Genomic DNA, 516,827 nt, shown 5'->3' on the forward strand with positions numbered 1-516,827 from the left:
GCTGAATTTTAAAAGGCACTGCTCACATAAAATGATTTTAAAAATAAAAATAAGCTTTCCAGTAATCATAATTACTGCAAAGGCATACAATACGCTATACTCTGTCTCAGAAAAAGATGTTAGTATGGTCAGTTGAGCTGCAACAGTGGAGAAAATTGTATGCTACCACATTAGAATACAACAAATATGAGAATTATCATTCATTTTTACTCACTACCTTTGTCAAAACCATTATTTTGTGCATGATACTTTGATACAAGAGCATTTATAGTTCAAATGTATTTATAGTTCAAAAATGTATTTTTACTTTCAAATAGATGGGATGTAGCAGGTCTAGGTAGGCACTAGGACCCAGGTAGACCATTCTACAACAAAGAAGATCCAGTATGTTGAGTTCTGTGGTGGAGGAATCTACAACCTTACTAACATCTTTTTTGAGACAGATTGCCCACTCTGCACGGGGCAAAAACAGTGTCCCTGGAACAGTAAAAACACCACTCCAGGGGCACTGTTCACACGGCTGCTGTCTCTGCTTCAAGGCAGCACTGTGCTTTCCCCCCGAAATTGGCGGGGAAATGCGGTTTTCCTGTCTCACTCAATGAGCGAGGGTTTTGAGAAACAGCGTTTCCCAGCTGGTGCAGTGCAAATGGCACCGGGTTGGAGGCGCTGCTTTTAGGCGCCTCCTGCTTTCCCCACACTTACCTGGGGCTTTTCGCATGCACGTCAGTGTGTGTACAGCCCCGAGGCCACACTGGCATCATATATGTCAGTGTGCAGCTGCTGCGGAGGCCCGTGTGGAATGGGCCTAAAATATATGATTGGTTGAACTTACACTCCTTTGCTACCCCTTGACCTGTAGCATCATTAGCAAAGGTCTTTAGTAAACTATGGTTCATCCATCAGGAGATAACATTTAAAAGTAATAGTATCAACCATCAAGTCCCTTAGGTCCACTAGGGCTTTGAAAGTATTGCCAAATGTGTTTGTCAAAAACCCTCAGCCGCTAGGAATACTACCAGACATATCAGATATAGTGGAAGACTATTTTAATTTGTTCCAAGCCTGCAGAGGATAGAATTGCCTGGAACTAATAGCTTAACCAGACAACAATATGTCTATAACAATGCATTTCATTCTATCAGAACAATATCTCTGATTCCAACATCAGTATTATCCTATCCAACAAAAATGACCAGGCCATTATGATATGCCCTATATTTTGGCCCAGATAATCCAACAGCTATCATGGAAGCCATAAACTCTTGAGACAAACTCTAAGCAAGTACCGTAAACCTCAGCATGGATGCTAAAATCCCTCAGTGCCAGAGGCGTACCAGGGTTAAATGGCGCCCGGAGACAGATTGTCTCCAGGATGCCCCCAGGCTCTGCCCCCCTCCCCACCCCCCTCTGTCCCCCACCCCAGCTCTGCCCCCACTGCCCTCGACCCCGCCCATGTCACCATGGACATGGGCAAGGTCTAGGGTGCCCACCTCCTGCCCCCCCACTCCCCCTGCCGGCTGGGCTCCCAGCCGGCAGCCGGCAGTCTTTTCTGACCTCCCCTCCTCCTCCTCATCACTTTCTTGTCCTATTTATTATTATTATTATTATTATTATTATTATTATTATTATTATTATTATTATTATTATTATTAACTATCAGTGTGTTCAAGCCATCAATACAAATTAATAAGATTCTGCTGTAATTAAGTCAGAGCTCATTAGTGTTTACTGGCTTTTAAAATCTGTTTAGTCTATGAAAAAAGAATTTATCCACAGTAAATCAAGTTTGCCACTCTCTTGCCAGTTTTCTTTTACCTCCGCCATGAGTACTTACAATTCTCAAAGGTTTTGTCTAATTTAAACATGTTCAGTTGTCAGCAGTTTTGCCATCTCGTTATACACTGCTTCTGGTTGGCCATTAATTAATACACATGGCAAGGATGGGAAATTGGTCCAAACAATAATTGTTTTTTGCACCTGCCGATTTTCTTACACTTTTGGTTGTGCCTATTCTTGTTCTTTTCTTTTGGGACATAGCCAGCCTCGGTTACAGTTACAAAATTTTCATGGTGCATCATGTGAAAGATGAAATGAAAACCCTTTACTCTTTCTGTAAACACACTCAGCTGAATTTATGTCTATATAAGATTTTCTTAGCCCAGCTATACTATTTGAAGAGGTTGAAGAGACACAATTTATCTTCACTGATAACGGTATCAGTTTATCTGTGCTGACTTGCAATTTATTCAAGTCGATTTCCCCTGACTATTATGCTTCTCTGTTGCAGGGGTTATATGGCTCTCTGCACTTTATGCAGTCTATCCTTCAATGATTAGCCCCCTTTCCCCCAAAAAACCTGCATGAAAAACAGGAAAAACCTGAAGGAAAAAGCCGGCAAGGGACAAGGAGTGAGCTGAGAAAATGGCGCTGATGAGAAAGTCAGGGGAAGGAAGAGAGACTTCGAAAACATCTTAAAGAGACTGCACAGGCAAATGAAGATGTTTTGAAGGTGTTTCAGCTAAAGAATTGTTTTAAAATGACATAAATTTAAAATGTTTTGAGGCTGCAAATAAAACATTTTGGGGTAAAAATGATGCAGAACTCTGTGGAGAAAACATTTTGTTTCTTGCCTCAAAACATTTTAAAGTGTCTATATGGAAAGGGTCAATGTGTTAAATCATGTATTGGTGTGATTTGGCTCAGACACAATAACCACTGCCACCATGGTGATGTCGCACAGAAGTTCTGTGACAGAATGTATTTAGTATCTAGTATCTAGTATTTCTCACAACACTAGAACCAGGGGGCATTCACTGAAAATGCTGGGGGGAAGAATTAGGACTAATAAAAGAAACACTCCTTCACACAATGTGTGATTGGTGTTTGGAATATGCTGCCACAGGAGGCGGTGATGGCCACTAACCTGGATAGCTTTAAAAAGGGCTTCGACAGATTTATGGAGGAGAAGTCGATCTATGGCTACCAATCTTGATCCTCTTTGATCTCAGATTGCAAATGCCTTAGCAGACCAGGTGCTCAGGAGCAGCAGCAGCAGAAGGCCATTGCTTTCACATCCTGCATGTGAGCTCCCAAAGGCACCTGGTGGGCCACTGCGAGTAGCAGAGTGCTGAACTAGATGGACTCTGGTCTGATCCAGCAGGCTAGTTCTTAATGCTTACATGACTGAAAAATTATGAAGATGAGACTTATCTGTGTGCCATCTTGTGAAAATCTAGGCCATTATGAATACTCATGCTATATTACAATGTGGCAAAGGCTGGAAACAGACAACAGTTGTATCTGGAGTCCCAAGTGTAGTGTGATAATGTCAATTGTCATGTTTTATGTGGGCTTACTCCAGAGCCATAGGGTGGGAAATTGCACCCAGGGCAAAATGGCGCCTGGGCGCCTCCCGCTGCACCCCCTCCAGGCAAAGTAGCCAGCTAAAAAAAATCTTTTTTCCGCCCCCCAGGTGCGCACCTTGTGCACGGCACACTCCCCTGTCCCCTTATAGTATAGCCTCTGGCTTAGTCATTACCATCTCTGGTCAACTGTCAATTCATTTTGTAGAATGAAAATGAGACCAAAGAAATTACACTGCACAGCATGGAAAATGATGGTTCTTTTATTCTGTTTTAAACTTTCTTAAAAAAACAACACAACTGACTGTCTCCATTTGTAATGATTTGGCCAAAACCATGCAAGGGAAGGGGAGTGAGGGAGGGGATAGGAATGAGTGAGGGGTGGCATGCAAGGGAGGGGAAGGAGGGGGAGGGGCCCCAGCATCTACATATGGCACACCCACCCTAGCGGAGGGGGAGGGAAGGGTGCCATGCAAAGGAAGGGGAGGGAGGGAGGGGGGGAGGGAGGGAGGAAGTGGTGGCATGAAAGGGGGGGGGGAGGACATAGAAATATATATCTGCCATGATGGAAATGTCAGGGTTCTTGCTTGATCTTTGATGGGTCTACTATTTGATTCCATGAGAATTACTAAAAAAATCACCTTCTTTGATGTATATTGCACAATCTTAATTGTGTTTGACTCGGAAAAAAAAGTCCTGCTGTATTCAATGGGACCTGATCAAGAAAAGGTGCTCAGTAGGAGTCATACAGCACCACTGCATATCTGGAGGAAAACAAATCCTTTCAAAAACTGGATGGTTCAATATTAGCTCTAGTCAAGGAACCACTGGGAAATAAGAAATAAAAGATAAAGTAGGGAAGTTAGCAGATGAGAGATTAAACGAAGGGGACAACAGGGGAGGGGAAGCAGCCTTTGAGAAGAGAAGCTGATCTGGAGTCAAGAAAAAATTAGTTAACATGGGAGTTCAAAGAGTGTGAACACATCATTAAAAACTGAGTAGGCATTTCACAGCAGGGCTCATTTCCAATAGATAAAGTTTAGGATCAGACTGTACATGTTGCAGAATTTATTGTGACAAATGTTAAATGCTGGTGGGATTTGGTCCTTGGTAGGTATGATGTTACAAACATGTGAAAATAGGCTTGTAGTCTCACTTTATTCTCATTTGGAATGCTTACACTGCAAAAGGATGTCATAGTTCTTCAAGGGGGATTCTTTCTGCCAAGGGGGATTCTCCATTTGGAAACAGGAGGCTGTACTACCCATAGTCTTTAAGTTTACATGTTTCAGTACAGGACATTATTCCTCTAATGAAGGCCCATGTTATCATAAACACTAATAGAAGCTGTAGATAGAAACTGAGAAGCTGTTTTTTCTGAGAAATAAACCATGCTTCCTGTTCTATAGCATTATGAACTGACATACAGTATGTTTATGTATAACAGCATTTGTAAAACACAAATGTATTACTGGTATGGTTTTAATCAGTAGTGTAGGTGGGTTTTAAAAATGCTTTTATAGGTAAGAATACTATTTACTCATTGGGAATAGGATGGACTATAGAAACAATGGGTAATGCTCTATGAGATAGCACAAAACTGTAAAAAACAGATGAAGAACATCAATGGTGCTTTTGTAAGTAGGTCAATGACTTGTATTAAAATTACTTGGGAGTATCCAAGTTCAGGGTAAAAAATGTGTGTCTAGAGCTGCAACAAATAAAATATTTATGGTTTCTTTAAAAATAAATAGACTGAGTTGAGCCACTGAAAGGATGCTGTCTTGACTTAATGCAGCAGAAGTCATCATCTGTTTGTTTTTAAATTGAATTTCCTGTTTTCATATTAAGGAATCTGATGTCCTTGAAGTGTGTTATCTGCCATTTTTTAAAATCAAGGTTTATCCCGACATTTACACCAGCTAGAAAGCCTCTTCACCTCTGTAACATTTAATTTTTCTCAGTCTTAAAACATATTACATAAAAATAACTTTAAGTAAAATTACTTTCTTGTAATGGGTGAACACAAGAAAGTTAACCATACTCAGTCTCTTTCAACTCAGTCTCCTTCACTGATGTCTTGTTTACTTGGGACTGTATTAAGGACATCCTTTAAAGCTGCCATATTTGTATGAAATTTTTCAATGCTGAGTTTTTCACATAAATTTAAATAAAGCATAAGGTTTGCAGGCACATGTCTTTGCAGGCTATCTAGCTCTACACAACACACTGTGATTGAACATAATTCGTTCGTTAATAAATTAAAACATTTCTATCCTGCCTTTCTTTTTTGACTCAATGACCGAGTTGTAAGCCACCTTCAGTCTCCTTACAGGAGAAAGGACAGGGTATAAATCGAAACTCTTCTTCTAATTAAAACATCCCCAGCTAAAACCAATGATAAAATAACAAACCCCAAATCTCTCCCCCCTCTCCTTAAAAGATGCCTGCCATCCAAAAGCTCACCCTTTCAGATCTTCCTGAAGATCTCCAAGCAGATCTCCCTCTCTCTTCTTCTGGGAGCCCATCCCACAGAGCAGCAACCAGGATGGGAAAGGCTTAGGCCCTGGCCAGTAGCCGATGGGCCACCCAAACTGGTAGAATAGCCAACAGATGGACTGCCTGATGTGCAGCTGGCTCACAACAGAGGTAGTTCTTCAAATATGTGGGTTCCAAGGTCATGAAGAGTTTTAAAGGTCATAATCAACACACTGAACTGAATTCAGAAACAGACTGGCAGCTAATGAAGCCGTTTCAAAATGGGCAAAGTATGTTCTCTGCAGCTAGCCCTTGACATTTTAAAACAGCCAGTGTGATGCAGTAGCTAGAGTTTCAGATTAGGCTCTGGGAGAACCAGGTTTGAATCCCTATTCTGTCATGATGCTCACTGGATGACCTTGGGCAAGTCACATTTTTAGCCTAACCTACACAGAGGCATACAGAGGGGAAATGGTGCCTGGAAATAAATTGTCTCTGGGCGCCCCCCTGCAGGGCTCCGCCCACCAACCGCTGCCCCCCCTTTGCTCTTGGAGCCTGCAGGCTCTTCTGCCCTCCCCTCCAGGAAGGCAGAAGAGACAGATGATGACTATCGAGGGTGGGGCTTAGGGGGCATAGTCATACCCCACATCACCCTGAGGGTGTGGCCACACCACCCCAAGCCCTTCCGCCAGCCTCTCTGGGTGGCCCCCCTTTGCTCCCAGCTCCCAGGGAGCCGGGAGCCAGCAGCCCCTTCTGCCCTCCCCTTCAGGGAGGCAGAAAAGACTGCCATCTGTCAGCCTCCAGCACTTGTTTTTACAGCACTGAGGCCAGGGGTGGGGCTTGGGTAGGATGTGGACACCCCCCATGTATCCCTGGGGGTGTGGCCCCATCCCCAAGTCCCACCCTCGGCCTCAGTGCTACAAAAGCAAGTGCCAGAGGCCGATAGATGGCAGTCTTTTCTGCTTCCCCAGAGGGGAGGGCAGCAGGGGCTGCTGGCAGCTGAGGGCTCCGGAAGATGAGGCAGCAGGACTTCCTGCTGCCTTGCCATCTTATTCCTGGTCACGTGACCAGGTTAGTGGCACCCAGGGGCAGAAGGTACCCCTCGTCCCCAGGTAGATACATCACTGAACCTACATCACTAGGTTGTTGTGAAGATACAATGTAAAGAATACTGTGAGGCACTTGGGATTCCCACTATGGAGAAAATAATATAGTAATGATATCAAACACAATAACTTAGTAAATAAATGGTTTCTCTCAATTGTGCAAATGCACTGAATAAATCCTATTTTTTTAAAAAAATTGACAATATTACAAAATGAGAGCTCCTAATATCTAGAATTATAAAGAATCACTGGATTATACACTACACTGGATTATACACTACATAGAATATATACTGATTATGATATCCCTACTGCAAATTAAAAATATTCATGCTCTGGAAGACTACTGTCAGACTGATCCATTGGTAGCAGTAGTAAAAGAACAGTGTCATGATTCCTATCAGACATTACACTGAATAAGTAAAACCCAGACAAAAATATAACATTGGTTGAATCCCCTCTAACGATTAAACAGATGACACTCACACGAAATATCCAGGTTTGGTGCAAAACTCCTCACTGCTTTCCTCCCAATCATGGTTTTGGTGCTCCTTGTCTGCCCTATCATGGGTTTCTCCTGGACCTGGATGGAAGTAGACCTTTTTAAAAATGCTGTGATGAATCCGGATTGGATGGGAGCGGTGGGGAGGATCGGGGGGTTGAATCTCTCGCCGTTGAGAGTGACTTGGAGCCTCCCATCCAATCAGGGCGCAGTGGGCTGTGTGCAATGTGCGTGCAGCCTTTTTTTTGTTTTCTGTCCATGGAAGCAGCGTGGACATGGAACAACGTGGGGCCGTTTTTGACTGGTCTACTGTGTATAAGGAAGAAATGAACCCATGTGGGTACAAAAGGACAAAGCTGCACGGAAATGGGGCTTTGTGTAAACAAGCTGTTCCATTTCCGCGTTGAGTCGAGTCACGCATGTGCGTGTTGACATGGCTCCATCCCAACACAATGCAACAACCAATCAGGATAGCCCCTGAGCAGATCGCTCGTTCGATCACGCGATAGTGGGGATTCCTGCATTGCTGCTGCGTTGCTCAAAACAGGATAGTTTGATGGGCACAAGCTGCGGTGGGGAGCACAAAACCGTGATGAAAAGGTGCCAATTCTTTTCAAACCTAGCTTTATCTAGATTCATTTTCTCAGTGGGGAAGGGGCCATAATGTTGACAAACAATGCAATTATTTAGTATAAAGTGTCCAATATGTTAGTTTTAACAGTTTGAGTCTGTGACTTTCAGGAAGTTTATGGATTGCCTAGATTGGACAAACCTGCTCTAATTGCCATGGCCCTCTTAGGTTAAACTAATAGCCAGAAGGAGCAGGGCCTTCTCAGTAGTAGTATCTACTCTTTAGAATTCCTTCCCCAGGTCTCTTGATGTTTTTAAACAAGTAAAACAAGCAAAACAGGTGCTTGTTTTGAAAAAGTAGTTTTTATGCTGCTGGTTTCTGGTTTGATTTGGTTACTTAGTATTGTTTCATCCCATTAATGGCTTTAGAGGCTGCACTGTGTATTATTTTAAGATTGTAAACTGCCTCAAGGGCTTCCTTTCATACCAAAAGGCAGAGTGAATGAATTATGCAACTCCAAGTATAGAATTTGGGTTTCAGTTTCCCCTTCATTCAATGTGCTGCATAAACAATATAGAAGAGGAAAAATAATTTATACCTCTCATAACCCACTTGACAGTTGACTCCTAACAAGTCAGGTGGTAGCAATACTGTCAGATGCTGAATATGAGTATGAATTTCACTACAGTGATTACTACACTGCTTTAAAAGTTAAGACTGCATCAAACAAGTACTTTTCCTGTTATATATAGATTAGATGCATGTTTAATTTTAATCCAAGATCAACTTGAGATTTCACCAGAGCCAACAGAAAATTATATGTTACAATGACAGTTATTTTTAGTTAAATATTATTACACTGATTCACAACAGGTTAAGCGAATTAATCGGTAGAGCAAGCAGAACAATCCAACAGCAAATTAAAGGAGAGTTTACTGAAAACGAACACTTCCATGCAGCTGGATAAAATAACAAGTCTCTGAAAAGAAATAATTTCCAGGAACATGTTATTTAACGACTTCATTCAGCAAAGCACTCTTCATCCATGCAGTGCAGAAATTAATCACTGAGGAAAGCATTAAAGAGCAAAATGCCCGGGCTCAAATCTGCTTCACCTGCACCAGTGACCAGAAGACAGATCCTCTAACCTCATGATGAACTTTTTATGCTCTTAATAATTTTATTAAAGGTGCAGAAAAACAAGTCAGTTTAAAAAATACAGATTGGTCAGCGTCACAATTGATTATGCAAATAACCTTGCATAAAATGAGACATTCTCCATCCTTGTTAATAGAACAATTGGCTGCTTCCCAGTAAAGACTTCCTACACACATTCACAATACTTTTCTTTCCCTGTTATATTCTATTTGCTGCTGAGCCTTTCCATTCAAGAACCAAATTCACCTGACTTCATTAACCTGGGTTTGATAATAAACATCTTATTTAAAAGATAATATTTAATTACAATTTTGCCATTTCTCCAGTGTTTGGTCAAGGATATTGGTGCTGGACCCATTATCTTTATCCCAAGGACCTATTTAGATGTGCCATACCTGGATTGTAAAAGAACATGTGAGCATCTGCAGAGTACTTTTCTCAAAAAAGCAATGCCCACACCAATCCAGGAGTCAGTTGCAGTCTGGAGCCTTAAGAGGCTTTGGAAGATGAGCCCTTGAAGGTCCCCTGAAGGAAATGCCATTTCTTTTGTTCAGTCTGTGTTATTCAGTCTGCATTTCACTATCAGAGGCATTGCCAAGGAGGCATCCTTGTTCAGGACAGGTTTGAAGCTTTACTATTGTCTCTTGCAGGACTACCAGTAGAAGAGCTATTCCTTCATCTTATTCAGTTTAGTCCAGCAGGAGGAGGAGGAGGAGGAAGAAGAGCTTGGATTTATATCCCCCTTTTCTCTCCTGTAAGGAGACTCAAGGGGGTTTACAATCTCCTTTCCCTTCCCGCCCCACAACAAACACCCTGTGAGGTGGGTGCGGCTGAGAGAGCTCCAAAGAACGATGACTAGTCTAAAGTCACCCAGCAGGCATGTGTTGAAGTGCACAAGCTAATCTGGTTCACCAGATAAATCCCCACAGCTCAAGTGGCAGAGCAGGGAATCAAACCCAGTTCTCCAGATTAGAGTGCACCTGCTCCTAACCACTACATCACGCTGGCTGGTGCAGAGGAGTAGCAAGGGGGAATAGGCGCCCAGTTCCCCAGTGCATACTCCGCCTCTGTGCTGTTCCCATCCCAGAACGCACCCGCCACACCCCCACAGGGGTGCGCACCCAGTGTGTCATGCACCCCCCACCCCCTCTGGGCTGGTGCAAGGGAGGTTGGGAGGGAGAGGAGGAGGAAGATGCATTTGGAACATGACCAGTACTATACCTTGTTTAGGATAAAGATGACACCAGATTTGAGAATTAATCCACCATTTCCTGGACCATCTTTGTTCTAGAATGCTCCGCTTGGGTCCTAGTGCCTTGGAGCCAGAACTAGGTAGGCACTAGGATCCAAATGGAACATTCTAGAACAAAGACGGTCCAGGAAATGGCAGATTAATTCACAAATCTGGTGTCATCTTTATCCTGAACAGGGTATAGGATGCATCCAAGGCTTGCCTTGCCATAGTCTGTGGAATACTTGGTGCCTGGTTTCACCAGACAAGAGACTGAAATGACAGAATGGACCATAGGTGTTGCAGGTGCAGCATCACATTTTTAAAGGCTCCATTATGTTAAAAAGTTCCACCACGACATGTAAGGAGAAGGGGTATATGCTTTCAGTTAGTTTTGCTAATCTCTTGTTTGCACTTTTTTTTAAACAAAGTGGAGCATTTAAAAGCACCTACAGTCTGCACTTTTTCAGTCCATTTTACCTCTCGGTTTATAAACCAGACCGGTCGGAATTATTCCATCCTTTAAGCTCTTTCCCGCCCCAGCATTTCAACCCCAGTGTTCCTTTTCTTGTCACCCCAGATTTGCCATCAATTAGTTGCTTGCTTCACGCGGTTTTTCCTTCCGTCGACTGCTCGATGGCGCTTCTCTCCATCCTGGCAGCCTACGCGGTCGGAGGAGGAAGCAACTGCTGTTCTAAGGGCGGGGGCCAGGACAGCACCTCGGGTGCCTACAGCACGTGGATCTAGAGCGCCTGAAAGACCACCCATTAAAAGAGCTACCCCCTTCGAATTTTGATAACTGGTGGACAAACGTGTGGCTGAATCAACTGGGGTTTCCAACTATGGAAATTCCGTCATTCCCAGGGGTACCCGACCAACATACAAGCGTAAATCCCACTGGGCGTGTAGCCCTTACGCTTGGACTCCGAGGCACTGGATGATTTAGCAGGCTAATCCTTGTCGAAACCTTTCTCAGAATAGTTCTGCGAGACTACGGGGCGTCTCTCTGATTTTCTGAGCCGGGATGCACCAAAACTCAAGTCCGTATCACTAAAGCGCTGGGGGCTTCCGGCGCATCTCCCCCCTCCCCACGGTGACTGCGGCCACTGGTCCCCGCGCCCTTGGGCGGAGGCGGGCGAGGTGCCTTGGAATGAGCGCGCGGTGCGCCTGGTTCCTGCGCAGGGCTTCCCTCCTCGCCGAAACGAGATCCAGCGCCGTTCGCCGGTCTCTCGTTGCGATCTCGGCCGGAGGAGACAAGCACGCCTGGGAGGGCGGGAGTGAGGGCGGCCACCTGCTTGCCTGCCTGCCTGCCTGTCGAAGGAGCCGCCTTCCCGCCCACCGGCCTGGCATCATTGGCCCCAGCCCGCCCCCTCCTCCAAGCCGTCTACTTCTCTTCTGGGGCTGCTGGTGAGGAGGAGCCAACCAGCCTCCAGCTCCAGCGGTGCCGGGGGCAGCTACAGCTGCTGATACCGCTCTGGGTAACGGCGGCCAGGGTTGCAGACGGAGCCCTGAGCGGGAAGCTAGCCAGGCTGCTTGGCAGCTCGGTCTTTTCCTCGCTGGAGTAATTGCGGCTCTTGCCCTCCATTGTCTCCGTCTGTTTCCAACAGGTTCGTACCGAGGAGCTGCCGGCTTCCCCGCGCGTTGCCTTTCGCTTGGCGCCATTCCGGGCGGATTCCCGACACAGCTTGCTGGCTTCGGGCTGCTGTTTGCTGCGCCCTCGAGGAGGAGGAGAAGAGGAGGAGGAGGATGGCTCCGGCGAGTCCCCCCGGTCCCCTGACCAGCTGGAGCCCGGCTTTCTGCTGAGCCCAAGAGCAGCCGGCTGGTGGCTTTCGAGGTCGATTTTCCGCCCATCCCGTTGTTGAGGATTATGGATTGATCGCCCGTCTCTTCTTGCGCTATGGAGCCCCGGGTCTGCTTAAGCGCCTTGTGCTTGCTTTTCAGCCTGGCTTCAGGTAAGTGTGCGATCGACAATAAAGGAGCCTTCCCCTCCGAGCCTCTTGCAAACCGAAGACCTGGAAAGAAAAGCCCTTTCTATGCACGATCCTTATTTCCCGGGGCATCTTTGGGCACGGAGGGAGCCACCGCCTCTTTCCAGAAGCTCATTTTCCAGGTGCAAAATTTAAAAAGGGGGGGGGGAGGGAGGAAAGAAGCACATCCGAACTTTACGAATGGATTGTGTTAAAGTAGGTCATTGAAATAGGACTAGCTGACGCGGCTGATCGCAAGAAGTACCTGAACCGTTTACTGGAAGAATAGGGAGGGGGAAAGCTGCTGGTGGGTAGAAAAGGGGAGGGGGAATACACTTAGGTGTCTAGGGGTGTGATTCCTGTGTTCTGGATCAAGTTCTAGGGTTTGGCGTGGACCCGTCGGTGCAGATCGACGTGCTGACCGAGTTACAACTGGGAGATTCTGTGGCTGGCGTGTTGCAAGTGCAGGGACTGCACAACGGGAGCAAAGCTTTCTTCTTCCAAGGTAACATCTGTTTTGCCTGCTCACTGGGCAGGGTTAATCGAGTCCACCTGAATAATTCCTGAATTTGCTGGCAAATGCATTTGACTGAACTTTTTGCATTAACGTGTGGGCAGACAGGATTCCTCTTGGCTCATGATGGAAGACAGTCCATTTGCTCAGCAAACCTCTTCCCAGATCTCTTAAGCACCAGAGTTTCTCTTTCTTCCTCCCCCTTGCTCTTAGCTCTTCTTTTGATTGATAGGCCTTTAATTAATGGTCAGCAGGAGAGCTGATGGCAGATGGCTTGTTTTGTCAGGCTGGGGAATCCTGAATAATCAACAGAGTAATTGAAATGGCTTTTTATTTTGGGGTGATGGTGCCAGGTTAAACTCTGAAATGTAGAGCCCATAACAATAGAAGATGGTTAAAACAAAGTGTTACAAAAATTGTCTTCTGGAATTCTATAGAAGCTGGGGTTTTTTTTAAAAGCATGAAGCATTGATGTACGCACAGACTTGACAATCTGTTAATTAAGAAACCAGTTTCATATCAAGATTTTGTAAAGGCACTTGTAGTTTTGTTTAGTAAAAGGAAAAATAATAATATAAGCTCCAGAAAAAGTCTTTAATTTTTATAAAAGAAATATTTCTCATAGAGCAATTTCATAAATACAAATTTTTAATTTTGAATGAGATTTGAACACACATGTTTATTTGAAATATCTTCTTGCAGGTAACTGTTTTGCATTTACAAAACAAAGGATTGCTTTATGGTGCCATTTGTTTGGCTAGGAATGTAAGTTATACTTGAATGAATATATTTTCTGCTTCAAATAGTGAAAGTGGCCTTTTCAACCAGTTGTAATATAAGGAAAAATCTAAAAAAAAATGTTGGTTTTAACTTCTGAATTGGAATGTATTAAATGCTGACTGTAGTTACTGGCGGGTTGAGTTTAAGGTGGTGTTCTCTAGTATGACCAGAGTGTGTCGCTATGGCCATTATCATAGAAAGACCCTGAGGACACCCTTTGAAAGGGAGAACATGCTATTTTTAAACAGAAAGGTCCTCATCATTATCACTGAATGCAGACATATAAATGTATGGGTTCTCTATACAATGAAAATCTAAAACAGGTATGATTATAAATATGAGATTATTGCAGTTTAGATGTTAGTACCATGAACAGTTCAAAACTTTGTAAATTGAACTTAAGCAATAGGTTTTTTAAAAAAGGATGACAGTCCCGCAAATTGAATTTTCTGAAGATTTTATCTTGTCTTCCATTTTTCAAAGAGGACAGGGCAACATATATAGTTATTCCTTAATTTTTATTCCAAAACTTCTATAAGGGAGGTGAGAGTGAGAATTTGTGACTGCCTCAAGATTCCTTAATGAGATTTTATTGCACTCTATCTTCTACACTATGCTAATTTGTATCCAGCAACGATGGATCTTGATTTCTGCCCACTGGAGATAGCTAAGCTTGATACAGAGGCAGGGCAATGGCTAGAGGAGTATTTTGTCAAAAATTATATAAACAAACACTTTATAAAATTGTCTAATATTGGGGCATCTTGCCCCTTTTGTCCCCCCAAAAAGAGACGTTGTGTGTAAAAAAAAAAAGAACAGGGGCAATGTAAAGGGTCTTTTTGCATTCAGAAACATTATGAGACTAACATTAATGAGAGAAGTGACACCTTGGAGAAATTAAATGCAAATAGAATATTATGCTCTGCCTAAAAAATCACAACCCAGTAATAGTGATGCCATCTATTATACAACTGTCTTAGCCCTTCAGTTCTCATACCCTTGGAGGCACAGTTAAATACTGAACAACCCGTTTTACAAACTCAGGCCTCCTCTGTACACAAATAAAGAAGACAGTTCCTAGAATGTGATTCTGGGGAGTATCTTGATTATTAGAAGCATATGTGCATATCCATATTTGTATGTCTTAGCCTCCTGAATAATTCCCAGTTGGAAAGGTGTAGATGAATTGGGGGGAAATGTAGTATGGTTGCGACTGGCAGAAGGTGTCCAGGCTGAAGTCTCCTACTACCTGATGATTTTCACTGGAGTTGCTTGAGATTGAATATGAGGCCTTCTGCATGCAGAATAGATGTACCACAGAGTTACTTCTCTCCTCAAATTTCTCAGATATTTAGATTTTATGTTATGAATGAAGTTTGCTGAAGCACTGAAGGTTAGCATGAAAGTGCCATTTTGTTACAAAATCATACAAAACAATACTTGAATCTGATATGCAAGTTCTTAACTTTTCTTGGCATCAAACTACAGAAAAGCTAAATATCAGTAAATCAGTGACATAATAAGCATAGGAAAAAACTGTTTAGAACCCATAGTCTTTGTTTATAAAAAGGTACTTAATGGAAATGAATTATCAAAAGTGAGAGGTCTTTCTGACTTGGGTGAATTTTGCAGTAAGAAGTTCCACTGACCATTTTTATTAAATAAAATAACGAAACAACAGAACTCTAAGCAGTAAGCAACATGTAGAAGCATATTTCAGTGTCTGTTGTGTGATCACTACATTGATCTGGATGGAAAGGTGGTTAAAAAGTCAGAAGAATCAAGGAAAGATCAGTAATTGCAAAAATCTGTATTTAATTTCTACTGTGGTGAATTAAGCTGAATATCTGATAGAGAGGAAACAAACGTTGAGCAATAGAAAGAGACTGTGCATTAGATGGTAGAGTCTGGAAATTCTGAAAACAGTGATTTCTTTTTATCAGTTAAAATGTTTCAATATTTATACTTGATTATTTCAGGAAAAACAATAAAATAAAAAGCTCAGTTGGACTGAAAGTATATGGTAGGCTATGTTAAAGTACAAAGTTGGTACAGAACACCAAGGAATGTATTTAAACTGTCACTATGATATACGACGGAACTTAACAGCTATTGGCTTCCCAAATGGTTCTTCCTGGCACATATTGCTGACAAAAAATAAAACATGAATAGACCAATTTGTTCAGCACTAATAGCCCCATCCAGAGGCTGAGGCAGCAGGAAGTGATGCCCCCACTGTGTCACCCTGCTGCCTCCAGAGGGCTTTTGGCCAGTGCAGGGAAGCAGGAACAACAACAAACCTTCTCACATAGCCAAAAGCCCTCCATGGGGTTGAATGGACTTGTATCACCTTTTTTGGGTGGCATAAGTCCAGGGCACTGGCTGCAGTGCCTGTGGCCCAAAAGCCCAGTTGGGAGCTGACTATTATTGGCTACTACCCTGGGAACACCCCAGTCTGCCCCTCCCCATGCAGGGGTCCAATCAACACAGGGTGGAATGCCCTTCTGGGTTGGCTGCTGCTGAGGTCAGCGATGCTGTCTTCCTCCCAGATAGCCCACCCTGCCAGCACATTTGCCAAATGTGCCAGTGAGAAGGGCATACACAAGCTTGCATTGACTCACACCCTTTGGATTGGGCTGTATATCTATAATATGTAGTTACTATTACTATGTTACTATTACTGTGTTACAGTTGGCATATTGTTTTTATCTTTGTCCTTTCATTTTTTTTGAAACAGCCTCTTATGTTGTGTTCATAAATTTGTCTTCCCACTGTACCAGACAAATAACCATAAAACTTGTAGGAGAAAGTTGCAGAATGGACAAAGTTGAAATATTCTTCACTCTCTGTGTTAAATTTTGTCCTAGTTATGCTGCTCATAGGGAGTAACCAAGTATACCAGAAAAAGAAAAATGAAACCCTTTTCCATTTAAAATTAACCATTGCAAAACACTGAATAATAATCTTCCTAAGCTCCCTCTTATCTGTGTAGGAGGCGGTCTTGAAAGCTATCAAGTTTCTTAATGCATTGTAGTTATAAGTGATTTAGCTACTCTTTATCATTCCACACAACCAATAGAATTTCCAGTTCTTCCTACATTCCAATATAAATAGAAATTACTGAGAATATGTAAAATGTAAATGAATTACTTTTAAGTATTTATTGGTCATATGCGATAGCAATCAAAATATTAATGGGCTTGTAAGACTATCAAGAAAGAAGAGTAGGCACTTGAAGACAGTTTTATGGTTTCTTCACAGTTTTGCAACTCTGGAACTCCTAGCTCAAAGTATTTTTTTAATCTTAGTTACTTCTGTGGAAAAAAAGTGCTCATTGAAACAGAATAATGAATAATGAATTATAACAACTGGCACAGAATTGTGAGTGACCTTGGGCCAGTCTAATGGTATGTTTTATGATGGAATTAAAGTAATGAATGAGGAACTGGGTGTTTATATCAGCTTTAGCTGAGGGGGTGAAGAAATCGTCTCTTATTAATCTTTGTGATGAGCTGTGAGCTTTAGCTCAACAGTCAGTTAATTGGGGATGAAGTTACAGCTACCTTGTTCTGTCCTGGAGAAAAGAAAAGAAAGAATTTTCACTGCAGTAATAATAACTGCTTTATTTTACTATTCTATCAAGATAAATCAAAACCTCCCCTGGGAACATCCCAGTCTAAGAATGGGTGATAAAAAGCATCAGGGTGACCGAGAAGAGGTAAACCTTCCTCCTTCTGCTAAACAACTTAAGATTGGCGACCTTTTGGGGCCTATGAACCCTGCAACACAACAGAAAAGTTATTAGAAAGAATTTGCATTACCTGTAGAAAACTGCTTTTCTTTTTTGGATGAGGAGGAAGGCTCCAACTATGATCCCATTCAGTTAATTAAGGACAGTAGGGGGACTAACCAGAGGCATACCAAGAGTAAATGGCACCTGAAGACAAATTGTCTCGGAGGGGTGGTGCAGGGGGTGGAACCGGGCTCCCTGGACCCTGCCCATGTTGATGATGACATGGGCGAGGTTGAGGGTGCTAGGAAGTCCTGCTGCCTTGTTGTCATCAAGTGCCCTTGACCCCGCCCATGTGTCATCAACATGGGCAGGGTTGAGGGCGCCTGGTTCCGTCCCCCACTGTTGTATTCCTGATCACATGGGGGGCCAATTTTGCACCCCCCATGTGACCAGAAGAGTGGACTCAGGGGCAAGGGGTACCCCTTGTCCCTAGGCAAATACACCACTGCGACTAACAAAAGGGTGAGACTAAACAAACCTCTTCAAGCTGCCATTGGTAGTACTGATGTGGAGCGTCGAATGATTCCCTTGCTCCCTTGTTTTCTACTTCAAAGAGTAATGTGAATACAAGCTCCAAATTTGTGGACCCCTTGTCAACTGAAATGGAGGTCTTGCGCAGCCTTAGCAACCTTATTGGAAATACTGTGGAGATTATATTTAAGGAACTCACCCAAAGTTTGATGCTTGATGGCAACAAAGTTTCACTTTAGGGTATTTAACTATCAAAATCTTTGTGCCTCCTGGATCTCTCTAGACTTGGCCATATGCCATTGTAGTGTTCTGTTGAAAAAGAACCCAAGCTAAATAGATCTAGTATCTGTACAAAGACTTGATGATACCAATTACTCTTATGCACCATAAAGACTTATTCTTACATTTTAATCAGAAACCATCCCACAACAACTTTTAAGACAAATTCCAGCTCTTGCATGAAAAGGGGTTTATATCCAGTGCACATTTTAAAAAATCTAAATATTGTTCCATTAATTGGGAGAAACATAATTGGTAAACATAATATGCTAACGAATATCAGAACTGAGCCACCCTGGTTTCTTAATGAACATCACGTAGGAGTAGAAGAACTGGAGGATATTCAGTGGATGGAGAATGATGTTCTAGAGGACAATGTTAGAGAATCCTTTGAACAACTGCAGATATTGGACCAGATAATTATTGGAAGACTGGAATCACTTAAAGGAAGCCTCCTATCCAATATGAAGTGCACCATAAAGACATCTTCCCCTTGTGGCCAACCTCGGGTGGAAATGGAAGATCAAAAGGAAATCAGTGATATGACAAATCGTTCAAATTTTTCTACAGCTCTCTTGTTGTCTACTGATTTATACAATGAGGCTCATGGTTCCCAATTTGGAGTTTCCTCTGTACAGCCAGCACCTCCTCCAATGGCAAATATATTGGAGGGCCAGACAGTCTCCACATGAAGGCAACTGATTCACAAAAAAATAATATTTCTTTTAAATAGTAAGAATAATGTGGTCCTGAAGGTTGTGGCCAAATTTTTATGTGGGGTTATTTTCATATGTTCTTAGCTATGTTTTTAATTGTATTTATGACTTTCTTATGCCAATAAAGGTTGTGAAATGAAATGAAATATTCTTTTCAAACTAAAATAAAGTAATACATCTCTGTGGTGTTTAGCCATGGTGTGGAAAGTAAATGCCTGATATAACTGCTGGTGAGCCCTGGAACAAATTAAATCCTGAGTTTCCTTGTATGTTGAGTTGAAATAAATAAACAAATAATGTTAAATGTTTATGTGTACATTATTGGCCTCATTTAAGAGTCATAGAATGCCATCAAGCTGAATTGTGGGAGGTTCATGATGGGAAATTCATGGAGGTTATGGCTTTAATGTAAAACTCACCTCTTATACAGAATTATATGCTAATTTTTTGCAACTATTTACAACTCAATTTCCATGTTATTTTATGGCTTTTTGTTCGTGAGAATTGGAAATGTAAAAATAGCAAAAGATGAGGCATATTTTGAAAGAAGCCTTGAATTATAACCCAGACTATTCTTCATGAATTTCTTTTCCTCTGATGGTGGTGCTAGTAGCTTAAGTTGAATAATTATACCTTCGGAAAATATGACAAGGTGGGCCTTGTGTGTCACCTTTTTATTTTGGCAGGATAGAGTAGAGTGTTTGATGGACAACTGATGGTCAGATTTTACTGTACTCCATGCAAACATAATAATATGTTTGGAAGATACTCTTGGCTAAATCAGTTTCCTGTGCTTAAGGGGAAAAAAGGTAATAGTTGCTGATGCACATTGTTTGCCTTTTATGAAGACACTACTGCCAATTTAATGTAATATTGTGCTGAAAAAATGCTAACTAGGTGGATGAACTTCAATAGGGAGAAAGTCATATATAAATACAAAGGCAAGGAAAAGTGGAAGATAGCTTATGTGTTCAGAATAAGCTTACTGTTGAAGGAGAATGAGATGTTGCTAGAATTTATGAGGAAGGGGTTTGGGAGAGCCAGATAAATGGGGGTTTGCAAAGGGCACAAACATCTCTGGATGTAAGTAATCAGCCACAGACAAGGACAGATAGCCTGTGTTCAAAACAAAATACACCAATGGAGGCAAGTGATGCAAAATATGCTTTATATACAATGCAGACAGCCCAGATACTATACTAATAGGTAAAGCTTAAAATGGTAGCTTCCACATCTGCGTTTATACTGATACAAAGATCCTTTATCCTGTTCTTTCTCAGAAGCAAAATACAATTACTAGTAATTGTGTAAGTAGAGAACTGGATCTGCCTTATACTGAATCAGACCCTTGATCCATCAGTCAGTATTGCTTACTCAGACTGGCAGCAGCTTTCAGGCAGAGGTCCTTTTATACCACCATCCATTCAATGCTTTTTCCTGGGCTCAGGGGAAGAGGCTTTTTCTGGAGGGACATGTATGAAGGAATTTTTTTTGATAGTATAAATATGTATAGGCAAGTATAGCTGTAAAAGAGGGAGCTAATGAAGTTGAATCCAGCAAAGACGGAAGTCCTGTGGTTGGATTGTGGGGAGAGGCTGGGGGACTTTTGCTTGCCTATGCTGGATGGCGAGGCCTTACATCTAGCCTCGACCGTCTGTAGTCTGGGAGTGATCCTGGACCCGGTGTTATCGCTGGAGGGCCAGGTTGCCCAGATGGCCCGAGTGGCTTTTTACCATTTACATCAGGATCACTGTAACTTGCTCTACGCGGGCCTGCCTCTGAATGTGATCCAGAAACTTAAACTCATTCAGCACGTGACAGCTAGGCAAGTGACAGCTAGTCAGGACTGGATCCCCCCAGTCCTATACCACCTTCATTGGCTGCCGATCGAGTTCTGGATCATGTTCAAAGTTTTGGTTTTAACCTTCATGGCCGTGAGCGGTCTTGGACCTGCATATCTGAGGGACCGCGTCTCCCCATATTGCCCCTCCAGGACCCTCCACTCTTCGGAGGTGTACCTGCTAGAGGTCCCTAGCCCCAGAAACATCCGGCTGGCCTCTACAAGGGCCAGGTCTTTTCCAAGGTGGAATAAGCTGCCTAAGGAGGTTAGAGCCCTGCAGGACCTACAGGACTTTTGCAGGGCCTGTAAAACAACCTTGTTCGATCAAGCCTTTCCACCTAGCCAGCTGGGGAGATTGTAAATACACTAGCTCTGCCTTGGCCTCCTTTGAGTACAGAGGGAAGGGGGGTGGGTTTTGTTGCCATCTATTTTTATCTGTTGACTAGATCTGTTTCATTGTATTGTATTTTATATGGGTTTTGATCTTGTTGTAAATGCTTCCCTGAGCCTCTGGGGAAGGGCGGGTTATAAATATAAATAAATTATAAATAAATAATGGATTTGTGTACGAGAAGAATTCGTGTTCATCTTTGTAAAACATTCTGTCAGTCAAATGAATTCTGATTATCTAAATGTTGGTGTTTGTATGATATGTGTTAGAATTCAGATCTTGATAGTTCCAAGCTGGTCAACAGTGTCTTAAAATTATGAATCTTGAACCATTGGTTTAAAACAAGTAAATAGGAATAATCAAAATATAATTTGGTGCTAAAAATTCATGTAGTTGGCTGAGTTTAGTAACATTATGCACATGATAAATTTGATACAGCTGAGTAGCCATGGCGGAATCTGATGGAAGGATTATATAATTCAAAGGCAGTCAATTGCTGCTGTTCCTTGAGAATATGTTGAATGTTAACTCCAGAACATCAACATCAGAACTAAGATTGGATAGGCATGTGTATGTGTAATTAGGTAAAGCAGTGTGGTAAAAAAAAGCTGAAGAATCACCCATAAATGTTCAGTACATGTAAGTACTCATTAAAGTTGGTTTAAATAGATATTAGCATTTTAAAGTCATGTGAATATGTCCGTGGCTACACAGCCATTTTGTGATGGTGAGGACCATAATAGTAGACTGTACTAACAAACCATTTCAAACTGGCCATACGGTTACAATAGATGTTTTTCATTATAATAGAGATAACTTTTAATGTGTTTAGCTATGTAGAGTAAATGCTAAAAGGTGTACAGCAGTCCCTCTCGCTGGGGTTAGGGGCGTGGCACCCCCTGCAATGTGGAAAACCATGTAAAATGGGAGAGACAGGGCTGCAGGTTGTTTGGGTGATTTGTGTGTGGTGGCAGCTATTCACCTTCTCTGGGCAACTCGGGAGGTGGTGGCATTGGCAGAGGTGGCCCCTTGATAGCGGTGGACATGAGAAGCTTTTCATCGGCAGCCCACCTTGTGGTACTGGGGCCCATTCTGGGAGATTTTTGGGAGTTTCTTTGAGGGGTGGGGTCTGACGCTGACTCGCAATCAGTCAAAACTGCTATGTGGAAAGTTGTGGTTGGGACAACTGTGTATGCTTAAATATATCTTCTATGCATTTATTAAAGGTATAGGAGTCCTGTAATTTCTTGTATCTGGACTTGCTTTATTTCTGGTGTCTTTTATACAATATGAATGAAAATTATGATTAAAGAAGTAAAGGGTTTTTTTTTTGCAGAAACCAAGAAGAAGAACAGTAAGGCATTTTCCTGCAGTAAATACTTACTCAGTGCTATCTTCTATTTTCTTCATGGTCATTGCCATGTACAGCAATGTATACTGCTGCCTAGGAGAACATACTTAGAGAGAATCTGAATTTTGATTGTCTATATCTCATGTCCTTTTGTGAAGGTACTGGTACAATAGGAAAAATTGAACACAATAGCTCTGGATACTGTGAAAAACATTTTCAGTCAGTGATTCTAATAGTACAGTAAAACATCCATTAATTTGTTGCTTTATTAGGATTTTGAGATTTTTAGCATGCTTGTAAAGATTGAAGTTTCCTTTACAAAGTTCCCAAGACTGTGAAGTGTAACAGCTGTTCACAAGTAACTAAAATTAAATTGACTGTTCAACAAATCTACACTTAGAACTGATTTATAGTTGAAGCTTTTAAAAGCTGATTATGTGCATTCAGAAACCAATTTGGTTGAGGTGTGCACAAAAAAAGAACTTCTCTGGCTGTGATTCTAGACATTCTTATTTTCACTGGGATTCCACTGGAAGGAAGTAAATGTTAGGAATATGATGAGTCCGCATACTTTTAGAATCCTGCACTTTTGTTTTTAAGAAGTTTGACCATTTAAAGTAGCCTCATTCTCAGGAACAACTTGCCAAAATACTGGTGTAGGAAGTTATGTGGCTACAGCCCAGCCTTCTTAGGACATATTAGCTCACAAAATGATACTGGCAATTGTCTTGGCATATTTATGAACACTTTGAGATTAGTGCATCAGTGAAGTCAGGATGCATGTGGCTGCAGGAGATACTGAAGAGGAGTACTCTGTGGGTGCTGGAAGGGAAGCAACCTCAGAGGTTGAAATGGCGGGGGTGAATCTACTGATGGATTTCTTCTCAGTGGAGGGATCTGCTAAAACCACATTCTCTGGTGGCTGTTGTGGGTTTTCTGGGCTGTCTAGTCAGGGTCTGGTAGTTTTTGCTCCTAATGTTTTGCCTGTATGTTCTCTAGAGTTCGCTGTCTATCCTTTCTCTAAATTATAATTTCCTTTCTCTAAATTATAATTTCCAAGGATGTCTACAATTGTTGGGGGCTCTTAGCAGATATCTGTTCATTAACAGGATCTGATTTAGGCTTTGTACAATATACATTGCATGTAATAATTTGAATATAATAAAATGCTCATAATAATTTGTTCAGGTTTGACTTCTTCAAAATGTTTTGAAAATCTACCCATTTGTAGAAAGGTACAAAGGCTGCAGAGGTTTTCATTAATTCATAAAATACTACTTTAGAAGGCAAGTGTCACAATTTAACTTTCACCAACAGTTTGTTGAATACAGTGGATAGAACATTTCAAAAATTATGTTGACAGCTCAAGGACAGCCAGAATAAAAGAATTATATGTATCTCAATTGTAGATACAGAAACATTTTCATTTATAGCTGTTGTACTGCTACTTCACTAGCAACCATCTATAGTTTACCTGTAAAAATAATTCTGCCTCCTTGAGCTCTGATTATAGATACATTGTTGTTTGCTTTCCTGAGATGAATGGCTTGGCTCTGTTTTTAAAATATGAGCTAAAAAGGGCCTTCTGTTTCCCACACCATAGGGAGAAGCCTCTAGATGACTTTTCATCTAAATGGAGCTTTGTTTCTGTTCAAGAGTGTTTCTGTTCTGTTCAATATGCAGATGACACCCAGCTATATCTGTTGATAGGCGGTCATCCAGATTCTGCCCTAGAGATTTTGGCTAGTTGCTTGGAAGCTTTGTTGAAGTAAATCCATCTAAGATGGAGGTCCTGTGACTGAACTGGGGTGTCTGCGTGTGTGCGGATGGGAACTGTCAATTCAGACTCTTAATGGTGTGCAGTTAACCCTGGCATCAACCCTCAGGAGTCTCAGTGTGATCTTTGATGCATCCCTATCTATGGAGGCTCGGGTCGTACACTGATCTACTGCAACTCTCTCTATGCAGGGTCACCTTTTGGCCTGCCCCGAAAATCCAACTGGTGCAAAATGCAACAAAGCGACTCTTTCGTAGGACCCCCTGGCAGATGCACATCCAACCAGTGCTTGGCCAGCTGTATTGGCTCCAGGTGGAGAACTGAATCAGGTTCAGGGTTCTAGTGCTCACCTTTAAAGCCCTAAACAGTCTGGGGCCATCATATCTATGGGGCTGTGTCTCCCATTATGTTCCCAGAAGGACACTGCACTCAGCAAATAATTTGCTGATGATTCCTGGCCTGAAAAATGTCTGCCCTGGCCCAAACCTGGTGGAATGCTCTGTCTGATGCAGTTCTTCAAGGCCTATAATACAGAGGTGTTCCACCAGGTGTATGGTTGAGGCAGCTATGATTTCCACCATGTAATTGCACCCCCTCCCATCTCCCCCCCCCTTATTCTGTTTCTGTTTTTGTACTTTGGAATGCTAAGTTTAGAATGTTTAGTATATTTAAGGCTGACTGGTTTTAGTCACCATCTGGAATTTTAAACTGTGGTTTAACATCATTTTATTGTTTTATTAAATGTTGGAAGCCCTGAGCCTGTGAGGGGAAGGGTGGAATATAAGCGGAATGAATAAATAAAATAATAAACAAGTAAAATGAACTGAAATGTATTTGCTGAGTGCAGGATGATTCCAGCATCACTTGTCTCTCAAGCTAATTTGGGCTCTTTTGCATCCCACCAGTAGTCCCAGTATTGCCCCAGTGGTACTAAGTGCCCTCTTTGTTCTTTTCAATGCAGTGAAGTGCAGTGCTGCACACTCTAAATGCACATGGCAGAGACCTCTGAGACAAAATCCCATGCCAGGACACCTGCCTACGGGACTACGGGACATCCTGCTTGGATGTGATTGGTTGCAGCTGTTGTCTATGCCTGTTCTTTGAGGGGATTATAGACTGGACCGTGCCTGGAGGGTATATGCTTGGCCGGTTCTGTTGTATAAGCACCTGTGGGCTATTCTGTAGTTTTGAATTCCATAACTTTTGGCTGGTTTAGAGGTGTGTTCCTGGGCTAGGGAAAATTAGGGAGCTGATTTTTTCCTGCCATGTGACATTGTCACAGCAGCAGTCAGACAAAGCTGGGGTGCTGTGCTGATGGATCTCGGCTCCTTGTGCATTTTCAGCCCTTACCCATTGTGCTGCAGATATACTGTCTCATGTGATTCCATGTTAAAGTTTGAAACATCATTGAGAGTCCTGCAGGATTACATTATCAAGAAATCACAATTGTAAAATCAATTATTATATGGACATGCACACTTGATGTACCTTTGATATTTAGGATATTTTTTTGTAAAATTGTAGCACTTCCTCTCTCTCTTTCTTTAGGTACTTCAAGAAGTGTGAAAGCATCTCCTGAGAAAGCTGAACTGTTTTTTCAGAAGCTAAGAAATAAACATGAATTCACAGTTTTGGTGACACTCAAACAATCTCGTTTAAATTCAGGAGTTATCTTTTCTGTTCACCACTTTGATCACAGGTGGGTGCTGATATCTATATTTCTTCTTTTTGTGGTATATTGAAATATGCTTAAAATAAACCACATATAGACTTACAGTTAACTTAGGTTGTTATCCTAGGCACATTTGCCTGGAGGCAAATTATGTTGAAACTGATTGGATTTAGTTCTTAGTTATTATGTTTGGAAATGGGAGTTACACTGTGACATGATGTGTATGGCATTATCTGGAAATTACTGTGGTGCACATGACTGTAGATAATGTAAATGGGTAGAAATCCACAAGCTAAGATCCATCAACAGAAAGTGGCATAGCTGTCACTGTTTAAATGTCTCCTACTGCTAAGGGCATAGAAAGATATTCCACTATTGGCTTTTCATATAATTGTGAGACTCATTTTTTTATCTAGCATGAAATCAGCCTGTCATTGCTGCCAGTGGACCTATATCAATTCAGAGCATATGTAAACTTCTCAGTGTGTTTCCTCAGGTTTTTGTTTGTTTGTTTGTTTGTTTGTTATATCTTTGCAGGACAATGAACGTTCATCAAGGTTAGTTTAGTGTAGTGTAGTGTATATTAATAGTGTAGTGGCTTAGGAAAAAAACGCTTTGATAGGTATAAAACATTAAGACATGAGGGCATTTGAGAATGATGTTTTCATGATATGACAAGACAGTTGCTCTCACAGGTAAAAAGGGTGTTATCAGAATGCTAAAGCTGCTTGGCCGGTTCTGTTGCCAACTGTTTTCAGCTGCTAAAGCTGTCAACATAAGGCTCTAAAAAGATACTGTAATAAAAATCTTGAAAAATATATATATTTATGAGTCAAACCCCAAAGCCCTGTATCATATGCTTCATTGAAATCAATAGGTTTGGTAACCACAAAGCAATGTAATTCTTACAGCTGAGGTATTATAATGTTAATAAAAAATTGTACTTCTTTTTTCAGTGATTTAGACCATTGGGAAGTTTATTTTCCCCTGTCCTTTACTATAGTAGAGTTTTATTTGTATGGAGTATTGCTTTTAAATGAAACAGTTACATATATTGCATTTTTCATGAATAGCCTTGGGGGGGCAGTTTGTGCTATGGGTTGTTGAAGACTTAACATATTTATTACAACAAGGTTTGGGTAGGCTAGATCTAATTGTGGGCATTGTATTCCACAAAAACTTATACTGTAATAAACTTGGTAAGATTTGAAGTGCCATAAGTCTTCCTTCTGTTTATATTGCATTTTGCAAGAGTTATACTCCAGCATAGTTACTCCCATGACATGTGTGTAAAGCAAGTAATTATCTAGGTTCATCCACTATAAATCAGTTAAATGTATCAGAACACTTCCTTGTATTCTAGGGCTGAAGGGCAGATTCCCTTGTTGAGAGACTGTTCTCTAAGGGTAGTTATTTAGAGATATCTGAGTTTAGTAGCTGATTTTGAATTTTGGCTCTGCTGATTTTCTTTTTCTAAAGTTCTTCCTTTCTTGACCCTGTAAAGCACACAGTCCTGTATTTTAGATGGAGCTGTTTTATTCTATCTCTATCTAATTCAGACACTGACTGTGCAATTCTAAACAGAGTTAGAAAGGTCTAACTTTGTTTAGGATTGCACTGCTATTGGGCTGCAGCCCATATGATGATAGAAAGGGTGTTTGTCCCAATTTTTTCCACAAATGTTGTGTACCACATGTTGAAGGCATTTCACAAAGGCCTATTTGATTTGTACAATTCTCTCCCTAGCTTGTTGAAATGGAAATTGTACAAATCAATGGAGCGCATAAACATGTGTGGAAACATCTTTGTCCTCTTGGAGGGTACACATACACTCCCCATGACAGGAGTTGTGTCATAATTAAGTGTGTATTGTCCTGTGTATTAACATGAGAGATCGTAGGTTCTGTATGCGCTTTAGAGCATGGTAATAATTGAAAAATATTAGAAATTATAGTCTTAAAATATTTCAGTTATCAACCAGTGGTGATTTTGTAGCAATGATTACTAAAGTAACTTGGATTCCTATGGTGTGGATTGACTGTATCTATGCTAGCATGAGTATGAATACAGCTTGTAATTTACTGAAAACACCTTGTCTATACAAGTTGTGCTGAACGTTAAAAAAAAATCTATTTAAGTACATAGTATGATAATGTGACATAATTGATTCCTTAAATGAACACAAATTAATGACAGTCACGTATCATTCTTCCAAAGTCCTGAGCTATGAGTGTGAACTTCTGTCTTTCACATGATTTCTTAATTAATATTATGCTCTTGATGAAGGGAAAAGTTCGTGGAATTTTAATAAGTGTAAAGTCCAGTGTTCTGAAACTGTGTATACTTTTCTTTAAAAAGGAATATAATAATGTGGATAACCTTTCTACCAGGGTTAATGAGTAAATAGGACGATCATTTTTATGCAAGATGTTTCAATATTTTTAAGTCTAGGGTTGTTTCTGCATGGTCCAAATATCCTGGGTTTAGCAAGGGAAAAATCCCAGTTTGGCCAAGAAGTTTGCACGGTTCCCGATCCAAAAAGGGGTTTGTCCCGTGATATTTCCCTCATCCCGGACTTTTCAAAAAGTTCCTATTTTATGATTTCCCCCCCAAAAATTCCGCATTGAACCCACTACCGTGCAAACACACGGGAATAGAACCAGTTTATTTTTCCCGCCCAGCTGCCTGATCTCCCAGCCCCGCCCCCCTGATCTCCACCTGATGTCATGTCAGTTTTCAACTCTGTTCAACAGTGGAATGCACTACCTCAGAATGTGGTGGAATCTCCTTCTTTGGAGGTTTTTTAAGAGAGGCTGGATGGCCATCTGACAGGAGTGCTTTGATTGTGTGTTCCTGCATTGCAGGGGGCTGGACTTGATGATCCTTGGGGTTTCTTCCAACTCTATGATTCTATGATTCAAATGAGTAAACAATTTATTACTAGCTATTACTAGCACTTAAAGTCTACAATGTTTCATAGATTAATAAGGATTTTTCAGTGCAGTAAAAAGCCTGAGGCCTTTAACTAGAAATGTGAGTTTCAAAACTTCATTTTGGAAACAAATTTCTAGATTTCATATTTGGAATAAAATCTAACAGTTCTTAACAGTTAACTTTATCCCCTGAAACTCACTGTCTTGATTTTTTTTAGCAAATATTATTTTCATATTTGGCTTAATCAAAGTTTACAATAAACAAGTCTGAAGCAGACCTAGCTAGTTGATATTGTCCTTGCATCTTTGACTGGATGAGTGGGGAGGTCAACTTCTGTGTTAGGATCTATAAGTATTCTGAAAAGAGCAGTATTTACTATTTTCTTTAACAGTTTTACTTCTTTTAGTGCTCTCATGATCTGAGTCTAGGGAGAGATAGCCCCATACATGTTCCTCCCCTGCATATGAGAGATTAACATGCTTTTTGGGCTCTATATAGCAGAACTGTGATTGATTGCAGGCTTTGTAACCTATATTGCATTGTGCCTATGGAGCACAGATTGATTGGATTGGCAGTTTTATCACTCCTGTGGAGTTCTAAGTGTGGGTTCCTACCTATGGCAATGTTTTCAGCAATGTAACATGGCACCAGAAAGGGCATGGGTGAGGAGGCTTAGAATACTGACAAAGCACTGCTTCTCTTGTGGCATGTTGCTGGTGCCACCCATTTCTAGCTTCTACAACAGTAGAACTGAGTCTATACCAACACAGTGCTATGGGGGTGCTATGCAAGGTGGCAAGGCGTTAAGCTTTTTTCAGACTAGCTTTAGTCTGTAAGTCACACCTGATTTTTGATAGCTTCCCATTGGAGGCTGATTGGAAAGACGCAAGGCCAGAGTAGTGACTCACTCAAAAATTTAACCAGGACTTTCCATTAGCGGAATTTTGTGTCCGTATCTGAAGTTATTTGTATCTGGAGCATGTGTGGTATAGTGGTTAAGAGCCGTGTACTTTAATCTGGTGAACTGAGTTCATTTTCCCACTCCTCTGCATGAAATTTGCTGGGTGACCTTGGGCCAGTTGCAGACCAGGCCAGTTCACTCTTTGAGCTCTCTCAGCACCACCCACCTCACATGATGTGGTTAGAAAAAAGCAGATTATAAAAACTAACTACTCCTCCTCCTCCACACCAGATGCAACAATGGCAGCAGAGATGCAATTATGGCAACAATGGCAGCTTGCCACAAGCTGAGGTGAACCAGAAGGTGGCAGTGCTGGAAAAATGAATAATCTGAATAAACCCGTGACATAGGTTCACCACCACTGCTCTATGTAATGGCTTTAGCTAAATATATTAGTGTATGCTTCAAGGTTATTGTAAGTTGACATTAAACCCTAATCTAGACAATATAAATGTGTGAGATCACTCAAGTGGAGATAATGTAAGAATGATGACTGGTGAACACTAAGAATTGAAGACAACTGAAGTATATTCAAAATTAGACTAAGTGGTGAGGTAATTTGGGAGGAACATATGCTGAATATTTCAGTGTTGTTAAAATATTAGAAAAATATGTTTGCTATCCTGGATTATTTTGATTCTCATGCCGCAATGCCATGATGACTTGCTGTTATGGGGAGCCATATTTACTCAGTTATGCAGTTTTTAATTCTAGAATCCCACCAACCAGCTTTTTTTTTTGCTTCAAAGGAGAATTGTCAGTTTGTGATGAAATATTTAAATGCACATTATATGCTTGGTCTTTTAAAATGTCAAACAAATATTTGACCCATTATTTTCTGAGTATTATTACACTCCAGGGATGTAGTTATATACTTTAACAAGGTAAATATGATCATTTCCTTTTCATCATTCATTTTCTGATATAATCTGAAGTCTGTGTCATCTTTGGTCTGAGTTTGTCTAATTTGTTTTGATCAATTAAAACTTTGTCATTAATGTGAAGGGAGTGCTACATCTTAGGTTTGCATAGTGAGACCCACTCCTGGTTCTGCTAAATGATTATTGCAACTAGTAGGAGAGCTGTGATCACAGATGAGCAGTCTTACCAGTTAACTCACCATTCCTCAACTATATTTTCCCCTTCTATCAAAGGAGCATAATAGTTTAAGTCAGTAGTGTAGCTACAACAAAGACATCCAGGGACAAGCCCCGGGCAGCCCCTGTTGAGTCATGTGGGGGGCCCCCCAGAAAATCGCTCCCCACTTCTAGCCTGGATGCAATTTGTGCTCGCTGTCTGGGCAGGCCTTGCTCCATTGGTCAGCCTGGTGGGCTGTGGGTGTACGCTCTGGCTGCTGCCCGAGGGGCGGGCTGAGCTAGAGGTGGCTGTGCAGTGTGCACTGCAGCGGCATGGGATAAGACCTGCACACTGCACTGCCCCCTCTGGCTCAGCCCGCCCCTCAGGCAGCAGCTGGAGAGCATACCCATGGCCCACCAGGCTGGCTGACAGGCTGAGACCTGCTCCGCCTCCTTGATAGCCAGCCACCCCACAGCCCAGGCTCCAGTGGCGCAGTGTGCACAGGCAAAGCATGGGAACTGGAGGCACTGCATGCCCACACACCACTCCTACTTCCCCCCTTGCCCCACCCTGCCAGGCCTGGCAAAGGCCATTGCCGGGCACCCCTGCCTGGCCCCATCCCGCCAGGCACCACCACTGGCTAAGGTAAGTGGAGCACAAGGGCCCATAGGGGAAGGGGGTGCAGGGGCCCATGGGGAGGTGGAAAACCTGGAATCTGCCCCGAGCTCCATTTCTCCTGGTTTAAATGCTGTTTAATATGCTGAAAAGAGCTTTCAAGCAGATAATTTGTTGTGCATTCCTCCTTATAGATGTTTCACTATGAGACTGTATGGAAGGAACCTAATTGGTGGTACATGATATTATGCTGTCACAAATTTTCTGCTAGGACTCAGCCTTGTGAATACTTTTTAAAATTATATTTTACCTTGTTGATTGGAAAAGTGGAAAAACTGTGGTGAAGTCTGTAGTTTATATTATATCTAACCTTGCTTGTTTTAAGAATGATCTTATATCTTTTTAAGCTTGTGTGTTGTAGGAAGTGTGTTGTAGAAAGTGAATTATGTTCTGCTATTATTTTCTATTTCGTTAGCAGCCAGATCTTCAATGAATTTCTACTACTTGCCAATACAGAAATGATTTTTGGGGCAACAAACAAGTGAATTATTATAGAGATAATTTTTTATTGCTGACTTCAGCTGCTTTGTTAATATAGAGACTAGAAAGTTTTGAGACACCTTAAAGCTGGAGAATGCAATGTGCTATGATTGCAGATAAAGCAAACCACCACAAAAAAGTGATACTGGTGTTTGTTCTGTAGACAGGAATATTTCATTGCGGAAAAGGAATTGCAGAGAAAAGGGATATACAATTAATACCTCTTTTGCAGTGAACAATTGCATTTTTTTTTGAGAACCACACTTTGGTAATGATTCGGACTTTTTTCATTCTGAATTGGAAATAAGAGATGATATAACTTTTGCCAGTGCCTCTATTATCCTAAGCAATGCTTAACTCTTAGGGGGAAAGCAGGACTTCTGCCAGTTCAGAATTTGAGTTTGCATAACTGTGAACAGAAGAGAAGGTGGCATGGTGTAGCCCAGTCTCGGAAACTAAGCAAGTCAGTTCCGGGAAGGGAGACCTCCAAGGAGGAGGATGCAGCGGAAGGCAATGGCAAACCACCTCTGCTTCCCACTTGCCTTGAAAACTCCTTGCTGGGGTCCCCATGAGTCAGCTGTGACTTGATGGCTTTTTATGCACACCCATTGCTGAATGTATGTTATCTTGGCCTTTTCTACTCATAAACAAGGATGTATTATACTTTCTCACTGTAAAACTATTTCAAGATTTGCTGTTCCATTTCTGGTGCAGGTACTTGGAACTAGAAAGCAGCGGTCATAGAAATGAAATCAGATTGCACTATCGGTCAGGAAGCCATCGGTCACACACGGAAGTGTTCCCTTACATTTTGGCAGATGACAGATGGCACAAGCTGTCCTTAGCAATCAGTGCATCACACTTGATTTTGCATGTGGACTGCAATAAGTAAGTGTAGAGCTGAAGTTCAGATTTTGGAAGGTGCATTATTTTGAATCCCAGATGAGTGAAAAAAGCAGTATTTTTTGTTTCTGCATTATCTCTTTTTCTTTTTAAAACAGAATTTATGAGAGGGTAGTGGAAAAACCATATTTGGAATTGCCAGTTGGCACAGCATTTTGGCTGGGACAAAGGAACAGTGCACATGGTTACTTTAAGGTATGTTTTCCTCAAGAAGAAAGTTAAGGAAGATTTTAAAATGTAGACAGAAATATATTCTATTGAAAGCATTGTATATATTACAGAAATGATCTCAAGTTAGTGTAAATGATGAATTCTCAGCTCTGGTGTTACTTTCACTTTAAATTCACTTTGTGGATAGATAGTTGAATTGTATTTTGAGAAACTGATTTATATTTTGAGACTATTATATTGAGCCAAAAAGTATCCCTTCTGTCCCTTGCATGTTTTTGTAGTTTTATAGTTTACAATTATAGCTTGAACTCTGTGGTACGTTGAATTGCAGGTCTTCTAACTTGTAATGTATTGACTATCTGAAGAAATAATATGATTCTGAGGCCCCTTTCAAATCTGTTTTAGCAACCAGTTGCTAATGGTTTTTTCCTGTCATTTCAGACAGCTGCTGCTAACTGGGGTTTTTTTTTAACAAAAATATTTTCAGACAAAGCTACTTGTGTTTCATTGGCATCCTGGGGCATAGCCAGTGAGGCACAGTGGTTAAGAACAGGTGTACTTTAATCTGGAGAATTGGGTTTGATTCCTGACTCTTCTACATGAGCAGTGGACTCTTATCTTGGTGAACTGGTTTGGTTTTCCCACTCTTACATTCCTGCTGAGTGACCTTGGGCTAGTCACAGTTCTCTCAGAATTCTCTCAGCCCCACTTACCTTACAAGGTGTCTGTTGTTTAGGTGTCAGGCTAAAGAGATGTTTAACCAAAGAATTATAGATGCTGAAAGATATCATAATATGAATAGAATAAAAAGTTTTCTTTTTGATTCTACTACACTAAATAAAGTTACCCTGGCTCTGTATGTTAAGCTTCTGGAAAACCTGATCTTAGAAGAAGTTGGATCTTAATTAGATACAATGCTTTACCTACCGTGGTATTGTACGGAAAATATAAAGGAATAACATGGGAAGAATGTTTATATGACCAAGGAAATGGATGAGTAGAGACACTTGAGTATCTCCTTTTTGACTGCAAGAAGTTAGACATTATTATTATTATTATTATTATTATTATTATTATTATTATTATTATTATTATTATTATTATTATTATTATTATTATTATTATTATTATTATTATTTATTCGATTTGATAAACCGCCCTACTCCCGAAGGGCTCAGGGAAGATTTAATTAATCTTGTGATGAAGAGGTTCCCAGGTAGGGATAGGAAGCTACTTGTCTCAATAATACTTTCGAGTAAAAATTAAGCGATCATGTCCAAAGTCGCTAGGTTCACCTGGACAGTATGCAAAAATAGGAAAACGCAGATTATTTAACTCTGAGATGTATTATTCTTAATGTGGTATGGTATGATGAATGAGTTTAATGTTTAATCATTCAAGTAATTTAAATTTATACTTGTAAAGGGATGATTTTATTGTCATTTATTAAGATTAGTAGAGGCTGGTTGACAGCTGATACAATATAAACTGTTTTTAGAATTCAACTTTTTCTCATCTGTTTTTAGTAGAAGACTTTTGGTTTTACTGATGGATAATACTAGAGTTGATAAGATCTTTGAATCTTTCCACTATACTAGTCTAAGACTGTAATAAAGACAACATAATTCTGTAACTTTTCATAGTACAAAGTGCTAGAGCTTGCTCTTTGAAAAATATAGAGAAGTAGGTGGTAATTCCATGGCAGTTCTTATTATTGGCTGGCTTCTAGGGGCGTTTCCCCACTTACTCATAGCCCCCTATGCCGCGCGCTACTCTCAGCGTGCGTCATTTCTGGTGCGCGCCCGGGCTTCCCCTCTTCAAAAGGCGCCGTTTTGAAGAGCGCCAGGAATTACGCGCACTGAGGGGGCGTGACAGCGGCAGCGTCGGGGCGGCTGCGTTGTCACTGCCCCTGTAGTCGGGAGTGCCGGGGGACCCTGCGCTACTTGACTATATTAGCGCGGGGCAGACGGTAAGTGGGAAAACGCCCCAGGTTCACTTCAGGGTTTTAGTCCTGACCATTTCACAACCTGAAGTCTACATATTCCACAAATCTTCTATTAAAGTCACCAGAAATCTCCAGTACTAATTATCAGTGGCGTAGCTGCCACGGGGACATCCGGGGACAAACACCCCAGGCACCACAGTCATGTGGGGGGCAGGAAAATCACCCCATTCTTCCAGGGAAAAGGGTGTGTGGTTGGGTCTTGATGTGACATGTGCTTGCGCCACTTGGGTCAAGGCCTTCCTTGCCTCGGCATGATATGCGTTCCCCCACTTACCTGAGAAAAAGCAGACTGGTGGGAACTACACTTCTTAGGAGATCTTGTGAGCCCTGCCAGGGAGGCCTCTGCAGGAGTTGGGACTCGCAAGGTCTCCTGGGAAGTATAGTTTCCACCAGTCTGCTTTTTCAGCTGCTCTTTGGGAGGGGGTCGGGGTGCCACGGGAAGGTGGGACCCGGGCACCATTTTGCCCCGGGCACCATTTCCCCCCCCACGCCACTACTAATTATAAACACAAACTCACATACTACTTCCATATTAACCTGTTGCAGATAAAAACAAACATATTCAATTGGCATATTTGAAGACTTCCTAAACCTTCTGTTATATGAATCTCTTTAAATGTCATGCTCTTAATTATTAGTCATTCTTTTAGAACTGGATGTAGTATATTCACTAGTAAATTACCTGCCAATATATGTACCCATACCTTCTCAGATGGACAACACAAAACTGATTACCCATGATAGTCACAGGAAAAATGTCTTGAGTGCCAAAAAAGCAGTAAACTCTCCTTCTTTCCCGTTATATTTCTGAGGGTAAATAGTTAGGGCACAAGAGTGACGTTGTCTTTCTGTGTCACTTTGTTTTGTTTTGCAGTTTTCTAGCACACTCTATTGGCCAGAGTTGAAAGGTTAAAAAGTTAAAAATTAAGAAAAATTTACTACAGAAGCTGAAAGACAGCAACAGAAAAGATGGAACTACCCTTTTCCCTGTGTAGATAGCGGGCTTGACATAAGGCACTGGAAAATTACATTTTTCTCCACACACATTTAGAAAGACAGTCTTCTCCTGTATTTCTGCAATCTAGGTCATGGATTGATTCTTTCCTTGATATTTATAGGAAAGATTGTGCTTGTATAATAGAATCCCAAATGAAGAACATTTGCAAGTTTATATTGTTCATTTGATTAAGATATGTATTAGGGAGGCTTATTTGCCTACAACAGCACTACATCAATACTAATTCAGGGTCTGATGGGATCATGACCCAAAGCTACTACATCCAAAAACTACAGGAAAGTTTGTTTATTTGTGTTTATTTGGCTGAATCCATTATTGATTTGGCTGAATCCCTTATTGATTTTTAAGATGAGATGGGGTAGACCATTGAGGTGAATGCTATATTGCAGGAAGTGGAGTTCATTTTTCAACAAATTAAATGGATTCATCCAATTTGGCCTGTGCCATCAGTCTCTCTCTCCTGTATCTTTTTGCTGTATTTTTGCTGTAGTTATTTTATCCTGTTATTTTAAATAACAAAGAGACTGATTTATCCAAGATAGCAGTCATGAACAAGACAGGATCAAACAGCAAATAGGACAACTGTTTCTTGATGAGGAACGTATTTCATTCATGCCTGATAGCAGCAAGCAGATAGCTACCTGGGTATCTGGAGTTCAGCGATCCAGATCAAAGGCATACATAAACGTTTATAGTGGTTATAAAAGGGGGGCAGTTTGCTCAGTTAACCTATCAATCACCACACCACCTGTGCTACCATATTTGGCAAGCAGTTCCATATTACAGAAGCTAATCAGCAAAGTTAATACTTTTTTTGCCTAGCATAGCAACTCATGGGGGCCAGGGGTTGGGCTACCCAGAATGTTACAGAACAAAGAATTTCTTAGTATTGCAAAGAACAGCAGAGACAAACATTTTTGGAAACTGTCATAGGATGTGGGTATCAGAAATTAGCTTGCGGTTAGGATCAGGCACCTGTCAGCTACTGCAGGATATGAGTATCAGAAGCTAGCTTGCGGTTATGCTCAGGCACCTGTCAGCTATTACAGTAAACATAATACTTGACTCAAAGTTAAATCAAGTGAAGAATCTTTCTGCTTTGACCTCCTTTTTGATCTCTGTAACTAGGCCATTCTAACAATTTCATTAAATCATCTGAGGATCCAATGTGGCAATTTTTGAAGAGGAGGTTTTACAGAGTGAAGGAGGATTATAGAACAGATAACACTGTTCAGTTTAATGATGATAATGATAGTGAAGAGTTTAAATCTTTTCAGACATTTCCCTACACTAGTACATAAATGCATATATGCAGGCTTACACATGAAACAAATATAGTAATTTTATAACCTTTATTTGAGCCTGAATGTGCAGGGGTTCCCTGTGGTCTGAAAAATATTTCAAGAGTCAAAAGGTTGGGAAGGACTGATATAGAGAATTTCCAGGGAGGATCTATCCTAGGGCTGGCTCTTAGTGATCTGGTTCTAAAGCATTTGTGAAAAATATCTCAGTGAAATGAATGGAAGTTGTGCAGTAAGAACAGCTGTGGTTTGTTCTCTGATGTTTTTATTTTAAGTGTGCACCTTAAAATTCAATGAAACTGCAAATTATTTTGAAGTTGCTTTTAAAGGTTATTGGAAACCTTTTTAGTCACCAAAGAAAAGTAACAGTGAATTCACATCAATTAACTAGTCTCTTGCTAGTTAATTATGCCTTGACATTTAATCCTAAATCCTCTTAAAATTGGTTGAATGCATGTGTGTGTCAGTATGTACATGTATAGTTATTTTCCTTCTTTTTTCTGCTGTTGCTATGGTGAACGAAACCAAGAAATAATGATTTCATGGAAACTGTTGGGATTGTGAAGCTGGTTGGTGAAGAGGGTTTTACGTGGAAAGCTTAGTTTTAGAATGTTATAAGTGATAGGCTAAAAATTATATAACCTTTCTTTTGCTGCTTGTGCACAGGGCATAATGCAAGATGTGCAATTACTTGTCATGCCTCAAGGATTTATTTCCCAGTGTCCAGATCTTAATCGCAGTAAGTCTGCTAGTTCTTATATGATAAAATATGTTCTTATTTAATTTTTTTCCTCAGCAAGATTTCTCTTAAAAGTGTATTGATTATCAGCTAATTCTTGAATATGCAGAACCTCCTACCAGTGCAATCTGACAAATGCTGTGTTTGTGATTTCAGCATGCCCAACCTGTAATGATTTCCACGGGCTTGTGCAGAAAATAATGGAGCTGCAAGATATTTTAGCCAAGACCTCTGCCAAGGTAATGTCTTTCTGAAAACTTTTAAGGTTAGATTGTAGGACTGTACAAGTTCAGATAAGCTATATTTATGTGTAGTTTTCTGTATGTGTATTTATTCTTGTGTAACATTTTCCTTAACATTTATGTTTTCTCCTTGAGTGGAAAATTTAATAAAAATAATTGAGCAACAAGTAGTCTATAAATGTTCATAATCTTCCTTCTAGAAAATGATTAATTGGTTTAAATAAAATAATGTAGAAATTTAGGGACTCTGTTGAAGGCTTGACCAAAATCACATAGACCAGAAAAATGATCCCTACTCTGACAATCCATAACTTCCTTGAAGAGCAACGACTCAGTAGTATATTGCATGTCAAAATTTGGATGCTCAGTTATTGACATCTCCAGTTGAAAGGCTCAAATAGTATCTGATGTAAAAGACTGGAAAACTGTTGCTAGTCAGAGTTGGCAATACTGATCTTGAAAGCTCTGACTAGCTTAATTTGTATTATTTATTTATTTTGGATTTCTAGGCCGTCAATTCCTGAAAGGGCTCAGGGCTGCATACAACAAAACTCAATTGTTACATTAAAACATATAGTATAAATACTATTTAAAATCAGTAAACTTAAAACCAAGATGGCAGCCACCCTATCTGGACCCACAGGAGGCCTTAACAGAACTGATGGTTGAACTCGGCTGGCAGGATGGAAACGCTTGGCAGAACAGCTCCGTCTTACAGGCCCTATTGAATTCACTTAGGTCCCGCAGGGCCCTAATCTCAGATGGGAGCTTGTTCCACCAGATCAGGGCCAGGACTGAGAAAGCCCTGGCCCTAGTTGAGGCCAGCTGAGAATCTTCATGTATTATCTAGTAAGGCAAGCTTCATGTATTACCTTATGCTGGGGAAGTGCATTGAATCCTATGTGTACTTTTCTAAAAAAACCCAACACTTTAGCTCGCTGGCTTAATTTGTTTTTTGTGCTGTCAAGTCACATCTGACTTATGGAGGCCCCATAGGGTTTCAAGGCAAGAGATATTTTGAGGTGGCTTGCCGTTTTCAGTCTCCATATCATAATGTTAGTATTTCTTGGAGGTTTCCCATCCAAATACTTACTGGGGCTGGCCCTCCTAAGTTTCTGAGATCAGATGAGATCAGGCTAGTCTGGAGCTATCCAGGTCAGATCCACTGGCTTAAAAGTACATTGCTTTTACTTGCCATGAATGGTCACTAGAAAGAAGGCTGTCATAACTCTTCCTATGTAATATATTTTAGCACTGCCAAGAAGAAAAAATGTATCAATTTTAACTAATAATAAAAAGCGACGGTCTTTGCTCTATAAATTTAATGAAAGGACAACTACTCAGAATATGTTAGTATAATATACATTAATTTTATGCAATTCCTGAAATATTTTAGCTATTTTGTTTTTAGTGTAAGAGCATTATATGTATTATTATTGCAATAGCTATAAGTAAGCATGTCATGAACCTAACACAAACATGATTCCCAGGAAAAACTGACCTTGCTCAACTCCCTAGGAGAAATCCTCATTAGATTAACTCAATGGCAATTGTCAAGGATGAAAGCTCTTCCATTAGGAGAATTGAGAAACAAGCTGTCTAGATCCAACCCTCATTTTTCCACAGTGGTTTTCAATGCTTGGTAATGGATTCTTTGATTATGAAAGGGAGAGAAAAACAAATGATGGCTGAGCTGCTGTTTCCTGTATGAGAGTAGACAGCAGTGGCATATCTTGGCGGTGCAGGGAGACTCTTGTGACGCAGGTGCCACTCACCTTTGGTCATGTAGGGAGGCACATTCTGCTGCCCCTTCTCTCCCTGTGCCCCCACCCAACAGCCTCTGTTCACCCATCACTTTACCCAGCCTGCTGCCTTGCCCGACTCCAACTTGCCTGGCCCTCCTGCTCCTTCTTCTCCCCCTGGGTCTAGCCCCTGACTGTACCACTACAGATGGCACCCATCATCCAGATTTAAATTCTGTATGAAAGGTCAAATATGCGTTGCCTCAGTTACCTGGCTGATGTCTGATCCTGTGATGGCTCACTGTTTTTGTGTTAGTTTAATACAAGGAGTTGGTGTTGCAGTGCTTCATTTCTGTCTTTCTCACCAAATATCTGGCTCAAGCTACCATTACTGAATGTGTTCAAGTGATGTTGGGAGCTTGGAGTAGACTTGAGATTCTATGGGTATGTTGTGTACCCTGCTGTCTAAGAGCCGCCCAGGCAGAATAAAAATTCATAAATAAATTAATCAAATAAAAAATAAATAAGAATTGCTTGCTGAGCTCAGAGATGGTATTCTGAAGCTTTGTGTTGGACTCTTCCCCTCACTTTAGTCCTGAAGGATTTCAACAAGCATGCCAGGGCCCCTGTCACATATCGCTTAGAATTTCTTGACCTCTATAACATCCATGGGGCTTTCCCTATATGCCTGTACCCTAAGCACATCTTTGTTAATATCAGAACTCTCATGTTTTATTTTTGGCCTATCTTACAAGGACCTATGTGTCTCATTTTTGCTGTTGTTCATTTATTTACAGTAATTATACCTCTCCCTTTTTTAAATCATAAAAATTTTCTGGTTCTGATATTTTCAAAGGGAGAATGGTTCCCCCCCCCCCTCTCTTCCAATAGCCTTAGTCCATCTTGAATCTTGTATTGTAGCTTGGCAGTGCATGTGTTGTTGAAGTCACCATTTATTGCAGCACTGACTTCTTTGGCTGCTGCTTTGATTCTTTTGCTCCACTTCAGTTATCCTGAGCCTGAAAATATTGATATACAGATTAGAATGGCTAAAATTCATTCAGCAATGAACAAGTTAAGCTCTGGAAGCTAATATAATGTAATTCAAACCATAACATAATTCAAGCCATCTGTAAGTCTTCACTATTACCACAAAGTGCTTCATGTCTTTTCATCATCAGCAGTTCATTTCTTATCAAATAGCTTCTGGAGGCATGTCAATGGAAAATCCACGTAGAGCACAATTCTGTTTTTCTTGTTCATTCTAGAAGAATTTTCTTTCAATAGATGTTCATAGAACATACCTTGGTTGCATTTGTAGTCTCAGGGCCAGATCTAGGGAGCAAGGAAGCAGGTGCCCCATGAGGCAGACATAGAGGGGGCCCCAGCAGGAGGTGAGGGAGGTTCAACTGATCAGAAGAAATGGCTTGTCCTCAGTGTGTGACCACCTTCCTGAAATCAGGTTGCTTCCAGGAGATGGAGGAGGCTCAGCTGTCATTCAGAGTTGACTTGTTCTGCAGTGTGTGACCACCTTCCTGAAATTAGGTTGCTTCTAGGAGGTGGAGGAGGCTCAGTTGTCATTCAGAGTTGACTTGTTCTGCAGTGTGTGACCACCTTCCTGAAATTAGGTTGCTTCTAGGAGGTGGAGGAGGCTCAGTTGTCATTCAGAGTTGACTTGTTCTGCGGTGTGTGACCACCTTCCTGAAATTAGGTTGCTTCTAAGAGGTGGAGGAAGCTCAGTTGTCATTCAAGAGATGACTTGTTCTGTAGTGTATGTGTCCCCTTTCCCTAGTTAGGCTGCTGCTAGGAGATGGAGAGCTGAATTGCCCAGCGAAGATGGCTCATTCTGCAGTACACGTGCTCCCTTCCTTCGATTAGGCTGCTGCTAGGAGATGGAGGAGGCTCAATTACATTCCCCTGATGAGGCTGCTTTTAGGAAGTGGAGGGAAGGGAGAAAGAGACCCAATTCCTCAGAGGGGAGTTGCAGCCCTTGGTAAGGCAGACGCTGCAGCTGTTGGTCAGAAGAGATTGTGGCAAGCAAAGAGAAGGGAAAACTAAAGGTTCCTAAGGAGATGTTTTAAGATGTCAAGCTCTATGTAGTGGGAGACATAGACACCCAGGAAACATTCATTGGCCTCACTAATCTCTCTTTCTACTAGTTGAGGCACCTTCTGCTCTTCCATCTGCAGGATTTTCCAATTCCTTGTCTCCCCACCCCTTCATTAAGGATCACACATTGACAGTGGTCATGGTAAACTTGGGCATGTAACTTTGGGCAGGGATGGGGAGGGCTTAGGGCACATTCTAAACACTCAACAAGAGAAGAGTTTTCAGGCTGGTGATCATTAACAGTTTAGAATGCCTTTGGTCATGTAGGAAATAGGTATATAATATATCGGAGGCATCATTTAGTACTTTTGCCCTCTTTCTAAAAAATATAGACCTGGCCCTGTGCAGCTAAAATTCAAAAATCTGTTATGTATATACAGAATTTCTAATGCTCGTGTGGAGTTTCCTATTAAAGAGCTTCCACATTCAGTCTGGAGAACCAAGCAGGATCTATATGGTGCTACTCTGCCACATAGCAAGGGTACATTTCCTTCATGGCAGAGATTTCTGTACAGGCACACTTACAACGATACTGATCCCTGAAGCCCCATGGTTAATGAGAGCAGAGAAACATTGATGTTTCCTGTCACTTTGGGGTTTTGCTATTTCTAGGTCACTCCCCCGTCCAAGCCAAAAATGAAGATTGTCTGGGGTTCTTTTTTTTTTAGCCCTTTAAATGTAATACTGATATTCCTTATAGAAGAAGAAGAGTTTGGATTTATATCCCCCCTTTCTCTCCTGCAGGAGACTCAAAGGGGCTGACAATCTCCTTGCCCTTCCCCCCTCACAACAAACACCCTGTGAGGTGGGTGGGGCTGAGAGAGCTCAGAAGAGCTGTGACTAGCCCAAGGTCACCCAGCTGGCGTGTGTGGGAGTGTACAGACTAATCTGAATTCCCCAGATAAACCTCCACAGCTCAAGCGGCAGAGCTGGGAATCAAACCCGGTTCCTCCAGATTAGATACATGAGCTCTTAACCTCCTACGCCACTGCTGTGATATTGTGCAGGCTGCTGTCATTGTTTTTGTTTTTTTAGGGAAATGCCAGCCATTAATCCCTGTGAGGAGTGCCCCCCCCCCATCCTCACAGGGATCAACGATTGGCATTTCCCTAAAAGAACAAAAAGGACTAACCCCCCAAACCAATTAAAAAAACAGCAGTCTTCATTCTTGACTTGGATGGAGGAACAACCCAGGAGTAGGGGCAGGCAAGCCAAGCAGTGGGCCACCTCCTTATATGTAAACAAGGGAACACAAGGAGACCCCACTGTAAAGGCTTTGCAGGGCAGGGAGTAGCACCAGACATACTCCATGCATAATGGACCAATGATTATTCTGGAACTCCTGTATAATAAATAGGGCAGCCCATGAGCACAACATTGATTACAGGATAATATAATCTTGAAAGCCTAGAAAATTGAGCTGTATTATTCTCCAACTTTGAATTTTTCTTTCACATGTACGTGAATATTCAAATCCATACTGTTTTTCTCATTTAGTAGTATTTGATGATATCAGGGAACTTAGCTTTTACTGTAGGTTTAGGCCATCCATTCTGCAACTAATGAGTCCCTCTCTGTGCAATATGTACCTAGCTGTCACGAGCTGAGCAGAGGATGAATAGATTGGATCAGTGCTATTGTGAAAGAACCTGCACTATGAAGGGCGTCACTTACAGAGAATTTGAAACTTGGACAGATGGCTGTAAGAACTGCACATGCATGGTATGGCTATAATTTTGAATGGAAATTGTCGAACCTAGTTGCACAATTTGATTAAAAATGCTTATATGTTTTAGATATGATTTTTTTGATATTTAAAAATGTGTATATGAAAAAGTTCACTCAACTACATTATTCTTTGTTTCTTATGTTTTTTCTAAGGTCAGTTTGGATCCCGTTCTCATGCAGTGGCTTTGTTATATCCACTGTTGAAAGGAATGGGAAGAGACTTGTAGTGCAAGGTTGGCATGGACAGATAGGTCACCCTTTTCCTCATGTCTTGTCTCTGGTAAATACTGCAGTGTGTGAATGGGCCCCCAGAACTACACAAGACTGGAGTGTAGCTTTGAAGAGATTCTATCTTCTCACTCTGTCTCAGGGCTATACAAGGAGGGGAGAGGGGGGATATAAGCAATATAAGGTTTTGTAAGATTAAATGAGTCTGTTTCTATCCATCTATTGTTAGAGAATACCTGGTGAGTCCAAAACTAGATGCAGAGTACATGTTAGTTTCAGAAGAATAGTGTGCTAGTGGAGGTTTCTGAGAATTTATTTTACATTTTTCTGGAAAAGAAAATTCTCCTCTAATATTGAAAAATGTCTCAGAAACCAACATACTTGAGGAAAGGAAATGTGGTCAAGCTGCAGTAAACTTAGGCCATTTCCGCACGGCCATGCTGGGGGTTGGATTGGCGTACATGACACCGACCCAACCCCCCCGGGACCATTTGCACGAATGGTCCCGGTAACGAACAGGAAGACGGCGCTGTGGAGCACCGTCGTCCGATCGACCTACCTTCTCTGCGACCGTCTGGTGCATCGCCGAGGCCAGGGGGCATGCCCCCCTGCCCTGCGCGACCGTTCCAGAGTCGCAGCGCAGAGGGGCGTGTCCCCAGGCCTCGGCGACGCTCCGGACGGTTGCAGAGAAGGTAGGTCGATCGGGCAAAGGGGGGAGGGATGAAGCCTGCCCACCAAGCTGTTCGTGATCGCAGCGGCCGGAAGCCGCCGTTTTCCACTCTCAACCCCACCTGGCTGGCAGCCCGGCGGCTTCGCGGCCCTCTTGAGGCGGGCAGGGCGCAGCTGCGAAGCAGCTGCGCCCCCCATGCGAATAGCTCCTTGGGGATGGCATTTTTGCCGTCCCCAGGGCACTGTATTTGGCCCGTGCGGAAAGGGCCCTAGGCATGTTAACATGGCTGATTGAATGGAAGTATACAATTGGTCAACTACAGTCAAAAGCTCTATACAAGCCAGGAAAAATCCAATTTTCTTCAGTGATTGGGAACGCACTTACTATGTTGATGCATTTCTAGCAGAGAAATGAATCGGACAGCTTCTGTTTTGACCCAGTGCTACATTAGAGTTTTTGGGTCAGAGGGATGATGTACTAGATTTTCACAAGGATAAGATACCGTGTTTTCCTTGAAAATATTATATTAATTTTTGCTTCAAAAGATACATTAGGGCTTATTTTCAGGGGATGTCTTATTTTTTCCATGATTTTGCGACCCCCATATGACCGGATCAGCTGCGCCAGGGAATCTGTAACTAGGTCTTATTTTCAGGGTAGGTCTTATTTTCAGGGAAACAGAGTAGCTCAGATCATGTGAAATACAAAGTGTTTCTCTGTGGTTTTCGCCAACTGTTCCTATGCTCAGTAGCCCTCTGGCCTTTAAAATGAAGAAGTTGGGAGCTGTAACATCTGAATGGCTGAAAAGCCAGGCAGCCTATGATGGCTGTAATGAAATGCCAGCTTTTATCTGACAGGAGTGCAAATCTTTCCCTTAGCACAAGAGTGGTATCCATCAAGATCCCTTTCTTGTTGCTGTGTCCAAAGGAAGACCATGTAACTTATTGTACATGCAGGTTCAGCCACCTCTAACATCAGGGTTTTTTTTGAGGTCTCAGGGTTCATTGGGAGGAGGGAGTGTCAGGTTCCCTTGGGCTGGGACTGAGTGATGGATTAGGCATCATAGTGGTTGATTTTGGAAGGTGCGTTTGGCCAGAGCAGGAGTGCCGGGTTGTTGGCCCGAGCACAACCTGATTGTTGGATGAGGTTGGTGCAGTAGCCAGGAGCGACAGATAGGGTCTGCTGGCTGATATAAAAGCAGGAAAAAGCCTGTTAGAAGGGGAGATAGGGAGAATTCAGCTATTTGAAAGTAGCTTGAGAGCTTGTGTGACACACACAAATCGTGTCAGTCCTCAGATTCAGTCAGGGGAGATTGTGTCTAGAGAGATCCAGAGACAAAGGGAGAAACAGCTAAGGGAGCCTGAATTCTCAAAGTGATCTCAGGCTGAAAGGAAAGAGCCTTTTTCCCACAAAAGGCTAGGAGGCCTGGTGGTGGTGGAAAACAAGAGGAAAACTGATCTCACGGAAATGCTCCTAAAATCACACAGAGGGCTTGGCTATCATCTCATGAGGAGGCACACCAGAGAGTTTCTGTGTTGGCAGAGTTAAGAGTGGGTTTGGTGAAACCCCAGAGCTTAATCTGTCCCTTTGAAGTGTAAAGATGGGAGTTTTTAGGAAAGTGTTCAGAACCATGTTGAAAAGGTTCACCCTAAGGCACTTGTGTGTGTGTGTGTGTGTGTGTGTGTGTGTGTGTGTGTGTGTGAAACTATGTGTGAAACTGTAAGTGAAATATGTTTGAAACTATGAAACTGAAACAGCCATCTTTAAGTGAAGCAAAATCTTGTAACAGCTATTTAAGTGAACCTGCATTTGCTCTGTAACCTCTAAGAAATATCTGCTTAAAGAAACCAGAAAGCTTAAGTACCTTTTTGTATTAACAACCTGAAAATAATCCCTTTTATCTTTCAAAAGCCTTGCTAAGTTCCATATTATTTTTACCTCAGTTATGGTGGCAGCAGACATTTTGTTTTCCCTGACACAATTTTTGTTTTAAGGCCTGTGTGTGCATGTGAGTTGGGGAGTGCCTAGGCCAAAACAGCTATCAAACCATACAACCTCCAGCAACACGCATCCCTACCTGCTGGGCCTTTGATTCTCTTCAGGGAGTGGGGGCCTTTGATTCTCTCAGGGAGTGGGGGTTGTACCATTATAGGCTGTCTGGAGCTGTCTGGCCCTCCAGGATCCCTTTTGGTTTGGTGTCTGGCCCCAAGAAGGAGCCCCAGAATAGAAGGAAGGGTTCATTTCCTGCAGTTACCGTGCTATTCCTGGCCTGTTATCTTTTCTCAATTGCCTGGGAACGGATTTGGCCCCTCCTCTCTGGAAAAGGTTTCCCAGAGCAGGGACACCCTCAGGCTCTGAAAATCTACCCTTTCCATTAATCTGTTCCTGGGGAGCCACAAGTTCCCAGGTCAATGAATCCCCTGCTTATCAGTTCTCTTTAATGGGCTGACAGTCCAACTCAGGCAGGCCCAAGAAGGCCATGGTTACATGCTTCAGCTCCCACCCTTCATTTCATACCTCCTTGACCATAGGAGACCTGAATCAGCTCCATAGGAATCCTGGGCAACCCTTCCTCAATGCTACCCCATTGTTTCCCTCAGAGGTGGCTGATGGAGACCAGCCTGGGGGTTCTTGAGGGCAGGCACTATTCCTCATCAAGCTGCTAATGAGGACCTTGCCCAACACTGTGTCAGCACCAGAATTGCAGGCCCTACTAGTTGGCAGTCAGTTGGCACCTTGTTGGGCTTCTCTCCTGCCATCATTTGGAGAAGGCCTGTATACTATTGCAGCAATTACTGGGATGGCTACTCCTGCAGCATCAAGACTCACTAGGAAAGCTGTTTTTATTAATTAATTAATTAATTAATTAATTAAATTTATTATATTTATAAGCCGCCCTCCCCCGGAGGGCTCAGGGCGGCGAACAACAGACAATAGAGCACAATAAAATTAGTAGTATCGAACTATAAAATCATTAGGAACAGCTCTATATATTAAAACCCAACCCCATTAAAAGCAGCGTTCTAACATCAAATATATCGATGGCGTCTCTCTAATCAATCCCCTGAAAGGAAAAAAGGGGGGGGGGAGAAAAGGGGCGGTAGGTCCACAGATGTTATAGAGAAGAGGAGGGGAGGAGGGGAACTGATCAAAGCTGCAATGGACTCTCAAAGGTCTCAAGGAATGAAGTTTCTTCTGTTTTGGTATGGCCCCCCATGGAAATCATTTAGATCCCGCGAGAGGGCCCGCATAGTTGGAGACAGAGCAAGCCCACTGTCAGGAGCCAGAGCTATAAAAGCTCTGGCCCGGGTGGAGGCCAGCCGCGTCATTGAGGGACCAGGGATCACCAGTAGGTTGGCCTCTGCTGAACGTTTGCTTTATGTCTCCCAGTTTCCGGCAGCAAATACAGGGGTAGGGACCTTGACACTGCTCAAGAGGAATAAAACAACTGTGCCTGCAAGTGCTACTGCCCTATTGCATCCAGAACACTGTACTTGTGAAAAAAATATTGACTTTCTTTTGGAAATATTATTTACCATTTTATAATTCAATGAAGTTGTATAACTCACAGTAATTTTTCAATTCATAAAACTGGCATAATGTCTGAGTAGCAAATTATAACTTTTTAAACAACACTTTATTACATCTATTATGTAAATATGATGAATCTATGCAGAATCGTTTTCATGTTGAGAATATGGCTGTAAGTGTGGCTGTAAGTTTAGGAAATTTAATCCATCTGCCTAATCAAGAGAAGAAAATTGGATTTTGGCCTTTTGAAATAAGATGTTGTCATTAAAGAACCACATGAGCTAAGAGAGATATTTATTTGATTATATTATTTTAAAATATTTATAAAATACTTTTAAAACAATCTGTTTATTATTTCTAGAATGGTTCTATCCAGTGTGAAGCACTGATTTGCCCACTTACTGATTGCCCACTTAATTCTGCTCCTGCATATGTTGATGGCAAGTGCTGTAAGGAATGCCAAGGTAAGTGTTGTCATTTTATAATATTTATAGAGCTTGTGTTCACATTCACCTGTCTCCAGTTTCCAATAATCAATACCTAGAAATGACTGCCAAGCATGTCTACTATAAAATGTGATTGTTTCAGGATAGAGATAAAAGCATGAGCTTAGTTTTTCTGTTGCAGTTTAATGGAACTTAGATCTTGATCCAGCCAGATAAATCTAAATATCTAGAATTTGTTGTGTATTTCTTATTTTAAGACTGCCATTAGTGTGGTAAAAAATTTAAACATTGTTTTCAGAATGAAGTTGAGCATCTAGTTAACTAATGTCTCTACTTCAACTAGTGTGGCTGTAAGTTTAGAAAATTTGTATCAGAGTATTGTTGTGATTGGTCATGAAAGGTATGTTGGGTTATTTATGGATCTATCTGCACATACATATCTATCCTGCTTCTAGTAAACATGTCAGAATAATTTATCATCTGGCATTTTCATTATGTTTCTTCCTAAGTTTGCTATGTAGGAATTGTTGCATTATTAGTCCTTAGATACTGAAACATGCTAAGGAACACACAATCAAAGCACTGCTGACAGATGGGCATCCAACCTCTGTTTAAAAACCTCCAAAGAAGGTTTATTTAGGTTTATTTATTTATTTAGCCAATTTGGAAGAGACCACTAGGGCCATCAAGTACAACTCCCTGCCATACAGGAATACACAATGAAAGCACTCCTGACAGATGCCCATCCAGCCTCTGCTGAGAGGGAGACTCCTTCAGAGAGGGAGGGAGACTCCTTCAGAGAGGGAGACTCCACCAGACTTGGAGGCAATGTATTCCACTATTGAACTGCCCTGACCATCAGGAAGTTCTTCCTAATATTTAGGTGGAATCTCTTTTCCTGTACTTTGAATCCATTACTCCTTGTGGTGATACCCCTCCTCAGTCCTGGGGGTGGGGGCCCCCACCCCACTGTCTCCAAAGACCTTCTCTGCAGTGGGGCACCCACAAATGCCTTTTCTTCACTTCAATCAATGTCTGTTCCTGACTTTCATTCACATAATCGGCCAGCACATGTTTCTCCTCCTCCGCTGTTTGCTTTACTTGTGGTAACCTTCTGCCACCAGATCTCCGGGGAAGGTATAGTCTATCAGTATCACTACATGGGTGTAAGGCATAGTGCATTGTCATAAGGTTCTAAGTTTTTCTGTCCAATTCACTCAAATCAGCCTGTGTCCAGTTGATGATTCTGGCGGTGTACCTGATGATGGGTATGGGTCAGGTGTTGATGGCCTTGATGATATTCCCACCATTTAATTTGGATTTCAATATTTTCCTGATCCTCTGGGTGTATTCTCTGCAGACCACAATCTTCACTTGCCCATGCTTGATGTTATCCAGCTGAAAAATGCCCAGGTATTTATAGGCTTCCCTTCCGTTGCACTTAATTAGTTTGCTGTCAGGCATTTCTATGTCGTCCCTTTCAGTGATCTTGCCCCTCTTTATTGCCACACTGGTACACTTTTCCAGGTTTCCATTGAAATGTCTGTGCTGAATATTCGGACTGGATTTCTCTGTCTGATTTCCAGTATAGTGTCAAATCATCCATGTACAGCAAATGTGAAATTTTTTCCCAAGTCTTTGGCCATTTGATATCTCAACTTTGTTTTCTTTTAAATTACTGTTAGTGGGATCATGGCAATGACAAACAGTAAGGGCAATAGCAAATTACCTTTGAAAATGATAGAAATCGTGGACTTGTTTTAAACTCACACCAAATTGTTTCTGAAAGGGTTTTTATGCAATTGTGGAAATAAAGCTAATAAAGAGATCCCAGGGCTCTATACAACTTTGTAAAAACACTTTCCCAAGAAGCAGACAGGTGAAATTAGATTAGGATTTTGGAGACTTAAGCTCAAATCCCTATTCTGGCCTAGAAACTTTCTGGATGCCTGTGGGCAAGCTACACATTCTCAGCCTAATCCACCTAACAGGTTTCTTATAAGGATGTAATGGAGGAGAGGCAAACAATGCAAGCTGTTTTCATCCCTCTTAGAGAGAATTACACACAAACACACAAACATACATCTCTCTCCCAAGGAGGCTGGTAGCGTGAATGTCAGGAATTAATTTACTCCAGAAATCTCTACAGTGTTACCCAAAATGGTGGGACATAGGATTTTATTAAGAAAATAAGAAATGGAATAAAACAGAATCTCACTCACAATCACTCAATTACTTGGGTAAAAACACACACATACAAGGTTTCCTAGGATGTAATTTAGAGGTGAAAGACAGGTTTTGGATATATATATATAGAGAAGGGATTATATTTACCAGTCTTGTAGTGGATGTCCAGGAAACAGAGATTAATGGCCAGCACTAGACTCTGGATGATCAGCACTGATGGAACAATAGTATAGAGCACCATGGTGGTGTATGATAATATTGAACACCTGACTGGGGTCTGGGGTGGGCTTTTATAGGGAAAAAACATGTCTTGGGGCAGGGGAAATCCTTTAACAAGATAATGGTCTTGAGCGTCAGACCATTGACCTGATAGCTGACCCATTATCTCAATGGGTTTTGCAGCTGTTGGACAATACAGGTAACAACCCGTAATGGGTATTGCAACATATATGGTCACAAGAAGGGTGAGTCACAGGAACGTTTAACAAATATAGACAAAAGAGAACTGGTTTAATCAAATGCTGCAACAGACTCCTACGTTTCAGGGCACTGTTCTGCCAGGTCTGACAGGGCAGTATTCCAGGAGAAAGACCATCCTCTCCCACTCTACATTGCGACAGGTCAGGTTGGCTACAACAGGTGTGGATTTAAGACCCCAACTGCATCTGAGTTATTTTTTTACAAGGGGCACGTACAGGGAAGGCCAGTTCCCTAAACACTTATGTTTCCTTGGCCAGTTTTGTGTCTACAGTTCAAGGGCTTCTCCAGACTCATTTCAGAGAAACTTAAAAACATGTAATTTTACTACTTCCTGTATTCCGTTATTCACAAATATTCCAGTTTGTGAAATGTGTTGTACATCAAGGCATACCTGTCTGGTTTTGATTAGAAAACTGCCTCCTCACATGGTGGTCCTATCTCACCTGAGTTGTTCTTGAGTAGTTGTGTGGGAATGGATCTGGATTTTACTTTGACTGCTTTCATGAGTATTTTGTATCATTAGAGAAAGTCTGCTTCTCACATGACACAGTGAGAAAACAGATTTTCTCTCTGTGATACACCTCTGAAGATGCCAGCCACAGATGCAGGCTTAAACGTTAGAACAAGATCCACCAGACCATCACACATTGTCTATAAACCCACCAGAACCAGTTGAATCTGGCCGTGAAAGCCTTTGACAATACAAATCTGGTGAGTTTAAAAAAATGCTGGGAGCTTCTTACATGTAGACCCTAATTGTGGATCATATAGTTAGGTCTCTGCTTAATGATACTTCATGAAAAAATAACTAATCACCTAATTTTAAGGGTTATAAATCTTTCTGCATGTGTTTTTGCCCCCCTTCTGCATCTGACTATTTTTGTTCATTTTGATTATTTTACTTCTGTTATTTTATCTTTTATTAGTTAACTACCTTGTGAATTGCTTTGATACAGTATGTAATATCTATACATAAAATATAGCAAATCTATAAATACTGGAAATCAAAAAAAGGAGGAAATCAATAACTATATCATAGAAATGACTCATCCTCCTCTGAACAAAGAAAGATATATTGTTTGTATGGAAATTTTTGGGAAAAAATAGGAAATATATTGGTACTTAATGAGGGAAGTGAAGATTGACCTATTTTTTTTTTTTGTATCAGCGGAAGCCTGGATTTATAGTCATTAATACCAATGCCCTTTTTGTGACACTGAAACTTAACAGTATTTTAAATTTCCATGCAAAAGTATTTGCCAGACATGGCACAAACTGTTTTGTGTGAACAGAAATGGGTTAGAGAAGTTCTTTACAGCCATGTTGATCCAAAAGAAAAAGCCAAAATGCCTAGAACACAACCTGTGTAATACCTTTTATTAGGATGAACTCAATGACCTGTAACAGTGTGTAAGCTTTGAGGTCACCATCATGTCAGATGTGATAAAATATCCTGAAAAACTAAGGTGAAGAAGAAAGTAGACTTTTCTGGTTATGTTCTTTTGAGCTGGTCGTGTCAGAACTTGGTATAAATACTATGCAGGGCTGTCATTTTGAATTGTTGTTAGTGTTAGGTTACAGCAGGAGATTAAACACACATTCACAAAACAGATATGCAAACGTTGCATCCATTTCATTTTTAATCAAGCTATAGTCACAGTTCTTCAAGCCATAGTCACAGTTACAGAACTCTCATAAGCATTCATTTCCCTGGGCTCTTCCTCTTGCCTTTCTCTGCTCCCAAAGAAAAGAAATTTTTTATTTTTATCATTCAGTCAGTCTTATTTTATCCATCCATTTTTCATTCCAATGGGAGCACCTTCCTTTTGTTCTCTTCAACCTCTATCATAAACTGGTATGAAGCCAAATTTTAACATTGACAGCTATGATCCAATAAGCAGTCACTTACCAATACTGACATGTTCAAACCTGCCTCTTTCATTGTGCTAAACAACGACATCATCATTTTAGACACTCTGGCTCCAGTTCTATGTTGCTGGCTCCAGTTCTAAGACAGTCTCAAGATTTAAACGAACAAACACACCTCATTTGTCTGGCTGGTGTATTCTGCACCCTGAATAAATAATTCTTATATAGAAGATGATGTTTTGAATAATACCAAGCACCCTGAACTTTGCTTGGGCCAAGCTCGCGACACGCTCTTGCGCCTAGCCAAACGCCGCCAAGAGCGCGAGGCGCAAGCCCGTTCTCATGCAAGCATCGCTTAACGGAGAAGCCTGAGGTCGGGTAGACGAAGCAGGGCGGATCCGCATCGAGTCAGCCTCTCATCCCGCTTTTTTCGATTGTCACGGTGTCTTCAACCATATGGCCTTCGCGACTACGGCATCGCCAGCACCCTCCGACTTCTGGAGGTGGGAGGGACAGTCAATGGCGAGACTGCGGCACGTCCGCCAGGCGCATGAGGAGGACACCGTGAGTCAAAGGGGCGAAGACAGGACAGCGTCTTCCCCGGGCGGGCGTGGTTCGCACCGCGCCGCAGGGAAGACACTCCACTCTAACAAACAACCCGCTAAAGGGTTGTTGTTTAGAAGTAACAGCTTGGACGCCAGCCCTGGGGAGGGAAGAAGAGTCAGGTCGCCACTGCTGCGTTGCAGCAGCGGCGCCTGTGCGAACGGCGGCCTGGGGGCGCCTTTTTTGGCGCTCCCAGGCCGTCATAAATGGGCCGTGCGGAAACGGCCTTAGAGAAAGTTCTCAAAGCAGATGCTTAATATGTTTGTATTAGCCCATCACCACACAAACTAGCTGTTTTTTGAATCAAAGCTTCTAAACTTCAAAGGTTTCTAAACTTTTCATAGACTTTCCCACACAGATTACATAGCAATAACCTAGGTTCAAAGAAACAATGAGTTTGGGTTACTATGTTTAAATTATGTAGAAAAAGCATGACATTGGTGAAAAGCATTGTTGACACCTGTTGCTACTCAAAGATTCAGGCATAGGAGAGGATCCAGGCTGCAATTTGTCAACCTAGGGAAGAATTCATTGACCTAGATTTCTAGACCAGCCACCAAAAATTTAGTTGTCATTATTCAGCCTCAATAAATTTTGTCACCTTCAGTTTCTATCTAAATCCAGACAGCATTCAAGGAAGTGAACAGGGCAGAATGAGCATAGAAAGAGTAATTTAAATAGTCTCCTAATGCAGATATTCCATCAAAGCAATGGAAGAAACAAGATATATTAAATATAAATAAATTAAATATGGATTACTTGTATAACCAGGCTATGACTTTAACAAAGCATTTTAACAAAGCACCTGGAAACAGACTTTCCACAGCCTTAAGGAGAATTTGAACGTGCTTTCTAGTGAGATGCTTCAGCCATCTGACTTAACAGCCCCTTTTGTGCTGGCTTCTTGGGAAGACAAACCCACACATCTAGCTTTTGCATCTGCTGCTGGAGCAACTGAATTTGAAATAAAACTTCAATTATTTGCAGTAAGATATTACTGCTGCAGATCTTTATTCACTACTTACCTTCATTTCATCAGAGCCTTGATATACAACACAGGTAACCCCCCCCCCCCCCCCACACACACACTTTAATGCATTTTAAGTGTTGCAACTCCTTTTTAGACTGCTTCCATTTAAGTAATTTGGTATGTGTGTAAATGACAATTTTTTAAATTTTTTAATTTTAACATGCACAAATGACAATATATGTTAAGAAAAAAATATATGTAAAGAAAAGTTCAATAGTTGATGTTGAATAACCTAGATTTATTCTTAGCCACCTAAGGATTGAGAAATTGTGTTTGTAAAAGTATTGTGGGTTACTTCTACAAAATTTGACATTTTAAATATGTTAAATGATCATAGTATTTATAAAAATTTCAAGTGGAGAATTAAAAATATAATCACTGAAAATGCACTTTAGGGATTTTCTTGCTTCTTTTTAAATATCTCTAATAGTTTAGCTCTTTTCCTTTTCTTTTCGTTATATCCTCACTAGGGAATTTGCAGAATATAAAAAACCTCTTCAGTAAATTATTGCTATTATATTTCCAGTGCATATAAAGTTTAACATCTTTTAAGAGATAATGTTTTGGCAGTGACGGGAAAAGTTTTATAACAATGCTTTGGAGTTAATTCCTGGAGATCAGTACTACCTTATGCAGAGCTGTATCTTTCTAAGTTCACTGGGTTTAGAAGGATATAACTTTGTGCAGGATGGCAGTGCTAGTGATTATTATGTAGTATTATGAAAAATATACACAGTAAAATCAATGTTGTATGTTTAGAAAAGCACAATATTCTGCATGGTATATGTAAGTAGATTAAAAGCTATTATAGTATTGAACAAATATTCTTCACATTTCTTATTTTTTTAAAAAAATATATCAGGGGAAAGATACATTTTCAGCAACCTTTAGCAGACTGTTCTTGATCAAGCTGCAATAAAAACCGATGCTGTGAATTCTGTGCCTCGTTTTAAAGATCATAGTTCAACAATTCACAGCAGAAACATTTGCCAAAGGTTGAAAAACAACAAGAAATGCAAAGGAAAGAGCTAATAACCTCTATTAGAATTTCACATGTTTATCGTGCATTTGAAAGCTATCAAATGACAGTCACCAAAACGTTCATCTGTAAGATCCCTAATTTAGCTTCTATGGTTGATTTACAGCAGAATCCTGAAGGCTGCTGCAGTGGTGGCAGCCAGCTGCCGATGGAAAAGCCATGCCAGTGGTCCATTCCCTATGGACATTTTGGAGTAGAAATAACAACACGTGTCCCTCTAAAAGCCATCGATGGCATAACAACCACACTGGAGTCCATAGCAACCCTGGCCACTCTCACCAATCAGACAACAGCTGCTTATGCCTGTGATAGACACATGGAGCACAACCAGTCACTGTCTGCCAATCTAGCTACTGCCCCTTGATGCTGTTCCTCCCCATTGAAAGGCTGCAGATGGGCAGGGGAAGACCTAGTAACAGAGGCTTGTGGTCTGAACAGCTTCTCCAGCCCATAGGGGAAAGGCATTCATGCGGAGTATAGGACATTCTCTAGGAAGGGCATGAATGGCATCAAAAATAGTTGCTCACATACAGCTGTTCAAACTCATAGCCACATACTCTCTTTATCTGAAAAAGTAAAAAAAGAAAGACAAGAAAAGACAGAGGCTAAATGTGAACCCGCAGCTCCCACACCCAAGTATCCTAACCATTGAGCCAAGAGGGTAGGTTCAAAGGAGGCTTGCCATTGTGCATTAGGTATGCTACTGAAACTCTGAGATCGCCATTAGTCACATGGGACCAGGCAGAGACCACTGCACAGACATGCATGACTTAGTGGAAAGGCATTGGGTTCCTGGTTTGATTTCCAGCAAAAGGAGATTCAGTGTTTTGCCTCCACAAGCTGCAGCGAGTGAATGGACAGTCCAGCTGATTGGCTATCCTAGATATTCAATCTTTTGGCTGAATTGCCCCAGTATTCTGACAGTTCCCTTGTATCCACCTTGTATCCCCGGCACCAGCACTGACATTTGGTCACTAAGTTTTAATGATGAATGTATAAGAAAAAGGTTTTTTTTAGGCATCAAAATTTGCCCAGGCTTTTGATTACTACTTTCTGGATGCCACCCACTCATATGTACACAGTGAAGAACTCTGGAATTTCTTACATTGTCACCAATCCAGCATGAAGAAGAGTGGAGGAAATCTTAGACCATATGTCCCAACATTTTCAGGCACCCACTGGGGCCCCCAATTTGACTCATTCCTCATAGGGTTGGGGGCAGGGAGGATTTAACCCTTTTACCCACACCACTTCTTTGAAAGAAGTTGGGGCTCCTGTTTCTCCCATAGAAATAATGCTCATAGGGGAATGGTTAACATCCTTTTCTAATCATTATTCTGGTTCTAATTGGGAAATGCTGTGGCTGCCTTCTGGGAAAAATGAAGGTATTAGGAGATCCAGTCACAATTCTTCCCTAGTTAAGCCCTGAATGAAATGATGAACTTCTCAAATATATTTTTCTGAGTTTATTATTACGGACCTTTTATAATGATCCAAGCAAAAGGACTTTCTAGTTTCTCAAGCGAAGCAGTTATTTTCTTATTAACACAATAAAGTGGATGTCATTGGATTCCCTATAGATAGGAGTGATAAATGGCAGTACTTCATCTCTGTCTTGAAACATATAAATTCTCGTTCTTTGATTCTTATTTAGGTTTAAAAGATTTGTTTCAAGCATGATATCTTTTCTCAAAATATTCTACTGTAAGAAATTCTAGTTTAAAGCTTCAGTCTATTTTTCCCCTTCTAGATCAAACCATTTTAAGGTTCCCACCAAACGTAGTGTCTTTATTTTCTTTTTTGGTAAGAACATAAGAACATAAGAACAAGCCAGCTGGATCAGACCAGAGTCCATCTAGTCCAGCTCTCTGCTACTTGCAGTGGCCCACCAGGTGCCTTTGGGAGTTCACATGTAGGATGTGAAAGCAATGGCCTTCTGCGGCTGTTGCTCCCGAGCACCTGGACTGTTAAGGCATTTGCAATCTCAGATCAAAGAGGATCAAGATTGGTAGCCATAGATTGACTTCTCCTCCATAAATCTGTCCAAGCCCCTTTTAAAGCTATCCAGGTTAGTGGCCATCACCACCTCCTGTGGCAGCATATTCCAAACACCAATCACACGTTGCGTGAAGAAGTGTTTCCTTTTATTAGTTCTAATTCTTCCCCCCAGCATTTTCAATGAATGCCCCCTGGTTCTAGTATTGTGAGAAAGAGAGAAAAATTTCTCTCTGTCAACATTTTCTACCCCATGCATAATTTTATAGACTTCAATCATATCCCCCCTCAGACGTCTCCTCTCCAAACTAAAGAGTCCCAAACGCTGCAGCCTTTCCTCATAAGGAAGGTGCTCCAGTCCCTCAATCATCCTCGTTGCCCTTCTCTGCACTTTTTCTATCTCTTCGATATCCTTTTTGAGATGTGGTGACCAGAACTGAACACAGTACTCCAAGTGTGGTCGCACCACGGCTTTATATAAGGGCATGACAATCTTTGCAGTTTTATTATCAATTCCTTTCCTGATTATCCCCAGCATAGAGTTTGCCTTTTTCACAGCTGCCATACATTGAGTTGACATTCCCATGGAACTATCAATTAAAACGCCCAAATCCCTTTCCTGGTCTGTGACTGATAGCACTGACCCCTGTAGCGTGTATGTGAAGTTTGGATTTTTTGCCCCTATGTGCATCACTTTGCATTTTGCTACATTGAACTGCATTTGCCATTTCTTATAATGGTATAAGCCATTCTGAAATATAAGTATATAATGGTCAGCTTTATTCATTATTAGTCTTTTCCATACATTTATTTCATTTAGGGGTTGAAATATAATTTGTCAATATAAATATTCCTTTTATGGGGATTCTTGTAAACAATATTTAGTTGTTAGGAGAATTCAGTCCTCTTCCTGCCATCATGTAACTGTTGTGCTGGATGAAATATAAGATAGCATGAGTAACAGTGTTTTGTTTTGTTTTGTTAACTAATGCTTACATCCTGATCAGTGATGGGTAAAACTCTTCCCCCTTCCCTTTTTGAAGTGTTGCTGGCTTGCAGATTTTCTGCCATTTGACTGGCATGGGCACGGCAACCAACAAAATAAGAAGGAAAAGTGAGCCTTTTCAAGGACATATGAAGCTGCCTTTTCAACCCAGCAAGTGGTCTGTAATGGTCAGCACTAGGGTTGGTGATTCAGCTGTGCCAAATTGCAAAAAGAGCCGAATGATTTTTGCACTAAGACACCCCAAAATTGCCATCACATCACATCACAGCTCATGCCCCTGGCCACATGTCTGAACACAACAATCATGCATCCCATGCTCTGTGGCACCGCAGTGGCACAAAAACATGCTTAAAACATGGATCCTCATGGATTCTCATGATTTTTGCCCTAAGTCACCCCCAAAACACCATCACGTTACATCCAGAGCCCTTAGCCACATGTCGGAACACAACAATCACGCACCCCACGTTCCGTGGCACCGCAGTGGCACAAAACCTGCTTAAAAACATGGATCCTCATGGATCCTCATGATTTTTGCCCTAAGTCACCCCCAAAACACCATCACGTTACATCCTGAGCCCTTGGCCACATGTCTGAATGCAACAATCACACATACAATTCTCTGTGGCACCACAGTGGCACAAAAAGCAGTGGGAGGTGTGGGATGGGGTGAGGCTTGCTGTTATGCCCAGCTGTCTCTGTGGTAAAGATTTCAATGGGAAGAGGGCTCTACTGGGGTATTGCTCTGGGTAGGGACGCCAAATTTCTCGCAGGGCTGCTGGTGAGTCTCCTGAAAGGAACCAGCAGCCAACTTTGCTGAAGATTGAATGGGAGGGACAAATACTGTGGGCATCCAATTGAAGGAGAACCTGATGCCCACAGAATTAAGGCCAGTCATCCAAACTTCAGCAAAGTTGGCTGGTTCCTTTCAGGAGGTACATCAGCAGCCCTGAGGGAAATAGGTGTTCCTACCCAGAGCAAGACCCCTCCCCCCAGAGGGAGCACAGAGCCAGCTGGACATAACAGCAAGCACCACTGAAGTCAGTGGTGGGAAAAAAACAATTAATTAACTTACTGAAGAGCTGGGAGATTCTGTGCTCTGAAGTCGCTCCACAGCAGCCAATGGGGAATTTATGGTGTGGTCTGTGGGGTGCACATTTTTTAAAGTTAGTGGCACTAAAATTTCAGGGTATCTTTTGGAGACTGTCCTGATGATACCACCCAAGTTTGGTGAAGTTTGGTTCAGGGGGTCCAAAGTTATGGACCTTCAAAAGGGTAGCTCCCATCTTCTGTTAGCTCCCATTGGAAACAATGGGGGATGGAGGCACCCTTTTTTGGGGTCCATAACTTTGGACTCCCTGACCCAAAGTCACTAAACCTGGGTGGAATCATCAGGAGAGTCTCCAGAAGATACCCTGAAACTTTGGTGCTGCTAGGTTTAAAAATGCGCGCCCTGCAGGCTAACCCCCCCAAAATTTAAAAAATCAGATGGATCCGAATTATTCAGATGGACCTGAATTACACCGGAATATGTTCAGGTATATCGAATATGATATTCATCTTATTTAAGCATACAGATAATTTTATGCCTGAATAAGCCCAAATCCGAATTTTACCAAATATTTTTGGTATTGCTCAATCCTAGTCAGCACTGTCTACTGTAACTAGTAGCGGCTCTCTGGGCATTATGTCAAAGTCTTTCACATGAAATGTTCTCTTTCTAACTGGAGATTCCAAGGATTGAACCAGGGACCTTCTCCATGCAAAAAGGTTGCTCTACTACTGATCAACCTTCATTATTGTACAGTATGGTTTTCTTCATCATATAATTAGTTACAACTATTATAGAGTTTAATCCTAATTAATACATCACCTTATCAATTTACAGATATGACTGACTTAACATTGAAATATTCACATGTGTTTAGGTACATAAAAATATGGAATTTATAAACTAAGGTGTTTTGGTGTCAAATTATTTTTGATTAAATTCCATTACAGTATCCAGTAAATTCCCCAGGGAAGAGCCTTCTAAAATTGGCCTTCAGCAATTACCTTGGGAGTGATTTTGGGATATAAAATATCTGGAAGCAACCCTGCAGCGAGTATATGTCACTCAGAGTTTGAGTACTAAAGTACTAGTGCAAATCCCGTTGCCTGAGACAGAATAAGGGTTGATCCAGTACAATAGTTTGGAGGATGGAGTTGTTAAGGTCATTCTTAATAAAATTTAGGAAAATGAGCTGTGCTTGACTTTTTCAAGGTTCCAATGGCTAATTCTATGTAACTGAAATAACCCATTGAAAAAGGCAAGAACATGTCATTTTAATTGCATTTCCTTCATTATACTGCTTCTTCCTCCTGTCTCCCTCTTTCCATATGACTGTAATATGGGGAGTCCTGAAGAGCTTTACATACATGATGTATGCTTTGCATAGATTAAAAAAGTATAATGAATGGGTGGATCCTTCATAACTGTTCCACAGATACTGGTATTTTCCTTAAGAGCAAAATGTTCTCAACTGGCATTCTCCCCTATTACTGCTATAGGTGGTTTAATGAAGGGAGTTACCCTGAGTTTGTAAAATTTTAACAAAGAGAATGTAGCTGTGAAATGGCAGTATGATTCTCAATATCAAAAATAGATGAAATAGGTTGTTATTATGCCTATGGATGACAATATAACATAGGCGCTACTATACATTTGTTAAGACTAGCTCTATTCTATGTAGCCTGGAAAACATTTGACACTGAAGAAAGCATTAGATTGACAGGAGATATTGAACAAAGTTGTTGTTTACAGTTACAGAAGTGTCCCATCTCAAAACTACCATTCTTGACCAATGTGATTGAATGAGTGTCTGCTCAACAACTCCAAAGATTCAAAAAGAATGTGGATTGTTTGGATCTACTCTAATCTGTTTTCAGGCCTGGCTATGGGACTGAAACAACCTTGATTGCCGAGGTGGTGGTGGTGGTGGGGTAGGTAGGTAGGTAGGTAGGTAGGGAGGGAGGGAGGGAGGGAGGGAGGGAGGGAGGGAGGGCTGAATGAACATTTTTTGAAGGGGTGTAAAAGTACAAACTGACTGCTTCCCATATATTATATGAATATTTTCCTTTATATATATAATCAACAACTTTTTTAAACAATAGCAAAAAATTGTGTTGACTTCTATGAATGATTAATGAATACTTACACTTTTAATTATCTTATCCATCTATTATTTATGCATTCCTTCTAGAATTCCTTTTGTGACTGGGAGCCAAGGGAGCTCATATCCACACCTATTTGTTAGATACTAGGAAAACAGACTTTAATGAACTCAGAGGCAAGATGAGAGTCATTCCATGCCAAGAATTCTGGAAGGGAGAGGAGCAAACAAAGGGTGGGCTGTCCTAAAACAAGAGCTCTTGTGAGCTCAAGCTCTGAGTATTCCAGTAACTTGGAAATGTGTAGAAATTCAGTATTCACTAATATGAATTGTTGGGATTTCCCCAAAAACGTTAATCAGAAAAGGCTATGCAGTGAATTGGGAATGCAAGCACAATGACATTATCATGGGTGGTTAACCCCCTCCTTGCTCTGCATCTCAGACCTGTGCTGACTCACAGAGAGTTCTTTGCTTCTACTTGTGTCCCTGTTCCTCTGAACTAACATAGTTAATGAAGCTGGTAGGCCGTTGACTCAAGATGGAGAGTGCAATGTTGTAAACATTTCCAAAGAGTGCAATGTTGGTGAAAAAATTTGCTACCATTGCAAGAATGGTGGGGAAATTTGTCTCAGCTCGATTTTCTGGTCTATAATTGCTTGACTTAAATATCAGAATCACAATTCTCTGTTCCAGCCACAAATGCAGGTGAAACGTTAAGAACAAGATCTATCAGACCACGGCTACACAGCCCGGAAAACCCACCACAACTAGTTGAATCCGGCCGTGAAAGCCTTTGACAATACATCACATTTAATGTTTCCTTCGTTTCTGGTTTCTTCAGCTCTTAGGCACTGATAATCTTGCCAGAAAAACCTTGAGAGATATAATTATTTTAAACTAACAGATTGCAAAAAACCAGTATTTTAAAAACTAAGTATATCTTGCCTGCTACTATTCATATTTGTTCTCATGTTGTATTTACAAATATACAGAAATACTCAGATTTGGGAGATTGATGGATGTGGGAAAACTACTCTAATATAATACAAATTGTTGTCTATAAACTTCCAAATCATATAACTGTTTTTGTCTATAAATTTTTATTGAATGTGCACATTACTTTTATAGACTTCTGTAAAAGCAGCCACAGTATCTTGCCCTCGATGTCTAAGGTCAAATCAAACACAGAAGTCCCACCATCATGGGAAACTGAACTTACTGGCTTGTGAAATTTTCTGTCAATCAAGAATAATATGTAGTGTGTTTTAGTGTTTATGGCTATTTTCTGTGGAAAATAGTGAACAGCAATTCTGGCCACACTGAGGTCTTCTATGGAGTTCTGTCATCACAAGCACACAGTTTGAGTCATCTTAATATGCACACTGACAAGATGGCAAGAGTCTCTTCTGACATGTTTGATTAAGCCTTACTTCCAACCTGTTGTCTGCAGAACAAAGAAAACATAGATAACTGCAAAGTCAGGGATTGTTTCACTCCAGCATTGGGCTTTAGTATCTGTTCAAGTTGCAACATTTAAGTTCCACTGTGCACAATTTTGTACAAACAGTTGTAGATGGTGAAGAGGTGGTAAGGAAAAATAGACTCCTGGAGATGTAAAGAGCTCTTCATAGCCCTTCCTATCCACACCTTAATCTTTTTCCTGATCTAAACAAGGGTCAAACATAATCTTATTTGAAAAAAAAAAGTTACTCTGTATTTTCAGGTCTCCATTCCTCAGGTAATTAGAACACCTCTTAACAATCTTTCTCTGTAAAGAAATCATAATATTAGTTGAAGGAGCCTTTCTGCTAATGTCACTTAAGCATGGCATGTGCAGATGGGTGTTAAAGATCCCACTGGCACATACTTTCTGTGTAGCATGGTCTTCAGCCCCTGTGTTTATTAATGATCATTTAGTTTTAGCTTACGTAACTTGGAATTTTCTGTTGAAATGAATAATCAGTTAATGATATAAACTGATTTGAATCCTCATTAGGGAGAAGGTGACAAATAGATGAAGAAAAGAAATAAATCTGCTGGCGCATGTGTGTCTGTCTCATATAGAGTTTAGCACTTAATATTGACAAACTTTTTTTATTTCATAGCAACATGTGTATTTGAAAGCAAAACCTACTTTGAAGGTGAAAAAGAAACTGTACATTCAAACTCAGGGGATTGTATTCTATTTGAATGCAAGGTAAGAATATTGCTGATAGCTTATTATGTCCTTGTAATGTCTCTCTGTCATTAAGGTTGTTAAAAGTATTATAACAATGGCATCCTACCTTTTCAAATGTGTGGTAGTTTTTATATCAACTGTAAAATTGTAGTGTTACACTTCATAAAATTGTTTTATGGCTATTAGTGAAATACTGAATAATTTGAAAAGTTTTTATATTTTGAAGTCTGAATTAAACACCTATGGTTTCTTCCAGAAAGAGGGTTTCAGGAGTAGTTTAAACAACTATCATGTTTGTTTACCTGGTACAACTCTATTTTATTTGTTGAAAACTATTGACACTATTGAGAACAAAAAGAGTGTTTAAGTTACAGTTGTGAATTGCTGCAGGAATGGTATTTTTACAAAATAATTGCATTTGAAAGGCTGCTACTGTGGCTATTTGAGAGCCATCATAGCATAGTGGTTAACAGCAGCAGATTCTTTTCTGGAAACCCAGTTTGATTCCCCACTCCTCCACATGGGCAGTGGACTCTAATGTGGTGAGTGAACTGAGTTTGTTTCCCTACTTCATCACCTGAAATTGGCTGGGTGACCTTGGACCAGTCACAAGTCTCTTCAAACTTTCTCAGTCCCATCTACAGTGGATGTTTTTGCCAGTAATCCGTCCAGTGACGCTCAGCGAAAACCAAAACCAGCAAAAACCGAAGCTACGCTGTTTGTGCATGCGCTACGCAAATGGCACAGCAAATTTATGCAAAAAGCGTAAATTTACGCAAACAGCGTAGCCGAAAATGGAGGTGCTCGGCGAAAACTGGGGCAAAAAACGGCCGAGGGTGACCAGTTAAAACTGAAACCGGTTACCGAGGTTCCACTATACTTTACAATGGAGAAAAAGGGAAGGTGATTGTAAGTCACTTTAAGACACCTTAAAGGTAGAGAAAAGCAAGGTATAAAAACCAATTCTTCTTCTTCTGATTTGATGCATACCAATTAAAGCAGTCATTTATTTATTCTCCAAGACCACCAACTCAGCATCACTCAGATAGAGGTTAAACTGTTACTGTTTTTATGAAACATTTTGACGTATTACCGGTAGTTTATAAAACTGCTACAAGTTTTGTTAGAAGCTTATTGGTCACCTCTAGTGTTCCTCTTAAACCATGAGAAGCTGAATTATTTCAGCTTTCCTGAATATATTTATTTTATATAGTCTGCCTAAATAAAAATGTACTTCAAGTAATTAAATAATTATCTCTGTTCAACAGGACCACAAAATGCAACGTGTAATGAAGTCGGATTGCCCTATCTTGAACTGTCTTGAATCTCAGCAGATCTCTTTATCTAATAGTTGCTGCAAAATTTGTAAAGGTAGGTTATAAAAGAAAGAATGGGTTCATGCCGAGAGATTTTTAAAAACTTGCATGTATATTATCTGGTAGACTCTAGTCTGCAAATGTTTGCACCACATTGAATATATTAATCTTTAATATGGTACTATGCTCCTTGTTGTTGTTGGGGTTTTTTTGCTACATGAGACTAATGTGTCTATTCCTTGAAGAAGCTCTTCAGTGCTCTACTGGAAACAATGTAAGTTAATACTTGTGAACTGTTCATATATATATATATAGCAACAGACACACACACACACATCAGAATGTTTAAAAGATTCAAAATGTTTAAAATCACTCCATGTGATTACCTGTAGATTAATTTAGACTACTGACAGGCACATGGTTTGGCAGGAATCTTATGAGGGGGATGATTGCTTGAAGAGGCACATCCTTGGTGTGAGTATTGTTTGACCTTACTCATTTGCATGAACAAAAAAAAGCAGCAGTTGTAATCACAGGAATGGCACAGCATCAGTTTCCTTACAATTCCTGATAGGCTACAAGCATGGATCATCCTATGAGTACCTTTAAGCCTGGAATGGGTGTAATTTTTGTATGCCTCAGTCACTTTGACTTCTTTGTCTTTTGTTTGCTAACAATCCGTTACATTCCCACTGTAGATGTTTTGTGTAGAAATTTTTATTTTTAATGAACTTAAACTCTTTAAATAGATCTAAATAATGTTTATTATGCTTTTTTTCTTGATTGGTCATGAGACCATACAGTTTTGTCAAGTATACCGGTAATGGGCCATTTTCATAATTGTTTTCAGAACGCTCATGCCTCTGCATGTGTCAGCTAACACTGGCCTTCACAAGCTACCTGTAGATCTTGTTTTTTTAAAGCTTAAATCAGTACACGATTATTAATCCATACTTGTTCTTTTATACTGCCTTGTAGCCAGAGGGAATATACTGATCAGTAGAAACACGTAACCCTCTGTGTCCTGTGTTGCTAAAATTCTGACATTAACTGATTTAAAAAATCCTCTGAGCCTAAGGCCAGTACTTTGTCTTCAACTTGGGCTTCGTTGTGATGAAGGATAAGAATATCCTTTGTAATCTAGCATACATAAGAACAAATACTTCTGTTTATAATCAGATAAATGATTTTGCATATGCAAAGTAACATCAGCATCTGGGAGCACTTCCGGCCCAAAGGGCTTAGAAAACTAACTAAAGTTGATTCTGCTTCCTGAAATGCTCCCATTCATGCTTCCTGTGGCAGGGGACTGGCAGTGCAGGGGCAAACTTCTGCATTCGGCCATTGCAAAGCCACATGGAGCCCTGATATTATCATCCCTGCTGATATTATCATCCCTGCATCGCCATCTGTATCTGTTTGGGTTGCGCAAGTGGCAATGATGTCAGTGCAGGGGTCATACTGTTTCCAGTGGGCTTCGGCCCCTCTTTGGATTGCTCAGTTAAAAGGGATAATCTTTCTTCAAATTTGAGATTTTGTTAAATAATTTCTGTTATGACATTGCCACTGCTGCAAAAATGTAAAATGAGACAAACATTTTCTGAAAAGTCACTACCCAAATTACTATTTTTGTCTTGCCCATAGGTTCTCACAAAATAATTGCCCACTGAGGCTATAAAAGGAACAGAAAGCAAGTGTTATGTATAAGTGCCAGATTGGGGCTAAAGATATCCAAGTTAAAATCCCCACTATGTCAAAAAGCAGGTTGTGTGATTTCTTAACTTAGTTGTTTTTTCTCAGCATAAGCTAACACTTAGAATTGTTGCGAGGATAAAATAGAGAAAGGAAGAACCATAGTTGCCACCCTAAGCTCTATGGTGAAGCAATGAGGGGATGGGGCGAGAAATGTAATAGGTTGATAAGGTATCATCTGTTCTTACTTATCATTTGTACTTTTCACAGGAATATCATTTGGCAAATAAATTAGGAATTATTTTCCCAACTTCCCTATAATGTAGATTAGGTTTGGAACTCAGCTAAATGCAGACATTCACTTATCAAATGGAGTCTTGTGGTTGTAGTGGGTTTTCCGGGCTGTGTGGCCGGCATCTTGTTCCTAACATTTCACCTGCACCTGTGGCTGGCATCTTCAGAGGTGTATCACAGAGGGAAGTCTGTTACATACTGTGTCCAGTGAGAAGGGAATGTTTAGTGGGGTATATATTGTCCATGTCGCAGGGTGGGTTCTGGTGGGTTTTCTGGGCTGTGTGGTGGGTTTTCCGGGCTGTGGGCCATTGTCTGGTGGATCTTGTTCCTAACATTTCGCCTGCATTTGTGGCTGGCATGCAGGCAAAATGTTAAGAACAAGATCCACCAGACCACAGCCACACAGCCCGGAAAACCCACCAGAACCAGTTGAATCTGGCCGTGAAAGCCTTTGACAATACATCAATCAGTAAGGCTGTTTCCGCCACGACGTCCTTATGCCTCCACGCCTTAAGAGTGCTGGCGGGCGCATGGTAGTTCGACAAGACCTTCGCGCACGCAAGCTGTCGCGAGAGCAGGCGGCTGCTGAGACGTCGCCTTGGAGAGGCTGGCTCCCAAGACGGTGCCGCTCTTCGCTTCCTCCTCCACGTTCTCACCTCACACGATAAGTCCCCGTTGCTGCTGGCCGTCGGAGCCCCGCCCACGCTGCCCTCCGACCCTGGAGGTCGGGAGATGCCACGGTGTGGCGTGGAGACTTAGAAGGCCAGCAGGCGGCTACGCAGGACATCGTGAGTAGAACGGAGGAGGGCGACGGCGATCTTCCACGGCGGCGCGGTTTGCCGGCGACCGCTCCGGGCCTGCTGAAGAGCGCTTTTCCTCCCCAACAACAACCGCTTTAAAGGGTTAAAGTTGTCTAGGGCTGCCTGACGCCGCCCTCGGGAGTGAAGCGCATTCAGGTCGCCCGCTAAGCGCGCTGCAGCAGCGGGCGCTTGTGGTGAACGGGCGGCACTGGGGGCGGCGTTTTTACCGCCCCCAGGCCGTCGTTTATGGGCCGTGCGGAAACGGCCTAAGTGTTTGGGTGGAACTTGCTGTGCAAATATGTGGTTGATAGTATTGTATTGTGGGTGAGGGTTTTCAGTCCAGGAAGTGATTCACATTTTCATGCCCTGCAGCAGCAGCAGCAGCAGCAGTATTGGTGAATGCAAATCCTGTGTTTGGGTGGAGTTCATTGTTCATGAACTTAGAATGCCCTTGGGGTTTGCTTTTGGTGTTTTTAGTACTGATAGCCAAGATTTGTTAATTCTCAGAGTCTCTTCTTTCCTGTTGGTTGTCTTGGTGTTTGTGAATTTCAATGGCCTTCCTGTGCAGTCTGACATAGTAACTTTCTGGATTAACCAGAATGTCAGAATTTCAGTGTTTTCAAATAAAATGTTATTGCATCTGGCAAGTAGTGAAGACAATTCTAACATGTCTGAACATGATAAAAATTCAGAAATGCAAGGAGTAGTAGAATTCTCATTGAAGGAATGTTAGTTGTAAGGTTACAAGAATAACATAGGAGTTTATATTGGTAATTTTTAAAACATTCATCCATAATGCAGAGGTTTGTTGCAGGTCAAAACTAGGGCCTTGGATGTCTAATACAAATGTTCTATCTGTGTATACCATCTTGATACTAAGTTGTGAGCACACATAAGGTTTTCTGTAAACGGATCTGAGGAACAGCAACCTATTAAATAGAAGCAACAGTCCCAGACTCATCTGAGTCTGTGTTGGTGACCCATGTCCAGGAGTACTGAAGAGAGGAGGCTGGTCCCACTAGCTAGGAGCTGGTGGTGTGCACCCTGTAGGGACGTAGACCCCTCAGCCCAGTCAGCAGCAGGTCAGCCCTTCTACTGGGCCACACTGCCCATCTCTTATTTAGCTGGGCTGCAACCCGGCCCTTTTCTTCCCTTGTCTTCACCTTCCTGTATCCATGCCAACTGTTTCCTCATTGTGGATGGCCACCTGCCTGGTCAGCCTCGGGTGCCAGATTCTTTCAGCAGTTTCTAACTTCCTGAGGGATTTCAATAGGCAGTGGGGAGAGAACAGCTGAGAACAGCTGGTCCCTGCTGTGCCTTTCCTTGGCTGCTGACAGTTAGGTGACAGTGGCAGATGGCACCAGGGAACCAGCAACAGAGAGCAAGGGTGGATCTTTATGCTGTGGCCAGCCGTTCCTCCATCTGCCATTCAGTTGGGAAGGCCCTGCAGCTTCTGGGCCCACGAGTGAACTATTTTGGTATTAATCTAGGAACACGCATAAGAATTTATGTAAATAGATTGGAGGAACAACAATCTGTTAAAAACTGCCTAAATCAGTAGTGAATTTCAGAGGAATTTCTATGTTAGACTGCATGACATTTCTTTTGCTGAGATGTAGCCTGTTTCCCTGGCTCTTAGAATTTTTACAAACTGTGCCTCCATCAGGCTCACATCAATGCACATTCAGTTAAATGTGTTTTTGATAACTAAGGGCAACTAACATGAGTATTACCCCTGAAACCATTATTCTGGGTTTCAGCAGAATTGTTGAGGACATAAAATAACTGTTCAATTAATAAGAACAAGCACAAACTTTATGTTAAGAAGCATTCTGATACTCTGCTTCACATAACATATACTGTTGCTGCTCCTGCCAGTCTTTCAGGAACAATGTTCACAGTTACCTCTTAAGAACTATATACACAATTACAAAACTTTATGACATTTGGGTGCTGTGTGGTTTCCGGGCTGTATGGCCGTGTTCTAGCAGCATTCTCTCCTGACGTTTCGCCTGCATCTGTGGCTGGCATCTTCAGAGGATCTGATGTTGGGAAAGCAAGTGGAGTATATATCTGTTGGAGTGTCAGGGTGGGTGTAGAAACCTTGTCTGTGAGTAACAAAGAAGGCAACCAGGTCAATAGTTGAGGGCATCTGAATAGAAGTATGAGTAACAAAGAAGACTATAGCATGGGCGTAACACTGGAGATAGCAAGGTCACTGGTGGGAGCATCTGAATAGAGGTATCCTGGCCTTTGTTTCTTTGTTCATACATGAACAGAACTTGGCTGCCAGTGTTGAAAAATACTAGAGTCAAGACAGTGTCTAACCAGCTCCACACAAACACAGGATGACCATAGACAAAAGAAACAAAGGCCAGGATACCTCTATTCAGATGCTCCCACCAGTGACCTTGCTATCTCCAGTGTTACGCCCATGCTATAGTCTTCATTATTACTCATACTTCTATTCAGATGCCCTCAACTATTGACCTGGTTGCCTTCTTTGTTACTCACAGACAAGGTTTCTCCACCCACCCTGACACTCCAACAGATATATACTCCACTTGCTTTCCCAACATCAGATCCTCTGAAGATGCCAGCCACAGATGCAGGCGAAACGTCAGGAGAGAATGCTGCTAGAACACGGCCATACAGCCCGGAAACCACACAGCACCCAAGTGATTCCGGCCGTGAAAGCCTTCGACAATACTTTATGACATTATTTATAGATGTTACATGAATTATGTCATAGTCTCTATCAACTGAACGTTAAATGGAACTGTTAAGTTACTTGTATTGTCGAAGGCTTTCACGGCCGGGATCACTTCCTCTGAAGATGCCAGCCACAGATGCAGGCGAAACGTCAGGAGAGAATGCTGCTAGAACACGGCCATACAGCCCGGAAACCACACAGCACCCAAATGTTAAGTTACTATTTAGTACTGAGCATTACAAAAACACTTAATAAAAGTTGGAACTATTAATTAAAAGCAGAAATGAAATTTATATATTTCTCCTAGCAACTACATGATGATAACAGTGGCCATCAAACCATTTTTCCCTCTACTATCAGGCCTTTACAAATAATGAATTGGTTCTGATCAGGACAAAAGTGCAAGTGTTTTGATGATCCCAACCCCTAATCAGTTGTAAATTGAAGGGACGGTAAACTACTTTTGTGGAAGAAATCAACTGTGCATTCACCAAGCATATTATTGATGCTGAATTCTTAACATCATAATGAAAAGGTATAAATTTGAAAGGGTTACATGACCAAAAAAATATGAATGGGTATATTGGACAGAGCAACTCCCACTCAGTAAACTGAGCTGAGGTTTACTCAGCTCAGTGAGCACCTTCCTATTGACCTAATAGGCTTCTGAATGTTAAGATTTTGGTCGTTTTTAAAAGCATCAATCTCTTATTCCTAGGCCACAACTTTTGCTCTGAAGGACACAAGTGCCTTGAGAATTCATTCTGCAGGAACCTCAATGATAGGGCTGTCTGTAGCTGCCGAGATGGTTTCCGAGCCCTTCGAGAGGACAATGCATACTGTGAAGGTACAGAAATCTTTCATTTAAAAAAAGTATCACCCATTTAAAAACTAGTGTGGATTACTGCATGAAATATTAATTCACAGCTTGTCAAATGATGTACTCATTAAAAGCAGGGAATTTAATTTAAAGCATATTAATCAACTGAAATAATTATCTTTCATATTAAGAGTTTTTATTTTTAAAAAATCTAATCTGTGTCAAACTAGTAAGTTAATACAACTGAGTTCTTGATTTAGAAGTCATATTAATTACTGAGTGTGTTTTTTATTAATCAGATCTCAGATAAGTTAAAATTCATACATTAGGCTATTTTAATATAGTTTCTGAGCTATTATTCCTTTTAATTAAGGCCTTAAGGATTTCTATCAAAAATTATAAATTTAAAAGTAAGCAATAGGATTTAAATTTCAGAACTTCGACTTTATGGATCAGTTTTAATAGCAACTGTATTAACTGAAAGAAAATGTACAAATAGCGCTAAAATTAGCAATTGCTTTTAGAAAAGAATTTTTTAGGTTTGCAATAAATACCCTACTAGTGCAATCATATTGTTAAACTGTGAACCTTGAAAGAATGAGAGAAAAATTGTGTAAAGGTTTTCTTTTACATTTTAATTTAAATAAAATTGAAATAGAGAATATTTTTAGCAGTCTGCTTAGATAGCAAGCAAATATTTCTATTCAGAAATATTTGTAATTTAAAGAAAAAGGATAGATCAAATGATAAATTTGTCCACTATTTAAAATACTGTTATCAAACTTCTTGGCATTTTTTACTTTAAAATAATATGGAAAGAATACTAGTTTGTATATTAGGCAACCTGATCCATTTACCCCAGAACCACAAATAAAGATTTGAGACAATGTTATGAGTTTAACTAGTTTAATTAAATCGGTTGATCTATGTCATTAATTTAATTATTTATTTGGAATACTGTGCAAAACCCTGGTCATTGTATCTCAGACATGATGTTGTAGCCCTGGAAATCATACAGAAAAAATAATCAAAATTGTTAAGTAATTGGAGAAATTTTACTTTGAAGACAAGCAAAGGAATGTGGGTTTCTTAGCTGACAGAAAAAGACTTCTAAGGGGCCACATGAGAAGGTTTATAAAATTATGACTTCATGGGTGCCCAATGAAAGTAATAGACAGTAGATTCAGGAGAGACAAAAGAAAAGTACCTCTTCATTCACTTACTGATTAACTTGTAGAATTAATTATCACTCAATGTTAAGTTGGCTGCTAATTTGGCTGTCACTGAAGTGGAATTGGAAAAATTCATGTAGGAAAGGTCAATAATCTATGGTGACTCTGTGGTGACAATCTGAATACTGGAGCTGGGGGTAGTAACTGGTAGATTTTTACCTTTGTACCTTGGTTGAAAGTCTCTGGGAAGTGTTTCTGTGGGCACTCTATGAAACAGAATGCTAGACATCTCTTATTAGTACCACTGATACTTTTTTGTGTATCAAAATGACTTGAAAAATACGGTTAGATAAAAACAGCCAAGAATGCACAAACATGCCTTTGGCATAATAGTGACGATAGTGCTCTGTGACATATTTATTTCCTGAAAAGTGCTCCATGACTCAAAAAATTAGGGAATATCTGAGCTAGATTATGTAGTTTGAACGCTGATGAACTGTGGTGCTAATGCCAGGCTGAGATCAGGAATCATGTGGCTATATGGAGTTATATTATTTACATCGACATACATATGTCTGGCAGAATAAACAGCATTAGTAGGTAAAAACACCATTTCACACATAGTTGGATGCTATGCAGCATTATCTTAATGAGAACATTTTTATCTGTACTGTACTTCTATCATATCTTCAAAAATTAGGTCAAGTTGTATTTACTAGTGAAATAAATACATGCGGGTAAAGATGTGTTTCTTAAAGCTGATGGATGTATATAGTTGTCCTTCCCACATTGCAACTTTCTTTTCTAGCCTCAAGCCCAGTGCAATACCCAACACAACCTAACACAATCTTTATATCCCCCCTTTCTCTCCTGTAGGAGACTCAAAGGGGCTTACGATCTCCTTGCCCTTCCCCCCTCACAACAAACACCCTGTGAGGTAGGTGGGGCTGAGAGAGCTCCGAAAAGCTGTGACTAGCCCAAGATCATCCAGCTGGCGTGTGTGGGAGTGCACAGCCTAAACAGAATTCCCCAGATAAACCTCCACAGCTCAAGTGGCAGAGTAGGGGATTCAAACCTGGTTCCTCCAGATTAGAATGCCCCTGCTCTTAACCACTAGGCCACTGCTGCTCCTTGAAGATATTTTTTTCTTTTGTACCACTAAAGCAGCACACATATTTGTTAAAATGCAAATGAAAAAAAAACTTCCAGGGAAAAGAACAGTATGGGGGGTGGTGCAATATGAGGTTATTAAAGGGATGGAAAAATGACTAAAATGTAGCAAAACTGAAAAGGATTTGTTCATTTATTTTTCATATTTTTATCCTGCCCTATCCCAGAGGGCTCAGGATGGGTTACAATAGTTAAAAAAATATGAATCAGTTAAAAATACAATAAAACATCCAAATATAACATTAAAACGTTACCTATAAAATGCCTACAAAATGCCAAACAAATTAATGAACAGTTTATAAAAAGAACAGATGGCGACTTGAATCTGACTGTCTTGTCCCCACTCCTCCTCCCTCCCCCCCATTCTGGAGGCTGAGAGGAGCTGTTGGGCTGGCTGGCTGGCTGGAGAAGGCCTGGTGGAACAACCAAGTTTTACAAGCCCTGTGGAACGAAGATAGATCCTGCAGGGTTCTAACCTCAGCTGGTAATATATTTCACTAGGCCGGAGCCAGGGCCGAAAAAGCCCTTGCTGATTTCAAAGCCAGCCAGATGTCTCTCGGATCAAAGACAAAGGTAGGCCTGTGTAGAGCTAGTTACAGTAGTTTATTCTCAAAGTGACCGTTGCATGGATTACAGTGACTAGATCAGGTTTGGACAGATACAGAGCCAGCTGCTGTGCCTGTCTCAGATGAAAAAAGGCAGCCTGGGGTGTTCTAGTGACCTGAGCCTCCAGTGAAAGGTTGGAATCCAAGGTCATGCCCAGACTCTTTAGCGATGCAGGCAGATATAACTCCACACCATTTAGCATTGGCAGCTGAAAATCTGTAGGTCTCTCCTCCTGACCCAGCCAAGAACCTCTGACTTCACTGGATTCAGCTTTAGCCTGCTCATTCTCAACCCACCTGCTATGGCTTCTAGACAGTGCTGAAGAGCTTCAGGGGCAGAGGCTGGCCGACCTTCCATTGTGAGAATGAGGTCGGTGTCATCTGCATATTGATGACACCCAAGTCCAAAGCTCCATACCAGCTGGCCAAGGGGTCACATATAGACGTTGAATAGCATCGGAGAGAGAATGCCCCACTGCTGCACTCCACATTCAATTTTATGCCGCATGGAGACCCCACTCCTCAATGCTACCCACGACCCCAGTCACCAAGAAAAGAGGCCTGCCAAAGACATTTTCCAAAGTCATAAAGGATAATACAGACAACAAAAGAAGTAGGAAAATTAAGCAGAGATTCCTAGAGTACAGGGAAAAGTCATGAAAAAGGCACACAATGCCTTGTATAAATATCAAGAAAAATGAATGTTTGTATTTGAAGAACAATGCTAGTATGTATAGAAGCAGCCATTCATTCAGTTCAATTTCAACACAATAATATAAAAGGCCCCCTCAAAATTTATTGTCAATCCATATTCCAAGTAATTAACATTTGGCCTCATACATTAATCAAATGAAGCTTTGATTGATTAGTCCACTAATCAATCAAAAGTAATTGCTATATACTAAAAGTAATTGCTATATACTAAATTTTATCATGGTGCCACTCATTAATGTATTACAATGCAAATATAAGCAGAGTTACACCATCTAAACCCACTGATTTGAGATTGCTTTGTTACTGATTGTAGGTAGATAGATATGATTTCTCTTTCTTATCTCCATGGATGAAATACATCCAAGGAATAGATGAGGAAAGCGGCTTCTTTTTACTTACATGGTACATGGTGATTTGGCCTGCAGAAACTTGGTCAAACAAGGCAGAATATATGCTCTTGAATGCAGAGCACTTTCTAATCTGTACCAATAACAGGAGACTAAGGAAACCCAGCAGTGTTTGTTCAATTGGCTTCACTGCTCTGTCCACAGATATTGATGAGTGCGCTGAAGGAAGGCATTATTGTCGAGAGAATACCATGTGTGTAAACACGCCAGGATCATTCATGTGCATCTGCAAAACAGGTTACATCAGGATTGATGACTACTCATGTACAGGTAAGATTACAACAGCAGTTTGCCAGTGAAAAGAACTGTCTGTAATTTCACTGTTTTCAAAATACTTCTTTATTAGTTCATACAATATGCAATGAAGGAAGCAAGAAAGATGAACAGTTAAAAGTACTGTATGTAGCTTCTTGGGGGATACACTGCAATTGATATATGTATCATATCATTTATGAAGAATAAGAGTCAAAACTAAACTTGCTGTAGTAGTACATGTGTTTTTATCTTAAAGTTTTTATTATTAAAACTTAAAAACCTACAAACAAGAAGAAGAAGAAAAAGACAGTTATCAAAAGAGCTCCGTACTGAGTTTTAACACAATATGGTAATAAATGCTTTTGATTTTGTACCTGAAGTGGATAATTAGAATACAAAACATGACTTGTGGGGATACCCTGTTGTATAACTGGTTTATAGCATATACATTCAGACTATATTCAGCTTTTTCCTTGAAGCGTAGTATGGAAGTGTTTCAGACACATTCTTGTTCAGTATTATCATAAACATACTAATGCTCTGTTCTTCATAAATCTGTGTTGTGTTTATAAAGAGTAATACTGGTGGAAGTTAGCATGATAAAATATTTTTTCATAGAAACACAATACAGAATTATTGTAGGATTCTCTATGGAGGTTGAGCAAGTCCACAGTCCTTGAAACTCCAGAGAACATAATTATTCAGTGCAGATACTATCCTTTCTTAAAGAGAGAGAGAAATTTGGACATTTGTACTGAGATGGAGAAATTTGGACATTTGTTCTGGCTAGCAAAGCAAATAATGTAGTGATGGTAGCAGTAAAGTACCTTTTTTAAAGGACTTCATAGTGGCTGTAAATATGGGGACTGACAGGATAAGGCTTTTTGGATGAACTTGGGTAAGTCCTTCAAAGCTTTTTCCAGAGATAAGCTCTTTTTAAAAAAACATTCTTTCCTCAGTCTTTGCTTTCTGTAGACGTGTTAGCATTCATACTCAAGTAGCAGTTTCCATCTCCAGTTTTTGACATTAACCACCATATACGATTTTTTCTACTTCATGGGGAAGACTGATTCTGAAATTCATGGCAAGTTGATGAGAAGACATGAGGCATATGTACTTTTCCATAATGTTTGTTCCAAGGCAACCTCACGTGATGGTTGGGATTCACAGTAACAATAGGGAAATCACTGGAAAATTCTATGCTTTCTGAGTCTTAGCTTGTGATCAGAAAGCATACATACATCTGCTACCAAATGCAGGAGGGTACAAAGAGGATTGTAAAGCAGCAAGGTATTCATTTGCACAGTAGCTGTGTAATTTGGCATTGGTATTGTACTGCTGTGCCTCCAGCAGTCAGAAGTCAATAAGAATGTAGAATTGTATTGCCAGATCTGGTCAAGTTCCACCAGGTGTGCCAAAATAGTTAATGAAGATTCATATCCGGGCACAAAGGTGGAGGTTATTTATTTATAATCAGTATCAAGTAGTCAGAGGCACACTGCTTCTGAGCATTTCATTATTGTAACTAATGCATTGATAAATCTCCATGACTTTGTCTTATTCTTTTGAATAAGTATGCAAAACTGGGTCGCTTACCATATTTTGTGAATTCTATGTTATATTGTCTTTTAAAAGTTTTATTTTAAATACACTAAATTTATTGCAAATCAATTCCACATTGGTATCTCACTGTGCTTTTATGATAGGAGAGAAATATTAATGATATAGCAAATTAAATCACAATAAATATAGGAAGCAGTGCGTGTGTGCATACTATAGTGTGGTGTTAGATGTGTATTAGGATTGTGCATCTGGATAAAGCTGAACCGAAAATAAAACAGAAAAAACAGTTTCACTTTTTTGGGGGGTTGTTTCCACTGAAAAAATGGCAGTAATTCAAGGTAAGCAAAAAGCAGATTCCCCCAAAATGTAGACTTTCTCCAGCATTTTTCAGGCTGCTTCAGCCACACTGCCTTTAAAAAAAATTGAAGGAACCAAAAAAAGCTAGGAAAACTGCCCATACTGATAATGGGGTGTTGCTTTTTTCAGCTTTTTTGAAATCCAAACTCAAAAAAATAATGGAAAAAATTGTTCACGCCTCTTATATACATAGTTTCTTCATACATGAATGATATAGTAGTGAGTTCATAGTGTAACATTCTGTCTGATTTAGAAAAAACATTAGTAATTTCATACCACAGAATGTGCTATGGATATTATTACAATGATAGGAAATGTGGATTACTGTGTGCAACTTAAGTATAAAAACTCAATCTCTGCTGGGCTTACAAATAGAAATACTGAGAGACTCTGTTAACAGAGTTCTTCTATTCTTTTATAATGTTTTTCAGTCTTTCCAGGACTGTAAAAATGTTGAGTGAAAATGTCAGGCATGATAGCTTTAGTAGGTCACTTAAATAAAGTCTATTATCTTTGGACTGCCGTATCTACTTGAAATTGTTAGGCCAAATGAAAGAAGAGCACCTTAAACTCATTATGGTACTGTGTGGTCTGGAATATTGTTTTATATAAATGTGTTATAGGAGGGTACTCTGAAGATAATGATGTATACTTCAGAAGGCCAGAGTCATCAAATGAGCAGCTCTGTTAACAGAACCACTCTCCCTAGCTGGAGCTCTTTGGCTTGGAGCCTGAGTTTGCATTTTGTACATTTAGGTCTACAAGTGCATTCTTCTCTTGACTCAAACGTCATGCCTCTGAAAATATTTGGAAGTGAAGGTTCCTGTGGTTTTCTGGTCACTGCTTCCAAGTATTTTATCTATCAGTTCACATCCTATACCTTCCTCCAAGGAACTTACGGCTGCATATGTGATTTTCTTCCTCTTCCTTTTCTGTCTCAATTTTATTATTGCAACAATCTTGTAAAAGAGTGATTGAGCCCAACATCACCCAGTGGTAGAGTGGAAATGTTAACCTAGGTTTCTTCCAGTCTTAGTCCAGAGCTCTAATCCCTGCACCACATTGGTTCTGTTATAAAGGGTTCACACTCCAAAAGGTTGCATGTACTTGCTTTTCAGGCTTGACAGCAGACACATATATTTTCTGTTTGGAAATCTGTTCTCAAAATACAAAAGGTAAACTGAGATTTGACCTTAAATTAGGTATAGATATGGAGAGAACTCTATGCTAAGGAGCAGAGGCATAGCTCCAAGGGGGCGGGGGCCCCCCGTGATGCACCGAGTGCACCCCCTCTGAGGCGTGGTGGGGCATAGCATGGCGTGGCAGGACAGGGCGGAGGACACACCAGTGCACCGAATGCTTGTCCCCCTTGCTACGCCTCTGCTGAGGAGTCTTGTATAGAGAAGGTCTGAGCAACCTGTCCTCCTCAGAATTCCTTACTTGGTGCCTGTCTAGCTCAACACAGCTACATGTATATTCACATGGGAGTGTATTGGACCCCTGAGGAGGTATGGTGATTATATCCTGTCTATACAGTCTGTATCTTTATATTGTAAGCCACCTTGAGTTCCACAAATAAACAAACAAATAAATACTTTGTTAACTGGGTTTATAACATAGCTGAATCTTAGACGTTTCCTGTAAATTGCCTAGAAGCAATTACAAGGCAATTTGAATACATGATTTAAAGTGAAAATAACACAAGTCTTGAAATGTTTATTTGCTAGAAGTCATTAAAAGTTCCTAAACTTAAATGTGAACACAGCTCTGAACCTTAAATTATTTTTTTCCATATAAGTTATAGTTAACAACAATCTGTTGTGGCTGTGGCAAGATTACATTATAAAAGAAGTTTAAAAGTACTTATGTTGCTATTTGCTTAATGAGAATTGAGAGCGTTTACAAATACTAAAGAACCTTTGTTTACAATGTTTACTGGAGAGGAACGATAATTCCATTCCAGAGTATTCAAGTGTTTTTGACCTTATGTCTTGCAGAGTGCATTGAAGTGACATTTGCAAAAATGTTACTTACAAAGGTTTTTACCTCCAGCATCAGATTATTAAAGCAAGTGATAGCATGAAAGAAACATAGTTGTTCAAACTGAGAACATGACACAGGCACAACCAGATCCTGTGTTTGCTGTTGCGATGCAAGGCTACAAAAAAGCAGAGGAGACCTCCCATACAAACAAGTGCATTAAATCTTCTGTAATTGGATGTGGAAAACAGGAAGTATGGTTTTGTTTGATACTTCCATTTTTAAATGAAATTCAAAGCTTCATTTTTTAAAAAAATCAATGCTTTATAAGTTCCTTGTACTTCTCCACTTCAAATCCAGCTGTGAGCAGCTGGTTATTCAGCTATCCAATTATAGTAGGACTTGTTTCTTTCTTAGTCTTGCTAACGCATCTGCTCTCTTTTGCCCCTTTACCCCATTAATCAGCCTGTTCTGAAGCCCAAATGTTCTGTTGTTCATTCCCATAGCCAGTTGTAATGTAAGCTTATGTCTATGAATCCAGCACTTTCCAAATAAACCAACTTATCAATCTAACCACAATAGCGAAAGTCTGAGAGCCATAGAAACCAGTGCTCTCTCCCTAAGTTAAAGAGAGATAGACCAACAGTTCTATATGAACAAGAACCATGATAGTTTTAATAAATGCTAAGATACAATTATAAGACATGAATGAAACTTGTTTTCATAAATAAATGTTGAATTAATTCAAAACTGATGTTCTTGATACTGTCACTGTTGTTCAGGAGGAGGCAAGATTTCTCATTTTTAAGATTTCCTGAGGCTTTCCTTTTTATATTGATGGTGCCTTTTAGAACCACAAATGGTTCACTGCTGAACATATTATTGATGCCAGTGATGTGCTTGGATGAGAAACTTCAATACACAGTTAGCACTGTTACAGCCAATTTGTTTTGCAAGAGAGGTTCTTGGTGAAGCTGTTGGTGCATGATGAAGTCCTTAGTTCTGCATTTGAGGAACTGGTTGTAAAATCTGTTTTAATTTGTTGAATGTGATTTTTTTTTGCTTGCGGTTATTACAGTATGCCTTTGAATTGTAGCAAATATAAGATGAAATGTAATACCTTGATACTAAAAATCCAGATAATTTAAAACAATGCAACATTTAATTGATCCATTCTTAAGTTAGACATCTGCTAATGACTATTGTAAATGTCAGCAAAGGTCAATAGTTGCCTGGTAATGTAGCTGAATTTCTGGCAATACTTCATATGCTAAAATGCCAGCTACTTCACATCCCAATTCAAAATCGTTTCATTGGTTACATCTTCATTTCATGTTAATAATAGAGAACTGGAAGACATATTCAAGTTACTATGATCACTTTCCTTACTTGATGAAGCACATATTTTCTATTTGATGCTATAAATGAACTACTGTATATGTGTATACACTTAAGGAACATAAAATCTCATTGAGTAACATACATTTAAGGGACAGAGTGCCCACAAATACCCTAGAGCATTTAGCTTAAAAAAATTAAGTCCCATCCAGGGACTTCAGTGATTGTAGGAAATAGGCAAACAGATAATAAATTTAAAAAATTATTACGTAATTCTGTACACCTTGTTTGGAATCTTACAATAAAGCTAAATTACCATTAAAACAATATATTGTAATGAGTAAAATTACTTAATTATCAATTAAACAATAAAACCAGTACCTGCAAAAAAGTAGGTTTATACATAGTGAAATATAATACAAAATCTAAGACTGTAGATAAAAAAACAGCACGGACTGTAGATTAGTAGTTAATAGCACATAAATTATAGATACTGCAGTGATATAAAACATTTTCTACTCTGAGAGATTTCTCTCAGTGCTGTTATGGGCAAATAACAAAGTTTTCACCTGATGCTGAAGCAATCACAAATTAATCACATGGTGCATTTCTGTGGAGAGAGCAAGTCACAATCACTAGAAAAAAAGGGTTCCTGGTATATATTCCACTGACTTCAGAATTTGAAGGGCATACAGAGCAGGAGTTGACATGCAAGTTGATGCAAAGAAGTAGTGGTAGTAGTCGTCGTCGTCATCCTTCGTCGTTCCCATGCCATTCAAAGTTTCATTTGTAATAACCGTTCTTTAAGCAGCCAGTGTAGTCCTTTGGCCCAGCTGGTCTGAAGTTTTGGGTTGGGCTGTCACCAGTACGCTGATGAAACCCAGCTGTAGCTGTTGATGAGCAGCTGAGCAAGTACCACCCCAGATGATTAACCACTTGTCTGGAGGCCATGATGGAATGAACAAAGCAGAACTACCTGAAGTTAATTTCAACAAAGATGGATGTTCTGTGACTGTCCTGGGGGAGGGCATATAGGAATGGGGTGCCAGTTCCCAGATCTTGACAGTGTGCAATTGACAATTAAGACATCTGTCAAGAGCCTGGATGTGATCCTAGATGCCTCCCTTTCTGTGGAGGCCCAGGTCATAAATGTTCCAAGGCTGGCATTTTTCAACTTTGCCAGTTTAGTCAACTTGTGCCTTGTCTCACTCTTACCTCGCTACAGTAATACGTGCAATGATAATCTCCAGACTAGTTTATTATAACTTGCTGTATGAATAGAGCCTTTGAACTTGATCCAGAAGCTCCAATCGGTTCAAATGCAGCTGAAGAGGTCCTTGCAGGTACACTGTGGAAGATACATATTCAACCTGTTCTCTATCAGCTGCATTGGCTCCATGTGGAGAACCAGATCAGGTTTAAGGTTTTAGTTTTCATATTTAAAGCCCTTCATAGTCTGGGATCAGTGTACCTGTGAGACCACCTCTTCCAATATGTCTCCTAGAGAGCATTACACTCTGCTAGTAACAATTTGCTGATGATCCTTGGCACAAAAAGTGTCAGGCTGTCCTCAGCTAGAGCCAGTGCTTTTTTGATCTGACCCTAGCCTGGTGGAATAGTCTTTCAAAAGACACCAATTCTGCAGAGCCTATAAGATGTAGCTGCTTCAGCAGGCCTACAGCTGATGACAGCAATGGTCATGTTCCATGTTGGCGGGTCTCCCTTTCCCCCTCTCCCTTGCTTGGTTGAGTTGCAAATGTATGTTTAGGCTACAGTCTTAGGGAATATCCTGAGACTGTTCCACTCTTGTTTGGCTAAAGCACCACTGATTTGATATATATTTTAAAGTATACATTGCTGATGTTATTGTATATTGCAAATTTTATTGTTTTTATATTGTTGTAAGCCACTCTAAAGCCCACTGTGGCAGGGGAGAGTGGGGTAGAAAAAAATCAAATCAAATGAATTAATCAGATACAGGCAATGGCAAGCTACCTCTGAAAGTCTCTTGCCTTGAAACCCCCACCAGGGATCGCTGTAAGTCAGATGTGACTTGACAGCAAAAAAAGTGCTCCTGTTTGTGGCAGTGGTTGGAAAGTACAGTTGTAGTCCACCAACATTCAGCTACAAAAGAGTAGAGGTGGGCAGTCTCACCCAGTACAGTTTCCTTATCACATGTAGCTCTGATAATTGTGACTTTCTTTTTATAAGGGTCCCAGGATTTCTACCAGCAGCTTTTTGAGGTTGCAGAGTACTTCATTTGATCTTGCTGTGATACATTGGCTTTATCATCGAATGAGCTTAATAGCAAGAGTACTTCTGGTAGAAGGAGAAAGTAGAGATGGAGCTTGTTCTGTTAGTGCAGGGGTCTGCAACCCACGGCTCCAGAGCCGCATTCGGCTCTTTCAGCCTTATACTGTGGCTCCGCATGGCCTGGAGGTCAGAGGGTAGCATGGGCGTGTCCCTTCAGGAAAGGTGAGTGGAGGGGCCAAACTGGAGGTGGCTCCATGCGGAGCCGCCTCTCCAGCTCGGTAGATCTTTGGGGCCGTGGAAAACGGGTCCAAATGGCTCTTTGAGTGGTAAAGGTTGCTAATCCCTGTGCTAGTGGAAAGCTGGCAGAAACCAACTCTGTCCCTTGTTAGGTAGGCAAAACCACAATAGGATCTTGTTCTTAAAATACTGTACACTTCATAGAAATACTAGAAGAAATTTATAATGTTTAGAGTGTGCTTCGGTTGCATCTGAATATTCAGGACATGAGGGGATATACATTTCACACTTCTGTGATGTAATATTCCTTTAAATCTTATTCTTACTTGATTTTTGTTTCATATTTTTGACTGCCAATTCGGTAAAAAGAAAAGCTCATTCTTAGTGCTTGTGTTCTTGGACCAATTACTCCCACATTAATGGGGACACATATATAACAACTGTCAAAACACTTCTTTAAAAAAAGTTTGGTACTTCTCACTTTTGAATATAGACGAATGAGTTCAAAACAAACAACGTGGAGGGAAAAAAGTCCTGTACCTTTAATGAAAACATATTGAGTTGAAATGGGCAGCTGAAGCTAATTGTAGCAGGGAAGTAAACAACATCACCTGGTAAATAATATTTCATTGAGTCTCTATTAAAGGAAAAGAAATTTGGCAACCCCAGCATACTGTTACGTGATGAATACAAAAGTAATCACCATACATATAAAATAGTAACTTTTAACATAAGTGCACATTTAACATAAGTACCTTAGAGTATAACTATGGTTGCTACCAAAGTCTACTCCAACATGGCTGTTGTGCCCTCTAGGACAGTGGTGGCGAACCTATGGCACGGGTGCCAGAGGTGGCACTCAGAGCCCTCTCTGTGGGCACGCGCAGAGTTGCCCCCCCACATCTAGGCTGGCCTGGGCCGCTGGGCTCGATTATTAGCATTAAATCTAAGACCTAGTTTTGGGGAAGCAGTGTAGGTAACCCTGTGAAGCACAGTTAAACCCCACTGATTTTCATGCGAAGAACTAAAGCGTGATCCTTTACCTCGGAGTAATCTTGGTTGTTGGCAATGGGGCTTGCTTCTCAGTAAACCCTGCTAGGGTCCTGATTCACCCATTGGAAGAGTTGCACGGTTGCTTCAAAGCAAAGCCACCGACTACCACCAAGCTTGCTCCTGAGTAACGCATGCCTCGGAGCCAACCATTTTTCTAAACTAAAACCTCAGTATTCAGGTTAAATTGCTGTGTTGACACTTGGCGATAAATAAGCGGGTTTTGAGTTGCAATTTGGGCACTCAGTCTTGAAAAGGTTCACCATCACTGCTCTAGGATGACCCTGGATGACACTTAGGTGTGTGAAGTGGTATCAAGACTTTTGTGATGTGAGAGGACATTGAGAACCTCTGCTGCACTGGACACTTGAAACATGGAAGGTGATGACCTAATGTACCCTGAGTACACTGAGATTTTGGCTTAGTCATAGAGTCTCTGCTTTGCATACAGGTCTAAGTTTCAGTCATTCATTTAAAGGATAAACTAGTAACTGATGTGAAACACCTAAGTCCTTGGAAAGCTACTATCAGTCAAAGTAGACAATACTGATCTTGATAAATCAAGGGTCTAATTCTCCAGCTGAGAGAAAGCAGCTAGTCCAAGGTCACATATTCTGATATGTAGCCGAGGACAGCATTTGAACTTATGACACCCTATTCCTGTTCTACTACTCTAACCACTATTCCACATGGGCTTTTATAACATTCAATTCTGAAATTCTTTATAGTAGTTAGCTGTGGCCATGCCATCCTGACTAGGATAGGCCAGGCTAGTTTGATCTCATCAGATGTTGGAAGTCCCAGGATCAGGCCTGGTCATTATTTGGAGACCACCAAAGAATACAAAGGTTGTTATGTGGGTTCAGGCAATGGCAAACCACATTTGAATATCGCTTGCCTTGAAAACCCTGCGAGGTCACCATAAGTTGATTGTGACTTCATGCGAAAAAATGGCTTATCTCAAAGGAGGATGGATGTGGCTGTGTTTTAACCCCAGTATTCTCCTATTTATCCATTTAAAAAATTTGCACTGATTTTGTTTATACCGCATTTCAATATGTGAGCTGTGATTTCATATTTAGTCAGATCATAATGGACTTTTTTCTTATAAATGAACACTTCAACCGGATGCTTTGATCCTTTCCCTTCCCTTGTGAATCTGTTTCTGTTGTATTCATAACCCCAATGACATTTCAATTGAAAATAAAGTATAACTAATTAGATTATAAACTAAATGATAGGAAGTGATTTGCTAAAAGGACAGTTAAAAGCTGAATTTACACTGCTTTCATCAATATTTGTGATTAATCAGTACCTGTGTAAGAATATAACATGCACATTGTGGTGAGGATTGTACTGACAAGATAAGAAGCTTAGACTCTTGTTAAGAGATCACTGGAGAAAATATATTGTCAGTAACGGTAATTATTGCAGGTAATTGAGTCACTCTGTTACAGACCACTGAACAAGGGACCTGCCAGCTACAGCATGTGCTTATCTCTGATTTTGAGGATTGAAAAAAGTCACCTGTGTCTTACATTATAAGCATTTAAAAATGGTATAGATAGGAAGGTTTTCAGTTAAATTGGTTCGATTTCTTGGAATTGGGAATTGGAAATTGGAAAATGATTTTTCTCCTGCTCTTTATGTATTTCCTTGTGTTTGATAAATTGGCATGCAAGGGAGGGGAGGGAGGGAGGGGTGACATGTAAGGGAGGGGAGGGAGGGGGCCCGGCATCTGGACATGGCCCACCCACCCTAGCAGAGGGAGGGTAAGGGAAGGGACAGGTGGCCTGCAAGGGAAGGGGAGGGAGGGGTGGCATGGAAGGGAGGAGAGAGAGGGGAAACAAATAATTATTTGTTAAAAAATAATTAGTTTGGCCTTGAATTTTATGGTCTGCAATTTGTTTCCCCATTTAACAGTCTGCATAGCATCTACTACAACCCATGGTTATTCTGTTGTAGCTTCCACTCTAAGGAATGGTTCCCTGAAGGGGTGAAGGGAGGCACTTCCTTCAGGAGTCTTCGGAGACGCTGCAAGTTCATTGCATTTGCTAGGGTTTTCCATTGTATTTGCTAGGGTTTTTAATGGAGTGTCAGCTGTAGGCATTTTCTTGAGAAGAGGAATTTATTGTACTTTGTGAGCCACAAGGAAAAAACCGTGTATACGATATATATTTTAATAAATAATTTTGTTGAATTTTCATCATAAATAATAATGATTAAAATCCTGCCATTGAGAATACTTCTGCTGATAAAAAATTGACTTCAGTCAACATCCAGCCATTGTGCACAGGGTTTGGAAGTGTAGCTACAAACTGGCTACTCTACTAGCCCAGCCCATGTGAGAGGAGGCCTTCCCAAGATAAATGAAATATCTGTGTCCTAAACAAGAGGTCTTAGACATGTAATATCATATGCGGTAGGTGAAACTTGGAACAGGAAAGGCATCAATAGACTGGTTTATATGAATCACTCAAGGACCAGTTCAGCAGTATAAAGATGCCTCTTCTGAAAGGACTTCTGCTTGTTCCTCTGGCCAGATCCTCTGTGCAGAGGAAGAAGGAGCAGTGTGCATACTGAAAACCCAGTTTTTGTATACTTACGCAGGTTGAAAGAGTTCCTAGTTCTTTTTGTGTCTTTTCAGGCACAATCTGCGTGACATAGATTTGGAACCATGGTATACACAGCAGGTAAGGGCTATATCAAGGCAATCATGTATGGTTGTTGCTGTGTATGCTTATGCAGTTTGACCGTGCAAGGAACATCCATTCTGTGTTCTCCACATTCATTTTGCCAGAATGGGACTGTGACTTTCCTTTGTAATCCCTGGGGTATTTACATAAAAAGTGCAGCATTCAAATACAGCATGAAATTAATGGACAATTATCAACATTTTAAAAAATTTCTAACTTGGCTTTTTTACTATCTTGAGCAAGGATTTGAAAACCAATTTCATATCTTTACAGTGCAACTGAAAGGGGAGTCTGAAAATGCTGTGGAGGGAGCATGACCCTGACATAAATACCACTTCTACCAGTGTGAGGGGCATTTACAGGGGTGCATATACCAGCACTGGGGAGTGGTGTGGAAACACAACACATTAAAGCAGTGCACTTCTGGTGTATCAGCTTGCACTAGCACCAGAGGAGGTATTCTTAGGTGTGGGGCTGATGTTAGCTGGTTCCCTGAGCCCTACTGGGCTGGTAACAGTGGTGAGATTGAAATAATTTTACAGCCAGTTCTGGTAGTGGGATTCAAATAATTTAACAACTGGTTGTTTACAAGCACCATTTTAACAGCCAGTTCTACCGAAGTGGTGCAAACCTGCTGAATCCCACCACTGGCTGGTAATGCCCACTTTTTCCAATGCCAAGTTATGTCAACAAAAACCATGGCCCAGCCCATAGAGTTACAATATTGGATTGTTAAAAAGGTCCAACATTATTTCAGCCCCACCTCTATGGCCATAGTCAGCTATGGAAGCCAACCAAATGGCTGGTCAATGGGGCGGACGCTAGCCCAGTCCCCTTGCCACAGCCAAATAGTGTGGCTTCTCCCCTTCCTAAACACCTTTCTGGACATTTTCAGCTCCCAGCAGGTAAGGCACACAGCCTGGGATGCTGTCTGACAACCACCAGATGTGTGGATTTAGGATGAATGCCAGGCACCCTTGAGCACGCACTCTTTGCACCATCAGTCTGACACTTTGCACACTGGGTTCATTTCTAGCACAAAAGGCTGGAACTTTGCACTCTTGAGGCTGATCCAGTATACAACATCCCCCCCCCCCCCCGGAAGGGCAAAGTCTATACTTCCTGTGTGACTGAACCTCTCTCAGAATATATATTTTGTAGGTTGTATGGCCAAGCAGCCAGAAACAGTTACCAGAAAGCCCACAAACAGGTGAGATGCCATCATGGGTGAGCTCCCTTTTCTGCTGTCACCTGGCTTTTCCTGGTAGTTGGCCACAAGGGGGCACAGCAAGATGGGTGAATGGTTGCCCCCATTGTATCATTGAGGCCAAAGGGGGTCCAGGAGGGGGGGTGGGGGTAAACCGAGGAGGCCACGTTGCATGGGGGAAAGGCAAAAGCAAAGAACACATGACTGCCACAATCAAGCCACCCTGAGTTGGGGGAGACCCTGGCCACTTTGGCACAACTCTTTTCCTTGTATGTGCCATCTCATTACAGGGGAGGGTGTCCCCTGATGGAGCCGCAGGAAAGGAGAACAAAATCATGACTGGGCACATGGAATGAGACAACTGCAGGATGGTTAGGAGCTGGAGCATGCCGGAGCTCATGGGATCAGTTCCACTGACTCAGCACCCAAGGCAGTCCACAGGAAGCATGGTCATGCAATGCATGGATTTAGCAGGCAACCCATGGGCTGCAGCTGACACCCTGTGTTTCATGGTCCCCCTCTGGGCTACCAGTAGCGTGAACAAGATGATTGTCCCAACCTCCTGGCAGATGGACAAAATGGGGAGGTGGCAAGTGACATGGCTCTATATTGGGTAGAAGAGAAGAGAATGAGAGCACAGCCATAGCAAGATAGTAAGAGCTTCATTCTACAATTTAATCCTGCAATTAATCTGACTGTATAATCTGGCTACATGCTGAGGAAGGTTTTTCCCAAAAATGCCACTTATTGCAGGTAGTGTTCTGTGATACGTATCCATCTTATTCTTGTTGATTTCACTGGGAGGACACTGCAGGCCCCAGGAAAGTGGGAGACCGTATTGGAAGGACCCTCACAAGTTTACTTGGGAAGAAATTACAGAGCATGCATGTTTTTGGAATACCACTTTGACTTTTGGCTTATTTATATCTCTGTGCTGCAGTGAAAATTATACTGAAACATTGAGGACAGCTTGTTTGGAGTCCTCTAGCTGATTGTGTGTTAATATCTCTTCCTGTTAAAGAGTCATGATATGAATTTAGGATGAAATTGATTGTTTGAAACATTGTTCATACAGGACATACAAGATGTATAGTTTTTGAATTATTTGTACTTTAGCACTTTCATGCTTTATTAAAAATAGTTGTTTTATTATAATAATTGGAAACTAGGGTACAGTGGTCTTGTTCTTTTTCCATGTCGGGCAGGGCCTGTGGGCATGCCTACAACAGTTCTATGGCTGAGAGGTGCCACTGCCCCACACAAAGACTGTACCTTAGTACTGGGGGCCACAAGACAGGGCTACCACTAAGGGCTGGCCCTTGCCAACTGGGATTTCCCCCCTTCTAGTGGCCCCTCTTGACATTAGCATATTCTGATGGAACGCCAAAAAGGGCTAAGATTGCCAGAAAGACAGATTGCCAGAAAGATGGCAGGTATTGCCATGATGGCATGTGATGGCCCATGCTCACATCCATATCCATATGGCTGCCCTACCTGGGGGAGTCACCAATGAGTTTTGTCTGGGCAGCCTGTGTGGGAAGGGCACTGGGCCTAGGACTCAAGAGCATGCCGGGGCCACCCATGTCCATGTCAGGGCTCAGTATCATTCGAGCTTGGATGACTCACTATGAGAAGACGGGACCCAGAACCTGTACACTTTAGGGAATTGCCATCTGATTAGATGTGCAGTTTCTAGGACAATTCCTGGTGAGTGGTGTCTTTGCAGCATTTGTGATTGGTGTCAGGCTGGCACCCATTGACCAATCCAGATAAAATTATGATCCATAATATTCTCACAGGAAGCTGGAGTTCAAAACTCAGAAAGTGCTGCTGCCTCTTCCCCTTGTTGGGGAACCCCTTTGCATGTGAATGCCAGAATTATCTGAATTGCCCTGACATGGGCACACCTAAAGTTAATTACCTAGAAGGTCAAGAAAATATTTAGGGCCACTAAATGTTCAGCTACTGAACATCAAATCCTCATACGTATTTATTACACATCAAAATCATTTGCACATATAAAAAACCCACAATAGCGTAGCTCATTCATACAAAATAACACTTTACAATATTCAGAAGGGTTCAATACTTTTTTGACCCTAACAAACAGATGTATTTGGGCCAAATGTCTTTCTTCAATGGTCAAAATTAATACATTAATATAATGTCAAACTTCCAAACTACAAAGACTAGAATTTGTGAACACAAAAGTTGCATTAGGCTGGGCAGAAAAACAGCTCCATTGTGAACCATTTCTCAGCCTTCAGCCATGCAGATACTAACCTGCATTTCTGGATTGTGGAGAAGATCCCAACTGCCAGTACAAATCTGCTTCAAAGATTGAAGACAGAGAAGTTTTTTGGATCCACACTCTTGGCACATTGGTCCCATTTGGCATGAACAAGGAGATACACTTTTTCTGTCCTGTTTAATATGAAAATTTTCCATATTCCTTTTCTTTCCTTCTTTCATGAACTGTCTTTAGCCAGGGCAAACCAGGTGTTAGCTTCTTTCCCCCCCTCTCCCCTGTAAAAATGTTCTATTTGGGTTCCTGCCAGAATGCATCAGCTTAATGAGCTCTTCCCTCTTTTTTTCATATATAGTGCGTATAAGACATGTTGCACTGTGAGCTTTACCTAATCCATTTGCTCCAGACTAGGATTTCCTATGACAGAGGCATTATAAGGTTTTGCCCTAGCAGGCAATTAATTTGGGAATAAATTTGAATTTTTGGTAGATATACATGCTGTATGTAAGATAAATTTTGGCCCAGATGGAAATAATTAGTAATTTGTTTTCTCTTCAAGAACTGGGCATGATTGGCATGTTGTATTACACTTTTTAAGATGAAATAACTTTGTGTAGAAGACCTGGGTTCCAATCTAAACAACTCTTCAGTCACTTTCTTTGTTAGATGTATGTATGGATCATTCTTTACGAATATTTAATATGTTGTATCTAATTGACTAATTATTAATTTTTAAACTTTTTAATTTTTTTATAGACAATTGGTATCAGAATTTTTTTTACAAAAGCTTTAGAACTGCTATTTGTAGTCTGGAAGCTTGACACTACATTAATGTATTAATTTTGATCACTGAGGAAAGCCATTTGGCTGACATGTGTCTTTTTGTTAAGGTCAAAAAATGTGGATCCTTCTGTGTATTGTGTTATTTTGTATGCACGAAGTAGGCTATTGTGCAGATGATTTTAATATGGAATTCAGAAACCAAGTGACTATCCTCAAGATAACAGCTGTTATCCATTACTGTTGTCTATGGCCCACATACTTGACTCCTAGACAGGTGAATGGGAAGTTGCAAATAGTGACCAGAATATATGAACAAGTAGAAAGCCAAATTACTTGTATAGTGTTATATGAATTTTCCTTTTAGGAATGCTAAAGCTGAGGTAAGAACTGATTTAGGATGACCGCTTTAGCTGACATAATTAAAATGATTTGAACATGTAACTCATTGATCAGTAATATCAAAGGACTAAATGTTGAAGGAGCAGTAGACTAAAGTGTTGGCTGGACTGTGTATTCTATTATGTTAGATCAGACATGAATTATGAAGGCGTCATTGTCATTAGTATTGAAAGATGAAGACATGAAATGTCAGTTGACTTTAAGTATTTCTGACAATATGTATCCAAACAAGATAGGCTTTATGAAAACGTCAAAGCTTATTGTTTTGACAGATTAGCTGAGACTTTTTAATTGAAATTTAAATACTTTGTGGATAAATACAGCTCATGCCAGAGACTAAATATGTACTGTATTTGTCCACAGAGTATTTAATTTTCAATTTAAGAAACTCAGATAATCTGAGAGAGAAATAAGAAGAGGTGGCGTTCTTTTCTAACCTCAGCCCCAGTCATGTGAACCTCTCTTTGTTATTAGATATGTTTATTTAGTGGTCATGTATGCCTGTTGCAAGAAATTTGATGGGTCTTATTTTAGAAAAGAACAAGACCTTTTGTTATTTCTCTCTCAGAACACTGCTTGAGCATTAAGAAACTTAACCATGAAACTTAACCTCTGATAATAATATTGTCTTTCATCAAAAGGGCAGTAAAGTACACAGGAAAAGTAACTGTGACAGACCTCCCCACCCCCACCTTCCAATATCACTCAGACTGGAAAACCACTCGTTGACCTGTCCTGTCAGATTTTCCCCACCTTTTTCATCTCAGGGACTGAGCTGCTTCTAATATGGTAGAGTAAGGTAATGAAATCACTTTCCCTCAGCTGTGTTACTGTCCCAGAAGGTGAAGGATAGCCTGTTGACTTGAAACTTTACTTGCAAAGCCTTAAATAAGGCACACAAAATAATAATATAGAGGCAGATTTTAACTTAAACAGAGTAAAGATTTATTTGACAGGAGAGGAGATAAGGAAAGGGAGAATAATGACAGAGAGATGGCATAGTTGAGGCAAATCAGGCAGGGGAAATATATATTGGTTGTTGGCACAGCACAGACTTGAAAATACTTGTTTACAGTTCTCAATTACAGTTCAGCCTAGATGTTTTTCAGTTTCTTAGATAGTACAGTTCCCTTTACTTCATATGGTACTCTGGCTAATTGATTACATACAAACACTGGGTTCTATCAGGCTTAGTATATTCACTTCAGTACACTCTCTAAGCTCTCACAGCTAGAACCCCCAAAATAAACATTTAGGAAAATAAAAGCAAAACCCCAGCCGACTAACTGGTCTTTAGGATTCTTCCTCCCTCTTTCTGGGATATATTTCTCCACCTGGTTTTATATATGTGTGCCCCTCAGCTTGTGACCTTCAATAACCCAGCCACAAGTACACTCCAGTCTGTGTATATTTGCTTTCAACCAAAGCACACAGGGCTGTCACACAGTAGGACAAGCCAGAATCATGCACTGGCTGCCACTACTTTCCTCAGAGTTGTTATGTTAAGAGCTCAGATAGAACAGATTGCCCTTTACTTCAGGAATATCAAATTCTAAATGCCTTTCGGATTGTTCTCCACAGGAAGATAATCTCCTCCCTCTCAGTTTTATCAAATCTTTTACCCAGTTAGAGGGTTGCCTCAGCCAGTTAGGTGGTTTCTCTGTTCCTAGGTCTCTATGCCTCACTGTGAGTGTAAATCATAATGGTTCCTGGCAGACCTGCACTTTAACACCACTCATTTCTCTGCCGTCTGTCACAGTAACCATAAAGATCATGAGTCTTATGACATTGCTGAATCAGGATAGAATCAAGATAGAACCATACAAAGGTTGCTCCCATTCTGCTTTGTTTCTGTATAGTACTACCATCAGCAGTTATAATGTTCATGCTGCAGCTCAGGTGCAAGTACAATCCAACCAATACTAGTGACTCCCAAGAGAACATGGTCCTGGCATGAGTGGTCTCCACTTGCCCAGACCAGTGAATTGTTCCATTCAGATGACATGTTCAGGGAAAAATATGTGCATGTAATTTTTCATTGACTCTACCACCAACACAATCACTGGAACATGAGTACAGCACAAACTGTAAAACACAGGTTCCATACAATGGTTGACAATGTTTGAAAAGCATCATTATTGATTGTGGGATTAGAGCCTACCCATTCATGATTTGGTGCATAAACATATTCTGGTGAACAAGATAAAGTGGGGACATGGCCAGCAGACTTGTTCTCACTCCGCTTCTTCATTTTTGATATGGTGTCTGTATCATCATATTACAGTACAGCCACTCACAAGCAGCCTTTATGCAGGAATTTTTTAATTTTTATTTATTTATTTATATCCCACCCTACCCCCGAAGGGCTCAGGGTGGGTTACAACACAATTTAAAAACATTCAATACACTTTAAAATTTAAATCCCAATGGAAATAACATAACTATAAATCAATCAAAACCAGAGGTGTAGTTAGGGAAAATGGAGCCTGGGGCAAAATCTGAGCTCTGACGGATGGGCAGCCACCCTCCCCCACCACAACCGAACAATCTACTAGCAGCAAAGCCCATTGCTGGGGAGATGCAATGGGTCCTAGAAAAGGGTAGCAGAGGAAGGACCTTTCCAGCAATGGGCTTTAGTGGGGCTGTAGCAGCACCACTACACCCTTGCTCAAGATATGTAATTTACATGGGTGTGGACAGAGTGTGGCTTGAGGTAGGAAGGAAGGTGAGGATAGGGGCATAGTGGAGAGAAGTGGAGTGGGGGAGGGTGGCAAAGTGGAGGCTGGAGTGGAGGAGGATGGAACAGAGTGGCTTGGGGTAGTGGGAGGGTTGAAAGGACAGCCTTATAGAGAAAATGACGTTAATCTGTTGTAGTTATTCTATGACTGAACTTAAATGTTGGTGTTAAGTTTATTTGCCTTTGATTAAAATTAACCACCATGTTCACGTAGCCTGTACATGGATTCTTGAAGTAGAACTGGGTCTGTTCATTAAACCCCAACTATAAATTATTTGAAGGGAGAAATTTGTGTGGATTTAATTCCTGCTTTGCTGATTCAAGGAGAGGATAAATGGGGAGACATTCGGGGGGGGGGGCAAAATTACAGAGGAACATCTTGGTAAAATGTGCTGACTACAACTCGTTTATTAACATTGAGGCAAAAACAGCAGAGCTACAGCATGGGGATGGATACTGGCCTTCACTGACCTGTCTGATCCATCCCACATCGCACCTGCTGGGGGAAATCCCATGAAATGGCAAGAAATTGGGAGCCAAATGGGTCCCAGACTCTCCATGGTCCCCGTGACATAGAGGTGTCGGCCAGCCATTTGCATTCACATCGGCATGTGAATGAGTGGCTACAAGGTCTTATTGGGGCAATGGGGAGGTAGGCATAGGCACAGTCTCCCCCAAAAGTATCTGTCCCAATGCCTAACCTGCCAAACTGTGACAGCAAGCAAAATACAAAACATTGAGAAAGATGTGCTAAGTAAACAAAGGAAAAATACATTTAAATGGACAACCATTATGATCTCTTAGAAATATGCATCTTCAAAACATATCCTGTTATATGAGCCAATTTGTTATAGTGCAGTTCTCTCCCTCAGTGCTTTACTTCTATTTAGACCTCCTTGACTTCTATAACAGTTGCTTGTATAAAGGCAAAAGGTTGCTTGGAATGGAAATAGAAAAGCAAACCAATAAGTAAGCCTTGTGTTCAACTAAGGTCATAAGACTCAAAGCTTAGCAAAATCTCCTGAGTCTTGGGGGGGGGGGCACATACCCACTCGAGCAATAGAACATGTTGGATGAGTTCTGGTCACTAGGGTTGCAAGGTTCTCTTTGTGTGTGTGTGGTGGTGGTGGGGGGGGGAGGGTTGGAGATTGTACCAGGCTTAAAGTGAGGTCTACGTCTTGATGTCTCCTGTGTGAGGATATTACTTCCAGAAGTGACATCATCACATCAGTGACATTCTGGTATTTGGGCAAGTATGGTAGAAGCTGTTTTTACCGTAGCATTGTGCTCAAATACCACTGCGTCTTCCCTGTTGTTGCATGTGTGATGATGTCACTTCCAGAAGTGATATCATCATGCCAACAACGTCTATGCCTCATTTTAAACCTGGTAAGACCCCTACTTGCCAGCTGGATGGAGCCAAGAAGATCGGGCTCAAAGTAGGAAATCCAGCAGCAGGGGTCTGGCAACCTTACTGGTCACTTGAGGCAGGGCCTGGGAAAGAGCTTTTTTATGCTAGTGGTGAATTTTTTGGCTGGCATAATTAGTTTTTGGCGGATATTTTGGTGGATAAACCTGTGATAAGGAGTATGGAAAAGTGTCTGGAAGAGTCATCATTTGACATCAGAACACTCTCTTTTTAAAAAATTTAGTATATTAATATACTAAATATACTAGAACACTCTCAATACTGAAGTTGCTAATGAATAGGATCAATGTCTGCCATAACAGGTAAAGATAGTCCTCTGTGCAAGTGCTGGGTCATTACTAACCCAGGGGATACCATCACATCATGACATTTCCTAGGTAGACTGTTTATAAGGTGGCTTGCCAATGACTTGCCAGTCATCTACCTTGTATCTCCAGCACTCTGGGTACTCATTTTATCAACCTCAAAAGTCAACCTTTAAGCTGGCTATCTGAAACCAATTTATGTTGGGATCAGGTTAAGAACCGAACTTTGACTGCAGCAGTGATATAGCTAGAGGACTTGGGGGTGGAGCCCTGGGAGCTACTTCCTAGGAGTGAACTGAAAGGTTGTGCCTCCCCTAGCTACTGAGCCCCCCATCTCAAATTTCACATGGATCTTCATGTGAAGATCAGGGCAGGGACGCAACTGAATGCTGGCAAATGGCTTAATGCACCCAATCTTCTCATGGAGATTCGGTACAGTCAGCTGGGCTTGCCCCCACACAGAGTTGGGAAGCGGGACCAACTGGGTTGTCCCTCCCTGATCTCCACATGGAGGTCAAAGGGCCTGTTTTAGCCTGGCTTAGATCAGGCTTGGGTCCAGCTTTCAGCTGCACTCTTCTGTGGATCATGGGGGCAGAGCCAACAGCATAATTCTAGAGCTGACAGCTTCAGTGTCCTCTTTAAAAGGTCATTTCTATGAACAACACTCATCCTTTTTTATTCCTTTTGCACAATTATGAAATCAAAGAAAAGATCTAGACATGACTCTTATTTTTTAATGCTGTTTGCCACACTTAAAGCATTCTAAATTTTTGCATTTATCAAGTTCCAAAGATCAGACGCTCAGGAATTTCTGCTGCCATATCTGACCTATAAAAACAATACTGTCAATATGGTTATAAAAGGAAACTACTTGAAATGTCCCAATGGGGCAAAGTGGGGGGATGACAATGGCTCCAAACACTTCTCTCTCACACAAGATAAGTAAAATTCTGGGGGACTAAGTTGCCCTGTTGGCTTTAATGCTGCAACTAAAATTAATTATGTATTTCTGTTTTCATAAGTATTATGTATTTCTGTTTTCATAACTATTAGTTAACCATGATCGGGAGATAGGAACTTTCCCTTTATTGTACTATCTCTGCCTTTTTATCTTCTATCATTCTGCATTATGGTACGCCATGCCTTAGATATTTTGTTTATATTGTTTTCTAATTTGTAATCCCAGTACTGTTACAGTATTTGTTAGATGACTTACACTATCTGGATGAATTGTTTTCTATATTTTGTGATCTGCCTCTACTTTTAGTGAGAAAGGTCAGCTATCAACAAAGTAATAAATAAATAAAACTTGCAGGTCCCATAAACTTCAGGCGCATGGCAAGCACATATAAAATGAAACAATTTATGATTCTGATTTCAAAATGTTTTCTCAGGGTGAGCTCCTAGACACCTGCATTCAAGTGTCACAACATATTAGAATTTGATTGAAGGTTTCCCAAACCAAGAAGCTTTCAATCACATGAAGGAAAAGGAAGGGAAGCATGCAAGGCTGGTAAACAAGTTGTGTAATCCTGTAAGGGACAAACAGATTTGTTGTGGTGTTGGAATACCTCCATTGTTATTACATGGAGTTTTGTTAATAGAGAATTCCATCTGATAAACTCAATAGTTAAACTCCTTGTTCCTCATTTTAAATATCATTTTTTTTTGCAGGAGAGCTTTAAATGTTGAACTTGCTCTTTGGTCTTTCTTTTTTTTTATTCTGAGCTAGCAATCACTTAAACGTGACTCTTTCATAAAATGATAAATTGTACTTATTTTGGTAATTCGACTTTCAATCTAGAAAATTCTACTGGCCATGATAGAAATAAAACAATTGCATCTGACTGTCTAATAATGCTAATTTTTAAAACTGTTCTGCAGATTTTTTCATAGCAGTTTAGTAAAACTGCTGGATTGCAAAAACACACAAACACACAATAAACCTTTTTATTTTTTCCCCTTTGTGATATGAATGTTATTAATGTGATTTCTTTAGTAGTAGTATGTACTCAAGTTAAGCTTGGTGATTCAGTAAACCCAAATCACAGGACTCCCCCCCCCCCCGCCCCCAAAAAAGGTACAGACGGGGAAGGGACATCCAGATCCTTCATGTGGCACTGAGCAAACCCAGTGGCTCATGGAGGATCTGTACCCCCTGGGCCTTGGAAAGCATGAGTGGGGGAAGGAACTGACAGATCCTTCATGTGAAACTGAACAAACTCAGCTCTGCATAGAGGATTTGTCCCCCTCTAGTGCATTCCAAACTCTCTGGGGCTTGGAAAGCACAGGCATGAGAAGGGACAGCCAGATCCTTCATGAGCAAACTCAACACCACGTGGAGCAAGTGTTCCTCACCTGTGCTTTACAAGCCCAAGCACAGGAAGAAGGGGTCGTCAGATCCTTCACATGGTTTTGAGCAAACTCAGTGCCACATGGAGGATCTGTCCCCTCTCCGTGCTTTCCAACTTCTCTCTCCCTGGCATTTCTAAGCCCCTAGGGCTTGGAAACCGGATATGGGGGGAGAAGTGAAAAAATTTGGATTTGGGTTTTTAAAACCAGAATATTTTCTGTAATATTCAACTTTGTTCAGCTTTACTGAAAATTTCCAGATTAAAAAACCTCAAACCCGAAATTGGCTGATAATTTTTATCAGTGCTCATGCCTAATTTAAGTTAAAAACATTTTTTTAAACAGCAAATACTTGATGTAGAAAATCTCAAGGCTGTGAATTGCTAATTATTATATTTTTGTTTATTTTGCGGAATGTAAACTAAACATCGTGAAGGCTACAGATCTCAATATTTACGCTTGTCTTGAATTTTATGCATGAAATTAATACTCTGACATGATAGTAATAGTAATATCATTTGGACTATACAATCTGGTGTAGTCTGTTTATTTAAGAATTCTTGGGATTTTAGAAGAATTTCTGTAGCTTACATTTCTTACTGTGGGTTGACTCCTAGAATAGCAAAGCGAGAGGGCTATACAAGTCACCAAATTAAAGTAGACAAAGACAGACTTTCACCCAATTGCACCAATTGATGTCTAAATTAATGGCTGGTGCCCCAATTGGTATCTAAATTAAGACCATATTAATCTCACTAATTTGATCATCTTGCTTCTAGCACTGTTGACCAAAATACTCCAAGTCCAGTCTAATTTCAGCTATAGTTCTATAAAAAGCCAGGATTATTGGCAAAAATGGTGACAAAAAACCATCTTCTATCACTTGAGATTATTTTCGTTGGCCAGCAAGAGACAAGGGTTGGCACTGCAGGCTGCTTCCTCCACAAACAGACAAATAAATTAACGTAACATCTATAACAATAGATAGCTAAGTTGGTTCCATTATTCTGTGTAAGTTAGTTCCATTATTCTGTATAAGTGTACATTTGCACAGTGAGAGGCATAAACAGAATTCTCCCTCAGAGGTGTAGTAACCCAGCAGTATGCAAGATTCCACAAGTACTAGATCATTAAAAAGAATAATTGATACTGAATCTGCTGACTAATTTGACCACAATTCTAATTCAATTTGATAATGGTTGGTTCTAACTTTGTTCTTTAATAACTGCATTTTTAAAAAACTTAAGTTCTTGAACTAAGATACAAGCTTTAAAATTCTCAAGATAGTAAACTCTTTTTCTAACAGCCCAATCCCATGTGGGGGAGCGAACAGGTCAATGGGACCAGCATAGGGCTACATCAGTGTGTTAGCCCCCTTTGCCAGTGTAAGGGACACCCTGCTGGTAGAGAGGACATCTAGGCAACCCACAGCTCTGCAGCAGCAAAACTCAGAAGTGGGTGCTGCTGTGGAGCTATGCGGCCATCTGAGTGGACTGACTGTAGTCAGCTTCCACCTGGGCTTTCAAGCTGGAATGCATGGCCAGGGCCTCAGACTTATTCAACCCTATGAAGGGCTTTCCAGTCAGTCAGGATTTTATTTCTGCTTTGCAGGCTTCTTATACTGCCTGAAAGTTATCTGGAGGTGGTGTGGCGGTAAGGCAGTGGAGCTGTCCCTGGCCACCATAGCCTCTAGATTGGGCTGCCTCTTTAATACTGTCCTCAAAAGAGTAAAGAAATGGCCTCTATAAGACATTTGGGAAATTTTCTTATCAGTATAGCATTCCATAATTGTATAGCATTGCATAATTATTTTCATGTTGCATTACACAAGGTGAGAAAAAAAGAATTCAAACTATATTTCAATATCATTAAGATAATGATACAAAGCAGTGAAGCCTGTCTATTTAATTCTACAGCACAGCTGACACATGGCCCTAATTTGCAAAGTTATGACTTCTTTTTCTTTCCTAATAGCTTGATCCCAGTGTAAATTATTCTTTTTGCAACATGAAGCCAACTTCATAGAATTCACTGCTGTTAGTGGTCACAAAGTCATATGCTGTAACAAGCTGATTATAACGGCTAAATAATTTCATGAGTAATAATATAGGTATCCATGCTGGGGTGGGAGTAATTAAATCTCATGCTTCAGGAATCAAAATCAGCAGTTCTTCAACACATTTTGTGGAAGACTTAAATGATGACCACAGTGCTACAATTTGTTAGCAGAACTAGAGAAGACAGAGATCACATCCAGAGGTCACATAATGGCTCACATACAGTGGTCACGTATTATATCAGTTTACATGCCATAATTCAGTCCTGTGGTCTCCAGATTTGGTAACCCACAAAGAATCCTTCCTTCATTTATTTGTTCTCACTGTGTGCAGTGACATTCAGATTGTGAAACTACAGTTAGCCTTTAGTTTGGCTTGCTGTAAATTAATGTTTGAAAACTCTGTTAGAACCATGGTCTCAGTTCATTATCTGAGGAATCATCAGAATTGAGCCCCTCCATTTTGCAGAGTGGTGCACAAATAGAAATAGGTAACTTTTCTATATTGAAAATGTCGGTATGTTGTAACATTTTAAACTTTAAACTAAACCAGTTATTTCAAATTTCTGACCTCCCGCAAATATTCCAGCAAATATACCTTGGCACTTCACATATTTTAGAGAAATTTGGGGCATGTGTTTTAGAACAACTTTCTCTTAAATATGTGAAGCTGCCAAGGTAGATATGCAAGGAATATTTTCTGGAGGACAGAGATTTGAAAATATTCACTTTAATTTCTTATGAAATATTTGTATTTTGCCTGCAAGAACTTCAGAGTATATGACAGAAAACACCCAGCAATCTCCTGTGGTTGCACATTGCAAGGGTAACTGATAATAGTAAGAAAGTTATCTTTGATAAAGCCTTCATAGGCTTCTGAGAAACCCAGGTTTCCTTGGAACACAGTTGGAAATTATTGATTGAAAGAGAGCAAAGACTTTTTATTTCTGAAAATAATGTCTTGCTAAACTCCAAGGCAATAATCTGGTGATCAATCAGATTTTCAGCTGTAGCTTAACTAACATTGCTTGAAATAACAGCTGGATGAAAATTACTGTTTTACTTTAACAAATGCAGAAAAGGAAAAAATAAACTTCAAATAAACTGCGAAATGTCCCAGAAAGAATTAGCATCAGAGTCATCACTAAAATTCAGAAACTTGGTTTCAGCTTCCAGAAATACATCAATATGGACAGCAATTGGGAGTCATAGTAAATACATATAACAACAAGCAGTCAAAGTCTGAGTTAAATTTGGAGGGGAGATCTTGGTGAAAGAAATTATGATGAATGCTTACGTGTGTAATCTGTGCTCATCTATCTTTCAGCAAAAAACACTGTGTAAAACTTAAATCACAGTGCTTTAAAGAAAAAAATGGAGCATTGAAATGAAGAATATGCACATGTATATATCCATTCTGAACAAATACTCCCCCAATACCTTATTAGTATTTTTCAATATATTTGGGTTCCCTGTAGATATTCAAGAACCTCAGGAATACCAATATCTTGAAAATATTTGGAAATATTCAAGCATATCCTAGGCTCATTCCGCACATGCAGAATAATGCACTTTCAAACTGCTTTCAGTGCTCTTTGAAGCTGTGCGGAATGGCAAAATCCACTTGCAAACAGTTGTGAAAGTGGTTTGAAAACGCATTATTTTGCGAGTGCGGAAGGGGCCCTAGACTTCTATTTTAAAACTCCAAACTTGGTTGTTGCTTTGTTTGTTTGTTGTTTTTGCTTTTGCTGGTTTTCTGGTCAGCAGGGGATGTGAGGCAGCACATGCAGGCAAATGGGATCACACGTTAGTGGGAGTGTCATGCCCCCACAGAAGCCTTTATTATTTTTATTAAGTATCAGTTTCCCATGGATCGCATGAGCTTAGACCACTGTATAGTCTCCAAAGGGAGGGAATGTTAGTTAGCCTCTGTCCCTTTAATTGCCCAGCAATCCCCCCCACCCCGTTCAGCCAGTTCAGTTCAGTACAGGTGCCTAAGAAGTTAGGGGGCAGCAGTATTTTACCACACCAAAGGTGTACAGAGAGCACAAAATTGAGGTTTACAGAGAATAGTAGCCAGATAAAGACTCAAGGAACTTAAAGAAGTGGACTTTCCTGGAAGCAGTCAAAGAAAGAACAAAAGTCTACAGCTTCTATTGTCCAGTCAAGCAAGTACTTTATTTTAGGCAGACCCTGGGAGTAATTAGGGTTTCCATTCTTCTAAATATTAAACCTTTTGTTTGAACTATTGAACCTTGCTTGTGACTCTCCCACTCTGTTCTGGCCGGGCACAGGGCACCAGAAACAGTTTTGCTTGGGAAACAGAACAGGGAGCTTGCTTGGCTTGTGTGGTTTGATATGGGTTTTGCTGAGTTGAGAATAGTGTCCCTTGCTTTGCTTCAGTTTTTTTTTGGTATGGATTCTGAGATGTAATATTAGATGTTTTGAGTTTGCTACATTGGCCTGTGGTTCTTCTATGATTCTCTGCTTTGACATTTGACATGGGGGTGGGGGTGGTTCTATTTGCATTGGAAGGCTGTGAGAAAAGTTATACTACATTTCACAGAGCTTTCCAGTGCATCAATGCCCAGGGAATGAGAAAATATCAATTTTACTTCTTGTTTAGCTTTGGAGTAAACACTTGAATCACTTGTACAACTTTCAGTTGTACTGACAACTTTCAGTTTGTTAGCACATAAATGTATTTTTCATTTCTTTGCTGCCTTTTACTGTTATGTGTTCCAAATAATGTACATTTACTGTTTTGCCTTCCAGAGCATGACGAATGCCTCACAAATCAACACAACTGTGATGAAAATGCAGTGTGTTTCAACACAGTGGGGGGACATAACTGTGTTTGCAAACCAGGTTTTACTGGAAATGGCACTGTGTGCAAAGGTAAGCAATGATCAAATTCCATTCTAAACTCTTGTCTTTTAACTGGTACCAAAAAAGATGTGTACCTTTTAATAATTACAGTTCAGCAAACCTAAGGAAAGTAGAGACACAATGAAATCATTTTAACATTAGATCTTACATATAACTTTTTACACTATAAGACAGCAAAAGCATGCTCATCAGTTCACACAGGTATCCTGGAAGATTATAGCTATAGGTTCCTGGTACATATATCCATACAGTGGTAAATGTGTGTCTTGTAAAGTGTCCTCAAGTCACAACAGAATTATACCAACCACATAGGTTGGTATAAGGCAAGTCAAGTTATTAAGCATTCAAGGCAAGACATTAAGCAGAAGTAGTCTTCCTCTGCAGAGTTGTCATTCCATGTAAATGTAGCTCTGTTCAGTTGTTGTGTTTGATGATGTGCATGGGACAAATGCTGTATACATTACAACGCATATGAAGAAAAGCATGATATCTTTCAGCTTCAGAACATGTGTACCAGATCCACAATTAATGTACATCTGCACATGCAGTGGTGTACCAGTAATGGGGACTGGGAGTATCCCATGTCCCCGAGTGCATGCTGTTTCGTCATGTGGGTCATGAGTTCAAGCCATGTCACTATGTGAGTGGACCAGTGCTGTGTCTTTTTCACAGAATTTATAATCTCCATCTTAGTTTGGGAAGTATCCATGGAATCAACCATGGTAAATGACAGTTTTCATTGGGGCTGCTTCACCCCCACCTCCGCTAATGAGTAGCTTGGTAACATCCCAAGGTGGGCCTGGACAGATGACCAGGGATGAAAACAGGATTGCAACTTACCTGTAACAATTCTTCATTGAGCTGTCTTCATTGAGGAGGCATACATTCCCTCCCACTTGCCCCACTATGAGCTTTCCCCCCTCTATTACCTACTTACAACAGAACTGAGGGAGAGCCCCCCCCCCTCCAGACCCCATGACCATTTAAGAGAGAAAACACATTCAACAGTTCTGTGGGAAATGGGTGCCTCCTAGGTAAGTTTTTAGCTTTGAAATGAATCTTTCTGAAGCAGGCATACTCAAAAGCAGTCCTAATGTGTCCATGCACAGAAGACAACCTGATCAACAACAGTTACAGAAGGGAAATCCTGTTTTGAACATTGAAATATTCCCAAGTACCACTGACAAAAGCACCTCCTGAAAAATTAAAAAAGGAACCTCAACCTGCTGTAGTGATTTAACTACAGTTATCATTAGCAAAAAATATCATGTAGGGAGTCAAATTCAGATGCCTCGCAATCAAAGGTACCAGGACAGCTGTGGACTGTTGTGTTTATTTAAGAAAGTCATTTGTTTTATGTGTCCATTGCGGTGATAAGGGAGCCTGACCTGATTTTCTTTAACGGTTTCAGCATTCTGCAAAGATGGTTGTAGAAATGGGGGAGCCTGTATTGCTTCAAATGTCTGTGCCTGTCCACAGGGGTTTACTGGCCCAAGCTGTGAATCTGGTGAGCAACTAATTTTCTTTTCAAATGAATCTTATATTGGTTCATAAAGTCATACAAGGATGAATTTCAAATGTATATATCAAGTTTAAGAACAGTTATGGCAGAAGAAACAGTACATATGCTTTCTGCCCTCCCCTGCAGTGAGTTGTTCTTGTACCTCATGTGGTGGTGCAAAATCATTTTGTTAGGTAAACAGATAAACTGTATAAGCATTAGTCCTCATGCAGGGAAGAATAGCTGCCATATTTTGTCATGTGTTTTTATTTGTGATATCTTTTTCAACTGTTACCAGTCCAGATTCTGATTATATAATGGCACAGAATATGGAATAAAAAAAACTAATTTAATTTAAATTAGATAAGAATCTATCAGCACTAATCATGTATGTTCTGCAGGAAGCAAAATATTTTATTTACTGAAGTCACATATTATGGCAATATTTATTATTAGCATGAGGTATCTTATACTGCAAATTTATGATGGTATCAGCTCCCACTGGTTTCACTGGGCATTATTTCCATTTCATACCTGTGATCTAATTTTCCTAATTATGAATTGCTTCCTATATGTTTGGGAAACAGGAGAAGGCAAGGACTCATGCTGAAACTTATGCCCCAAATTTTTCCCTGTTGGTTTATTCATAGGATTTCACCTATATTTCTGTTATTCATTTCCAGGTTTCTCAGTGTGGCTCCCCCCACTCCCCGCCCACTAGTTTCTTATATTCACAGTTAAGCTGATTCACATACAGAAACACATCTGGATTGTGTTGTTGTTTGCCATCAAGTCATAGTTAACTTATGGTGACTCTATAGGGTTTTCAAGGCCAGAGGCTTCAGAAGTGGTTTGCCATTGCCTGCCTCTGCGTCACAACCCTGGTATTCCTTGGAGGTGTCCCATTCAAATACTTACCATGGCCATGATCATTTCAGTGTTATGCATTCTGCAGAAGGGTAAAGCTTTTCTGACCTCAGGCAGGGTATTCTACGATGGAGAAACCTGGGTACTGGCTGTTGTTGTTTTTACTCATTTATAAGGTGGCACATGCAGAAGGCTATGGTCAGATTGGAGAAGCTGTTATGGTGGAGCATATTGGGAGTGGTTCTGCAGTAAGGGTATGCAAAAAAATCTGTAAAATTTGGGTGCGGGTCTAACGGAATTGATTTTTTTGATAAACTGGAATATTCCCAAACCTCATGTTAGGCATTTCCAGATTCCTGACAACATTCAGGACTATTAGACCCCAACTGAATTTTACCACTCCCCCATTTCCCCTTCCTCATCTACCCCACTTATATTGACTGACAGCTCCAATGGGCACTGAGCAATCTTTAAACCCCATGTGGAGCCTGATGCAGCAGACAGCCTGAGCAGAGATGCATGCCAGTCTCAGCCAATCCTGACTTGCAGCCAGGGGTGTAGATACCATGGGGACATGTGGGGACAAATGTCCTGGGCGCCCACGTGGAGCGGGTGGGCGGAAAAATCGGGTTCGTTTGTATTTTTTTATTTTTTTGTGTTTTTACTTTGTTGGCCAGCAGAGGGCACATTTTTAGGCTAGCAGCACCAAAATTTCAGGATATTCTTAGGTAACACTTCTGATGATACCAGCCAGGTTTGGTGAAGTTTGGTTCAGGGGGTCCAAAGTTATGAACACCCAAAGGGAGTGCCCCTATCTCCTATTGTTTCCAATGGGAGTTAATAGTACGTGGAGCAACGCTTTTGAGGGTCCATAACTGTGGACCTCCTGAACCAAACTTCACTAAACCTTAGTGGTATCATCAGAATAGTCTCCTTCTGATACCACCCAGGTTTGGTGAAGTTTGGTTCTGGGGGTCCAAAGTCATGGACCCTCAAAAGGGACCTCCATCTACATTGGACCCCCTGACCCAAACTCCATCAAACCTGGATGGTATCTTCAGGAGAGTCTCCTGAAGATTGCCGGAAATTTTGGTACTGCTAACTTAAACATTACTCCCCTGATAGGCACTCAAATTTTCCCCAGATTCTCCCTTTAAATCCACCCCCATCTGAGTGGATTTAAAGGGAGAATCTGGGCTCCCTAGATTAAAAAACATTGAAAGTACTGTCAGAGGTTTTCACGGCTGGATTCAACTGCTTGTTGTGGGTTTTTCAGGCTATGTGGCCATGGTCTGATAGATCTTGTTCCTGCATTTGGTCGATCTTGTTCGCCTGCATCTGTGGCTGGCATCTTCAGAGGTGTATCACAGAGAGAAGTCTGTTATAAGTCTGGACGCAGTGTATAACAGACTTCTCTCTGGGATACACCTCTGAAGATGCCAGCCACAGATGGAAGTGAAATGTTAGGAACAAGATCTACCAGACCATGGCCATGCAGCCTGGAAAACCCACAACAACCAATATTGAAAGTGATGCTGTTTTGGGGGTTTGTGGGGAATCTATCCTGAAACAGCATCATTTTCAATGCTGTTAAACGAGGGAGCCCATTCTCCCTTTAAGGTGGATTTAAAGGAGAATCTGGGCTCCCTTGTCTAAACAATATTGAAAGTGATGCCGTTTGGGGGGTGGGTTGGAGGAAATTCACCCTGAAACAGCATCACTTTCAATGTTGTTTAAACTAGAGAGCCCAGATTCTCCCTTTAAGGTGGATTTAAAAGGAGAATCTGTGCTCTCTAGTCTAAACAACATTAAAAGTGATGCTGTTTCAGGGTGGATTCCCCCCCCCCCCCAGCCAGCATCACTTTCAATGTTGTTTAAATTAGGGAGCCCTGGGTGTGTTCACATTTGTGTGTTGGAGCGTGTTCTATAATGTGATGGTGACTTTGAGATGACCTGGTGCAAAAAAATAATTCTTTCGTTGTGGGGGGGGGCTGCCCATATGCCCCCCCAGAAAACTGAGAACAGCGTCTTTTTGAGGGATTTGACAACTTGTGAAGGAATTGGGTAAAGGGGGTAGTTCAGGGTTTTGCAGACACCCCCCCCCGCCCAAGACACTCAGAACTTTCCAGACCCACCTTAGGAGCAAAATCCCTCCTCCCTCACAGATGGATACTTTCTCAGACTGGTACATTTAAGATATTCCAATGCTGATGAGACAGCAAAAGCTCAGAGCTCTTCTCCCCCAAAGTGGAATTTTACTGACTTTTTGCTCTTGACAACATCTTCCAAAGAAAAGCCAGCTATCTATATGTATAGAATGTATAGAATGTAAAACCTACTCCAATGTTGTGTGTTATTTGATATCAAAAACACTGATCTTCTCATATAAATTGCTGAGATTAATGTCCATCATACTTTAAACAAGTGAGTCTGTAAAACTGAACCAGAATCTACTGGAGCTGTCAGTCAACTAATAGGTTTCAATAACCTTGTGATGTCTGTTTAACATAGGCTATGCAATGACTAGCATGAGGAAAAGAAAGAATAGCTACAACTTTTGATTACTGATTATGGAGGAGGGGGATTCAGGATCCTTATCAGACAGTATCAGGAGTAACCACTGAAGACATTAGGACTGCTACTCCAGTACACCTGCTGAGTGACTAGTAGCGTATAGGCTGCACTTGGCCATTCATTCCGTTGGGAATAAAAAGTATAAAGGGCAAAATGAATCTTTTTGCCATACTTTAACTAAAATTTAATAAAGCAACAGATTTGCCTCTGGGGCTTAATCCACGCCAGGAGCTGCCAATTAACAATCCTTGATTTAGACGAGTATTATTAGCCAGGTGTATGTTGTGATTGCTTTCATTTGAACCAAGCAGTAAATGAAAACAATTATCTTGAGGTATTAATGATTCAAAAATACTCTTGCAGGTTTGTCAGTATCAGCACACTTAACAGGTATTGTAGTAGCTTTGACAGTAAATAGTATTGCGAGTAACAGTAAAACCATTTTTCCAAGGAAGTTTGAGTAGTGGAATTAAAGAGCTTTTATAAAACTCCCCTGGAACAGTCATAATCTGAATCTTTCTATTATTGTGGTCAATGTACCTGAACAAATTAATTTGAAACTGTAATGAAGAGCAACAGCCACACATGCTAAATATTTAGCTGCCACTGAATGTGACACACAACTCCAGAGAGATCCAATCTATAGCAATTACCTAGGCAAGTCACTGACCTGAACTGAATTTTAATCTACAATCCTCAGATCATGTAGAGGAAGTTACAAAAAAGTGTAATGATCTATTCTTGGATTTCTAGCCACAATGATACCGTTTTTAAAAAAGGCTCTTCATGTCTCCATGGGATATCTAGACACATTTCAGGACAGGAACAATCCACTGGCAAACTATGGAGGAAAAGTACTGTGAGAAGGGGATACCAATAAAATATATACCTCTATGTTATTCCATTTAGCAGTTCCTCTATTTTATCAGAATGGTTATGAATTTTGCTACCCCATGTCAACATCCAGTGCTATGAGGGTCTGTAACCATATCATTTTCAAAGTATTTATCCAAGTTAGTTATGAATTTATTTCAGTTTTATATGCAATATAATATTTTACTTGGTTGTCTCTTTTAATGAACTGTCATGAGCAGAAAAATATATTAGCTGATGAGGGAAAATTTTGAATCAGGTTATAGTGGACAGACTGGTAAATTACACCTTGTGGGCTAGTGGCTAAAAGTGTTGGACTAATATCTGAAAGACCCAGGTTCTTGTGCCACTGAAACTTAATGGGTGATCTTGGAGTAGTCATATTCCCGCAGCCTCACCTACCTCACAGGATTGCTGTGAAGATAAAATGCAGGAGAGAAGAAGGATGTAAGCTACTTTGTGTGTCTATTGCAGAGAAATGCAGGCAATAAATGAACTAAATATCTAAATACATTTGCCCATTTTGTAGCACAGGGTTTCGTATACTGCTGACAAAAGGAAGGATAGCAGTAATGAATGATAGTGTGACAAAAGTTTATACTCGATGAAATCTAAGATTAGTAGGGGAATTTCTACTATTCCCCACAGAAGTGCAAAAACTTTGCAAACTAAAAAGCCTTTGTTTCAATGGGAATGGAAATTGCTTGGTTCACCCTAGACATTATACTGTTGCACTGTTTCTCTAATTTGTAATCCATCTTTGCTTCATTGTTTGGTTAACAGTATTATTAACTATTTTATTTGACAATACATTGAACTATTTTATTGTATGTGGTATATTGTTCTCAGCCTGCTACTCTCTATTCTATAATCTTCTGATTGTCTATACCAGGGGTAGGGAACCTGCGGCTCTCCAGATGTTCAGGAACTACAATTCCCATCAGCCTCTGTCAGCATGGCCAATTGGCCATGCTGGTAGGGGCTGATGGGAATTGTAGTTCCTGAACATCTGGAGAGCCGCAGGTTCCCTACCCCTGCTCTATACTGCCCTATTCTGAATGCACTGTTTAATTGTGTAGTCCACCTTGACTCTCTGTGAGAAAGGTGGACTCTAAACAAACAAACAAACAAATAGTGCTTATGAAATCCTGATTCAGAATTTCACAGGGAACCTGTTGGTCAGCCAAATGTACCGTATTTAACACTCACAATCAGATGGTACGCTGAACTTACAAATGTGTAGTTCAGCCTGAGCAAACAGCTGCCAAATAGGCTTGTTCAGAAGCTGGCTCTCAGCTAAACAACAGATTAGCCAAGAGTCAGCTCCAGAGAAATTCCCAGCCTTATTAGGAGGCAACAATATTTCTTGGGAAGTGGGAGAATCTGAAGCCAACTCCTAGATCATCAAGTGATCTGCTGCAATTTAGCTTCTGATCTCTACACTCTGGAAACTTTGATGTGTTAGAGTAAGTCTGACAATAGCCTGCACCCCCTGCCGGCCGACAAAGTAAAAACACTAAAAATATCTTCATCAGTACTAAGCATAAATAAATTAAAATTTGCTGTATTAGGACTTTTACCATTTCATTTATATAATTAAAAAATTACCAGCTACTGGGAATGTTGTGCCAGACAGATTTGCCACACTTTGTCTTAAAAGCCCATAACTGGCTTTTCTTATTGAAAAATACAGTGCAAGCCCACACATTACAAATTCTATAGTAATGAAATAAGAACATAATAGTAGCCTTGCTGAATCAAACCAATGGGCCATCTTGTCCAGCATGCTTTTTTACCCTATGGCCAGCCAGATCTGCAAGCTGGACATAAAAGCCAAATCTTCTCCCTGTTCTTCTCCCTTTACCATGTTGGTATTAACAAGTTTATTATATCTGAGCATGGAGGTTTAATTTAGCCATCATTGCTAACAGTACAATCCTATACAGAATTACTCCAGTCTAAACCCATTCATTTCTATGGCCTGGAGTATCTGTGCATAGCACTTTCCAACAATGTTACAGACACATCTTTTAAAACCATAGAACTCTTAGCTTGCTTTTTTATTTTAAAATAACCATTCAAGGTCCTGACAACCATGAAATTAAAGGGAAACAAATGGCAGCTCCCTCCCTTCTTTCGTGGCAAACTGATTTTGAAACTTTCAAAAGTTTATGATAAGTCTGGAAAGTCACTTACGGAAGGAAGAAATAACAAAATTTAGCTAGGATATAAGTATATGTGTGCCTGAGCAGCGGGTTGAAAACCAGCCTTCATTTTTGAAGAACAGCTTCCACTAATTAAATGTGAGGCTACTATCCTGCATGTAAGGAATTTGATAAATCCTTGGAGAACAAGGAAACAAAAAAGGAAAAAAATGTAGGCTGAAGCAGATTTCTTGACATAGTGTACTGTTATATTAAATATGTATTCTCATGGTCAATCCAGCCCAATCTGTGGATATTTACATCTGCAGATTGAAACAAGATAGAGAAAAAGAAGACTCCCCACATTTGTAGAACATTTTGAAACCTTTAAAAGATGGGGGTGGGGGGTTAAAACCCTCAAGAGAGGAGAGGTGTTGTCTGAACTTACACAGACTTACACAGAACTTACACTTTTCCCATTGCTGGCTTGGAGCTTCTTTCATCACCAACATGGCCTCCTCATCACCCTCATGGCTGGGCCCATTGCAAGTGCAGCTAGGTTTCCCCTCATTCTAACCGCAGCAAGGCCCAGTGCAGCTTTTTACATCATGGCCAGAAGAAGGATGGGTGAGAGGACAGGGGGAGGAGTAGGAGCCACCACAGCAGAGACATTCCTTCCATTGGGCAAAGTGGGAAGTTGCCCAGGGTGCCCCCTTGTGGTGTGTGCCAAAACTGCAGGTTCGTTTGTGAGATTTTTTTTGGTATTTTCAGTGTTTTTTCTGTTTTTGGCCTGCAGGGGGCACAGTTTTTAGGCTAACCGCACCAAAATGTCAGGGATTTTTCAGGAGACTCTCCTGATGATATCACCCAGGTTTGGTGAGATTTTTTTTTTAGGGAGTCCAAAGTTATGGACTCCCAAAGGGAGTGCCCCATCCCCTATTGATTCCAATGGGAGCTAATAGGAGATGGGGGCTACACTTTTGAGGATCCATAACTTTGGACCTCCTGAACCAAACTTAACCAAACTTGAATGGTATCATCCATAGGGGCTCACGAAGATACTCTGAGGTTCTGCTATCTTAACAATTGCACCCCTGACAGCAGGCACCCCCTACATTTCCCCAGCCACTGAGGGGGTTTCTTCATACCCACCTGAACCACCATTGTCTCAGCCACCCTCCCCAATTTTTGCATGATTTTCTGATCACCCACAATGAGGTGGAATCAGGTGGGTAGGCTTGGAAGCTCCTTTTCACAATTCACCCATTTCTAGTGCTGTCTCCTCACTATTGGCAGTCAGCAGCTGATGAGAAATTTTGGAAAGGGCAGGAACATTTTGTTGAGGGCCCCCACTTGCAGTTAATCTAATAACAATACTTGGGCTTTTTTCCTGCTCCTTTTTTATTCTTTTATATTTTTCCAAGTCTGCAGTTTCCATCTCTGTTAATACTTTTGCCCTGTTCTCCTAATAAACCATTGCCCTTTCTAGTCCCCAGCTCTTGTTGACCTCCTCTACTAGTTCACTGCGCTCATGGCACTGGCCATAGTAGAACGTTCCTTTTCCCTCCAGTACAGCAGTGGTGGAAGAAACTGATAGTTTTATCTTGTGGGGTCAGGTTCCAGCTGTTCGTTCTTTCTGCAGGGTATGGCTAGAGCAGAGGCAAACCTGTAGGGACTAGGCATGTAGGGATGAATTGGATAACTGAGTACAAAAAATACTAGTGGGTAGAAGATGCGGGTGTGTGTATAAAGTGTATCAAGTCACAGATGACTTGTGGTGATCCAGCAAGGGACTTTCAAGGCAAGTAAAAAGAAGAGGTGTTTTGCCATTGCCTTCCTCTGCAGAGTCTCCCTTAGTTGTTTATCATTCAAGTACTGACTTAGCTTCTGAGATCTGACAAGATTGGGCTATACTATACCATTCAGCATCCCAATAGGAAACATGGACCAATCCAAAGCAGGAGGAATTAGGTGAAAATGAAAAAGTGAGAGGAGGTTGAAAGGCAATAGAAAGAAAAGTGAGGTTTGTTGAGCAATGGCAGAAAGCAGGAACAAGGGAAGAAGATGGAAAATGAGATGAATATAGTGATTTATTTTATTTCTGGTCATGGAAAGGGGGTATCTAGAAGGTACAAAGGGGTACTCAGAAATGAGATGTTCACAAGTCTTCCATTCCCTCTCTTGGCCCACTGCACCAAGCAGGAGAAAGAGGGCTTCATTTAGCATATAGTGCTCTCTGTGTACACAGGCACAATGGCTGGGATTGACTCTTTAGTTTTTAGTTATATAGTGTGGCATGAAAAAACATGAATAGAACTCAGCAATATATTTTGTAATACATTTCTTTTCATGTAAAGAATGACTTTCATAACTTATTCCAAGCTCTTTTACTTATGAATTATTGTCTTCTTTGACATCATAGGAAGTAAAGGGAACAGTATCGATAGCAATCTTTTAACTTTTCTCGTGATTCTTTTTTTCTCTACTTCATGTGGCATCTGTGTGTCTGGGTGTATAATTTTTTGTAGTTATCCAGTATATAGTAGTGTTTTTGCTTAAAGCTTATTTTTACAAGCATTTTCGAAATTGAAAATATCAATTGTTTCATTTCACCATTTCATGATCTTGTGAAAGTGCTCCACATGTTTTAACACATCCTGGAAAACCAATAACTAATCATAGGATTTTATTTCCTGTTGTTTACTATTTTATATCATAACTACATGGATGTCAAGTTAAGTACAATTTACAGAGATAACATTTGAATTAGGAAAACACTAGAAGTCTGCGATAAAATCCTGAGGCCTGCGATTTGTGGCTATCCATGGTGTAATGATGTGCCTGGGCCCATTAGTGGCTGCAACATCTGATTGCTGGGGATGGGGTTTGCCTCAGCCTTCCCTGGTCTCCACAACCCCAACTCCACCACAATCTGACGACATGGAGTCTACCTGCTGTATGGGTTCACCTACAGTCACTGGCCCTGGCAATTCCAAGATGCCCATTGACTGCAGGTAAACACACTTTAACAGAAGAATATGATGCATTTGGAGGGGGGAGGGTCATTGAAATATTGTAAGAGAACCTGATGTCCACATAACAAGTAGCAAATATTGACCACAATAGAAAGCCTGCAAAATTTAAGGAAAACAATGTTGTTCACATGATTAAGAGATACAAGAAATGGAAAAGAAAATTATTGCTGATATTCAGTGAGCTTTTTAGAAGACAGTACAGGCAAAAAATATCTTTTTTCTTGTGTATGAAACCATGGAAAAACCCAGAGAAACATATTATCAAAAACTCTCTTTCTGTTTCCATTATATCCTTAAATAACAAGTGGTCTATTTTTCTCACGTAGAAAATAGTTTTATTTAAAAAGATGTATTAAAAGAGAAACTTAGGTATATTTTTAAAAACACAAACGTAGGTAGCACAGAAAGTAGATGCACTTATGTCACAGTCAGCCTCTAAATATAGTAACAGTGTTCTCAATAGTCTGCCTATTTAACGGGCAATGATATAGCCAATGGCACAAATCTTGGTCAAAAAAAATTACCCTTTTTAAAGCTGTTGAAGCATGCACCCAGTTCATCATGCCTAATTAGATGCTCTGAATTATCATCTTCAGTTGTTATATCTTTTGTCATATCATTTGTCATATCTTTTGATGGTATTGGCTACGTAATAAGAAACTGTCATAGCCGTAGTTGTCTGTAGGTTTGTGATTGATCAATTTTTGACAACAAAGGAATGTTAACAGGGCCACATGGTGAAGCATTCACTGGAAAAATCCCTTTCATAATGTTTCTATCTAATTTTGGAGCACAGTCACTGCCACACATGAAATAACAACACAATTGAATTTCCTTTGCTGGCATTTAGCAAAACCTATAGGGGTGTGCAAAAATCAATGGGGATCAGGAGTCTGGAAAATTACATACTTGAAGAATTAATGAACTATAATGCCGTACTAGATTCTCACATTTTGTTTCCTTTTCATTAATGGAACTAAATTAGTTTTCCATGGACATGGTACTTTTAAGAAAGCCCATAGTCATGCTTTTGCAAAGGTATTGGGGGTGAAGGGAAGAGTGATTTTAAGAGTAGATTTGCTCACACAGAACATGACTGGCAAAAAAATCAATACAGGTCATACAAACTGCATTAACTGAACTTGTTGAAGAAATTTTGACATAATTACGGTAACTACTGTAACCAATTTACTATCCTTTCATGAATTGATGCAGAATTATTGCTAGCTCTGGTCCTCTGCAATACAGTAGCTGATCATCTTACATTCTTTAGAAAAGACAACTCTTTCCATGCTAGACCTGTACTCTAGCATTTATTCTTTATATGCTTTTTGTATTTATAATAAAATTTAGAACCAACTATACGAATCACTAATTGAAACATAGCTGCATCTAACAGCCCATCAGTAAAATCATCTGGTGGAAACAATACAAGAATTGCAAGACATATGCCATGACTAATTAAAAGCCTGTTGGAAGAGCTCTGTCTTGCAAGCTCCGTGGAAGCTAACAAGGTTATGCTGGGCATGTGTGTTCTCTGGTAAAATATTCTGCAAGGGCACCACAGAGAACGCCCTCAGCCCTTGAGGATTGGGCACCATCCAAAGACTGTGTGATGGGATGTGGGCAACATGGGGGATCGTTACAGGAGAGATGGTCCTTCAGGTATGATGGTCCAGTTTAGGGCTTTAAAGGTTATTATTTTGAGATTCTGCAGTATTGGTTTGGAGATTTTATTTTTGACTAAACATCTTATTTCATTGTCAAAATGAGACTAGATCTTTAAACAACTGCTCAGTAACAACACAAGAGAAAAGATGTACAATCTTTTGCACACTCAAAATGGACAATTTCTAAATAATTAAGTAGTATGTGCATTTGTTAACATATTTCTTTGTGTGTTTCTTGACCTATTTCTTCTCTAGATCTGATCCAGCACTAGAAATGCTATATCCAAGGGAAGGGTAGAGGAACGATATGACACTGAAAGTGAAAGGGAATAGCCAGCTTTAGTTCATTGATCCCTGACACTGAAATATGTGAGAAATGTTCTATTGTTTTTCCACAAAAAGAAAGCAAATATAACAATAAACACCATCTAACTCCACCACCCACCTTTCCCCTACCCTCTATCCCAAGAGAAGAAAATAAGAGCTGCACAAATACAGACAGCTGAGAGTAGAGATTTTTAAAAGGAGGGGAGAATGGGGGCAGGAGAAATTAGAGGCAGTAATATGGATGCAGCTAAGCAAGGAGTAAAGAAGGTGAGACATTAATGCTCAAAGATATACAAGAGATCTGCCAGAGGGAAGTGAGGGTTTCAGGAGATTCTTGTATGTGTAAATGATTCTTTCCCTTATGAAGAGACCTAACATGTTACAGACCCAATCATCCATAAAGGAAGGAATACGTGCTAAAGATAATTTGCTTGGCAACCAAAATTGCCCTTTGAATCTATAATACTTGATGTTTGGAAAATGCCCATAAAGATGTTCTATAGGGTATATATAGAAAATAAGTGAATATTCACATAAATGTTAATAATATTGTGGTATGTGCATAGTTTGAGCTAGAGTATCTGCACCATTACTTCTTTAGTAGAATATATGATGTATATAATATTCATTGTCATGGTGCTCATATGTGTGTTTGCTTTAATTTACAAAACAACATAATCTCTTGATTGATCCTTAAAACAAAACTCCAGTGTTTTAAATGCTCGGGGGTGGGGGTGGGGGAGCAATACAATTTTTTCTGTTTGTAGCATGTAAGCAATTCAATCCTAGGCTGGTTTGCTCAGAATTCTACTCAGGTCTGTTCAATGAGACTTACAGGATTGCACTATTGTGTAGTCTTAGACAGAGTCAACCCAACTGAAATCTATGGGTTTAGACTTGACTAATTCTGCATAGGATTGCATTTTTAGAATTTCACTTCATCTCATACAAAATTTTAAGAGTTTTGGCACAAAATAGTACATGTCCTCACTATGATAGGTAATAGCACTGAACCTTATGTGTTTTTTTAAAAAATAACCCCCACATACCAGTTTTGTTGTTCTGCAAGATGTTTATGCAGTAATATGGCTGTGTAAGAAACTGAAAGACTGATAGCTTGTTTAAACACAGAAATAGCTGCTATATATCAAAACACTTCCCGCCTGTGATGTCTCCCAACCTGAGATCCATATACAATCTCAAATAAAATATGTGATTGAAAATTATAATATGTTCAAGTATGCTAAAAGCCCACTGTACACTGAAAACCTATAACACTGCTTTTTTGTTTCTTTATTTAAATGTAAAACACAGGTAAAAGTTGCAACTTTAAAATAAAAATATTTTAAAACCTCCCCCAAAGCTTTGTTAATATAGGTGAGAAGATAATGATTAGATTGGGTGGGGGGTGCTCTTTGGTCTTACTGGCTGGAACAGAAATGCATCTACATTGAGGAAGATGTTTTCAGATATTAAATGTGAAATGGGGAGATCTGTAATCATTCTGACTACCCTACAGACTGAAATGGTTGTCAAGCAATCAAATTCATTGATTTTATTCAAAATAATTGCAAAACTATATAAGAACAATTGTTCAAAAATAGGTAAACTAAAATGATACTTCTATAATTCATCTAATACCATCTCCTACACATATCTTGTAAATATTCCTTTTCTAATTGTCTTAGCAGCAATAAAGAAAAGATCCACGTGCTACATCATATTTATCCATACAAAGCAAAAACAAACAAACCCCACAACCAATGGATAATGGATTCTTAAATGAAAGATCATAACAAGGTGCAAAAACTTTTGCATGAGGATCATTATCCAAAGGTCACTGGAAAATGTAATGAACAAGTTTTCCATTCAAGGCAATTCTCTAACAAAATCTGAGGTGCTTGATGCCTTCTATATGCCAGTAGGCAATACCTAATGTAAACATACATTTTTGAAAAACAAACTTTGAATTGACTTGAGAGCAATCTGCAGTCTAAAGTAGACAATGCATCCCAACAGAACTGCATTTTTGTCCATCCTTCTAATTTGTGAATGACAAGTACAGTTTAGAAACTATCTCCATAAACCTGATTTGTCTATAATGGGGTATAATTTGCTGAGTCCTTCTTATCTCCCAGTCATTTCTAACCTTTTAGTACAATTAATATAACAAAACAATTTTACAAAAAATGGGAAGTAAGTATTCTAGTTTAATTCTATACAGCTCCATAGGAATCATCAATTTTCCTAGGTCTTTCATCATCACCTGGAATAAAACTCTTGATCAGAATGACTGTAATACGTGGCCGATCAGGTGATCTAACATATGAATTTGAAGTTTGAGGGGAGAGTCAAGCCTGCCTATCTAAAGGCCATACTTTTCTTGAAAATATATTTCACTAAACCCTCTAGAGAAAACTGTTCCTTTCTATTATCCAGTCAGAAATTAATTTTTGGCATCTTTATTCAATACATGACTATCTGTAAATATTACAGCCAGTCTAGAGTAGTTTATGAGTTCTGATTCACTTGCTGAACATCCATGTTACCAGAGTTCCCTTAAACTTCAATAGAAAGGCATGGATGCACCCCTTTAGGGCGAATATATATAGTCCTACTGTTGTCCCAAGGCTGTGATTGGTCACTGAGGCTATGGTTTTATTTTTGAAAAGGTGTATCCTTTGTTTCCCAAGGTTTTCAGATCAAAACCTCAAGCTGAATTATATTTTGATTGTACATTGGTGAATCTCTATATTTAGAATACATTCATTTATCTTCTTGATAGAGCCACAGGATTTTTTTTGTCATAGCAACAATGCATCTGATTCTTCTGCTGCAGATAAACTTTCAGATTGGCCCTTTCCCCACTTACCCTTGTCAGAGGGTTGCTGCGTGTAATTCCTGGTGCGTGCCCCGGCTTCCCCACGACCTCTGCACGGGGTCATTAAAAGGCGCCATTTGAAAAGGCGCCAGGAATTACGTGCGCTGAGGGGGCGCGAGAGAAGCAGCGTCGGGGTGGCTACGTTCTTGCCGCCCCTGAAGTGGGGAGTGCAGCTGGACCCCGCGCTACTTTAGGAGAGTAGCGCGGGGCTTAAGGTAAGTGGGGAAAGGGCCATTGTTCTTTAGGTTTGCTCTTGTCAGATGCAGAGTAGGTGCAGAGTTTTGTGTGCTGCAACCATTCTTAAAAGTATAAGTGCAACAGGAAGACTGGCTAGATTGCCGCACATGTGTTCCTTCTGTCTCTTTGCTTTTAGAAAAGTATGTTCTCAAAATGGATGCCGCAAACTGCACAATCCACCATTAGGCACATCTGCATGCTCCCCCCAAGCAACTAGAGATTGAGTGCATTTGTCTACTTAAGTTTGCACTCAAACACATCAAGCTATTGTGCACTTGACAAAGCACTACAATTTTTTTTTTGCTCAGAGAAAAAAAAGAATGTATGGTGGAGGGATAGGTAGAATGCCCTCAGGGGGCACAGCATGCTATAGCCCTGTAATGGACAGTGCAAGGAAGTTTTTGGGAATTTTCAACATATTTGATTGGGTTTCTATCAAATTCCTATGATGTCTGTAAAGATATCTGTAGGTTTTTATCTGTTAGTAGCATGTTGGCCGATACCATATCAAATCAGCCAAGAAACCTATTAGGCACAGAAAAAAATAAGTTTTAAATGAGCCTCATAGAAAAGGGGCAGTGGACTAGAACATGGTCTCAGGTTTCTATTTCCCCAAGCCCACAGGCTGCCACACTTTATGCAGCAGCATATAAAATATGTCATACTTTGGTAAGCTAATGTGATATCATCGTAGATGGAAAATAGTTATAACTACTAGTTGCACTGTATGTTATTCAGCACTCAAAAGTTTAACTTATGTATGTTATTATTATTGGGTTGTCATGGGAATTTTCTTTGATTTGATTTCCTATAATGTCAGGTATTGTTGTTTACATGTGAGGTTGAAATCAATATGCACTGATATGCACTCTATTACACATGAGAAACACCAGCAAGGGTCTGCAAATTCCTGAGGTTTTCTTGCAACAGTGGAGAGATATTCTAGCATTCATGTGTCTTTTAGTACCAGTGTTCTAAGATTAATCTTGCATTAAAATGAAAAATGGGGGGGGGGGGTTGTAGAAAAATAGACCATTTCAAGATAATTGCATGTTCGAAAAAAGCAGGCTCAGAAATGGATCCCAAAATATTTTGGTAAAAGAGTTTGGGAAAACAGTGGAGGAAAAATGAAGGAACTATGTTTCCAGAATCAAATGGAGGAAAAAATGTGTGAAATTAAAAGAAAAAAATGTAGTGTTTGGTGGCAAAATATGTTATGAATGACTCATATGGAAAAGGTCAGCAACTTACAGGGAACCCAGTAGAGAATCTCAGTAGTTGCCTAGCAACTGCTATGTTCTTTCTTCAGTTTTGCTATGGAACTGATCCAAGATCAGCTTAGGCTCTCTGTTACTAGCCACTTACAGAGACTTTGTGAAAAGGGAGATATGGTGAAAATAAAGCTTTTTTTTTTGTACAATGGTACTAGCCAGCATTGAATTCTGGCAACTTTTGGAGGCTGTCAACTCATGAGGCAAGCTTGATTGAAATTAGCTGAACCTGCTATATGAATATTGGCACTGTATTGTTGAAGTCTTTCATGGCCGGAATCACTGGGATGCTGTGGGATCCTCTGAAGATGCCAGCCACAGATGCAGGCAAAACATCAGGAGAAAATGCTGCTGGAACACGGCCATACAGCCCAGAAACCCCACAACACCCCAATATCGGTGCTGTTTCTTAAAAAGGCACTGCTACTAAAAACTGTTGAACATTGATGTGGGATGACAATAAAGACTGTTCAGGTTTACTGGGCCATGAAAAGATGTATTACATCAAAAACCACGCCTTTCCCTAATGATTTGAAAATTGTGTACATTTGCAAACAAGTACCTGACTTGAATTGACATGGTAAAATAGGTGTGTGTGTAAACGAAAATCACCTCTAAAACTAAGGCTCATTCCGCAAACGCAAAATAATGCACTTTCAAGCTGCTTTCACAACTGTTTTTGCCATTCCGCACAGCTTCAAAGAGCCCTGAAAGCAGCTTGAAAGTGCATTATTCTGTGTGTGCGGAATGAGCCTAACCAAAAAGATGCTTTTCAGAACAGATAAGTGATGATCTTGTTACCCACATACAGCAAGCGACAGAATGCTCATGCCTGTTGCTCTAAATTGGCTTCCAGCAGCAGATAGATGTGTCAGTGTTGCCTGCCTGCTTTCAAATGTCACAGAATTTCTGTAAAAAAAAGCATGTCATTGCAAACCACTGTACTATAATACTTTTATTGGGACTTTCTTTTGCTCAAAATGCCTAATTTTTAAAGTAGTATTTCCTTTGCTGGATTCAAAACCAGAGTAATGTTATCCTAGTCTTCATCAGAAATGTTCCTGCCTCACTTCATTCATAGTTGCTGGCATGGAACACTTTTCAGTGGATTTCTAATCACTCATCAAATAATGTCTGATTGAGCTGCCACAAGATGATTCAGTGGATAGGAGAAGAAAGAAGTCTGCGCACAAACAACAAGCTTGATCAGACTAGAAATAGCAATGCTTTGTATTCAATGTACCACAATAGCATATTTTAATGTATCCTGCTTTTTACTGGCATAGTTTGCTGATCAGTGCTATCAAAATAGATTCCTTGACATACACACTAGTATGGATTCTGGAGAATAGACTCCCATAGGCAAAACTCTCCCTTATGTGTGTATTTAAAGTGTTATCAAGTTGTAGCTGACTTATGGTGAACCCAGCAAAGGGATTCCAAGGCAATTAAGATGCAAATGTGGTTTTCCATTGCCTTCCTCTACAGTCTTCTTTGGAGATCTCCCTCCCAAGTACTAAACCTGCTTAGCTTCCAAGATCTGACAAGATCTGGCTATCCCATGCTACCTTCCCTTCCCTACCCAGATATACTGCACAAACAAGGACAGAGAACTACTTTTCATTTGAATTGTTCATCAAACCCATTGTTATAGCTGCATGTGAATGGAAGGGAAAATAAACCACACCCCTAATTTCCATACAATCTGTCCTAGCAGTTCATGTTGCTATCAAGCATCATTGTAGACAAAAATGGAAACTGTAGTACACCATAGCAGAATAGCATGGAGCAGAGGCTATAATATCTTCTGGTACTCACTTGAATGAAGCTATGCATTGCATACTAACTCAGTTGAGTAGTCCAGAGGAATACCTTTCTGAGGTCCACGTAAATTAACAATCACACCCTTTACTTACCTTCTTTGGCAACAGCACTAGCTCTGCCTTCTAAGAGGTATGTGTGCTGCCAGTCCTGATGGATTAATGCACAAAGGAAAATCATGACTAAACCCATTCCTTTCCCACTTTCTTCTGTGCTGTAGCCTAGAGAATTAGAATGGACCATAATGGTAGTCTTAGACATCTTGGTGAATACAATAATAGATCACTACCAGCTATGACTGCAGGCAGCATTTTCAGTGGAATGTGTTTCAGGCAAGTAATCAGTCAAGGGAATATGTCATTTTCTAAAGACCAGCAGAATTCTTCCATCCATATTCATAGCAGAGATTCTCATAGGTAATTCCATTCAGCAACTTTGCATTATGACACAAGGAAATGAGGGGAATATATTTCTTTCTTTATTGACATATGTAAAAACATTTCATCCCAAGTAAAATTTCTTGTGATATTGGTTTGTCAGTTAGTCGGCAAATAAATACAAAATAATTATTTTGGCTGTCAGTTTACCAATACTGACATGTCATTCAAAACTTCTGTTTTTCCTGAATAATCAGTAACAGAACTTATCAAAATGCATAATGCCTCTGCCTGCAATGTTATATTCATAATTAGGATGCTTGCAGCTTCACAAATAAGTTGTTCTGGAGAAGGAGAACAGAGAAATTTCTTTAAGTCACTACTTTGACCCAACTCATTCATTCTTCCCTTTTGCTTCCAATAATGGTTTCCTATCCTTCATTTAAGGATTTTGAATGCATGCATTAAGTAGGAGCTCTGAAGAGTAATTCTAAATACAAACCCTCTCCCTTGCAACTGAAACTACTACATTGTTTCTGTGGTTTGGGTTGGAGTTCCCGTCTCACTCCCAACAAACTAGTAAGCACCGAATATACTTTCTTAAAATGGTAGATCGTTTTCAAGGTGTTGGTATTAACCTTTAAGGCCCTGAGCGGCCTGGGGCCCTCATACCTTCAGGACCGTCTCACCCCATATGTCCCTGGTAGGCCTCTGCGTTCTGCTGAGGCCAACTCTGGCTGATCGATCTTTTATCCTGGCTCCCCTCCATGGTGTGGCTGGCCTCTACCCGGGCTAGGGCTTTTATGGCCCTGGCCCCTGCATGGTGGAACGCGCTTCCATCAGCTGTGTGGGCCATGCGGGATCTTAGTGATTTCCGCAGGGCCTGTAAGACCGCATTGTTACACTGGGCTTTTGGGGAGGCCAGCCGTGGATTGGATACCCCTGTGCTGTGTGCCGTATCATCATCGGCATTACCTATGTGACATCTTTTTGGTATTGTCTGTCCCCTCCCGGCCTAGAGATCAGGCGCCATCATCATTAGTCTCATCAGTTTTGTCTTATTAGATTAGATTGCTGCTATTTTTAATTTTTAAATTATTTATTAATTATTTATTGTGCACTATTGTTTTAGTTGTTGTTTTGTTGTACACTGCCCAGAGCCCTTTGGGGGTGAGCGGCTTATCAAGTTTAATAATGATAATAATAATAATAATAATAATAATAATAATAATAATAATAATAATAGTAGTAGTAGTAGTAGTAGTAGTAGTAGTAGTAGTAGTAGTAGTAGTAGTAGTAGTAGTAGAAGGTATTACAGTGTACCTGCTGTACTTTCCCAAGTGACACAAGAAAATTATCACTACTTTTTACGAAAGAAGCGGCCTTTATTTTTTCTCATTTGCGTCAGAACACATCCACATGTACACATTATATATTAATTGTAAAAGGACCCTTCTCCCCAAGAAATGCAGTTTCTTTGATTTCTACCTCTAATCTTTCCTATTGTATTGCTATGTCACAGCTTCTTTCTAAGAATATACAGAAGTCAGGGATGAGGGTAGCTTCGTTTGTACCTTGGGACTGGTTATAGAACTGGAGGTCTGCTGTAGATTTTCACCTGCTATTCTTAAAAGTGTAATGTAAGTGCCTTCCTCTCCACAGCATCTTCAGAAACAAAACCATTTGGGAGTAAGAGTGTGAAAAGTTGAAAAATAATTGTAGTAGGATTTGTCTTTGTTCGAAACTCTATGACAGAGTAATCGGGCAATACAAAATGGTGTAGGCAGTATATTAACAAAATAAATGAACTATGGGTACATACAGTTATCCAGTGGTGGGATTCAAATAATTTAACAACCAGTTCCAGGGGTGGGATTCAAATAATTTAACAACTGGTTGTTTACAAGCACCATTTTAACAACCGGTTCTGCCGAAGAGGTGCGAACCTGCTGAATCCCACCATGCAATTATGCCTTCCACATCACAATTTTCCTCATTGCAGTTTTGATATAGTGCGGGTTGGCATAAGAAATTAAAAGGGATTTTTTTAGCAGTTTTGTGAAAGCCACAGATGACAAAGGCCAGCAGATGACAGAAAAAGTTTAGAAACTCAGAAATGCATAAAATATATTTATAGTATTGTATAATGTCCACATATTTTATCTTTAATACCATAAATATACACTATTTCTTTTAAAAAGTGAAAATAAAAGAAAAAGTTAAAAAGCAGACATTCTCTGGTATGAAGGGAGGTCCAAAATTTTCACATGGGTTTCCAGATCAAGGGGGGGCACAGTGCTCCTAACACCAGCAATGTGGAAGGGATAACTGTATTTTAAATTATATCACAGCAAGATGTAAAGTGCAGTCTTAAACAAAGGTACATATTTCCAAGCCCATAATTTCAATAAGATTAAATGGATATAACTCTTGCTTAGGATCAAACTGTGAAACATTTAACTATACTGCTAATGAGTTGTAACTAACTCTTTATGCCCAACAAGGAAGCTTCATCAGAAGTCTTTGTAAGATGGAAAACCCATCAGTAATCTTTGTTTGACATAATTGGAAATAACAATATTTCTAAATAATATTTCTGAATAACAAAGTTATTTATAGGCTGGTATCCCCTGTTCTATATGCAATGTTGGCTCTAACCATTTGCCAATTCTACCTAATTTCTGGTTTAATTTAGGCAATTTCTAAAAGTAATTTTGCAGTTAGCATTTGCAATTTGTCATGTTCACTTTCTTTCATTTCCTTGTAAGTTACCATAGTACATGATTAAGTTACAGAGCTAAATTAAACCACAGTACGAACAAGAATCTGATGTAATCACAAATCACATCAAGAAGATTCCATTTTAAGCAATATTATAATCTACTAGCAGGGCACCCGTGCTTCGCTATGCATACTTCATCACAGGTTCTCTATGAATTTCAGGGTGACATTCAACATACTTCTTTACAGCCTGTTTGTAAACTTTGGGGTGACATGCAGCATATTTCCTCACAGCTTGTCTGTGGACTGATGGGTTTCGCATATTTTGCAGCAGCTTCCTGTAGTTGTCTTTTTCTAATGCAATGTGTTATTGCTCTCTTTCACCTGGTGGGCTCCAAACGACATCATGTGGAAGAAGCCATTGTATTTTCGGGATGCAGAAAGGAAGTGTTCTGCCATTCGATGCTGTACCGCCACTGCAGCACATTCCTGCAGCACATTCCTGGGGACTCATCCCGCCACTTCAGAGCATGACACCAAGCACAGGGTGATTGGAGGCCGAGAGCAGTAAACTTGTCTCCACAGTAATAAATCTGATGTCCATACGCAAAACCCGACAAATGTTTAGTAGTCCAAGGTGATAGTGCGGTTTGTAATGTATGTTGTTAGTATTTGGCTGTAGCGGTGTTGTTAACGTGAGGGTGGGTGGAGGAGCACTTTTTCACAGCCTGTCTGTTAACGTCGGGGTGACATTCAGCATACTTCTTTGCAGCCTGTCTGTGGACTGATGGGTTTGTTTTCGCATATTTTGCAGCAACTTCCTGTAATTGTCTTTTTATAATGCAGTGTGTAAAGCGCTTTCTGTGTTTAATTCCTCTTCTCCCTGTAGCGGTTTCAGCAGAAGGGATAGGTTCGCCTACGTTGTGCAGGGCGTTGGTGAACTTTGGGGTGGCATGCAGCATATTTCCTCACAGCCTGTCTGTGGACTGATGGGTTTGGTTTTGCATATTTTGCAGCAGCTTCCTGTAATTGTCTTTTTATAACGCAGTGTGTAAAGTGCTTTCTGTGTCTAATTCCTCTTCTCCCTGTAGCGGTTTCAGCAGAAGGGATAGGTTCGCATGCATTGTGGAGGGCAGTGTTAGAGTGCATTTGGCGCACCTTGGTGAAAGACATGAAGCTGGCAGTGTTTAACTGTCACCCTTAGAATGTTCATGCAGCATGTCTGTGGACTGAGCAGTTGGTTTGCCCTTAGAATGTTCGCGCAGATGGCCAGAGATGAGCAGTGAAAACAGTAAATGTGTAATAACTTGAGTAAAACTAAATATTTTTAAAAATTCTTTCTTAGTGAGCACTTAAACCACATAATGAACCGGTGTGCCAAATTTCAACTTTGTAGGTTCGGTGGTTTTTGAGTTCTGTTAATGAGTCAGTCAGTGAGTCAGTCAGTCAGTGGTATTTCACATTTATAGATATAGATTGTCGAAGGCTTTCACGACCAGATTCAACTGGTTGTGGTGGATTTTCCAGGCTGTGTGGCCGTGGTCTGATAGGCCACACAACCCAGAAAACCCACCACAACCAATATTATAATCAGTTGCATGTTCATTCATGTTTTCACCTCTTCAGATGTTATATTTGAGATTATGCAATAGTATGCATTCTAAGCTCATGATCCTCTTGAAATATATGGTCAGCATTTAGTCTGAATAGGTCATAGGGCATATCTTCCAGATTTATCATACAGTACATGAAACCTTGATTTTTTAGGGCTTTGTGTCCCATGTACCAAAACTGAAAAATATGCACTGTATTTTTTTCAGCTGAAATGGTGACCATTGATATCAAAAGGCCCATGGTATCAACATTGGCAACATGGGTATATGAGTGTAGATATCCTTAAACATAACGTCTGTAAAGGTCTGTGATCAGTAATCTATAAGGTACTGACCTGTAAACAAGTTCAGCTAGAAAGTCAGTCAGGGAACATTTTGAATAATCAATAACCAAAAATGAATATTCCAAATTAAACAGGTTTCCTCAAGTTACTATGAAATTTAAGGGAGTTGTACCATTTTTCCATCAACCTTTAGACTTTGTTAACCCCAGCTGCTTTCCTTTCCATTTCTAGAACTATATTGTAAAAACTGTTCACTGCTTTTTGTTTGTTATTTCAACAAACTCTTCACACAGATTTTCTTTTTTAAAAACTTCCATTTGTTGGAGAACTTACAGACATTCAAGGCTGTGAGCGGTCTTGGACCTACATACCTACGGGACCGCCTCTCCCCATATTGCCCCTCAAGCCCCCTCCATTCATCAGGGGGGAATGTGCTGGTGGTCCCCGGCCCAAGACAGGTCTGGCTGGCCACTACTAGGGACAGGGCTTTTTCGGCCCTGGCCCCCACCTGGTGGAATGAGCTCCCACCTGAGATCAGGGCCGTGCAGGACACTGGTGAATTCCGCAGGGCCTGTAAGACCGAGCTCTTCTGCCAGGCTTTTATATCTTGCCAGCTGGCCTGACTAGAACTTCACACCTCCCATGGGTGTCTTTTATAGGGTTTTATTGCCATCTGCTTATTTATTGTTTATAATTTTTAACTGATATGGCTAATTGTATACTGTTTTTGGTACTGTTTTATTTGATTTGCTGATGTTCGCCGCCCTGAGCCCCGTTGGGAAGGGCGAGTTATAAATTTAATAAATACATAAATACATAGATAGATAGATAGATAGATTGATTGATTGATTGATTGATTGATTGATTGATTGATTGATTGATTGATTGATTGATTGATTGATTGATTTGATATAAATGGTTATGTTTTTTGGAAGTGTTAGTTTTGTGCTTTCTTGAGAAATAAAAAGTATAGGTTCAGACAAACGATTTTTTTACAGCTTGAAAAATATACTAATTATTATGAGAGCAAATGCAGTGCAGTTATGAAAATGTTTTGAAATATGCACCAGCAGATTTTGCCATAATTCCTAGAAGCATTAAATCTTTGACAATGGAAGATAGGATTTAATGTCTTGACATTCTACAAAAATAGATAAACCTGGTTTATATCAGGCAGACTGATATAATGGGGGAGAGTTAATGGGTAGAAAAATAGCTATTGCTGGAGCATTTTTTCAGCTTCTTTTGGACAATTAACAAGTAGCTGATTGCTTATTCATTAAGACTGAAATGAATTAAAATGTTTAAGCAAGTCATAAATTCATTTCAAGTTTTTGGTTTCAGTGTTGTTTACATAATCATCTCATTCTGCATCTTATTTGGAAGCCTGAAAAGTTGTATTTTCTTTTAGACATGTTACATGACAAGCTGTGGGCTTTGAATATTTAGGCAGGCTACGAGATTCAAATACTCCTGCCTAGGAATATTATATATCCTGAAAATGTATCTTTGTCTTTACAGTATTCTTAAATAACAATGTTGGCTGATGTTCTCGTTTCTCCTTTTCTGTTTGTTGAACAGATATTGATGAGTGTTTGGATGGCTTTGTTCAGTGCGACAGCCGTGCCACCTGTATTAACTTGCCTGGCTGGTACCATTGTGAGTGCAGAGATGGCTACCATGATAATGGCATGTTTTCACCTAGTGGAGAATCCTGTGAAGGTCAGTAAAAAGGCATCATAAATCATTTATGTGTTTGAGTAATGTTCACTGCTTCTGACTTACACTGAGACAGCAGTTTATTGGGGCATTGTTTATACATAAAGAACAAAATGCATTGTAGACCAGACAGTTTATATTCTGGAATCATGAAAACTAATAAAAGGAGAACTAAAAGCTGAACTTAAACCTTAACATGTGGTTCAGGAACAAAAGCATAGATGCATATTTTGATTGCTAAGAGTTACACTCAACATTTACGGCTGGGCAAATGAGAAGGGCTGTTTTAGTACTATGCTAGATTTAGTAGTATATCTCATTGCCTCCTCCAACACATTGAAGGCCCAGGAAAAGCTAGTCCTAAAAGAGATCCACATCTAGGATGGAATTTTCATGCATGAATTAAACTTCTTGATTTTTCTCTCTCCATGGCAAAGGGTACAATAGTGAAAACCAGCAAGTAGGATTCTGCATCACATGTTTAGTGCAAAATGCCCATGACAGCAATACCCCACTATATAAAAACACTTGGTGGAAGCCAAGAAAGATGTTGATGGGTACTGTGGCACCCATAGGGACCATGTGAGGGGCCTCTGACTTAGCTGGTACACTTGTGTTTAACTGATTTTTTTTTAGCTTACCTGTCCACCCCTAGGTTTTTATTTTATTGTTTGTTGTATTATTATACTGTTTTAATAGCATTGTTTTAATTTTTCAATCCTCGTTGAGTCTCAGCAAATGAAGTAGGTAAATAAATAATGCTGTAGAAACTATTCAACTCTTCTCAGGCACGTCAAGCAGGTTGTAGAGGAAATCCTTTGCTGTACAAATCCTTTGCTGTACAAACTATATGTACATTTTAAGAACAGTTAGCCTATCGCATCATAATCCTGCCCCTAAAGCAAGTCTGCCCCGTATTATTTTTTTGAGAATTAAGTGGTGCAGATGGTCATATCGTGGTATCATGAGACGTCAGCATGGCTGTGGGGGTTTACTTGTGCATGCCTGCACATCTACGCATCAGTGGGAAGTAAATAAAAAATAGATGCACCTCCATGTGAAGGCACAACAGCAACCTGCATTGTTTCTGTGGGCTCCAATTGCTACCTGCATGGATGCATGCAAATGCGAAAACAGGAAAACGGGTTACTTTATCCCAACTGCAACCCGCTATACATTTGCTGTGCAGAGTGGGCCATAGTTGCAGGATACTTATTTATTGGAGGCCCTCTTTTCCATATCAATGCAAGGCATCTTGCAGCCATAATGTTCTTGGACAGGCAGCGCAATTCAAAGGCCTGGGCACTTAGTCAGAGCCCCATCGGCCTGTCATTCACAAGGAGGCTTCCTGGCAGTGTGAGCAGGCTTAAAATGCAAGCCTCCCGCCACCAGGAAGCCCCCATTGGGTATAGTGGACTTATGCCACCTTTTCAGTGGTGTAAGGCCAAAGGCCTGGCTGCTGACTCAGTGAGGGCATGGCCCTGGGGAGAGCTGCTGCTGCTCCCTGCCAGCAGATTCACCCCTCCACCAGGGCAAGTGCCCAGGAGAAGGCAAATCTGCTGGCGCAGCCCCGTACCACTCCCATTGATGGATTCTGCCCATTTGGATGGGGCTGTAAAAATGCAATTAAAATCTCAGTATAAAAATGTAACAACAGAAACTTTTATAGAGTAGAGCATAAATTACAAGACCATGTACCAAAATAACATTCAGAAGTGTCTCCTTTGAACAGATAGTACAAGACAATAAGAAAAAAGCCCATTGTAAGAGCATGAATGAAAGTCACATAGCCCTCACAGTATCTCTGGATTCCTGTTCCATACAGTAAAAGCAACTGAGGGAAAGATAAAAATCCATGAACTGAAATAAGTATTATACTACATGCAAAGAGAAGGGGCAGCTAGGAGTTGTTACACAGCTTTTATAGTAAGTAGAACTACTTCGTTTAAAATACGTTAATTTGAGTAGCAGAAATGGAAACAATGGATTCTTTTAGGTGCTGAATGTGACAAATGGCATCACATGGAACAGCAGGTTAGTGGGCATGCAGCTATTTTAAAATGCTGCGTTTACAAAATGAAACATCCAGCTTTGTGTGTTTATTTATAAACTGAGTTAAAAGTGTATTTTAAAGGAAACAACACAACATGGTCTATTTAAATTAAATCTTTCATTTTCTGCAAATTTAAATTTCATATATCCTCTCAGGTTTCTGTTATCTTTGATCCTTTCATTTCTGAGATGTTCCTCCTTTCTTCAGATCACAAAGTAGAATCTACCTGTACCTTCATCTGGGTAGAATGCCTGCGTTCTGAAGGGATAGGTGTAGTTATCACAGAAATGCACATTCCAAGTCTTTGAACTACAAGATTGTATTGTTGGGAGGGAGAGGAATCAAGCCAAGTTGCATAAAATTAGCCAGTTTACTTCCAAATAATGCCTGGAGTAATAGGACAAAAATGCAAGAGTATTTAAAGTTACATTAGGGAAACAGAAAATACAAGTGGGGCACCTGCAAAAACTTGTGGGGGGGCATCTGATTATACCTTCCCCTACTATTTTATCTTTCTCTTCCCTGAAAGCCTCTAAAACTTCTCTCCTATTCCTGCTTCCTTCTCTTCTTCTGCCAGCTAACCTACCTTTTTCTCCCCCCCCCCCACCCCAGTCTTCAGCTTTTTCTTCTTTGCCCCTCTGGCAGCCTCTTCCTGGTAAAACTCTGCGTAGTTCTAGCCCAGGGGTAGGGAACCTGCGGCTCTCCAGATGTTCAGGAACTACAATTCCCATCAGCCTCTGTCAGCATGGCCAATTGGCCATACTGGTAGGGGCTGATGGGAATTGTAGTTCCTGAACATCTGGAGAGCCGCAGGTTCCCTACCCCTGTTCTAGCCACTAAGCTGGACCCAGTGGTTCAGTTCTGGTCTCAGTTTTCTCCTTTTCTTCCTTCTCATGCTGTTTCCTCTTTTCATGTTCCTGGCAACCCCATCTTTCCATGCTTCCTTTTGTCCATGCCATCCATGCACCAACCAACCTTTTATCTTCCACCTATCGTGAGCAATATTTATTATTCATTTCATTTATGCTCCACCTTTCTCCACAGTAGGAACCCAAAGCAGCTCATAGCATCCTCATCTCCTCGCTTTTATCCTCACAACAATACTGTGAGCTAAGATAGACTTAGAGTGTGAAATTGGCCTGCAATAGGTGAAACCTGCCCCATCAAAACAGACACAGGGAAACTAAAGAGTCTCTTTGCCTGTTCCCATGCAGCACATTAACCACTAAATTACAGGACTACTCTCTAGGATACCCCAATCTCTGTAGGCTCCAGCCATCTTACTGAAGATGAGTCAAGAGTCAGAAGATTACTTCCAGGTGTCAAGTGAAAACCCTGTGTCTCAGCCAAAGTTCACCCATGTTTATCTTTTAATATTTTTATTTAAAACTAGTCTAAAAGAGTAAATGAAAAGAGTAAATATGAAAGCATCACTATGATACACCCCCACGTAGCATGGTGTAGTGGCTAGCAGCAGTGTAGTTTAACCTGGAAAACCTGGTTTGCTTCCCCACTCCCCTACATAAGCAGTGGATTCTGATCTAATGAACTGGGTTTGTTACCTTGCTCCTACAAATGAAGCCTTGGGGTAGTCACAGTCCTCTCATAACACTCACAGTTCCACCTACCTCACAAGGTCTCTGTTGGGGTGACAAGAAGGGAGTTGGGGTGAGAAGAAGAGAGGGAGTTTGTAAGCTGCTTTGAGACTGCTTACAGGAGAGAGAAACTCTTCTTCATCTAAATGAAATCAGAGATAGAAATACACACATAATTATTTATTTTATTTATTTATTTATTTATTTTTTATTAAACTTATAGGCCGCCTATCCCCGAAGGGCTCAAGGCGGCTTCCAACATGGCTGTTACATAGACAGCAATCAACAACATAAAATACTAAAATCATTAAAACCTAAGAACTAAGCAGCAGTTTACTACAGAACTATAGGTTAAGCAACCCAGTTCATAAATTAATTAAGACAGGCGCCCCGCCGAAGGCCATTAAAAGAAGAAAAAGGGGAGGGAGTAAGTAGGGCCTGGGATGGAATTTATAAGTAAGACAGGCCCAGCTTTAATAGAATGGAACGGCAGTCTCAGTTTTGATTTCAATTCCAGTGTCGATAGGGGGCAGTAGATCCACGGCCGGCCTCCCCGAAAGCCCGGTGGAAAAGCTCCGTCTTGCAGGCCCTGCGGAACTCATTAAGGTCCCGCAGGGCCCGCACAGCCGGAGGTAAGGCATTCCACCAGGCAGGGGCCAGAGCCGTAAAGGCTCTGGCCCGGGTTGAGGCCAGCCGTATCATTGCAGGACCAGGGGTCACCAGTAAATCTGCCGTTGCCGAGCGCAGCGACCTATGTGGGACATAAGGGGTGATGCGGTCCCGCAGGTATGTGGGCCCCATGCCGCGTAAGGCCTTAAAGGTTAAAACCAACACCTTGAAAACGATCCGGAACTCCACCGGAAGCCAGTGCAGACGGCACAGCACAGGGGTGATATGATCTGAATAACCACCACCTGTTAGAAGCCGTGCCGCTGCATTCTGGACCAGCTTCAGCTTCCGGATCAGTCGCCTAAAGCTTAAAGGATAAAATACAGTTTCTAAGATTCTCATCAAAGTGCTTTTAGAAAAATTAGTCTCTAAGCCTATATGTGAGATATTCAAGGGTATTTGGGTATATGGCTATCTTATATATGCTCTATTTATTAAACCAACATGACCATAACAAAATCTGTCAATCTGTCACTTCTGATGGGATGTGGGGAGCATTTCTCTGAGCTTAGAAGAAATTTCCCATAGAAATTCATAGAAATTCAGTTACCAAAACTGTGAACTATTAGATCAGCTTGTTTAGAGAGTTTCTGGGCATCAGACCAAAATATATCTTCCAAGAATGGGTTATCAAATACATAGCTCAGAAAGTAAAATCTGTACATGTTTTGTAAATTGGCAAACTAAAGAAAATTGTCAGGTGTGCTATACCAGTGCCTCTATTCAAAAAGCTATAGCAACATCAAAGTCATCCATAGCAGAATGGAGATTCAAAATTGGGTCTCCTAGATCATAGTCTGAAACTCTAACCAACCCACCACAATGGTTTTTATGGCTGCTAGTAGGAAACAGCTAGACCTAATTGAATTGTATTTGTGATAAATTGTATTTATGATCACTAATTTTGTGATGATTTTATGTATGATTTTATGTTGTTCACCGCCCTGAGCCCTTCGGGGATAGGGCGGTATATTAAATTAAACTAATAATAATAATAATAATAATAATAATAATAATAATAATAATAATAATAATAATAATAATAATAATAAAGGCAAATCAGATGGAAGAAGTCACTTAATGGTTGCCACCATGCCTAGCCCTAATGAGTCCTTCCTCCTAGGCCAGAACAACCTTATCAAGGGTCCTCCCCCTTCCTATTACGGTCAGAAACCAAGACTGGAAGGCTGGCAATATTTGTAAAAAAACTAGCAAAGTCTAGGCCAAAAGCAACCGTTAAGAGTTCTTTATTGAGCTGGCATTCTTAGTCAGGAACAAGCAATGCGAGAACTGAAACTCAGATCTCAATCAACAGCTTTTACAGAGTAACAGAAAGGCTCCCGCCAAAAAAGTATAAACAAGGCAGGACTTCACACGGAGTTTCACACAGACTAGCAAGCAAGTGAAAGATAACCAAAACAGCAAAATTCCCCTTCCCTGGCATTCAGCCAAAACTTCTAGCAGGAACCTTTTGTCAAGGTCGGATGAACACACACACACACCACCTTACATTATTGTTGTGGTGTTTCACAATAGCTACTGGCTTCTTTTGTTATTTGGAGAATTAACCCACCCAATGATTTTTTAAATTTCAAACTTTTCTGCAAACATGAGGTATTTTCAGGCTGTTAGAAAGGTCTGTCTCAAGTGGATTCCACATGGACCATAAAGACCAGTGTGCTGCCAGTAAAAACGCCATTGTGGGGGAGAACTTTGCACCACTGCCGCTGCTGGAGCACAACTACAGTGACCTATTCCCCCCAATGGGGTCTTTCTGACTCACTAGTTTAGTGAGTCTTTTCAAAAATGGCAGTGTCCACCCAGGTGGAAGGTGCCATTTTCTCCCACACTGCTTTCCCCCCTTACCTCCTGTTTTCTGCATCGTTCTGCAGAGCCGAGGGGAGACTCCTCCTGGCCTCCAACCCCCAAGGCATCGCCATGGCCACGGGGACATGTCCCCATGTCTCTGCAGAGCGATGCAGGCAACAGGAGGTAAGAGGGGGGGGAAGTGGCAGGTCCCATCCAAAGGTGGCTCCTCAGGCCACAGGGGCTCCGGGGCTACGTGCACAGAAGTGTGCAAATGGCCCCAGGGATGCACCAGTGTCATGTAAACTGGTGTATCACCACTCTTGAGGCTTGTGCAGAATCTGCCTCATACAGTCATGCCTCATCTCTGAATGTAAGTATCTGCAGAAGGAACCATGTTGGCACCATGATGTAGTGATTAAGAGCAGTGTACTCTAATCTGGACAGTCTAGTTTGCTTCCCCCTCCTCCACATGAGTGGCAGACTCTAATCTGGTGAATTTGTTTCCCCACTGCTACACATGAAGGTTGCTGGGTAACCTTGGGCTAGTCACAGTCCTCTCATAACTCTATCAGCCCCACCTACCTCATAAGGTGTCTATTGTAGGGTTAGGCAGGGAAGGAATTTGTAAGCAGCTTTGGGACTCCTTACGGTTGAGAAAATGGGATATAAATCCAAACTCTTCTTCTTCTGCATAGTTATATTGATAGAATAAGTCCAAAAGGGAAGAAAAGTTGGAGGCGTAGATTGTGTGTAGTTTCTTTCCTAATCAAATATGTATGTTAAGAGCAGATGGACAGTTATTCCCAGGTTGGCAACATATATAACACCCAGGTTTTTAGTAATCATCTTCCTATACAACTTGCTAATTGGCATTAAGCCCCTGCAAGAGCATGAAACTGGCTTATAATCTATAAAGTATAACAGGAGGTAGCCTTCAAACCTATTGTAAACTGATAGGTCCAACAGGAATAAAACCAATTCTTAATTATGACTACATTCTGCGAGGTTTTTTCTGTCCAACACTTTTTATAAGGCTTGCATACAGTGGCGTATCTGCCTAGGGACAGGGGGTATCCTCTGTCCCCTGGTGCCACTAATCTGGTCTCTGGGGAGAGCAGAAGGAACTGAAAAGCTCTGTCCTTGGCTCCTTTGCTTTTATAAAAGCAAAGTTGCCGTGGATGGAGCCTTTCAGTTCTTTCTGCTTCCTCCAGAGGGGAGGGCAGAAGGGACTGGCGGCTGGGAGCTGTGGGGGGGGGGGCGAGACCTGGGGGGCATAGTGGGTTGCCACCCAGAGAACAGCTGTCTCCGGTCGCCATTTTCCCACTGTACGGCTCTACTTGCATATCTCCATTTATCATATTCAAAGCTTTGGGAGCACAGCACTGTGTGAGGTAGCAGAAACAGCAATGTGTTTGTATTCTATTTCTTTTAAAAACAACATGGGAGTGATAATAATGACATATCACCTGATTCTTGGATTGATGGTAATTTGGAGCCCTGACTCCCCATTCCCCTCTCTTCTTTTTTGCTGTATTCAGCAATAATTGACACTCCGTTTGGTTCCTGCCTTCTCTGTATTTTATGGTATTAGGAGCTCCAGTTACAGCTGTAAACAAAATGTCAGCAGCATAATTCACTCTTTATGGTGGTTTTGTTGCAAGTCCAAAATCAAAGTGCTGGAATAAGATTTTGTAAAGACAGATGACTTGCTGCATAGCACTTTGGAGATAATGACTAAATTTGGTCCTGATAAATAATGCAGATGCATATTTCATTTGTGTTGGTTTTGTGTTTATTTCCTTGCATTTTCAGTCATTCATGACTTGTACATTGAAATAAAAAATATAAATTCCCAGGCTGACATGTTTAGTTTCCATCTCAGATACTTAATTTCTTATTCAAGTTACTAAGGGTTTACATGTGTATAGTGGAATTTGCTGAATACTTAACTTACACAAAAGGAAAGGATTGTGTTCTGTACCATTTTTTGTAATAAAAATATTTTTATCATATATTTGTTTATCTCAAATATCTCTTTATCATACACCCCAGGAACTGATCAGTCTTCACCGGCTTGGTGGTGATGGTGGAAAGTGCCATCAACTCACAGTTGATTTATGACAACCCCATAGGATCTTCAAGTTAAGAAATATTCAAAGGTGGTTTGCCACCGCCTACCTCTATGTGGGTTGAGAGAGATCTGAAAGAACTGTCATTAGTCCAAGGTTACCCAGCAGGCTTCATGTGGAGGAGAGAGGAATTAAACTCGGTACTCCAGATTAGAGTCTGCCTCTGTCAACCACTATGCCATGCTGGCTCTCTTCTCCAGTTTAGTTGCAAAGCCTTAGATGCTCCCAAACCCTTCTCTGGACCTGAATCCATGATTTCTTAATTCCTTATTCAGTTGTCATCCCAAAATCTCTGGTAGCAACTTACACAGTAGGAAACATAATTATATAAAATAATATATCATTTCTAAATTCTGGCTAAACCAGCAACCAGATGAAAAACAAACAATAAACATAACTTTATAACCCAAATATCTTCGTAATAAGAAGGGTCTTAAATAATATAAAGATATTTGCTAGACTATCAGGGGGGTGGAATTCAAAAGTCCATTTGTAATTGATCCTGGTCCCAGGGATGTACAGTTTGTATGCATGTGTGTATGAGGGAGCGGGACAAGCACCCATGGCCATGAATGCTTCTCCTTTGTGCGTATTGATTATATCTAAATTTTCCATATACAGAACTCACTTTTGAAGATCACATGCAAGAGAATATAATGGCACTATAGATCATAGTTAGACCACTGGTTCACTCTTCTAGGATCACTATATTTAGTTGCTGTGGGTTTTCCAAACTGTATGGTCATGGTCTGGTAGTTTTTGGTCCTAACATTTCACCTGCATCTACAGCTGACATCTTCAGAGGCATGTCACAATGAGATCTGTTTTTCTCCACACAAAAACATCTTGCTGAGACATGCCTCTGAAAATGCCAGCCACAAATGTGGGTGAAATGTTAGAAGTACAACCTACCAGACCACAGTCACACAGCCTAGAAAACCCGCAACAGCCAGTTGATTCTGGGCATGAAAGCTTTTGACAATATATCAACATATTTGTTAGAAACTATATTTCATACTAGTGATGTTTTCCAGTGCCATCCTAGAAGTCAGTGGGTTGAAAAAGTCAGCTCTGTTTAGGATGACCATATTAATCTTTCGCCTTTTAAAATCCTTGGGAGGGAGGTTCAGAGAGAGGAAAGGGGATGGGGGAAGGAGCCCATAATCTTGTTGTGGCCCACCCACCCTGAGGGGAGGACTAGGAAGGGGGAAAGGGCCCATTATCTGGTCATGGCCCACCCTCCCAAGGGGGAGGGTTTCAGATGTGGAAGGGGCCCATCATCTTGTTGTGGCCCACCTACCCTGAGGTGAGGGCTAGGGAGGTGGAAGGAGCCCATCATCTGGTCGTGGCTCATGCACTGGGAGGGTTAGGGTTGCACAAAGGCGGGGGGAAGGGGCCCAGCCTCTGATTGTGGCCCGCTCACCCTGGGGGTGGGGAAAGTTAGAAAGAGGGGAGAAGGGTTCCATAAAAAGTTAAAGTGATTTGAGTTAAAATTGACATTTGTGAATTGAATAGGAAATATATTTCTCCCTTCATTGTCCCCCCTCCCAATTTTTTAAATTTTCTTTTAACAATGAACTATATTGGAAAATTATAGAACTAGAGTACTGTGAAGAGCTAGGGTGGCCAGCGGGCATCAGAAAACTATGTCCTGCCCTTTTAATAGAGGCTTAATGTGGACAAATGGACACAAATGGTGAAGTTTTTCATGGTATGGATGTAAATACCATCACCTGGTAAATCACCTACCATAAAGCTTTTATTAAGGGGACAGAATATTTTTCACTCCTGGTTGTTGGAAGCCCTAGTTGGCATATTAGTCAAACTTACAGTCAAATATTGTCAGCATGGCTTGGTTGCAGTAAAATAGTACAGTAAACCAAGAAAGCCTGTGCAGGAGGCTCTGTGTAGAAAGTCCGTAGCGGGCCCGGCCATGCGTTGCTGTGGCTGAGTCTGGTGAAGGGGAAAAGAAAGAAAAGGGGAAGCGAACGGTTCGAACATGTGTCATTGCACAATGCTTGGAAGGGAGGGGCAAGGGGCCCCTCGCTTCCCTCCCTCTCTCCCGTTCCCTTGCATGGCAACCTCCCTAACGTTCCCCTTCCTCTGCTAGGGTGGATGGGCCATGTGCAGGTGGCTGGTCCTGTCCCTTTCACTCCCTTCCCTTGCAAGCGAATTATCTAGCGTAAAACACGCTGGGAGGCATGAGCTACATTGTGTTCAAATTTCAGCAAACCCCCGGACCCTCCCTCACCTTCCCCTTCCTCCGCTAGGGTGGGTGGGTCATGTCCAGATGGCAGGCCCCATTCCTTTCACTCCATAAGGCAGTGGTTTTCAAGGAAGGCATGGTTGGTTCCCTTGTACCAGAGGGTGTTGCTTTGACGGCCAGCAGATGGTGCTGTTGCGGAACAGAACTGTGGTTCCAAGTGTCACAGGTGTGGCATGTACACAATAACTGGCACAGTTGTGACATGTACACAACAGGAGGTGTGGAAACAGTATGGAAACCTGGCCACACGCGAATGCGATGTTGTGTGAAAATTTCAAAGCAATCGGTCCAGTAGTTTGGGAGATTACCTGTCAGCAGAAAACGCACTGATAGATTTTTACATATATAGATTTGTTGGCCTGAAGAGTCATTTGTCCTAGTTACCCTGTTTTTCTGAAAATAAGACATCCCCTGAAAATAAAACATACCAGAGGTTTTGCTGAAGTGTTAAATATAAGGCATCCCCCGAAAGTTAGAAGTACCGGTAGCAAAGTTTTTGTTTGGAAGCACGTGCGCCCCAAAACCCCTCCCCCTTCCTGCCTCGCCTGGCCCCACCCCAACAGACTGGTTTGTGATGACAACTACTGTACAGTATATAATAAATGTTCATTTTTTTGTTCAACAATAAATGTGAATTCTTCTTCATGGAAAAATAAGACATCCCCTGAAAATAAAACATAGCGCATCTTTGGGAGCAAAAATTAATCTAAGACACTGTCTGATTTTTGGAGAAACAGGGTATCTTATAGCCTTTCAACAACCAGACAGCCCTAGTAGCATAGCAAAGTTTCTCCCACTGGCTACCCAGTATACTTATAGACTTTTAAAATTTCTAGCAAATATACACAAGAATTCAGAAAGATTTTGGAAGAAAATTCTATTGTTTTCCTTGTCATAATCATTTATTGTAACAAGATAATTGTTTCTGTATAAACCCAACACTATTTTCTGGTTTTGCCTGTCTTATTAAATATTTTTCTTGACACTAAGGTATTAGTTGTACAAAAATAGTATCTGGCTCTTTTACCACTGCAGAGACAGTCTTGATTTAAAAATAATACCTGGAAGTTCACATCATAATAAGAATTTTCTTTGTCTAAAATACCATTTGGTGGGTTGTAGACTGTTATTTCAATTGAACCTGCTTTAAGCCCTGTATAGTTTATATAGGTTGGGTGAAAATTAGCATGAACCAAAAATGTCATAAGAGCTGCAGATTATTTATGCTGCTTGTAGCTAGGACCAATTATTGTTACTAGATGTAGTCTAAAAGCATCCCATGACCTCTTCTTACAGACATTGATGAATGTTCAACTGGAAGACACAGCTGTGCCAATGACACAATTTGCTTTAACTTGGATGGTGGTTATGATTGCCGGTGTCCCCATGGGAAGAATTGCACAGGAGACTGCATTCATGAAGGCAAGATCAAACACAATGGGCAGATCTGGGTTTTAGAGAATGACCGGTGTTCTGTCTGCTCTTGCCAGGTGAGTCTGAGCAAGGGGATAGATAGCATGGGAGGGGAAGAACTTTTCAGGAAAAGAGTGAAAAAAATTGAAAGGGCTGAAGAGGAAAAGTTGAATGTAGTGTGATAGAGCCATTGTTGCACATAGTGAGTATGCTTAGTTTTCCTAGTCCATAGCTGACCTTGTTTTTAAGACTATTGGGGGCTTGCACATAATGTTATTGGTATTTCATCTTGTAATCGCACAGAGACTTTTTCTGTAGCACATTTGCAGCAGAAAAACACTGTCTACTTTATTTTATTTCATTTGTACCCTGCCCTTTTTTGGCAAACTGGGCTCAAGATGGCTTAACAATACTTACATGCATGCATTCATGCATGCATACATACATGTATACACATACATGTATACACACAGACAGACAGACAGATACACTCTCTCTCTCTCTCTCTCTCTCTCTCTCTCTCTCTCTCTCTCTCTCTCTCTTTTACAGCCAGTCTCCCATTCCCTTGTGCAATAACCTCTTGCAGTTGTGTTCCTGAAAAGACTCTGCATCTACTCTAGCTCACCTCATAGCTGCTAACCTGCTGCTGCATCTCCTTTGCTGTAAGCTAGCATGTAGTCTCCTCCTGCTTTGCTCCTGCAGCTTTGGAGACAGAGGGAGGGGTGAGAGAGCTGTCAGGATCCACTCTGTATCAAGGGACTGATGAGTCTCAGAGCCAAGCTCTTGCTGGGGAATCTTAGAGCTTGGACCTCACTGTGGATCCCAGCCTGAATGTTCTGCCTGAGTCTGGGGACCTGGTCCTGCAGGAACTTCTGGCTGCTCAGTCTCTGCATCTACAGGCAGTGCCTGAGAATCTGGAACCAACACTGTCCCCTCTTCTCTATCTGAGTCTTCCTCCCAGGGACCCTAACACTTCTGAAGAACCTTCCTCCAAATTAAGTGGCTCTCCCTTTGGAGGATAAGCCATTAAGCTGGAGGAAGGCTCTTTAGGCAGAAGGAATGCTACTTGGAGAATAATTGCATCCACCTCATTATTTGGCATTTGCTTCAATGTTTTTAGGAGACCCATGGCACAGAGTGGTAGCTGCAGTACTGCAGTCAAAGCTCTTCCCACAACCTGAGTTCAGCCCCTTTGGAAGTCAGTTTCATGTAGCCAGCTCAAAGTTGATTCAGCCTTCCATCCTTCCAATGTTGGTAAAATGAGTAACCATCTTACTAAAGTTAAAGGCCGATTATGCACAGTGTTCTCATTGCACGATGTGGGTGAATGTCCATTGCAGCAAAACTTCTTGCATGGACCTATTCCTGAAGCCCCACTTTCACTTTTCATTCTCTCCACAGCAAGCAAGACCACTTTTAGCACAACTTTTAATTTGCTTCAGAGTGGACAGATTTGCCAGTGAGCACAGCTTTGCCCCATGCATCTTTCCTCCACCTACAGCCAGACTTCCCACTCCCTTGCACCACTTTACATGCTTTCTGCCTCATCCCCTCTTGTGCTGCTTGCTCCTTCCTGCTTCTCTAAGTGCCCATATCGAGAGATTGATAATCTTGATATAATAACAACACAGAAGGTTTTTGCAAGGAACAGTACAAGCAGGGTATTTTTTTGGTTCCACCCACCCACTGTCTCTTCTCTGCTTCTAACCTCCCCAATGATCAGGAGGACTTTTAAAATTTTATTTCAGACAAGACTTTGTTTCAAAACAAGCCTCTGTCTTCTCTTCTTGGGCATCAGCAGCAGCGAATGGGAAAGAGAGAGAGAGAGACTGTGTGGGGGGGAAGGGAGGGAGTAGGGAGAGAATATCAGCTCTTGAGACTGTGATGTGATCTCAGGGCAGAATTTAGAGAACCCGTAGAACTAGAGGCCTGGCAGAGTTCAGTAGAAAGGCTGTGCAGCAGGCAGTGGGCTGGCTCCTTGCATGTAAGCAAAGAAATGTGAGGAGACCCCTCTACAGCCCTACTGCACAGCTAAGAGGCCTGAGGTATGTGTTCCATGTATAATGGGACAAAGTGTGGATGACAGGGGAAAGCAATGGCAAACCACCCCATAAAAATAGTCTTCTTAGTTAACATCATGATATGACGTCACCCTATGAATCAGTAATGATCTATTGCTTGCACCTTTACCTTTTAAAATGGTGTTAGAAACATTAAAGGAAGGAATAAGTTGGTGATTTTGTGTGGTAAAATAGATCCAAGTCTTGACCCACTGATCAATAGTTCTGCACATGTTCTGACAAGTATATAGAGAAATTTTGCTTATAATACCTTTTCCATTCACATTAGTGGAGGAAACAGTGTCAGAAGCATGCAGCACTATATTGTGCACATACACCTGTCTCCATAAAAGAAGTTGCTGGGAAACGAGATTGAAGCATCCCCATTTACTCAGAGAAGTGAAAAAATTTAATCCACAGGGAACCTCTATTAGGTGGATCCCATACAGCATATTTATAGAGTTTAAATCATTATAAACCAGAGGCGGGGCTACCAAGGGCCAGGGGGTGCGCAATGCACCAGGTGCACGGTTTTGGGTCATGTGGGGGGTGCAAAATTCCCCCCTCCCCCAGGCCCCACCCCCACCCTCTGTGTTGGCAACCCCCGCGGCGTCCCCCTTCCCACATTTACCTTAGTTCCTTTCCTTTTCCTAGAACTTTTTCAGGCTGAAAAAAAGGCCTGTTCATAGTACAGGCTAAAAACAGCCTTGGGGATTACAGTTCCCAGGAGACCGTGGGGCTCACAAGATCTCCTGGGAAGTATAGTTCCCACCAGGTCATTTTTAAGCCTGAACTGTGAAAAGGCTTTTTTTTCAGCCTGAAAAAGTTCTAGGAAAAGGAAAGGAACTAAGGTAAGTGTGGGAAGGGGGACACCGCGGGGGGTGCCATGAGGGGGCATGGGGGCGGAAAATATAGACTGCGCACTGGGCACAGTTTGGCCCAGCTGCGCCTCTGTTACAAATGAATTCATGTTCCATTTATAAAAAGGGGAAATGAGTTCATTTATAACAACTGCAACTCATTATAAATATGCTGTGTGGAATGAGCCTTGTACTAGTTGCACTAAAATAAGAAGAAGAAGAAGAAGAAGAAGAAGAAGAAGAAGAAGAAGAAGAAGAAGAAGAAGAAGAAGAAGAAGAAGAAGAAGAAGAAGAAGAAGAAGAAGAAGAAGAAGAAGAGGAGGAGGAGGAGGGAGGGAGGAGGAGGAGGGAGGAGTTTGGATTTATAACCCCCCTTTCTCTCCTGCCGGGGACTCAAAGGGGCTTACAAATTTCTTGCCCTTCCCCCCTCACAACAAACACCCTGTGAGGTGGGTGGGGCTGAGAGAGCTCCGAGAAGCTGTGACTAGCCCAAGGTCACCCAGCTGGTGTGTGTGGGAGTGTACAGGCTAATCTGAATTCCCCAGATAAGCCTCCACAGCTCAGGTGGCAGAGCTGGGAATCAAACCCGGTTCCTCCAGATTAGATACATGAGCTCTTAACCTCTTACGCCACTGCTGCTCCTTTACTTATTTCAATAAGTATCCTTTACTTATTTCAATAAGTATCTATAGGAATGGATTATGTCTGAATTTTCTACAGTTTGCAATGACTCACATCTAGATTTGCATATTATTAAAGGATTGTGTTTTCCTAAAAGGGATCCATAATACTCAAATGCAAACTTTTACTAGGTAACAAAAGAACTCAAACTTTTTATAGTGCAATTGCAATTGTATGACTTATACTAGAATTCTAAACTTAAGAGATTATTTAGTTAAAAATATTAATTATGTGATTAAAGTTTAGGGAGCAAATTATGTATGTATAGCCCAATAACCATCTCAGAACATCTTGGTTAGCATTCTTATTTAAATTATGTTTTTATCTTCGAAAACTGTCTTTAGTTGAAATCAGTTATGTTGTCTGCCACACACCCTTTGTTTTCTTTTCAACTAGTTTTGTTAATTTGCAAAATATTAAGTAAAACATTTCCTGTTCACTTTTTAAAATATCATTATACCACTTAATTTTTGTTTTTATCATCATTTGCTGTTGTGCTGCTAGAGTGGCTACGTCATGTGCCGGCGGATGGTCTGCGATTGTGAGAATCCCACTGTTGATCTGTTCTGCTGTCCTGAATGTGATCCAAGACTCAGCAGTCAATGTCTGCATCAAAATGGGGAGATTTTATACAACAGTGGAGACACTTGGGTTCAAAATTGTCAACAGTGTCGATGTTTGGTAAGCCTTGTTATCATAATATGCAAATTTGCAACTGTTTTGATAATTTACAATTATTGCAATTGTATTTTTGTACTTTCAGCTGTTTTGCATCCTTTATATGTAACTTTAAAAAATTCCTCAAATGATCCTAGACCACAAATTTTATACCTTTATGCTTAACCACAAAGTGTACTGTTCATAAAAGATACTTGATGGAAGCAACAGATGAAGTTTGTGAAAGCAGGCAAATCCTGTGTTTTTTACCCACTATGGCTGAAAGAATAAATTTGAAATAATAGAAAAATTGTGCACACTGCAAGAGTCTATTCAAAATAATTCTCAGTCATATTATAGAGACAATTTATAAATTTAATATGTAGTTCAGAAAAAGTAGACAAATTTAAGGCCCATTGAAATCCATGGGACTGTTCACTATTCAATGTGGAAGTCCATAGAATTTCACTCTGTTCAGGTCTACTTGGAGGTCAATTGTTCGATGGAGCTTGATCCCAGGGAAGTGTCTTTAGGATTACAGCCTTTTGCATTTTGCACAAATCTACATTATGAAATTTGTTTATAATTTTTGTGTTGAAACTACCATATTGGTGTAACTATTATTTTCCGGGTCTGTGGGAGTGTTGAGATCAGTCTTATTTTGGGCATGAAATGAGATTGTCTTTAGCACGCAGGGCAGGCGTCTAAAAGTGTAGGCCCAGTGTAGCAACTTATTCATTTTTTTAAAAAAGCTATGATTATACTCATATTATCAAAGTAGTTAAAGAAATAATAATAATTCACAATTTATAACATAATATTGATGCTCTTCGGGGGTTTTTTAATAGCAGGGTGAAGTAGACTGTTGGCCCTTTCCTTGTCCAGAGACAGAGTGTGAATTCAGCGTATTCCCTGAGAATGAATGCTGCCCCCATTGCGTCACTGACCCCTGTCAAGCAGACACCATTAGGAATGATATTACCAAGACTTGTCTGGATGAAACTAATGTGGTTCGCTTCACTGGATCATCTTGGATTAAGCACGGCACAGAATGCACCCTCTGCCAATGCAAGGTATAGATCAAGCCACAGCAGCCCTTTAACAGATGGTTTTATGGTATATAAATATTAATGCATTTAGTCTAGTCATTGGGATATTTTTTCCACGCTTGCAATATAAAACTTTCAGCTTTAATATTAATATCAGTTGTCTGTCCTTGGTAAGAGGAGCATCCAAGAACCAGGATAATGGTTTCGATGTATTAGCAGGACAGAAAATTATAGGCCATTCTCTATGTGACCTTGGAAAAATTAGCAGACTTATTCTTTGTATAGAAATACATTGACTCAGTCCATTTTTACAATGCTTAATATTTAAACATCTGAAAAATGGACTGAGCCATTTTAAGATGCTTAAAAATATTAAATGATCTTCCAAGACGTGCATAAACTATAAGTTTCCTCCTTCCCCCCGCCCCTGCAAAAAAAGATATTTTTGTCAAAGGAAGAACACTACTCAAAACAATATTAAAGCTTTGTGATGATCAAATGCTTTTATGTTCAGGAGTGGCAGAATTGGAAATTCAGGCATTTCTTTTCTACTTTAAAGAGAAGGAAATAGAATCCACATGATGATTTGGGTCTTTAGTATTCCTCAGAGTCAAGAAGAAACATTTACCTCAAGAAGAATGATAGATGGCTAAAAGCTTAGAATGACTCCTGCAACCTGAAAAAGACAGAAGGAAAAGGGTACTGGAAGAAACTGTTCCCATTTATTAATATACAGATGTGGTAGATTGCCTTTTGTATTATTCCCACTGAAGTCAAAAGTAGTGATCCTGCCCTCTAAACACACGCACGACGCACACATGCACACACGCACGCATGCACGCACCCACGCACCCACGCACACACACAGTATCTATTAATAAAGGCAGCAGAATCAGACCTGCAACCATCTCCTTCTAGTAGTCTTGAGGATTTATATGGTCTTTGCACATTTATTTGGAAATCTGTGGCATTCAGTGGAGTTTACTCCCTAGTAAATGTGCATAAAATTACAGTCTAAGCATTTTACAACAAGATGCTATAATTTAGAGTCCCATGTAAGTTGGAGACACATACTTGCAATCTAGTGGTGGGATCCAGCAGGTTCTCACAGGTTCCTGAGAGTAGGTTACTAATTATTTGTGTGTGCCGAGAGGGGGTTACTAATTGGTGATTTTGCCACGTGATTTTTGCCTTAGTTACGCCCCTCCTCTCAGCAGGAGCGCGCAGAAGTTGAAGCAGTCTAGCAGAGGGTGCACCGGCGTGCATTTGTTTCCCGCCCAAGGGCCGGCGCAGTGGCTGCGTCCTTGCCACAGCCACGCCCAGGAATGCCCCGCCCCCGGAATGCCCCACCACACCCCATTGGCTCTACGCCACAATTTGAATCCCACCACCATGGGAACCTGTTACTAAATTTTTTGGATCCCACCACTGCTTATACGGTACTTATCTGAAACAAAACTGTATGGAATAATGGATTTTTTTCTTTCGTTTTTCCAGAATGGGCATGTTTGTTGTTCAGTGGATCCACAGTGCCTCCAGGAACTGTGAAGCTAATGACCACACATCACAGAAAATTTCTGGTTTAAGAATTTTAAATTTAATTTTAAAAAAGACTCATAAACCAAAAAATGTAAACAACCAAAACTGAAGCAAGCTTGGTTTTGTCCAGTTAAAGTGCAAAAAGGCTATAAAGTGGATGAACTGTTTGTTTCCTCAGTCTGAATAAAACATGTAAGGCATGTGGGAACAAATTCAAATGTGTAAAATCTGTATTAGGATGTAAGGTTCAGCCTCTGGTTTATTTTTTGTTTGACACCATTATGTAAGATATTGGAGTTGAGAAAATTGACATGTTGTGCATAAAGATATCAAAATCCTCAAGCAGTCAGACAGTTCCTGGAGATTTGAAAATGTACCTCATCCATGACCACAGAAGGCTTTTTTTACAGACCTAGCCTACACAAATTTGTTTAATTGCTCACTGCAAATTTGTCTGCAATCTGAAAAGAGAGGAAGATAATGCAGGAAATACAGAACCTTGCAACAACATATGTACAGCTCTGAGAAACTGATTGAAGTTATGTAAAAAAAATAATGCACAGGCATGATTACTTAATGTTTTCTGGTGGGAAAAGTCATCTATATTTCCTCGTTTGATTGCACTTATTTCTTGAATTGAATTTGTTCAGTATAAGCTTGTTCTTGTGCAAAATTTAAATAAATATTTCTCTTACCTTACATTTGTGAACACCCATAAGTCTTGTGAATAATGGGAAACATTTGTGCTTGGGTTTCTTTTCCTCTGTGAATGCTGCTGTATGTTAAATGTGCCTACAGCACATTTATAAGACATTACAAAAACATCATGGTATTGCTTATTCCGATTACCTTTGCTAGTATCAGTGGGCCTTGTGCAATGGAGATATGTGTTGTAGCAGCACTTGGTGGCCAAGATATAATCTGCATATTCCTATGTTATAATGAGTTTCTGGAATGTTCCCTCTCCCGTCCTCCTAATTTGCATTCTTTAAAAAAAAATCATGTACTAAAATGATTATTGATGTTTTCCCCAGCATATTTATTGTGCCTTTTTGAGAATGGTCATGTAAGAAAGTAGTAAGAAACATTGTCAAAATCAAGGGCTTGCTATGGGTCAGCTTTTATAGATCATTACTTAGATGAAAGATTGCCATGAAGTTGTAGTACTTGAACAATGGCTTGATGATGACAGGCTGCTGCTGGCAAGCTTAGATGATTGGAGCTTAGATGAAGTCAGGCTTACACTTAATCATTTGTTTTATATGGTGTGTGGTGTTTTGCAAAGTACAAGTAGGCAACAGGAAAGCAGAGGTGGATGTAAATGGGACAAAAATGTGTTGGATTCCACTAGGTTTTCTGCTAGTGAGAAAGGAAGGAAGGGTCCCCTTTGACCACTCAAACAGGCTAAGCTGAGAATCTTAGGACCTGCATATACAAAGGACATGTGGAATGGGGCTATCATAATGGAGAGGAACTGGATGACTGGATACAACTCTGTGTGCTTATTTCAATGTACATGTATTTAGTCCCCCATCACATACTGAAATTATGCCTGAAGATAAAGTTTTGAAATTATGGCTAAAGTTAAACATCTAAAATGTTCAAGAAGAAATAATGTAACATTTTACTCTGAACCATGAAAACTGTGAAGCTTTTCCATATATATATTTATATATATATATAATTTATTTCCTAGAGACCTTGTCAATAAATAATAGATACTTAAGATTTTCTCTTTCATCCACAGATTCTGTCAAGTAGCTACCAAAGTTGTTCAAGAAATAATGCAGGCTCCTTGGTTGGATTTGTTTAAATACCGCTGTTAATTACTGTCAAGGGGTCAATTTTTGCCTTTATATATTCAAATGCAATGCCTATTTCCTTCAGTGATAGTTGCATGCTGATGTGTGAAGGCTCACTTACCAATGACCACAGACTCAGCTTTCCTTTGGAACAAGCTTTGATCACAGCCTGTTTTATTAAAACCAACATAGGATAATGGGCAAGCATAAGAGGCGCATCCTAACCACCAGGCAGCAAACCTGCTGAACCCAGCACTGCCGCAATCCCTACTGGAGAATTGGGACAGAAAGTTACTAGGTGCCACCTGAGTGCATGCCCATTATGTGACACCCCTTCCTGCCGGAGCTAGCGGGCTCCCTAGCAGAGCCTCTGTGGCTTGTGTTACTGAGCGTGCCCCACTCCAGACCCCTTATTGAAGCCCCCAGCCATTGGGAAGTCCAGCATGCAAGCTCAGCCTCCCCAGAAAAGATGTTCTCCTATGCCCATACTTGCTAAGGCTGCGACTAAAAAGGAACTTAACAATCAACCATAAATTCAACAAATTAAACCCAGAAAAAGAGGAGGAGGGGTCCGATTGCTCTGTATGGGCCTGCCGGGCGCTGCCTTATATAGGCTCACCCAGGCCCACCTTGCCACATGACGAGGCCCCGTTACGTGATTCCGGCCTGGGTGCGATCATGGCCACCGCAGCCGGGCCTTTTCTGCTCGCCCCTCCCCAGCTGCAACCGCAGTCCTGGGTAACTCTGGGGCTGTGTTTTTTGAATGATATGCAAGTGCCTAATTTGACAGAAGCTGATATGGTTTAAAGATTATGTTGCAGTTTTACATTGGATGTTTAGTAAACAGTGTAAGGTAAAACATGGGCTGATATTCTAGCTACCCTCCCCCAAATATAGATGCCAAGTTGACTGAGGAGTCATAATGACATCTAATTCTTGGATCTTTCCTGGATAGGGTTTGAATTGTACTTGTTAAAAAACAAGGGGTAAGAACGGAATTTGAAACAATAAGTCTACAGCTTACATTCAGTTCTTGATTTAAAGCCCAGACTGAATAATAAGTTACATACAGGAAGAGACCAGTAAAATATTTTTTCAGACTATCAGTGTTTAAGGTTTTAATTATATGGAAGCTCTTTTTAAAAATCCAATACATTTTAGAGGCAGTCCCTTGACTACCTGGCTGATTTGATCCGATGATTACTCAGAATTCTCTGAAATGATCACAGCTGTCCTTGATCTCAGAGAATAAAAGACTAAAGGCCTCATACAGAATGATTTTTTAATTTGAATAAAAATATCCCTTCAGGTATTTGAATCACGTCATTATCAGAGAAATGTTTTGAATGAAGCAGAACAATTTTCCATTGTTGAGTCGTCGTCTCCCAGCACAAGATTTCAATGAAACCCAAAGAGAATTGCTACATTCGGAGGCTAACTGCCCTAGGTCTGCAGAAAGATCCAGTGCAATGTGCTGTGTGTGAAACAAACAGGAAAAGAATAACATTTGAGACAGGTTTAAATTATATTATTTATTTTAAAATGAAATAATAGTTGATATATTACGATTTCCACATACAGTACAATTGTTGAAGTTCTAACACAATAGAAAATTTATTACAAAGTCAAAAAAGATTTCTTTTATGTTAAGAGAAATAATTTGAAATAGAATTCATACTCTTGAGGGTACATCCCTCATATATGATGGTGTTCATGTGTATAGATGTTAAAAATGTGCCCACACTTCCAGTGTACAGGTACTCTCACTGGCCTGGACTGAGACAAAGAGTTCTATTTGGAAGGAGATGTTCCACTTAATGTGCCACCCACTTTGACTCTCCACAAGACAGTCTCAGACCTGACCTTATGTTTTTGGCTATTCCATTTACTGGCATGCAGTTCTCCCAGTTTGCTAGAGCCTATTGTATTTCTTCACGCAATGGGCTTTATTGCTAGTCTGCCTGCCTGCCTGTCTCTGCAATGTTTCATACTGTGATGACCACCCTCTTCTTGTTTGCAAACAAACAACACATGTGCAAAATATCTCTAAAGCCATATTAGGATTTGACTCCATTTCTAGTCTCCCAATGTCTTCTACCTATTTCTTTGGGCAGTTTTCTACTTTTATAACACTAGACTGTTAACATCATACTGTTCTCAGTTTACTTCACCCCGTTTTTTACTCTCAATTTAGTATAGACAGATTCTATTTCTCTCCCTCTGTACAAAACCCTACACAGTCTCTTTCCAGTGTCAACCAATCACCTCACTCTCTCATTCCCCTTTCATCCCCCCTTCCTTCTACAACTTAGCTCTCATTTTAAAGAAACACACACACATTTTAAATCATTACACGTACTATTAACTATCCAGTGAAATTTTATTCTTTTGTTATCATTATTCTCTAATCCCAGATATTAGGAAGGAGAGATGACAGGAATTATTCAATGGCAAGTAAAAGGAATTTCTCACAGGCTCAGAGGGCCGCATTATTTTAGAAATTCAAGTAACAGCTAGGTGGTTTGCAATAAATGATAAAAAGCAGATACCAGACTGATGAAACTAGGTCTAACTTTTTTTGCTCTTGCATTGCCTCTCCTGGACCTATTCCTGAGGCAAATTGCCCATGGCAAACAGACATTACCCAAATGTCCTGTTTTCTGCTTGTTGTCATTGTTGTGCAGTTTAACAAAAACTAGCAAGAAAAAAGCAAAGGACCCAAGATAGAAATATGGCAAGACAGAGCAAATGATAATAAATTTGGGCAGTAAAGACTTGCTCACTCAGCACCATCCATTTTGCAACTGCCTTTTCCCTATATGTCATGTACATTTCCCCTGATCACAATAAAAATAAACACTTACAAGGTACTTTCTTCAAAAAGAAAACAAACCAGGAATTCAGAAATGGGGGACAGTATATTTGAGGGTGGGTGTTTCCCCCTAATGTAGCTATGGGCCTAGGTTGCACACACCTAATTTTGTACAGGACTGGACTGTTTCAGCCCATGAGAACATGAATGAAAAAATGACTTAAAAAAAACTAATTTAGAAAGGTGCTTTGATTTTCTTTCAGAGCATATAAATGCCTGCAATTCAGACTCTCAATGTACAAATCACTATGTATTCGTATATTAGTAGTAGTAGTATATTTTTATTAGTAGTAGTAGATTTTCTGCTGCATTCTTATTGTAAAAAAACAAAGATAAAACTTCCATACTGCTGCTAGTACCACACATCCCATGTTCCATGAGCATTTAAATGATTAATTTCAGCATAAAACTTTTATATATCCGAATAATGTCATATTCTCTGTCCATTAAGAGAAGCCCATATACAGTTACTATGTTCTGAAGCATTTCCCCCCTTAATATCACTGTATCATTTGTATTCTACTCTTTGACGCCTTTTCATGCATTAAATGGATTGCACAGCATCATGAATATCATACAAAGTCCTTTCACTTATAAAGACTTTCTGAGTCATACTGGAAACTGGAGACCAAGGCCAAAATAAATGGCTCAGCATCTCTGAAGCAAAAGTATAGTCCAAGATAACACAATAGTTCTTTTACACACACAAAAAGGAAAAGCAATTCACCATAGCAGCAGAACAGCATTTTTTTAAAAAAGGAAACAGAAGATCAGATAGGTACACATGTGCTTGATTGTCAGTGAAGGGGCATAATAAACATTCACTTTCCTTCTTGCTTTTACATTTTTAAAATTCCTTCAGCTGTTCATAGCAGATAGTAGGTACAAATAAACTGGGAAATCGCAATATATCCCATTTACCACCAGGACGGACTAGGAGGGAGAAACAGACGTGGAAAAGAGCCTGCCTCATTCTCGAAATGGTTTCTGGCCACCAGTTTGTGATTTTTTCTTTTTATTTTAGTACACTATCCAATTGATGCTTCTGTGCTTCACAGCTTCATGATGTGATTCTCTGTGCCTTCTATATTCCATCCTTTGAAGATTAGCCCCTGAAAACTAAAGAAACTCACAGAAATGGTGCAGGAAAACAGGTGAGGGATAAGAGGAAACCTCAGAAAATGGCACTGAGAAGGAAGTTCAGGAAAGGTAGAGAGGTGTGGGAAATCTCTTAAAGAGCTTGGCCAGACAAAATAAGCCATTTTGAAAGCATTTCAATTAAAGAATCATTTTAAAAGGTCATTTTAAATGTTTTGAGACTGCAAATAAAATGTTTTGGGAACCAAAGAAGATAAAAACAATGCAGAGCTCCATATAGGAAATGTTTTATTTCCTGCTCAAAATGTTTTAAAAGAGACAATTTCTATTTCAAACATTTTCTGAACTCATAAATCTACTGTAGATTTTCATGAGAAAAAGGTATGTATCATATCTTTACAATCTTCTTTTGCTTGCATGATCTTCTTTCATCTTTTTTGTTTGTTTAAACAAATAACTATAATGTAACAAGCAATACAGAACATTGTTACATCTGATAATACAAAGATGTACCTGAAAATAGATTTTTAATTACATTCCATCACCCTGAGTTTGTCACCAGCAGCAATTACAGTAGTGTCCTACTGATATTACTGTTACATTTTTCAAGCTCACACTGTTGTCTTCACACTGACTTTTATCTTATTAGAAAGATTTAAAACGTCTTAGAGCATTTATTATAGAATGCTTATGGTAAGTCCCAGTAAGGCAGTCATCATAACCTCGTTGGGTTAAATTGTGCATGATGGGAGCTGGTAATACTTTTTGATAGTACAATTAAATCTTCATCTTGTCCAGAATAAATAACAACCAAGCACCATTTAATACTTGAATCTGAGGCAGAAATATGCACCATTAATAGAATTATCCATGTCTTATCCAATGACATTCATGCTATTACATGCTTTGCTCTCTTTTCTAAGACAAAATTCCTGATCAGTTATATCTGACACAAGCCAAAGAATTAATAGAAGTGCTGTGCTTAAACATGGTAGCTCCAGTACCCAGATAGACACCTGTGTAAGTTGTCAACATGTAGACATATCTGGTCATTATCTGCCTGAATCGCAGTTTTTCTGCAATAGCTCCTGTATTAAAGGACTTTTAACAACACCACCATCTTTATTGGCATATTAACAGGGTATAAACACAGAGTTTGATAATAACTGAGATTAAGGAATGAAGCTTAATGAGAGCAGAGTTCCAGGACAGGAAGTAGCTCAGTGGAGATTTGATTCCATAGAGTTATGAGCCATTTCTACCAGGGAAATTGATCTCTGTAGTCTGGAGAACAGTTGGAATTCTGGGTTAATTCCAGGTACCACCTGAAGGTTGGCAACCCTTCCTCCAATATTTTTTTTCACCCAGTCTTTGATTGAACTGGAGGTTGATTTCGATTAGGCTACGATGATGGCAGAGGGGATTAATAATTTCTTGCCTGCACAGTTTCCATAATTGGAATAATTTTCCAGAACTACTATTAGCTACAGCAGAGCATGGAAAGATACTTATGGGTACCTGAATTGGCACTCCCCATTTCACAGCTAATAGCTTCTGGGGAGGGTGATTTCTACTGGGAAAATGGCACAGAAGAAGTTTTAAAATCCCTTACCCCGTAGCACCACTCAAATTCAGCTCTTTCTCTGAGGCGCTTTTATTGTCTGAAAGAAAATATCTGGTTCTCCAATCATGATCAGTTCTTCTGTGCAATATGAAATTTGTTCCTCAGGCAAACTTTTATCTTTCTTAGCCCTCATGGTTTAAAGCAATACCTGGGATTGGACCTTCCATAGCAAAACATTTGCCCTCCCACTGAGTCCCAGAAAGACATCTCAATGGTATTTTTCTTATGTGAGTATAGATTTACTTAGCAATTACTCAGCATTTAAAGTAGATGGGAGCTTATGGCTGTAACAATCAAACTGGTCTGATACTGGTTTGAGCTCAAACAGACAAATTACCAGTTAAGTCTTTCATGCTGAGAGGTGCTGTATGGCTGCAGGCACCATTGATCTGAAATAAATCAGATTGCAGACAGAGATAGATTTGATTATTCCTTTGCCCATTTCATTTCTAGAGGGATGCAGTTCTATTAAAATTCATCATGTTATCAAAGAAACACTTATGATAATGGAAGTTTTTAATATAATCAAACCCTTGCAGGATATGAATTTGGGGGCTTTGCAACCTTCCACTTGTTTTCTTCAATCTTTTGTTGAGGGTTATGGAAATTTGACAGTGTTAAATGAGCCACTGGAAAACAGATACATTTTCAAATACTACGATACCAGCACGTCAAATAAATAGCAAAACTTCAATCATTTGAAAGTAGAAATATGCATGGTCTACTCTTTTCAGTTCCTGCAGTTTTGGATACAATACCCTTTCAACATCAGCTCATTTGCCCAGGGTTCAGGGGAAGTTGATCTGGAAGGCATGAACGCCACCATATATTAAAGAATGTTAAATGTGGGGTGTGTATATAGGCAAATATTGCTATTGGTAAGAAGCCTTGAAGATCAGTGTTGTCTCTTATGCCTATATTAGATATGAGTATACCACCAGCAGCCTGGGTAGCTCTGTAAGAGAATGAAGTATGAGTCAGGAAACTCCCTAGTTAAAGTCTCGTCTCTACAATAAATGGAACAGATGCTTGCAAGCAGTGCATTATCTCTTTTCTTCAGACTCCCCCCACTATGAACAGGATAGTAATCATATCATTGGCTTACCTTACAGGGCTTTTGGAGGGACTACAACAAGATAATGTGCATTCAGTAAATTGAACTTGAAAATTGCTATCCAAATGGTGAGGATGATAATTATCTACCCACATACAAGCTATAGTAAAGTCCGGATGTAGTATATCAACAGATCATCACAAAGCTGTAGTACAGCCTCATTTGGAATAATGTCTGCCTTCTCAAAAAGGAAACTGCAGGAGGAAATGGCTATAAGGGAAGTCTGGGTCTTTTCAGTCTAGAAAAAATAGAGCTAAGGGGAGCCATAATAGAGTTTGATAAAATTATACATGGTGTGCAGAAACTGGATAGAAGGAACTTTTTAGCTCTCATAATACTAGAATTGGGGGAATCCAATGAAATAGTTAGAAAATAAGAGTCAGACAACACTTTACTCAACAAGCATATTCAGTTGTATAATTCACAGTCAAAGGAAGTACTTATGGTCAGGAACATAGGTAGCTTTAAAAGGGGGTTAGATTTATGTAGGACAGGTCTATCAATGGTTAATTTCATGATGACTAAAAAGAGCCTCCACATCCAGAGGTAGTAAACTTATGAATAGCTGTGTTAAGAGGCAGTTGCAAGAGAAGGTATTGGATTCTGTGCCCTGTTTGCCTTTCAGGGCAACTGACTGGTTGCTGTGTGAGACAGGATGCTAGACTAGATGGTCTGATTCAGCTGGCTTTTCTTGTTCAATCATTCATTCATTCAGTTAGTTAGTTAGTTAGTTAGTTTTATATCCCGCCCCATCCCCAAAGGGCTCTGGGTGGGTTACAACATATATTAAAAACATTCTACAACTTTATTTATTCATTTTATTTGTTAATTTCCTCACCTATGTCTGGCTCTGGGCGATGTACAAACAGAATTACATTACATAAAAACTGTTTCGACATGTAATATCCATAATTTAAAAGACAAAAACAGTACTCAAATAATAAGACAAAACCACTTAATCCATAAAACAGCATTTGCTAAAACCAACTACACTAGAATCTATAAAAACCAAGTGGGAGAGTAAAACCCATCTATGGGCTAAGATGTCATATAGCCCCAGGGGAGACTGGTGGTCAAAGATCAGCCTCAACAAAATGCCTGGCAGAACAGCTCTGTCTTGCAGGCCCTGTGGAACTCCATGAAGTCCCACAGGGCCCTGATCTTCTCTGGGAGGCTGTTCCACCAGGAGGGGCCAAGGCCGAAAAGACCCTGGCCCGTGTTGAGTCCATATAAACCTCCCGTGGGCCAGGGGGAATTAGAAGTCCCTTGACTGCTGATCTTAATGTCTGCTGGGGATTATAATGGAAGAGGCAGTCATGCAAATATCCTGGGCCCGGACTGTGGAGGGCTTTAAACATCAGCATTAAAATCTTGAATCTGATCCGGATCTCAACTGGCAACCAGTGCAGCTCATACAACACCATTGATATATGTGCGTGCCATGGCAACCCTGAGAGGAGCCAGGCAACTGCATTCTGGACCACCTGGAGTTTCCAAGTCGGCCTCAAGGGCAGCCCAGTGTAGAGCGCATTGCAGTAGTCCAATATGAAAATGACCATTTAAAACATAAATCCTGACTTAAAACTTAAAACCAATTAACAAAATTATTACAATAATGCTGGATGATATAATTTAATCCATCCTTGCCCCCCTCCCCACAGAGACTGAAAGATGCTCTAGTATGTTTAATCAATCCATCTGGCTAGTTGGAAAAGGCCTGGTGGAACAGCCACATCTTGCAGGCCCTATGGAATTGACATAGTTCCCACAGGGCTCTGACACCAAGCTGGAGCCAGGGCCGTAAAAGCCCTGGTTCTCATAGAAGCCAGCCGGATGTCTCTCAGGCCGGGGGTCAACAGGAGGTTCCCCTCTGACAAATGGAGGGGCCTTGTAGGGCAATACAGGGAGATGCAGGTCCACTACTGCTCAAGGCCTTAAAGGTCAATATAAATACTTTGAAAATGACCCGGAACTCGACTGGCAGCCAGTGTAGTTCTCTATTCTCTAAGAACTGGTGTTTTATGAGCACAACTGGCTGCCCCAGTAAGCAGCCTTGTGGCTGCATTCTAGACAAACTTTAATTTCTTCATCAAATTCAAAGGTAGACCAGCATAGAGCAAATTACAGTAGTCTATTCAATGGTCCATTGCATGGATTGCTGTGGCCAGGTCAGGTCTAGAGAGGTATGGGGCCAGCTGCCACATCTGCCTGAGATGGAAAAAAGCAGTCTGGGCTGTTTTGGTGACTTGGTCCTCCAGTGATAGGCTCACACCCAGACTCTTGACCGATGCAGCTAAATGGATAGCTGTACTGTCTAGGGTTGGCAGTTGGAAATCCATAGGTCTCTCCCCCCAACCAAGTCAGAGAACCTCTGTCTTCACTGCATTTAACTTCAGTCTGCTCTTTTTCAACCAACCTGCCACAGCTTCAAAACAGTGCTGGAGACCCTGAGGGGCAGAGGGGAGCTGGTTCCTCCAACGTAAGGATGAGTAGGGTTTCATCAGCATATTGGTTCTTAACATTTGCCTTTTCTGGATAATGACAGAAAAAAATACCTTGCTTCCTTATTACCTATTGCCAGTCTTGTTGTAGCTGATAGATTACCCATCAGGTATGATGATGCGACAGGAGCTACCTTCTGAAGCAGAAATGAATCCCCAGAATGATTAGTAGCAGAGCAGAAGGTGTTAATTAAGTGTCTGAGATCAGTGAAATAATGGACACTGTCTCTGTGTCACAGTGAAGTTATTCCAGTAACAGATGTGCACAAAAGATCAATTGTAATATGCCCACTGTATTCCATACCATTGTAGCACAAACCTCAAAATTAGGAAACATTATAAAAACTTTATTTCAAACACCTTTGCTCTAGCTGTGGAAAAGAGCTGGTGCAGTGAGCAACATGGCAAGCACATTGTGCTATACAAAGTAAAAAGTTTTTACCAATACTGGGCAGAGCGCTATGACCCATCCACATTTAAAGATGTGCAGGAAACCACAGCACAAGAGACTCACCCCGCCGCCGGCCCCCATATACCAAATAACATTTGACTGGTCCTTGGGGCTGTCACGGAATGACAGCATCCTGAAAGGCAGGCGCTTCCCTATCCCTCCCCTCCCCAGATCCCATTGGGAATGGGAACCAGGAGTTGCAGGACTGGGTTGGCTGCGGCTTCGTTAGCAAGCAGTGCTTAGTGAGAGCAAGATGGAATAGGATGAGTATGGCAGAGAGATCAAGTGGGGGAGTGGGAAAATTACATTGGTTTTGCTCCTGTGGCCTTTGCACGGAAGTGATTCAATGCAGAATTTTAGAAAAATATCAACATTTTAGTTGTTTTTGAAAAACCCAAGATGTGGGAAATGTGGTGGGGCAAACCCACTTTAGGATTTGGAACCATGCGAGCTTTTTGGCCAAACCAGGATATTTCTCTTGCTCCACCTGGGATATTTGGACTGTGCAGAAACGGCCTTATACTAGCAAGCTTTGGGGACCTATTAGCATTTCCAGACTGTGGTCCCTCCCTGCTCCTTATGGATGAAGAGAGTGGACACCTAGAAAACCCTAATTCTGTGGCTTTAATTGCTGAAATCTATGAGAACCATTTGAGGAAAACATGCATCTAATTTCTCTGTGTTGACTCTGCGTTGTACTATATAAGAAAGATACACCTGAATATTCATTTACTCACACTAATTGTGGGATGCCATATTATTTAAGCAAGAGGTTCTAGGAAATGATAAAATCCTTACTCACAGAGGTTGCTTCTGTTTCTCCCATGAGTACATGAATATTTTTTGTACAATATTCCTGGAATAGTGTGTAGCTTATGAGTACACAAATACTTTTTTGTACAAAATTACTGGAACAGTGTGTAGGCAGTGATGTATACAGTTACAAATTAATAGCTAGGAAATGACCTCTCAAAGCACATGTGCTGCTTATATTAGATTACCATGGGCTCATTCAACAGATCTTAATTATAGCAGTAAAGTTGTTAGATTCAGTGATGTAGCTGCCATGGGGCAGGGGGGTGCCGGAAAATCACCAGCCACACCCCTCCCCCTCCCTCCCTCCATTCCACCAAGCCTGGCAGAAGCCTGGAGCAGCCTGGTGTTCAGCTGGCTGCAAAGAGCAGCCAGCTGAACTAAGATAAGTGGGGGGTGGGAAGGCAGGGCCCTGCTATTCCCCCCCCCACCCCACTGTTTAGATTCCACACCATAGCAAGTCCAAAGGATCTTCTACAAGCCAGAAGGGTACTGTTGAAGGGCATAATGGACACCCATTGCGAAAACAGATGCTGCACATGGTAAATAGTTATAACAGGATAGGATGACACTACAGAGATTTGTCAGTGAGCCTTCTGTGAATACATCTTACAAATTAAGATGTATTTCCTAGAACACACATTATTAGTGACATACTCAAGATGTCAAGGCTGGTGGAGCTGCCTGTATGGTTTTTCTGTCTGAACAGAGGTTTCCCTGCACTCTTGATTGCATGGACTTACAGAAATCAATATCTCATTTCTCCCATCAGCCAGATGGGTAAACCAGGCAATGCTTTCAAATGAAGCCTTGTGCCTTCTAGCAAAGAGGAGAAAAACACGTTTTTCTTGTTTAAAACTCTGCAGTTTACAAGCAGCTGTTGATAGCTTTGCAGTCCTTTCTCCATGTACAGTACATCACAGTAGAACTTTAAGGCTTTTTTGGCATGTTTGTTTTCCTCCACCCAACCTCCTAAATACAATTATAGCTAAGTGGTTCCTTCCTCTGGTTATGTTTTGCAACTACTTGCCAAGAATTTATAGAGATGCCCTAAATCAACGACAAGGCCAGAAAGGACTGGCAAATGATTGCAATTCCAAACACCATCTTATGCTTCCAGGGCTTCCAAGTGAAGGGAGAAAAATGCTTCTTCAAGAATTTAAAATCAGTTACAGCCAACCAGATTCTGCTGACCCTCACGGAAATGTGACATAAATATTAGGCCATGGCAATTCTGCATGCATTGAGAGAATTAGTCTTCATATATATCAATGCACTATACCCTGAACATTGCTGGGAAATGACTTGGGAAGAGAAATGTGGCTGACTTTCTATGGTACAAACAAGCTTTTTGATAATAAGCTTCTAAACATACAAGTCTACCCAGATAACAGCTCTCATACGGTTAAAATAATATATTGTTACAATGCCCTTAAATCACATGGTTTAGAAGCTTTCTACTTTTCTCCTGGTTAAAAAAAGGTAAAGTTTCCCTTTCAGTCGTGTCCGACCCTGCGATACCACTGTGAGCAGTGATTTCATAAGCAAGCCTCTTTTGTGTGCTAGTTTGTCATTGCTTTCCCCGGCTATTCTTTACCCCCTAGCCATGAGCTAGGTACTCATTTGCCGACTAAGGAATGGATGGATGGCTGAGTTGACCACGAGGCAGCTGACAGGATATCTGACCCACAGGGGGCTCGAACTCCTTACCATGTGAGTGGCAGTGCAAGCACTTAACCACTACGCCACGTGGCTCCTATCTCCTGGTTAACAGTTGTACAAATGTACCCCATATGGCAAAATCGTCCATTTCAGTCTTTTGGGGGCATTTTAAAAAATCTTTGGACATTTTTGGATTTATAATGATACCTCTGGAGATGTGGAATGGTTTGGTATAACCTGATCTCATCAGATGTTAGAAGCCACACCGGGTTGGTATGTGATGGGGGAGTGGGGGAGACAACCAAGGAATACTGCAAAGGAAGGTAAAAGCAAGGCACCTCAGCTTCTCACTTGACTTGAAAGCCCCTTGCAAGAGTCATCCTACATTGGTTGCAATTTCAGGACATGGACATATATAATGATATCTATGTATCTATGAAATTAAACAAGAAACAATCCCTTATCTGGGGTGCTGTGTGGTTTCCGGGCTGTATGGCCGTGCTCTAGCAGCATTCTCTCCTGACGTTTCGTCTTCATCTGTGGCTGGCATCTTCAGAGGATCTGAAGCCTTTGACAATACAATCCCTTATCTTTCTAACTTAGTGGTCAGGAACCCATAATACAAGTGATCATGTAAATATTCAAAGCTATTTCTCCCCCTGTCAAAATGTTTTATGTTCCACATGACCATGTGGAGAAAGATTAATGTACATATGAGAATAATAGTGCCACTCTGAGCAGAATAGCACTTCACTATTTCACTGTAATTTTAATAATTTTGGCTACATTTTTCCAGCAGCTGCAATCAGAAAAAATTAATTCCATGACCAGTTCAGATCACATCACAGTTTAGACTTTCTCCATGGAAATGGGTACCTGAGCACATAATCTAATACATGACCATGAGCCAGTCACCTTCTCTCAGTTATAAGGCTATGCAAAGAGGCAATTCATGTGAAATAATAGGTTTAATTGTACTCTTCTTTTGATGCTAAAATTATTTATTCATATTTATTTCTTTACAAAACTATTTATATTCTGCCTTTCCTCCCAAACATGGTGGCACAGCAGCTGACAGAAAAACATTAAACAGAAAACGAATATGCCTTTCCCTCAAAAACTGTCCTTCTGGTCACTGAAAGCCCACTTGAAAAGAACAGCCATTTATATATTTGTTTGTTTGTGGAACTTTACTCAACTCCTAAGGAGGGAATTTCATAATACTGGAACTGCCACTGAGAAAGAACCTATCTACAGTATGGCAGATCCACTGGAAGTCTCATCTTGAGAGAGTAAGCATTTCCCAGATAATGTAGGGGTTTGAAGGTCATCGTTGCACTTTGCATTGGCCCCAAAAACATATTGTACCTCATCTCTTCTAAGATTAGTATAGTAATACTCTTATCCAGTGCTCTATCCATCAGGCAACTACTTGTCAGGATGCTGTATCCATAGGCAACTACTATATTTTGCACTGAATTGACATTTCCAGACAGGGTTTAAGGATAGCCCTGTATAGAACATGTTGCAATAATGTAGCATCAAATTTACAGAAATGTGGATCAGTATCACCAGATGCCAAGGAACAATTTGCCCCCCCCCCCAAAAGGTACACGTTCCCCCTCTCTTTGGCTGTTTTTGCACAGTCATAAATAATGCCCCAGGGATCTTACGTGCCATGGTGCTTTCTCCCCAGTTTTTCACTCCGCACAGCTCCCTGGTTCTTCCTGGGAGTCGAGGCAGGGCCAGTATGTAACGCCCCTGCTGTTTTTCACGACCCCAGGATGTTAGGGAGAAATGGTGGATTTTAGATGGGGGTGTGTGTGTTGAAAGTGCCCTGAATGGGAGGGGGGTGATTCTCTCAAACACACATGGATTTTAGATGGGGGAGGGGGGTTGAAAGTGCTCACAGGGGATTTCAAAAGAACTTCCAATTTGGCGGTTTTTGAAAGCCCCAGGGAGAAGGGAACATGGCGGTGCAACGCAGGGGCAGACCCAGTGCAGCTTTGAGGAGTGTGAAGAATTGCAGAATGCACTGGGTTATTCCCCATGCTAACATCAGAACAACTTCACCATGAAAAAACAGGTTAACAGCAAATCAATGAACATCAAGGGTAACTTTTTGGAATCCCTGCTTGTCACAGATAGATTAGGAAAAGGATCCAGGCATTGTGTTGAACAAGAAGACAGAAAAGTATGGATTGTTGGTGACTAATACTTGTGCCAATATTTATTTGTTTGTTTGTTTGATTGATTGATTGATTTATAGGCTGCCTCACCCCCAAAGGGCTTGAGGCGGCTCACAGTACAACTGTTTCCCATAACAGCACATAAAATACATAAATAAAACTTAACCCCATTAAAACAAATTCCCAACAGCAGCAGTTACTTAAAATTTAAATAACAAAGTTAAGAGCAAGCAAAATTAAAGACAGGTGCCCGATCAAAAGCCAGGAGGGGAAAGGCAGGGCCCAAGATGGAATCAAGGTCCTGCTAAGATGGAAACTGGCAGCCTCAGTGGGGGGCGGTAGATCAGCGGCCAGCCCTGCCAAAGGCCCGGTGGAACAGCTCTGTCTTACAGGCCCTGCGGAACTCACCAAGGTCCCACAGGGCCCAGACAGCTGGAGGGTGAGCGTTCCACCAGGCAGGGGCCAGAGCTGTAAAGGCCCTGGCCCGGGTCGAGGCCAGCCGCATTGTTGCAGAGCCAGGGGTTTCCAGCAGTTCCGCTGCTGCCGAACGTAGCAGTCTATGTGGAATATAAGGGGTGATGTGGTTCTGCAGGTATGAGGGCCTCATGCCACGTAGGACCTTAAAGGTCAATACTAGCACCTTGAAAATGATCCGGAACTCCACTGGAAGCCAGTGCAGGCGGCACAGCATGGGGGTGATATGATCTAAATAACCACCACCCGTCAAAAACCGAGCCGCCGCATTCTGTACCAGCTTCAACTTCCGGATCAGTCACAAGGGAAGGCCCGTGTAGAGCGAGTTACAGTAATCCAACCTCGAGGTGACCGTCGCATGGATCACAGTGGCCAGGTCGGACTGGGAGAGATAGGGAGCCAGCTGCCAGGCCTGGCGAAGATGAAAAACGCAACCTGGGTAACATGGGGCACCTGGCCCTCCATCGATAGTGAAGAGTCCAGGTGGACCCCCAGGCTGCGAGCCAGGGACGTCGGGGCCAACACGACCCCTTCCAAAACAGGCGACTGAAAATCCCTCGGTCTCTCCCCCGGCCCAGCCAAAGGGCCTCCGTCTTCATTGGATTAAGCTTTAACCTGCTCTGCCTCAACCAACCAGCAACAGACTCCAAACAATGCTTCAGAGCTGCAGGGGCAGAGGCCGCCCCCCCTCCATCAATGGTGCCGAATGGTGCCCTAAAAGTGCAAGCTAGGGGGGAAAATCACTTTGCATTCTTTGTACCTTGCCCTCCCAACAACTGGAATCTTGGGATTCTGCATGCTGCAAACAGTTCTGGCCAGGCAAAGGAATTTTTTTGTGGTGGGTTTTAAAAAAAATATATCATATTTATTCATTTTTTTCTGGAGTGACAAAATGCTCCAGTCTTGTTGCTGGGGTCAACTGGGAATAACATGAGGAATCTGGGGTGTCGTTTCACCAATAAACACCCAAAGAGTTGTGAATTTTACTCTTTTAAAAAATTCATGATCATGCATAAAGATCATCTGAATCAGTGGGCCCAAGACACAGAAGGCAGCATTTGCACTCAGGCAGCTTCATTTTATGCTAGTAGATTTACATGGGCTCTGCCCTCGGGTTTCTCCCAGGCGGTGCAACATTCTGGTTATTCTATAACATATCTATACATGCAATGTATGTTTTTAAAAAAGAGACATCTCTTAAAAACATCATTTGATTTTAAGAACTCTTGAACCCTAATTATTGTCCATTTTGTAATGTACTATTTGCATGGATCAGCAGTCAGTCATGTGATTCCCCATCAGCAGATTGAAGAAGTAACAGCCAGTGTTTGGAGCATAAATTACACCTAGCTTTGAATTTTACAGTATTATATAGGAAAGGACCCTTGACTTTCCTAAAAATAACTAGAAATTGGAATTAAATTATTTACAGAATATATATGCCACCCTCAGCATTAACTCCAGGGACAAGAAACATGAAGATAAATAGTTACAAATACAAAATATCATAAAACAGCAAATTCACAGTACAAAACCACAAAAGAGTATACAAAAACCCCCAGTGCCTATCAAATATAGCTAATAAACTGAAGAAAACTGTACCACCAAACTGTACCAATAGGAAAGATGAAAAAAACCCATAGATAAATAACAGCATTTAACCTGACACCTAAAGGTGAGGAGATCATATGCCAGGCAGATAGGTGGGTGAGGGTGGAACAACAGTTTACAAATGAAGTGATACTGCACTACAGGAAAAGCCTTTTCTTTGGTAACCAAAAACCTCACTTCTGAAAGTGCAGTTCAGAAAGGTGCGAGAAGACCAGGCTCTGAAAATAAGTACAGTAATCAGCCATGAGAGCTGATCTATTAAATGTCACACATGAGTCTGCCTTCTGTTGAATCAGTCCATTGATTCAGCAAGCTCAGTATTGTCTATTTGGACTGGCCATGAGTCTCCAGGTGCTCAGGTAGAAGTCTTTCACACTGCCTGCCATCTAATTCTTTTTACTGGATATTCTGGGGATTGACCCAGAGTAGGATCTTCTGCAAGCAGATCAAATACTCTATCATTTTGATGCCATAAGCTCTCGAAGTGGCCTGGCTACCTATGGTCAAAGTCCATAGTAAGAATGTCCTGAGCAGATGACACAAATTCTCTGGCAGGGCGGCTACTCTTGTTCCAAAACATTCAGGGCTTCAGAAAAATAACTATGTTGAATTATATCTTGAAACAGCCTTTCTTTTTAAATACTGGGAATGGAGGCTCTTGGTCATTTATAACTGCCAGCATCTAGTGATTACATTTTGAAACAACTGTAATCTACAGAACAGCCTTCAAAATGGCACACATTGCAATAGTCTAATTTAGGTGCAATCAAAGTATGGATAACTGTGGCCGAACCCTGTCAACCGTGGAAGAGTCACAAACAAATCAAGACCAATCTTCACTGAGGTTGGCAACTAGAAAAAGAAAGTGTATGCTTACAAATCCTGTCACCTGAGCTTTGATATGGTAAAAAAAATTATCTGATTCCTTGAATGATTCAACCCAAGCAGTTTTATTTTGACACATCCACTTTTCAAAAACAATTGTTTTATGTCTTTGCAACTTTTATTTTTTAATATCAAAAGTCTATTTTATTTTTGCAATTCCTTTGGGTGGGGGGGAAGAAGCAAGTCAATCTAAAAATAAAATGTATTGTGCATCCTCTGTTACAGCATCCATTGACATGGGAAAGCTTCATTGAACTATTTCCACAAAAGCAGAAGAGATAAAGCTGTCTGCTCTTCAAAGGTGTGCTTTGATTATTTCATATATATATAGAGAGAGAGCATTAAGGCAATGCACAGCATGGTATACTGGACTTTTTGAAACACTGACTAGGTTTTTAAACTAGGTTTTTGCCTTAATGCTCTGGACCCCTTTAAACAGTAGCCTAGTTCTGTGGAAGCCATTTTTCCATGTGATGTTTTGGCCTGACATTTGAACAACCTAATAAACAGGTGGGACTTATTGCACTGGTCCTGATCATGGAATTAATACCTCACTGGATGAAAGGGTACTAGTTCTGTAAGAAAGATCCATATGATTAGTCCAGCCTACTTACTTTTGGATCAGAGAAACTTCTTAAGGGAAAAGAAGGCCCTGATGAAACTAGGAAAAGAGATCCTCAGAGTTACAGAAAGATCACACATCCATAACCAGTAAACATGGTTCAACCCAACATTATCCCGCCTAACAACTGAAGCACTACATGGCGTTGGACAATGTAGTCATATTATCAATAGATTAATTTTATTATTTATTTTATTATGAGATTTCCAAACCCCCCCTCCCCTTCCAGGTTCAGGGTCGTTTCCAGCCTCAGTAAAACACAGAGCAAAAATATAAATACAATAAAAGTACAGTAGATACAATACTTTAAAATTTAGGTTTAAGAATAAGGATCCTTTCCGCACAGCACACAAAAGTCTGTGGGATATCTTAAAAAGAGGCTACTGCCTCTTTTCACTCAGCACACCCAAAATAAGTAGTATGGGGAACATTTTAAAGAGAGATGGCTTCTGCCAGGTATGCTTTGCAGACAGCAAAGGCATCAGAGGGGGAAAGAGGCAGTTTCCTGTCTGACTGTTTTGCTTTCTGGTCAGTGTCACCCTCAGCTTGCACCCAACATTTTGTGCACAGCTGAAGGAATTCTCCCTGCTGCCATTTGCTGAAGGTTGCTTTGGACATTTGCAGGCTCTAATCCTGGGTGTCTATTCAGGCCCAAAATGCAGAGTTCAGGACGCATCTTATTTTTCCTTCCTGTTGCTTTCTGGTCAGTTTCACCCAGTGGTGGGATCTAACCAGTTCTCACCACTTCTCTAGAAGTGGTTACTAATTTTTTCTGAGTGCCGAGAAGGGGTTACTAAAGCAACCTCCCTGCCCAATAGGGGCTGGAGGTGCGTGTGTGCGGCGGTGCCACTGTTTGAATCCCACCACCATCGGAACCTGTTATTAAAATTTTTGGATCCCACCACTGGTTTTACCCGCAGTTTGCACCCAAATTGTTGTGTGCTGCTGAGGTAATTCTCCCTGCTGCCATTTGCTGAAGGTTTCCCTAGGACGCTTGCTCTGCAGACTCCAATTCTGGGCATATTCTCAACCCCAAAAGGACATAGTTGTACTCATCTGGTCTTACTGATTCCAGCAATATATACCTTTCCTTAAAAAATTTTTTGGTAAGCTCTGTCCGTAGCTTTGCAGACACAAATACAAAAACCTTAGCTGCTCAGAGTACTCCCATTGGAAATCATGGAACTGCAGAAGACAGATCTACCACTTGCTGAGAAGTTTAAAGAAAAACTTTTCAGTGGGCAGCAGACCCATCCTCCATGGTCCCAATGCACTTCAGTGGGAGACCTCCAAACAGCTAAGATTTTGCGGGCAGAGGGTGGCCCTGACTCAGTTACCATAACCCCCCAGCATTACAATCAAACACCAGACAACTTTTTATGTGGGTAAGAAAACAGGCCATAGCCGTAGAATTTTTATTGACAGAAGGCATAAGAAAGCATGATGGCACAGTATGGGGTGGGGTGATCAAAACCTCTGGGCAGCCCGAGTGCTGTCCCCCAGAGTAACTGATTCCTCAGCCTGCCTGCTGTAGGAATCTGAACCTTAGCGAAGAGATTGAAGCGAGGCCTAACCAGACCGGCGAAGTGCCCATAACTGGGGCCTACTCCAACCCATGCTAGGGGCGCAAGCACCTTAGCCCTCCACAGGGCATTCCAACCATCTGCTTGCTCCACCCCTACCTCTTAAGGAGGTATACTCACAGGGGAGCTCCCTCAGCTCCCCTTTTCAGTGGATCACCCCCCATGCGCAACCCACAACAGCTATGACAAAAGATAATACACTTAACAACAATCGAATTAAAGGGAATGGGTCGGTGGGTGACGTCCTGCTGTCTGGAGCAGAGTGGGCCCCGACCACGAGGCAGGGCCTTTTATAGGCCCTGCCCGGCCCATTCTTATGATGTGCTCTCTCATGCCTCGCGAGAGCACGTCATCCGGGCAGCATCCAGCCTCTGCACATGTGTGGAGCTGGACCCGGCGGCAACAGGCCTCTGTGCATGCGCAGATCTGGGCCATGCCAAGGCTCGGCCAGAGTGGGCCTTGAGGCTGCCACGGCCCTCGAGCATGTACGAACCCATGTTCTAAAGGTGTGCTAAAAGGTGCGGCCGCTCTCTCTTGTGCGTGTCTGCATATTGTTAGCATGGCCTTCACCCCTGCCTTATGAAATATTGGATTTTCATATTATTTCTCACACTGTGTGCTATAATATGCCAGTTTCCATGTTTGTATGTGTAGGTAGCAGAGTGTCCATATAAAAACAGGCCAAAGGCAATCAAACACCAGACAACTTTTTATGTGGGTAAGAAAACAGGCCATAGCCTGTTTGCAAAATTAAATCAGTGCATGAGTTACTCCAGGCAATAGAATCTGGAAGCCTCATTGACCATGGGCACATCTTGATTACCACGCCCCGCTAAAGATGTTGTGACTCAATGGATCCCAGAGAGCTCCCTGATACTGGATGTTATATTTAATCTGCTTTTGAGAAACCATTTCCTCAACAATTGCTCCTTCCATGCATTTCCTCAACCTCTAGATACGATCTCCCTAACAATCAATCCCTTTCTGTTTCACTCAAGCCTCAGCCAAATTTGAATACTCAAGGATACTTTAGGAAGCATCTCTGCATAAACCATTCAAGGTTTCACTGATATAATCTAGGACCAATTAACCCCATTGTCCTGAGAAGTAGAAACAATAAATAGAGCTGCTAATTAGCTCAACCCTGCAAATCCAGCAAGGAAACCCCAAGCAGTTGCAGAGAAATGAAACCTAAGTTTGAATTTCCCACCTTACCTGCGCAAGGGGGTATAAAAGTACTGCACACCCGAGCCTCAGTGCTCAATACTAGCCTGAACCTCTCTTGGTCACATTGGTTTGAGACGCAATATATCGTCCTTTGCTTGGGCCCCTATGCTGGCATAGAGATCCTTGCCTTCTTCTGGAACTTCTCTGCAGATTTTAGGTAACGTATAAGTCCCCTGCTTCCCCTCCTATTCTATCATCCAAACCTATCTTTTCCTCCCTGTTTATATACTTAGGAACTGTGTGTATGAGCCTTAACGTCTCACTGTATGATTGCTTGCAACCAAAATTTATATAAACATATTTAAACTACAATTTGGTCTCTTTTGCATTCTCTGTAGAACGTTTCAAAAGCCAATTCTGGTATAGTTGTCTAAAAGATCCCACCTAGACTGCCTCTCGCACTGCCAAGCTGAGTTATTTCCCTTTTGCTACTTGGAGAAAAATATTTATAGCAAGAATAAAGAACTCTGAAATAAATTGGCATTCAAGTCTGATGCCAAACTGCAGCTATTGTTTTTCTTTTAATATGTCATAGGTTATATACTATGATTTGCTGTGCTCAATTGGCAGGCAGTTACTTGCAGGGTTCAAACAATCCCCACATGTCACAGTGAGCATTTCATCAAACTATACCTCTTGATTGGCAACACTTGGCATCCCACTTGTGAGCAATTAGGAGTACTGTGAGGTTTTGCTATAATTCTGCCGCTCATCTATATCCCTGGTCTCTTTGTTCTGTCACTAAAAATAGACTTCTCTGTACTGACATTACAGTGGACTTAGCACACCTCTAAGAAGACATCAGGAAATGCCCCAGAAAATCCTCCTACAAATGTATGGTTATCTTAGACATATCTTTCTATGTCTGCATTCAGACATATACATATACACAAAAAAGAAAACAAACAAACATCACTGCAGTCACATACACATGACAAAGGAGTATTGAGGCAAACACCTTGGGTGTGGTGGGGAATTACCATGCATCTTGATAACATTCTACATATTCAGTGACAAAACATCCAAATGCTAATACTGCAACAGCCACACTGTAGATTTGAGGCCTCCAACCAGGTTCAACCTGCAGGCACCTTTGTAATTTTGAGAAACAATAGAGGACACCAACACCAAATGGCTGCTACCTGGGAGTACAAGTGAAGTACAAAACAGTTGCCATTGTGTATTGTCGAAGGCTTTCATGGCTGGAATCACGAGGGTATTGTGTGGTTTGGAGCTAGTCAAAAAACACAGAGAGTTTCAAATGTTAGGAAGTTATCCTACTATTAAAACAACATCCTACTACTGCTTCTGAATAGGTACTTCCTGCAGATCCAAAAACATTACTTTTTGAGCTTTTTGAAGCATTTACCACTCCAAGCAGGCAGAGGAAAGCCAAGATCAACTGTTAAGATTTTGGTTTCAGTTTCCAAAGGAAGGTTTGCTGACTATGCAAGATTGCCAAGCCCATGAACATAAATAATAAATCCTGGGTTTGTGATGTTGTATGGTTCTAACACACCTGCTCAGCATATGCTCAGTGCTTTATAAGTCAGATCACAAGAAGAAAGCTGAATCTTCCTTTTTTTGGTCGACTCCCCACTGGCAATTAATCATGTGGTACTTACATGAAAAAACCAGGTTTCAGGAATGCCTCCCCAGTCCTTGAGCGACAAAAAGGGTTTCTTACTGTTTCTGGCACTCACCCCCCCCCCCTTATTCCACGTCCTGGCTGCACCTGCTTGAAAGTACAACTTTTTCTTTTACCGCGTTTTTTCCCAGTCTCGAGGGGAGGAACGGGGGACTAACCTTTAATTAAGATTCCCGCCGTGGAGCGTGACATAAATGCTGACAACCAATCTGCGATCAGCAGGCGCTGAGCAATGCACGAGCAACATTTCCTGGTTTAGTTTTCGCCTATGGGGTCAGAAAGCGCAAGCGCAAGGAGACGAGGACACGTGAACTGGTAAACCGTTGCCATAGGAGATCAAGCAGCCGCTTAAACGATTAGCCATTCACCCTTCCAAATGAGCGAAAACCCGTTTATTCAGCCGCAAAGGAAAACTTTTTAAAAGTAGCTGCTGACGAAAATGTGAGAACACAAGAAAACGTTAGGTCTCGCGAGAACATGAAAACACGTAAAAATGAGAAAACGATAACCAATCAGAAAGCAGGGGTGGACATGTTACCATTATAACGTCACAACGTGATCGTGTCATGAGGTGGTCACGTTTTTTGCGGGGGGGGGGGGAAGGACCTGCCCCAACACAGCATGCCAGCCTATCAGGAGAGACAAAAAATGGAGATCAATTTGTTGTGGGGATTGCTGCATTTCTGGAGCCCAATATAGTCCTACATGTCTGCTGAATAAATGCTGCAATGGGGAGGTTGAAACCCTGATGAAAAGGTGCAGTTTATTTTTAAACTTGGTTTTAACTATATTTAATTTCCAGTGGGGAATCGCCCTTCCTTGTTCTACTCAAAATATAATCCTCAAAAAGGAAGCAAACAATGAGTGCCATCATGTTCATCAAAGGGCACATGGGTGTCTCTGGGCTCCTTGCTGGGATCACTGAGTAGGTAAATGTCTAAGAATAAATGAGACTAGAATTCACAGGATCATATGATTGATTTCAAAGAGAATGAGAATCACAGTGAAAAACATTGCTAAAATTTCTTTCTGTCTCTTCTGTGGACTGAAGTACATTTTGCAAGTATAAGGAGAATAGATTCTAAGCTACAGTGTTTGAAATGATTAATATTTTATAGGGGAAAAATCAGTGTGAGGAACAGAAAATGGTGTAGAAATAAAGGTTCTTACATCTGTTTCTCATTTAAAAAATCAAAATGGGAATATTCAAATTGAATCAGTTTGTGAAATTCAGACTCATCACCAGCTGGAATAATTTTTGTTCAGATATTTCTGGACCTGTGATTTGAGTGTAGTCTCCTTGATGTTTTAAATATATATATGAATATATTTTGAATATATATGAATGGCTACCCTGAACATAACAAGAACCAAACTAATTTCTTTGGAATATCTCAGGTTTTTTTAAGTTTAGTAAAGTTCCCTTTTTTAAAAAAAAGTCCATTAAAGATTCTAGGGGGGGAAAACCCCTGAAGGCAAACTATAGTAGTCCGCAGATCTTCAGGGAATTTGTTTATAATTAATTGGAAAGATAATAAGCTGGATCCAGCAGACAATTTCTACTGAAAATTTCTACCCAAAGCAGATTTTCTCAATCTTCCCTTCCACTACAGAACTCCATTTCCCTCTTGCTAGTGCTCTTGGAGTCCATTGTCCCCAAGAACCACATTTGGGGCTGCAGTAGGAGAGCAGAAATAAGAAAGTCATGCTTTGCTGATGGAAATCCCTCTCATCAGCTGATATTTTCACAGGATCCATGCAGCCTCCTGCTTATAAAACCTAGAGGGACCTTGTTTCCAAACATGGCTATGATTCTTTATGACTTGTAAAGAACGGGGCATATATCCCACTAACTACTAAATACAGTCCAGCGAAGACATGCAAAATAGATCAGCAATTTCAATGTAGCTCTTCCTCTTTCAGATCACAAAAGTTATTAGCCTTAACATAATTAGAACAATGGTTCTTGCAAGGTTGAAGTAGCTCCACATATACCAACAAGACAGGCAGAGGATCTTTCAATGATAAATTCCAGAACTGCCATGGGTGAAATAATCCAAAAATATTGCTTCTGAGCATATAAATATATAGCAGAGTTCAGGGAAATGATATGAGGCCAGATGAATTAGAGTAGTTTGCAATGGTTGGCTGCTTTGATTTATGTGAATGCTGGATTGTTGTTTTTCTGCTACGGGTTATTTTTTATCTAAACACAAAGAGATAATGAACAACTGAAATCTTTATTTGTTTTTGATTTTTATTTTCTTATTTCACGGTGCCAGAATATAAGGTTTTCTTGATACTATGATAAACATTGTTCAAAAGTGTGTGTGTGTGTGTATTTACGTGCGTGTGTGTGTGTAGTTGCTGGAATGTCATCATCTTTCCTCAAGAAGAATCTGGATTTCAGGATTTTCTATGACACAGTGTGAAGTGGCCTATGTCTGTAGAGAATTATAGAGAAATTTTAACAACCAACTTACTACATTATACCAGCTTTACAGACTTCAATCACTGGCTTTACAACAGTTGCAGTTAGCAGTATACATAATGCCTTTTGGCAGTGCCTGGTTGCTGATTTCCAGCTAAAACAGTGGCCTTCAACTGTTTCAGACAATGGACCAACAGAATTGCAAGCATATTGCATCATAATCACGTGGCAACAAATGAGAAGGCAGAATTTCTGAACTAGAACACTGGAGATAGAGTTTGGAATCTCCTCCCTACAGAAATCAGTATGTCAAGGTGTCTAGCGTTCTTCCTGATATCAGTTTTTATATAAGAAAATTTGACTAGACCCATCATATGAACCTCTCACCTGCAGTCTGAACTGCTACAGCCCAAAAGTAAGTTTGCTACAGCCCAAAAGCATGTAAGTGGTCATGTCGCAGCCAACTCATGGTGACCCCATAAGGATTTTAATGCAAGTGATGGTTGTTTGCTGTTGCCTGCCTATACACAACAACCCTAGGTTTTCCTGGCAGTCTCCCATCCAAGTACTAACCTGAGTTCATCCTGATAAGCTTCCAAGATCTGATGAGATCAAGCTAGCCTGAGCCATCAAAATCAAGGGCCCCTTCCACACAGAAAATGTTTTCCCGTTCACATGCATTTCATGCAGGCAGCAATTGGAGGCCACGGAAACAATCTGGGTTGTTGTCACGCCTTCGCACAGAGACACTTTCTTCTTTTTTTATTGTCCTGCAACACATGCGTAGTTATGCAGGCATGCAGTAATGAACCCCCACCGCCATACCAATGCCCCACCATACTACAGGCTGCACCTGCATAGCTTCGCAACTGCAAGCCGCAAAAAAAAAATTTTTTAAGGAAAAGAGGCCTCCCTGCAATGGCTAGGCTGCTTCTCCCTCACCGTGGAGGACAGGGTGGAAGGAAGGGAAATAAATGCCTCCTGCCTGGTCATTCGCTCGGGAGCTATTCCAATCCAGGATTTTTCAAAAGGATTACTTGTTTAGTGATTTTCAAAAAACCCAGGTTGGGGGAAGTAAAGTGGGGCAGACTTGTTTTAGGAGTAGGACCAGTGCAAAGCCCCCCCCCCCCATGGGTTATATAGCGTCCCACACCCATGTTTCTTGGCCTGTGCAGAATGGGCCAAGGTACCATATTAGGTATGATGGTATTATTTCCTACAAATTGATAGGCAAAGGTACCATATGAATATCAGGAATAAAATTATTACGGTAAGAGTAGTTCAGCAGTAGAATCAGCAGCCTAGCGAGGTGGTGAACTCCCCCTCACTGGCAGTCTTCAAGCAGTGGCTTGGCAAGCACTTGTCTGGAATGTTCTTAACCGATCCTGCATTGAACAGGAGGATGGACTCTATGACCTTATGGCCCCTTTCAACTCTAGGATTCTATCATTCAAGCGCTACTGAAGGTGACAGAAGAGGCTTGCCTGGTGCCACTTAGAGAGTTTGTGGCAGGTGTTAGATTGGAACCAGGAACTTCCCTAATAGTAGCTTGCAACCCCTTGTTAGTGTGCTACTTACGCTGTACCACAGGCGTTATTTGCACATGTTAGTTTTCAGCACCTATGCAAGTACTGGAATTAGGCATGATTCCACAGCAAGGGTGAATGTCCCTCAGGCAATACCATACCCTTGAACTGCACATTATTCTTTACAGGAAAGAAACTAAAATGTTAACATTTTGTAACATGGGATGTGAGCCTTCTATGAAATGATTAGATGGCTCTGCTTAAAAAGTGCATCACCCAAATATTTACAACTGATATTCATAAATATGACTGTAATGGGCATGAAATATACATGACACCAAGCTTATCAGTAATAATATATTCAACCTCTTTTCTTATTTAATATAGCTTAGTTGTATGTGGCAAGTATATCTCCCAGCTACTATTCTACATGCTTGATTTTAATTTATTTAAGGAAACAAAAATCTTTGCAGATCAGAGCTCCCTGGTTTAAGTACATTTCCATTAAGAAACCATTACAGTTTTGTCTATCATTGTCATTACATGGTATGCCTTTGCAAATGAAACAGAATAACATAAGAATTTTTTTTATGATTAACCAAAATTAATTATGGACTGAATATGGATTAGTAATTTCCAAAATTGTGCCAGGGACCCTTTCTGTTAGGGATATTTCTCTCCCAAGAGCTTCAAACTCATCAAGTTAATGAATGTTACTTACAAGGCTGAGTTCAACAACAAAGTATGACTCTTTCATGAATAATTCTGAACACTGACTCATGGTGATTGAACTGAAGGGATAAATTACTGCTTCAGTATGCAAATACAATACAAGAAAATAAACACACATTGGTGCATATCAGTGCAAAACAATAATTGCAATTAACTTCAGTGTCACAAACAATCAACCTGATATACTTTGAAGCTGAAATGCAACATTTTGCTGTCAATTATGTTGTGGGAGAAATATCTGCAGAATAAAAACCCAGGCCCGGATACAGTTTGGGTTCAGCACATTAATGTTTTTAATGTATGGTTAATAAGCGAAGTAAGGCACTTATGGCACAGTACATAATAATAATAATACATTACCATCCTCATTGCAAAATTTGGATCCCTACCCACAACATGAAATGTGAATGAGGGTATTGTCAGATACCTCATGGCTAGGCTCTGATTTGCAACTAACCTATATGCATGGCACCCAAACCAGCAAGGAGTGTATGCAGAGAATAGAGCATTTCTGTTTGTTAGTAGACCCTTGCCAAGGCAAAAAGTTTGATAGTACCTAGGAGTTTATGGCTTAAATCCAGCCCAGATGTTTCCCCAGGCACAAGGATTGCCCCTCGCAGAACTTGACATTTGTACTTTCTGCCTTCAAGGATAGTAAAAAAATCCCCCCCAAATCTTGTTCTTTGGGGAGAAGGCATCCCCTAGGAACACTCTTGGGGCATGTCAAACTGCTGCACAAGGGGAGAAGTAAGAAAATTGTGCTCAGTGAGCCGAAATCTTTGAATCCAACATCATATGACCAAAAAGGCTACACACCTCCAACAATATTGGAAGTATAGAATGGGCTAGCCAGGCAAGTTTGAGGTGGGAAGATTCTACTGCTTCTGAAAATGAGCCAGTAACTCAGCCTGGAGCTAGCTGGTGGCTTTAAGGATGCCAGCTCTAAGATTCCACAGAACTTAAGCAGATACAATGTCTGCTCTCGTAAAGTGAAATTAAAAATTTCAAAGCAATACGATAAATCTGTGCGAATGATGCAATAAACGGACAATTTATGCGATTATGCCCTTTCCACTGCAGACCAGCTGCCACCATGTAATTTTTCAGGGTCCTACAGAAGAAGAACTTGGAGTTCAGTGTGTGTGTGTGTGGGGGGGGGGAGCAGAATGTTGAGCCTAACCCTCATTAACCACATCTAGATAAGAATGCAAATAAGGGGAACCTACTATGCTTCCTATTACTTTTTCAGTGTTGCAGTCAAGTACTTTTGATTGGAATCTGCAACAGAATGGAATAATTCAGGGATTCCAAAGCCAGGCTAAGCAGTTGGCCCCCTATCAATCATGCACTGACTTTGCTACAGTGATCCATGCAATGGTCACCTCCAGGCTAGATCACTGTAACTGGCTCTTGAGAGTGAACTAGAAACTGCAACTGGTGCAGAATGTGGCAGCAGAGTACTCCCTGGAATTCTGGCGAGAGAACACATAAAGCCTGCCTCTGCTGCCTCTGCTGGTTACCAGTTGAATTCTGGATCATTTTCGATGTTTTGGTGTTATCCTATGAGTGGCCTGGAACCATCATACCTTCAGGACCACATAATGTTCAGAGAGTCCTCTGATAGCAATGTCTTGGTGATCCCCAGTCCCAGGAACATATGGGACCTTGGCTCTTACGTGGTGGAATTCATTACCAGAAGAAATTAGAGCTTGGCAAGACCTCCAATAATTTTGCAGAGCATGCAAAACAAGTATTCCAGCGTGCCTACAATTAAGACTGTTGTGGAATTTTGAAAAATTAGGTTTGGCCCTGAACTTACACCTCTTTGGTTCCCCCAAATAAGATCTACAAGAGCAGGTGGAATTGGAAATCAGGTGGGCAAATGGGGCAGTTATGAAATCGCCATTAGGGTTTTAATGGAATATTTTTAAGTATTATTCTTCAGTTATTGATTTATGGATGTTGCTTAATAATGTATGTTAGCTGCCCTGAGCCCTGGCTTTGGCAGGGGAGGTGGGATATTAAATCAAATAAATAAATAAATAAATAAAATCCTAAGGGGCATGGATGGGAAAACAGAAGAGTTTGTCTAGCCAGCTGTGCAGCTCTGCCAGCGTATAAATTCCAGTAATATGATGGCTGATCTTGTTGCCACTTGACACTTTCAAAGTGAATTTGATTTTTGCCAGTTTCCACATCCATGGCAGACCTGCCTCCCAAGTGGCTGTTAGGAACCTATTATTGTCCTTATTCTCTGAATGTGGGAATATTTGAAATTCTTGGTGGAAAAAAACCTCTTCCACAAATAGTCCTCCAGTATGGAGCTAATTATATTTAAAAATGATAAATGTGAATAGTGTAGACAGTTGTTGCCAGGGTGATCCCAGGAAATATTTTTTAAAATTCATAAACTAGTTAAGTAGTATTTCATCAATATGGATCCCTTGAGGTCATCATCAGTTCAAAAGGAAATTAGAAGAAATAGAGCAGGATAATGACATTATCAGGAGGGAACAGTTTTGTGAGAGTGTTAGGGTGGATCCAAATGCCACTGGATACTGTCACTCAACTACTGGATCTTCCTTTATGGATACGAAAAATGTGAAGGTAAACAACAGTACTATTGCCCTTTTCAGATGGCAGTACATGTACAAGGAACTTGGCAACCACAGGTACCAGAAGTGCATTCTACCTGTGGTGGTTCTGATAGGCACTGTCACCATATTCTCTGAAAATGAACAACTCATGTATTTTGTATGTGGGTACAGGTGAACCCAACTGTGGAAAACATAGGAGTTGATTTGCACTTACTAAAGCTGTACATACACACATAATTTGTATTTTTGACAGCATAGCAACCACACATATTGGGAGGATCTCTGTGTGATTGCACAACTTCCAGTATGAATGGATAGATCATCTGAAAAGGGCTAAGATCCAAAGAGGTGTGGATCCATTCCTAGTTTTAGCAGAGCATGTGAAAATACTAGACATATTATTAGCATAAAGAAACAGAACTAGGCAAATCTTGCCATGTATACAACAGAACCAGACTGTAGATTAAAATAAACTCCCAATACTTCACAAAAGCACAGATACATGGGTACATAAATTTTGCTTGTTAAATGTCTTTGCTGCAGTGAATATTTTTGTGTACTAAAGGGTTATTTTTTTACCGTTAATTTGCAAGCTCCTGGAAAATCTCAGGATTACAAGATGTTCTGATTACTACTAGTCATTTAGGTACTCATCTTGTAGTAGCCTTAAAAGTATTTGTGTGATTGGTCTATTGCTTAACAACCACCTCCTTTAACCTTGTAATCACCTGAGCACCAAAACTCTAGTCAACCTTTCATTTTTCTTTTCACACTTCAATCAAATTAACCATCCTCACACATTAACAAAGGGGTGTGGATCATAAAAGGGTTTTGGCATTTTTAGAGTTTAGCACAGAAGGATGAGTACTATCAGAACCAATCAGCAGTTTGTAAGCCTGTCTCCCAGATGTATCCTTTGTCTATATCCTGCAGAATTTATATGGAAAAACAAAGATAATAGACTGTTACATGGCAAAAACAATAGCTCTTGTGTTCTAACAAACAGCAGGCATTTAGTATAAAATTGATTTCTATTTTGTGCAGCTTTGACATGTTTCCTTTTACCAAACACTAATGAGAAATATAATTTCCAGAGGCTAGACATTTGGTGTGATTAAAAGTTTCTCTTGATAAAATATTAAATCTTCTGTAGGCAAAGTGAATGATGTTATTACTGTGATCTCAAAATCTGTGCAGGATTTTGCCCCCATCAGTGTCAAAAATATTTATGATTCCAACAGGCTGATGCCCAGGTCTGGTCTGTGCCAACAAAGAAGTGCTTACTATGGGGACATATCTATCATGGCACCAATGCATCATTTACAAACCCTGACATTACATCTGTGGTGCAAGGACATTACAGAAGAATTTCTGACTCACGCACTGCAGCAAATGTACGGGATGGGGAATCCAAGCATGAATGAAATATAAAAATGTACAAGGACTGGCTCCAGCCTTATCAGTTGCTAAACATTATTAAAAATTAGCTGTCTAGAGAGAGGTAATAAATGCATTGTTCAATTATGCAAGCTAATTTTAGCATGCAGTCAATTTTAAAAAGTGGGGAAATCAAAACAAGACACAAGAATCATGAGAGAACTGAGAAATAACAATAGTTAGAACAGTGTGAAAGGCAGTGTGGTGTGGCAGCTCGAATGTACATTGTGTGGGGCACCTGGGTTCAAGCACCTTTCAAGGCTCAGTGGATCAGCGCACATGAAGTCCACGTATTTTTTTAAAAAAAATTATTGTATCATTTGAATATTTCATTTTATATTAATACTCTTCTTCATTCGTTTTCAAACAATACATTTCCCCCTTTTTCCCCTCCCCCCCTGTATTCATAATTTTATCAAACAGCAGTAAGTTCATTCTTTGAAATCTCTGCTCCCATATCTCTTCATTGACTCCAGCTTCTTTCATCCAGTCCACATATATTGTCCATATCTTCAAAATTTCGCTCTGTTTATCATGCCACAGTTTTTTTTGTTATTATATCGAAAATGTCCAGTGTCACTTGTTCCCGAATGTATTCCAACCATTTCTGAATTGTCCATTTTTTCTTTTCTTTCCAGCCTAAAGCTATTGTTGCATGTGCTGCTTTGATCATTATTTTATACAAATAGCTATATTTTTTTATTTACCCTTCTATCCTCCATTACATCCATGAACATTAAATCATTATTTATCCCAATGTTAATCTTTACCAGTTTCTCGATATATAACATTACGGTTGTCCAAAATTTTTTCACTTCTGTACATTCCGTCCATATTTGACATGAGGATGACACGAGGACTGTGCCTTAGACATTTAATGGGAGTTTTGTGGCTCCCAGACTCATATACAGCCTTTTCTTGAGTGGAAACAGCTTCAGCCTCTCTCCTCCCAGCCATTTTCACATCTTCAGCAAAATGAGGCTCCGTGGAGCTATTTGAGGAAGCAAAAAATGGCACAGGACACAGAGAGTGAAGCTACTTCTGGAAGGCACACAACTCACACTGAACACCTGATGCTAATCTTTGTATTATTCACCAACAATCATTGAAACCTTGGCTGTTTTTGCATGGCACAATTACACCAGGGCTGTGCTGGGATCTTATATACCTGGGCTATTTTATCCCGTTTTCTGCATATGCACGGTTCCCCGCTTCTGCCCAGGAGCAGAGTTAGTAATGGTTTAAAATAAGATTTGCTGACAGAGGGAGAAAACTAGTGAATAAGTCTGCTAATCAATTTAAAATAAAGCTTGTACAGAGGAAAATAGACCAAATAATGTTGCTTTTGAGTGGCAGCTGCAAGCACCTGTGAGCTTGCCTGGTATACCACATTCTGATTTGCTGCTGTTTTTGAGTGGCAGCTTGAATGAATGTCAGGTGGGGTAATCAGCCAGCTGGGCGGGAAAAATAAACCGGTTCTGCTCCTGATTGGTTTTTGCACTGCACAGGCACAAGCAGGGTCACACCGGGATTTTAAAAAAGAACCTCCAGACTGGCGATTTTTTAAACTCCCAGGCTAAGGTGAATATTGCGGAGGGATACTGGGGCAGACCCTGTGCAGCTTCAGGAGCTGTGCGGAATACCTGGCTGCACAGGGATATTTTGACTGTGTAAAATGACCCTTGAAGTGGAAATCTGTATAACTTTTCTTAAGAGGTTGTTAGGATAAATGAAGGAAATCTATGTACATAAGCTTCTTGGAGCACGAGTGGGTTAAAATGTATGGAATGAACTGGTTTGTATCTGAACCAGGTTAAGATTGAGGGAGGTGAAGAATGCATTTGAAAAATACATATGACCAACTAAAAAAGCAGAGCCAAAAATAAACACAATTGGGTTTTTTTTTCCTGGATTTTCTTTTTTATTAGTGAACACAGTGTTCAATTTTTCAAAGTAACAAAACAACACAGAACTCATTAATCTAGTTCATGCATTCACTCTCACCCATGAACCTGTTGCCAGAGTCTGTTTCCCCAGTGGCATTGCACAGGTCTCTGTTTGGATATAGTTTATCCATATTTACAAAAAAAACCTTAAACTCTGCAGATGATGGACTCTATTATCCTCAAATGCATCCCCAATATTGTTCTTTGGCATTGCATAGGTTTCAGTTGATAGTCCAGCTCTTTCTTAAAATTCTACAGTTTTAACCTTTTGATCCTAAGAAGGTGAAGGGTGAGATTTTTCATTAAGTAGCAATTTATCTCTAATTATGAAAAACATAATTAGGCATTATCACCTAATTGCAATTATCTGGTGTAGAAAGTCACATGTTGCTAAGTAGTGAACCATGCCACATTATTGCTCTCAGCTTACTGTTATGAATCTGTGATGCATGTGTCTGGCAGACAGCCAGCAAAATTAAAAAGGTAATCACCGAGCTCCTTTGAAGTCACTGACTACAAGTCAACATATCAAAATCAGACTTTCACTGCCAATCCTTATTGGAAACTTTTCCACACAAACATACCCTTACACACAAAAAATTGATGTCAATGACTATCCATTCAGGAAGATTCTAACAGTGCCACCTTAAACAGAGTTGTCCCCTTCTAAGTCTCCAATAGATTTAAAAAACAGTAACTCTGCTTAGGCAGCAACTGTAAATCTAAAGTTGACAGGCTGTCACAGGCCATAGCACATCTTCCAAGTGAGTCTACCTGGCTGGCAAAAATTGTCTGTAACCCAGTCTCTAGGATGGGTGCAGGAAGGAGATCTTCTGTGAATCTTACAGGAACTCAATGCAGCCTGAAGGCCATACTTTAACTCCCAATTTCAAAATCACTCTAAAACGCTGCTTTTACAAATTAGTTGAAAAGGACAACTTCAACATTTTTCTAAGCCTTGAATCTAATCTCCTTTCCACATGGCAGAAGGAACTTCTGCCTGCAGAAGAACAGAGGACAGATTTCAACAATTCCTCCCTCCTGCTTTGCACCCACATTTATATTGAAGTCCACTGAATCTGGGGTGGGTGGGGGACTATGGGAGAGAACACAGCAGAAAGGGGAGACAGGAAAATTTCCCATTTATCTAGCACACTCTGCTCACACTAGATAGGACTTATACCATTATGTTAGAAAGACTGTTAATATTTCAAGGCACCACCAAAGAAGAATTTTATACTTGCAAGTAGTCATGTAACACACTCTTGCAAAAAAATTTTCAGAAGCAATCCATAAAGGAATGTTTGATATAATACAGTAGGCACAAGTCATTATAATACAAATAGAAAACAAAGCCATAAGGGAAAAATGCATGTTGAGCACCTTTGTGATATAGGTATATCTCTCATTCTAAAAACTATGAAAACAGTCACTTACAAAACAAGTTACAAAGTAATAACACAATAATTGCTTGTTTTAATTTTTAGGAGAGCCGTATTAGGTTAAAGGATGATCCTTAGATATAGACGGCTCTCTTCTTGGTTGAAGAGGACTTGGTTGCTCACTTAAGTGCAAATTCAGGTTTTCAGATGTCAGTAGGGAAGAGTTAAAGACAATCTCACTCAAGTCTGACTTGATGGATATCAAATGTGGATCATCAAAATTTGAAGGCTCCTCTGCTAAGACCTGTGTGTTCTCGCGGGTCATTCCCACATCCGATGGTGATTTCCTTTTCATACGCGTGTATGATTTGTCAAGATTCTCCATGCCTTGATCCGTTTTCTGAAATCGTCCAAAGAACCAGATAAAGAAACCAAACAATGCAAAAGCTAGTAAACTTGGAATGAAGGCCAGGCATTTGACATTTAAGCTTGTCCCAATGTATCGGCTATGCAGAAACATGTCTCCTTCAGCATAAGTTCTGTTGGTCAGTGGATTAGTGTTGTTTGAACGCCATTCCCAAGATAGTTTGGTTCGATTGAGGTCCTTTAAGCTTTCTGGGTCTTCCACGGTGTAGATCTTTTCTCCAGGGCCAATATACTGACCATATTCATGTGGCTTATAAAAAATTTGATTCTTCCACATATTAAGATCCAAGATTAAAACAAGGAATATGATTCCATAGTTGAACCATTTACCTGTTGCAGAATTAAAAAAAAATCAAAATCAAGTACAGCAACATGCAGCAATATAAACTGTAGAAAAAACCCATGTTTTAAAAAATTAGAAGAAAATACACTTTTTGATTCAGTGGCACAATAAAGTTAGCATTAAAATTCTCAGTAGGATCAAATTATGACTGAATTAAGTTTTGCAGCAATGTTAAGTAATGCAAAACTAGTCATGCAAGGAGTGGCCAGTGGGTTAGGAGATGCAGTGTGGATCAACAAGCCTAAACAGCAGCCTCTTTGGGATTTTGAAAATAGATGCACAAATACATCCTTCCTGGAGAGTAAAAGCCATATTTGGTAGAACTCCTGACAAGATCATAGCTATTGATTGTTCATTCAATCGAGATAGCCACTGGTTTAGATACATTTTTAGAAACAAGGTTAGACAGTTACGTGGAATAAAAAACCAAGAAATTTGTGGAGAAATGTCCTCTACTCAAGAATTCACCCCAGTTTTTCAATTGTTGTGACTGCTCTCTGCCCATGTCCAGAGTATACAGCTGCAGACTAGTAACTTGTAAAATGGAAATGGGCGAAGGAAGGTGCCATCAATTTTCAAGCATTCAAGTACTTGGTTATGCTAGTGACTGGGGCCCAAATAAGACAACAGCTTACTACCACACACCCAAAAGGTGTGAGACTGTTACAAGCCAAACAGCTAGAAAGTTAACTCAGCTTTCTGGGTCAACATACAAATGACCCCTGATGGTATGGACTCCCCAAGGTAGATTATACATTCTCAGAATGTGAGGAAGTTCTCTCACATTTGTATCCTGGGTTTCAGAGCATATGTCATGATAGATTAAAATTTTACCTATGGTCCATCTTATCCGTGTGGCAGGAATGATGGAGAAAAGATCCAGTAACTGAAATTATGAACTTTAAATTTTTGCAACCTTAAATAAAGTGAGTTTGTCCTAAATCAAACATAATTTAGGAAAGAGGACTGGGTGTTTTCACCTTTCCTTCATGTGCTTTATCATTCTGAATGCTTGAACAAAACATTTGTATTTTAAAAACTCTTTTACTAAACTTTTTTCTATTTTGCATGCTGAATTTTATTTATTTATGTATTTATAACATTCCTAGGCTGCCTTTCCCCTTGTGGGCTCAGGGCAGCTGGATGGAATCATACCACACCTATTTGGTCTTGCTATCTGAAGTGTGGTAATGGGGATGTGTAGGAGGTCAACTTGCTGAGTTCAGAGGCAGAATCTGATTGCTAGATGTTGGGGAACAACCAGCAGGGAAGGCCTCTGCCAGTGGACTTCTCTGGCGAATCTTACTAGCCACTGTTGGAAATAAGATGCTAGAATAGATGGACCATGACTTCAGCATGACTTCTCTTATGTTCATTACTGAATTAGAATTGTTGCTATGGTGGCAATGACAGAATTTTATAGAAAGATTAAAAAGTCCAAGTCTTCCACTTTCAAGAGACAGAAGTTGTGGGAATTGTTGGTGGCTTGCGTATTACAGAGATATGCTACAGTTCTCATACTTGATGCTTCCAAGACACCTTTTATCTTCCTTATCAAATACTCATCTTTCCTTTTCATCATCACCTATCCACATAACATCTGCTTCACCTTCCCATGTCTCTTTATCCACTTTCATTGTTCTAAATGTGGTTTCATGAGCTTTCTATGATGCCTGCTAAGGTGAAGTTATTCCATTATTTTTTAGTCCAATCGGATACACAAGACTGCTATCTCTAGGCATTTACAAAAGGCTTGCAATTCTCTGTTCCATTCTCTACTGTATCCCATTCTCTATTCAGTTTATACAAGTATAATTTTTCAAAACTGGGTATTTTAATGGGATCTTGTGTGGTTCTTATGCTATGGGTCAGTTATGTGTGTGATTTGTATTCATTGCTATTTTAAATGGTAAAACTTTTTGTTCATATTTTATTATTGATTTGCTTTTTAAGCCACTTTAAGGACACTGGTGCTGAAAAGTGGCATGTAAATAGTCTAATAAATTAATCAAGTAAATAATGAATCCCCTCTCCAATCCGAATTCTCTTCTGTGCAAAGACATTCTAAATCACCATAGCTTCATCTCTCTTGTTCTCTAGATATATCATCAGCTAGAGAGAACCACAGAATATAATCATGAGTTGGAAGGGGCCACAAAGGCCATCTAGTCCAATCCCTTGCTCAATTTAGACCAAAACATCCCTGACAAGAGTTTGTCCAGCCACTGCTTGAAGACTGCCAGTGGGGGGGTGGGGATCACCACCTCCTTAGGCAGCCAATTCCACTGCTAAACTACTCTTACTGTAATTTTTTCCTGATAGCCAACTGGTACCTTTCCACCCAGAACTCTGCAAGTCCTATCCTCTGCTGCCAATAGTAACAGCTCCTTGCCCTCTTCTAAGTGGCAGTCATCCCCCACCCTCACCCCTGTCACTCAACCTCCTCTTTTCCAGACTGAACACTTTCCAATCCCTTAGCCTTATACAAACATGGCTCTGACTTACCCCTACAAGTCAACAAGGAGAAAATGGGGAGGGAGGGCAGCTGACCATGCTGGCTGCAAGGCCCCCAATGGCGGGCTGGATGGGGTGGGGTTTAGGGTGAGGCAGGGCTTAAACGGTGAGCCCTCCCCAACCTCCATCATATTTGCCTCCATGCCTCTTCAGATTTGCCCACCCTCTGTCCCTATGTTACATGATTGTTATTTGCATATATTTCTACTGTTGCACTGCTTATTTTATTCGTCACAGCTGGGCAGATTGGGTATTGGAACAGATCCTTCTGTGGAAGACGGTGTCTGCAAACCTGCCTCCCAAAATGCTGGGGGTTCCCATAAGGGGCCTTGGAGGTATGGTGGGCTGCATTGCTGCATGCCCAGGTGGGGGCTGCTGGTTGGCCTACACTCCTAGGTAGTAAGGGGATACCCACACAGAGGCCAGTACCCAGTGAGACCCCAGGACTTGCTACCCCTTAGTTCTTTCCCCAGCTGATGGGCTGGGGAAATATAGCATTAATTAGGTTGACAGGCAGTTTGCCCGATGCTAGGATCCGTTCCTATGCTGTGCCTTAGTTCTGTGATCCTGAACTCAATAAAAAGCTGTGACCAGCTATTTTTTTAAACCAAAGAATGTGTCTGCATGCTATTTCACAGCACTGAGTTCCCTATCTATACTCTCCTCAGCTCAACAAAGTCCCTCAGACTTCTATGGGCTGCTTCTCTAACTCACTGCTGGCATTATACAGATGTTTAATAGCCCTCTAAAAAGTTAAGACTCCTCAAAGTAGAAAGGGGTTTTAAGATACAGTGTTTGAATGGCATTGAGAGTATTTGCATTCTCTGAATTAATAAATGATTATTCTCTGTGGCTTATGATGTATCTAAGCCATCTGGTCAAATCCAGTCTTTGAATGTCATCTATGAAATGGTATTCTTCACTAGGGCAGCCTTAAGTTTTTATATGGGAAGCTGTATGGTTTCCTTCTACATTTTTATGTCACCATAAGGAGGCTTGTTCAAAAATAAATTGATCCCCCAACATGCTAATGGATAAGTGTGCACTAGTTATCCTTAGACACCCTCAAAGAGTAATTCTCACATGCTATAGTTTTCTTTTCTTATGAACTGCAGTATAGAGGCAAATGGAATTAACATAATTAACATAAAAATAGATAACCCTTCCTTCTCTTTCTTTCTGTTTAAGGAGTAGATGGATACTAATGTATTCTACACTTGGAAACATCCACAAACATGGAACATACCATACCCTGCCAGGTTTTCCTCTCAATTAATACACACCATAGTCTTCTTCACTGCACATTGGTGTGGACTAGGATTGTAGTTGCAAGCTCTGCTCCTAGCATACATGTCTTCACTGGTGTTCAGGTCTAGAGTCTGAATGTGTACCGAGGTACCTGCATACCACACTCTTTGCAAGAGCAAGATTCTTGCTTTTTAGAGTTCCTGACAGAGCAATGAGAACCCAACTGTTGTACATCCATAGCCTGAATACATGCGCTGCACTCAAGAATGATGACCATGACCTTGGTCCCTCAGTGTTTCCTCATAGAAGGGCTCTGCTGTGCTGGGCATCAGTGGGAAAAGGAGAAAATATGTCAGGTAGGAAAGTTTTTGAGGATGAGATGTACAAGCCCACTGTCTATCCTTGGAACAAAACAAAAGGCAAAAATTAAAGGCAAGTCTGTCTATTTCTGGCAGATCAGCTGTTTCATCTCAGTTATCCCAATTACAAAGGGTATACAATGCTTCTGTACCTCCAGAAAACACTTTGCAGCAGCTGACTGTTTTTCTAGTATGTTTTCCGACATACATACAGTACACAGACGAACAAAAAACAAGAAGCCCTCTGAGGCTTCTCTAACAACTGCTCTGCTTGGATTGCTTTGTTTTTACCTCTGACCTTTCTATTTTTGCCTGCAGGGTCCCAAAGGCATCTCTGTGTTTAGAGTGCTTGCATTGGCTCCAGATATGTATCTCAGCTTTAGCTGTTGCCATCAACCTTCCTGTTCTGATGATAACCACCAGTGAATATTTTCAGCATCTGGCACAAAGTACTGGCTTAATTAAATCCTTTTTTTTTTTTTTGCTAACTGTATTTCTAATTCTGTGAACATGCTGTGCGAAGAGCATATTGATCACCACAGCTATTTTAATTTGGATGGCCATAGCTATCCTGCCAACATTTGCATGACCTTATGCAACCAACTGTGTTGCAAAGAACTGTATTTTACTGTTATATGTAACATTTATAATTTTGGATATGGAAGAAGAGCTTCAAGAAGGGGAATAAACATACACAAATATAAATGATTTATGTAGTAGACCTCATACAATCTTTATCTTTACCCTGTGCTTGATGGCTGAAGTTATCCTGAGATTTTCTGCTGCCTCCTGTGTCTTCTCCCAGTTGGGACTCGCTGGTCTACCTACAGCACTGCTGTTGCCTAGCAATGCTAGTATATTACATGGCTACAACCCATGAGGACAACAGAGGCCCAGCTCCTCTTGAATGACGTAACAGGGGAGACATGACCTTGCAGGTGTGCTTTATAGTCCTAAGGGCCAGAACTTTTGCTCTGAGGAAAATAGAAGCCCATGATTCTCATGCAATCAGACTCAGCACCAGATATCAAGCAAGGCTTTAGAGAAGCAGAAAATCAACAACGCTGACCTTGAAAGCTAACCATTAATTATCAAAAATAGTGCTGCCCATTCAAAGACTGAGACAAAATAAGCCCTTAGACTATATACTCCTTTTAAAAGGCTACAAAAAGGGACACTCTAAGTGATGTAGAAGGAGCACCCAGAAACAGGACTCAAGTATTCACTTGGTTCATCGCACTGGTACTGGCAGTTATGCAGTCTTTCCTGACATCAATTCCAAAGTGCTCTCCCACTGAATTGGCTCCATGTGCTGTTAAGCAACCACATTTGTTTGCTCTATGGTGCTATTGTTAAGCAAAAAGCTAAATCGTGGACCATCAAAAGTTCCAGAAATAAAGCTTTATTGTTTGCCGGTGAGAGAAATGGGGCTCGTGCCCATTATGTGCTTCTCTGTGGAACTCTGCCAAAAGCTTTTATATGCTGAAACAAACAAGAATCAGGCTATTCCGAATCAGATTACATTTTGCCGTTTGTGATATACCCTAAATTCATTAGTTCATACACATTCCAGTTGTCCAGTTCTTCTTGCAAGTTCTGCAGTCTTTTACCACACATGTCTGCAGATGTGACTGTCCCATTTAGCATTTATGGATTCCTTAGCAAGCAAAAATTACAGAAGCTAAAGCTTTAATATGTTTATTAAATATTATCCACACTATCTTGAAGCAAATTAACAGTGAGAGTTAAAACCCTTACTGACTTTGGATGAGAGAGTGAATGGAGGTGCCATATGATCCCTGATTGGCAGACAACATAATCCCAAAAAAATCAGAGAAAAAGAGACTGTTGTTCCAGCTAACAAAAGGACTTTATTTTCAGGGAATATTTTGATTTTTTCAAAGTCCCCTTTTCAGCGTGAAACTGAATTAAGAACATTTGACCCAGACCTAACTGTACAGAGGAATCCACCTGTGTCTTTGTGTAAATTTATTTGACTCAATGAGGCTTACTTCTGAGTAAACATGCACGGGACCTAGCTTGATGTAACTGATATATCACAAACGATATTTCTGTGATTCCATAACAGACGAATTGCAATCAAGTAGTGACTGTTAACAGGCTTCAAAGAATTTCTCAGTGAGTAATTTTGCACTTATATATTTGAATCCTAGCCATTCAGGCATCTGTAGGTCTAGACTGTTATCTCCGGTGTACTAGATAACAGATATATATGAATAGTCTCCAGAATAGCCCCTAAATGTATTTTAACAAGGAAACAGTTTGGAGAGTAGATAACCAAGCTTACTTCTGAGCCCTACAAATCTCCCTGGATACCATAGAAACTAGGCTACACTGTATATTTACATAAAACTGTTGCCTAGCATATCCTCTGCAGTAAGCCATCTGTCACAGAAAACCAGACAAGTTAAGCAGATGCAAAAACTCACCCCAGCTCTATGTATAAAGATAAAAGAGAATGAAAACTAGACAGAAAAAAATTAATGTGTAATAAAACACATATTGGAAACGCCAACATACAAAGGAATCTGAATAAGAGTTAGCATTGTGTTTCACACATGAGAGATGTTGCTGAAGCACAAAATAACCTTGTCCATTAGGGACGACATAAAACACCCCAACGCTGATAGTGCTGGTTTTTCTTCCATTCACCTCTTGAAGGAGACTTGCTATACCCTTTTTAACCAAAAGGACTAAATAGAATTGTAACTTCATCCACTACATGCTGGGCTGTCTTTGTTTTAGAATGCTCCACTTGGGTTCTAATGCCTACCTAGTTCTGTTAAGTAGGTACTAGGACCCAAGGGAAGAATTCTAAAACAAAAACAGTTTAGCATATGGTGGATGAAGTTACAATTCTACTTAGTTCTTTTTGTTGAAAGGGGTATAGACAATGAATTAGATTGGCCCATTCTGCACAGGCCAAGAAACACTGGTATGGGATGCTATATAACTTTTTTGGAGGGGGACTTAGTACAGTTCCTGTCCCCCAAATGAGTCTGCCCCGTTTTAGTTCCCCCAACCCAGGTTTTTAAAAAAATAAACAAGCAATCCTTTTGAAAAATCCTGGGTTGGACCCACTCCTGAGCGAACGACCAGGAAGGAGGTGCTTTATTTCCCTTCCTTTCACCCCATCCTCCATGATGAGGGAGAAGCCTTTGCCATTGCCTGGCCATTGCAGGGAGGCCCCTTTTCCTTTTAAAATGTTTTTGTGGCTTGCAGCTGCATAGCTATGCAGGTGCAGTTGGTCATATTGTTGGACATCAGTATGGCTGTTGAGGTTCATTTCAGCCTGCCTGCATAGCTATGCATGTGTTGCAGGACAATTAAAAAAAGAGAGAAGCATTTCTGTGCGAAGGCACGACAGCAACCCGGATTGTTTCCGTGGCCTCTACTTGCTGCCTGCATGGAATGCATGTGAATGGGAAAAAAGGAAAAAGGATTCCATTATCAAGACTGCAGCCCATCATACATTTGCTACGCAGAAGAGGCCATTAATTTGCACAGGCCTTCTCCAGTCATGTGGCTCTAAGTATGAATTTTAGGATGCAGGAGACAACAGAACTGAAGACTGAGTTTAAATAGGCATCATTGTTATTCTCATGTGAGTCTCTCAGGGTTATCCAGAGATTAATTCTTGTTTATAGTCCACATAGTTGAGATGATAAATTTCTTTCCAAATGCATAGATTTGATGTGCATTAGTGAAGTGGATTTAATAAGGACTGCAATCACAATCATATAAAATGGGCGGCGGGGGGGGGGGGTGTTCTTCCCCAAGCACATTACGGGTAGTACTATCTCCTTGTACATTCAATCACATTTTTTTACATAATGCCTGGCAGCTGGAAATGCCTTCCTTTCACAAAGTGATCATCTCGAATTGAGCTCTTAAGTCCAAAAGTTCATACTCATTTGAGAAGAAATTGTGGATCTTGTGGTCTAGAGAAAATAAATGAATTAAAAACCATTCTCAGAGATTCTAAAGCATTACAAGAAATATATCTAAAATAAGAGTTCATCCATGGGTAAAGCAGTCTAAAGTGGTTTTTTAAAAGGTCCATAGTTAAGAGATATGTTTCCTAGATGTCTTCTGTAAAAGTGATTATAGACTGGGCCTGGATGTTACTCCCTAATCCCTGATGTAAAGTCCAGCTGTCACAGTCCTACACTAAACCTTAAAAATGTAACTGGCCAAACAAGTCTAATTAATGAAAGCAGTCTGTGTGAGGCTGTCTTTGAGGATACCTTATGGATTTAAGATATAAAATACAGCACCAAGATGTGTTGATGACATAAATTATAGGATTATAGGAACTGGCATAAATTATTAGATTTGGGCACAAATTATAGGATTTTGGTTGGACCTAATAAAAAGTATTATGTTGATTGTGCTTTGTTTTTGGATTTTTGACTAGCCTAGGTGCAATTTTTTTTAACTTTATAAATACTTGAATTTAGATGAGAGGAATGTATCAACTGAAAGTGAATAGAACTAGCAAGAGACTGAGCAACATGGGAATTTACCTACCATGCAAGGTGAAAGTACATTGAACCTTGGGGGGGGGGGGGCTGCATTTCATGGCTGCCTTGCCCCTGCTGTTATCCTTTTGTCTGCTGAATTTCGCTCATTTCTCTTAGTCAGATTTTGTCATGTGTTAATGGGCTAAATACTCCTCAAAACTATATAATTAATGCTGCATCAATAAGGAAAACATTTATGGAAAAAATCATTTTCTGCCTGAATCAGAAAGTTAGTACATCATCTTTAACATTGTTTCCATTTTCCTCTGAGACAGACCATGACAGTGCTGCTTCAACTATGTAGAAAGCTGGGAAAACTCTACAGTTCATCAACTGAGCTTTAACAGTGGCCACAATTTCAGAACAGATGGGACAGGCAAAGCCCCCATCCAAAGGAGTCTCTCATACTGAGTTGCTGCTCTTTATGAGTCTCCTAAAGAATGTCATAGAGCTGAGATAAAGCAGGCTCTCATTGCTCCCATGATGTGACATGCATTCAGATAGACTGATTTGTCTAGCTCATCTAATAAATAGATCTTATTAATACTGAACTGGAAGGGAGAAAATTATTCCATGAACTCTATTTATAGGCTCATTCAGTTAAAGTATGCCCTTCACAACCATCACCATCAGTTCATATAAGCTGGGAGCCAGAGAAAGCAGCAAAGAGTCACTGGTCAACCGTATTCCATCTGCTTTTAAAGAACATTAAAATGAAATGAGGAGCAACGAGTTGTTATAGCCATTTGTCTCACTGCCAATGGCCTTTCCTTAATGCCCCAATCATCAACATTCTCCCAGCTCCTCCTATTTCCTATTCATGATTGCTTCTGCCAGGAAGCAATCTATCACCCTTGCTCTTTTGTTGAACAATAAATCTTTAAACTCCCCAGCTTGCACTATCAACCTTCACCCACGGTTCACACACTCATCTAAAACTTCAGTCCTGAGAAATCAAGTATGACCAAAGGCTGTTCAAACATATTTTAAAAGCTTTGTATTGCTACCAGTTTCTTCACTAGTGACAATCTGGCTGCTAAAGAGTTGTCTGACTGATCACTTACCATAAGTAAGAACAACAACAATATTTAGTATTTACTCAAAGTCAATCCTTACAGGCAATCCTGGTCTATAATCCTAAAATCCAATATAATAGGTTCGCTCATATTGCAGACATTGGGGAGGGAGAACAGTTTGCCTAAGGTCACTGCAGAGGTGAGATGCGATCCAGCGCCTTCTTGATTTGTAACTCAGCCTCTTAGCCATTAGCACTATATCAGCTCACCGCCAAACAGGAACAGAACTGGTCTTCATTATTTTTTTTATTTGTTTGATTTGGAAACCGCCCACCCCCGAAGGGCTCTGGGCGGTGTACAGTAAATAAAAATACAATAATGAAAAATTCAGCAATACATAATACATTAAAATTCATAATTCAGATCTATAAGACATATAAAAACATAGCAGCATTCAGTATAAAAATGGTGGCGCCTGACCCAAAGGCCGGGAGGGGACAGGCTGTGCTGACAAGATGTTATACTGGATGTGCCAAAAGCGATATGGCACTCAGCACGGGGTTATCCGGGGAATTTCAGGCTGTTAATATGACTGAAAAAGGATAAGCTACTAAAGATTTCTTGCGAATAGCCAGGCTGGTGAAAAATGCAGTTTATTTTATGCAGACGCATAGCTGGGCCAGAGTGCAGCCGGTGCACACTCTGGCTTTTCGCGTGCCCCCCCGTGGCGCCCCCCCCACCACTTACTTTAGGAAACAGACCAGGCTGGAGGCCTGTTCTGGTAGGAACTACATTTTCCAGGGTATCCTGTGGGGGGGAATCTCCCACCCGCGGCGCCCTCCCCTACACTTACTTTAGGAAACCAAGCAGGCTGCAGAACAGGCCTGCCTGTGTGGGAACTACATTTCCCAGGAGACCCTGGGAAATATAGTTCCCACCAGAACAGGAAGGCCTGTTCTCCAGCCTGCTCGGTTTTTTAAAGTAAGTGTGGAAGGAAGAAAGCGCCATGAAGCGTGATTTCCTCACCTACGGCAATTTCCCCTGTAAAGGCCACTTGTTACTTTAGGAAACCAAGCAGGCTGCAGAACAGGCCTGCCTGTGTGGGAACTACATTTCCCAGGGTCTCCTGGGAAATGTAGTTCCCACACAGGCAGGCCTGTTCTGCAGCCTGCTTGGTTTCCTAAAGTAAGTGTGGGGGGGGCGCCACAGGGGGGTGCCGTAAGGGAGGAAATCACGCCCCCCCATGGCGCCTCCTCCACACTTACTTTAAAAAACCGAGCAGGCTGGAGAACAGGCCTTCCTGTTCTAGTGGGAACTACATTTCCCAGGGTCTCCTGGGAAATGTAGTTCCCACCAGAAGAGGCAGCCCTGTTCTCCACCTGCTCGGTTTCCTAAAGTAAGTATGTGGAGGCGCCGTGGTGGGGGGGACACGGGGGGCTCGGGGGGAAGCTGGGGGATTTTGTGTCCCCCACATGACCCAAATCTGTGCGCCCAGTGCGTCATGCACCCCCTTCTCCCTGAGAGCTTCGCCACTGATTTTATGAAAAAATAATCCTGCCTTATATTGTATTTTACCATTGGTCCAAGATCAGTAGGGTCTACTCTGACTGGCAGTAGCTCTCCAGGTTCTAAGCTAGAAGTATTTCATAACTGCCTGATCCTTTTCACTTTATATGCAGGGGGTTGAACCTGGGACCATTTGCATGCCAAGAGGATGCTCTATCACTGAACCATGGCCCCATTCAGTCCCATAATTATAATCTCTCTTGGATATCTGTTATGTATCCCAAGATATTTGAATTCTTACTTTTTGCCATCATTAGTGAGTAACATATTATTTCAGAAGGACTACCTCTATTGTTAATTTTTCATAAGTGGGCAAAGCATTCCTTTTTCAGAGACGATTTTTGTTTTTCCTCTTTATCTTTAAGTAAAGGTTTTTAAAAGGCCATTTTCCAGAACATTTTAAAAATTCAGCTCACCTTTAACATCCAGGGCTACTTTATAAATCCTATTGTGAGCAGAATTAACAGGAAATCCCATTCCATTTCTTTTTGTGTGCAAAGATCACCTACATCCTTCATTCAGCTTCTGGTAGTTAAAAACCTGTTCTAAATTCCAAGCAGTCTTTCCCACATGAGAACAAATGATAGGAGGTGGAAAGAATTCTAGGAAAGTTCAACACATTTGCAAATGATGTAATGCCTAAGTCCTAAAGCATAACATGTGAGAACTGTTATGCAAGGCCTCTGCAAAGCCATGAACACCGGGTGTGGTGGTAGAACCACTCCTGGACTGTACCATTCTAGATCATTCCTTTACAGAACCACTTTAACTATAAAAATAACAAGATGGCCAAGAGAAAGATTCCTGCCTAGTCTTCTGTCTAGCATAGTAATTTTATGCATGTGCTGATTTTCTAGCATATATGGGAGATGTTCAGACCTGTATTCTCAACATTATTTCCTCCAATTTGAAGTGATTCAGCCCAGGAACATTTTTACCATCTCATCTGCACTTTGTGGAAAGATTCTGGACTGTAGCTCACTGGAATAAAAATGAAAGTTTTCATATAGAACGTCTTGCAATTTCATAAAATCTTCCTTTGTAGCATCTCACACATCTGGAGGAAGAAAGTTTAACAGTTTTTTCCCTGATGTTATGAATTTAATTTTTGTTGATGATTGTAACCATATTTTTGTAAGCAACTTTGAGTTCCAGGGGGGGCAAAAAGTGGAATATAAAAGCCAAATAAATCATACAAAGGAAGACATGCATAAGCTTGATTACTACATACCAGAAGATTTTCACAGTAAGAGAATATCCCCAAAATACAACTCCAAACTATCCAGAATTCAGCCACCTCATTCTGTATAACTTACACAATGCTTTTAGGTAATAATTAAAGCAGGTATCATTCATTCTATTCAACGACCCAAGAATTCTGCAAATTTGTTTCCTGTTTAGTGCACAACGGACCAATCTAATAATCAAACATCCGTTTGGGAAAAGGAATGTATGAAAAAGTCATATGTTCACATTAAAAATGAAAGAAACACACATAAATGTCAAAAAATGTACAGGTTCAACGTAAGGAGTGGAACATTACTTACCTGTTATATGTATGTGATACTCATCCTTAAAAATCTTTTTGAAATAAGGGAGTCTAAACTGAAAATGTGCAGCTGGCAAGCCAGGAAGATTTACATCAACATCGCCCATGAAATGTGGAAACTGCCAATCCTGGAAAGAAGATACAAGAAAACCTTACCAAGATGTCTGTCCTCAAAACATATTTACTTAAAATATGCAGTTTCCACTTCTCCTTCATAGGATATCACTGGAGTCACATCAAGTTCATAACCTCTCTCTCCCCATTTCCCAGAGCTATCAGAGCTTTCAGCAACAGGGGAAAAGGCTATTTCTTTTTTGGACCTATTTTCTGTAGCCTTGCTTTCACTTTCTATTCTCTCCATGGCAAGCAAGACCACTTATTGCATGATTTTTAATTTGCTTGGGCAGATTTGGCAGTGAGCCCAGCTTTGCCTCAGACATCTTCCCTCTGCCTATGGCCAGCCTTTCCATACCCTCACATTGCCTGTTCATGCCTTCCTCCATCACCCCTGTTTCATGTTGCCAGCTCCTCCCTGCTTCCCTAAATACTCACATTGATATATCACTATATCAATATAATAACAACAGAGAGGTGTATTTTGCAAAGAACAGCACAAGCAGGGGCTCTTTTTGACTCCATCCCACCTCCACCACTTTACTTCATGATGATCCCTGATGATTGGGAGGGTTTTTTAAAACGTTATTTCCAACAAGCCTCTATTTTAAAACAAGCCTCTCTCTTCTCTTGTGGCAGTGGCAACAAGAGAGAGGGGGGGATGGGAAGGAAGGCGCTGAGGATACCACCTCCAGTCATTGTCTGAATTGGGTCCAAGATTTCTTTGGTATTTCTTCCAGTTTGCTCACTCTGTAATATAGTTTGTAACTCTAACCAAAGATTGGTAGAGAAGCACATTGTACATTTATTGGGAATGATCTTGGGGGTGTAATATTTTTGTAAGACTTATGCTTTCAAAAAATTCATTCAACACATGCTATGAACGCAACTAGTCAAAATAAGAGAAAATCTCATTTTTTAGCCACTGACCAAACAATACTTCTGAGTTTATTACAGCTTACCAATATACCAACCTTTAGCAGCACTTGATGGTAAACATGTATATTTCTTTAACCGAGAGAGAGAGGGAAAGATAGATAGATAGATAGATAGATAGATAGATAGATAGATAGATAGATAGATAGATAGATAGATAGATAGATAGATAGATAGATAGATAGATAGATAGATAGATAGATAGAAAGAAAGAAAGAAAGAAAGAAAGAAAGAAAGAAAGAAAGAAAGAAAGAAAGAAAGAAAGAAAGAAACTGGGTCCCTGCTGAGCTTCATTACAAAGTATAATCAGAAATTGATTGTTTGCATTTCCAGTAATCGTCCTCGCTGCCCTAATTAAACTGTCAGATCATGGACAGATAATTTAGTAAGTAAGCACCTGAGCTGATACACAAGCAGAGATGCTCATGCCATTCTTGCTACTTCTGTATTTCATATTGTCTTCCCTCAATCTGAAATCTGCTTTTTCTAGTGGGCAAAGGCTCATGTGGGTGGTGAGTGACATAATGTGTTTCTCCGAAAATAAGACAGTGTCTTATATTAATTTTTGCTCCCAAAGATGCTCTATGTCTTATTTTCAGGGGATGTCTTATTTTTCCACTCCATAGCTGCATGCTCTAGTGTTCTGTTCGATGGGCATGCCTCCAAACAAAAACTTTGTGCTACGTCTTACTTTCGGGGGATGTTTTATATTTAGCACTTCAGCAAAACCTCTACTACGTCTTATTCTCGTGGGATGTCTTATTTTCTGAGAAACAGGGTATACTACATGAGGATAATTTTAGGTAGGGCCAGAGCGAGGGGGAACTGTGCCTGGGACATGTGTGTGTTCTGTGCCCCTGCCACACCCCTGTCCTTCCCCGTCCCGGCCATGCCCCAGCCCCGGTGCATGCCCGGTGCATCACGCCCACGTCCCCTTGGCGCTACACCACTGATTTCAAGTAAATAGCTCAATAAAAGAGCAAAATTCCAGAACAGCAGCACCCTTAAAGACCAACAACATTTCCAGGATATAAGCTTGTAAGAGCCATAGCTCCCTTCATTAGATACATTGTGGCATCAACTTAGTATGTACTAATGATCTTAATGGAATCCAGATGATTTACAGAAGACTTGTTTATTGAACATTAAAATTGTGTTCAAAGGAGGAAGAGAAACCCAAGTCAGCTACAGCCAACATTCAAATGTCAGAATGTGAAACAAAAATATACAGAATATTCCAAGTATATAAGATATCTATTCATCTAAAATTAATCCTCTTCCATGCAGCAGCATATCATACGGTTACAAGTATTTGCATTCATACTTAATCAATAAGGAATGTATCTTTTCTAATAATCAGAATTCAGCTCACTCAATATTCATATTAGAAAGATTAGAATATTCTGTAACAAAGCACCAGTATCAGAATTCTTCCCTATTACTGTAAAATATAAGAACAGATTAAAAATTATAACACTCACCTTAAAGTCCAATGAAGCACAGGTTTCAGATCTGCTTTACAGTTGACATATTGCTGCTTATATATTTCAGATTTCACTCTACAAGTGCAAACCCACAAGGACTTGCAGGAGTCATCTCATTTTCCCCTCGAGCACTATTTCCTCTTTCCTTTTCCCAAAAGCCCCGTCAGTCTTTCCCATTTTTTCCTACTTCCTTCTAGCATTGCCAACTTACAGGGGGACCCTGGAGATCTCCTGGAACTACAACAGATGTTCAAGCTGTGCCTTGGGGGGAGCAGGGTTTGGGAAGACACAACCTCAACAGGGCATAATGCCATACACTTCACCCTCCAGAGCAGCCATTTTCTCCAGGGGAACTATCATATTGGTGTCAATATGTCTAAAAATGCGCCCCCTGCAGGCACCCCCAGAAATTTGCCCAAGATTCTTTTTTCTGCAGTGACTTCTGTATTGCTGTCAATGGGGAATTTCTGGTGGAGGGCTGTGGGGTGCACATTTCTCAAGGTACAGTCACAAAACTTTCAGGGTATCTTCAGGAGAGTCTCTGGATGACACCATCCAGGTTTGAGGAACTTTGCTTATGGGGGCAGTGGGAGATGGACCCTACCCTTCTGGGGGCACATAACATTGAACCCCCTCAAGCAACGGTCACCAAACCTGGATGGTGTCATGAAGAGACTCTCCTGAAGACACCCTGAAAGTTTTGTGGGTTTACCATGAAAAATGTGCACTCCACAGCCCTCCCACAGAAATTTTCCACTGGCTGCAATGGAGCCAGCCACTGCAGAGCACAGAATCTGGGGAAATTTCTTTGGGTGACTGTGAGGGGCAAGTTTTAGAGATACTGTCACCAAAATTTCAGGGTATCATACTAGAACTGTCCTTATGATACTCCCCAAGTTTGGTGAAGTTTGGTTCAGTGGGTCCAAAGTTATGGACCCTCAAAAGTGTAGCCCCCATCTCCTGTGAGCTCCCATTGGAAACAATGAGAAATGGGGCACACCTTTTGGGGGTCAATAACTTTGCTCCCCCTGAACCAAACTGCACCAGGAAAGTCTCTGGATGATATCCTGAAAGTTTGGTACGACTAGCTTTAAAATTGCGCTCCCTGAAGGCCAAAATGTGTAAAAACACAAAAAAGTTCAAAAAAATTAAATGGACCCGAATTTTTCAGATTTTCCCGAATTTTCGGGCATATCCAAATCGGCTCTGATTTGGATTCGGGCATACAAATCATTTTATGCCCCAAAACATCTGAATTTTACCGAATTTTACCGATTTTTTTTGAGTATCGACCAACCCTAGACATTGCATCCACGGCTTCAGTTTTCATGGCAACTCATTAAATCCCTCTACCTGTTTGCATGGAAGGGCTGCTGCAAAGACTCCGCATGCTCTGCTGCACAGTGCTAGCCCTGCGAATGTACTGAGCATCTTCTCTCCTTCAGAGTCAACTTCGGCTTCTGCCTACAGTGCTGTATTGTGTCTGGAAAATCAGAACTGTTGGCATCTTGTCAGGTACTTCTGATAAGCTCTGTGACAGTAAATCTTCCTGCTCTGTTGACACAGCCTCATCTCCGTGAGGCTCCAGTAGGTTCTCATCTGATAAACTCTCAACTACAGTGGATTGAGGCGGGACAGGGTGGAGCAGGGCAGAGAGGATGACACTGGGCCATAATCACCCAGTGAGCTTTTACAACAAAATGGAAATTTGAACCTGGGTCTCCCAGCCCCTGCTCTGAAGCTCTAACCACTACACCACACTCACTTCCACAGAGTGGCTGCTGTTTAACTGTAGCAAGCAGCCAGGTCTAGTTGAGTCATGCAAGTCAGATGGTATGATGTGTTCTCCTTCCCCTGTCTTTTATTCACTGAAACTGAAGGCTGGAATGCTGTGGTTGCCTAACAAAAGCCACTGAGGAAATCCCTTGCTTAAAGCTATAGACAGTCCTTCTATCATTTTTGGGTTTTTAATTCCCCCTAATGTATTTTTTTTAAGATTTCACATTTTTCTGCAAATTTGGGGTGTTTTTCAGGTTCTTAGAAAGATCTGCATTGCCCATTCACAGTTCCAGTCACTGGATTTAAGTATTGAAAAGTTTGGTTGACTTGCTACTAGAATATAATACCTACCTAAATAGTCTTGTTTTCCTGCGTATTTCAGCAAGTCATCATGCAGATTTTTGTGAAGCTGCATGACAGTTCTCCATGTCATAGGACATGCTGTGCAATGACTGGTTAGTAACTGGACACCAGACACACAAACTTAATTGCATATAAGCCACACTGATGGCAAAAATAAATACACACAACTGCACTGCTGGTTCACATTTGTATCTTTTGAAAAATTCATGAGCAGTGCTTGTTGAAATTCGCCCACAATAAAATCTCCTGTCAATTCATTCTGATTTCACCGAGCAGGTTTTTTTAAAAAAAAAACATGATGGAAGGCAAACAGATTTCCTTTAAGATTTAAAAGGCTTGCATGGATTTATGAATTTCATGCAAATATGATCCGACATGGAGGAAATTTTCACAATTATCACTGAAATTACCTTACAACCCTAAGTAAAGTCAATTATTATCCAACTTAACAAGGAATAGAACCACATACACGCAACCACCAAGTTACCCACAATTTACCCTAGATGGGTTTTTAATTAGTTTTTTCCATCAAGTGGGCTTAAACCACTATTATACTCAACTACATTTGAAAGGAAGACTCAGCATGGGTTTGAAGGTCTCTTCAAAATGGAGATTTTGCCACCTAGTGGTGATTCCATAAGTCATTATGGGATGAAAAAAATGTGGGCATTTGAAAAAAAACACCTGGGCATCCTAAATGATAAACTATTCATAATGGGCAAATGTATGTAATAAAACTTCAATAAGCATTTTTTCAATGAAAGGTAGCATCAAGAGGCTTAATCTTATGTAGTGAAATGGGAGAGGCTTCCCTCTGCCCACCAGCTATTTTCTATTTAATAATTATTCCCCAAGCTAAGCTTCCCTTAGTGGGGGTTCCAGATGCTTAACTTCAACGGTAAAAATTGAGGGGTGGAAAATAGAATAGATTTAGTATTTAAAAATACCTGGTAGGGAAAGGGTTAGCAATATATAAGCATCCATTTAATAGTACAGCCTCCTAGGGTTGCTTTTCATTAAAAAGGAATGGCAAGGCTTCACTTCATTTATTTGCCTACAACAAGGAGATAGTGCTTTGGGGAACTGTGAAGGAGAATCCTTCAACAGAGTTAAAATAATATTAGACTTGCCTGTAATAAGCTAAAAGGAATATTTTTTAATTAAAGGGAGCGAATAAGAGACAATAGTCTTAAGGAGCAATCCAAAGCAAATCTACTCAGAAGTACCACCGATTTTGTTTAATGGGGCTAACTCTCAGGCAGAGGCAGAGTGAGGGGAAACTCCGGCTGGGGCACATGCTGCGCCCCGGCTGCAGTGGCACCTACCACACCCCTGTCATGGCTCCTCCCGAGGTGTCGCACCCAACCCCACGTTGTTGGCGCTATGCCTCTGCTTCCAGGCCAAGATGCTTAGGACTACAACCTTAAAATTACCTGTCAGCGTACATTTCTATATTGAGCATTTGGGTATTTTCCTGTTACATGCTTAACCCTTCTGTATGGTGTGGCATGGGGTTCCATGCTTCCAAATAACGTCACAACTTGCTTGACTATCAAAATACTTCAAAGAAATACTCTAGCATATTATTGTTCTTGTATATTTATCCCATTTTGGTCTTTAAAATTCACTATGCAAAACTCAATAGAAGATAATTTGTTTCCAGGGACTCATTTTGGCTTTTTCTCTTTTCAGTTGATTAACTCAACTCAGCTGAACATTTGCCAGGTAATACTCTCAGCTTACAGGCAGCATAGTTGCAGTTAATTCTGGAATCAGATCAATCCATGAGATGTATTGCTATGTTACTGCACACCTGGGAAATAACTCTGCCTTGTCATGTCCATTAGGTTTTCCCATACGTCACAAGTAACTGCAATGTGCATTTTGGGTTGCTTTGGTATTTTGTAGACAAAAAATATTTCTTTGCAAGTCTAGAAAGCGGGAAATTTTCATGAGTACTATGATGTGCAGTTGCCAATTCTCTTAAAAGGAAACGAGGAAAATCGATTTGTGAAAGTCTTTTAAGGATTACTGCACATTCCATGTATTCTACCATGAAGTAAAATGAAAACAAAAACCACTGCCCCATCTCAACAAGGGTCAATAGAAGATAGCTTAAGCATTTTGAAAGTCTGTGTAGAACAGTGTGTAGATATATGGGCCTATATATCATACTCTGGTCCAGATTTGTCTTCCTGCTACCATACATTGAACAGCCATCATTCAAGTTCTACCCTATTCCATCAAGTGGACCACAGTGCAAGAGCATAACATCGTGTTGATCTCCCCAGGGGACACAGAAATTGTTGCAGAAACTTTAGAATTAAAACCATTACAGGAAAAAATGAAACCTAAGACTAAAATCACAAAACCAAATCACAAAACCAAATTTGCCACACAGCTGCTGATGACTGTCCTCACAGAAACCACCCAAGTTTGTTGAAGTTTGGATGGGGGTCCAATTCTAGGGGTACCAAGTTTTCCTTCACTTGAGTGTCCATAAAACTGGGCTCCATTGAACCTGTGGAAAATTTTGGGGGGTGTCCTTAGAGGGGCACTTTTCAAGATAGAAGCACAATACTTGCACGATGGCTTCAGGTGACTCTCTTGATAGCAGCCAGAGGCGTAGCTACCATGGGGACATCCGGGGACAAGTGCCCCGGGCGCCACCTTGTGGTGGGCGCAAAAATTGCAGGTTCGTTAGTGGCTTTTTCTATTTTTCAGGGTTTTTCCCATTTTTGGCCTGCAGGGGGTGCAGTTTTTAGGCTAGCAGCACCAAACTATCAGACTATTATCAGGTGACTCTCCTGATGATACCAGCCAAGTTTGGTGCAGTTTGGTTCAGGGGGTCCAAAGCTATGGACCCCCAAAATGGGTGACCCCATACTCCATTATTTCCAATGGGAGCTAATAGTAAACGGGGCTACCATTTTGAGGGTCCATAACTTTGGATCCCCTGAATCAAACTTCACTAAACCTAGGTGGTATCATAAGGATAGTCTCCTGCTGATACCACCCAGGTTTAGTGAAGTTTGGTTCAGGGGGTCCAAAGTTATGGACCCCCAAAAGGGGTGCTCCATCCTCCATTGTTTCCAATGGGAGCTAATGGTAGATGGGGCTACCCTTTTGAGGGTCCATAACTTTGGGCTTCCTGAACCAAACTTCACTAAACCTGGGTGGCTTAATCAGGAGAGTCTTCTGAAGATAACCTAAAAGTTTGGTACTGTTAGCTTAAACATTGCTCCCCTGACAGGCACCCTCAAATTTTCCCCAGGTTCTCTCTTTAAATCCACCTCCTTTGGAGTGGATTTAAAGGGAGAATCTGGGCTCCCTAGATTAAAAAAAACATTAAAAGTATTGTTGAAGGCTTTCAAAAACCAGATTCAACTGGTAGTTGTGAGTTTTACAGGCTGTGTAGCCGTGGTCTGATAGATCTTGTTCCTAACATTTTTGCCTGCATCTGTGGCTGGCATCTTCAGAGGTGTATCACAGAGAGAAGTCTGTTATAAGAGAAGGCTGGACACAGTGTATAATAGACTTCTCTCTGTGATACACCTCTGAAAATACCAGCCACAGATGCAGGTGAAACATTAGGAACAAGATACACCAGACCACGGCCACACAGCCCAGAAAAAACTCATAATAACCAACATTGAAAATGATGCTGTTTGGGGTGGGGAATCTACCCTGAAACAGCATCACTTTCAATGTTGTTTAAACTAGGGAGCCCAGAGTATCCCCTTAAGGTGGATTTAAAAGGAGAATCTGGGCTCTGTAGTTTAAACAACATTAAAAGTGATGCTGTTTCAGGGTGGATTCCCTGCCTTCAAAAAATAGCATCACTTTCAATGTTGTTTAAACTAGGGAGCCCTGGGTGTGTTCAGTTTTGTGTGTTGGGCCATGTTCTATAATGCAATGGTGACTTTGAGATGACCTGGTGCAAAAAATGTTGTTTGGTCGTGGTGGGGGAGGGATGCTGCCCAAATGGGGGGGGGGGGGCGCAAAACTCAGATTTTGCCCCGGGCTCCATTTACCCTAGCTACACCCCTGATAGCAGCACCCAGGTTTAGTGAAGTTTGGTTCAGGAAATCCAATTCTATAGGTCTCCAAAGGGGTTGCCACCATCTCTGAATATTTTCATGTTTCCTGATAGAGACATTCAGCTTTACCAGTAATTTTAAAGCTGAAATAACCTTAATTTGAATTTTACTGATTTTTTTTCTGTTTTACTCAAGCCTATTTCCCCCTTAACTTCAAAAGGAAATTTGCAGGCAAAGCCAGTATGTACTCTGAACACATAAATCTTCCCCCTTAACCAATGAATAAAGTAATAACAACCACACACAGAGCTTCAAATAGGAGTTTAGAACAAAAAGGAGGGGAAGAATAAATCTGTTCTACATTATTCTGACCCCAATGCAGAAGCTTCCGTACTGAGTGGAAGAGCAAAGAAATGCAGTTTCAGCCTTTTTATACTAGAGCAATATATTTGCCTCTGCCAAGTCCACATTGAAAATATGAATTTCATCCTAAAAGGCTTTTACTGTTTAGAAATCACTTGGGAAGGCTTGTCAAAAACACAGTCAAACTAAAACTAATTGCACTAACACAACCTGGTTTTGACAAACAAAACTATTTGGTTTGAATATCAAAAGGCTCTCATCAAAATCTTCCTGTCAAAGATGGAAAAAACCACCAGGAATTAACAGTTTCTTTTGGAGATCTGAAAGGCATAACTGAAGTTGGGTTGGGAGCCTTGAATGAATTAGGCCTCCACCCGTCAGATGAAAACCTATTTTATAGCACCCCTGGCTCTCAAAAGCAACGCTGCAGTATAATTTTAGAAAATGATGTGAGAGTAACAATGGGCAAACCTTCAAAGGGTTCAGTAATATGCTTTAGATAAGGATCCAAAGTTAGCCTTTTTGAAGCATACCCAAATGTCTGAAGGATGGCCTGGTTTGACCCTTCCCTTCTCATCTGCTAGCTCATCTTTGGGAGACCTATTTTACTTGTCTACTCATTAAGAGAATTTTTGCAGAACTCTTATTGACAGCCTCATATTTTAATAGATTGTTCTCTCTCTCACAGCAGTTGGCTTTCTCTAAGAAAAGGATGAATATTTCTACTTAGGAAAGGTCAATTCTACCTCCTTCCACTAGGAAATAGGTTGCAAGATCAGAAGACTCTGGAAATTAGGAATGTGGATTTGGCAAAATCTGCAAAATAATGTTGTCCATAGTAGTAACAAAGAACATTGTTGTAGAGTATCATAATGGAAATAGCTTGAATTGTGGTGTTGACTCTGAAGCTTTGGAAAAGGTGTACTTGGCACCACTCACACTGCAGAACTAGTCGTTATAAAATATGGCCCATCTGAACCCACAAAACCAAATGGCTAAAGCTGCTGATTGGAAGCTTGTGATGGCAAAGGCCCAAACTCCTTGGAAGAAGATGGACATCTCTTAGGATCCCAGGTTCTCTTGCCTCCCCATGCCCTCGCTGCAACTGCTGCACCTCAGAAGTCAAGGATGTCAGTCACATTTCAAAGTTGTGAAAGCAGTGCACCTTTGTAGGTTGGTAAGACATTTCCTATTCCTCACACAAGCAAACCAAGTTTAAGACTTATATGTATGGCATGGAGTTGGGGAACAAAGGAGAAGCTTGATGGGCTGAAGTCTCATAAGACCTAAGATTAAGCCTGTGAACTGAATTTGGAAAGGGGCAGGATCCATGCCTATAGCATTCCTTCTTCCTAACTAGAGCAATTATCAGTCAACGGGAATATGTAGTGCAAAGGGAACTATGCTGAAGGATCAGAAAAATTGCTAGCATTGTAGCAATCTGTGTTTCTAGACAGACATTTTAAGTCTTTCATAGGTCCCTTTCTATTAATGAGTTATTCAAATACAGGTATATCTAGCATGTTGCCTGGCTGACATTCGATGACATGGAATGGCATGATGTCCTCCAACACTCAGAGGAGAAGGACCTTTCACAGGTAGAATCAATAGTTGTTCTCCCTCTGAGCTTGGAAGACATCTTTCTAGGACCTCTCAGAGCCATCTTAAAGACATCAGTAACATCCTCTAGTACAGTGGTGGCGAACCTATGGCACGGGTGCCAGAGGTGGCACTCAGAGCCCTCTCTGTGGACATGCGCGCACAGAGTTTGTCATGTGGGAAGGAAATTGCCCCCCCCCTCATCTAGGCTGGCCTGGGCCGCTGGACTTGATGTGTGTATACCTCAGGAGCAGGGAGGACTCGGCTGGCAGGCCTGGTGCCTGTTCTCCAGGTGGCTGCTGCCAGGGGGAAGGGGGGGGGGCAGAGGCAGCAGAGATGCTAGAGAGGCGCTGAGCAGCACATGTGGGACTTGCTGGAGGCTACAGCAGGCTGACCCCTGCTTGAGGGGGTTATTCAGGTTAAATTGCCACATTGGCACTTTGCGATAAATAAGTGGGTTTTGGGTTGCAATTTGGGCACTCGGTCTCAAAAAGGTTCGCCATCACTGCTCTAGTACATGTAGAACATGATGGCCAAATGCACCATCACTCCATTCTGTCCTGAAACTGAAGCCTAGACTGAGTGACATGTGCTTTTCCCCTTGCGTCTTCACTAACTGACAAATACCTTCCAGGTGTATTTGTGGATCCTGGTAGTAAACTTTTTTTCTGGAAGCCAAGATTACTTTGGTGACCTGGGTACTAAGACCTATTCCTGTGAGTTGCTGCCGTTCAGCTTCCAGACAGCTAATTGTAATTTGTCTGGCTTGGGATGAAGGAAAGATCCCTGCTGAAGAAGGTCCCATCTGCCTGGAAGCCTGAAAGGAGGGCCCATTGACATCTGCTGGATCACAGAAAAACCAAGGTCTGTGGGAAAAAAAGTAGCCACCACTGGTACCACTGCTTGCTGCTCCCTGATTTTCTGGAGTAGTTTCGGAAGCATGGGTATCGGATGCAGTGGCGTACCTAGGCAAACTGGAGCCCTGGGCAAAACCTGAGTTTGATGCCCGCCCCCATGGGCGGCCACCCTCTCCCACCGTGACCAAACAATGATTTTTTCCACCAGGTCGTTTCAAAGTCACCATCACATTATAGAACATGCCCCAACTCACAAATCTGAACACAGCAATAGGCCATGCCACACAGCAGAAATATTTTTTTAAAACATTTTCAAAATGCTTTCAAAATGTTTTATTACTGCTATGAAAACATTTTATGGTGTTGTATCCAGTCCCCGCAACTGGGGGAAATAGCATCACTTCCAATGTTATTTAAACTGGGGACCCCAGATTCTCCGTTTAAGGTGGATTTAAAAGGAGAATCTGGGCTCCCTAGTTTAAACAAGTGATGCTGGAATCCACGCCCAAACAGCATTATTTTCAATGGTCTGGGGTCCCCAGTTTAAACAACATTGAAAGTGATTCTGTTTTGGGGTGGATTATCCCCCACCCTAAAACAGCATCACTTTCAAGGTTAAAATTGGGGACCTCAGATTCTCCCTTTAAATCCATGCCGAAGGGGGTGGATTTAACAACAACAACAACAACAACAACAACAACAACAACAACAACAACAACAACAACAACAACAACCTTTATAAGGCATTGAGAGAATAAAAGAAAGAAAGAAAACAAGCATTGGCAGGAAGGGGGTGGATTTAAAAGGAAAATCTGGATAAATTTAGAGGGTGCCTGCTGTCAGGGGTGCAATTATTAAGAAGCAGCACCAAAATTTGAGAGTACCTTTGTGATACCCTATTGATGATACTACCCAGGTTTGGTGAAGTTTAGTTCAGGGGGTCCAAAGTTATGGACCCTCAAAGGTGTAGCCCCCATCTCCTATTAGCTCCCATTGGAAACAATGGGGATGGGGGCACTCCCTTTGGGAGTCCATCTTTGGACTCTCTAAACCAAACCTTACCAAAACTGGGTGATATCATCAGGAAAGTCTCCCAAAAAATCCCTGAAATTTTGGTGCTGCTAGCCTAAAAACTGCGCCTCTGCAGGCCAAAAACAGAAAAACACTGAAAATACAAAAAATCCCACAAACCATCCTGCAGTTTTTGCGCCCCTCACAAGGTGATGCCCTGGGCAACTGCCCACTTTGCCCAATGGGAGGAATGCCTCTGATCGGATGAAATGTGTACAGAAGGCCAAATGGCCAGCTCGATGTTACAGCATCCACTGGCTCGGCTTGAGGACATTGGAATCTGCTACCAGGGACACTGATGTTTTTGCAGTGAGGCAAAAAAATCCACTTTGTAAAGCTGAAATGATGAAACACTTCCAGGAAGACTTCTCTTTGAAGTGTCCACTCTCCCTCAGACAACTGTGCCCAGCTTCGTCAGTCCACCTACTGATTAAATTCCCTTTTGATGTGCTTGGCCTTTAGGGAAAGCACAAGTTTCTCCACTCAGTTCATGATCTTGTTTGCCTCCTGATAAAGATTGTTTGTTAAAATAAGTCTTGGTGGTGATGTTGTCCATATGGATAAAGACATGATGCCCTTCTATTTGGTCTTGGAAGACTTGAATCGCCAGGAACACAGTTCTCATCTCCAGTCGAATAATGTGGTGCTTTACTTCCTATGGACTCCACTGACCTTGCTGGGCGATCCCATCCAGGACTGGCCCCCAACTCCTCAGACTGGTGTCTGTAGTGATCTGCTTGTAGATCGAGAAGTAAAAGTTTCCCTTGTTTGATGTTCTTCAAACAGAGCCACCAGAACAGGCTGAGTTTGACCGATGATGGAACCATCAGAGACATTTCTGTCTTGTGTGATATCAGTATTGAAATGGTCAGAGTACTCGTTGAAGGGGCTTGGAGTGGAACCTGTCCCACTGGAGGGAGTCCAAATTGGATATGAAAAATTTCAGATGCATAGGATGGCAAACAGCTTCTTGGTAAGCTCTGAGAATTGCCCACTAGGAGCCTTCAGTTGGGTCTCAAAATTAAGGGGGGGGGACACACCTTTTCAGTAGGACTAACCACTGGAAGAAATTCACCTTTCTTCACATGACAGATTTCAGATCAGACTTAGAACTCTCATTCCCCTCCACCCTGTTGGGGCCTCTTTAGACATAGTGCTGCCAGTTTCTTTGCTGCTAAATACTGGTAATCTTCCCCCTTGAGGACTGGGGGCTTGTATATCCCCACCATCCTCCTCATCTTCTAAATTCTGCCTTTTCCCTGGAGTCCTTGCTATCTGAGGCTGTATCAGAGTCCCTGATGGGACTGAACTGATCCTAGTCACCTTAGTGAGCCAGAAGAAAACCACAACTCCCATCTGGGCATTTATCTGGAGGTAAATGGATGAGGGGACCCAGATCTGGAAGCCTTCTTAAGTATGGGAACAGCTTGCTACATCAGAACACCAAACTCCTCCCTCGTGGCCCACTCCTCTGAGGAGGAGTTGATAAACCCAGAGTTGGAGTTACCCAAGTGTTGACTGTCCTCTGTTGACTCCTATAGGGCCATTGACGGAGTCCCAAAGGAAGCTCCCCTTGTCTGATGCTTCAGCATCACCGATTGAGAGGATGCCTGCTGAACCACTGCAACTCCACCGGTAGCTATTCTGTTTGGCACTCACCAGTTTGGCATACTTTGGTGTATGAGAAGCTGGCACTGAAGCTGTTTTACCCAAGGCTGCAGCAGCCCAAGATTGGGCTGTGCCTGCCTGGGATTTGTCGCATGCAGCTTTGGTCATTGTCAAGAGATCCGTGTCAACCTCAGACATAAAACTGATATTGCTACTCTCCCTTTCCATCCCTAACCAGCATTTTGAGAATGGCTCCGAGAGGATGAAGAGAAGCCAAATCCTGGCTGAGTTCTCATCCACCAGTGGGCAAAGGGACAAAGATATAATTAAAGGAATGGATTGAAAGAGTGGTGGAAGGTAGACACCAGGGAAAGGAAAGGAAGAGTCAAGGATCTTAGAATAAGGTAGAAGAAAAGACAAATTGAAACAAAAAATGACTAGCTAATGATAGCTTTTCTAACGCAGCACAAGCAATAAGTGACTGCTCTCCCTTAACGCAGGAACAGAACTTGGGATTGCTGGGTAACTTCCACAGGATATAGGAAGCAAAAGACCTAGTTTCTGTCTCCCAGGTCAATGGTAGAAATTATCCAGAAAGCTCAGAAGGAGAATTGGACCCCCTGGACCAAAATTAACCAAACTGTGTGCTCTTAGGACAGTTTGGCACCTCTAGCTTGAAAAATACCCCTCACAGTAACTCCCTCCCTCACAAATTCCCCAGAGGCTGAATATTTCCAGGTTTCTTGGGATTTTTTGACATCCCTTTATATTGACAGAAAAATATTTGGATTACCAATACTTGTATTCCGGTTATATCAGCTTTACCAATAATTTTAAAGCTGATAATAATCTGAACCTGAATTTTACCATTTTTCCCCCTGGTCATGCCTAAAAATAAGTAATCAAAATGGATACTCTAGTTACAAACACATTTAATTTCTGGGCAGGGGTGGATAATAGTCAATTGTCTGAATAAATGATAAATCAATTGCCTCGTCAAAGGAGTAATTCACCAAGTCAGAATAATGAATGAGCCCTTGCATCGTTGTGTTCCTTAGTGGAAATGCTGTGCCAAATGACATGATTACTCAATATGAAGAATTTATTTTTAAAAATCCTGATCACTGTGTAATTTATATATTTTACACAATAAATAATTTTACTTTGACATCCCTTTACATTGACAGAAAGGCAAAAGGTGTAACCTTTCTCTCTGAGCATCAAATAGAGATACTAAAGCTGATGCGTTAACATATTTAAAAATAAATCATCAAAAGATCTGAGAACAAAGTTCAGACGCGCATCTATGACTGTTTTTATAAAGACAAATATACATGCCTTGTTTATAAAGATGGGCATGCTCCCTCCCCAGTAAACTCTGAAACTGAATTTATATAAATCAAGCCTCTGATCGATAACATGGATGAAAGGCTGGGAAATCCATATTCATATATTCTCACTTTTGAAAGGAATAGCAGCTGTGCAAGATCTCAGTTTGGATCAAGGGAGCATAGGGGGAAGGGAGAAGAGATTTATTTCCTCCACCCCTGCACTATCAGCCTTGGAAGCAAATAAAATGGATATCAGATGAATGAATGCCTGCCTTTTATCATTCAAATGGGTATTCCCCATGACCAAATCAGGGTCCCATATGACTATTTCTATTTAAAAACACCAGGACACTTAGAGCTGTACATAGTCCTCCAATCTGGGATCTTGATCATGGATGGTGGTGCTTTTTGGAAGGAGGATCTTTTCCATCTTAATCATCTTGCCTCAGAATTAGGCATGTTTAGTGTGAAAAGGCTTAATTATGTCAGAGCCCAAACACACAACATCTCCTTGCCCAGGGGCATTCCGTCGAAAAGAAAAGGCTGACTGGTGGTTCTGCTAAGATGAACCTGCTTTTCCTGTTGCTCTCTTCATTGCATTTGGCAGCCTTCTTATTCTGCCCTAAAATTTGTTGCTGTTTGAAAAATACAACAATGCTTAAGTTTCAGCGAAAGGCAAGCAGAGTCGAAGCAAAAGACTCAGCTTCCTGAACAGGAAAAGTAGGAAGCCACCATTAAAGCAAACTTATTTTAAAGTAAAGCAATCAATGTGTCTTTAAAAAAAGAAAGAAAGAAACAAGTATGTGGTGCTATCCTCACTAAGAATCCTGTCAGAACTCCTCCTGCTTACAGCCACTTCAACCAGGAATCAGAATTAAGCCTAGTTTCGTGTTATTGATATATTAGTCTTTGCCTGTCCCTTTTTATCTCATTAGTCTCCCACAGAGGATAGCAGAATAATGTTTATTCTCTAATGTAATTATATGTAGCTTGCAAGGAATGTTTCCTGATACATTATTATTTCAATTTTTTCCAATTAATTTATATTTTTTGTTTGATATCAGGTTAGGGCAAAGAGTCTAAACACAACAGACAGGACTCTGTTCAGACTTACTAGATTTCATTCACATAATGAGAGAAGTATTTTTACTGTTCCCAGGCAGCAATAGTACTAACAAAGAACAAGTTGAGCATTCAGTAGTAATTTGTTGCAGTACTTGAAATACAATTGGGAAATACAATTGGGAATTATAGATCATAGTGTTACCGCGCTGCTCAGGATAACACTTTCCTTACTCAGAGGTATCCCGCTCTCGGCAGCGCCCAGGAACCCAAGCAAGACCCGACAAGGCTCGGATATATATAAAAGAGATTTATTGAGATGCTGACCTAAGTGTCAGCACCTCCCTTCCGCACAAACACTGCGCTGCCTAGCAGCCTTACAATCCCTTAAGTACACTTTCTCCCGTCGGGAGCCCGGGAGAACCAAAGACAGCCCACCACCATTCAAAACAACCAATCATTCATTTGCAACATGCAGGAACCAATCAGTGTCCGATATGCATCCTCTTCTCAAGTTTCGCGCCAGAGCAGGGCGAGGCGATGACGTGTTCACTGACGGGAAACACAAAGGTTTTCTCCAGGTGTCCAGGGTCAGGAGGCAGAGAGCGATGACGGGGTCGCCTTATCTGCCTGCTGATCGGATTAGGCAGGGCAAGGCGCCTCGACGGAGGTTTCCCTTTGTCCGCGTGCATCAAGAAACTTTACACGTGAATGGGATGGGTCTGGGTGAGGCAGAGATGGCTCTCTGCCTTGGGCCAAGGAGGTTCCATACAAACACAAGTACAGGGAAACTTACAAATCCTATTTCTATCTAATACAAACTAGTTTCTACCTAATAAATACAAAACAGAATAATCTTTCAATCGTTTTAGTTCAGACACAGTCCAGGAGCGGGATTCTCTCCTGGCTCCGCTATCAATAGCATTTTGATTTGGCCCAGCATAAACTTAATCACAGTTTCAGAACCCAGGAAGCTTGTACAATTAGTCATAAGTATAAAGACTGGGGTGGGGGGAACACTACCTTGACAGACATATACACTATAAGGCTTAGGACATTATACAGCACTGCAAGATCTGATCTGCACTTGCAGCAGAAAGAGGCAGAATGCTAATATCTGGATCACTGCAGACTGGAGATGAATCAACCTATATGTTTAAAAAAAGGCCTGGTGCTTGGAAAAAAAAAATACATTAAGTCAGTGCGGTCTGGTGATTAGACTGCTGAACTGGGATCTAGGAAACCCAGCTTCGAATCCCCACTTTGGCATGGAAGCTTGTTGGGTGATATCGGGCCAGTTGCAAATACTAACCTATCCCACAGAATTGTTGTGAGGATACAGTGGAAGAGAGACGAACAATGTTAGTTGATTGGGTTCCCCATTGGGAGAAAGGTGGCGTGTAAAAGAAGTTTTGAAAAGGTATGTAGAAAATAAGTACATTAGGGCGTTTTCCCCAAGCCAAAACATCCCAGGAGAAAACCGGGATCATACATACTGGGATGTTTCCATCTCGGTTCCTCCCTCCACATGGCAGCCCGGGAAGAAGAACTTCAGGTGATTACACATGGCCCCCAGTTTACTTTCAATTTCCTCGCTGACAATGCCGTGCATGCACGAACTGTCCTGTTTTTCCGCCATTCTGATTGGCTGCAGCCGGCAAGGTGGGAAAAATAAACCGCCCCGTCTCCCGCAGTGTTTGCATGGGAGTGGGAGCAACACAGGTTTTTTTAAAGAACCGCCAATTTTATTGTTTTTTAAATGGCACAGGATAAGGGAAATCTCGTGGGGTGGGGCCGAGTTGGACCCAGAAGCCATGCGGAAAACGCCCCGGACTACTTACTTACAAGTTCAAATCCCCAGAACTGGTGCACACAGCTGAAGAACTGCTTCAAACAACATTAACACCAGTACCAAATGAGGTCTAGGGAACTGGACTTGCTATTTGTTCTTTCTTCTCAATTTGTTCAGTCTGTGGGTGATCGTCAGAGGGCTTTTCCAGGGGTGGCTGCTTTCATTTCAAATGCTTCCCCAGAGGAAGAAGGTTGCTAACAGCCCATAGAAAAATGTCCTGTACCTTGAACAGAGTCTTAATGGGAATTTAAGGCATGAAAAGTTTCAGTTGACTATTTCCACACAATATGCCCCTATTCAAGGGACACAACATTTTTCTCCAGGTCTGCTGGCTGCACAGAAGGTGAGCTAGACCTTTCCACATTTAGGTACATCTACAAGATGTCTGTTTAGAGAGTCTTCTGGTAAATATCCACTGATATGGAGGTACAGATGCTAGGTTTTGTTTAACCCTTTAAGCTCTAGTTGTGTGTAAAAATAGTGGTTATTTGTTTTAAGGGCTGTATGATCCTCTGAAGATGCCAGCCACAGATGCAGGCAAAACATCAGGAGAGGATGCCGCTAGAACACGGCCATACAGCCCGGAAACCACACAGCACCCAAGTGATTCCGGTCGTGAAAGCCTTCGACAATACAGCTGTATGACTGTTGATTGTTTTTATCGGGATGCTTGATGGTAATTTTCTGTGATGGTTTTTACACAAACTGCCTTGAAGAATCAGAAATGGTGATATATAAATTAATCTCAGAAAAGTACTCTTCCTATTTTGTTCTTATACCCATGGAGTACCTTTAGAGCACTTGAAAAAATAAATGTGACCATCTATTGATGTCTGAAGCAGTTTGATTTCTTCTAGCACCTCAGGATTTTACTACCTCAGCTACATGTGTAGAACGGCCCCTTGTACCACTGTCCATAAGATAAAGGCCATTAAGCCCGCTTACCTAAGTAAGACTCATCCAGAGCTGCACAAACCACATTCTGCAATGTAATTATTATCCAAGCCAGAAAGAATATTTCTACAATAATAAATGGTGGAACATTAAACCATGTAATTTGTGGGATGCCGGAAATCTTCCTGCATGATGGCATTATTATTATTATTTAACTTCTGTAGTTTTTTTATGTTAAATATATATTTTAACCGCTAAAATTAAAGGTTGGTGTTTTTTTTAAAAAAGAAGCTCAATTCTAGCACCTCCAGGGCATAACCCCAATGAAACAGCAAGAGAAATTAAGCATTCCCATAAAGGAAGGCAATGATAATATTCAACTACAATGTAAATAAAGTGAAGAGAAAACATTCTCTACCCATATATGGAACAGAGGAGCAAAATTACCCATTAAAAACCACAATAAAGTATTACTATAGCAGATGCTAATATACCTAATGTACTCATTATCCCAAGACACCTAGTGATTAAGTAAGCAGATCCCTTTTGTTATGCAAAAATGGTGGCAGCTTTACAGCAGGCTGCAGGAGCTCAAAGGCAATAAAAATAAGAATGCCTTTCAACTCACAGGACTATCCACTAGCCATCAAACTTTCCTGCCATTTAAACAGCAATGCAGAAAGGAAGCAATTAGACTCCAAACTTACTCATATTTTATCCTGTCTTTTCTGTGTACAATAAAGCGGACAGCAAATTGTAACCTGACGCAAAAGTTAATATGTACCTGAATGTCCAAAGAGAGAACTCTTGCCAGCAGTGTCTGGAAAATCCCCATGATCCTTTGTGAAAACCTTATAGGTATGTTTAAGTACAAGTTTGAATATAATTCTTTTATGACAATGCTTGTTCTATTTCATTTCATTGTTTATTTCATTCCTAATAGGAACACAAAGCAATTTAAATCATTCTTTTCTCCTGCATTTTATACTGAGAACAACCTTGTGAGATAGATTAGGCTGAGTGAGTTTGACAGGTCCAAGGTTATCCAGCAAGCTTTTGTAGCTGAGTGGGGATTTGAAGCTACGTCTGACACTCTAACCACTACACCGTACTGGCTCTCAGAAAAGGAGAATACATAGTAAGCACCTGATGAAGCTGTTCTGAAGAGGAATGCAACTGTGTTATTTACCCAGTTAATCTACAGACCACAGCACAAGCAGCTAGTGAGGGTGGGGTTGGGTCAGCCTATGTGTATATCTGGTCAAAGGGCAAGTGGGCTTGGCCCATTTTGTATGTGCCAGCTCTAACATTATTTTTTCCTCCCATTTTTCTTTTCCTCCCTGGGGACAAAGGTTTTGCTGCCTTGGGGATTCATGGCTGGGGTGGTCATTGGCCTATGTGTCTGAGCCTTTTGGGGTTATCAGGCAGCTGTTGGTAGTAACTTTTCTGCTGTACCATGCTCTTATCAGCCAGGACATCTTTTGAGTGGCTATACTGTTTTTGGCAATTCATATTGCCTAAACCAGAGCGGGGCCCACCGCCCACCTGGAATGCCCCCCTTCAATCTTTGCCACTGAGGTAAATTCCTCCAGCAAGTGGGCTCGAGAAATTCAGTTGGTTCTGGGGGGCAGCATTCAGGCTGCCCAGATGCGTGGATCACCTCTCCCATGCTGCACCTTTCACTTCCTTTACTCTGTGTCAATAAAATATCTGGCTGTGGCCAATATTTTACCCACAAAAAGTTGTCATGTATATGTTTTCACAGTTTAGCCCTGAGCTGGCAGGTCCACTCATCGGCCTGCAAACCAGTCTTGGGTCAGTTACTTGTATTAATTTCAATGCAAACTCAAAAAGTTAAAAAAAAGGGTCAAAATGAATTCAGAGGAGTACATTGATCCACGCTTTCATTTACTAATGTACACCTTTAAAAGCTTAAAATTCAGAGTACATTGATCCACACTTTCATTTACTCATGTATACCTTAAAAATCCTTAACTTACAGTTGCAAGCTTTTGATTTTTAGCATTTTAGCTCTTGCAAAGCCTCTTGCTTTCTTTTAGAAGAAACAAACTCATGGCAGCATTTCTGGGGAAGTAGAAAGAAGGAACAAAAAGTGTCAAGAGACACATAAAACCGGAATATGGTAAAGAGGTAAATGAACCTTAAAGTCCATAATCTCCCTCCTAAAAGGTAAAATTAATAAGAGTACAGAGACCTAGATATAGTAAGTTTCATTATGCTCCAAAGTAAATGAGGACATTTCTGAGCATTGGTGCTCAAAATAAAAATTCTGACAGCCAATCAGCTGCTGTCACTATAAAGCATGCAACAATAGGAAAACATGGAACAAAAAAGCATTTGTCACATATTCATCTTAGAACAATGAAGTCAATCAGAGAAAGATTGCAGCAGATGGATATTCTCTGCTGAGACTATTCGTGGTACCAGAATAGCCCCTAACTGCTGTCAGAAAGAGAAGCAAAGCAAGCAATTTTTGCCTTTTCAAGTTCTGCACATTTAGCATTTTGTTACTTTGACAATGGTCCTTTATATTAAAGAATCTAATCATGTTTGTATGTATGTAAAGTCCTGTCAGGTCACAGCTGACATGATGATCCCAGCGAGGGGCTTTCAAGGCAAGTGAGAAGCAGCAGTGGTTTGTTATTACCTTCCTCTGAAGAGGCTTCCTTGAAGGACTCCCTTCCAAGTAACAACTCCGCTGAGCTTCCAATATCTGATGAAATCACCATGATGCCTTCCCTTCCAGATTTGACTTGGGATGGAAAAACAGTGTGCCCAAGAACACTGGCCAGTATCAGAAAATATGGGTAACACTATAAATGGCAGAAATATGCTGGAAAGAGCAGCTATATAGTAAAGTATAGCGCCACGCAGGCTGGGGATTAGACAGCACTTCAGGGTATGGACTAATAACATTATAGGCCTTTGTTATATGTTAGCAAACTACTTATCCTGGCCTTCTACTCCAAAAAGAGTATCCAAAGTTATTTAAAGTAAAACAACAACAAAAAATAAAATTTGTATACTAAGAACTATATGACATGTATATTAATCCATAACCTATGCTCCCATGGAACATATCTATCTGTTCACCAATCTCTTTATCAGCAAATGATGCTTTTTTATTATTTCCAGTTATCTGTTGTGCTTTTCAGTTTTGAATACATTTCATGTTTAATCTCTTCAACAAAACAGATCAAGGCAAAAAATGTTTAAAAAATCATCTTTGGTTTATGGATAATTTAATAACCAGACTGGCGGTTTCAGTTAACTTGGCATAACTGTGATACACATTCAGCACCATAAGGTTCCAATCCGCAAACTACTGAGCCCCTAAATAGACCAAAATGTCTTCAATAATTTGCAAATTTCAGGACGTCTGGCCCAAATCTGTAAATACATACACTTTAGAATGTATTCTTGGGTCATCTATGTGATAAGATCAGACAACAAATTTACAGTCAATTTACACAGCTAATAAACTGTGGGGAAATAGTCAAAGTAGCTTTTCAAAAAAGGTACTAAAAGATTATTAGTAGTACATAGCACTTTCAAGTATTCAAAGTGCTTCACTCATACCATCTTTCAGTTCTTATAGCAATTCACAAGGAAGGTATTTCCGTGAGGCTGAGGATGAGAGAATCAGAGGTTGAGGCTGAGGGAGTGGTATTGAAGTCCTACAGTTCACTTCAGAAGATGGGGAAAAATGGCTCTCCCATAAAACTTGCTGCTAACTAGAATTACAGAGGAAATTGTCTTTTACTGTATACAATTACATTCAGAAGCTTTCTTCACAGCCTTCTGTTTAATTTATTATTTATTTATTTTTATTTTTTGAACTTATATACCGCCCAACCCCCGAAGGGCTCTGGGCGGTGAACAACATAAAATTCAAATACAAATAAACATAAAATCAATATAAATTAATCACTAAATAACATATTTAAAATGCAGCAAATTAATACATAATACAGCAATGCCCGCAAAATCCCTCTTAGACCCTCCCGAGGGGGAGAGAAAAAGAGTGGGTCCTGCAGATGGAATGGACCCTACCTATAAAATGAAAAGAAGGGGGCCTATACAGGTACTATACTCCTGGCATACAGTGAATGCCAATTTAACTTTTGATACCAACTGAAGGGCAGTTCATGTGATCTTGGGGTGCTTGGCTGGATGCTTATCTTATTTTTAAGGCTGTTTAGTCAATACCCACTATCTTTTTAAAGTGCTTAAGGCTCATTAAGCAGAAACTTACTTGTGTATGTGCTGGACACCTAGGAGATTCACTAGACTAATTTATGTCATAGGCGAAGTAACAGCAGATGCAATGCCCCAGAATTGCACTTTGTCCACTTGCTTTGAAGCTGTCTGGCTGTGCGCTTGTTGTGACAGGTGGGTCAGCCAGAGGGTCAGAAATATTCTGAACACATGATGACAATTATCGTTTATTATAACAGTGGTGGACTACACTCAAGCTATAGGGGTTCCTAGAACGACAAGTAGATACTACAGTACTTTGATCAAGCCTTTTATAGGCCAAACCCTTTCTAAAGAAAAACAAAATTCCTCTAAACTTTGCCAGTTTGCTTAGCAACGTAGTAGAGCTATCAATAAGATAAACAGTCATGTAGAAACTGAGAGATGCTTTCAGATATATCCCAGATGATATGGGTCTAATTCCTCACAGTTTTTGATGACACTGAAACTGATCTGCAGGAGGATGCTTAAGGCTACAGCCGGTTTAACCTGGCAACAAAACTCCTTCAGATGCAAAGGTAATTTTGGGAGCAAATTCTAGAGGGCATACTATTTTTCCTTCCTTTAATGTCACTTTTTAAAAATAGCTCCAATCCAGAAAGGAAGGGAATTATTTTTTGTTTGAGGACCAAGGGCAAAAACAGAGATGATGGTGATCACAGGTCTCCTTCACTCTGTAAAGGTAAATCATACATGATTGAAATTATGAACTCGATCAAGGCTACGCAGGAAAGACAGTGGAGGTGTAACCACTGAAACCATCCCTATTTTTGCTCATCAAAAATGGTATACCTGCAGAGTAATTATTGTTATGAAGGTGAGAGATACATTTTAAAGGATACACCTGGTTTTTCTTCTTCAAAATGCTATCAACTGTGCAGGTTTCCAGAGAAATCATCAAGGGATTAAAAAATGGACCATGCAATCCCAAGGAGGGGGGAGCTCCAAATTCCCGGTGCAGTGTGGGCTTCTACTGGTATAAATGCCCTCTGCAGGGTACATACGCTAGCAGAGGGGGAAATCTGCTGGCGCTTGGCTGCTGCTGCACCCTGCAACACCTGGCCATGGTGTTGGGCCTCACGCCGGTGTTTGAATGCCACTCCCAGCTAAACTGCTGTTACAGGGCATTCCAGGGGGTGGGGTCAACATTAGTCAGCCTCCAGACCCCTTTCAGCTCCCGTCCGCTGGCGAAGTAGCTAGCAGAGATACACTACAATTTTCATGACGTATCTCTATTCTCCCCTATGGGGGACTAAGAGGTTTTTTTAAAAAAATGGGGGAGGGGCTTCCTGCATTGTGGGAAAGCCCTGTGGAGCAGGCAGAGCGGCACTCAAGCAGTGCCGTCCTCATCTGCCTCAACTTTGGATTGTGCTGTAAATCTCCTCTTTCTTTTCCTACATGCTCTGTATTTGAATTTACCTTTTACAAATCATCCAGATGCACTTGTGAGGCTAATGGAAGTCCTTTGATAGTGAATAGTTTCTTCTCAAGAACAGAGCCAGGGGTGAACGTTCATGAGATGTTTCCTCATTTTTGCCCTACTACAAAATTCTTTATAGGTTTTTAAGACAACATCAAAACATCTTATCTGATTTTCATGTTTTTTTTCTTTTCCTGGTTCTCAGCTTTTCCTGGTTTTCTTAACTCGGCCCATCAATTCACTCTTAAAGGCACAGATCTTGTCATACCCAGTAGTCTCAAGATTGTAAAATGTTGTAAAAGTCTTTGAATTATTGTTACATCAATATTGCCATTATAGCAGTTATATTGATATTGTAGCCCTTTCCAAAAAATAACCCCCCCCCCGCCCACCCTGGACCACATGCTGCAGAAGAAGGAGACTATGTCCTATGTCACTTGCCATGGAAAGAATGGAAAGTGAAAGTAGGGCTCATCCATACAAGAAATCTTGCCAAGACAGACACTCATCCCTGCAAGTTGGCAGACACCTTGTGCATAATCAGCCTCTGTCTCCCAGGTCCTGGTCCAGCATTTTAATTACTACATAGCACTGGCCCTTCTTAGTAAAATCCCAAACTAAAATATATATCTTGTTTTCCAGAAATTAATATTCAAAAATATTCAAATTGTAGACAGATGCAGTGTTACATGGGTTCATATTGACCGCAGGCTGGAGTCCGATTTTAACAGCATAATTTGAAAGAGCACAGATTGGGTTGGCTATAAGAAACCACCTCCTTAGAAACTTCAACTAGTGGAAAGAAACTTTGTGCAAGCTGGTAGTAGTGAAAAGATATGTGCATAAAGGAAAGAGATTGATACCTAAGAATTATTAATACCTTTAATTGTATGATGTAACCATATATTGTACATTTTCAAGATCTGTAACTCATGTTCCATTATGTTATTTCATCTCATAATGGAGGCTTTTCATTACAATATGACTGCCTTTACTTTTCCTTCTTTTCTGAGTGCCATTTGGCAGAAAATATTCCATTTGGAAAGTCACCAAACTCTTACCTTGCAAAATAAAGCTGAGGAAGTCAGCAGTGTTTTTGCCATTACTATCTTTTTTAAAGGCCATTTGGCTTTTTAAAACACTTCTCACAGAACACTGATGTCATCTAAGACTAATAATAGCAATGGCAAACATTTATTTGATTTTAGAACACCCTGGCTGAATAGCACATGAAAAAGAGTGATTAGCTGAGAAGGCAGCTTCAGCACATGGAATGAAATATCAGGAAAAGTGTACCTGCATGACAATAAGAAGGTCAAAGACTAAGATGAAGGAAGCCAAAAAGGCCCTGGAAACTTCATCGCTTGGCAGGAATCCACGATTGAGCTTGTCCCAGCTGATCCAGTCAGTTGTGATGACAAGCACAACCACCGAGGTCAAAGTAAACAGAACAGTCCTGAAAGGAATAGAAAGCAAGAGGGGTTCACCAAACATATAGTAAAGGAAGGAGGAGAGGTAAAAGTTGTTGTGGCTTACCCTGTAAATAGTTTTAAAATGACAAATTTTGAGGTGCTTCTAAACAATGGGTTGGATCCTGCCATGTTTTACTCAGTTAATTCTCATACAGCTCCCATTCCACATGCTTTTGTTCCCACAAGCCCTAACATCATTAGAGTAGCTTTTCTGATAGTGAAAATGTTACCCTAAGCAGGCAGCCTTTGCTTTTTAGTTGGGGGAATTAGCTGCCAAGATATAGATCAAGAGGGGGTAATTAGGATCAATAACCACTGTATACCAGGATTATCTGGGAGAGAACTCTTAAATAAACAGGCAGTAGTACAATTAAACAACTGAGTTTTATTAACAATAATTACTGAAAACAAGGAATATATTTTAGACAATGTTCATACACCCACACAAAGCATACAAGGTCTGAGTAAGAGAAAAGGGTGAAAATTGTAAAGGGTTTCAGGGATGGGTGATAGCAGTCTTGAAGGGACATACAGGAAAAGCAGAGTCGAAGAGGAAAACAACCAGCATTTCCAGGAACAAAAAGAAGAAGCCCACACACAAGTGGTGTGTGTGTGTGTGTATGCACAAATCCAAAACACACACACTATGACTATTTATGCAGTTGTGGTATGCTTCGGATTGAACATACATTTCTTTTGGGTTGGATTCTTGGTATCACATATTCCCCTCTCCTGAACACTGCACCTCAAATCAAAGATTCTCCACAGTTTCCAAAACATCTGAAAGCACAGCTTTTCTTCTCCCTTCGCAGGGAAAGCAAAGGAAGACGGCATGCATTTGGCTTGAATCAGATTTTCTTGCTCTTCCTTTGCCCACCTACTGCTCTTCAAGGCAGCAGTTCAGAATGATCAGAAGAGCTTTTCCCCCCTCTAATTTTAACACGGCTGGTTATCACTAGAACAATAGACCAGTGAAATCTACATGAAATTTAGATGGTCTAGCAAAATAATGCTATACCCAAGGTGGTGAGCATGCATGCACACACGCACACAGGCAGCACAGAGAGAACAGGTGGGTACAATGTCAGATTTTTGACTGGGCACACTTTGAAGCAGAAGAACTTTGGACCCCCTGAACCAAACCTCACCAAACCTGGGTAGTATCATCAGGAGAGTCCCCCAAACAATCCCTGAAAGTTTGGTGCTGCTAGCCTAAACAATGCGCCCCCTGCAGGCCAATAACCAAAAAACACTAAAAATGTTTTAAAAACCCACAAACGGATGGGCGGAGCTTTGGACATGAATGGGGGGTTTGAACCCGAGAACCCCCCCTTACCTACCTCCTTGGTTGTCAGGATGCAAGATAATGCTTGAGATATTCTCCTGAATATTAATTTAATGGCTGGAATGGTTGCAGATGGGAGTAAGTAATGGTCTGTTTGTAATGATGATTAAATCACCTTAGGGTGACACAAAGGATTAACTAGCCCCATTGTCCAGCCATACACACCTTCAGATCAAGGAAAAAGTTCAGTTGCCAACCACTTTTTTCCCCAGTCTTGACACACAAGATGGATCACATAATTGTTTAAGAGGCACCCATGTTGCAGCTCTTTTTCTTCACTTTTGTCATATGTTTAAGTATCATTTTTGTTTTTAATTTATTTATCTTGAGACCAGCTAACTTTCCAAAACTATTTATTTTCTCTGTCAGGGTATTAATTTTATCTATAAGTTTATCTAAGAACAGTACCAGGTCATCTGCCTACGCTCTTAGTTTATAATTTTCGCCTTTAATTTTTATCCCTTCACAAAGTAATGCAAAAAATAATAAAGGTAAAATTTGAAATGACTCCTGAATCATACTTATTAGGTCTAAATAATGTCAAAAGTGTAAAACAACATAATGTTCTGTTTCTCTGCTTGGTGACTACAGCCAGGATTGTTCTGGCAAAAAAACCTGGAACATACAAACAATTCCCACCACAGAAGAATGGATAGAAAAAGACTGAACTATAGTTGAACAAGACAAATTGACTTGCTTACTGAAAGAAGACTCCCTGGAAAAATTTAACGCAACTTGGTCCCCTTTCATGAATTACATATCGAAACAATTTAAGATAAGTTTAACAGGGGTAGGGTTAGAAGACTAGGAACAGATGTGTTAAATGATATTAGGATAATGTACATGAATAATCTAAATATGTAAATTGTGTGTTAAAGTCTTGATTTAACAAAACTGTCATAACAAATATAACAGAATGGTTTACAATGAGGGGAAACATACCAAGTTCAGACTCACACATCTGAAAATAGAGATATAAGTTAATGATTATGTCCTATGTGCCTTTTTTATCTGCAAGAAATGTTTTTAATTTGTTTCGAATCTGTATTTTTTGTGATGGAATGATGTTGGTGCAGAGTCAATAATTTTTTTGTTATTGTTTGTTGAACTTTGTAATAGATTTTCTGAAACTCAAAAAATAAAATAAAATAAAACAAAACAATACATTTAATAGATGTAAATCAATAAGACAAACAACAGTAAAAATAAACCACAGAAAAATTATTAACAATCTTAGATGCCATTAGTAAAAAGTTCACAAAGGGCAGACATTTACAAAGTGTCACAAATTAGTGTGAATAAAAGAAATAACAGCACAGACTCTTGGCCTTGAAAAGACGTTTCATACTTTGGACACCACTGCCAAGCAGGCCCTATTTCAGGTACCCATTGACCTCATATGGAGGGCTGCGGTCATATGGAATAGGGTTCCATGAATAAAATTAGTATAATTAGTATAATAAAATTAGTGTTTTCCATGAACAAAATTAGTAAAATTTTACTATGGCAATCCAATCCAGATGGAGAGGCCAATGGGCATTGGGAGCAGTGAAGGGTCGGGTTGATGCATTTGTCCCCTCTACTGGCATAATGGGCAACCAAAAGTGGGCACCACTATAGAGGAAACTTAGAAGTGGGTGCAAAAGGGCGGTGTTTCCCCAAGGGTAGAGGGGACACTAGCATTCTATTCTTTCACTAGCATTCTATTCTGGGAACACAACACTCTGAGTCTGCAGTCTTACGCCTCACAAAACATTTTTCTATAAAACATGACAGCACCATTTTGAAAGGAAACCCCCACCTCAGCTTGTGGGTATTGCAGTCTTCTTAGCAAAAATACTAATAACCATACTTATTTAAATAGCATCTAATAGACAGCCATAAAGGAAAAACAGTAATGATCCCATACTTCAAGTAATAGCAAGTTTGTTATGCTGAGGTTATGCTGAGGTTGGCAGAGCTGCTTTTTTATGCAATTCTTCCCCTGCTTAAAACCTCTCACAGCCTTGTGGAATGTTCACACCATGCCTTATTTTAGAAGTGTGGTGGAGAAAAATGTCTGAACTACTCTTCCACTTCATGAGGATTTTAAACATCTGAACAGGACTATGAAATATCCACCACAGAAAAGACAAAGGACAGGGCTTTCATATCACTTCATTTCTCTTCCAAAACAATTATTTTCATTTGAGACTGTTCATAGATTAACCAGTAAATTTAAGAAAACCCCTGTTGCAGCTATCCAGTGGTCCTTCTAATGAGCATCCTGTGTCAACACAATGGTTAACCAGTTGCCAAACAGCAGAAAGAGTAGTTTTTATACCCCGCTTTTTCTCTAACTTTAAGGAGTTTGACAGCAGTATACAAATACCTTCCCGTTCCCACAACAGACACCTTGTGCAGTAGTTGGGGCTGAGAGAATTCTGAAAAATTATGACTAGCCCAAGGTCAGCCAGCAGGTTTCAAGTGGGAAAACACAACTGGTTCACCGGATCAGAGTCTGCTGCTCATGTGGAGGAGCAGTGAATCAAACCTAGTTCTCCAGAGCAGAATTCACTGTTCATAAGCACTATACCAGGTTGGCCTTCAAAAGTCTTTCCTTGCTATTCACAGATTAACTACTTCTAAATATGGAGGTTCTCATAAGTCCCTGTAGCTAGTAACCATGGACAGATTACAGTTAATGTCACAAATCAAATACATGTTAAGAAGTTTTTCCTCTGCTCTGTCCTAAACAGCATTGGGTACTTTTGAGTTCTCACGTTATGAGAGGGCTGCAACTGACAATAATAAAAAATGTTGAGATATCTTCAAATGATAAATCTTCAGATGATATCAACTGACAAGCTGACCCCTTGAAGAGCATTCTTATTAGGTAAAATGTATTTTGGAACATTCAGGTTCTTGGGAGATGGGGGAAAATGCTTTCTTTTGATTTCTGGGCTGTAGAGAAATGCCATTAAACTATGGTTGCTGAATGAAACAAAACATTGTGAATGTAGATTGCCCCAACTTTGCCTTCATAAATCTTTGGGGATATTTTATGAATTTCTTGATCCCTGTCTCAGTAAGAATGTACACAGGAAGCCTAAACTACTTGGTATGACTATAGTGGCTACAGTCTTTCAGATAGGACTTTTCTCTCAAATGCTAATGAATTAAGCATATTCATTAAAAAAGAGTCTACTTGAGTTAAACCATATTTTAACAAATGGAACCCATGATTTTTTTGAGAAGTATAATTTAGGTAATTCATAACATTTTGCCACACAACTATTACATTGCTAGCTCTGAGCTGTCTCTACTTATTAGTTGGGAGTCTGTTTTCCAAATGCTTTTTGAAAATGTTCAGACAGTGGAAGAAAAAACAATCATTTTGCATGTCAATTCACATGTGTTATTATTAAATGTGTGGGTGTATGCACAAACAGCAAGTAAGCAAGTCATTATTTGCTTTGTTTGCCAATTGCCATTCTCACATTTCTTAGAAGGCACCCCTCCCTTCTTTTTAATTCTTTCAATGAAGGAGAAAGGGGAAGATTTCCGGAATACGTTCTTTGGCCTTGAGTCGCAGAGGCCCATTCCGCACCAAAAACATTCTGGGCCAAAAACAGCGTAAAAACGCTGTCCCTGGGGCACTGTTCGCACAGCTGCCACCTCCACAACGAGGCAGCACCATGCTTTCTCCCACCAACCAGCGAGAAAATGCTGCTTTCAAAACTCACTCAATGGCTCATTCCGCACATGCAGAATAATGCACTTTCAAACTGCTTTCAGTGCTCTTTGAAGCTGTGCGGAATGGCAAAATCCACTTGCAAACAGTTGTGAAAGTGGTTTGAAAAAGCATTATTTTGCATGTGCGGAAGGGGCCAATGAGTGAGTTTTTTTAACAGGAGCATTTTCCTGCTGCAAACGGCACCGGCTTGGAGGTGCTGCTTTTAGGCGCCCTCCATTTGTCTTTTGAACTTCCCTTTCCTGTGTAGCTCCACAGGGAGAAAGGGACTCTCCTCCTGCCCTCCAACCCCTGGCTGCTGCCATGGCTATGGATGTGTGTCCCTTCTTCCCTGCAGAGCTACGCGTGCAAACGGCCCTGGGGCTCCACCGGCATAAAGTATGTCGATGTGCAGCTGCTTCAGTGGCCCATGCAGAAAGGGCCAGAGATATGGCGGGGTATGTATAAATGTATAAATAAGTAAATTAAGTAAGTAAGTAAATAAACATGAATGATGTCTAGCCCACAGTGTAACTAAAAATTAATTTGCCCAGAGAGCTACACACAACAGCAGATACTGCGAAGTCTAATTAAAGCAAACAGAATTAGACTTATACACATTTAAAGAATACTTTTTAACAATCCGTAAGAACTATAATATGTTGTCATTTTGTTCATTAGATACATACTTGGATCATGATCTAGTATGCATATTCTGGTCACATATAAATGGTGAAGTCACCTCAGATCACAACTTTGTAGGACAATGTTGCCATCCAGGGCAAACATATCACAATGATAAATGATACACTCTCGCTGACTTGTGAAATATGTTACTAAGGCAACATAAAGCAGGAACACAAAGGAGATTTTTTGTTGGTTATTTTATGTCAGAGAGAATTGTGTCAAATTTGGCATATGGTGCAGGGAAACAATCTGTGCCAAACACTTTACTCATTTCTGTGCAGTTTGCTTAAAAGCTTAGAAAATTCTCAAATTTGTATACATCCCCTGACATGTAAATGGTCAAATAGTAAAAATGAAGTACAAATAGCAGAGAGAGAGAAAAATACACACTTCAGCTTACATACTATATTACTACATACTATATTAAAACATATTTGAAAAGCAGCTTTTAAAATGTTTATTGTTAAACAAATGGTTGTTTCATTTGATGTATCCTGAGTAAAATAATAGGTCCATTAGAAAAGAAAACAAATAAACCATGCAAAAATTACTAAATCAAATAGTACCTAACTAGGATTTAGCCTGTTCTAACCTCTGAAAGGAAGCTAAGCTAATCTTGCACTGTTAAGCATTTCAGAATCACATCCAAAACTAAGAACAGGTTCCAGCTCTTTAAACTGTGAAGCCACAGACCACTTGCAGACTATGTGGACTTCAATTCATCCTGCTGAGAAAAGGCAAAACAAAATGGCAGAACTCCTGAAACTGGACTGAAATGTAGGAACTAAAAAACAGCACAGATGTTATGGAAGACACATTCATATTTTAGTAGGAGGCAAATATAACCAGTGTCTCCAGCAAAGAGCATTTTAAGGCAGCACTTAGCCAGAATTTAGACAACTCTCTCTTATCTGCCAAATCTCAGTGCTACAGTTTTGATGATCCATTCAAGAGACAAGATGAAAGCAACAGTTTGATTAATTTCTTCTCCTAGTATAATGGCTTCATTTTGTTTTTACCCATAGAAACCAAATCTACACTGTACTCTCTTTTTCACAACCCTAAGAGGAAAAAAAATATTGAAAATGGAAATTTCCCTTGTTAGTATGATGGGTGAATTTTTATCTTTGGAAATCAATGAATGAATTACCATTAAACTAGTAACTGATCTGTTGAGAGAATCAGAAATGTTTGCAGTACAATTGATTAAAAATGCTTTTGTACATTTATAACTGTATGGAGAATTAGGGTAATTACATGGCGATTCACATGTACGTTACAATTTTTAATAAAGAAGCATTCTTTCTAGTTTGTTGGCAGATGTTATTCTATATGAACTCCACAAATTTTAAAGTGAAAATGTTGGTAATAAAACAAATGCACACTATTTGCAATACAATTGGCGAAAATGTGAATTAAATAAGACTCAACACTAATTTTTTTCAGCTGATTTTCTGGCTCCTCATACAACATGTGCTTCTTCCACTCATATGTCTTCTTGTTGAATTAGAACCTTACACATGTTGTTCCAAGTATGGGCCTTTTGCTTACAGCCCTTGCAACAGCACATCTAGTGTACAGAACAATGCAGGATCTGACTGCTTTAGAGACATCAGTGATTTACAACAGACCTGTCTGTGCTACAGTAACCCTATTCCCTCCCACTGCATTAGTAACTTTGGCCCTTTCCGCATGGACAAACTACGATGTCATGGAAATGGCAAAAAGAGCATCACAGCGAAAGCATTCGCACGCGCAGTGGCGGAGGTGCGCAGCCGCGCCAGCGCAGAAAAGATCAACCGGTGCGAAGCCGCGGTATTCAAAAGTTGCTCAGGAACTGAGGTTTTTCAAATACGGAGCTCCGAGGCCACAGTTGTGCGAACCACCGCCACGGAGTCGGTGCCAATAATGGCGACTGCCGAACACCAGCCCACACTGGCGGCAGCCATGTTGGGGAGGGAGAACCATTTTGGCGGGCATGGTGGTGAGGTCAGCAGCGGCAGTTTCAAAGCGCTCTGCTTCAAGGCCGCCTGTGTGGCATTTAAGAGTCACGCACACCCACAGATGTGCAACCGCATGCCTTCGATCACTGCCTGCTCGAGCACCTCTCCCAGATCCATATCGCCTATGCAGATGGCAGCTGCCCGCACGGTCTCTGGTGGCACTGGCCAAACGAACAGGGACAGACAATAGATGGGAGGAAAGCTGATGACAGATGGGGGGCGGACAAGGCAACAGGGCAGGCGCCTCAGCCAATCGCGCTGCTGAACGCCCATGACGTTTAGCCGATGCAGCTTCGCCAGTGCGCAGCCGCGACAGGGCGCAGCAAGACACCGCTTCCACAGCATATCCGTGCAAGCCACTGTGGTTCTACGGGGCCGTTTGCTCACGCAGCTTCACCTGGCCATGTGAACGCTCCGCTGGGGATGCACTGCTATTACTGGCGACTTCACAATGATCTTTTTGTATGTGTGGAAACGGCCTTTGCTTATGAAGGTGTCAATTTAATTATGTGCTTCATGCATATGGTTGGCAACTCAGACTTGGGAAATTCCTGGAGATGTGGGGTAGGGGTAGGAGGAAATGGGGGTACTGTAGCACAGATAGATCTGTTGTAAATTATTCACATGTAAGGCTTAAAGAATAGGACAATTAGTGTATGTACTCCACAGTGTACAAAAATATATATTTTTAAAAAAACTGCATTCATTCAATAAGCCAGCTTTTTACTCTGCCAATCTAAGGTTCATTTCTAAGGTACACATTCAGTTTTGTTTTACCCTAACCTGTTTTACCTTGAACATCTTTTGTTTTGAAATTTCTTCAGGGTTGCCATACGTCAGCTATGATTAGAAAGCTAAAAAAAGGTATATTTGTCTTTCACTCTAACAAACTCAGAAGACAAAACTGGCAATCCTAGACAGAAGAGAACACTGCAGTCCAACTGTGGTCTGTGTACTAGTCTGCATTTTTGCTGGTTCATACCATTAATAAAAGTGTGGTCGATTAACTGCACATATCACATTGAGTCCACATCATATTTAAATGAAGTAAATAAATATATAAATAAATAAATACTGACATATGCATATTGTCCTGTTTCCATAAAACGGTGATCACATGTATCAAGAAGATCACAAGATCGTTTTCACTTAATTTAATAACCAAAGCTGTTTTAATGCTTGTTAGACTTAACAATACTCAAGGCAATCTCAAGCAGTGTTATGTCAGGGGGATGCTATCTAGGTGATTTACATTCACAAGTCAATGTAACTGCTTACAATAACAAATTAACGCTGCTAGAAAGATATATGTAGCCAGCCTGTATATATGTATCCACTGCCACTTGTGCATTCTTTCCTTGATCTCTACTTTATGGCTTCACACACATGGTAGACAACTAGGCTTCTGCTGGTAGCTCTTTGCCATGGGAATTGTATCACATCTGTTATCTCGTGGGGCAAGAAGCCAGATGGCTTTCTCTTGCAACCTTGGGGTGCCTCAGCTCCAAAGACTGTTTTTCACAACTTATTGGGAAAACGGGAGAGGGACTTTCAACTGGGGATAAAGGGCACTGTGAATGTCAGCTTTGTCAGAACTGGCTTTACCAAATATGGTACACCGATGCCTTTTCAATAAACGCTACTGATCAATACTTCAGAGTCCGTTTCTGGGCTGTGTGGCCATGGTCTGGTAGATCTTGTTCCTAATCTTTCGCCTGCATCTGTGGCTGGCATCTTCAGAGGTGTATCACAGAGAGAAGTCTGTTACACACTGTGTCTAGTGAGAAGGGAATGTTTAGTGGGGTATATATTGTTCATGTCCCAGGGTGGGGAACCAATCAGTAAGTGTTGCGTGGAACTTGCTATGCAAAGGTGTGGTTGAGTGCATTGTATTGTGGTTATCAGTCCATTTACATTTGCAGTTGCATTCCCTGAAGCAACAGCAGTATTGGTGAATGCAAATCTTGTGTCTGGGTGGAGTCTATTGTCCATGAACTTAGCATGCCCTTGGCCTTTGATTTTGGTGTTTTTAAGTTTTGGTAGCCAAGCTTTGTTAATTCTCAGAGTCTCTTCTTTCTTGTTGAAGTTGTCTTGGTGTTTGTGAATTTCAATGGCCTCCCTGTGCAGTCTGACATAGTAACCTTCCGAATTGTCCAGAATTTCAGTGTTTTCAAATAAAATGTTATGTCCAGTTTTGTTTAGAACATGTTCTACTACTGCAGATTTTTCAGGATGGGTTAAGCCGACAGTGTCTTTCGTGCTCCTTAATACAATCTGAATGCTGCGTTTTGTGGTTTCCAAGAACAAGAATGCTGTGTTTTGTGGTTTCCCCTCACTTCTGCAGAAGTCTATCACATACCCTGCAGGTCTACATAGGAACTACAAAGGGGATCTCCCAGGCAGCCACCCAGAGGAGTGAGGAGGGGGGCCACCAGCCACCCTGTTCCTGGTGCAGATGGAGGTGGAGGATGGGGAGGAGCACAAAAAGAAGGCCTTACAAAAGTGGGAAGTGGCTCCTTGCCCTGCTGGGACTGGCCTTGCAATCCTGCAAGTTTTCAGGCAGGACTGCATAGAATTCCTGGGAAGTGCTGGAACTTTTTCTGACTTGGTGGAAGCCAAGCTCTGGGCGTGGATGAGGCTCCTGCCAGGTCTCTCTCCCACCTCCATGGGAGGCGAGCGCGTGCCTGAAAACTTGCAGGATTGCAAGGCCAGTCCTAGCAGGGCAAGGAGCTACTGCCCACTGCAACCTTGAGTTGCTCAGCAAAAGTGCGGGGGGAGGTATATTCTCTCCTTGGACTGGCCATGGTGCAAAGTTGCTGAGAAAAGCAACAAGGAGTGGAAAATGAAAAAGGGACCCTGGGAGAGGCTGCACGATTGAAGGAGATCTCCCAGGACCAGAGGAGTGAGGAGCAGGGTCACCAGCCACCAAGGACGTAGGTAAGGGGGGGGGGTTCTCGGGTTCAACCCCCCATTGCATGACCGAAGCTCCACCCCCCGTTTGTGGGTTTTTTGTATGTTAAATTGTTGTGTCGGTTTTTTGGCCTGCAGGGGGCACATTTTTTAGGCTAGCGGCACCAAAATTTCAGGCTATCGTCTGGTGACATTTCCAATGGGAGCTAATAGAAGATGTGGGCTACACCTTTGAAGGTCCATAACTTTGGACCCCCTGAACCAAACTTAACCAAACCTGGGTGGTATCAACAGGAGAGTCTTCTAAAGATACCCTGAAAGTTTGGTGATGCTAGCTTAACAATTGACCCCTGACAGCAAGCACTCCCCAAATTTCTCCAGATTCTCCTTTTGAATCCAACCCCTTTGGCATGGATTTAAAGGGAGAATCTGAGGTCCCCAGATTAAACCTTGAACGTAATGCTGTTTCAGTGTGGGGGATAATCCACCCCCAAATAGCATCACTTTCAATGTTGTTTTAACTGGGGACCCCAGATTCTCCCTTTAAGATGGATTTAAAAGGAGAATCTGGGCTCCCTAATTTAAACACCATTGAAAGTTATGCTGTTTGGGGGTGGATTTCAGAATCACAGCAGCCAACCATGGGGGTGGGGTGCAAACCTCAGGTTTTGCACCAGGCTTCATTTTCCCTAGCTACTCCTCTGCCTGGAGGGGAGGGAGAAGGGACTGCCGGCTACCAGCTGGGAGCCCAGCCGGGGGGGGGGGGGCGGCAGGGCAGGGCAGGGGAGTCTGCCATCTCTGGCCTTGGAGAGCTGCTTTTATAAGCTCTGAGGCCAAGGGCGGGGCTTGGCGAGGTGTGGCCACATCCCCAGGGACAGGTGGGGTGTGGCCTTGCCCCAACCCCCCCCCCAAAATCTATACCTACGTCACTGCCAGCCACCCTGTGCCCAGTGCGGATGGAGGTGCAGGTGGAAGATGGAGCGGGAGTGGGGGGCGTGTGCAAAAAGACGGCCTTGTCACAGTTTTATACCAGTATGCCTCTGGTGGGGAGGGAGGGAAGTCGCCATCTGAGATGAGTTGATTTATTGTTTTTGTTGGGTTTTATGTATTTTATACTATTTTATGGTTAATTGTTGTTTGTCGCCCTGAGTCCTATTGGGGAGGGTCGGATATAAATGGAAAAATAAAATAAATACAAAATAATAAGGCATAAAACAACACCAGGTATTATTAAATTGTGAGTTGCATGTCACCTAAGATTAAAATTATAAACAGCCAAAATTGAACACTGGATTTTTTGGTGCTGCTGGTTGTTACTCAAGATGTCAAATGTGACTTGGTTTTATTTTCATTAATATTCATACAAAATCTAAAATTATATTTATGTTAATTCAATGGGGAAACACTTTGCATAGAATAGATTTAGCAGAAAAAATAAATCAGATTAGGTAAAACAAGATTACAGGGTGAAAAATTACATTCTTTCGAGGACTGTGTTTTATAAAGGTATGAGCATCTTTGAATTTCTTTTGGCCAGACCATTAATTTACCAAAATGAAAGTGTTATCTGTTTCAACACTACCCCATTTAAATTAAAACTCATCACCCTTAAGCTCTGAGTTGCAAATGCTGAATTCCCTATCTGTGACACAGAAAAACAGGCTATAAAAGCCCAGGGTCTTGCTTGTGAAAAACATTTTCAATCATTACCTATCATGAGCCACATGATAGCAGGCGCTTCATATGAGTAATAGCCATTTCAAAATATCTCCCCCTCTCAACTGCTAAGTGTAAAAATAAACTAACTGCAATGGTGTATAGGGGGTAAGATGCGCTGAGGCTGGGGATAGCATGGAAATGACACAACCTAGCTGCTTCCTGAGAGGTTTGCTGGACTGCAGCCATCTACCTGACACAGATGCACACCCTACCTCCTTGAAAGAGTCCTATGCAGCACAATGGGCTGTCCCACTGCTTTTTCCAGAGTAAATTTGTGCTGGCAAATGGTTCCAGGATCAAAAGGGCTCAGGAAGCTGATTAATGCTGCCCCCTCCATCACTGGCAAGAGCTCCTACGCTGGAGGAGCACTGCCACTGTGGCTGGGCTGGCATCTGGGCCTGCTGCCACACACCCCCACACACCAGCGTATGTGCCTCAGCACTAGTGTAAATGCCCTTTATGCCAGTGCAAGTGGCATTTACACTGGTGCCAGGGTCTCACTGCCTCCTGAGCCATTCTCTCCCTTCTGGATTGCACTATTAATTACCAAACTCTAGCAGAAAACCAACTTGAAAAATGACTGACACAGAAACAAATTGAAATTATTTAGATTTTAATGTAGTAGCCAAAAAGAAACATATCTCCCAAGGAAGTGGTGGACACTGCCTTGAAGAAGTGCAGGAGTTTTTTTTCACCCATCTATGGAAGGAACTTGACAGGAGAAGACGAGTTTCTTTTTATCAGTTCAGCAGAATCCAGTCAGTTCTTCTTATGGTGAAAATAAGGAGATGTCCCTTTTGATTTAAAAAGCCTATGTTGCAGATTATGGGAACAGAATGTGGCACAGGGACTATAGTGAGGAGCAGAACTTTGTGAAATTAAGTGAAAAATCTCGCTAGATCCAATCCACAGCTTTTGGCTTCATACAGTGGCCCTCTTCATTAGTTTAAAATCAAACTTGGTGTTCATATTACCCTATTTCCACTTTTTCTCTTTAGATTCAAAAGAAGAATGAATGGGTAAATTTTCCATTATTACTATTTTATTAGGAATACATGCTTCCATTTGGTAATGTTTCCATATGGTGATGATTCTCTGGCCTGTTCCACATTGGCCAAAAACAGTGGTGTGGGGAAGGTAAAAATACCATTTTGGTGGAGAACTGTCAAGGGTTGTAAATCAGCGGGGTCTACAGTGGAGTAGAGCAATCGGTGGTCAGAAACAAGACACAGGAATGCAGCAGCTTCACTTCCACTTGTACAAAACACGGTTCCAACTGACAAAGTGCATCTCAGTAACAGGTGTCCATAAGCACACTTTACAACTCACACCTTGTCTCTCTATATACATAGATACAACCAATAACTATGCAGCCTCTTATCAGTACTTCCTTGCAACTCGTGGTCATGAGTCATATCCTGTCCATTGCAAGAGGTTGCATCATCTTCCTGCCAACTGTTAGATAGATTTTGCTGATCAGGTTTGACAGATCTTGACAAGAACTTCGCACAGCCACTGCTGCTGAAATGAATCTGCAACATCCTATTTTCCCCAAACCAGCGTATTTGAGAATTGCTAAACTAGTGATTCTTTTTTACAAAGGTGTTCTGCAGCCATTGCCAAGGTTCTGCTGCGGCTGCACTTCCATTTTAAAAAATTCCTGGCTCGCTTCTGCTTAGCCACGCAGGCACACAGGGTCGTCTCGGGGTCTCGTGGGATGTCAGCATGGCTGTGAGGGTTCATGTGTGCATTCCTGCGTATTTACGCAGAAATGGGTGACCAACAAAAAATATGCCATGCCTCCATATGAAGGCCCATGGCCCAACCAATTCACATGCTGTCCATGGGACGCCCAGAGCAGATGCACATTTGTTTGCGCCATTTGTACCTTGCTTTTTATTTGCTGTGCAGAAGGGGCCTCTGTGTGGCACTCATTGCTGTCATGTATGCAAAGGCATCAACAGTGGTGCTACTGGAAGGCTTTTAAAAAAAAATCTGAAGTTGGCATATCACTACAGCATTATAGCACTACAGTAATAAGTCAATTAAAGCCCAAGAGAGTCTCTGGTTGTACAGGGTAGGAGAGAGTGACACCAGTGGGGGACTGGACACAAAAAATAGCACCAGGACCTGTAAGCTGTGGCAAAGTGATCGAGAAACCAGAAGGAACATAAATGCAAAATGATGCTACATGGACACTGGGAATAAATTGTTCAAGTTCGAGAACTACATTAGAGCAAAACAGTCATGTGGAAACAGCCATAGAGAGTCTGATACAGTTGTTCGCTTAACCCTGATAGGCTCTTTGTGATAAACTGTGACAGCTTTTGGTTAATATTCTATGTTCTCAGGAGAAATTCTTTGAATAGGAAACAGCAGTTGCAAAACTGAAAACAAGAAGCTCTAGGGCCGTTTCCGCACGGCCAGGATGCGCCCCCACGCCGCCAAGAGTGCAGGCGGCGTGGGGGCGCAAGCCGTTCGCATGAACGGGCGAAGCGGAGGCCGGCAGACGGCCGGCGGCTCCACATGGAGCCGCCGCTTCCCCCTCCTCTTCCCCACTCACGGCGTCCTCGTCGTCGCCTGCTGGGCGTCGCAGCCCCGCCCCCGCTGCCCTCCGACCCCTGGAGGTCGGAGGACAGTGTGGGCGGGCTGCGACGCCCAGCAGGCTACTTAATGGTGACACTCGTGAGTGGGGAGGAGATGGGAGACAGCGTCTTCCCGGCGGCGCGGTTCGCACCGCGCCGCCGGGAAGACGCTTCCTTCCCAACAACAACCCTTTAAAGGGTTGTTGTTTAGGGCGGCCTGAGGCCGCCCTGGGGGGAGGGAAGCGCATCCAGGTCACCGCTGCTGCGTTGCAGCAGCGGCGCCTGTGCAAATGGCGGCCTGGGGACGACGTTTTTACCGCCCCAGGCCGTCGTTAATTGGCCGTGCGGAAACGGCCCAAGTATCATTTCTTATATTGTGGCAGACATGGCATGAATTGATCACATGTATATGCAAGGCTGATGAGCCATGTATGAAGCAATTGATCTCTGGGGGTAGGTTCGGAATATTTTTGAGAGAGTCAAAGCACTTCTAACCTAATTCCTCTCATAATATCCAACCTGCCAGTTAAGATCTGTCTCTCAATCTCTTTGCGCCCACTTTTGAAACAGAGCATTTTAATTTTTCTCTTTTGCATAAAAACATAACATAATTATAAAACTAATTAAACAAATGAATAAAAACTGAGCATGAAACTTAGCTTAATTACAATTCTAAATATAAAGAAAGAGGAAGTAACTTATACAAATGATAATCTATAAGGGCATATGATATTCACTGGTATCCAATCACAATTATTACTGTATTTTCCCCAAAATTATAAAATCTATTGAGTTGTGAACTTCTTCTGTTCTCCTGCACAAATATCACAATATTAACACCTTCATATGCAAATAATTATCTCTACATATTTCCACTATTCACATTTCATTTCATTGTTTATTTTATATTTATGAGTAATATGAAAAGTACATTTTCCATTTGTCATGATTAGATCTTTTTTGACCAAGTTGTCGGTGTAGTCATTGTTACATACTCCCTTGACTTGTTTTCCCAATTTCTAGGCTGGGGCATTTTTCCATCTTCTAATTTAAGTGCCATTGTACCTGCAGTTGTCAAATACTAAAATCGTTCCTCTGAATTTCTTGTAAGATTCTTTGGTGATATGCCTAATAACACAGTCTTGATTTGCCTAGTAATTCCTTTTCTTTTTTTGTATTTTTGCTTGTATCTCTTTCAAGTATTTTAAAAAACTTTTTTTACATGTCCATCACACATTGTAAAAAAAGCAAACAACTTCTTTACATTTCCAGCATTTCCCTTTATAATGCCTGTTCATTTTCTCAGTTTTTGGAGTAAGGTACAGACTGTAGTATAGTATCAATTTTCTCGCAAGGTTTGACAAACAGTGAATTTTATTCCTTTTGTCCATAAAGATTCCCATTGTTGGATATATTTCTTCTTTGAAATTTTGTAGCCATTTAATCACACACATTTTCACTTGCTCTTTTTTGTATCATATTTTAGTAAGATTTTACATATTTGTAAATGTTCCTTATGCTGCAAAATTTCCCTTTTAAATTCTTTCAGTTCTCTTAATTTTCCTCCTCCTGAGTTGAGACTAACTGAAAATAATATTAACCATTGAAATTTTTTATTTTCATCTGTCATTCTTTGCCAGGATTTAATTTTACATGGAACATCTATCATATCTTTATATATTACAAAATCAGTATTTTTCATCAATTTTTGCCATAACATGCTTCAATAGGTGACATTAATGGAGACATCGGATAACTAATTCTCTTCCTTGTGTATCCCATGTTTTTAACAGTCTGTCTCTTATTATATGATTATTCTTTAGATCACTGTTTCTTCTTTTCATCAGCTTTTCTATCCACAGTCAATTATGTAAACCTACTTCAAGGCCTGCAGTTTCTAATTTTACTAATCTCTGGTCCAGAGTCATGATCCAATCTGCAATCCAAGCTAACATGCTGCTTGGTAGTATAATTTAATGGGTACTGCCATTCCTCTTCTCCTTTTCTTATCTTGTAAAACTTTAAATGTGATTCTTGATTTTCTGCCTTTCCAGATAAATTTACTTTTTTTAACATTCTTTCAAAAGATTTTCTTGCATGAAAATTGGTAACATTTGAAATAAAAAATTCAGCTTTGGTAAAATGTTCACTTTAACAGTAGAAATTCTTCCTAGTCATGAGAGTTTTAATTTAGTCCATCTTTGTGTATCTTCTTGAATCTTTATCCATGTTTTGTCGAAGGCTTTCACAGCTGGATTCGACTGATTGTTGTGGGTTTTCCAGACTGTGTGGCCGTGGTCTGGTAGATCTTGTTCCTAATGTTTCGCTTGCATCTGTGATTGCATCTTCAGAGGTGTATCACAGAAAGAAGTAAATGTTGCTTTATAGTAGCACCTCACCTTTGGAAAGCCCTTCCCCTTGAGGCTTGATTGGTGCCTATTTCACTTTCCCCCTCCTAAACATTAGGCTTCTATTTTATGGATAGTTTTTATGCTGCTTATTTCTAATGGCTTGATTTTTAAATATCTGTTTTATTGTCTTGGTTTGATTAATAGTGTAGTTTTTAACTGTAAGACGCCTTGAGCAGAACTTTGAAAAAGAAGCACAGAAATATTATTTTTAAAAAAACATTAAGAATGTTAGCTGTCCTCTCAGTTGTTCATACAATACTGCCACGGCTGTGTTGGTGCCCATGCATGGTGCTGCCGTGCTGCTTTCTGGTGCCGGTGTAAATTCCCCTATACTAACACAAGTAGCATTTACACTGGCACCAATATCACATTGGCTCTTGAACAGTCCCCCCATTTGGATTGAACTGCCAGAGTTTGCATCTGAACCTTTTATCATTGTATACATAAGGAATCATTTTTAATTTTTTTGCAAATGTAGCATATTCAGGATATCAAAGCTATACTGCAATAATATTACCCAATGTGAATGAATATTTATAATTTGCAACTCTTTACAATGAATAAATTAGTCTATTGGCAATAACACAATTAGCTAGTATGCAGAGACCCCACCCCTCCATACTAGTCTGAAACTAAGTTTTAAACCATGCTTGACTTTGCTTTCCTGTTTATTTTAGATAAATTGCCTTTGCTTCACCGTGCTGCTATCAGTCAGTGGTGCATGTCATTACTGGAACAGAAACTGTCATTCTGCTAATGGTATCACTAAAATTACACATTAGGATGATATTGTTTTCATATGGGGGATATTCCTACATCTCCCACAACTAATTGCATTACTGGCAATCTTCTTAATCTATTGGTTTTGCTTAGATGCTTCGCTAGTGGTACTGTCTAATTATTAGAAAATCCCATTACTTGCGGTGAATGAATCAACAACAAATAAACCAACTGAATTCACAAGGCTGCCTGAATCACTGCTTTCTAAATGAATGGTCAAGACCTTGTGCAGGCAATGAGGACAAATGCCAAGGTAAGAAAAGGTAAGAAAAACTATCAGTCACTTCTAATAAAAGTAAAAAACTGTGGGTGGATTCCCTATAGTCTGGTATCAGTGATCTGGTAGAACTGTACTGTTCTAGCCCAAAGTCTATTTAAAGTATCTGAAATGAAAGACATAGAAAAGAACTGCTGACCTTCAGAATAACAACTGCCCCCAGTATGTGCTCTGCAAAGAAGGCAATTATCTGGTATATTATCATTCAAGTTCTGAAGACCTTGTATCTCATCTGAAAGTTTCAGCTGGAGCCTTTGGATACAAGCTTTCCTTTGTGAATCACAAAAGCAAAGTTCTACAGATGCAAAATTCTAACTGTAGAATATCCTGTTTCCTGTAGAACATCTAGTACAGTGGCAAACATAATGATCTATTTGTCCAAAAATTGCCAGAGATACCCAAGGGTGTTTCTGAACCTTGTTAAGAGAACCTGCTAGTGTGCCTGAGTATGGTTACGGAATGATAAATTTTGATGCTTAATCCAGACCGCTCAAAATGAGGAATTGTGGTATTTACTGTGTGGGATGGAGGTCACATTTCCCATGAAGAAAGAAATTCATAATTAGACAATACTTCTTGGATCAGAATTACTGCTTGATGCTCAAGTGGCAGATGTAACTAAAAGTATGTTTTTCCCCCCTGATTTCATCTGGTAAACTGACTGTTGCCTTCAGATATTTGGATGGTTACCGTAATAAACACCATGGTGGTCAAGATAGACACTTAGGCCCCTTCCGCACACGCAAAATAATGCGTTTTCAAACCACTTTCACAACTGTTTGCAAGTGGATTTTGCTATTCCGCACAGCTTCAAAGAGCACTGAAAGCAGTTTGAAAGTGCATTATTCTGCATGTGTGGAATTAGCCAGAGGCCCTTTCCACACAGACCAATGACAGCGCCCTAGGGACGGCAAAAACACCATCCCTAGGGAGCTGTTCGCATGGGGGGGTGCAGCTGCATCGCAGCAGCGCCGCACTCGCTCCCCACCAGCGGCGCGAAGCCGCTGTTTCCCAACCTCGCTCCCCGAGCGAGGTTTTCTGGAAACAGCGGCTTCCAGCCGTTGCCGTGCGAATGGCAGCGGCTGGAAGGCGCCATCCCCCCCTTTCCCGAATGACGTACCTTCCCTGCGACCTTCCGGCACATCGCCCAGGCCTGGGGACATGCCCCCCCCGTCCTGCGACTCCAGAGTGGTCATGCAGGGCAGGGGTCATGTCCCCTGGCCTGGGCGACGCGCCGGAAGGTCGCAGGGAAGGTACGTTGTTCGGGTGACGGCGCAGCGCTGCGCCGTCTTCCCTGTCCCTACCGGGACTGTTTGTGCAAATGGTCCCGGGGGGTGCGGCAGCGTTGTATACGCCGATGCACCCCCAGCCTGGCCGTGCGGAAACTTCCTTAGTTTCCCTGAATAAAGCAGTAAGATCCATAGTCTTCTGCTTGAACAGAATTATGAAATTTGTCAGCTTTTATATATCAGTATCCAGAGCTGTTTGCACAATAACTCCCAAGTAAAAGCAAAATCAAATCCTAATAATCTGTGTGTTTAAAGTGCAGTCAAGTTACAGCCAGCTTTTGATGACACCTCTTGGGTGCGCAGAGAGTCCTGAGAGAACTGTGACTTGCTCAAGGCCACTCAGCAGGCTTCAAGTGGAGGAGTAGAGAATCAAACTCGGTTTACCTGATTAGATTCCTGCCACTCTTAACCATGTTGATTCTCACCTAATAATCTAAGGGCTCTTTTTTTCTCTTTGAATTTATAACAAAGCAAACTAAAGGTATTCATTCAGCCAACACTAGCTATAGCGTATGCAAATACTAAGGTATCTTTGACTATGTGTAATTCATTTTTTTTCCTAGAAAAAGGTACTGTGAGCTTGCAATATATCCTTTCTATTTGGTGACTATTCCACACTGTTGCCACTGAACACAAGTAAATTCAGTTGTTTAAGATCCTTTTTTGGACACCACAAAACCCTAGGTTTGAAAATTTAACTAATCAACGTAGGCTTTTTATTATATTGTAATTTTGACCTTTCAAATTTTCTACCCCAAATGCTCAGTTCATCCTGAGCACATGGCAATGCACATACACAACCCTTGTACAAGTGAAAGGGAAGTGGGATAACAGAGGAGGGAGAAACACGTATTGGCCAAAAGGGGAAAATGAAGCAGTAGAAGAATAAAATCTTCCCTTAGCTTTTACATAAATAAAACTATTTAGAAATTTATCAACCTAATCAGTTTTTTTTGGAGGGCATCTAAGGTTCCCAATACTGCTTCAGAAAGTACTGGAGGATGGGGAGATACTTGCTGTGGAGAACAGACTTTGGGGAGGATGAGATCATCATAAACTCACTTCGGGTCTGTGTACTTACATGTGTGCAAGTGCGTTTGTCTTCGCAGCCAACACCCCAAACTAATCCCAGCCTCCCATGTTATCAGTGCTTGGGGAGCACTAGTAAAAGCTGCCTCTGTGCATGTGCAAAGGGCACATTTCCCCAATCACTTTAGCCCTTCCTTTGTGGGTGTATTTTAGGTGGGCACGAGGCCATGCATGCAGGGAGGTGTTTGAAACACAGTTTGCTCTCTTAAACAGGAAAACTTGATTTGCTAAAAGTTAGCAGACAAGAGAAAATGACTATCAATTCTACTAGCTACACAGATCTAAGGAAAGAAATAGGAAAAAAATATCACTAAACTAAACTTATTAATAAAGACATTAACCTCCACATCCCTCCTTGGGTGCTTATAGAGCAAATATAAATACTGACCCTCTCCACCTGCTTCATGCATGGGAATATGATTCCTAGAAGTTGAACAACACTAATTGGATGTGGCTGGAAGTCTCTTTACCCAATCCAGAATTAGAAAGGTCACTTCCATGTGGGTGGTGAACCCTCATTTCCCAACCATGCAAGGCCAAAGGTCCCACACATCTCAATACCCAGAGATGTTTTATCACAGCTATTCATCTTGCTCTTCCTGGCAGATGGAGCAAATGGTTATTATTTTTTGCAGAAACGCATCTCTGCTCTGCTGACCTCTTGGTGCAATGTCTCAGGAAACTTCTGGTGAGCCTCAAAGCACCTTACACCTCCGGGTTCATGACAGTAATGTCTTTACTATAGAGAGAAATTTCTAGAGCACTACTATTTGAAGACCATTCTTTGGCCCCTTCCGCACATGCAGAATAATGCCCCTTTCAATCCACTTTCAATACACTTTGCAGCTATGCGGAATAGCAAAATCTACTTGCAAACAATTGTGAAAGTAGATTGAAAGTGCATTATTTTGCATGTGCGGAAAGGGCCTTTCTCCTTCCCCACAATTACTCAGGCAGGATACTGGGGCTCAAGGTAAGCAACTCTCTGCCCTTGGTGGATAATTGGGAGGCTCAGGGGCATCCCATGCTGCATATTTGTGTTTTGATACACTGAAAAATGTTGAATAAACTAATGGATAAAGGCTCTCTCTCCACCAAAATTCTAAACTGTGAATCCCCTACAAGATCTGTTCCAGTTTCCTGAAACAATAATTATAAATAACTGTTTCTGTATGTGTCAGTTGGAATATGCATGTACGATGCTGCAGACAGTTCTGCGTAGTGTTTTGGGACCATCCCACAGTTGCACAAAGAAAAAAAGTGTGAATAAATTAAAACCTAAAAATATACGCCTCAGGATGATGTGTTTGAACTTCACTACAAACATTATTCATATATATTTAATTGTTCCATTGAGACTGACTGTTCTGGAGCAGTTCCAAGCATTATTTCCATTCCATTAGTAAGCCTGTAGTCTACATACAACTTAACCCAAAATGATTGATGCCATAAATGTCTTCCACTTACTGACCTGAATGCTAATTGAAGCTGTGTATAGATTAAAACAAAGTGGATGTTTCTAGAAGCTGGCCAAAATATACTGTAATCTCTGGAATGTTTCACTGAAGATGACAAATACAGCATGTCTAAAGTGCATACACATGTATTATTCCCCCTCCATGGAGAAGTTTTTCAAGAAATAACTACTAAAAAAGAATTGGTTGTTTAAAAAAAGAAAAGCTTGCAACCAAAGCTAAAGGCATAGTAATTCTGAAACTTAGTGAACTCATCCTGTGATTTATTGCTGTGGCTGTGCTCTTGTAAATATATTTGTTTGGCAACCATTGGGAGGTTGGAGGGGGGGGGGCAGTATCACAAACCTAATGACATCATTATACAATGCTGGTGAGGTGTTTTTCAATTGAAACCAAAATCTTTTTCCTATATGGTTGTAGCTCATTTTGACCCACCAGTCTTGATGTTAAGATTTTTTTTGTCCATCATTGTCTGCATATACTCATTTTATCATTTTGTTGTTCACTTATCAATTAAGAAGAGATCCTAATGCAATTCTCCACAGTCTGCTTTTTGTTTTACCCTCTTGAATAATTTCGTGTCATTGGCCAACTTAGATATCTCACATATTCCGCTTTACTTATGAACACATAAAATAACACAAATCCCAAAATAAATTAGTGAGAGTCCTCTGCTTGGTTACATCTGTTGAGAAAACTCCAATTTATACTTCCTTCTCCCTTAATTTTGACTCTGTCAAAAGCTTCTTGAATGACCAAGTATATAAAATATGTTGGAACTTTGCTCCCATTATTTCTTAATAAATAAATAGATTTTTCCTGAAAGAGCATTAAAAAATAAAAGCAAACTACAATAAACAATTTTAAAAGCAGTAATATAACCGCAAAGTATAAATGTAGTTACAAGAACAGATAATTCAATCACTATTAAAATATGCAGCCTAGCCCAAGCTAGCCTGATCTTTTCAGATCATGGAAGCTAAGCAGGGTCAGCCCTTGTTGGTATTTAGATGGGAGACCACCAAGAAATTCATGGTTGCTATATAGAGGCAGGCAATGGCCAACCACCTCCAAATGTCTCTTGCCTTGAAAACCCTTCAGGGTTAGCATAAATCATCTGTGACTTGAGAGCAAAAAAAAAAGTTTGTAGCCACAATTAAAAGCCAGCATATTCAAACCAAGAGTTAGAGCTGGACTAATTTTCCAGTGGCAGGATTGTGTGACTACGTGGACTTCCTGTCTCCCACTCCAGCCCACTATCTCCACAAAGTTTTCTTGTCTCTCATTACTCTATTTAACAATGCCTGCTTCTCTTGCATTTGTTCATTTCCTTCTAATATATGGTGCACATTTTAGCTGACCTTCTCAAATAGTGGTTTTAAATACTTTGCAAATCTTCTGAAGGGATATGACCTTCCTAATGGTCCTTCAAGTTCCTTTAAAGTAATAATTTTATTGCTGAGAAATTCTTCTGAACTTAAACATGAATCTGTTGAACTTCCAAGACAGTGTCCATTCACATATATTTTGAATTTGATAGTGTTGTGCTCACAGTTCTCAAGCACTTTAGCCTTAATTACATCACTTACTAGGTCCTGGACAACACGCAGGCTGTTTCCTCATGGGCGGAAAACAGTGCGCGAGGGATGGTAAAAACACCGTCCCTGGGGCGCTGTTCACACATCAGGCGCTGCTGCATCGCATGAAGACGCCGCTTTTAAACCTCGCTTGTGGGGGGTGAGGTTTTTTGAAACCGAGCGAACAGCACCGGGTGGCGTTCATTGCCAAGCGAACGGCACCGGGTGGAAACTTGCATTTTTCCTGCAGCCCTCCCAAACGGCTCTTAACTCCTGTCGCATTCCGTTGTGTTGTGGAGGTCAGGGGACACGCCTCCTGGCTTCCAACCCCAGAGCCATGACTCTGGCCACGGGGGCATGTCCCCTGCCTTTCACAACTTGATGGAAGGCGACAGGAGGTAAGAGCCATTTGGGAGTGGTGCAGCCTATTTGAAGGCTGCGCATCCAGTCCATGCAAATGGTCCCAGGGATGCATCAGCATAAACTATGCTGATGCACCCCCGATCAGCGGGCCATGCAGAAATGGCCATAGTATTTCTAAGGGTTCCTTCCATCTTGTTGGTTCTATGAATAAATGTTCAAAGCATTTATTGTTGTATTTAGAAACTCTTTTCTTTTTAATGTGATCATAATTTGCATTTATCCCATAAATGTGAAAATAATTGAAATAACTCATTAACACAGCATTCTTCCCAATTTCTCTATCTCAACATCACCATGAGAACTTTGGAAAGAGGGACAGATTGTGAGTTAGATCCAGCAATCCAAGGGCACAAGAATCACAGATCTTATCTCCCCATATAACAGCCATTTCTGACCCTGGGAAAGGGTACTCCTGAGGTTGTGGTGAAATATCTTGAAATCTATGATGCTGAATGTGGGGTTTTGTAGCCCCCAAAATTTTCACAGTGAGATGTAGCCCAAAGTTTACTGCATTTCTCTACAGTAAGCAGATGGGTTAGTATTAAAGTAGTCTACCTGAGGCAAGCTACTAACTTCTCAGAGGATACCATGACTGGGCTATCACTACACTAAACTATATGTTAAAATATATCTCTTTCATATTAGGCTGTGGTTCCATTTTAGCCCTGATTATTCCCTATTTTTGATCATATATTCCACAGGCACACTGGCAATTCCTGATTTCGTTTTCAGATCCTAGCTCCTTAAAGCAGTCCTGAGATTTAGGAGTAGTGGCTTGCTGGAAAGCCCGGTCTGCCATAGTCAGAAGCCATTCTGTGTCCTGCAACACCCTATATGCTCTTTGTGCTCTGTTTTTTTTAATGATTTAAAAAAGTCTGAACAAAAAAGGGCACTCAAAGGCATCTCATATTCTATTTTTGTCAGGTGACTTCAGAATTCAAGTTCGTAGCTCAATTCAATCCACCTGTAGTGGTGGTGGGAGTCTAGCTAAACAAAGCACACAATAAGCAAAGAGTGTTGTTTTGTTAATGCTGGGGAGGCAAAAACCCAGTCCTGCTCTAGAAGTCAACCAATTAGAACTGTTTCAAGGAGAAAGTTTTATTAACAGCAGTGATGGGGGAGGGGATTGAAATATCCTTAGCCTTAGCAATATGTTTTGGAGTAAGCTTATGCTGCTGAAGCAACTAATACAGCATAAATGCATGCTGGCTCCATTTGAATACAATCCATGGACCTGGGCCTCTTTTGTTACCTGATGACTGCATACTCAAAGCAACTGAAATTATGGTACAATGCAGCCAAATCAATGAATGATGCTCCACAACAGGAAAGCCAGAATGCTCAAAAATATTTGCTGGGCTTGGATAGAACAGTTTTTCTTTAGAGTGAGAAAAACCACAAAGCCCCACAATATTATCTGGCTGCTGAAGTGCCAGATGCCTCTCCACTGAAGTTTATGGGGATGGAGATTACCCATTCATTTGGAAACCAAAGTTGCTCTATAAGACACACTACATATAAAGCAAGCTCCAAATTCAAGTCAAGGTCTTTTGAAAAGAAAAGCTATCCTGCTTCGTAAGAAAGAGGACACGAATACACCATTGCACAGTAAGATGGGAAACACTTAACAGGCAACTGTCAACACTGTTCTTTCCAAAGTCTCTTTAAGCCATACCTTCAAGGGCATTAGTTGGTACAATAAATAGATTGTATAATCTTCAACATAAAGCCATGGCAAGAATAAAATATCTGGAATCTATACATCTGAAAGGTTTACATCATATTTGTTGTTCTAATAACCCCAGGCTATTCATTCCCTGACTTCTTCATTGTGTTAATGGATTTTTAAAGCAAAGTGAATAAATCCTGGGATGAAGGACAAAGGGGAGAAAAAGAATGTGTGTAAGATGAAAAAACCCTCATGAAGGCTTTTGTTAATACCATGTGATTTACCAATATTTTAATCTATGTGGGGTTCTATCTATTGCTTTATTTTGTCAATGGTGGGCTGACAACATATCATTATCTACAGCAAAATATGAGCACATTCTTTTCATTATTTCATTTCTGTTATAAAGGAAGATTGGAGACCTCAACATAGCTGGCTATCAGCAGATTCTTTCTAAGCAAAAGCTATATTGATTTTAAAAAATAAAATATTTTTTAAAAGGAAAAACCAAACAGGAACACTAAAAGCCCTCTTTTGTGACTCAGTACAGGTAAATTGAAAGCAAATATATTTGTTAAAGGAAACTGACTGCAAAGAGTATTGCATGTATATTACATAAGTACCGACATGTGTTAACTAAGTAGTTTTGCCTAACAGGTACTACAAGAAAGAATATTTTTTCTTCTCAAGGACAACTACTTTCAACACTGTAGCTCTGTGGACTGGGAAAATACACTCGCAAAAAGGTAGGAGTCATGCTGCTGAGTGTGTGTGCGCCGTGGTGGTACCTGAGGCTGGTGGTGATGGGGCGCACAGAATGGGCAGCTGCCTCCTGTCACCAGTGGCCCTGCTGGGAGCTGCAGGTAAGGCCAGGCCAGGTGGCACTCCCAACTTCCTCTGAATTGATGCCCCGTCAGCTGGGATGGCGGGAGGTGCTGGGTGCTTCATTCTCAAGGAAATAACCACCAGCCACCTTGCAGACTGTGGAGAGGAGGTGGTATAAACTGGTTCCAGCTTGGCTGCGCTTGGTGGCCTGCCTGGAAGGCCTCTGTGGTGGCTGAGTCAAGGCAGCAGGACCAAGGAGAAAGAGACCGGCAGCCAGGCTTTGGGGTCTCATTTGCAAAGTTCTGCCTCAGGAAGTGGGAGGGTAGTCCCAGAGAAATCCAGCAGATCTAGCACCCCTCGCTTGATGGATCTAGACCAGAGGCGTGCTGCCCATGAGGACACATGGGGTCATATGTCCCTGGGCAGCTGCCATTTAGCCATGTGGGGGGGTGTGGAAAATCACTCCCCACACTAGCCTGGGCTGCGCCTGCCACCTGGCTTGGCTTCCATGGCACCAGTGAGTTTGTCACTTGCGCATAATTTTAAGCCATATGCAGTGGACACTGATTTTTTCACCATCTGGGGAAGCTCCACCCCTTATGCAGAAGAGATCAATTGGAAGTGAGGGGGAGGTGCCTGCTGGCCATACTCTCCCCAGAAGTTGTTGCCCAGCACCACAGTTGGGCTCTGGCTTGGAGCTGTTGGGGCGCCCTTGGAGACCTGTGCGTCGTGCACCTTTGGATAGGTCGCCTGGGGGGCACCACAGCAGCAGGGGATCACGCTCCCCGGACAGCCTGCTCCTGCATCAGGATCTTTCCATGCTCTCGCCGGCCAGCAGAAGCATATCTAGGGAAAGTGGAGCCGGTGGGGGAACTCAGATTTTGTCCCAGGCTCCATTTTCCCTAGATATGCCTGTGGTCTAGACATGGTAAGAATACCCAAGTTGGCCTGCCACTGGCCTGAAGGGAAAGGCCTGTGCAGTGGAAACTGCCTTGGGAGAGCTTTTCCACACATGTGCTTTGGGGTTCATGTGTTTTGGGCCACAACCAAGGCAAGGTGACCCTCCTCTCTAGCCCTGACTGTTCAGGACACAAAGTGGTTGGACTCTAGGCCATCTCCTCTTGAACTCTACAAGCAGCAGAGGTTTCATGACTCTAGTGTGTGAGCCAAAGGAAGTATTCCTTTCTCACTCTTCCCCTTCTCTTTTCTTTCCTTCTTTCCCCTTTCTCTTTCTTCCCCCTTTTCTCTCATCTTACCTCTTCTGTCTTTCCCTTTCTCTCCCTTTCCCACTCTTCTGTCTCTTCTTCCCTCTTTTATCTTCTACCCCCTTTCTCTCCCTTCCCCTCCTTCTCTCCCTTCCCCTCTTTCCCATCTCTTCAGTCTCTTCTTTCCTTTATCTTCCCTTTGTTTCTGAATGGAGAATACATTATTGAGTAGTAGTGTGTGAGAACATCTTGGGGTACAGATGGACAGTAAGTCAAATAATAAACAGTGTGATGCAGTGATAAAAAAAGGCTAATGTGATCTTGGGGCATAACATATGGATCACAAGAGGTTGTGCAGGTAGAGTTTGAGAGCTTGCCCTGGGCACCATTTTCTGTATTGGCCCTAATAGTTATACAATCTGGATCATTATACAGAGCTTTTACACTGTGTGGAATTCTATCAGGATCTTTTTAGGGATTCTAAACAAATCTACATGACATCCAACTCATTATAGTTTGAAAGCACATGAGTTAAATTATGCTGGGAGTCTTGGTAATCGAAACTAAAATCCAAATATACCACTAAAAACTCCCAAAATCTTTACTAACTGAACATTATTTACAATGTGTTAGTGAATTTTTTTATCATATAATCTTTTTATACAGTGTATATAAGTTGTATTTTATATATTTAACTTTTATATTAATTTTATGTTATGCTGCTGCTTTGCCAGCTGGTGTGGCTTTTTGAGGGGGGGGGAGGTAGAAGGGCTTCTTCAGGCTGACAGAGCAGGGGGCAGCCAGGAGCTGCTACTCTGCAGCCCAGGGGCAGTCTGTTGGTGTGCGGGGGGGTGGGGGTGGGAGGGCTTCTGTGGGCTGAGCAGGCACCACTGCTCAGCCAGCCAGACTGGGGTGCTGGGGCGTGCTCCTGTGTCAGAAAAAGGTGGGCATGGAAGGGGATGGAATGTTGGCCACCAATAGGTGAGCAGGACTTACTTTATGAGTTCTGCTCGTCCACTGGTGAAGAGTTTGTCATCCTGACATTCCACCCCTTAGGCCCTTTCTGCACGGCCAGTGGCATAATGTCCATTGGGCAATGTGGGCAGCTGCCCAGGGCCCAGGAATTTTGCAGGGCATGCTCCTGCGTTTTCATTTTTTGGTGTTTTCACGTTTTGCCCCGCAGGGGGTGCATTTTAAGAGATATTGGCACCAAAATTTCAGGGTATCTTCAGGAGACTGTCCTGATGACACCTCCCCCCAGGTATGCTGAAGTTTGGTTCTCTTCTTCTTTGGTCATAGATGACCATTTGTAAAGGGCACTGCTGCACTACTGTCTCCTCCTTTCCTGCAGCTCCAGCCCCTGCATAGATGGGAGAGAGCAAAGGTCAGAGGCTGAGCTCCTGCAGTGCCATAGAATTACCACATAAATCTCTGTGAGGAGCATCCAGCAGAAAAATCTGCCTATTACCTCATACTCCTGCCTGCCTGAGTTTGATTCGGATAGAAATTGGTTTCAGGTAGTATGCTCAAGGTTGACTCAGCCGTCTGAGGTTGGTGAAATGAGTACCTAGCTTGCTGGGGGTAAAGTGTAGATAACTTGGGAAGACAATGGCAAAACATCCTGTAGGAGTTGTGATGCAGTGTTACCCCATGGGTCAGTAATGACAAACTGTCATGTAATGACAAACATAGGAAACTGTCTTTACCTTTAACCAGCTTTCACCTGCTCTGCAGGATGTGTGGCTCCAGGTTGGGAAATGGCAAGTCAAGGCAGTACTTGCTTCTGCATCTAGTCTGCTTCTGCCTGTTCCTTTATGCCGGGGTCACAGGGAAACCATGGTCATAGAGAAATTAGATACTAATTTGCTGCCTAACTAGGACTCCTTGTGGTCATGTGTACTAGAATGTTTGTATCCAAGTTTTCACAGTACATAAGCTCACCTATAACCTTGTTTTGTGATCTTTCAGATGAATAAATTAATGCTGGACAGATTCTTTGAGTTTGGAGTGCTGTACGGAATGATACAATAAGTTATGAGAATTAGCCATACTTTTAATTTCTGATTCTGAATAAGTCTTAGGTAAACCTACCATATTTTAAACACGCATACACACATTTTCAGTAAAAGTCATATTGTTTCCTACCAGAATAAAATGATCCTGGTATTCCCCCTTTTCCAGAAAGCTCTGGCAGACTTTCCCCATTCAGGATAAGGTTTGTCTTGAAGCATCATATCTGTAACCTGGAGTGAAAAGGAGATCAATACTGGATGAAGCTGATGTAATTCATTCTAAATAAAACATTTTGACTATAAAGAGTTGCTGGAATTTCATATTATGCTTGAGGGTCACATACATGAAAAATATTCCTAAACACCAGGCACTATGCAATCTGATTCTCTGCATATTTGCTAGGAAGTAATAATAACTATTAGATTCAACTGGGCTTTTTTTCAACTATGTCTGTACAGTATGTCATCCAAATCAGTCCTTGTGCCAAGTTTATCACATCAGGGCATCTCCCTGCATTTGTGCAGTCAGAACATAAAACACTGTGCCTAAAATTGGAATAGTCAAATCTACACGGGTGGATTCCACACAGGCCAAATGTAACAGGTGTAGGATGTCATATAAACTTTTGGGGTGGGGGGAGACTTTGCAAAGGTCCCATTCCCAAAACGAGTTTGGCCCATTTTATTCCCCTCAGCCCAGGATTTTCAAAAACCACTAAACCAGTGATCCTTTTGTACAATCCCAGGTTGGAGGAATTCCTGCATGAACACAACAGGCAGGAGACATTTTATTCCCCTCCCTTTCATCCATTCACTGCCAGGGAGAATTCACTCACTGGTATTCTGTGCAGGTCACACACCACATTGTGGGCAGATTCTTTGAGCTCCCAACAGTGTACAAAGTCCCCCAAGCACGTTTCCTCCCTGTGGCAGCACGTATGACTGATCTGTAGCAACACATTCTTTATTGCCCAGCTGTTGCAGGGAGATCCCTTTTTCTTTTTTCTCTTTGTGTGTTGCACATGCGCAGCTATGCAGGTGCAGCCTATTAGATTGTGGGATGATCAGCACGGCTGTGGGGGTTTATTTCTGTATGCCTGAGAAGCTATGCATGTGTTGCAGGAATTTTTTTTTAAAAAAGCAAAGGCATGAAAGCAACTGGATTGTTTCCATGGGTTCCAATTGCTGCCTAAATGGGTGAAAGGCACACATGTGAATGGGAAAAAGGAAAATGGGTTCCTTTATCATTACTGCAACCTCGTTACACATATGCTGTGCAGAATCCACCACAACTCCCATACTTAAGCAGTAAATCATGCAGTAGACATGAAAAGATGCAAGGGAGAAAAACCACTCAAACAGCAAGTAACTTTATTGCCCTAACAGGATATAGATTAGAAACTAAGAGATCTGAAGAAAATCAAGGCAATACGCAATAATACAAATCGAATCGAATTAAATGTACAAATCCAACCAATTCTAGTTTGCAGCTGTGTTAACCTGGAATAAAAATTACCTAGTCATTCTCTGCCTGTCTTGAATCTGAGGATTCAGGGTTGCAGTGCTGTGATAGTGGAAGATGGCTGGGGCATGGTTGCCCTTCTTATGGACCTAAGTTTACCTGGCTTCTTATGGACCTAAGTTTACCTGGCTTCATTGGTGAAGCCTAGCCCTTGGCCAAATAGGTGCAAAAGTAGCTATCCTGGTCGCATTGGACCAAGAGTATAAAATTGGGGTCCCCATTGGGTGGATTCAAGACTGTACTCTGACTGGTACAAGATTTGAGATCCTATTGATGAAGGGGTCATGATTCAGACAGTGAGAGGCTAAAGGGGTAAACATTCTAAGTGAGCCTGTCACATCTCTACAGATCCCCTGGAATGGCTGATGGATAAATATGAGAATCGTATCTGAAGAACAATAGAAAACGGTGTATAACACGTATTCCGTTCATTCCGTTCAGACGTACCTGGATGATTCTCAAAAGATTCTTTGTTGGAATACAAGGCTTCCGGAGACATTGTTTCTTTAAGGAAATTTGAAACTATTACCTTGGGAAGGACTTGTAGAATTTTTGTATTGTATCACTACTTTACACTTTATATCACATTTGTTTGTTGCACATATTATAAATAGCGGTTGATGCATTGTGATTTCTTGTTGTGAACACTTACTCTTTGCCAACTTCCACACAGGGGTGCTGGCTATAGTGGCAAGGACTGTCTTGGGTTTATTTTTTCTCTGTGGGGTATAAAGGCAAACCTCAAAAAAAGGGCTACTATCTTCATTTTTAATCTATTTACCATACACATAAAACAAGGCTCAATAGTTTTTTGCTGGCAGTAAATTAAGGAGTTTCTTGGCTTTTTCTGCACGGCGGTAGAAGCAGCTGTCCACCAGCATAATTAATGCCAGTGGAGCCATGGAACCATTCGCATGGTCTCGTGCGGGCGGTGTCAAAGCTGCTGCGAATCACAGAGCTGCCTCTGGTCTGCGTGTGTTGTTTACCTTGTCTTCCCTCCAAGGCTCCAGAGGAAGGAAGTGTCACGCCCACACTGCCCTCTGACCCATGGGGGTTGGAGGGCAGTGTGGCCATGTCACTTCTCCCTTTGGAGCCTCGAAAGGAAGACAAGGTAAACAATACAAGCAAACAGGTAGTGCCTGAAAGTGGCGCTCTCATGCCGGTGCCCTTCGCACGGTGCCGGCGAGAAGACGCCGCTTTTCAAAAAACATGCTCGGGGGGGGGGGGGGGGAGCGCTGCTGTGCTGCAGCAGCAGCAGCTGTGTGAACAGTGTGCCAGGGACAGTGTTTTTACTGTCCCTAGGGCACTGTTTTTGGGCTATGCAGAAACGGCCTAGGAGTAAATATTGTTGGAATTGACCCTTCAGATATAGTTGCAAAAACATGAAAACACAACCTCACCAAAAGCAGACTTTAGAATGAAGGTAGATAGGCATGAGCATGTATAATTAACACCCTATCCCATCTGATAAATGGAGCTAGATTATCTCTATAAAAATTATTACTATGTACACAATCCATTGATTGATAGAGTAATAGGGCAGGATTACCATTTAGCTATGTTATAGAGCACAGCAACACAAAAGAGTTGCCCCAATCCACGAAGATGAAAAAGGACAGAATCTATGGCTGCAAAATTGAATTTATTAAAAAAGTTCCTTCCTTTCCATTTTTTACCCATTACTTCTATTCACTTTGATCTCCACAGAGATCAAAAGGGAATCACTGCTATAATTTTCTGAAAGCACCTTGGTGTGGAGGAAGCACTTTTACTATAACTAATAATGTAATAGCTGCGCCTTTATCCCATTATAGGAATGCTTTGACCATGCTCACTTTTGTCAGGAAACTGAAAATCCTGCTATGCCTGCTTAAGAAAGAACCAGTGTTGCTGTCTCTATATTTCTGAGCCATCACCTCTAGGTATCATGCAATTTGATCTTTTGGGGAACATTTGGAAAACATACAAGCCTGACTTCAAGGACTTTAAAAAATCATAATAGTAGAGCTTGGTGGTTCACCAGGATGGCTACTGTATATGGTCACTAAGGTTGCTACTGCATTTACCACATCAGGTACCAAGTTACAGTAGAAATTTCTGGAAACTTGTGTGATTGATTGTCATGACAACTTCTGTTAATATAGCCACTCTGCTATGTATTGAGTTGGTAATAATATCTGGTTTCCAACTGTTAGAGCTGATTGAAAGATTGACAAAGTAGTTTTTATTCTACATTTCCCCAATATTATCTCACTTTTTACAGCATAGCTAACATAGGTTTCTTCTCATTCATAAAGTATGTATAATCTATAATGGACTGGTAGTCACTTTCACCAAATTAGTAGCAAGAAAAGGGTGGGGGAATGCAGTGAGAGAATTTTTTCCTGTCTGTCCACAAAACAAGGGTTCTTCAACCAATCTTTCTGGTTCATACAAATACCACTACTGGCTCAGTGCTTTTGCTCAAAAGTGGAAGCAGTACAGTGCAGAAGAGGTGCCTCAATATAAGTACCCTTTTCTCATAAGCCTAAGGCATAGCTCATGTGATGCAAATCGTAAAGTTCAAGCTAGTTTACCATTTTTCTGTCAAGCAGACTCATAGAATTAGTATCAGACAAAGTCCAGTTATCCTTTCTTGACCTTACTCACCTCATAGATTTGTTATGAAGTTGATATGGAACAATATTTACATTACTCTCTGCTTCAAACCTGCCCTGTAGATGCCACCTTTAAATATGAATTCTAATCACTTATGATTTCCAAGATGCTCTGGGCTACCCAGTTTACAGCATAAACAGGTTCGCAAATAGAAGAGTTAAATATAGCCTCATGGAGACAGTTGAGTTGTTTGAATAATTCACTAAGTATGACATTTTCACATCACCACAAAACAGTAGCACTACAGTGGTGAAAAGCAGAAGCCTGGGTGGCAAGGAACCAGCAACATGGGACTGGGTATAGAGCTACCACTAGGCCAGGTGAATAGACCCTTAGAAGATTATTAATTAAAGTGTTGGTAAGAATGCTGTCATAAAATGGCTCTGAAAGTCATTTCAGTGCCTTACTTACCTTGACTATGGGAACAAAAAGAGGAAAAAGGACGCTAGAACTGAATGCATCCATAGGAAGTCATGTAAAATGTCTAAACAAAGAGAGAGTCAATTATAGTCAGTGACTATGTAAGAAGGTAGTATATTTACTGCAGATCTGTCATGGGGGGCTGGGGTAAGACAAAGACTGACAGCAGAGAACAAGCTCCCTATAATCAATCTGCCAGTATGGTAAGAGAAAATAGACTTTGATTCCCAGCCACAGTCTGTAACAGAATGTAGTACATCTGTATCTTGTTTTACCTCAGAACTTTGGAAAGTCATCTAAATTCAACATGTCTGACATGATACATATAGCAATGAAGACACGTATGATACTGTTTCAGTCTAACTGGGAAGATAGCTGCATAAGGATACAGCACATTAGGAGAAATCCTGGCTCTACATTCAACACTGCAGTCCAAGGAAATGAAGCTTGTGAGGCTTACATACAAAAGACCATATGCTACCCGTGAAGTGTTCTCACCATCATGCCAGTGTGAATTAAGCAGGCAAAGATGAAACCCACACACTGTTCTCTTATGAGATATTTTGAAAGAAAAATACTTATTCTAATTTTAATACTCACATTTAAATAGACCATCTGTCAATCTGTAGCAAAGACACAAATTATTGTTTTTTTTAAGAATTAGCAATTGGCAACAGTATTAGGCAAACTTATTTGATTACCCTCATCTTTGGAATATTCAAAAGCCATATGCTAAGGGAGAACTCTTCCTAAAATTGTAATGAGCATTATTTAGTCCCTTCATCTGGATCATAATGAAAAGAGTAAAATGATAAAATTTCAGTAGTGAAAGAGAGCTCAAAATTGCTGACAGTTCTGATAATTTTTCAACCTAGAAATCTGAACTGCTGGAAAATCATAGGCACTCATAGGCTGGATTGAAAAAAAAACCTTTAAATATCTAGTATATTTAGTGTACATTAATTTAATGAGTCAAGTAGCTGTAGCTCATAAAATGTTTTATGCAGACTGTCAACAATATGTTCTGTCCTGGATGTCATTGTAACATAGGCTCACCAGAATACAGGCCCAAAACACCACCTGGTCTATTCATGGATTATTTGGTCTCAGTTTCTCTGAAGGATGATGACAAGATCCTGGGATTGGTGAAGACCAATACTTGCAGTCTGGATCCTTTCCCATCCTGGTTGTTAAAATAATGTGAGAACCACATCAACAAACTTTTAGCATTTCTGAATTGTTTCAAATCATTGCTCACAGATCACTCTGTGGGTTGCTGTAGAAGATTAGCTGTCATCAGTGCAGAACCTGTCCTGTGGAGTTCCACAAAGTGTTATTTTATTCCCCTGCCCCCCGCCATGCTTTTCAGCCTTCATGTAAATCTCTTAGGATGATTTGTACCTTTGTTGTTTGACATCATCAATATATGGATGATATCTATACAGCCATTAAGTCACAGCTGAGTTTTCAAGGCAAGAAACATCAGAGCTGGGTTCTGTGTCATGTCCTGGTATTCCCTGGAGGCCTCCTATCCAAATACTAGCCAAGGTCAGGGGTGAGAATGTGTGACTGGTCCAAGGTTCCCCAGCAAGTTTACATGGTACAAGTGGGAACGAACCAGGGTTTTGTAGGACCAAATCCAACACCTTGACGACTAAACTATGCGGGTTCTCATGTAGTTGATACTCAGCTCTATAAATCCTTATCCAAATTCCCTGGTAATACTTTTTTTTAAAAAAAAAATTGTTGATAAGTCACAACTAATTTATGGCGACTCCAAAGGGTTTTCAAGGCAACAGACATTCAGAGGTGGTTTGCCATTGCCTGCCTCTGAATTGGTAACTGCCTAGCCATGGTAAATCGGCTAAGAGTGAAAAAATTGAAACTAAACCCTGAAAAAACATAGATAATGATGGTTGGGAGGGTGAAATTGAGGGATACTGTGCTCCCCACCTTTGATGGAGCTCAACTGAGCATTGCTGACTCAGATAAGAGTCAGGTGTTATACTGGACCCAACTTTATTGCTGAAGAAGCAAGAAGCAAGTTAAAGGAGCAGCAGTGGCGTAGGAGGTTAAGAGCTCGTGTATCTAATCTGGAGGAACCGGGTTTGATTCCCAGCTCTGCTGCCTGAGCTGTGGAGGCTTATCTGGGGAATTCAGATTAGCCTGTACACTCCCACACACGCCAGCTGGGTGACCTTGGGCTAGTCACAGCTTTTTGGAGCTCTCTCAGCCCCACCTACCTCACAGGGTGTTTGTTGTGAGGGGGAAGGGCAAGGAGATTGTAAGCCCCTTTGAGTCGCCTGCAGGAGAGAAAGGGGGGATATAAATCCAAACTCCTCCTCCTCCTCCTCCTCCTCCTCCTCCTCCTCCTCATCTTCGTCTTCTTCTTCTTCTTCTTCTTCTTCTCTTAGTTGTGAAAAAAGGTTTTCTTCCAATTAAGCCAGGCTCAAAAGATTGCCCCTTACCTTGATCTGGATGATCTAGCTACTGGATCCATGCCACAGTAACATTGAATCTAGACTACTAAAATGCATTGTACATTGATCTCCTCTCAAAATCGTTTTGAAAACTCCAGCTGATGCTGAACACTGGGACTCAGCTATTACTGGAAACTAGATGGACCATGCATATTACTGGAAGCTGAATGGACCATGCATACTCTGCATTTGTGTCCACCTGTGGTTGACTTGTGTCTTCGTTCTGGAAAGCAGTGATTCAGCAAACGGCATGAGTTTTCCAAGGCAAGAGCTGAGCCAAGAGCCGGGCTGAGAGATGCCTCCAAGATTCCCCCAAGATTCGTGGGGAGCCCAGGCATACGGGGTCAATGGCAGAGGCCCCCCAACAACAACAACACCTGACCGAGACTTTTAAACCCTCCAGACAATGACCGACTGAGCGAGGCCAAGTGGAAAGGCAGGTTTGTGGGTGGTGCATTACTGCCGGCAGTGAGAGTGCCAAGGCAGGGAGTTTTCCCTTCGATACCAGAGACTCCCGGTCTATGGTGGGGACCTGTGACAGGGTCCCCCATACAGCATGCAAGGGACTTCCACTCGACAGCTGAGGCTGAGTGTGCCCAGCAGAAGCATGGTGGCGGCAATGGTGGCGGACCTCGATAGAATGCCAAAGACAATCATCTTCAGAGTTTGTGGACATTGTTTTTTAGTTAGTGAAGCTAGTTCTTGGGTGTTGATGTGATGTAATGGGAGCTTAGTTTGGTTGTATAGAAGCTTAGTTTGGTTGTATTGTAATTTTTTCTCCCACTATGATATTTAGTACTTAGGTTGTATCTTAGGTAGTATTAGTATTTTAGTTAGTGAATTGTCATATTGCTAGTAGCCTGTAGGTAGTGTTACAATCCTCTGTAGGTAGTGTTACAATCCTAGTTACTAACCTTAGTTTATTATACTGGCACTGCAGTGGAAATTGTTTAGTTTTAGGTCATGTTGTAGTTTGAATAAGTATTGTTGTTGGGTTAGCCACTCTGAGCCCTTCGGGGGTGGGCGGAGCATAAATTGAATGAATGAATATTACTCCCATCCTGCAGGCACTTAACAGGCTGCCCATCAGTTACTGAGCTCAATTTAAGGCTGTAACTTACAAAATCCTTAATGATCCTGGACCTTCATGTCTGTGAGAACATTTCTTCCCCTATGCTCCACCATGACAGCTTTGCTCATCTGAACAGGGCCTTCTGCAGGTATCAACCTGCATATGGGCAAAGTCATAAATGGGCAACAAGCATAAATGTGAACAGTTCAGGCAGGCTCCCACTCTCCTGGCTTTCCACGAACGATGCAAAACTGAATTATTCAAGACAGGGACATAGGTATAGATTTTTTATGGGGGGTTCGGGGGCGGGGCCACACTCCCACCCGCCCCTGGGGCATGGCCATGCCTCCCCAAGCCCCACCCCCCGCCTAGCACTTATAAAAGCAGCTCTCCGAGGCTGGGGACAGTAGACTCCCCTGCCCTGCCCTCCCCTGTTCCCAACCAGCTGGGCTCCCAGCCGGCAGCCAGCAGTTCCTTCTGCCCACCCCTCTGGGCAGAGGCACAGAGGGAAAATGGAGCCCGGTGCAAAATCTGAGCCCCCCCCCCCCCCGGGGCAGCCGCTGTGATGCTGGAATCTACCCCCAAACAGTATCACTTTCAAAGGTGTTTAAACTAGAGAGCCCAAATTCTCCTTTTAAATCCACCTTAAAGGGAGAAACTGGGCTCCCCAGTTAAACAACATTGAACGTGATGCTGTTTTGGGGCAGATTATCCCCCACTCTGAAACAGAATCACTTTCAATGTGGCTTAGTGGTTAAGAGCAAGTGCATTCTAATCTGGAGGAACCGGGTTTGATTCCCCGCTCTGCCGCTTGAGCTATAAAGGCTTATCTGGGGAATTCAGATAAGCCTGTGCACTCCAACACATGCCAGCTGGGTGACCTTGGGCTAGTCACAGCTTTTCGGAGCTCTCTCAGCCCCACCCACCTCACAGGGTGTTTGTTGTGAGGGGGGAAGGGCAAGGAGATTGTAAACTCCTTTGAGTTTCCTACAGGAGAGAAAGGGGGGATATAAATCCAAACTCTTCTTCTTCTTCTAAGACAGATTCTCCCTTTAAATCCATGCCGAATGGGGTGGATTTAAAAGGAGAATCTGGGGAAATTTGGGGGGTGCCTGCTGTCAGGGTGCAATTGTTAAGCTAGAAGCACCAAACTTTCAGGGTATCTTTAGGACACTCTCCTAATGTTACCACCCAGGTTTGGTGAAGTTTGATTCAGATGGTCCAAAGTTATGGAACCTCAAAGGTGTAGCCCCCATCTCCTATTATCTCCCATTGGAAACAATGGGGGATGGGGCACCCTTTTGGGAGTTCATAGCTTTGGAGCAAACTTCACAAAACCTGGGTGGTATCAGTAAGAGACTCTCCTGATGATACATCCCAGGTTTGGTGAAGTTTGGTTCAGGATGTCCAGAGTTATGGACCCTCAAAATGTAGCCTCTATCTTCTAGCTCCCATTGGAAACAATGGAGGACGGGGGCACCCTCTTTGGGAGTCCATAACTTTGGACCCCCTGAACCAAACCTCACCAAACCCGGGTAGTATCATCGGAAGAGTCCCCCAAACAATCCCTGAAAGTTTGGTGTGCTAGACTAAACAATGCGTCCCCCGCAGGCCAAAAACAAAAAAACACTAAAATGTTTTAAAAACTCACAAACGAGCGGGCAGAGCTTTGGACATGAATGGGGGGGGGTTTGCACCCGATAGAACCCCCCCCTTACCTACGTCCTTGATTCAAGAGGTCTTTCTACACTGTACTAAATGATTCAAAACTTACTTGGAAAAGCATTAAGGATTGGGGCCTATGCTAGTGTATAGTTTGCTGAAATTAGGATCTTTCTATGGAATTTTGCATCATTTAATATGACATACTAATACTTATGCTTTGTTTCAGTTCTGTTTTTAGACTTTTGGTTGGTTCTGCACCCCAATCTTGTTTATTGTTTATTGCATTGTTTATTGAGTGTGCCATCCATCAATTGTATTGACTCACTCGATATAATCTGCTTCGAGTCCAAGTGAGAAAGGCAAATTATAAACAAACAAACAAATAAAATAAAACAAATATGTAGATACATGATTGCTTTCCAATTATATGATTCTAGCAGCAGAGAACAAGCCTTGAACTATTTTCATTTATATAGTTCTGTTGATATCTGTCACCCTTTTAAGATTAAGGAACAAGATGGGAAACAAGTGTTCTATGTCCACACCCATGGCTACACCCACATAGAAGTTTCCTGTTTAGTACAGTGGTGGTAGAGCAAAGTGACTGACGGAGTACTCCTGTTTAAGTAATCGGCTTCGGTAGCAGTGCTGCAGCATAGGACTGCACTGGAAGAGACTGAGCTATAGAAAGTCCCTGGTTCATATTCCACCTTTGACATGTACACTCTAGGTGGCCTTAGGAAAACCACAAAACAATTCCCAGCCTAACCAAACCCCCATTGCAAAATGGAAATAATACTGATATACCAAACGATTATTATGACCTTTACAAGAGATAAAATTTGGAGATCTGAAAATGCCCCCCCCCCCCGCTATAAAATGGAGACACAGGACACAAATGTTACCAGAGTATCATTTATTTCATCTTTTCCAGGTTAGGCAACTGGTGCGCTTTCTATTTCACCCTGACCTAGCCACAGTGATCCATGAAATGGTCACCTTCAGATCAGACTACTGTTAATTCACTCAACACAGGGCTACCCATGAAGCTGTTGCAGAAACTTCATCCGATCCAGAATGCTGCAGCATTGGTCTTTGTGGGGGACCTCATGGAGGGAACCTATACAACTTGGTGCTCTGTGAACTGCACTAGCTCCAAGTTGAGTACTAGATCAGGTTTAAGGTTTTGGTGTTGACCTTTAAAGTTCTAAACCAGGGGTCGGGAACCCGCGGCTCCCGAGCCGCATGCGGCTCTTCCCCGGTCGCTGTGCGGCTCCCCACATGGCTGCCCCTTCCTGCCTTGCCTTACGAGCTCCCATTGCCTTGCCGGGGGCGGCCGGGAGACAATTCATCCAGAGGCAAAGCAAGGCGGATGGGTGGGGAGATGGCTCCTGGCGTGGCTAACACTTCCTGTGGCCTTCGAGCTCCAATTGGTTTGTCCGGGAGTTAAGCTGTGAAGTCCCCGCCCCAGAATGGCAACAGGCTGAGCCGCTGGCCAATTCTTAAACGGAGGCAGAGAGAAGGATCTTCAGCAGACGACGAGGGTGGGAGGTAGGTGATGCGTGGCTGCGAAGCGGAAGCCGAAGAGGAGGGGGGCTCCCGGCGTGGTGCTCCTGCCTGTGGCCTTTGAAGCTCCCAGGAGGCGAGCAGAGGGCTGCCAGCAAGCGGGAGGGGCAGATTGCTCCCAGCTTTTGCCGAGAAAGGTGGGTGGGTGTGTGAGCGAGGGGGGAGGGAAGAGGCTCCCGGCGTGGTGCTCCTGCCTGTGGCCTTTGAAGCTCCCAGGAGGCGAGCAGAGGGGCCAAGCAAGCAAGCGGGAGGGGCAGATTGCTCCCAGCTTTTGCCGAGAAAGGTGGGTGGGTGGGTGGGTGGGTGAGCGAGGGGGGAGGGAAGAGGCTCCCGGCGTGGTGCTCCTGCCTGTGGCCTTTGAAGCTCCCAGGAGGCGAGCAGAGGGGCCAAGCAAGCAAGCGGGAGGGGCAGATTGCTCCCAGCTTTTGCCGAGAAAGGTGGGTGGGTGTGTGAGCGAGGGGGGAGGGAAGAGGCTCCCGGCGTGGTGCTCCTGCCTGTGGCCTTTGAAGCTCCCAGGAGGCGAGCAGAGGGGCCAAGCAAGCAAGCGGGAGGGGCAGATTGCTCCCAGCTTTTGCCGAGAAAGGTGGGTGGGTGGGTGGGTGAGCGAGGGGGGAGGGAAGAGGCTCCCATATTTTTCTCAGTAGCACTTCGTGGATTTCATAAGCAACACACCATAATTGCTTTATACAAAGCGTAAAGGTAAAAAACCAAAATACATAGTGCTATCTTCATTTTAAATGTCAAAAAGTATCTGCGGCTCCATGAGTTTTCTTTTCCGGGTAAAATGGGTCCAAATGGCTCTTTGAGTGTAAAAGGTTCCCTACCCCTGTTCTAAACAGTCTGGAATCTCAACCAGAGCCAGAACTTATGAACTCTGGTCCTGGTCTGGTGGAACTCTCTCTCAAGCGGGACCTGGCCCTGCAGGATTTGATAAAACTGGGGTGTCACACCAGGCTTACAATTGAGGACAGTGATGAATTTCCTCTTAGCTGGCCTCCCTCCCTTCTTCCCTCCCTTTCCTTTTACCTGTTTAAATGTATCTACCTATCCTATAGAGAACACCCTGCTGTCCCTCTATTTCCCCCACTCCTATGACCGGGCCCCATTATTGTTATATGGTTAAGGGAGCCACTGGTATTTTAATAGCTACTGAGGATTTTAAATTGTAAATTATATGAATTTAAATTGCTGTTCGAATCTGTTGTGAGCCATTCTGAGCCTGACTTGGTTGGCAAAGGGAGGGTTAGATGTCAAAAGAATAAATATATAGATAAATAGATCAATGCTGATTATTATTGTTATATTGATTGACAGCAGCACCATTGCTATAATTAATCCCATAAAACTGAATTAATAATAGGGGCAAATTATGTAACTAGGATTAAGAAGTCCAAACTTTGGTACTTTGAGATACGGCCCCAACTATGAATACACTGACATAGTGACTTCTTATTTGCCATCTCCCACTGGTGTCCACTATGCATGAAGTACTCATGGTCCTGAGCCCTCCGGGGGAGGGTGGTTTAAAAATGGAATGAAATAAATAAATAAATAAATGGACTATGACATTCTTCCACTCCAGTATTCATGATGTAATCTTTGCCAGCATCCAATACAGTATGAGAAGTTGGGGGAGGGGAATCTGTGTACAGAGAAATTCTTCAGAACAAGACTCATATCTCAACATCAAATGAACCATCTAAGGTATTATCTAAGATAAACATGAGCATAGTGAGAAAAAGATGTAACACAGTAGTAGTAATGCTTTCTCTGATTAAAAAATCCACCAGCATTTCCCACATCCATATGGGCTTGGGAAACATTGGGGGGGGGGGGCACAAAAAGAGCACTTGAACTTCATGCTGGAATCCAGCATTCACTTCCTGTGCGTCTCTGACTTGCCACTATTCCCCAAATCCACAGGGAATTGGGAAATGGCATGGAGGAGTACTTGACTTGAATGTTGGATTGTGCCATCACATGGACTTTGGAAATGGGGGGCGGGGAGGAGCACTTGAACTGAATTCTGGAGTCCAGCATTCAGTTCCCATGCTTCCCCCATCCCCCATTTCCCAAGTCTAATGATGGCGGGGGAGCACTGAAACTGAAATGGAATGTTGGAAAGCATTCAGTTCTAGTTGCTCCTCTGCCCCACTGTTGATTTCCAAGTCCATGTGGCCTTGGGAAACCACAGTGAAAGAGGGGGTTGAATCTTTTTTTTTTTTTTTTTTGGTAAAAGCTGAATCTTTTTTTTTGGTAAAGAGAAAACTTTAAAAATCTGATACGTCTTTTTCAGGTTTTTTAGTGATTAGGTTTTACAGAATCATGATCCCTATTAGAGAAGGATGGGAAACTCTATCCATGGTTCTGATTGCTCAACCAGAGCAAAGATGACAAAAACATGTTACCTTTCAAATGTATGTTCTTTTTAATATTTGCCCTTTTTGAGCCTGCAAAATACATTCATTAGGTTTATCTATGTGAATGCTCCAAATCAGAGAAATTCTGCATGTTCAATATTATATACGCTACAAACATTATGTCAAGTAATATTTATTGTAAAACTTAATTTTAGGCAGGAGCGGTTGCTTGGAGAAGGTTTAGGAAAACCTTATACTGTGACAGTGAGGAACAGATCTTCCAGTAGGAAAACCTACTAAATTAATTCTCCAGGATGATTCTAAACTGCATTAACAAATCTAAGCTAGTACCAGTGACTTATTCTTAATAATTTATCTGTGGTAAAGCAGAGAAAAGTCTGATCATCCTATTTGCATGGTCAATATTCATAATACATTTTATGATGAGATCAAATTTATCATATGCATTGAGAATGCAAATAGGAATTAGTAGAACCTTAAAGGGGGAAGGAGAGAGAGAGAGAGATTTGTTCAATTATGCAGGTTAATGGATCCAACTCCACACAAGTATACATACAACATTGGTGAATTTATCTTTCAAAGAGAATACAGTATCACTTTCGAAACAGAGATTTCATTTTGGGATTATAGACTGAAATGAAATGCAAAATTCTAGAAAGAATAAAAAATTAGTTTGGTCTGTTGAATTAGTGAAATGTTTATGAAGGACTTCCTTACGTTTATTTTAGAATATTTCTATGTTGCCTCTTCTTGCTCTAAGTCGCTTACAATTAAAAACCACAATACAAAAACACAAGCCAGTGGACAAAACCAGCCTAAAATCTACCCATAAACTGAAGCCAACTTTTAAAAAGCCACTAAGATAAAACCCCTAATTAAAAGCTTTGGTAAAAAGCCAGGGAGATGCCTCTATCCAGCCCACAATCAATCTTTAGGTAGCAGTTGAGAAGCAGATCTTAACTGGCAGGTTGGTATGAGAGGAGACAGTTCTTCAGGTACCCAGACCATTTAAAACAGATAAAACCTAATTTTATTTAGGGCTGTTTTTGGCTAATTCAGTTTTTATTTATTGGCAATCCTAATTATGATTTTAAAATATAGTCTTTTATTGTGGTTTTTTAAGTATTTATTTACAGTATAAGCAGCCTTGAGTTCTGCAAGGTAAAAAGGTGGCTCATACATACATACATACATACATACATACATACATACATACATACATACATACATACATACATACATACATATATACATATGTTCTTTAGCCTGGAACCTAAAAAGGCACCTGGTAAGCCTCAAAGGGGGAGGGGGTTCCAAAGGAAAGGTGCATGCACAGAAAATGCCCTTTCTCTAGTCACTACCCACCTCACCTTTGAAGAAGATAGTTCTTCAGGTACCCAGATCATTTAGGGACTTAAAGATAAAAACCAGAACTTTGAATGGGTAGCTGGTGTAGATCTTTCGGCACAGAGGTGATACAAACTCTGTAACCAGTCCCTGACAGTAGCCTAGTTGCCACATTTTGAACTAATTAAAGTTTCTGAACCATTTTCAAAGGCAGCTTTGAAAAGTAATATAACTTGGATGTGATCAAGGCATGGATCACTGTGGTCATTTCTTACCGCACTTCTATTTTAGATTATTCAAAGGCTCATTCCGCACATGCAGAATAATGCACTTTCAAACTGCTTTCAGTGCTCTTTGAAGCTGTGCGGAATGGCAAAATCCACTTGCAAACAGTTGTGAAAGTGGTTTGAAAACGCATTATTTTGTGTGTGTGGAAGGGGCCAAAGTAATTTTTTCTCTGTGGTGAATACAATGCAACAATTCCATCATTAACAAATATATGGTAAAAACTTAACAACAAAGACATTATGTTTAAAACTGTAACTTATTTTATATACAGTCAGTTACTGAATGATCAGTTATTTCAACTATGCACTTCATAAGAATGATATTCAAGCAAGTGCTAATACTGGAAGGGAGCAACAAGCAGGAAAAAATCTTTCCCCCTACGAAATAGCTGACCTTTCTCGTCTCATAGCTCAGGCATTTATTTTAAGTCCTATCATCAAATCAATATCAGGTCACTTGCAGCTAAATTGGCCTAAGTAGAGGTAGTCATTAAAAGGATGCATTCAATAAAGAAAAAAATCCAATTATCTTTTGCATTAGAAGAATCAAATTCATTTTCTGGTGCTGGTCAAGGACAGTCATTGTGGATGCTGGTATGCCAAAGGACGTATTTGACATTGTCATGATACACTAAAAGCATGGTCATGTTTGGACGGAAACTATGGCAAGCTAGCATTTTTAATGGCTTCTGCCAATGTTGGCAAAAAATCTGCTTTCTAAAAACAAGGGGATAGGCCCGTTTAGCTAAAAGAATAAAGTTTTTTGGGTGAATTCATAACTTACAACTGATACTGGCATGAGAAGGTGGCATCACACACAGGGAGCCATGTGATTTTCCATTGCTAAGGCTACGATGCTTAGGCATCTGCCCAGCTCCCTGTTTGCCATCTGTGAACTGGGAACTATTTTTGATAGACTGCTTATATGTTTGTTAACTTGTCTGCAGCTTTTAAGCAGGCAGTTCACCGTATTTCTTCCTATCAGCACAGTACAGCACAATTGGTCAGAGTGGTCTAGCAGTTACCACCTAGGACGAGGACCTGGGAGACCCAGGTTCAAATGTCTGCTCTGCTATTGAAGCTTGCTGGATGAGCTTGGGTCAGTTACACACTCTTAACCTAACCCAGGGGGTATCTTGGAAGGGTGTGTGTCTTGTGACCTAGGTGTCACGCGCCTAGGCCACATTGAGGGTGCATTTGGCTGCAGGGCAAAGCGGGGGACAGAGGGGCAAGAGAGGGCAGGCAGACCACTGGAGAATATGAGCTCAAGCAAGTCTTGCTGCCTGCCTGCCTGTTCTGTTGGGGCAATGGGTGGGAACACACAGTGCAATAGCCCCTCTGGAGTTTGCCCCTTCCTGCTTCCTCCTTCTCCTGCTTCAGGTGGTTGCAGTTCTTCTGTCACTGCCCCTGAAGGGATTTGTCACCTGCACCTGGCCAACTTGAGCAGCTACCACCTGCATGCAGAGAGGGTTTGGAGGCACCTGAGGGTGATACAGCGCCCCCTCTTTCATCCAGCTGAGCTTGACAATCACACTGCCCTCCATCCCCCCTTTCTCTGTTTCTCCCCCCTCTCTCCCCCTCTTTTTCTGTTTCTGTTTCTCCCTCTCTCTGTCTGTCCTGTGCAGGAGCAGTGCTGGTGAGTGGGGGCTGGGGAAATAGAGAGGGGAGGCCCTGGGAAAGGGCTGGGAAGCTGCATAAAATCCATGTGGGGGTAAGAGAAGGGCTGGACAGCTGCATAGATCTCCTCGCCAACTGAATGCTCACACAGGGGGAGGGAGAAATCAGTCCTTGCCCCAGGCTACATTTTCTGTAGATATACCACTGGCCTAACCTACCTAACAGGGCTGTTGTGGGAATAAAAATTGAGGACAGTAGAATTATGTTGCTTACCTTGATTCCCACTGGGGAGAAAGATGGGGTATAAATGAAGTAAATACATAAAAATATGCAAGTGTGTTCTCACACAGCCCAAGTGAATTCTACTTTCGCTTCCATGGTGGGCAATTCTGTGATAAGTGCTTTTTTAATGCTACCTTTGGATGCTTGTCTAAGTATGCTTTAGTGATATTAGCAGCTGCTAATTTGCTTTTATCAGCAAAAATTTCACACAAGCTCAGTTTCGAAAAAAACCTGGGCAAACCTCATTGGCACTGTTTTTTGCACAAGTGCAGTTTTGAGAAAAAAGGCAAACCTGTTTGGCAAGTGTTTGACTTGCTAGGTGCTGAACCAAACAGACCTGGTAAGGTAAGTTTGACTATTGAACTCATTCAAAGCAAAACTTGCAGCATTACTAATGAGAGCTGTGTTTGTGGGGGTTGTCCCCCCCCCCACTTTGTCAATGCCAGAGCTCCCCCTCCCATCTCAGCTTACCACCTTGTGAAAGTACTGCAGTTGAAATGCTCATTTAGACATAGTTAACTTTGTTGGTTGATATCTTTTAGCAGAAGTAATGCTACTTCACAATTCCAAAATTTTGCTACTTCATATGCTCATCACCCAAATTGTTACATTATGCATAAGTGAAACAATGAGAAATCAACAGATATAAATCTAATTTTAACGTAAATATATACACAGAGAGAACAGCAACCTAAAATTAGAATACTATCATCCTGGACAAAAAAAAAGTATAAAAAAGAATCAAAGCAAGAAAAATTGATTTTTTTAAAACATCACTCGAGCTGTTGTTCTTGGAAATGCAGTGGCTTGGTGGTAGTGTTCTTCTGTCACTGAGACAGTAAGGCTAAGCAGATACTCAGAAGTAAGTCCCATTTTATCTTGTGGGGAATAATCCCTGGAAAGTGTTTGTAGGATTTCTGGCTGGCTGGTCTGGGGCTGCAAATTATACAATTGTTTAATAAATACCACACATATTTGTCAGAAACCCATATCCTACAGTGAAAATCTCAACAAAATTGTTTGCCTTTTTCTCTTGAACAGCTAGGAAATGTCATTGGACTAACTGGTTTGCTTACAATGGCACTACAAAACACTGTAATTCTGTATACATGACTATGAGCTATTCGAGGTAAACAGTACTCTAAGTTACATGGTATGTATTGATTTATTTTTGCGCTTTGTGGAAGGCACAAAGGTCAAAACCATGTTTATATCCAGTGGAATGATAAAAATGGGCATTTCTTGCACTTCCTTAAAGCAGCGCAACATCAATTTTTCAACACCGATATTATGAAAGCAATCTGAAATGCTTTAGGGATGCATCGCTTTTCATCATTAGAGCAGTTTAAAATGTAATGAGTCATTATCCAAACAGGCTTTCTAGAAGCCCTTGTGAAACTCAGTTCTAATACATATTGTGATGTCTCCTCTTTTTCAACTATCATACATGCATCACATGACACTCTACCCAGTACAAAGTGGGCATGATTATAGCATAAAAAAGATATTATAACTTTTCCCCCAACACATGCCTGATAGGCTATCAGAAGCTGTTTTTTTTTGCAAGGGAAACACACACTTCTCAAGAATCCCTTGTGGCTCCCACCCCCACACCACAAAGAGGTGTTGTGGTGGAGTCCCTTAACAGCTGCTCACCTCCTGGCTACTCCACCCTGTTTGATTGCAGGGAGATCATCAAACAGTGATCTGATAACATTGACTATAGCCAAAGTGTAGTAAGAACCCAGCTTAGAAATCTTTCTCTGTTAGATACCTGAAAATTTGATCTTCCTCCCCCATTGGAAAATGCAAAATAGGTATATGTATAAAAGGAATGTTTCCCTTTGCATGTTCACAGTCCCACGCACAGTCTCTCCCACTCCTGCCCCCATATAAACACAAACACCCACAAAAGAAAGAAAGAACAGCTCCTTCACTTTTCTGCAAAATGGTCTTAGCTGTTCTGGCTCCAGCAGCCTACTGGAACTTAGTAGCTATTTTGTTCTAGGTGCAAAATGAAGTTTCCTCACTCCACTGTCTCTAAAATACTGGCCAGTCTTCATAAATGTCAGCCCCTTCCTGAGATGAAATGGTCCCCCTTTTGCTCCAATCCATATGCCTACCAATAATTGCCATGTTTAAAGTATTAATAAGAATCTCCTAATATGGTAACCTGGGGCAGTGTCAGGCCTGCGTCATGCTTGGCCTGGCAGCTCACACATACACAGCCTTGGAGCAGATGGTCAAACTATTATCATCGCTCAAGGCCATGATGATCTCCCTGCAATCAAACAGGGTGGAGTAGCCAGGAGGTGAGCAGCTGTTAAGGGACTCCACCACAACACCTCTTTGTGGTGTGGGGGTGGGAGCCACAAGGGATTCTTTTGCTTGCAAGTAACTAGCAATAGTAACTAGCAATACTAGCACAGTAATACTCAGTTACTCGGCTACACATGCTACACTTCAATGTTACTCAGTTGCCAGGCCACTCCTATTTAGATGCCCTCACCTTCACTCACAGGTATATATACTCCACTTGCTTTCCTTTCCAACTATCAGATCCTCTGAAGATGCCAGCCACAGATGCAGGTGAAACATCAGGAGAGAATGCTGCTAGAACACGGCCATACAGCCCGGAAACCACACTTCTTATCAGCCTTCCTGAGGGAGTAGCCTGCCTGTTCCAAAAGCAATGGCCCTTTCCGCACGGGCCTTTAACAGCGCCCTGGGGACAGCAAAAACGCCGTCTCCAGGGAGCTGTTCACATGGGGGGCACAGCTGCATCGCAGCTGCGCCACCCTCACGCCTCCCCAGCGGCACGAAGCTGCTGTTTCCCGACCTCGCTTCCCCAGGTTTTGCGAACGGCAGCAGCTGGAAGGCGCCATTCCCCCTCCCCTTTCCCAAACGCCTCACCGTGTCCTCCGGCCTCCGGCGTGTTGCACAGGCCAGGGGACACGCCCCCCTGCCCTGCAACTTCCGAGCTGTCACGCAGGGCAGGGGGCGTGTCTCCTGGCCTGTGCGATGCGCCGGAGGCCAGAGGACACGGTGAGGCATTTGGGGGACGGTGCAGCATGTGCGGATGCTGCCGCCCTCCCTCGTTTCGCACTGGGACCGTTTCATGCTTAACGTCCTGGGGGGGGGGTTGGGTCGGTATTATGTAGTGCCGCACTCCAACTCCCCATCGCGGGTTAAAGTGCGGAAACGTCCAATGTCTCTTTTCTCACTGTCCTTTCACATGCTGATATTATGGGAATGCAAGGGTGGGGGATTCTGGGTTGAGTTGAACTGTAATTTACAGGTATATATTGGGGGCTAGAGAGCCAAACCTCAGTTTCGGCTATCTGGCCGTTGGGCTGACACAGTTCTAATAAAGCTCTTGAACCATTCTTGAGACTTGTTATTGACTGGGGTAACAGACCCTTACAGGCAGCTTTCATTTTGTGGGGATTCTGGTGGTCAAGTGGAAAATAATTACAAAAACAATAAACCATTCTGGATCTCCCTTGTATTACCCTCAGTCCCACACTGAACAGGAATCCAGTCGGATTGGTCAGATGCTACACTTGTGCTTGAGAACCCATGGACTGCAATCTTTTCTCAGGTGCATTATAACCTAATCATAGATGCCCACTACAAAGTATTGATAGATAATTGTTCCCATGTAGCCTATGTTCTGAGGTGTTGATTAAAATGTACTTATGACCTGTGCATATGCACAGAATAGCCTCTACTTCAGCATTACTTATTTCTAAATTTAGTTCGAAATTTTTATAAGAAATTCACTCTGCTGCAGGAATTATAATTTGGGGGCAATTATTACTTTTTTCTGTGTTCAGAACTAACATGTACAATCTCTGCTTTACAGCTTATTTTCATCTCTGCTTACTCGATTAAGCATTTTAATCAGTGTTTTGCATAGGATTGTGCACCTTCTGCTGTAATTCATGCTTGGCTGGTATTTAGTAAAACCAATCCAACTGATATTTTCATCTAGGCATGTCCCTTTCCTGATAGTACCCTTTAGAGTAAAAAATCTTTAACACTCGCTTGCCTTGTTTACCATACTCTAATGTAAACCTGCCAATAATTTTTAAACCTTTCAGCAATGATTTTAGTAAGCTACTCCTGATCATGCCATTAAACCGTTTACAGCTATCATTTAGTTTAATGCCTTGGAGAATAGCTGGATCTGACTGCCTTTCACTGCTCGTCTTTCAACATGATCAGAGGAGCTGTTATAATTGCCCAAAAATATTTGGTATGGATACAGAGGTGGCTTTAGTGCAAAACTATAAACCTGTGGCTTTGCTCTGCCCTGGTGTCACATCCTATCAGGGAAATCATGTGCCTGTAGCTCTATGAAATGATGGCACTATTTTCACTATACGTCACCAGACAATAAGGTTACTTGGCAGAGAAGCAGGGGATGACTGGGAAGGAACAGGACATTAACCTAAACAAAACTGAAGAAGCATTTTGAAAACTGCACAGATGGCTTCATCAATGCACATCACACACCTAAAATGTACATAATGTTTTAAAGGGTCAGAAGACACCAATCTCTATAACAGGATTTCTTCCATAGCAGGAACTGGTGGAAGGAAGTTACTGGATCCAACACCCTGTGCTTAATAGAATCATTGTTGGAAGAGACCCCAAGGGCCATCAAGTTCAATCCCCTGCAATGCAAGAGCACATAATCAAAGCACTCCTGACAGATGGCCATTCAGACTCTCTTTAAAAACCTCCAAAGGAGGAGACTCCGCCACACTTCTAGGTAGTGCATTCCACTGTTGAACAGCCCTTACTGAAAGGAAGTTTTTCCTGATGTTTAGGTGGAATCTTTTTTCCTTCATCTCCAACCCATTACTCTGGAGCAGCAGAAAACAAGCTTGCTCCCTCACCAATATGACATCCCTTCAAATATCTAAACATGGTTATTATGTCACCTCTTAACTTCCTCTTCACCAAACTAAACATACCCAGCTCCCTAAGACTCTCCTCGTAGGGCATGGATTCCAGACCTTTTACCATTTTAGTTGCCCTCCTCTGGATCCATTCCAGCTTGTCAATATCCTTTCTGAATTGCGGTGCCCAGAACTGTACACATTATTCCAGGTGAGGTCTAACCAACGCAGAATAGAGAGGTACAATTACATCCCTCGATCGAGACACTATCCTATTGATACAGCCCAGAATCGCATTGGCTTTCTTGGCCATAGCATCACACTGCTGACTCATGTTCAGTTTGTGGTCTACTATGACTCCCAGATCCCTTTCACATGTAGTGTTTCAGTAATCTCTACAGCTGGCTGTGACACAACCCAATGGAAAATCATTTGAGTCTGAGGCTGAAAAGGGCGCTTCATGCCCTAAATGTCTATGTGACATCCACAGTCTCTCTCATATTCGTTGGGGCCCAATCTTTGGGGCTTGTCATGCCCCCACAGAGGCTTTTGTTATTTCCCCATAGTTAGCATGTGTTTAGTTCATTGTAAAGTCTTCTAAGGGAGGGAATTTTAGTTAGCCCCTGTCCCTTTAAGACATTTCCCAGGAGGTAGTCTTCCATCTTTACCCAGCAATCCCCTGTTTTAGCTCTAGCCAGTCAGTCAGAGGTGCCAAGGGTAGCTGGAGACTGTAATATTCGTGACGTATATGGTGGTCCATCGTAGTCTATGGTGTTATACAGAGCACAAGTTAAGATTAACAGCAATTAGAATCAGACAAATAATGAAGAAACTAAAAGGAAGCAAGGCACAATGAACTTTCTTGAAAGCAACCAAGAGAAGACACAGTCTACAGCTTCAAATCTGCTCAAGACAAGCAAGTGCTTTGATTTAGACAGACCCAAGATAGGAGTTAGGGTCTTAATTCTCCTAAGTAATAAACCTATTGTTGAACTGTTGAACCTGGCTTGTGTCTCCCCCACTCTGTCCTACCCAAGTACAGGGCACCAAAAACAGAATCACTTGGGAGGCAGAATAGGGCTAATCCTAAAACATATATTTGGGACAAAGGCTGATTCCACATTGGCCAAAAACAGCGGCATGAAAACGGTGTGAAGACACCTTTTAAAACCCTTTTACACCATTTTCACACTGCTTTCACACTGCTGTTTTTGGCCCATGCGGAATCAGCCTAAGTCTCACTTATTTCAATAGTATGTACTTTATTTACATTTCATTATGGTACCATCATATATGAACTAGAAAAGGCTTTTGTCAATTCTTTTTTGTTTTGGTTTGTTTCAGCAATATTCGTCAGCAAATTACTTATTGCCATCTGTGCCTGCAAAGTTTTCCCAAAGCAACAGAAAAACTAGCACCTAGTTAATACTTTTTGATGGTACACTGAATTGCAGATTACATGTGAACGCACAAAAAATCTTCTTGGTCTTTTCTATATCTGATAAAAATACTAATATATTCCTTGTGTTGCTTTTGTCAAATGACATAGAAAGTGTCAAAACTGTATTTTTAGCCATGAAATCTGCTTAATCCCAGATTTAACACTTTATTTTGCTTTTATGTTGACTTTATTTTTCCTTTATGTTGACAAATGAACAAGGCTAAAGAATCAGGAATCGGAGCATCTGTCCTAGTGCTTCAAAGGCCCCTCTTCTTACCCAGCAGTCTCCTCTAAGCTATTGATTTAAAAGCCTTCTTATTATCAGAGGAACAGTAGTTGTCTGTTATAGACAAACCACCAAATATTTTGAAAATGCAGGTTCAAAGTGGCTTTCTGGCATTCATTCATAGAAGTGTCCCTTGTTTACGTTGTAGTTTTACCACACAAAAGGCTAAATTTGACACAATGGAGTTTTAAAAACAGAATTGGGCTACACTACACCACCCTACACCCCACTGCCTACTTTATACAGCGGAATATAAGAAGTAGCATTCTACATGACATTTTCCTGGATTTTAACGCTTTAACTCCATTTAATTCGATGGCATTAGTCTGAAAAAATTTAAATGTTCTGTTTAGCGCTTCAAATATTCCTCTGTCTTTATTGTTTATTCCCCAAAACCAAAAATAATGCAGAACAAATTAGAGTTATTCACTGCATACTATTAAATTTCAGACATTTAGGTTATTTAAGACTTTTACAAAAAGCTTATTATTGAAATTCGCAAACTTAGTGTTAAAATTGCCTCAAGATTATACACTTCAGAACGTACATTTTTCAAGTACAATAAACCAGCTGCAGATCTGCTTACTTTGTAGTAGGACACACACTCATAACATGACTTGATTCATACATCTGGCTGCTGGTTGTAAATGAGCTGCTAGTTTCTAGAAGTAATTTTATACTTTTAATAGATGTGCACAAGTGTGTGTGTGTGTGTGTGTGTGTGTGTGTGTGTGTGTGTGTGTGTGTGTGTAAGGTTAACTGGTCATTCTTTAAAAGTTGGTCTGTTAGTAACTGGCTAATTGTCACTATTTGTTACTTATTTACAATATTTTATACTGCCTCTTCAATAATTTTCTGACATTTCCAAGAGATCAGTGCACTAAAACATAAAATCACAACATAAACCCACCCCAAACCCAAAATTAAAATTCATAAATAGAAGCATGAAACAAAATAAAATAAAAATCATGGATAGCAGAAAAAAACATGCCGGTATGTCAAAATCAACTCATCAGATAACATAATATATGCCTAAAGCAGTTGTGAACGTGTTTGCAAATGCAACAGCAAATGCAACGGTAAGGAAACTCTACCCCAAAACATGCCAATTTGCCTCACTTCTCTGTGAGGTGTACAAAACACATACCCACCACACAATCACTCCACACTGTGCCATAGGAAGACACACATCTCACCATGACATGTCTCTGAAGATGCCAGCCATAGATGTGAGAGAAATGTTAAGAGCAAAAACTACCAGATCAGTCACACAGTCCAGAAAATCCACAACAGCTAGGCAAGGCTTAACTTTAAAAAAGTGGACTAGTATCATTATTTAATAACTACCGTGGCCCAGCCACGTGTTGCTGTGGCTTATTGTGGTGAAATGGAAAAGGAACAATAGCAGCAAATCAATTGCAGAGGCCAGCAGTACATGCTCATGCAAACACGCAGCCTGATACTGTGCGATGTCATTGATGTGTGTGCCCGCATTCCTAGGAGGGGAGGGTATGGAAAGGCACCCCTCCCACACATCTAGGCTGGCTGGTCATGATCCTTTACCTGGGAGTAAGTTTGGTTGGTGGCAATGTGAGTGTAAACGCCTTCTGAGGAAACCCTCTGAGGGGCGCTGATGCAGACCATTCAAAGAATGTCCCACGATTACTGTACCGAAGCTTACTCCTGAGTAAGTGTAATGCATGCCTGGTTTTTCTTAACTGTAACCGCTTGGTGCATTCAGGGAATCTAGGGTGCCTCGCCCCTCCCTCCCGTCTCCTTGCATGTCGCCCCATCACTCCTTCTTCCCTCCCTCACTTCCTCTTCCCCTTGCCGCTGCCACCCCTCCCCTCCTTCCCTTCCCTTACTTTTCCTCCTCGGCTAAGGTGGGTTGGTCATATATCAAGATGCTGGGCGGCCCCCCTGCCTCCCTCCCTTGCATGCCATTACCTTCTCACTTTCTCCCCTCTCTCTCAGCTTCTCTCCCCTTGCATGCCTCCCCTCCTCCCTTTTCTCTCCCTCCCTCTCTTGCCTTGGCATGCCACCCCTCCCTCTCCCTCCCACTTCCCTCTCCCTTGTGTGTATGTGTGTGTATGTGTTTCCACTTCCACTCGAAAGTTACTGCCTTATGTACTGGCTCACTTGCATCATCTCTGGCCGTCTGAGTGAACATTCTAAGCAACGTACACGAACGATTCTAAGGGTGACAGTTACACCTACAGGCAGCTGCATTACTGTCCTTTCACCTCAGGGAGTGCCAGGAAAGGCCTTTTACCTGGGCCAGGTGTGAAATTTCAGAGTATGTGAACATCTAAAACACTCTCGCCTGGCTGGACTGCATAGGGCTTTCCCTCCCACTACAGAAGGGCGCTTAAGGCTCCACTTCTCCGGTTCCCTTCAGGTGGAGGGCGATTCCTGGCTGTCATCCCACAGCAACTGGGGATTGACCCCTGGAACAGACGCCGAAGCTAAGAATTAGGTGAGATCACCTTTGGTGCCTGTTTAGAAGCTCCTCGATGCGTGGGCGAAGTTGGCGCTTGGCTGTGTTACATGGGCGGGAAACGGGAGCGTTCTTTTTTTTAACAGTTTTTACAGTTTACAGTTACATGTGCTTTCTGCCCACCACGACTCTCCCGTTCTGCGCATGCCACAAAAGCGGCTCGTGATTGGTTGAACAGATGAGGTGTCGTTTCGATGCTTCCCCATTTTGAAGCTTCGAAGCGGTATCGACCTTGTTCTGGCAGAAAAGTGTAGTTCATAACTGCGACAAGGGTGTCGCAGTTCGGGGGGGGGGGAACTGAGACAAAACAATGCTGAGCTCAGTGGCAGTGGGGATTCACTGAGGCGAATCTAGGTAGAAACCAGTTCAACTCTGTCAGTGGGGAAAGCCCCTATAGTGGCTGGGAATTTTCAGAGGAATTGGCGCAGCAGTTACTGAGGTATACTGTCATCAACAAATACACGGTTAGCTTTTTATATATATAGATGACTATAAATTGTTTACTTCAATTCTAGCGGATAGATTGAAGAAAATATTGCAAGAGGTCATTAATGAAGATCAATGTGGATTTTTACCTAAAAGACAATTAGACAATGTTAGAACAGTTCTGGATACAGTTGTCCCTTCCACACTGCAACTTTCCACATTGCTGTTTTGGCTTATTGTCAGTTGGCACCAGACCCCACCCACCAACATGAGTACCCCCAAAGCAGGCCCAGTACCACAAGGGGTGCTGACAATGAAAAGCCTCTCATGTCCACCACTATCAAGGGGCCGCCACCAATACTGCCACCATCTCCAGAGCAGATCCAGAGAAGCTGGATAGCTGCCACACACAGGCTACCCAAAAAACCTGCAGATCTACAGCTTACTTCCACCTGAAGGCAGCCGCCTGGTCAAAAAAATTTAGGCAGTTTTCCAGATTGCAGGGGGTGGGCACCCTAACCCCAACAATGTGAAGGGACAACTGCATTTTGGAATACTTAGAGTGACATAATGCAAAACAAGCTGCTTTGATCTTCTTGAATGCAAAGAAGGCCTTTGATCATCTGAATTGGCCATTTATGTTTAAGATTTTGGAAAATATGAATTTTGGAGGGAATTGCATAAAATGAATGGAATTGATTTGCACATCACAGTCAGCACAAATAATTATTAATGAAGACCTATCTAAACTATGTGAGATACAGAAAGGAACAAGATAAGGATGCCCGCTATCCCCTTTCTTGTTTATGCTAGCTTTGGGAGAGTAGAATAGAGATATAAGGTTTGAGGGGAGGATTGGGGTTATAAAAATTAAGAAATAGTCTATACTTGATAGTGGCGGCGAGGATACAATTTGCCAAAAAGTAAAAGATGTCTTCAATACCCTCTAAAGAGGGCTGGCTGAATCAACTAATCAAATTTGCTGCTTATGACTAATTATCAAGACTCCTAAAATATTTGATAGAAAATTTCCTAGATTTATGGCAACCAATAGTTAAATTTCTACAAACAAAAGAAGAATATAAGAAATTATCTTTGTATCTGCAATGTTAATGAGCTTATTTTGAAATGTAATTAAGTTGACAAGGTGTGTACATACATTATCAAAGCTAAGAGGAAGTCCCCAACAATCTTCTTTCTCCTTCCTTCCTTCCTTCTTTTTTCTCCTCCTTTCACTCCTTTTACTTTTTATAAGTATTATTTGTTACCCACTTTCAAATCAAATGTCAATATTATATAGCTTTTGAAATTCCTAAAATGTTATATCTAGATATTTAGGTTGTAACCATGCTTTTCGTAACCTTTTCTATATACAAAGAAAACAGTAAGACTTTTATTTTTTTTATTTCATTTCAAAACTATGTTCTTATCTTCCAATAAATATCTAAATTTAAAAAAAGATTTGAGGGGAAAATTGGGGTTATAAAAAATAAGAAACAGTCTTACAAACTAAGAGTATTTGCTGATGATTTGGTGTTAGTCTTAGAAAACCATTAAAGGGGGTGGAATTTTTAATGACAAGGCTGAAAGAATGTGGTGCACTTGCTTATTTAAAAATTAATAAGCAGAAAATAAAGGTTTTAACAAAAATATGAAACTAGAAGAACAGAGTTGATGGACAAAACAAATTTTAAGGTTGGAAAAAGGTGAAATATCTCGGTATTACGTTGACAAACATGAATTGTACATTATTTCAAAATAATATGGAATTAAATTTTTTTAAAGTCTCAAGCTGGAGTAAACTTCAGTTATCATTGCTGAAAAGAATTTCTGTGATTAAGATTAAGAAGAATGCTATTTTTGTTTCAAATAATATCAGTTGTAGCAACTGACATTCCTTTCAAACAATGGCAGAGGGGTATATCAAAATTTGTATTGTCGAAGGCTTTCACGGCCGGAATCACTTGGGTGCTGTGTGGTTTCCGGGCTGTATGGCCGTGTTCTAGCAGCATTCTCTCCTGATGTTTCGCCTGCATCTGTGGCTGGCATCTTCAGAGGAATCTTCCTCTGAAGATGCCAGCCACAGATGCAGGCGAAACATCAGGAGAGAATGCTGCTAGAACACGGCCATACAGCCCGGAAACCACACAGCACCCAAAATATCAAAATTTGTTTAGCAAGAGAAGAAACCTTCAGTTAAATATAAAATCCTGCAAGGTGCAAAGGAAAGAGGAGGTTTGGGTTTATGTGATCTGAAATTGTATTTCACCGCATGTTTAGTGTGGCTGAAAGAAGGGGTTACGCTGAGAAACAGAAAGCTACAGGAACTAGAGGGTCATGATTTGAGATATGGATGGTGTGCCTATTTATGGTATGACAAAGTTAAGATAAATGAGGAATTTAATAATCTTTGTATTAGGCATACTGTTCTGAGAATATAGAATAAACTTCAACCTAGATCAGTGATGGTGAACCTTTTTGAGACCGAGTGCCCAAATTGCAACCCCAACCCCACTTATTTATCGCAAAGTGCCAACCTGGCAACTTAACCTGAATGCTGCGGTTTTAGTTTAGAAAAAACCGGTTGGCTCCCTCTTCCACTGCCCCACCAGCTCGAGCAGGGGCCAGCCTGCTCTAGCCTCCAGCAAACCCCGTGCGCACCGCTCTGTGCCTCTCTAGCATCTCTGCCTCCTCTGCGCACCCCCCCCCCCTTGGGCAGCAGCCACCTGGAGCACAGGCACCAGGCCCGCCAGTCGAGTCCTCCATGCTCACCATGGTGTGCGCAAGTCGTGCTCAGTGGCCCAGGCCAGCCTAGATGTGTGTGTGTGTGTGTGTGTGTGTGATTTTCCGTCCCCCACATGACAAACTCTGTGTGCGTGTGCCCACAGAGAGGGCTCCGAGTGCCACCTCTGGTACCCGTGCCATAGGTTCGCCATCACTGACCTAGATAATGTGAAAAAAGAAACCCTTGTAAGTGTCATCACAAGAAACACTGTTTAGATGAGAAATTATATTTGAGAACAGCTGGATAGCATATTGTGACATTTTGGATTTTTCTCAAGGGGGATGTAAACTGAAATCAAAAGAATGATTAATAACAGCATGAAATATTTGTCATTGGTTTTCTATGCACAACTTTTAGAAAGAAAAAAGCAGACAAAAGGTTCATGATTGTGACTATGATAAATCTGAATTTGTACAGGATTTTTGTAGAAATGTAGAAATGATGACCATGTTATAGTTGAGATGTATAAACTTGAGATGTGAAGCAGTAGAAGACAGCGTGAAAGAATATATGACAAAATGGAATATGAACTTTGGGTATAACATACAAATGGAACGATGAGAGAATATGTAGTTAAAAGGTATAAAATTTACTTTCACGTTTTAGCCTTAAAAAGAACTTTTATAAAATAACTAGCAGGGCCCGGCCACGCGTTGCTGTGGCAATTGTCCTTCTCATCACAGTCCACAACCCACACAGGTCCATGCAGGTCCAATGATCTGCAGCATAGCCTTTTGGGGTGGTCAAATGGAATCCCTCTTTCCCTTTTCAATTCACATTGTTATATGGTGGTGTCTTGTTCTTTTAGTATAAGGTAACCCTTTCCATTCCACAACGGAACTGTCCAGAGTGCGAATCCTGCTGTCCATGAGGCTGGCTGACACGCGACAGATCCTGGGCTTAGACCAAAAGGCAGAGACACTGGGGCAAGAGGGAGGCTATCCCAGTGAGGACAACAGCAAGAGGCAGGTGGTGGTGAAGGTAGCCATCAGATCGAGGCCAGCTCCTGGAGTTCTTAAAGGGCCATGTGCAAAAGCAGAGCCAGTAGTGTTGGTTCGCCCCCACCCCGTGAATTTTCTTAGAAGAAAAAGGAAAACTCCCATTTCGCTTTTGCAAGTAAAAAAGAGAGCATGTGGCAAATATCTCAGGAGAGGAAGTGAGTAAGTGGTGGTTGGATGTGAGGGAGGGCAGAGTGAGGTGTGTGAGGATGAGCTGGATGTGTATGAAAGTATGTGTGTTATGCGGTAGCAGTGAGTGAGGCACAGAGAGTGACAGTTACCTGCGTGTGAGGGTGGGGGGAACCCCACCTGGTGTCTCACATGGCAAAGTATGTATGTGTTTCACTTCCAGTCATATTACCTGTTACCTATATTTACTGTTTTCTATGCCTCATCTCTCTGCCCATCACTGCACTAACATTCCCTAAAAGCCCCTCATACACCAAGCCCTGAGGCCACAGACAGACAGGCTGCACGAACATTCTAAGGGTGACAGTTAAACACAGCCAGCTTCATGGCCTGGTGCGCCAGGAAAAAGACATTTTACCTGGCTCAGGTATGGACTTTTGGCGATCTGAAGATCCGATTACCTGCCCACAACAGGGAGGAACGTCATGTGAAAATTTGGGGGCGATCCATCCAGCCGTTTCGGCGTTAGGGCATGACTAACAAAGTCACTGTTAGCTTTTTATATATAGATAGATAGATTGATGATACTTACCACTAGAGAAACTGGCAAAAATGTATAAAAATGTTTTGAATCAGTGCTGGAAATGTGAACATCATGAAGGTTCATTTTATCACTTATGGTGGACTTGTAAGGAAGCTACAAATTTTAGATACCAGTTCATGAATTAATCCAGAAGATTTTAAAGACTAATGTACAAATGAAACCAGAAGTTTGAAAAAAAATGGAACTTTGTTTCTACATATGGTACCAGCAGTAAGAATATTATATGTGTAAAAATAGAAGACTGCTTTCATATCTACAACAGAAGATTGGCTTGTGAAACCGTTGGAACTGGCAGAGATGGTGAAACAACTCTTTGATTAGAGAAAAGAACTCATTTAAATTCAATGATAATTGGAAACCCTTGATGGCCTTTTTAGGTAAAACAGGAAAAACTGATGAATTGTGGCTTTGAGGAGTAGAAGATCAAGGAAAAGGATATAAAAGAAAAGTGTGTGATAGTTCTGATGATATTGAGAGTAAATTTCTATTTTGACTGTAAGCAGGGAGCAAGTTGTAAACATGTAATTGTTACTATATTTGACACAAAGGAAATCGGAAGTCTTATGTGCATTTTCTTTTTTTCCTTTCCTTTCCCCCCTTTTTTGTATTGTTACTTTCTTTTTGTCTTTAGGATACTTACTTTATATGTCATTTAATAAATCTTAATTAAAAATTATTCAATCGAAAAGAAACATAAAAGGTCAGAATGTAAAACAATCCTAGGAAGGCAACCCCAAACCAGTCATGGAGCCTCTGTCTGAATATTGCATAGGCAGGGAAAAAAATACTTTTGCAGAGCGTCAGATGATTAGCTTAATCCTTAACCAGACCCATAAAGGTCCTTCAAATTCCTGGTTCTCAACCATTTATAGCTTTTAAGGGAAACTAGGACTGGGAACAAGCAACTAGTGAAGAACTTTAAGCACAAGCAAAACAGTGCCTAAATCAGTGCCTACAAATAGTTCTCTTGCTGTATTCTAGACTAATTTAATCTTCTGACTTTTCAATGACATCTTATATAGCGTGCACTGCAGTTCTAGATGGAGGTGATTTCAACATGGACAACTGTGAGCAGGCCTCAAAGCAGGAAAGGCTGCAGCTGGTAACTCACTCAATGATGATGAAAGATTCGGTGGGCTACAGATATTATCTGTAAAGCATCCATATGCTGGAGTCAAAACCCAATACTGGACAACTGTTCCTCATGGAGAATGCAACTTTGTTCAAGGGAAGGTGAACTTCAATCAATTAAAACAAATTCTACATTTACATTCATGGAATGTTCAATTTGATTCTTGGTTTAGTCCTAAAAGAAATTAAGTCTTTTTAATTAAACCAAACAAGTTTTACCGCTCCTGCACCTATTATTCTAAACACCAGCGTAGAGATCTAATTCTTCACTATCCACTTGCATGTGTAAAAATAAACAGAAGTGCAACAATTGAGTTTGGCTGATTTTTAACAATCATCGACTCTACATTGCACTGTTCAGAGCTTTTAAAACAACAGAACTGTTTCTGTACAACAATACAACTGTAACTTTGCTGTACAAAGCAAACACTTGTATGGCGATGTGATATTTAAAGCAAAAAATAAATTGTTACCCAAGTTACTCAAAATGTTTTAAGAGTATGGCACAATATTAGAATTACACCAGTTTTCAAACAAAATGTCAGTCATTCTAAAAAGCACACAAAAATCTTAACCATATATGCTCTTAGAAAAAGCCCTGCCTTTTCTCCTCAAGGCAGGGCTTTTTCTAAGAGCATGAATTATTAGATTCTAAATGGAGAAGAGGTCTAGCACAGTTGACAATTTTGGCTTTCAAATAAATTTACATTTTATACGAAGCACAAAGAATAATCTATTGTCTGACATGGCAGAAATGTGCCCATTAGTGAGAAAGAACGCATAGCAACCATGTTACTGAAAGGTCATTACTCTGAATGTTACAAAGCTCAACAATAGGAGGTAATTGTGGCTTTGAATCTCAGCTCTGACGAGGAGGAGGGGCAGAAAGATAAATACCCTAGTAGGATCTTTGGGATGCTGGGTGCATTCAAGCTGAGAGCAAGGCCTAACCTTCCAACCTTCTTTCTAAGAGAAAATGTAGGATGTTGATATATACTTACTGTTTATATTCAGGCATACATAATCCCATATGGAATGAATAACTCAAGCAAACTGCATTGGTGGAGTTGCAACTGCATATATGAAGAACCTGCCATTCTGGCTATTCACTATTTTAGATTGTTTCATGTCTGTAACAAGTACCTAATACTGTAACAAGTACCCTCAATGATGCGTCATTTAGCCTCCAAAAGACCCAGGGAGCCTTCTGACTCTGGCCCCAGCCTCAATGGAACAACCTTCCCTCCAACCTGTTAGACCCCTCTGGGACCTTAATGTAGTCCACTTAGAGACCTGTAAAAGCAGGTTGTTCCACCAGACCTTTGGAGGGTCCAGCCAGCTAAGATAGGGGTTTTTTAGTTTGGCCCCTAGCTGATTCTACACCTGGGCCTTCCATCTAGCAAAATAGCCACCTCCCCCTCTCTTTTCCAGGGGAGGTACAAATTAGAGATTTGGGTTGAGGGGCGCCTCTTTTACTATTATATAAGCTGTTTAAAATGGTTTTAGTAATGTTATTTAACTGTATTTTATATATTTTTGTATTGCAATAATCACCTTCACATGGAGCCTTTCGGGGATGGGGCGGTTTAAAAGTTTAAGTAATAAATAAATAAATAAATAAATAATAAAGGTTTTGTGGTGATGATAAAGAATCTTCCATTATTATAGCAACTCAGGAACCATCAACACCTGACAAAGCCTTTGGGCTTGTTGGGAGATAACAAAAGTATCAAATATGCGATGAGAGTTTTGTGTCTGCCATAGGCTTGGAGATTCAGGTGCACCGAACACTGGATTCGGTCCTAATCTGGGAGCATTCAGGCATATTTGGGCCAAAATCGGACAAATATTTCCAGCCCAAATATGAACAAATCCGAATACAAGGCATTTGGGCTTTTGGGGGGTATTTTTTGTGGTTTTGCATTTCAGCCTGCAGGGAGTGCATTTTGGAAGCTAGTGGCACCAACATTTTAGGGTCTTATTAGGAGACTGTCCTGATGATGTCACTCAAGTTTGGTGAAGTTTGCTTCTGGGGTTCAATTTTATGGGCCCCCAAAAGGCTTATTTTGTTTCCCCGCTCCTACAAGTGAAGCCTGCTGGCTGAGTTTTCTCAGAACTCTCTCAACCCACCTACCCCCACTGCCTAGAAGCAAAGTTCACAAAGACTGGATGCTATTACCAGGAGGGCCTCCTGGAGCCACCTTGAAAGTCTGGTGCCTCTATCTTCAAAAATGTGCAGCCTGCACAGAAATTCCCCACTGGGTACAATGGAGCCACTGCAGAGCATAGAATCTGCCAGGGTCTTCTATGGTGGGAAAAGTTAATTAACTTAATTAACTTTTAATTAACTTTTCCCACCATAGACTTCAATGTTATGCCCAGCTGACTCTGTCCTAGAGATTTGAGTGAGGCGGGGGGGGGGTGTTCTGGGTAGGGGCATCTAATTTCCTGCAGGGCTGAAGATGTGAGTCTCCTGAAAGGAATGAGGAGGTGAGGAAAATTCACCCAAGAGGAGGTGAGGAAAATTCCTGCACCTGAACCAAGCTTCTTAGGAGGCGAATCCGAGGAACTAACAAAGATAGTGGTAGACAAGGAAGAAGTTCTGGCAGCCATTGATAAACTAAATGTTACCAAATCCCCTGGCCCAGATTGCATTCACCCAAGAGTTCTTAAAGAGCTCAAGCATGAAATTGCTGATCTTCTCACTTTAATATGCAACTTATCCTTGAAATCAGGCTCCATCCCTGAAGACTGGAAGATGGCCAATGTCACACCAATCTTTAAGAAAGGATCTAGGGGGGACCCGGGAAATTACAGGCCAGTCAGTTTGGACATCTGTTCCTGAAGTACAATTAAGTAGAATCTGGCATCATTAAAAGATAAAATTATAAAACATGTAGAAGAAAGTCAAGACCTGCTGAGAAAAGAGTCAGCATGGCTTTTGCAGAGAGGCAAAATCCTGTCTTACAAAGCTTACTAGAGTTCTTTGAGGGATGTAAACAGGCATGTGGATAAGGGGAACCAGTGGACATTGTCTACTTGGATTTCCAAAAGGCTTTTGACAAAAGTTCCTCACCAGAGACTATGTAGAAGAAAAAACTCAGCAGATGAAAGGGAATAAGAGGGAGTCCTCCTATGGATTAAAAACTGGTTGAGAAACAGGAAGCAAAGAGTGGGTGTAAATGGGAAATTCTCACAATGGAGAGATGTAGGGAGTGGTCCCCCCAAGGATCAGTATTGGGACCAGTGCTCTTATAACCCTATTCACTTAAAATGACCTGGAAGTAGGGGTGGGTAAGCGTGGTGGCCAAGAGTTTTTTGCAGATGATACCAAGATTATGTAGGGTGGTGAGAACCACAAAGGATTAGAGGAGCTCCAAAGCGGACCTTGATAAATTAGGTGGAGTGGAGGCTAAGAAATGTGCAAATGCAGTTCAATGTAGCAAAGATATGCAAAGTGATGCACTTTTATAGGGGGCAAAAAATCCAAACTTCACATACACATTGCTACAGGGGTCCAGTGCTATCAGTCACTGAACCAGGAAAAGGGATTTGAAGTCTTAGTTGATAGGATTCCATAGGGAATGTCAACTCCAATGTATGGCAGCTGTGAAAAGAACAGAACTCTATGCTAGGGATCAATTAGGAAAGGAATTGAGGAATAAAACTGCAAAGATTGTCATGCCCATATATATAAGAAGCTGTAGGTAGAGCACTTGGAGTACTATTGTTCAGTTCTGAAGTACAGCCACATCTCCAAAAGGATATTGAGAGAGATAGAAAAAAGATACAGATTTTGAAGAGTGACGAGGGATGATTGAGGGACTGCAGCACCTTCCATATGAGGAAAGGCTTGCAAAGCGTTTGGAGAGGAATCTTTAGTTTGGAGAGGAGGCGTCTGAGAAGGGATATGATTGCAAGTCTATAAAATTGTAAGCATGGGGTAGAAAATGTTGACAGAGAGAGAAATTTTTTCTCTCTTTCTCACTATACTAGAACCAGAGGGGCATTCGATTTGAAAAAAAATGCTTTGGGGAAGAAATTAGAACTAATAAAAGGAAACACTTCTTCACGCAACGTGTGATTGGTGTTTGGAATATGCTGCCACAGGAGGTGGTGATGGCCACTAACCTGGATAGCTTTAAAAGGGGCTTGGACAGATTTATGGAGGAGAAGTCGATTTATGGCTACCAATCTTGATCCTCTTTGATCTGAGATTGCAAATGCCTTAACAGTCCAGGTGCTCGGGAGCAACAGCCACAGAAGGCCATTGCTTTCACATCCTACATGTGAACTCCCAAAGGCACCTGGTGGGCCACTGCGAGTAGCAGAGAGCTGGACTAGATGGACTCTGGTCTGATCCAGCTGGCTTGTTCTTATGTTCTTATGTTCTTATGAACCAGCCAACTTTGCTAAAGTTTGGATGGCTGGGCACTCGTTCTGTGGAGATCAGATTCACCTTCAACTGGATGCCCACAGCATTTGCCCCTCCAAAGCAAACTAACCCCCTTCTCTTGTGAGCTCCCATTGGAAACAATGGGGGATGGGGCATCTCCTTTGGGGGTCTGTAACTTTGGACCCCCTGAACCAAACTTCACCAAACTTGGGTGACATCATCAGGAGAGACTCTGAATGATACCCTGAGCTTTTGGTAATGCTAGCTTTCAAAATGCACCCCCTACAGGCTGAAATGAAAACAAAAATACAAAAAAAATCAGACGGACCCACATTTTTTGGATATACCTGAATATGTTATTTGTCTTATTCGGGCATACAGATAATGTTATGCCCAAATAAATCCAAATTTTACTGAATTTCTATGGTATTGGCCAATCTTAGTTGCCAGATGCACAAAGACTCTTTTCTGTTTATGACCAGAGCATGAAGGAAGAAACAGCTGAGGAAGAAACAGCTGTTGCCTTTCATTTCCAGTTGCTTTGGCATCCTAGAACCATCCCACGAAGCTCCTAGTGGCTCCGCTGAGAAACTTAGATGTACCCATGGAAGTAACATGATTTTCACAATGGAGCCACCAGCAGCTCGATGAGGTGGTTTGTGGATGTGAAAAGTGTGTGTGTGTGTGTGTGTGTGTGTGTGTGTGTGTGTGTGTGTGTGTGTGGCCGGGGGGGGGGTACAGCTGCTTCTCCCTATGTGCTGTGGTAACTAACAGAAAAAACAGCATCTGAGAGGCACAAAACTCCAGTCACACAAGTGACACTAAGACCTTGTGTTGTTCTCCAACAAACATTGGATTTTCAGAACAGGTTAAGAGCTTGGGGGTCTCATGGACCAGCCATGGTATTTGAAAAGCAATTTGACATGATGGTCATGAGTGCCTTCTTCAGCTGCACTTCATTTGCAAACTCTCTTGTTAACTAGGCTCAGCTGACCAGACCACACTGATCCATAGTTCTGTAACCTCATAGCTGGATTACTACAATGTGATCCATGTGACACTGCCCTTGAATATACTCCAATAGCTGCAATTTGTCCAGAAGAAAAGGAGGGAGGGAGGGAAAGGGGCAAATTTCAAGTCATGTTTTTCACAGTAATTGCACATATTGAAGGCACTTACTAACATGAACTCTTTACAAAATAACTTCTCTTGTAATAAAGTTAAAGTCACAAACCTGTATTATCTTTATATTGTGGAAACTATTCTTGAATTAATAAACATTTCAATAAAAACACCAAGGGTTCATATCTTAAGGATTCTCTTTCCCCACCTTTTGGCGCCGCCTCACCATGCTGCCTTGCCATAACAGTTGCAAGATTTTTTTAACATCAACTTGGTTCCCAGCCCAAACCAGGCTGCTTTTTACTCAGCATATTGAGAGACCACCTCTCCATCTGACATGCACAGCCAACACAACCTTGCAAGATCACATCAAAGGGCTACCTAATCGAATATCCTGTTTCTTCAAGCTGACATCCAAATTCTTACAGCAAACAACTCCCCTGCCCTGCCTTTTGCATCAAAAACAGCTTTTGGGGGTCAACATCATTTCCAAAAAGGAACATCCTGGAAAGAAACAGCATTTGGGGGTGGAAACTAAAATTGCAAAAAGGAATTCTGAAGAACTGTCATATGGAGAGAAGCATTCCATCCACCACAATACCAAAAGTCTCTCTTTTAGGAAGGAGTTGCATCAATTGAGGCTTCAGCCTCCAGGTCCTGTCCCGCTCCAAAGTAAGCTCCAAAAGGGATCCCACAGACTGCCCCAAGACCCCGTTCACTTCCAAACAACTGCTGAGAAAAACGTCCTGGAGTTACTCAAGGCAGTGACTGCCACTTATCATAAAACTGCCCTGCATTTAGCAGCTTCAATCATTGCCTTTTCCTTCATTGTGGCATAGCGGCTGCAGCGGGCTGCGGGAGGAATATGTGTGTCTGCTGGTGCCCTTACAAGACAAGCTGCTACTACATAGTCATCCATCAGCCTGGCCACTTTGGTCGGGAAGTGGCCAGGAGATGTTTATTCCGGGGAAAGGGGGGGAGCTGGGAAAACAGGAGTGAGAGTTCTGGCACAGCAGGTGGGCTATCCCTGCGCTCTTGGAAACCCACTACCTTTCAGGGATGGAGCATTTGGGAAGGGGTCGTCATGCTTCCCCTTCCTCCTCACAACAATGACTTGAGATATTTGGAGGAGTCGGAGAAATGAAGCCGCTGGTCACATTCTGTGCTCAGATTTAGATCATGCCCTGTGAGAACTCTCTGGGTAAAGGGGGCAGTGCCTACCCCCCACCCCTCCCCATGCATGCACACACACACATACACACACATACTGGAGGGAAAGACAACAGGCAAAACTGCTGGAGCCTGGGCTGCTGACTAAAGAGGAGCAGGAGCAGGCACCGCCCGGGCAGGCCTCAGTCTGTTGGCCAGCCTTGTGGGCATGGTCCGGCTGCTGCCCAAGGGCAGGCCAAGGCCCTCGCCTGCCCTTGGGCAGCATCTGGAGCGCACCAACAGCCCAGCAGGCCAGCCGATGGGCCGAGGCCTGCCTGGGTGGCACGTGCAGCCAGGCCAGAAGTGTGGGGCGATTTTCTGCCTCCCCCCACATGATTCAATGGGGTCGCCTGAGGTGTTTGTCCCCAGATGTCCCCATTGTAGCTATATGTCTGCTTCCTTCCCAATCCTATGATGATACGGTATGCTCAGGCAGCTCAGTCCATCCACCCCTCCTGAAGAGTTTTTACAACCACTGCAAAATAATCTTACTACAAAATGAGACTTTGCCTCTATTCAGCTTTCCCCATGCAAACATTCTTTTTGAAGTTTGAAAAAGGTAGGCTTTTACAGGTTCAACCAAGCTTCCTACCACATAACTGGTCATAATATCTTCTTCCAGCCAGCCAATCTACTTCCCTTCCATTTATGATAAATAAATCTCACCATCTGCAAGGCAACGTGAAACACTAACATTCTGTCCACCTCAAAAAAATTTCAAAACTCTGCCAAGCTTTACAACTTACTCACAGAAATCTCCCTAGCCAAGACACCCACTTCCATATGTTTCTTTGCAGGCTGTGGCAATCCAATGTATTTGTGACACGCTGAAAGTATTGAGCATGTGTAGGTGCATGTACATGGTGTTGAGATTGCTGAGGCAAACTCAATGCACAGGGGAGAAAAAACTTTCCCCCAAAGCATAAAACTAGTCTACAAAGCAACACAGGAAATTAAGTATATTTTATCCTGGTTCTATCCAATGCTAACTTTAAATCTAAACATATTCAAGAGAGTAGCCATGTTGGTCTATAGTAGACCAGCTAGATTCAAGTCCAGTAGTACCTGGGAGACCAACAATAATTTCAGGATATAAGCTTTTGAGAGTTAAAGCTCTCTGACAAAGGGAGCTTTGACTTGTACCCCAAAAATCATGTTGATCTCTAAGGTACTACTGTGCTGGAATTTAAATATAAATTAATAAGTTTATGTATCTCAATTAGTACCTTAAAATCATAGACAAATACAAAGAGGTTTATGTTCTAGGGACAAAGTATTTACAAGTCCTGAATACAATTTATTTTCAAGAAAGGACTAAAAAAAAAGCTTTGGTTGTCTCAAAATGACTTACCCCCCAAGAAATAAATTATCTTTATCTCCTGGACAATGGATTCAAGGAGGCCAAACTATAAAAGATTACAAGGAAACCTCAGAGCGCATTTTTAAAATGAACTCTGAACCTGTCTTCCACCCTCAGACATACCAATGAGGTATGGTTCTGTCATTTGCTGCAAACGTGTCCCCCTATTGTCAGCTATGCCTTCTTGGCCCTTCCAGAACTGAGTACTATGTGTTTTATTAGCTTTTTCTAATCAGAAGTGGCAGCACATGGTCACTGCACCTCCTTCATCCCATAAAATGTTTGATTTATTTAGAACATTTCTATGCCACCCATCTAGGGAACCTGTTCAAGGCACCTTCCAAAGTGAAACCTAACAAAAATATACCACAAAAGTTGTCAACAATCAATAAACAAAACACAAGCCTCATAAAACACTTTTCAGGCTAGAAGAAGAATATAAAAACAATGTCAAAAATGCAATCTTAAATAAAAGCCTGGACAAAAGCAAATATTTTGGGCTGGTGTTTAAAGAGAACAGGGTAGTCACAAAACAAGCCTCAAAGGGAAGGGCAAGCCACAAGGAAGGTGCCAGTAATGAAGTCCAGTCTCTAGTCACCCACCATCTAGGTAGGCAAACAGCAGATGGGAGCCATTGCTGAGAGCTGCTTCAAGAAACTGGCTGTCTAAACCCTGCCTTGACCCACCCCGGTTCCTCTGAGACAAGATTCTTCAGATGACATGGAATTACTATGAATCTTTGTGATCTCTGAGGCATAGACGTCACTGAATGTTCCAGAATCCTTACCCAGCATCCAGGTCAGGACACCATTCCCAGAAAGCCAGCAGACCAGGAATTTGACACCTGTTTGCTTCCATACCCTTCCTGCATTGCCTTGACTCTTATCTGTCTCTGGTTTGCTCTTATCTGTGTCTGGTTGCTAGCCTTCTTGGGCTGCCTGCTAACAGAAAAGTAGGACAGCCCTGGCTAGAGTGGGCACAAACAGCTGCCACTGAGCTGGCTGCTCAAGGTCCAGAAACAGCGGGCATAGGTGGCTGTCATTACTGACCAGCCCAAGCCCTGGACAGGCCACTCTGAGCAGGAGCCTGTCCTCCTCACTTCATTGTGAGGTGTAGCCACTTGCCACAGGGGTTGATCTGCACACAGTTTGGTGCAGCTGTCCCTGCTGCCTTTGGCATACACTGAAACCACAGCTGTATGGAGAACTGTATGACTTTCTACTCAAGAATTATCAGTACTCAAACCAAACTACATTTGCCAGCATTGTTTGGGTTGTGTTTAAAACAACTAACCTGCCATAAAACTGATATAATTTGTAGTATAGATGAATCCTTAAAGCAAGGCCATGGTAGTGAGACTACATCAATGCAAGAATGCTTGAGAGTACAGCTTCTTAAGTGAGAACAGGCATCCAAGGTCTTTCCTTTGAAAGTCAAGGACCGCAAGATGTATTTATATTTTCATGTCTGTAAACATATTTATTTTGTGTTCCTGGAGAACTTGACTAAATTAAAGAACCTTGAATACGATGGGGAAAAATTGAGGAACATGAACATTCAATGAGCATTTGCTTGCTAACTGTAACTGCTTTTTTTCCAGGAAGGAGATTGATTTATTAAACTATCTTGTATTTGCTATTCTGGACACCACTTCTTGAGGAACTTAATTGAGGCAGAGGAAGGGCAGGCTCCATTTTATTATCTAAATCTTGTATAAGCAAATTCTGTGGGGAAAAATATTAACAGAAAGAGATTATGTTCGTCATAAACATTTATGTTTCTCAAATAGATTTAAGATTTTACAGTTCTGCCATTTCCTTCATTATTCTTTATACCATCAAAAACTGAAAGCTTAAGATATTCTGGAGGCTGTAGTAAAGAATTCACAAAGGGGAGCTGAATAGCTTTCACAACACAGACATCAGCTGGTGTTCAAAGTCTGACATGTATTTATTTATTAGATTTCTACCCTGCCCTTCCCCAAGAGGCTCAGGGCAGCACAACAGTTACAACCACAATAAAAAATCCATAGAAACAAATGTCAAAAAACAGCTATTTAAAAAAGCCCAACCGTTAGATGCATGCCACTTACATGTTTCTAAACATTATCCTTCCCCCACCCACCCTACCCTGATGGCATAGAAAAGATGTTGTTAACCTGGCTGGTCATCAGGGAAAGCCTGGCAGAATAGCTCCGTTTTACAGGCCCTGCAGAAACTACTCAGGTCCTGCAGAGCCCTGATCTCAGACGGGAGCATATTCCACCTTTTCGGTCCTGGCCCTCATTGAAGACAGCCAGATGGTTTTGGGGGCAAGGATTACCAGAAAATTCCCCTCCAAAGAGCAGAGGGGCCCACTAGAGCAGTATAGGGAGAGGCGGTCCCTAAGGTATGTGGGCCCAAGACAGCTCAAGGCCTTAAAAGTCAATACCAATACTCTGAAAATAACCCGGTACTCAACCAGCAGCCAGTGAAGGACAAGTATTATATCCGTGGTGCCAAAGGTTCGCCACCACTGTGTTATATGGTCCCTACTCAGGCCTCTGCCAGAAGCAGCTGCATGTTGGATGAGTTTCAATTTCTGGATTAAATTCAAGGACAGGTCAACGTAGAGCGAGTTATAGTAATCTAACCTGGAGGTGACTATTGCGTGGATCACCGTGGACAGGTCAGAACGGGAGAGATACGCAGCCAACTGCCTTGCCTGGCAAAGATGGTAAAACGCAGTTCGGGCTGTTCTGGTGACCTGTGCCTCTAGGGAAATCCCTGAGTCCAGGATCACCCCCAGACTGGTCACCAACCAAGTTAGATATAAGGCCTCGCCGTCCAGCACAGGCAGACTAAAGTTGGCCAGCATCTCCCCGTGACTGACCCACAGGACCTCCGTCTTTGCTGGATTCAGTTTCAACCTGCTAGCTCTTAACCAACCAGCCACAGTTTCCAAACACTGCTGGAGAGCTTCAGGGGCCAAGTTCGGCCAGCCCGTCATGATAAGGACTAGCTGGGTGTCATCTGCATACTGATGACACCACAGTCCAAAACTTTGGACCAGCTTGGCCAGGGGGTGCATATAGATGTTTAAAAGCATCAGGGAAAGGATTGCTCCCTGCGGCACCACACATTCAATCGGGTATCGACAGGAACTCTCCTCCCCCGACATCACCTGCTGTCTCCGGTCCTGGAAAATGAGTTCATCCAGCACAAGGCCGTCCCCCGTCCCCCAACCTCAGAGAGGCGGTGGACCAAAAGGTTGTGATCTACCATGTCAAAAGCTGCAGTGAGATCTAGTAAGACCAACAGCACCGAACCGCCTCTGTCTAGCTGGCACCGGAGCTCATCCACAATGGCGACCAAAACAGTCTTGGTCCCATGATTAGAGTGGAAGCCAGACTGGAAGGGATCCAACACTTTGGTATCTTCCAGGAACGTCTGAAGCTGACCCGTCACCACTCTCTCAATTACCTTGCCCAGGAATGGAAGATTCAAAACTGGGCGGTAATTGGCCAAGTCCTGAGGATCTAAATTTGGTCTTTTAAGAATGGGGCAGACCACTGCCTCTTTCAGCCGACCTGGGACCTTGAGCGACCTTGAGCTCCTTGCTCAAGAGAGCTATTGATGATCTCCAACAGGTGGCTCCGTAGCCCCTACTTACAAGCTTTTACCAGCCAGGAGGAGCACGGATCAAAAGGACAAGTGGTAGATCTCACAGCTAACAGAAGCCTGCCCACCTCCGAGGGAGTAAGCTGGTTGAAATGGTCAAAACTAGGACCAAAACTTGTTACTGGAGCCTATAAATACATTTATTGACGTCTATAAATAAATAAATTACACAACTCAACTATACTAATATTATTCAGATTTTTATAACCACCAGCAGAATCCAAAGAGAAAAATGAAGTTTTTTTCTGGAACTATTGGACATACATTGCAATTGATTGGAGCTGGAAGACATAAACTTTTAAATAATCAAAAAGTATATTTTCTTAAGCAGGATCAAAACTAGAATCAGATCAACAGTAACAGAGCTAGAAAACAAAGGAAAGCTGTCAATTCACTAGTGGGGGTGATAAAATATACAGGGCAGAATCACATGAATGACTTTTACTATTTTAACAACCTATGCATCAGAGCAGCGAATGCACACCTGTGTTGGGTAAGGTTGTCACATCCTCAAGAGTTGCTTCAGAGAAATGCAAGTTAGTGATTTCCTCAAATCCATCAGAAAATTCTGCCACCAAGACAACGTGGCTATATGTATTCTGGAATCAATTACTAAATCCAGATGTCGAGACAAGCATACAATTCAATTCCAGTTAGACCTGAATTGTATCCAGTTGTTATGATCATGCAAGCCCCTCACTTTTCCTATCTTCCTCTTCCCCTAGCAGGCAGAACTTTCCCAAACACTTCCTGCTTCAGGCAGCTTCAATCTTTGTGACAAGATCATTTATATTGCCCCAGACATCTATTAGAAAGACTACCCTTTTTTGTAAAGTTGTACTCGCCATTTTGTTTCCCACCATCCTAAACAGAGCTGAACGGCTTACTTAAAAGAGTGCAGTCCCATTTAGGATGGCACTGTTAAAAATGTAAATCGCTGCTATTATCCATGTCCAGATAATCTTTACATTTCAGCCAGGAAAGTAGGTAATAGGAGGTTCTCGGGTTCAACCCTCCCATTACATACCCGAAGCTCTGCCCCCATTTGTGTTTTTTTGGTATTTTTAGTGTTTTTATTTTTGGCCTGCAGGGGGCACAGTTTTTAGGCTAGCTGCTAGCAGTACCAAAATTTCAGGGATCTTTCGAGAGACTCTCCTACTGATACCAACCAGGTTTTGTGAAGTTTGGTCAAGGAGGTCCAAAGTTATGGACTCCCAAAGGGGGTGCCCCCATCCCCCATTGTTTCCAATGGGAACTAATAGGAGATGGGGGCTACACATTTGAGGGTCCATAACTTTGGACCCCATTAACCAAACTTCACCAAACCTGGGTGATATTATCAGGAGGGTCTCCTAAAGATACCCTGAATTTTTGGTGGTGCTAGCTTAACAATTTCACCCCTAACAGCAGGCAACCCCCCCCCAATTTCCCCAGATTCTCCTTCTAAACCACCCCCTTCGGCATGGATTTAAAGGGAGAATCTGAGTTCCCAGTTTAAACACTGAAAGTGATGCTGTTTCAGGGTGGGGGATAATCCACCCCAAAAGAGCTTCACTTTAAACTTTGTTTTAAATAGGCACCCCAGATTCTCCCTTTAAGGTGAATTTAAAAGGAGAATCTGGGCTCCCTAGTTTAAACACCATTAAAAGTGATGCTGTTTGGGGGTGGATTCCAGCATCACAGCAGTCACCCATTGAGGGGGGGCGCACAAAACTCAGATTTTGCACCAGGCTCCATTTCCCCTAACTACGCCTCTGTCTGGAGGGGAGGGCAGAAGGTACTGCTGGCTGGGAGCCCAGCCGGTGGGGGAGCGGGGGAGGGGAGTCTGCTGCCCCCAACAAGAGCTGCTTTTATAAGCACTGAAGCCAGGGGTGGGGCTTGGGGAGGTGTGGCTATGCCCCCAGGGACGGGTGGGGGCGTGGCCCCCCAAACCCACCCCATAAAAAATCTATACCTACATCCCTGATTTCAGCAGTCACAGTTGATGGTTAAGCTACGCACAAACTTCAGGGGAAGATAAGGGTAAATTATAGGCAACAGTGCCCGTATTACCCTGATCTGTCTATAATCACATTACCTATCTTTCTCATTCTCTGACATTTTGTCCTGGAGGCACTGCAGCATCTCCAGATGAACATGATTTCCACCCCCATCTTTTTCTCTCCTCCACCAAACCCTGTATTTGCCGTTGCTTCTATCTTTCAGCTGTTCCCAAGTTTAAAACCATAAGGGTCATGGCTAGAGTGCTAACTTTTCTTCCCCTCCCACATCCAAGCTGTTCTTTTCCTTTTATCCTTTACCAACATCAGTTCTTTCCTCTGTGCTAAAACACTTGTCAGTGTTTTGACCATCCTCCATTCAGCTTCTTATCACCTCCTCTTTAGTTGCTTTTCCTTTTGCCACCTGCTGCCTCTCCCTGTCAATTCATCATGCCTGCGCCCCACTCCATTCTCTCTCCCATGAAGATGATGCCATCCCACTCCTTACATCTCTGCATTGCATTCCTTTCACTCTTTACATCATTCCCAAGCTTCTGTGCTCTCTACATCTTCCTTAACATCCTCTCCTCCCCTTATTTCTCCTACTGTTCTCTGTGTCAAACAGAGGCGCAGTTGCTGCTGTCTTCCAAAGTCAACCCTGCCTATAACTTCCATTTTATCTGTAAAAATTCAAATTCAGTCCTAAGAGATTATCAGGAAAGAGAGTGAGAATAAAAAGGCCCCTCTGCAAATCTCTGTTGTGGGCACATTTGGAATAACCGTTCTGCCTGCTGCACCTCCCCCCTCCCCCTACCCCCAAGACAATGAAGAGCTGGAAAATGTCCAGAAAAAAGGTGACTAAAATGATCCCAGGTTGAAGCATCTGCCCTATGAAGGAAAGCTAAAGAATCTGGGGGTTTTCATTTAGAAAAAAAAGGCAACTGAAGGGTGACATACATGATATAGAGAAAGTGGGCAGAAATGAAATTTCATCTTTCTATAATAAAACTTAGGTCTCCTATGAAATTGATTGGCAGAAGATTCAAGACAGTCAAAAGGAAGTACTACTATGTACAATGACTTGATAAATGAACTGCTAGGAGATGCAATAATGAACACTGGATTTAGCTGGATTTAGTTGGAACACTGGATTTAGACATGATTGGGATTCTTTAGAGGAAGATGTGAGTGGGATACTTTAGAGGAAGATAGGTCTGCTGTTGGCCATATCAGATGCAGAATACCTCTAAATATCAGATGGCAAGGAACAATCAGTATATGAAGGCTGTTGTCTAGACTTGCTGCTCGGCTTCCCTTTTAAAGAGCCAGTGTGGTGTAGTGGTTAAGAGCAGGTGGACACTAATCTGGAGAACTAGATTTGATTCCCTACTCCTCTACATGAGCAGCAGAGTCTTATCTGGTGAACCAAACTTGTATCCCCACGCCTACATTCCTGCTGGGTAACCCTTGGTTAATCACAGTTCTTCAGAACTCTCTCAGCCCCACCTACCTCACAAGGTGTATGTTGTGGGGACAGGAAGGGAAAGGAGCTTATAAACCCCTTTGAGTCTTCTTACAGAAGAGAAAGACAGGGTATAAATTCAAACTCTTATTTGGTATCAGATGACTACTGTTGGGAACAGGGTGCTGGAGTAGATGGACAGTTGCTCTGACCCAGCATGGCTAATCTTATGTAGTGACAAATATCTCACTATACATGCAACATGGGCACTCCCTATTCATTAAGCTAATTCCTTCTGTTGCTTCATATCCTATTTTAGGATTCAAGCCTTCTGAACCCATCCAGCACCACATGACCTTTTGTAAGTGACCTTTTGTATGTTACCAACACCTATAAATCTACTGCATTTTGTAGAGACAAAGCATTATATCATGATATATCTTGGATTCAACAGTGCTGAAATAATACACGAGGAAAATGGGCATTAAATCTTTTCATTATGGGCAAGTTTTCTCCAAACTGGGATGGGGAACACTTTTCTGTGGTCTGGTAATGATGCCTTAATTGTTAAAGAACTGTGTTTTAAAGAACTAGGTCTGAGATAATATAATATAGGAATTCAGCTTGTGCATATTTTCATACAGTTGGAAATTCTTGTGTTCCATTTGACAAAAAAATCAAGGCTGGGAGCATATTTAGCAAATACAAGAGCACGATAATGACGAGCAGTACCCTCTTGTGTATTTCGGTGAGAGTTAATGGACTTACAGAAGCCACCCATTTGGCCCACAGTCTGCTTTGTAATTTGCTCTAATAGCCTTGCAGAATTATAGTCTTCGTGACTGACTAGGCGGCAAGTGTGGTCATGTCCCCGCTGTGTCTCCTGTCAATCTTTCAGCCTCTACAAGGCACCGCTGTTCTTTTGGGCTGTTCTGATGAAAAGCTCAATACAGTTTAGTCAACCATTTAAATTTTATTGACAGTTTTGACACACAGGCCATACTGGGCTGCCTAAGAGCCCAGTAGCCTGTGAGGCATCTCCAGAAGGGTTGAGTAGATGGCGACACTCACAGGCACTCCGGGGCTTCAAAAATTCTAATCTTTTCCAATCTATGGAGCTGGCTGTCTTGGAATGACAAAAGACAGAGGAGTAGGGATCATACTTCTGGGCACTATCTCATTTATCTGCCATACAAAGCACTCAAGACAAAAACTGCATTAAAATGTGAATGCTTAATGGAATCTTGTTAATAAAAAAATACACATGAGGCTTGTTAGAAAAGTAATCTACAATGAAATACAAGACTAGGAAGAAAACTAGTCTATGTTCAAAACATCAGCAGCATGTACATGCCAGAGTTGAGGCTCATTTTTTCTTTCAAGCTAATATAAATAAGTTAGATAACATAAAAAACCTACACAGGCTAAAACAAAATATAGGAAAAAAATTACAGTAATAATGCCATACTGCATTTCTGGAAAGAAATCAGTAAAATCAAACCATAACTGTCTCGTACAGTAAACAGTTATAGCTTGACTACTAACCTGAAAAATGGATAGTAGTTTGGGGACTGGGATTCCATTTGGCATTGGAGAGACATTGGATTAACCACTAGATTTTATATTCTCAAACAAAAGTTGTTAGTGTCATGGGCTCATAGTCAGCCAGTCTGATGAGGAGCACTGCCAGGGTGACTCCACTGTGCTGAAACCCCAGTCAACTGGGCCTCAAGCACAGCCAGAAGCCTCACAGGATGCAGACAGAGCTGGCCCAAGTCAGCGGTTGGAAGGCAGAGTGCTTGCAGAAGCACCTCCAGCCACTGAAGACCAACCTAGCAGTCCACTCAGCTCACCTGAATCTGTGAGGCAGCTGATTATAATGTACCCATCAGGAACTGCAGTCTAAAAGGTGCAGTGCACGCTTGGAAGCCCTAACGCAACGCAGAGAATGCTGTGAGTAAGATCAAGACTGAGCCACAGCACAGACATATAAGAAGCAGCTCTGGGAAGCGAAGTTGCAGGAGCAACCTTGTTGAAAGCTTGACAGCCTTCTGCTATACTTGCTTGCAAACAGTGCTCAGCCTTATACTGCAGTGCCTGACCTGACCTATCTTTGACCCTGGACTGCCTCTTCCCAGACCTGTTCCTCTGGATTCAAGTAAGGCTTCTTTCTCCCTTGTGCAACTCTTTGCCTGGAATCAGTTGTAACCTGACTCTCTGTGAGCCTTGCAGGCCAGGACAGTTATTCTTTATTCTCCCAAGATCTAAATGCAACTTGAAATCAGTTCCATGCAGAACTTAATCTTATGCACTCTGAAACATACCCTGTGCAAGACATTTACCAAAGGCCTTGACACCATAACTGAAACACTTCCCTGCCTCTCTAATCACCCAGCAAAAATAACGGTTCTGGGAAATTGGAAAAAAAAACCTCTCGTATGAGATTTTGGTTGATCGTAGCACAAGATATTACATAAATGTGTATTTGACTGATGAGAGGCATTTCAAAAGAATAAGATAAGATAACCACAGTTGCAGATAGAACAATTTGTATAGTGGTACCAAATGACTCGGGCTTACTAGGCCTCACATTATGATCAGAACCCTCTTGCCATATTTGCCACCACTCAGCAGTGTGGTGGAGCAAAATGGGGGAGGGAAAATCATCCAAGCCAGAAAGTTAAGCCACTATATCAGCAGGACATTTTAGCACAGGGGTGCCCAACGTGGTTCCCGTGGATACCTTTCCTAGTTCACCCCCTTGTTCTCTCCACCAGTGGCTTCCTGGGACAATTTTTCTGTCCCCTTACTTATAGGAGAATATGCCTGAGTTCCCACCCAGCAGTTGTTTGGCTTGCCTCCATTAGTGGATTCTGCCAAGCCCCGACCCACCCCCTCCCTCACCCTCATCTCTGCCAGATCCCCCTAATTGGACCTTGCCTGTAACATTTTGGAGAGTGTCAGCAAGGTGGGTTGCTGGCTGCCCTGCTTCACCAAACCAAGTTAGAAGAAGGCCAATAGGGTTAGATTGTTGTACCCATAGGGCTAATTTGTTAGTTAGAGGGAGACATGTCCCAGTGCCCACTGGACAGGGGAGTAGTGCAGCATGCTGGGTAGGCCCTCTGGGGAATCTGGGGGGCTGCTGAGGTGGTCGACATCAGACAGACACCAAGAAGAGATCAAGATGCTGCTGAGATGCCTGGGACAGTGAGGATCACCATGTAAATGCCTGAAATGTTACCAGGGTGCAGCAAGAAATGACCAGGATGACCAGGGCTGTGGGCATTCCTGGACACTGCTCAAATACCAGAGCATTGGCATGTTATCAGCAACATGATGACATCACTTCTGGTGTTTGCCAGAAATGATGTCATTTTGTCACTAGACATTTATTTATTTATTCATTCATTCATTCATTCATTTATTTATACATACATGCATACATTCATACATGCATACCCTGCCACAACTCAGCAACTCAAGATGGCTTACAATAAAAACAATTTGATTCCAACAAAAGCTGTGAAAAAAGTATGAAGCAACCATTTGGTTTTGCTAGGCTGTTTACAACACAACCATTTGGCCTCACTAAAGTTGTAAACTGTGTGTTTTGTTTAAGTAGTGTTATTTTTTAGATAACGGAACTGGCTTTTATAAGGCTACATTCTAAACTGGATAGATAGGGCTTAATTTCCAAGAATGCTCAGGTGGGGGTCATCTCCCTCATCATCTAGAAGATTCGACTCTAATCGGCACCCAATTGGTTAATTACTGATCAAACGGTCTAGATGAGCCAATTCTATACACCATGACACAATTCTGTACACCCTGACACCATGTTAGATAGAGGAGATTCATAAATGATTCTTCTTAAGATTTCCTCATTGTTGTTCTTGTCTTTATTCTTGCTATTCTTCTGCCTTAGGCTGAATAGCCTTGTATTGTACTTTTTTAAATATACTTGGAACTGTTTAGAGCTGGGAGAGAACTGATTTTATTAGTTCTTTTCTTTAATAAAATTTAAAAATCTCAGCTGTTTGAGAGTATCTGGATAAAAAATCCTGGTTTCGGTACATTACTGGTAAGGTACCTGGCCTTGGGCAACCTTTCACACACACACCATGCCAGTTACCTGGCAACCCTACTTCTGATTGACCACTGAAAATCTGATTGGCTGACACTAAAACACAAAGATCTTCACTGTTTGGCTGAAGGTGAGTGCAGCTGCCATACTCTGACTGGCTCCACCAGATATGCCAGACATTTTGTGACTATGCCCACCACAGGCTGGGAACCTCTGTTTAAGTATCACACTTACAATGACATCACTTCTAGGTTTCCGTCAGAAGTTACGCTTTCACCAGAACTGATGTCATGCCATGTTTCTGCTACTCTCGCTTCTGCCAGCAACCCTAGGTTTAATGGAGTTGTCCAGTCATGGTATAACATTTGGAATTTCCCAATTAAGCAGCAGGCACATCTGGATTATTTTTAAACTAAACTTTTTTTTACTCCTAACACAAGGTGCTCCTCAGTCTTTCCTGAATTTTCTTCATGGCCGAAGCTGCAAGGAATATAAAACACTGAGAAATATGAACTGTTCAAACACAAACTAGGGTTGCCAAATTCAGGATTGAAAATGACTGTAGATTTGAGGGTGGAGTCTGGGTGGGGTTTGGGGAATGAAGGAACCTCAGCTGGGTACCATGTCATTAGACTCTCCCATCCGAAGCAGAAATTTTTGACAACTGATCTTTGTGAGCTGGAGAGTAGCTGTGATGCCAAGAGATGTCCAGGTTCCACCTAAAGACTGGCAATCCTGAGCACAATACACTTACAAGTATTTGGTTATTTTCCTCTGTCAAACAAGGGCCATACCTATTTCAGAGTCTTCTTGTACAGTTAAAATTCTTCATCATCCCCAATAAAATGCAAGCCCATTTTTATTTCTAGAATTGTAAGCAGCAATATATGTCAAGATCTGCCGAGGTGGATTCCTATTTTTAAAAAATGCACAAGTAGCTTCTTAATGGGGGATTTTGAAAAATAGTTGAAAAAGTTGCAGCTGGCGCATGCATTTGAAATAATCCCCCATTCCAAGTTATGAAATACTGTAGTAAAAGCTGAGTAAATACATGCATGCTTAGATTGCTCTGTATCTGTAACATTTTGCCAAATAAAATATTCAAATGAGATTCAGTATAAATCTATCTACTTTGGCCAATAAATATCTATTACATTTTTAAAACTGCCTCTGAACAGTTGTACTAATATCAGAAAAGAAATTTCATTGACTAAAAATGGTGGGGGGCGGGGGGAGGTATTTCCTAAAGGCCATTAGACATAGCCACAATTAGAGTGCAGGTATTAGGACTGAATCCACACTCTGTCCTGGAAGCTTGCTGGAGGACTTTGGGACAGACTCACAGTCTGCCTGACCTACCTCACAGGGCTATTGTGAGGATGAAATAAAGGTGAGAAGAAGGATGTATGTTACTTTGGCTCCCCACAGGGAAGAATGGTGGAGAATAAATAAAATTAATAAAGTTAAATTGGCTGCTCTAATTCAGGAGTTAATCAGGAAAGACTCTTAGTAACTTTTTATATATTTCACTACAAGCACCGGGAGCCAATAAAGCAGAACCAGTGATGCCCAACCCATTACTTAGAAGGAATAACCATGCCTTCTGCTCCTTTATGGTGCAACATTAAACAGCTATGCTTCATCTTACCTGAGAATGACTAACATTGCCCTTTGGAGAACTGCTGAGAGTGAGAACTGGAAGTCCTTTTTACCGATTTGAAACATTTAGACCCCACTTTTCTTGCATCATGGAATGTAAAGCAGTGCACATAGGATCACCTGAGTCTCCCATTCAAGTACAGACTAGGCCCAAACTAAATGTGTGCTGTGTGCCTTTTGACCATACCCTGGAACCTTTTACCATCCTGAGAAGCATTTTCTGGATGCTGAGTGGACCAGCCTCCCTTTCAAGGTTCCTTTGAAAAAACTCAGTTGATAGGTTGCCGTTTACTCAATATTTGGAGAGTTGGAAGGACACTAATACAACAGTAAATGATCCTAGCTAGACCAATTTTTGTGTGTACAAATCCTCTATAATTCAACAAGGGACCCAATGATTTTTGCCCCCTTCTAGTACTACTTAAGTGGGGAAAAATTCAGTCATTGCTCAAACAGCAAAGGAACTGCCATCTGGTCCCTCTGCCCCAGTTTCTGGGTTTGTTTTATCCATCCAATAGTCTCTTTTCCTCCACTTAAAAAGCAATCCAAAGTTAAGATGTTTCATCCTAGTCAGCAGCTTCTAATGCTATCTCACTGTGAAATCAAGTGTGCATTTGAAGAAATATAAGCATGCAAGTCCACACCATCTTCAGATTCCTTGCAACCCGTCACAGTGGGTGGACCAGAGATTAAAATGGCAACCTGTCTACTATACAGAGCAAGGATGTAGGTAAGGGGGGGTTCTTGGGTTCAAACCCCCCATTACATGTCTGAAGCTTCGACCCCCGTTTGTGATTTTATTGTATTTTCACTGTATTTTTGGTTTTTGGCCTGCAGGGGGTGCAGTTTTTAGGCTAACAGTACCACAATTTCAGAGAACTTTCAGGTTACTCTCCTGATGATACCACCCAGGTTTGGTGAGGTTTGGTTCAGGGGGTCCAAAGTTATGGACTCCCAAAGGGGGTGCCCCATCCCCCATGGGAGCTAATACAAGATGGGGCACCCCTTTTGGGAGTCCATAACTTTGGATCCCCTGAACAAAACTTCACCAAACCTGGGTGATCTCATCAGAAGAGTCTCCTAAAGATATCCTGAAAGTTTAGTGCTGCTAGCTTAACAATTGCACCCTAACAGCAGGCACCCCCCAGAAAATTTCCCCAGATTCTCCTTTTAAATACACCCTCTTCAGCAAGGATTTAAAGGGAGAATCTGAGATCCCCAGTTTAAACATTGAAAGTGATGCTGTTTCAGGGTGGAGAATAATCCACCCCAAAACAGCATCACTTTCAATGTTGTTTAAACTGGGGACCCCAGATTCTCCCTTTAAGGTGGATTTAAAAGGAGAATCTGGGCTCCCTAACTTATACACCATTGAAAGTGGGGGTGGATTCCAGCATCACAGTGGCCGCCCATGGGGGGGGGGGGCAAACTCAGATTTTGCATCGGGCTCCATTTCCCCTGGCTACACCTCTGCTTGGAGGGGAGGGCAGAAGGGACTGCCAGCTGCCACTGGGAACCCAGCTGGGGGGGGCTGGGCGGGTGGGACAGGGGAGTATGCAGTCCCTGGCCTCAGAGAGCTGCTTTTATAAGCACTGAGGCTGGGGGCAGAGCTTGGGGAGGTGCAGTGACACCCCCAGGGGTGGGTGGGGGTATGGCCCCTTCCCCCGAACCACCCCATTAAAAATCTATACCTATGTCACTGATACAGAGATATACATGTGGACAACTGTATATTGGCTGTCGAGGTCCCTCTGGTAGCTACAATCATCCCTTCCTTTGGATACATAGATCGGAGCTGAAAGTATACTGATAAAGGTGGTCAGATGCTGAAAAAAGAACACTTCCCATACCATATCCCATAATTGCCTATTAGAAGGTTCTTTGAGTAATCAAATAGAGGAGAGCTTATGCAAACCTCCCTTTCACAAAAGGTCTTAACCAATAAACTGTTTCCCTAGCATCATGTAGGTTTTTCACACAGCACTTTTATGGTAGTGCGGAGAGCTCATGAAGGATGTGCCAAGAGTTACTCAACAGGGGTATCAGATGAAATGAAACTTTGATCCTCTGTGTGAGTTCTGTCAAGCCATCATACTAGCTGGCTCAGTGTCAGATCTAGGAGAGAGGGTGCCACATTCTGCATTCTTACATGACGGTCCCATTTTGGGAGTATAGTGTTTTGGTTCAGCAAAGATCCTAATATAATAAAACCCTCTGGATGTATGTAGTTATGGAGCATAGTTGTTATACCCTGCACCAAGAAAAATCCTTTATTTAATTGGGGGGGGGGGATGTTGGGGGACAACTTTTCCAAACCTATTGCCTTGTTAATCATAAATTATCTTTTCTCATACATGACATCCCAATACACCATATATACTTGCATATAAGTCGAATTTTTCAGCACATTTTTGTGCTAAAAAAGGCCCTCTTGACTTATACGCGAGTCAGGTATATTTTAAAAAATATTTTAAGGTTTTTATTTTGACGGCCGCCAGGGGGCGCAGTTTTTAAGCTAGCGGCACCAAAATTTCAGGGATTTTTCCAGAGACTCTCCTGATTATACCACCCAAGTTTGGAAAAGTTTGGTTCAGGGGGTCCAAAGTTATGGACCCCCCCAAAGGGGGTGCCCCATCCCCCATTGTTTCCAATGGGAGCTCATAGTAGATAGGGCTACATTTTGAGGGTCCATAACTTTGGACCCCCTGAACCAAACTTCACCAAACCTGGGTGGTATCATCAGAAGGGGCCCCTAAAGATACTCTGAAATGTTGGTACTGCTAACATAAACATTCCTCCCCTGACCAAAAATCCAGTTTTGAAGGATTTTAACTCTTGTGTTGTAGCTTGGTTGCTGGTTGAACTAAGGTTTTTGTACTTTTAAAGTTATTGTTGAGACTATATTGTTCTTGTTGACCCTCTTTTCCACTTACAGAACTAGTTTACTGTTTTTCTTTGAAATAAATATTCAAAAACATTTAACCTACTGATGCTTCAATTAATGTAATTTTATTGGTATCTATTTTTATTTTGGAAATTTACCAGTAGCTGCTGCATTTCCCACCCTCAACTTATACACGAGTCAATAAGTTTTCCCAGTGTTTTATGGTAAAATTAGGTGCCTCGACTTATATGCGGGTCGACTTATATACGAGTATCTTCCCTAACTTTGGTTTCAATCAGCTCAACTACTAACCCAGGCAGAATTAAGGATTAAAGTATTTCATGCTGTGTGCCACTACCATCTGCAGCTAATCCCCCCCTTTGGGAAATGGAAGAGGCTTTGTTTGATCATATATTTAGGCCATTCAAGTTCTTTTGCTCAATTTGCATGGCCAATTTAATCCTTCTGCATTGATAATATCCGCTTTACTACTCTACATCTGGCATCAAGCTTTCTTGTTTTACAATTTGTCACATTTGTTGAGTTGGCTGGTAATTATGCCATTTCCAGCTATATTAAGAAAAGCCATGTATATTTGTCAGTCAGAAGTTTACATTTACTCCAAGTCATCTTTTAAAATCAGGGTGGGAAAAAAGTTCTAGGCAGAGGAGCTTCTGGTCATAGAGTATTGTGACAGTGAACATCACCAATACTTTTAGGCCTAAAACACATCACTTATTACTATGTTAAATAAGAAATACATTTGTGAACTAAATGGTTAATCTAGTGCAGTGGTGGCGAACTTATGGCACTCCAGATGTTCAAGGACTACAATTCCCATCAGCCCCTGCCAGCATGGCCAATTGGCCCCCAAATTGACCCCAATTGGCCATGGTGGCCGGGGCTGATGGGAATTGTAGTCCTTGAACATCTGGAGTGCCATAGGTTCGCCACCATGGATCTAGTGTAAAACAGTTAAAAATCTGCATTACAGATACAGCAAATGCAAAAATGAAGTTGAATACCATTGTGAAAATGGGTGCAGATTCCACAAAAAATGCAGATGATAGTACATGAGCTATCTCTTCTCAGATCCTGAAACTGAAACTATTTCAAGTGTCACCTACATTAACAATGGACACCCACAGACTCCCCTTTTATAAACAACGCTAACAGATAAGAGCAGAATGATATGTTTTTATAATTATCATATATTCCTGATGGTCCCTTTTGACACAAAGTGTTTGTACTTAAATCTAGCATATTTCCAGCTGAAATTGTTGCAGCTCTAAAGACAATGCAGCCTTAATCTCCATAAATGAAACAGAAACTGGCATGACTGAAAATTGCTTTGAGGAAAAAAATGCTTCTTTACTTTGAAAAATATTCATTGCATTGAAAGGATTTTTCTTCCAACAGACTTCTTGTGGCGATCCACCTCCCCGCCACCGTCTGTGGGCTTTAAATCCGACCCTCTTTCCCTACCCCAGGCAATCCCGGTCCCTGCTGTTTCCACTTGGCCCTGAGGGCCAAAAAGTAGCTTTGCCCACAGGGTGGCTGCACGGGGGGCTGCCTCTAGTGGGTTGTTCCCATGCCCCCCTCCGCATCCGCACAGGACCTCGGGGAAACCCTTGGTACCTCCCACCACACCTCCCTGTCTGGCTCGTCTCTCGTCTCCCCCCTCGTTTCGCTGTGCGTCTCCCTGCACGTTGCCTTGGGCGTTTCCCCATTCGTAGTGGTGGGATTAAAATAATTTAATAGCCGGTTCTGGTGGTGGGATTAAAATAATTTACCAAAGAGTTGTTTACAAGCACCATTTTAACAACCGGTTCTGCCGAAGTGGTGCAAACCTGCTGAATCCCACCACTGCCTGTTCGTGCCCCCTGTCATCTCCCTGTTCATCTCCCCTTTTGTTTCTACGTTCGTCTCCCCCTTTGTCTCCCCTCTCATTTCTACGTTCGTCTCCCACCCACCCCCTTCCTCTTTTGGGCTTTCCTGGCAGCCCCCTGTCCATCCCACGCTTCCCTCCCAAGTTGCTGCTTCCCCTTAAGTGTCCCTGCCCTCTCCCCAGCTTCCACGCTTGGCCCGGCTCCCTCCAGCTGGCTGGCCCTGCCCCAATAAGCTCCCTGCTGGGCAAGCCGCACTGTGGCTCCTCTCCCATCAGGGCGGGCCTCCCGCTGTCTCCGCCATTGGGGTGGGGCCTGCGGCCGTCTCTGTCATCCCAGGGTCCCCCAGGTCTCGTCTCTCTGAGCCTGTCTCAGCGGGAAGTTCAGGATGGGGCACCACCCCCGTGCCTGAGGCCATACACTTCTTCAATCCATATAAACTAGGTGGGGAGAGATTTTTATTAGTTTCTTATTCATTTTGGTTTTTCTTATTTCAAAACTGAATTACACAAAATAAGATTGTCAAAGGCTTTCACAGCCAGATTCAATTGGTTGTGGTGGGTTTTCCAGGCTGTGTGGCCATGGTCTGGTAGATCTTGTTCCTAACGTTTTGCCTGTGTCCAGTCACAGTGTGTAACAGACTTATCTCTGTGATACACCTCTGAAGATGCCAGCCACAGATGCAGGTGAAACGTTAAGAACAAGATCTACCAGACCACGGCCACACAGCCCGGAAAACCCGCCACAACCGCACAAAATAGACTTGTTCAATTTGTTTTCCATTCTTTTTAAAACAAATGCAAGCTCCTTATTGGCATCTTAATTAGACACCATAGAAGACTGGTCAATGGTTAATAGCCATGAGTGCTAGCTGAAACCTTCATGTTCAGAGGCAGAGACGGAAATCACCAGTTATTGGAAAGCAGCAGTTTATATAGTGAATTCTTAACATAGCCACATTTGTGGATGCTTAAATCCAGTGATTGGAGCCATGAATATAGATCTTTCTATAAACTTTAGAAAAGTCCCATTTTTGCTGAAGAATTTGAAATCTAGAAAGGAAACCTTAGTGGCCATTGTGTGGGTTGCTAAGATAAGTGTGAGGAAGGGGAACCAGGGAAAATGAAGTGACCCTCACAAGCCCTTGTGGAGTCCCAACCGATTATACTTAATTGCTGCTTGTGGCTTCAAAGACTCATCTACTTAGTCACTATGAGGCAAGGGATTCACTAAATCCCTACACAACAGCTTATATATTTTCTTATCAAAAATACTGTGTGCTCTGCAGGATAAAACTTAGCCATTGGACTAATATTGTGATTCACCAACCAACAGGTACAGTCATGATGACAATGATTTTCCTTTTTTTTTGTATTACTATTTTGCTAGATGAACTACTTACCATGCTGAACAAATTATTTGCATGTAGTAGAATTAATATATCAGACTGAACAGATAGATTTTGTCTTTGATCAGCACAATAATTAGAAAATGAATGCTACAAATGACATTTAAAAGCTATTGTTTCCAAACAAGTTTTTAAGGGTTTGTTTGTTTATTTGTCAAGCTATCCTATATAAATAAAGGTATCTTTTCTTTGATCTAAACCTCTCTGAAATAAGCAATTAAAATCTTGGTTTGCTGGACAAATGTTCATAAGCACACACTGAAGGATTCCAGATTAGATCATGTGAAATTCCAACAACATTTCATACATAATTTCATAGAGTTTGTAAAATACTTTGCTGTGTATAAAACTGTTAAGTTAAAATACAGGGACCAAAAAAAAATGTGTCAGAAATCTTCCACAAAACCCGGCAATAAACAACCTGCGCATGCCTGTGAACATTACTTCAACCAGGTCATTTATTACATTGCTGTGCGGAGTTACTCAGTATAAGTAAATTTGGTTATATATCTTACCAATTTCATTCTTTCCATTCATGCTTCACAGTTTAATTTCAATTCCACCTCTGAAGTACAGCAGAGTTGTTAGCTATCCTGTGCTTTGGATGCTGCCACCAATTCTATCTCAGAGAAAGAAAAACTATAAAAAAAACCAGACTTTGATCATAACCTGCATTGTCATGCCCAATTGTCATGCCCAATTCCTTGACAAAATAGTGAGTCAGATAAAATGTCAGTCATTTTAGGCAGAGGCTTAGCTAGGGAAAATGAGCCCGGTGCAAAATCTGAGTTTTGCGGGGGGCCCTGCCCCCCCAATGGTCAGCAGAAAGCGTAGCTGGGCTATACTGCACCCAGTGCACACACTTTATTTTCCATCCCAACCCTCCATGGTGTCCTGCCCCCCACCCCAGTGGGGTCGCATAGCCCCGTCCCCACACATTGCATAAATCTGCCCCCTGCTTATTCTTGCTGCCGGCTCCTGCTCTCCCCAGGGCCTGGGGAGGGCAGAAGCCTGCCTGCATGGATCCTGAGAGGGTGGAACAGAGGCATATATAGGGAAAATGGAATCCGGGGCATAATCTGATTCCCGCCCCCCACACTCCATTTTCCCTAGATACAGTCGAGGGGGAGAGAAATCAAGCCGTCTGCTGATCTCACAGAGGAGTACCCAGGTCTACCACTGGACAGGCAGTAAGGGACCCAGGTCTACTGCTTGGGAAGGTTGGAAGGGGCCCAGGTCTACTACTGGGAAGGTCGGAAGGTGGGCAATCAGTGTGCTAGTACGGGCTTTGGCTCCGGAGGGGCAGGGTCCTCTCTCAACCTGTGGCTTGCACCTTAAAGGGAGAATCTGGGGTCGCTAGTTTAAATACCATTGAAAGTAATGCTGCTTGGGGGGTATATTCTCCCCGCAAAAAAACAGCATTACTTTCAATGTTGTTTAATCTGGGGACCCCAGATTCTCCCTTTAAGTGGATTTAAAAGGAGAATCTGGGGTCCCTAGTTTAAACAACATTGAAAGTGATGCTGGAATCCACCCCCAAACAGCATCACTTTCAATGGTGTTTAAGTTAGGGAGCCCAGATTCTCCTTTTAAATCCACCTTAAAGGGAGAATCTGAGGTCCCCAGTTTAAACAACATTGAAAGTGATGCTGTTTTGGGGTGGATTATTCCCCACCCTGAAACAGCATCACTTTCAAAGTTTAAACTGGGAACCTCAGATTCTCCCTTTAAATCCTTGCTGAAGAGGGTGTATTTAAAAGGAGAATCTGGGGAAATTTGAGGGGGTGTGCCTGATGTCAGGTTTGCCATTCTTAAGATAGCAGCACCGAAATTTCAGGGTCTCTTTAGGAGACTCTCCTGATGAGATCACGCAGGTTTGGTGAAGTTTTGTTCAGGGGGTCCAATGTTATGGAGTCTCAAAGGTGTAGCTCCCATCTTGTATTAGCTCCCATTGGAAACAATGGGGGATGGGGCACCCCCTTTGGGAGTCCATAACTTTGGACCCCCTGAACCAAACCTCACCATGTCTATGTGGTATCATCAGAAGAGTGCCCTGAAAATTCTCTGAAAGTTTGATGCTGCTAGCCTAAAAACTGCGCCCCCTGCAGGCCATGAACTGAAAAACACTAAAAATACAAAAAAACCACAAATGAACCTGAAATTTTTGCAAACCCTCCCCCCCCCGGTGCACGCCTGGTACAACGTGCACCCCCTTTCCCCCTGGTAGCTCCGTCTCTGATTTAAGGTCAACTCTATCTGCTATTCCAAGCACCCAGGATTGTATAAAATCGCTCCTCTTCAGCAAGGGCAATCTGTCAATCTTATAACAGCAAAAGTAATTGAAATTATAGAGACCATCTATTTTATTTACTAGCATTGTGGCCTGGCCCTAAGATCATATAACCTTAGTTTGTTCTGGAACAAGACTAAGAGATTGCTATACAAGGTGTTTTAGTTTGTGTTCATATGAAAGTTGTTCTAAGCCATTCCATAGTCAGTTGGAAGATATTTAGGTTGTGTGTTCCCTCCTGTATCTTACCCTACCAACAATTATGTGAGGTAATAAAAGAAGTTGGTAGCAATATTGACTGATAGTAAATCCATAAACAAAAGCCATGCAGTATCTTCCAGGAAGGCCAACTAAACTGATACAACCCAATGATATCAAAGTTACTCAGTGAACTTTATAGGTGAGTGAAACTGTAAACTTAGGTCTCCCAGGTTCATGTCTGATATTGTAAACACTATACCACTCTGCCTTGTTAGCTGAAATTCTCTTTAAATTTTTAGAGGTAGGGCAAATGTACAGATTCAATTTTTGCTATATGTTAGTGAGTGCTATGTCAAAAAAGCTGTTCCCAAGTTTTAATTCCTTCAAAAGACAAACTCTTCTCAAATTATTGTTGAAGGCTTTCACAGCCGGATTCAACTGGTTCTGGTGGGTTTTCCGGACTGTGTGGCCGTGGTCTGGTAGATCTTGTTCCTAACGTTTGGCCTGCATCTGTGGCTGGCATCTTCAGAGGTCTATCACAGAGAGAAGTCTGTTACACACTGAAGATGCCAGCCTCAGATGCAGGCCAAACATTAGGAACAAGATGTACCAGACCATGGCCACACGGCCCAGAAAACCCACCACAACCCATCTTCTCAAATTGCTATTTTCACTACACTTTTGCCATGTTTCCCCCACAAATATACATTTGTAACAGTTTTTGCAGATTTTCATGATTTGTTAGCTGAATTTTATGCTGCCGTTTTAACTTAAAATGTGTCTGAAGCACATTACAAAAACATTAAGTTGAAAAACTGAAAAATATAAATCATCAGCCAGTTTGGTGTAGTGGTTAAGAGCAGGTGGATTCTAATCTGGAGAACCGAGTTAAATTCCCCATTCCTCTGCATGAGCGGTTGACTCTTATCTGGTGAACTAGATTTATTTCCCTGCTCCTACGCATGAAGCCTGCTGAGTAACTTTGGGTTAGTCACAGTTCTTTGGAACTCTCTCAGCCCCATCTATCTCACAAGGTGTCTGTTATGGGGAGAGGAAGGAAAAGGAGTTTGTAAGTCACCTTGAGTCTTCTTATAGGAGAGAAAGGCAGGGTATAAATCCAAACTTTTTTCTTCATTATCATAAAACTTATAAAACCCCCAAATTAAAACTGTTGAAATCAACTGCAAATTCTCAGAATGCAATTACTAGTCCCATCGTATAGGTCAGACAGCTCTGGAATTGGCATTCTAAAGTAAGAACATTATCCATGTTCTCAGAAGGTATGCAGAGACAGAAGAAAGGAAGTGAAGTAGGGAACTTCACAGCTTGGGGGTAGCAGCTAACAACCTGTTTGCTCTTCACATAACACACTCTGGACATGACCAGTTTAGGATTTAAAAGTTCAAAGCAGCCTTATGAATTGGGCTGTAAAGAAATTGGGGAACAGAGCAGTGGATATAATGACTGTTTATTTCTGTGCTGAACTGCCCCAAATACTCTTCAAAACAAAACAAAACAAAACGGAACTGAAACTTACTGAACAAAAATCACACATAAATAAACATGCTCATATAATAAAAGCAGACTGTCCTTTAATTAATGTTTCTCTGTGTCCCCATTCTTGCTTTATTTCTTGTTATACTCTTTTCCATATAAAAAGTAGAACTGTAAATTCATCAGCCAGATGCTGAATCTTCTGTGTTTTAAAATGCCCTGTTTGGGTCCTACTGCCTACCTAGTTCTGTCCCCCCCTCTCCCGGCCACTTGAATGCAAAATTAAAAACCCACCAAGGAAGAGGGCGCTTTGGTGCTTCTTCTTCTAGCCTTGCAAACCAGAGGTGGAGAAAGAGCACCAGCAGACTCTGGAAAGACACCTGGAGCCTCTGGCACCAAAGCGGTCGTGGGTATGTGTCTGGCTTTTGGTGCAGAATGTCAGGGGGATGCTGTCTAGGTGATTGAGATGCATTCTTAACTCAATGTAACTGCTTGCAGCTGTATATCAATGCTGCTACAAGATATATGTAACCAGTCTGCTTTATGTTACCACTGCCATTTGGGGCATTCTTTCCTTGATTTTTACTTTACGGCTTCCTTTATGGAGGGTGTGCCACTGGAACTATCGTCGGGCCAAATGCAGTGTCTTTACAAACCTGAAGTGTCCCACCGATTTTACATCATAACATCCTGGCAACGTATTACCATATACAGTTGATGGTACATATGAATTGATCCCCTCTGACATCCCCCCAGGGCAGGAAATCGGATTCCCTTAAAGTGACTTCCTGGCTGTTGAGTGAGCTGGAGCCAAATCAGCTGCTGCTGCCACCTGGATATGATGAACAGGACAGACTCTGCTGCTGGTCCAAGCCTCATAGAGCCACATTGCCTGCCTGGTTGGCAGCTCCTTCTAGTTCAGCGAAGAGTGGCCTCCAGCTCAGCTCAGGAGAGAAAGCAGCCTGCTGCAATCAAACTGGGTGCAGCAACTCCTGGCTGTTTTTAAAAGGCAAGATTTGCTGATAGTCGATAAGTGCATTATAAATGCTCTTTATCAAAGTACCATGTTTAATACTTTGCAGAATAATGGTTTTGACAAAGGCTGCACTTTAAAAAGAATTATAATGCTCATAGTCATTCATGACTATTTTTCTTCTGCGGAAGCACACTACTTTCTATTCCACTGCACCACAACTGACCGCACTATAATCTTTATGTGGAAAGGAGTACAGAAAAAATGCAAAAACCAAAGTCAATAAAAGTGCAGTAAACATTTAACAGTTAATTTCCAATGGACTGCACTGATCTCCAGCTGGGAAATTTGTTTGAGAAATGTATTGTTCCTCTATAAATGCCTTACCAGAAGGAAATGTAATGTGTCTCGCTCACAGCTGAACCTATTCCCCTGATGACAATCAGTGAAACAAAGTGAGAATTAAATATTAAACAAGTACTGCCCCTTATTGGCACTACTTTGTGCAATTTTTCAGCTTTTGGAATGCATCTTTAGATTGTTGTTTATGATTAGTCACACATTTCAAATTGTAACCTTAATTCAGTTAAACATTTCAAATAAATATTATTAAGTATGGTAGCACTTCACATGATGCATAGTGAAATATCAGTTCAGACTACCATGCACACACTGTTCACTGCAAATTTAAAATAATGCAGTTTGGAAATTATCAAGGGAAACAGCTTTGTAATTAATTAATACAAAACAATAATTAATATATCAACAAAGATTTTTCAGGAAACATTACACAAATAATTACCCATTTTTTCTTTGTGACAAAAATTCAATTTTTGGTAATCCAGATCTCAGGTTCTAAAAGTATTATTTGTTGGAGAAACAGAGAAAAGTTTATCAAGTTCTATGAGACTGAAATCTGACAAATTCCACATCAGAAGCAAGGAAGAGCCCAAAAACTCCATTCCAAAATGAGTCTCTACAAATTGCAAGACTTTAACCAAATTATTTTATAAAAATCTGTATACAGTGAAACCTCGATTAATGTTGCCCTCAGAGATCGCCGGTTTTGGTATTCGCCGGTCGTCTCCGGATGTTTTGCTGCCTTGGTGATCACTGGTCACCTCGGATTCCCTCAGCTTCCAAGGCGACTTTTGTGTAAATCTGGTGCGCCATTTGCATGCACAAACAGCGTACCTCGGACTACGTCTATTTTGGTTTTCATCGCGTGATTCCTAATGAATCACGGACGAAAATTGAGGTTCCACTGTAATTCAATGCCCTGCCACAGTATCTACTATGCATCTCCAAAGACTATCTAAACTTAACAGAAATTGATTTTCATCAAATGAACCACAAATTGCATGATACTCTCAGAATGAGCCTTTTCAAGATCCCCTTTCCAACTGCAGCCCACTGAGTGATCTTCTCTGAAATTCTTTTCCACAAAGTCAAGGATTCTCATCAACAGGACTGGGTGCAAACTGAGATCCACCAGTAGGAAAGGCGAATTAGCTAAAACAGTCCTACTACAGATATGTGAACAAAATAGCTGATCATGCAACACAGAGTGGTCCTATATAACTAATTTGCACTAGGGTACAACAACAACACTTTTTCTAGATCAAAAAACCTAAGAAAGTTGACATTCAAGTACATCTCAAGGTCAGACTTTATTGCAACTAACCATATCACAGCTGACCAAAGATGAAAGAAAATGTGCACTGGATGCAAAGGCTTGAGTAGCAATGGTATCAGGTCATGGTCTGAAGGTACATGTCATCCTTACAGTGCAATTTTAGGGGAGGGAGGAACACACATGTAACCAGGGGGACTTTGAGCCCTGGGCACTCCTTGATGGGTGCAAGCAGAGCCCCCCACTCTGTCCATTATCGGCTGCAGCAATGACACTCGTGACTGCCTGCTTCCTCCCTCACAATGTGAAAAGAGAGAGGCTGGGAGTGAAGACAGCTAATGCGGGTGGGAACAAGGCTGGAGGAGTACTGTGCTGGTGGGCTGCCACCTCTTCCTACACCACTCCTCCAGGCAGGTTTTTTCTCCCACCCAACGCAGGAAATTGTCATCACTCCATTAAAAAGTCATTAAAAAGACCCAGCTGCTGTGAAGGCCAAGTCCACCAGTTCTTCCTAATGGCAGGTAAACCAGCCCTGCAACCTGTGGTCAAAAGTAATTGGTAGACTTGGCCTTTGTCTACCCATTATTCTTAATAGTGGGTAGCCCAGTCATCTGAAGGGCTCTCACAATACTTGTGATTGAAATTAATGGGTAGACAGTCTAGCAATTCTTAATGCTGGGTAGATAAACCCTCTTGAGAGCTGACCTGTCAGATTTGGGGAGAGGGGCAATTTCAGTGCTTGCCCTGGGTGCAGTGGTGGGATCCAAAAATTTTAATAACAGGTTCCGATGGTGGTGGGATTCAAATAGTGGTGCCGCCGCACACATGCACCTCCAGTCCCTATTGGGCAGGGAGGTTGCTTTAGTAACCCCTTCTCGGCACTCAGAGAAAATTAGTAACCACTTCTAGAGAAGTGGTGAGAACTGGTTGGATCCCACCTCTGCCTGGGTGTCATTTTCAGTAGATATGCCCCTGGGTGAGAACCTCTCAGGGGGTATCAAGACCTTGGCACCAGCGTAAATATCACTTATGCTGGTGCAAGGGGCATTTACACTGGTGCAAGGACACTTCTGCTGGTGTTGGGGAGCCGCACAACAGTGCAACACCGGGGCTCCAATACAGCCATGGCTCCAGCGCTCTTCTGGGGCAGGAGCTCATCAAAGGGTGCATTCCGAGGGATGAAGCCAGCTTTAAAAAGAGCAGTTTGAATTTATACCCTGTCTTTTAACCCTGTAAGGAGACTCAAGGTGGCTTACGAACTCCTTTTCCTTCCTCTTTCCATAACAGACACCTTGTGAGGTAGGTGGAGGGAAAGAGTTCCAAAGAAATGTGACTAGCTCAAGGTCATCCAGCAGCCTTCATGTATAGGAGCGGGTAAACAAATCCAGTTCACCAGATAAGAGTCAGCAGTCCAGATGGAGTAGGGAATCAAACCCAGTTCTCCAGATCAGAGTCCATCATTCTTAACCACTACACCATGCTGGCTCTAGTTGGCTTCTTTAGCCATTTTGGGCAAGGAATGCTCCTTTTTGCTGGCGCTTACACCAGCAAAATAAATGGTGCAGCCCATTGAACTGCATATGCCACTCGCATGGGGGGAAAGGTAGAATTGCTTTTGGCTTGCTAGTCACGGTATAGCAAGCCTCTTAGGAGGTGGTATAACTGCTGCTTTTTGCTTGCTGGCTATACTGCAACTACACCTCCCCCCTTCCCTTGAGAACTGCACTGTAAGTGAAGCAAACATATGTAGCTAAGACATTGCTTGGCTTAAGTACAGAGGTAGGGGGAAAAAGAGAGACAGAAATGTGATATAAAAAACCTGTATGTGCTTGGGGAATGTAAACAGTGTGATCTAAGCCAAGAAAAGTAAATCTTCAAGTGCAAATCCTCTTCCTATTGTCATGTGTAAGCACCTGAGGCATGTTATATATATTGTTCCACAAAAAAACCTGTGTTTATATATTTCACCTTTACTTTGTTTAGCATTTGATTTTCTATCTGTCATCTTAAGTGGGTAACAGATTTTTTTTTAGCCAAAACTGCATTGAGTAATTTCATGGATTTTGCAGCATCAAGGAGAATTCCTGACTGAAATTATTCTGATAAATCAAAACTTATTGTCTAAATTAAAATAGAAAAAGAAAGTTGCAGAAGCTAATTTTTGTGAAATACCCACAACATACTCTTAGGAATGAAAATTATACATAGATTTCTCCAGAAAAGTGTATGATAAACAGCTGAAACAAGTCCCTAAAACCAAAGCCTCTTCTTCTCTTAACCAAGTATAGTAAAGAATTACATTGTACTACATGAATGCAAGAACTTAATCTGTATTATAGCTCTATCCAGATCCTTATGGCAACCAGAGGTGGCATGATGAAGGTGGCACTGCACCGCCTCCAACAAACTTTCCAGAAGCAAAAGCCCTCCCCTCCACAGGGAAGCCCTCCATGGGACCCATTGACATTACATTACCCATCCAAAAGAATGGCATGAGTCTAGGGACGGGGCCACAGGCCAACTGGCTGCAAATGTGGGGTGGGTGCTGGCTTCAACCCCGGGAATGCCCTGGTCTGCCCCCTGGCAGCCCAGACCTCCGGATTCACCCACCACAGAGATGTGGGGGCCCAGACCACTGATGCATTTGCTCCGTCACATAGTGTGTGTGTGTGTGGGGGGGGGGGGGGTTTAAATGTACCAACACAGCCCTGTGCAGCTCTCAAAATGTGTCTGACTCCCCATCTGGATTGGACCGCTTATCTTCCTTCATTGCCAAAGTAGTAACTGTAGTCTTTTGAAATACATTAAAATCAGGATGCTAAATAAAAACACATTCAAAAGAGACAAAATGGTGTAGTAGCTATAGCAAAGGGTTTGCATGTGAGAAATCCAAGTTCATTTTCCTGCAGTGATGAAACTCACTGTATGATATTATCAGGAATCACCAGTGGTTGTCATCTTTCAGCCTAACCCACACTATCAGAATCCTATTTGATGATTTTAAAGATCTAACTACCCTGTTTCCCTGAAAATAAAACCTACCCCAAAAATAAGTCCTAGCATGATTTTTTGGGATTTTTGGAGGATGCTTGAAATATAAGCCTTACTCCAAAAATAGGCCCTACTTACAGATTCCCCGGCATAGCTGATATGGTCATGTCGGGGGCGCAAAATCATGGAAAAAAATAAGACATCCCCTGAAAATAAGCCTTAATGCATCTTTTGATGCAAAAATTAACAGCAGCTAAGGCTCTGTCAACAGCGGCTTCAGAGAGCAGGGAAAACTGGGTCAAACAAGGACCCAAAGACGGCAAGGGAGTCTCCAGTTCGCTAATTGTAGCTAACGTGGATGGAAGGTCATGGCGGAGCGACGCGATCTTATCCGCGAAAAAGCTCATAAATGCCTCACAGCTAATGTCCAATTGGGGATTTGAAGATCTCTCCGATAAGGAGGTCAATGACCGAATTATACGAAATAATTGTGCTGGGCGGGAGCTAGCGGACGCGAGAGAGGAGGAGAAGAAGGTCCTCTTCGCCTCCTTCATCGCCATCTCATAGGCTTTCATAAGCGTCCTATAGGATGTTCGCGCAGCTTCGTCACGAGATTTCCTCCACACTCGCTCTAGACGTCTAAGCCCCCGCTTCATACAGCGCAGCTCCTCGGTGTACCATGGAGCGTGCCGAGAGCGGGGGCGAAGAGGACGCCGGGGAGCAACAACATCGATGGCATCGGAGAGTCGGGAGTTCCAATCCTCCACCTGCTCATCGAGTGTGCCGGCGGGTTCAGGGTCCCGCAGAGCATTCAGGAAACCAAGTGGATCCATGAGTCTCCGTGGGCAGGCATAAATCAGCCCGTCGCCTAGACAGGGTTGGTGCGACAAGTCCACCTGGACCTTCAGGGCAAAGTGGTCGGACCATGGCACTCTATCGATAGAGGATACGACCAGGCTTATCCCCGACCCGAAGACCAAGTCCAGCGTGTGCCCAGCCTCATGGGTGGGGCCAGAATTTATCAGGGAGAGGCCTAGCGTCGCCATGGATGACACCAGGTCCGTGGCTGCCGTACATGAGGCAGCGTCGGCGTGGACGTTGAAGTCCCCCAAGACAATAAGTCTGGGGAACCGCAACGCCCAGTCCGCCACCACCTCCAGCAGCCGCGGCAGGCTGTCTCCCGGTGCGCTAGGCGACCGGTACACCAGGAGAACAGCCAACCTCTCCGGGGCCAACCACTCCAGACCGACACACTCTATGCCGGAGACCTCTGGGACGGGGGCTGCCCTGAAGGGAATAGAGTCACGGATGAACAATGCAACACCGCCCCCCCCCCACCCGGCCCTGGGTTCGTGATCGGTGAAGACATGCGAAACCCGGGGGCGCGACTTCGCCTAAGGCGACGGTCTCACCTTCACACACCCAGGTTTCGGTGATACATGCCAGGTCCACCTGATGGGCCCCGAGAAAGTCCCGGAGTACCATGGTCTTTTTATTGATGGACCTGGCATTGATTAACACCAAAGACGAAGCAGAGTATCCCTGATCCCAGCCACCATCGTTTCTCGGGATAGGTCGGAGGTCAGAAGGCAGACGAGCATAATTGCATCTCGTGTGCCTTCTATCATACGGCCACCGCCTACCGCAATATCTACCCCGCCCCATCAACACAGGGATCCCTAGCCCCAAGGTTTGTGCCCCCATGACTCTACCAGCCTCCCTTCCTCCTAGAAACCTGACTAATCCCCAAATTAGCTAGCTAATCTAATACAACTCCAATAACTACCTCTAGTACCACTCCGGAGTTATCCAAATTACAATCTATATACAACTAACATCTAACAATAATTACACAATCTATCAATGATCTAGGTAACCCTACGTTACCAGCAGCAAATCGGAGTTACAGGAAGGAATACAAATGAAAGATGCTAGATGGAGAAACAAGAGAGACCGTTCCTCAGAGGGGCCTCATTGTCATCTGGATCTGTGATCCATGCAACGGTCATCTCCAGACTTGACTATTGTAACTCGCTCTACGTGGGCCTTCCCTTGCGTTTGATCCGGCGTTTAAAACTGGTTCACCATGCAGCAGCACGTCTGCTTACAGGCAGTGGCTTTCGGGAACATATCCAGCCTGTGCTGCGGCAGCTGCATTGGCTTCCAGTAGAGTTCCGGATCATCTTCAAGGTGTTGGTGTTGACCTTTAAGGCCATTCGCGGCCTGGGGCCATCGTATCTTCGAGACCGCATCACCCCATACGTCCCTAGGCGGCCTCTCCGATCGGCGGAGGCCAATTTACTGGTGGTCCCTGGCCCCTCGACAATGCGGCTGGCCTCCACACGGGCCAGGACCTTTACAGCCCTGGCCCCGGCCTGGTGGAACGCTCTCCCTCCAGCTGTCCGGGCCCTGCGGGACCTTGGGGAGTTCCGCAGGGCCTGTAAGACGGAGCTGTTCCGCCGGGCCTTTGGAAGATCCAGCCGCCAATAGTGCCCCGTCAGTGGCCCTTAACATCTGGGCCGCTAATCCATCATTGAGACTCGCCACGCCTCCCTTTATCGCAGGGAGGGAGGGATTTTATATGACTGGAACGCTGGACGCCAACCAACCTATATCTTGAATCTTAAATTAAATTTCGATCTGGGCTTATATCTGATAAATGTATTAGGAGATTTTATTGCTGCTTTTAAATGTTATTTTAAATGCTATTTAATTGTACTGTTTTACATGTTGTACACCGCCCAGAGCCCTTCGGGGATGGGGCGGTATAAAAATCTAATAAAATAAATAAATAAATAAATAAATAAAATTCAAATCACAAATTTGCTGATTCAGACCCACAAACAAGCATGTTAGGAAGGAAACTGAAGCACATGATAGGAAAGAAGAAGAAAGCAAAGGCACATAGCTAAATCTTAATTTTGTGATACATGTCAACCATGACAATTTGAGTCATGATCCCTTGATATGAATCAGGGTTACCAGGTCCCTCCTGGCAACTGGTTGGGTGGGTGGGTAGATGGGTGGATTATCAGCAGCGGAGAAAGGCCTACGCTGGTATTGTAGTGACATCACTGAAAATGCAGTGATGGCATTTCTGATATCTATTGGAAGTTATGTCTTCATATCACTGGTGGCACAGGGAGTTTGGACAAAAACTCTATGGTGGAAACAGCAGAAGGCCATTGCTTTCACATCCTGCATGTGAGCTCCCAAAGGCATCTGGTGGGCAACTGCGGGTAGCAGAGTGCTAGACTAGATTTCTAAAATCTGTGGACCCTGCCATTCCCCCTCCCTCTTCTTTCCTCCCCCCCTCTTTTCTTAGGGGACTACGAGTAGGACGCCATCGGTAATTTTGATAGATGCTGCATTTAATGGGGGTCGATTTTAACTTATAGAGCCATATTTAATAACTATTTAAAAATTTTGATTTTATTTGTGCTCTATCTATTTGTTTGTTCGCCGCTCTGAGCCCTTCGGGGGAGGGCGGTTTATAAATATAATAAATAATAATAATAGATGCACTCTGGTCTGATCCAGCAGGTTTGTTCTTATGTTCTTTAGCCATTGCCTCATATCAAATATTGCCCAAATATCATAGCACACTGCATTGTCAGAAATGCAATGATTTAACTTCCAGTGCACACTGGATGTGATGTTGCTGTGTAGCCAGTGACATCACTGTGATGCCAGCCTATGTCTTCATCCATTGTTAGTAAGTCCCCTCACTGGCCAGTTGACTTGTGTCTGGGGGTGGGCATCATGGGATCCTCCACTCATGGTGGGGACCTGACAACCCTAATGAATTTGGAGTTTCTTTAATCAACATTCTTTTTGATCCCTATCAACCAGAGAGACCCAAAGATCTGGAGGCTAGCCTAGCTTTTCAAAAGTTGTTACAGCCTAATTGCATGGATGCACCCAGGACCTATTCTAGGCTAATTTCTCACAAACAGGTTATTTACTGAAGTTTGGGATAGAATGAAAGAGGCCAAATAGATGGAATTCATGGGGTTCTGTAAAGATTCACTGTCTCTCTGCCATGCAATGGTCTTCCATTTGTAAATGCACTACAGTATATAGTTCAAAGATTCCATAATGTGTCTACTGGAGCATTACTTCCTACTATTTTTCCAGCACAGACATCTGATGGTTAAAATAGTGCAGAAGCTTCTTAATTCTAACACAATGTGCAACTATAAACAAAGATGCCAACAACAAACACTCTGAACTGTCAGCTACACAGCTTCACCTTAATGTGAGATGACACAGAATATGAAGTATCACTTCAGTAAATCTTCATTACTATGGTTATCACCTACAAAACTGTTAACAAGCCAGTGTCACAGTGTGACACAGTACCCGCAGTGCCAATGTGATTTGCTAAGAAAGCAGAGGTTGAATGGCAGAGGACTAGAGAGATAAAGACAATAATTGAAATTAAGGAACACCTTCATTCATAAGATTTACGTTTTCATGGTAGACTTCATCCAGAAACATGCTTCTTGCCTTGATCTGACAAAAGTCAAATTTATTAATTTGATATGGTTAAGTCTGCCCCCATACAATCACAGTAGGAAACTAAATAGAGAAACACCAGAAGCAGGACAGATCCAGAAAAAACTAATACAACAAATGCCCGTCTTTTTTTCCAGAAATGCAAGAACAGTTGTAATCCCAGGAGATGTCCAGCCACCACCTGGATGTTGGCAACCTTCTTTGTCAGACCAATATATACCACAGGCTGATACTTTAGGCATTCTATTATGTGGATAAAGGTCACTGAGATACAGATATAAGCATTTGAATTGGAGACACAGGATTTTCAGTCTAGAAATATTAATGTACGTCACCATCTGCCCACCTTAAATCAAATGAAGAAGAATATAGGAATTTAAAATTAACTTCACATTACGTGCTTGCTATGTAATGAGCTTAACATGAAGCAGAATCATCCCTAAAGAAAGTGGGTCCTGGGATGTGAGTCCCACATCCCTTAGCTTGGCAAGTATATCCAAGTCTCATAAGACTGGCATTTCCATCCCAAAGCTACCATGATGACCAATTGTCCCGCACAGGTGACTGGTGGTTTCTTTGGGGAAGTGCAGGAGATTCCACAAGGGCAGGGCCAGGGGCAGTGGTCTTAATTCAGACTCCCTAAGCAACAGGTCTGCATGAAGAAAACATCAGGTTGGTTAGAAATAGATCAGATGCTTTCTTTAAAACAGACATAATAATCAACTTTCAGATTTCTAAAATAAAAAGTAAAATTTGCTGTAAAATTAAATGATGCCATTTAAAGTACATTTGTAAAAAGCACATGATGTGAAACTTACATTTTGGCTGTTATCTGCCTTGCAACTTGCTCTGCCCCTCCTGTATTTTTCAATCCAGTCACCAAAAGTGTTGACTATCTTCACCTTTTTAGTAGCATATTTTATACCCAATATGGAGAAAGTGTTTGCATTCCTAGCCAGGACTTGAATGTCAATGGAACAGTTCATCACCTATGTTATTATAACTGTGGCTACATCCACAGGGCAAGGATTTTCTCTGCTTCTTCTGTTGTTGTGGATGCAGAAGCATTCACTGAGGCAATGAAGTACTCATTCAGTAATTTTCCCTACACTTTCCTTGTCTAAGTCCTCCATGGCCACTGCTTCCCTCCCCCACCACTGGCAGGAGGGGTGACCAAGGGGAAATGAGGCAAGGAAGATGGCAGTGATGTGGGCAAGACCAAATGTGCACTTTCTTGTTCACACATAGTACAAAGGTCCTTTTGCGGAAACCCTTCCCAAAAGATCAACCAAACCTCGACTGGGAAACATCAAAGCAAAGTGGTGCAAAATGGGTATTGGGTAATTAGGGGGGAAATATTGGGTAGATACTCCAAAATGGCAGAGGGCACCCTGCTGGAGTTTAGACACAAAAACAAAGCAAAACTTCCAAGTAGAAGCAGCCTATATCACCTCTAGATTTTCACTTCACAAAGGAATCCAACTACTGTCCACCATGCCACTGTAACCTTGGAACTTATTTGTCTGAACATTGCTTAAAAGGTTTCCAGGTTACTTGGACTGTCAATAAATCACCACATTTTTCTTGTTTCAGGTTGGTATTTTTTCAGAACCTCTTACCATCCAAGCTGTGACAAAGTCTCCCATCCAGGTCCCCACTGCTGCTACCTTCATAAAACTTTCATTTCTGATGCCCATGAAGTCTGTTATAATGTATGCCCTGTAAATGCAAGCATATATATTGTAAGTTACAGATGTTCACTTACTGAAAAATATAGATGATATGTTTTTGGCTGATTCAAGGAAGAAGAGGAAGAAAAAAAGATTTCAGTTGTCAAAAACGGCCTTTTTTCTTGCAGTCTGGATATGTTACAAATCTTACGTACATTTGCCTAGGATATAAATCCTAGTAGCTTCAATGCAGCTTACTCCAAGAATGAATATCTAGGATTACAGCCCCAGGCTACAATTCTGTGTTCAATCATTTAAGAATGGGTAGAATAGGTTTGCCTGGACAGAAGGCTCACTCAAAATGAATGTAACATTAAACCAAGAGAGAAAGATACTCACTCATGCAGAGTTGTGGGTGAGGTCAGGCTTAATCCACAGTGTTTCAGCAATGTATATTTGGAAGAGCTGTACTTTCTGAATGACTGACATTTTTTGCACCCCAAGATTTAATACAAGAAGTAACCCTATTAACTGCCCAACCTGTAAAGTTCTTCCTAAGAGATGTTATCAGAGCAACAGGAAATCCAGCTCCTCCAAAACATATTAATTGCCTTTGAAACTGCCTTAATTTTGTGTAAACTGATTTCTATTCAAGCAGTGAATCCAGGCATGTAAGTAAAGCTGCTGTATTTACATTTGCTGCTTAGGTTAGTCAAAAGAAACAGTAGAGCTTACTATTTCTTCTGCTTTCTTGCCACAAACACAACTATAGGGTCAGCCATTTAAAAATAAGTCCTGCTAAAATGAAAGTCTTCTAATTTCACCCTTGAAATCGAGATGCCTGACCTGTCATCATTTTGAGTCATGCAGCCATATTTTGAAAGAGCTGTGTGAACACTTCTCTTCAATTAATCCTAGCAAGAAGCAATTGCTGCATTTGTTCTAACCTTTAGGTGCTTAAAAGAAAAACTAACCATTCTGTGGCACTAACCTACAGGTGTAAAACACATGCATGCTAACAACCATGTCTTGGAACTGTAACTCTGGGACCTTGCAAATAGGAAAATATGATCTCTCAAAAGAACAAAGAGATATTCTTTTCAATTTTTCCCACTTCACATAGTAAAATTCACCCACTCTTAGAAAAACAATCAATTCCAGAACCTATGCTCTGGCTTTCACAAAAGCTACTTTCATGTTCCAACATGGTATGTGGTCACATTTGCATGGTAAACTCATGTACTCAATACCTTTTTGCAATTTTAGATGCAAAAATGTTAGCAAGGCTCCTCCTTGACATTTAAGTCCCTATATATAAAGTCTGTTGATTCAAACAACCCTCATTAAGGTCTGAATCAATAGACAAGCAGAACCTATATCATATGGCACAGCTATAAATGTGATAGTCCTTTGGGCCTGTGCCCAAGTATTCCAGGGTAACTTTTCCTTATTCCATATTGAGGTGATGCATCTCTGGATGGTGAAAATCACTTTTATAAATGTTTATGACTTCAGGAAGCCAATGAGAATGGCCAGAGCATTCTCACAGTGCTTATCTACACAGATCATACAAGTTGTGCAGCAGTTAGAGCCAGGGTAGTGTAGTGGTTAAAGGGATGGACTGGGAGCTGAGAGACCCAGATTCAAAATGCTCACTTATCACTAAAAATATTGGTTGACTTGACATGTCATGCTCTCTCAGCCTTGCCTACCTCAAAAAGTTGTTGTAATGATAAAATGGATAAGGGGAGAGAATCATGTATACTGTCATGAGGTCCTTGCAGGAAGAATATGACAACAATGTGAGAGGAGGGAATTGGCAGATCACCTCCCTATCTGCACCCCCAGAAATCTAGGGAGGATCCAACCCACTGGGAACAAGTTGAGTCTTAACGGTTCTGCTAGTGATGCTGTTCAGCATACATGCTGGAGGCTGTCTGCCTCAGTAATAAATCCAACGGGCAATCCAGCTTTAAAGATAGCTAAAATAACACCACTGTTCTATGCTTTAGTGGTTTGGACATATCTCTTTCTGTTCATAAATCTAGTCTTTTAAATGGAGGTTGACAGATCTTTATTTCTTCTTTCTCTTGGTTTAATTTTTAAAAAGACTAAAACAAACATATGTCATGGTTTCTGCAAGAACTAAGAGACGGAATCATGAGAGTAATTATTTCTTGAACTTTGACTTTAAACTCAGTTTTATAACCCATCTGAGGATAAATGTACACATACAACCATCTACAGTAAATTCTGGATGTACTTAGAAATCCAGATAATTGACACAACAGCCTAACATGACTTATTTGCTGTGCAAATTGACCCAAACATTTGCCTGTAGCTATTCTATGCTGTCAGAGAGCTAATAGGCAGATTCGAGCAGCTGAAAACATGCAGGAGGCCTTGACAACAGGGCCCTTTTAAATACAATGAAGTTATTTTCAGGGACCAGGTCCAGCAGACTGGCACTAGACTGAGGTTTGCATTTGGAGGACAATTCTAAGCCAAGTTGCACTCTCCCAAATCCACTGAAGTTCAGAGATATAAAAGGAAGGAAGTCTGCTTGGGACTGAACAGTAAGTGTTATATTCTGGTAAGAAGACTGGGTTTAAGCAAAGTGAACTGGATGACTTACCCATTCAACAAATGCTGGGTGTGACAGAGACTGTGATACAGCATTGTAAATAATAGCATTGGGAAGGACTCTGATACAGGCCGTCAACTTCTTTCTTAGTAGAAGAGATGCAAGTCTAGAGCATCCTTGACAAAAGGATGTCCAATCTCTGCTTGAAGATCTCAAGCAAGGGACAATTTTCAGCAACTGGTTACATATGTTACATTGGTTATGTTACTGATACCAAACAAGTTATCTGACATCATAAACGTATTATCAAACTCATATTAATATGACATTATTATTTTATGTGACAGGGAAGAATTATGCAAAGACACAAATAATGATATAAATTTGGATCCACATGCATATAAGCAATACGGTATTAAAAACTGAACAAATGGAGAGGAACACCAAAAGTACTACTCACTGGAACCCTGTGTTGTCTAGGACTGGGGTCCCCAGTGTAGTGCCCTGGGTGCCATGGCTACTATGGTCACCTTCCCTGGTACACACCAAGTATTTTTAGAAATAGACAGGGCCATATGGGGCTTTTGACAAGCATGGCTTTTGACTGTACAGATTTTTAGAAATGTTGCTTTGGCAGCAGCTACCACAACACAGCAGTTTCTGCTGCATGAATAATACGTTATACAAGGAAATACTTTAGAACAATATGACCAATATGACAGAGTTTCTGCCTGAAAAGTTGCAGAATTACTATTAGAGTTATGTGTGACTTTACTCCCTGACTTTTGTGGTTGGCTCTCCCTCCTGATGCAGCAATTTTATGGTTGCAACCACTACTCCGGCCCTTTCTGCACGGGCCAAATACAGCGCCCTGGGGACAGCAAAAACGCCGTCCCCAAGGAGCTGTTCGCATGGGGGGCGCAGGTGCTTCACAGCCGCGCCACCCTCGCTCCGCCCCAGCAGCGCGAAGCCACCATTTTCCCACTTCGCTCCCCGAGCTAGGTGGTTGGAAAATGGCGGCTTCCAGCCACTGCCGTGCAAATGGCAGCGGCTGGAAAGCGCCATCCCTCCCCCCTTTGCCCAATTGACCTACCTTCTCTGCGACCGTCCGGCGTGTCGCCGAGGCCTGGGGACACGCCCTCCCTGCCCTGCGACTCTGGAGCGGTCGCACAGGGCAGGGGGGCGTGATCCCTGGCCTCGGCAATGCGCCGGATCGCCTCGCAGAGAAGGTGTGGAGTCGATCGGCGCTTTACGGCACTCCGCTGCTGCGTACCAGTTTCATTACCGGGACCGTTCGTTACCGGGACACGCTGAGAACCCCGAGCGTGGCCGTGCGGAAACGGCCTCTGTGTCAGAATTCCAAAGGTGCCTGCAGTCTCAAAAAGACTGCTACCATGTGGAAACAAATGAGCAGTACAATCCTAAGTAGAGTTATAGCCTTCTAAGCCAATTGATGTCAATGGACTTTCAAGAATTTAGTTTTACTTAGGATGTAATTTTACTTTTGATTCAAACTTTGCACAGCCCAGATCCCACAAAGATTCTAGATATGGACAAATGAAGGTACTGTAAAAATTGAAATACCAACAATGGCTTGGTCTCTAAACAATTAAGGTAAAGGTAGTTAGTCTCTTGTTCAAGCATTGGGTCATTATTGACCAATGGGGTCACATCATCTAACAACGCTGACTAGGCAGACTATATTTACAAGTTTTCTATTGCCTTCCCCAGTTTTCTACATTTTATCTCCAGCAAGATGGGTCCTCATTTTATTGACCCCAGAAAGAGGGGAGGCTGAGTCAAACGTGAGTCAGTTACTTCAAATTGACTTTCATCAGGATCAAACTCAGCTCAGGAGAAGAGCTTTAACTGCAGTATGCAGTTTTCAACTCTGCACCATGTTTCATACATTTTGCTTGTTAAAGGAGCCATTTACAGGAACACTGTGTTATTTTATAACTACTAGCTATGGAAAGCTGTCACTATACAATAAATTAAGGGCTCTGAGAAAGAACTTGACTATAAAAAAAGTACTCTTATTGAATGAATTAGACTACAGTAGCCAGTGTTGCCGCATTTATTACATTTGTTAGCTGAAATCAACATCTTCTTAATTTGGGCGTGGGTCTCTCTACATAGTTTGAACTGGGATTCAGATCTGAAAATAAAATATTAATTATGTTACAAGCTATGTGAATCTCCTGGTTTTGTTTGAAATATGGAGAAGGGAAGACCAGACCCTTTCCCCATTCAATATTCTGTCCATTCTAAAAGGGCTTTTAATGCCACAACATATACTCAGTCACATGCCTTGCACAATAAATCAGTTCAGAGCCAAGGACATACATGAAAATATCATAAGTGCACAATTTTAAATCAAAGACTCTCAGTTTAATTAATGGCTATTAGCCATGCTACAGACAGACAGATAATTGTATTTTCCTTTGTGTTCCTAAGTTACTATAATCCAAAGATGGCAAACCTTTTCAAGACCGAGTGCCCAAATTGCAACCCAAAGCCCACTTACTTATCGCAAAGTGCCAACACAGCAATTTAACCTGAATACTGAGGTTTTAGTTTAGAAAAACCAGTTGGCTCTGAGGCATGCGTTACTCAGGAGTAAGCTTGGTGGTAGTCAGTGGCTTTGAAGTTCCCGTGCAACTCTTCCAACAGGTGAATCACGACCCTAGGAGGATTTACTCAGAGCCCTTCAGGGATGGGGCGCTCTACAAATCCAAATAATTAATTAATTAATAAATAAATAAATAAATAAATAAATAAATAAATAAATAAATAAATAAAAGTCCCATTGCCAGCAACCGAGCTTACTCCCAGGTAAAGGATTGCGCTTTAGTTCTTCACATGAAAATCAGTGGGCTTTAACAGCACTTAATAGGGTTAGTTACACTGCCTCCCCAAAACTAGGGCCTCTTCCGCACATGCAAAAGAATGCATTTTCAAACCACTTTCACAACTGTTTGCAAGTGGATTTTGCTATTCCGCACAGCTTCAAAGAGAACTGAAAGCAGTTTGAAAGTGCATTATTCTGCATGTGCGGAATGAGCCTAGGTCTTAGGTTTAATGCTAATAATCGAGGCCAGTGGCCCAGGCCAGCCTAGATGTGTGTGTGGGGGGGACTCTGCGCGTGCCCACAGAGAGGGCTCTGAATGCCACCTCTGGCACCCATGCCATAGGTTCGCCACCACTGATATAATCTAATATAAATTACTTGACTGAGTAATTTTCGCTCCAGTACAACTCATTTTATCAACACCATGTTTTGCTTAGGCATGGGGTTGCAATGGTCAGCTGCAAAGCTTTCATTTTTATCCATTCTGAATAACAAAAGCAAGCTATCATTTTCAGAGAAGCCAAATGCTGTTGCCAAATGAACCCCTAACACGTCTTTGATGATATGTTACTTTTTCACATATTTATCTAGACTTTAATAGCATTCCTTTTCCAGAGACTACCTTTTCTCACACCAGCTGTTTCTGAACAAAGAAAAGCAGTTCCTTTGTTAAAAAGCAGTTTCTTCATATTCTTTTTCCGAAATATTAAGGGCTTAGAAGCTTGTCTTTATTTATATAACATGCCTGTTTTTACAGGATCACCTTTATTTATATCATGCCTCAGCTAGAAGGGAATGCATTCACCAGTTTACTAATAGATGAATTCAGTGGGGTTTTTTTTTCAAATTTGCCTTTTCATGACCTAATAATAGACTGAGAGAACAATCCTAAGCAGGCCTTTTGAGATCCATACTCAGGCATATTCAGAGGAGCTTACACCAGGAAGGTGTTCCTAAGATTGCACTACTAATGCTATATGTTAGGCTTTTTACTAGAAAAATGACTGGAGGATATTTTAAAAAAACCCTCAAACCTTTAGCTTTTTTCATAACTGTGCAGTGGTGCACTCACCACTCTATTGCTGATTTTGCAGTCATTTATTTCTGTATTATTCCTGTTTAAGTATTCCAATATAACTAGGAATTACGTACACTTTATGACATCATAGTATGCATCCAATAAGCTTTGTACTTAGAGGGATACTTCCCACAGAGGTCTCATGGGTGATCCTAGTGAGTTAGGAATCAAAAGTGCTCAAGAAGTACAAATGAATGTTTTTGCAGGCCTTTTGCATGAATCCTGGGGTGGGGGGAGATCATCAGTGGGAAATATCTTTGAATTTGATTAAAATTTTCACAAAATATGCCAAACTATTTCTTTCAACTTAGCTCTACAGTTCTCAAACTAAATCTATTCCAGCTTGCCACTAGCAGCTCTATTATATGTGCTTATTAAGTGGCATCAAGTTGTTTTTCACTTATAGTGACCCTATGAATTAATGACATCCAAAATGTCCGATTGTCAACAGCCTTGCTCAAGTCTTGCAAACTAAGGGCCATGGCTTCCTTTAATGTCAACTCATCTCATGTTGGATCTTCCTCTTTTCCTGCTGCCTTCAACTTTTCCTGGCATTATTCTGCTCTTCCCTGAGCTGGAGGACATTTTCTGGGTAACTCCCACCACATGATCAGGAAGGCAGGATCAAACATTTCTTGCCTCAGAGGGAGAAGCAGTTCTTCAGTCATTCTTCAGGCTTGTTTTTTTTCCTTGACCTCTACTGTACCTTTTCTTTTTCTATGTGTTTACTGTACCCGAGTTCCTATTTCTTACTATAAACCTACTCTTTAACTTTTCTTAATTTGTGGTGTTCTCTTTCTGCCTCTTCTTGGTGTTTATTCTCTTGTGCCTGGTCCTTTAAGGAACCAGGCACTTATCAGGCTCCCTTACTTGGCACTTCTTTCTATGAAAGGCAGCTGAGCAGATAATTATTTTCTGAGGGAGAGATGGGAACTCCCTCAAAGGAGCCAGCTCCAGACTGGGCAGGCACAATCCAAATGTAGGCTGCTGAAGCTTCAGCTCTTCAGAACCGCCCGAAGTCATCCAGCAGCAGCAAAAAGGGTGTGAAATAGGCAACACAAACAAAATGGCCATTGCCGCTTCTGGCGTTCCTGCCCAAGCTGAGCAATCTTCACTAGCCCTGCCAGGTCTCTGGAGGCTTCTGCTAGCCAGGTTCACTCCCAAATGGCTCAGAGTGGAAGACAATTCCTCAGAGGAGCTGGCTCTATGGATGCGATATAAGGTGGGCGAACTCGTTAAGCTGTCTGTGCTAGTTTAAATGTTTGAGGCTCTTAGAGCTTTCATGAGGGATGACATGCTGAGTTTACTCCCAGAGAAGGGATTGATCCCAAGCTCTCAGACACCCTCTAAACCAGTGGTTCTCAACCTGGGGGTCGCCTAAGACTCTCTGCATCAGTGTTCTCCATCTGTAAAATGGATAAATGTTAGTGTTGGGGGGTCACCACAACATGAGGAACTGTATTAAAGGGTCTCGGCATTGGGAAGGTTGAGAACCACTGCTCTAAACTCCCCCCCCCCAATTGTAGAAAGCCAAACTTCAGAACCCCAGGAGAAGGACCAGACCCGTCGGGTAATTAAAGCTGCCAAAAATGCTTCAGAGTAAGTTCCATTAGGGGGTTGGCTGACTCCTCAACCGGTGGGGAGGAAGCCAAGGAGAAGGGGGAGTTCATGTTGGAAGAGGAGGAAGTAGAGGAAGAGATGCAGATCACAGAATAGTCTTTATGGTTTTCAAAGCAGAGGATTATTCTTACCTGTTAAGTAAACCTCTAGCTGTCTTGGACATTAAAAATGCAAGGGGGGGGGGGATAAATCTGATACCATCTCCATCCATGTGAGGAATTAAGAGTTCTTCCCTCATGATACCCCCAAGAGTAAGGTGTTCCCATTCCCAAAATCCTTTGAAAGGCAACTCAAAGCAGAATGGGCTAAACCCGCTGCCAATAGACAAGTCCCAGGGTTCCTAGAAAAGCTCTAAGCCATTCCTCTTATAACTAACTGGTACCTCCAAGTTCCTTTAATAGATGCCCCCACTAAAGCCATCTGAGAATGGAGAAGGGTCTATCAAGGGTAGCACAGACAGCAAGGCAGACCAACTTGCTCGCAAGACTCACGAGGCAATATCTATGGCCATTAAGGCATCGGCAATGGTCTTCATATTCTCCAGGGTACCCATAGTCTAGATTATAAAGATGATTCAACTTCTTCTGGAATCAGAACGTCACATACATGAAGGGTCTTCTAGAATTCTTTAAGCGACATCCTTTGTGGCAGATGTGACCCTAGATACTATCACAGCCAGGGCTTTGGTTTTGGCTAGAGCCAGCAGACACTTGCTATGGCTCAGGGCCTGACAAAGCAGACTTTCACACTAAAAACATTGTGGCACTCAAAAAACACTGTGACTGCCATACCCTTCCATTGGGACAAGATTTTTTGGGATGCTTTAAACCATATCTTGGTCAACACCAAGGAAAGAGGCAAAGTCATGCCAAAATCGCTGTGTTGCAATGATAGACACCCATACAACTCAGTGTTGTTGAGCCAATAGGGAACAGCTGAAGGTCTATATAATGAAGGAAATGTAAGCTGACTGTAAGGCAGAACGCAGCTGCATAAATGGCCTGAGTGTTTCCAGCCTGAGGGCCATTATTTTGTTTTCTATATTTTTGGCATATTCTTGTTAGGACTTTTCTAGATCCCATTTCTGTGTTTCAGAATAATTTTACTGATATTCTGCCTACTCCTGGTGATTTGTTTTTCCTCAGTTCCTCTCAGTGCAGCTTTAACTTCACTTTCTAAAATTGTAGGTTCTTCTTCAAAGTTTCTTCTTTGATCCGTTCATCTCTCTTGTAGTGTTCCCACCTTTTATTTGGTTCTTTTCAGTTATTGCATTTCCATGCTGATTTTTCAGCATTCCCAACTCTGCTTCCCCTTTGATTTCCTGGATCATGTGGAACAAATCCCTTGTTCTTACTTTTTTGTTGTTCTCTTCAATTTCTTATTGTAATAGTTCTCTTTGGTTCTGTGTGCAAGTTGCTGGAACATTGAATTCTGATTCTATTTCTGTCACCTTTTACTTTTGCTTGTCATCTATCTTTAGCAATTTTAAGAGTTTAATCAGTCATCCATCAAGGCTTTTCATTTCTTTTGGCTACAGGAATAGTCTTTGTGTATTATTTCTTGACAGTATCTCTGGTTTCAACCCATAGTTCAACAGGCACGTCAGCCCAAGAGATCAAACAGTTCTAGAGGGAATCAGAGTGGAGGAATCCTTGAAGGGTAGTTACTGCACAGCAGCAATAGTAGGAGGTGACATTGGCAGAGGGTGTATCATAGACAATGGCCATGCCCCTGCAGCTGATGCTAGTTAGCTCAGCACAGAAGAAGGCAATGGTAAAGCACTGCTGATCATCTCTTACCACAAAAACCCTACGATGAGACAATCCAAAATGGAAAAAAATAGTACTGGAAGACAGAAACCGCACAATAGATAGCACTCAATTATTATGAGCTATACCACCCTGAACATGCCTGATCTCATCCCTGGTTAGTTCTTGGATGGAAGACCACCTAGGGATACTGTAGACTTTAAAAAAAAGGATTGGGTTTTGTTTATTTTTTTTCTCCAACTTTCTTCCAACAAGCCAAATACCACCCCTGGACCATTATAGGTTGGAAAAATGATGAAGACCGAAGCTCCCTTCCCATGTGTCTCAGTCATGATCTGAACTGGGCACTGTTTATATATGAACAAAAGAGAACCCCACAACTCACTTCTGTTACCCAGGACACAATGTAGGAACCCTGGACACAGCCTGTATACTTTATAATGTGTAAAGAAGGCAGCATTTGCATTGACTGAAGTGGCCCAGATGACCAGGCCCATCCCAGCTGTGAAAGAATTTTATGCAATTGCAACCAAATAAAATCATGGACAGTGTATTTTCGTCTCTTTGGTTTTATATGAATTAATATAAAGTGACTAACAAGGAAAAAGTATGATTTTTAAAAATCAGAATAAAAAGGTGAAATGGAAAAGGAATGATTATAAGAAGAAACGGTAGAACCAAAAGGGAGGAGCAAAATTAGAGGACAAAGGATGTGTAGCAAAGAGAAAATGGGCCTTGGTTATACTCTGTCACCCAGGGCTCACAACTGGAACTGGTCCTAGGCTGGATTACTTGCTAGCATAGTAACTGACCTGAAAAGACTGACCTCACATCCAAATAAATCTCTTTTGTTTAGAAGGAAGGATTCAGATTGTGATTGTGAGCTACACATGATCTTTAATGCAATAAAACCAAATTATATTACATTACAGAGTGGGGAGAGGAGACAGGCAATCCAGAGAGGTCACCAATGTTAACAATTGATTGGGCTGAGGAGTGCTCTGAGACTGCCTGCCTCTGTAAGAATGCAAATGAAAATCCATGAGTTGGTACAACCTGCCTGAGTGTCAGGCTGATAAATTGCTCCTAATGGGGCTGTATACCTGCAATAATCTGCAGTGAAAAAAGAGAAATGATTCCTGGCTATTCCTACTACCCTCTGCAAACTCTAAAGGTTTGTTCTCACATTATATTTGTCAAAATCAAGGCTCTCCAGAAGTGTCCTTATGGTCTATGGGACAAGTATGGTTAAGCCAACTCCTTTTACATGGATTCAACAAGAGCACAGTCAACTGTTGCCTGTTTCCTCTGTACTCAGCATCTGATGCTGAATGTACAGCAAAATTGTGTATAACTAGATGCCCAAATTAAAGTGAAATATTGCTTGAACCCACAACTTTCAGGAGTTTTGTCAACTGCCCTGACTAGTACATATTTGTAATTGAGAACTGTAACGGGGACCCTTATATCCCAGGCTAGGGAGAGATATTATCCCACCGCTAGCCACCACTTGTAACAGGGTCGCTTAATATTCCAGGCGAGGGAGAGATATTATCCCACCTTTAGCCACCCCAAATATCCCAGGCTAGTGTTCAGGGATCTTCTTTTTACTCTGCTGCCACCATAAAAGAGAAGGAACTAGGAATCCCAAAACTGCTGCTGGCTGCCAAATATATAAAGGATCCCACCTCACATTTGCTCTTGGTCTGAGGGGAATGTCCTTCAGAGTCCCATGTACAAAAATGGAGGGAACTCAAAATTGGCTGGGATTCTAGTCTCACAGACAGAGACCATCTCTTTCAACCCTCTCAAGCACACAAACGCTAGGACTGGCAATGAGGGTAACTTGAACACAACAAATTAAATTTTATTTTAAAAAAACAAAAAAGAAAGGCTTCTAAACTGGCTCAGAGGAGATACTAACGCTTTGATGGTTTCAGAGAGGTTCTTTTCACTTCTAAAAGTTACAGAGAGCTTCAGATAGTATTACTTCTAGGGTTTCTTTCAGATCTCTAACATTTCCTCAGGTCCCTTTCCGCGACTGCGGAAAGGAGCGCCCCCCCACCGGGCAGGAATTCTGTCGGTGGAGGGTGGGGCCGCTCGCGACAAGACAAAGGCTGCGAAGCGAAGCCGCCCCCAAAGAGGCCGGTGCAAGAGAGGCGGCTCCACAAAGCCTGCTTTTCTCAAGCCTTCAGCCTGCCTGTCTGTCTCTTTAAGAGCCCGCTTCATGCTGCCCCTCCCACCTCCAGGGGCCTGGAGGACATGCGAGGGAGGGTCTTAGGAGGCACAGCAGGGCGACACGTGAGGCACAGGCAGGCTGAGTGCAGGAGAGGGACGAGGAAAAGCATTCCTCGGCTGCCTGCTCTCAGACTACGCTGCCGGGAATGCACTGCCTGACGCCGCCCTGGGGGAGGGGGAGGGGAGCCAGGTCGGCGCTGCTGCATTTTCGCAGCGCCGCCTGTGCGAATGGCTCCCTGGGGACGCAGCATTTTGCCGGCCCCTCAGGGCTACCAAGCCTATGGCCCGCAGGCAGAAAGGGCCCTCAGACAGTCACGTTTGGAGGTGTCTCTCGGAAACTACTTGGATTTAATATACTTTACTTTTCCTCACAGACACACCCTTGACTTTATTTCTTCCACTACCCACTGTTTCACACACCCTCAGTCCTGGCCCTGTGAGTTTCAGGCATTACATAGCCTCCCCCACTCACACACACCAAACCCTCTCTACTTAGAGGTCTGGGGGTTTCCCAGACTGGTATGGTATAGGGGCTGGACAGACTCTTAGGTCTGGTCAGTGTCTACTGACAAGCCTCTGGCCGGCGCATCGCTCTGCACCAAAAAAAACAGTGCCTTCTTTCCTCTCACAAGCTTCCTTCGCTTGAGGAGAGTCACTAGAATCCTGCCAGCTATCTGAGCTGGACCAGAATTCCTTTTCACCAGAAGCAGAGCGGAGAGACTTCACTCCACAGACTCTGCTCTCAACTGAACACAAGCGGTTCTCTTCAGAACTCCCAACGAAGAACTGTCTGACAGGCTTTCTCTGTCTTTCTGTTTATCTAGCAGCGTTTTAGCCCACCCTTACAGTGGCCAGGGGCAACAGTGACTTCCATCGACCAATCACCTTACTTTTATTTAAATTAGGGCCTGCTGCCTTACTTTTTCTGTCACCCAGGCCTCTTTAAGCAGGCCTGCTTCACACCAGCCCTTCAGGGTGGGGCAAGTCCGTTACAAGAACGTATCCCAATATTTAAAAAAGGAGACCCTAACCAGCCAGTCAATTACAGGTCTATTAGCCTCCTATCAATAACTGGAAAGCTCTATGCTAAATACTTATTAAACAAACTCTCATCCTGGATTGACAGCAACAGGATATTGGGCCTAGAACAAATTGGCTTCAAAAAAGGGTAGATCACTGTATGGTTCTAAATATGGTCATTTCCAAATACACCAAGAGAGGTAAAGTTAACCTCTATACCGCCTTCATTGATCTAAAAGGGGTTTTCGATTCAGTCGTAAGAGAGCTCCTCTGGCAGAAACTGGAGGCACTGGAAATGGATCCCAAACTTTTAGCGCTTATAAAAGCCCTGCATACCAATAACACCTGTCAAGTGAAATGCCCGCCTCTTGGCCTATTGACCCCCAAAATTAGAGTAACTAAAGGAGTCAAACAAGGTTGTGTTACGGCCCCCTTCCTGTTCAATCTGTTTTTAAACGACCTTGCCCCTATCTTGAGAACAATAGACTCACACTGTCCCTCGTTAAGGAACATGCCGCTGCCAATTCTGCTTTATGCTGATGATGCGCTCTTACTATCTCGCCCCAAGGTTGGTCTATCTCGCCTCTTACATAAATGCAGCGAATTGAGAACATATTACTGTGATGGACTTCCAAAGGGAGCCAATGGGTTTTGTTATTTCAGCTCTATCCTCCCTTTCTGTTGGCACTGCTAAATTGCTTAAACAATTTAACCTGCTATTAATCCATTTATGATCTGATATTTCTATTGTTTCCAAGAAGCAAAGTTCACTGATATGAACCGGGTTATTCAGTGTGATTTCCAGTATATAGAAATAATCACATCTCTCTCTCCTATGCTACACAGTACATCAAATTTATGACATGTGCAGTAGGATGCTTTTACTTCACTCCACAGATTTTATTAGAACTATAAAAAATTTCAGCGACACCAGAATCTTAATTCTGTGGATTAGTTTGCCTCCAGATCCATGTGCACAGCTTTTATAAAAGCTTTCAGGATAACTTGGGATATTTAAAAATCTAAATAAATAAATACAAAGTTAAGACAAAAAGTTTCCCCACTTGCTTGATGGGTGAAATGAGTTACAGTCTAAGTCCATTTTCCTTTGATTATATAGGCTTAGAATTGTGTTTACTGTCTGCATGAAATCCCCAAGGTATTAATTAGGCAGATACATTTTTCCATCTAAGTACACAAAACAACACAGTAACAATCCCAGAAACCAATTCAGAAGAGGAATTTCAAAGACTACCTACAGATATTATAAATCTCAGTCTCTAGAGGCAATGCAAGCAAAACACTGTTTAATATTTGCTTAGATCTTTAACTTTTCAGGCTGTGCAAAAAACATTTATTTATTTATTTGCTTTCTTGGAGATTAAGGAAGTGTTAAACAAGCTGTTGGGCAAAATTGTGGTGTTGGATCTAAGCAGCTTTTTCATCCAGTAACGTCCATTCTTCATACTTCAACCCCCATAGCCAATGCAGGTTCCATGATTCTCAGGATAGACTTTCAGACTGGTCAAAGATGACATCCTCTTTCTTTTTCGCAAACAGAAAAGGTGGCTGGATCCAATTTATGGCAATTTCAAGGTACCCTTCCATATTTAACTGGTAGGAGCAGCAGTGGCTTGGTGGATAAGAGCAGGTGCATTTTAATCTGGAGGAACTGGGTTGGATTCCCCGCTCTGCCGCCTGAGCTGTGGAGGCTTGTCTGGGGAATTCAGATTAGCTTGTGCACTCCCACACACACCAGTTGGGTGACCTTGGGCTAGTCACAGCTTTTTGGAGCTCTCTCAGACCCACCCACCTCACAGGGTGTTTGTTGTGAGGGGGGAAAGGCAAGGAGATTGTAAGCCCCTTTGAGTCTCCTATAGGAGAGAAAGGGGGGATATAAATCCAAACTACTACTACTACTACTACTACTACTACTACTACTACTACTACTACTACTACTACTACTACTACTCTTCTAGTTTGAAAGACTAAGGATGGATCATTCAATAATTGTAATTCATGCTCCATAGAGCTTCTTCTCTGTATAACCTCCAAAATGTATAGATGTAAACAGGGAGATGCTTGTAACACTCCAGTTTCATAACAAGAATCACTACCTCATGAGCAACTAGGGAGGGGAAAATGGGAGCTGGAGCCAGTCAGCCCAACTGCTCAGTTTGATGCTGGGTTCAGCATGACTGCGTCAAACTTTAAACCTGCAGTTTAAAGCTGGACCCAGCCAAGCAAAGCCCAGCATCGAACAGGCCCACCTACTCCTGAATTCCATGTGGAGTTCAGTTTGGGACGAGCCTCAATAAACACTTGCCACTTTAACTGGGCAGCTGCCCCCAGACTCCATGTGCAGTTCAGGGAGCTGGGCATAGTTGTGAGGGAGGGGGTGGCCCACCCAATATGCCCCCATGCGTCCTGGCTCAAGTGGTGCCTGGTGGCAGACCAGCTGTTGTGCTTGCCGTAGGTGCTGTTTTGGCAACTATGTCCCTGCTCCTAAGTAGCTTCACACTCCTGAAGGCCTATTACATGCCATATTGGTTTACTGGGCAACAGCTTCTCTTCCATAAGTGACAATGCTGTTTATTGTCTATTTCAAGATTTCACAGAAAAAACTGTCCAACAGGATGCTCCCAACAGATTCAGCAAAAAAGTGCTTATAGCAGCTTGCTACAATTCAGAATAAAATTAAAAATGAATCAAATTGGCAGTAATAAAAACAATCATTGAGACTGTCCATGAAGTACACTGCACCAAGGCAAAATTGGGCTTAAAAAGAAACTGGGCAATTTTTAAAGTAGGACAAAATGTGACACTGTCTGGGAAAGGCTTTTTCAGGTGTAACTCCAACGCTGCAGCCAATGTCACCTGGTCAAATGCTTGACAGTGCTTGGTTTTGCTAGTGAGCAGCCTGGATAGTACAGCATAGTTAACAGTACAATGATAACATGAGACAATCCTAGTGAGATTCTCTCAAAGCACGTGCCTCTCCACTTTACTGTATGAAGCTTTTTCAATTAAATATTCCCCATCACCACCGAATGTACAATTTTTCCAGGTAAGAAGGGGAGGTTGTCTTATCAGATTCTTGGCAGCTGCCTGTCCTGGCTGCAAGCCCAGATACAATTGTGCTTTTTCAGGACATATAAAGCATCAAACTGGGTATGAACATGACGTGCTCACCAGATCCATCTCTGTTTGTAGGAGGAAAGTAACCAAAGTAAACTGTAGCCTGGGTATTTGCAGTTTACACTACTCCAGGAAAATCAAGTAAATTTTTAAATATTAAGAGATTTGCAAATCAGTATGTTATATGTCGATTTGTAGTTCAATATTGCATTTCTCCAGCACTTAGAGCTTTAGGCATTGAAAGTATTCTCCTCAATCTTACTAGTATTAACTTTAATGGGGGGGGGGGGGAGCAGGAAGAAAGCTTGGCCAAACACTTGAAAAGGCATGTCTGGAAGGCTTCAAAATAGTTCTGGAACATCACCATGAAAGTCAGGTTAGCTCCTTAACAAAGTGCTCTCAAATTTCACATGTTGAAAAAGAAGATAACTAGACTATGTGCGTATTCGCTTCCTCGCAAACAATGCGTTTTAGCGCAGCGAGCGTATCCTGCGTTAACATTAATGCGTATGTGAAGTAACCTGAGATCCGGGCTGTGGAAGTATACTGCCAAAGGATAACAAAACCACTCTTAGCACTGGGAGGGTCACTGATATGATGGCGTGTTTATTCCATTTATTAGGCTGATAAATGCCGCATAATGTACCCTCAGATGATATTTCTGGAAACAGCAGTTAAGGCTGCCAAGAGCTACCATAGGACTGAAAATTCCCTTCACCACCACCCCTGGCATGACATAGACATAATCCAATCATGATATGAAAATTATATGACTTCTTACAATAAATGGGATACAATTAGTTCTACCATTCTGTTTCTCATATTTATATTCTGTCCTTTCTCCAAGGAGCTCTGGGCACTATATATACTTCCCTCCCACTTTATCCCTACAGATCCATTAGGTTATTTAGGCTAGGCTAACATTTATTGCTGGTTCAAGGTCACAGCTTTCCCTTACTTTTCCCTTAAGGAACACAGGGCTGCTACATTTGTAGGTGCATGTCAGCAGTATGTTGCTTCATGACTCCAGAACTTTATTCCCCTGATCCACACCTCTCAGCAGCCCTGCCTGAGAGCTGACATTTAGTACCAATGGGTGTTTCACACACACAGGATATCACTTAACACTGCAGTTATCAAAAGATGAATCTCCCATATTCAGTCTTATAGTCATATTTACTCTCTACAGATTGCTATTTAGATGGAAGGTTTACTACCAGCCATGTCCAAAGACAGGACTATTGATAGCCTTTGCTTGAGAGATTATTATGCTCCTAATTTAGCTATTTTAGCAGAAAACTAGAGATGAAGTAGTAGCATCTCAGAATAGGAACAACTAAATTCGAGTCCAGTAGCACCTTAGAGACCACCAAAATATTCAAGGTTCAAGCTTGTGAGTCAAAGCTCCCTTTGTCAGATACTGGTAGGAAGCTTTGACTATCAAAAGCTTATACCCTGAAAATCTTGTTGGTCTCTAGTGTGCTACTGAACTCAAATCTGCTGCAGATACTCCAAAACTATCCCCTATCCTCCAAAACATGGCCACCCTCTGAAACGATTGGAATAGGCATTCAGTTCCTGTACCAATACACAAATTGTACTATCATTGTTCGGCCTAACACTCCCTTCAGCAGTGCAGACGGGAGGTTGCCAGCATGTGCTCAGCATGGGCCACAAGTGGTAAATACACTAAACGTACACATCTTAGCCTGGACATAAAATGTGCCCTAATCCACCAGTACATAATACAAGCTATTATGAAACGCAAACAACAGGCACAGGAGATTTTTCTTAAGCCTCAGGATATTTAATAAAATAGGAAGTAATATTTAATTATATTAATTAGGACTAAACTATGCAATTAGATTAATTAGCCACTTTGCTGAGTAACAGCCAATTAAATATACACTGAGTCCAACAACTCTTTGCCTCTGATTGCTCAAACATCTGAAAGCAGAACTACTGGAAAGTGAAAACAAGGAGAATTGGATGGGATGGGGGGGAAGCACAGGAGTATAGGCATTTATTTGAAATGCTTGTGCCCTGAAAGAATTTCATCTTGATACAAACTACAGTCTCCCCGTCTAAAAGAAAAATAAAATCTGATAATCTGCCACAAAACAGAAAAAATGGGTGGGGTTTTTTTGCCTGTACCTTTCCTCTCATCCACTTTTGGAAAAGATATGTCCTGTTGTACTTTATCCAGATCCAGCAGTAAGCAATGTTATGGTCCCTCTTAAAATACATATGCACACAATGGGAGGCTGGCAAAAATTGACCCGCATGTCATGTTTGTTGAAATATGTGATCAGAAAGGAGTTCACCATAAAGGGTCAGTGCAAACAAACACTTTAGCCTTGGTAACGCTGCTCTTTGGAGGATTTGAAGCCATTAGTGTCACGAGTTCAGAAGATCATATGAGCAGGCACAAAAACCTCATTCATGCAGACAGTGTACCAAGCAAAAGTCTTGCTCTGTCTGCTTTATGAGGATTGCATGATTGAATAACCATCCACAGTAAACATTTCCCTCGCATAAAAACTACCAAGATCTATATTTCTGCGTGCCATCTGATTTTTCAACAAAATAACTAGCATTCAAAGCAACCACCTCTGCAATTAGTGTGAATTGCAGTCCAATGCAGATAGGGCTGGTGGGCGAGGATGGCGCTGCTTCAAAGAGCTTGCCTGCAGTGTGGAAAGTCCAAAAAAGTTTTTAAAACCCTCATTGTAGAATCTGCCATAGTGGAGAACAGAGATATGTAGCGTATCTGTGCTGGTGGCTACACCAGTGTATAGGAGCTGACCAGGCACTGGAGGCATCAGTCAGCCTGCCCACCAGGCCCACCCCCAGAACGCTCCTGGCTATGCCAGCACAGCATTTTGAGCCGACAGGCCTGGGCAACAGAGACAGCCTCTAGGTTGCTCAGGTAAGATGCCCTTCCACCAGCACATTTCCTCCTTGCACCGGCGGAATAGGCACTGATGCTGGTGCATGGGTTCTCTAGGTACAGAGGAGGATTCACCCCCACCCCCTCAGTTTGGGCGGTTAAGCATCCATAGAAAGCTGTGTAGCAACAATCCACAAGCTATTTTAAGTGCTAAATTCATTGAGTCCACAATATAAAGACAACAGCAGACTTTATAGCAGAGTTTAAGCCTGAACTGTCCCTAGAAGCTAAAATGACTGAACTGAGGCTATCACACTTTGGTCCCATTATGAGAACAGTCCCTAGAAGCTGGGAAAGAGAATAATGCTAGGAAAAGTTGAAGGCAGTAGGAAAAGAGGAAGACCCAACATGAGATTGATTGACTATAAAGGAAGCAACAGACCTCAGTTTGCAAGGCCTGAACAAGGCTATTGATGACAAGACATTTTGGAGGACATGTGTTCATAGGCTCACCATGAGTAGAAGCAAGTTGATGGCACTTAAGACAGAGAGAAAGACATGTGAGAACAAGTTACAAGCTACTTTAAGTGCTAAATTCACTGATTCCACAAGATAATAGCAAGAGCAGATTTTAGAGCAAGTGGAACAGAACCAGACATTAAGTGATTTACAAATATGTTGTTACCATTCATTCCCTTTGAACATTTCCTACCACCTGGGGAAGGAGGCATTTAGTCTACAAGAGTAAAATTATCAAAGATGGGGCTGTCTTAACCTTGAACAGTATTTTCTGGAGCAAGAAGAACACAGCCCTTCTTTTTCTTTGTTCCTATTCCTTTTAATTTTTTTAAAAAAGGAAAATATGTTTCCTTGAGATCAAGTTCAAAACGGGTGCCCGAACGTTTTGAGAGATGGTGTTACCATTTCCAATCAAATTATTTAGCAAAATCAGAGGAATCAGAATAGTCTTTAACCCTGGTTGCTTTGATATACTTGCTTGAGCAGGCATGGCAAGTATCACACTGAGCTGTCAACTTTGATTTCTGAAAAGGTTAAGACTCAGATCTGGCAAGAGATCAAATACAGGAACCTAGTTTTGCTAAATAAAATATTGCCTTCTTTGTACTTATAGTTATTTTTCAGTGATTTCCATAAAATATCCTTGGCATGAGTGTGTGTATGTTCATGACTGCACACACAATTAGCCTTAATTATGATTGTTTCATCAATATTTCACCCTGAGTCTGCTCAAGAAAATAAATAAATGATAACATATATATGACCTCTACTTCCAGACTTCATTTTTCTAGCATACTACTTAGATGATCTCAGTTTAGATCCCTGATCCAAGATGGTTTGCATTTGAACAAAATCGATATGTTTTTTTGGAGAAGAATAATTGCTGAGGCCACTAAATCCAAATTATCACCAAACTATTTAGGCAAGATGGTGTGGAGTATTTGATGTTGGAAAGTTTTGACAATAGTGTAAATAAAACAGCAAAAGGGAATAATTTTGGATTAAACAATCACAAACTAAGATTAACTAATGAGAACTAAGGATCCTGTATACTTGTAAGCAGAAAATATTAGAATAAAATTAACAGAGCAGACACATCTTTGGCTGAGCTACAGAATGCGAGCTGGAATGTATAGGTGGAAATGGTCCATCAGATACCTTGAACCCAAGTTGTTTCAGGCCTTAAAGGTTAACACCAGCACTTTGTTTTGGGCCCAGAGATACACTGGCAGTCAGTCCCACCCACCATAGGAAGACATGGAAAAAATTAAAAAGTGGAAAATGAAGCTGGCGGTGTATTTAATAGCTATTTTTCACGTTATTTAATTGTAGAAGTTTAGAAGTGTCTCCTATTAGGCCAACTGTAATCTGTTTCTGGCCTGTGTAGGCCACTCTGTACTAAAAATAAAAAAAACAAAACAGCGTGGGGAAAAATAAACACAAGAGGAAACAATAGAGGGACAAAAATATAGCTTCAGTCTTAAAAATTCCACCTTGCATGGTCTCCTTGGCTGTGTAAAGTTACAAAAGGTAGGTGCTGTTTCAGATTGACATAATTTCATTGCAAACTGCTGGATTATTTTAAATGCTCTGTCCTTGAAAACCAGGTGGCTTCCAGAATGTTCTGGGTTGATTTTAGGAATTTAAACAGCAACTCTGCACCAGTTGAGGTTTCTGAACCAGTTTTGAAGGCAGTACAGTACAGAACATGCAATAGTAGTGCGGTTTCAATGTTACCAAGGCAACAAGCCTGCTTCTTCCAGGAATGGTTGGTTTCAATTGACTACCAGCTGAGACTGACTACCTCTATTACTTGCTTCTCAAGTACCATGATAGGGGTTTGGATGCAATTCCACTTGCTGTGTTTTTCTTGCGGGGGGGGGGGGGGGGGGGGGTTTCTTCCACCATAGTTGAGGATTCCAGAAGGGAAGAAATACTCCATCAGAGGCCAATTCCAATCTCTTTCTGTTTGTTGTAAAAATAAGAATTACCTATAAAAAGGGAACATTTCTCCTGTCTGCTCAAAATGTTGCAGAGAAGGTCCCTTGCTACAATCTTAGAGGGCTACGATCCATTTTCATTTCATCCCAAATGGGTAGAAAATTAAAAACAAAGGCTAAGGTAACAGTATGTTTCTTGAAATGTGCGCATCCTAAGAAACAACACTGAGGCAAAATGGACACACAAACTACCAGGGCATCTCCGCTGTTCTTTTAAAAACAAATATTGGGGTATCTGACAGACCCTTTTCTCCCACATATTCCAGTCCTGGAATTAAGAGGACAAGGAGAAGCTAATAATTGTTAAAATAAATATAAATAAATAAATAAAATTTAAACCTGATCACAGACCTGATGATGATTAGACCATAACAGGGAGGAATGGTGGGGTCAACTTTCTACCCCAATGCAGATTTGGTAATCGCCCCTCCCCTCGTGCTGTTATTAGATCTTTGAAAAGCAGAGGACTTTCCCCCACACTCTGCTTTTTAAAGGATATAACAGGATATAACAGTCACGGGGTGGGGTGGGGGTAGTTTCAATTTGTAAAACAGGGCCAGGGGTGAAAGTTTTAAACCCTCTTGTCCTTTGTGAGGTGGCTTCATCTGAACTGGAGTCACACTCTGCTGTAATTGACTTTAAATGATTCTGGAAAGATCCATTTCAGGATGACCTCTGTTTTGCTACCCAAATGGAAGTTAGCTTAATTATACAACACCAAGTCTTAGGATTTTTCTCCCAAAGATAAATGTAAAAAAACAACAACCCCACACACACATTATGATGAAAATTTAAACAAATGTTGATGATGCAGCACTCAGGATCTCCAGTCATACAGCTCATCACTCAGGCCTGCTTCCTCAAGACGGTGCGGTGGAAGCGTCGGCTTCCGCGTTTACGACGCACAACCCCTAGGCGACGCTGGGACCGGCCTCGCGACGGACGGTCCTGGAAACAGCTTGGCAGTCGGGCGCCGGTGGAGTTAATCGGCGCTCGGCACACTCGGGGCCTTGCGCGGCCGCCGAGGCCTGTAATACTCTGGTTCGCCTGGCGCTGCTTCGCTCCAGCGGGCGCAGGGTATGTGGTCCCCAGGCCTCCCGGGCGATGCGCCGAGGCCCGACAAGGCGTCAAGTCGGGTGGAGGTTGAGGCTGCATGCCAGAAAGAGCGCCCAAGCTCTTGAAAACGCCGGGTTCACACGGGCGGGCGCTGCTGAAGCGCTAGCTGCTTACGTAGCTGGGCGGCCCCTGTGTGAATGGCGCCTGGAGACGGCAAGTTTTACCATCTCCAGGTCAGCCATTCATTGCCCGCAAGGAAACCTGCCTCAGGAGAATAGGGAAATCTTCCTAAAAGTCACTATGGCAGGTATGCGCCCTTAACCTATCCCGAATCCTCCTATCACCAAACAAGTTCCAATTGAAACTGTCCATTTACTACAAGCCTAGTAGCTTGCCTTCTTGGCTCCCTGTCCTAGTATACATTCTAGATTACATTAAACAGAAAGTATCAGCTCTGCACACTACAAACTTCCTAAACTCACCCTATTAGACCATTAATTCATTGGTGAATTAACCATTGAATTTTAGAGTTGGCAAAGTGTGGTGTTGTATGACTGCCTAATTATAGTAGGTCCTCCTGCAAGAGAAACAGGATGAAATTCCCTTTTGCCATCGCTCATACAATGATGAACCACATCTTCCTGTTCCAGAAGGTGTGACCAGAATATCTATAGCCTGTCCCCTTTTAGTTTTGCAACCACTCTGTTTAACAAAGGAAATGGAGGAAACAGATAAAGGAATCCACTTTCTCAGTGGAATTGGTAGGCATTACCATGTATTGCACTTTGCCTGCCCTGTATACAGAGCAGTTCTTCTTTAAAAACCCTATGTATTAAAAGTATTTTACTAAACTTGGATGAAAAAAAAATCCAGAGGAATCAAGGGAACTTACTGTTTTTCTTTTTTTAAAAAAATATATCATGGCAGATAAAAAAGAAATAATTTTTAAAGGATCCAAGATACATCACACTCACAAGAAGAGTGAAAAATAATTCAACCCCTCTTTCTGCTGGCTGATAAATGACCATCTAAATGGCATGCCAGAAAGAAAAATTAAAAACCATAAAAGGGAAGGCATATCAGAAAAGCACCATTTTTACAGCCTCTTTAAAGAAGGCCTGCCAAGAAGAGATCTCCAAAGAATCAGAATCACAACTGAAAAGGACAGGAAGTAGCCAAGGAGCAAGGGAGAATGTACAACTCTGGATAAAAGTATAGTTAGCAGATTGTGGTATGGGAGATTCATTCTTAAAATTGACTTGTTAGGCAAAAAGACAGCTTTCTGTGGAAATATACAACTGCTTGACAAACAGGACCTTGCTGTTATTCAAGCAGAATATGGATTAGAAAGCAACCAAGCATTCTTGATGGTCTTAATCATCAATGAAGATGGCACAGATCTGTGCAATGAGTTATTAAACAGCTACTTTTTTGGAACACTTTGTTTCTAGCATCAGATGCGAGTCATTAATTAATTTTGAAAGGATTTCATTAATGGAATTGTGTGGCTTCATGTTACTAATCCAGTCTGCTTCTCTAAAATAACCCATTTGATGAGATTAGGGATTTATATGCACATTTAGTCAGAGGACTTTATATTGGAGTTACTACAACATCCAGAGTGATCTCGGTGGGAGTTATTTACTTTCATAGCAATTATAATCAATAATTCTACCACCTCAATTGTGCAGCTTCAGGCCACCTTAATCTAGCAGATAGGTCAGATGCCAAGAGATATTTTTAAAGCAGAGAAGTGATGTATTGCAGGATTTAGATAAAATGTGTACCAAGGAGATTTAACTTCTCAAGGCCTTTGCAAGGAAAATTTTGTACTACTAACAGTGCAGTTCTCAGCAGAGTTCCACCTTCTAAGCCCTTTTCAATCGACTTAAAAGGGGGCAGCTCTGTTTAGGACTGAACTGTAAATCACTGCTGAAAATCTACATAACATCTTGTAAAAGATACCAATTGCATCCTTCACATGAAATTTCTCAGAGTCTCCCACAGGATTCTCAGAACATAAACTTCAAGCTTGTTATTTATAAACAATTGAAATCTTCAGAGGAGAGAGGGAAAATAGTGTGTTTTGTACCATTCCATTTGCACACTGTGTGTGCCATACACAATCTATACCCCGTTCAGGGATTAGGATGACAGATTCAGCATTCGCCATTTCCTGAACTGTCTTTGTTTTAGAATGCTCTGTTTTGGTCCTAGTGCCATGGGGACAGAACTAGATAGGCACAAGGACCCAAGCAGAGCATTCTAGAACAAAGATGTTCCAGGAAATGGCAGATGAAATCACAAATCTCCTGTCAACTTTATTATTATTATTATTATTATTATTATTATTATTATTATTATTATTATTATTATTATTATTATTATTAATTATTTATTTATTTATTTATTTATTTATTTATCTGTATATTCCACTCGATCCCCCATATTCAAGGTGAACAAATATCTACTACAACATCAACAATAGGAGCCAGGTCGCATAAATATAAACACATAGGCTCCATCCCATAAAAAATAGCTTAAAACCCATAAAACAGCAAAACCATAATACACAATAAAAGGCGTCCGACCCCACGAACCTACCCCATGGATGGCAGGACCCCACATGAGGGGACCTGATGTAACTGCCCTAGGGCAGGGCAGGCAAGCACCCCATGTCAGCAGCTGGACACTCCAGGCCCGTGGAACAACACAGTCTTACAGGCCCCATGGAACTCACCCAGGTCCCAGGCCCGGACCAGCTGGAGGAACGGTGTTCCACCAGGCCGGGCCAGTGCCGTAGCGTCCTGGCCCGCGGGAGGCCAGCCGTGACATAGAGGGGCCGGGGCCACCAGGGTTACCCTGCAGAGCGCAGAGGCTTCCAGTTGGGACATATATGGGTGATGCGGTCCCCAAGGTACCGAGGGTCCCAGGTCACAAAGCCTTAAAGGTCAAAACCTACACCTTGAAGATGATTCGAATTCAACCGAGCCACGTAGCCGTCGCAACACAGGCTGGATGTGTTTCTTCTGAAGGGCGCCCTGTGAGCAGGCGCATGTCAGACAAGCTAACCAGTTTTAACTTCCGACCAAACGCAAGGGAAGTGGCCGGGCGCATTGCCGGAAGTTACAATAGTCCAGCCTGAGGTGACCGCTGCATGGATCACAGCCAGATCCGCTCTGGGAGAGAAGGGAGCCAACTCACCGGGCTCCGGCTTAAGATGGAAAATGCAGTCCGGTTGTATGGGGCCACCTGGGTCTCCATTGAGAGAGACTAATCCAGGTGGACCCCCAGATCAAGTGAACAGGGGTCACGCCAATGAGACCCTCCCACACACCGGGCGGCTGGAAATCCCTAACCTCACCCCCCGCGGTCTAGCTAGAGATCTCTCACCATGGATTCAGTTGCAACCTGCCTGCCTAATCCAACCAGCTACCGCCTCCAAACAATGCTGGAGACAGAGGGCGCAACCACTCCCTCCATCAATAACAGAATGAGCTGAGTGTCATCAGCATATTGATGACAGATCAGCCCCATAAAGCCCGCACTAACCTGAGCAAGTGGTCGATATTATAGATACAAATAATAGCGGGATACAGCCCCTGCGGTACCTAAGCACTGGTTGGCACCTCCGAGGTTTTCATCCCCGCGACCACACTTGTTGACTCCGGTCCCGGAGAAACGAGGCAATCCACTGAAGGACAGTGCCCCGTACCCCGGAAGCGGCCAGGCGGTGGGTCAAAAGGTCGTGATCGACCATATCAAACGCTGCGGTAAGATCTAACAAAACCAGCAGCGCCGATCCGCCCCGGTCGAGTTGCATACGGAGCGTGTCTGTGATGGCGACAAGAGCGGTCTCCGTCCCATGCCCAGCACGGAAGCCGGACTGGAAGGGGTCGAAAGCTGATGCGTCATCCAGGAAACCCTGAAGCTGCTCCAACACCACTCTCTCAATTACCTTCCCCAGAAATGAAAGATTCGAGACGGGGTATAGAATTGGACACTGGATATTCGTCTTCTGCTTCTATTTAAGTTTTCTTAGGGCGAAACAGGATTTATATGTACACAGAGGCATTCCTCCCATTGGGCAAAGTGGGCAGTTGCCCGGGGTACCGCCTTGTGGGGGGCGCAAAAACTGCAGATTCGTTTGTGGGATTTTTTGTATTTTCAGTGTTTTTCCGTTTTTGGCCTGCAGATGGTGTAGTTTTTAGGCTAGAAGCACCAAAAATTCAGGGATTTTTCGGAAGACTCTCCTGATGATATCACCCAGGTTTGGTGAGGTTTGGTTTAGGGAGTCCTAAGTTATGGGCTCCCAAAGGGAGTACCCCCATCCCCCATTGTTTCCAATGGGAGCTAATAGGAGATGGGGGCTACACATTTGAGGGTCAATAACTTTGGACTCCCTGAACCAAACTTCACCAAACCTGGCTGGTATCATCAGTAGGGTCTCATGAAGATACTCTGAAATTTTGGTGCTGATATCTTAATAATTGCGCCCCTGACAGCAGGCACCCCCCCCACCCCCAGGGGGGGGGGTACACAAATAAACTAGGTCTGCAGAGATGTTGACCTATGACAGTGAATGAAGCCCACAGCCATGGTACAGGAGGGAAGGGGCTTCCCAAAAATCAATGGACTATATAATCTCTGTGTATTTACTAGCCAGTGTTGCGTCGTCTGCATTGGCTCCCAGTTGAGTTCCAAATCATCTTCAAGGTGTTGGTTCTAACCTTTAAGGCCTTACGCGGCCTGGGACCCTCGTACCTTCAGGACCGTCTGACCCCACATGTCCCAGTTCGGCCTCTGCATTCAGCGGAAGCCAATCTTCTGGTAGTCCCCGGCCCCTCAATGATGCAGCTGGCCTCCACTAGGGCCAGGGCTTTTACAGCCCTGCCCCCTGCCTGGTGGAACGCTCTTCCTCCAGCTGACCGGGCCCTGCGGAATCTTGGAGAGTTCCGCAGGGCCTGTAAGACCGAGCTGTTCCACCGGGCCTTTGGAGATGCCGGCCGCTGATGGTGCCCCTTCCTCCCTTTTTATCATCTGTGGCCCTTTTCCATCTTAGGCCTTCCATTCCCTCTTAAGAGGGATTTTTTAGATGACCGGATGCTATATTTTTACATTTATATTTTACTTCATTTTGTATGCTGTATTTTAAATGGTTTTAATTCAGTGCTTAGAGCCCTTATTTTATCTTATATTGTATTTAATTTATTGAGAGGGCTCATTTTGCTTATTTATGTTATATTGAAATGTTGTACACCGCCCAGAGCCCTCCGGGGGTGGGCGGTATAAAAGTCAAAATAACAACAACAACAACAACAACAACAACAACAACAACAACAACAACAACAACATATCCCACCTTTCTCTCCAGCAGGGACCCAAAGCAGCTTACATGGTTCTCCTCTCCCTAAAAGGCTATATTTTGGCTTGGCAAGCCTCAAGTTGTCCCCTACAAAACTTAATTCATTTGTAAAGATGATGCAGAATCCCTGTTTGGTCTCCCCAAACCCTACTCCATGTAAGCCTCAATGGACCTTGTAGTAGTTTTGATTGCTAGAAGCTTTGTTTCTAGACTACCATTATTTATCAATACAGCACTTAATCGTGGTGCTGAAACATTATTTTCGACTGCTGCTTATTTTGTTCTAATTTATACCATTGTGTGGGATAAAGGAAGAACAGTTTTTGTGACAATGTTGCTTGCTATTCCTTCTTTCTGTTAAAATGTTTCCAAATTGAATATGCATTTTCACCAGGTAGCTTCAGTGTTCGCTGGTGTGTGCTCCTCCTTTATTACAATATTGGAAATCACCATAAAATGAACTGTGATCAAGCTGACTTGCTGTGTCTCCAGTAGCATCAACTTAAATTCACACTTCCTCTTCATTATTCTTCTTGCTCCCTACACTGTCATTTCTTGCTTTTCATGGATAATGTTACCTTTCGTGGATAATGTTACCCACAGCAAAGAATCTTCGCCCGCATTCACCTTCCCAAATGAGAATGTGAATGGAAGTACAGGCAGGGATGAATGGGTCTGCTCACAATATGTATGAAAAGGGCCTCAAGATGATATGTGTTCTTGCTATTGCAGGGTTTATGTCTATATAACATCAGCTGTGCTGTCTAGGCAGAGGGCTAAGTCCAGGTCTTCGGAAACCTGGTGCATGATACAGCAAGCCACTTCCAAGTTCACACAAGTAAGTCTGAGGATTGGTCTACTGGTTGCTGGTATCACAATACTTAACTATGAACTGAGGTTGCCTAAAGACTGAGGAAGCAGCAGAATAACTACTATATATCAGAAAGCTGAAGAAGTGGTTTGGCTTCCTAAAAACAGGATTGAATATACCAGTTATCTTGTTCTGACTACTTAATATTATATAGAAAGTGACTGAAGGAGCAAGTTTGATTATTTGCACCCATTGGGAGTCTAGGTCACCTCATTGTACTTTCTTTTTTTGTCTAACCAATAGTGATAGTTTGATTTTGACTGAGCAAGCTAGATTAATTGCACACACCTATTGTGGTATTAACTTACCTCTCCAGTTGTTATAAGAGCTTTTACTCTCTGCTTGTAAGACTGATTATCTATCTATATTGCTTTTCCTACACACTCACAACCTATGATTTTTGTTTCAATATAATTGCACTGCACTAATTTTCAGTGAGTTCAAAATTATTTTTGTTGTTGCTGTTTTCTTGTTAAACTAAACTCACCTTTGTGTTTTTAAGTGGTCCATCATGGACATTATTATCTTCTCTGACAGTCAGCAACTATCCAGGGTCTCAAGTAGAGGTCTTTCATGTTAGCTACCACCCGATCTTTTCAACTGCAAATGTTGAACAGGGCACCTTCTGTATGGAAAGCAGATGCACAACACCTCCAAACTCTTCCAGTTGGCTCTAAATTCCTTGGACTATGAACATCAAGCCCACAGGCCAGTCAGACCGGCATGCCAACCAGCATGTGCTAGTTTGATAATACAGTCTGTTTGCAGACCCTCGTACATTGTTAGGCTTGCCAGAAAACCAGCAAAAACAGAGTTTGAGTCTCTTCATAACCCAGTCATTAGCACATTCAGGAATGAATCATGCAATTTGCCTTTAATATCAGGTTTAATCCTTCCACTGCAATTTAAAATAACAATTATTATTTTGTCCTTGAATATACAATTGGAACATGCTACAGCCTTGTCTAATTTCCTCTTTCAACAGTCTTGAGATTTATATTATTGAGGGGGGGAAACCCTCAAGGTTGTAAGAAGGTTCAAAAAATCCAGCAGCCTATTGAATTCTTTTCATAATTAGATCTGTGTGCCTTTATCTCGACTGATGTTTCTAACAATGGCTACAGCAAAGGGAGGAGGTGGCATCATCTATTAAATTCAGCTGGACTCTAACATGAGAAAGAATAATTGTCTCCCGTCTCTCACTAAGCACAAAGGAAAGGAGAATCCTGGGCTGAAAAGGGGGCAGAAAGGTTTGCAGAAGCAACAGTACATCATATGTAGGCTTGTAGACCTGAGCTGTAAATCGGCTCACAAAATATCGGGGGGGAGGGGGAACTGTATTATTCCTCACACTTAAGAAAAAACAAACAAAAAGTGGAACAAAGAATGGGAAATGCTGTCAATACAATCCAAATATGTTCCAAAAGAGACATTAAAGTATTGCTATGGCAAACCTGGGCCAACACCTTGCCTTAAATCTTGACACAAATTGCCACAAAGGACCAGAACCATTTTGCTCTCCTTTTGTTCCAGCTGGATTCCCTGATCCATTGTATCAGTTCTTTTATGACAAGCTTCTTTCTTCCCATCCTCAGGAAGGAAGAAACACAACAAAATATCTTGTGGCAATGCTGATGTGCTCACAATTCTGGACATATGAATCAAGCAAGATTCTAGAGGCACATTGGAGAATTTATTTTAACAGAAGCTTTTGAGAATTAGTTTGCAATGTGAATTCTGACTCACAAATACTGGACTAAATAGTCTACTAAGGTGCCACTGGACTTCAGTTCAGACTAACAGGGTCACCCATCTAGAAGTTTAGTCCTGAATACTGGTCTGTTTACATATTTAAAAGCCTTTTGCTGCCCTCTAGTGGCTCAGCTTAGAAACACATCAATCACCAACATACATAGATGATGAAGGGAAACAACAGAAATAAATCAAGATTTTTTAGGGAAAGACTGAATTTTGCTTCAATGGACAAAATAATTTTGTATTTCTTGTGTTCTTGTAGAAACTGCCAACTTGTCTCAAAAGTTCAGTTGTATTTGACATATTTTTTCCTCTAAACAATTTTGGCTATAACTTTATAATATTATTAATGGACTTTTCCTGAATTATCGGGGCATGAATTACTTCTCTGTTACTACAATGCTCAGTACAATTTAGTTTTAAAACTCATCAAGTATATCAGGTTTATTACTATATTCCCAATAAAGCAGTCATCCATACCTTGTGTGCATGTGTGTGTTAGGTGCCATCAAGTCTGTTCTGACTCATGGGAATGCTATGAATCAATGTCCTCCAAAAAGTCCTATCATTAATAGCTTACTCAGGTCTTGCCAACTAAGGGCTGTGACTACAGAGTCAATCCATCTTACCATCCACACCTTAAGAACCAACTATCCTCATTACCCATTATTAAAATACTAACAGTAAAGCCCATTGTGGAACAAAACACAATGGGCCCTAAAAAACCAGTTGAGGGGGTAACCTCTCCTGTCTTTCTTCCTCCCTTGGCCCACCCATGCAAGTTGCTCTCAAGGAAGGAGCAAGGGCAAGAAGCAAAGGCAGTAGTGAGTCGGGGGGGGGGGTCATGGCCGCCTCCTTCCTCTCCCCCCTGGAATGCACCCCCAGATCAGCCTCCGCTGCCCACAACACAGCCCCAGGAGCCTCCAAAATGGTCTCACCACAGACCCACAGCCCAGTACCAGCTGCTCAGTGTAGTGAGACCGCGTCCCATTTTCAAGCTGCACTTACCCTAGGCTGCTGCTCCTTGGCCCACCTGCTCCCGCCACCACTTGTTGTCCTCACCAGTGGGTATTGGGCACTGGGCATGTAGGCAAGCCAGTGATGGGGGAAGAAGGGGTAGGGCCTGGCTTTGTTTTTGATGGGCAAGGGTTGCAGGGGACTGGGAAGGCTTGTACTGGGCCAGGCAAGAGGTTGGCTTGTCACCATTGCCCCATAAGGCCTGGCTTGGTTTTTGTTGGGAGGAGGGTTGGTGGGGACTGAGAGGGCTTGTGCTGGGCCAGGCAGGAGGGTGGCTTACTGCCACTGCCATACTAGGCCCAGATTGGATTTTAGTCGGGGGGAGTGTTGGCAGGGGACTTGGAGGGATGGTGCCAGGCCAGACGGGAAGGTGGCTTGCCACCACTGCCACATCAGGAGCAGGTTAACTTTTGTGGGGGAGAGGGCATGCAGGGGACTGCAAAGCTGGGATGGAACATGTGGTGATTGACTGGAAGTGAGTCATTACCCCCCATTCTATCCTTAGCAAATTATGTATAAGGATATTTGTATTTTTAACTTGCCCTTCCTCTAAGAAGCTCAAGGCATGAGATCTCCCTTCCATTTTCTTTTAGTTCTACCAATCATGTGAGGTAGATTAGTCTGAGAGAGAATAGCCCAAAATATAACAAGGGAGCTTTGAGGTAAAGTAGAAATTTCAACTTGGGACTACCCCATGCCCCATTCCAACCACTTGCTCCCATTCCAACCACTTGCTCCCACATCCCATTCCAACCATTACACCATATCCTTTTAGCCATTATAATGCACCTTGACATGTGAATGACATCACTACCCTCATTATTAAAAATTTAAATTAACAGACAGATCATTATACTATTGTAACAATACATGATATGTCAATGTACAATTAAAATGGCTCTTTGGTGGTGGGGCAAATGGCCATTAAGGGGGCTGAGACAAGGAAAATGTAGCGAAAGCTGTAATGTGGAATACCCAGTGCTGCCCACATGCTGCTGCAGCAGTAGGAATGCCACACACACTATATATCTGTGTGGAAAATACAAGATGTTTTCTTCTTTAATTACATGACACACAACCATTAGTCTCCTCAAACCATTCCCTAATCCAATCAGATTTGTTCCCAATCAGCACTTGAGCAGGACACCAAGAATGCACATCAGATTCACGTTCCTGTTTCTAAGCCTATTCCCCATTTTTATCATCAGACCACCCAGCTATGATTTCAGCTGTAGTCCATTCTGGCTTCGTGTATGTGTGTGCATGCACCAAAGTCATTTTTATCAGGCTACTTTTTAACAAACTTGCTTGAAAACTGTGATTCTTGGCCCCTTTCCATAGCACATTATTACCCTACAAGTTGCAAACACTTTCTGCTCAAAAATGTACATATTTTCAGGGAGTTCACACATCTGCAGCCCATCTAGTTCCCCTGTTGCACAAGGTGTAGCCAGGGCAGAATGTGTCTTAAGTCACCTCTGGGTAGTTTGTTGGGCAGAAGTTACATAAAGTTAACTGCAAGAAAGCCTGGGGGGAAAGCACATAAAAGCATTTTAAAAAGATTGTGTGTAGGTAGTTGCTGGGAATGAATGTGAAACACACAGACTTCCTATAAATATGAAACAAGCTTTTGGAACGAAGAGTTCAATGGCTTGTTTTATATATTTCTGCAGGAACATACAGTTTACAAAAACAGATCCTACCTCATGCTGCCTGCTATAAGGAGACAGAGATTGTAGATGTGAGAAAAAATGAAGAGGAAGAGGATGGTGCTAAAGAACATTGTCATCCATGACCCATGATCCTCTCGAAACATTTTCAGTCGAAACAATTGACCTTCAAAGAGAAGACAAAAGATAATGGTTATTTGCCTCTGATAGATTTCCATTTTCATATGAAGCATAACCACTGAATCAAAGACTAATAAATATAAAAATAAATAATTTAAATAAGTCAGGTGGGCAATTGTTCCAGTGTAAGGAATGTGTATTGATTCTATTGAATAGACTTGGACCTATGCTACATTCAACAGAACTATAGTGCAGGTAATTAAGACTCTTACTAAGTAAGAAATATGAGTAAGAAATACGTAAAGATAATCAGGGTGGCCGGTCTGGTTATGGCGAGCCCCCTCTGAAGACATAGCTCTCTTATTTTCCTCAAAGTGGACCGATCTGCTGATAGTTATCTCGTAGTTGGTCAGGATTCATAATTCTGTAGCCTTTAGACTTGAATAGCCCACAAAGATTCCCTTTGTGGCTCTTGGTGATAGCTTATTCCATTTCTCTTTTGGAATGTCTGCATAGGCAGTGCATCCAAAAACTCGCAGATGTGTCATGGATGGCTTACGGCCATGCCACAGTTCATATGTTGTTGTGCCAGTAGCTTCAGTGTACACTCTATTGTGTTCACTATTCTTGATTTGCCATATATGTTGCTGTCATGAAGCTCTCTCTCCAGAATTTCTGTGGGATGTGTGAATCAACAAGCATGCATCTTATCCAGAAGACTTCAACTCATTCTTTCTGAGACACCATTTAGGGCTGGATTGTATGGAATTGTGGTCTGTTGCATGATTCCTTCCTTCCTGGCTCAGCTTCATGCCCCAATGCTTACAGTTTGGAATGGGTCACTGTAATTTCAAAACCACCCAGTATGGAATTGTTCAGAAACCTTAGTTTTAAGAGATCCAGTTTCTAAAGTTCTCTCTAACTGCTGCCAGTCTGCTCATATGTAGCCGAGTACTTGCAACCAATCACAAAAGCATAAAAAGGGCTAGCTTGTAAAATCTTACACAATATTTAGGAGGTTAAGAGCTCGTGTATCTAATCTGGAGGAACCAGGTTTGATTCCCCGCTCTGCCGCCTGAGCTGTGGAGGCTTATCTGGGGAATTCAGATTAGCCTGTACACTCCCACACACGCCAGCTGGGTGACCTTGGGCTAGTCACAGCTTCTTGGAGCTCTCTCAGCCCCACCCACCTCACAGGGTGTTTGTTGTGAGGGGGGAAGGGCAAGGAGATTGTAAGCCCCTTTGAGTCTCCTGCAGGAGAGAAAGGGGGGATATAAATCCAAACTCCTCCTCCTCCTCCTCCTCCTCCTCCTCCTCCTCCTCCTCCTCCTCTTCTTCTTCTTCTTCTTCTTGTAGTCAACCCCGCAGGGTCGTCGCTAAGGAATAGGCGAGACGCGGAGGAGGTTTCATCTGGCGGAGAGCGTCAGCAACAGGAAGCGCGGGTTTTCGTGATCCTGACAACTCTGCCCTGTGCTGGTCTCTCGCACCTTTTATTAGGGTTTCATTGTGGGCGTGTAAAGGAGGTGGGTAGGGAGATGACGGGGAGACGGAGAACCTGGAGATCATCATGTGATGCATGATCTCACCTGGCCTACGTCGGAGAGGCGTGGCGTCTGAGCCTAATCCTCACCTGGGGGCAAGACCATTGTCCCTAAGCCTGGTGACTGGAAAGCCAGACAGTTCATGACCCGTGACTCACTTAGGGGATGAGGAATTGGGGGGATGCTTGATGCATTCAACAAGGCCGTAGGTCCATTGGCGTCGCGTTCTACCACGGTGCTGCTGGGTCAGCAGTGCATCACCACATCTCCTCCTTTTTTACATTTTAGAAAAGGGACCCGAGAAATGCTAAGGGGCGATTTAAAGGGGCGGCTTGTCTCCTCCGCCATCTGGTCAAGCTGACCAAGCTGCTTGTGTAACATTAGAACTTGGCAGCTCTGCTTGAGGTGAAATTGAGCTTCTTGCACCACGTTACAGGCAATATTAGACACACATTGAGCGAAACAAGATCGATGCCGAGGCACACAATTAAACCAATGCAGAGCTGTACAATAACACTCAACCATCCTCCCGACAGCCAGCTCAGAGGAGCACCACCAATGAGGCAAAACATCATACTTCAGATTAGATACAACTTCTTGCAGCTCCGCATTACTTTTCATATGAATCAATTGGGAATTATCAGAAAGATTAAAACAACACATATTATGTACATTTCTCACAACCTTGGTGATGTAATAACAATAAGTAATCAATAAGCCGACCGCGGTGTCTAGAATTAAACAGCCGAAGTTCCTGCTGCTTTCGGAGGCCAGAAGCGTCCAGAGCAATGGAGGTAGAATTGATGGGCGCGGGCACAGGCCAGCCCGGCCAATAGTCTTGGTGCCGGAAACAAGTCGAGGGAGCTCCCACAAGGGAAGTTCTTGAGGGGACAGGCTCGCCCTTGGAAGGCGACAGCGTCGTTTACGACAGGAGGGATCCGAAAGGCAGAAGCGGGCGGCGATCGGGCTCAGGGTGGAGCCACAAGGTATGAGAGTCCCGGCAGACAGCCAGGCCGAAATGCAGCAATAACAAATAACATACCTTCAAAAACTAGGGCATGCAATAAATTTAAACAACAAAACATGGCTAAGCGATACATAGGCTGGATGATGTATGGTGGAAGGAAGGCAACCGATGGTTTATGATTGTCCAATGCATGGCTCTTGCTGTTTTGACTACCAAAGCTACAAGAAGCGATGGCGTTAGAGTCCATGGATTTCTCTCAAGAAGCGTGGAGAGCTACTGATAGTCTTTAGCATTGCAGGTTCAGTGATTCTCACGAGCAAGGTTGTGAGAAGTGTTCCAACAATTATTCGGAAGCTGAAAACAGCGGAGAGTTCAAGGTTAATCTATCAGGAATGTTCCTGGCTGCAATTCCAGAAGTTTCAGCCGGGGGGCGGCTGAAGAAGAGAATAGGCTGTAGATGAGGAGCAGCGACACACAGCGTCAACCTTTGAGCCATAGCTGGCCCGAATGGCAGCCTGGGTTCGCGATCTCCGATGGAAAGAATGGTGTCCCCTCCCACATCTTGGCCCAGGCTGGAGGGTGTCGGGCTCTCAACAGAGCGGTGGGATCCTCCAGGAGGCCCGCTCCATCTCCCGGGATAGGGCTGGCCTGGCATGGCCCGAGCTGGACTCCTGTATAGAAGAGAAAAAATCGCGGCGCACTGCAGGGGTTTTAGCGTGCTGGCTGAGTTAATTGTTCTTATAGATGACAATGGAAAGCTTGGGCCTGAGTGGGGGCGGGCAATTTTTTTGATAGAGAATAGAAGAGTACTTTGGATATGGTCTGCTGGATGAGACCTTGATTGGGTCAATAGGGGGGAACTACTCCCCTTTTTCGTTGTTTTGGCCAAGCTTTAGTTGAGAGCGCCCGAAGTTGGCCCATTCCGACAACGATCACTTGCAACATTCAAGGCGTTAAAGATACAAGGCGGGGAATTGCCCGAGGAAGCTTAGGAGAAGGGAGAGGTCATATCCAGGTCGGATGTTTGTTTGTAAAACAATCCCAATCACCGTCTAAGGTGTGGGTTTTGCAAAAACAGCGAACAATTCACAATTATAGTCATATGGAAGTAATATAGTATAGGAAAGATATAGAAGATGCAAAGAAAACAGTTCCTGGGCTTGAGTTTGATCACAGGAGCAAATTGAGAGGGTTTGCAAAACCCTAGCAGATCTAGATCTAGAGGTGGGGTAAAATGTTGGTAGAAAGAGGGAGGAGGTGTGCAGAAAGGAAGGCAGGGGAAGGGTTTGGAAGTCAGCTCTAGCCCTCCCGTATTAGAGACTTTGGCGGTTTGAGTAAGCTTCCCTACCTTCTGGCCCGGAGGCTTTGTGTAAGATAGGTAATGGCTGAGAGCACTGGCACTGTGACTAGCCAGGAGCCCTCAGCAGAAGAATGTGGGAACATGAAAATGATTTTGGCTTCATATGTAAACTTGGCATACGCCAATGTGGCAGTGTAGGCTCAGATGGGCCGAAGGAAAAGGTTCTCAAGGAGGTTTGAAGAAAAGTTTTGAAAGGTTTAAACTAAGATGGAAGCGGCTTGAAGCAGGTCCCATCCCGGTATCCTAAGAGAACCTTACGAGCTGTGTCCGTTTAAAGGCGGATGCTGTAATGGTGAAGCCTTTCAAGGAACATTGGCACACATAATCAGAAGGAGAAAAAACTTTAATTGAAGCACAAGAGCATAGCTTAGAAGCAATGGAAAAATCCCCTATGAGGGAAAACCTTAGGGGTGCTCTTGAAGGGCAAGACATACAGAACATACATAGGCATACAGAGCACATATAAAATGCTTGAGGAGGATTGCAACTCTGATTTGAGATTTTGCTCTCTCTGAGGTGCTGGCGATTTTGCTGCCACTGGGAGGCTTTGAGCTTAGGAGCTTTGCACAGGCTCAGAGGCTATGAGATCTGGTTTGAACCTTACAGCTGGAGAGGGCCAAGGGGCTTCTTCTTCTGTGAAGGACTTTTGGCTTAAGGCGGCTGACGACATCTTCCCCCTTTCCATGCCTCATTGTCCTGTAGATTGGCTATGGGGCATTGTGAGGAGAGCTCAAAGCGGCAGTCCTCTTCGTCAGCATTCCTTTCTGCTGCAATTCAGTGACTGTGGACTCTGCAGAGATTTTGAGGAAATCGCGTGCCATTCTGGAGCACTTTCGGAGAGCATAGTGACTTTGAGTAGAAGGGCTAGCAGAGCAGGAAGTATAGGCGATGAGGGGCGCAGCGAGATTTAGATTAGCTGAACTTAGATTAGACTTCAAAGTGAGAGCATAGAGGCAGGGTGTTCCGGTGAACTTGGCAGTTTCTGCAGGATGTTTGTCCATACTTGGATGTGGATGGCTCCCTGGTGCATGGGGTGCGATTGACCCTGGGATGATGAACAACCCTGTTCAGCGGAAGCTTTTGGCAAGACCAGCCTAATGAGATGCTCCGTGGGGATGGGATCACTATACTGAACTTTGGAGCAGCGAAGATCTCATGGGGAGCTCGGGGGAAAGGGTTTGAGAGTCGCGGATCTTGGTTCCGGGCTGAGGAGATGCCAGCTGAGCCTCCAAAAAGCGAGCATTAGGGCGCCGGCCCTAGACTTTCCTGGGGGTCCTAAGCCCTCTGGGGAGAACCCTCCTCCGTCGAAGAGGTTGTAGGCCCCGCCCGGGCAGCCTACAATTCCTCGGGAAATGTCCTGGCTTTGCAGGGTGAAACACTTTCGTCGAGGGCTGCCTCATGGCAGCGGAGAGGCGGCGACTAGAAGGCTGGCTTGATGAAGACCCGATATCCTGGCAACTGAGCATGTCGGCCAGCTCGGGGAGTTCCTTCCTGAGGCCTGTGATAAGCTTTCTGCGGCACTCAGGAAGCGTTCTCCTTGGCAAAGGCGCTTAAGGAGTTCGCCCTGGAGCCTCCTCGTTGTCCAACCTGCCTCTTGAGGGCCTCCACAGGCCTGTTCACAAACTCAGCATAGGGCTCTTGAGGCTTCTGCGGGGTGCTAGAAAACTTTGGGTTGGCTGTCGTATTGGGGACTTTCAAAAGCGCCTTGTGGCGCATTCAGAAGGCGACCGTAAGGGTGGCCACCGGCAGAGCGATCTGATTGTTGCAGGGTTACTGGAAGGCATCAAAGCCGTAAAGCTGGCTGGCTGTGTAGGCGCGCCCGAGGCCGGCTGCTCTGTTGAAGCACTGCTGGCGGAACTCACTTTCCCAGACCACAAATTGCGCGGGGCTCAGGGCATCGAAGGTGGTCTTCCAGTCATCTGGAACCATTAGGTGGTTCCTTGCGATGGCCTCCAGCATGCCTCTCCGCGTAGGGGCTAGTGACTCCCTCGCATTGCTTTTGCGGAGCTCAGTAAAGGATGTTATAGCTTAGGAATTTTCGACAACCCGCGGGATGGCGCCACCCTCCCCTCGAGTATCTGTGAAGTGGGCGAGGGCACAATGCAAGAATCTCGGCATATAGATCTTCCGTCAGGGTTTCTTTCTTCTGCAGATGTCGTGGCTATCGTTCTCGCGAGTTTTGAAACCAGCGCCGATACGATGGCAGCTGGCCAGTCTGGTGGCGGAGAAAATGAAGTGAGCAAGGGGAGGCGGCTGAGCAGCGGGGAAGTTTGAAATGGGTGAAGAGGCCGAGGGGCAGAAGGAGGACAGAAGCGTCAATTTAGTGGATAGAGAAAATTCGAGGTTGAAATTGAAGGTGAAAAGATCGAAGTGACCTACAGCAAAGGGAGCCATAGGTCTCTGCAGGCTGATGGCGACAAAACATTGTCTCCGCGTCAGTAGCAGCGACATCGTGGCGAGGCTCTGTCGCGAAGAGTGCGTACCAGTCATAGATTTAATGTCCCTCTGGGTACCATGGACACTGAGCTTCAATCTCCTCAACAATTTCGCGCTTGGCTCCGCTTCTCTTTACGGGGACCCTGCGCATTTCGTTGCGCTTTCAGTTAGGTCAGCGTGCTTGTCGCAAGCCCTGCTTTGCAAGCTCCCGCCTCACCGGTGTTCCGTCGGTGAGAGTGTCCTAGGGCCGTGTCTCTGGATCGCCGATCCAGAAGGACGAAGCGATACGAAGCAGTGGTCCCTGGATGCGCGATCCAGCGGACTTCGGTATCGCTGTTAAGCGGCTGATTGAGCAGGGTGGAGAGTTCGAGGATTCGGGTTTCGGCACCAGCTTGTAGTCAACCCCGCGGGGAGTGCTGGCTAAGAATAGGCGAAGGCGGAGGAGGTTTCATCTGGCCCAGGCGTCAGCAACAGGAAGCGGGTTTAGGTGATCCCTGACAACTCTGCCCTGTGCTGGTCTCTCGCACCTTTTATTAGAGGTTTCATTGTGGGCGTGTAAAGGAGGTGGGTAGGGAGATGAGCGGGAGACCGGGAGACCTGGAGATCATCATGTGATGCATGATCTCTCACCTGGCTTCGATGGGAGAGGCGTAAGCGTCTGAGCCTAATCCTCACCTGGGGGCAAGACCATTGTCCCTGCGCCTGGTGACTGAGCCAGACAGTTCATGACCCGTGACTCATAGGGGGATGAGGAGTGGGGGGTGCGGTGCGACCAGCAAGGCCGTAGGTCCATTGGCGTCCCAACGTTCTACCACGGTGCTGCTGGGTCAGCAGTGCATCACTACACTTCTTCTTCTTCTTCTTCTTCTTCTTCTTCTTCTTCTTCTTCTTCTTCTTCTTCTTCTTCTTCTTCTTCTTCTTCTGTTTAGTCCCTGTTGCTATTTGCACATGATTTTTTTAAAAGAGTGAAAATACTGTTTCTTCCCATAATCTTAAACACAGAACCAAACACTAAACCATCCTGATTTTGGTTTCCTTTGTCACCAAGGAAGGACCACCAGGCAAAGTCTATCCTTCCAAGAGCCAGCCTCAAAGCAAATTGGGGGGGGGGGGTGAATGAGCAACCCCAAGAGCAACTGACACTGGAGGCAGGCTACTCTGGGAGGCATGGATTGGCTTGCCATCCCTCACTCCCTCATCAAAGTCTAAACAATTTATGAATCAGAGCTACTGCACTAACTGCCAAAAATGTAATGCCGTACACTACTGCTTGGGTCATATTTGCTTCCTGGGGTTTCTTAAACCATCACCTTAATATACTCAACATGAACTGATTTGATTAGTTATTAAGCTATTCCATGAAAACCACTTCAGACATTAGAGGTAATTTTAAAAAAAAACTATTTCAATATACCATTGTTGAATGTATGGTGGAAACAGAAGGGACATTTTAGCTTGATTGTGTAAAGGGGAGGAGACTAGAAGCCAACAAAAAAGCAGGGGCAAGCTCATGCCATTAGCACAGTGCTTTCTTACACAGTATGTGACTTGTTGCTGGAACCACAAAGCTACATTTATATAGAAATATCATATTCTGACAAGGCTGTAGATTCCTGGGAAGTTTTAAAAATGACTTGGTATTCACAGTCCTGCACTACAGAGAATTCCAGTGTATTTAAACAAGGTAAGAAATTTGTATATTTTTCTGTAAAGCAAATCTGTATTCTTTTTTTCTTTTGAATGGATGTAGTCATAGAAACATAAAAAATCAATCCATAGTTTTAACCATTGAATAACTGTGGAAGACATATTTTAATATCTACAGTCTAATTCAGAAAATTCTTATATAGCCTAAATAACATATTTCTGAGAAGCTCTTTAATTATATTATTAGCAAAACCTCTTACCTTGATTATATTAAATTGCACATGTGAGATATTAAATGTCAACCTACTATGTTTTGCTGAAGACAGCTAATGGTGCATTTGTTAAAAACTGGATTTGTTTCAGAAGTAATAACTAAAAGCATCAGTCTTCAGTACAAGATTATTATCAGCAACTATGTCCTGGGAGATCAAAACCTATTTCAATTTGCATAATGTGCCAAACCTTGATAGATTATAGTAGAGAGCTAATATTCATCATATTATAGAGAAGTTGCCATATTAGTCAGCTGCAGCAAAAACAGGCATCTTAACCACAAAGTATGGCAGAAACAGAGCTAGACCCTGTTTTATCAGATACATATTTCTTATAAAGCAGGACAAATCCTAACAGCAAAAAATAAACACTCCAAAAAAACAAAATCAAGCTAAAGTAGAATACAGCAATACTAATTGTTCCAAAAATGCAATCTAAAGCAAAAACTTCCCTCTAATTCATTGTTATAAGACAATCCAAACTGCGGTCTTACAGAAATTATGCAAATATACAAAGTAAAAGAACCAGGAGGAAAGCACTATCAGATCAATGAAAATGTACCCAGAAGACAATTCATTTTAAATCTTTCAATATACTGGGTTGGACCCTAACACTGTCTTTGGCTAAGATATATCCTGTACTTTCTTTGTGCCGAGTATATCTCTAACGCAGAAAGACTTTCTCTTACAAGAAATCATTCCTCATCAAAGGAAGGCTGATTGAGTTATTTCTTAGCATAAGGAAATCATAGGTTCCAACCCATGGTTGGTTACAATTCATGGAGCAAAAAAGAGAGGGAGAATGTGCACATACTGGAGTTCCAAATATCTGAAACTCCGGATATTGTCTATTTCTCACAATCACTGGTAGTTAAAAAAGAAAAGAAGAAAAACTGATATTGCAATAATTTTTTTTATTTTCTAGGTAGCCTGGAAATAATTTAACCATTTTAGATACACTCCTCCCTATTTCTTCGGAAGAGACAGATAATGCAATCAGTTGTTCATTCCAAGAGTCATATCCAATACAGGAATGAATAAACCAAATCCTATGGTTAAAAGATGCTATTAAGCTTGTGGAACAATCCCCTACATGATACTACAAGTACTGTTAGAGAACAGTGCTGCCACCTCTAAATCAATGGAAGGTTAGCATAGGTACCTCATAAACATCTTCTGTTCTACAAAATGTGGCCAGTGTTCTCACATTCAAATTGGAAATCAGGGAGAAATAAGCATTGTTTCTACTGAGGTGGTAAATACCCTGTTTCCCCGAAAATAAAACATCCCCAGAAAATAAGACGTCGTAGAGGTTTTGCTGAAGTGCTAAATATAAAGCATCCCCTGAAAGTAAGACGTAGCAAAGTTTTTGTTTGGAAGCATGCCCGTCAACCAGAGCATGCAGCTGTGGCGCAGAAAAATAAGACATCCCCTGAAAATAAGACATAGCGCATCTTTGGGAGCAAAAATTAATATAAGACACTGTCTTATTTTCAGGGAAACACGGTAGTACATAAAATGTGTGTATTCTGATAATTTGCAATCTAGCAATGCAGTGATGACCTACATGCATCGATCCATCATACAAGGGCAAGTTCCTTGGACTACTGTCAGACTGCTCATTAAAAGATATCCTGAATCTAGAAAAAAAAAGTATGCTAGAAAAGAAGATTGGATAGGACTCTCTCTATGAGAAACTGCTTTCTGCATGAATAGGATATTGATATGAGGAAACTGTCACACATGCATTAAGTACATCACATGAAGTACGAAACAACACACACGAGGAAGTCAGTAACACATGCTTCCCTTGTAGTGCAGATCTTGCACCAGTGTAAGTCTAAGGTGGCATGCAAAAATGCATAAGTTGGGAGGAGTGGTGCATTTAAATCAGTCCTCACATGTCTGAGATTTGGATGCTGCTTCCTTAATGCCTATTAAACTTTCTTCATTATCTGGGTTCAACTGCGTACAAATCAAATAAGGGCCCCAGACCACAAAAGGTGAAGCCTTCCCTGCAGCTGCATGTTCACAGCTGGTATTTAGCTTCTAAGCACAAAGGTCCTATTTAGCCACCAGTGGCTGTAGCTATCATCATTCTTATATGATCACAAGCTAAGGTGAGCAAAGAGAATCAGTATTTTAAAAAATTAATCCTATGCTATGACTCTCTGCTCACTTAGATCTCAGATTCTGAAAATATCTTGACTTCTTTTCTTGTTCATCTGTTGTAGGCACAGTCCACGGAAAGATGCCAAATGCTACTTGTGATGCTTTCTTCTGTAATTCTTACAACAGACTAGAGTGGTACTGCTATTTTGTAATTGTACTTTGGTTTCTTGCACTGCTGATTGGATTTTTGGGGAATACATTGACACTACTATATTATACATACACCACAAAATCATGGACTACTAGCACTGTATTTTTGTTCAATCTGGCGTTATGTGATTTCACTTGGGTTCTCTTGATTCCTTTCTCTGTTTACTATCATCTACACAAGCAACAAATCTACTTCAATCTCATATTCTGCCAATTTAAAAAAATATTCTTTGATATTAACATCTATGGCAGCATTTATTTTCTCACACTGATCAGCTTTGACCGGTACATAGGAGCTGTACATCCCATTCGCTCATTAAAATGGTGGGATAAAAACAAGGCTGTATTTTGCACCATTGCCATATGGATCTTCATCTTTATAGAATCAATTCCTGATTTTTGCTATCTGCTTGTGGTCCATAAACAGAGGGATGCTGCAACTAAACTGGAGAACGCTGGAGAACCTGTGTACTTTGGAGAACCTCTATACTTCGTTGTCCCTTTCACAATTTCAAGAGTTTTATTTGGCTTCCTTATTCCAGTCATAATAATCTTTATATGCTATGCATTGACCTTGAGATCATTATGGCAAATGAAGAGATGCCAACAGAGAAGACCCAGGAATGTCAAACCCTTGATGTTGGTTTCAGCTGCAATGATTGTTTTCGCTGTGGCATTTATTCCCTACCATGTCATGATGATGGCAGTGCTAATTTACAGACTGAATTACCAACTCAACTCTGACAATATAAGCCTGATAGTTACAGTTTATGAATTCACAGAAATCATCTGCGGTATTAGTAGCTGCTTAGACCCAGTCATTTTTATGTTCGCAAGTAAAAAATTCCAGCAGAAGTTTAAAACAATAAAATGCCCTTCAAAGCATAGGTGTCACTGCTGTCAATCACACAGAATTAGGGATATTGCTCAATTGTGAGATGGTCAGGCATGTGTGAGCTCTTAAGGAGAACATGGCCACTACTGACGTATTATCTTTTGTTCTGACAACAGTTTGAGTCTGGGGTGCATGTTGCTTAATAAAACTCTGTTGGTATATCAGATCAGCTTTTCAAAATCTGCAGAATTTCTGTTTGGTCTTGGGCAGGAACTCTGATCTAATCTATATATATAAAAATGGAACCATGCATTTGTTGCTTTGAGAATAACCCCGCACCTGCTGGCCCAAATGCTCTGAAAATTTCACAGACACTTGCTTATTCCCCCGACTGTGTTCTTACATACCTCCCACTGTCAGACAACACACCTGAGCCAGGTAAAACATCTTTTTCCTGGTGCACCAGGCCATGAAGCTGCCTGTGTGTAACTGTCACCCTTAGAATGTTCGTGCCCTTAGAATGTTCACGCAGATGGCCAGATATGAGCAGTGAAAACAGTACATAGGCAATAACTTGAGTGGACTTGAAACACATACAACGTTGCCGTGTGAGACGTCAGGCGGGGTTCCCCCCCCCCTCACACGCAGGTACCTTTCACTCTCTGTGCCTTACCCACTACTACCACACAACACACCTACTCTCATACACATTCAGCGGAGGGAGAGGGAAAGGATGGAGGGGGAGGCATGCAAGGGAAGAGAAGTGAGGGAGGGGACAGAGAGTGAGGGGTGGCATGCAAGGAAGGGGGGGAGCGGGCCCAGCATCTGGATATGACCCACCCACCCTAGCAGAGGGAGATGGAAGGGAGGGAGGGAGAGGGGTGGCATGCAAGGGAAGAGAGGGTAGGAGAGGGAAGGGATGGAGGGGGAGGCATGCAAGGGAGGGGAGGGAGTGGGCCCAGCATCTGGATATGACCCACCCTCTCTAGCAAAGGGAAAGGGGAGGGAGGTAGGGGGAGGACTGCCATGCAAGGGGAGAGAAGTGAGGGAGGATGCAGTCACACACATCAATGACATCGCACAGTATCAGCCTGCGCGTTTCCATGAGCACGTACTGCTGGCCTCTGCAATTGATTTGATGCTACTCTTCCTTTCCCATTTCACCACAATAAACCACAGCAACGCGTGGCCGGGCCCCGCTAGTTCCCTATAAAACTCAAAAGCTACTCTGAGCCTCAGAAGGACACTAGTTTAGTCTTCCTTGTGTAGCTGACAACATCACTATGTCATATCACAGAATCACATCATAACTTCTATATGAAGCTTTTCTATGGTGGTGCATAATAAAACAGACATCCAGTATTTTTGAAAATTACCCTAAAGGCCCAGTCACAAGTAAGCAGCATTAGAAGTTTCCACATGGCTGAAATAGCATTGCACTGATCCAGCTATGAGTGGGAGGGGATTAATTATGTAGTTGCTAATAAAGAATACTCTGCTGGGAAAGGGTTGGTGATTCCTTGCATTAATCAGTCTCCATCTATGTGATTGGACTTTTTAAGCATATCCCAATCAAGTATGAACCACATATTTAAGCTTATTCCAATCATATATGAATCACAACCCTATGCAACTAATTAATATTTTAAAAGCCTTCTATTTAGTAGTCAACAGATCAGGTATGCACAAACACTCCAAATTGTGTAGTGTGGCACTCCAAATATGTAATCTCTCACAGAATCTAGAAGTGCCATTAAATTGTATCACCTACAAACCTAGTATTTTACTCTAAATTGGAGAGAGATGTAAATAGGTTTGTGTTTTCCCTCCCAAAATGAATCTGAAAGAGTAAATACCATTGACATTCCAAAGCTTGTAGCCACAAGCTCACTTCACTATTTGACAAAAACCTCCTCCTTCTAACCAGATTTAACAAATAATACTGCATGTGTTTATAAATGTGAATTTCACCGCTATTTACAGCAGTGACTGATGTGTGTATGTTGGGGTGGGGGGGATAGATTCTTTTCCCACCTGCTCATTGGTATGTTTGGCAGGTCACCACCAGCCTTGTGATGTGGGCACCAACCACAGCAAGTGCAGGGGAAAGGAGGAGGAAATAACTCTTCACTAGAAACAAATGTAATCACTAGAACAAATATATTTAACAATTATAACAAAGATTGCTTCTGCCCAAAAAGAACTGCACATCCCTATCACAGACTTCTATCAAAAGTATCCTGAGTTTTAGAAACAGCTGACAAAGCAAAACGATAAAGGGTCTCATAAGCATCACAGACACCCGCATGCCCCTTCAGATGCTGACTTTAATTATTATCAAGACATTTGTGATCAGCAGCTATTTTTAAAACAATCACTAGAGGCCTTGTTGACAGAAACAGCTTCTAATGTTTGTGCAGAATGGCTAACATTGAGGTTTCCATGGTTATCTTTCGATGGCTATAAAAAAATCATTTGTTTATCAGAACCAAAGTAACTTTCCTAGGCAAAGATCTTTCACAGAGCCCACTGTATTTTGATTTGAAGGGAAATATCCAGGAGGCCAGCAAATCATGCCCTGAAAGAATACAATATCATTTTCTCCAATTAAAATCAGAAACTTCCATGTGAGAGGAAATACCTATGTGGATAGGGCCTGAATTTAGATGAGTTTATCCAAGTTGGGGAAGACTATTTTGGCATGGAAGTGAATCCTAAAAAGAATTACAGTTTAGTTTTAAATATTATTCAGAGATTTTCAGACAGAAGATGTATAAATATTGTGCCCTATCAGTTACAGGTATTTCTTTGCTGAAATTTATGAATTAAGAAGAATTTGGAAGAGTCTCATGACTCAAATGTCTCATATGAAAGCAATTTTTTTTGCACTAATGATACCTCCCAAGTGCCCATGATTGGCCCACAGTGGCAGCCATTAAAGTTCAAATAAAATAATTTATTCAAGGGTTGTTTTTTCACACATCTGAATAAAAATGTACCACACAGTAAAAGTTTCCAACAAAATCAAAGGAGACAACTTCCCTTGCTTCTGGTAAAATAATAAAAATTGTGTGTAGTGCAGAAGAAAAAGAAGAAATTCCAGAGTCCATTCTTAAGAAAGTCTGCAAAGTATGTAGAATCAAAGAGGAGGAAAATAAGGTTATTTTGCCAGGGAATTGAACTGGTGACGAAGGGCTTTTCTGCACGCTCAGTTTACTCTTGATTTCTTGCCAGTCAATCCATAAGCAATCAATCTGGGCAGTTCTTCTGCATATCTGCCTTCCCTCTGCATTTTCACTGTTGTGGCATCAGTTTTTTTTTCCTGTATGTGCCATAAATAATCTGGATTTTCAAGAGAGGGTGCTGTTTGGTGGCATGAACCACCACCCTTTTTAATTTTTTGCACATGTTTATACCAGTCTCTTGATCTTTCTCCCTGTTGTGCTAGTTTTCTGTTTAACAAAGTTCTTAGAATATGTTGGAAATAGTCAAAGCTGCAATATCAGATGCTGTATTCTACCACCTCAGAGCTTTGCACCATTGCATTACTGCCTCCTGTGTATCTAAACCAGGCATACATCAAGTCAGAAACACCATTAGACAAAGGCCCAAACCAGGCTGGAGGGGTAGGGAGCTTGAGATATGTTTGTGTTTGGCTTTATGTGAGTCTTCATAAACTAGTTTGTTTCTCCTATCAAGACCTGTGTGTGAGGCAACGTCTGTGAGGCAGTGTACTGTCACTGGGGACATGAGGTATCCCATGTCCCCAGGCACATACCATTTTGTCACATGGGGAGCGCTGGGCGCTGGTCAGGTCCCCGTGCCAGGGCGCTGCTGGCTGAGGGGGGCTGGGGAGGGCAGGAACCATCCCACCACCATGGCACCTGCCCAAGCCACCCACCACTGAGCCCCCCCCAACCTCCCTGCACTCTGGCTCCTGCCCTTACCATGGCACCCACTTGAACTGCCCTTCCAGATCACCCGCCGCCAGCAGTAATCCAAGGATGCAGTAGTCAAAGTACTAGAAATTTAGAGGCAGGAGCAGCAGCTAAAGCTAAGCTTTGCACTGAACTCTCTCAAACCTCTGCCTGGAATGGGGACTGCTGGAAGCACACTTCCCTTTTATGCTCTTTGGCCATGGAAAAAAATCCAGGCGAAAAAAGGCCTTCTGTGATTGACCAAAGAACTGTGTTGTTCCTAACCTGAAATCCTATTGTATAGTTTGTTGTAATCCACATTAGGACTGCAGCAGCCTAGCAAAAATGCAAAGCAGTGTGCACTGCAGCCATTGGCCAAATAGAAAAGCTCCAGATGCCTCTCCCAGTTTATCCTGTTGCCGTGGAAACCAGTCAAAAGGCAGGATAGGAGCAACAGGAGATTGCTTCTTCCAGGTCATTCCAGCAAAAGGGGGCACTTTTCCCAGCCCAGCAGAATCTTCCTGGAAGCCCAGCATAGCACCAGCCAAGATAAATTTAAGGGGGGGGGGGTGTTGAAATCACTAGCCTCATGAATGGGCTTTAATTTTTTTAAATACCCCCCACAGGGGATGTGGGAAAGCCAATTTTTTAAAAGCTTTTTGGCTTCATCTATATTGCTGCTGGGTGTTGTTGTTGTTGTTGTTGTTGTTGTTGTTGTTGTTGTTGTTGTTGTTGTTGTTTTGGCATATCCAAATGTACACTTCTAATCCTACATGTCAGACTCCATCGGATACCACAAATGGGATGCTATTTATTTTACACCATGACAGGGTACAGCTTGGCTAATCCACACATTAAGCCTCAATTAAAAAGTCAGTACATTTCCCCCCAGCCTGTTTGCCACCCAAATTAGGAAACATTTTCAGAACCTTGGAATTTAGAATAAAAGAATAATTTGCAAAGGCAACATAGTCCAACTTTCTCAATGCAATATCAGAGCATCCCTGAGAAGTGTTTGAAAAGTTGCTGCTTGAAGGCTGCCAGAGCAGGAGCTCACCTTCTTCATAAGCAGCCCATTCCACTGCTGAACTATTATTCCTGTAATTTTCCCTCCTAATATCCACCTGGTACCTTTCCACCCATAATTTATGCCCATTATTGCAAGTCCTAACTTCTGCAGCCAACAGGAACAGCACCTCACCCTCCTCTAGGTGACAGTCTTTCAAATACTCAATGAGAGCAATCATGCCTCCTCAACCTCCTCTTTACCTGACTGAACACTGCTAAGTCCTTCAGGCTTTCTTCGAAAGGCTTGGACTGCAAGCCTCTGATCATCCTTGTCACTGACCTCTGCACCTGCTCCATTCTGTCCACATCCTTTTTGAAGTGAGGTCTCAAGATACACAGACAGTGTTCCATGTGCAGCCTGACCAATGCAGTATACAGCAGCACTGTGGCATCTTTAGATGTTGATGTAATGTCATGTTAATACACCACAAGACCACAGTAGCCCTTTTTGCTGCTGCATCACACTGACTGTTCATCTTACTATAATACCACTCAGAACTGTATTCCCCATCCAATATGTGTGCTTCTCATTTTTTTACCCAGATGTAGAACACTGTCCTTGTCCTTGTTGAACTGCATCTTGGTCACATCTGCCCACTTTTCCAGTGTGTTCAGATTTCATTTAATTCTATCTTTAATGTCTAGGGTGTTCACTGCTCCATCCATCTCCTCATCCAGATCATTTATTAAAATATTGAAAAGTACCAGATCCCGAACCAAGTCGTATGGCACTCCACAAGACATCTCCCTCCAATCAGATGAAAAGCCGCTGACAGTTACTCTCTGGGCATGATTTTCCAGCCAGTTTCCACCTAACCACCCTATAGTCTAGTCTGGAGTACTCTATATTACCTCTAAAAACATCAGTGGGACCATATCAAAAGCTTTACTGAAATCAAAGTAAACAACATCAACAGCATTGCCATGATCCAGTAAGCTCATCATGCAGATCAAAGAATGAATTGGCAGGAATTGCTAAGAACAAATCTGTGCAGGCTTGCCCAAATCACCAAGTTGTCCTTCAGATGCTTACAGATTGATTCCTTTAAAAACTGCTCTAGTACCCATAGGACAAATGTGAGACTGACTGACTGGCCTGCAGTTTTCTGGGTCATCCCTAATTTCTTTTTGAAAATGTGCTCCTCTTGTGGCACATTTCCCGTCCTCCAAGAGGTCTTGAAAATGATGGACAAAGGCTCTGCGAGCTCTTGTTCTGTGAGTGCTCTTGGATGCATACCATCTGGACCAGGGGATGTGTGTCCAGTACAGCCAGGTGACTGTCAACAACCTCTTTGTCCATGTCAACCACTAGCATATACGCTGTGGCTTGCCTACTATCCTTTATAGTTGAGCCTGTTCTTTTCTTCAGGGACTAAAACTGAGGCAAAATGAGCAGTGAGTCTTTCTGCTTTCTCTTTGTCCTCTGCCAGGGTTTCTCCATTTTCACCCTACAGTGGACTGATTGCCTCTTTTATGTGTTTGTTTTGTGTTTGGTCCTCACATATTTGAATAGTAAGATTGTAAGCCCCTTTTCTTGTTGCAATAAGCCTTCCTGGCCAACCTCAGCTCATTGTGAGCTTTGGCCTCTCTGATGGATGACATACAGTGCTTAGCAACCCTCAGATTCTCTTCTTTAGAGGCATGACCATTTCTTGAACATTTCCTATTTCTTCCTTAACTCATCATGGAGGTCTCTGCAAATCCTCAATGACTTATTTGCTCTCCTACCATGTTTCCATCTTGTTGGAATCGTGATAGCTAGAGCTAGGAAGAACTCTTCTTTTATGAGAAGCCCACCCTTCAGAATTCTTGCCCGTAGAATGACTCCTATCATGCCCCTGAGTTCATTAAGTTTGCCCTACTAAAATCTAACATCTGGCAACAAAACCGAGAGCCAACATGGTGTAGTGGTTAAGAGCAGGTGCACTCTAAACTGGGGAACCGGGTTTGACTCCCCACTCTGCCACTTGAGCTGTGGAGGCTTATCTGGTTAATCAGATTAGCATGTATACTCTAACACATGGCAGCTGGGTGACCTTGGACTAGTCACAGCTCTTTGGAGCGCTCTCAGCCCCAACCACTTCACAGGGTGTTTGTTGGGAGGGGGGAAGGGAAAGGAGATTGTAAGCCCCTTTGAGTCTCCTACAGGAGATAAAGGGGTGATATAAATCCAAACTCCTCTTCCTCCTCCTCATCCCCCTCCTCCTTCTTCTGTCCTCCACTGAAATTCTAGAAGGCCATGGTCACTTCCCCAACTTCCGCATTGCCACCTTCAGGCAATCTAGGAGGCCTTCCGCACTGTAGGATTCGACCTTAGTTTGACGTAGGTTCGACCCGGGTACTCCGCACAGCCGTAGAGTTCAACTCGTGTCTGTCTCTGCTCCCCCCCCCCATCAAATTTTCGAGCTCGACTGGGAGGTACAACTTTTTGCCGAACCCGGGTTGCACTCAAGCCGAAGCCGGCACAGTGCGGAATCTCCCTCGCCTCGACTCTCCCAGCCAGCCAATCACAGTGCACTATTTTGGCCATGCACAGAACGGGAGACTCACTGTGGCGAAAAGCGCGCCTTCAAAAAAAACCCTTCTTGTGCACAAAGCAATGGTTCAGCTCTGCTCGTTCTGCTCCGACAGAGAAGGCTCGCGAAAATGCAGATTGACGCCAGTTTATGACAGATGGGAAATCGACGCTTTGTGACGTTGTCACAACATAGCTCCTACGTGGCAAAACAGGGGAAAAAGGGACGCGCAACACGTTTCCCGCCATAGAATGGCAGCCAATAGGGAATGAGGAGCGAAACACGCGAGGAGGTAACCCCGCCCTCTGAACTCGGGTCCGGAGAGACAACCCGGTTGCTGTGCGGAATAACAGAAGAGTCAAGCTCAGGTAACAATTTCCGCAGACACGAGTCGAACCTAGGTCGCCTCTGCTGTGCGGAAAGCCCCAAGTAGAATATCAATTCTCTCTTCAGACTTCAAGAAAAGGCCAGGAGAGGCAAATAACTTTTTTTTTGGAACTCAAGCTTCTTGCCCTATTATTACAACCAGAATCTGTCCTGAAGGTCACTTCTGACCTGCTCCAAACTACTTATCTTCATGCAGCTGCTCAAGTCTGCAACTGCTGCAGTCTCACATGACCTTGTCTCACCTCTGGAATACCCTTTTGGGTTATTGCCTACTTGGATATTTGGTTCCCAGTCTGAACTTGCAAGGATAGGTGGTTATAGGCCCCTGTTCTATGCACTTTGGTGTCTTGCTTCCCCTTCTTGAGTGAAACATGTTGCACAGTGGATATATCAAATCCAATTTCATACCCTGCCCCACTCACCCTTATTCCCCCCCCCCCCGTGCACTGTTATGTACTTCTACCTTCCTGTTCTTCTGCTTTGCCTCCACCACCATCACCACCCCACCTCCACACGTGTGATCTTTCCTTTTTCTCCCTGGCCAACCAACTCTTTCTGGGGTGGAAGTCTTTCATGCCACTTACCATCTGATCCTTCTCAGTGGAGATGCCAGAGCCTGAACCTGGGACTTACTGCATGCAACACAGATGCTCTACATCCAAACCATGGTCCTAACCACATTCATCTTTAGAGGTTGCCATCTGCAGTTAGTTTACCACTAGTTGTTATTGAATAGTTTATTATTCAAAGCTATCATTTTCTGAACTATGAATCAGTGTTTTTCTCTTCTGGTTCTCCCCCATATTGAAGCTGCACTTCACATCAAAATATGTTTCTATAAAGTTTAAGAACACTTTTTCTTTTACTGTCCTATGTACATTAGTTTTCCTGATATTTGCTAGTGCCTGGTATTGTCACCAGTTGCTCCAAATGCTGCAGAAGGCTGCCATACGAGTACAGTGCTAAAGCTAATACAGGAGAGACAACAAATTCAGTTGTGCAACCCAGCACATGATACACTATTGTTCCTGTCTCACAACCCTGCAAAGCATCCTACAGAGTTAGTCTTTTGTTTAAAAAGTTGCCAGCCACAGTTGTGGGCAAAACATTAGGAGCTAAAACCACTAGACCAGGGGTAGGGAACCTGCGGCTCTCCAGATGTTCAGGAACTACAATTCCCATCAGCCTCTGTCAGCATGGCCAATTGGCCATGCTGGTAGGGGCTGATGGGAATTGTAGTTCCTGAACATCTGGAGAGCCGCAGGTTCCCTACCCCTGCACTAGACCACAGCCACGTAGCCTGGAAAACACACAACAGTCAATAAAGAAAAGTTTATTTAGCCACTCACAACTGATTCTGATATAATCAACTTAATTAAAATATTTCCATTGAAAATTACTAATGCTCAACATCTGTTCATATTTACCTAGCCACATCTTAATCAGTAAACACAGGATTTAAAACATTTTGTGATAAATATTGCTCATTTCTGTTTGAAATGACACATACAAACAATGTGAAATCAGCTTATTCCATTTCCCAATAATAAGAGAAGAATTAACTGCTATCATTAACAGGCAGTGTCAACATCATCTGTGATCAAAACATATGCTGCATAATGTTTCCGTTTGCACAGCTTCTGAAAAAAAGGGCAACCAAAAAAAATCCTTTAGTGCTCTTAAGAAATTGGCAGCAAAAGTTAACATCTTTGTATAGAATCACTAGACTGGTATAGAATCACTAGTTCTGAATGTGCAACAGATCCACATGGTTGGATTAAAAATCACTTACCTTCATTCAGTGAAAACAGTTTAAATTATTTACATGAGATAAACTCTTGAATCAAATATGTCATTTTAATGAGAGATGGCCACATTCATTTTTAGTTACCTAACAACAGAGGAAATGAAAAGATGGCGCTGAGAGCGGCAAAGCTGCCAAACACCCCTGCAGCTTGCAGGATAACCAGCATCACACTGACCAATCATAGCAAAAACGTTTCACATAGGTTGCTGAAGATAATTGGCTGTGACCCGGCAGGGCTATGGTTCAAAGGGTTATCTTTGAGATCACCAGATGTCCTTTTGAAAGCCTCCCTCTCTAGTATGGGATGATACTGGTTGACTTTATGGGGCAGTTGCAAGGATCACTATGTTAAGAACTTTGAACACTGAAGGTGTATTGTATTTTTTTATTTATACCCCATTTTTCTTCCCAGTGGAGATGCAAAGCAGCTTATAGCACTATTATCCCCTCCTCTGTTCCCTCACAGACCAATTACACATGGACCACGTAAAGCCTGTCCTCTGTGCAGTGGGCTCTCCTCACATTTCTCTGTTTACACACGAGGAGGCAGTCCACAGCCTATAGTGCAGTTTGCTGAACTCTGCTGGGTCTCGCTTCTCCCAGTTCTCTTAACTCCACCCATCAACAGCCTAAAAGATACTGAACTGATATTCTCTCCCCCACTCCTTTCCCCTCCACACACGCACACTCCACACACGCATGTAGCAAGAAAAGAGAGAGGCATGTTTTAAAACACAGTCTTGCCTGAAATAAAGTTTTAAAAGCCCTCTCAGCCACCAAGGAGAGCAGAAGCAGAGCAGGGAATATGAGATGGCACCAAAAAGATGCCTGCTTTTACCAGGGGCGAATCTAGGCAAACTGGAGCCCGGGGACAAAATCTGAGTTTGGTGCCCCTCCCACCCCAGGTATGGACGACCACCCTCCCCCACAACGACCAAACAATGATTTTTTGCACCAGCTCACAAAACACCTCCCACCACCAGCAAAACATACATGGCTTTCTCCCCACCAACTCTCTTTCCTAATTGTGTCCCCACACCAACCCTATGAGGTAGGTTGTTAGCCTCAGAAAGAGCTCCAAGCCAGTGCAAGGGGAATTAACTTTTAAGCATGTAAATCTCTCACAAGTCACCCCCATCTGAAGGTTTACCAAGCAAACATCAGCATCATCTCTCACAAATCACCTCCCTACCCCCAGCAAAACAGGCATGGCTCTCTCCACCACTTTCCTAATTGTGTCCTCACACACCTACCCTGTGAGGTAGGCTGCTGTATTCGGAGAACAGCTCCAAGCCAGTGCAAGGAATTAACTTTTAAGCATGTAAAATCTCTCACAAGTCACCCCCCCGATCTGAAGGTTTACCAAGCAACGCCAGCATCATCTTCAGTTCTGCTGCTGCTTCTGGGCTCCCTGCTCAGCTTGCCTTCTGTTCTTCCTGTGCCTGCCAGTGCCCGGCTGTCGGGAGAAGGCTTCTGAAGCAATGCCACACTTAATTTAAAGCTGGCCGCGGCATGCCGGGTTAAGAGGGAGGGAGGTGGAGCTCCCCAGTCCTGCTCCTGGGAGCCCAGTGGGACTTCTCCCCGGCCCCTGGACGCTCCAGGCCACCCGTGCAGAGGTGGCGCGGCTACGACAGGCACTGGGAGCAGTGGCTGCTTCAGTGCCTGCTTTCTAGGGCTTGCTCAATCCCTGGCTGTAGGGAGGATGTTTTTTGGCTTCCCCACGCGACCTCAATCGATGCTACTGGGACAAGGGGTACCCCATGTCCCTAGGCAGGAACGCCAGTGGCTTTTACTGTTCCTTGCAAAAGCCCTCTTTGGTACTTTGTATCGAAAGATCGATCTCTTGATCTCTCAATATGTGCACTTTAGAGAAGCAGGAAGGAGCTGGCAGCATGGAGGAGTAAGGCTCCAGGGCACCTGGCTACTGAGGCTGTGCTCTGCTGAGGCTGTGCTGGTGAAAGAGAGACTGAACACAGACGTTAGACAAAGATGAGGAGGGGTTCTTTCCCCTTCCCACTCACCACTACATGTATGAGAGATCAATCTATCCATCTTTTGAACAGTGCACTTAGAGAAGCAGGAAGGAGCCAACAGCATGCAGAGGGGTGAGAGGGAAAGCATGCAAAGCACTGCGAGGGAGTGGGAAGGCTGGCCATAGGCAGAGGAAAGAGGTCCAGGGCAAAGCTGTGCCCACTTGCAAATCTGTTCAGCTCTGGTGGTGAAGCAAGATTTAAATTGTTCTATAAGTGGTTTCACTTGCTGCAAAGACAGTGGAAAGTGAAAGTGGGGCTGCAGAAAATATGTCCATACAAGAAATCTTGCTGCAGTGAACACTGGCCTCCACTACGCAGCGAAGACTTTGTGCATAATTGGCCACAATAACTCTATAAGGAAGTTTTGGTTGAGAAACTGTCATTAGCCCAAAATCACCCAACAAGCTTCTAGGAAAGCACGTAAATTTTAATCTGTATTTTCCAGATCCTAGTCTAACAGTCTGGCCCCTCCACCGTATTGGTTCACAATAATCCTACACAAATGCATTGTTTCATAAGGATACATATAGATTAAGCTATTTTCTTTGAATTTTCAATAGTAGTAGTGTGGTTCCTGTTCAAACCAATGTAAATCTCACTTGAATGCAACAACACACAAAATAATATTAAATAATTTGAACAGCACTGAGAACGAACAAAGTGAGAGGAATCCAAACCCAAATCAGTTTTTTTCTGTGTACAATACTAGTGTTATAAACTGATAAAGAGGGAACCCAACTATATCAAGCCTTTTTTTCGTACTGAGAAGACACACGGCCTAAGATTTCTAGGATCTAGGTTTGTTTCAAACCGTAAATGTTCCCCTCAGTTTCCCAGTGTTTTACAGGTAGCAAATATACAGGCTTTGGGTTTGCTGCTGTGAGGTAAGTTTTGTGGTACACAAGGAAAATGAAATCACTGTGTTGGAGTAATATATATACAACTATGATTTATTTATTTATTTATTTATTCATTCATTCATTCACTAGATGATTTTTAAGAAATAAACCAACAGCACAGGTCTCCAGGTAGGCAAAGTAGAAAACTAGCTGAAGCACAAATTTTTTTAACTGGTTATGATTTCAAAGAGACTTTTCTACAATGCTCTCAGGCACAAACAGACATTTATTAACTAGCTTCTAAGTTGGATCCTCTCACACACACAGTATTCCACCCACACCAGCATGCACTTTCCCCAGTCAGACTAAATTGTACAAGATCTACTCATCATCTGAGACAGACCTAACAATCTAGCATTCTCTTCTCTCCCAGAAATAGAGCTAAACTGCTGTACCACACTATCAGGCAGAGCTACCCTTCACTCTCTACTTCTGTTCCTGGAGCCAAGAACTGAGCCGTCAGTGCTCCTCTTTGTCAGACTCCTCCACTCTCTCCTGAATTCCCTCATACATCCCGACCCCCTTTCTGAACATGCTGTGCTGCAGCTGGGCGATGCTTCAGTACTCCTATGGGCTAATCTGAGCAGCTGATTTTCCCTTCAGGGCAGGACAGCCCCCTGTTTGTCACACATCCCTAATGGATCTCTAATGCTCAGGCTGCTAGGAAACAGCTTGTTTGTCTTTGGTCCATTGGGATTTTGAAAGCTGAAGTATGTTTGGTAAACCAAGAAGTATTTGGGCACGCTGCTAAATAAATGAAAGAGTTACTTAAAATGCATTTTAAAAGAACCTGTTATAAACATCTATTTTTCCTTCATCATTTGCTTCCTTCAACTTGGTCCTAAAAGTCTGATATGGTCACTTCCACTAAGACTTTGTTTTTGTTGCAATCCTCAGTTGAAGTCTTCAAGTGCAAGGCCAGGTTTTATTAATTAGCCAGAAGTGCAGTAGCAATATAAGGGCCTGCTGGGAATCAAGTGCTCATTTTAATAGCCTCCTTTATTTTTATAGGTTTAACACAAAATGTTGTAACAACGCCAATTAAGTTTATTCTGGACAAGTGGGACCTGCCAACTTCCAGTTCATTTGAAGGGGAGCCTGCACAGACAGCAGATGGGCTGCATGTAAAAGGCAGTCAAGAGTTCTGACATTGTTGCTTCGCTAAAGGAAGAGCCAGAACATTACCAGTCTTTTTTTCAAAAATGGAAAAGCTTTAAGAGGAGTTTCTGGAAGGGTTGCTTCCTTTTTATTTTTAGATGGCCATTTGCATCCTGCGTGCTATCTAGTGCCAAAAGCCTTCGCATTTAAAGCAAACAACTGGCAACAAGCCACAGCTGGAAACTGATAAGCCTCGCATTCACATTCAGCAGCTGCTTGTCAATTCAGGTATTTCCAATTATGCTGATTTCTGCAAAGCCTTCAGTCTCCTGCTGCATTCTGCTGAAGGAATTGTATTAAGCAGAGAATACTGAAACTGGTTCCTTTTGGCCTGTAAATACAAACAAGTTCTTTTGATTTTTTTAAAAAATGCAATAAATAATAGGGTTTCCAAGTCCTCCCTGTCCATTAGTGACTAGGGGAAGAGGGCAGGGTGTTATAAGGGGCTGCTTCAGCTGACCTCAAGACACATAATTAACAATGACATGAAAAGCCAAGCTGATCTTGGCATTTCGCTCAGAGCAGGGGAGATTGAAGTGAGATGATTTGGGCCCCCATTATGAAAAAGGAGGATATAAATTAACTTTTAAAATTCAACCATTTGGAAATGCTAATTGCCAAAAAGGACATAGTATATATACAGCACAGGAAGAGGTAGATTGTCACACACAGCTAAGGGACTTCATGTTACTACCTCCTTCCTCCTTTAATCAGCTGGCTGCTCCTCCAATGAGAACACAGGTCAGCTTACGCAACCAGTGCTGTTCAGTTCCTAGTAAGTTTTTTTTTCTCCTTGACTCTGTGACTGTACTTTGCTTTTGGTTGCACTTCCAAACTTTATTTATCTGCGCAGTTCCATCACATAAGGTTATAGAGATCTTGGATTAGAGAACAGCAAAAGAAATACTACTGCAGTATTTCCATAAAAGGTACAAAATGTTAATCAAATTTTGAGAAGCTCATCTCAAGCTATACAGTGGAACCTTGGTTTTCGCAGCTAATCCGTCCAGCGATGGCTGGCGAAAACCAAAAACGGCGTACTCCAAGGTACACCGTTTGCGCATGCGCAATGCCATTTGTTCATGCGCAATGCAAACGGTGCACCGGAGATATTCAAAAGTTGCCTCGGAAGCCAGCAGAAGCCGAGGCGACCGCCGATCTCCAAGGCGACCAAATGACCGGGGGCAACTGGTGAAGACCAAAACCGTTGATCTCCGAGGGCAACGAAGACCAAGGTTTGACTGTATTACATCATATCACTTAGTAACCAACCCTGGAATATTTCAAATTGGATTAAAAATTCAACATCTTCCTTTCAATGTTTACTCCAGTAACATTGTAATTAATAATATATTATCATTCAAAATGACTGGAGAACTGTGTAAAACATTAACTACTCTGCAGAAAAAATGTCTTCATACAGAAAAGACAATTTACTTCAACTTTTCACAAAGCTGAGCTATGACCTTCCCAAGTATTAGGATTGTGTAAGCAGTAGGTGGAGGACAGCAGTGGGCCAGAAAGGGCTGAGGAGCTTGACGGAGGGCTTTTCTCAAAGCCACATCTTTTAAACAGTGTATTTTAAACAGGGGGTTTCTCTTTTTTTCTCCTTGTCCTAGGGCTGCTGATTGGTGGAAGCTGCTGAAGGGTGGGGCTTCTCACATTTGTAAATCTTTTCAGTTAGTGCTGAAGGGGTGGGGCTTCTCACATTTTTAAATCTTTTCAGTTAGCCTCTGGAACCAGCAGAGAAGAGGAGCAGTGGAGGACAGCAGTGGGCCAGAAAGGGCTGAGGAGCTTGACAGAGGGCTTTTCTCAAAGCCACATCTTTTAAACAGTGTATTTTAAACAGGGGGTTTCTCTTTTTTCTCCTTGTCCTAGGGCTGCTGATTGGTGGAAGCTGCTGGAAAGCGGGTGGGAGCTTCTCACATTTGTAAATCTTTTTCAGTTAGTGCTGGAGGGGTGGGGGTTCTCACATTTTTAAATCTTTTCAGTTAGCCTCTGAATTATATGCTACTAACGGCGCTGGCTGCAAGAGGTGTTTTGCACTTCTCAAATAAAAAACATATTTTAAGGGATAGTAGAAGTTGCATAGAAACCTTTAAGAGGGAGGCACTAATTAAAATTTTACAGTATTTGAATATCTAAACAAAATTAGATATTGTAAAGACAGTGGTGCCAGCAGCAGGGATGGGGGCTTTCCAGTGTTTTGCACTGAGTGTCACATGTATGACCATTATCTGCCACTAGGGCAGAAGTCGTGGGTGTGCCCTCAAGGCTGCAATCGAGTTCCTGGCACTCAAGGAACATGTATGCTCTCTCTTGAAGCCAAGGTGGCAGACCTGGAGAAGCTGAGAGAGGCAGAGAGGGCAACAAACGCAGGCTGACCTAGGGCAGTCGGGTCCTTATCTTCTCCTAAGGTGACATCTCTTCAGATGTCATGGAGAATGAGAGTCTAAGTGACGGAGGGTGCCAGTTCGAGGTGGTGGAAGATGCTCCCTTAGATGGGACCCCTTCCTTAGCTGGTGGTCAGATATCCTCTCGCGACTGAGGATACCCCTCGGGAGGTGGGGCTCCTTTTGTAGTGGGTGATTCGATCGTTAGGACCATAGGGAGTTGGGTTTGTGACAGGCGGGATGACCGCATGGTGACTTAAGGTTCGCCTGGTTGTTGCGATGTCACGCCGTCTAGATAGGCTGTTAGACAAAGTGCTGGGGTGGAGTCAGCAGTTGTGGTCCCACATTGGTACCAATGACATTGGGAAATGTAGCCGGAGGTTCTGGAAGCTTAAATTTAGGCTGCTAGGAAAAAGGTTAAAAATCCAGGACCCCCAAGGTGGCATTCTCCCGGAATAAGCTACCTGTTCCACGCTAGGAGAGCTAGGCAAGCCGGAGATACAGGGGTCTCAACAGCGCGGGATGAGAAGGTGGTGTAAGGCAGAGGGTTTCAGCTTTGTCAGGAACTGGGGAACCTTTTGGGATAAAGGCAGGCCTGTACAAAAGGGACGGGCTTCATCTTAACCAAGAAGAGGAACCAGGCTGCTGTTTCCTCAACGCTAAAAGGTGGCAGAACAGCTTTTAAACTGATCCTTGGGGAAAGCCGACAGGAGCTGAGGTGACTTCGTTCGAATACAGAGTCCATGGGGATGCAGACACAGAGAGAGGTTTTTTTCTAAATCAACCACATACAAGCCGGTGGAGCATAGCAATGTGATAAGTGATAGTGTCTACAAAAGGCTAGAGGGCAAACACATAAATCCCAGGTTAGGGACAGAGACAGAGTATACAAGGTCTCTATGCTAATAGTAGAAGCATTCGACCTAAAATGGGGAGCTGGAGTACAGAGTTTTGGAAGGAGGACATTGATATAGTGGGCATCACAGAGACATGGTGGAATGAGGAGAACCAGTGGGATGCTGTTATCCCAGGTTACAGGCCTCTACAGGAAGGATAGGACAGGGCGATGGGGGTGGGTGGCTCTACATCAAAGAGAGCATAGTGTCACATAAAATAGACAATGCAGGGGAGCTGATTCCTCTACAGAAGCACTGTGGATATCAATACCAGGTGAAGCAAAGTTTAACATTAGGAATATATTATCGCCCCCTGACCAAAGTGCACAAGAGGATTCTGAGATGGAAAAGAAATTAGAGAGGCCAACAAAAGCAAAAATGTCGCGGGTAATGGGCGCATTTTAACTATCCCCACATAAACTGGAAAAAAATGCATGTTCAGGTCATAGTAAGGAGAGAACATTCCTGGATATGCCCCTAAATATTGACTGTGTGCTTAGAGCAGAGATGGTTTGTAGAACTCAACCAGGGGAGATGTGATCCTAGATCTAATTCTATGTGGGACCCAGGACCTGGAAAGCGAGGAAGTCAGTGTTGTTGAGCCGATAGGGGACAGCGACCACAATGCTGTCAGATTCAGTATCTCTGCATGCGAACAAGTGACAACTACTAATGTAGTTACATTTGCCTTCAGAAAGGGAAATTTCTCAAAGATGAGGGGATAGTGCGCGCAGGAAGCTGAAAGGAAAAATCAAAGAGAGTCAAAATGTCCAAAGGTGCTTGGAGGTTATTTAAAAACACAGTCTTAAAAGCTCAGCTGGAATGTGTTCCGCGAGGGTTAGGAAAGGCAGCCCAGTCCAAAAGAAAGCCACCATGGTTAACAAAGGGAGGTTGAGGTAATTCTTTATTAGGAAAAAAAAAGATGTCTTTTAGAAAATGGAAGTCCAACTTTAACTGATGAAGAATACCAGAGAACACAAATGGTGGCAAAAGAGAAGCAAGTTAGCTGTAAGGGTGAGGCAAAAAAAAGGGATTATGAGGAACGATGGCTGCTTAACATCAAGACACGCAACCAACAGCTCTTCAAGCACATCAAACGGAGCAACCCAGCTAGGGAAGCGGCAGGTCCGTAGGATGATGAAGGCTGGAACAAAAGGTGTGCTAAAAGATGACAGGAGATTGCCAGGAGAAGCTGAATGAATTCTTTGCATCTGTCTTCTCACCCAAGAGGAGGTGAGGAAAATTCCTGCACCTGAACCAAGCTTCTTAGAAGGTGAATTTGAGGAACTAGCGGGTTAGTGGTAGACAAGGAAGAAGTTCTGGCAGCCATTGATAAACTAAATGCTACCAAATCCCCTGGCCCAGATTGCATTCATCCAAGAGTTCTTAAAGAGCTCAAGCATGAAATTGCTGATGTTCTCTCATTAATATGCAACTTATCCCTGAAATCAGGCTCCATCCCTGAAGACTGGAAGATGGCCAATGTCACACCAATCTTTAAGAAAGGGTCTAGGGGGGACCTGGGAAATTACAGGCCAGTCAGTTTGACATCTGTTCCTGGTAAATTAGTAGAATCTATCATTAAAGATAAAATTATTAAACATGTAGAAAAGCAAGACCTGCTGAGGAAGAGTCAGCATGGCTTTTGTAGAGGCAAGTCCTGTCTTACAAACTTACTAGAGTTCTTTGAGGGTGTAAACAGACATGTGGATAAGGGGGAACCAGTGGACATTGTCTACTTGGATTTCCAAAAGGCTTTTGACAAAGTTCCTCACCAGAGACTGTTGAGAAAACTCAGCAATGAAGGAATAAGAGGGGAAGTCCTCCTATGGATTAAAACTGGTTGAGGAACAGGAAACAAAGGGTGGGTATAAATGGGAAGTTCTCACAATGGAGAGATGTATGGAGTGGTGTCCCCTTAGCGATCCGTTTTGGGACCAGTGCTCTTTAACTTATTCATAAATGACCTGGAAGTAGGGTGGTGGGTAGTGTGGTGGCCAAGTTTGCAGATGATACCAAATTATGTAAAGGTGGTAAGAACCACAAAAGGATTGGCGAAGAGCTCCAAGCGGACCTTGATAAATTAGGGTGAGTGGGCTAAGAAATGGCAAATGCAGTTCAATGTAGCTTAAATGTAAAAGAGTGATGCAATCGAGGGGCAAAAAAATCCAAACTTCACATACATCGCTACAGGGTCAGTGCTATCAGTCACAGACCAGGAAAGGGATTTGGGCCGTCTTTAGTTGATAGTTCCATGGGAATGTCAACTCAATGCATGGCAGCTGAAAAAAGGCTGCAAACTCTATGCTGGGGATAATTAGGAAAAGGAATTGAGAATAAAACTGCAAAGATTGTCATGCCCACTATATAAAGCAGGTGCGACCAAGCATTCTTGGAGTACTGTGTTCAGTTCCCTGGTCGCCACATCTCAAAAAAGGATATCGAAGAGATAGAAAAAGTGTAGAGAAGGGCAACGAGGATGATTGAAGGATTAGAGCACCTTCCTTATGAGAAGAGGCTGCAGCGTTTGGGGCTCTTTAGTTTGGAGAGGAGACGTCTGAGGGGGGATAGGATTGAAGTCTATAAAATAATGTATGGGGTAGACAATGTTGACAGAGAGAAATTTTCTCTCTTTCTCACAATACTAGAACCAGGGGGCATCCATTGAAAATGCTGGGGGGGGGGGGGGAATTAGGACTAATAAAAGGAAACACTTCTTCACGCAACGTGTGATTGGTGTTTGGAATATGCTGCCACAGGAGGTGGTGATGGCCACTAACCTGGATAGCTTTAAAAAGGGCTTGGACAGATTTATGGAGGAGAAGTCGATTGATGGCTACCAATCTTGATCCTCCTTGATCTCAGATTGCTAATGCCTTAGCAGACCAGGTGCTCAGGAGCAGCAGCAGCAGAAGGCCATTGCTTTCACATCCTGCATGTGAGCTCCCAAAGGCACCTGGTGGGCCACTGCGAGTAGCAGAATGCTGGACTAGATGGACTCTGGTCTGATCCAGCAGGCTAGTTCTTATGTTCTTATGTTCTTATGTAGGTCCAGTAAAAATAAAACATATTTTATATGATTGAAAAGTTTGATTTTATTCTTTTTTATATACATATTTAGTTAGGTAGAATTTCTTTTTAGGTTTTCTCTGAGGACTCTCAGCACTTGCAAATTGATTGCCTCCTTCCTTCCCTACACCCTGAAGATGATTTCATCACTTTCACAATAGCCCCGGATCTTCACCCACAAAGGACAATGAACTCACAGGAAAGGGTGTTGGATTCTCTACTGTGTTGTGACACCGACACACACCCCCCCAGAAGATCGGGCAGTCAGCTCAGCCCTTGCTTTGTTTTGACAATTCCGCCTTGATAAACGGCTGGGGAGGGGCCCCAAAGCAATGGGTGCAGGCTCTACAAGGCGTTCTCCTACAGACTGTCTTAAGCACCCATGATAAGAACTTTTCCCGCCTCAAGTTTCCCGCCGCTGCGAAGTCTCATTGGTAGCGTAGTATCGTGAGACTTCACTAGTTTTCATTCATTGACTTCTGAGTACTCAGTATTATGTTTTAAATCGTTTTCCTTTGTTCTTGACTGCACTGTATTACTCTATGAAATATTTTCTCTTTTAGAATGAGTGAAATTCTTTTAAAGACAAGGTGGACATTATGTAGACATATGCAGCTCTTAAATCCAAGATGCATTTTCTGCTTTTTGAAAGATACCTAATCCTCATGAGGGGACGGATGCAGGGCTTTCATTGTTTATTTTGACCTGACTCTTCCTTTATGACTCTTCCTCTTCTCCCTCAAACTGCTGTGAAATATATACCATATAGACTGGATAGCAAGTAGCTTTTTGCCTTACCTTGCTGCAAAACAAAATAGGATGAAGCAAGGTAGGACAGAAAGTGCACCAAAGCCTCAGAGGAAAAACCCTGAACGAAACCCTCTGAAGCTCTCTGAGCGCTCTCTAACCAGTCATCACAGAGGAAAGAAAATAGCAAATAATGGAATTGCATTTAGTTTTTAAGATATTATTGACCCTTCTGATGACCCTTTTTCTGATCAAATAATATATCATGTTATTTATCACAACACTTGTGTTTTTTGTTTCAATCCTATTTTTATGTCAGATAGCAACATTAAGGTACATGTGTTGAGGTAGCATAGAGTGCATCAGCTTGCAGTTTTCTGTTTTCTTTTAAAAACTATGTCATCTATAACTTTAGGAATTTTTAAAATATGTCAAATATTGCAATATTATGCTAAGTAAGTTATAAATGATGTGTTTTGCTGTGGTAAAGTAGTAAAATTAGTTCAGGTTTGGTCAGACAATAAGTATTGCATATATTTCAATTTCCCACACAAAATAGTTTTTCTTGAAAAAAGAGAGAGAGAGACATTTTTTCCGGGGATTCAAAATTTCTAGACATTTTACAAGTCTTTTTGTCTGAAAAATTGCACAGGCTGGTTTTGAGAAATCTATTGACTAAGATACAAAAAGTTTTTCAAGAGTGCAAATGAATTGCATTAATTTATCCTGCACCAATTTGTGCTACATTCAGATGCAAAGACAGAACTGTCAATACCCAGAACTGTGATGACTGGTTAGAGAGCGCTCAGTGACTCTTTGTCTTAAACAAATGCCCTCTGACTGGCTAGCTAGCTACTGTCTGCAACATCTACTACACTCCAGATACTCAGACATTTACCAGGCTGTTATTACTGTGTCTAGTGATACCTTTTAAAATAAATGCCACATTTAATCTGGAGGCGAAATAGTTTAACAGGAGGCATCATATCCACTTATAAAATGAAATTAAAAAGTACCACAAAAGGAAACTTCATGCTAAATGTGTAGAGGTACCTAGCCTTTAATTTAACAACCTGTAAAAAAGTTTTCTTCTAAAATTACTGACAATAGTCTTGAAAGGATTTTCTTAATCCATATGACATTAGATTTGCTTCCCACAACCTTGTATTACTTTTAGAAAATGTGCGCATCTTTCTTATGGGTTGTTTGCTTCCACACAGGGTAAGTATGGACAGCTGGAGAATCCTCACAGTAAAAGGGGGAGCAATCCACATGGCATTATGTGCATAGGCTGTGCATAGGCTGTCTTGCTCCCATTCTTTCTCTCTTCACTCTGGAGAAAATATATACCTCATTTTCTCTGAAGAGGAAAGTTCAGATCAGCAGGGAATGATATGCCTGCACAGCTATTTACTCATAGCCACAAAAAAGGAAGAGGGGTGAGGCAGAGACAGGGATCAATCTATCCCAGTACTATATTTCCTGTCCTGTATTTTCTTCTGTAACATTGGAAATATAAAAGAACGCTTTAATATTTATTTATGCACTATCCCTAAACTTTACGTCAATCAACCTAGTGGTTGGATAGTATCAAATACTTCAGTAGGATTGCACTTTTGGACAGAAAAAGTAGAAGTAAAGCAGTTTCAATTACATACTGTGTTTCTCCGAAAATAAGACAGTGTCTTATATTAATTTTTGCTCCCAAAGATGCGCTATGTCTTATTTTTAGGGGATGTCTTATTTTTCCGCTCCACAGCTGCATGCTCTGGTGTTCTGTTCGACGGGCATGCTCCCAAACAAAAACTTTGCTATGTCTTACTTTCGGGGGATGTTTTATATTTAGCACTTCAGCAAAACCTCTACGACGTCTTATTCTCAGGGAATGTCTTATTTTCGGAGAAACAGGGTAACTGATCATAAAGCCTGCTTGAAATCCGGATAATTAGTCTCATCCAAGAAAGCCTGGAGTTACAGTGCTGTCACCTGTGCCAAGTCAACCAAAAACTGTCCAAGGGACATCCAGAATTATCCAGATCCATCAATCATTAGAGGTGAACCAAATTCATCAGTTTTCCATTCCTGCAGCGCTGCCATGATCCTGGAAGACCAAAGCTACCCTCACAACCAAATAACCTGACATTTAATCAGCTTAGAAAGGCAAATAGAGTGTAGAATCCCACTAAAGGGAAAAAAAGTTTAGCCTAGCTATATCCAAGTGGAATTAGAAGTATGGGGTTTGAAGATAGGCTACTAGGAAATGCTCGTTTGAGGAAAGCACTGAAAGAATCATGAGGGTCCACAGTAATTTTTAGGTTCTACAAGAAAGTGACTTGATGTTTCTTTCCATATTTGGCCTTCCCCTTTTTTGCTCCATTGAACCTTTCCTCAGTGATACGATGAAAAAAAAAGCACATATCTACTCACAGTGTACCAGCCAGAACTTAGAACTAATACTGCTTACTAGCCCAATCAAGGCGTGCAACTTGAAATGTCTTCAGATCTCTTCCCACATTTCCCAGGGAAGTAATTATTAATGTATGCCTAACCATAAAAGGCAATTTGGAAATTTTGCCAACAGATTTCTGTGAGCCTTAATATTTCTTACTTTAATAGTCTTGCTGTAAAACTTGGAACATTTGTCTGATAACAAATGCATTATAGGGAATTACTCAGCAAATCTACATTCATTTCAAAAGGTGCATGTGCCAAGAGCATTAAAATCATTAAAATTTGGACTAATCAACCCCCGAACTATAAAGAACTACAGCTAGTGCTAAGCAGTTGAAATTTGCTCTTTTATTGCACAGGATCAAATACAAAGTAAATACATTTTGATATGCAAACTGCCATGAACTTGCCACAGGCGTTTTAAAATATTAATGGGAGACTGCTAGTCCACCACCTTCCAACTGTATCCCAAAGCAATGCACAAAAGATGATACATTATGTTTAGACACTAAGCTAATATTCTGGGCAGAATTTCCAGTTATAGTATAAGTCAGTTTAAGTTGCTTATGGTTTGTATTATACCACAGAGGAGAAGCATATTGGAATCCATATAAGTAGGGCAGTGGTGGGATTCAAATGATTTAACAACCGGTTCCGGTGGTTGGATTCAAATAATTTAACAACTGGTTGTTTACAAGCACCATTTTAACAACTGGTTCTGCCGAAGTGGCGTGAACCTGCTGAATCCCACCACTGAAGTAGGGTGTTTTGAGAGTGTAACTAGACAAGACTCTGGATCTGCCCCAAGGTCTCCTGGGAACTGTAGTTCCTCAGGCTGTTTTTGAGGAACTGTAAATAGGTCACTTTTTTCAGCCTGAAAAAGTACTAGAAAAAGAAAAGGAACTAAGGTAAATGTGGGAAGGGGGCGGGGGTCTCTGTGGGGGGACTGCGCGGGGGGTTGCAAGGGCTGGAACAATTTTCCACCCCCAAGCATGCGCCTAGTGTGCAGTGCACCCCCTCATCCCCTTGCCGCTCCACCACTGGTTCACCATTTTAAAAAAATTACTTCCTTTATAGTTTGAGATTATCAGCACATAGGCCATACACCCATTTTTAAAAACTTTGACAGCAAACTGCAAAACAGAATTTTGCCATATCTACTACATAGTTTTGATGTAGAATAGACCATTAAGAAGCAACCTTAATTCCCCAAGATCAGAAAAGGGGGCACAATTAGCTATCAATTTAGTCACAGTTAATAACTCATAGTTGCAGGGCATCACCCCCACATCCTTCATAGTGGCCCCATTTCTTAACAGTTAATGGCAAATACAAATTATTTGGATCAGAAGTTGGCACATGAATGTCTTCATACTGTCTTATATGAATAGTAGTTTTCTTTACCATCACCACCCTTCTGCCACATTATTATTATTAAAATTTGGTTGACTGACAAGAACTCTTGGGGTTATATGGCTTTGTTAAATTAAATCCTTAGCCTATCAATCCTCCATGACCATTTATCATCATAAAAAGCAGGCAAACTGTTCTGACCAGAAATAATTCAGGCCACTTCTTGAACTGTCTCATAGAGTTGCAGTTATTTTTAGGAAGAACTTCCACTGTGCTCCAGGCAATCATGTGACTCTCGTCCTACAAATACTCCAGTTGCTGGCCTTCTCAAGGATGTGACTAGCAGAAGAAGCAACTGGCACAGGAAAGCCTGTTGGAAGCAGCTATCATGCAGGCACAAAGCTGACTGACATTCTGTTTGATTTAAACTTCAAACACACACATCAAAGCAACCCAGTAAGGAGCTTGACATATACAAGAACTACTCAATCACAGGAATTTTAAGTGTCCATCATGTTCATTTTGAAGTTCTTAGCATCTTTGGTAAGAATAAGTCCAGAAGAAATCAAAGCTCAAGTTACAGACCCAGTTCCTTACAATCTCATTACACAGATGAAAATAGTACATCCTTATCACAAGTATATAGCATTTTCCCATATCACGGACATTTTAACTGCTACTATCACTAACATTGTATAGACCAGTGGTTCTCAACCTTCCTAATGCCACGAGCCTTTAATACAGTTACTCATGTTGTGGTGACCCCCAACCCTAACATTTATCCATTTTACAGATGGAGAACACTTATGCAGAGTGTCTTAGGTGACCCCTGTGAAAGGGTCGTTCGACCCCCAAAGGGGTCCCGATCCCCAGGTTGAGAACCACTGCTATAGACTGATGTGCACACACAGTTGACACCTTCATTAGTTTACTACCTGCATTATATTTCTTAGGATAAAAAGTAAATTGTAATCCAGTCATCATATGTGCCTTTGTAAGTCTCAAAACTAATACCTCAAAACCAAGAAAACTGGAAATTGCTACTTTGGGACCCTTCTGCAAAGTGCCCCACATCAGAACACTAATTCTGTATACATCTTTGGAATGTTTAATAGCTGAACCAAAGTCCCATTGCAGCTGCTCTGTGTCCTTCTAGACACCATACCTTAAGACACTAACAGTACTGCAGAACCAGTTACTTAATAAAAATGTATTTTAAAATTAAGACTTAAAATTAACAACAAAAAACATACAGAAAATGCTACATTGCGAAAGGGAAAAGGAGAATTCTCAATTTCCCCTGTGCCAAATATGGTCATAGTTAGCGAATTTACCACTTGCTCTTTAGCTACAGTAAAGAATTAATTAAAAGCAGGGATGAAGCAGGCTTCTCATTCTGCCCAATTTATTTTATTTTTATTTATTTATGTATTTTGGATTTATATCTCGCCCTATCACGAAGGAGCTTAAGCAGTCAAGAATTAGGAGAAATGTGGCACACACTGCTCACATTGAACAGCAAGTACTTAGCTCAGGAGGAATGGAGTGGGAGGTGGCCAGGCAGCCCAGCTGATGGCTGTACATTTGGAGTCTGGTTGCCTGCAAACAGAGAGTTGAATGCATGCTCCTTTCCTTTCTCTCCTTTTTTCCTGTGTTTACACACTCCCATGTGAAGTGACCTTATCTGAGCCAATCTGCCAGTTTGGCTGCCTGCCCGCTTGACTCATATTGCTGCCTTGCAACCTCTATTTCCCCACATTTTTTTTGCGTGTGTGTGGCCACCTGGGGTCTGCCATTACCATAGTTTGCAGACCTGCCTCCATTAAACTAAGTAGCTGATAAAGAGCCAGAGGGAAGAAAGCTGCAATGGATTAGTCTGCTTTCCTCCCACACAGCTCAGGAGGGGAGGGGAGGGGAGAGGAGGGGAGGGGAGGGGAGGGGAGGGGAGGAAAGAACTACTGTGATATGGGTGGGGGGAAGGCAGAATGGAAAACCAGAGGAAATTATTATACTTTCAGTTCTCCTTCACTTTTCCTGCGAAGGGAAAAAGTCACATTTACAGAGCATTCTGAAAACCCAAGGATTCTCGAATCTGAAAGTGGGCTTAATTCTGAAGAGAGAGAAATGTGTGCATAACTGAGAACCAATCCTCTCATCAAGTCTTATGTCTCCAATCAGTACTTCCAGAACTTATATAATCAGGCGAGGAGATATAGGGCAACCTTATATGGTATCTTTCCTCCTTGCAAAATTATATTTTTTAAAGGTTGTAAAATTTCATCTTTAAAACACTTATAATACAAACCCAATAATTCATTCTTCTATTTTTACCAATGTAAATTGGCGCTTCTGGATTCAGCTGTTAATTTGTTTACATTCCAGGAGTTTTCATAGCAACCAGTTCTTGCAGCTTAGACTAAATTAAAAATTAAAAAAGAGACACCAGTCTACTTATATCCAGTTCAAACCTTTCCCATAGCAGTCTTCTCTCAAATGCACTTTCGTCATGAAAAAAACCCATATTTAGGAAAAATATAACAGCAAATCCCATTCTTGCTTTTACCCTTTCTTCCACTTTCTGCCAAGTTATTTTAAATCTCCCCCCCCTTAAAAGGGTCAGTTCTTATTTATAGTTTCACAGAGAAAAGGATTATCTCACCACATAAAAATGGCCAATCTCCAAACACTAGAAACTCAGTGATAATTTTGTGCAAAACTAGACTATTATTATTAGAAGGGTGACTGTCACACAAACAGCTCACCCATAGTCAAGATAGGGTTTTCTACATACTCCAACTTCCCAAATATTCATCTGTCACGTTAGCAGCCTAGCCAAAAGACATCCCTACTCTTCCCAGATAAGAATTTGAAAACCCCGTTACTAATGGGTAAAAAGGTTCTCATGTTGTATAACAAATTAAAGTGGGATCTATCATATGGTTGCATAAATGGAAAGAGCTCACACAATAAGATCCTTCTTACTTTCCCCAGGAGTCCAAAAACCTTTTTCTTCCCCAAACAAGCACTACAAATCCTGCTCAGGGTTCACTGTACTCACACAAGTGTAAAATATGTTAAAATATAAGCAATGTCTACTGCAAAGGAATGAGAAGAAGATCTGTAGAAGGGCAGCAAGTTGGCAGCTACATATGACAGCAGCGTTAGAAACCTTTCCATCATTTTATATGTCACCTCTTGTCTATCCTCAAACCGATACTCTTAGGGGCAATTTCCTCCTTCTCAGAACCTCTCTATGCTTTCAGCTACAAGACTCTCTTTCTGTCCCCTTTACTATCTATTATGTAGCTCCTTAAATAAACATGTATCTAATTCTTAATCAGAGGGTGCCAACTGCACTGTGTAATTCACACTCCCAGTTTTACTGAGCACTTGGTAATTGATAGGGACACTAGACCTCCTGGTACAGTTGCAAACCTTTGCCCACTGCCATTCAGTGGAGAGGCAGGGGGGAAATGGATGTGAAACTCAGTTGTGCACTGACAGCACAACATCACTTCCAGCAAATGATCAGAAATGATACTACTATGTTGTTGGAGGAAATGCTCTAGGATGCTGTCATGCCCCCAGAGAAGCTCTTACTATTTTCTTTATTAAGTCTCAGTTGTCCCTATAGCAAGTATGGGTTTAGTTCCTTTTGTATAGAGTTCTAAGGGAGGGAACTTTAGTTAGACCCTGTCCCTTTAAGAAGCCCCCTAGAGGCAATCTTCCTTTCATTACCCAGTAGTGCTCCTGTTCAGTTAGTTTAGTCTAAGGTGCCAGTGGAGCTGGAAGGCTGCAATATCTCTTATGTCTAAGGTCTATAGTCTAAGGAGTATAAAAGTCTAGGGCAGGGGTCTTCAAACTATGCTTTATACTTTATACACCCTAGACCAGTGGTCTTCAAACTATGGCCCTCCAGATGTTCATGGACTACAATTCCCATCAGCCCCTGCCAGCATGGCCAAGTGGTAGAGCTCATGGGAATTGTAGTCTATGAACATCTGGAGGGCCATAGTTTGAAGACCACTGGTCTAGGGTGTATAAAGTATAAAGCATCAAGTTAAGGTGTTACAGAAAGTAGAGTCCAGATGGAGGACACTGAAGGAACCAAGAGAAAGCACAAACAAAGTGGACTTTCTTGGAAGAAGTCAAGAAAGAATCAAAGTCTCAAGCTTCAAGTTGTTCCAGTCAAGCACATACTTTATTTTAGTCAGACCCTGGGAGGAGTTAGGGTCTCAATTCTTCTATGCAATAAAACCTCTCTCTTTTTTTTTTGAACTGTTACACCTTGCTTGTGAGTCTCCCACTCTGTTCTGGCCGAGTACAGGGCACTTAAGACTGTTTTACTCAGGGAACAGAACAGATGCTAACAAAGCTCCATGGTTTTACTATAGAGTTTGAAAGCAATCCTAGAGCATCGCATGATGTCACTTGAAGTGACAGTCTGCCACTGGTGTGATACTATTCCCCCATCTCTGGACCGTTCCTCTCCTACTACCCTCCTTACTATTGACTGGCAGCTCTTGTCCATGAGGGTCACCCAACCCCAGCAGAAATCTTTTAGAGTGTGCAGAGGGAGTCAGGAAGGCTGCACTGTATGAACCGTCTCTACTCAGGCAACCCTCAGATCCAACCCATTGATTGCATAGATTCATTGTTGTTCCCGTGGTCCCAGCACCTCTAAGGATGCAAGCTTATACTAAAGCTCTGGTGAAGCAATGAGAGCACTAGTAAGATTTGGTTCCAAATCCTGTACTTTACCATAAAGCCCACTGGATGGCCATGGCCCAGTCATCTGCTCTCTGGGTTGGTGTGTGGATACAATGTAAGAATTGTTCTAGTCATCCTCTCTCAGGAAAATAATGTATACCAGCAGGCTTTTGGGAGGAAGGGTGGAACAAGAAAGTGAACTCAAAATGCATTTATAAAAAATTCAGACTACAGAATTACAACCACTTTGTAATGATAAAAAATGCTGTTTCAAAACAAGCCATCCTTAAGTCAATTGGGAAAGAAAATATACTGTGTGTCTAAAGTTAATTCTATCTTCCTTTCTTCCCATTTCAAAGACTTGTTAAAAACTGATGTTTCCAAGGAGGCCAGACATCATATTGATTACAAGAAAAATAAGCCATTACCTCTGTTGAATGCCACTCTGGTGGACAGCAGTGGCGTACCGGACCTAAATGGCATCTGGGGCATGATTGGCTCCCTGCAACCCCCTCCCCCTTACGGGAGCCAGCAGGAAGGCTGAGGGAGAGTGGGGCCTGGGGGTGTGGCTTGGACAGGTGTGGCAGTGGCAGGCCAGCACCTGGGCCGGCCTGCTACTGAGCCCAGTCTCTCTGCAGGCTGGCTCCTGCCCTCCCTAGAAGCTGGCCTGCAGGGAGGCCGGGGGCGGGGTTCAATGGCGGGTGGCCCAGGCGGGTGTCACCGAGCCCCAACTCCCAGCCTCCCTGCAAGCCAGGCCAGGGTGGCAGGGCTTGGCAGTGAGAGGCCCAGGCGGGTGGCTCAGATGGGTGCCGCAATGGTTGGCTGGCTCCTATACTCCCTGGCCTCCCTGGGAGCGTGGGAGCCGGCCTGCAGTAACGGCAAAAAACTCAGCTGGCGAGTGGCACCCCAGCACGATGGGGAGGCACCTGATGCCGACCGAGTTGCTGGGCTGTGGGAGAGGCTGGGTGCATGGACCCAGCCAGCGCCCAGCGCCTCGCCCCCTCATGATAAAACAGGGTGCACCTGGGGACATGGGATACCCCATGTCCTCATTAGTGGTACGCCACTGGTGAACAGTCATTATTATTAGCATTTTGATCCTCAAAGTGTAAAATGATTGCATCAGTAATAGAAAAAGTTTTGAGCACATTACTTACCAAACAGATGCTGATGAAAGAGGAACTTGCCAACTATCATTCCTGTGAGGATCGCCAGTAGCCAAAGGAAGACTTTTAAAAACCTCCAGCCTTTTGCCTCCGGGTATTTATTTGTCACAAACGAAAAACAGTTGCCAACAACAATAACATTGGCCTCTGTTCGGCTGTGAGAGACTGGATCCTCAGCAAATATTAAGAAGTTAAAGAAGATAACCAGGTAAGCTACAATTAAACGGGACCAAGGATGCTGAAAGTAGTAGCGGAAGTCCTTGGCCATCTTCCAACTTCTCAGCCCCTGCATGCAGAAGAAAAACACAAATTCTGTAGATTAGATCAGGCCTCAACAAAATTTTCTTCAGCTCTAGGAGTGAGTTATAAATTAAGAAAAATAAAAATTCAATAAAAACTTATGTGTCAACAATGATTAGACATTCTTAGAACAGTGACAGAGTGCAGTGCCAAGGTAATTTTAAGCCATAAGTATGAAAATGCTCTTAATATTCAATAAATAGAAAGCTTCTTAAAACTGCCTGGAAGGTAATTGGATAATTATAGACCATGAAAGGATCTTCCTGAAACATTACAATACTTTCCCTGCTAAACTTAGCACCTCTGATTGTTTTCAGTGTTCCTGACTGTGTGCCATAGGAGGGGGGGGGGGGCACTCCAAGGCTGAGCTGATGTGTACTTTCAGCTGTGTCTAAATTTGCCTTTAAATGTCCAACACTCATATTTGACAGAATACTGTGTATAGGTGCATCCTGATTTTCCTCACATGATCATTTTGTGTAAAAAATTTAGCCAAGTTAAGTTTTGTCTATAATTATGGATTCATAATGACCAATAAGCTACAAAGGGAGGCAAACCAGCTGGGGTGTATGCCTAAACTTCTGCAAAACAACATTTTATAAAAGTTACCAAAACGTTAAGCAAAAGTAAACAGTCTCCTAAATAACTGATGTAAATGTCAAAGGGACTCTTTACGTCCAGATTTTCTTACTGAAAGCTTTTCTATACAGGAAGCTGCAGGAATTCTAACTGAGATAATAGAGGTGACAGGTGCACCAGAATACACACACACACACACACCACTCTACACTCTGTTATTTTCATTTGCGTGTGTAAATACACACACACAGGATTCCCATTACTTCCTACACCAAAGTGCTTCCTACCTAAAGAAAGAAAGGCTTAAGGACTGAAGAGCGATAGCTCAAAGAACATGTTTCTAATCCACAAGATCCTGGTATCACCATTTAAAGGAAGTTGAGTGACCTGACTGACTTCCCAGCAATAGCAGACAGTAGAGAGATAAAGTGGTCTGATTTCATATAAGGAAATGTCATTTGTTTTTTGGCCCATTGTTAACAGAATGACAAACATTTCAACAGCTATAGTATAAAGGTCATGATAGACATTAATGTTGCCAACTGGAATTACTCATTAAGCATGTTTACTAAACAAAATTCATAGGAAACGCATCACACTGATATATACATATGAAAGCCACTTTCACAGAAGTTCAGTTAGCACTGCAGCCCAAGTTTATTTAGGAAACCTCAAGTAATTTTAAAACTAAGCAAACTGTTCCATGAAAAGGACACAAGCCTGTTCATGCTGTAGTTTCAAGGTATAACCTGAAGTATATTTGAAGTCTATTTACAAAACTACAAATTGGTGCTTTTTTGATAAACCATCCTGTTTTCTTAAAAGGACTTGAGAAATTAAAAGAAAAATATTCATGACAGAATTTCTTCCCATCCACACTTGCATGTTTACAGAAAAGGGATCCATCCTCCTTTTCACAGAGTCTGATAAACAGAGTCTGATAAACATAGGGGGGCGGGGTGGGGGGGGGGAGAGAAATACAAACAGGCAGGCAGGACTAAGGATGCTGCCCTTGGAGAGGGAGGAAATATAACCTTTTTTTAACACGGAATGACCCCACGCACAACCTATCTGACTGAGAAGAGAGCCTGCGTTGAGTTCCCTTTCACCGCCAGTACAGACAGTGGGCGCTGCAGCGGGTCCCATCTTAGATATTGAGTCCAGCCTTTAAACAGCCTTTAAACCCATCTCTCCCTACTGTGGTTGTGCCGGTTGCTCCTGAAGCTTCTTTCACACGCTGCTATCGCGCGTGATGGGGGGAAGGGGAGGCTGACGGAGGACGATCTTTACAAAGGCGACGCACTTTACTCACCGCAACCAGCAGCCACCTTTCGCTTTGCCACGGATCCCTCTTCTCGACTCTCCTCGCCGAGTTTGGGCACAGCACGGTCCTGTTTCCACCGCCTGCTATAAATACAACCCGGCGAACTTCCACGAGGCTCCCACGCCCTGCTCGCGGCTGCCGGGGCTGCGCTGACCTTAGCGGGTTTTCCCGGCTGTCATCAGCAGCGGCCGCCCCGGTTGCGATCGATGGCTCCCCGGCTGCGACAAGCCCGGCTGCGACCGGAATCCGAGTTCCTGCAGGCAGATCCGTGCTGCCGCTTCTCTCTCTTTCCAGGCCTCAGCGAAAGAAACTAGCGGGGGAATCATGGAGGAGCTTCATTTCCAGCGCCCTAGGGAAAAGGGAACTTGCAGGCATCACGGCAACGGTGGCTTGAATCCGCGAAGGAGCTCCCGGAATTTGTTAGGAATGCCGCCCACCCCCCACCCCCCGCCCAGGCTGATCGCTTTCTTTCCCCCCCTGCAGCCCGACTCCATTCATGTTTACTTAGACTTCTCCCTGTAATGTCCCTGGGTCCGGGATCTACAGTCTTGTTACTCTTTAAAGCGAGGGTCGCATTTGCGGATTGTTTAGTTTAAATCCTTTCCAATCGGGTTTCAGGCCTGGATATGGAACTGAAAAGGCTTTCATCGCCCTGGGGAATGATCTGTGCCAGGACACAAGACTGGATCTACATTTTTTTCAAGGGCAAAATAACTCCCACTACATATTATATACATATTTTTCTTTATATATGCATATATAATCAACATATATAATCAATAACTCTTTTAAATTGTAGAAAAAATATTTTGACTTCTATGAACTGTTAATATATATATTGTCGAAGGCTTTCATGACCAGAATCACTAGGGTGCTGTGTGGTTTCCAGGCTGCCCGGAAACCACACAGCACCCCATTGTTAATATATAATTACATGTCTATATTATTTTATCTGTCTGTAATGTTTGAATATTCCCTCAACCCCTCTGCACATATAAAAAAACCACCGAAGGAGAAAGTTTTTCAGTCTAGCCTTTTTCTGGACATTTTTAAAAATATAGCACACATAATTTTGACTTGGAAAACGCCAAACACATCTCACTCTACTTTGCAGCCTAATAAAGTACAACCCAAGTAAAATCTTTATCTGGTAATTATGCTAGAAGCTAAAAATGACTAAACTTAAGCTACTGTACTTAATAGTCACTGGAAAAGACTCACTGGACGAGACAGTAATGCTAGGAAACATTGAAGATAGTAGGAAAAGAAGAAGACCCACCACGAGATAGATTGACTCAATAAAGGAAGCTATGGCTCTTAGTTTGCAGGATCTGAGCAAGGCTGTTAATGAGAGGATGTTTTGGAGGTCATTGATTTATAAGTCAGAAGAGAAGTTATGGTACATAATGTGCTAAACAGGTCAGTGGTGTAGCTAGCGCCCATGGGGTGGAGGGTGGGGGCGCAACGCCCCGGGCAGAGCAGCAGCGGAGGCATGGCCGGGCTGTCAAGGGGGTGTGGCATGGGCGTTCAGGGTGGGGATGGGTGACGCTGTGGCAGGGGCACAGGGCATGCACGTGCCCTGAGCATAGTTTCCCCTCACTCCGGCTCAGGAAGAGGTCCTCCTTTGCTCTTGCTGCCCCTCTTCCCAAGGTGTAAAATCAGACCCTCTGGGGAAGGCCAAGTCTATCAGATGAAGCTTCAGGTTCTACTCATGGTGTCTGGCAAAGCCAAGCATAACACAGCTCCCAGTTTTAAAGTGACAGGGAAGGGGAGAATAGTCTGTCCTTTTTCCCTCTGACCCATTGAACTCTAGCCTGCTCCAAGGCTTGCGGCACCTCAGGAAAGCACAAGGCTGGGGACAGAAAAGAGATGCATGCCAGGTTAATGGTCACCAGCTCCCAAAACTCTTTCCCCCCTAAGTGTTTAGAACATGCAGTGGCATACTGGGTCTAAATGGCACCTGGGGGTATGACCAGCTACCCCCCCCCCCCGCCTGGCTCCCTGCACCCCACTTACAGGAGCCAGCAGGGAGGGTGGGGTTGGGGATGGCTCGGATGGGCACTGCAGTGACAGGACAGCTCCTGGGCTCCAGGGACGGCCCGCCACTGAGCCCTGCCCCCCAGCCTCCCTGCAGGCCAGCTTCTGCCCTCCCCAGGGCCTGGGGAGGGCAGGAGCTGGCCTGCAGGGAGGCCAGGGGGGTAGGGCGCCACAGTGGCAGGCTGGCTCCTGCCCTCCCCAGCCTCTCTGGAGCTAGCGTGGTGTAGTGGTTAAGAGCAGGTGCACTCTAATCTGGAGAACTGTGTTTGATTCCCTGCTCTGCCACTTGAGCTGTAGAGGCTTGTCTGGTTAACTAGATTAGCTTGTGCACTCCAACACATGCCAGCTGAGTGACCTTGGTTTAGTCACAGTTCTTTGGAGCTCTCAGCCCCACCTACCTCATAGGGTGTTTGTTGTGAGGAGGGAAGGGAAAGTAGTCTCCTTACAGGAGAGAAATGGATGTATAAATCCAACTCTTCATCTTCTCCTTTTGGGGGGAGCCAGCCTGTAGCCGCGGCGAGCAGCTCAGCCGGCAAGTGGAGCCCCAGCACAGGGGGAGCCACCAGCCACCGGGCAGGTCGCCGCACCGTGGGGGAACTGCTCCCCCCACTCAACCTCCATCAGCGCCGGTCCTGCTGCCTCATCTTTGGCTTTTGCGGGGTCAGGCTGAGAGGCTCCTGGAGGGCCCGTGGAAGGCTTCAGTCTGCCTATCATGGCAACTGTCAATGCACAAGGAATTGGAAGATCCTACAGGTAAAGAGCGGATCTTTGTGGCAGGGTGTAGAAAGGGCCACTGTCCGGTAAAGTAGGGAGATTAGCAAAACTAAGGACGACTACCTGGGTGTTTATGTATCCCACAGTATAGAACTTGACATCTTCAAACATCTCCTCGGGAACCTTTAGCACCACGAAACATTGGATGTGTTATTTTTGTGGTTCTGCCAATAGACTATGAAATGCTCTACAGTATCATGGTAGTTTCATTTATTCCCAATATAAAAATCACACGAATTCATGAGGAGCTGTTTAAAATCATCTAGATCCAGCTTTTACCTGGTCCCTAGGATCTCCGAGGTTTCCCAAAATCCCTATTTGATTTTGTTGCCACAGCTATCCCTCTTGCACCCTAAACTCCGCTACTTGGAAGTTACAGCGGCTTCGTTCCAGCCAGCACAGATGGATTATTTGATGCCGCTTAAACGCTGCCTGCGTGTTACGGCTGCACAAGGCGACGCCGACGCCTCCGGCTCCCAACCTAATCCTGGCGCAGCAGCCTGGCCGGAAGGAGAAGCCGGCCCGGCTAAGGAATAAGAGTTGCTGAGTGGCGGCGATGCGTCACGTGAGTTTCCCGGGCCGGTCTGCAGTGGTGCGGTCCCTACTACGGTTGCCCGAGCCAGAGGCTGCGCTTCCACGGCTGCTCAGCGCCATGTCCCACCAGACCGGCATCCAAGGTACCTCTCGGGGAGATCCGTGGCTCCAGGCTTTCCTCCTTCCTTGCCCCTTTTGTCCTACTTTCCCCTGTGGCCCCGCGAGCTGCCCCAGCTGCTCACCCGGGCGCCTGCCTGCCTGCGCCGTGCCCTACTAGGAGTTGGAAACTGGCCGGTGGCGGGCCAAACTTCCGGCATCAAAACTCCTGGCTGGGCGCTTTGGAGACCTGGGAAGACTTTTGATTCCCCTCTTTGAAGGGCTGGATCGGAGTTCTCTGCTCCGGCACCTATTTCGCCACGTGATGCCTCGATAAAAGAAACTATGCATCTGAGTATGTACAGGGTGCCTTTCCTTGCATACTTGAGGTTCATACTTTGCGGGGAATGTGGGGAGCGGGCAGGTTTGAAGATTCGGCTTTCAGTTGGGCAGGCTTGAGCCTCGGCACCTTTCCTTTAAAGATATTGACCAATAGCCACACAACTTTGTGGCCTGGGACGCTGGAGTGGAGTCCTGTAGGCTCCAAAGAGAAAGAATGCAAAGTCTAATGCCAGCAGATGGCATCGCTCAGACCCGGGAGGCTCGCGGTGGCCTCTTTCGGCCTGCACCTGCCTGCTCGCTCCGTCATCGACATGCTGCTGAATAGCCCGGGGAAATCTGGAGCGGCTTCCCAGGCTGTGCTCAGCAGACTCCTCAGGTGTGAAGTGAACGGCTAAGTGAGGGGCCGTTTGCATCGTGGACCCGAAACTCCCCGTCTGGCTAAGTAACAACTGGAGCCTAAGGAGGCTTAATCGGGGATCATCCCAGCAGGACTAACTTCCCACAGTAAACACGCACGAGTCTCGTTTACCCCATTTCTTGTCACCTGGGTGAGACTCCAGAAAGTGAACCGGGTGTGTTTGACACCGAAAACGAAATTTGTAGCTTCTGGATAAGTAGGCAGAAGTGTAAAAGTTGGACGTTTGGGGAGGGCAGGATGCAGTAAGGAAAAAGATTCAGGGTGGGGGGGGGGCGTATTAAAGACACAGGAACATTGCTACAATAGCAGTCTGCCTTGTAGAATTTGGCCTTTGATCATAGTCTCAGCAGGGCAACTCTTGTATAAACCATACAGTCACAGTAGGGTATGTTGTTTTGGCAGCTGCATCAAGATCAGGCACAGTTACCTTATTGGGCTCTCTACAAGAAGCAAAGGCCTGCCTTTATTCCAGGAAATAGCTAAAAGAAAGGGAGGAACTTTTCCACTGTTATTCCAGCAGCACATCTTGCAAATCTGACTTGCTCTCCATCAGCAGACAGTTTCTTTGGTTATCACTCAGGAACATACCTGTGCTTTTTCTATCGGTTGGACCCAACAAGAATTTTTGTTGTTGTTTAAACTGCTGTGTATGGCTAATTTATTGATTTTCAAATTTGCACCATCCACTGAAGCAGTCAGCCAAGGCATCAGTCTTACATGCAGACTTCCTTGAGAGTAAAGTGCCTTTTAACAGCCGTGCATATGACTGTGCTGGAAGTAGCATTGCCAACCTCCAGGTAGCACCTGTAGATCTCCCTATGTTACAGTTTATCACAAAGTTTCCTTTTAGCCAAAGGAAATCTTCCTGGTTTGCCTGTCCTTTCTTAAGCATTGCTTTGTTAAGATATTTTGTAAAGTATGAAGGAGATGCAAGTAGTTTCTAGTATTGTGATTAACATAGGGGACCAACTGGCCTTGCATGTCCAATGGTTGGAGTGCAGGTGTGAAATCTGCTCCTGGGTTTTTGCCCAACTTCTGTTCATGGGGAGTGGGAGGTTAAGGAGTGACCATTTGGCCAACTCTTTGACGTTTGCTGAATCAGTGGGTGCATAGCTTAATATCAGTCAGTTCACCTGAATGCTCTTGTCTAATTGGGCTAGGATGGGAACCCAATATGGGGGTTTTCTGATAAAAGCTCAACAGGTGAAAAGATGGGTGTGCTGTACAGATCCTGGGATTGTGTGAGTAGCCAAGGGGCCACCTTGGAGAAGGGACCTGGGAAGCTGCACTAGATAGTCAACAGGAGCTCAAAGTGGCTGGTAATTATGTGGAACTTGTCTGCCTGAATGTGTGTTTAGTTAGCACCCAGTTTGGGGACTAAGTGAGGTTAATGTTAATGTTTAAACTCCTTTGTATTAATTTTAGTCTCATTCTGAGCTGAGGTGCCTGGTTGGCTGCTATTTACCAGTTAAAATGCTTGGAGGGGCATTTGTTTTAGGCTGTTTCCTTTTCAGCTTAGTAGTTGGCCTGACAACAGCCCTTTGAAGTAGGTTCAGGTAAAAGACAATTGCTTGTCAAGAACACTGTCATAAAATCAGCCTGTAATGGCTGGTTTGTAAAGCCAACAAGATCATCTCCATACAACTGAGACCAAAGAGAACACATTTGAGATTTTTAAAAGAGTCAAAAACTCAAGTAAGTAGTAAGAGCAGTTTGGCTGAACACCCTAGCCAAATAGTGAAGGAAAATGTTTGTAATGTATTTTTATTTTAAAATATATATTTTACTTATTGTAATTTTTAATATATCCATTATTGTGATTTTTAGATGATTTCTGGTTTTTTAACTCAATTCAATGTCAATCCTGTTTTTTTTTTAAATAACAAAATCGCTTTAAACTTTTAGTACAATTCTTTGCCTTCGGAAGATTTCATACTCCACTGTCCTACGTGCTGATATTCTATCAGGGTTCCCAGATTTCTAGTGGGAGACTATCCCACCCCACCTCCTGTTTCCTACCACTGATCTAGCAGCTGGTGGGAGGGAAAAAATTAAAAAAAACCCACTAAGATGCCCACTCTTATCTCTTTACAAATAAACATAGTAAGTGCAAAATAATGTTTATTTCTTCCTTTCTTCTCCATCTGTATTTCGCTGCCACCAGGAATTTAATTCCAACCCCCTTTATATTTTCCCCTGAAATAGTGTGTCTGAGCTTTAAAGCAGCTATGTGGTTCTGAGGAAATTATTAGTGGGGGATTCCAGGTTATATTTAATAAAATAAAAAATTACTTCTATGTTCTTTAGTTCCAAGAAATAATCTACAATAAATAAAACAAACTGAGGCAATAACTTCTGCTGAGGTGACCTTACAGTTCTGTACCATGAGAAAACGGCTCCCAGGGCAAGCTCTGATATTACACCCTCCCCCAAAACTGCACTCCCCAGGCAAGGTAGTGGGCCGTGTGAGGCGGCGAGCCATGCGAGACAGGACAGACAAGGCAGTGGGCTGGGTAAGGCAGCAAGCAGCAAGGTGAGGCCCGGCAAGACAGCAAGATGGTAGTCCAGGCAAAGCGGCAAATGGTGAACCAGGCGAGGCGGCAAGCTGAGTGAGGTGGCAGGCGAACGAAGGCTGATGGGTGGGGATGCAGGGGGGAAGGAGGGGCTGAATGTGCCCCCCACATGACTGAGGCAAGTGGCACCTGGGTCACAAGGCCCAGAAACTGTGGTAAACCCATAGAATTCCCAGTGATCCCTACTTTTCTTATAACTTTTCTGAGTTTTCCCTAAAAATGGCATAGTGATTCAGGTGATGTTGCTTTCTGCCCCTATCTGAGCCATCAGATGCCAGACCATGCCACAGGCAATGGCGTGACGTCACTTCAAGGAAAACCTAGAAGTTATTTCAGTTCTCTATAGGTTTTACCATATAATTTCTAGCGATTTCTGAAGAGGAGTGATATGGCTTCCAGATTTTCCCTCAAAGGGAAATCATGCAATTAACCGACAGTGCTCCCATGCCTGAAAACCCAGTGTACTATTCAACAATACAAAGGTTTATTCGGTAAGTCTAACTCCCAGGAAAGTGTTTTGTAGGATTGCACTGGTAATTTTTTGTTCTACTGGTAAGCAAATTAATGGGACATTTCTAGTGAACAACTGAGTTAATGGTGGCTCTATAACATTTCTGCAGTTACTTGACCTTGGATTGGTCAATAAGTGTATTGTGATTGCCTGGCAAAAGTTAAGACTAACTAAAATTAATCTACTAACCAACCAATTAACTTTTGCATACTACCCCCTTTACATTCTTCACCTTCCAGACAGTGAACTTTACAGATGAAGCAGGTATTTTCCAAGCCCAGGATTCTTGGAATGGCTACGTGTTTGGATCTCTGGTTTAACACGAGTTGCACTCTCAGCTCCATTGACTAAATTCACAGCCTCCTGCAAATTGGCTTATTTGAAATCTGAATAACTCTTATGTGTTTCTGACAATAAAGCAAGAAACTCAACCTGTCAACAAAGCTGTAATCCAAGACCTATCTAGAACAGATGAATGTTTACCTTTTCAAGTGTCTGCAGAACACGGAGGATTAGAAAGTTAGATAATTTTCTTGTGCAGTCACATACTAGCCCTTGACCTTTCTCCTTCTCTGTATTGAAAGAGTCTTCCAAATAGGTTACCTGTACTGTTTTCAGTGCTGTTGGAAAGCAAGTTTATTTTATGCTTACCCGTACCATTGTGGTGTGCTTATATATCTCTGGGGGTTTCTCTGTCTTTTCTCCAGTCTTTCTCAAACCTGCTTTTCTCCAACACTTTGGGAAAGGTTGCAGTATAGGCTGCTGTGTGTGTAGGAAGAGTTTGAATTTTCCCACTCACATGCCAGTCATTTTCTCTGACCCAAGGGGGCCACTATCCCTTATCCTTGTTTTCTCCAGATTTATTTTTAAAATAATCTATTTCATATGATTATATCACTATATGGTTAGAACAATAAGTATCATAGGTTTTGTGAATTCTCAGCTTTCATTTTCAAAAAGTAAATCTCTCATTCTTTTCATTCTGAAGATGCAATGGGGAAAGCATATCTCCACAACAGGAGACAACTATTTTAAAAAATGAAAGTTGGGATTCATGGAATCTACACTTATTGTTAAAAGGAAACATTGCAATGATGATATGAAATTGACTGTTTGAAAAATTGAAAAAGCCGCAGTGGCCCAAAGAAGGATGGGGTGGCTGTACTGGGGCAGGGAAACATGTTCCTGTGTGAAAAACACCAAAGATTTATCTGATTGTTTTGGCTTTTTCTCATTCAAAGGAATGGTTTTTATAAAAAAAACTAAATTTCAAAAAATCTTCTCTTTTTTCCTTTTTCAGCTAGTGAAGATGTCAAAGAGACTTTTGCAAGAGCCCGAAATGGACAATACAGATTGTTAAAAATAGTTATTGAAAATGGTACGTGTTTAACACACACACATGTCTTTCCTAGAATGTTCCATAGATGAGGGAAAGATAAGTCAATTTAAGAATGCCTAATATTTGATTCTTCATGATCAAAATCTTCTATTTCTTGAATTGTATCACTACTACATCTATCTATATAAAAAGCTAACAGTGTTTTTGTTGATGATAGTATAACTCAGTAACTGCTGGGCCAATTCCTCTGAAAATTCCCAGCCACTATAGTCAGCCAGGCGAGAGTGTTTTTAGATGTTAACATACCTGAAATTTCACACCTGGCCCACGTAAAACGCCTTTTTCCTGGTGCTCCATGGTGAAGGACATGCAACTGCCTGTGTGTAACTGTCACCCTTAGAATGTTCGTGCTGCTTAGAATGTTCGCTCAGATGGCCAGATATGAGCAGTGGAAACAGTACATAGGCAGTAACTTGAGTGGAAGTGAAACACATACACACACATACACACGAGGGAGAGGGAAGGGAGGGAGAGGGAGGGGTGGCATGCAAGGGAAGAGAGGAAGGGAGAGGAAAGGGATGGAGGGGGAGGCATGCAAGGGAAGAGAAGTGAGAGGGAAGAGACAGTGAGGGGTAGCATGCAAGGGAGGGGAGGCAGGGGGCCCAGCATCTTGATATGGCCCACCCACCCTAGCGGAGGGAAAGGGAAGGGAGGGAGGGGTGGCATGCAAGGGAAGAGAAGTGAGGGAGGGAAGAGAGTGAGGGGCGACATGCAAGGGACGGGAGGGAGGGGCCAGGCACCCTAGATTCCCTGAATACCACGGTTACAGTTAAGAAAACAAAGCACGCATTACTCAGGAGTAAGCAACTGTGACATATTTTGAATGGCTGTGTCGCGCCCCTTCCTCAGAAGCGGCACCCATTGCCACCAACCAAACTTACTCCCAGGTAAAGGATCATAACCAGCCAGCCTAGATGTGTGTGAGGGGTACCTTTCCATTCCCACCCCCTCCCCAAGGAATGCAGCACACACATAAATGACATCGCACAGTATCAGGCTGCGTGTTTGCATGAGCATGTACTGCCGGCCTCTGCAATTGATTTGCTGCTACTGTTCCTTTCCCATTTCACCACAATAAGCCACAGCAACGTGTGGCCGGGCCCTGCTAGTTGACAATAAAATTGTTAGCAGAGTTAGACTCTTCTAAGCCCATTGGTTTAGAGGGGTATAACTCTATTTAGGGTTGCACTGTTAATAATTTCATACAATTTTGCCAGGAAAAGTTTAGACTTTTTTGTCTTTCCATTGTGCACTTCAAGTTGATCATTATTTGTCACTTCTATTCTGTCTTAAATCTCATATTTATCTCACTATAGGTCTTTGAGCAGATTTGTAGTGAGCTATAATTCCCTTTTTTGGTTGTCATCAGCAGTACCTTAACTACACTTAAATATTTACAGAAATGCTTATTGTGGGATCTGATAAACAACCTGGTGAATCCTGGGAAAAGGACTACGATTTCTTTGTCCTCCCACTCCTTGAAGACAAGCAGCCATGTTACATATTGTACAGATTAGATTCTCAAAATGCCCAAGGATATGAATGGATCTTTATTGCCTGGTCCCCAGATCATTCTCCTGTAAGTAACCAAATTAAATCAATTATATTTTAAGCACTTGTTATTCACTCACAAATAGGCACACTTACCCCAACACTTACCTTTTGTTCTTTTCCACAGAACTGTGGTGTGTGTAGACATTAGATGTACATTGGTAGGGCAAGTTACATGGATTTTCTTTTAATAATAAGCACCCTGCTGGGTAGGAAATGTCCACAGGTTTGTGGTATTGACAGCCATAAGATCTGAAAACATAATACTTTAGGCAAAAGGGAGTGGGAAATATTTGCAGTCCAATTTCTGAAACTCAAGCTAAATATCCCAGTAGATTTATATTTATATAGATGTTTTGGTGAGTGAATTTTTCTCAAAATTAGAAATGCTTAGGATTTTAACCTAAATGGTAAATCTTTTGACATTATACTTAATTGGTATTTTTTTTTATTCTTTTTGATGGTAGTGTTTCAAAAAATGAAACTTAATGGCACTTCAGCTTTCTTAAGAGGGATTACTAATTTTTACTCAGCCCTAGTTCCTACCCACTGAGCCCCCTGATATTTTTCCCGAGTGTTTGTGGACCCTCAGAAACAGCATAGTCAGGGGTTAGGGGGAATTGACAAAAAGCAATCCTTTTAAGTAAACTTAATTTTCTGTTAGGTTTCAGAACATGGCTGGATACAGGCCAGAGAGTTTTAAGTTCAGGGCTAGGTCACTGTTGAAGCTACTGACAGTCATCCCTGACAAGTGGGTCATATAGTTTCCCAGACTTCCAAATGTTTCTTCTCTATAGTACCTTACTAGATCTCTGCCCTTTAGAATAGCATAGAAGGAGCTATCTGTGCAGTTCACATGCCAGATATGAAAGACCTCAATGACCATTCTCTCAGGTCTTTTCACCCCTCCTCCTTTCTTTTGGGCTCAGTATTGGTTATCTGCAACTTTTCCCCATGTTACTTAGCAGTTTCAGATATTATGGTCAAGACACGTATCTCTCTCTCTTCCCTATCCCTCCATTCAAGCTTAGCTGTTTCTCTGAAGTAGCTTGCTGACATTTGGGACTCAGAATGTCCAAGAACTTCCATCTTCCTTCTTCCTGCTGTTTATTCTCCATTTCTCTCAGCTGTTACCATCCATTTTGTTAATCAAGTTATTTGGCCTTGTCTCATTTGTCTTCATCCTTTACTTTCTGGAATTATCAGATACTTACACATTTCTTTACACTTTATAGCTTTATCAATTTTAGCAAGTTTCAATTCACCATCTTTTTATTATGTCCTTGTTACAGCCTTTTTCATTGTCATAGCACTTTGATCTGGTCCTTTCATCCATGTCCGAAGTTCTGTTGCAAAAACTGTCTAGCTTGTCCGCTAGATAAAATGACAAATTTCCTTGCGCCTTTTTTCTGACTTCCTTTCACTCCCTATGCAAAATGTTACTACAATGGTTTGACTACAATAGACCTCATGGTTACTATACTCTTTCGCCTTTTCTCTCTTTCTGCATCTCTTCCTGAGACCTCCACTCTTGCTACTGTGCTACTCCTGCTCTGTCAGTCAGTTCCAATTGGCCTTCCTGGCTAGTCTTTCACCTGGAGCTCCCTCTTAGGACACACCTAACTCTTCCTGCCTCCTAATCTTACCTCCCAAAAATGTATCTAAGGTAAGTAGCAAACTCCCTCTTGTAGACATTTGTGTTCTCTCACTTATGGACTTGTCAGACATCAAGTATTCTAACCCATTCTTTCCCTGTAAAGTTCAGCATTGCTTGCATGAGGCTTCCCATAGTCTTTCATCCAGACAGTGGTTAGTTCTGCATCTCTTTACCTTGGTACAGAATAAGGTTGTCCTGGACCTTTCCTGAGGAATGAAACAGCCGATTAAGCTTATGTCATAAATGGCAAAATTGAGGATGTTGGTAAGATGTACAAGGCCAATCAACAAACTCATTGCTGAGCAAAGTTAAATCCCTGCTTCATCATTGTTCTTTCTGCCAGGCCAAAGTAGCTTTTCACGGTTTTCCATACATGTTGATGGCACCACGCAAATAAGAATGTTAAAGCGCTCTCTCTCTCTCCTCTCTCTCTCTCACACACATATCCAGGTGTCACAGTAGGAACATGGACCTAATGGGTTGGAGCCAAAGACTCTGCTCCTCGAAATGGGAGTATTTTTCCATGGGAGGAAAAGTTCCTTTTTTTAGAAGAAGAGTCTTGTTTTGCAGAAGGGAGTCCTTGGATCCAACCCATAGAGCATGGCACTTTGAGCAATAGATGTAACTTCCATTCAGTTCAGTTTACAAGATAATGACCAGTCTTCCTCATAACCTATCAGGTTCGTCAAAAAATGTTGTATGCAGCTACTCGAGCTACTTTGAAGAAAGAATTTGGAGGCGGACATATTAAAGATGAAGTGTTTGGAACAAACAAGGTGTGTATTTTAAAAGGGATGAGTTGGCCAGGATTCCATTTGAAGTAACATCTAGAAATCAAATTCTATGAGTAATTGAAGATAGTGAGTTTGTTGAACTGGAAGACTTCTGTGGAAAATTCTGGGAGTGAGTAAATTGCTTATGTAAACAACTGATATTTCTGTTTTCAGGATGATGTTTCTTTGAATGGATATCAAAAGTATTTGGTAACTCAGTGTTCTCCTGCCCCTCTGACTGCAGCAGAAGAAGAACTTAGGCAAATCAAGATTAATGAGGTACCACACTCTTAAGGCAAAGGGCTAAGTTTTATTTTATTTTTTAACTTTCAAACCCATGTCAGTGATGAAACATTTCATCCAGACAGTTTAAAATGAGGTGACAAAGCCTGCTTTGGGTTAACTTGCCAGTTCCAAATATTTCTGATCAACATAGAAGGACTGGAGCCCACTTCTTCAGATGTTGCCAGTTTATGTTGAAGGTTATTGTTTCTTAAAAACCAACCTAGTTCAGAAAGAACACGAATAATGCAATAGTACTTGGATTGAGTGAAACACAAACAAGTTTTTATATTTTGATCATTTCTATGCTGCTCGATGTTGTTTCCCAGGTACAAACTGAAGTCAGTGTTGATACAAAACATCAGACTCTACAAGGGGTAGCATTTCCGATAGCAAAAGAAGCACTCCAGGCACTGGAGGAACTGAAAAATAAACAGCTGAACTATGTGCAATTGGTAAGTATATGAGCTCACTCTGGAAAGTTGTTGCTGATGAAAATAGTAAAGATGAAATTTCTTTATAGTGCTCAACATGTTCTTCAGCATCACAGCCTTTACATTGGAAATATTATGATTCTTTAATTTTGAAAATGTTTTCCTAAATTATTTCCCATAGTTCTTTTTTTGAATCACAAATATATCATGCACATTTTTCAAACTAATCAATATTTATGTTAACAGCAAATTGATATGAAAAATGAAATGATTGTCCTGGCTAGCACGCTCTCAACTGAACTGAAAGACTTACCAAAAAGGATTCCTAAGGATTCTGCACGTTACCATTTTTTCCTCTACAAACATTCCCATGAAGGAGACTACTTGGAATCAATAGGTATGCCATAATTCCTGGTTTCTTGATTTGGTAGTGGGTTTCATCAGAAGCTTCTTGGTTTTGGTAATTGTTTGTTTATTTGTGTTTGAGAATTAGGAGCCACACAACTTAATTTAGTTATTCTAAATGGGTTGCTAGATTATTGTTCCGACATACAACCAGTGTAATCTTTCGCACTATGGCATCCACCAATTTTTAAAATGCTTTTGACATGAATATAAAGCAGCATACAATAATGCTAAATTGACCCCCTTCCCCTTCCCTCCTCTCCCTTGCATGCCACCCCTCCTCCCTCCCTCCCCTCTCCTGGCTGGCCTTTTTGGGTTATATTGGAAATAAAATATTGTCAAAGCTTTTTTAAAAAAAACTTCTCACCACTTGCATTCTACAGTTTTTATCTACTCTATGCCTGGCTATATGTGTAGTATACGAGAGCGGATGTTATATTCTAGCTGTAAGAGCCCTCTCTTGGACATCGCAGAAGGACAGCTGTGGATGCAGATCATCCGAAAAGTAAGGACACAACACAGGTTTTCTAGCTCTTACACTAAACCATCTGTTAGACCCAACTCTTGCTGGTACTCCCAAACTCTCTGACCAACCTTCAAAAAGAGATTTTCCAAGTTAAGAATTGATAGGACAGTTGTATAAAACCCCATTAAATGAGCCCTATGTTCTCCACTCTGCTTTGTGTCTTATGGAGAGTATAGTGCTGGTATAACAGGGTCTCCCACCACTCTGCCACCTGTTATGCTCTTAGTATCCATTTTTGTCTGAGAATTTAAGGCAAACTGGATATAATTTTCTGTTGCACAGAATAAACTCAATAGCTGATGATGTTCTGTAGAAACAGTCATCACAGTGACTACTATCCATGGATATGTCCTATAGCAAGTCATGAGCATGCAGAAGCTTGTGGAAGCATTTGTAGATCCATGTGCTTTGGCTGGAAAAACACCAAGCCTGAGAATGCTTTCTTAATATGGTTTGATTACCTCAAGTCCTGTACTTAGGAGCTGATTGTACTTTTCTACAATCTGTCTCAGTTTTCATGCCTCGTACGTACAGATCACCTACTCCATGCTGCTGGATTCAATTGTTTCTATATGTGCAATGAGGAAATCATCAAATTGTTGACAACAAATGCAATTCAAGTGTGTATGTAGTGACTTAAATTATTAATGTCTGGCAGGTCAATTAGTCTTATCTGTGTAGGCTTGGGCAGGGCCATGTTCACTTTTCCAGTGATAATTCATAAATGAAATGAAAACTATCATTTGGTTTCACAGATCTGTAGTACTTGCAGAGGTTGTACTTTGTAGCCTCACTTGAAGGGGGGAGTAGGAAGCTGGGCGTTCTGGAGCATTGCACCCCCCACGTTCTAGATGTCCTCCTCCGAGGTGATCTGCTTTCCCCTTTGCTGGAGATTTTTTATTACCAGTTTGGCTATTCCATTAAGTTTTATTTATTTTAATTTATATTTAAATATAATTTATTTTAATTTATTATATTTATATCATGCCCATTTGCAGCTCAGAGCAGCTTACAGTAAAACTAAAAGATGGTATCAAATATATATAATACATTTTAACACTAAAACTGAAGATCTCTGGTGGTGTCCTATTCTATTTATTTTATTACTCTGTATACTATCGTATACTGTTGAAGCCAGAGAAAGCATATGAATGCCAAAATGTAGTTCAAACAAGCACTCAGAAAGATCTTTTTTAATATATGAAATTGTAAATGGACAGTTCCTTCTCAGTTGAGTATGCCCTAGTCCATGGATTTCAATAGGCTTGGGATCCCTGATCTCCATGGAATTGGACAAAATACAATTGTCCAAATGCAGCAAGAGAAATTAGCATACAGAAGAGCCCGCATATAGTTCTTTGTTTCTGGCTCAGGTACAATTTTCATGCATGGGTATCATAAGATTTTATGAAATAGGCAATGATATATATAATCTGTATTTATGCATTTAAAAAATCTTTAGGTAGGTAAATACATATTCTCAATATAAGATTATATCTCTTTCCCTTGCTTTTCAGATTGAAATAGATGATGGAGATGAGATAACTGCTGACTTCCTTTATGAAGAAGTCCATCCTAAACAACACGCGCACAAACAGAGTTTTGCTAAGCCGAAAGGACCTGCAGGGAAAAGGGGAATCCGAAGGTTGATCAGGGGCCCAGCTGAAAGTGAAACACCTACCGACTAAATTCAGCAAGGGCACCAGGAACAAAAACATTCTGACAGTCTTCACTAATGAATTGAAAGCATTCCGCACTGATCTTTTCCGGGGTGGGGGGAGGAATATATCTTGTTATGTTTCCACTGCCCTAATTTACCTACGTCACTTTAAATTTTATCATCTCCATGACTAAAACTATAAGTTGAGAAACACACTCATCTGATGTTATATCGAAACCACAGAATGCATCCATTAATTCCTGTTAAAATATGCTCTTGCATAGCTTGCAGTCAGTTTTGATTGCTGAGTCTCACATAGAGCTCTCGGTGACATTTATTTTTGCTAGTTTGACAAGAGCATATAAGATAGGTAGACTATGAAATAATTATTTTAGTTGATTCATTTCCTATCTGTCTTAGAGCCTCTTTACACATTCAGACTTATCTAGAGATCTGCTCAATTGTTTATGGTAGGATTTTTAAATAAATGTCTTCTCACATGTATTTTGTTTATTTAAGCTGTGGCGTGAAATAGCCATATTGCTTTGATTATCTCTCAGGGTACCACCTTGTGGTCAGGATATGTGAGATAGATTAGACATTATTTTAGTTGTGTTCTTTACCTAGTGGGGTTTCTGATGAAACATGAATGACTTCTGCCCTCTGGGGAAAAGATGATTTGAATCTAGGAAAGGTTTTAACAAACCTTTAAAGAACAGCTGAATGAAAAAGTGGAAATAGATCATGTTTGATAGAAGAGAAAGGTAGACAATAGCAGAATCTATTCACAAAAGAAGAGCAAAGAAAAAATTTAGATACCTACAGGAGACACTAAGCCCATTCATGTAAAGAGGGGGCCAGGGCTTTGTAATCTAAAGACTATATTTACCAACTATCCTATCTTCACATTAAGAAATACTTTATTCACATGTACAAATTCCCCTAATGATCTGAATCATTTTATTGTGAAGCACATTCCAGAGGCCCAGTGGTCATTCTGTCATGTAAATATCTATTTAGGCTGTGCAAGATAGGAAGTGTGATACTGGGAATTCCATGAACTAGCTCTGAGTTTATTTCCTTAAAGGTAGCTACTTAGGACAGCACCAGTCCCAGTGCCACAGTCCAGATCTGAATTGGGGTTCTATGTACCTGCTTTGTAAAGGAAGAAATAACGGGAAGTTAATTCATTAGCCTCCCAGCATATCAGATTTGGTTCTGATTCCAAATTTACTTGACAGTGCTAATTTTTTTCCTTGTTCTCAAAGAAAACTGATACTCTCACTTTGCATAAATTAAGTTCTACAGAAAGCCTAAGTACTGCAGATAAAGGAAATGCTGTACATTAGTGCAGTACTGCAAATGAAACAATATCTATGAAATCGTAGTACTTTCCCCCCAGAATCACACTTATTTGATAAACACTACAGAAGCTGCTGCAATGCGGTTGGATTCCAATTCTGACACTTTTCAAGAGCAAAATAAAAATATTCTCAAGGCAACTGTTTGTGGAGTGCCTGACTTTTAAAAATGGTCTAATTACAAAACTTACTGCAAATGTATTTGGCAAGTCTTCAGCTAGTGTCAGTGTCCTTTGAGCTACAAAAAGACCCCTGTCATGTTAACATTTTTCATGTTAGATCTCCCTGCTTTAGACTGATCTAATAGGGCTGCTGGCTACTGAAATGACAGGTCAGGTGAAAACTGCCATAACCCCTTCCTGACCTTGCCATTTCTTTTCTTCTGCCATTTTTGAAGCATTTGAGCACCACAGGCTACCTTCTTGCCTTGTGATGTTACACACCATAAGAAAATATTTTTCTTTAGTCTTGGATTTTTTTAAATCTTGGGCTAGAATCACCCCTTAAAGTACAATTTGGACTGGCTCCAACTCCCCTGTGTTACACACCTATTTGTCCCCATCTGTAGTGATAGCACGTGGACCTTGCCATTTGCTTAGACCTTTTATTGCTGAATATTGACTGCTGTGATCATAATGCCACACCCCAAATATTTATACTATACTTTTCAAACTCCCCCACCACATTTTCACTTTATCAGGATTTGGAGCACCTCCCTGGTTTGCAAAGGTACCCCACCACTTCAGCCATTGTGTGGATTTCTCCCCTAATTAGGGATGATCCTTTAAGGATGTAGAACCTAGGTAAGTGCTCCTTCAACAAAGAAGTGAGAGAAATTGGAAGGAGGAGTTTCCATCTTATGTCCAGGTTACTCAGGTTCAGTAAGCTCCATGCACACCAATATATCTAGCAAGTACTTGTTTTGGGGGCTGATATAGTAATTCACACAAGTGATAGAGGTAGGATTAACTTTACAAAACCTTACAATACAGAATTAAGGTAGCAGTTAAAAGATTCATAATCCATAATATAAATTTGAACTTTCCATACTTCCAGATTCAAATATAAGCACATGAAATATTTTAACATGGTAAGCAGATTATGCTTTGGAAGAAATATACAAGTCAAACCATTTATCAGCAAAAGAACTTTGTTTTGACAAAAATCAGAGGCGACTGGTGAAATTTACTTGGCTGCTTTGACAAAATCTAAATGATAGGTTCCCCCCTACCCTCTGGAAAGCATTCAGTTGATTATATTTGCTCTTTGCTCTTATTTATTCACCTTGTTTATACTTCACCTTGCTCCTCCATAAGGAGCCTATGTGGCTTATATCATTCTCTTCTCCATTTTATCTTCACACCAACTCTGAATCAGGTTAGGCTGGGAATGTGTGTGAGACCAGCCCAAGATCATCTAACAGAGTGGATATGTGATCCTTGAATCTCACAGATGCTACTTCAACATTCTAATTCAGCCAGTATTTTAAACTGAGATGGAACAATAGGTGAGTTTACTGTGGATTTTTGGTGATTTAAGCATAAAAAGGTAGATTTAAGAAAAAATTAGGAATAAACCATTAGTCAAATAAGTTAAACCTACACATAACTGTATTCAATTTCTATTTTCTTTAAAACTTACAATACAATAGTTCCCTTAAAAAACTGATAATGCAATGGTAAACAGTTATACCCTTTTTGCGTCCTAACTAGAATGGACTTGCATTGCCTGACAATCTTTTGTATAAATGTCCTTAAAATATTAAGAGTGCAAAAGTGAGGAGAGTGCTGACTAATGTACAGATATTAAAGAGACTTATATATGGTATGCAGAATGTGCAAGCTATCTGGATTCTTTAAAAAGCAGTCGTAAACTTTATGCTTTTTTGAATACATCCACAAATATTAAGACTTATATTCATTAAAAAATGAACTACAGCAGCCCCACAGAATATATCCAATAATGAAAACTAGTTAAGACGACACCACCAACATTTCTTGTAAGTGTTGCTTGACCTGCAAAAGAAACAGAGGTACAACTCAATAGTCACAAAATGCCTTCCTTTTTTGCAAGTCAAAAAGCCATATGACAGAAAGAAATCTGGTACCATCTTAATATCCGGCCTCAGGCTCTTCTTTTCATTCAGGCACTGGCAAGAAACTGCATACATCTGTTCCACTGATGTGAGGTTCCAGTTGCTCATCTTCTCATCAATGTAATCTTCAATAGTCATTTCTTCATCTTCTATTTCCTCTTTGATACTCAACTGTGTGGAAGCAGGAATGATACTATAATGATTTGAAAGGGTATAATCTGCCAAATATCCACCAGAAGGTGACAAATGGAAAAGGGAATTGCTGCCAAATTATACTTGGGCGGCATTATGGAGCAGCTAATCCCTTTCTACAGTTGCAGTAGTATACAATTGTAATAGCATTTGATGTCTAGAGTTGTCCAGCGACTCAGGTAATCTGATGTCTCAGAATATTCAGGCATACTACTAGTCAGCTTCCCACTTTTAACCCTTATTTTCCATGAGTACTGGTAAGTGACAAGGGTAGCCTATACAGAGATTCTAGCTTTCTTGCCTTTTTTCCTTCTCCTTCCATGAAAAATAAATGGCGGCAGGACATCAGCAAGCCCAAACACTTAGGCTTCTTCTGCACATGCAGAATAATGCACTTTGCAGCTGCATTTTACTGTGCAGAATAGCAAAACCCACTTGCAAACAATTGTGAAAGTGGATTCAAAGGGCATTATTCTATATGTGTGGAAGGGGCCCCAGGGTGTTTTATAAGTGGTATATTTTTTTTAAAAAAATGTTTCACATATTTAAGTCTAGTCCTTTCTACTTGCATGTAGAAGAAGAGTTGTTTTTTATATCACATTTTACCTTAAGGAATCTCAAAGTGGCTTACAATCACAATCCCTTTCTCTCCCCACAACAGACACCTTGTAAAGTAGGAGAAGCTACGAGAGTTCTGAGAAAACTGTAATTGATATCCAGCAGGCTTCATGTAGAAGAATGGAAAATTAAACATGGTTCTTTAGAAAGAAGTCTGCTGCTCTTAACCACTACAACATGTTGTATGAATAACTTGCCTCACAAAGTTCAAACTAATATCTTAGAGAGGAATCCATAGAAATTATTTTAATTAAACATAACAAATTTAGAGTACTTTAAAATGCTTTATTTTGCTTTTAACCTCAAATTGTACTTAATCATCAACAGAAGTGAAGCATTCTTTCACAAGAACCATCTCAGAGGAATCCCGCACTAACACTGCAATCCTGGACACAGGTATATCTGTATAAACCTACTGAAATAGATAGATTTAGAAAGGTGTAACTGTTCAGGATTGCATCATAAGGGTGTCTTCGAATCCTTAACAGAATGGCAATTTCTGCCATACTGCACAAGTTTTCCTCCCATATGAAGTCAAAAATCATGGGGGCAGTCCAAACTACAGCTCCTTCTTATGTCCACATAGTCTCAGTGCCGGAACAACACAGAAATGAACTGCCTTGGCTTTTCCACCCAACATCTGATGTCACAAACAAAAGTAACTGGGAAGAGGAGATTGGAATGCTGTTACAGTAACAGATGTAGAGTTCAATAGTCCCTATACCACTGAACTGGTCCTTAAAAGGCCACTTTAACTCTGTGACTATGAATTAAATCAACTCATTTAACCAACTAACACAATCCAAGAGACTTTGAAAATACCAGAAGATGTAACCAGTTTAATATAAATATAGATAAGGCACATTTATTATGTAACAGTTAATCATAGAAAATGTTCTTAGCAAAAGACTAGTTTCTGACAGAATTCTCATTCTCATCTACTTAAACCCTCTGATGCCACAGATTTCCAAGCATCGTTTGTTCTTTAACGATAGATGTTGGCTTACTGCAAAATGTGAAAAACATCTGCAACAATTCTATGAAAAGAATACCAGTAATTGCGGATCCCGGTTTTCATCCATGGGTTTAAGCCCTGTTATTATTTCAAGTAAAACCTAGAAGCAAAAGGATGTCAAAAAAATGTCAGGCAAAGTACAAGCAAGTGAGAATCTGCTGCAACAGACTGCATATTAAAAACATAAAATTTAAGTCTACATCCTAACACTCCCCACTAAAACTAAAATTAAATATTTTACTTTCCCTAAAGACCCCAGTTATTTCTAGCAACAAAGTCAGGTACCATTTGTGCCATAAATCACTCTTGGGGATAATCTTCTTTTTCACCCAAGATCATGGGAATTAACTAATTTAACATACCTGAGATTAAGAATTTCTAAATTAGGGTCCAAACTGATCATTATACAGGAAATCCTAGATTTATAATTTCATTTCAAACCATGAACAAGGGTCAAGTGCGCTGTGCTCAAACTGGTAAAACAAAAGTGAGCAAGTGTGTGAGACAGACTCACAGTATATATTGGGAAAACATAAGGGGATGATACTTCCTTGCCTACGACATTTTTGTTAGTATCAAGAAATCAGAAACACTTTTCAGAAGTTAATACAACTAATACTTTTTTTTAAAAAAAGGATGTTCTTCAAAGCTGATTTTAAAAAGATTTCTTTTTCTCATTCTCAGCACTAAAACAACTGCAGTAGTAATTATTTCCTACTTACCACACCAAAGCTGAAAATGTCTGATTTAGGGCCTATTTCTCCACGCAAAGCTTCTGGTGCCATATATGCAGCTGTCCCTACTATTCTGTCTGTTATGATGGTCTGTGTGAACCTTACTGATGCCCTTGCAAGTCCAAAGTCAGAAAGTTTAGGTACCAGCTCCTCTGTCAGTAAGATATTTGCACTGAAAAAACAAAAAGAATTCTGGAATATACTTATACTAGCAATAAAGTCCATTGTACAAACAAATACAACAGGCTCTAGAAAACTGTTGGTGGGTTAACGGTGCCTATCCTGGAGGCCAACCCTTCCTCCTTTTTTTCTCTCCTTGGTCCCAGGTCACCAGGCTCCTTCTTGTCATCTTCCTCTTCCTGGACACTTGCACCAGTTAATCTTTAAAGTGTCACAAGGCCATTTTGGTTTTGCCTTAGGGTAGTCAGTTTTTTCCTAAAGTGTAGCCACAGCAAGAGTCCATGGAAAAGACAATAATGCTCTGTGTTAATTGCCATCAAATCACTTCCAGCTCATGATGATCCTATGAATCAATGTCCTCCAAAACATCCTATCCTTAACAGGTCTTGCAAATTAACACTAACGCTAGGAAAAGTTGAAAGAAGCAGGAAAAGAAGCCCCAATATGAGATGGATTAACTCAGTCAAGGAAGCCACAACCATCAGTTTGCAAGAGCTGAGCAAGGGGCTGTTAACAATAGGACGGTCTGAAGATTATTAATTCATAGGGTCACCATAAATCGGAAGCAACTTGTCTTGACCACTCTTAACACACACAGCTAGAACAGAATAGATTTTAACATTTATTTTAAGGTTAAAATGTAGCCTAGTGGACCCCACTTCTCCTTTTAGCCCCAGTATTTTAAGCATTGTAGGGCACTTTCTCACCTCCCTACAGCTCAAAATGCTCCCCAAGTTATACTTTGGAGTTACAGGGGGTGCCCTAACCTGGATGGTCTAAGCTAGCCCAGTATCATCAAATCTCAGAAGCTAAGCAGTCTGTTGTGTATAGAGCAAGTAACCACCAAATTCCACTGTTTTGTTTGGATTGGTTTTTATTGGTTCTGTCATATGTGCATTGCTATTGGCTGGAAGTGAGTTGTTTGTGAAGATTGGCTGGAAATGAATCATCTCTACCTTCTTCCAAACTTGCTAATTATTTATAGATATTGTGCAGAACACAATACTGACTCACTAATCAGTCAAAGAAGCCACCACATTTTTTTCTTTTTGCTGAACTGATCAAAGCAGTAGCTATTTTGACCATTAAGACATATTTTGTCAGGTATCTGATGAAGGGAGCTTTGACTCTCCAGAACCTAGACCTCAAAAATCCTGTTGGTCTCTAAGGTGGTCTGGAGTCAAATCTAGCTGGAGTTAAATCTAGCTGAAATTAACATATTTGTAACGCATGCAAAAAAAAAAAAAAGATTAAGGCAAAATGGACTTCCCCTGCAACTTTTTTTTTCAAAGAATTGTTCCACCCTGCCATTTCCCCCTGCAAATCACAATGTTCTCCTTCACTAATAAGATTTGGGAGAAACACAGAACACATAAATATGGCAGCAGGAAAAAGTCATGCTTTTAAATGGGGAGAGGGATATAAGAGATATTTAAGGAACACAGGTGAAGCAAAGTTGGAAAAAAATTCCTTAGAACACTTGTAAAGTTTTTTAGACATTACCTTTTAACATCTCTGTGAATGTGGTTATTTTCATGTAAATAGCAAATGCCACTGGCTGCACCTTGAGCAATATTACACCTGGTTCTCCAAGGAATTGGTGCAGTATCATCCTTATAAACAAAGGAGACTGAATGTCAGTATTTCTGTTCCCTTTATCCATTTTAATGTTTTATTCTGAGGCTGCTTACAATAAAACATTAAAATCTATAAATAAATCGAGAATACAGAAGTGATGGCAAGCAAACCAATTAGCAGTCTTAGGAAACAAGAACCAATATTTGTGCTCTACAATTCCACACATGCCCCAGTGTGTATACAGTACTCCTATTCATGAAGACTATTCCTTTCACTTTAATAGAGGGCAACTCCATATGCAGAGTTGTGCCCCAGACTCTCAAAAGGGTCCTGAAGATCCTTGGGATATGGGGCTAGTCCTTCAGAACCCTCTTAACCAGTGGTGGGATTCAGCAGGTTTGCACCACTTTAGCAGGACCGGTTGTTAAAATGGTGCTTGTTAAACAACCAGTTGTTAAATTATTTGAATCCCACCACCAGAGGATAATCAGTTTAGAATCTCTCAATCTTTGTAATTGGCCCCTACAGCTGCCCTTCTGGGGTGATGCCTATTGCCCTTGCTCAAACCTCCATAAGTATCCCGATTCAATAAGGAACCTCCTGTCCTACACCTACAAAATTGGTTGAGTGTCTTTTCTTAAAATATCTGTCTGTCGTGCACGTAATAAGTAAGCATTTCACTTACCAGACAAGCTAGTCTGTCAAGTAATGATCCATTGGGCATATAATCATAAACTAGACATGGCTGGTCCAAGTCACTAGAAAAACCAATCAATTCTACTAGGTTCTCATGCTGACATCTGATAGAAATAAAATATATTAGATGTTAGATTCCATATTTCCCAGTATTTAACAACAAAATAAGGGCAGTAAAAGATAACTGCAGAATGAAATTACAGTATTGACCAGCAATATCTACAGGAATTGTGCTCCATCACTGGGAATACTTTTCTCTCATTAAGAATTGAGTAAGGTATAGCATAGTAAAGTTCGTAAGTGTACCCAGGGACTGGATTCTTTATAAATGATAAAATTGGGATCCCTTAAAAGATTGTGTACAAGTTCATAAGTGGAAGACTACTGATAATTACTCTGACAAGCAGAGGCAGAGCTACAAGGGGACCGTGTGTGTGTGTGCACATTGCACCAGGCATGCACCTGGGGGGGGGGGCAGCAAAAATTTTAGGTTTGTTTTTTGTATTTTTTAGTGTTTTTCAGTTTTTGGCCTGCAGGGGGCGCAATGTTTAGGCTAGCAGCACCAAAATTTCAGGGAGTTTTTGAGGGATTCTCCTGATGATACAACCCATGTTAGGTGAGGTTTGGTTCAGGGGGTCGAAAGTGGGTGCTCCCATCCCCCAGTGTTTCTAATGGAAGCTAGTAGGAGATGGGGGCTTCACCTTTGAGAGTCCATAACTTTGGACCCCCTGAACCAAACTTCACCAACCTGGCTGGTATCATCAGGATAGTTTCCTAAAGATATGCTGAAATTGTGATGCTGCTAGCCTCAAAACTGCGCCCCTGCAGGCTGAAAACTGGAAAAACACTAAAAATACAAAAAACCACAAATGAACATGGGGGTAGGGCAGCAAAACTCAGATTTTGTACCGGGCTCCATTTTCTCTAGCTATGCCTCTGCTGACAAGCTGTTGAAACATTAAGGCTGCAAGCTTTTTATTTCAAAGTTGCATTGGAATCAATTGACAGATCCTCTCAGGAAATAAATATAGAATTAGGATTAGAAACGACTTGAGGAGAGGAGCTAATACACCAATAGCAAGTGGGTTTCACGCTACAGGCTTTTAGATGAATATTCAAAAACAATACATACTGTTTTCAGAATCTACTGATTAGCAGCACAGTCCCCCAAACAGGGATGGGTAAGTGTTCAGAAAAGAAAAACAGAAGCTATGTATCTTTTTCTTGGTTGACAGAATTAAAGTTGACACTCCTGTCAAGCATCCTACCACAATTTAGCAGGAAACCCACATACTGTTATGGTGCCCCCAGTATTATATGTAATCTGGTAATTATTGAGATGTTACTGTTAGTATTCCTGATTCTTAGGGCATTAGGGATGATGAAGCTCCATCTTGACTGGGATTCCTACTCCCAAGTTTAATTCCAATAGCTTTCTACTCAATTTCAGTGGAAATTCAAGGAGAACCAAAGGGGAGAACACCTCTCTGTTTCCCCAGAGACATAAGGGGGCAATAGAAACCCTTTCAAAACTAGGTTTGTTTGCTAGTGGAAAGCATATTTTAAAATGCTTTGGCATGTAAAAGCTAATTTTAACAAGCTTACTTATCTGATTTGTTTTGAATAGTAGAGAGATATACTTCTTTGGGGATCTCGCAGAGCTGTCACTGGCCATTTTGGAGGCTGCTAAGCAAAGGCAACAATATATCTGAGCCATTAAAGTCTTAGTTTCTGTAAAGCTAAGTTATGGAGGAGATTCAGGGGTAGATGTAGAGCGTCAAACAGTCTCGTGAAGGAGGACTTGTCAGGGACAGGCCCAGAACTAACAACAGTCATTCAACTTAGCCAAACTTTTCCCAGGGAGAGAAGGAGCTGAAGACAGAAGCAGATAAAAGTAGATTGTCTGGTGAGTTAGAATGCCAGAAAGAAGCAGGAAAAGGGGAGAGTCTATGGTAGATTCCAGAAAAGGGAAATAATGCAGGAGGGGATACAAGGAAAATAAGATACCCTGCAAATCCCTCAGTTCTAAGTTTCTAAAATGAATACTGTAGGTTTGTAAAACTAAGTGTGTGTGTTGGGAGGGGGGGGGAATCAGAATTGTGTACAGATTTTTACATGTTTCATGCTAAGATTTCTACTGCAGCTTTAAAGATACCACTCATTACTCACTTGTATTAAGCACATTTTTTCTGACATTCTCTCCCTCCACCCAAAAAGCTCACTACTTACTTTGCCATGATCGTTATTTCTTGCTCAAACTGCTGCTTCAGGTCTTGAAGGCTTACATCAGCCACCTACATGGGAAATTTAAAAAAAATTAACTGGAAACTCCAAAGTAAAGATCCATGGTATCTGAAAAAACAGACCAATTCCAGACTGGGACCCACAACATGAAGCCTTCATACACAGATAATGTTATATACTGCACAGAAACACTCTTCTGCCAAAAGGTCTTTGAGCACTACATCGAGGAAACCTGGACTGTGAAATACAGAATTCTATGGAACTCTTAATGAAACAGAGGCCAAATCTTGAAACGCCAACTGCAAAGTAGTTAATTAATCAGAGGGTTCAAATAGATTGTACCATCCTTCTTACAATAATAGTGAGCATACAGCTTGAGCCAGTAGCAAATGCATCAAAATTCTTTTCCCCACAATATACACACTATTTTCTCTAAAGGAGCTATGCTCCTTTGCCACTGTGAGTTGGCAAAGGCACATTCACAATCTGGCATTAGAGAATAGAAATCATTTTACAAACTCTGCTTCTTTAGGGTTATAAGACATCCTTGTCCCAATAAACTGCTTTAGGGAGACTTATTCTGGATAAGGGTGGGCAACATGCTTCTGTTAGACTGCTTTTGGTCAGATACGGAGCATGGTGCACAAGGCTAATCTCTGATTGATTTTCAAATCACTTCCATAACTTCAGTTCTACAGTTCTCTGTGTGAGATACATAGTACTGCATGAAAACAATACACACAATATATAAATAGTGATATCAAGTTGCAACAACATACAGCACAAAGTTTTTTCACTGCCACGGTTCTGCCATTAATGCATCCTTTGTACACAACTCCAAAGCCTCCTTCACCCAGTTTGTTACCACCGGCGGATACCATTCGATCATCAAAGTTATTTGTAACACTTTGCAGCTTGTGAAACAAAAAACTCTGTAACCCTGAAACGAAATAGGAACTTTTCATGTGACATGAGTGGAAATGTCAATTTTCTTTTAATGATCTCTAAAATGATTTTGAATGAAAACATAACTTCACCATAACGTCATTGCTCAACATCAACAGAGCAGAAAACCTGGGATAGGTTGGAAAAGGGGAGGAAGAATTCAACTTTGAATCAGATTTTCTATCCCAACTAGGGGGATTTTGCATCTTCACTTTACATTCTGGTTTCCCAAGCTGCTGAAGCTCATCCACTATAAAAACTTGGTTAGTATTAACCAATGGTGCTAAAAGAAAGTCAGGAACTAAGTCAGCACCTACATATTAATATACTGATCATTTACTCTACCAGATGGTTATGATATTTGAATATTAATTTGGTCCAAGCAAGCATTGGATAAAGAAACATCAAGCAGTTCCAAAAGTACTGTTTCACAATAGTATTTTTTATATCGTGACTGCAAGTTGTGAGCTTCAATGGCCTATGCACATAACCTATATGATGTAAAGCTGCAGCATGGAGAGAGGACCCCCCACCCAAAATTGTTCAAGGCACTAATTAAGCAAATCAACAAAGATATATCTGTGTTTCACTATCCCCAACTTAGACTCTGATACAAGTAATACTACATTCTCAGGAATGAATAAGAGAAGAACAGAAAATAATGTGTGACAAGAGACTCACAGGGAAGGGGGAATCCCATCTTCTTGCTTTCCCTTTTTGCTGCCATTGCTTATTTTGATTCCTTTGCTCTCCTCCATCCCATTGCTGGTTCTTCTCTCCCTTCTCTTGCTTGTCCCCTCTCTGCTGCTGCTTCCTCCTCAGCTCACTCAGCTATGTCACCTTTCTCATCCTCTTCACTGCCTCACCTGCCTACTTGCCATCCCACCCACTCACTTGCTGTCCTGCCTGCTTACCCGCGACACCACTTTCATAGCCTCTCCCCACATTACTAGCACTGATTATAGTCCTTCAGAACAGGATTTCAAAATCGATATTTAATTTAATTTTTATTTTGCCAATTCCTGTTAACTCTTCTGTTTTGTTTTGGATTTTTTTGCCAAACTGGGTTGTACAAACCTCTTCCAAATCCATATGGCCCCAGCCTGTCAGTTTCTCAATCCATACCCTGATGCCTAGCTCAGTATTAAATACAGAATGGAAAGCACCAGCTACCTACCTGAGTCATTCAAATGCAAAGTGTTCTTTTCTGTCACTAGGCTACCAGAAGCCACAGCAAGGTGCCCAACATCTGGAGTCGAGAATGGCACTACAGATATCATTTGTTCTTTCTTTAAAGGAGTTTTTAGGTCACATTTTGGCATAGTTTCTTGTAAAGGTAATGTCACTGTAGCACTGTCTGCCACACTTACAGAGTCTGTCAGTGAAATAAAAAGCAATCCAAAAACAGTTTCCAGTTGAAAATAAAGTTCTATATTGTGAAACATGCATAAACCACAACAACAAATAAAACATGGAATACATCATGCTGTAATGGTTTCAATCTAATGGTGCAGTTCAATCAGGTTGATCATATCTGGGAATCAGAAACTACCAGAAATAAGCATAATTCCACAATTGTATGTTATCTGGATGATAAGGAGAATTTACAACAGAGTAGAAATTCTTCCATGGTGGCATCATGCACACACGCACATGCGCACACACACATGTATAAATACTTGCTGGATCAGACTGAAGATTCCTCTAGTCCCAATATCTTTGTTTCTGATAATAGCCAGGCAGATGCTTCCCTGTTTGTCTGCTTCATAAATACATAAGAGCTCTGCTTTAGTAGACACACTGTCCAGCTGATCTGGCCTCCTGTTTTACACAGGCCCTTTCCGCATGGACCAATTAAACTGGGATAACCCCGGTAAAACCCAGGTTGGGGGGGAACTTTGCACGGGTCCTGATCCTAACACGGATCCACTCCGCGTTTTCCCCCCAACCTGGGTTGTTCAAGAATTGTGTTATGTGTGATTCTTTTGTTTTAATGTGCCTCGCAGCCATGGCCGAGTGAACAGTCACGGCTGTGAGGTGAGTTAGAACAAGAGAATCGCACATAATACGATTCTCAAAAAACCCTTCCTTGTGAGCCATGCAGGGGAAATGGGGGGGGGGGGAGTGGGTCCTGCCTGCCTGCAGGGAAGAAAAAAAAGATGTGCCTTTGTGTGAAGGTGTGCACCCTGGCCAATGCGTTGGCTGTCCATGGGACAGCCAGCCTTGTGAAGGGGCCAGGGCAGGTTCATGAAACCTGCCTTTCCCTCACTTTTATTGGCCCGTGCGGAAAGCGCCACAGTCCCACCAATTACTCCAGAGGGTCAACAACAGGGCATACAAGCAGAAGTCTTCCCTTGATGTTGCCACCTGGCACTGGTATTCAGAGGTTTACTGCTTATGAACATGGAGGTGCATTTTAGTCACCACGTCTAGTAGCCATTGATAGACCTACCCTCTATAAACTTGTCTAATCCCTCTGTAGAGCCATCTATGGCTATAGCTATCACTACATCCCCTGACACCAACTTCCACATCTCAATAATTCATTGTGGAAAGAGGAGGAGGAGAACATAGTGGACTTGTCAATGTTTTCTGGACTCAGAGGTAGAGCACCTATTTGGCATATAAAAGGTTCCAGGTTCAATCCCTGGCCCTGCCAGTGGAAAAGGTCAGAGCTTAGTAGATGTCAAAATCTTCTAGCTAAGACACTGGAGAGCTGCTGCCAGTCAAGAGAGGGGTCTGATTCAATGTAGGGTAGCTTTGCATGCTTTCTGTGCCTGCCCTGCAAGTTCTGCAGTGTCGGGGATGCACTGTCAAGATCTACTGTTGTTTATGTTATGTTTGCCAAATATTCTATTACTTTCAGATGGAGGTGGAGCTCTCTGTAGCACCAACATGTTTTGTACCACAGCTGCACCTACCTACTAAACTTCATCACAACATTCCCTGATTTTTTATCCAGTGTCAACATAAAAATAAAGCAAAACATTCACACATGCTTAACTTAGTAATCAGATTTTTTTTCTCATGACTATCGTACAAAAAACTACAAAGGACAAAATTATTAAAATAAAACACAATTTCCATAGGTGCTATGAGGATCAAGATTACCTGGAAGTAAAAGGCTGGCTGGTGTTAAAAACTGATTTCTAATCAGCAGATCCACCAGATCACTAACTGTACAGTTTACTGTTCCCCAATCATAAAGCAATTCACAGGTGGGACTCTTTCCTGTATGCTTTAATGCTTCAAATCTCCTAAAAAGTACAAACACGTTTACAGTCAAAGACAATGAAGTGAATTAGAAGAACCATATAATATTCTTTGTCATATTTAAAGGTTAAGGTTTTAAATAAAACTGAACTCTTCTCATAGCTATCATTACACATTTCTCTTTAGCAGCAGCGTCTTCTAAAACTGAGCAATTTCCAAGAAAGAGATCATATTCACTTTAGAGTTTTGGGATAACTAACCAGCATTAAGAGATTCAAAACGTGCATACACACACTTATTACAAATGTGAAATGAATCGCCAAATATTTGCACTGAAACTCTTGTGATAATGTGCTAAGTGAAATTTCAAGTGCATCTTCTTATATTATGTAAATAGAGCTGGCCTCCTTGTCGTCCTCCCCCTCCCAACAACTAGAGGGCAAAGGAAAAACAGAATTAAGAGGCTTGCTTTCCTCCAATAAAATGACCATTGATTTATTGCTGCTAGGGGACAAAAAGTAAGATGACCAAGACTGCAAACCCAGGAATACTTTCTAGGAAGAAAGCCCCAGAAAGACATTTTTTCAAGCAAACAGGTCTTAAGACTGAGACATAAGAGTCATAATACTGTTGTTTGCCTTTGCAAAGCAACCTATTATCTAAGCATACCATCACTCAAGAAAATCGACAAAACACTGGATCCTAAGTAGGGCAAGTGGGATCATGTTAGTGGAAGCAAACTGAACTGCTTCCCCACCACTCACTGCACACTCCTTTGTCCCACAAACTGATGCTCGCTTTGCATCAGGAAAGGAGAGAGTGGCAAAAATCACCCCATTTTGTTCCACAAACAGAGAATCTGCTCTGTCAGAGAAGGGACTGCACTGCCATAAGAATGGCACTATAGGATCCAGGCCAATGTGTTTGGTAAGGCGTGATGAGGAGCTATAAAGAGTTAAAACTAAGAAGAAAGCAAGCAATTAGAAAGTAATTCAGTGTGAGAAAGTACCTTATGAAGATGAAACTTACAGGAAAGAACTTTCCTATGAGAAGACAAAGATAAAGTAAATGTGAAAGTAAATGTGAAAAAGATAAAAGACTGTCTTGAAAACTGAACTCTTTGAGAAGGATATCCCATTACATGAATGACCTATAGAAGAATAGTAACTTAACTGCTTTCAAAGTTTTAATACTAACACAAAAGCATTTTCATGCTTATTAGCCCTCCAGTCATTCAGTGGATGCACAATACTACCTTATATGCATTTGGTTGTATCTGTCTATACCAGATGGATCTTTTATATCTGCTGCTAGTTTCTTCCACCCTTCCTGTGGATCAATGAAATCTGCCAGTTGCCTCATCATGCTGTAGCCAAGGCAGCGTACATATGTTGAAGGTGTTATGGAGTTGTTCATCTCTTAGTCCTACAAAATGTAAAACAATCTGCTTTTAAGCAGTTAAAACTCTCCTTCGGTCCCTGCAATACCTTTATGTACAACTGTCACAGGTTTCTAAAAGAAGTGAAGACAAGTCATAATCACACTATGCTTACATATTTTCAATAAAGGTAAAGAGGTCTGCACTTATTTACAGGTATTTATTGCTTCTTAAAAGAAAAAAAGATACTGCTGGTTACCCTTCTATGTGATTTCGTTTATTTTCTTCATTAGTGTCTCTTTTCTCGATCTTAAAAAAAAGAATGACTTCTTCCTCCCAGTAGCGTTTGGATTGATGTTATAAAGAGAAGAATCATTCTCCTTTATTGAACCATCACATACTAAATACTTTGGAGCCAAAAAATTTTTTCACTACACTGCAAATCCTGGATCATAGCACAAGCACAAACCAGGGCTGGCAGGAATGCTGAACCAGCATTCAAGGCTGTATTTAGTGGTTCCAGGTTACGTTTAGATGCCTAGAAACACAAGACTTCATGATTAACCACAACATATCATGGTCAAAACCCCAATATTTAGATTTCCCAAAATTGGCACATGGTTCGCTAAATCTGAAAATAAGGCACCAGAGACGATTGTTAAACACTATGTTGAACATTACAATAAAACATGTTCTGCTGACATATAAAGTTCTTTTTAAGGAAGCAGAAGTTATTCCTTCTCTCTCCCCTCCCCCCAGTAAGGACATACAGGAAAAAAGTCACTTAAGGCTTCATCGCTGTAGCCCAAAACATTTGACCATCCTACACCACTCAAAATAAAGACAGCTAAAGAATGGTAGATTTCCCTACAACTTTTCTGCTTATATTTATCATCAGGGCTGGGGGGTCTAATCCGAATCACTCCCAATTGCACGTTGAAGACTAACAGGCTCCATTTCAGTATCTTCTTTAGGAAGTTAGCATTTGATGACCTGAGCTCCAAAACTGTGCTGATTTGGAATAAATTGTGTCATACTTTAAAATACGATTGGATTCCCGATTAATCTGCAGTAGTAAGTGGTTGAGCAGGCAAAGGCAAAGAGTGGAAATTGCTTCCATTTAATACATCTAGAGCAAAGGACATATACTCATGTAGAAATTACAGGCCTGCCCAGGGGAAACTCACCTACCGGGCTGGTCTCGAACCCCGAAATCAGAAGCGCTTCCTACATGTCTCCGAATTACTCAAACTCGGAACTTTCCCGTCTTCATTCCCTTTAATACTAGTCCTCCCCTTTAAGAGATACGCATGCGCCGTCCGCATCTCCATTCACGAAGCGTCACTCCGACGGGAAGGCAAGCGAGGCTTCCGAAAGCTGAGTTGAAGGTACGCAGACTGTGCGGAGCGCGTCACGGCGCTTCCTCCCTTGCGCTCTCCTCTTTCCTAGTGCGGTTGTGTGTTGGTGGTGCGGTCTTTGCCTGCCCGCTGTGAATGGAAGCGTTGCGATGGCAACTGTAAACTCGGAACTGCCAGTTAGGAGTTAGCCCCCACTATTCGCTGTGCTGTAGAATTTATTTCTGCGTGAACGAGCAGAGCTGTAGAGGGGCTCGCCTCGCGCTTGTGGATTCTGGCTTATAGGCGGAAGACCACGGGTTTAAAATGTGGCTGCACTGTTTTAAAACAAAGAGTCTTGTGACAGAAGCTTCCCTGAACCGAAGTCCATTCACGACATCTGTAAAAGCGTCAGAGCATTTCCGGTAATTCCTTACAACGTGCTGTTGACACTGTTTTAACTCATTAACTATTACCTAACACATTGAATAAGGTACTTTCATTTGGATTACAATTGAGTGTAAACACATTCCAGTTCAGTCTTACACTGATAAATTTATTTTGTTTCGCTGTTCTTAAAACAAGAGCAATACTAAACTGCATTCTGAGAAAATCGTTGAATTGTAAGCACAGTGTTCAGGAGGGCAGATGTCTCAATTTGTTTCATTTATAACACAGCTTTTTCATTGAAACTCAAGGCAGATTACAGAATCAAAACACAATAGAAACACTGCAGATAAGGCCAATAGTGCAATAAAACTGGATTACAATATTGGAGAACAGTGCACTAAAACAATAAAATACAACCAACAGTGCAGGAAACATGGACTGTAAAATTAGAGTGTTGTAATTAAACAGCATAATATATTCAATGAACAAAACAATGAGGAGTAGTGGGTTCAAGGTGAAGGAAAAGAGATTCCACCTAAACATCAGGAAAAATTTCCTGGCAGTAAGGGCTGTTTGACAGTGGAATGCACTACCTTGGAGTGTGATGGAGTCTCCTTCTTTGGAGGTTTTTAAAGAGAGGCTGGACGAACATATGTTGGGAGTGCTCTGATTATGTGTTCCTGCGTTGCAGGGGGTTGGACTTAATGGCCCTTGTGGTCTCTTCCAACTCATAAAATCATAAATTCTGACACCAACTCTTTCTAAGTCAGTTCCCTCAGTTGTACCCACATGTCCAGAAGATAAATTAGCTCTGCTGTAAGGACCTGGGGGAGGAATTCTCTCCCTAGAAGTAAATTCCCCTCCTGGCCAGAGTATGGTCTTTCTTTCCCAAGTACTCTCCTCCTGCCAAACCACAGGCCTTTCACAGATACTAAAATCATCTGCTGTCTTTGGATCTCAGAGCTCAACTTCTTTGAATCTTGTCTGAAGCTCTAACTCCTAAAACTTCACCCACTCACAGCCTGTCACTCACAAAATCAGACTCTGTGAGGGATTAATGCTTTTACATTCTGGCTTTTCTACCTGTTTTTTAGATGTTACAACATTTCCAATTCTATGTCTATCCGCAATATTTATATAGCAATTGTCTTATAGTTGCATTGATCTTTTCCTCTTTTGACAGACAGTATAATACTGGAATGGAAGAAGACTCTTGCAGGCCATTCATGTTTTACTCTTCCTCTTACGTGAATGATCACGTTGGCTTTTGTGGAAGTATAAAACAATTGCCGAGTGACTTTGTAGTAACAGAAATTGATACATCGGGCCAGTTAGTTAATGAAATTGCAACAGATCACAAGAGCAAGGAAACCTCACCAGAACAACTTAAGATCTGCCAACAGGATTGCAAAAGACCACAGCTGAGCTCTTCAGATCTATGTATAGAAGAGGAATGTTGCAGTGTTCCAGATGACAGTGCTCTGTGTGCAGCAGAAGGTTTTCCGCCCTCTGCTAGTGGTGCTGAAGATTTTGAAGACAGTAATGTAGTTGCTTGTCAGCTTGACAAAGTTGCTACGCTAGACTCCTTGCTAGATGACACTGTGCGTGAGCAGCTAAGGTTATTTGCTTGTAATGTGAAGGATGCATGGAAATCTAAATCTGAGCCAGCACTTCATCCTTCTGATTTCTCCCTTGGTCTAATACTTGATAAGAGGATTCGTGCCAGCTTGCATTGTGCCATAAGACAACAGTATCCCTGTTTGATCACCACTGCAAAACGTGGTGAAATTGTGGTGAAAGCAAACCAAGCTTACCAGGAACTCTGTCACTTAGTGTCTGAAGAGGAAGCATGTGGTTTTCTAAAATTTTTAGATGCCAGAATACAAGGTTCAAAGTTTGCTTTTAGACCTGATGGAGATAAGGAACACCGTAAAAAAATTCACCATTTTATCAGTAAAAAATTTGGAAAGATGGTAGAAACAAAGTCATTTCCTGACCCTCAGCAAAATGCTGTGGTTGTGGTAAGGTTTCATGAGAGATATGGTTCCCGAAAAAGGACTAATGCTGATCGTGGAGAGAAACAAGAAATATACACAGGTAAGTATGTTATCAAGACTTTCTTGGAAAATAAATCTACTTATTACTTCCTTCTATTAAGCGAGAAATCTTTCTCAGATTTCTGGCAGAGAAAGATCCCACACTTAGATGTGAGTCATTGGATCCAACCCCTAGTCAATAAATGTGAAGTTATGCTGATTTAAGTCCATAGCCAGAAATTTCATGATGAAAGGTTGCAAAAGTATACACTGAAGGATATACTGTAAGTCAACTTCCAACAGCAAAAATTAAATATGGTTGATATGCTTAAACTTTATTAATTTAATTTTGATATTACCTTCCGGGCACCCATTCTTATATAGGCCTAGATTGTAGATTGTAGGTGGTACTGGTTAATTGGTATTCCATTAAAAACTGAGACTGATTGAGTGGGATCCTTTAAGCCAACAATGGAAGGCCATGATGCTACAGGATTTCACTTTCCATCCTATATGGAGGCCTTTCTAACCTGGGGAAGGTTTATTCCTGAGGATAAGGCTAATACCTTATGGGATAATAGCTATGTGGGATGGATAGCTGCAGTGGGAATGAGGGGGAAACAGTATCACCTATTTTGCATTTTGTTTCTGTATAATATAAAATTATCTAAACAATTGCCCAACAGTGTTTCATTCCAATATATGGTAAGTGTAAGAGCCCTCTAAAACGTTAGCAAAAGGAAGATTCTGTCAAAATGGAAATGTGTCTTTCTGAAAAAAGCTACATTCATGGTTTTTGTTAAGGGAAGGGTGAGTAGGACAGCAACAGGCAGTATTTTGCTCTATGATTTCCTTGAGAATTTGATGTCATGCTTTTTAATTTCTTTGTTTTTAATTTTTTTTAAAATTAGGAAATGTAGAGCATTGAAAGTACAATAAATCTGTAACGGGGTGATTCGCTTTCAGACATTGCTCTGCGCTCATGTTTCTATAGGCTCTAGGGTTTCTGGCACAATAGACAGGTAGATGGGTTGCTTCCGGATGGCTTTTCCACTTATGAAAAAGGGAGAGTATACCCTGGATACCCTTTTGTAATCCAAGAAAGTTATGTTAGTGGATCATGGTACAAAAGCCATATTAAAAGGGAGAAGAATTTGGTGGAATCAAGCAAAAAGGCTGGCTGAATCCAACCTTGTTTTGCGGAAGAAACGATAGTGGTGATGGAGGAAGCCTTGTTTTAATTAATACAATGGAAAAAGCCAGAGTTCCACCTGCCTTCAAGTCATTCCATCAAACACACAAACTCATCCCTTAATACATGGTAAGTTGATGTGTATGATGTGTATGATGTGTATGATGTGTAACAAATAAAGAAATGCATAAGCCCAAAAATACTCCCTTCATCTATTTGCACTGTTGGCATTAAAAGCAGAATTCCCTGGATTCTGCCATTTTTTCTCCATTGAAGCTTGACAGTAGAATACTAATTCTAAATTCATTGAAGTGACTGTGCACATAAAAATGTTGTTCTGATGGGGATTGCACTGCAAAAGTCAAACTGGATCTGATGGTGTATTTGTGGTTGCCACAAAGGTGCCGTTGCCATTTTAAAGTAAATTTAAAATTCCTTGGCAATTGAGTGGAGTAGACTGAAGGGATTTTGTTTTCCTCACGCATACCTCATCAAGTGCCAAAGCCCCATCTGTTACAGCTTTGTGTAGTGGCAGCATATAATGTGGTGATTTTGCAGTTTTGTGGTAGAGTGGCAGGATTTAAATATTTTAGACAAATAAATAATACTTGTATGTGGTAGATGTCATTATTAGTTCATGAGACTTCTATGATTCCCAGTAAGCAGCTGCAGCCAAAAACTGATAAGTTCCTTATATCAGAATATGAATACTCAAGCCAGCTGCTCCATTGTTCTCAAACAAGCTTGTTTAATCTGTAATTTCCCCCAAACTCCTTTTGAAGCCAACTTTCTTGTATTGGTATATTATGTACATCTGTGTATTCATAGAGTAGCTTTATCATAATATTATTTGCAGCTGTCACTCTTCGGAAAGAGAACCTGGAAACTCTTGAAGCAATTGGCTATTTGTCTTCTGAACTTGGTATTCTGTCTTCAGACTTCAGTTACGCAGGCATTAAAGACAAGAAGGCTATTACGTACCAAGCTATGGTTGTGAAGAAGGTAACTCCTAAAAGGTATTAAATGCATGTTGTGCCTCTAAAACGGAACAAAACTTAATAATGTGCTGGGGAGGGGGACAAAATAAAAATATTTTTTCATTTGGTGGAAGTAACTCTTGGCTGGTGACTCCTGCTGTATAGCAATACTTCTCAGAATCACATGAAGAAAGGGGTTGGTATGCCATCCTTAGGGGGTTTAATGGTTACATGTTACCATACAGCACATGGACAGCTAGTTTATCCTATAGTCTGCGCTATAGCAGAAAACACTGGGGATTAAAGAAACTGTTTCAAAGAGTTCCTTCTTTGATATTTCTTGGAAATTATCTTCCTTATTTTCAAATTATTGATTAGCTGTTCTTTGAAAAATGTGTTCATGCTATAATTAGGAATTTAGCAAACTGGTATTATGGTGCTGGTTTTAGAGATGTCAGTGGAGCTCAACTCTTCATTTACAGTGATATGGTTCTTGGGCTCTGATCTCTGAAAATCTGTTGTTCATTACACAGAAACTTTGTACCACAACACTTTCAGCCATAATGCTGAATCACCTAGCAGCTTTGCTCTGGCAGGCATTAGCCCAAGAACCATATCACCTGTATCATCTGTGCAGGACCAAATACCTTGGTGCAAAAATAGTGTTTCAGACCAGTAGTAAGACTTGTGTATGAACATTTATCAGTAAGTGACACATTGATAGAACTTGTTCATATCAGTATTTTCAATAGCCAATGAAGTATCTTAACCTTTAAGTGATCCCATAGCAGGACCCAAATTGAGCACTATACCAATTGATCCTAAACTTACTAAAAGTAGGGGTAGAATTACATATCTCTCTGTGTTAGCTTTTGTCAGCTGCAGCCACGTATTGTCTGTTCTCTTGTTTCTATGAACATATAAAATAAATTTCCACAGATGATAGGGATTTCCAGCATCAAAGTGTAACTTTCTTGTCTTCTTCCTCCCTCTGCAGCCCCTTGTGCCTTTCCAAAATGCTGCTTCTGGGGGACAGAGGACTCCCAGGGAAAACAGGAAGGAATTGTCAAAGGCCTGCAGAAGAAGGGATGAATTGTCAAAATGTGTACACACATTCTTGTCAGCAGAAAGATTCTGCTTTGAATCCATAAGGATTCAACTAAACTCATCTTGTAACGTATAGGGTTTTTCAGATCTTGTAATCTGTTCTTCCTCGCTGTTCCAGTGGGGAAACTATAGGTCTACTGAATTTAAAAGTGCTTCACTTTGGGATTTAAAAGTGCTTCACTTTGGCTGGCTAATATTCATCATTTTAAGGCCAGGGACAGGACAGAATGTAGCAAGTGAAAATTGTCTCTGGATTCTGAACTCAAATGCCTCTGGCAGGAATTTATACGGCTTTAATTCCAATTGTTCATACTGCATTTGTTTTTCATATTCCATTTGTTCTCACGTCTCAGTATGACATCCCTCTTCTCTTCTCATTCTTCTTCAGAATTTTTGGTGGGATTTTCTTGTTGGTTACATTTGTTTAGATCTTTCTTTCTTTCAACACACAGCCAAGTGTTCATGTGATACTGGGAAAACATTATCACAGATATCTTTTAAATGTTTAGCCCATGCAACATGTATCTGGGCCATGCATTTTTTAATGAAATCTTATACTTTTAGGAAAATATATTTAAAATATTATGTAGCGTCTAGTTTTAACAACTTATTTTTCCCACTAGAACAGGATATGACATTTCTTGTTTTCTTTGTGCAGACTGAAAGAACTTGCAAAGTCAATTGAGAAAAAGGGAATATGTGTGGCTAATGTACGCTCTGCAAGTCAGCCACTTAGGCTTGGTCAGCTGCAAGGAAATCACTTCAGTATCATTCTGAGAAATTTAAAACAGCACAGCAATGACTATTCGGCAAACCTAAAAGAGAGAATATTGGAAGCCATTGAGAATGTCAAGGTAAAAAAGGGTAGTAAATGCCATCTCTAGCCTTTATCATTCCAGTTATTTCCATGTATTGTGTATAAATGCTGAGTATTCCAAAACTCCATTTAACTTTTCTTTCTAATGTGTAGAAAAATGGTTTTATCAACTACTATGGACCTCAGCGATTTGGTCAAGGACAGAACATTCAGACTGATAAAATTGGATTGGCTTTGCTGAAAGAAGAGCTGGTATTTTTCAACCTATACTAAATAATATCTAATTATTCTTCTCTGTAACTTAATAGTCAACTTAATATGTCCTTCCAGTTTGACTGAGACAGCTCCAATTTATCATAGAAAACCTGTTTGGAAAGCAGTTGATCACTCAGGCTCAAGCAAAGAAACTGACAAAATTATTTTAGATGCAAATACTTTTATTTTTTCCCCTCAAATACTTTTATTTTTTGCTCCTCAAAACATTTCCCCTGGAAGCTTTTAAGTTAAATGCAAATCACATGTTTTTACAATAGGCCAGTTCTCTCTACTATTCCAGCTAAGAGAGAGAAAGATGAAGATTAAGACAAGAAGAAAATAAGAGTTAGAGGACCTGATGGATAAAGAGAGGAAGAGGTAACAGTGGGCCTTCAACAAGGGGGTTGTAGGGATAGGGAGATGACAGGCATGAAGACCTCTCTAAAGCATTGCCTCATTCATTTCTTGGTAAATAATCAAAGAAAGGGGAAAGAGCCTTTCTCATTCCTCCTTTTCCTTCTTTAGCAAATTAGTAGTTCCCAAACCTAAAGGCTACTGCATTTGTTCTTTGGATTTAGAGATTGCTCCCTAGTGTCGGTTCAAGGTCATAGTTTGCAAGAACTAAGCAACTGCCAGAACCTAGATAAATCATTTGGTTAACTTTTAAAAAATAAAGACAAAGATTCAATGAATTCTGAACATACTTTGCAAATTTTTCTTGCTACCCAGTGACAGAGAATTAATGGCTCTATATGAGGTTGCACTAATTGGGGACCATGGTTCAGGCTGAGACTTGTCATAATGATAGCTGAATGTTTCTGAATGCATGAAGGGGACTCTTTCAAGCATGAACAGTTTCCTTCACCAAATTAGCAGCCACTTTATGAATATTTAGCATAACTAGTAATTGTGTTTGCTTCAATTGTAGGTCAAAGCTGTAAAATTGTTTTTCACACCAGAAGATACAGATGAACCTGTAAATAAGGCAAAAAAATACTTTCTTCAGACTGGTAAATATGTCCATGTAATGTAGTACTGAGGGGGAAAGGAATTTGACTATAAGATTGCTACTGCTAATGTTCCCAAAAGTTTAGTTTCCTATCACTGGATGTGAAAACATGAGAACATCTGCAATGTTTGCTTTTTATACTTCTGATCATATGGAGATACAGGGTTGCTGTTGTGGTTTTTTTTACATATTGTTCCGAAATTGAGAGAGAAGAACTGTCATGGCTGTAAAAACTGCAAGAAAAGTTTCCCAAGGTTTCCTAATTTTTTTTTTATTACAAAAGTACAGATCTTAATCTGTTCATAGCTTTCAAAAGTACCAGAAACACTGCATGGGAGACCTTTAAGCCAGAACGGGCCACAGTCATCTTCCCTTGAAAAGACGGTGTCTTTTAGCTGGTGTGGTTCAAACCGCACAGACAATGCCACTTTTCCCGTCGCCTCCACTGACCTGCCTGTCCAGCGTCACTCTGGAGGTCTCTGACCCGGAGCAACACTGGACAGGCAGGTCAGTGGAGGTGATGGACCAAAGGCTCTCCGGTGTGATGGATTTGCAGGGTTGCTCGCACACAAGTAGTTTCCGAGCCTCTACCGCCACTGTGCGGAAAGGGCCTCAGTATAGAATTAATGGACACATTTTGAATTCCCTCTGCCTCTCCTGCATTCAGAAAGCTTTAATTACTTGGAACAAAAACGTATTCTTCAAACATTCTATATTTGAAGTTGAGTAATTATGTGGAAATATCTTGGGAACAAAAATATCTGTTTTTACACATGGCTTGCTGAAAAAAGCAGTAGACAAGGGAAGATGCTTCCCACTGCTTCTCAGATGGTCATGCCCTCCCAGCCTCTTTTGCAAAGAGGAAATAGCAGCCAGGTTCTGAGACCGTGTACTTTTACCCTTAATCAGATTTTCTCTTTTTCAGAGGATGCAAAGGGCGCCCTTGCAATGCTGCCCGACTTTAAAATAAGAGAAAAAATGTTACTCCGTGCACTAAATCGCTATGGGATAAATCAAGAAGGTTGTTGCCGAGGATGGCTCAGCATTCCTCATTCTATGCGTATCTTATATGTTCATGCATACTGTAGTAAAATTTGGAATGAAGCTGCTTCCTACCGGATTAAGACATATGGAACAAAAGTCATGAATGGTGATCTGATCTTTGCTGAAGAAAGTGCTGCAAACTCTTCACAGAATGGCAAGGTAATATGTGAGCTCAGAAAACAATGATAAAAGCCAGAACAGAAATGTATGCCAATCGTATATTTCACATTTTAAAGTAAATGGTGATCTTTTAACTCCATTTCTATATTGATCTTAAGATCTCTCTTTTTTTTACATACCAGGTCCATGTAGTAACATTTGAAGAAGAAATGGCCAATAAATATTCAATAAATGAAGTAAGTTTAGTTAAAAATGTACCTGGAATTAATAAAGGAATGCTGGGTTAAGAATGGTTATTGTGTTAATAAGTACAATTTTAGTACAGTCTTGACTTTATTGCTGGAAAATATTCATAGAAAAAAGACATAGAGCCCCATCCAAAAGGGGTGGGGCGGGGGAACTGCTTGTGGAAGTGGCATAGCCCTATGGCGGATTTGCCATCCCTGGGGCACTTGCCCTGGTGTAGGGGTGATTCCACTAGTGTGCAGCTGCCAGGGCACTCTTCAGTGTTGGGATGTGGTGCTGGATGCTGGACCAGCATTACAGGGCTCTTGCCACCACTGCCGTGCTGGTTGCAGGCCAGGGGCATGGCCAGGGGAGGAGCTGACATTGCTGGCATTAACGCCAATGAGCTGCACTTCAGACTTAAGCCACCAAAAAGATGGCATAAATCTGTTGGGCCCCATTGAGGCTTCTTGGCAGCAAGGAGGCTTTCTCACTTTGCAAGTCTCCTCACACTTTGGGGAAGCCTCTATGGGAGTGGCTTCACAACCCCACCACATCAGTTTGGATGGGGCTGATAATGTTCTAACAAAGATCTCTTTTTATGGAAATACAAGCTTTAGAAATGTTCTGAAGCGTTTTCCTTATTTCATGAAGGACCCTATGGCGATTTACCCATTGGGTTTAGAAAGTTGTAATTTTGTTTAGCACTATACTGCTAGTATGTTCACACTTTTGAGCACTTGAAGCCTTTCTGTGGATGTTCCTCCGAATATGTGAATGATAGGGCAGGACAAGTAGAGGTGATCTCACTGCCTCCTATGTGCATATTCTTTATGCTTTTAAAGGTTTGCACAGCCATACAGATGTAGAATGTGTTTGGCTTAGTTATCCCACCCCCATTTTATCTCTTCTTCACGCTGACTCCCCCTTATGTGCTCAAGCAGATCTTCTAGAATACCTTTTGAATTGGAATCCTGTCTTAATCACAGAAAATACTCAGTTCATATTACTTTTGTGTTCCCAAAGATTATTCTCCCAATGGTTGGTTACAACATTCAATATCCTGCTAACAAAGTTGGAGAGTGGTACCATGAAAGACTGGCCAGAGATGGACTTCAGGCATGTACGTTTAGACTTCCTGCACTACAGCTGAATGTGCCTGGCTGCTACAGGCACATCTTGAAATATCCTCACAATCTGTCATATAGTTTCCTAAAAGACAAAGAAAACAAAAAAGTTACTGGAGACAGTCCCGTAGAGGATTCAGTCACTTCTCTCTGTATGTCATTTTGGCTTGATCCATCATGTTATGCTACTGTTTGCTTGGGGGAAATCATGAAATGTGACATTTGAAGAAGAAATGTTCAGCACTCCTTGACAGGGATATGGTGAACTTATTGAAACTGGCATAACACCCATGAGAGACATTTGCTTGGGAATGCTTTGGGATTTGGAGCAATAATATATCTAACAAGCTGCCTCTGGAGTTAGACTAATTTTGTTTTGCTACTATTGTTGAGGATTACAGTAATCCAAAACATACACACAATAAAGAACTGTAACATAAATGGTTAAGTTATTTTCTATTTTTTGTTAAAACATTTATAAAGGTTACCTCAGTTGCAAACAGTCCAACCAGGACAAAGTTGCCAGAACAGTAATTATGAGTTTATAATGGTTTCACAGCCAAAGAAAAGCTTTGAATATTTTTACAACAGCCATTTTAGCTTATCAGCAAAAGTTCAGTATATTTTTGTATAAGATACAGCCATATGTAAACTAGAGATGCCAAGTGAAATAGAGCTTACTTCCTTTCCTTGTTTCAGTGTAAAGCGGGCAGGATAGGGTGAGGAGCAGCTGTGTGCCTGAACTGTGTCAAAGTGGGAGGGTGGTTCTTAGGTCCAGGAGCAAATTCAATTCAGACAGGAATTTTGAGTTTATACCGCACATATTTTCCTGTGTGGAGTCTCAAGGCAGCTTACAAACTCCTTTTCCTTTCCTGTCCCCACAACAGACACATTGTGAGGCGGGTGGGGCTGTGAGAGTTCTGAAGAACTGGGACTAGCCCAAGGTCACACAGCAGGAATGTAGGAGTACATCTGGTTTACCAGATACTCTGCCACTCATGCGGAGGAGTAGGGAATCAAACCTGATTCTTCAGATTAGTGTCCACCTGCTCTTAACCACACTGCACTGGAATGTCTAAGATTACAATCTCCAGAAATGGGCATAGTTTCTAGGTGAAGGCATTAGACAGGCTTTTAAAGGTTATCACCAGTATTCTGAATTGGGTCTAGAAGCTAAGAAGATGCCAGTATGGCTGAAGAAGAATAGAAGTCACCTGGTTCCTGAGTCTGGCACTGCTGAGAGGCTTGCTGTACCTGTCAGTGAAGGGCAGCAGTTTCAAATCATGTTCAGACTGGGTCACATAAAGTGCCTGCAATAGTTGACCAAGTGTGAATAGTGGAGAACAAACTCTTGATTGAAAAAAACTGCTAGCAGGCAGTTTAGCAGCCTAATCTGAAGTCCCTGGCCCATCCTGCCACGTGGCATTCAGCAGTAACACAACCACAGTTTTAAGTTTTAGGAGGAGTCCAACTACTGCACCCCTCATAAGTTACCTTGGTAATCAAGGTAAAACAAACCTATTGAAAGCCTTTTGCTGCAAAATAAGACCCTAGAGTTTTGACCCTAGGTCATCTTGTGCAATTAATAGCTATGTTCAAATAATGCATATATTTCCCACTTTTTTGTTTAGACAGTCTTTTAACAAATGGACTGAACACGGTGCTTAATTGAATGGAAGCTGACCCTAATAAATTCTCTTTATTTTGCAAAATGCATATAAGGGGCTGAAAATTAAAATGGAAGTTTATTGCATAAGGGGAGAATTCTGAAGTCTTTCATGTTGAGGGATTCTTCTACTATAAATCTTCTTGTTCCTTCAAGTTACCGTGCATCAGAAAAGAGGAAGATGAAATTCCAACCCCTTGTACCTTCTCACTGTTCTTCCCAACCCAGGTATGCCCTGTAAGTCTAGGAGTAATCTGAGGGAAGAGAGAATAATATATAGGGCAAGTCTTATCTCTGTTGATGCCTGGAAAATACCCATGTTCTATACTTGTACCTTTTGCCTTGCAGGCAAAATACAGTTTGGGGAAGGACCAATTTCCTCAGGTAGTATTAGGCTCAGGGCTGGCCAGGCTAAGTGATCTGAGTTGAGGGGGATAGTGCGCAGGAAGCTGAAAGGGAAAATCAAGAGAGTCAAAACTATCCAGGATGCTTGGAGGTTATTTAAAAACACAGTAATAAAAGCTCAGCTGGAATGTGTTCCACAGGTTAGAAAAGGCAGCACCCAGTCCAAAAGAAAGCCACCATGGTTAACAAGAGGTTGAGGAAATTATCAGAAAAAAGAAAATGTCTTTTAGAAAATGGAAGTCCAGTTTGGCTGATGAAGAATATGAGAGGGAACACAAATGGTGGCAAAAGAGAAGCAAGTTAGCTGTAAGGGAGGCAAAAAAGGATTATGAGGAACGCATGGCTATGAACATCAAGACCAGCAACAAACAGTTCTTCAAGTACATCAAAAGCAGGAAGCCAGCAAGAGAAGCGGTAGGCCCGTTAGATGACATAAAAGGAACAAAGGGTGTGCTAAAAGATGGCAGGGGAGATTGCAGAGAAGCTGGGAATGAATTCTTTGCATCTGTCTTCACCCAAAGAGGAGGTGAGGAACATTCCTGCACCTGAGACCAAGCTGTAGGAGGCCGAATCCGAGACTAAGCGAAGATAGTGGTAGACAAGGGAAAAAGAGAAGTTCTGGGAAGCCATTGATAAACTAAATGTTACCAAATCCTAGCTGGCCAGATTGCATTCACCCAAGAGTTCTTAAAAAGAGCTCAAGCATGAAATTGCTGATCTTCTCACTTTAATATGCAACTTATCCCTGAAGAATCCAAAGCTCCATCCCTGAGAGACTGGAAGATGGCCAATGTCACACCAATCTTTAAGAAAGGATCTAGGGGGGACCGAGGAAATTACAGAGCCAGTCAGTTTGACACTTATCCTGTTCCTGTAATTAGAATTAGTCCGAGATCTATCATTAAAGATAAAATTATAAAACATGTAGAAAAGCAAAGAGACCTTTGCTGAGAGAAAGAGTCAGCATGTAAGCTTTGCAGAGAGAAACAAATCCTGTCTTACAAACTGACTACCGAGTTCTTTGAGAGGTGTAAACAGGCATGTGGACCAAGGGGTGAACGGTGGACATTGTCTACTTGGATTTCCAAAAGGCTTTTGACAAAGAGTTCCTCACCAGAGACTGTTGAGAAAACTCCAGCAATCAAAAGGAATAAGAGGGGAAGTCCTCCTATGGATTAAAAACTGGTTGAGAAACAGAGGAAACAAAGAGTGAGGTGTAAATGGGAAGTTCTCACAATGGAGAGATGTAGGAATTGTGGTGTCCCCAAGGATCCGTTTTGGGACCAGTGCTCTTTAACCTATTCATAAATGACCTGGAAGTAGGGGTGCAAGGTAGCTGGCGTGGTAGGCCAAGTTTGCAGATGATACCAAATTAGGTAGAGGTGGTGAGAACCACAAAGGATTCTGAAGAGCTCCAAGGCCGGACCTTGATACAAATTAGATGAGTGGGCTCCAGAAATGGCAAAATGCAGTTCAATGTAGCAAAATGTAAAGAGTGATGCACATAGGAGAACCCAAAAATCCAAACTTCACATACACGCTACAGGGGTCCGAAGTGCTATCAGTCACAAGACCAGGAGGAAGGGATTTAAAGGCGTCTTAGTTGATAGTTCCATGGGAATGTCAACTCAATGCATAAGCAGCTGTGAAAAAAGGCAAACTCTATGCTACAGGGATCATTAGAAAAGGAATTGAGAATAAAACTGCAAAGATTGTCATGCCCTTATATAAAGCAGTGAAGATGCGACCGCGCTTAGAGTACTGTGTCCGAAAGTTCTGAATTAGCATACGCATCTCCAAAAAGGATATTGAGGAGATAGAAAGAAGTGCAGAGAAGGGCAACAAGGATGATTGAGGGACTGGAGCACCTTCCCTATGAGGGAGAGGCTGCAAAGCGTTTGGGACTCTTTAGTTTGGAAGGGAGGCTGGCTGAGGGGGGATATGATTGAAGTCTACAAGAATTATGCATGGGGTAGAAAATGTTGACAGAGAGACATTTTTCTCTCTTTCTCACAATACTAGAACCAGGGGGCATTCATTGAAAATGCTGGGGGGAAGAATTAGGACTAATAAAAGGAAACACTTCTTCACACAACGTGTGATTGGTGTTTGGAATATGCTGCCACAGGAGGTGGTGATGGCCACAAACCTTTATAGCTTTAAAAGGGGCTTGGACAGATTTATGGAGGAGAAGTCGATTTATGGCTACCAATCTTGATCCTCTTTGATCTCAGATTGCAAATGCCTTAACAGACCAGGTGATCGGGAGCAACAGCCGCAGAAGGCCATTGCGTTCACATCCTACATGTGAGCTCCCAAAGGCACCTGGTGGGCCACTGCGAGTAGCAGAGAGCTGGACTAGATGGACTTTGGTCTGATCCAGCTGGCTTGTTCTTATGTTCTTATGTTCTTATGAGTTTAGTAACACAAGGCTTGTGCCTGGTGAGATCCAGCATGGATGGAGTCTCAGGACCCAGTTTAAGCAGTCTGGGAGGCTATTGAGCTCATCTGTATTGCTGGCAGGTGTTGGAGTTCCTGAGACTGCATTGTGGATTGGCAGTGGCGTTCCTACCTAGGGACAGGGGGTACCCTATGTCCCCGGGCGCCCCCCATTTGGTCACGTGGGGGGGCGCCAACATTTCAAGGTCATTTGTGTGTTTTTAAATTTTTAAAGTGTTCTTTCACATTCCGGCCTGCAGGGGTGGATTCCACTGGAGATGATGCTGACATTTGTTTGGTAAATGTTTTGCTGGGGGTGATTTGTGAGAGATTTACATGCTTAATACCCACTTGCACTGGTTTGGAGTTGTTTCTCAGGCTAACAACCTACCTCATAGGGTTGTTGTGATTAGGAAATTAGGAAAAGAGTTGGTGGGGAGAGAGCCATGTATATTTTGATGGAAGTGGGAGGTGTTTTGTGAGCTGGTACAAAAAATCATTGTTTGTCATGGTGGGGGGAATTGGTGGCTGCCCATGCTCACACCAGCGGTATGAAACTCAGGATTTTGTCCCAGGCGGTTTGCCTAGAGTATGCATCCCTGTGGATTGGCCAGGATTTTGCAAGAAAGTATTATCACTCCTCTGTGCTAGACCTTTAGGAGATGGTGGTCAGCCAGGATGTCAATTTGCCTCATTTGTGGCTCCTCAGCCGTGGCCTTCTGCTGCCATCATTTCTATGGAGTGGGAGAGGGGTCTGAAGGGTTTTGGTTCCGGTTTGAGTACTGCTTCACAGAAGCCTAGAGGGGCTGGTGATGAGGTTTACTTTGCAGTAGAGTAGCCTCTACTGCTGCTGGTACATCCTCAGCAAGCATTTCGGGGCCGGCCTGGATTTCTCTGCTCCTTCTCAGCCACCATCCATGGCTCCTCAATTCCTCCCCTGAGGATGTGAGTCAGATTCACTGAGCTGATCAAACGTGATGCAGACGAGTTCATGGAGGACTGGTCTATCAGTGGGTACTAGCCATGGTGACAACACCCTCTCCCTCCATATTCAGAGGCAGTAAACCTCTGAATACCCCTGCCACTAGGTGGATTTGTTTTGGTTTTTGTTTTTTTTGCATTTTATGGGTGCTATTATGGCTAGCACAATTTTTTTCTACTTCATAATTACACAAAGATATTAGCTGCATGTGTTGCATTTAAACTGAAGGTGGTGCTGTAACTTTGCAAGAACTACAGTGGGCACAAGGTATGCTATTTTACTACAGAGTTCTGGGGAGGCAATGGATCTTATTTTGAAGGGAGCCAGGTCATAAAAGTCTGCTTGCTTTAAAAGCTAGAAGTGGGGATTCTGGAGAAGAAGCTTTCTCAACAGGTTTCTAGTAAACATAAGTTAGTGTGTTGAATGATGTCCCTGTATGGATCAATAGTAAGGAAACTGAGGCGGTTATATGAGTCTGTATTTTAATAGCCCTTCAGCCTTGAGGACATGGAGCCTCTGAAATGAAATGACTTGAAGTTGCATAGGTACTTTTGGATGACCACAGCCTGTAGGAAACAGGTTGGGAGACTTTTTCACTGCGCAATACTTATGCCAGTGTTTTTGCTGGCATAATATTATACCAGCCCCAGGGTTGCTCGAGGGGGATGGATACTATGTAAGCCTCACTACTCAACCATCAAAATCACCCATTCATATTCCCTATGCTGGTGCAGTTGTGCTGCTATCAGGTATACATTGCTGATCACTTCCTACACTTGGTTATTTTCAAGTAGAAGGGCTGCTGAGCCCAAATCAGTTCGAGGACCCCTGAAATCATTGTCAAACTATTCACGGCATGCATTAAAAGTTTTCTGATGAAGTTCTGACTACAGTCACTTAGCAAATATTTAGTACTACTATAGCAGTAAACCTTGGTTAATATTATGAACAGAAGGTGGGAGTTAATATTTCTCTATAATTGATTAATGTACTAAAAGTATGCTTTCCCCCCTCCACTCTTTACGTGCATAACAATAAATGTTAATATGCCTCAGCAGTAACAAATGAAGATCAAAAGTTAAAACTGGTTTATGACTGTAATAAAGATTGATTGATTTGAATTTCAAATTTATTTATTTTATATCCTGCCTTTTTACATAAGGGGGATCCAAAGCATCTTGCATCATTTTCCTTTCCTCCATTTGATCCTCTCAGCAACCCCATGAGGTAGGTTAAGCTGAGAGTACATGATAGCCCCAAGGTCAGCAAGCTTCCATGGTAGACTGGGGATTTGAACCTGGATTTCCCAGTTCCTAATCCAACGCTTTAATCACTTTACAAGCTTAGTTTCCATTGCAAATAACATTGGGGGGGAAGGGGTCTGGAGATAAACTGGGCCAGGATATTTTCTTTCATTTTTGGACCTGGAATTTCCACAGTCAACCTGAAGTTGGTGGCCAATTTTGAGATTTCTAGTTTTATTTTCTGATTAATTGTGCTTGCCACAAATGAAAAAGAGAAGGGAAGAAGAGTTTGTATTTATACCCATCTTTTCTCTTGGACCATGGATTTACACCTGTCTTTTCTCCTGGTTCAAGAATCCAAAACGTTCCTGGTGGCACCACCCGCGAAGCCAGTTGTTCACCTCCACTATTCTTTCCCTCCCTGGGCCGTGTCCTTCAACTGGGAGTAGAGATGAAATGACAACCTGTGCATCCAGATCCTTCAGCTTCCTTCCCAGAGCCGCATAATTCATTGTGATGTCCCAAAAGCTGCATCTTGCAATGTTGTTTGTTCCCACATGGATCAAAAGGAAGGGATAATGGTCAGTGGCCTTGACAAGTTTTGCCAGTCTCTCTGTGACGTCACTGATTTTTGCTCCAGGGAGAGTGCACACCTCTTGAGACATCTTGTCAGACCTGCAAATCACTGTTTCAGTTCCTCTCAGCAGGGAGCCCCCTATCACCACCACATGTCTCTTCTGGGGTTTTGCAGGGGCCATTCTATGGACTGAATCTTCTGTCACTTGTTCTTTCTCTGAGGGCTGACTCTGTTGCTCCTGTGCCTGTTTCTTATCCTCACTAACAAGGGAGAGAGCTTCAAAATGATTCCATAGCTTCAAACTCACAGAACAGAGCAGACCAGATTTTATTACGCTCAAAGACCAGAAAAGTTTATAACAATAAAACCAAACTTTGTACATCAGCAATACAACATAATATGGTAGGCTATAAAGGCATGCTACTAAGCTGCATTTTAGGTTATATAAGCATTTTAAAATCCGACTGGGTTTGATTCTCCGCTCTGCTGCCTGAGCTGTGGAGGCTTATCTGGGGAATTCGGATTAGCCTGTGCACTCCCACACATGCCAGCTGGGTGACCTTGGGCTAGTCACAGCTTTTCGGAGCTCTCTCAGCCCCACCCACCTCACAGGGTGTTTGTTGTGAGCGGGGAAGGGCAAGGAGATTGTAAGCCCCTTTGAGTCTCCTACAGGAGAGAAAGGGGAGATATAAATCCAAACTCTTCTTCTTCTATTTAATATACACTAAAATAGTACACATAAATTAATTATTTGAAATTTCTCTTCTAATTGATACTAAAAATTTTATGCTATAATTATTTTTAAAAATAATTAAAACATTGTTTATATAAAATCATATTATTAACTGCATTTTAGCAACCTTTAAGCATAAATAGATTTTTTAAAAATTATGGTACACAATCAACATAAAACTTCAATAAAAGAATTTAAGAGCGGAATATTCCATCAACTTTTAAAACACTAAAAAAAAGGGGGGTCAGTATCATAGTATTGTTTGAACCTACTAATTCTGTAATTTATAATGCCAATAAAGGCTTTGGAATTGGAAAAAAAAGTATTGTTTGAACCAAACAATTCCAAAGCCCCCAGTCAGGACGGTATCACAGCAGAATTCCTGAAAAACAATATTGAATGGTGGAGCCCTTTCCTTGCATCCTTTTTTTACCTTTATTGATGAAACAGGTCGAATGCCCAAGGACTGAGGTACAGCCATTGTTGTCCCTTTCTACAAAAAGGGTCATACATCTGATCCAGCAAACCATTGGCCAAATATTTGCTTAGCATCTTAAGCAAGTTCTACTCAAAGCATCCTTTAAAAAAAACTAGCCTTCTGGCTAGATAGCGAAGAGATACTGGCTCCAGAACAGGCGGGGTTTAGGGCAAACAGAACCATAATGGACCATGGCCAGCTGAACTAAGGTAAGTGGGGGTGGGGCATGGGGGGCCCTGTGTGGAGAGCCACAGGTGGTAGGGCCCCATGGGGGGCATGGGGAGCAGTGCTCGGGCACCATTTTCTCCCAATACGCCACTGCCATAGATGAACTCTTAGTGTGGACAGAACCTCTGTGTTTTTGACAACTCAGATTCTGAGTTCTAACATGTTGACAGTTCAGGTTCAACTGCAGTTATTCCCAGTTGTGCCTGATCCTCAACTTCAGCAGGTAGTATGAATTTCTGTTTTTCAGACGCTAAGGATGGACATAATTTACAGTTGGTTCAGAACCAACAGAACTATATTGCACTCAGTTTACATTACACAAGCCACATAGTACATTACAAAATTCATGTCCGAGTACCATGTGAATGTTTCTGTTGGTGTATTATGTTTAGATTGAGTCTGGTGTGTGATTTAAATGCAACTTCTATATCACGTAATAACAAAATGTACATTTAAAACATGAAAAACAATAGAATTGGAGTAAAAGAACTGATGTGTTATGTGTGAATTATGAATAAATAATTGGGTGCCCAAGAGCCAACTATAGTCCACACCAGTTTTTTGCCTACCCTCCCATTCTACCACACCATTGGAGTCACTACTTTACAACTGTTTCTTCATTGCTTTCAGGCATCTCTCCAAGCAAGAACTAAAAGTCAAGCCTATTTTTTCCTGTTCAAATAGATGCTGGTCAAGTAAACCTTGCTTACTGCATTTTGCCTATTCCCCATGTAGTTTTGTTTCTCTTCTCTGCAGACACCTCTCACATTGGCAGAGCTTACCAGAGATGCCTGCTTTGTCAGACTAACTGTATTGCAAAATCCACTTGATAAAACTGACAATTTACTTCATGTGCTATTACTCCAACAGTTGACAAAGATGTAACACACACATACAGTTGCATTAGGTTGAATCAAATTACTTCACTAAGCCTTCCTCTGACTGAGAAAAATTCCCTACATTTGAGGAAGATTTAGCAGAAGGGAGTCATTGGACACCGTAAAAGAGTGTCATCAGATTAAATTTAGCATCCAAGAATAATCAAATCCACCTCCCAGAAAATAATCATTGCATCTAATCCATGACCTTCATCTTATACTAGCATGAACATTATCGAATGGTAATTTAAATAGATGCAAATATTTTGTATGAGATTTTGTAATTTGCTTACTTAAAGCCTTTTTCCCAACTTGTTTTAGACTTCCTTCATTTCTTGAAAGATTTCTTCATATATGGAGAAAAGGGACATCTGCCAGTTTTAATATTCTTAGGTGCTCATCTCTAGATGAAATTACATTGATTTCAGCCATGTACCTTAAGATATAAGCTAAGAATATTTAGATGGGAAGGAACTTTGAGGGTATTGGATAAGATATAATCAATATGTATCATAATTTTAATTTCAGAAAACATTTCTACGCAGGATAGTGAATATATCAGCTTTGTACCTGGTTATTACGCTAAGGCGGTGTTTCTCAAACTTTTTGAGTCATGGAACACTTTTCAGGAGACAAATTTCTCATGGAACACTATCACTGCCCTTATGCCAAAGGTATGTAGGTACATTCTTGGCTGTTTTTACCTAACGGGATTTTTCAAGTTGTTCATCTTTTATCATAAATTATAGCAAAAACACAGATTGTTTTTCCAATTCTAAATAGCTTAAATTTTGATCTAAACTTAATTGAAAGTCATTAAAAATTGGAATTTTAAAAACTCGTTTTCTCAAAATATCAATTTTTCACATCTGTGTCTTTGGCATAAGGGCAACAATATTTTCACCTAGCATCTACATAGGTACTGAGCTGAAACAACAGTATTGGCTATGGAAGGTATTTGTAACCATTCAGACATGTTAAGCACCAAATTTTATTTCATTCAAACTGTTATTTTCCCCACTAGTTTCAGAGAAACTACAAAAATGAAAACAAACTTAACTGCATAAATGAAAAGAAACAACAAAAAACATGAAGTAAGGCAACACACATGAGAACAAATTTATAGCAAGTACTGTAAATACACAACAAGTTATCTAGATAGATATGGTATTTAAAATCATTTTTACAGTTGCAAAACCAAAAACTGTCACTTGACATTGATAAAGAACAATAAAGAGTAGGCTGAGAATGTAGAATCTAATGATAAGGATGGGACTGTTTTGATTTTTCCATTGAGAAGCTGTCTGGATTTCCATGTTTCATTGATTCCGCCCCAAAATTTGATTTTCTGTTAAAATGTTTGTACTTTATTGCTGGCATCAAAAACAGTTACTGCTTTTCCTGTGCACACATCAATGCAGTTATTCCATGGGATGCCACTAACTGTGATAAATTCATCTATTAATTTGAAAATTTCAGCTCCACTTGTGTTAGTCACTAACAGCTTGTAGAAAAGCAGATCCTCTTGAAAAGACTACAAGTACTGGTAGCACACAAATACTATTAAAATTGCCAACCTGGCTACACCCATTGATTCATCCATTTGGAGCAAAAATTTAATGTATTGTATTAGTGAAAGTAAAATCGCTTTCATGTCCTCTGCTACGTCCCCAATTCATCACAAGAGTGTGTCATTTGATTGTGTAGGTAGGAACTGTACCTACTAGTGGCTGTTCCATCCAGCATACATTCAACGATGTCCTTTATGCAAGCCTTCATAAGGTTTTCAGTAGTGGTATGTACTTCACCAGCTTGAGCAATTCAATCATAAAGTAGGATGTCATCAGAACCTTTTCATTAACTGTTTTTGAGTGATAGGATAGAATTTTCTGGGCTTTTGTAAATTCACTGAACTTCTTTCTGAAGAAATTAGTTGATTTGTTCTTGCATTCTGGATGGACCCCCTCAAAATGATGGTGCATGCTTGTGAAGCACGGCAGCTTATGGGCAAAGAAGGTGCTGCAGAAGTGTAGTTGGGCCAGAGTGCGCCCGGTACACACTCTGGCTTCTCTCCCACCGCGGCGACGGCGCCCCCCCCCCCACTCCCACTCCCACTCACTTTAGAAAACTGAGCAGGCTGGAGAACAGGCCTTCCTGTTCTGGTGGGAACTACATTTCCCAGGGTCTCCTGGGAAATGTAGTTCCCACCAGAACAGGAAGGCCTGTTCTCTAGCCTACTTGGTTTCCTAAAGTAAGTGTGGGAGTGCGCCACAGGCGGCTGCTGTGAGGGGGAATCACGCCGCCCCCCCTCAAAGCGGCCCCATCGGCAGCCCCCACATCTCTACTTTTAGGAAGCCGAGGCAGGCTGCCAGAACCAAAGCCTTCCCTGTTCTCCCAGCCTTGCTTGGGTTTGTAAAGTAAGTTCAGGTAATGAAAGGGTCGCCCAAGGGCGAGGAAAAGGTGGAGTGGCCGGGGGGATTCTGCGCCCCCCCCCACGTGACCCAAATTTGTGCGCCCGGTACATTGCGCACCCCCTTCTCCCTGGGAGCTTCGCCGCTGTGGTGCAGGCAAGCAATGTTGACTGATCTGATGCATAACATACATTTCAGTCTATAATACCTGCTATCCACGCTGCTTCACAGCACACAGCAGGAGCTAAATAATTTCTACCCAAAACTTATGTATGCATGGTTCACGGTTGCACAAATTCACAATTCTGGTGTCTTTACATTTATTTCAGTCTCTTTGGAGATGGTTTCGCAGAGCATCAAGTGCTCCCCAGAGCACAGTTTGATAACTGGTGAGTTAGGGGTTCTGTCATAATAACAAAGTGCTCTGAAATATGTTCAAGGAGCATTTTTTGGTAAAAGTTTTTCCATATGTAGAAAAAAACCACTTTGCTGCAGAAATGTTATACCTTGTTATATCAGAAATGTTATACCTTGTAATTTTGGCTGTCATGGGCTTTGAATGATATACTTATGACATTGTCAAATGTTAGCATTCTGTGCCAACTAAGAAAAATTGAAGCTACCCCCTTCCTGCATCCTGGAGGAACTCAGGATAAGGTCTTATCTGTTTTGTGGAATACCAGAAACAAAGGATTGGAGATGCCCTACTTTGTTTCTGGCTGCAGTTATGCACATTTGTGTCCAAAGGATGCTTGTAGATATGATTTTGGTAGCAGAGAAGTTAAACACAAGGGGAAGTGGAGAGGAGCTGAGCTCAAATGAGTGTTAACAGGGAAGGGGGAAAGAACTGTACCCTGTAATTTTATTGTAAGGCTGCTTTGTGATATTTTTTCTTTGCAGATCTGTTTTTAGAGTGTTTGGAATTTTCAATTCATATTTTAAATCAGATGCTTATTACTTATCCTTCCACTATTAGTTTAAAGTCAAATGCATATGCCTAAATGATGTATTAAGGTTCTTGGAGCACATCTTGCAAAGAGGTTTTTCAGAACCTATAATTTTGACCCAAATTCCTATAGGTACACAGGCAATTTGTTTGCAGTGTTTGAAATTTGTTATTTACCGCAAACTTTCATGTTCTGCTGTCTCTAATTGTAAGAAACCACAAATTTCCTTTAATGGTTTTGTGTGCGATTGCTAATTGATGATTGTTTCATGCTACATAACAAATAAGGGGAAAATAGGTTCTATTTTTTTCTCTGCAAAAGAACAGCTTTGCTGGATCAGATCAGTGGCCCAGGTAGTCCAGAATCCTCACTTACACAGTGATCAACCAGTTACTCTGGAAGGTCAAAAAAGGGCATATTGAAGCCAAACCCTTCCCATGATGTTGCCTCCTGGTATTCAGACATTTACTGATATTCGGATTACTGGTATTCAGACACTTACTACCTCTGAATGTGGAGGTTCCCTTTTGTCATCATGGGTAGCCTCTGATAGACTTAAACTCCATGAATCTGTCTAATCCCTTCTATGACTGCGACCGTCACTATATTCTCTGGCAGAGAATTCCACATTTTAATCACTCTTTGTTTAGAGAAGTATTTTTCCTTTACCAATCCTGAATCAAGCATCATCCAGCTTCACTGAATGCTTTCAAGTTCCAGTATGTTGGGAGAGATAGAAAAAGTTATCTCTGTCCACCCTTTCTACCCTTTGCTTTTTTCCTTTCGGCTTTATTTATCTCCACCTTAACTTGATTCACTCAAAGCCTTTGTCTTATACATCCTTCAATGCCCTCACATCAGGAGTCGGTAAATAGTGCTATGGTTGCTAAGCAAAAATGTGACCTTTAATGCTGACCACTCCGTCACACTTCTATAGTAAGCCCTTCTCCAGTTTCAAAATGAATTCCACTAGTGCTCTGATGTGATTTTTTTAAACATTGTATGTTTCCGGTTGCACTTTATTAGCAAACCAGCAAAATAAAACAGGTCTGGTTTTAATTGTGTGGTTCTCTCTCAATAGTCAAGGGTTTCGGCACTCACAGACAGATGTTTGCCACTTTTGAGTTTGTCTTTTTCACTAATTTCCTAAGGTGAGTTAGGTTTCCATGGAGGCTACATTCAAATGTTGCTTTTAACTAACCAGTGTTAGCTGAAGACATTTTGCCACATGTGGTAACTCAACCACATATCCATTTCACCACCTCATCCAGGAATTACAGCTGATAAAGTTTTTTGCTTCCCTCCTTAAAAGCTGTGACATGTTCTTATGTGTCCTGTAAGGTGTCTTGAATTTGAGATCCTTTATTTTGCAACAAGTAGGCCAACATTTCTGTTCTGGCAACCCTGTCAATTTCTAGAATTGGTTAGGCAATAATGATGGCCGAACTGTTTAGGGGACATAGTGAGAGAGATGGTCCCTTAAGTATGCTGTTTAGGGCTTTGTGAGTAAGTACCAAAACCTTGAACTTGGTCCGGTACTTCACCGGAGCCAGTGCAGCTGGTGGGGCACAAACTGAATATTTGCCTGCATTGAGACTCCAGTAAGGACCCTCACTGCCACATTCTGGACCAGCTGGAATTTCCAGAGCAAGGCCAACAATAGCCCTGCATAAAGTCCAGAAGTGACTGAGGCATGGATCACTGAGGCTAAGTCGGCTTGGAACAGGTAGAGATAAAAAGAGATGGAAAAACAGGCTACATGAGCTGTAGTAGTGCCTCGGCTTAACAAAGACTTATCACCTTTGTCTAGCTTCAGCAGATTTACCAGACCAACTGAGGCCCTTCCTCAGAAAAGCAGCCTCTAACCATACTAATCCATGTGCTAATTACCTCCACATTAAATTACCACAATATACTCTGTGTGAGGCAGTCTTTGAAAGTAGCTCAGAAACTTTAATTGGTTCAAAACACAGCTGCCTATTTATTGGCTGAGATTAGTTGTCATCAATGATCACAACAATTTTAAAAGGTTTAAATTTGCTACAACTTTGCATCTGGTCCCACTCCCGAGCAGTGCTTTTGAGCTATTAATATCTATAGAGTTTGGAAACAGGGCACTTAAAAGATTGTTTGCTCCTATATTATCCTTGGAGAACATCTGCTGTACATGGTTCAATCCCTGGTTCGCCAGTTAAAGGGATCAGATAGTAGGTGATGTAAAAAGTGTTTCCTAATCTATGGGTTGAAACCCAAAAGTGGGTAAAGAAGCTTCTGAAAGTGGATTATGGGCCAGGTCTATCTAATGCATCTCCTGTCCTTTACATCCTTCTCTTCCTTTCCTCTCACTAACTTCTCACTTTCTCATCTTCCTGTTGGAGTGAGAACAACTCAGCATGCCTGGACATTGGGGGCCCAATGTTCACTAAATATACTAAATCTCTCACTGTATAAGTATTATATCTTGGTGAAATGTTCCTCTCTTTGTCTGTATCTGGGAGTTGGCCTCTGACCCTTCTTTCTCTTTCAGTAGCCATTGTTCTTTGCTCCCTCTTTCCACCCAGACTTGCATCAAGTCAGATGCCTCTCCTGTAAAAACAAATATCCCATGCTTGCAGTCACATGATGCTGGATTCAGAGGCGTAGCAAGGGGGGAAAGTGCCCAGTGCACCAGTGTGTCCTCCGCCCCCACCCTGCCCCGGAATGCCCCCATCTCGCCCTGGAACGTTCCCACCACACCCCCAGAAGGTCATGCCATGCCCTTGCCACACCCCCATAGGGGCGCGCCTGGTGCATTGCACCCACCCCATCCCCTTAGAGGTACACCTCTGGCTGGATTAGCTGGTCACTTGTATAGGGAAATGTATTCTTTTGATTAGGATTTCTATCTTTCTTTTAACTGCAACAAAAATGTGAACAGAATCTACTTAAGTCTAAGTTTTACCTTTTTGCAATTTACTTCTTGGGAGGACTGATTTTACTGCACTGAATATCATGTTTCCATGACTGAGCAAACTCTGCTATGTTAACCAAATATACCCAATGGTTCCTCTCCACTTTGTGACTATGGAAGTGGGGGTGCAAACAAGGTACCACCTCAAAAAGGTAAGTCCTCCACCTTGTGGCAAGTGTCCATTGGCAAAGCTGTCAACCTCAACCATGCATAACACCTGATGACAATAAATGTTGCCATTGCTCTTCCTGATGCCTCCATGCCTTGTGGCATTAATCTGTTGTTTTGGTCATTTTAGTGCCTCCTCATAAAGCAGCTGGACATTCACTTTGCACTCCTCTGGTACCGACTGAATTTGAATGCCCAGTTTCTGCTATACAAACAACTGATAATCTGCCATTATATTAGAATAGTTGTCAATTTTCAAACTGTTGAAGTACAGACTTTCTAGCCAAGGGCATAAGTTTTTCTGCCCTTTTTATCCATGGGAGCATGATACTGACCATGTCCCCTTGGCTGTAACCGAGGAGGACTGCAATGGATGGGTTGCCAAAACCCCACCACAATTTTCCTGTTTAATTTTATGGAAATTTTCCAATTACTTTTATACCGCTGGGACAGGTGATGGTTTTAACCACATATTCTGCAGTGTTTCCACAAACTTCTCCAAAACAGGAAAGGCCAAAACTCTGGCAACACTGAAAACAAATGACACAAAATCTTGCCCTTTAGTTTATAGTTGCCCTTGTCAGTCATAAAAATATCTATATCCAATGCTTCGCCATATGGAGCATCTGCTCACTGTATAGCTTCAAATCCTTAGATAGTAATAGTAATAAGTAATAGTAATAAGTTTATTGTCTTGGCAATAGACCTCACAATCTCCTCGTACACAACATCATAAAATTTGATGTACACAAGACACCCCATATATACTAACCTACTAAAATAACTAAATTGATACCAAACATATCCTTATCCATAATACAACACAACATCATTACCCCATACTTAACCTGATTCTTCTTGCAGCATGAGCAAAAAGTGCTACTCGATTGGTAATATATGGATCACCATCAGATAATAGACAGATCAATTTTCCAGTGTTATTGGTGTCCCCCGCAATTGGAAGCAGTCCTTTAATGCATTTGGTTCTTATGTTATCATAGCGGGGACGCTCCAGAACATAGTGCAGAATGTCCCCATCTGCGTCACTACCACAGATACACCTGTAGTTAGGTACTAGTACATTACTACATCGTGCATATGGCCTGAAATCTCAAGTTGGTAAATGCCATTCTAAAGATGTAAGTTGACAAATTCTCTAAATATGGTGATCTAATATAGTCCTTCTTAAAAAATTTAAAGAAGGGGCTAACTTTAGATTGATTGGTTCTGTCTATTAATGCGTTCATATGGAAGATCCAGTCCCTCAGATCTGTTCCCTGGCTACCACTGTTGAGAACATCATCTGGTATAGAGTAGCGTGTTTGTATGGAGATCAAATATTCTGAGTGAGGTTTCTCTTGGACCAGATTCAATCTCAGTCTCTGTTGACACAAGGAGTTTGGGTCACTGGACAATTGTTTCTGCCAACATTTTAAAAGGTGTACATCTGCACGTGCTCTTAAGGAGGGCAATCCCAATTCTGCTGTCATAAGGGTTATAGGTGATCCCTTGGGGAGACCCAAAATTCTTCTCATAAATATATTCTGGATTTTCTCGATAGGGTCGAGGATGGTTTTACCTCAACCCTAAATTTCTATCCCGTATAACATACAGGAGATCACTTTATTGATGAATAGTTTAAGGGCAGGATCTACCAAACAACCCCCTTTAGAAAAGAAGAATTTAACAATTAGCCCGATACTCTTTAGAGTTGCTGCATGCAAGGATGTCAAATGTGCCTTCCAAGAGAGTATCTCACTGAAAATTAGTCCCAGATATTTGTAGAAGGTAATGACTCAGGCACCTTAACAACCTTTTTCTTGGGAGACATATCAGAAATAAATTCAGATTCCTCTGTAAACATCAGCACACTGCTGTCCTTCCCTTGAATGTATGATTCAAACATTGGCTCGGATGGACTTTATGGAGCCAGCATCTCTGGCACAACCTCTTTTCTTGGCACTGCTGTCAGATTCAAAGTCACAGTCTCACTAGTTAATCTGGCTCATGCAGAAGAAACCAATAGCTGCAGCAAATCTCTTGCAACATTCACTAACCATGGAACTGAAGTCCTCTGATCCACTGGAACTGACACTGGAACCGACTGTGTCCTTGGACCTCCCTCCAATTGCACCTTGAACACAGATCCAGTTGGACACAGTGGTCTAACTGATGGAATATGTGGTGTTGGAACAACCGTTTCCCTCTCCTTTGATCTTATCCTATGTCAGTGAGATGGACTGTACTTCTCACCAGCCTTTTCCTTATGCTTGGTTTTTACTTTAGCCTTCTTGGACAGCAGCTCTGATGCAATTTGTTGAAGCTGTGGGTGAAGCTGACCAGATCCAACCCTGATCCATTGGAGCCGATGTTGTCGGAACTGACATTGCTGAAAGTCTGGATGGGGATTTTGCCACTATCTCAGGCTCACTCAACAACACCTTCTCCCAGAGCGCCACTTTTAACTTTGGTGTGTGCTCAGATTGAGCCTTTTGGGTCAATTGTTGACAAATCTTGCTCTTCCCTACATTGTGTCCTTGTCAGTGCCCTGATCAGACAATAAACCGCTTGTGAGTTTTCAAGGATTTTATTGCAGACATGTAAAGAACAGAAGAAGACAGTTGTGGTGAAAAAGGTGCCAAGCATTTGATAATATGGATAGCATAATCCCCACCCCCACATGGGAAAAGAAAGAGTCAGAAGTGTCCAGCCTGGAGGCTCTTCCCAGCCGCAGAACTCCAAAGCCAGAGCCAGTAGATAGCGATGTACCTGAAAAACCAAAAGCACTCCCAGACATTTCCCCCTCCCAACAATATCATCCTGACAGTCCTTTACCTAGACACAGCACATACAGACTGTGCTTATCTGTTCATTTTCACACCACAGTCAACACATTTTTTAAAAAATACCCTTCTGATCCACATTTTCAACTTGCCTCCTACTGCCACTAGTTTAGAGGAGTGGAGCGGGGCACAACCAGACAACTTCGGGGATGAGGCGGCTTATGAATTGAATAATAAATAAAATAAATAAATAAAATGATGAACAGCCTTCACAATAACTCACAGAACGAAGCTTAACACAACCACTCTCCAGCTTCGTAAAGAAGGAACTGAGGGAAGGGCGCTGTCATTGGCATCTAACCATTGGAGGGAATGGCACAAAGGCTACAATAACAGCAAGACTGTCCTCTAGATAGGAATTCACTGGCCTGTATTCCATTCACTGGCCTGTATATGCGCAGTTCCAATGTGGGACTGCACAGAAGATATAAAAGGAACTAGGGCTTCCAGCATCCAGGTGAGGCCTGGAAAACTCCCAGTATTACAACTGATCTCCAAGCAATAGATATCAGTTCCGGTAGAGGAAATAGCTGTGTGGAGGGTGGAATCTATAGTATAGACTGCTGATATTCCTTCCCTTTTCCAACCCTGCCATCTCCAGGCTCCAATCTCTCTCAAATCTCCAGGAATTTCCCAATCCAGAGTTAACTGAAATGATGTCACCTTGAGCTGAATGGATACAAGCAAATTTCTAATGAAAAGTGTAAAAACTTAGTGGAAAGTGAAAACTGTATTGGAACCTCTCCTGAATCATGACTGGTTATAACTGACATAGGCCATTTCCGCATGGCAGAATTATACCTGTGTAGAACCTGTTCCTTTCAATCCTGGTCTGTTTAATCCTGTTTTTTCCATTCGCATGGCTACCCATTTTGTGAAGGAATCCAGCGAAGACCGGGAGGAGATGCTCTAACTTGTTACATACAAGCCTGGGACATTTGTATTGAAATTGCAAGTTTATCTGAGCATGCTTGGTGTCCCGCATTCTGATTGGCTGTTGTTTTTGAGTGGCATCTTGAATGAACGTCAGGTGGGGAGATCAGGCAGCTGGGCGGGAAAAGTGAACTGGTTCTGCTTCTGATTGGTGTTCGCATGGTAGCAAGGTCTAGCAGGCTCACCCCAGGATTTTTTGAAAAGAACCACCAATCTGGTGGTTTTTGAATACCCTGGGATGAGGGAAATATTGCAGGGAAAACCCACTTTAGGACCAGAAACCATGTGAACATCTTGGCTGCACAGAGATATTTTTCCTGCTCAACGAAGAATATTTTTACAGTGCAGAAAAGGACTAAAAACAATTTGACACGGGCAATTAAAATTAATTTGGCATGAGCAATTAAAATTAAATGAAAGCCAATGCTTTGCTTCTAAGGGATCATGTCCAAATACCCACAATTCAATAAGAGAACACCACCAAACTCACCATTTCTCATCAAAATACAGATTTTATCTATTAAATGCCTACTGGACCAGTTGCAGTGTGCCTCAAAGTGCTATCAGTGAGAATAATGCTTTCTTTACAGAGTAATCAAATGAAAGAGAGTTTACAGTCTAAATATGGTAAAGGCAAGGAAATATCAGGCACAGATAACATGGTGAGCGTGAATGTTTTCTGAGTGGGTGAAGATTTCTTTTAGCTGGGATGGTACATCTTTTTTAAGGTTTTGCTTTTTAAAAATGTCTATATTCATCTAATGCATAATACTATATTCAGTGTTAGGTAATGATAGAGCTTATAAACTCCCCACCAACATAACAGCTCTTTGGATGTCAGCCACTTCCCTGTGTTAATGGGCAAGCACTGTATGCACTCTGCATCACATGTATATGCTTCAAGAGCCATTTCAGTCTTAGTGCTAAGTAAACGCATCTGTGGCTCAGACATTAGCTCAGTATTTGTTTTTTGTTTTAAACTTTGTTCATAGGAGGTATTCTGTAAGCACCAAAACAAACATCCTTCCAAAGTGGTCACATCTAACTTGCGACTTGATCTATGTTGTGTCTATGGACTGGTCCTTATCTGTGCATTGTGTCCATGTTCAGTGCTGGTGCCAAACCTTTTTCATTCCAGCTTGTGATAATGTACACACATACCACATTGTGAAGGCTGATCCACATGGGAACTCTGAAGATAGATGCCAGTATTTGATGTTTCCTGCTGCTGAACAAAAAAAATGTAAAATGTCAGGTTGTTTATAGTGCAGCAGCTTAAGTTCATAGTGTTTCACTGTCTGGAAACAACAGACTGTAGGGTCAAGTTAGAACATCTGCCAGATTGTTGTTAGGAAATTTGACATGAGAAGGTGAAGAAAGACTGTTGAAAATAGCCTTGGACATAATTGTCATTTTAAAGCTCCTATTTGAGTGACTGTTTGTACTTAAGAAAGGCTAGAGGCTTGAAATAACTGAAATGAATACCTGATGCTGTTTATATAATCAAAGAGACTTACAGTGGGGAGAGAGAGAAAAATCAGCCCAGTGCGGAATCTGAGATTTGTATTCAAAAGGAAGAAAGTAGATACAAAAAACTGGCCTGTACAGCTCTAACTATTTAACCACAGGCATGAACTGTCAACAAGGAAATGGCCCATGAGTAAATGTCTTTGATAAAAGAAAAATATGATAGTGACACATCAAGAGGGAAGAGCTTCAGTCCCACCAGAAGGTAAGGAATTCCCCAAGTACAGGATTGATCATTATATGTTTGTTCAAAGTCAGTGTTATGTTGGGTATTGGAGAATTGATTTGGGACCAGGAAGGGTTACATAACTTACATTTATAATCTTGGTCAGTCAGATCCATGGGTGACCTACAACCTGGTTCTGTCTCTCAGCCTAACCTACTTCTTTGGATTATTGTGATGATGCGGACAACCTATGAACTACATCCCAAATTCATTTAAGAAAAGTAGAGCTATAAACATAAACAATGATTCTATAATAAATTTCTAGATCATTCCGTTTCAATCATGCGGCCAAATGCCATTCAGATCAGAGTGCTGACCTTGCACTTAGAAGCCTTCTCCTAGAATCATAGAATCGTAGAGTTGGAAGAGACAAGGACCGTCGAGTCCAATCCTCTGCCATTCAGGAATACACAATCAAAGCACTCCTGACGGATGGCCATCCAGCCTCAGTTTAAACTCCCCAAAGAAGGAGACTCCACTACCCTCAGAAGCATCACATTCCACTTTTGAATAGCCCTAACAGTCAGGAAGTTGTTCCTAATGTTTAGGTGAAATCTCTTTTTCTATACCTTGAACTGTCCAAGTCTCTGGAGCAGCAGAAAACAAGATTGTTCCATCTTTAACATATCCCTTCAAATACTTAACCATGGTTATCATGTCACCCCTTAATCTTAAACATACATAGCTCCCTAAACGGCTCCTCATAAGGCATGCAATCTAGACCTTTAACCATTTTTTCACCCTCCTCTGGACCCATTCCAAATTGTCAATATCCTTCTTTAATTGTGATGCCCAGAACTGAACACAATATTCCAAGTGATGTCTGAACAATGCAGAATAGAGTGGTGCTATTATGTCCCTCAGGGCACTTTCACACATGCAGAAGAATGCACTTCCAATCCACTTTCAAAATTGTTTGCAAGTGGATTTTGCTATCTTGCACAGCAAAATCCAGCTGCAAAGTGGATTGAAAGTGGATTGAAAGTGCAGTATTCTGCATGTGCGAAAGTACCCTCAGTCTAGACACTATATTCCTATTGCTGAAACCCAGAATTGCATTGGCTTTCTTGGCTGCCACATCACACTGGTGACTCATGTTCAGTTTGTGGTCTACTAAGACTCCCTGATCCTTTTCACATGTACTGTTGTTAAGCCAGGCGTCACCCCTCTTAAATCTGTGTATTTCATTTTTTCTGCCTAAGAATAGTACCTTACATTTATCTCTGTTGAAATTCATTTTGTTAGTTTTGGCCCAGCTCTCAAATCTGTCCAGGTGATTTTGAATTCTGATCCTGTTCTCTGGGGTATTAGCTACCCCTCCTAATTTGGTGTCATCTGCAAATTTGATTAGAATGCCCTCTATTCCCATTTGTTTTTGTACTGTAAGACATTTAGGGTTCCCACTGGAGAGAAAAATGGCATACAAATGCATAAATAAATATCCAAGAAGTTCAGAGTGAACTTTTACTAAAATAACATAATTTCCATAGCCACCACTTATGAGCAGGCTGTGTTTTTGCAAACTGTCAGATGACTGAATGCAATTCACCGCCCAGAGCCCTTCGAGGACGGGGCGGTATAGAAGTCTAAAATATAAACAAATAAACAAATAAATTGTTATCTAGAAGCTGATAGTCACATTTAATATAAAATATTATTTGCTTCTAACTCATGTGTCTAATAAATGAACCAATAGACAGGGTGAACATCACTATACCACTCAGAATGTGGCTTGAATTTACAGATCCCTTTCTCTCCATGCACTCAGACCTTCCACATGGGATTTTTTAAACAGCTAATCATGTGAAGAGTGGGCATCTGTATCCATTTTTCATGGCATATGAGAACATAGTTTATTAGCATTAGGCAAACTAGAAGGTCCACTGTTAACGCAAGCAGGTTGCACTTGCGGTCACCAATCTTAGACATATGATAAGTGAGTGAAAGTGACTTACACAGGCAATTTTTGTTTGCTCATTGGTGAGTTGGATCCAACCACCTTTTTTTACTCCATTTTGTCCAGTCCTCTTTCTGCATCTCCTGTCCCACATGGCTTTTGTTTATGCAGGTAGCATGATCCCCACAAGAGCCTTTTGGTTGTTTAAAGGGAACCCTTTCCTCCCTTTTTCACCAGTAGAAAAGCTGGCTGGATCCAACCCAATATAATATTTTCAAGTGATGGACCATTTTGGTCTGGGCGCCATTCCCCCCTCCCGCCCATGCCACTAGTGGGGAGTGAGAATATCTTTTTGATGGCCCTCCTCCATCCACACCTTACTACCCTCTACTGCCTCTCTCTTCCTTTCAGGTCCCAAATTACAAGTAGGTCAGGACATCATATTTGCCACACCTCTCATCTCTTTTAAAGTATATAGCAGTTCTTGAACATATTCCCTCTGAGGTTATCGCTCTCTCACACAGAGACATCCACAGATAGGGTAGCCCATCCCCCTTTAATTATAGGCACAGAGTGATTGGGCTGGGAACTCAAACACCTCCTTTCACATGCTGCCACAGTTTATTCATATCCTATTACACACACAGGCACACACACACACACAGATTAAATTGTTTGTGACCCATTACACATGGAACCTTACCTCAGGCTCTTCAGCACACAGTGGGCTTCCAGAGGGCTCTGTTCATATTTCTCTGTTTACATCTGAGGACACACTACCTCCTAGTTGCACAGTTTTTCTGCAGTGTGTTCTCCCAGCATGGTTCTCTTAACTGCACCCACCAATTTATCCTTAAAGGCACAGACCTGAAAGCCACTTAGTCTTATTGGCCAGGTCTCATTAAACTTGGTACTCAAGATTACTGACTTACGTCTTTAAACTGCAAGAGAGGCAGCAGCAGCTGCAGACTGGTGCAGTTTAAACACTATGCCAGCAATCTTGAATACCAAGTAGTTTTTAAACTGCACCAGTCTGCAGCTGCTGCTGCCTCTCTGCCCCCGGCTGCAAAAATATCCATGCATAGAAAGAGGAAGATGTGGAAACATGAGGGAAGGAGAGGAGAGACTGAGGGAGCATATCCTGGCTTGCTGGGGATAAAGTTTTGATGATTAGGGAAGGGAACAGCAAACCACAAAGACTTCCTAGCAACTGTTGTGATGTGACATCACCCTATGTGTCAGGAATGAGCTGGTGCTTGCATATGGGACTACCTTTACCTATCCTCCTAAGAACATCTGGACATTGCCCACCAACCCTAGTGGAGGGAGAGGGAGGGGAGGGGTGTCATGCAAGAGAGGGAGAGGGCCCGGCACCTGTACATGCACATCCATTCTAGGGGAGGGAGGGGGAGGGGTGGCATGCAAGGGAAGGGAGGGGAGGGGTGTTAAAGAAGGGGACCATCCTAGACCTGCTGTCCCGGTCCCCCTCTCCGGTACACTTCCTGCTGCTGCCGCCATGAGTGCACAGAGAGTGTTTGTTATTTCCAAGCACTCTCTGTTAGTATTGTATTGAGAAACTGATATATCAATGGAATGCAGAGGTTGATGTGAGTGAGCTTCTTTTCTTTCACTGTGAGAAGCTGGCAACATGGAAGGGAAGTGAGGGGGAAGGTGTGGAAAGGCTGGTCATGGGCAGAGGGAGGGCAGATGTCCGGGGCAAAGATGTGCTCACTGGCAAATATCGCTGCTCTGTGGTGAAGCAAAATAAAATTTGTGCTAGAAGTTGTCTTGCTTACTGTGGGAAGAATGAAAAGTGAAAGCAGGACTTGAATAAATACACACATACAAGAAATCTTGCTGTGACAGAAATTCACCCCTACCATGCAGTAAACAAGTTGTGTATAATTGACCTGCATATGTTGCTTTCCCTTAGACATGCATAGCATAGGGTGAATCAAAACAAGAAGTTAACTTTTACTTATGGTACTAACAAAACACTGAAAAAAGTAAGATGATAGCATTTCACTTCCATTGAACTTTTGAACTGTGGAATCTTCAAGTGGGATTCTTTGAGTATCTTCAGCCCACTGTAAGCAGCTGTTCTCCACAGTTTCCCTCAGTCAGAATCCTCTTTTTCCCTCTCAACTCTCTAGCAGCTCCCAACAGCTGTTAGTAACTGCTGTTTTCCAACTGTTTCTCCCTAACATTCCATCAGTTCCCATTGATCACTCTTAGTGAGAGCTGAAACGTAACCTGTCCATCACAGTCTGATCCAGTTAAAAATGCAGGAAGAATGTATTTTTAGTGAAGTAGAATGGGCTGACCAAAAATTAAATCTGATTCAGATTTCTTAGATGGAAAAAACTCCCACAGAAAGGCTAGAGGAAACATGAATTGTGTACACTAATGATGCATGTATTTTAATATTATATTTATTAAAGCAACATTGGTTGCTAGTACCTGGATTTGCAATATATGCACTCTTGCATTATTATGTAGGCAGCATAGCCCCTTGCACTCAAGCATCCTTGAGCAGAATCTTCCATCAGCAAGAGATTTTAAGCATATTAATGGGCTGTTCTAATTTTCTTGCTGAATATAGTCTGCATGCATACGTGGAATAGCGAAAAGGATTCTACTACATCTGAACCTATCTTTTACAGTGCATGTGAAAGGTAGGCTTATGAGAAGTCCCTCAGAATCAAGGATTGAACTGAAAGAACAAATTCTACAACACACACACATCCATGAGCAAATGGGTAATTAATTTTAACAGGTTAAAAAATGGAATGAAGACTAGAAAAAATAAAAGCAACATTTCTTGCTACCTAAATCAATACTTTTGGATTTTGCCTTCTGGAGAGCCCAGTACCTTTTGCAAAGCAGTTATTTAGAAGAGGGTGTGACAAAAGAATGACAAATACCCATATTTCCAAGTTTCTTCAAGGAGTTTCTGTTGTCTTAATCAGGAAATGAGGGTGCACATTCAAATTGGACACCAATTAAGTAGCTGATCAGCTATGTTCCTAGGATATCAAGGTCCTTAGTAGAGGGGATATATTGTACAAAGGAAGTGAGGGTGTCCTACAGAAGAATTCATAAATGCCAAACCAGAGGAAATTCCCCATTTCAATGGGTATCAGATGTCCAGGTGTGACATCTATATGCTGATCCCCCCCCCCCCACCTGGTGTAGTGGTTAAAAGGTTGGACTAGGATCTGAGAAATCTAGGTTTAAATCTCACTTGTGCCATGGGAGCTTGCTGGGTGACCTTGGACCAGTCATGCACTCTCTGCCTAACCTACTTCACAGGGTTGTTGTGAGGATAACTTGAAGGAGAGGAGAATGATATAAGCCAATTTGGGTCCCCATTAGGGTGAAAGGCAGGATATTAAGTAAGAAAATAAATAAATAAATTGTGATGTTCATGTGCTTTCTTCATCTCAGTATAATGGAGCTTATGGTTCAATTGAAATACTACACCGGACATGTATTAGTTTAACCCTTCTCCCAAAGATATAGGAGTGAACCTAACTCTCAACTAGAAATTGTGATTATCATAATTAGCATAAAATATACCAACTTCCTTATGATGTTTCCTTACAGAGGTTTCCCAAATGTCTATTTTAGCATGGAATCAGAAGAAAGCAGTTAGTTTTACTCTGTCTTAAAGAATGAAGTTACTTTGCCTGGACACAGAGTCGAGACTTTAGTAAAAATACAAAAGCATGTGTACATGAACATTAAAGTCGATCATAATATTGAATGTTAAGATAACACAGAATCTCATGCTTCTTAAAGGCTAAAAATGCATTGTGGCATAAGCTTTCATGACCTAAAGCCAATCAGAATGTACTCCTATGCAGAAATATACCCTTTAGAGATCATTGATTTCAATTGCACTGTTTATCATGTGTCTTACAAAGTACTCACCAATGTTTCTTCCATAGTAAATTTATTAGATTTTAAGATGCTAAATAACTCCATTAGTTTGACTTCAGGCTCAGCAAACTAGCACAGCCTAACACATGAAAGGCTGAATATTTTTTCTGTTGCTGATGTGCGAACGATTAAACAGAACATTATTTTTTTTCATTTCAACTCATTTTTACGAGGCAAATAAGGCACACTAAATATATCTGCTCACTTGCATGAGAGAGTTAGCAGTCTCCAGATTTATTCCAGATCCATTTCTTTCACTGATCATGAAATCAATTATAGCTATATAAGTATAGTGGAATGACGTTATCTCACCATGAAAACAAAGGCAGTCCGGAAGGGATTATGAAAGATTAACTGCCAAATGCTGAAGTTTGTGAACAAATACAGAGGTCAGCTTGCAAACTGTAGGCTTTCTAATTCTACTCATTTCTTAGATCACTCAGTCCAGGAATGTAGATGAGAAACCTTGACCAGTATCCAGAACTGGTTAAGGATGAATACATTGAAATTTAAGCCTTGCCAAAATGTGACAGCTTACCACATTAATGGCTGGTGAAGTGATGTCTGGCAAGTGGCCTTGCCATGAGTGTTGATGATAACTGTAAATAATAAAACTTTGCAAATACTGCTTTGTGTGGTATAAAAAATTTGTAGAAGTCCATTGCACTGCGTTTCTTCTCAACTCTCTCAGAGTGCTGGAAGTTCTATATTCCACAAGTCATTGCTAACCAGAGTTAACCAGATCAGAGGGACAGACCATCTATAGACTATCTGCAAACTATCAAAGAACCAGGCAATCTTGAATCTCACTGAAATTTCTACTCTTAAAAGTATATAATCATATGTTTAATATTTTAAATTTATACTTAATTTTTTTTATTTTAATTTGATAATATGCAAGCAAATGAGATTTTGACTTTTTGTCCTTAGGCTGAATTTTACTGATGGAAAAGAAAGGAGACATCTTTGACCATCTAAAAAGGCTATGTTGAGAATGATGCTGTGACAAATGCCCATATTTGGGAAGTGGCTTCCAGTGAGAAACTGCACTGAAATAATTAAGTCCTGCCCAGTCCTGATTGGCTGAGGGAAATTGCCTGGGAGAAGAAAAGAAGGCAGCTGGAGTGCTGTAGGGGGTTCTTTTTCTCTGGAGAGAGTTGGAGTGAGGGAGACTCCAGAAAAGGGGTCTGAGCCCGAAAACCTGTCAAGGCTACTGAAAATATAAAATACATACTTCTTCTTTTTTGTATATGTTTATTTGTTCTTCAACCCTACCAAGGGAAGTTTAGCTTACCCGTTTATTTTAAATAAAACCTTTTGTTGTGGAACTGTAAGATGAATTGGGCTCTAGTGCTCATTTTGAGAGAGGTACCTTAAAGTCAAAAAGGAATAATTCCTGATGGAAAAACTCCCTGGGGCTTGGAACTTGTGAAAGGGGAATCCTTTCTTTCCTTTTCCCCCTGTTTGGTTTGTGGTACAGGTGCCATTATTTCTGTCTCTTCACTAAGGCCGAATTCCCACTGAACATTTAATCTAGATACAACCAAGTTTCAAAAGAATCAGCACCTTTTCATCCAGGTTCCAACATCCTCACTGCAGCATGTTTCTAGTGAAGACATCTAGGCCTGCCCCGGGGGGGGGGTGTGTCTGCTGTCAGGGGTGCAATTGTTAAGCTAGCAGCACCAAAAATTCTCATAGGAGTATCTTTTAGGGAGATCCTGCATGATGATACTCAACCTTGTGGTTTGGTGAAGTTTTGGGTTCCCATGAGGGGCCAAAGTTATGGACCCTCAAAAGGTGTGAAATGTCCCCCCTCTATCTCCTATTAAGGCTCCCCATTGTAAATAATGGCCGGAGGATGGGGGGCACTCCTCCTTTGAGTCCATAGCTTGGGAACCCCTAGGACTCAAATCCTTTCCAGAAACCTGGGTGGTATCAGTAGGAGACTCTCCTAATAATACCACCCAAGTTTGGTGGAAGTTTGAGTCTCCATGGGAGGCCCAAAAGTTATGTGGGACTCCTCAAATGTGTAGCCCTTCCATCTCCCACTATTCAATTCCCATTTGGAATGTTTTTTTTTTCAAAAGGAAGGTGCATATACAAGCAGGTCGAGGAAAATCCGTGCAGTTGGGAGAGGCAGAAACGGAACTGGATCCTGTGTACCCCTGGCAGTTCGGCAGTGAGGATCTCAGCAGTGGGGAGATTGCGAGGAAACCTGGATATTTCGGATTCCAGTGGGAAATTGTCCTAATACCATTAACACCACCAAACAAATCTGAAACACATAATTTGCTCTTGGAGTTCATACATACGTTAACTATTAGCTACTACAAGTTTTTTAGAAGAAAGATCAGTGGCCCAGGCTTGCCAGTTAACTCCTGTTGTGAAAGACTGACTTGAACTACTGAACCTCAGAAATTTATAGAATATCATATAGATCTCTTTTATCTCATAACACTGAAGTAGAAAGAACAGATGCCAGATCTCTGCCAGATCTTAGTTTTTGATGTCTGAGCCTGTCAAGCCTCCAGTTTAATTTCCTAGTTTTTTTAAAGCAACTACCAAATGAATTGTAGGAATGCTTCTAATTTATTTGATCCACTTCTCCAGTTGTAATCTCTCTGATCTCCTGTATTTGTAAATCTGTTTGCATTTTCAGCTTAGACTTTTCATAGCACTTATAAATTTATATCAGAACATAACTGCACATTATAGGTACTTGCATGATTATTTTTTCCTGATTTAAAAAAATACTCCCAGAATGAAGTCTTTGGGTCATGATACCAAACAGGAAAAGAGACTATTTCAGCTTTTTCCTAGTGAAAATCACTCCCCCACCCCCAGCTGCTTTTATGCATGCTGGTGAAAAAATATGACTGTTTATTCTAGTATCCAAAACGTAATGAAACATGAAATGGTTGTATCCAAAACATAACAAAACATTAAAGCTTTTGTTTCAATATGCCTACTAGTCTTTAAAGTGCCTCTATGGGTGTTTTTGCATGGTCAAAACATCCCCGGGTAGAACTGGGATCTTACATACTGTGGCTGATTTGTCCTAGTTTCTCCTTCTGCATGGCTCCCTGGTGCTTCCAAGGAGTCAAGGCAGGACTGGGATGTAGTGCCCCAGCTGTTTCCTGCACAAGCTCATATCTTTTTTCCATTTGCACTGTGACTCTTCCACGATCTCTTCTGTTCATGCACGAACAACCTCTGTTTCCCATGTTCTGATTGGCTGATTCTCTCCCCATGCCCCCACTCACTTTAATTCGTTGAGTTTTAAATGACTTTGAGTCAAAATCACTATCTGTGTTGATAAGAGTAATGGCTTTGATTGCAGTGAAAAAAAAACACAGAGGGAGAAACCGTGGATTAAGACAGAAAAAGGAAGGGAGACACGAACAGGAGAGGACGGCAACGATTCTCTCAAGCAGCCGTGGATTTTAAGACAGATAAATGAGGGAGGAGATGAAAAGCAAGCATTTCCTACGCCAATACAAATGTTTGTTGCTCCCAGCGCCTGTTGATTGGTGGGGTGGGCCAGAGCAGCAAGGTGGGAAAAATGCCCTGGTTCTGCTCCCATGGTGTTTGCACGGCAGCGGGGTCAGCAGGGTAACACAGAGGCATTTTAAAAAGTACCACCTCTTTGGCGGTTTTTTAAAGTTGCAGGCCAAAGGGAAAATAGTGCAACACTGGAGCAGACCCTGTGCAGCTTCGGGAACTGGGCGGAATTCCTGGCTGCACAGGGATATTTTCTGTTCTCACCCCAGGATATTTTGGCCATGCAAAAATGGCCTAGATTTCTCTTTGCTTATATATACTTGGGAGTTTTATCCTGCCGCAGTTAAAGCAGCTTTGTGGACTTTTGCCCCAAAGTCCAGCCATCGACTGCTTACATTCTGTAAACAAAAAGTCACCAGATGTATAAGACAATAAAACTGAAAAACCAAGAAAATATACAATTGTGTGTGTTTCTCCCAAATGATGGTGGTGTCAGATAAAAACATCCAATAAGATTCCCTCCCTACCCCCTCCGCAGAAAATCCAGAAAATAGGGAATCATTGTTACATGCTCTGGAGAGACAAATGATCAGAGTGCCACAGACCTTGTTTGACATTAAATCTGCAAAGAAAGGTGGCGATCTGAACAACAAATAAATTCCCACATCATGCTAAAGTAGGTGTCAACATTAGGTGCAAAGTTCTGAAACATACTTGCATTTGCTACCGAAACCAGCTCTTTTTAGTGGGGCATTTGTCTACCCTGAGAAACACTGGAATTTGGTGTGTGATAGTAAAAACACCCTAAATATATTTGTTTGTTGTCCTATAACATTGTAATAGAGTGTTAATGTCAGTAAATGTTTACTTTCCTAACTTGAAATAGCTCCACATGGCTGCTGTTTAGCACAATAAGTTTCTCCAGTGGGGCAAACAGTCTATTTCAGTTTGGGGAAACTGCGGGGTGGGGGGCGGGAATTCAGTACATTTTCTTTGTGCACTATGATCGATTCCCAATTGAGGGTTAGATGTGTGCTCTTCACACAAAATATCCAGGTTTCCAGCAGAACTCCCCACTTCACCAGCGCCAAACACGCTTTCATCCCGTTTCTGGCGCTCCCCTCCCCAGCACGTGTTATTTTAGAACAGGGGTAGGGAACCTTTAACACTCAAAGAGCCATTTGGACCCGTTTTCCACGGGAAAAGAAAACACTTGGAGCCGCAAATAATTTTTGACATTTAAAATAAAGATAACGCTATATATATTGGGTTTTTTTAACTTTTTACTCCGCTCATTCTGAGAAGTGTATGGATGCGCCCACCCTGCTGGCTGCAGGGCGGGCAAGGATGGGGCTGGCAGCTCGGCTCGTGGAGCCACAGTGCAAGGGCAGAAGAGCCGCATGCGGCAGCCGCAGGTTCCCTACCCCTGTTTTAGAACCTGCAAGAAAGTAGACCTTTTCAAAAAACGCGTGGGCAATCTGGAGCGGTGGGGAAGTTGGGGGTGAATTTGGATTCATTTTCCCCGCTGCTGGTAGTGACGTGGAGCCTCCCATCCAATGAGAACGCAGTGGACTGTGCGCAATGCACTCACAGCCTTTTTTAATTTCACAGACCAGAGTTTCACGTGGATACAAAGCAACATGGGACTGGTTTTGACTGATTGACTGAGTAGAAGGCAATACAAAGCAGTGCTACACGTCATATCCATGTGGATCTGACTACATGGAAGCACGCGGAAACAGGGCTTCGTTTTAATCGTCCGTTTCTTTGTTTCCGCATAAGGTCATTCTGGGCATGGTCGCAGAGACGTGGATCCAGAAGTTTGAAAATAGAAAAAAAATTCCCGCCCCAACACAACCCAACAGCCATTCAGGATATTCCTGAGCGGATCACGTGTTCAATCCGCCTCAGTGGGAAATCCTTCATTGCTGCTGCATTTCTGGGAACAAGGATCGTTTGTGGGACAGAAGCTGCAGTGGGGACACTGAAACCATGCTGAAAAGGTCCCGGTTTTTCCCAAACTGGTTTGTATCTACATTCATTATTTCGGTGGGGAATTGACCTGTGTTCACTTCCCCCAAAACTGGGCTAACAAATTGCTTGCTATTAAGTTCTCCAGATACAAAATCTTTGTGATGACCATGTGTCTGCCACATGGACTTTATAACATATGAATCAGTCATGAAATTCAATTTTATATTAAAATAAGCAAGACTAAAAACATGTGGTAAAGGGAACATTTTGTGACTGTTCTCAATCTTATGTAACTTTTTGTTATTCAAAACAGTAATTTGGTTGTTTTCTTCCTATCATTTTCAACAAACTTTACTCACACTTAACAGTAAGTTTTACATGATTATTGTAAGTTTTCAGTAATTATTGATTATTGTAAGTTTTCAATAATTAAGTAGCTGAATAGGAGTTTGTGAGCCAAAGAAAGTGAGGAATTTAAATGTATAGGAAAAAAGAGAAAGACTCCCCCCCCCCAAGTTTTTCCCCACAACCATAGAATCATGGCAATGAAGTGTTTATTTAGTTAGCCAGTATTGTGCAACACTGTTTTGTAATTGCCAACTGAGGATACAAACAGAAGAGACACTGAAACATCCATGTTTGGATCTTAGGAATTTTGAAAGATAGTTGCACTGAGCCATTGTTCAGACTTGGACTATAACATGCACAAAAGTAATTCTGGTGTGGATAGGAATGTTTAATAATTATAACTCTAGATCACTTGTTTGCTTGCAGTCTTTATACCAGTAAATTCAGGATTCCAGGATGGGGTTCTACTGCATACTCCACCATTGCAGTACATAGCTATTTATTCCAACATATGTTTTTGTTATGGTGCAGTTCATGATTTGTCCTGGAATAAACTTTATTAGTATTTAAGATGCCACTGGACTTCCGTTTGATTCAAAAAATGGTAGTTTGAGTGGGTTGTCTTAATCTGAGGGATGTAATGGACTGGCCGGGTCATACCTCAATTTACAGAGTGGTTTTACAAACATGTATTACATAAACAATCTTAGAAGATATGGTGTTCTATTTCTAGCTGTGGGACAGGAGATTAGACCTAAAAATTATATTTGATAAAGAACCACTATTTAAAATTAAGATGGTTCTTTCTCTTAGGCCAACTGGTAAACAGTTAGATGTAGACAAGAAAGATATTATCACTAAGGAATGTGGAATATCACTAAGGGTCAAAGACATGACAGAGTGTATCTTATAGGCCTTTAAGGCATAACTAGCTAGATAAGATGGGCTACATGAATAAACACAGAAATGAAAAGATCAGAGGTTAGAAGAGAAATGAATCTGATCAGATAATTGAAAATGTGTTTTTCTATATTTTAATGAACACTGAAATGGTAGCGAAATATATGAAAAGTATATATATATTACACTAGCGGGGCCCGGCCATGCATTTCTGTGGCTTATTGTGGTGAAATGGGAAAGGAACAGTAGCAGAAAATCAATTGCAGAGGCCAGCAGTACGTCCTCATGCAAACATGCAGCCTGATACTGTGCAATGTCAGTGATGTGTGTGCCCGCATTCCTTGGGGGGGGGGGGAATGGAAAGGCACCCCTCCCACACATCTAGGCTGGCTGGTCATGATTCTTTACCTGGGAGTAAGTTTGGGTGTCGCTTCTGAGGAAACTCTCTGAGGGGCGCGAAGCAGCCATTCAAAGTATGTCACAGTTGCTGTATCGACCTTTCTCCTGAGTAATACGTGCCTGGTTTTCTTTACTGTATTCAGGGAATCTAGGGTGCCTGGCCCCTCCCTCCCATCCCTTGCAGGTCGCCCCTCACTCTCTTCCCTCCCTCACTTCTCTTCCCTTGCATGCCACCCCTCCCCCTCCCTCCCTTCCCTTTCCCTTCACTAGGGTCGGTGGGTCATATCAAGATGCGGGGGCCCCTGCCTTCCCTCCCTTGCATGCCACCCCTCACTCTCTCCCCTCTCTCATTTCTCTTCCTTTGCATGCCACCCTTCCCTCTCCCTCCCTTCCCTCTCCCTTGTGTGTATGTGTGTGTATGTGTTTCACTTCCACTTGAGTCATTACCTATGTACTGTTTTCACTGCTCATATCTGGCCATCTGAGTGAACATTCTAAGCTGCACGAACATTCTAAGGGTGACAGTTACACACAGGCAGCCGCATGTCCTTCACCATGGAGCGCCAGGAAAAAGGCGTTTTACCTGGGCCAGGTGTGAAATTTCATGCATGTGAACATCTAAAAACACTCTCACCAGGCTGGGAATTTTCAGAGGAATTGGCCCAGCAGTTACTGAGGTATACTATCATCAACAAATACACGGTTAGCTTTTTATACATATAGATGTATTCTACTAGAATCACATGTAATTATCATAATCATTTTTAACCTTTTAAAGTGAATAAGATGTATGCAAAATCTTTTCACCCTGAAGATGCATTTCCATGGGAATACCCTTCCCTTAGGAATGTTGGGAACTGTTTATCTTGATTGAAACCTGAAATACAGAATTCAGTTTATTGCCCCCTTTGCCTATGGGAGAGGACATGTAGCCTAGGGCAGAGAAGGACATAACTTTCCAGCTTTTGTGTAATAAGGGCAGACAAGCCAATTTGATTTTAAGGAATGAAGGCATATCTGGGAGAAATATGATCATATAGGGGATATGTATGTATGCGGGTATGAGCATGAATTATGATGTTTGTATTCTTTGTATCGATAAAAGATGAAGGTCTTTGTCTGTCTGGGTGTGATTCTCTCTTAGAGAGACCACCCTGTGAGAGAGATCTATTCTACACAGTAAAAATATTATTCTGTCTAAAGCCTGATTTTTGGTATTCTTTTTCTCTACCAGTCTTCCTAAACATAATCGAGTAGGGCTAGCCTGTTTCTGCATGGCCAGCTGAGTGGAAGTGCATCAACTTAGTTTATGCCGATGCACCCTCCTGGGACCGTTCGCATGGACAGTCCCGCTGGGTGCGCAGTCGACAGCACAGCCTTCGCACAGGCTGTGCCATCCCCAAACAGCTCTTACCTCCTCCTGGCCTCCATCGTGTTGTGGAGGCCAGGAGACATGTCCCCATGGCCAGAGTGACGGCTCTGGAGTAGGAGGCCAGGAGGCGTGTCTCCTGGCCTCCACAATGTGAGGAAAGCCAGGAGAAGGTAAGAGCCATTTGGGGAAGACTGGGGGGGGGGGCGCTGCCTTCTACCTGCTGCCATTTGCCTGGCAACGGGTGGAAGATGCTGCTTTTGAAAAACCTCACTCGTTGAGCGAGGTTCAAAAGTGGCGTTTCACACCTCTTGGCCAGCACAAGCATGGTGCTGCCGCAATGCAGCAGCGCCTGCTGTGCGAACAGAACCTCAGGGACGGTGTTTTTACCATCCCTGGGGCACTGTTATTGGGCTGTGCAGAAACAACCCTAGATAGGGGTTCTAGCCCAACAGAGCATATCAAAAAGGCACCAGAGTTTAGACCATGAAACTCTACAAAGTCCATTGCTCTCCAGTGGCTTTAGATTCTCATTCCTCTATCACTCACAGTCTTTGGTAGACTGGTAATCATGGTTCCTGTCTATAGCAACCATAATTTCTTTCATGCAGTCAGTAGCTTCAAAGACTCATGATTGAAGAAGAAGAAGAAGAGTTTGGATTTATATCCCTCCCTTTCTCTCCTGCAGGAGACTCAAAGGGGCTTACAATCTCCTTGCCCTTCCCCCCTCACAACAAACACCCTGTGAGGTAGGTGGGGCTGAGAGAGCTCCGAGAAGCTGTGACTAGCCCAAGGTCACCCAGCTGGCATGTGTGGGAGTGTACAGGCTAATCTGAATTCCCCAGATAAGCCTCCATAGCTCAGGTGGCAGAGCTGGGAATCAAACCCGGTTCCTCCAGATTAGATACACGAGCTCTTAACCTCCTACGCCACTGCTGCTCCTTGATTGAAAACAAGTGCGCATCATCAGCAGGGAAAACTAAGTTTATTCATGTACTTTACAAGTTGAAATAGCAGCTAATTGCTATGTGTAGTAATGCACTGCTGACCCAGCAGCACCGTGGTACAGAAGCGTTGGAGACCTTAGCGGACCTACAGCCTTCTGGTCGCTTGCACCCCCACTCCTCCTTCCCCTACTAGGTCACAGGTCATGAACTGTCTGGCTCAGTCACCGGAAGCAGGGACAGTGGTCCTGCCCCCAGGAATTTGAGGAGATTGAAGGCTCAAAGACGCTTGCGGCTCCTCTCCTTGCACGTTGTAGGTGAGATCCAGCACATCACATGATGATCTCCCGACCTCCCGCCTCCCGCTCTCCCGGAACTCCCCCCGGTCCTCCCTCCTACACGCCCCCGATAGAATAACAATAAAAGGTGCCAGGAACCAGCACGCGGGAGTCTCGCTAGGAACACGGACCTCCGGGCTCCCGCTGCTGGCGATCTCCACCAGATGTTATCTCCGCGTCTCGTCTCGTTCTTACGCTGACCACGTGGGTCGACTACACTATGCAAGCAACCAGCTCTGGGAAACCTGTCAGCAAATGGCAAGTGGCACAGAGGATCCTTGGAGCAGGAGAAAATGGCAGCCACAAGCTGTGGAGAAAGTTAAAGTGGTTGAAAGCTTTCGACAATACATTGAAAGTGAAAGCTTTAAATCTGACAGGAAAACGAAACTGATCTTTGTGTAATAAGCAGGAAACGTCTACTATCTGTCTTGGGGGGGGGGGGAAATAACTAGTTTAGTGTTTTCAAAAAAATCAGGTTGAGTAGAAATAAAACTTGTTGAGGATGTCTTGGGGGAAAAGCTGTGCAAACTTCCTCCCCAAAATTCTTCTTAAGACATATTATTTGTGTTGTACAGACAAGACCAGTGATAGACAGTTTCCCAGTGTTGTATTGCCTGACACTTAGAATCTGTCTGATGAATCCATGTTCACAATCCCCTTGTAAAACATACACATTAAAAATAGGGTATACTTAGTCTTTTAGTACAAAAGCGCGATCCAGAAAGGGGCAAACTTCACTGTAGCTATGCTGCCACAGACCCTTTCAGAGGGCTTAATTTCACTGAAGTAAATGATTACATCTTTGTTTGCAGTCATATAGCCCTTTATAACTGGTTTTACAATTCAGCCTCCATGGTTCCAAATTCAGTCTCACATTTCCAGTTAAAGAATCTCACATAAAAAGGCTGGGAAAGATCCTTCTGTGCCCCGACTCTGGAGATTCACAGCCAGATGATAACTGAATTAGGCCACCTAATGGTCTGATTCAGTAAAATGTGGATTTATAGATCCATAAAAGGAAAATCTGTTAATTTCTGCTATAGTGACAATATAAAGCTACTAACTCCAACAACAAAAAAACTCCACTGCACTTTTGATTTTTTTAAAACAAATGTATACAATTGCTTAATAAATAATAATAATGTAATACTTGCAACGAAGTTTGGTAATGACTGTTTGACAGGGATATCTGAGAGAGTTATTACCAAGATCAAATTTCAAAGAGATCACTTCAAAAACACCTAGAGACTGAGATAAGTATGTTACGTGTATAGATTAAACTTTTGATCCATCTTGCAGGTGAAATGTTGTTGACTTTGACTTGATTGTACCTCAGCCTGTTCTGTCTTTGTGAAAAGAAAATGGGGGAACAGGAAGAGAACCCATGTAAGCCACCCAGAATTCACAAAGAAAGACTGGAAAAATAAACTGATCTGCAACCTCATCCAAGCAGTGAAGTGGGCAGCAGTGGTGCCCTGACCACACCGCCCTGCTGCTCCAAGAAAGGCTTCCTGGTAGCATGGGGAGGCTTGCAAAACAAAACTATCTTCACAGTGAGATACACTGTTTGTGTTCAATTTAACTTCCCTGCTGCTGCTGACAAGCCTCTATGAGGTTGAATGAACTTAGGTGACAGGAAAAGGGTTGTGTAAGTCTGGATTCCCTGTCACCAGCATAAACCACTGAATGGCTGGGAGAATGTCAGCTCTTTCCCCAACAGGTCCACACACCACCCCTGCTGGTAGAGGCCGGCAGTGGCCACATGAGGGCAGTTTCACCCCTCTACCCTGGTAATGCCCTCCCAGTGAGGGCATTTCTGCCAGTGGAAGCCTGCACTGTTCCAACAGCAAATTCAGCACACACACCCTCCCAGATGGGGCTCTTAATAATATTAATTATACTGTTTGCTGTAGTTGCTGCAGAAGTAATGAGAATAGCAATAGTTGTCCTATTAGGATGAATGAAGACTAAGAAAAATTTACTAAGAAAAATACTTTCTTTCACAAATAGAGTCACTGTCTTAGCTGTAAGCTCGACTAAAGGGAAATAGCAAGGAATTTATGATCTTGCAAGTGGAGTTTGTCTTGAGAGTCACTAGCAGATAGTTTTGTAGTCTAAGGATAACAACTATAATACTCCTAAACTATGAAAAGGAAATTTGTTCTTTATTAAGAACTGTCAAGTGATGCAGCTGATGGCTGTAGAATATGATTGTTCAGCTCAGGAGACATCAAAATTATTCAGTAAGTTGCTAATAAACACCACTTTCATTTGAGCATAGGCATTCAGTAAAATTGCCCAAAACATTGAGTATATATTCAGTCATCTTCACGCATAATGGATCAGGGAGCAAACCAAAACAATTTGTAGAATTTGGAATTCATCTGGTTCATTATAATGTTAATGACTGAATGAAACATAATCTAAAGAATTATGGTCCAAAGGTTGTGAAAAAGCTGACTGTCCTGAATTGGTTTTCCTTCCTTCAAATTTCACCATGGAATCCCCGTCCCCTGCAAATATTAGAGACTTGAATAAATTAGCTTGAGAGAAATCTGTATTTTATTCATTGGGAAGAAGATTAATAGAGGAATTTATAGGTTAAATTGAATACAATCAGTGTATCTCATGGTGAAGAGAGTAACTGTTTGTACATTTGCTATGTCTTAAGAGACTCCATTTTGATTGTGGGGGAAAACTTGCTAAAAAACTTATTTTCATTTTCTCTTGTTTTTCACATAATTTAAAAGCAGGTGTTTGTGGTTAAGAGATAGACTGTACTAACCACCCAGGTCAAATTTCTCATTAGGGGCATAAAATCATCTTCGTTATTTTCAGCTGGATACAATCGGTCAGTTAAAGCCCAAATTGAAAGTTTTGGAAGTGATGGATAATTTGCTCACATTCTACCAACTTGATATTTGATTGGTTAATTGGCAATTATTTGGTGTGTCCAGTCTATGCCATAAATCAATCACATCAGAATTATCAGTCATCTTTCCTTTTCTCTATATGTACGTTTCGCCACTACTTTTGCTTGAAGAACTTTGCTCATGTACTGAGGACTTCTATTATATTATCTCTTTAAAAGTATTTCTTTTAGTAAGTTGTATCATTATTGTTTTATTGTGTATCTGAAATGCACCTTATGATTTTGTGTTCAATGTATATTTTTAAAACCTTTGTTTTACAACTTTTCTCTTTAAAAAATTGCTTTATTTTAAGTACTGGTTCAGAATTTAGGGCTTGGTATTGCTACCACCCAAAGACTGGGTCATTCATGTGCCTTGTATTAGTCAGCCTCTGTATATTTCCACTCTACATTTTAAAAGGGAAATGTTGTTAGTTGGTCATATGTTAAACATTACAAATATTTTATTTATTTATTTGATTTATATCCCACCCTATCCCTACAGGGCTCAGGGTAAGTCACAACACAAAAACTCAATAACAATCATTAAAAATTTAAAATATAAAAATCTCTGATACAAACATTAAAAATAGCAGTAGTAGATACTTAAAATGAAAGCTAAATGATTTGTACTAACTTCTGTTCCTCTTTACACATTAAAATCTCACCCCCACTTTCAATTATATGTAAGGATACTGTTTTGGCAACAGAAGTCTCAAGCCCTCTTAGAGATGATGATTGTTATCTAGGTCATGATCTAAAACAGTGCATTTAAAACTCATTCGTTTTCAAAACGGTATATGGTAAAAGTACATTAGTATCTATTTTAGTAGATGAATCTTTCCCACTGGGGTGTTTATTCCTGTTGTCCCTTAAATACTATTTTTACTTAACTAAAATAAACATTCACTTTCACACAGGTTTCCTAGCCATTTCACCCACTTGAAAGAGGATTGGTCTAGTTTAACAAACCTCCCTAGTTATTTTAGGAAAAAAGTATCAGAAATTAAAGTGGAGGGAATGAGCCAGGGAAGAGAAAGCTGCTGCCACACACAAACAAAGCAGGTCAATTGTCCTAGCGACTGCAATGGAATGAAATGGTTCCCTGACTGCTTACACATTTATCCCCAGTTCAGACAGGCTCAGTCACACATGCATGTCCATAACTGGAAGACAGCAGTAAGTGTTGTGAATGAGTCATCAACTAGCACAATCCAAGCGTTTGTGTCTCCTCGGTCACAATGCTTTTCAATTACATCATACATTTAGCAACAAGTAATTCAGCGTGTCAAGTAATCACAAGTGACCATTGGTCCTGAATCAATGGGACTACTTCATTAAAAGTAGTTGAAGAAGCACTGTCCCTCTAATGGTAAAATGAAAGGAAATTACAGATGTGGAAGAGTACAATTCTTTTGCATCTCAAACTGGATATTTCTACAATTGAACAGTTTGCATCTGAACCAGTATAATGTAGAAGAAGAAGAGTTTGGATTTATATCCCCCTTTCTCTCCTGCAGGAGACTCAAAGGGGCTTACAATCTCCTTGCCCTTCCCCCCTCACAACAAACACCTGTGAGGTAGGTGGGGCTGAGAGAGCTCTGAAGAACTGTGACTAGCCCAAGGTCACCCACCTGGCGTGTGTGGGAGTGCACAGGCTAATCTGAATTCCCCAGATAAGACTCCACAGCTCAGGCGGCAGAGCTGGGAATCAAACCCGGTTCCTCCAGATTAGATACACGAGCTCTTAACCTCCTAAGCCACTGCTGCTCCCTGGTTACTGGTTACTAGGGTCATGAAAACCCAATTGTAATCCCACTCTGCCATGGAAGCTTGTTGGGTGACCTTGGGCCAGTCATACACTCAGCCTAACCTAACTCACAAGGTTGTTGATAGGATAAATGCAGAAGAGGAGAACAATGTAAGTCAATGTGGGTTCTCCATTGGAAGAAAAGCAGAATGTAAATGAAGTAAGTTAAAAATAAATTAAAGGAAGCCCCTGAGAATGGGGAGAAATGCAGCTTTCTTGCACATAATAAAAAAATCTTCCCCTGTTTCTGAACTTCCTCCCTAAACATGTGTCCCTCCATGCCACTGTTTAAAACAATGAGTAGCATCTAAAAGAAGAACTGAATTAACATTTGCAAGATAAATGATTTTTGCAAGGATTTTAAGTGTCTGGGTACATCCACAACCTGAAAAAAATTAGCTCCATGGGCAACTGTTCCTTTTGAACTAGACTACTACCACATTTTTAATCATAAATGGAAGACATTCTGAACAATACTGCAGAATTTTTTTGCCTACTTTATGACTGTGGTGGGGGGCAGGTAAAATGGGCTTCAACAATTTAGGCCATAACTAGTTTATCTGGAGTGGGACAAGAGCTCAGGAAAGATAGCGGCCCATTATATAAGGAATGCTTATCTCAGAGCTCTTCACTGCACAGTGGACTTGTAGTAGGGTTTCCTTGTGTTTTTCTATTTACATCCAAGGAGACAGCCCACAGGCTTCAGCGCAGTTTGTCTGCTAAACTTTGCTGGACCTCTGCTTCTCTGCTTCTCCCAGTTCCCTTGACTCCACCCATCAACTTAGCCTTAAAAGCACAGAACTCATAACACCCAGTCTCAAGACTAGAGCTGATATTCTCTCCTCCTCTCTTCCACTCCACATGTAACCCCTGTGTCAGAATGGGATGACCCAGAAAGGGGTGGAGTCTGAAAAGAAGCAGAATGCTGTAGAACTCATGAGGTTGAAGGAAGCAAGGCTACCAGGCTGGGACCTTGATTGATTTTATTAAGCCCTTAACACCTTGTTTTGAGTAACTACCCAGTATTGTGGGGAACTAGCATTAGAGGAAGGGGGTTTATTTTTTTTTTGCTATATTTTAAATGTTAGAATTTATTGTTTCAGGGTTTTTGTGTTTGTAAATGGGGGGAGTTTTCTGGGAACCTTCATCATGTTGAATCCCGTTCCCCCAGCCTCTGTAGTCTTCCAAACCAACCGCATCAACAAAAAGAAGAATTGGACTTGGCAATATCAGTAGACTGTAAATATAAGGACTTGAAATGCAAACCTGAACAGGACCTTGAATTGTAAATGTTAAATGTTGATGTTTAATGTTATTTGTAAAGAGAAGTAAACTGTTTTGTTTAAATTTGGTTCTTTGCAACTCCTTCCAAGTACTGCCCCACAGAACCCACAAGCTGAGGTTACACACTCACACCCACACACCCACTCACTCACTCACTCTTCCTGCTGCTACTGTCACAAGATAAGAGAGAGACTTGTTTTAAAAACAGTCCATTTTGAAATAAAGTTTTAAAAAGTCCTTCCAATGCAGAAGCAGAATGGGGGAGGTGGAATGGAGTAAAAAGTAACCCTGCTTGTACTGTTCCTTGCAAAAATCAACTCTCTGTTGTTATTATTATATTGATATATCAATATGAGCATCTAGAAAAGCAGGAACAGCCAGCAACATGGAATGGGGGTGAGGGACAAGGCGTGGACAGCAGAGTGAGGGAGTACAAAGGCTAGCTGCAGGCAAAGGGGAAATGTCTGGGGCGAAGCTGTGCTGACTGGCAAATCTCCCTGCTCTGGTGATAAAGCAAATTAAAAGTCATGTTAGACATGCCACAGAGAGAATGAAAAGTGAAAATGGGGCTCCAGAAAATAAGTCCATACAAGAAATCTTGCTGGGTCACACATTTGCCCCCACTACACAGCAAACACCTTGTGCATAATGGGCCAGGGAGAATTGGCAAACACTAAGACACTGGCTTTGATGGAAACTTGTTGCCTTGGAAAGAGTGCCCTTAATGCTAAGAGGCATCATCCCAACCTGGTATTGTCTTACTATGATTAGAGACATTATGAAATTTGGTACCCCTGTGTTCACTGTGTGTGCAGGTGAGGATAAGTAGGACTGGCTTGACCTCTGATCAAAATTGAAGACAGTGTAGATTTGCCCACTCTGACCTGGTGGCTAGCACAATCCCATCAGATCTTGGAAACTAAAGATGGTTGGTATTGTTTAGTATGTGGATGGGAGACCACCAATGAACCACATATTTGCTATGCAGAGGCAGGCAATAGCAAACTACCTCTGAATGCTTCTTGCCTTGAAAATTGTACAGAGGTTGCCATATGTTAGCTTTGATTTGACACAGCACTTTCTATTTTGACCAAATAACAGCAGCCATAGTAAGGCTGCCAAGATCAGCTTACCCCTTAAAATATGTCCCTGGGATGCATGTGACTGGGACAATGGCACACACTCATCCTATTGTGTAAGTACACAGTTACATCCAACCATAGATTAAAGAAGCAGATATAGATAGAGCAAAAATGATCTTGAATCATCATCCTGAAATAATATAGTGTGTAATAATGCAACTTGTTAGAGAATATAGCTTAGCTCAGATTGTTTCTAGGCTCACCAAGGAAATATCACAAGTATCTTTCTAGGGCTATTATTAACTAATAGATATTTCAGCCTAATGTTGTTTCAGTGACATGGCTTGTAAATTCAGCTGTTGACATATAGTAAACTACAAATGGGAACTTGCATGAACTTGAGGGAGGCATATCATGTTCCCCTTTTGCCACTATTTCCTCTTTCTGTTCTCCAACAGCCCCTATGACCTCTCCACTTTTCTTGCTTCCTTCTCCCCTCCCATCCAGCAGCCAACCTACCTTTTTCTGCCTCCAACTTCAGCTTTTCTCTCTCCGACAGCAGCCTCTACCTAGGAAAACTGTGGCCTAACTGTGTGGTCTCAGCTACAGGCACAGGCCCACTTCAGGAGAGTAGCTATGGAAAACAGTGCTTGGGGCAAGCATTATAACTGCCCTTGCCCCGCTGCAAATACGACTCCCATCTTTTGGAAACTGTACAATAATACTGGCTTATTTTTCCCTTCTTAAAATATTCACAATGTTGAGACAGTGTGGTTGGTGGTTAAAGAGCAAACAAAGAACATGGAGATCTAGATTTGAATCCCCATTCTGCCATAAAACTTGCTAAACGACCTTGATTCTTTCATTCCATCGCCCTCATCTACTTCACAATGTTGCAGTGGGGATAAAATGGAGAGGAGAAGGATGGGTATTGAGTTCAGCCTAATGTACCTCACATGGTTTTTGTGAGGAAAAAATTTAGGAATTAAAAACAATATAAGCCATTGGGTAGAAAAGTAGGAGAAAAGGAGTAAATAAAATAAAACAAACAATTCTGCAGCTATAAAACTAGACGTCTTGTCAAGGAGAGCAGATCCAGCTTAGATGTATTGTATGGTGGGGGGGGGGGGAATCAAATTAATCACCAACATCCCATATAGCTTGTGCCCAAATTCCCTGACTCAGTTTGTTTTCTTTCATGATTGTATGATGTTTTACTTTCTCAAACTACTTATCCTGCTATGTATGGATCTGTGTTTATTTAATGATCTCAAATTAGTGAAACAATTTATAATAAATAATTTGTAGTAACTGGTTCTGGTGGGTTTTCTGGGCTGTGTGGCCGTGGTCTGGTGGATCTTGTTCCTAACTTTTTGCCTGCATTTGTGGCTGGCATCTTTATCTGCCTCTCATCTTCAGTAATAGTTAATTATTTATACTTCACCATTCTCCACAGTGAACACCAAAGTATCTTACATTATGCTTCTCTTCTCTTCTTTATGCTCAGAACAACCCTGTGAGGTAGACTGAAAGTATATGATTGGTCCAAAATCACCCTGTAAGCTTCCACGTCAAGATGGGGATTCAAATGGTCTCCCAAGTAGTACTCTGAAACTCTAACTTATACGTTACACTGTATTTCATAGAACGGCTGTTGCTGAACAGTGGTCGATTCCCCACCCACCATTAGATGCGCGCTCCTCACAGCAAATACCCCGGGGTCCTGCAGCACTCCCCACTACACCAGCAGTGACAACGCAGCAACAACGCAGTCACCCCGATTCTGCCACTCCTCCCACCCCACAGCGTCCCCTGCAACTCGAGGTGCCGCGACGTGAGGGGAGTCCCGTCACTGTGACAATGGGGGACCTGAGCAGCGCTCCGCTCTCTACTCGGCCGGGTGGGTAAACCGCGGCCCTGGCGGCAAGGAGAGTCATTTCGGCGCCTCGTCAGAGGAACGAGGCGCGCGCGGGGGGGGGGTCTCACCACCACCGCGGCAGCAATGGGGGCGAGTGGGTCGGGCAAGTCCAGCAGAGCCCTGTTGGGCCACAAACGGAAGGTGGAAGAGAGTGTGGAGGCGTAGGGGTGGGGTTTTTAGCCCCACGGAATGCCAGGGAGGGGATAAAAGGGGAGAAGCGCAGGAAGGAAGGGGGAGTGGGCGAGAAGGAGGGAGAGTGTATGGAAGGAGGAAGGAGAAGGAAAGGGCATGGAGAGGCAGAGAGGAGGACAACAGAGGGGAAGCCTGAAAGGAGGAGAGGAGCAGATAGAGGGGATGAAGGACTCTGAGAGGAGAGAAGACGGAGGACGGACAGAAGGGGCGGGAATTGAGAGGGAAGGTGAGGGAGGCAAACCAGAGGCTGCCAGGAGGGCTTCTCTAGTCACCCTCCCTAGCTTCCTGCAGTTACTGGGCAAGCTGTGGACAGCCTAAGCAAACTGTGGCTGAAGAGGCTGTCCCACTTAGTCCACTCCCCAGAGAACGGGAGTGAGGCCAGAAGTTCCAGCATCCGGGCAGGGGAAGGTGGGTTGGCAACAGGGGCCCCTGCGGGGACCCCACCCAGGGTGCAGGACACACACATATATATTGACAAAATGGAACTTTCTTGTCTCCTGCTCCCTCTGCAGCACATTGATTGCCTGAAAAGGCTGTTCCTAGAGGATAGGGGAATTGGTGGAAACTGCAGATTTAGTTGGTGTCAAACCATTATTTTACTAAATTGAAGTAAACTATATATTGTATGAATGTATGTATGTATGGTTATTACATTTGAGCTCATAATCCTATAAATACTCTCATATACAATGTGGAAACACTGAAAAAGCTGACTGTATTTGATAATAATTTCTACCACCACAATATTAGAATCTATTCATTTTCCAAGATAGCACCATGTCTAATGTCTAATACAGTGTTTATAAATGCTATCCTGCCTAAGGGGCCCTTATTATAATTTGAATCATTCTCATCCATACTTTCATAGCATCATGGTTAGTCTTGATAGCAAGGGAAACCATTCAAACAAAGAAGACCTCCATTTAGAGGCATACTAATACCTTAAATGCACAATTGAAATCTTAGGAGAAAGGCAGGCATATAACTACTTCAAACAAAACATGATTAATTAATTAATTAATTAAGTGAAATCTATGACTCTGAATGAATTATTAAGGCAGTTTTGGGCTAGTGCCATCCATTGTTTAAGGAAACTCTCTACCTGTTACTTGCTTATAGTGGGAATGCTGAGGAAAACCTGGCTGATATTCTGTTCATGAGTGATGCTCAAGGTGGGTTTCTGACTGAATTTTTGTTTCATTGGAGAGACAAAAAACACTTTTTATTAAGAACTGGCTGTTTCACATAATATAATCTGAAATTTCCATTTGGATCTCTCCCACTCTACAAAGTTCTTGTTTAAAGTGATTGTTCCTTCCATCATACATTCTCTTAAACATTTTGCTTAAACATTATATTTGGTTCAGCAAGGCATTATCATCATCATCATCATGTCTCTAAAAATTGTTCTTTATTAGAAACTTTAAGTACAATTTAGAGTATAGCAACATAAACATTTCCAATATTGCTCTACAGTTTGTCTCACCCTTATTTGAAGAGATCATGTCTAGCATGAATGAATAGCTCAGTCTCCATGCTCATTTAGTCTTCGGCCTTTCTCAAGAGACTGCCAAAAAGTTGTCAATTAGTGCTAATTGTAGTTGAGAAGTTTTAATGTTGTGGACTTTAGTCCACTGGGAACTGGATTAAGACCATCAGACTCATTTCCTATCCTGTTGATATGTGGAAATTGCTGAAGTTTTTATTCAGGTCATTACCACATTTACATTCTTGGACCTTTTAAACGTATTGTCTGACTGAATTCCAGGGCAGCAGAATTTTCTTACATCTCAGTTGTTTATTCTAAAGTACACTTTTGGTGCATAATTATGTTTTCTACCAACTGGTCTATCCTTCTCCCCCACACCTCCAATTATGTGTTAAGTAATATAAGGTGTACAGATATCTTTTGGTCTTCCAATTCTACTTTAATGTGGATTGTTTTAATTTTTAAATATCTAACCCTTCAAAGTTGTGTTTGGATCACATTGCCTTCATTAGGCTCCATTATTATGTTACCCTTTGATCAGGAAGATTCCTTGTCTGTGATCAAATATACAATGAGCTGAGAATTATCTTCTTTCATCTGTTGTGAGCAAGATGTGTGAACTACTTATTTAGCTCAACTTTGCTCTAGTGATAAGTATTGTCTTTTTCACTCTACCCTGGTGGGGTAGTTTTATAGATTCTTTTATACATGTCTACAAAAGACATTGGCAAAATGTCACTTCACATTTATCAAGAATACACTGGCCAATCTTTGAACAAGTGACTGTTTTACAATGTCCTAAGGGGGGGGTGGGCGTGTTGCTAACTTCCATTAATTAGCCTGGCAGAAGGTATATGCAATTAAGCAGCTAGAAAGGACTCTCAGACAATCTGAAGGTTTTTATTGAGTCTCACAAAAACAAGTAACAAAGAAGGTCTGAAATCACAGGCTATCTTGTGCTAAGATAGCATAATATTCCATATATATCCCATTCTCACTTTATCTTAAAATGATTTAAATTTTAGTTCATTTTAGTTTTTTTTATATTTCTCATGTATTTTATTCTATATGAAGTTTTTATACTCTGCCTTTCTCCAAGGTTTCAAGGTAGATCATACTAAATATTACAATAAACTAAAAACAACATTACTGTATGTCAATACAGTCATAACTCTCAGTCCATCTTGATTTTGTTCCTATCATCGATCATTTAGATCATTCAGATCATTTCATGTAATCTGTATGCCACTCATATGCCATTTACACACACGCCATTTATATAACTCATACAAAGTTGTGCTCATTTGAAACACTTTGGGAAATGAGAATATTTTTACGGGGAAAATTCATTCAAGGCTACAGAAAACAAAAGTTTAAAAGGATAATTTTTTCATAACAAAGAAATAAAACTATAATGAGATAGGCACACTGAAAAATCAAGCAAGCTTGGGAAATGGGAGTCTTATCCTCATTTGAAGGTGAGGTGCCTCTGGGGGTAGACCCTCCTTACAGGCATTTAACTTAAAATAATTACCATCAGCTTACCAGATGCTTCTTCCTCTATCACCAGTGCTGCCAGTTGGTGACAATGCAAGATGCACATTTGCCAACCCATGTAAGGCCTGGAGATCTCCTGAAATTATAGCCAATCTCCAGTCAACAATGGCTGCTCTGGAGTGTGGAATCTACGTTATACTGCACTAGGGTCACTTTTTTCACCAAACCTAGTCTTTTCAATGTGTGAATCATTGTCTATCTTTGTTAATGTTGGTTGCATTTGAGCCACGCCCCCTTCCTACAAATGCTAGCTTTATATTGCCACAGATTCACTTAACTTGGCTTGATTCTGCTCCCTTTTAACTTCCCAGTCTGCCCCAGTTCAAATGTTCTTCTTTCTTGCTGATTCACACTAAAAAAAAGCTTTTAGAAATAAACTAAGCAGAAAGCAAAAACAGCATTAAAAACAAGCAGATCTGGTAAAACCAGACAAAAATAAATCATGTTCAAAATGCATGATTCTGGTTCCTGTCCAGCTATAGCTGAAGACAACTTCTTAACTTAATGCTTAGTAGGCAGAGATGTGAATACACATCACTGTAGAGAGCCAGCATGGTGCGGTTAAGATCAGTGGTCTCTAATTTGGAGAACTGGGTTTGATTCTCCACTTCTCCACATGAGATGCAAACTTTAATCTGGTGAGTCAGGTGTGTTTTCCCATTTTTACATATGAAACCCGCTATGTGACTGGGCTATTCACAGTTCCCTTAGAACTCTCTCAGTTGCACATACCTCACAATGGGTCTGTTATAGGGAGAGGAAGGGAAAGAGTTTGTAAGCTACTTTGAGACAGTTGAGAAAAGTGGGCTATATAAATCTTCCCCTTCTACATATCAATTGATCCCCAGTGGTTCAGTGGGAGTCAGAAGAATATTGTGTAATACACATGATGATGTTCATCCAGATGTAAATTTGCACCTGCAGTACCACAGATAGGACTTCCATGTCAGCTGATAGCAACTCAAACACCGTAGAGTGTTCTCAATTCAAACAACATAGAGTGTACTGGCCCGAGCTGCAAAGGCGGGAACAGCAGAGCGCTTATAAGCGCCATGCCCCGAGCCTCGGCCTTCTTGGCTAGCCGAGGCTCAAGAGCGACGTGACCCACCCACCCTCCCTAGTTACAATTGTTAATGGTTGACATGTTATAAATGGTTTTATTGTTGTACTTTTGTCGCAGCCCAGCGGGTTGGCAATGGAATCGCAACATCTGTGGGGAGAAGCCGTGCCGGGCGGCCGGTCTTCTCCATGGTTGGTGCCCTTAAGGAAAGGCCTGGGGGTGGGCCGGGCTGGTAAGCAAGCCGGTAGGCTTAGCTGGTGCCCGCCACCCCAGCAGGAAGGGTGGACACCAAGGGTATCCACCCCGGTGGCTCCCGGCTTCCTGCCAATGCCCCAATAGGGATTGGGGACAGCATGGTCGGGTCATTAACGGTGCTGACATGCTCATGCTGCGATCCGCTTCTATCCCAGCTTCCTGAGTGTTGTTTTATTAATTAATAGAGGTGGGCTCGCGTGATATTTCCAAGTCCTTGTTGTGTTTTATTTGCTGGGGAAGGGTCTACACCAGGGGTAGGGAACCTGCGGCTCGAGAGCCGCATGCGGCTCTTCTGCCCTTGCACTGCGGCTCCACGAGCCGAGCCGCTGGCCCCATCCTTGCCCGCCCTGCAGGCAGCAGGGCAGGTGCACCAACTGCCTGTGGCTGGCTGGGCCGCACGTGGGCTTCCCCTCTCGCCTGCCTCTTTGAAGCAGGGTGGGCACTTTCCCGGTGGCCGGTGAGGCCAAGCCGCTGTTATCCTTGCACCTGCACCTGCAGGTATGGAAGTGCGGACGCATCCATGCGCTTCTCAGAATGAGCGGAGTAAAAGGTAAAAAAACCCAATATATACAGTGTTATCTTTATTTTAAATGTCAAAAATTATTTGCGGCTCTAAGTGTTTTCTTTTCCCATGGAAAATGGGTCCAAATGGCTCTTTGAGTGTTAAAGGTTCCCTACCCCTGGTCTACACCATCTGCACGCAATGATCTCACCTGTTCAGAAACATAATGCTTAGGTCTCCTAAGGCTTCATCCCTTTGTCCTGGACTTCATATAGCCAATATTTATTTTTGATCATTACTTATCAGGCTGTTTCTTCAAAGCTTCATTGTAATAGCATGACATCCCCCCACCCCCTGGAATATTCTTTATATTTTGCTTTTGACTGTGTTTCAGTGAAGGGACAAAAATTGTAAGACTTTACTTAACACAAAGAGCATCTGTGTATGCCTTTGTGGCACATATTGCGTCAGGCGCTTTTGAATTTGCAAATGTTAGAGCTCAGATAACAGTACACTAGTGAATATCAGCCATTAACTGTAGCATTCCAGTCCTCCACAAACATTTATGAGTGCTATTTTTCCTTAACAAATCATGATATTTTGGGCACTTATGCAATTGTGCCTTTTTTAGCCAAATAAACTTATATTGTAACTGAAGTTTTATATAAAATTCCTGAAACATCCTTTCTTTAGTGAAGCGTGATATATTGGTAATGAACAATTGAGAAGCTACCTATTTTTTAATCCTGACTACTAAAATACCGGCTATTTTACGGTTCCAAAAAATGTCATAAGGATTCTAATAAAAATTGAAATCGCATTCACCATTTTGATTTGCTTGGAGAAATGGAATGCACGGGCTTGACTGCAGCTGTGGAAACTACTGAAGCGGTTTAATTTCGCCCTTGACAACAGACTCTCACAGAATTGCAGTGTGTTCCTCCATATCACAGTTATACGAGGTCATACATAACATGAAAATGTTATGATCTAATGAATTGATTTAATCTAAAATAGCCAGGGCTATATCATTCCATAGCACAGGACAAGAAAGAAAGAACCATGTTTTGGAACACTGGTATTTTCTACACAGCTCCTTAAAATGAAATGAACTCAAGCATGTACTTTTAGGACACTGATACGAACTGAGTGAAGGCAGCTGGGTATTTATTTATTTATTTAGCTGATTTCTATCCTGCCCTTCAAATGCATCCCAGGATGTGTTATAACAATCTTAAAATGCTTCCCACATTCCAACAAAAACGGCATCATATACTAGCTGTGTGGAATGGGTGGAGAAGGTGGGAAGGCTTTGCCAAGCTCAGCCTGAGTGTTTGGGGTGGGGATGGGGATGCAGAAAGGCTTTGCTGGGCCCACAGAGCAGCTGCTCCATGGGCCTGGGTGCCAGGCTGCAGATCAGCTGTTCCATGGCCTGGCTGGCTGTTGGGGGGTGGGACACTCCTGGGGCCCACAGAACAGCGGCACCAAGGCACCACAGCTCTGCGGGCAGGGGGAATCAAATTCACCTACTTCATGAGTCCCGCTCTCCCATTGGTGGAGGGTCTGTCATTGTGACATTTGATTCCTTAGCTTTTTATTAGTTACACACACACACACACACACACACACACACACACACACACACACACACACACACACACACACACACTCACTCACTCACTCACTCACTCACTCATATATAGTAATATATGTTTAGTATATATAGTATATAGCATATACAACTAACAATATTTATAGTTATACTACTAACTATATTTATAGTATATATACTACTAACTATATTTATTATGTTATATAGTATACATAACTAACTAACACTAACTAACTATATTATATATACATATATACATATATACATATACACACACACACATATATATATACATATATACATATATACATACTCACACTCACACACACACACACACAGAGCATCCTGGGAGATATATATATATGTGTGTGTGTGTGTGTATACACACACACATACTTATTATAGTATACAACTATATATATATAGCTGTATACTATAAATAGTATTATACTAGTATTATACTTCTAGTATTATACTATTATTATACTATTAGTATTATACTAGTATTATACTACTAATAGTATTATACATAATCTTAATAGTCTACCGTGGGTTCAGCCATCACACAGAAGCACTTTTTTGTGTATGTAATTTCTGGTCTCTTATCACTGAAAATGTCCGATTTCACTTAAGTGAGAAATCATAAATAATGGTTAAAACGTGTGCAATCTTCATTTTCAGTATGTTCCAGTGCAGAAGAATGCTAATTTTAAATTTGTTCATAGACTGAATATATCTCTTGTTTGAAGATGTTAAAATTATTATTTTAGAATCCAATTTATTTCAGTATGCTAAACTCTAAGTACCTCCATCTTAACTATGCTCACCGTTTCACTTTTATAATGCATTTGATTCATGTATTAAGGTTTTAAATTTTAATTGTAATTTATCTAAATGCCAAACATTAATCTTTATTTTAACCTGCAGAAATCTTTGTTCCATTTCTCCTCTCTCACTATATATGACAGATATATTTATCTACTTGACCTTTACAGTTACACACTAGGAGGGTGAGCTTCAGATTTGCAAAGATGTTGGCGTATGATTGGATCAATTGAGGAGTTAAGAACATAAGAACATAAGAACATAAGAACTAGCCTGCTGGATCAGACCAGAGTCCATCTAGTCCAGCATTCTGCTACTCGCAGTGGCCCACCAGGTGCCTTTGGGAGCTCACATGCAGGATGTGAAAGCAATGGCCTTCTGCTGCTGCTGCTGCTCCTGAGCACCTGGTCTGCTAAGGCATTTGCAATTTGAGATCAAGGAGGATCAAGATTGGTAGCCATAGATTGACTTCTCCTCCATAAATCTGTCCAAGCCCTTTTTAAAGCTATCCAGGTTAGTGACCGTCACCACCTCCTGTGGCAGCATATTCCAAACACCAATCACACGTTGCGTGAAGAAGTGTTTCCTTTTATTAGTCCTAATTCTTCCCCCCAGCATTTTCAATGAATGCCCCCTGGTTCTAGTATTGTGAGAAAGAGAGAAAAATGTCTCTCTGTCAACATTTTCTACCCCATGCATAATTTTATAGACTTCAATCATATCCCCTCTCAGACGTCTCCTCTCCAAACTAAAGAGTCCCAAACGCTGCAGCCTCTCCTCATAAGGAAAGTGCTCCAATCCTTCAATCATCCTCGTTGCCCTTCTCTGCACTTTTTCTATCTCTTCTATATCCTTTTTGAGATGTGGCGACCAGAACTGAACACAGTACTCCAAGTGCGGTCGCACCACTGCTTTATATAAGGGCATAACAATCCTTGCAGTTTTATTATCAATTCCTTTCCTAATTATCCCCAGCATAGAGTTTGCCTTTTTCACAGCTGCCATGCATTGAGTTGACATTCCCATGGAACTATCAACTAAGATGCCCAAATCTCTTTCCTGGTCTGTGACTGATAGCACTGACCCCTGTAGCGTGTATGTGAAGTTTGGATTTTTTGCCCCTATGTGCATCACTTTACATTTTGCTACATTGAACTGCATTTGCCATTTCTTAGCCCACTCACCTAATTTATCAAGGTCCGCTTGGAGCTCTTCGCAATCCTTTGTGGTTCTCACCACCCTACATAATTTGGTATCATCTGCAAACTTGGCCACCACACTACCCACCCCTACTTCCAGGTCATTTATGAATAAGTTAAAGAGCACTGGTCCCAAAACGGATCCTTGGGGGACACCACTCCCTACATCTCTCCATTGTGAGAACTTCCCATTTATTTTTTAATAAATCAAGGTATTGGTTTTTCTGGGCATTTTGTTGGTTGGATCCTGTTTTAGCTTTTTGTACGTTGTGGGGTCCAAAAGTTGTCTGATTTTTTCTTTGTATTGTTCTGTTTTCATGATTACCATGGCATTATCTTTGTCTGCTGGTAGAATGATGATTTCAGAATCAGAATTGAGGCCTTTGATGGCTTTTCTTTCCTTCCTTGTTATGTTACTGGAGGAAAATTTTGCCTTTCTCAGAAGAGGTTTCCCCTCTTACTTCCTCAGGGAGATGATAAATCACTGATTCCACATTAGCAATGATGTTTTCTACTGGCAATTATATGTCAACGTGTTTGCAAATCTGAAGCTCACCCTCCTAGACTTTATGGACTTCCAAAAATCCACCAGGACTCCACTCCACTCAGACCCATTGTGAGTGCAATCGTATCCCCTATGTATGATTTGGCAAAATTCCTAGCTGCACAACTACAAATCCATATTGGACTTACTACACATTACATTAAGGACTCAGCACACTTCATTGAAAAAATCAGCAATCTTAAACTCAACCCCAATGACAAGCTTTGATGTGGTTTCCCTATTCACCAAGGTCCCCATAGCAGACACCATGGCACTCATTAACTGGAAATTCCCAAAAGACATCACAGCCCTGTTTCAACATTGCCTCACTACTAGCTACTTCCAGTGGGATAATGAATTCTATGAACAGAAAGATGGGGTAGCCATGGGTAGCCCTCTTAGCCCTGTAATAGCAAATTTTTACATGGAACACTTTGAGGAACAAGCCCTGAACACAGCACCAAAAAAGCCCACCATATGGTTCCATTATTTGGATGACACATTCACCATTTGGAGCCACAGAGAAGAAGAACGAAACAAGTTCCTGGACCATCTCAACAAGATCCACCCAAACATACAATTTAATATGGAAAAAGAAAATGAAGGAAAACTGCCATTTCTAGATGTCTTAGTCATCCACAAACCAAACCAACAATTGGGCCACACAGTATACAGAAGAGCAACACACACTGATAGATATCTACAACAAAAAACTCCAATCATCATCCAGGACAAAAAAGGAGCACCAGAAAAACTTTGGTAGATCACGCCAACAGAATCTGTGAACCCCACCTCCTTCAAGATGAATTGAATCACCTAAACTGGGCTTTACAGGCTAATGGTTACTCTACTACAGACATCAGAAGAGCAGCAAGACCAAGAACAAGCCACATGAACAAAGATAAAGAGCCATCTAGAGGGAAAGTGTTCTTACCATACATCACGAGAACCACTGACCGCATAGGAAAACTGATGAAGAAGGATAACCTACAAACAATCTACACACTAAGAAAAATCAACAAATGCTACGTTCAGCAAAGGATAAGAGGGATCCTCTAGCTACTGCAGGAGTCCACATGTAGCTGTGGACAAGTCTACATAGGAACCACCAAACACAGTGCTCAGACATGAATCAAAGAACACGAAAGGCACTGCAGATTATTTCAGCCAGAAAAATCAGCAATAGCAGAACACATGATAAACCAACCTGGACACAGAATATTATTTGAAAACACAGAAATTCTGCACCACTCTGACAACCACTACGTCAGACTACACAGAGAAGCCATTGAAATCCACAAGCACATGGACAATTTCAACAGAAAGGAAGAAACCATGAAAATGAACAGAACTTTGCTGCCAGTGTTGAAAAACACTAGAGTCAAGACAGTGACTAATCAGCTCCACACAAACACAGGATGACTATAGGCAATATGCAATAAAAGGGAACAAAGGCCAGGCTACTTCTATTCATATGCCCTCACCTATTGACCTTGCTATCTCCATTGTTACTCACATGCTACATACTTCATTGTTACTCAGTTGCCAGGCTACTTCTATTCAGATGCCCTCACCTATTGACCTTGCTATCTTAATTGTTACTCTCAGGTATATTTACTTCACTTGCTTTCCTTTCCTACTATCAGATCCTCTGAAGATGCCAGCCACAGATGCAGGCGAAACGAGAATGCTGCTAGAACATGGCCATACAGCCCGGAAACCACACAGCACCTCACTATTGTTTATTAATTCATTTATTCTGAAATATTTTAATCAGAAGTCCCTGATCTTTTATGAACCACTAATATTACTGAAGGTTTCCAAGATTAAAAATATCAGCTCAAATAGAAAACAACACCGATTTCCCAGGCAAATACCCCCATTTTCACTGGGCCTCTAAACCTTTAAAGACTAGGTACCAGGGTGCATATGAATGAGGAAGGCGTTAATGTTGAGGCACCCTGCACAGAAATGGCCAGTCATCTTTCAGATACTGTTACCATCTGGCAGACGATACAGGGCCCTCAGAACTAGGACAAAGAGGCTTAGAGACAGCTTCTACTCTAGAGCTGTGGCTATGCTAAACTCCGCTGCTTCATATTGATGTATTTGGGGCTGTGTAGGGATGGGTGGAGGAAGGGGAAACTGAGGATGATGTATGAGTCTGAAATTGTGTGCATCGAGGAATGCTGCTGTAAATTTCGTTGTGCGTGCACAATGACAATAAAATGCTTATGCTTATGCTTATAACAGAAGGCAGAGCAATCTTAGCTAGTAGGCAGGTTACTAATTAAAAGATCTCAGGTTAGTGCTAGAAGAACTGACTCAGTGTATGAGACCTTGGTGAACCATGCAAATAAGAGTAACCTGTACTGAGAAGTATGGATCAATGGTCTGGGGGGTAAAAGGCAGCTTTATAGGATTATCATTCATCCCTTGATTTATGTGTTAAATATATAAAATAAAAATTGTAGACTGATTTCAAGTATGTGTTTGTTAACTTCAGACAATCCCTGTTGTTGTGTGTTCTATTCCATGCTTTAGGAAAACTAGGCATGCATCAGACTTTCCACAAAGCATGTGATCATGAAGCCATCAAACACACAGGGGCCTTGCAGAAATAAAGATAGCAAACCTAACAGAGGCCTTTCCCCAGTTACTATCATGTGTGTGTTTCAAGTCACAGATGACTTATGGTGACTGTGTAGGGGTTTCAAGGCAAGAGATGTTGAGAAGTGGTTTCCCATTGCCTGCCTCCATGTCACAACCTTGGTATTTCTTGGAGGTTTCCAAACCAAATGCTAACCAGGGTCAATCCTGTTCAGCTTCTAAGATCTGATGAAAACAGGCTAGGCTGGGACTACCCTAGCCTGGGGATATTACTTCCTGTAATATTCTATCAGGAAGGCAACCCTTGCTTAAGTTGACTTGGTTTGGTGCAAAAAAATCCCGAGATTCTTTTTTAACAAAAAACCACCCCAAGCACTTTTTTTTGCTCTGGGTACTATTTGTCTGGCACCATTTTTGTCTGAAAAACAGCTCTTTTGTCTTGGCAATATCCAGACAGTAAGGTTTGGCTATGTGATAATGTCACTACAAGCAAATTAAACTAATTTAGAGGGAATGCAGTGCTTCCTGAACTAGCTTTGTTAGTTGATGTACATGATGTACATACAGTCCATGATGTACATACAGTCCTTAATAGAGTTATATCTTTGGGAGCAGTGACGGAGCTATAACGGGATAAGGTGGGGACAAATGCCCTGGGCAGGCCATGGGAGGGGGGGGGGAAATCATCCCCACATCCCTTCTCCTCCCCACTTGGCTCAGCTCGGCCCGGCCCTGACAGACTGCTCCCTCAGCCAATGGAGCCTCTGCCATCTCGGCCCCACCAGACCAGGCCCCACCTGGCTGCCTGAGACCACTGCTGCACTGCCTAAGGTAATGTGTTGTTGAACACTAACAAATTTTTATTCTCTCATAAGCAATCATGAAAAAGAGCTCACCTTAGTCATGGACAAGAGCTTAGTCTTTAAGATGGCACTAAACTGCTGTTTATTTTTGCTCCAACAGCTACCCTTTGGCATTTATTTATTTATTTATTTATTTATTTACTTACTTACTTACTTACTTATTAATTATATTTATATACTGCCCTCCCCAAAGCTCAGAATTTGAACTTTCATACATGGTTGAAGAAACCATACTGTGTCTCTGGATAAATATCTTTGCACATTACACATTTTGAAATGGTTAAGCCTTGATAACCTTTCAACCTAACTACATTTATTGAAGATAACATAAAAATAGCTATTAAATGGTTTTATTAATTACTTTGAACCATATAAGTTTCTTTTATAGTAGGGGTAAACATTACAGATAATTCTTATAGGCGAGTAGTGTTTTTCAGTAAAATGTTATAACACAATAATACTTTGGGTGAGCAGGAGTGAGATTACCATCTAGTAAGGTGTGCCAAAGAATAATTTCTAGTTTGCTAAATTTAGATCTATGGACAAAAATGTGAAATAAACCATTATATTCTGATAATTCTCCAACACATACTTATTTCTTCTTGACAACAGTTTGTTTCACTAACGCATAAAAGAAGTGACAGGTTACAGTGTCTGTAACAGAGGTTATTTCTTTACTTCAAAAACTTCTCTGTGGTCTTAAAAGCTTATAATTTGTTCATAGGCACAAGTTCATGCAAGCACTCTGCACCATCTGCATGTAATTTTATAATGGAAACTTGTCTTTCCCAAAAAGCCTTCGGGGAGGGCGGTATACAAATATAATAAATAAATAAAATAAATAAATAAAACAGATTAATTAGATGTGAAAAGTGGGTTGAGCTCTTCCATTGACTTTAGCAGTTATAAGAACAAAATTATAAGAGCTGACTGTAGTAAGGTGTGCCTCCACAACGCCCTTGCACCGGTGCGTCCAGTGCGTCACGCACCCCCCAGCTCCCTTGGTGCTACGCCACTGCAGTGTGAGATGCTGCTGCGATTATCTGTGTGATGACAGTTATGCTGGTGCTACTTGATCCTTCTGGCCAATGACCAAACAGTTCTTCTTCCACTAAGATGTCTTTATCCTGATGGACAAATAGTAGTCTGGACATTGATGAGAGATTTTCAGACTGACTTGAAAAGAATCTCTGATCACGATTGGAATATACCTACTATTTTCATATCTTCTGATCTAAACAGATTTTGCAGAGACAGCCAATGGCAACACACGTCTAAGTAGGCCAGACTAGCCTGACCTCATCAGATCTTAGAAGCTACACAGACACACACCCCATAGGATTTTCAAGACAAGAGACATTAAAAAATGGCTTGCCATTACATTCCTCCATGTCATGAACCTTGCCAGAAGCAATGTTTCTGTCATATCATGTCTTAACTTTAATAAATGCGACTTGCATTCTAGCCATTGTGATACAGTAATCGTTAAAGGAAAGGTGGTGTGTGACATAATCATATCACTTTCGCCATAAGGGCTGCTATTTAATAAACAATGGAAGAGTAACACCTTTATTCATTTACTTAATTTATGCCCTATTTTTCTCCCCAGTAAGAACTCAAAGTGGCTCACAACATGTCTCCCATCTCCATTTCATTTTCACAATAACTCTATGACATATGTTAGGTTGAAAGTGTGTGACTGGCCTAAGGTCATTCAGCAAGCTTTCACTGCATAGTGAAGAATTGAATCTGGGTCTCCCAGATCCTAGTCCAACATTCTGACCACTATACCATACTGGTTATTCATTTTAATGTCCAGTGAAGTTGCTTATCTTAGAAGAGCGTAACTTCATTTAGGATTGCACTGTAAAAGTCTTCTTTGGTTTTACTGTGGCAAAACTGTACATTTGGGAAATCAGCCTATGAAATCTTTTGGACTTATACATAGGAATTCTTATTTAAATAACTATACAGAGCCAGTTCGCTGAGTTCATCCTCCATGGAATTAATTGGTCTTCATCACTCTAGTCCAGCCAGTCTCAACCAGGGTACCGTGAGATATGAAGAGTGAGGTCAAGGGTACCCTAACCTCGAAAAGGTTGGGAAACACTGCTCTAGTCCAACTGCAATTATGCTCATGCCCTACAGGTGCTAGAGCAAGAGAAGCACAAGCTACTGCTTTACAACCACTGGAAACACTGCTTTATACTTCTGAGAAGGTCCATCAATCACAGGGGAAGAGAACTTAAGAGCTGAATAGGAGATGGGAAATGTGGAGTGGTGTTTAAGGTGAGGAATCAAAACTACTGGCAAATCGCTTCATAATCCCCCCCCCCCCCCCCCCGGACACACACACTGTTCTTTATTACTAATCTTGGTTCAAATCTGCAAATTGGACTTAAAGAGTTTATGATTGTAGTGCAACCCTTGTTAAGAGCTCTTTGCTGTATTCTTTTGGTCTTCACAGGCAGAGAAGACATTTGAACCCAGACATGCTTGGATTGCTGCCATCTTGTCTGTGACATGAATTACTCAAGGTCCCTTGCCCTTTCTTCACTCCTGGCGTGCTGTCCTTCCACCTTATTTGGCATGATCACTGGGTTAAACTGTAATAGAAGTCGCATCCTGTATGTCCTGCCAGATGATTTTCCTGGCATAAGACTTTCTGGAGAAGAGCCATGTAGTGGCCTTTCTAATTTTTTTTAACAGCTACCACTCTAGAGAGAGATATAAGATATAATGTAAGACTTGCCTTAATTGAACCTTAAATGTAGCTATTGGCAGCACCCTTTTACAATTTCTTTAGTAATTTCCCCATGAGCCACACTGTGCCCTCCCGTTGGGGAGGGCGGGATATAAACAAACAAACAAATAAATAAATGGAGGAAAATAGCAACATGAGATACCTTTCTCAGGTACATCAAGTAGTAGAACAGCACAGAGCAACATGTAATGCCCAGTCCTATGAGTGCCTTGCTGAAACTTGTGTGTTGATTGCAGGTCTTGTGCCTGTGTCTGTGAATTAGGGCCAAACTGCACAGTGTGCTTTACATGAGCTTACCATAGAGATCTGCATTCATATTACAGCTGTGAGTCCCTGATGACAACTGTGTAACATGAACTAGGGGCCCAGGGATCATAGTGCAGGGGAAGGGGCTCCTGCCTCCCCCCTGTACTATTTTGAAAAGGTAAATTTGTCTAGGGCCAAAGGGAGGAATTATTTGCCCACCAATACATATAGAAAAAGAAAAGACTATGATTTTTTGACTGTAATCTTAAGAAACACAAGATGAACTTTGATTGGGATCAGCTTGATCAAGTGTTATTTATGTAAAAGTCCAGGAAATACAACAGGTATATATAGGGTACAAGGACAATATTTCCTATAATAGGTATAGGGCACAAGGTACAATATTTCCTATAATAGGTATAGGGCACAAGGTACAGGATTTCCTGGCAAGGAATAAAAAAACTTAGCAACAATAAGTTAATAGTAGGTAAGTGATAAATCTGCCTTAGCGGTTTGTGATGGTAACTATTTCATTTTCTGTTTCCAGGCTACTGATTAACTTTTTTGACTCAGGGAATTGAAGCATAATGCTGCGAAGCACAGAAGCACCGGTTTATCAATGCATTGGGGAAAAAAGTGAAAAACAGAAAATGGCAGTTTTGTTCAGAATGAACAAAAATCATGTTGCAGAGATTTAAAATGTTTTCAAAATGTTTTAGATGACTAAGTCATTGTATCTCTGCTTCAAGTTCCTTCCTCCTACAGCTTTACTCTTTAAAGAAGTGAAGACATCAAGGAATATATGTATTCATTTATAACATATTATATGCTGCCTAAAAACTAATGCAATAAAATCAGAAAAAGATAAGAATGATTAATAATAATAAAAAGTCCAAAAACAAGTCACGATCATAAAAGCATCAAAAAGCATAATATGAGTATGTCATATCAGTTGAAGTTTGGTTAACACCTGAATATCCATTGTTAGTTACTCAAATGTTAATTTATTTACACTATGGGCAGTAGTAGGAACTTTTTGTTTGAACAGAGTCAGGCTCAACTTCTGTCATAATAGTGCAAAATACAGGATAAATCTTTCTGGAAGTAAAATATTAGAAGGCTAGTTTGGTGTTGTGGTTAGAGCGCTGGCTAGGATCTAGGAGACCCAAGTCTGAATTCCCACTCTGCCAAGGACATTCACTGGATAACCTTGGGCCAGCCTATTCAGAGGGTTGTTGAGACATAGAAAGGTAGGGTGTAAATAAAAATACTGCTAAACAGGACAAATACAGAGTAATTATTGCTGTTTTAATACAGCATTTGACCTATTGTTGAGAAATTATTGATGTATTTATGTTGTAAATGAGCTTGAAAGCACTGTTTTTCTCTTTCAGAGGACCTTTCCCAAAGGAGCTAAGGCAATAGAGATAAGAAATAGTAGGATACAATGGTATCTTTGTAAGATTCAAGGAAATTTTAACTGGGAATCTCCAGGACATTCATTCTAGTATACATCATTATTGAAAAGATCTAAAAATTGCTGTCATTTTAACTGAAAAAAAAAAGTATGAATAACCATAGATCTTGCCTTTTGATTTCCAGGCTTTTGAAGAAACTGGCATGCATACACCATTCCATACATTTCTCTTCAGCTGTATAAATGGATAGATTCATTCTACTGCCAATGGAGTAATTTCACAAAGGCCCTTGGAAGGCAATAATACACATACCAGTTTTAAGAAACAGAAAATATTTCATTACCAGAGGCAATACTTTCAGGATGTGTAACTTTGCATAAAAGTGACAATTCAATCCTATTTAGACAAACTGTTAATGTTTTTTCTGTTATTCGTCAGCAAAATCCGTTACAGAGGATTGATTTTCTTAACCCTTTCCAATGGTAGAACAGTGGAGTGAAAAGAGAGAACCTATAACTAAATATTCAGAAATATTTACATATTAAAAAATCAGTGATATCCTAAGCAGAGTTATATTCTTCTAGCCCACTCACTTCAACTGACTTAAGACAGTATAATTGCTTAGGATGATAATAGACATGATCTAATGCTAGAGCAGGGTAAGAATCATCCATGTGTGAACAGTACTCTACATGCATGAGCACCCTAAAAAGTTAGGTAAAAAGCTAACTATGAATACTGTCATTAGAATTCAGAACTGCAGGCCAGAGACAATCTTAGATGCACTCAGTTTACCACCAGTGTTGATTTATCTGTTGGAAAAGAAGGGAATGTGGATTCAGTCCAAAGAACCACATCATAATTAAATATGATTGACCGACACACACACACACACCCATTCCCTCTCAGAATTAATGATATAATTTTATCCATTGCTCCTTGGGTATAAATGTATTTGGAATAGTAGAACTTGGGGTCAATGCCTTTTGCCTTCAATGTTTTGTAAAGATTTTCTATGCACTGAAAAAGCACGTAAGCCTTTAAATACAAGATGACAGGTCACATGCTCAATTTTTTTTCTGTGAGGACAACATGATGCTGAAACTACTGCTGTGCTAACTCTTGGAGGTCCAATTATAAACAGGTCTTGTCTATTTTTCCCATCATTTGTAGCTCACCTTTCTAGGTAAACC

The 516,827-nt window shown here is 41.7% G+C and overlaps 6 protein-coding genes across 11 annotated transcripts; 4 read left to right on the plus strand and 2 right to left on the minus strand.

Annotated features, from left to right (window-relative positions):
- Positions 1 to 11,798: 11,798 nt before the first annotated feature.
- NELL2 (neural EGFL like 2) lies at positions 11,799 to 149,690 on the plus strand. The gene is made up of 20 exons (XM_048500307.1): positions 11,799 to 12,360; positions 12,752 to 12,880; positions 25,836 to 25,986; positions 32,801 to 32,974; positions 33,088 to 33,184; positions 38,151 to 38,223; positions 38,380 to 38,462; positions 43,910 to 44,038; positions 48,835 to 48,937; positions 64,386 to 64,477; positions 65,728 to 65,830; positions 71,993 to 72,121; positions 76,307 to 76,432; positions 104,183 to 104,305; positions 105,708 to 105,803; positions 130,074 to 130,214; positions 142,029 to 142,222; positions 146,251 to 146,427; positions 147,252 to 147,476; positions 148,950 to 149,690. Exons 1-20 carry the CDS (start codon positions 12,306 to 12,308, stop codon positions 148,998 to 149,000), a joined length of 2,451 nt encoding a protein of 816 aa, XP_048356264.1. The 5' UTR covers positions 11,799 to 12,305; the 3' UTR covers positions 149,001 to 149,690.
- A 34,097-nt stretch (positions 149,691 to 183,787) lies between these two features.
- Positions 183,788 to 408,813, minus strand: TMEM117 (transmembrane protein 117). Its single transcript, XM_048501236.1, has 8 exons — positions 408,381 to 408,813; positions 406,181 to 406,475; positions 364,153 to 364,285; positions 330,628 to 330,727; positions 255,433 to 255,530; positions 225,131 to 225,290; positions 198,782 to 198,911; positions 183,788 to 185,974 (listed from the first exon to the last, which is right to left on the minus strand). The coding sequence occupies exons 2-8, from the start codon at positions 406,455 to 406,457 to the stop codon at positions 185,334 to 185,336; spliced, it is 1,539 nt and encodes a 512-aa protein (XP_048357193.1). The 5' UTR covers positions 406,458 to 406,475; positions 408,381 to 408,813; the 3' UTR covers positions 183,788 to 185,333.
- LOC125435158 (P2Y purinoceptor 1-like) lies at positions 372,087 to 375,821 on the plus strand. The gene is made up of 2 exons (XM_048501237.1): positions 372,087 to 372,227; positions 374,697 to 375,821. The coding sequence occupies exons 1-2, from the start codon at positions 372,173 to 372,175 to the stop codon at positions 375,719 to 375,721; spliced, it is 1,080 nt and encodes a 359-aa protein (XP_048357194.1). The 5' UTR covers positions 372,087 to 372,172; the 3' UTR covers positions 375,722 to 375,821.
- Positions 408,814 to 411,735: 2,922 nt separating the features above from the next.
- TWF1 (twinfilin actin binding protein 1) lies at positions 411,736 to 424,864 on the plus strand. Of its 2 annotated transcripts, none has more exons than XM_048502297.1 (9): positions 411,736 to 411,880; positions 416,978 to 417,055; positions 418,477 to 418,655; positions 420,965 to 421,060; positions 421,232 to 421,336; positions 421,669 to 421,794; positions 422,020 to 422,170; positions 422,562 to 422,683; positions 424,222 to 424,864. In XM_048502297.1, the coding sequence occupies exons 1-9, from the start codon at positions 411,760 to 411,762 to the stop codon at positions 424,390 to 424,392; spliced, it is 1,149 nt and encodes a 382-aa protein (XP_048358254.1). In that variant the 5' UTR covers positions 411,736 to 411,759; the 3' UTR covers positions 424,393 to 424,864. The 2 variants fall into 2 exon arrangements, with proteins under 2 accessions (XP_048358254.1, XP_048358255.1); XM_048502298.1 differs by lacking the exon at positions 411,736 to 411,880 and adding an exon at positions 412,057 to 412,188.
- A 1,815-nt stretch (positions 424,865 to 426,679) lies between these two features.
- On the minus strand, positions 426,680 to 442,022 carry IRAK4 (interleukin 1 receptor associated kinase 4). 3 transcript variants are annotated; one of them, XM_048502295.1, is made up of 12 exons: positions 441,805 to 442,022; positions 440,491 to 440,660; positions 439,134 to 439,279; positions 437,200 to 437,397; positions 435,857 to 436,017; positions 435,063 to 435,127; positions 432,823 to 432,937; positions 432,063 to 432,172; positions 430,368 to 430,551; positions 429,683 to 429,745; positions 427,833 to 427,991; positions 426,680 to 427,740 (listed from the first exon to the last, which is right to left on the minus strand). In XM_048502295.1, the coding sequence occupies exons 2-12, from the start codon at positions 440,649 to 440,651 to the stop codon at positions 427,699 to 427,701; spliced, it is 1,404 nt and encodes a 467-aa protein (XP_048358252.1). In that variant the 5' UTR covers positions 440,652 to 440,660; positions 441,805 to 442,022; the 3' UTR covers positions 426,680 to 427,698. The 3 variants fall into 3 exon arrangements, with proteins under 3 accessions (XP_048358252.1, XP_048358251.1, XP_048358253.1); XM_048502294.1 differs by having other exon boundaries at positions 441,801 to 442,021; XM_048502296.1 differs by lacking the exon at positions 441,805 to 442,022 and having other exon boundaries at positions 440,522 to 440,652.
- PUS7L (pseudouridine synthase 7 like) lies at positions 441,951 to 452,687 on the plus strand. Of its 3 annotated transcripts, none has more exons than XM_048502292.1 (9): positions 441,951 to 442,001; positions 443,521 to 444,434; positions 446,422 to 446,581; positions 448,308 to 448,503; positions 448,620 to 448,718; positions 449,650 to 449,731; positions 450,656 to 450,933; positions 451,077 to 451,130; positions 452,146 to 452,687. In XM_048502292.1, the coding sequence occupies exons 2-9, from the start codon at positions 443,537 to 443,539 to the stop codon at positions 452,470 to 452,472; spliced, it is 2,094 nt and encodes a 697-aa protein (XP_048358249.1). In that variant the 5' UTR covers positions 441,951 to 442,001; positions 443,521 to 443,536; the 3' UTR covers positions 452,473 to 452,687. The 3 variants fall into 3 exon arrangements, with proteins under 3 accessions (XP_048358249.1, XP_048358248.1, XP_048358247.1); XM_048502291.1 differs by lacking the exon at positions 441,951 to 442,001 and adding an exon at positions 442,129 to 442,372 and having other exon boundaries at positions 446,503 to 446,581; XM_048502290.1 differs by lacking the exon at positions 441,951 to 442,001 and adding an exon at positions 442,133 to 442,372.
- Positions 452,688 to 516,827: the final 64,140 nt, after the last annotated feature.

This window comes from Sphaerodactylus townsendi, linkage group LG06 (genome assembly GCF_021028975.2).
Source record: "Sphaerodactylus townsendi isolate TG3544 linkage group LG06, MPM_Stown_v2.3, whole genome shotgun sequence".
NCBI lineage: Eukaryota > Metazoa > Chordata > Lepidosauria > Squamata > Sphaerodactylidae > Sphaerodactylus > Sphaerodactylus townsendi.

What these genes read in the sequence shown, in the direction of transcription:
- TMEM117 (XM_048501236.1), bottom strand. Translation starts at nt 406,457, where the DNA reads ATGGCCAAGGACTTCCGCTACTACTTTCAGCATCCTTGGTCCCGTTTA. An exon ending in CTTTCATCAGCATCTGTTTG is followed by an intron (nt 364,286 to 406,180) that starts GTAAGTAATGTG and finishes TTCTCTTTGAAG; the next exon opens with GTCAATTGTTTCGACTGAAA. An exon ending in ACCAGGATCATTTTATTCTG is followed by an intron (nt 225,291 to 255,432) that starts GTAGGAAACAAT and finishes TATTCCTTTCAG; the next exon opens with GACTGTTCTGTTTACTTTGA.
- LOC125435158 (XM_048501237.1), top strand. Translation starts at nt 372,173, where the DNA reads ATGACTTGGTATTCACAGTCCTGCACTACAGAGAATTCCAGTGTATTT. An exon ending in TTCCAGTGTATTTAAACAAG is followed by an intron (nt 372,228 to 374,696) that starts GTAAGAAATTTG and finishes CATCTGTTGTAG; the next exon opens with GCACAGTCCACGGAAAGATG.
- IRAK4 (XM_048502295.1), bottom strand. Translation starts at nt 440,651, where the DNA reads ATGAACAACTCCATAACACCTTCAACATATGTACGCTGCCTTGGCTAC. An exon ending in ATTCACAGAGATGTTAAAAG is followed by an intron (nt 430,552 to 432,062) that starts GTAATGTCTAAA and finishes TTGTTTTTTCAG; the next exon opens with TGCAAATATCTTACTGACAG. An exon ending in ACCGGGATCCGCAATTACTG is followed by an intron (nt 427,992 to 429,682) that starts GTATTCTTTTCA and finishes GCTTCCACACAG; the next exon opens with TTGAGTATCAAAGAGGAAAT.
- PUS7L (XM_048502290.1), top strand. Translation starts at nt 442,275, where the DNA reads ATGTGGCTGCACTGTTTTAAAACAAAGAGTCTTGTGACAGAAGCTTCC. An exon ending in AAAGCGTCAGAGCATTTCCG is followed by an intron (nt 442,373 to 443,520) that starts GTAATTCCTTAC and finishes CTCTTTTGACAG; the next exon opens with ACAGTATAATACTGGAATGG. An exon ending in AAGCCATTGAGAATGTCAAG is followed by an intron (nt 448,504 to 448,619) that starts GTAAAAAAGGGT and finishes TCTAATGTGTAG; the next exon opens with AAAAATGGTTTTATCAACTA.
- TWF1 (XM_048502297.1), top strand. Translation starts at nt 411,760, where the DNA reads ATGCGTCACGTGAGTTTCCCGGGCCGGTCTGCAGTGGTGCGGTCCCTA. An exon ending in CCACCAGACCGGCATCCAAG is followed by an intron (nt 411,881 to 416,977) that starts GTACCTCTCGGG and finishes TTCCTTTTTCAG; the next exon opens with CTAGTGAAGATGTCAAAGAG. An exon ending in GGTCCCCAGATCATTCTCCT is followed by an intron (nt 418,656 to 420,964) that starts GTAAGTAACCAA and finishes ATAACCTATCAG; the next exon opens with GTTCGTCAAAAAATGTTGTA.
- NELL2 (XM_048500307.1), top strand. Translation starts at nt 12,306, where the DNA reads ATGGAGCCCCGGGTCTGCTTAAGCGCCTTGTGCTTGCTTTTCAGCCTG. An exon ending in TGGCCCAAGCTGTGAATCTG is followed by an intron (nt 105,804 to 130,073) that starts GTGAGCAACTAA and finishes TTTGTTGAACAG; the next exon opens with ATATTGATGAGTGTTTGGAT. An exon ending in GTCAACAGTGTCGATGTTTG is followed by an intron (nt 146,428 to 147,251) that starts GTAAGCCTTGTT and finishes GTTTTTTAATAG; the next exon opens with CAGGGTGAAGTAGACTGTTG.